General features: G+C 35.2%; 1 long non-coding RNA gene and 1 other non-coding gene across 4 annotated transcripts; one reads left to right on the top strand and one right to left on the bottom strand.

The window, feature by feature from the left end:
• The first annotated feature begins 348 nt into the window (after positions 1-348).
• LOC105486319 (uncharacterized) lies at positions 349-255,413 on the top strand. Of its 3 annotated transcripts, XR_011620559.1 has the most exons (8): positions 369-423; positions 7,412-7,457; positions 16,670-16,773; positions 135,513-135,605; positions 137,336-137,417; positions 181,588-181,656; positions 223,431-223,518; positions 255,168-255,413. It is a non-coding gene; the product is annotated as an uncharacterized lncRNA (long non-coding RNA). The 3 variants fall into 3 exon arrangements; XR_011620557.1 differs by lacking the exon at positions 181,588-181,656; XR_011620558.1 differs by lacking the exons at positions 7,412-7,457; positions 181,588-181,656 and having other exon boundaries at positions 349-423.
• Positions 255,414-405,326: 149,913 nt separating this feature from the next.
• Positions 405,327-405,433, bottom strand: LOC112427492 (U6 spliceosomal RNA). The gene has a single exon (XR_003019084.1). It is a non-coding gene; the product is annotated as a U6 spliceosomal RNA (small nuclear RNA).
• Positions 405,434-576,716: the final 171,283 nt, after the last annotated feature.

A 576,716-nucleotide genomic window follows, 5' to 3' on the forward strand; every position in this document is an offset into this window, starting at 1 on the left:
GTTTTTCTTTTTTCTTTTTCGTCTTTTTTTCTTTAGCTCTGTAAGATTTTGTTTCACATATTTTGAGGATCTGTGTCTAGTGTACATGCATTTTGACTATGAACAAAAGTTCTCTGAAAAGGAATTTAGAGAAAAGAGACTTGATTTCAGTAGACAGTTTGCAAACCAGAGAGACAAAGCTTTTGGTGGAAAACAAAAGTGTGTTCCAGTGAACAAAGGGAGAGTTTGTCTTTTATACAGAAAGCAGGAGTGTAGGTTTCCATACGCAAATAAAAGATTCAAATTTGCTTTGTTCTGATTGGTTGATAGTCGGAGCTCTGATTTGTTGATGTGTGCCGAATTCTGATTAGTCAGTGTAGGTCATAGCTTTTTGGTTGGTTCAGGTGGCATAAATAGAAACAGCTAGCTAAGAAAGTCTCAAAGGTAAGGAGGCATGTAGGTTCTTCGGGAACTCAGAGCATGTGTGTAACATCTTGTCAACAAATGGTCATTTGCCTGTCATTTGATTTCAGACCCAGTTAACCACTCAGAATACCTCTTGAGGCATTGCGGGACTGTCTCTTTCAGCGTTCACGCTACTCAAGCATTTTAAAAATTAGTTTCAACTTGCTATGTCTTTCTCCAGCCCTTTACCTTTAGTCTACCAGAGTCTGTATGTTAAAAGTGGGGTTGTGGTAAATAACATATAGTTGAGTCTTGTTTTTTAATCCACTCTGACAATCTTTGTCATTTTATTGATATTTTTAGACAATTCATATTTAAAGGGATTGTTGATACGTATGAAGCAATGCTAACAATGTTTATGTTTTCTATTCATTACTAGAGGTTTTACTTATTTATTTACTTACTTATTTTCATGCTTTCTCCAAATGTAATAAAACCTTTTATATAATCCCACTTTATGTTATCTTTTAGTTTATCAACTACACTCATTTTATAAATATTTTAATGGTTATAATATAATTTATATATTCCATATATTTTAGCTTATCTATTTTAAAATAGCACCATAAAATATTTTGTTTTACCTTCATTTATTCCATCCTGAATACTAGTCCATTCTTTAGGCATGTTTGTGGTGCATATTAATCATTTTCTTTCTTTAGAAAATATTTTAAGCTTTTCTCTGTTAACTTTAATATTTATATCATGACATTAAAATTCTTACTTTCTGTTAAAAAAATGTTTATCTTTCTGTTTTTGCAGAGCAAGCTTGCTGTTAAATTCCCTCAGTTTTTGTTTCTCTGAGAAAATTTTAATTTCTCTTTTACTTTTGAGGAACAATTTAGTCGATATGGAATTATGACTTGGTAGATTCTTCTTCCAACAATACATATTTCACTTCACTTTTAATTCTTAAGCTCACAAATATTCTTCAGAAGGTAACATATTCTGGTTTTCCCCAGATTTATTGAGGTATAAATGACAAATACAATTTTATATATTTAAGATGTACAGTGTGATGTTGTGATATATGTATATGTTGTGGAATAATTACTAAAATCAAGCTGGTTAACATATTTATCATCTCATAGAGTTTCCTTTTTTATAATTGTGAGAATACTTAAGATCTACTCTATTAGCAAATTTCAAGTATTCATTATCATTAATTATAGTTACCATACTTATACGTTAGGTCTCCAGAACTTATTTATCTTATAACTGTAAATTTGTACCATATGGCCAACATCTCACTATTCTCTTCACCCCCTTACTCCTGATAATTAATTTTCTACTCTCTCATTCTATGAGTTTGACTTTTGAATGTTTCACATATAAGTGAGATCATTCAGTATCTGTTTTTATGTGCCTGGTTTATTTCACTTAACATAATGTCCATCAGGTGTATTCATGTTGTTGCAATTATCAGGATTTTCTTCTATTTAAGGAAAAATTATATTCCATCACACACACACACACACACACACACACACACACACACACACACACAACATTTTCTTTATCCATTCATTCATTGGGACTTAGTTCGTGTCCATATGTCATATGTTGGCTATTATAAATAATGCTGCAATGAATGTGATAATGCAGATATCTCTTTGAGTTAGTAATCATATTTATTTTTTAATATATACCAGAAGTGAAATTGCTTGATCACACACTAGCTATATTTTTAATTCTTTGAGGAATCTTCATACTGTTTCTATAATGGCTATGCCAATTTACATTCCTACCAACAATGAGTAAGGGCTCCATTTTTCCACACCTTCACCAACACTTGTTATCATTTGACATTTTGAAAATAGCCATCGAAATACATGTGAGGTGATATCTTATTGTGGTTTTGATTTGTATTTACCTGATGATTATTGATGCTGAGCATTTTTTTCATATACCTTTTGGCCATCTGTATGTCTTCTTTTGAAAAAATGTCTATTCATATCCATTGCCCATTTTTTTAATTGGCTTATTTTTAATTAAGTTGTATAAATTACTTCACTTTTTTTTTTTCTCACATGTTTTCTTTGGAGAAATCTGCATAATTTTTGTCCCTTTTCCTCTATAGGTATGGTGTTATTTTTTCCTCTGGCTTCTTTTAAGATTTTCTTTTTGTCTTTGGATTCCTACAGTTTGAATTTGCTATGCCTTGGTGTGTGCATATGTTTGCATGGTTTGTTTTTTGTTTGCTGGTTGATTGGTATTTATCCAGTCTGATGATCCTTTTCTTAATTTGTGTTTTTGGTTTGTCATTTTTTGAAAAGTCCTTGGCTGTCATTGCCTTAAATGTTTCTACTTCCATCTCTCTTTTCCTTCTGGTATTCAATAATGAATACATTATATCTTTTGAAATTGTCTCACAGTTTTTAGTCTTCTGTTGTGTGTGTGTGTGCATGTGTGTGTTTTCTCTTTTCTTCTTTTTCCTCTTTACCGTTCAGTTTCAGTGTGCCTATCAATAAATCATCATATTCACTGAGTCTTTCCTTAGCTATGCCAAGTTTACTGAATAACTCATTGAAGGTGTTCTTCATTTCTTTTATAGTATTATCATTTTTTGTTTTGTTTTCTAGCATTTCCTTTTAACTATTAGACTTTTCATCTCTCTGTTTACATCATCCTTCTGGTTTTCCACGTTGTCTACCTTTCTATTACATCACTTGACATTATTTATTGTTATTTTTTATTCTGTTTCTGATAACTGTAATATCTGCACCGTATCTGAGTTTTGTTTTTGTGACTTTCTTTTTCTATTGTGACTGTTTTTGTCTTTTGGCTTACTTTGAAGTTTCTGTTATTTTATTGCAAAAGTTTATGACTCCAAGGTTTCTGTCTAGGTAGGCAAATCTCTTCTGTGGTTTAAATATAAACCTGTCTCTAAATATTTTGAGGTGGTAGTTTTTGTTTGTTTGTTTGTTTGTTTGTTTTTTAGGACTGCAACCTCAGTTCTTTGATTGATCCAACAAAAGTCATTTATTTCACGTTTCTCCAGTATTTTCTCATAATGACGGGAATGATGACTTTCAATTGTTTTATATATTATAGTTGAAACTAGAAATTCTTCATGCCTTTTTAGGCCCATAATCGTTTACTCCTATGACCTTTACTTTAACTTTTACCCCCTCATATTTGCATGTTTTGTCTTATACAGCTTTAATTCCATAGAGAGACAGCTATTATAATCACTCTTAAGCATAAACCATGAATACCTTAGACCCATTATTTTATGCTCATTTGGGCAACCTCAATTCTTCTTGAATCCAACTCTGCCTACTTGATGCAGCAATTCATGTTCAATTCATGTTGAGTCAAATACGTTCAGACATTAACATGTAATTCTGTTACCTTATCTCATTTTTAATGCATTACTAATACTTTCAAATGGTTCTAATATTACCCATTATATTTCCTCCAGTCCATTCACTCTCTGATACTCCTGAATAAAAACTTAGTGCTTTCTTTCCCTAACCTCATCCCTCAAAGCTGCCATGTCTTCTTTTTCTTTTTAGTTGCAGCAATATAAGGAGGATTTTCATGAGGTTCCCTCCACAACATGTAATCACTTACCCCCATCTGTGCCTACATACTATGCCTTCTCTCTCACTGATATGGACAAACTTTATTGCTTCTAGAAAAGGTCAAAACCTCTCTTTATGCACAGGTTACCATTCCTTCAGAACTACGTAATGACTCCAGCAATTTTATGTTTGTCCCTGCATCATCTCTTTTCCTCTTTCTACCAAACAAATTATCATTAGCATAAATTCAATCATATGTTGCTTCCTTATATTAATTTTAAAAAAACACCTTTTCTTGATTCTACTTTGTTCTCTAAGTGTCTCTCCCTGATCATTTACTTCTTGAGTTTTGTTTTACCACAAAATTCAAATATAGAATTTTATTGCTCTCTTGTCATGAAGTCTTCCCTCATAATCTACTACCACCAGATTATTGTTTCCACCATTAATCTGAAAGTGTTCTTGTCAAAGTGACCAAAGATTTTTAACTTGCAAAATTGTTAATCTTTGAATTGTTTTGATTTATCACCATTATTTGATGGAATTGATCTCTTTCTCTTCCTAGAAATACTTTCACAATCTGGCTTTCAGAATACCTCATTTTCTTGATTTTCTTTTTGCCTCATTGATCCATGCTTGTCTATTTTCTTTTCTTTTCTCTTAACATCTCTCAACCTCCTAACCCTAAAAGGTTTAGTACTTCCACATGTTTTAGTCTGTACCTAGTCTCTTGCTGTTTCCATTCATTCAATAACAATTTCCAAATTTGTATTTCCATCTCAACCTTACCTAATATATTACTTGGATATTTGATAATTACCTTAAAATTTAAATCTCCAAAATTATATATGGCCCTTCCTCTCAAAACACAGATAATCCTAAAACCTGAAGTCATGACTAACTCATTCTTTTTGCATTCTAATCTATCATAAAATCATTTTATTTCCTTAAGTATATACACAGACTCAGTGTTTTTTAATACCGCAATTGCCATCCCAGTTTCAAAACACAATTCACTTCTATTTCTCTTTCTCTAACAGCTCTTTATACTAGTTTTGTGTCTCCCTTTCCTACCCTCTCCTCTGCACAAATGCTAGTTTTCCTGTTAAATGTAAACAAGATCATGTTGCTCTTCATCTCGAAAGTTGTTCAGTGGTGTCTAATCTCATTCAGTCTAAACCCATGGTTCTTAAGATAGCTTACATGATGTCTAAGACCTCATATCCTGTTATTTTTATCCTTACTCATCATAGCCCAGCCATAGTGGCTCAGTTGACATTTTTCAAATATTCCAAACATTGTCCTCCTCAAATATTTTGAGCTTACTTCTGGTTTCCATCTGGATTTCTTCTTCCAGTAGTTGTACAAATGTCACCATCACTTTGCTTTCTCTTTGAAGATTACCCTCTTTACATTATTTAAAGTTGCCAAGGCTCCCCAGCCTCCAAAATGTTTAATTATGATGGCAATGGTTTAATTTTTCTTCATAATAACTTATCATATGAATAGCATATATTTAATTTTATTTAGTACATTTCTTAATGAAGTATGCTGTAAGCTCGCCAAGAGGAGGGAATTTTTTTAAAATGTTGTGTTTACTTCTATATTTATTTCACCAAATACAGTGCATTCATAGGCGCTCATTAAATATCTTTTTGCAATTGCAACAAAAAGAAAAATTGACCATGAGATCTAATTAAGCTAAAGAACTCTGTACAGCAAAAGATACTATCAATAGAGTAACCAGACAACTTAGAAAGTGGGAGAAAATTTTTGCAAACAGTGCATCTGAAAAAGGACTAATATCCACTCTCTATAAGGAACTTAAATAAATTTACAAGGAAAAGCAACCCACCCCATTAACAACTGGGCAAAGAACATGAACAGATACTTTTTAAAAAAGAAGGCATATATGTGGCCAACAAGCATACTCAAAAAAGCTCAGCACCACTGATCACTAGAGAAATGGATATAAACATCACAATGAGATACCATCTCACACCTGTCAGAATATTTACTATTAAAAAGGCAAAAAATAACAGATGCTGGTGAGGTTGCAGAGAAAAAGGAAAGTTTATATACTATTGGTTGGAGTGTAATTTAGATGAACCACTGTGGAAAGCAGTGTGGTGACTTCTCAAAGAGCTAAAAACAGAATTATCATTTAAACCCAGCAAATCAAAGGAATATAAGTCATTCTGTTGTGAAGACACATGAACATATATGTTCACTGAAACACCATTCACAGTAGCAAATACATGGAATCAATCTAAATGCCCATCAATCTGAATGCCAATCTAAATGTGGTATGTATGCACCATGGAATACTATGCAGTCATAAAAAGGATGATATCATGTCCTTTGCAGGAACATGGATGGAACTGGAAGCCATAATCCTTAGCAAACTAACACAGGGACAGAAAACCAAATACTGCATGTTCTCACTTATAAGTGGTAGATAAATGATAAGAACACATGGACACATAGAGGGGAAAAACAGACCCTGGGGCCTACCAGATGCTGGAGGATGGGAGGTGGGAGAGGATCAAGAATAATAATGATGATGAATACTAGGCTTAATACCTGGGTGACAAAAAATTCTGTACAACAAACCCCCATGTCACGGGTTTACCTATATAACAAACCTGTACATGTACCCCTGAACTGAAAGTAAAAGTTAAGAAAATAAAATAAATAAATAGCTTTTTGAATAAATGAACCGCAGAGAAATGAAAACAAATGCGTACAAATGCATTAGAAGTGCAAGATGAAAAATTATTTTTTTTTCAGATTTTGCACATATATATTTTCATATATGTGCAAATGAGTTATCAAAGTCAACAGTTTTGATATATTTTAGTCATAGTCTTTGTAAATTAACTTGGGTATAATAATGATAACTTACATTCTCATAGCAGTTTATGATTTTCAAAGCACTTTCCGTATAGTATTTCATAAGATCTTCACTTCCACTGATATTATTGCTATCATTCTTCTGCTCATGAGAGGGGACCAAGACCCAGTTTCATGCCAAAGATTATGTATTAAGTGAATGTCAAAGCCTGAAGAGTACTCCATGTATTATTCTATCAAGTCTATTTTCCTTCCTCAAGCATACTGCCCCTGTGAATCCTCATTATTTGTCATGATTATAATTATGCAGTAAATTTCTATCAACCACACAGAACTAGTTGAAATCTATCAGATACAGAAAGACAAAAATGGTAAAGCAAGTGCGTATGACTGATATATTTAGTAACTAAAAGTTTTTGTCAATGAAAAAGCTTGTATACTCAAAAATTCCATCAACGCCTTTAGTATGAGCTTTGCTCAGTGTCCTTAATACTAAAACTTGTATAAATGATACTGCAATAGCTCCTCCAAATAAATATTAGTTGTGGTACTATACCTCACTATGTTTGCTGTGTTTACCTTTTTAGTTGTTGGAATCACTTTCTACATAATCACCAAAATAAGAAACTTCAGGTATGTGCTTAGTTCCTACTTTTTCCAGCCTCACCACTATAACCAATTAGTGATAAAATCCAATAAATTTTAATTAGCAAATATTTCTAGACTATATGTACTTTCCAGTGCTATTCTCACTGCAGTAATTCAGGTTCTCCTTATCTTCCACTTGGCCTCTAGTGAGAACCTCTTCACTTTTCTCCTTTAAACAGTCTCAGACATGTCTCCAATATATCCTCCAAGAAATGGTACATCTGTCCCCCAACCTAATTGTATCCTCTTCAGTAAAGGAACAGATAATATGTATTTTAGGCTTTGGGCCATATGGACTCTGCCATAAGTACTAAACTCTGCCATTATAGTATAAACTATACATAGACAATATATAAAGAAATGAGTGTGGCTATGTTTCAACAACGTTATATTAGAAAAACAGGTTGTGGGTCAAATTTGGCCCATAGGCCATGGTTGCCAATGCATGTTCTTAGAGAATAGAGGCCTTGTTTTCATCTATACCATCAACATCTAGAAGCACGTAATAGGAGCTGTACAATAGAGTTTTACATAGTAGAAGCATCACAATAAAGTAAAAAGCTATTGAAAAATAAATTACTAATTCCAAAAAAGGAATAGATAGTGGATGACTAAAAGTCAAATGTCATTCTCAAGAACCTTTATGTATAAACTGAGACATTAAGTTATTCATTCACTAGGAAAGAAATTGTCCGAAAGAAAAAAAGTTATAATCTTCATATTGTATATAATAAGTTTAAATTCTCTTTAAGGTAGCTTGAGTGTTTTATAGGATCTGGGCTGGAGTTGTAAATTTTGGAGTCAGTAGCATAACAGTCACATGCATTGAGGGAGTCAGTGAGTAAAATTCAAATGCATGAGTAAAAAGTACCAGGAATGGCTGGGCATGGTGGCTCATGCCTGTAATCCCAGCACATTGTGAGGCCAAGGCAGGTGGATCACTTGAGGTCAGGAGTTTGAGACCAGCCTGGCTAACATGGTGAAAACCCATCTCTCCTAAAAATACAAAAATTAGCAGGGCTTGGTGGCAGGCACCTGTAATCCCAGCTACTCATGAAGCTGAGACAGGAGAATTGCTTGAACCTGGGAGGCGGAGGTTGCAGTGAGCGGAAATTTGCAGGGAGGAGAGATTGCGCCACTGCACTCCAGCCTGGGTAACAGAGCGAGACATGTGTGTGGAAAAAAAAACAAAACAAAACAAAACAAAACAAAAAAACAGGAGTATAAGGAGAATACCTACCTCTAAAGGGCTACAATGAAACTGAATTCTACATAGAAAGATCTGAGGGATAGCCAAAAATGAAAGAAACAATTTCGAAGAAAATAATAAGAGTCAAAGGTGAGAATATTTGAAAGATTAAAGAAGTCAGCAACAAAGGTAAATGCCACCAAAATAGTAAGTTAATCTGATGAAAGTACTCATGAACTTAGAATTAAGAAGTCATGAAACACCTTAATTTAGTACAATAAAAGGAAAAGCCAAATGGTGATAGTGAATAAGATATAAGAAAGTAAAGGTGGTAAGAGTGCAGTATTTTAAAACAAAGAAAAAGAGAACTGAGTTATTATAACTTGTAATATTGTCAAAGAATTTAATTCTTGGCTTATTAGATTCTATAAAATAGAAAAGTACTGTGCATGTGTAAATGGTTAGAATAAGTCAATACATAAGAATAAATCAAATGTTCCACAAAATTAGGGGAAATGATAAAGTTCTCAAAACAGAGAATGGGGAAAATAGCTATAACCAAGTTTTCCTAAGACAGCAGAAGAAACACATTTTTGTCTGAAACTATCAGGAGAAGGTAAAGATAGAAGTAAAGAGATGTGTTAAAAGGTTAATAAGCAGCCAAAAGAGTCAGATAATTGTCTTGACTTTTCATGTAGAAAAAGAAAATAATAAAGTCAGCTTAATAGCTGAGAAAAAGACAGAAAATAGGAATTATTTAGAGCTCAAGGAAATATAAGTTTCAAATATCTTTTGAGGGTAATGGGAAATGTTAATCATTAAATATATGTAATAAGATTGCAGAATAGTATGGAGGGCACAGTTATGAGTAAATCGTAAATCTCTGATGACACAACTCTGCAATGTTAGGAGATTTTCTTTTGCACCATTCAGCAGCAAGACATAGTTTCTGAGAAATATGTTTAAAATTACCCATGATTGGGCATTAAAGTCAAAGAGCAATGCGGTAAAGGAAGGAGGTTGTTGCCAATAAATAGTAGCCGAAATGATGCTGCATAAGTTGCCAGTGTCATAGTGATAGAATCAAAGCTGCAAGACAGCTGGTTAAAGTGGACATCAAGGACTGCAGATCACTATGAAGCTAGGGCTGTATCTCATAGAAATGAACGACAATATCAGAAGGATAAGAAATTACTTTCAGAAATGAAATACTGAAATATTTAACTCAAAAGCAGAAAACAGATAGTCAATGACAAAGACGAACTTGTAGGTATAATTATTGATGACTGATGTAGGGTGCAGGTAAAGGTAAGCAAAACTCAGGACATCAAAAAATAAAAATAAAAAGAAATGTGAGGCTAGAGTGTTATAATTGCAATCTACTGCAGCAGACCCTGCAGTGTCCTGTCCCACTTCTTTACCCTTACCAGTTACTAGCCTTTTCCTTTTAACTTTTAACTGCCATCTTTTGCACATTATTTGTTTGAGGTTTTTTTCCCAGCTTCTGGAGCCTGCTTTGGTACCTGTAAGGTAGGATGGAAGTGCTGGAAAATTAGTGCCCTTCTTCTCCCTAAAACTCTTAAACAGTGAGAGACCAGCTCCCTCACCCCTTCAGTGGGAGTAACTTATCTTGGCTTGCAAGATTTCTCCAGTAGAAATAAGTTTCACTCTTCAGTGGTAAGCTAGTTTGAAAACAAACCCATTTACAGGTTCTGTTCTCTTCCTTGACTAAGTTGTTTCTCTTCCCTCACATTCTTATCTTAAAGTTCTCTTTTAGTCAGATGGTAACTTCAATGAGGAGTGTTAAATGGTATATATTTATACATGTGGGTTGAAATCAAACAATTGGAAAAGCAAATAGATAACTATAAAAAGTGGTTGATACAATCCCTTTTCCTAGTGACATGAATACATGCCAATTCTCCACTGGAGAAGAACAAAGGAAACATGGCTCAAAGAACAAGCCCATAATCATTCAACTAACAGACATTTACTGAATATCTACTAGGTACTGGGAATAGGCTAGGTTTCAGAGACACTAAAAATAAGTAAGATAACATTCATATTCTGAATGTTTTTTGCAGGCTATTACATGAGTTAAACCTATAATCAAAAATTTCTGATGAACTATAAAAGGAATGGCTAAAACACTAATAGTGAATTAGCATAGAGGAAACATACCTTAACATCTAGGAGAGTCAGAGGAGACTTCATGAAAAGGGTATTAAACAAAACCAGGACCACACAGAAATTAAAGGAGTGCGGATAAATTTTATCATTAAAAACTATTGAAATAAGGGAAAATCTCTGGTAGAGAACTGAGCTCATTCATAAATACAGCAGGCACAAGGAGGAATTTATAGACAATGAGCAGAATGGGAGTCAGAGTATGGAAAATTACTAAGAGGAAGTATCAGGTCAGTAATTGAAGGTGATCAGATATCAAGAGATGGGGATTCTTTCTAAACCAACTTAGCAAGATTCTTGCCTAAAGTGGGCGGTGCAGGCCCAGTAGGGACAGATGCCAAGGTTGAGACCTAGACAGCTCAGAGGAGCCTGATCAAAGTTTAGTCAAGGAGAGAATGAATCTTGGCCAGGGGTGACCTCTAAATTAAGTTTCACAATAAAGTGATGTTGACCAGGTGAAGTGGTAGTGGTAAAAGCGGTGGCTATTTTAGGAAGAGAGGACAGATATTGCCAAATAGGCTAAAAATGGCAGGGTAAGTGTAGGAAGTTACAAGATGTTTAATGCTTCTGGAATTTAGAAGGAAGAAAAGATAAATACATTTTGGGGAGCAAGTAGGGTGTAAAATCATTCCTTACATGTCAGTTCATGGAGTTTGTGAATGTATTTCAGGCAATGGGGTTTCAATGTTGAAATTTGAATAAACAAAAGAATCACATCTATTAGAGCATAGAATTGTGTGTGTTTGAGTGTGTGTGTGTGTGTGTGTGTGTATTTGAGAAACAGAGAGAAGATAATAAATGTACCAATAAATTTGTAAATAAGGAAAATGGCATAGATTGGTATAGAATATATATTTGGTGAAGTGATAATATATGGGTGATTTATTTAAATGTTTTGCTTTAGTAAACTATCCTTGTAAAAGAAGAATTTCAGGAGATATTTAAATGATAAGAAGAAGCCAGTTATTTGAAGATACAGAATATGGCATTAAAAGTCAGAGAGAACAGCTAGTGCAAAGGGCCTGTGGTGGATTTATTTTGCTTTGTCTGAAGAATAGGAATAAAGACAAGGCGACTGGAAGATATTGGGTAGGAGAGGGAGTAAAGAGAAATGTAGTTGGGTAGTAGGAACATTCTAGTTCAAAAAGAGTTTTAGAAGTCAGAATAAGTAGTTTGTATCTTATTTTAACTGGGATCTATTTGAGGCAGAATAATGAGCCCCCAAAGAGGTACACACCTTAATCCCTGTAACCTGTAAATATGAAACATTACATGGCAAAGGCGAGTTAAAGTTTAACTGTTTAGTTAAAGTTTAACCTGATGATCTCAAAATAGATTACGCTGGATTATTTGTGCGGGCCCAATGTAATCACAAGCATCTTTAAAAATGAAGAAGGAAGCAAAAAGAGAGGGTCAATGGAAAATATGACTATGAAAGAAGGGCACAGAGAGGTGTAATGTTGCTGGATGTCAAGGTGGAGAAAGGGCCATGAGCCAGGATTATGGCTGATCACTAGAAGCTAGAAAAGTGAAGGAAATGAGGATGTCCCTTAGAGCCTCTGGAATAGAACAAAGCTTTGCTGGCAGCTTAACTTAGGTTCGGGAGACCTAGGTTAAACTTCTCATCTAGTACTGTAAGATAAATTTGTGTTGCTTCAATCTACTGATTTTGTGGTAATTTGTTACAGCAGTAATAAATTAATACTGTTAACAAGCAAGAGGATTGCAATATCTGCATATGGTTTTGAAACTCCTTCTTGTACTTACTATATGGGCAGTGGATTTTGGTACAAAAACAACAAGAGCAAGGAGGCCAGTTATGAGTTATCTACTGTAGTTCAAGTGTAAAATGGACAAGTCGAACAAGAATATTCAGAAAACCCATAAAGAGAAGTGGTGGGTTTGGGATATAATTTGGAATTAGAATTGAGATAACTTGTTCATTGATTGCATTTGGGGGGTGAAATAAAAATAACCATCCAGAAAAATGCATACATTTTAACATTCCACATTTTGGTAGATTTTATAGAAGTGAAGAAGAAAGTGCAAGGGCGAGTTTAGGAAGTACCTTTGAGAATCGTAAGTATGCAGATGTTTTAAAAGCCGTAGGTCTAGATTCAGACACCAAGGAAGAATATTTTTCAAGAGAAAAGGAGGAGATGCAGTTCATAGCCATGGGACACTTCAAAAATTAACAGTAAAAGGCAAGACAAGAAAGCGAAATACCTAGAAAGAGTGGTCAGGGACATAGGAAGACAATAAGAGTTACATGACACCGAGTGTTTCTAGAAGAATATGGTCTCAAATACTGCTGAGAAGTTAATAAGATGAGATAAAACCATTGCATAGAGGTCATTAGGGATCTTGACGAAAATTTCAGTGAAGTCACAGGAACAGGAACCCAACTAAAGTCAACTGAGAATAGACTGAGAGACCGCAAAGAATTGATAGTGATTTACTGGCAATCATGCCAATAAACACAGCCCTTAACTTGTTTTTCACCTCAAATACATTTATTAATTATTCAGTAATTTATTTACCCATGAATTTCCAATAAATGTTTATTGAGCACATATAGATGGTAAGGAGTTATTATCTAGAAAGAGGTCAGATATCTAAATTTACATTTAGGTGTCATAAGCGTAAAGAAGACATATAATATGTAAAATATATAGAGGATTTTACAGTTTCAGGCCTTACATTGATGTCTTTTGTCTATTTTGAGTTGATCTTTATGTATGATGTGAAAAAAGGGTCCACTTTCATTTTTATGCATGTGGATATCCAGTTTTTGCAGCACCATTTATTAAAGTGAGTGTCCTTTTCCCATTGTATTTTCTTCGTGCCTTTGTTGAAAATCAATTGACTGAAACCTTGGTTTTATTTCTAGACTGTCTATCCTGTTCCGTGGGTCTGTGTATCTTTTTTTATGCCAGTGCCATACTCTTTTCATTACAATAGCTTCATCATATATTTTGAAATCAGAGAATATGATGCCTCCAGCTTTGTTATTTTTGCTCGAGATGGCTTTGACTATTCATGTTCTTTTCTAGTTTAATAAAAAATTAGGACTGTTTTCCTATTTTGTGAAAAATGACAATGAAATTTTTAAAGGAATTGCGTTGAATATACAGATCACTTTGGCTAGTATAGACATTTTAACAATATTAATTTTTAAAATCCATAAACATGGAATATCTTTCCATTTACTTGGTCTGTATTCAGTTTCTTTCATCAATATTTCACAGTTTCCAGTGTATAAATATTTTACCTCCTTGGTAAAATTTACATTAAGTATTTAATGTTTTTTATACTCTTACAAATTAAATTTTCATATATATATGAAATATATGTGTGTATATATATGTATATATACACACACACACATACACACAAACACAGTGGAATACTCCACAGCCTTAAAAAGGAATTTCTGTTATTTGTGACAACACGGATAAAACTGGAGGATGTTATGCTAAGCGAAATAAGTTAGGCACAGAAGGATAAATATTGTAAGATCTCACTTATGTGTGGAATCTAAAAAGTCAATCTCCTACAAATAGAGAGTAGAAAAATGATTCCTGAAATTGGGGGGAATGGTTGTGGAAAGGGAAGATGTAGATAAAAGGATATAAAATCTTAGATGGGAGAAATAAGTTTTCATGATCGTTTGCACTGCATGGTGACCATGGTTAATAATAATAATATGTCATATATTGCAAAATTGCTAGAATAATAGACTATTCACAATCTACAAAAAAGTGATACATTGGTGAGATGATGGATATGTTAATAAGATTGATTGAATCTTTCTACAGTGTATGTAGAGATAAAAAATTACATTGTACCCTACAAATTTACACAATTATTATTTGTCAATTAAAACAAATACATACATTTTATAAAAAGATATATATGGCATCTTGTTTCTAAGAATTATAATTTAGCAATTTCTTTGGATTATAATGCTTCATATATTAAAAATATTAATTGCCCAAAACCATTGTTATAAACTATTAATAGCTCTGTTCAAAATTTTATAGTTTCCAGTGTATAAATATTTTACCTCCTTGGCGCTGTCTCTGCCCTTCTTGGTGGCAAGTAAAATAGAACTGGCAAAAGAAAAATCATCTGCTTTATGCATAAATTAATAGACGGTGTTAGCCAGATGTCAAAATAAAAAAAAAAACAGATTTATTTTATTTTGTAAGCACTAGAAAATCACAACCTTGAGTTTTCAGTTTCTTTACACATTTCAAACTCCTACTTATGTAGCTATTCATTATTATTTTTTGATTTATAAAATGGAAAATATTCATTTCCTTCTTAAATTTTCAAAAATTTTAAAAATAAATTCAAATGTAAATGACCAATAACTGTGTATCTTGAAATAAGTAATATAAATTGAACTTTTTTTGAAGTCCAGACTAAAAATGTTAGAATATAATTGCTGGAGATTATACAGCAGTTAGTTCCATAGAATTAGTTGTCTCATTCCCAATTCCACATGAAGAAAAACTTAAGAAGCTATGGTTTCCTTAAAAAATTGTAATAGGTGGAATGATTTTCAAGACACAGAACAAATATTATAGCCCAAAGATAAATTTTTATCCCTGATTCATACAGTGATCTACTCTTGTTTCTGGAACCTCCTGCTGGTAATTAAGTGTCATAGGAAGGTCCAACATGTATGAACCTTGAAAACATAAGGCCCATTGAAAGATGATAGTCACAAAAGAGCACATATTGCATAATTCCATTTTTATAAGCTGTCTAGAATAGGTAAATCTGTGGAGACAGAAGTTAAACTAGCAGTTGCCCGGGGTGATGGGGAATGATTGCTAATGAGCAAGAAATTTCTTTTGGGGTAGATTAAAATGCTCTAAAATTAGATATTAGGGATGGTTGCACAACTCTATGAATATACTAAAAACAAAATGACTGAAATGTACAGGAAAAAGGGTAAATTTTATGGTTGGCAAATTGTGTCTCAATACAATTTTGGAACTTTGGGTGTATGCAGGTAATTATTTAATTTGGTCTTTAATTTGCCAACTAGATTATCCAGGTTTAATACTATTATTTATTTTTTAAATAGTCTTTCATACAGTGTTTTATAGAATACATAGCTCTTTTATACACATTATCTTTCTTAAACTCACAATAGACCTATTACTGAAATCTCATTTTAGGGAAGTATCATTTTAAGGAGGAAGATTTTAAGGTTAAGAGAAATTGAATTATTTGTCCAGTGTTAACGATCTAGTGAGCTACATATTTAGTTTTCTCACGTCAAATCCCATGGTCTTTCCTGACATCACAGATGACTCCTTGAAGATTTTACTTAGACCAGTGCACAAATCAATAGGAATGAAATAGAGTCAGAATTCCAGAGAGGACTGCTTTGGTCATAACTGGTCATAACTGATTTCTAGAGAAAAAAGTGGATGGTGCAGAATGAGAAGTCAGTTGCAATTTGTTGTTTCATTCCATGTTCTCAGCACCCTTGTAGAAAGAAACTTCTGAGTATGGAGTTATGATTAGACAAGGGATGCTGTTTCATAGGAACACTGAGAACAGAATTGATCCAGTAAAATGTAAAATAGAATAGGTAAACACATGGGAAGAAATAGAGTTGAACTTTTCTAGAAAGTTTCTTATTATTAGAACTATAAAATAAACTTTAGTAATCATCAAATATCCTATGTTTCTGTATAAGAATCATTTGACTAGTTGTGGCAAAGAAAGGTGAGCAAGAGTAAAGAATATCATTTCTACACAGAGGAAGTGAAAATCTGATGTACCACCTTTATTGTTCTAGGTCTTGCTTGACTCATCTCTGCTGTGGTGACCTTGGAGCTTTCATATTCCAGATTGCACAGCCATAAGATGAAAGAAGACTTCTGACTTACATTAAACTCTGAGGTGAGAGAGTAAAAATATGTTTTTCTACCAAGCTAGTAAGATTTTAAAGTTTATTTCTTGTTGCAGAATAGCATACTCTATCCTTGCTAACTTAAAGTTAAGTGTTGCCTTACTTTTATTCTTAATACGGTGTTGGTGTAGCAGTTGGTTAAAGCACTGGAGATACCAATTAGAAGCTCAAAAATTGGTAACCCATATTACATCCAGGCCAAGCAGTAATATTGTTGCCTGATATAATGTGGGCAGCAGGCTGTTTGTGTGTTGACTACTGTTGGTCATGTTCGGCAGATTAATAATATAGAAATACAATTAGGAAACAATTAACCAAGTCATAAGCAAAAATAGAAAAACAGAATCCCTCAATTTAGAGGTTTGATCAATTGGAAAATGTTTCTAGATATGGGCTAAAACGTGTGAGCAATAAAGTCCCAATAAACTTTTTAAATGCAGAACAAGAACCCAATTAAGGGCACAGTCTTTTCTTTCAAGCCTGATAGCCTCAGTGTACCGATCATGAAAGAGGTGGAGGGTATGAGGGTAAGCACGTAAAAATAAATAATTAAATAAGAAAGATCTGAAACAGTTGTCTCAGAAAGAACTTCTTTGTAAATGGTTATTGATACATTGAACTGACTGGAAGAAAAATAGATTAGAACCTGAGATGAAGTATCAATAAAATATCTTTGAGGATTTAAGACCTAAAACAGCACCGTTGAACTTTGGATCACTCTCAAGCTGAAATTCAACTTAGAAAGCTGTGCATCCACCAAAAAGTGGATATTCACTAACTCTCACTTTTAAAATAGTGATAATAGAAAGGGAAGAAACTTTTGGGAAGAGAATCCAGGAGCTAAAGAAAAATGTGAATTTAAGAGTTCCTAGCAAAAAGCAGAATTATGAACCAATGAACACAAATTTCTCGCATTCCCTGGGTAGGGGCCTTCACAGTGTTTGCTATGTATCTCCCATTGTCATATTTCCTGGATAAGAGTTTTATTATGGTTGCAAGCTTGTGCTATCATTTTTTTTAATTTTGAATGCTTTTAGAAGAACACATAACTTGTGTTATTAATTCATAAGGCACCACATCAATAGGAAACACATTTGGACTTGATGGAAAGAACCATGTGGATAAGCTTTCCTTGATTTTTTTTCTTAGGGAAATGGAACAAAACAGACACTGGGAGGCAACTGGCAGTGTCAACCCTTTGTGTGACAACAATAAATTTGTCACAGAAAGTAATACCCAAGGAAGTTGTGCACTTTTTGCCATTTTATACTGAAATTTATTTTTAAAAAAGGGTAGCAAGAGGGTTGGATCCATAGTCTACCCTTTTAGATGGGAAATATTTATCAGTTTCTACCTCTTATATGCTGCTTTTATTTTATTTTTGAATATAGGTAGTATGTGGACATATGGGAAACTCTAAACTAGTGCATCTAGGGTTACATTTTTCTCTTTCAGCTATCTTTAGTTTATATATAATCATTATCCATCTTCTGATAAACAGACCTTTCCTCAATGGCCATATTTGTGGGCATATGGCACAAAGTCAAATGTATTACTTTAGCTTTCTTCCTCACAATGACTAGCTCAGGAACTGAGCACATGGGTCCCAATAATTGGATTTTGCATGACATTAGCCAGTGGTCATGAGGCTATAAGAAAGTAAATCCAGATCTTCAGGTGCTAATATTACCCTGCTTTGGGGATAAACTTGATTTGATATAATGATGTTAATATGTGAAGAAGAACCAGATTTTTTTAAGAGGCAGAAGGAGGAAATTCTCCATTTATTTAAGTTTCTAGGATTTACTGGGGCTAATACACACTTGCTCTTTCTAGTGATAAATTTGTGTATTAATGGAAACAATATTCCTCTTTTAATTTACCTTAGTTTGAGTTGGATTTTGCCACTGTCATTCAAAATTACTTCTAATTAATTTAGTTATAGCTATATTACTAAATGGTAAATTGTCACAACATTTTCCTGTACATTGTTCCAGAAAATTTCCATCCATATATACACTTGTCTATCTAGATATAACATGTTGTGTATTGGGTATTTTTGTGCACTTAATTTTTAATTATTATAAAATTATCTGCCTGTTACACTTCGTTTATATAACCTATAATTTATTTCATGTGGTTCCAGCCCAGTTGGGTTTACTGTAGTGGAAAAAACAAATATGAAAAAAACCCACTCGTTTCAATGAACTTCGATTATCAGACCTAGGAAAATATTATTTCAGAGTGGACCAGAATGATCCTCATCAAGGGGAAGTGCGTTTAGAATGGTCATTGCAAAGTCTCTAGGTTGAATATGCTTAGGGTACTGGAGTAAAGCTAATGCTGCTATAGAAAGTGATGAGTTGAAGTCACAAAGGTTGTGGAAGTTACTATAGGTTATGGGAATTCCTGAAGTACTTTCAGTAGAGGACCGAAAAGATATAATTTAAATGTTAAAAACAATACCTGGGCATCTGTAAAGAAAATAGATCAGAGAACCGCATACAATACAGAAACCATTTGGGAAGTAATTGCCATGGAAATGGCAAGAGAATATGGTGACAGTGTTGAAAAGAGATTTAATTCTGGACATGTTTTAAAGGAAGTTGTGAGAAGATTTGGATGGATTGACTGGAGGTTAAGATAAAAAGAGAAGATTCTGACTTCTAAGATAATATCTCAAATATTAGAAGAATGGAGCTGCCATTTATTGAATAGGAAAAGATGGGGAGAGGAGATAAATTTGTGCAAACAGTGAGTGGCAATCAAAAAGTCAATTTTTGAAATATTAATTTTGAGATGTTTAGAATATATGAGCCTGGAGTATAGGGGATTTGAACTGGAGAAATCAATTTAAGAATTGTATGATGAGATTCCCTAGGCAATAAGCAGAGATAAAAAAGGAAGTTGTCCAAAGATTGAATTCAGAGAAACATCAATATTAGAAGTTAGTTAAAAAGTAGACAAAGAAGTAGAATCCATTTAGATGGGGTAGAAACCCAGCAAAATATGGTAAGCAAGTGTTCAAAAAGATGGAAGCGATAAAAAAAAAATCAAATGCCATTGATAAGTTGAATAAAATCCAGACAGAGAATTGACCATGCATTGGTTAAAGCGAAGCCCATGGGTGATCTTGTCATGTGGAGTTTCAGTGAAAAGGTGAAGACAAGTCTGACTGGAATGAATTCAGGAAGGCAAAGGATGAAAAGAAGTGGAGGCACAAAGTATTGACAAATATTTTCGGTGTTTTACTGTAAAAAAAAAAAAAGTGAAAAAAAAAATAAAAAGGTTGCTGTAGAGCAATGAAGTGCCTGAATTTTTTACAAGAAGATTGAGTATAATAGGGCATGATGGGAATTATTTGGTTTGAATGGAAAAATTGAGATGCAGAATACAGAAAAGAGGACAATTGTCTTTTAGTGACCAAAGACAATGTAATCCATTGTGTAAACGAAGGTTTTGGCATAATAAGGGAACAAAGTCCACGGAAAAAGTAAAATAAGCACACGGACGCTTTGTAGATATTTGTGTGATAATGTTTAGAAGTCTTCTTAAAATTATTACTTTTTAAAGCAAAATAAAAAACAAGGGTATCATCTAAAAACAAAAATAAAATGAGAGAGAAAGTATTATTAGAAGTTTGGGAAGTGAGGAGAGAGTAGATATAGTTATTGGGGTCTGGGAAAAAAAAAGTATGCAGGGATTACTTGACAGCACTAACAGACCACCTGAGGTTTGTGATAAAAAATACAAACTATGGTGTAAGTTAGTATGGTTTTGAATTCTGCTTCAGTTACATTGCAGGTTGTAGATGCTGAATGAACAGATAATTGAATTTATCTAGATTTGAGGTTTTTGCAGCTATATGCACTGAAGAAAGTGCCAAGGGAATAGGGTGAAAAGCAAAGGGGCAATTCTAATGATGGATCATAAAGTCTAAGCTGGAAAATGATGGAAAGAAGCACATGAAATGGGTGAAGGGCAGGAAAATATAGCAGGTCAATTGCAGGGCAATCCCAGTGATGTGGATAAATTTTTGAAATGAGGGAATTCAGGAATTGATCTAGAAATTTGCAAATGAGAAGCCTGAAATTGTTACTACAAAGGGTTATAAGATTGTTAGAAATGTAGGCCTAAAGTTTATGAGATAAAAATAAGATAAAAAGAGGGTTACATGAAGAGACATCACTGTGGATATTGAAATTATTAAGAATTATGATAGAAGAAGTATTGGAGAGGGAAAAGGAGGGAGAAAAAGGTGAGAATAGGAAGGAAGGGAAAGGAAATAGAGTGCTCTGTCTTAAGATATTCAAGAAATATATGGGAGTCACACAAAGTATGTAACTGGCTCTTACAAACTGGGGTAATTTATGGTAATTATATAATGACAAAATTAGTCTCAAGAAGCCTCCCCTTCTTTTTCAATGGCTGCGCAGAAAACTTTGTATAAATATATAACAATCTGTGTAGCCAGTACCCGATTAAAAAGAATCATAAAAATTGCTAATTCAAAATATACTTCTTTAAATTTTGGAAATCTTTTTCCAACTGATCTCTCAAAAGTTTTTTGAATATTGCTGAGCTCACAGCATCTTTTCATAGCATCTAAATATTTTCTATAATAAATACATCTTTGCCAACCATATATATTTTTAAAAGTCTCATTTCTTTTTTTAAAAAGTAGGTTTATGGGGATATGATTAAATAACCTACAATTCACCAATTTAAAGTACACAATTCCATTTAATATATTCCCAGATTTGTTCATCCAATTGCCATAATCAGTTTCAGAACCTTTTATCATCTTAAAATAAAATCTTATTCCCACTAGCAGTTGCAACCCATTTGTTCCCCATTGCCTAAAAAATTACTAATGCACTTTCTGTCTGTATAGATATTCTTATATTGTACGTACAAATTGAATAGTACAATATGTGGCCTTTTGTGACTGGCTTATTTCAGTTCAAATGATGTTCTCAAGGTTCCTCCATGGTGTAGCAAGTGTCATTATTTGGTTTATTTTTATGGCTGAACATATTTCATTGTAAGGATATACCACATTTATTTATCCATTCATCAATTGATGGATGTTTAGATGGTTTTCACATTTGGGATGTTATGTATAATGCTGCTAAGAACATTTATGTGTAAGTTTTTTGTGTGTTGACAAAGGTTTTCATTTCTCTTTAGTATTAGGTTGGTGCAAAAGTAATTGTGGTTTTTGCCATTGAAAATGATGACAAAGAACTACAGTTACTTTTGCATCAACTTAATAGATAACTAGGAGTGGAATGACTGTGTTCTATGACAATTCTATGTTTAACATTTTGAAGAACTGCCAAACTGTTATCTAAAGCAGATGCATGAATTTACATTCCCAACAGCAATGTATGAGGTTTCCAATTTCTGCACATCATTGTGAAACATGCTATTTTCTGTTTCTGATAATAGCCATTCTAGTAACTATGAAGTACATCATTGTAGTTTTGATTTGCAGCTCCTTAATCTTGATGACTAATAGTGTTAAGCATCTTTACATGTGCTTGTTGGTCACTTGTATATTTTTGGAGAATGTCTAAAACCTTTGCCCATTTAGTATTTTTTTGTGTTATTGACTTATTGGAGTTAGTTACATATTCTAGATGCAATTTATATGATTTGCAAATATTTTCTTCTAAAGGTTGTCTTTTTTTCTTGCTGAAGTTGTATTATTTTAATACTATTAAAAATTCAATTATTTTTCTAATTTTGTCTTGAAGCTGTTAATCATTGATGTATGAAAATATAATTTATTTTATATATTGATCTTATACCCTGAAACATTGCTGTACTTGCTTATTAGTTCTAATAGGTTTTATGGTATGGATTTCTTTTGGTTTTCTATATGCAATTAGTATTACTTCTTCCTTTCTTATCTGAATAACTTTTATTTCATTTTTTCTTTTCTTTCTTTCCTTTCTCCCTTCCTTCCTCCCTCCCTCCCCTCCCCTCCTCTCCCTGCTCCCTCCCTCCCCTCCCCTCCTCGCTTCCTCCCTCCCCTCACCTCCCTTCCCTCCCTCCCTGTATTCCTTCCTTCCTTCCTTCCCTCCTTCCCTCCTTCCTTCCCTCCTTCCTTCCCTCCTTCCTTCCCTCCTTCCTTCCCTCCTTCCCTCCTTCCTTCCCTCCTTCCTTCCCTCCTTCCCTCCCTCCTTCCCTCCCTCCTTCCCTCCCTCCTTCCCTCCCTCCTTCCCTCCTTCCTTCCCTCCTTCCTTCCCTCCTTCCCTCCCTCCTTCCCTCCCTCCTTCCCTCCCTCCTTCTCTCCCTCCTTCCCTCCCTCCCTCCCTCCCTCCCTCCTTCCCTCCCTCCTTCCTTCCTTCCTTCCTTCCTTCCTTCCTTCCTTCCTTCCTTCCTTCCTTCCTTCCCTCCCTCCCTCCCTCCCTCCCTCCTTCCTTCCTTCCTTCCTTCCTTCCTTCCTTCCTTCCTTCCTTCCTTCCTTCCTTCCTTCCTTCCTTCCTTCCTTCCTTCCTTCCTTTTTCCACACTGGCTAGATTCTCCAAAGTTGAGTAGAATTGGCAAGCGTACACATCTTTGTCTTCTCCTGACCTTAGGATATAGCATTCAGTTTTTCACCACTAAGTATATTAACTCCTGGTTGTTTTGTTTTTGGTTTTTGTAGATGCCAATGTCAAATTTTGGAAATTCTCTTCTAGTCCTAGTTTGCTGAATACTTTTTTCATAACACAGTGTTGTATTTCTTAAAAAGCTTCTTATGTATCTATTGAGATACTTATGTATAATATCTTTTTTTCAATTGACACAGTGTTGCATATTAATTAATTTTTAGATGTTAGACCAACCTTGGATTCGTGGGATAAATCTCAATTGGTTATAGTATATAATCCTTTTTATATGTTTATGGATTTGATTTGCTAGTATTTTGTTGAGGTCTCATTTGCTTTTGTTCTCAATTCATATTTATAAATCAATCTTTGCTTTTTGAATTTTGTTGAATCTTCTATTTATATGCTCTGCTAATTCTGAATTATTTGACTCTTTCTTACACAATATTAAGATATATGTGTATATTACAAACTTGTTTATAATTATTATTTTGATTACTATATATAGTAATCAAATTAATTTGGCATATATAATATAGTAATTCCAAATTATATTTCATCATAAAATTGTATAGATTGTACAGGCTTTTTAATTGCAAATCATATGTACAAATATGTTCTGATTTATTAATTTTCTTCATTGGTTCTGGCTAAAAATGTGTTTCCTCCAGACACTATATTTTAACTCATCCTTTAAGCACTTTTGAGCTTTCATTTTTAAATTTAGAAATTTAATTTGTTTTAACTATTTTGCCATGAGAATAGTAGTAAGAATCCAGTTTTACGTTTTTATTCCTGACTACCACTTTTCCTAAGCTAACTTTATTTTGTTTTCCACTCTATTTAGAGAGCCTAAATCAATGCCTACTAACCCATAGGCTGTCAATAGAAAGTTGTTGAATTAAGCAGTGAAAGAAAACGGATTATCACATTATATATTACACTATTATATCCAAAATTAATACAACAAATGAACAAAACTTAGTACATTATTTGATGTTTCCTAAAAATGTCGGAATATTTCTGTGTATATTTGTGTGTCTGTGTCGAGAAAAAGAGACAGTGAGAAAGAATATCTTTGGGTTATCTTCACTGATCTTATGAATTTTATCATTAATTTATGAATCGTTTTTACTAAAAAGTCTTGCTTACACACAAATAGTGACTTTTCAGGCCTATGTTATAAAAATGATCTACGAAAAGGCTAAACAAACTACAAGGAAACATTAAATGCATATTAGTAAAATAAATATAAAATGTGGGCAGCAGCAAACATTCATAATAAAAAGACATAAGAAGTTATTCACAGAAAGATTTTACTGAAAGAATAAATATTTTGACGTAATTTGAATAGGAAATTTAAAGAGGCCTCTGACAAAGAAGTAACATGGTTTCAAACTGCAAAAATTAACATGGTTTCAACCTGCAAAAATTAAGAGGGAAGTTTGGGAATAGTAAGCAGAAGAGTGTTGAACATGATTGAGAGAGAGGGCAACAAGTTTTTATTTTTATTTTAGCTTTAGTTTTAGAGACAGGATCTCACCCTCTTGCCTAGGCTGGAGTGCAGTGGTATGAATCATGTCTTGCTAATTTTTTAATTTTTTTATAGAGACAGGGTCTTATCATGTTGCCCAGGCTGGTCTTGAAATTCTGGCATCAAGAGATCCACTTTCCTCAGCCTGCTAAAGTACTGGGATTACAGGCATGAGCCACCACACCTGGAGTTAAATTCTAAGAGGAATTGCTTATATAACTGTAGGACTGGAAAGAGGTGAAAGCATTCCTATCCTTTTTCCTCAAAGAATCTTTATCTTCACCCATCTGGGTAGTTTGAAAATTTTATAGAATGTTCTTCTTTCTCTATATTTATTTTTGGTTGAGGTAAGCTAATTCTGGGTCCAAGTTAGAAATTAACTGATCTTAAATAAATTCATCTCTCTTTTCTGAAAGTTCATCTCTTTGAGACATCAAAACATAATGAAGTAAGTAACAGAAAATGGATTCAATTCCCTCAGATTAATTTTCATAAAGGAAATGTGGGGACCCAACACCCATTTACAATGAATGTAGGAGCTCTTGTTTTAAAGAATTCAGCACTAACCTGTATCATACTTGTTTTGGAATGTTGATATAAAGTTTAGGTCATTCAAACTTGTATAATCATTATAAGGTCTAATGCTAGATTATTTGTTAGGTGCTGCTAAGTATGACAAACAAATTTGGTTGTTGTTGTTTTACTTTTTATGATAATTTTCAGTTTAGAAGAATTTGAAGTAAAATTTTAAAAGCAAATATAGATTCTCTCTTAATGGCATAGTGTAGTGGTTTAGAGCCTAGACGAGCCTACATTCGGAGCCCAGAGGTTACATTCTGGGTTTTCTCCTCAATGGGTAATTTGGCAGGTTAGCTAATCAATCTGTGTCTCGTACAATTTGCCAGAGTAATTATGACAGAGATTTTACGAGCATAAGATGACTTAAAATTTCTAAGGCACTCAAAATGATGTCTGAGACATAAGAGCAAATAATAAATAATTCATCTGTGTCTACCAGACTTTAAAAATAATGCTGTGGATTGCCTGCTAGCCATAGAAAAAGACATCTCTAGAACTAACGGAAAAAAAAATCTGGTGGCTTTTGATGTGTGTGTGGCAACCAATCACACATCACTTTTTTTAAAAAAAAATGAACTCAACTAATGAGAAAAATTTTCTCTTCTTTCTTAAACAAGAGCATTAATATAATCATATATATAAATATTAATGCTCAGAGTCATCTTCCTAACCAAGTTGATACATGTTTGCATTATATAGTTCAGAGTTTAAACAAATTATGTGTTATTTAAAAATATTTACAAATTAAAATTCCAATTTATTTTGGACTCCTAAGTGAATATCCCTTCTTTTTCTCCTCCTTCTTCTCCTTCTCAAAATAGAGTTTTTGTGATGCTTTAATGAAAGGAAACTTTAAAGATCAATTTTTTGTTATTATTATTATTACTATTATTATTATTATTATTTGAGATGGAGTCTCGCTCTGTCACCCAGGCTAGAGTGCAGTGGCACGATCTCTATTTTTATAATACTAGCTTGTTTTAGTGTTTTAAGCATTCTATATGAATCATGGTATTATCTCGCTCTCCCCTCTTTCCCACTTCTGATTTTTTTCCCCTTCTTTGGGCATTTCTTCTTGAAAAAATTTTAGCAATTCAGTATATTTTCTGAAGCCTTTCTAAATGTTGTCATTTAAACACTTCCCAGGGACAAAGGCAGAATGTTCTGTTCCAGTCCCTACCATAAAAGGAAGGATTTGTACTGTTCACTAGATTTTTCTGAAAGGAGTTTAACAATTTAAGACCAAATGACTTAGATTCCTTTTTCTGTATCCATTAAAAGCCAATATTTTATTTCCTATTCTCAATTTTCTGTACTCCTTCACAAACACTTCTGAGATTTAAATATCCTGAGTATACTGAGATCCCAGTGGATTAGAGAAAGTTTTGAGCTATAATTGGAAGACATTTCCACAACCTCATGGCAGAAACCTAGCAGAGTGAACCTAGATTTTCTCCGATGGATACTAAGGCCTCCTCATAAAGCTAGGCAGTCCTGACTGTCCCCTGGCTAGCGGGATGCTCATCAGTGCTGCGATGAAGTCAGTGTGGCACATAGGGGACTTAGATATTCCTCAATGAATCACAGCCCCAATACTTGATGCGTATATGACCTAGGCAAGCTGATCAAACCATCTGTGATTTTGTTTAGTTCTTTGTTTGCGTAATGCTGCCCCTGCAACAACTCCACATTAACTCTCTTTCCTAGGAACTTGTAAAACCATTCTTGAATTAAAAGATTAAAAAAGGGAACAAAGGAAAGGACTTGTAAAGACCTGAAAGAAATAGCAGATACAAGAAAGAAAAAGGCTTGAAAGAAGTTGTCAGAAAATCAAATTATTTTTCTCCCTAAAGTTTGCCTTTTTACAAATGTGTAATTGTCTTGATGGGCTCAGAGCATAGCGACTATTCCTGGAGAAGAGCTGTCTGTTGGAAAGGAAGTGCCTGCACAGAATAATCATTTAAAATAAAACAAGAATATTGCAGTGAAGGACCAACACAAAATGTTAGAATGAAGCTGTATATATAATTGGGCAAAAATAAATAATTTCCAACTCTTGAAATCCAAGCAGTATTTTCCAAAATAATATGGCTTGAAAATGATGGCACACCCACTTTTTTTTTGACTTGCAAAACAGCCAGTATTTGGCAACAGTAATTTCTGTAATGCTCTAACTTGGAGAAAAGAGAGCTACAAACGTTGCTCTCATCTCTAGCATTCAATAAGGCAGTTGCTAAGACTGAATAATTTGTAGTGCTTACTTTTTTCTTGAGGTTGACAATAGATTTAATAATTTTACAGATTTTACTTGTTTAAGTATTATGTAAACATACTCTGAATGTCTATGATTAATACCTTAAGTTACTACATGCCTTCACTACATTTTGCTACCTACTCATTGTGCAATGATTTTGAATGAACATGTTTTTAAATTTAAAATTATATCAAGATTATTGAATAATGAGTTTTTTGGTAACATATAGAGTAAAATCATTGCAATCAAGTAATGTACTTCATATGCAAAATTTATGTTATTTCATTATGGAGTTTTTCACCCCATGATATGGTTTGGATTTGTGTTCCTGTCCAAATCTCATGTCCAATTTTAATCCCCAGTGTTGGAGGTGGGCCTGGTTGGAGGTGATTGGATCATAAGGATGGTTTCTCATTAATGGTTTATCTTCATCCCATTAGTACTGGTTTTTTTGATGATGAGTGTGTTATCATGAGATATGGTTGTTTAAAACTGTGTAGCACCTCCCCCTTCTCTCTCTCTTCCTCCTGCTTTTGCCATGTAAGATTCCTCACTCCTCCTTTGCCTTCTGCCATGATTAAAAGCTCCTTGAGGCCTCCCCAGTAGAAGATGCTGCCACGCTTTCTGTACAGTCTGGGGAACCATCAGCTAATTAAACCTGTTTTCTTTACAAAATGCCCAGTCTTGGGTATTTCTTTACAGCTATGCAAAAATGGACTAATACACCCCATCAAATATATACATATAATTACAGTATAATTAATTAAGCTATCACTCTATGCTGTTTATAATTTTTAAATTCCTAAACATTTTATTATGAATTGTATCTCCCAAAGAATATTTTATTAGAACTAAAATAACACCATAAATTATAACTGTGAATCCTTTTTTTAAATAATTTTGGTATATTTCTCGATAACATTATTAATGTAAACTTAAAGTTACTATAAATTGAATTTCACCTACTGGAAAGATAAGACTATCATAATCTCTCTGTCTAATTCTTCACTATCTACATGGTGCATACATGATTATATTGCTAATTTGTATAATCTGTTCAATGGACCAGGTATAATATACCTTATTATTTAGTCAAAATAGCTTCTCACCACTATCTTGATCAGAAGAAGCCCTGGATACTACTGTGAAACATGCACATAAAAACACACATACACACAATATCCGGGGCTCATGCCATTCCTCATGCCCAAATCATACAGTATATCCAGTTATCTCTAGGCTATATACCCTGAAATTTCTATGGTTTTAATTATAGATTGGGAGAGGAATTCTGTACTGTTAAGATATCAGATATATCAAATTTGGTGAATCAGAAGGCCATTACACAGTTTTAAATTAACATAACATTTGACTTACTAGTCTTCTATTCAATTCCAATTCTCATGATTTTTAAAATTTTATTTAATTGTATTTGTTTTATTTTGCTTATTAGTATCTCATGATTAGGGGAAATTAATGAGGGTTATCATCTCTTCATTATTTTAAAGGTTTACTTAAAGAAGTTTTTTAAAATATTAACTAAAACCACAGTTAGTGTTTTTATTTATTTTTCTTCTCATTTTTAATAATATAGATTACAAAGCTACTGCAATTAAAATGGGATTTTTTTGAGACAGAGTTTATTTCACATGCGTATGTCAAATTTGTATGATTTAATAGACTGTATAGAGAGCTTTACAGTGAGAATATAACCTCTTATTTCCAGAAGTCGGGGGAACTATAAACTCTAAAAATCCTACCCATTGGAGAAAAAAAAAAGATTCTGTAAAAAACTTGCTTTCTAATGGATTGTGGGGGTGATAAATAAGAATAATCTCCCAAATTAATGAACAAATAAAGAAACAACTTAATAAAACAACAATATTTGAGCTGTTATCTGTGTAGAAGTCCTGCATCTTGGGCACACTTGAATGGTACCAAAGCTTATACCTGCTAATAAGCCTTGGTCCTTTTGCTCAATATGCGAACTAAAACTCCAATATTTAGGAAGAAGCTAAATATACCGCAGATTGATTGTATCTTTTGACTCTTCGAATAAACAAATCTAAATCCTTTTATTTGAAGAATGAATGTGTAATTTCACCCTCAAGATTTTTTTCAGTTATGACCAATCAAATTAAACTTCCAATCAAGGATCATAAACACATATAAAAAGAAACAAGACACTAAAATCCAAGAATTTCAGACATTGGAATTACTAGATAATACACAATAAAAACAAAAAAGTGTAAAATGGTGAAATAAATATAATGATAAAATCACAAAATCAAAAAGAAAAGTACAACTATAAAAATTATACCTAACTTTTTGAACTGGCATTCAAACGGAGGCAGTAGAGCAAATAGAAGATAAATGATATTTAGTTATAGTTGAGAATGTGCCAAAAGTTAAAGAAGCTATTAATCCATGAATAGAGGCAGCACAACATATATTAGGATATCATAAACTAATTAACTCCATGCTTATTCATATCTCAGGGAAACTTTGGAACAACAAGTACAACATGAAGATCAAAATCACATTCAAATTGAAAAATTGTATCTCTAACAAAGGAAAGGAAACTGGGCTGAGAACCTGTTACTCATAGCAATATTGGAAACCAGAGAGTATGGTCTAAAATCATTGTTCTATAGAGAGGAAATAACCGACTTAGAATTATATAACAATGATATTTCAATAAATGGGAATGAATTAAAACATTTTAAAAACGGAGAGAGTTTACCAATACAGCATTTCTACAAGAATGTATACAGAATAAATCAAGAAGGAAGGTTCCACAGGAATGTCTGATATGTAAAAAGAGAGGAATAACAAACACATATATAAATAGGATGTCAAATAAACATCTGTTTAAACGAATAAGTATAATAATGAGTGTCTTAAAAAGAGACACAATTGAGGCCGGGCGTGGTGGCTCACGCCTTTAATCCCAACACTTTGGGACGCTGAGATGGTCGGATCACCTGAGGTCGGGAATTCGAGACCAGCCTGACAAACATGGAGAAACCCCGTCTCTACTAAAAATACAAAATTAGCCAGGCGTGGTGGCGCATGCCTGTAATCCCAGCTACTCCGGAGGCTGAGATAGGAGAATCGCTTGAACCTGGGAGGCAGAGGTTTCAGTGAGCCGAGATCGCGCCATTGCACTCTAGCCTGGGCAACAAGGGCGAAACTCCATCCAAAAAAAAAAGAAACTATGGCAAGGACAGGAAATCAAACACCGCATGTTCTCACTCATAGGTGGGAATTGAACAGTGAAAACACTTGGACACAGGATAGGGAATATCACACACCCGGGTCTGTTGTGGGGTGGGGTGAGGGGGCAGGGATAGCATTAGGAGATATACCTAATGTAAATGACGAGTTAATGGGTGCAGCACACCAGCACGGCACATGTATACATATGTTACAAACCTGCACATTGTGCACATGTACCCTAGAACTTAAAGTATATGTATATATAAAAAAGAGAGACACAAAGCACTATATACTAATAACAGAGGAGTTCAAATTGTGAGGATTATTGTCAGTGGTAAGGGTCCCTGAATGGTTTAGAAAGAGAATTCAGATATAGATTAAAATAATTTTTTAAGGCTAAAAAAAATAGTTTTGCAACTAAACCCCCAAAAGTTTAAAACTATATAATAAAAATACAAATATTTCTATCTTTTCAATAGGGAAAAATAGAATAATACAAAGTATAAAACAAAACCTAAACGTCAATCAAAAACAAAACAAGAAAAAAATGCATTAAAAAAGTGGGACAAATTGACAGTTAAATACTGGAACAAGGCTAAATATAATATAAATCCAAATAATCATGAGTTTAATTGACATAGTTGTAATGTAAGTCATATTTGACTAAAACACTACTACTTCTACTTTTTATAATATTAAAATACAAAAATACTTAAAACTTCAGGGTATAGATTAATAAAAGTTAAAATCTGGAAAACTTTATATTGTACAAGTTTTAATAAAAGAAAAGGAGAGAGTCATATTAACATTAGGATAAATAGAATTAAAAGCAATGCAATTTTCATACATTGATAATAAGGCTCAAATTATTCTGAATATATATATATATATTTCTAATCTTTTGCGTACCAATAAAATTGTCTTATCATATATCAAACAAGTCTTAGTAAAACTATAAAGATAAATGCTCAAGTCTATTATGATGGGAAAATTTAATGTAACTTTTTCCATTTATGTTCAAGAAAAAATGGACGTAAAAGTTGGAACAAGAAATTTGATAAATACATTATATTAGAACTCTGAGTCCTACAATTTGAAAATATAAAGTTGATAATATGGCACATATGGACGATTTACCAATATTGGTCATATAATAGGCCAAAAGAAAGTCTCAACGAATTTCAGAGAATTGGTATCTTGGAAATTATGTTGTCTAGCACAATAAAATAAAATTAAAAGTTGACAGAAAGCTATACTAAAATTCTCTAAATTGGTAGATTTTAAAAGATTACTGTTAAGTGATTTTTGACCTAAAAAAGCACATCAAAGATTAGAAAGAATTAGAACTAAAAAAATAACAAAAATGCCACATATTCAAATTTGTGAAGCAACAAAAACGACAAATTGAAGAAAATTTAAATCTGTACATGTTCTTATAAGAAAGATTAAGCATTAATGGGCACAGCAACCATCTAAAAATGTTAGAAAAAAGAGAATAACCCAAAGAAATCAGAATGAGATAGTAAAGAGCTAAAATTATGAAAAATAATTTATTTAACTAAATTATACAAATAAAATATAAATCAAGAAAAAGAAATACAACAAAAATGAAAACTAAAATTAAAGATATAACTTGAATTTTAATAATAACAATTGTAAAAGTATAATATGGAAAATTTTGTATTAAGAATAAATGTAAAAACCTGGACAAATTAAATAAACTCCTAGTAAAATGTAACGAACATCATCTGGAGGAAAACTACAGGACCGTTTTCCAGACAGTCTTTGACCAATCCAGTTCTCTCTTTCTCACTTGTTATCTGGTCTTCTAGTCACATACAGGAATTTCAAAGAATAACTGTAAAGTGTGCTAGGAAGGCAACATCCTGAGATAAGGGGGAGTTGATTGGAATAGCCCAGACCCTGTTCTTGTCACCCTAGAAACAGGATGTCCTTAGTGATTTTTACCCTACGGCACTTCGGGTATAAAATCTAGGGTGGGTTGATTTTTGCAGTCCGTCAGCTGTGGTGTAAATTGTGTATGCATAGATATTATTCCAGCCACCTTGGGTGGTTTTCCAGACCCTTGGGAGATGGGCTTGACATGAATCTCTAGCTTCTGTTGTCCCTTGCTGCCTATCTGTAAATAACAAGTCCACTGCACGTAACTTGTTGTGTGTATAAGTGTTCTGTCTCACTGGACTCAGGCAAGAAATAAAAGTGCAGACCAAGATGCAGTGTGCTGAGATGGGGACTAGTGCATCAAGAACTTGCTTCGTAAGTTCAAGAATCTCAAAAGACGTTATATCTGAGTATATTGTCTTACCCCAAAGAAAACACTAATTCTTTGCTATTTTACAGGATAGTCTCACAAAACCAGATCATTTCACTATTACAAGAACCCTTCCAAAGTATATGAAAGAGAAATAATTCTTCATTCTTCTTATGTGTTTATTTTAACTTTGATAACAAGACAAAGACAGTACAAGAATGGAAAATCTGAGGCCTCATTAACTCATGATACTGGATACAAATATAATAAAAATATTAGCAAACAGCATCCAGTAATTTCCATAAATTGATATATCATGACCAAGATGGACCTATTCTAGAAATTTAACAGATATAACATTAGTAAATTGATAACTTTATTTTACTATGTTACAGAATGAAGAAAATATGATTATCTTATTAGATCTTATAAAAAATGCATTTTATATAATACAAAGTCCCCTAATAAAAAACTATTTAGAAAATACAAATATTGGGGAAGTTTCTCTTAGGATAAATTATATTTGGCATAAACCTACAGAAACTATTGGTGTACTGGTGAAGCATCAAAAGTATTACCTTTTATATAAAGAGCTATATGAAGGTTTCTATTATCATGTCATCACCTCTTATATACAAAATGTATAAAGTATCCTTCTGTACTCCAAAAGACTAAAACAAAGACATGAAAAATTGAATTGATTACCGTATATGCAGAAAACCAGAGTATCTACAGATAGGTTGTTAGAAAAAAATGAGTTTAGCTAAATGGTAGGAGATAGAATAAATGCAAAAAAAATGATTCAGTCTTATATTTTTATATACTGCCAACTACTAATGAGAAATAATAATAATAGAAAACATCTGTGAACATACCTAATTAAATGTTCAAAGAGAATATGGAAACTTTTATAAGACCTTCTTGAAAGAGATTTTTTTTAAAGCCTTAAATAAAAGGAGAGATATATCATGTCCATGGTGAAGAAATAATATTATCAAGATATTCTTTCTCCCTTAATTGATGCATACATTGAATGCAATTTTTTCATCCTTCCTACAGGGGTGTGTGTGTGTGTGTGTGTGTGTGTGTGTGTGTGTGTGTGTGTCTAACTTGACAAGCTAATTCTAACATTTTTATGGAAGAGTACAAGAGCAAGTGATCAATACTAAATAAAATAGTTCAAAGCAGAACTTTTTCTATGAGACATTAAATCTTGCTATACATATATAATAAATAAGGTATTATAAAATTGATTCAGAGTTAAACATATTTACAAATGCAACAGACTAGAGAGATCCAAAACCAGCCCAATTATGAATGCAGAAATTTTTCTCACTGCGCTATTTCTACCACCTAAAGTGTAATTGACATATAGTAAATGCTCATGAAATATTTCCTTAATGGATTTTGCATACTCTGCCATATGTGGCACTGCTAATAAGTGGGAGAAAGATGTAACTGTTCCATGAATTATTCTGGGATTATTGGTTTCTTCTGTGTAACAAACTCGTTATCAAATTCTATATATAAAAACAAATTCACATCGCATTGAATATTTAAAATTTTTTAAATTATAATTTTAGGTTTAAAATATGGAACATACAGATATCACATTAAAGAATGTTTAAAGTAGGCACAAAGTGTTTAAAAATTAATTGAACATATTGATATTAAGACATCCTACGCATCAATAGGCACTATATAGCAAGATAACAAACTATGCACTGCAGAAAGTATTTGAAACATATGCAACTGAGAAAAATAATTGTACAGAATGTATAAAGAAAATTTACAAGTCAATAAGAAATAGATAATCCAATATAAAAATGGCCAAATAATATAAATAGGCAATGCTTATAAAAACCAAATGGTAAACAAATATGTAAAAACAGGCTCACTCTTTTAAGTAATCAAATAATCAGTAATTAATGCTGCAATGATATACCAAGTTATTTATATTGGCCAGACTGATGAAATGTGGACTGACAATAAATAAACATAAAATTTTGGTGAGCATATGGGTTAATGAGAACCTCTGTATACTGCTATCAGGAGTGTGAATTATTACAATCCTTTTAGAAAATAGTTTGGCATTATATTTTATGCCTGAACATTCTCATTCTCTATAACACAGCAGTTCCACTTCTAAGTATATATCAGAGAATTTTTATAAATGTGTACCACAAGATCTGCACAAAAATATTCACTGTACCTTGCTCTTAAACGCAATAACTTTAAACAACTGTAACATTTATCAACAGGAGAATTGATAAAATGTAGAATAATCTTAGAATGGAATGTTAGATCACAGTGAAATTAAATTACAGCCATTTGAAACCACATGAATGCATTTAAAAATGCTGCTGAGTGATATGTCATCAAACTGTTTTTTAAAGTAAAAAAAAAAAAAGGTTAATATAAATGTCAGGGGAGTGTTACTTATGTTGGAAAGACAGAAGAGTGGGACTGAGGAGACACATACCCACTGAAGCCACACCAATGGTTATGCTCTATTTCATAAGCAGATTGGTGGGACTGTAAGTGTTTTTTCTTTCTTTATGCCTTATAACCCAGTCGTTCCCAACCTTTTTAGCACCAGGGACTGGTTTCATGGAAGACAATTTTTCCACAGATTGGTCGGGGGATGTTTTCAGCAGGAAACTGTTTCATCCTGATCATCAGGCATTAGGTTCTCATAAGGAGCATACAGCCTAGATCCCTCATACACTCAGTTCACAGTAGGGTTCACGCTCATAGAAGAATCTAATGCTGAGGCTAATCTGACAGCAGGTAGAGCTCAGGTGGTAACGTTGACTCACCCACTGCTCATCTGCTGCAGTGCGGCCCAGTTCCTAAGAGGCCATAGACCATTACCAGTCTGTGGCCTGGGGGTTGAGGAACTCTGTAATATAACCCACTTCAATCTGTATCAAACGTTACATAATTAAAGCCATTTTAGAGTACTCACTAAATCTACACATAAAGACAAACATAAAGTGATCTAATAGAGAGTAAATTATTAACTATTATACAAACAGCACACGTTACTTCTTTAATTCTAAATTTGTGATAAAAATATGAACTGCCTTTCTGTATTGTTTTGAAAAGAAAATTTAATCTGTAACAATAATACAATTTTAAATTCATATCGATATATTCCTGCCTCATATATTTCCTTCTGAGACAAATGTCCTGGTAATTAATACTTATCGAATCGATAAGAAAACAACTTGGGCAAGTGGAAGAGAGAAATCTTCGTAATACTATTAAAATGGAATATGCTTTTGCAATAGCTCCATTTCAGAAGAGCACAGTGAATGAGGGCTTTCAAAATGGAATGTTTTGGCCTCTAGTGTATTATAATTATTTTCTCTGAAAATATGTCTGAACATCACTTAATTCTAATTCAACTGTAAGAAAAAGATAAATGTAGATGTTGTTTTATTCCAAAAAAATTAAGCCAAACTTTTATAAATGGAAAACTGTGAACAATACTAAGATTTAACCGTTGTAAAAAGATTGAACAACATAGACTTCTATGTATTTTTTTCTTATTTTTCATTCATAGACTCTTATAGTTCTCTAGCATAGATTTATTTTTAGTGTCTTATTCTTGTGTTCAGTAAGTTCTCAGTTAAATCTCTGTTGATATTATGATTTCAATTATGTAACCATGCAGCTGGCAAAAGTCTTGGGCATCTTTCTCCATAATGAAACATAACTCAGATACTCTTCAGCTTCATGATGTCATCCTTGATCTCTACCCCTGACCCACAATTTAGCAATTATGCTCCATCATTTAATCAGAAGCATGGTTTATCTGTTCTCATCCATGAGCACATTTTCTAAACATAAATCCCAAGAGAAATCTGTTAATGGGTAATACAGCAGATTTTACTACTAAAAGAATTAAAGAGAGGAGGGAAGAAGAGAAGATACCAGTTTCTGATGTGGGCACTTAAGTTGTGTTACCGTTCACTGTGAAGAAAATAGATGAAACTAGATGAAAGAAAGTTTTCGCGGGGATGTCATAACTTCAGTTTGAGTATAAAATATCTCTGAAACAAACCAGAAGGTAGTATCTGGTGCTCAAACATGAGCCCCATGCTGGAGATACATTAGGAGGCACTGGTATATAGCTGAAGCATAGGTGGAGAGGAGCTTTCTCAGGGAGAGAGTTAAAACTGAAAAGAGGCCTAAAGAGAATTGTAAAGAGCACAGATAAGGATTTAATTTAAAAGGCTGGCTCCTGACTTCTGCCTCACAGAGAATTTTATTTAGTAGGTCTCGGGCGAAATCCAGAGACTTGTTTTTGTCAAGCAGATGTCCTCTGGACTACATCTTAAGGGAGGCTAAATAACAAGGGAGGACTACTCTTTTGCTGCCTGTGTATTAATTGTATGATTGCATCGTATCACATTTTATTTCTAAAGTAATTTAATACAACTTGACTACATGAATGAGGAAGTCTTGAATGAATACATGATGACACACAACAGGGTTTGTAAACATTTTAAACTATGAAAGAATGCACAGTGTGAAAGAAAACTATACCTACCTATTCAATTGAAAATTGCTAATTTAAATTCAGCATAATTATTTGTAACTACAAAAAATATTGGGAAAATATGTGTTCCCTATGTAGAAATTACCTCTATGAGCATTTAGTGTATCTCTGAATGTTGTGGTAAGAAAGATCCATCCAGTTTATGAAAACAACTTTGTGGCAAAACATGAGATCATTTGTTTAGATGAATTACAATAGGATTGCATGACTAAATGATCAGCTTATCCATTCATCTGATTTTTGTGGATCTAAGTCATTCCTGAATAATCTAGCAGAAAGAATCTCCTCTAAAAGATAATGCCAAAAATACCGTTTTTGAATAGTATACTAGTCAGCTCTGTTCCACTTGACTTGAAATTTAAGTATTTTGAATGTATCAGTTTTACCAAGACTGATGCTTCATTTGAGATAAAATCACAGTATTAGTGAGTTTAATCTTTTGATGTCATTATGAACTTGGATTTTCTTATCGGGAAAAAAAATTGTATGTTTATGTTGTCATTCTTGTGTTGTTAATAATATGAAAGAAATAGAATGCTGAAGTATAATGAGTATTGAATTCAAAACCAAGTAATAAGAAATCATAGTGAGAATAAAATACCAATAGAGAATAGATGGATTGTAGCTAGATTTTTCATTTTCCTAAGAAACAATTTCAAAATCTGGTGTATTTTAGAAAAATCCTTGACTGAAGCATTGAAAATCACAAAGGACACTTTTTTTTAACCTTGTCCCATAATAAGATGAAGACAAGGAGATACTTGATAAAAATAAGGAGCAGTAAATTCAGAACAAATTGAGGTAAATAATGCCTTATGAATGTGTATAGTCAACCTGTGAAATTCATTGACCGAAGAGGTCACTGAGTCAAATACGATGGTTGAATTTAAAAAACAGCTGGGTAATTTTAGGACCACTAATAGCTTTGGGAGCTCTTTTCAGCAAGCGGATAATGATAAGGGTAATCACATCTCTTGTTTCAGGATGTAAGTTACCAATGGGGAGTTATTCAATTCCACGCCTTGCTTTTGTCCTCTGGACACTTCTCATAAACACCCACCTTCAGGGAAGTACAATGATGGACACAAATGTTGTTATTCAGCACTTTTATGCTGACATTTATAGATGCCTGTGTGTTCTTTCACCTTCATCTGAAGTATCAGCCTCTGAAACATAGGAGCTAGGATAATTCTGGTTTGGGAAATAATGTCCTCCATAATCATAATCAAGATAATCAATCATTTATGCTTTTTAGTGAGTGCCCTAGAATATCGTTCTCAGAATTTCTGAATTCAAACCAAAATAATTTGAAAGTTAGCAATAATTACATTTTGGGGGGAAGGGGGCTTAATAGTGCCAATTTTGTATACTGTTATATAAAGTGGTATCAGTAAAGTTACTATTTTTAACACTTCATTCTAAATGCATCAACATTTTTTAAAACAACATGTCATTGAATGTTAAACTTTGTTTCACATTTTACTGTTAATTGGATTACGCTACCCCTTTTGTCCAATCAGTGTAGCAGATTCAGTCTTTATTTATTTATTTATTTATTTATTTATTTATTTATTTATTTATTATTTTTTGGTTTTCTGAAGCAGAATCTCGCCCAGTTGCTCAGGCTGGAGTGCAGTGGCATGATCTCAGCTCACTGCAACCTCCACCTCCTGCGTTTAAGTGATTCTCCCTGTCTCACGCTCCCGAGTAGCTGGGATTACAGGCATCTGACACCATGCCCAGCTAATTTTTGTATTTTTAGTAAAGACAGGGTTTCAACATATTGGACAGGCTGATCTTGAACTCCTGACCTAAGGTGATCTGCCCGCCTCAGCCTCCCAAAGTGCTGAAATTACAGGTGTACACCACCATGCCAGGCCAAGTCTTTTTATTTTTAATCAAGGTCAAAATTCAAATTTTATTGTTTGAATCATTGTTTCCAAAGTAGAAAACTTTACAAAAAACACAAAACGACTTGTGATCTTAAAATATAGAACAACTATTACTGTATGTATATATATATCTGCCCATATACAATCATTTATGTGGTTTTTGCTAGTTTGTATGTATAAAGTTTGGATTCTGCTATATGTACTATTCTATAACATCCTTTGGATAACAGTTCTTCATGAATAATTTTCTATGAAATTAAATATTTTTGAAGCCTATATACCATATTAATATACTAGAATTTATTTTGCCAAATTTGTTTTTGAGTATTTTGGTGGTCTATAGTTTTTACCAGCATAACTCTAAAGATGTATGATTATTTATTATTTGCTGGTTCAAAGTAAATGCACTTTAAGTATTTTGATTGATACTGCCAAATTATTTTCCAGAAAAAATTTCATTATTTTATACACTGATTATCAGTTTATGACAGTATAATTTACCCCAAATAAACAATGGAAAACACATATATATTTATTTAACCTTTAATATTATCACTATATAAAAAGAAGAATCTCACTAGTTATTAAATTTTTGCACTTTTGATCACTTGCAGTTTTAACACTTTTTCATAAGTTTGTTAATCATTGTATTTCTTTTTTTCGAATTGCCAGTTCATCTTATTTTGCTACTTTTAAAATCTGGATGTTTAACTTTTTCCTTCTATATAGACATCCTGTTTTTAAGAATATTAATAATTATAAGCTTATATTTCCCATTTTTGTTTATTTTGATTATATTTATGACACATTATACAAGAATTTTATATTCTTCTACAGCCGTAACTGTTAATTTGCCATTTCTGCATATGAATATATAGCTATTCTATTAATATTTATCTCTACTTTCTTCTGATGCTAGGTAAAATAGAGTAAGATGATTCTGCTTTTTGCCTTCAATACGTATTTCCAGATTAATAGAGTATCCTTTCCTTCCCTTGCTGGTTTAAATAATATTTTATTGTGTATCCTATTAACACCAATAATTAAACTGACCTCAGAAATTTCTGTTGATTCCATATTTATTCCTGCATTCATTATAAAATATTTAAATTTATGTTATATTTAAATATTTGAGAAAAATACCTTTCAATCATTATTTTTCTCAAAGTATTCAAATGAATCAATTTGTTTCTTAATGAAATTTGGTTATTTCATTTTAAGAATGAATTAAGGAACAAGTAAATTATTTTAAATTATTCTCATACCTCATCTTGTTAATTTATGACTGCACACATTAGGGTAGCTCTTTTATTTTGTATATTTTAATAAATTTTATAGGCATATCATATTATTTCTGCATATTTTTGATGTTTATTACCGGATGTCTTGTATTTCTTTATTGTCAAAATGCATGAATAAAATGCATTTCTCCTGTATTTTCTAATTGGATAGTGGTGGTATATAAATTCTTGATTTCAGTTTATTTTAAAATAACTTCTTTTCATGAGTGGTTGAAATCTAAATAATTTTAAAATGTGTTTTATGAATATTATAGGCAGGATATACTATCATCTGAATATATATAGTCATATTTATGATATATATGATGATGCTATAAGCATATGTATTTGAACATAATATATTTAGATGATAGTATGTATATACACATACATTTATGTATATTTACACACACACACGCACACACATTTTTTTAAGAACAGTTTTACCTTCACACCAAAGTTGATAGAGCAGAAACCATAGAGTTCCTCTGTACCCTCTGATCCTGCTATCAACATCCTGTACTAGAGTGGTATACATTTGTTACAATCGATGAACCTACACTGATACATCATTATCACTCAAAGTCCACAGTTTACATTAAGGGATTCACTCTTGGTGTTTTCCAGTCTATGGGTTTTGACAAATGTGTAATGACATGTTCCTCCATTATAATATTATACAGAGTAGCTTCGTTCTGCCCCCAAAATCCTCTGTGTTCTGCCTAGTCACACTTCCCTCCCCCACAAGCCCTGGCAATCACTGATATCTTTTCTGTCCTCACAGATTTGTCTTTCTCAGATGTAGTTGGAATCATATATTATTTAGCCTTTTCAATTTGACTTCTTTCACTTAGTAATGAGTGAGTTTCCTCCATGTCTTGTCATGCCTTAAAAGCTCATTTCTTTTCACCACTGATTAAAATTCCATTGTGAGGATGTTCCACAGTTTATGTGTTTATTTGCCTATTAAAGGAAATCTTGGCTGCTTTCAAGTTTTGGCAATTGCAAATAAAAGTGCTATAAGCGTGCAAGTTTTTGGGTGGACAAATGTTTTCAGCACATCTAAGTAAATACCAAGGAACACAATGGTTGAATTATTGCTAAGAGTTTATTTTTGTCAACACCTGAAAACTGTCCTCCAAAGTGGCTGTACCATTTTGGATTCTCACCAGCAATGAATGAGACTTCCTGTTGCTGTACATCCTCATTAGCATCTGGTTTTGTCAGTGTTTGAATTTTGACCACTCTAATGGTACGTAGTAGTATCTCATTGTTACTTTAATCTGCACTACCCTAATGACAGATGATGTTGAGCATCTTTTCATATGCTTATTTGCTATCTGTATGTTTTCTTTGGTAAGGTGTCTGTTTGTATTCTTTTTTCCATTTTTAAAGCAGGTTGTTTGTTTCATACTGTTGAGTTTTAAGAGTTCTTTGTATATTTTAAATAAGAATCCTTTATCAGATATAATTTCTGCAAATATTTCTTTCCAGTCTGTGGCTTGTCTTCTTTTTCTCTTAACAGTGGCTTATCAGAGTGGAAGGTTTTAATTTCAATAAAGTTCAGCTTGTCCATTCGTACTTTCATGGATTGTGACACTAGAGTTGTATCTAAAAAGTCATTACCATATTCAATGTCATCTTGATATTCTATGTTATCTTCAACAAGTTTTACAGTTCTGCATTTTACACCTATGTCTGTAATTCATTTTGAGTTAATTTTTGTGAAAGGTGTAAGGTCTCTGTCTAGATTCACTTTTTTTGCAATGAGAAGTTCCAGTTTACAATATTATTTTTTAAAAGACTCTTTTTGCCATTATATTATCATTGCTCTTTTGCCAAAAGAGCAGTTTTGGCAAAATCAGTTGACTATATCTGTGTGGGTCTATTTTGGGGCTATCTATTCTGTTCCATTAATCTATTTGTCTGTTTTTCTTTTCAGCAATATTATACTGCCTTTAATACTGTGGATATATAGTAAGTCTTGATGTTGAGTAGTGTTGATCCTTCAACTGTGCGTTTTAGCTTCATTATTGTGTTCATTATTGTGACTCTTTTGCCTCTCCCTATAAACATTGGAATCCATTTGTTGATATTCAAATAATAACTTGCTGACATTTTGATGGGGATTATGTTGAATCTATAGGCCAAGTGAAGAAGTGACATTGTGACAATATTGTGTCTTCTTGTCTGATTTCTTTCATCACAGGTTTGTAGTTTTTTTCATATAGATTCTCTTCATATTTATTTTCATTTTACCTGCAAGTATTTAATTTTGGGGGGTGTTAATATAAATTGTATTGTGTTTTAAACTTAAGATTCCAATTACTTATTGCTGGTATGTAACAAAGAGATTGAATTTTGTATATTAACCTCATATCCTGCAACCTTTATGTAATTATTTATTATTTCCAGGAGTATCTGTCAATTATTCTGAATATCCTGCATTATGTCAACTGTGAGGAAAGGCAGTTTTACTTTTCCTTTCCAATCTGTATACATTGTCTCTTCTTTTTAAAAATTTTTTTTTTTTAATTTTCATGGGTGCTAACTAGTTCTACATACATATGGCATATGTTTTGGTACAGTCATGTAATGTGAAATAAGCACATCATGAAGAATGGGGTATCCATTCCCTTAGACATTTATCCATCGAGTTGAAAACAACCCAAATACACTTCTTATTTAAAAATGGGCAGTTATTTTGAGAAGTGTTTTGTCATATCCTTTGCCCACTTTTTGATGTTTTTTTTTTTCTTGTAAATTTCTTTAAGTTCGTTGTATATTCTGGATATTAGCCCTTTGTCAGATGGATAGATTGCAAAAATTTTCTCGCATTCTGTAGGTTGCCTGTTCACTCTGATGATAGTTTATTTTGTTGTGCAGAATCTCTTTAGTTTAATTAGATCCCATTTGTCAATTTTGGTTTTTGTTGCAATTGTTTTTGGTGTTTAATTTCGAAGTATTTTCTCTTGCCTATGTCCTGAATGGTATTGCTTAGGTTTTCTTCTAGGATTTTTATGGCTTTAGGTCTTATGTTTAAGTCTTTTGTCCATCTTCAGTTAATTTGTGAATAAGGTGTAAGGAACGGTTCCAGTTTCTTTTCTGCATATGGCTAGCCAGTTTTCCCATTTATTAAATAGGGAATTTATTAAATAGGGAATTATTAAATAGGGAATCCTTTCTCAATTGCTTGTTTTTGTCAGGTTTATCAAAGATCAGATGTTCGTATATGTGTGATGTTACTTCTGAGGCCTCTGTTCTGTTCTACTGGTCTATATATCTGTTTTGGTACCGGTACCATGCTGTTTTAATTACTGTAACCTTGTAGTATAGTTTGAAATCAGGTAGTGTGATGCCTCCAGCTTTGTTCTTTTTGCATAGGATTGTCTTGCCTATACGGACTCTTTTTTGGTCCCATATGAAATTTGAAGTAATTTTTTTCTAATTCTGTGAAGAAAGTCAATGGAAGCTTGATGGGAATAGCATTGAATCTATAAATTACTTTGGAAAGTATGGCCATTTTCATGATACTGATTCTTCCTATCCATGAGCATGGAATGTTTTTCCATTGTTTATGTCCTCTCTTATTTCCTTGAGCAGTGGTTTGTAGTTCTCCTTGAAGAGGTCCTTCACATCCCCTGTAAATTGTATTCCTAGGTATTTTATTCTCTTAGCAGCAGTTGTGAATGGGAGTTCACTCATGATATGGCTCTCAGTTGGTCTATTATTTGTGTACAGGAATGCCTGTGATTTTTTCATGTTGATTTTGTATGCTGAGACTTTGCTGAAGTTGTTTATCTGCTTAAGGAGATTTTGGGCTGAGACAATGGGGTTTTCTAAATATAGAATCATGTCATCTGCACAGAGAGATAATTTAACTGCCTCTCTTCCTATTTGAATACCCATTGTTTCTTTCTCTTGCCTGATTGCCGTGGTCAGAACTTCCAATACTACGTTGAATAGGAATGATGAGAGAGGGTATTCCTTTCTTGTGTCGGTTTTCAAAGGGAATCCAGCTTTTGCCAATTCAGTATGATATTGGCTTTGGGTTTGTCATAAATAACTCTTATTATTTTGATATATATTCCATCAATACCTAGTTTATCAAGTGTTTTTAGCATTAAGGGGTGTTGAATTTTATCGAAGGACTTATCTGCATCTATTGAGATAATCATGTGGTTTTTGTTATTGGTACTGTTTATGTGATGGATTATCTTTCTTGATTGCATATGTTGAAACAGCCTTGGATCCCAGGGATGAAGCCAACTTGATTGTGGTGGATAAGCTTTTTGATGTGCTGCTGGATTTGGCTTGCCAGTATTTTATTGAGAATTTTTGTTTCCATGTTCATCAGGGATATTGGCCTGAAATTTTCTTTTTTTGTTGTGTCTCTGCCGGGTTTTGGTGTCATGATGATGCTGGCCTCATAAAATTAGTTAGGGAGAGGTTTCTCTTTTTCTATTGTTTGAAATAGTTTCACAAGTAATGATTCCAGCTCTTTGTAACTCTAGTAGAATTCGGCTGTGAATCTATCTGGTCCTGGACTGTTTTTGGTTGGTAGGATATTAATTACTGCCTGAATTTCAGAACTTATTATTCTATTCACAGATTCAACTTCTTCCTGGTTTAGTCTTAGGAGGGCGTATGTGTCCAGGAAGTTATCAATTTCTTCTAGATTTTCTGGTTTATTTGAGTAGAGGTGTTTATAGTATTCTCTGATGGTCGTTTGTATTTCTGTGGGATCAATGGTGATATCCCCTTTATCATTTTTAATTGTGTCTATTTGATTCTTCTGTCTTTTCTTATTAGTCTGATTAGTGGTCTGCCTATTTCGTTGATCTTTTCAAAAAACCAGCTCCTGGATCAATTTATTTTTTGAAGGATTTTTTGTGTCTCTATCTCCTTCAGTTCTGCTCTGATCTTAGTTATTTCTTGTCTTCTGCTAGCTTTTGAATTTGTTTGTTCTTGCTTCTCTATTTATTTTAATTGTGATGTTAGTGTGTCTATTTTAGATCTTTTCTGCTTTCTCATGTGGGTATTTAGTGCTACAGATTTCCCTCTAAATACTGCTTTAGCTGTGTCCCAGAGATTCTGGTACATTGTGTCTTTGTTCTCATTGGTTTCGAAAAATTTATTTACTTCTGCCTTAATTTGGTTATTTACCCAGTAGTCATTTGGGAGCAGCTTGTTCAGTTTCCATGTAGTTGTTTGGTTTGGAGTGAGTTCCTTAATCCTCAGTTCTAAAGTGTTTGCACTGTGGTCTGAGAGACTGTTATGATTTCAGTTCTTTGCATTTGCTGAGGATTGTTTTACTTCTAATTATCTTGTCAATATTAGAATAAGTGCTATGTGGTGCTTACTAGAATGTATAGTCTGTTGATTGCTTACTAGAATGTGTAGTCTATTGATTTGGGGTGGAGTGTTCTGTAGATGTCTGCTAGGTCCGCTTGATCCAGAGCTGAGTTCAAATCCTGAATACCCTTGTTAATGTTCTGTTTCATTGATCTAATATTGACAATGGTGTGTTAAAGTCTCCCACTACTATTGTGTGGGAGTCTAAGACTCTTTGTAGGTCTCTAAGAACTTGCTTTATGAATCTGGGTGCTTTTGTATTGGGTGAATATATATTTATGCTAGTTACTTCTTCCTGTTGCATTGATCCCTTTACCATTTCATAATGCCTTTCTTTGTCTTTTTTGATCTTTGTTGGTTTAAAGTCTGTCTTATCAGAGACTAGGATTATAACCCCTGCTTTTTTCCTTTCCATTTACTTAGTAAATATTCCTCCTTCCCTTTATTTTGAGTCTATATGTGTCTTTGCACGTGAGATGGGTCTCCTGAATACAGCACACCAATGGGTCTTTACTACATCCAATTTGCCATTCTGTGTCTTTAATTGGGGCATTTAGCACATTTACATTTAAGGTGAACATTGTTACATGTGAATTTGATCTTGTCATTATGATGCTAGCTGGTTATTTTGCACATAGTTAATGCAGTGTCAATGGTCTTTACATTTTGGTATGTTTTTGTAGTGGCTGGTACCAGTTTTTCCTTTCCATATTCAGTGCTTCCTTCAGGAGCTCTTGTAAGGCAGGCCTAGCAGTGACAAAATCTCTTGGCATTTGCTTATCCATAAAGGATTTTATTTCTCCTTCACTTATGAAACTTAGTTTGGCTGAATATGAAATTCTGGGTTGAAAATTCTTTAAGCATGTTGAATATTGGCTCCTACTCTCTTCTGCCTTGTAGGGTTTCTGCAGAGAGTTCCGCTGTTAGTCTGATGGGCTTCCCTTTGTGGGTAACCTGACCTTTCTTTCTGGCTGCCCTTAATATTTTTTCCTCATTTCAACCTTGGTTAATCTGATGATTATGTGTCTTGGGGTTGCTCTCCTTGAGAAGTATCATAGTCATTTTCTCTGTATTTCCTGAATTTGAATGTAGACCTGTCTTTCTAGGTTGAGGAAGTTCTGCTGGATAATATCCTGAAGTGTGTTTTCCAACTTATTTCCATTCTCCCCATCACGTTCAGGTACACCAAGCAAATGTAGATTTTGTCTTTTCACATAGTCCCATATTTCTTGGAGGCTTTGCTCATTCCTTTTCACTCTTTTTACTATAAACTTGTCTTCATGCTTTATTTCATTAAGTTGATCTTCAGTCTCTGATGTCATTTCTTCCACTTGATTGATTCAGCTATTGATACTTGTGTATATTTCACAAAGTTCTCATGCTGTGTTTTTTAACTCCATCAGGTCATTTATGTTCTTCTCTAAACAGGTTATTCTAGTTACCAGTTCCTGTAACCTTTCATCAAGGTTCTTAGCTTTCTTGCACTGAATTAGAACATGTTCCTTTAGCTCAGAGGAGTTTGTAATTACCCACCTTCTGAAACCTACTTCTGTCAGTTCATCAAACTCATTTTCTGTCCAGTTTTGTTCCTTGGTGGCAAGGAGTTGTGATCCTTTGGAGGAGAAGAGGCATTCTGGTTTTTGGAATTTTCAGCATTTTTGTGCCGGTTTTTCCTCATCTTCATGGATTTATCTACCTTTGGTCTTTGATGCTGATGACCTTTCCATGGGGTTTTTGTGTCAGCATCCTTTTTGTTGATGTCGATGTTATTGCTTTCCATTTGTTAGTTTTCCTTCTAACAGTTGGGGACCTCTTCTGTAGGTCTGCTGGAGTTTTCTGGCGTTCTACCCCAGATCCTGTTTGCCTGGGTATCACCAGCAGTGGCTGCAGAAGAGCAAAGATTGCTGCCTGCTCCTTCCTCTGGAAACTTCGTTCCAGAGGGCACCCCCCAGATGCCAGCTGGAGCTCTCCTCTATGAGGTGTCTGTGGACCCCTGCTGGGAGGTGTCTCCCAGTTAGGACGCGTGGGTGTCAGGGACCCACTTGAGGAGGCAGTCTGTCCCTTAGCAGAGTTGAGCACATTTTCATATGTCTTTTTGCCCCTTGTATGTCTTCTTATGAGAAATGTGTATTCAAATCTTTTGCCCATCTTTTGAATGAATTATTAGGTTTTCCTAGAGAGCTGTTTGAGCTCCTTATATATTCTGGTTATTAACCCCTTGTCAGATGGGTAGTTTGCAAATATTTTTTCCCATTTTGTGGGTTTTCTCTTTGATTTGTTGATTGTATCCTTTGCTGTGCAGAAGCTTTTTAACTTGATGTGATCCAGTTTGTTCAATTTTACTTTGGTTGCCTGTGCTTGTAGGGTATTGCTCAAAAAACTTTTGCCCAGAACAATGTCCTGGAGGATTGCCTCAATATTTTAGTAGCTTCATAGTTGGAGATCTTAGATTTAAGTCTTTAATTGATTTTTATTTGATTTTTGGTATGCTGAGAAATAGAGATCTAGTTTTATTCTTCTGCATATGGATATCCAGTGTTCCAAGTACCATTTATTGAAGAGACTGTCTTTTCCCTAGTGTATGTTCTTGGCACATTTGTTGAAAACCAGTTCACTGTAAGTGTGTGGATTTTCTTCTAGGTTCTCTATTTTGTTTCATTGGTCTATGTGTCTGTTTCTATGCAAGTACCATGCTGTTCTTGTTACTGTAACTCTGTAGTATAATTTGAAGTCTGGTAATGTTTTTGCTTCATTTTTTCTCTTTTTGTTCAGGAAAACTTTGGTTATTTTGAGTTTTTGTAGTATCATATAAATTTGAAGATGTTTTTTTCTATTTCTGTGAAGAATACCATTGATATTTTGTAAGACTGCATTGAATCTGTAGATTGCTCTGGGTAGTATGGACATTTTAACAATATTGACTCTTGCAATCTGTGAATATGAAATATTTTTCCGTTTGTTGGTGACCTCTTCAATTTCTTTCAGCAATGTTTTATAGTTTTCACTATAGAGATCTTTCACTTACTTTGTTAATTGCTGGGTATTTAACTTTATGTGTGGCTATTGTAAATGGGATTACTTCTTAATTTCTCCTTCACATTATTCACTGGTGGCATATAGAAAGGTTGCTGATTTTTGTATGTTTATTGGCATGTAATTGCTCAGAGTAGCCACTAATTATCTCTTGAATTTCTGCAGTGTCAGTTGTAATGTCTCCTTTCTTATTTCTAATTTTCTTTATTTGGATCTTCTCTATTTTTCTTAATCTGGTTAAAAGTTTGTCAGTTTTATTTAACTTCCAAAAAACACACTTTTTGTTTCATTGATGTTGGATTGTATTATTCATTTCAAATTTATTTATTTCTGCTCTGATCTTTATTATTTCTTTTCTTCTACTAATTTTGGGTCTGGTTTGCTCTTGCTATTCTTGTCCTTTAAGATGAATCATAAGATTGCTTATTTAAAGTTTTCCCTCTTTTTTTGATGTAGGCACATCTACTACTTTTGCTGTATCCCATAGGTTTTGGTATGTTGTGTTTTTATTATCATTTGATTCAAGACATTTTTCAATTTTTATCTTAATTTCTTCATTGACCCACTGGTCATTCGGGAGCATATTGTTTAATTTCCATGTAGTTTTATAGTTTCCACAATTTCTTTTTTTTTTATTGTCATTTTTTTAAAAATTTATTTATTATTATTATACTTTAAGATCAGATGGCTGTAGATGTGTGGTATTATTTCTGAGGACTCTGTTCTGTTCCATTGGTCCATATCTCTGTTTTGGTACCAGTACCATGCTGTTTTGGTTACTGTAGCCTTGTAGTATAGTTTGAAGTCAGGTAGCGTGATGCCTCCAGCTTTGTTCTTTTGACTTAGGATTGTCTTGGCAATGCGGGCTCTTTTTTGGTTCCATATGAACTTTAAAGCAGTTTTTTCCAATTCTGTGAAGAAACTCATTGGTAGCTTGATGGGGATGGCATTGAATCTATAAATTACCTTGGACAGTATGGCCTTTTCACGATATTGATTCTTCCTATCCATGAGCATAGTATGTTCTTCCATTTGTTTGTGTCCTCTTTTATTTCACTGAGCAGTGGTTTGTAGTTCTCCTTGAAGAGGTCCTTTACATCCCTTGTAAGTTGGATTCCTAGGTATTTTATTCTCTTGGAAGCAATTGTGAATGGAAGTTCATTCCTGATTTGGCTCTCTGTTTGTCTGTTACTGGTGTATAAGAATGCTTGTGATTTTTGCACATTAATTTTGTATCCTGAGACTTTGCTGAACTTGCTTATCAGCTTAAGGAGATTTTGGGCTGAGACAATGGGGTTTTCTAAATATACAATCATGTCATCTGCAAACAGGGACAATTTGACTTCTTCTTTTCCTAACTGAATACCCTTGATTTCTTTCTCTTGCCTGATTGCCCTAGCCAGAACTTCCAACACTATGTTGAATAGGAGTGGTGAGAGAGGGCATCCCTGTCTTGTGCCAGTTTTCAAAGGGAATTTTTCCAGTTTTTGCCCATTCAGTATGATATTGGCTGTGGGTTTGTCATAAATAGCTCTTATGATTTTGAGGTACGTTCCATCAATACCGAATTTATTGAGCGTTTTTAGCGTGAAGGGCTGTTGAATTTTGTCAAAAGCCTTTTCTGCATCTATTGAGATAATCATGTGGTTCTTGTCTTTGGTTCTGTTTATATACTGGATTATGTTTATTGATTTGCGAATGTTGAACCAGCCTTGCATCCCAGGGATGAAGCCCACTTGATCATGGTGGATAAGCTTTTTGATGTGTTGCTGAATCCGGTTTGCCAGTATTTTATTGAGGATTTTTGCATCGATGTTCATCAGGGATATTGGTCTAAAATTCTCTTTTTTTGTTGTGTCTCTGCCAGGCTTTGGTATCAGGATGATGTTGGCCTCATAAAATGAGTTAGGGAGGATTCCCTCTTTTTCTATTGATTGGAATACTTTCAGAAGGAATGGTACCAACTCCTCCTTGTACCTCTGGTAGAATTCAGCTGTGAATCCATCTGGTCCTGGACTTTTTTTGGTTGGTAGGCTATTGATTATTGCCTCAATTTCAGAGCCCACTATTGGTCTATTCAGGGATTCAACTTCTTCCTGGTTTAGTCTTGGAAGAGTGTAAGTGTCCAGGAAATTATCCATTTCTTCTAGATTTTCCAGTTTATTTGCGTAGAGGTGTTTATAGTATTCTCTGATGGTACTTTGTATTTCTGTGGGGTCGGTGGTGATATCCCCTTTATCATTTTTAATTGCGTCGATTTGATTCTTCTCTCTTTTCTTCTTTATTAGTCTTGCTAGCGGTCTGTCAATTTTGTTGATCTTTTCAAAAAACCAACTCCTGGATTCATTGATTTTTTGGAGAGTTTTTTGTGTCTCTATCTCCTTCAGTTCTGCTCTGATCTTAGTTATTTCTTGCCTTCTGCTAGCTTTCGAATGTGTTTGCTCTTGCTTCTCTAGTTCTTTTAAGTGCGATGTTAGAGTGTCAATTTTAGATCTTTCCTGCTTTCTCTTGTGGGCATTTAGTGCTATAAATTTTCCTCTACACACTGCTTTAAATGTGTCCCAGAGATTCTGGTATGTTGTATCTTTGTTCTCATTGGTTTCAAAGAACATCTTTATTTCTGCCTTCATTTCGTTATGTACCCAGTAGTCATTCAGGAGCAGGTTGTTCAGTTTCCATGTAGTTGAGCGGTTTTGATTGAGTTTCTTAGTCCTGAGTTCTAGTTTGATTGCACTGTGGTCTGAGAGACAGTTTGTTATAATTTCTGTTCTTGTACATTTGCTGAGGAGTGCTTTCCTTCCAATTACGTGGTCATTTTTGGAGTAAGTATGATGTGGTGCTGAGAAGAATGTATATTCTGTTGATTTGGGGTGGAGAGTTCTATAGATGTCTATTAGGTCTGCTTGCTGCAGAGATGAGTTCAATTCCTGGATATCCTTGTTAACTTTCTGTCTGGTTGATCTGTCTAATGTTGACAGTGGAGTGTTGAAGTCTCCCAGTATTATTGTATGGGAGTCTAAGTCTCTTTGTAAGTCTCTAAGGACTTGCTTTATGAATCTGGGTGCTCCTGTATTGGGTGCATATATATTTAGGATAGTTAGCTCTTCCTGTTGAATTGATCCCTTTACCATTATGTAATGGCCTTCTTTGTCTCTTTTGATCTTTGATGGTTTAAAGTCTGTTTTATCAGAGACTAGTATTGCAACCCCTGCTTTCTTTTGTTCTCCATTTGCTTGGTAAATCTTCCTCCATCCCTTTATTTTGAGCCTATGTATGTCTCTGCATGTGAGATGGGTCTCCTGAATACAGCAGACTGATGGGTCTTGACTCTTTATCCAGTTTGCCAGTCAGTCTGTGTCTTTTAATTGGAGCATTTAGTCCATTTACATTTAAGGTTAAGATTGTTATGTGTGAACTTGATCCTGCCATTATGATATTAACTGGTTATTTTGCTCGTTAGTTGATGCAGTTTCTTCCTAGCCTCGATGGTCTTTACATTTTGGCATGTTTTTGCAATGGCTGGTATCGGTTGTTCCTTTCCATGTTTAGTGCTTCCTTCAGGGTCTCTTGTAAGGCAGGCCTGGTGGTGACAAAATCTCTAAGCATTTGCTTATTTGTAAAGGATTTTATTTCTCCTTCACTTATGAAACTTAGTTTGGCTGGATATGAAATTCTGGGTTTAAAATTCTTTTCTTTAAGAGTGTTGAATATTGGCCCCCACTCTCTTCTGGCTTGGAGAGTTTCTGCCGAAAGATCTGCTGTTAGTCTGATGGGCTTCCCTTTGTGGGTAACCCGACCTTTCTCTCTGGCTGCCCTTAAGATTTTTTCCTTCATTTCAACTTTGGTGAATCTGGCAATTATGTGTCTTGGAGTTGCTCTTCTCGAGGAGTACCTTTGTGGCATTCTCTGTATTTCCTGGATTTGAATGTTGGCCTGCCCTACTAGGTTGGGGAAGTTCTCCTGGATGATATCCTGAAGAGTGTTTTCCAACTTGGTTCCATTTCCCCCTCACTTTCAGGCACCCCAATCAGACGTAGATTTGGTCTTTTTACATAATCCCATACTTCTTGCAGGCTTTGTTCATTTCTTTTTCTTCTTTTTTCTTTTGGTTTCTCTTCTCGCTTCATTTCATTCATTTGATCCTCAATCGCTGATACTCTTTCTTCCAGTTGATTGAGTCGGTTACTGAAGCTTGTGCATTTGTCACGTATTTCTCGTGTCATGGTTTTCATCTCTTTCATTTCGTTTATGACCTTCTCTGCATTAATTACTCTAGCCATCAATTCTTCCACTTTTTTTTCAAGATTTTTAGTTTCTTTGCCCTGGGTACATAATTCCTCCTTTAGCTCTGAGAAATTTGATGGACTGAAGCCTTCTTCTCTCATCTCGTCAAAGTCATTCTCTGTCCAGCTTTGATCCGTTGCTGGCGATGAGCTGCGCTCCTTTGCCGGGGGAGACGCGCTCTTATTTTTTGAATTTCCAGCTTTTCTGCCCTGCTTTTTCCCCATCTTTGTGGTTTTATCTGCCTCTGGTCTTTGATGATGGTGATGTACTGATGGGGTTTTGGTGTAGGTATCCTTCCTGTTTGATAGTTTTCCTTCTAACAGTCAGGACCCTCAGCTGTAGGTCTGTTGGAGATTGCTTGAGGTCCACTCCAGACCCTGTTTGCCTGGGTATCAGCAGCAGAGGCTGCAGAAGATAGAATATTTCTGAACAGCGAGTGTACCTGTCTGATTCTTGCTTTGGAAGCTTCCTCTCAGGGGTGTACTCCACCCTGTGAGGTGTGGGGTGTCAGACTGCCCCTAGTGGGGGATGTCTCCCAGTTAGGCTACTCAGGGGTCAGGGACCCACTTGAGCAGGCAGTCTGACCCTTCTCAGATCTCAACCTCCATGTTGGGAGATCCACTGCTCTCTTCAAAGCTGTCAGACAGAGTCGTTTGCGTCTGCAGAGGTTTCTGCTGCTTTTGTGGTTGTTTACTATGCCCTGTCCCCAGAGGTGGAGTCTACAGAGACAGGCAGGTTTCCTTGAGCTGCTATGAGCTCCACCCAGTTCGAGCTTCCCAGCAGCTTTGTTTACCTACTTAAGCCTCAGCAATGGCGGGCGCCCCTCCCCCAGCTTCGCTGCTGCCTTGCTGGTAGATCACAGACTGCTGTGCTAGCAATGAGGGAGGCTCTGTGGGCGTGGGACCCTCTCGACCAGGTGTGGGATATGATCTCCTGGTGTGCCTGTTTGCTTAAAGTGCAGTATTGGGGTGGGAGTTACCCGATTTTCCAGGTGTTGTGTGTCTCAGTTCCGCTGGCTAGGAAAAGGGATTCCCTTCCCCCTTGCGCTTCCCAGGTGAGGCGGTGCCTCACCCTGCTTCAGCTCTCGCTGGTGGGGCTGCAGCAGCTGACCAGCACCGATCGTCCGGCACTCCCCAGTGAGATGAACCCAGTACCTCAGTTGAAAATGCAGAAATCACTGGTCTTCTGTGTCACTCGCGCTGGGAGTTGGAGTCTGGAGCTGTTCCTATTCGGCCATCTTCTATTTTGACACAATTTCTCTTCTTACTAATTTTTAGTTATATTCCATTAAGGTCAAGGAAGATTCTTGATATTATCTCAACTTTTTGAATGGTTTAAGACATTTTTTGTGACTTAACATATGGTTTATTCTTGAGAATAATTCATGTGCTGAGGAAAAGAATATGTTTCTCTGCAGCTCTTAGATGAAATGTTTTGTAAATATATACTAGATCCATTTGGTCTATAGTGTAGATTAAGTGTCATGTTCCTTTGTTGATTTTCTGTCTGGTAGAGCTGGCCAATGCTGAAAGCTGTCCAGTGCTTGAAATCTGCAGATATTATTGTATTTGTGCCTGTTTCTCTCTTTAGGTCTAATAATATTTCCTTTATATATCTGGATGCTACAGTTTGGGGTGCATATATATTTAAAATTCTATTACAATTTGAATATATTAACAAAATTATATCCTCTTGTTGGGTGCGTATATATTTAAAATTATATTGTGATATTAATGCATTATATTAATAAAATTATTTCTTACTGAATCGACTCCTCTATCATTATATAGTGACTTTCTTTGTCTTTTTAGTTTTCGTCTTGAAATCTATTATGTCAGATATATGTATAGCAACTTCTGCTTTTTTCTGGTTTTCATTGGCATGGGATATCTTTTTCCATCCTTTATTTTCAGTGTATTTGTGTCTTTACAGGTGAGTTGTGTTTCTTTGGGCCACAGGTCAATGAGCCTTGCTTTTTCATCTCAGCTAATCTATATCTTTTGATTAGAGAGTTTAGTCCATTCACATGCAATATTATTGTTGACAAGTAAGGTCTTACTCCTGCCATTTTGTTATTTGTTTTCTGGTTGTTTTGTGTTATTCTCTTTCTGCTTTCTTTCTTTTATTATTGTATTCTTCCAGTGATGATAATTTTGTCTGGTGACATGACATAGCTTCTTTTAAAATATTTTTTTTTAATTTTTGTGTATGCATTGTATATTTTTTGGTTTAAGATTGCCATGAGGCTTGCAAATACTATCTTATAACCCATTATTTTAACCTAGTAACAACTGAACTCTATTTGCATAACAAACAAATAAGCAAAAAAAAAAAAAAACTAATAAAATGTCACTTCAATTTTGTCCTGCTTTTTAACATTTTGTTGTATCTATTTACATCTTGTTGTACTGACTATGTCTTGAAAAATTCTTATAGTTACTATTTTTTATTTGTTCATTATTTAGTCTTCCTACTTAGGATAACAGTAGTTTTTACAACACAGTTACAGTGTTATAATGTTCTGTATTTTTCTGTGTACTTACTATTAACAGTGAGTTTTGTACCTTCAGGTGATTGTTTATTGCTCATTAATGTCACTTTCTTGATGACTGAGTTACTACCTTTAGTATTTCTTGTAGGAGTATTCTGGTATTGATGCAGTCCCTCAGTTGTTGTTGTTTTTTTTTGTTTGTTTGTTTTTTTGTCTGGAAATGTCCTTATTTTTTCTTCATACTTGAAGGATATTTTCGTGAAATACACTTTTCTAGGGTAATATATATATTTTTTCTTCAGCACTTTATATATGTCATGACACTTTCTCCTGGCTGCCTGTAAGGTTTCCACTGAAAAATCTGCTGCCAGATGTAGTGGAGCTCCATTGTTTGTTGTTTCTTTTCTCTTGCTGTTTTTAGGATTCTTTCCTTATCCTTGGCCTTTGGTAGTTTCATTCTTAAATGTCTTGATGTAGTTTTCTTTGGGTTAACTCTGCTTGGTGTCCTATAACTCTCTTGTACTTGGAATATTGATATCTTTCTCTAGGGTTGGAAAATTCTCTGTTATTATCCTTTAGAATAAACTTTCTAATCCTTTTGTTGTTGTTTTTGTTTCTTTGAGATGGAGTCTCACTCTGTCACCCAGGCTGGAGTGCAGTGGCACAATCTCAGCTTACTGCAACCTCCACCTCCCACGTTCAAGCGATTCTCCTGCCTCAGCCTCCCAAGTAGCTGGGATTACAGGTGCCCACCACCATGCTCAGCTAATTTTTGTATTTTTAGTAGAAACAGAACTTCACCCTGTTGGTCAGGCTGGTCTCGAACTCCTGACCTTGTGATCTACCTGCCTCAGCCTCCCAAAGTGTTGGGATTACAGGCATGAGCCACCACACCCGGCCTCCTATATCTCCATTTACCTCATCTTTAAGGACAAAATCTCTTAGATTTGAACTTCTGATGCTGTTTTCTGTATGCTGTAGGCATGCTTCATTGTTTTTTATCCTTTTTTCTTTCATATCCTCTGACTATGTATTTTCAAATAGCCTGTCTTCAATCTCAACAATTCTTTCTTCTGCTTGATCTATTCTGCTATAAAGGACTCTGATACATTCTTTGGTGTTCGAATTGCATTTTTCAGCTCCAGAATTTCAGCTTTATTCTTTTGAATTATATTAATGTCTTTTTTAGATTTATCTGATAGAATTATGAATACCTTCTCTGTGTTATTTTGAATCTTCTTTCGTTTCCTCAACCCAGCTATTTTGAATTATCTGTCTGAAAGCTTACTTATCTGTCTCTCAGGATTGGTCCCTGGTAACTGGTTGAGTTCATTTGGCAAGTTCATGTTTTCCTGGATGGTGCTGATGCTAATAGATGTACTTAGGTGTGTGGGAATTTAAGAGTCAGGTATTTTGTGATCTTTATCTGTGATCTATTTGCGCTTATTTATAGCCATTTTTCTTTAGAAGTTTTTCCAAATATTTGAAAGGACTTGGATATTTTTAATCCAGGCTGTATGTGCTTAATGGTATACCCCAAGTCCAATAAGGAGTGGTTCTTGCTGACTCACAGAGTTATCATCTTGTTGGTCTTGTACAAAATCCAAAAGAATTCTTTGGATCACCAGGCAGAGACTCTTGTTCTCTTCCCTTATTTTCTCCCAAACATACGGAGTCCTTGTTCTAATCTTAGTAGGAAATCTTCTAGTTTCTTATCATTACATATTGCTAGCTATAGGTTTTTTGTAGATATTCTTTATCAAGTTGAGATGTTCTCCTCTATCCTTAGTTTGCTGAGAGTTTGTATCATGGGTAAATGTTAGATTGTTTCAAATGCCTTTTGTGCATCTACTGATACGATTATGTTTTTTTCTTCAGCCTTTTGTGTGATGAATTGTATTAGTTACTTTTTAAATGTTGACCCAACCTTGAATATCTGGATAAATTCCAAGTGGCCTTGGTGCATTTTTTTTATAGACAGTTACATTTGGTTTGCTTTGTATGAGAATTTTTGCACCTATGCTTATGATGGAGATTGGTTTGCAGTTTTTTTAAGTATCTTGTTTGCTTTTGTTATTAAAGTATTACTGAACTCATAGAATTAGAAATCATTACTTTTGCTTTTGTCTTCAAGAACTAGCATAATTTATTTCTCAAATGCTTGGTAGAATTCACCAGTAAACTCATCTGAGTCTATTTGTTTCTCTTTTTGGAAGTTCTAAAATTATTATTTCCATTTATTTAAGCCATAATTCAGTTCAGATTGTTTATTTCTTCTTGTGTGAGTTTTGGTGGATTGTATCTTTCAAGGAATTGGTCCATTTCATCTAAGTTATCAAATTTGTGTGCATATAGTGCTCATAGTATTGCTTCATTATTCTTTCCATGCCCATGAGATTCATAATAATGTCCTCTCTTGCATTTCTGGTTTTGTAATTTGTTTTTATTTGTATTGTTTATTTTCTCCTTTAGTTTGAATTTCATTGAGTCTTGCTTTTCTATTTCTTAAGGTAGAAGCTTAAATTTTTTATTCTGGATCTTCCTTCTTTTCCTATATAAATTCAATACTATAAATTTCTCAGTAAGCACTGATTTTGCTGTATTACAGATTTGGACAGGGTATATTCTTATTTTTATTTAGTTCAAAATTTCTTAAAATTTTTTTGTGCAATTTCTTCTTTGATCCACATGTTATTTAGAAATGCACTGTTTAACCTCTAAGTTTTGGACTTTTTCTACCTATCTTCATGTTATTGATTTCCAATTTAATTCCATTGTGGTCTGAGAGCAGACATATAATTTCTATTTTTAAAAAAATTTGTGCAAGATGGCTGACTAGACACAACTAGGAAGAACAGCTTCTACGGATCAAGATCAAACCAGGCCATTGGGAAGACTGGCACACCCCAAGCAGATCTTTGGAGAGAAGACATTTAGAATGGATGGAAAGAGGACACAGATCCTAAGCTGAATAGAGGAAGCTGGGAACACTTCACAGAGCTGCCAAGCAGTAGGCTTTGCTCCTGGTCCCCAGCAGCTCCTGCAGAAGAGGTGACTTGAACAGGGAAGGAGTGGCCCACTCTCACCACAGCCTCCCAGAATCCTAGCTACAGGAGACCCTGTGGTCCCCAGGAGCACCTGAGCTGACAAGGAGAGCTGTTTAGATATGTAACAGGAGCAGGACTACAGCTTCTGCAGACCCCAGAGGGTTTGGCATGGGAATTGCTTCAGTGGAACATGGTCAGGGGAACATGGTCAGGGACACCCACCCATCACAAAGGCTCACCATGCTCCTCTAAGTGGCATTGGCATTTGGTGACTGCTGGACCTGGACAGAACAGAGTAGCCTTACCTTTTGGGTGGGATCTGTCTGATCTTGGTGCCTCTCTGTCCACCAGCATCTCCTGGGGCCTCAGCCTTCTGTTACTGGTTGCAGAGAAGCCTTGGATGCGGGGGTCATCGTCATAACTCCTGTCCCCAACCAATGTGCAGCCACCAAGCTGCAGTATCCTCCCACTGCAGCCTCTTCTCATAACTTTGCAGCATGCACTCCACATGGGAGCCACTCTTACCCATTGTGTGCTGACACATGTATGCAGGTGCACCTTGCCTCTCCTCCCCCAGCAGTTTACCCATACACAAACAACATTGCTCCCCCCCTACCAGCAACCTGCCCTTGCCAGTGCCCCACCCCCACTGCTACACAGGAATTGTGTTATACAGCTGCCAGCACAAGAACATGCATGGACAATAGCACTCTACCTCCCTTGGTGTCCCACCCCTGTCAACTCACATGAACCCTGCTGCAGAGCTATTCCTGCTGATGCATGAGAACAGGCATGGACCCCACTGCCACAGCCCCAGTGTAGCATTGTGGCTGGCACTCTCCATCAGAGTTGTTGCCAAAGACCTGGGAACATCTCAGCCCTCCCAGTGTGGCAGGTTTCTTACATTGAGAAGCCAGAGAACAAAGCTAGGGACCCAGGACCAGCCTCCTGGTGCTAGAGCACACAGCCCAGGAGGGATAAGCTAATAAGCCTTGACCCCCAGAAGTCTTCCAGAAACAAAGCCAGTCAACTGAACCCATTTTATACCCCAATGAAACCATAAAAGGCATCAAAGAATATGAAGGCAAAACAAAACCATCCAAAGACAAGTTCAAAGACTTAAGAAACATCAGCCCACACAGATGAGAACCAATGTAAGAACTCTGACAAGCAAAAAGCCAGAGTGCCTTCTTACCTCAAAAGGCTCATACTAGTTCCCCAACAATGGTTCTTAACTAGAATAAAACAGCTTCAGTGACACAAATACAATTTAGAATATGGCTAGAGACAAAGATCATTGATATTCAGGAGAAACTTGAAAGTCAATTCAGGGAACCTAAGTAATAAAATAAAATGATACAAGAGATGAAAGACAGAAATAGACATTTTAAGAAAGAACCAAATTGAACTGAAAAACTCACTACAAGAATTTTATAATACACTTGCAAGAACTTACAGTAGACCAAGCTGAAGAAAGAATCTCAGAGCTTGAAGACCGTTTCTTCGAATCAACTCAGTCAGACAAAAAGAAAGAAAAAAGAATGAACAAAACCTCTGAGAAATGTGGACCATGTAACGAAACCAAAAGTATGACTTATTGGCATCCCTCAGAGAAACCTAGAGGAAACAAGCAACCTGGAAAACATTTGTGTAGATATTTTCCACAACAATTTCCCCAACTCTGCCAACATTCAAATTCAGGAACTGCAGAGAACTCCTGTGAGATACTACACAAGATGACCATCCCCAAGATACACAGTCATCAGATTATTGAAGATAAACATGTCAACAAAAATATTAAAGGCACCTAGAGAGAAGGGGCAGGTCACCTACAAAGGGAACCCCATAAGGCTAACAGCAGACCTTTCAGCAGAAATCCCACAAGCCAGAAGAGATTGGGACCCTATAAACAGTATCCTTAAAGGAAAAAAATTCCAACCAAGAATTTTATATACAGCCAATCTAAGTTTCATCAGCAAAAGAGAAATAAGATCCTTTTCAGAAAAGCAAATGCTAAGTGAATTTATTATTATCAGACTTGCCTTACAAGAGGTCTTTAAGGGAGTGCTAAATATGGAAACAAAATCCCATTACAGGCCACCAAGAAAACACACTTAAACACATACCAATCACACTATAAAGCAACTATACAATCAAATTTGCATAATAACCAGCTAACATCATAATGACAAAATCAAATGTGCAGGTATCAATATTAACCTTGAACGTAAATGGGCTAAATGCCCCCACTTAAAAGGCACAAAAGTTGGATAATAAAAAAAGAACCAAAAATATGCTGTCTTCAAGAGACCCATCTCACAGCCTGTGACACCCATAGGCTTGAAGTAAAGAGATGGAGAAGAATCTACCAAGCAAATGAAAAACAGCAAAAAATGCAGAGGTTGCTTTCAGACAATTTTCAGACAAAACAAACTTTATAGCAACAATCATCAAAAACAAAAAACAAAAAAACCAAAAAACAAAAAACAAAGGCATTACATAATGATAAAACTTTAATTTCAACAGGAAGACTTAACTATCCCAAATATATATGTATCCAACACAGGAGCACCAGATTCATAAAAGAAGTTCTTGGGATCTATAAAGAGTCTTAGATAAACTGACAGTAATAATGGGAGATCTCAACACCCCCACAGACAGTATAAGACAGAAAGCCAAGGCTGAAAACTAATAAGTATATTTAGGACTTGAACTCAACATTTGACCAAATGTACCTAACAGACATCTATAGAACTCTGTATTCAAAAACAACAGAATATACATTCTTCCTACTTGCACATGGCACTTACTCTAAAATTGACTACACAGTTGGTCATAAGACAATCCTTAGCAAATTAAAAAAAAATACCAAGCACACTTTCAGAGCACGGTGAAATAAAAGTGGAAATTAATACTAAGATCACTCAATACTATACAATTACACGGAAATTAAGCAACATGCTCCTGAAAGACATTTGAGTAAATAATAAAATGAAGGCAGAAATCAAGACAGTCTTTCAAACTAATAAGATCAAAGATACTACATACTAGAATCTCTAGAACACACCTAAAACAGTAGTAAGAAGAAAGTTTATGGCCCTAAATGCCTACATCAAAAGTTAGATCTCAAATTAGTAGTCTAACTTCAAACCCAAAGAAACTGGAAATTCAAGAGGAAACCAACCCCAAAGGAAGGAGAAGATAAGAAATAAGCAAAATCAGCATGGAACTGAAGGAAATAGAAACATAAAAAAATACAAAAAATCAATGAAACTAGAATTAGTTACTTGAAAGGATAAGTAAGATTCATAGATTGCCACCTAGACTAGTAAAGAAAAAAGGAGAAAGGATCCAAATAAACATAATCAGAAATGGCAAAGAGTACATTACAACCAACCACACAGAAATGCAGAAATTCTTAGATTATTATGAACACATCTATGCAGACAAACTAGAAAAGCTAAGAAGAAAGTGATAAATTCTCGGAAACATACAAACTCTGATGATTGAACCAGGAAGTAATTGAAACCCTGAACAGACCAATAACAAGTTCTGAAATTGAATCAGTAATAAAAAGCCTACCAGCCAGAAAAACCTGTAGACCAGATAGTTTCACAGCCAGTTTATACCACACGTATAAAGAAGAGCTGGTAGCAATCCTGCTGAAATTATTCCAAATAACTGAGGAGAAGTGACTCTCTCTATATCTTTCTGTAAGGTAAGCATCATTCTGATACTAAATCTTGCCAGACATACAATGGAAAAAAGAAAACACTGACCAATATCTTTGATGAACAGAGATGCAAAAATCCTCAACAAAATACTGGCAAACCAACTTCAGCAGCACATCAAAAAGCTAATCCACCACGATCAAGTAGGATTTATCCTGGGATGCAAGGTTGGTTCAACATGCAAAAATAAATAATTGTGATTCATCACATGAATAGAACTAAAAACAAAAGCCGAATGAGTACCTCAATAGAGCAGAAAAGGCTTTCCATAAAATTTAATATCCCTTTATGTTAAAAACCCTCAGCAAACTGGATATTGAAAGAACATACTTTAAAATAATAAGAGCCATCTATGACAAACCCACAGCCAATATCTTACTAAGTGGGCAAAAGCTAGAAGCATTCACCCGGAGAACTGGAACAAGTAAAGGATGTCCACTCTCAGCACTCCTATTCAATGTAATACTGGAAGTCTCGGCCAGAGAAATCAGGCAAGAAAAGGAAATAAAGGGCATCCAAATAGGAAGAGAGGAAATAAAGCTATCTTTCTTTGCAGAGAATACGATTTTATTCTGAGAAAACACCAGAGTTTCTTCCCCAAAGCTCCTAGATCTGCAAAGACTCTTAGCAATGTTTCAGGACATAAAATTTATGTACAAAAATCAGTAGCATTTTTATGCACCAACAACATCCAAGCTTACAACTAACTCAAGAATCCCATCCCACTCATAATAATCATAAAGAAAAAAAAAACACACCTAGGAATATAGCTAACCAGGGATGTGACACATCTCTACAATGAGAATTACAAAACACTGCTGAAAGAAATCAGGGATGACATAAACAAACGGAAAATCATTCCATGCTCATGGATAGGAAGAATCAATACTGTTAAAATGGCCATACTGCTGAAAGTAATTTACAGATTTAATGCTCTTTCTATAAAAGTATCAATGTCATTTTTTGCAGAATTAGAAAAACCTATTTTAAATTTCATACAGAGAAAAATAAAACCTAATAACCAAAGCAAAGCAATTCTAAGCAAAAAGAAAAAGAGAACAAACATGGAGGTTTCATGTTACCTGACTTCAAACTATACCGTAAGTCTACAGTAGCCAAAATAGCATAATACTGGTACAAAAATAGACATATAGACCAATGAAATGGAGTAGAGAGTCCAGAAATGAAGTCCCACACCTAGAACCACCTAATGTTCTACAAAGTTGGCAAAAGCAATAGAAAAAGGATTCCCTTTTCAAAGATGGTGCTGGGATAACTGGCTAACCATATGCAAAAGATTGAAACTAGAACCTTTCTTTACACTATATAAAAAATGATCTCAAGATGGATTAAATACTTAATTGTAAAACCTAAACTGTAAGAACACTGAAGAAAACTGAAGAAATACCATTTTGAATGGGCAAAGATTTCATGACAAAGACACCAAAAGAAAGTGTAAGAAAAACAAAAATTGACGAATGAGACCTAATAAACTAAGAGCTTCTGCAAAATGGAAGCAACTATCAACAGAGTAAACAGAAAACCTACAGAATGGAAAAAAAAATTGTAATGTATGCATCAAACAAAGATCTAATACCAGAATTTATAAGCAACTTAAATTAACAAAAAACAATCCCATTAAAATTGGGCCAAGAACATCCACAGACGCTTTTCAGAGGAATATATACTGAAGCCAACAAGAATATGAAAAAATTATCGACATCACTAATCATCAGAGAAAAATGCAAATCAAACCTGCAACGAGATACCATGTTATACCAGTCAGAATGACTATTACTAAAAAGTTAAAAAGTAACAGTTGTTGGTGAGGTTGCAGAGAAAACGGAATGCATATACACTGTTGATAGGAATGTAAATTAGTTCAATCACTGTGGAAAGCAGTTTGGTAATTTCTCAAAGAACATAAAACAGAACTAGCATTCAATCCAGCAATTCCATTACCAGGTATTTACCCAAAGAAATATAAATCATTCTACCATAAAGACACATGCATGCCTATGTTCATTGCTCTTTCATTCACAGCAGCAAAGATATGGAAGCAAATTAAATGGTCATCAACAGTAGACTGTATGAAGAAAATACAGTACATCTTCATTATGGAATACTATGAAGCCATAAAAATAGAATGAGTTCTCGTGTCCTTTGTAGTAACATGAATAGAGCTGAAGGCCTTTATCCTAAGCAAATTAATGCAGGAATAGAAAACCAAATAGTGCATGCTCTTGGTTACAAGTAGGAGCCAAACATTGAGTACACATGGACATAAAGAAAGGAACAATAGACACTCAGGCCTACCTGAGGATGGAGGGTAGGAGCAGTCTTGAGGATCAAAAAGATGGCCTATTAGGTACTACACTTATTACCCGGATTACAAAATAATGTGTACAACAAACCCCTGTGAAACACAATTTACCTACATAACAAACCTGCATATGTACCCTTGAACCTGAAAGTCTAAAAAAAAATAAATTTGTTATCTTGTGCTTTATGTCCCAGTGAAACACACATTTTAAAACTCTCCTTTTAATGCTAATAACTTTGTTTTTTTCTTTTCCAGTTTTCCTTTCTTTTGTTTTATAATTCTTTCTCTATTTTATTCTTTGGTCTGTTCTTAGTGTTCTTTGTATTTATTTACTTATTTAGCAAATCTAACAATTATTCAAATCAGTCTCCAACTGTGAATTCTGTTTCCAAATATTTAAACATTTCAGTTATTTAAGTATGTGAGGCTAACTGATGAATGTGATAACAAATACTTTCATCAGCTAAAGATATTTGCTTTATTAGTTCAGTTGTTTGTTAATTTATTGGAGGTGCTTGAGCAAGATTGTAATTCCATTTCATTGTACTCTGAATTTTTTCCTCAAAATATTGATAATTTTCTTCAAGAAATGGGTGAGCAAACATTTATACTAATGAAAGTGAATTCTACTATTTTGTGTTATAGTTTATGGCACTTTATGAATTTCATACTAATTTCCTAGATTCAAAAGGAGTAAAATCATAAATCACATACTTTGCTGTTCCCAAGCATTCAGCTACATTTGTGCAGACATTTCCCCCATGTAATTATTGAGAGATTCAGCTTTCATCATGTCCATCAGCTTGTGGTTTTAGGAAATTTCAGCATATGTTGGTATGGCTATGATTGCATTTCTACACTGTTCTTTGGGGGAATCTCTTACCTTTGAGAATCATTCATTTGGGAACTTTTAGCTGGGTTTAGCATCAGAATGTGTAAGGCAAATTTTTATGCCTAGATACAGTTTCTCCAGCAGAAATTGAATTATCTGGCTTGGTAAGATAATAGGACAGCATAGTTGGCCTCTTTCCTGTCCCTCTACAATATCTGCAAACATAAATCTCAATATGAGAGTGACTGTTGTTGTTTGGTACATTGTTAATCACTCCATAGACTGCGTACATCAGGATAAAAGTTAATTTCGGTATTACCGATTTTAGAGTTGATGGGTCTAAGGCAAAACTAAAATGAGTTTTGTATTGTGCACCTTTACCCAATATAATTTTAAATATACATTATTATTTTTATATGTCTCTCATTAAATGAGGTTGGATTATTCATAATGAAAGTCACTTCATCAGTTCCACCTGAAATTCTCTTACTTTTCTAGAAAAATAATAATTTAACTTTTGTTTGTTTTTGAGAGAAATTCTAGATGGGTAACATGAGGCACTATGGTGGAGATATGAATTAGTCTGGTTGAACTTTTATCTAGTATATGTCTACTACAAAAATCCGATTTCTAATTTCCTGGCAATCTAGGAGGAAAATGAGTTATTTGAAAGTGTGTACTATATATTTTATCAAATGATATTATTTTCTATAATGCAAAAGTCAATTTTCGTTCGGTCTACTCAGTGTCAAGTGTAGATTTTGAGGAAAGGAATATTCCCTCTTAATACTATCAGAAATGATTTTATCAATGAACAAAATCTTCAAGAAGTACAGCTAGTGAATGAGGTGAAATGTAACACTAAGAAATGAATAAGCAGGATCTGCTGATCTAGGAACACAATGAAAAGGAAATAAAAATACAATTCAATTAGGATATGGTGGTTTATACTCAAATCTTGCTTGTACTTTTTCAACTTCAATATTCTTTAGATCACTTCTGGTTTCCACAGTGAAACCATGGTTGGTAAGCGACACTAAAGGAATACTATTGAAGTCATGTCTATTCCATAAACATTTAAAATTTTCCATAAGCCCCAAAAATCTAGAGGTTAGTATGGAAATAACTCTTGGGAAAATATGTTTACTAATTAGTATGTAAATATCAACTAATTGTGGCTTTCATTTTCTTTTTTATGTCACCATGCATCTGGATTGAATGAGTTGCTGTAAGCGGAGCTATGTATACTTTTCTAATGAATCTCTAGTCAAAAAATGTTTCCTTGATTTTCTTTTTTTAATACCAACAAAACCATCACCACTACCACCACTATAAGCACCACCACCACCACCAAATCCACTGCTCCCTACTACTGGTAATAACAATGCAGTCTACATGATTTCTGTCTTTCAGGTTCTGTAATAATTACCATTTATGTGTTAACTTAATCATCATAGAAACCCTATAATGTAGGTCTTCAAATATTTTGGAATAATTGAGAGGACAGGTAGATTGCAGCTATATGGACTATGCCTATTTAACAAACAAAATATATAATAGAAAATTTTAAAATGAAAATACCTCTCTGGTGTCTCAAACAGTAACAGGGATGATGCGAGAAACAAGTTCTTTGACTTCACCTCATAGTTACGTTGAGATGCTTTCAGAGCAGAAATTATATATATGCACATTCCAAAGAGTAATTACGTTTCTTCCAGTACATCAGAACTGTGGGATTTTATGTAAGAAATAATTAGTTCTTCCCACATTTCAGAGAGAGAGAGAGAGAGAGAGAGAGAGAGAGAGAAACATTTAAGGGTGGGAAATTTAGGTGTAAGAGCCCAGAAGAGACAAGATAGCAGCTTCTGGGGGATGGGCTGCTGAAGGGCCATAGGTGACTGTGGAGCACACAGCCTTGGTTGAGAAATGGCAGTGAAGGAGCGAGGAACAATGAGCACAGTGAACCTATACATGACATTGTAATGGATAAACCAAATGAAATGGGAGAAGTTTGGAAGACAGTTGGTGTGAAGAAAAGCAGCAGCAGTGCCCGGACAGAGTAAAATTGGAGTTGGAATAACCAGACAGATAAATTGTAGGAGAATTTAAATATATATATATGTGTGTGTGTGTGTGTGTGTGTGTGTGTGTGTGTGTGTGTGTGTAAAATAATGTGACGAAAAGAGAGATTAATTGTATGAGTACTTGGTGATAGGGACAAAAATCCAGAATTCATAGCATGTGCACTGATCATTGCTAATCCTTAGGATTTAATATATGCAAGACACTGTGTTAAGGACTCCAAATAGATTATTCAATTCTATAAGTAGATACTAACAGTGATCAAATACGGAAAACAAAATGCGTAGTGGCAATCTTCCCACTGCCAACCAGCTTGTAAAAAAGGTAGACCTAGAATCAAACCATGGCACTCAGACTCCAGAACAAGTGTTCATACTACTACACATGAACTGCATCACACACACACACACACACACAGAGAGAGAGAGAGAGAGAGAGAGAGAGAGAGAGAGAGAGAGAGAGAGAGAGAAAGCAAGATCAGGGGAGAAAAATATAAAACTAATCCAGACAGGAAGACTTACCCAGAGCCCTGTCTGTCTCTAACTAAAGAATGTTTGTCAACTCCAACTTGCCATTATTCACCAATAACCATCCTCTTCCAAAAAGAGTGGAAGTGGCTCTCTAAGGAGGTGCCAGGAAGGATGACAGTAAAGCCATATAGAATTTAGTTTCAGATAATGCTCTCTATTCAGTAAATTTAATGATTTAGTCATTGGATGTGTCCTGAGCAAATACTTGTTATTGACTACACTAAAAATGTTTACTTCAAAAAGTCCAGGTAGAAAATTTTATCATGTGGCCATTGAAATAATTCCTATATAGAGATGCACATCCCCACTGGTTATCTGGTACCAAACTCCCAAGCCTCCCTAAAATGGGAGAAATAACAGTAGTTAGATTCAGACAACTGAAGCACATAGCAAAGTTGTTTTACATGGGTATTTGACGCTCATACGTCAGATCAGAATGTTTCTGGTAACTGGAAGTGATCAAAGTTCTGTATAGATGATGAAATTTACAACTGCTAAACCAATGGCTCAAACTGGTTGAATCTGAGTTTAGATAACCCTTACATCATTTTCCTGGGAAGATCAAGCTATTAAACACTTACCAGCCAGAAAGACCTTGGCAGACACAAATGTCTCTTATAAATAAGAAAAATTATCTGTTTTCACCGTGTTGCCTGGCTCAAAATTATATTACCTACAAAATGTTTAGGACCACTTATGTAATGACTCATTTATTCATTTTAAATCTGTATAAGCAAACTATTTTAAAAAATTAAAGGAAGATATTTTTCCTTTATATTAGATTTATCTGTTTTATTTTAGCATAGTAAATATAAATCACAATAAGATTATGAGGTTGTCTTTTCCAAAAGAAGAGGCTTTTTGGGTAGTTTTTAAGCAGATGATGATGGAGAAATGGATATCCCATTACCTGATTTTTCAATGGAAAATGGCTGGTTTAGTAACATACTTTCTCCATTCAATTCAAGAGATTTTTCTTGAGGACCTTTTGAATTATAGGCTTGGGAGACACAGAGATGAATACAGTCAACATATTTCTTTCATTTATTGAGCTTACATTCTAAGCAGCAAAAATATTTTAAGCAAATGTGTATACAAATTTACCATCTTTATTACATTATTGTACATAGTATAAAGGAGAAGTACAAGATGTTTTTGATGTCAGTAGAGACTTATCTAGACTGATCAGTGGGATGGGGTGTAATATAAGGCTTTTCTAAGGAAGGAATATTCAGTGCAAACTACGAAGTATCTAAGTGCCAAAAATGGGAGGAGCAGAGTCTGAGAAAATAGTACATGCAATGGTGAAGAAGTCTAGCAGGGATCGAAAGAGGTCAGCGATGCTGGAGCACACAAAGCAAGGGAGAAAGTGACAAGGGAAGAAACTGGTGGGCAGGTAGCACTATGCAATAATCAGATAGAGTTATTAGTAATCCAAAAGTAGAAAAAAGTTAATCTTTGAGTTAAAGACCCCCTGATTATCTTAGAAGCAAAAGTACTCTATTATTCTTCCATTGACTGTAAGGAAAAATTATTGTCCTTTTAGATTCCATTTCTATTTTACTGTTGATCATACTAGGATTGAATTTGGAACCGAAGAAGAAAATTTAGATGCTAACTTTATTATGTTTTTGAAGGGGTCAATTTATATAAAGTACTTGAAGGGACCTAGAAAATGATACACTTTTCAACTGGTAAAGTTGTAGACATATTTCTTATAACAAAAGGGGTTAAAATTAGAGGGATAAAACCTTCTGAAATGAGTACAAGTTTGCCAGCATACCAGTTGCTAAGGTTTATAAATAGTATTAAGTGAAGAGCAGCTTAAAGAAATATAGTTATTTAAATTAGGATGCACCAGTAGGCTTTAAGATTTTAGTGGATTTTTTTTTCATTAAAGAATATTTAAGTGTTGAAGGTAAAAACAAATCTTACCACAAAAACTAGCTTTAACTTTACTTTTGTCCTGAGAGTATATAACAACTGGTTCAAATTGCATTAATCTGTCCTGCCAACGAAAATGTGCTAGAAGTTTTATTCCATCATGGTTTATTTTAAGTAAATCCAAAACCCTTTTAGGCTTGGCACTGGGCAAAAGATACATATTAAAACACTGATTTGTTGAAAATGTGCTGAGTACCTTCTATGTGTTGATTATTTCTAGTTGGCTATATATATATATATATATATATATATATATATATATATATATATATGACAGTTTCCACCCCTAAGACATTTTGGGAAGACTTACGTTTCCTATATGCAAAATATAAAAGATGGCAGGATATAGCAGATGCAATATAAAAATGTTTTACTAGATCACAAGAAGGAAAGCTCAATAGAAATGAAAAATGAAATAGAGAAGTCTCACTGAGTGAGTGGCATCAGAATCACTATTAAAGAATGCACTGAAAAATTAATAATAATGTCCAAACCATATAAGAGGAGCTGACTTTGTTGACTATCATGCCCCTGCCTCTATGCTAAGAGTTTTGTATGCATTTCACCGTTCATGCTTCATGAGAATTCTTTGAAATGGGATTGTTATCCCCATTTTACTGTTGAAAAAATTGAGGGCCAGAGAGGTAAAGCAACTTGTCTGAGGTCACAGGAAGTACATTTGAATTCAGGTATGTCTTAGAATAAAGCTTGCCCATTATTTGTTTTGCATCTCAGGTGGAGGGTCCACCAAAGCACAAAGATACAAAAAGTTCAAGTCATATTCTGAAAGACCAGTATTCTTATTTGGCAATGTAGAGTACAGATAAAAAGGCAGTGTTCTTTACAGCTGGAAAAATAAACTAAAGCCAAATTTTTGAGGGCTTTGAATGCAAAGCTATGGAATTGAACTGTATTTGATAGCTCATGGGATGAATTACAAAATCTCTAATTAGAAGAGTGATATAATAAATGTAGCATGTACTAGGATTAGCCTAGCCAGTTATGAAAAGAGAATTAGAGCACAAAGAGAACACAGAAAGTAGAGAGATCCAGATGACTTTAATTGTCCAGGAGAATGATACTCAAAGGGTAAGTTTAGGGTACTGGAAATGGGAATAGGAAGAGAAAAATAGACATGAGAGACAGGGAAAAAATAAAAGAGAAATGGAAGTGAGAAGCTTTGAAAGGTTTTTAATTCAGAAACTCATTATTTTTTAATGTTTTGGGGGACATAAAAAGCCTCTAAGCACACACACAAAAAAAAGAGAGAGAGAGAGAGAGAGAGAGAGAGAGAAAAAAGAAAAAAAAATCATCTTCGAGAGTTTCCCTATCTAAAGATTTTCAATTTACAGGGTAGTCCACTTTTATTTGGGGGGAAATGCCGAGTGCTGTGCATGCCGGGTTTGTGCTGGGCTACCTCATTATTGCTTCAGTCTTTGTGCCTTGGATTTTCAGATAGATGGCTTTTTCCATCATATATCATCACCATGACAGCACAAGGATGATCTACTACTGCAAGTGCTGTAACCCTGATGATGTGGACGGTAGTAATAACACAGCCTCCTCAGGGGAAAAAAACGGCAGTGTGTTTTTTTTCTTAAAGGTAAACTGGAAAGGTAGAAAGGGGAAAAGTAAACTAAAAAATTAAACACTGACTTTTCAAAGATTCAAAAATAACTACTGTAGTGTTAGCAAAGGCCAGTATGATAAGGCAGAGAGCATGGTAAAATAGAAAGCTTTGGATAATGCTGAAATTCAGTCTGAGCATCACAGACATAGAAATCAATTTTAAGATTAAAAAATTGAATTGGTAATTTTGACCCACACTGTGATTGAATTATGTGGATCTTGGATGTTAATTAGAGTCGCATGCCCATCAAGTAAAACCCTCGGGAACATCTGAAGTAAAAATATCATTTAAACACATTTTTAAATGAAAGGGAAGACCCTGAATCTGACATGGGAAAATTATCTTTCTAAAATTATCTTCATCTTAGTTTTTATTTTTCAGACCTTGAGAACATTCTCTCCTGATTTTTTTGTTAATAAATTAAATATTTTTGTAGCATTTGAGATGAACACTAATAAGGAAAATTAATAATTGTATGGGTCTTAATTTTTTATTTGAAATATTGACAAAAGTCAGATTAATATTTTAGAAAAAGGCTGAGCTCTCTAATTCAGTATCCCTACATATCTCCTAAGCAGATTCAGCCTCTCCTTTAGCTAAACATCCTGAATTACTTAATTTTCAGATTTACAGCTGTAGCTTGTAAAGAGTTTCTCTTCCCTCCCTTATACACAGATCAATTCCCCCTGGGTACTGGTATCTTAATCATATAATCATTGGGGTTGGAAGGACCTATGCTGGGGCACTAATCTATCCCTGTGAATCACAGCAGGATTGATTTTATTATTACTAAGTAAGTCATTCCTGATCGATGGGTATGAGGATTCAGCCTTGAATCTCTCCAATGATGACAATTCCACAGTCTCCCCTGGCAGCTGGTGCCATTCCCAACTATTCATATTGTTATAAAGTTAGTCCTTATATTTAACTTGAATTTTCCCTTCTGGAATTGAAGCCTATTACTTCTTGTTCTGTCCTCATTGACTAATGAGAATTGGTCCCTCTGCTCTTTATAACATCCCTTAACGAATTTGCAGACAGTTATGTCTCTCCCCAGTCTTGTTTTCTCCAGACAGAACATGCCCACTTGCCTTAACCTTTCCACATAGGTCTTATTTCCTAAGCCCTTTATCATCTTTGTGGCTCTCCTCTGAACTCTCTCTATTATGTCTATGTCTTTTTTGAAATGTGATGCTACAGGCTAAATGCAGGATTTCACTGGAGGCCAAAACCACAGAGGGGAGAGCAGAAAAATAGCTTTTTGCTGCTCTGCATGAAACTTACATTAACTACTTTACTGCCATTTAGTAGAACTAGCAGAAATTCAATGTATGTAAGTAGAATCTCACCAAGGTCCTGCTAAATGCATAAGCTCAGGTAATAGCAAATCTGTTAGCACTTGCTTCCATGGTTTCTTGAAGAGGTCATTAATGACAAACTCCAGCTTCTCTAAACTTGGATTCTTTTATTTTTATTTTATTTTACTTTATTATGCTTTAAGTTCTAGGGTACATGTGCACAACGTGCAGGTTTGTTACATATGTATACATGTGCCATTTTGGTGTGCTGCACCCATTAACTTTAGGTATATCTCCTAATGCTATCCATGCCTCCTCCCCTCCACACTCTCCCCACCCTGCTATCCCTCCCCTCTCCCCCTTCCCCCCACCCCATGGCTGGCCATATGTAGAAAGCTGAAACTGAATTCTTTTAAATAACCAACTGCCCTTCCACTACCAATATCAGCAATAAACAGTAACAAAATAAAATGTTCAATAGATTGAAGGTCGTAATTATCACTCACTTTTAACATACTTTTTAGTTCTGCCTTTATCTACACAGGATCAAAGAACCTTAAAAATAAACCACAGGAGGAAATCGGTAAAACAAAACAAAACAAAACACTATATTATTTTTTAAAAGGCAAAAATGTTTAAGTTTATACTTTTCAGCTGGCTATATATATCACTTAGAGGTAGACTTTTAAAAACTCACAATTTGATACAATGACAATTTTCCCCAAGTGTCAGTGTATGAAACAATAGCATAATTCACAGAATTCTGAAAGAAGTCTTAAAATTACCTTCTTAGTAAACATTTAATAAGACTTTAAACCCAGAGAGGTAAAGTGAGTTGATTAAGATTGACTTTTAAGATTGATTTATTATTTAATTGATTTAACAAAAATGTAATCATATGCCACCTAAGTTTCAGTGGAGGATCTTAGCATAAGAAATACAAAATCAAATATAAGGTATGTCTTACCCTTCAACAGCTAATTAGTTGAAGTTCCAGAACCAGAATCCGAATCCTTGTCACCTGACTCTCACAATTTATTTTTCTGTTATAAAAACTTGTTTCTCATCATTACCATGACATTACATTCCTGTCAGAGTATTAGAGGATTAGATTGCCAATGCTAAAATTCCAAATAAACATTTTCTCAGTTGTATCTGAAGAGAATCAGTTGAAAAAGGTAGTAGAACTTTGGAAGCTATTAGTAATTATGTACTTCCACTACAATTAAAAGACTAAATCTCATTTGGGGGCACATAGTTCAGTCTTTCTATAGATTTAGGGCCGTGCGTTTAGAGTCACATGATTTAGCATGCCTTTATAGTCTAGTGTGTGCTCTGTAATTTATGCCTGGTAGTTATATCTGTCAAAAGAAAACTGGTTTTTGAGGGAGTATGGGATAAGAAGGGAAATCCATACTATAAAATTAATGTGCATACATAAAACCCAGGGATTTTGCCAAAATACAGGTTATAATCAAGCAGGTCTGGGAAGGGCCTGAAATTCTGCGTTTCTAAGAGGTTTGTAGGTGATAACAATGCGCTGATCTTCAAGTCCCATTTAAAATATCAATGTTTTAGAGAGAATTACTTTAAGATCCATTTTACTGGGCTGGATTCCAACCAGTGAAAGTATCAATGCCCTGAGACAAAGTAACTAGAATGATACAATGCCTTCAGAGGTCTTTCAAAGATATTCACATGGTGTCTTTTTTAGCTTAATATATGGCTTCAAAATTGTGGCTAAATAGGGAGTATGAATAAAATGTGGCTGTTATTACATTTGTCTTAAGAGAAAACTAAAATAGTACATATCTTTTTCTTATCCAAGTACAATAAACCAGGCATAACAGAACTTGATTCAATGATTGGCTCATTCAGGATTTAATAAGGATAATGTTTATATATCCCATATTGAGGCTAGATATTGATATATATTTAAGTGTGTTGCTAAGCCTTATAATTCTTGTCCTTATTACTTTTAATTTCATTGGTTTTGTCCTGTGAAAGTTACTTTATGATTTTATGTAATTTGTTACCTTTGTTTTTAAGATGAAAATCAAAACAGTCAATTTGGTCAATTCAGTCAACAAACCAGCTGGGTAAAAAAATGGATCAATATAATGTCCCATTTTCTCAATTTCCAAGACATTTTCCTAAATTTATAAGCTGATTTAGTTAGATTATTATCTATTCGTGTACTCTGATACAACAGAATATGCTGTTCCCTGGAGCAAGATATTCATGTAAAGATTGGATTGCATTCTCCTAAAATATTTTCCCAAAATGCCTGATTTCTTCTAATTTATCTACTTATTTGTCAAATGTAAAGGTAAGAGTACAAGATTTATTTTAGTTTTAGTAAAAAACAAATGGCCATTTAAAAATTGTTCTGTAGAGAGTTGAACTTACCGGGAAAATATATATTTATTATGAGAGAATCATTTTAATTTTAATGAGACAGTTTTTGGCTTCACAAAAGCTAAAGGCTTCAATTTTGAGAGTACATAGAATTCTGGCAATTTTCTCACATACCCAACCATTGGGATACAGAAACATCTGCAAAATAACGAATGAGTTAAATGATAGGAAGTAAATTCTAATGCCTATTGCTCATTTCGTGAATTCTGTTAGATAATTTTTTAGATTATTAATTAAATGAACAATTTTCAAACTATAATCAAATGCTATGAAGTAAGCATATACTTTAGTAATGTTACACTATCTTAGGATAGTTTCATTTTTAAGTCTGGATTAAATTCCACATTTGAGAACTAAAATCCAAAAGATCATACATTCTTAAGGAGTAGACATCATTGTGTTCTTTGCCTAATATGTCTAAGTTCTAGCACATACAGACGTGCAAGAAAAATGGTTGTTGAATGCATTAATAATTTTCTGTGTCAATTTATTGCCAATTGAAAGTTTCAGGTTTGCCATAGAAAATATTTATGGTTCTGTTTTAATATAGTACTTTCAAAATATTTAGGAGTAAAAGGCTGAAGTAAAATAGATCTAGGATGTCTAAGACATCCAAAAGTTGGAAAAATAAATGGAATTGGCAGGATGGGAAAATGGATGTCTTTTTTGTTTCTTTTTCTTGAGTACTAGGTACTATAAGAAACATTGATTCATATTATTGGATTCATCACTGATATAAAGAAGATGTTTTAATCAGGAAAACATACATTTAAGAATGAATATTAACATATATGTATATGTATATATATAAACATATGCACAGGAAACATACATAATATGCATATATACATTATATATACATATATATAATAGGTATATATACACACAAGATATGTTTGTGTATGTGTGTATATATATATTTGCATTTTATTCATACCAGATTGTTATAAGAATTAGTGATAAAAAAGAAAGTTTCAGTTATGATATCTAGTTATTTTCCAGTTTCCACAGAATACTCCCCCTTTACCCCAACTCTGGAAAAACTTGATATCTCTATGTACCATCCTGATTTGTCACAATTTGTCATAGTTCTTAAATTTTGTAGAAATATTTTAATAGCCTAAATCAGCACTACTGTGAGCATTAAGGCATTCTTGCTTGTTGTTCCCTACAGCTGTGAAGATTAGTGCCAATCATTGGACTTTTGCCTTGCTTTGAGACATAACTAAATATTTATATTCCATGACATTTGTTTAAAATGTTCTTAAATGTATGTTTTCCTGATTTTATCATAATGCATGTTAATCATAAAAAATCATAAAATATATGCAAATGTATAAATAGAAAATTAAAATCACCTGTTATTCTGGAAATTATGCCCACACTTGTTTCTTGTGCTTTGATATATCTTGATAACTAGACTAATGCTTTAGTAATGCTAATAATGGAATATTGCCTTTTCTTAGCGCCTGAGAATGACTCTGTATTTAATATCTAATCTTTGATTCCTAATTACCATTAAAATAATTCTCTAAATTTGCTTACCTATATCCCTGAGTATAAACTGATTTTAGATTCTCCATCTTCAGATTAAGTTTGTGATAGCTCTCTTAATTTTTACAGCTCTTCAATATTGCCATTCTAGATTTCCACAGCATTCTACTAATGTTGTTTATTAACTTATTATTCTTTCTTCTGGGTTGTATAAACCAGAATAAACAACAAATAGAGCCTGTCCTATTTCTTTGGTAGTGCTTCCATCTATTAGGTTCCTAGCAAGGGAGAGGAATTATCCATTGATTTGAACAGCAAATTGGAGTAGTTAAAGTATACACTAAGCATATTCTAAAGAATACAGCAATAGAAGGTATACGGAGTAACCGCTACCCCTAGGGCTGCTGCAGAGCACCCAAGTAAGAACATGTCTGGAAGAGGCATGACATCCAGGGCTGAGGTCTAGACCTCTTTATAGAGGGTCTTCTTGATGGTGGAGAAGTTACTGAAGTGCTACATCTTTAGATTCACTGGAAAGCTACCCATCGGGAAGTGTCACAGTTCAGGACTCATTGCGAACTCATCCCGTGAGATGCTGGGGGAAGCCATCCACGGGAAGGTACCACTGGGAGTGGAACTCACTGGGAAACTACTCTGTGGAATGGCAGAGAAGCTGTCCACAGGAATGTTTGGAAATTTGCTAAGAAAAATCATACAATAGAGTACCTACTCATGATGAAGTTTCCATCATGCCAGCTGGTGAGAGGTAAATGTTCTAATATCACAAGTAGACAATGAAGAGTGAATTTAGAGTAGAAAGAAAAAAGATTAATAAATGAGACACCATTCAAATGCTCGACTCTCAATCTGTTGGCTATTTCTTAAGATATGGAAAAGAAAACAGAATAATGAAAAGTACAAAGCTTAGAAAACATTAAACTATATTAGTTATTACTATATATCTAAAATTTATCAAATATTAATATTATTTATCAAATTTTAGCATGTACTGCATTATATTTGCTGTATTTCTACCTTTAGTTTATATATTTTCTTTTGTTTCCTTTCTTCTTTGCATGTTTTGATTTTCTATAAGTTTTTTAGTGTTTTTAAAATATAAAAGGAACAAATAAGTACATATTATTTACGTCCTTATGGGAATACAATAAGTACATATAGTAAATTATTTCAAATAAAATCTCAATATGTAATTTTCAAATTAATCTTTAATAGAAACTTCCTAAAATCTCAAAATAATGTAAAAATTAATTTGCCACATTTAATGTTGAAATATAGCTGTTATTCATGTTTTCAATTGAGACTTTTTATGCTTGTCTAAAAATTTATAATAAATATGAACAAATAAAAAGTTAATTTTTTTGTATATAAAAATCCCAACAATCCCACTACTGAGCATATGCCCAAAAGAATATAAATTTTTCTAACCCAAAGACATATGTTCATTGCAGCATTATTCACAATAGCAAAAACATGGACTCAACCTGAATGCCTATCACCAGTAGACTTGATAAAGAAAATGTGGCACATATACACCATGGAATACTACGCAGCCATAAAAAAGAATGAGATTGTGTCCTTTGTAGGAACATTAATGAAACTGAAGGCTATTATCCTTAGCAAACTAACACAGGAACAGAAAACAAAATACTGCATATTCTTACTTATAAGTGAGAGCTAAATAATGAGGACACATGGACAGAAAGAAAAGAAAACAGACACTGGGGACTACTTGAGGGTAGAGATGGGGTAGGAGGGAGAGGTTCAGGAAAAAAAAAAAAAACTGTCAAGTACTATGCTTAATACCTGAGTAATGAAATAATTCATAGACCAAACCCCTGAGTCACAAGTTTACCTATATCCCAAACCTATACATGTACCCCTGAACCTAAAATAAAAGTTAAAATATTAAAAAAGAAAAAATAAATTGGTTCATCAAAATACCACAAATCACCGTGAAAGAACTTACTCATGTAACTAAATACCACCTATTCCCCAAAGCCTATGGAAATAATTTTTAATGTAAAATTTAAAAAAAAAATTTAAAGAATAGAAAATTAGTAGAAATGTTGGGAATATTGTGAAATATTAAATTTTAATTTCTTTATATATTTTCATAAAAAACAAAACAACTATTTAGGAAAACTGAATACCTGTAAACCCAATTCTGCTTCCAGTTAGTGTGTAAAAATAATAATAATAACAACAACATACTACTGTTGTTTCTATCCTAAGAATGATAGCAAGATACAGAAGATAAAATTATTTGGCTTTTTATCTTTCTGTTTGATTTTTGTTTCGCTTTAGCATAACTGAGCACAATAAGCAAAGACATTAAAAAAGCTACATCCTAGAAGATGCAGAAAGTTCTGAATCTTTCCTATAAGAGGAGAAGCCCATGACTGCTTTCAGGCAGGAAGAAAAGGAATTCTCTACAGATGGGTGAAGAAAAAACTAGCCACACTTTTAGCAATGCACGAAGCCTAGCATGAAGGATTAGCATTTGGAAGATCCTGGTAATATAAGTCTGCATTCACCCACCAACAATTTCCCACAGATGTTTATTGGATGAACAAAGGATAGTGCATTTAAGCCAGGGCGGGGAGGAAGGAGAGTCTAAATAAAGCCCTTTGTCCTGGTGTTTTTCAAGTACATGCATGGGACAGGTCAAGAGATAAGGAAAATCTCTCTGGGGTACATGGCACTGAATAAAATGTAACATACCTTTACAGGCTGGGGACTCATCAGGAGCGCTGAGAAAAATTCCTCTGAAGCCACTGAGCCTTCACCGAGAACACAGAAATGGTTCTCCAAAGCCTAGGGGAAGGGTGACAGAGTGAAGAGGGTCCTTCCATGACAATAAATAAATAAAGCCCAGGAGAGGTCACGGGAGCAAAGATAATTCCCCAGTAGAACAAATAAACAAACAAACAAACAAAAACACAAAAACTGATGGGTATCCTGCAGAGAAATGTGTCCTACCAGTATGAAAGTTGGTAGCTGATCTGTAAGTACAAAGAGATATGCAAAGTCGTACAAGTGCTGAGAATCAAAGCTCTACTGAAAATAACATTCTCATTGTGCCCTCAAAGTATTTGAAGCATGTGGTGAATTGGTTCTAACTAAATCTCTGTCAAAGCTCAGACCCAGCTCAAAAGCAGCTTATATTGACTCAGCCCCCTGGTACTAGCAATGTGTCAGGATAAGGGCCATGTCCTTTTCTGCCATATCCTTTTCTGGGATAGCCGATATTTTCTTCACTCTTGTTTTCTACACATTGTCTAGCATAATATCAAATTATGGTGCATGCAAAGAGGCAAGAATATATGGCCTCAATTTAAGATAAAAGAAACAGTTAATAGAAAGACAACCAGAGAGCCCTAGATATTGGAATAAATAGACAAAGACTTTAATATAACTAAGACATATATGTTAAAGGAACTAGTAAAACATTGAATGAAATGTTTAAATAGATTAGAAATTCCAGCAGAGATACTTTAGAAGTGATGAAAGAGGGATGGAGTTTTGTTTCTTTTGTAGGGCAATTATTTCCTGAAAACCTGACCTTTCTTTAACTTCTGGCAAAACACAAATCCATTACTGGAGGGCTCTGGAAAAGTTATCGAAGGCTGTAGACTTTGAAAAAAAAATTAGAAGACAGATTAGATGAAATGAATAATAGAGAGTGAGTTATTTATTTCTGTGGGTTTCCCATGCAGTAGTTATAATTGTGGTGATGGTAGAGTCAAGCTAAACTCCAATAGAATACGTATTTCTGGGTGGAAGATCTAGTGAAATTATCATATGATGAAGATAATACTGGAAAGGCAAAGCCATAAAGAGGGATACCACATTCTGTGTATGAAGATTGCTTATGTCTCTCACTGACTCCTGGGCCTTGCATGGGTAGAGCAGACTGAAAGCATTCTTAAATGAAATATGTGCAACCACCAAAGCAAGCATGAAATTATCAGCACTCACTGGAAGAATAGTACAAAAATCCAGAGTCTGTGAAACATAACATTCACATTATCAATTCAAAATTATCCAACATGAAAAAAGGAAGACGTAAACCATTCTTCACTGAAAAAATAACAGGTGACAATCCCAAGGTAATCTAAATATTAGAATGATAATGAAATGATTTTAAAACAGTTAATATATCTGTGCTCAGTAAAGTTAAAGAACATATGTGTAATAAACCAAAAGATAAGCCATACCAGTAATGAAGTGGAATATTTTAAAATGTAAATTTTAAAAAAACATAATATCTGAAATAAAAAATCCACTAGATAAAACTAATAGAATGATGCAGATTATGCAATAGTCAGGGAAATCTATGATAGATTCAAATACATTATTTAACATAAAAAGAGGGAAGAAACATCTTAAAATATGAATAGAACCTCAGGGATTGAGAAATAATTTTATCAAAAGGTACTTAAGTGGAACCACAGAACAAGAAGAAACGATATAAAAACTCAGAATTAATATTTGAAGAATTAATTACAAAACCAGAAATCTTCCCAAATGTGATGACAGACTGAAATGAACACGTTCAAGAAACTTAGTGAATCCAAGACAGCATAAACTCAAATATCACTTTAGCTCATCATATCAAACTATTGAAAGCCAAAAATAAAGAATGAATTTGATAGTACCCAGACAAAAAATGACCCATTACATACAAGGAAGCAGTGATTAAACTGAATGAAAACTTCTTATTAGATATGTCAAGGCCAAAAATTAATAGAGCGTATAAGGTGCCAAAGAAGTATAAAACTTATCACCTGCACAAGAATGCAAATAATCCACTATGATTTTCTGAGGTGTTTGGACTGGCATCTTGTCTACCTTACATAAAAAGCTTCTGAATATAGTACATGTTATGAAGATAAACCTGCACATTAATTGGAGTCAGCTTTCCAACTTGTAATCTCTTATGTCCATATTCCTCACTTCTGGTTCCATGAGACTTACTACCTACTATTCATTCCTTTGTCATTTTAAATTAGCTGTTTATATGGATTTCTCATAAAAGAGTGACTTGTGTCAACGTACAGTTCTTCCTTCCTCAGACTTTTTTCTCCTTAATTCTTGGTTTCCTTAGTAGCTCTCTGATGTCTTCAATTATCAGTGAAACCAATTTTTAAAAAAGTGTTTTAATTTTCGTATAAGGAGTAAGGAAAGGATCCAGTTTCAGCTTTCTACTTATGGCTAGCCAATTTTCCCAGCACCATTTATTAAATAGGGAATCCTTTCCCCATTTCTTGTTTCTCTCAGGGTTGTCAAAGATCAGATGGCTGTAGATGTGTGGTATTATTTCTGAGGACTCTGTTCTGTTCCATTGGTCTATATCTCTGTTTTGGTACCAGTACCATGCTGTTTTGGTTACTGTAGCCTTGTAGTATAGTTTGAAGTCAGGTAGCATGATGCCTCCAGCTTTGTCCTTTTGACTTAGGATTGTCTTGGAGATGCGGGCTCTTTTTTGGTTCCATATGAACTTTAAAGCAGTTTTTTCCAATTCTGTGAAGAAACTCATTGGTAGCTTGATAGGGATGGCATTGAATCTATAAATAACCTTGGGCAGTATGGCCATTTTCACGATATTGATTCTTCCTATCCATGAGCATGGTATGTTCTTCCATTTGTTTGTGTCCTCTTTTATTTCACTGAGCGGTGGTTTGTAGTTCTCCTTGAAGAGGTCCTTTACATCCCTTGTAAGTTGGATTCCTAGGTATTTTATTCTCTTTGAAGCAATTGTGAATGGAAGTTCATTCATGATTTGGCTCTCTGTTTGTCTGTTACTGGTGTATAAGAATGCTTGTGATTTTTGCACATTAATTTTGTATCCTGAGACTTTGCTGAACTTGCTTATCAGCTTAAGGAGATTTTGGGCTGAGACAATGGGGTTTTCTAAATATACAATCATGTCATCTGCAAACAGGGACAATTTGACTTCTTCTTTTCCTAACCGAATACCCTTGATTTCTTTCTCTTGCCTAATTGCCCTAGCCAGAACTTCCAACACTATGTTGAATAGGAGTGGTGAGAGAGGGCATCCCTGTCTTGTGCCAGTTTTCAAAGGGAATTTTTCCAGTTTTTGCCCATTCAGTATGATATTGGCTGTGGGTTTGACATAAATAGCTCTTATTATTTTGAGGTACGTTCCATCAATACCGAATTTATTGAGCGTTTTTAGCATGAAGGACTGTTGAATTTTGTCAAAAGCCTTTTCTGCATCTATTGAGATAATCATGTGGTTCTTGTCTTTGGTTCTGTTTATATGCTGGATTATGTTTATTGATTTGCGAATGTTGAACCAGCCTTGCATCCCAGGGATGAAGCCCACTTGATCATGGTAGATAAGCTTTTTGATGTGTTGCTGAATCCGGTTTGCCAGTATTTTATTGAGGATTTTTGCATCGATGTTCATCAGGGATATTGGTCTAAAATTCTCTTTTTTTGTTGTGTCTCTGCCAGGCTTTGGTATCAGGATGATGTTGGCCTCATAAAATGAGTTAGGGAGGATTCCCTCTTTTTCTATTGATTGGAATAGTTTCAGAAGGAATGGTACCAACTCCTCCTTGTACCTCTGGTAGAATTCAGCTGTGAATCCATCTGGTCCTGGACTTTTTTTGGTTGGTAGGCTATTGATTATTGCCTCAATTTCAGAGCCCGCTATTGGTCTATTCAGGGATTCAACTTCTTCCTGGTTTAGTCTTGGAAGAGTGTAAGTGTCCACGAAATTATCCATTTCTTCTAGATTTTCAGTTTATTTGCATAGAGGTGTTTATAGATTTCTCTGATGGTACTTTGTATTTCTGTGGGGTCGGTGGTGATATCCCCTTTATCATTTTTAATTGCGTCGATTTGATTCTTCTCTCTTTTCTTCTTTATTAGTCTTGCTAGTGGTCTGTCAATTTTGTTGATCTTTTCAAAAAACCAACTCCTGGATTCATTGATTTTTTGGAGAGTTTTTTTGTGTCTCTATCTCCTTCAGTTCTGCTCTGATCTTAGTTATTTCTTGCCTTCTGCTAGCTTTCGAATGTGTTTGCTCTTGCTTCTCTAGTTCTTTTAATTGCGATGTTAGAGTGTCAATTTTAGATCTTTCCTGCTTTCTCTTGTGGGCATTTAGTGCTATAAATTTCCCTCTACACACTGCTTTAAATGTGTCCCAGAGATTCTGGTATGTTGTATCTTTGTTCTCATTGGTTTCAAAGAACATCTTTATTTCTGCCTTCATTTCGTTATGTACCCAGTAGTCATTCAGGAGCAGGTTGTTCAGTTTCCATGTAGTTGAGCAGTTAATTCAAGATGGATTAGAGACTTAAATGTTAGACCTAATACCATAAAAATCCTAGAGGAAAACCTAGGTAGTACCATTCAGGACATAGGCATGGGCAAAGACTTCATGTCTAAAACACCAAAAGCAACGGCAGCAAAAGCCAAAATTGACAAATGGGATCTCATTAAACTAAAGAGCTTCTGCACAGCAAAAGAAACTACCATCAGAGTGAACAGGCAACCTACAGAATGGGAGAAAATTTTTGCAATCTACTCATCTGACAAAGGGCTAATATCCAGAACCTACAAAGAACTCAAACAAATTTACAAGAAAAAAACAAACAACCCCATCAAAAAGTGGGCAAAGGATATGAACAGACATTTCTCAAAAGAAGACATTCATACAGCCAACAGACACATGAAAAAATGCTCATCATCACTGGCCATCAGAGAAATGCAAATCAAAACCACAATGAGATACCATCTCACACCAGTTAGAATGGCCATCATTAAAAAGTCAGGAAACAACAGGTGCTAGAGAGGATGTGGAGAAATAGGAACATTTTTACACTATTGGTGGGATTGTAAACTAGTTCAACCATTATGGAAAACAGTATGGCGATTCCTCAAGGATCTAGAACTAGATGTACCATATGACCCAGCCATCCCATTACTGGGTATATACCCAAAGGATTATAAATTATGCTGCTACAAAGACACATGCACACGTATGTTTATTGCAGCACTATTCACAATAGCAAAGACTTGGAATCAACCCAAATGTCCATCAGTGACAGATTGGATTAAGAAAATGTGGCACATATACACCATGGAATACTATGCAGCCATCAAAAAGGATGAGTTTGTGTCCTTTGTAGGAACATGGATGCAGCTGGAAACCATCATTCTTAGCAAACTATCGCAAGAACAGAAAACCAAACACCGCATGTTCTCACTCATAGGTGGGAACTGAACAATGAGATCACTTGGACTGAGGAAGGGGAACATCACACACTGGGGCCTATCATGGGGAGGGGGGAGGGGGGAGGGATTGCATTGGGAGTTATACCTGATGTAAATGACGAGTTGATGGGTGCAGCACACCAACATGGCACAAGTATACATATGTAACAAACCTGCACGTTATGCACATGTACCCTACAACTTAAAGTATAATAATAATAAATAAATAAAAAAAAAGTGTTTTAACCATTCTTCTTGTTCTCAATGGCAGTATTTGAATGTTCAAAGTATTCCATTCTTCACAAAATTATTGTTATAAAATCATAAAGTTTTATTGAGTAAAATTTAAGAAGAACTAAATAAATGGAGATATACACCATAATCATAAATTGAAGAATTCAATATTACAAAGATTTCAGCTCTTCCTAAATTCATATTTAGATTTCTAAAATATGTGCAGAGGTCAAATAAGGTCAAAGGCCAAAACACTATTAAAGAAATAGGACAAGATGAAATATATCAACATATGACATAATATAAGCTATAGTTACTAAGGTAGTGTTATATTTGGAAGTAGATTGATGAAATGAAATATTAACTATAAACATCCTCTCACACAGTTATGGAAAACCCATATACAACAGAAGGCTTATTGCAAGATCAGTGAGAAAGAGTAGGCTGTTCAGTAAATACTATTGACAAAATTGAAAACTGATATGCAAATTATTGGTATTGAAATTAGACCATTAATTTGGTATTATGCAATTTGGTACTGCATTAGACCATACCTTAAAGGCAAGTCAAGGTAAATTAGTCTTAATATGAAAGTCAAAATTACTCACCTTTCAGAAGATGACATGGGATAATATATTAATAACCTCTGCCTAGGTATGTTTTCTTAAAAATAAGCACAAAAAGTTCCAGATGAAGATTTTTTTAAATAAATACGTACTGTACAGAGTGATGAAAGACAAGCTAAATGTAGAAGAAGATATTTAAGACACGTATAATTGACACAGGACTAGTATCCACAATTCTAGGAAGAAAGACAATAGTGGAAAATTGGGCCAAATATATTAGTAAATATTTACAGAAAATGTTTGAATACTTAGTGAATATAGAAAAAGGTGATCATTCAATCTCATTAGGAATTCAGAAAATGCTAGTTAAGACTACATGTAGAATTTATTTTAGAATTATAAAAATTACATACAAACAGTGTCTAACATTACCAAGTATTAAGGAGCATAGAGTAATAGGAATATTTCAAAATTGATTCCAATTCCAGAAGAATTGCTTATTATTGTATAAAAATATGAAAATCTGCATTCTCTATGTCTAGGCAATTTTCTCATAGATATGACTCAGAAAAATATTTGCCCCTGTTCACCTGGATACATACACAATATTATTCAATTTAACATATTTTATAATAGAAGAAAAGAAAGTGCAAAATCAGTCACAGTATGGAGAATGCTATGCAACAAAAATGGCTAAGTTGTGATTAAATACCATGACATGGAGGAATCTTACCAACCAATCTGAGTGAAAACAGAAGGTTACAAAAGAAAACAAATGAATGATTATATTTATATTAAGATAAAATATAAATACAATTATAAGTATAAAATAATTATTACAAATACCAAGATGGCAGTTACCTTTAGGGGCATGGGAGGAAGGCAAAGGGATACTAGCTATTTTATTTCTTGATATAGGTGTTTATCAAATGAGTTTACCTTTAAATAAGCCAAAATACATCAAGTTTTCAACATGTTCCTTCTATGAAAGTATTCCAAGAACTAGGAAAGGATTAAAGCTAAGGAGAACTTGATTGGTGATAGGTTCCTGAAATAGGGTTCTGTGGCTGCAACGTTTTCTATCTGATGAAATTTCTAGGCATGTTTTGCAAATCTTAGGATGGAAATGATCTATTAGCCATTTCCAGGCAGGATCCCAAAAAAGCAAAATCTCTATCAGCTTCTCATGTATAACATGGTAGAAAAACAAATAAACTATTGAGTAAAAATAGGCCTAGGATAGTCTTGAAGCATTTCTTCTGACCTTAACATGAGATAGGATCAGTAGTAAGTTTCTCATTACTCATTCATTTATTCACTCACTCATTAATTCATTCAAAGTATATTTCTTGAAGGCCTACTACCTATATTCTAGATGTATTACAGGAACTTGAGAAAATAGTAATGAATAAAATTACCTTCATGGAACTTAAATTGCAGTCTTTGAAATGGACAGCAAAAACAATAAGAATAAAATACACATGATATTAGTGAAAATTTCTAAGGAATATATAAAATATTGGGAGAAGAAGAACAGAAGCTTCAGATAGACCAACTATGGAAAGCCTTATTGAGAAAATGACTTTTAAATAAACACCTGAAAGACATTTGTGTGAAGATCATGGTAGGCAGAAGGAACAAAAGGACAGTAGAATGGCTGCCCTTATGGTGGAAGCATGAACTGGCAGGAGACTAGTGGGGTAAAGCAGAGTAAGAAGCAGAAAGTGGCAGTAGATTAGTCATATAGGTAAAGAGACCAGATTACAGGGCCTTGCAGGTCATTAAAAGCACTTGGGCTGTACTTAGGTGAGACAGGAATCTACTAGAGGGCTTTAAGGGGAAGATTGACATAATTTGGCTCATGTTTTAGATCACTGTGACTGACATGTGAAACAGACTGTATGAGAAATAGAAGTAACGGGAGAATGGCTAAGAGATTATCGCAATTATTTACGTGAGATGCTTCCTCCAAAAGAGCAGGGATATGACATAGAGAACAAGTGGAAATAAAGAGATCTTGGAATTGAAAATGAGGAAAGACATGGTAATAACCTCAATGAAATGAAGGTCAAAGACTGGATGGAAATCTGGGTCCACTTCTGGGTTAGCTTAGATGACAGCACTCAGGTCCCACTCCTGATACATTGACAAGTTTCCTAGACCTAAAACATGACCCTAGAGAAAGGGGTATGAAACCCACAACAAATGGAGATTAGGTTTCTAATTGGGACATTATGTAAGTTTGACATTTGTGATAGAAAAATTAAAGTTAATTTTCTTATAGACCTGAATTTGCAAATGGAGATTTATATGTAATATATGTATATTTTTGTGGTATGTGCCTAAACACTCTAAAAAAGGTCAGAAGAATACCAACCAGGCTGGGCACAGTGGCTCATGCCTGTAATCCCAGCACTTTGGGAGGCCGAGGCAGACAGATCACCAGAGGTCGGGAGTTTGAGACCAGTCTGTCCAACATGGTGAAACCCTGTCTCTACTAAAGATACAAAATTAGCTGAGCTTGGTGGTGTGCACCTACAATCCCAGCTACTCGGGAGGCTGAGGCAGGAGAATCACTTGAACCCAGGAGGTGGAGGCTGCAATGAGCCAAGATTGCACCACTGTACTCCAGTCTGGGGAACAAGAGAAAAACTTCGTCCAAAAAAAAGATGAAGAAGTATACCCACCAAACTGTCAATAACGGCTACCTGAGGAGTAGACAGTGATAAAAGAGAGTTTTTATTTTTTACTATATTCTTATAAGGCTTATGTAAGAGTTTTCTGATTTAAAAACTATTCACAATAGCAAAGACTTGGAATCAACCCAAATGTCCATCAGTGACAGATTGGATTAAGAAAATGTGGCACATATACACCATGGAATACTATGCAGCCATCAAAAAGGATGAGTTTGTGTCCTTTGTAGGGACATGGATGCAGCTGGAAACCATCATTCTTAGCAAACTATCACAAGAACAGAAAACCAAACACCGCATGTTCTCACTCATAGGTGGGAACTGAACAATGAGATCACTCGGACTCAGGAAGGGGAACATCACACACCGGGGCCTATCATGGGGAGGGGGGAGGGGGGAGGGGGGAGGGGGGAGGGATTGCATTGGGAGTTATACCTGATGTAAATGACGAGTTGATGGGTGCAGCACACCAACAAGGCACAAGTATACATATGTAACAAACCTGCACGTTATGCACATGTACCCTACAACTTAAAGTATAATAATAATAATTAAAAAAAAAAATAATAATAATAATAATAATAAAAGAATCTTTAATATTAAAAAAAAAAGAACAGTTTAAAAATTAACTGTAGTTTTCCAGGATGTGTTGTAATGATTCTATTGCTAGATTTGCCTTTCTAAAAATTAATATTCTACAACGAATATTATATACTCTGCTGATTTGAATACATTCCAAGTTACTGAGATATTTTTTCAACTAAATATGGTTCAAATTCTGCCCAGTTACATGTTTTTCTCATTAACTCTTATTGCCCTGATCATTCTTTTTCTATTATAATTGTCGATGACTGAAGTAAAGTAGCTATTAGGAGTTTCAACCCTCACCTTGTCAAATATTACTTTTTCTCCTGTCCCTGAAAAGTAGTGAGCCCACCTTGCCACTGAGTGCTTCGATTTCCTAATCGCTTGTAATCTGTGACATGCTTCCTTTTATATCATTTGCTGATGGTAACCCATTATAGCTTGGCTGTTTTATATGTCCCCTGAATGTCTTTACTAAATTTTTTTTTTCTCTGAGAATCATTTTTCTTAAAAAATCTCATTTGTCCTTTTAGACAATTGTCTTTTTTTCTATTGCCTTTTCAAATTCACTCCTTAAGTAGAGAGAAAATTTTTAAATAATAAAGATCAGATATTTTCCAAGAATAATTGTTTTTCTGCTTTGTTTCCTCAAGTATAAAATGTAGATATATGGTTTTCTTGAAGGGAGGGTTACTTTTATTTTGCATTGTCTTTCAAGTCACTATGATATGATTATCTCCTTTTGAATCCCTCACGTTCTTGAGACTTAAAAATGAAGAGGAAATGCTCATAGGATGCTCAAAGGAACCATAGTTTTGTTGTAAATGAAAACAAAGATAAAACTATGAAAAATTCAAATTTTTGAGTTGCCTGTTAATCTGGTGTAAAATGTGTATTCCCATTCAAAATGTCCTCCCGGATTCTATCCTATTCTTTTGGAAGAAGATAAAGAAGGGAAAAGAAAAGTGATACTGGGAGAAGCTGGTAGATAAAGGGAATTCTATCATATAGCCACAATGAACAAAACTGAGTAGTGTCTGAGGAATTGGAAGAATTCAAACAATTTAAATAGATTAAAATATTAAGGGGATTGAAAACCTTCCTATGTAACTGGCAAATATACACTCTTATCCAGATAACATTTTCCGATTTTCTGTGTGTGTGTGTGTGTGTGTGTGTTTAATCTCTCTGCAGTTACTTTTTTTTATTTGGAGGCTTCTGAAAAAGCTGTGCTTTAACTTTAATGAATAATAATATTCAATAGTGAAAATACAAATATCATAGGGGGTCAAGTAAGGAGACGTTTTGTAGAATGAATATTTTTATTAGAGCTTCTAAAACTTCATTTTATTTATTTAGTTTTCTCAGTGTTTAGAGTGTGACCTTCTAGTAAATAGACACATCTTTGTCAGTGTGGATGAAAAGGGAGAACAAGTGGTATGCTAGTCATGGCTCTTCAGATAAACAGAACCAATAGGGTGTGTGTGTGTGTGTGTGTGTGTATGTGTAATGATATTTATTATAAGAATTGGTTCATACAATTATGGAGGCTGAAAAGTCCCACGATTTGCCATCTACAGACTGGAGAACCAGGAAAGTCAGTGGTCTATTTCAGTCTGAGTCTTAAGACCTGAAACTCAGAAGAACTAATGGTGTAACTCTTGTGGTTCAAAGCTCTAAGAACCAAGATGTCCAGGGCAAAAGAAGGTGGTTGTCCCAGTTCAAGGAGACAGATAGATATATATAGAGAGACTTCTTCATTCCTCTGCCTGTTTGTCTGATCTGGCCCCGCAACGGCTTGGTTGATGCCCATCCACATTGGTGAGGGGGACTCTTGACTCAATCTACTGGTACAAATGCTAAGCTCTTCACGAAGTACCCTCACAGACATACTCTGAAATAATGTTTTGCCAGCACTCTGGGCATCCCTTACCAAATACAGTTAAATATCACAAGTGACACAGTTACACATGTGAGAACAGCAACAGCGTCCATGCTGGTGAAGAAGCTGTTGGCATAGGTTAGTAACATTGAATAGAAAACATGAACACCTACATGTGACCAAATGAAAACACTCATCCATGCTGACTTGTCTCGTATTAAATTCATCACCACAAACTTCAGGTGGGTCCATGATGCTCCTGGACCATTCCATTACAATTCTCTAAAAAAAAAAAAAAAGGGAAAGTCTCTGTCACTCTCCTAGGTGAATATTATTTACATCTTCTCCTCTCTCCTCAAACTCCCAGCAAAATTTCCTGTTCCTCATTCTCAGCTAAGGACTTCTTAGTTCCCTGACTGCTTAGAAACAACCAAGAAAGAAATTTCACATGCTCCCATTACCAAATATAACACCAACCTTCATCTGAATGCATATGATCTAAATTTCTGTCAGTTTCCCTGGTGATTTGTCTATGCTTGCATATAAGGCCACATTCTCCTTTGGGCACTAGAGCTTCTTTCCAATATTTAAGGACTTTACTTCTATATGTGTCCTCTCTCTCTTCTGAATCATCAGATATTCCCATTCTGATGAATCTTTCCAATTAGCACACATACACATATTATTTCCCATATTAAAATAACAAAAGAAAACAAAGCTCCTTAACCATATATTCTGTTTCAGCTACTGCTCCACTCTACAGAAAATTCTTAAGAGAATTGTTAACAGTAATGGTCAGTCCCCAATTTCTCTTCTTTCATTCTCTTTTGAACTTACTCCAAATCTGAGCTTTTAGCCCTGCAATTTCACTAAAAATATTCTTGTCAGGGTCAATGACTTCTACAATGGCAAACCTAATGGTCAAAACTCAGTCCTTTTATTGCATAAACTGTACTAATTTGACACAGCTACTTAATACTTTCTGGACTTGGCTTCCAGATTACAACTTTCTCTTGGGTTTCCTCTTACCTTATGTTACTCTTCAGTCTCTTTTTGCTGGTTCTCTTATACCTATCAAACCTTTAAACATTTTAGTTCCTTGCATCAAGAATCTATTCCTTTTAATAAATACTTACTTTTTTGGCAGTCTTGTGCATCCCCATGATGTGAAATATAATTATATTTTGAGAACTCCTGAATTTATATTTTAGCTAGGGTCTGTGATCAAAATTCTAGACTTTTATATTCAACTCCTTGTTGACATCGCCACATGGATATCTAATAGTCATTCTCAACTTAATTGTCTATTGATTAGTGTTTATTCTCTCCTCACTTATTTCAAACTGTTTCTCCACTAGTTTCTAGCACCTCATTAAATAGTAACTCCATTTCCCAGATGATTAAGACAAAATTCTTGGAGTTGTCTTTGCACCCTCCCTTTTCCTTAATTCTTTATCCAATCTGCTAGGCAATCTTGTCAACTACTTTAAAAATATAGTCTCAATATTACAATTTCTCACCATCTACTCTTACTAGTCTAGTAATAATAGTATTTATTAGGCACTTGTAGGTACTTGTCTCACTGTTTTATTACTTGAGTTGTACTTAATTCTCATAACAAACCTATGAAGTATTTGCCCTTATTTTCATCACCATTTTATGGATGAGAAAATGGAGCCACAAAAAATTAAAGTATTTTACCAAAGTCACACAGATTGAGTGTGGAAGAGGCTTTATTTAAACCTTGAAAATTATGCCTCATAGATCTTGCTCATATATCTCCATTTGGGAAGGCATATCAAACTGGAAGTGTTCAAAACTGAACTCTTTATTCCTACCCCAAAACAAAGTAGCTTCTTCTACAGTAACTAGATTACTACAAGTAGCTCTACGGCAGCTTAGGCTAATGAATTTATCATTGACTTTTAATTTTTCTATTTATAATCACATAGCATTTTCTATATTGGGATAGCTTTTTAATAATAACAATGTGTTGAGAAGAAAATTGTATTAGTAGTTTTACCTCTATTCTTGAAAGCAAAAACCTTTTGATTGCTACATGGGGAAAATATTGGTTTCTGGAGACCTTTTAGATGTGTAAATCCGTGGTGCAAAGTCATATATCTATAGATCATTTTCTTTATTAAATTTCCATAAAATCAGCTTTCCAATTATTGTCAGGCTAAAATAAAGCTTTGTCTCACCACTAACTCATGTCTGTGTTGTGTAATTCAGGTTTATATTTTTTCATTAATGTATATTTTTTCTTACAAAATATAAGTGACTTAGGGAATATAGCTACATCTCTATCTATCTATCTATGTATCTATCTATCTATGGATCTCCAAAATTTAAATAATGTTATCCAGTCTGCATTATCACTTTGCTATTGGCTCTTTTCTCAAGTAGCACCTGTCACTTTCATGATCACAAAATTATTACAATCATCTCCAGCCTAATGTACTATTTTTCAGGATGAGGAAAAAGAAAAAATAAAATAAAAAGAAATATTACTTACTGTTTCTCCAAGGAAAGTCTAGAAATTAAGTCTCAGACTCTGATTGCTCTGTCTTGAATTTTGTGCCCATCTCTGAAACACTCACTGTGTCAAAGATATGCAACACTGCCTTCAATTGCTTGGATATATATACACTTAAAGTAAACTACATTGAAATTCATGGACTAAGAATGCATGGCTGTGGTCCCAAGGGAAACCATGTGTTTTTACCCGAAAGTAATGTAAGTAACAGACGCTCATACACTTACCTTTAGTACACTGCATATTGAACATTTATTTCTCAACTTGTAAGGAGCTCGCTAGAATTCTCATTCTACCCACATGCCTTAACTATCTCTTCATTTATTTATGGGAGTGACACATCTGATAATAGGTCAAAGATATGTAATATAAAGTTGAGGATGGAGAAGTGAGAGAATTAGCGACATGAGTTCCTCAATATCACAGCCCTTGGTTAGTAAGGGAACTATGGCCATCATTTTTGCTAGTTACAGTTCTGTGTGAATTAAGAACATATAGTGAGGAACTAAATGTTTTTATAATGACATTTATACCACAAATTTAAGTAATGCAAGTTTAATCCTGAACCATATCCACCAATTGATTTTAATCATTGCTGGGTACGCTTAGCAGACAAACTGATGGTAAAAGCCTTACAAAGGTATGTTTTCTCTCTCCCTTTGGTTTTTTCTTTTTCTATTTCCTAAACTTTCTTTCTTTGCATTTCTTTAAATTATACTTTTAAATTATGGGGTACATGTTCAAAATGTGCAGGTTTGTTACATAGGTATACATGTGCCGGGGTGGTTTGCTGCACTCGTCAACCCGTCACCTACATTAGGTATTTCTCCTAATGCTATCCCTCCCTTAGCCTCCCACCCCCTGACAGGCCCTAGTGTGTGATGTTACCCTCTCTGTGTCCATGTGTTCTCATTGATCAACTCCCATTCTCACTCATAGAACATGTGGTGTTTGGTTTTCTGTTCTTGTGTTAGTTTGCTGAGAATGATGGTTTCCAGTGTCATCCATGTCCCTGCAAAGGACATGAACTCATCCTTGGCTGCATAGTATTCCATGGTGCATATGTGCCACATTTTCTTTATCCATTCTATCATCGATGGACATTTGGGTTGGTTCCAAGTGTTTACTGTTGTGAACGGTGCCGCAATAAACATACGTGTGCATGTGTCTTTATAGTAGAATGATTTATAATCCTTTGGGTATATACCCAGTAATAGGATCGCTGGGTCAAATGGTATTTCTAGTTTCCTAGTTCTAGATCCTTGAGGAATCGCCACACTGTCTTCCACAACAGTTAGACTAATTTCGCTGTTAATGGGAGTATAAATTAGTATTTCCTTCACTTTCTAAACAATTCAGGTCTAAAGCCATTAAGTGAGCAAGTGGGTGGTGGGGGCTGAAGGGGGCAGACACAATAGCCTAAAGAAGAGTATCAAACCCCAAATTGTATGAGGAGGGTATCCACACAGGGAAGGAGGCAGTGGCTAACATGAGAGATTGATTACATGCTGGAGAACTGACCAAGTAAATAACTAGAAATGGAATAAATTCTCTCAGTATCAAAAAAATGTGAACAAATATCTAAAGGGAGAAAATCAAAATGAAGCTTTTGCTAGTATATAGGAAATGAAAATATGATGGTATTAGTTCCCATGGTGTCTATGGATGGGTAGATAGGAGCTAGATGAACATATAGATAGAAAGATAAAAATAAAAGATGTAAATGTGTGTGTGTGTATACACACTCACACTTATTTCCCAACTTCTGTCTACGGAGAGATATGCTTAGGGGCATATATACTGCCTAGATGCTGGCTTCAACATATCATTTCTCTTTCTCTTTAAAAGGAATCAAGAACACTTAGACATAGCTGATTTCAGTGCTTGAACAGATAAGTAGAAAATAAATATAGAATATTTTGTTGTGACAAAGTGAGAGAAATTTTCTAATTTGGAAGAATTTGTTTTTATTATGTAGTAGAATGTTTTTATAAAACATAAGTGGTTAAGAAATTTTGGGACACAGGGCATCAAGTCAACAACTTATTCTCAAATAGTTTGTGCTGGGTGGTTCCTTGCATTGTGTTTAAAATTTGTGTTTGTATCTTTGTAAAGTCAGTAATTATTTTTAAAGTATTGAAAATAAAGAAATGTAGTTTTATGGGAGCTAAAAAGAATATTAAAAATAATCGAAGCTTTTTCCACTCTTGGGAATAACTGAGACACTGGTAGCATAATCAAACAGAACGATTCTAGCAAATTTCCCTTAGTCATGAAAGGATTTTTTCCTAAGAGAAGAAAGAGCAGGGGAGAACTGGAGGAGGTATCCAAAGAGTAGAATGATGCCTGTTACTTGAATCAATTCCCCTAGCCTCTTGGTTCAATTGTCTTAAAACCTAAGAAAGTAAGGACTGCAACGAAACAATTTAAAAAGTGGTTTCTATGAAACTGACAAAACTGTTGATGCCACTAGCTCTACTTATTTTATTCCTTTACTAGAACTCAGCTAAAATATGGGAGTCACACTTGATTCTCCTCTCTTTAGCCATATATTCAGCCACCATGTCCTGTTGAATATTCCTATTTTCAAAAAGTCTTTCAATTTTTTTTCTATCCCTACTTTTTTTTCCTCACTCGTGAAAAGCTTCAGTCATCTCTCACCTGAATCATCTTCTCCTTCTTCTTCTTTTTCCTCCCCCTCTTCTTCCTCCTGCTCTTCTTTTTCTTCTGCTTCTGCTTCTATTTTTGCCATAGCTGCTGACCTATGCTTTCTCTGTTCAATCTTGACCCCCCTGTCAAATTATTCTGCACACTATATCCAAAAAGTTCTCTCAAACATCCTATCACTTCAACCTCTCAGTGGCATTCAACCTCCTTGGAATGAAGATGTAAATATTTACCATGATTTATAATACCATTTATAATCTGGAGCTTATTTACCTTTTATATTCATCAGTCTCCAGTTACACTGGACCTCATTTGGTTACTAGAATTCAGAAAAACTGTTCTCTGGTGTCAGGGCCTTTATAGACTGTTCCATATGTTAAAAGTAAGACTGTCCTAGAGGTTTTTCTATGACTCTGTATTCTGTTGACCTCTGTTTAAATGCCATTCTTTTCTCCAATTCCTCAGCTTAGATTATTTGCCCTGCCATAAAATTCTCTAATTTCTTTATTTCTCTCCTAAAATATGTAAGTTCTGTGGAGGCATGAATTAGGACTAAGATGTTTACTTATATATTGTTTTATTATTTACTTTATGGGTTTAATTAAAATTAGTGGAATACATTTTAAAATTAATAAACTCAAGAGGCAAACATAGTAATCATTTTTCTTTGCTATGGACTACCACACAGCTTCAACACAATAAGGGTCATTTATCCTGCATCATTGATGCTAAGTAGCAACATCCTCTGCTGCAATTCTAAGAAGCTGTGGCAACTGGATGCTGAAGCACAAGAAAGAGTTAGTATTTGGTGGGGACATTAATTCATGGTGAACCAGCAATCCCAACTGCAGAGCCAGGTGAAGTAACTGTGGAAGTCACAGGAAGTAGGAGTAGTATCTGGCACAAACCACCACATTCAATATGATTGGTGGTCATGCCAAGGTATGTGAGCTTAATCCTGAACAGATATCTGAGTCCTCAGTTCATAACTTGGAACCACTTTGAAAAGATTGGAACAACGCAGTATGTAGACACAAGAACCAACACTGTTTGAATTATTACTCATAATATGACTTCGTGTGAAAGCAGGAAAAAAATTATTTTAGTATTATCTTTGTAAATGGGAGAGCTAATTTATATCAGCCTATTTACCTTACAGTTACTAAAAAGGAACTTTCTCCCAGATTCTGACAATGTGTTGACAGTCATTTATAGATCCTAGTTTGCTGGGTTATAAGTTATTTTCAACTTTGTTTAAATATCATTGCCATTTTAGGTGAAAGTTGGAGAAATTGAATTTGACATGACTAAAGGATTTTTATTTTTATTCAGTAGACAAGCAGTACAGGCTCAACGTAGAAATTTATAGAATGAACAAAATGAAAAGGAGATGAGAATAATCTCTAATGCAATCATCAATGACTGCCATTCTCAATATTTTATTACACCTCTTTTTCCACATATTTGCAGTAGAGACTTGGAGCATATGTTTGTAAAAGTTATATATTGCAAAAGATTGTTATCCAAAATATACAAAGTACTCTGAAAACTCAACAATATGAAAACAACCTGATTTTAACAGGGTGAAGGGTTGGAATAAAAGCTTCAACAAACAAAGATTTACAGATGTCAAACAACCATATGAAAAGATGCTCGGTATCACATATCATTAAAGAATTGCAAACTGAAACAATAAGATGCCACAACACACCTGTTAAAATGATCAAAATCCAAAGCACTAATAACACCATGTGCTAGTGAGGATAAGGAGCAACAGAAATAATCATTTATTGCTGGTAGTAATACAGAAAGGCACAGCCATTTTAGAGAATGGTTTAGCAGTTTCCTAACAAAACTAAACATATTCTTACCATATAATCCGCCAATTATATTATTTGCTATTCAAATGAATTGAAAACGTATGCTCACACAAAAGCCTGCATACAGATGCTTATAGCAGCCTCATTTGTAATTGTCAAAATTGGAGTAACCAAGATATTTGTCAGTAAGTAGATGTAGAAGTGAACTGTGGTACATCCATGACATAAAATGTTATTCAGTGATAAAAAGAAATGTACTATCCTTTTTACAATAGCAAAGACATGGCATCAACTTAAATGCCCATCAATGATAGATCAGCTAAAGAAAATGTGACACATATACATCATGGAATACTATGCAGCCATAAAAAAGAATGAGATCATGTCCTTTGCAGGATGCCATTATCCTTAACAGGCTAATTCAGGAACAGAGAAACAAATACTACATGTTCTCACTTATGAGTGGAAGCTAAATGATGACAACACTGGGCACATGCAGGGGAACAACACACACTGGGGCCTATCAGAGGGTGGAGGGTGGAAGGAAGGAAAAGATCAGGAAAAATAACTAATTGGTACTAGGCTTAATACCTGGGTGATGAAACAATTTGTACAAAAACCCCCTATGACACAAGTTTTCCTATGTAACAAATCTGCACTTGTACTTCCAAACTTAAAATAAAAGCTTTTAAAAAAAAATAAAGACAGAAATTGAAATCAGAAAAAAAATGTGGTGTCAAGCCATGAAAATACATGCAGGAGCCTTTAATGTTTATGACTATGTTAAAAGAGCCAGTCTCCAAAGGTTACATAGTGTATGATTCCATCTATATAATTTCTGGAAAGGCAAAACTATTGAGACAGTTATTTCCCACAAACATGTAGTTATTACATGTAAATTAAAAAATGTATTCCCAAATAAGATCAGCTGTTTCCAGAGGTTGAGGGGGAGAAGGATAAATAAGTAGACTTCAGATAATTTTTAGGGTAGTGAAACTATTATTTATGAGTGGTAGGTACATGCCATTATACAATTGTGCAAACCCATATAATGTACAACACCAAGAGTGGCCCCTAATACAGTATATGGTATGAACTTAGAGTGATGGTGATATGTTAATAAAAGTTTATCAGTTGTAACAAATGTACCCCTGTGATACAGGATGTTGATAGTGAGGGAGGCTGTGGGTATATAGTGGGGAGTTGTATATTGAAAATCTCCATATTTTCATTCAATTTTGCTCTGAATATAGAACTGCCCTAAAATAATAATAATAATAAAGAATTGAAGTTCTGATAAAGGCTACAGCATGGATAAGCCTTGAAAACCTTACACTAATTGAAAAAAAAGATGACTATTATATAATTCCACTTAAATACAATATCTAAATAGGAAAATTGATAGGGATAGAGAGTAGATTAGAGGTTACCAGAGATTGAGGGGAGGTGTGAAAGAGAAGTTACTGATTAATGAATACAGATTTTCTGTCTGGAGTGGAAAAAACGAAATAGTGGTGATGATTACACAACACTGTGAATGTAATCAATGCCATTAAATGGTTTGGCCTTTCACATGCAACATAAAATTATTCAGTAAGACAATGCCATAAGGAAAGGTAACGCTTGCCTTAGAGGATTTTGAATTATCTTTCTCATGTGTACTCATGTGTATAACATTTTAAGTGAACAGTTTGACAAATGTTGACAAACATATATCTGCTCTCCATCTCTCCGATCAAAATATGTATTTATGTTAAATATTTATATTAAAAAATCCTTTTTGCAACTTTCCAGTCAATATTTTTCCTCTACCAGAAGCAACCATGATTGTTTTTATCAACAATACTGTAAATTCATTTTAACATTATTCATTAGCATACCAGCTACAAGCTTTGTGGGTTTATTGATTAGAATTCTCCTGTATGGATTTGAAGTTACACTTATAGGCCATAAAAGCAAGATCAAGTCAGGAATTAAAAAATAATAAGGTGGCCAGGCACGGTGGCTCACGCTTGTAATCTCAGCACTTTCAGAGGCCCAGGCGGGTGGATCACCTACGGTCAGGAATTTGAGACCAGCCTGGCCAACATGGCGAAACCCCATTATCTACTAAAAATACAAAAATTAGCTGGGTGTGGTGGTGTGTGTCTGTAATCCCAGCTACTCGGGAGACTGAGGCAGTAGAATCGTTTGAACTTGGGAGGCAGAGGTTGCAGTGAGCCCAGACCGTACCACTGCACTCCAGCCTGGGAGAAAAAGTGAGACTCCATCTCAAAATAATAATAATAATAATAATAATAATAATAATAATAATAATGTGTAAAAGAAGCACAAGAATTTTCTACCTACCTCTTGATAGTTCAGAGGCAATATGGGCTTGGGTGGTTGCACATTAAAATAAACTTGGTGTAAGAGTGAGGTCAAGGAGAAAAAAAGCACTGAAATTAGCTCTCCTAATTTACTATGATATATGACTATGTGTCATATATAAGACCCAGAGACGGCTCAGAGTCTGGTATGCTTGTCAAATGTGCAGTAATGGAATGAAGTGTACCTGTATAAAAGGGACTACTGAAGGGACTACAAAAGTCAAGGGAAAAAATGGGAGCCAAGGGAAACAAGCCTTTTGATCAGAAGGAGATCTACAGGGCTACCTGGTGTCAACATGATGCTAAGGAGAGCCGGAGAAAGCATGATTGAAGCCAAGGAAAATCAGCACACAAAGTATACAGTTATAAGCTTCAATAACAAATGGCAATAGAGCAGCCTGTCTCTCCAGTGAGGAGGGTCCATTGCCTCCTGCCGACATATACCTAAAGAAAAGCATGCTGACTTTGGGAAAGAGACGCTTCTGCACTGTGCCACAAACTCACATAAGGGTTTCTCTCATTTCAGTCAGCACGGTATCTTTTAGGGTAAGAAGTAACAAAGACATAAATCTGAGACATTATTTGAAGGATTGTTTAAATCAGCAGCTTCAGTTTAGATATTTAGTTTAATTATCTCCCTTGCTAAACAGTAATCTGGGGGGAGAATTGGAATGAAAAACAGATTAGTTATTGACAACAAAAAAAATAATTATATTTTCTGTAAATGTCTAAGTAGCTATACACATTAAATTTATGGTCTGCTGCCATTTCATGTAAAGACCAGGTTGAATACAGATTATGAACTGTATCTTAAAAATTAGAACCATATCTGGCAAAAGTGACATCATCAAACTATTTAAATTATTTTTGTGCTCTTTTCTAGACTAGTGTTTGTAGTAGAATTTATGTGCATTCATACCGTTCTTAGGCTTATATCCTGATTACTTTCACTTAACATTATGCAATGAAAATTTTACACATTTAAAAATTCTCTAAAATGTTTTTAATATCTGTACAAAATTCAAATGGATTTACTGAAACGTGTTTACATACTCTCCTGTATTTGCATACGAAATCTAGTTTTGCAATTAATAGAAATAATATAAATGTATAAGCTGTTTGGACTATATCTCTAAATACTAATTCAGTATGTTTTTCCTAAGATTGAAATTTGTGAGTCAAAATAGATGAAGATTTTAAAAGTTAGCATATACTGCCAAATTGCTTTCCAAAAGCTCTGTGAAAATTTGCACAGCTACTAGGAGGGAAGAAGGTGCCAATCATAAAGAGTACACTTGCCAGGATTATATAATATCATTATGAATCTTTGATAATTTGATAGGTCAAACATTGTATAATCTTTAATCAGAATTTTTTATTATTTTATTATCTTTGAGTGGTATGATAGATGGCTACTGGAAGGAATTCGTAAAGACATAGTCTCTGCACCTGGGAAACATAAGGTGGTTATTTAAAACCGGGTTACAGGTTCTGGATTTTTATTTAGTATTGTTCTGGGGCTCTTTTTCCTTAGAAGAACATATTGCAGTCAAATTTTGTAAAATATACTACTTTTTTCTTCCCAAGTCTAACATTCATTGCTCCAAATTCTGTCTTTAAGTAATATATTTTATAAATGGGGCTTACTTTATTTGAATTATATATATTTTTGAAATAGTTTAAATATTACTATTCCTTAATCCAGAAAATCATTTTTGTTTGTTTGTTTGTTTTTAAATATCATATGTGTGTCAGGCACTATGGTATGTGTGAAATATCAGACATGGTCTCTGTTTTTAAGAAATTCAGAATGTTGAGTGTAGGAGGAAACAGGAGACCTATGAAGGAGTCATCTATAATATAATTCTATTAATATTCATTAGAAGTAAAGAGAGAGAGTTCTATATAAGAATTTATAATGGAACGCTGTACTTTGAACTTCAATCGGGCAATTTAGTACTATATCCCTAGTACTTAGGAAATTTCCTGGTACACAGACAGCACCACACAGGACGTAATGCCTGATTACATAGCATTTGCCGACAGTAGGGACAAACATTAAGCATTTACTAGCATTTTCAAAAATGAAAGTTTTGTATATTGTTGATATATACATAAATAATATTAATTCTCATAGGTAGCCACAATGTTCATTATTAGTATGCAGGCAAACTAATAGTGTTTGCTATCACATCCATCAGGTGATCTCCTCCCAAGTGACCATTGAGAAAACCTAAACACAATTTTTAAGGCACAACTTTATCAACTTTTAGAGCTATTTACATAGAGAGAGAGATTTAAAGATTCTTAAACTACAAAAATAACATCTTTATTTACAAATACTGCTTTTTCCACTTATATTTTATGAAACAAGCTTATTTACCCATTCACAATTATCTCCAATATTAGTATCTTTTAAAAAATCTCTGTGGTAGTATGTGTTATGGTCCTATAACCAAATGCTTAATACTCGGTAACTTACAAAGAACAGAAATTTATCTTCTCACAGTTCTTGAGGCTGAGAGTCTGAGATCATGGCACTGCCAATTTTGGTGTCCAGTTAAGGCACCATCTCTACTTCCAAGATGGCACCTTGAGCACTGCATCCTACAATGGATAGGAACACTGTGCCCTCACATAATAGAAGACAGAGGGGCAAAAGAGAATGAACTCCCTTGGTCAAGCTCTTTTACGGTAGCATTAAGGCATTCATCCATTCATGCAGATGAAGCCCTTATAACCTAAACACATCCCCAAAACTTCCACATCCCAAACTGTTGCTTTTAGGATTAAGTTTTAATAAGAGTTTTTGGAAGGGACAAAAATATTCAAACTATAGCCATCATCAAAGTTATGTTTGGCATCTAATCTAATAGATTATTCAGAACACTTTGCTTTTGCTTCTAATTTGCTTGGACAATCTTTGAATTTGCCTGAATTTTTGTTGCTAAAAACTTTATCATAGGCCACAGGCAACCATTCTCATTGCTTTATGGAAGTTTGCTTTCTAATTTTCCTATAGATATATACTTATGATTTCCTCAACCATATAACTTATTGCATCATTTATTTCATGGTTTTACAAAAAGGTATCCAAATCTTGCAATTTTACATCATATCTTAAGATAAAAGGAAAAACAACTAAATTTATATTAAATTTCATTGCTTCCTATTTGTCATGTATTCCATAGGGTATGGAGGCAGGAGAAGGTGGTTCTATAAACATCCGACACTCTTATTGATTGTTCAACTTTTCAACTAAGTTGTCTTCAGTAAATAAGACTTTATTTTCAAAATAAAGTAAATAAGAACATGCCCTGTAATACCAAAGACTTTGTAAGGATTTTAGTATCACATGATTTCCCCGTTTATAACATAATAATTTGGGAAAAATTGTGCCTTACATTAGGATGTAAAATATTGTTCTGGTTAGGGAGATAAAATCAAAATTGGCCTTAAAGTATAGAGTAAGCGGGATTTTTTCAGATAGGTCATGGGCTGTTCAGGAACAGAGGTTTGTACATTTGTGTTCTGTTAAAGTACTAGAACTAGTCAAACATGGGGAGAAGGCATGGGACTTAGGGTTACTTGGTGCTATATAAAACTTACAGTGTTGCTAGGGACAATGCAAAGGGTATTGAAGTTTGTAATTGTCAACTAACTTTTCTCAAAAAAAAAAAACTTACATATGAACAATGAAAATTATGGACAAAATCTTGTTACAAACTCTAGACTGTGAGCTCTCTAAGAGATACTTAACTGCACCAAACCAATCTGGTTTAACTTTTATGTAACAAAATTGTAAGTTGATTTTCAGTTGCCATGAACCCCCAGGATGAAGGTTACATAACCTCATAAGCACTCCCAGATGAATCAAGTGTGCAACCACAGGTGGAACCTAAATCCTTAGGCCGAGAAGCTGGGACTAAATTAAAAACTGAACACCAAATGGCAGAATCCAGCTGGCATCATCCCATGAAGGATCCAGGCAGATCATGTCTCCTGGCAACCCTTCATGACAAGATCCAATCAGATCATGCCTCATCATCCTCTGTGTATAAAACCTGCCTTAGACTCCAGGTCTGAAAGACAGATTTGAGTGTTTTCTCCTATCTCTTTGCCAGTTGATCTGAAATAAAGCTATTTGTTTTCTCAAAAGCCAATGCCATTGTATTGGCTTCTATACACATTGGGCAACAAGCCCATTTATTGCTTGGTAACAGAAGGAACCCCACTTATGTATCACTGTTGAAGTGACAAATTAACTAGATGCTATAGTGTTCTCTTTTTTGTTTCTTTGTCTGTTTCTCTGACAAAGTTCTAAATGTTACAGATACATATTTCCCCCAAACTTTAAACCTCATACCCTCACACCAATGGAGAGTGAATGTGCCTGCCCAATATCTTCTTCTATATTTTAAAGCCCTTAAGCCCATAACCTATGTGCTCAATCAAGGATGTTAATTGCATGAAAATGGGAAAATATCATTTTCCTGAGCCAACATCCCATTAGATCTTAGTGAGCATGAATGGAAAGGGTGGAAAATGACATAAAAATGTAGATTAGATTTGTCTGGAAAGGTAATGAACTTCTAAGTGAGCATAAGATAAATTCTGATTTCTAATAAAAATGTAAACAAGCCAGGTTTCAGTTATCATTACCAAAATTTTGCATAGCTCTAATCTTTACTCATTTCATGCTGCAACCAGTCTATTCTGACAGATCTTGGTATCTACTTATTTAAAAAATAAATCTCCCTAAACTTTATATATTCTGTCAAAGGAAATTTAGAAAAGAGTAGCTTCATCATATCTTAATTACATCTAATTTAGGTTTGTATTATCAGCACCTGAATCCACAAAATATACATGTTTGTTGAATATACAAAATGAGTAGTTCTGCATATGATTTTACTATGTATAGAGCTATTCGAATCACAGTAAAAATAATTTTTAATTTTTTAAACACTTAAGGACACTAATATGAATAAAAGAATTCAAAATTTAGATAAATGTTGGTAAGCAATAAAATTATTCTTTCAAATAAAGTTTAGTAGACCTTTATAAATTAATATCATTAAAGAATACATGAAAACATACTGCAACATATACTCATGAAAAGAATACTTTAGTGGAGCTGCAGTTAACAACTTGTATTAGTCAAGCAATACTTAAAAATGAATACCATGAAGTACTCGTGCAACCTTATAACTTGGACAATCTTACAGAGTTTATTGCTTATGAAAATTAAAATTAACTTTCTCCCAAAAAACTTCGAGGTTAAGATCAAGATATATTTTATAATACATGATGTAGTAAGTAGGATAATTTTCCCTCAAGGTTTTGCTGGTTCTTGAAGGGAAGTGGGAGATTCTCCCACCAAGAATCATAGTAAGATTCCTCGGAACCTAAAGCTCCATTCATTGCCTGGTCATCCTGTATTCATCAGCACCTGTGATTGAGCCTCATAATCACAGAAAGCTAAGATTCCTGCTGTATAATAATTGCAGAGAAGAGTGTGTCTGGACTGTGGAGATTCACTGGCGCCTCTCTTGTTGCTTTTGTGCCCAGCAATTAACACAGGAAGGACAATTATAGAAATCATGGCTGGATAAGGGCATGGCAAGCACGCAGGCTCAGACCTTCAGGGATGAAGATATAGTTTACCACACTATAAGCAACCTAGCCTAGTTGAAGGGCTGGCTAAGTGGGAAATCTGATTGTATGGTAGAGGGAGTTCGGTAATAAGTGTCAATTATGGCCTCAGAACCAGTTACCATAATAAGACTATACCTTTACTGACTAATCTTCCTGTCATATGTCTTTTTTTTTTCTTTTTATAGAGATTTGGACCAGTCATAATCTTGAAGTGTCAGCAACAAAATAGGTTTAATGCACAACATGAATAGATCTCAACAATGCAAGGAATTGACTATCACAAATACCTGTTCTTATACATATATAAAAAGAAACAAATGACATTCTTCATGAAGCTTACATTTTAATAGAGAAAACCATGCTTATTATTATTACTATTCTTTTTTATTGTGCTTTACATTCTGGGATACATGTGCAGAACGTGCAGGTTTGTTACATAGGTATACATGTGCCATGGTGGTTTGCTGCACCCATCAACCAGTCATCAACATTAGGTATTTCTCCTAATGCTACCACTCCCCTTCCCCCCATCCCCTGGCAGGCCCCAGTGTGCGATGTTCCACTGCCTGTGCCCATATATTCTCATTGTTCAACTCCCACTTATAAGTGAGAACATGCGGTGTTTTGTTTTCTGTTCCTGTGTTAGTTTTATGAGAATGATGGTTTCCAGTGTCATCCATGTCCCTGCAAAGGACGTGAACTCATTCTTTCTTATAGCTGGATAGTATTCCATGATGTATATATGACACATTTTTTTATCTAGTCTAACATTGATGGGCATTTGGGTTGGTTCCAAGTCTTTGCTATTGTGAATAGTGCCACAATAAACATATGTGTGCATATGTCTTTATAGTAGAATGATTTATAATCCTTTGAATATATACCCAGTAATGGGATTGCTGGGTCAAATGGTATTTCTACTTCTAGATTCTTGAGGAATTACCACACTGTCTTCCACAATGGTTGAATTAATTTACACTCCCACCAACAGTGTAAAGGTGTTCCTATTTCTCCACATCCTCCCCAACATCTGTTGTTTCCTGACTTTTTAATGATCGCCATTCTAACCGGCATGAGATGGTATCTCATTGTGGCTTTGATTTGCATTTCTCTAATGACCAGTGATGATGAGCTTTTTTTCATATGTTTGTTGGCCACATAGATGTCTTCTTTTTAAAAGTGTCTGTTCATATACTTCACTCACTTTTTGATGGAGATGTTTATTTCTTTCTTGTAAATTTGTTTAAGTTTCTTGAAGATTCTGGATATTTGCCCTTTGTCAGATGGATAGACTGCAAAAATTTTCTTGCATTCTGTAGGTTGCCTGTTTACTCTGATGCTAGTTTCTTTTGCTGTGCAGAAGCTCTTTAGTTTAATTAGATCCCATTTGCCAATTTTGGCTTTGGTTGCCATTGCTTTTGGTGTTTTAGTCATGAAGTCTTTGCTTATACCTATGTCCTGAAAGGTATTGCCGGGTTTTCTTCTAGGATTTTTATGGTTTTCATTTAAGCCTTTAATTCATCTTGAGTTAATTTTGGTATAAGGTATAAAGAAGAGATCCAGTTTCAACTGTCTGCATATTGCTAGCCAGTTTTCCCAACACCATTTATTAAATAGGGAATCCATTCCCCATTACTTGTTTTTGTCAGTTTTGTCAAAGATCAGATGGTTTTCTATATGTGTTATTATTTCTGAGGCGTCCGTTCTGTTCCATTGGTCTATATATTGGTTTGGTGGCAGTACCGTGCTCTTTTGGTTACTGTAGCCTTATAGTATAGTTCAAAGTCAGGTAACATGATTCCTCCAGCTTTGTTCTTTTTGCTTAGGATTGTCTTGGCTATGCGGACTCTTTTTGGCTTCCATATGAAATTTAAACTAGTTTTTCCAATTCTGTGAAGAAGGTCAGTGGTAGCCTGGAGAGAATAGCATTGAACCTATAAATTACTTTGGGCGTATGACCATTTTAAGATATTGATTCTTCCTACCTATTAGCATGGATTTTTTTTTTTCATTTTTTTGTGTTCTCTCTTGTTTTCTTGAGCAGTGCTTTGTAGTTCTCCTTGAAGAGGTCCTTCACATCCCTTGTAAGTTGGATTCCTAGGTATTTTATTCTCCTTGTAGCAATTGTGAATGAGAGTTCACTCATGATTTGGCTTTCTGTTTGTCTGTTATTGCTGTATAGGAATGCTCATATTTTTGCACATTGATTTTGTATCCTGAGACTTTGCTGAAGTTGCTTATCAGCTTAAGGAGATATTGGGCTGAGACTATGGGATTTTCTAAATATACAATCATGTCATCTGCAAAGAGGGACAATTTGACTTCCTCTCTTCCTATTTGAATACACTTTATTGCTTTCTCTTGCCCGATTGTCCGGATCAGAACTTCCAATATTATGTTGAATAGGAGTGGTGAGAGAGGGCATCCTTGTCTTGTGTCAGTTTTCAAAGGGAATGCTTCCAGTTTTTACCCATTCAGTAATATATTGGCTGTGGGTTTGTCATAAATAGCTCCTATTATTTGAGATACGTTCCATCAATACCTAGTTTATTGAGAGTTTTTAGCATGAAGGGCTGTTGAATAACAAAATCCTCCAAGATAAAGGAGCATGTTCTAATGCAATGCAAGGAAGGTAAGAACCTTGAAAAAAGGTTAGATGAAATGCTAACTAGAATAATCAGTTTAGAGAAGAATATAAATGACCTGATGGAGCTGAAATACACAGCATAAGAACTTCACGAAGCATACACAAGTATCAATAGCTGAATCAATCAAGTGGAAGAAAGGATATAAGAGACTGAATATCAACCAATGTTATAAGGCAAGAAGACAAGATTAGAGAAAGAAGAAAGAAAAGAAATGAACAAAGCCTCGAAGAATTATGAGACTATGTGAAAAGATTAAATCAGCTGGGTATGGTGGCTCATGCCTGTAATCCCAGCCCTTTGGGAGGCTGAGGCGGGTGGATCACGAGGTCAGGAGTTGGAGACCAGCCTGGCCAATATGGTGAAACTCCATTTCTACTAAAAAAAAAGAAATACAAAAATTAGCCGGGCTTGGTGGAGCATGCCTGTAGTCCCAGCTACTCAGGAGGCTGAGTCAGAAGACTCACTTGAACCTGGGAGGCAGAAGTTGCAATGAGCCGAGATTGTGCCACTGTACTCTAGCCTGGGTGACAGAGAGAGATGTCAAAAAAATAAAAATAAAATAAAATAAAAAATGAATTAAAAATGCTACATTTGATTGTTGTACTTGAAAGTGAGGGGAAGAAAGGAAACAAGTTGAAAAACACTCTTCAGGATATTATGCAGGAGAAATTCCCCAACCTAGCAAGGCATGCTAGCATTCAAATTCAGGAAATACAAAGAACACCACGAAGATACTCCTCGAGAGGAACAACCCCAAGAAACATAATCATCAGATTCACCAAGGTTAAAATGAAGGAAAAGATGTTAAGGCAGCCAGAGAGAAAGATCAGGTTACACACAGACTACCAGCAGATCTCTTGAGAGAATCCTTACAAGTCAGAAGAGAGTAGGGGCCAATATTCGACATTCTTAAAGAAAAGAATTTTCAACCCAGAATTTCATATCCAGCCAAACTAAGCTTCATAAGCAAAGGAGAAATATGATTCATTACAGACAAACAAATGCTGAGAGATTTTGTCACCACCAGGTCTGCCTTACAAGAGCTCCTTAAGGAAGCACGAAATATGTAAAGGAACAAGCGGTACCAGCCGCTGTAAAAACATAGCATAGTGCAAAGATTATTGACACTATGAAGAAACTGTATCAACTAACAGGCAAAATAACCGGGTAGCATCATAGTGGCAGGAACAAATTCACACGTAATAATATTAACCTTAAATGTAAACAGGCTAACTGCACCAATTAAAAGACACGATGGGCACATTGCATAAAGAGTCAAGAACCATCAGTGTACTGTGTTCAGGAGACCCATCTCACGTGCAAAGACACACATAGGCTCAAAATAAAGGGATGGAGGAAGATTTACCAAGCAAATGGAAAATGAAAAAAAAGCAGGGGTTGCAATCCTAGTCTCTGATAAAATAGACTTTAAACCAACAAAGATCAAAAGACACAGAGAAGGGCATTACATAATGATAAGTGGACCAATGCAACAAGAAGAGCTTACTATCCTAAATGTATATGCACCCAATACAAGAGCACCCAGATTCATAAAGCAAGTTCTTAGAGACCTACAAAGACACTTAGACTCCCACACAATAATAGTGGGAGACTTTAACACTGAACTGTCAATATTAGAAAGATCAATGAGAGAGAAAATAAACAAGGATATTCAGGACTTGAATTCAGCTCTGAACCAATAGGACTTAATAGACATCTACAGTACTCTCCACCCCAAATCAACAGAATATGTATTCTTCTCAGCACCACATTGCACTTATTCTAAAATTGACCACAAAATTGAAAGTAAAACACTCCTCGGCAAATGCAAAAGAACGGAAATCATAACAAACAGTCTCTCAGACCACAGGGCAATCAAATTGGAACTCAGGATAAAGAAACTCACTCAAAACTGCACAACTACACGGAAACTGAACAACCTGCTCCTGAATGACTACTGGGTAAATAACGAAATTAAGTCAGAAATAAAGATGTTCTTTGAAATCAATAAGAACAAAGAGACAATGTACCAGAATCTCTGGGACACATTTAAAACAGTGTGTAGAGGGAAATTGATAGCACTAAATGCCCACAAGAGAAAGTAGGAAAGATCTAAAATCGACACCCTAACATCACAATTAAAAGAATTAGAGAAGCAAGAGAAACACATTCAAAAGATAACAGAAGACAAGAAATAACTAAGATCAGAGTAGAACTAAAGGAGACAGGGATACTAAAAACCCTTCAAAAAAATCAATAAATCCAGGAGTTGGATTTTTTGAAAAGATCAACAAAATAGATAGATCACTAGCCAGAATAATATAGAAGAAAAGAGAGAAGAATCAAATAAACACAATAAAAATGATAAAGGGGATATCACCAATGATCCCACAGAAATACAAATTACCATGAGAGAATACTGTAAACACCTCTACCCAAATAAATTAGAAAATCTAGAAGAAATGGATAAGTTCCTGGACACATACACCCTCCCAAGACTAAACCAAGAAGTTGAATCCCTGAATAGATCAATAACAAGTTATGAAATTGAGGCAGTAATTAGTAGCCTACCAACCAAAAAAAGTCCAGGGCCAGACGAATTCACAGCTGAATTCCACCAGGACAAAGAGGAACTGGTACCATTCCTTCTGAAACTATTCCAATCAATAGAAAAGAGAGAATCCTCCCTAACTCATTTTACACAGCTAGCATCATCCTGATACCAAAACCTGGCAGAGACACAACAAAAAAACGAAAATTTCAGGCCAGTATCCCTGATGAACATCAATGCAAAAATCCTCAATGAAATACTGGCAAACCAAATCTGTAGCACAGCAAAAAGCTTATCCACCAGGATCAAGTTGGCTTCATCCCTGGGATGCAAGGCTGGTTCAACATATGCAAATCAATAAATGTAATACATCACATAAAGAGAACCAATGACAAAAACCACACGATTATATCAATAGATGCAGAAAGCCATGCTTATTATTTGCTCTTTGTATTTCTCTGCTAAAATATATGCTGTATGGAAGAGAATTTTTTCTGCTTTTTTCCCTCATATTAGATCTAAATATGGCACATGGTTGTCACTTAATATATTTTGAATAAATAAATATTGACACATTTCTACTTATAACTTTCCCGTAGCTTTATATTATTTAAAAATAAAATCCACTAACTCCTACCTACAGTGCAGGAAGCGTTAAACAATCTAACATCTGCTTTGTTTTTGAAAATAATTTCTCTATCTCACTGATTGTTGTTGTTCAGCCATATTATCCTTTAAAAATTTTAAGTACATCACACTTGTTGCAAACTGAAAAACCTTATGCTGAAATTTAATATTATGTGTGAAGATATGTCATATTCCCTATAAATGCTAATTCACAATAATGGAATAATTACAAAATACTGCTTTTGAAAGGTAATGTTGAGATTAACAGTGTGAAACACCTACAAGAGGAAATGTCTTATCGACAGTAATGTGGTTTTCCAAAATGGCGAATAAGTGTTAGTGATATTAAGAAATCTATGTTTCCCTTGATTTATAAGTCACTGCCATTCCTATAAAATTAAATAACTGTCAAATCCATGCCAAAGATACATTTAGTTTATATGTAAAATGGCGTTAGGTTCTTGGTTAAGACAGACTTCTAGGCTCAGATACATATGAACAGGAATTTTTCTTTTTATTTATTTATTTATTTATTTATTTATTTTTTATTATACTTTAAGTTCTAGGGTACATGTGCATAACGTGCAGGTTTGTTACATATGTATACTTGTGCCATGTTGCTGTGCTGCACCCATCAACTCCTCAGCACCCAACTACTCATCATTTACATCAGGTATAACTCCCAATGCAATCCCTCCCCCCTCCCCCTTCCCCATAATAGGCCCCAGTGTGTGATGTCCCCCTTCCTGAGTCCAAGTGATCTCATTGTTCAGTTCCCACCTATGAGTGAGAACATGCGGTGTTTGGTTTTCTGTTCTTGTGATAGTTTGCTAAGAATGATGGTTTCCAGCTGCATCCATGTCCCTACAAAGGACACAAACTCATCCTTTGTGATGGCTGCATAGTATTCCATGGTGTATATGTGCCACATTTTCTTAATCCAGTCTGTCACTGATGGACATTTGGGTTGATTCCAAGTCTTTGCTATTGTGAATAGTGCCACAAGGAACATACATGTGCATGTGTCTTTATAGCAGCATGATTTATAATCCTTTGGGTATATCCCCAGTAATGGGATGGCTGGGTCATATGGTACATCTAGTTCTAGATCCTTGAGGAATCGCCATAGTGTTTTCCATAATGGTTGAACTAGTTTACAATCCCACCAACAGTGTAAAAGTGTTCCTATTTCTCCACATCCTCTCTAGCACCTGTTGTTTCCTGACTTTTTAATGATGGCCATTCTAACTGGTGTGAGATGGTATCTCATTGTGGTTTTGATTTGCATTTCTCTGATGGCCAGTGATGATGAGCATTTTTTCATGTGTCTGTTGGCTGTATGAATGTCTTCTTTTGAGAAATGTCTGTTCATATCCTTTGCCCACTTTTTGATGGGGTTGTTTGTTTTTTTCTTGTAAATTTGTTTGAGTTCTTTGTAGGTTCTGGATGTTAGCCCTTTGTCAGATGAGTAGATTGCAAAAACTTTCTCCTATTCTGTAGGTTGCCTGTTCACTCTGATGGTAGTTTCTTTTGCTGTGCAGAAGCTTTTTAGTTTAATGAGATCCCATTTGTCAATTTTGGCTTTTGCTGCCGTTGCTTTTGGTGTTTTAGACATGAAGTCTTTGCCCATGCCTATGTCCTGAATGGTACTACCTAGGTTTTCCTCTAGGGTTTTTATGGTATTAGGTCTAACATTTAAGTCTCTAATCCATCTTGAATTAATTTTCGTATAAGGAGTAAGGAAAGGATCCAGTTTCAGCTTTCTACTTATGGCTAGCCAATTTTCCCAGCACCGTTTATTCAATAGGGAATCCTTTCTCCATTTCTTGTTTCTCTCAGGTTTGTCAAAGATCAGATGGCTGTAGATGTGTGGTATTATTTCTGAGGACTCTGTTCTGTTCCATTGGTCTATATCTCTGTTTTAGTACCAGTACCATGCTGTTTTGGTTACTGTAGCCTTGTAGTATAGTTTGAAGTCAGGTAGTGTGATGCCTCCAGCTTTGTTCATTTGACTTAGGATTGTCTTGGAGATGCGGGCTCTTTTTTGGTTCCATATGAACTTTAAAGCAGTTCTTTCCAATTCTGTGAAGAAACTCATTGGTAGCTTGATGGGGATGGCATTGAATCTATAAATAACCTTGGGCAGTATGGCCATTTTCACGATATTGATTCTTCCTATCCATGAGCATAGTATGTTCTTCCATTTGTTTGTGTCCTCTTTGATTTCACTGAGCAGTGGTTTGTAGTTCTCCTTGAAGAGGTCCTTTACATCCCTTGTAAGTTGGATTCCTAGGTATTTTATTCTCTTTGAAGCAATTGTGAATGGAAGTTCATTCCTGATTTGGCTCTCTGTTTGTCTGTTACTGGTGTATAAGAATGCTTGTGATTTTTGCACATTAATTTTGTATCCTGAGACTTTGCTGAAGTTGTTTATCAGCTTAAGGAGATTTTGGGCTGAGACGATGGGGTTTTCTAAATACACAACCATGTCATCTGCAAAGAGGGACAATTTGACTTCTTCTTTTCCTAACTGAATACCCTTGATTTCTTTCTCTTGCCTGATTGCCCTAGCCAGAACTTCCAACACTATGTTGAATAGGAGTGGTGAGAGAGGGCATCCCTGTCTTGTGCCAGTTTTCAAAGGGAATTTTTCCAGTTTTTGCCCATTCAGTATGATATTGGCTTTGGGTTTGTCATAAATAGCTCTTATTATTTTGAGATACGTTCCATCAATACCGAATTTATTGGGCGTTTTTAGCATGAAGGGCTGTTGAATTTTGTCAAAAGCCTTTTCTGCATCTATTGAGATAATCATGGGGTTCTTGTCTTTGGTTCTCTTTATATGCTGGATGATGTTTGTTGATTTGCGAATGTTGAACCAGCCTTGCATCCCAGGGATGAAGCCCACTTGATCATGGTGGATAAGCTTTTTGATGTGCTGCTGAATCCGGTTTGCCAGTATTTTATTGAGGATTTTTGCATCGATGTTCATCAGGGATATTGATCTAAAATTCTCTTTTTTTGTTGTGACTCTGCCAGGTTTTGCTATCAGGATGATGTTGGCCTCATAAAATGAGTTAGGGAGGAATCCCTCTTTTTCTATTGATTGGAATAGTTTCAGAAGGAATGGTACCAGCTCCTCCTTGTACCTCTGGTAGAATTCAGCTGTGAATCCATCTGGTCCTGGACTTTTTTTGGTTGGTAGCCTATTAATTATTGCCTCAATTTCAGAGCCTGCTATTGGTCTATTCAGGGATTCAACTTCTTCCTGGTTTAGTCTTGGAAGAGTGTAAGTGTCCAGGAAATTATCCATTTCTTCTAGATTTTCCAGTTTATTTGCGTAGAGGTGTTTATAGTATTCTCTGATGGTAGTTTGTATTTCTGTGGGGTCAGTGGTGATATCCCCTTTATCATTGTTTATTGCATCTATTTGATTCTTCTCTCTTTTCTTCTTTATTAGTCTTGCTAGTGGTCTGTCAATTTTGTTGATCTTTTCAAAAAACCAACTCCTGGATTCATTGATTTTTTGGAGGGTTTTTTGTGTCTCTATCTCCTTCAGTTCTGCTCTGATCTTAGTTATTTCTTGCCTTCTGCTAGCTTTCGAATGTGTTAGCTCTTGCTTCGCTAGTTCTTTTAATTGTGATGTTAGAGTGTCAATTTTAGATCTTTCCTGCTTTCTCTTGTGGGCATTTAGTGCTATAAATTTCCCTCTACACACTGCTTTAAATGTGTCCCAGAGATTCTGGTATGTAGTATCTTTGTTCTCATTGGTTTCAAAGAACATCTTTATTTCTGCCTTCATTTCGTTATGTACCCAGTAGTCATTCAGGAGCAGGTTGTTCAGTTTCCATGTAGTTGAGCAGTTTTGATTGAGTTTCTTAATCCTGAGTTCTAGTTTAATTGCACTGTGGTCTGAGAGACAGTTTGTTATATTTTCTGTTCTTGTACATTTGCTGAGGAGTGCTTTACTGCCAATTATGTGGTCAATTTTGGAATAAGTGCGATGTGGTGCTGAGAAGAATGTATATTCTGTTGATTTGGGGTGGAGAGTTCTATAGATGTCTATTAGGTCTGCTTGCTGCAGAGATGAGTTCAATTCCTGGATATCCTTGTTAATTTTCTGTCTCATTGATCTGTCTAATGTTGACAGTGGAGTGTTGAAGTCTCCCATTATTATTGTATGGGAGTCTAAGTCTCTTTGTAAGTCTCTAAGGACTTGCTTTATGAATCTGGGTGCTCCCGTATTGGGTGCATATATATTTAGGATAGTTAGCTCTTCCTGTTGAATTGATCCCTTTACCATTATGTAATGGCCTTCTTTGTCTCTTTTGATCTTTGATGGTTTAAAGTCTATTTTATCAGAGACTAATATTGCAACCCCTGCTTTCTTTTGTTCTCCATTTGCTTGGTAAATCTTCCTCCATCCCTTTATTTTGAGCCTATGTATGTCTCTGCATGTGAGATGGGTCTCCTGAATACAGCAGACCGATGGATCTTGACTCTTTATCCAGTTTGCCAGTCTATGTCTTTTAATTGGACCATTTAGTCCATTTACATTTAAGGTTAAGATTGTTATGTGCGAACTTGATCCTGCCATTATGATATTAACTGGTTATTTTGCTCGTTAGTTGATGCAGTTTCTTCCTATCCTCGATGGTCTTTACATTTTGGCATGTTTTTGCAATGGCTGGTACCGGTTGTTCCTTTCCAGGTTTAGTGCTTCCTTCAGGGTCTCTTGTAAGGCAGGCCTAGTGGTTGACAAAATCTCTAAGCATTTGCTTATCTGTAAAGGATTTTATTTCTCCTTCACTTATGAAACTTAGTTTGGCTGGATATGAAATTCTGGGTTTAAAATTCTTTTCTTTAAGAATGTTGAATATTGGCCCCCACTCTCTTCTGGCTTGTAGAGTTTCTGCCGAGAGATCTGCTGTTAGTCTCATGGGCTTCCCTTTGTGGGTAACCCGACCTTTCTCTCTGGCTGCCCTTAAGATTTTTTCCTTCATTTCAACTTTGGTGAATCTGGCAATTATGTGTCTTGGAGTTGCTCTTCTCGAGGAGTATCTTTGTGGCGTTCTCTGTATTTCCTGGATTTGGATGTTGGCCTGCCCTACTAGGTTGGGGAAGTTCTCCTGGATGATATCCTGAAGAGTGTTTTCCAACTTGGTTCCATTTTCCCCCTCACTTTCAGGCACCCCAATCAGACGTAGATTTGGTCTTTTTACATAATCCCATACTTCTTGCAGGCTTTGAACAGGAATTTTTCTACAGATATGCCCTATGGAGCATTTTAAAGTCATAAGGAATGTAACATTTCTTCATTGGGCAGGCTGCTCATACGTTGCAAAGTGACCCTAATGCCAGGGCCCTCTCCATTCAATCAAATAGTGCTATTCTCCAATAATGGTGATGAACATAGATGCAAAAATCCTCAACAAAATTGTAACTAACTGAATCCAACAGCATATCAAAAAGATAATCCACCTTGATCAAGTGGGTTTCATACCAGGGTCAGGGAGGGTTTAACATATGTAAGGCAATAAATGTGATATACCACATAAACAGAATTAAAAATAAAACTCACATAATCATCTCAATAGATGCAGAAAAAGCATTCGATAAAATCCAATATCAGCTTTAGGATTAAAACCCTCAGCAAAATCATCATACAAAGGAAATACCTTAGGTAATAAAAGCCATCTATGACAAACCCACAGCCATTATACTGAATGGGGGAAAGTTGAAAGCATTCCCCCTGAGATCTGAGACAAGACAAGGATGCCCACTTTCATCACTTCTATTCAAGATGGTACTGGAAGTCCTAGCCCAGGCAATCAGACAAGAGAAAGAAATAAAGGGCATCCAAATTGGTAAAGAGGAAGTCAAACTGTTGTTGTTTGCTGATGACAAGATTGTATACCTAGAAAACCCTAAAGACTCATCCCCAAAGCCCCCAGAACTGGTAAATTTATTCAGCAAAGTTTCAGGATACAAAATTCATGTGCACAAATCAGTAGCACTGCTATACACCACCAGTGGCAAAGCTGAGAATCAAGTCAAGAATTCAACCCCTTTCACAATAGCTGCAAAAAATAAAACAAAATACTTAGGAATATACTGAACCAAGGAGTGGAAAGACCTCTACAAGGAAAACTACAAAACACTGCTGAAAGAAGTCATAGATAACACAAACATATGTAAGCACATCCTATGCTTTTGGATGGGCAGAATCAATACTGTGAAAATGACTGTACTGCCGAAAGCAATCTACAAATTCAATGCAATTCCTATCAAAATACCACCATCATTCTTCACAGAACTGAAGAAAAAGCAATTCTAAAAATCATATGGAACCAAAAAAGAGCCCGCATAGCCAAAGCAAGCCTAAGCAAAAAGAAAAAATCTGGAGGCATTACATTACCTGAATTCAAACTATGCTATAAGGCCATAGTCACCAAAACAGAATGGCACTGATATAAAAATAGTCACATACACCAATGGAACAGAATAGGGAACCCATAAAGAAACCCAAATACTTACAGTCAACTGATCTTCAACAAAGCAAACACATGAAGTGGGGAAAGGACACCCTGTTCAACAGATGGTGCTGAGTTAATTGGCAAGCCACATGTAGAAGAATAAAACCAGATCCACGTCTCTCACCTTATACAAAAATCAATTCAAGTTGGAGCAAACACTTAAGTCTAAGATCTGAAACCACAAAAATTCTAGAGGATAACATCAGAAAACCTCTTCATGACCAAGAACCCAAAAACACATGCAACAAAAACAAAGTTAAATAGATGGGACTTAATCAAACTAAAAGGCTTTTGCACAGCAAAAGAAATAATCAGCAGAGTTAACAGACAACCCACAGAGTGGGAGAAAAAACAATCTATACATCTGACAAAAGACTAATATCCAGAATCGACAGGGAACTCAGACAAATCAACAACAAAAACAAACAATCACATCAAAAAGTGCATTAAGGACACGAATAGACAATTCTCAAAAGACGATATATAGATGGCCAATGAACATATGAAAAAATGCTCAATATCACTAATGGTCAGGGAAATGCAAACCAAGAACACAATGCAATACCACCTTATTCCTGCAAGAGTGGCCACAACAAAAAAATCAAAATATAATAGATGTTGGAGAGGATATTGTGAAAAGGGAACACTTTTACACTGTTGGTAGAAATGTAAACTAGTAAACCACTATGGAAAACTGTGTGGAAATTCCTTAAAGAACTAAAAATAGATCTACTGTTCAATCCAGTGATTCCACTCCTGGGCATCTACCCAGAGGGAAAGAAGTCATTATACAAAAAAAAGATACTTGCACATACATGTTTATAGCAGCTCAATTTGCAATTACAAAAATATGGAACCAGCCCAAATACCCATCAATTGAATGGATTAAGAAAATGTGGTACATAAATACCATGGAATGCTACTCAGTCACAAAAAGGAATGCAATAATGGCATTTGCAGCAACCTGGATAGAATTGGAGACCATTATTTTAAGTGAAGTAACTCAGGAATGGAAAACCAACCATCGCATGTTCTCACTCACATGTGGGAGCTAAGCTATGAAGATGCAAAGTATAAGAATGATATAATGGATTTTGGGGACTCGGGAAAAGGGTCAGAGGGTGGTGAGGGATAAAAGACTGCACACTGGGTACAGTGTACACTGCTCAGGGGATGGGTGCAACAAAATCTCAGAAATAACTGTTAAAGAAGTTGTTCATGTAATTAAACATCACCTGTTCCCTCAAACTTATTGAAATAAAAAAGTATATATATGAGAAAAGAAGGGAAAGTAAATATACGAAATAATAAAAATCTTATAATATGGCACATAAGTTTCTTATAGATTTTATTTATTGATCATAGTTTATCTAAAAATCCCAATGAACAAATAGAATGAGACAAACTAACTTAAAATATTATACTAGCTGTTGATAAAAGCAAACCAGTAACTTATATGACTTCAAATATATAAAATAATAATGCACTGTGTAAATAAAGGATTGGGGAGATATGGTTTAACAATAGTCCATGAGCTGGAAAAATATGGATTCTAAATACCTGATTAATATAAAACAAGTAGGTTACATGACTAATTTAAAAATCCCTAGTGTTAATAGCTTTCTTGAAAGAAATAGAGAGACTTTTTAAAAAAAATTTAACCATATCTAGAGATCAAGTCTGAGTTTTATGTGCCATATTTTAACAAAAACATGAACAAAACAGAAATCAATAACAGATGTGTAACCGAAATGATGAAGAATTTGAGAAGCTATTTATTCACACATTCAAACAACAAATGTGTATTTGTTCTTAACAGTGTGTCAGGGAATGCTCCAGGCAAAATATTTATAAAAATAAAACAAATGAAGTCTAACTAAAATTTTAAAGGAGGATAGAGACACAAAATAAAGAAGACGCCAAGCATAAAGTGAGGTAATAATGAGTCCATATGCGGCTGAAAGAAGAGCAAGGTGATGGAGTGTTCATTAAATATAGCAGTCAGTTCAGTATGACTGTTTCTCTGTTCAGTATGAGGTTCGCTGTGGGTTTGTTGTATGCAGTATTTATTGTTTTGAGGTATATTCCTTCTATGCCTAGTTTTTTGAGGATTTTTATCATGAAGCAATGCTAAATTTTGTCCAATACTTTTTCATCATCTACTGAAATGATCATGTGATTTTTTTCTTTATTCTATTAATGTGCTGTATCACATTTATTGCTTTGCATATGTTGAACCGTCCTTGCATCCCTACTATAAAATCCACTTGATCATGGTGCATTATCTTTTTGATGTGTGTTGGATTCTGTTAAGTAGTATTTTGTTGATGATTTTGATGTCTATTTTCATCAAGGATATTGGTCTCTAGTTTTCTTTGTATCATACTTGTCTGGTTTTGGTATCAGTGTGATACTGGCTTCATAGGATGATGAGGCAAAAATCCCTCCTTAATTGTTTGAAACAGTTTCAGGAGGATTAATATTAGTTCTTTTTTGTATGGCTGGTAGATGTTGGCTGTGAATCTGTCTGGTCCTGGGCTTTGCTGTGTTGGGATTTATTTTATTTTATTTTATTTTATTTTATTTTATTTTATTTTATTTTATTTTATTTTATTTTACTTTGAGACAGAGTCATGCTCTGTCACCCAGGCTGGAGTGCAGTGGTGCAATCTCGGCTCACTGCAATTTCTGCTTCCCGGGTTCTAGCGATTCTCCTGCCTCAGTCTCCTGAGTAGCTGGGATTACAGGGGCCCACCACCACGCCTGGCTAATTTTGTTTGTATTTTAGTAGATACAGGGTTTCACCATGTTAGTCAGGCTGGTCTCCATCTCCTGACCTCGCGATCCACCCGCCTTGGCCTCCCAAAGTGCTGGGATTACAGGCATGAGCCACCACACCTGCCCGGGATTTTTTTTTTTTTTTTTAATTACTAATACAATCTCACTGCTTGCTATTGGTCTCTTCAGGCTTTATATTTCTTTCTGGTTCAGTCTTGGAAGGTTGAATGTTGCCAGGAATTTATTCATTTTCTCTAGGTCTTGTAGTTTTTCATCATATATTTGTTCAGGATAGTCTCTGATGATCTTTTGTATTTCTATGGGGTCAGTTGTAATGTCTCCTTTTTCATTTCTGATTTTGTTTATTTGGGTCTTCTCTCTTCTTGGTTAGTTTTTTTCTGATCTTTGTCATTTCCTGTTTTCTGTAATTTTGGGTTTAGTTTGCTCTTGCTTTTTCTAGTTCCTAGAGGTACACCATTTGGTTGTTAAATTGTAACCTTTCTACTTTTTTGATGTAGACATTTAGTGCTGTAAACTTCCCAGTTAGCAATACTTTTGCTGTTTTCCACAGGCTTTGGTATGTTGTATTTCAGTTTTCATTTATTTTAATTATTTTACATTTCCATCTTAATTTCATCACTGACCCACTGATCATTCAGGAGCATGTTTAAAGATTCCCAATTTCACCAATCCTGATCATAGTACTGGAAATCCTAGCCAGAGCAATCAGGAAAGAGCAAAAGAGAAAAGACATCCATATTGACAAATAAGTTCAGATGTGTTGTAGTTGTGCAGTCTTATTTCTGAATTCTCTATTCTGTTCCATTGGTCTATGTGTCTGTTTGTGACATGGATGGAGCTGTAAGCCATTATCCTCAGCAAACTAAGGCAGGAAACAGAAAACCAAACACTGCATGTTCTCACTTATAATGGGAGCTGAATAATGAGAACACGTGGGCACAGGGAGGGGAACAATACACATTGGGGCCTGTCAAGAGGTGGGGTTGGAAGATGGAGAGCGTTAGGAAAAATAGCTAATGCATGCTGGGCTTAATACCTAGGTGACGGATTGATAGGTGCAGCAAACCACCATGGCACATATTTACCTAGGTAATAAACCTGTACATCCTGCACATGCATTCCAGAACTTAAAATAAAAATTAAAATAAAAAAGAAAAAGAAAAACAAAGTAAAATAAGTAAAGTTACCTCTGTTTGTTAATAATGTGGTCTTATATTTAGAAAAAAACCTAAAGATTCCACCATAAAACTCTTAGATTTGATACATGAATTTAGCAAAGTTGCAGGATAAAAAAATGAATGAATAAAAATTATTATCATTTATCATTTCTATATACCAATATTGATCTAGGTGAGAATGAAATCAAGAAGTCAGTCTTATTTATAATAAATCCAAAAAATTAAATATCTAGGAATACATTTAACTAAGGAGGTGGAAGATCTCTTCATGGAAAACTATCAAACACTGATGAAAAAAATTGTAGATGACACAAACAAATGGAAAAAAAAAAACAGGCTCACACATTGAAAAACATTAATATTATTAAAATGACCACACTGCCAAAAGCAATCTATAGATTTAATACAATCCCTATCGAAATATCAGTGTTGTTTTTAACAGAATTAGAGAAAATCATCCAAAAATTTATATGGAACCAAACAAGGGCCTGAATAGCCAAAGCAATCCTAAGCAAAAAGAACTAAACTTGAGCCATTACATTACTTGACTTCAGATTATAATTCACAGGCTCATAATAATAAAAACAGAATGACACTGGTATAAAAATAGACACCAAGATCAGTGGAACAGAATAGAGAACCTAGAAATAAAGTCAAATATTTACAGACAACTGATTTTTGGCAAAGCTGACAAGAACATACATTGGGGGAAGGACACCCATTTCAACAAATGCTTCTGGGATAATTGGATTGCCACATGCAGAGAAATGAAACCAGACCCTTAGCTGTCACCATATACAAAAAAAAAAAAAAAAAATCAACTCAAGGTGGATTAAAGACTTAAACATGATACCCAAACCTATAAAAATACTAGAAGAAAACCTAGGAAAAACTCTATTGAACATTCATCTTGGAAAATAATTTATGGCTAAGACCTCAAAATCACAGACAACAAAACAAAAATAGATAAAAATGACTTAAATAAACTAAAATGTTTCTGCACAGCTAAATAAATAATCAGGAGTGTAAACAGACAACTCGCAAAATGGGAGAAAATATTTTCAAACTCTTCATTCAACGAGGAACTAATATCCAGAACATACAGGGAACTCTAACTACTTAACAGGAAAAAATATAATAATATCATTAAAAATTGAGCAAAAACATGAATAGACATGAATAGACATTTTTTTCTAAAGAAAACACACAAATTGCCAAAAGGCATATGAAAAAATTTTCAACATCATTAATAATCAGAGAAGTGCAAATTAAAACAATATGAGATATAACCTTATCTCAGTCAGAATAGTGATTATTAAAAAGATATTTTAAAAATAACAGATGTCAGAATACAGAGAAAGGGGAACACTTATAAACTGCTGGGAGGAACGTAAATTAGTACAACCTCTTTGGAAAATAGTGTTTAGTTCTCAAGGAGCTAAAAATAGATCTATCATTCCATCCAGCAGTCCCTCTACTAGATATCTGCCCAAATGAAAGGAAATCAATATATCAAAAAGATACCTGCACTCAAATGTATATTGCAGCACTATTAACAATAGCAGAGATATGGAATCAATTTAAGTGTCCATCAACAGATGTTGATGTGTGTGCACACACACACACACACATGCAATAGAATACTACCCAGTTATAAAAATAGTAAAATCATGGTTTTTTTTTTTATTTTTTGGGGGGGTTTTTGTGGGTTTCTTGCAGCAACATGAATGGGACTGGAGGAAATTAAGTGAAACAAGCTAGACGTGGAAAGACAAATATTGCATGTTCTCACCATAAATAGGTGTTACAAAAGGTGTACACATGGATGTAGAGACTGTCTTTATCAGACAATGGAGACGCAGAAGGGTGAGGGGGTTGGAGGATGAGAAATTACTTAATGGATGCTATGCACATTATACAAGTGATGGATATCCTTGAAAGTCCTGACTTGACCATTACACATGTAACAAAATTGCACTTGTACCCCATAAATTTATGTACAATAAATAAATAAATATAGTAGGCAGGTAGTGCCTCTGGTGATGTGATAATTGAATATAACTCTACAGAAAGAGATTGCACAGCATATACAGATGTTTGTGGAAAGACAGTTTCGAGCAGAGAAAACTACAAATGGAAAGTCCCTGAAGTAGAAGTGTTCTTAGAATGCTCTAAAAATAGAAAGGAAGCTTATTTGGCTACAACTGACTGAGCAAGGGAAGAAAAAATGGCTGAAGTAATCTACCATTTAGGCAGGGTACAGATCTTACAGCCCATTCAGACTAGGCAAAGAACTTTAGATTTTATTTTAAATATCAGTAAAGGCTATTAGATGGCTGTATATATGTGTGTGCATATTTTACTGTATTATATCACAATGATCTTGCACTTAGCTGTCACAGAAATCTGACGACCTGGACGTATAAAAGTAGGGGTGTGACTTTCTTATGCAGACTTACACTGTTGAAGACTGATGTAGCAATTTGAATTTTCTTTTTTTAAAAAATTTATTTATTTATTATTATTATTATACTTTAAGTTCTAGGGTACATGTGCATAATGTGCAGGTTTGTTACATATGTATACTTGTGCCATGTTGGTGTGCTGCACCCATCAACTCCTCAGCACCCATCAACTCGTCATTTACATCAGGTATAACTCCCAATGCAATCCCTCCCTCCTCTCCCCTCCCCATGATAGGCCCCGATGTGTGATGTTCCCCTTCCCGAGTCCAAGTGAGCTCATTGTTCAGTTCCCACCTATGAGTGAGAACATGCGGTGTTTGGTTTTCTGTTCTTGCGATAGTTTGCTAAGAATGATGGTTTCCAGCTGCATCCATGTCCCTACAAAGGACACAAACTCATCCGTTTTGATGGCTGCATAGTATTCCATGGTGTATATGTGCCACATTTTCTTAATCCAGTCTGTCACTGATGGACATTTGGGTTGATTCCAAGTCTTTGCTATTGTGAATAGTGCCGCAATAAACATACGTGTGCATGTATCTTTATAGCAGCATGATTTATAATCCTTTGGGTAAATACCCAGTAATGGGATGGCTGGGTCATATGGTACATCTAGTTCTAGATCCTTGAGGAATCGCCATAGTGTTTTCCATAATGGTTGAACTAGTTTACAATCCCACCAACAGTGTAAAAGTGTTCCTACTTCTCCACATCCTCTCTAGCACCTGTTGTTTCCTGACTTTTTAATGATTGCCATTCTAACTGGTGTGAGATGGTATCTCATTGTGGTTTTGATTTGCATTTCTCTGATGGCCAGTGATGATGAGCATTTTTTCATGTGTCTGTTGGCTGTATGAATGTCTTCTTTTGAGAAATGTCTGTTCATATCCTTTGCCCACTTTTTGATGGAGTTGTTTGTTTTTTTCTTGTAAATTTGTTTGAGTTCTTTGTAGGTTCTGGATATTAGCCCTTTGTCAGATGAGTAGATTGCAAAAATTTTCTCCCATTCTGTAGGTTGCCTGTTCACTCTGATGGTAGTTTCTTTTGCTGTGCAGAAGCTCTTTAGTTTAATTAGATCCCATTTGTCAATTTTGGCTTTTGCTACCGTTGCTTTTGGTGTTTTAGACCTGAAGTCTTTGCCCATGCCTAGGTTTTCCTCTAGGGTTTTTATAGTATTAGTTCTAACATTTAAGTCTCTAATCCATCTTGAATTAATTTTCGTTTAAGGAGTAAGGAAAGAATCGAGTTTCAGCTTTCTACTTATGGCTAGCCAATTTCCCAGCACCATTTATTAAATAGGGAATCCTTTCTCCATTTCTTGTTTCTCTCAGGTTTGTCAAAGATTAGATGGCTGTAGATGTGTGGTATTATTTCTGAGGACTCTGTTCTTTTCCATTGGTCTATATCTCTGTTTTGGTACCAGTACCATGCTGTTTTGGTTACTGTAGCCTTGTAGTATAGTTTGAAGTCAGGTAGCGTGATGCCTCCAGCTTTGTTCTTTTGACTTAGGATTGTCTTGGAGATGCGGGCTCTTTTTTGGTTCCATATGAACTTTAAAGCAGTTCTTTCCAATTCTGTGAAGAAACTCATTGGTAGCTTGATGGGGATGGCATTGAATCTATAAATAACCTTGGGGAGTATGGCCATTTTCACGATATTGATTCTTCCTATCCATGAGCATGGTATGTTCTTCCATTTGTTTGTGTCCTCTTTGATTTCACTGAGCAGTGGTTTGTAGTTCTCCTTGAAGAGGTCCTTTACATCCCTTGTAAGTTGGATTCCTAGGTATTTTATTCTCTTTGAAGCAATTGTGAATGGAAGTTCATTCCTGATTTGGCTCTCTGTTTGTCTGTTACTGGTGTATAAGAATGCTTGTGATTTTTGCACATTAATTTTGTATCCTGAGACTTTGCTGAAGTTGTTTATCAGCTTAAGGAGATTTTGGGCTGAGACGATGGGGTTTTCTAAATACACAATCATGTCATCTGCAAAGAGGGACAATTTGACTTCTTCTTTTCCTAACTGAATACCCTTGATTTCTTTCTCTTGCCTGATTGCCCTAGCCAGAACTTCCAACACTATGTTGAATAGGAGTGGTGAGAGAGGGCATCCCTGTCTTGTGCCAGTTTTCAAAGGGAATGCTTCCAGTTTTTGCCCATTCAGTATGATATTGGCTGTGGGTTTGTCATAAATAGCTCTTATTATTTTGAGATACGTTCCATCAATACCGAATTTCTTTCTTTCTTTCCTTCCTTCCTTCCTTCCTTCCTTCCTTCCTTCCTTCCTTCCTTCCTTCCTTCCTTCCTTCCTTCCTTCTTTCTTTCTTTCTTTCTTTCTTTCTTTCTTTCTTTCTTTCTTTCTTTCTTTCTTTCAGACAGAGTCTCCCTCAATCACCCAGGCTGGAGTGCAGTGGTGTGATCTAAGCTCACTTTGCAAGCTCCGCCTCCTGGGTTCACGCCATTCTCCTGCCTCACCCTCCCGAGTAGCTGGGACTATAGTCACCCGCCAGTAGGCCTGGCTAATTTTTTGTGTGTTTTTGGTAGAGACGGGGTTTCACCGTATTAGCTAGGATGGTCTCCGTCTCCTGACCTCATAATCTGCCCGCCTCAGCCTCCCAAAGTGCTGGGATTACAGGCCTGAGTCACTGCGCCTGGCCAGCAATTTGAATTTAACATGTGTCTCCAGTTTCTTCTATCTTTCCACTCTGCCATCATTAATGTGTAGCTTTTGTCCTCGTGTTTGCCTCCTGTTACGAAGTGCGTGATTATGTATATCTAAAGTTCATATGTTCAAATCCTAACTCCCAATGTGATGGTATTATAAGGCAGGACACTTTGGAGTCGATTACATCATAAGGGTGGAGAACTTATGAATGGGATTACTGACCCTACAAAAGAGACTAGAGAGCCTTGTCCCTTCTGCCATGTGAGGATACTAAAAGAGAGTGGCTAAGACCCAGGAAGCGTGCCCTCATTGTACACTGAATCTGCAAATTCCTTGGTCTTGACCTTCTCAACCTCCAGAACTCTGAGAAATAAATGTTTAAGCCACCCAATTTGTGGTAGTTTGTTACAACAGCCCAAACAGATGAAGATAACTCCTCATGGTCACAAAATAGCTACTCCTTTTTCAACTTTACATTTCTTTTCAAGGCAGGAAAAATAAAGATACGAAAGGGTAAAGAAAAAATAAACCAAAGAATGATGTGTGAAAAGGGTATTATCTTTTACAACAATTTTCTGTTACCCTACATGACAACTTCCTCTCACATTTTATTGATTTGAACTGGATCACATGGCTCCCTGTGGCTGCAGCTGAAGTTGTAGAGATGATAATTGTATCTGGATACATTTTCATACTAAATAAGAGTAATATTCTTTTGGTAATAAAGAAGGAGACAATGTATATTTCGTAAACTATGCATAGTATCTAACAAGTCTGCTATAGGAGATTACAGGAGACTATTGCAAGAGTCCAGTCAAGAATTAATGGTGGCTAGGACAAAGGTGGTAGTGAGGAAGTAAGGAGTGATTGGAACAGGGCTAGATTTTTGGGCAGCTGCAGTGGCTTAAGCCTTTAATGCTAGCACTTTGGGAGGCTGAGGTGGACTGACTGCCTGAGTTCAGGAGTTCCAGACCAGCCTGGGCAACGTGGTGAAACCCCGTCTCTATTAAAAATACAAAAAATTAGCCAGGCATGATGGTGTGTGCCTGTAATCCCAGCTACTTGGGAGGCTGAGGCACCAGAATCACCTGAACCTGGGAGGCGGAGGTTGCAGTGAGCTGAGATCTCACCACTGCACTCCAGCCTGGGCAGCAGAGCGAGACTCTTTCTCAAAAAAAATAAAATAATAATAATAATAAAGGTTAGTCGCGGTGACTCATGCCTGTAATCCCAGCAGTTTGGTAGGCCAAGGCAGGCGGATCACCTGAGGTCAGGAGTTCAAGACCAGCCTGGCCAACATAGTGAAAACCCATCTCTCCTAAAAATACAGAAATTAGCCAGGTGTGGTGGCAGGTGCCTATAATCCCAGCTACTCTGGAGGCTGAGGCAGGAGAATCATCTGAACCTGGGAGGCAGAGGTTGCAGTGAGCCGAGACAGCACCATTGCACTCCAGCCTGGGTGACAAGAGCGAGACTTCATCTCATAAAAATAAAAATAGAGATAGATTTTCAAGGAAGAAACTACAGAGCCCATTGATGAGTGTGCTTGGTGGGAAATAATAAATTAGCAAAAATGCATTAAAAGAATTTGGCAATTTAAGCCTTATAAATAGTTAATTGTTGTGACATATAATTTACTTAAATGTATAACCCTAGAGAAGTACGTTTTGGAAGTAAAGAGAAAAAAAAGGATTTCCATTTGGGATATGTTATCCTGACATTCTATTAGCTATTTAAGTAGAGAATCAGAATTTAAGAGTTGCTGGGACTAGTTGTATTAATTTTGGGACAAATATCCATTAACAGAATTTATAAAGCAATAAGATATGAAAAAAAAATATCACCAGAGGTGTGAGAATAATTTGAAAAAATTGGTCCAAGGAGTGTGACATCAGGCACATGTCTATAAGAAGAGATTGAAAAGAGGAGGACTTTGCAAAAGAGACTGAGAAAGAGTAGCTGGTCAAATAGAAAGAAAACCAACAATGTGTGATACACCATACAAAACAAAATGATAATCTAAGAAAGAGTAATTACTTTAGTCAAATGCTATTGATAGGTTAAGTAAAAGAAAAACTAAACATTGGCCACTGGTTTTCACAAAATCAGGGTCATTGGTGACCCCCAAAATATGATACAGACACAAACAATAACTATATTAATGAGTGAATTATCTAATAAAATATTCTAAACCGCTTTCTGTGTGGTTCTAGAGGAAATAACCAAGGAATAAAAAATATATAGCTCAATTGTAATTAGATATTTTTACAAATAAAAATAGAAGATCTGGCTTGTAAGGAGGTGACTTTCTCATAATTATGAGTATAGCAAATTTCATAAAGTTCATTACAGGGACAAAGAGGGGAGGGGTTCCTTAGAGAGTCAGATTAGAAGACACAAGTTATACTCTGAGATTTTATGATTAATTTGTGCCAATGCCTCATGTTTCTGCCATGTCTCTTTCAAAAAAAAATAATTACTCTCCCTCTGTCACTCTACTTTAGATAGAGAATATCTTTTATCATTTGCAATCAAATCATAATGTATACTTTAGTCCAAATTAAAAAAGAAATATGTTAACAAAAAAACAGCTCAAATATACACACACAGAAAAAAAAAGTCACCAAAGTGTTACAGATATAAAAACTTAAAATGGTCATGGGGAATTTTTACCAGTTTCAAGTGCAAAAATAATTTACTAAAAATGCAGAAGCCTTTATTTATTTCAAAAGAAGTGATGAGATTGAGGTAGAGGAAGAGAGAAAGAAAGCAAAACGGGATCGGCTGAATGCTGTTTTTAGCCTTGACAATTTATCGGCAGGGTATGGGTCAGAATTTCATCTATTTAAACTGCATGGTAAGTCACTCTGGGGAAGATCTGTGATGCATAACACGTTGTAAATCCTCCACCTGCTGTCTAGAAAAATATAACCTAATAAAAACTGCTTGATACATAATTTGGCACCCCATTGCTTAATTTCAGATAAAGGATAAATGGATAGGAGCAGATTACTATTATTTAACATTTATTAAGCACCCACAGTGTACCTGGTGTTCTATAAAACACGGATGAATCCACCACTTCCTACTTTCAAACTTTGATTTCAAGCATAATCATGTATACACAGAGATTTCTAAAAATATCACCTCATGCTCCATACTTAAGTTTCTCTCTTTCATATACCTATGTATATATACACACCATACATTTTTATGTATTGATATATACATACATATGTATATATGTATATTCAGAGATACATTTAAGAATATTACCTCCTGATGTATGCTTCAGCCCGTCTCTAATACACACCCACAACACACACACACACACACACACACACACACACACACACACACACACATATATTTTTGCCTTTATATAGAAAACGCAAAAATAAATGGTAGAAAGTATAGGTAATTTGAACTGAGAAAGCCAATAGCATAAAGTAGCTGTAGTTGGGAGATATGAGAGGAAGGAGTACAGAAAATCTGCTTCTCTGTAAACAACTCTAATCAAATTAATATAAATTAATTCCCCACGCTTCCATGGGACTCTGTGTGTATGTGTATGCATATATAATATTTCATTTTGTGTTAGAAAAAAGTAGTGCAATGTAGAAGAACAAACGGAATTTAAAATGACAAGATTAAGGGGTGATAATTTATTCAAGAGTTTAGGTAACATATATGAGAGAAAGTGATTGGAGTGATAAAAATTGGAAGGAAAAGGGATTAAAATGATTTAAAAGGCACAGCAAAACGGTGTAACATAAGTGAAATCTCTCCTCTGCTGTCATATTTCTGCTGTGAGAATTCTGTTCCTATTACTAATATTTCCTTTGTTTCTTCATCATCATCATTATTGCCATTACAATAAGTGATGTTATAGCTGCAGACCTATGTGGTGTGTCGTTGGTCATGACACACTGTCAAAAAGCATGCATGTGAACACACAAACACACACCAAAGCATGTGCACATTATCATTTAGATTTTCAGCACTTTAGTTTATTTGTCTTGAAGGAGTTTTGTTTCACATTAATTCCAACAGTGACAGTTCAATATTTGCTGAACACCTACATTGTACCACATGTTGATGAGGCTCTTAAGATGTGAAGAAGAATATTTAAGAAAGGATACAAAGACCCCACCCAGTAGCAACTTATAGTCTAAAAGAGGACACAGAAATATTGACAGAAGATCTGAGAAGTACCATGATAAAAGTATGCATAAAGTGTTTGGGGCGACAAAAGTGAACACTTGATTCTACCCAGGGTTTGGGGGAAAGATTCTCCTCTGATTATATAAATCAAATCTATCCTCATTGAGCAGTGAAGGAGCAAGAAATGAAGCTCTCTTAGATAATATTCGTGTACAGACTATTTGGCAACTGATCATAGACTATTTTGTGGATGTTACTTGTATTAGTATCTTGCATGGTTTGCTGGTTTGGACTGTTTTTATGCTGTGGTTCCTGACTCTGTAACAAGCTCCTTGTGCCTTGCATACACCCATTTGTCTAATGACAATTTCAGTTGTAAAATAGAAAGACATTGATATAAATCCTGTGTCTTCATTCACCCCATTCCCAACTAGGCACTTCCTTGTCGGAGATTCTAAAGTACTTTATAATACCCCTAAGAAGAACTTGTCATTTTTATTTTTAAATTCAGGTTTATGTATCTGACACACCCAGACTAAGCTCCTTGAGGCAATGGACTGGGTTTTATGCTAGGCACCTAGGTAGGACTGCAGATTTAGAAATTCAGTATACAGGATGCCCAGCTAAATTTGAAGTTAAATAATACTAATTTTTAATATATATAGATCTAAAACATTACATGGATATACTTATATATTACACTAATATTGAAACCAATACTTATATTTTTCTAGTCATACTAAACATATTTATTGCTTACTAAAATTCAAATTTCACTGTATTTAATTTGGCAACCCTATGTAGGAATAACTGCAAAAGTATCATTGTGGTATATGAAAATATTTTTCTCCCTTTTTGTGATTTGTTCAGGCTGCTCATCATGTCTCCCTGAATTGGAGCATGAGGCAGATCATGACACTATGGTCACTCCGCTATCGAAAGGGGTTTTGGAATGACAGCTGTGCAAATTCCACTGGAGAAGACCATTGGGAAGCTTGGGGTTATATCCACAGTAGGCCACAGGGATGCTGCACTGACCGTGTGCTTCCTATAGTACTGTGGGCTCAGTGTGACCATTGGCTCAGAACCATGAGGGCAGCTCTAAAAGATCATGAGGAGGCAGAGGACTGGGGATAGTCTTCAGCTTTGGAGAGAGCAACAGAGACTTTTCAGACTAAAGAAACCCTTTGATAACCATCTTCTTTTTTGGGGGAGAGGTTTTTATAGTTCAGTTTTACTATTTAGAAATCACCTCAAGTTCTACTCTAATGTGATGTTAAATTTGATAATTTAAAAAGGAATGTGATACAGTGAACAACAAATACAGTACTGGAGTCAAACAGAAATGGGTGTGAGCTCCAGCGCTGCTCAGATTAACTGTTATAGCAGTCTCAAGAGGACATAAGGTAGCTTTAGGTTGACCCCATAGATAACAGCATTCACCATTCTCTCATTCTTTAATATTATCTAGAGAATTATATACTCTGTGGTTGCAAGCCCCATCTTCCAACTAGCTTGACACTTACAATACAGAATTCTGGAGCCACCACTGATGTTATGAGTTCCTGAGCACAGTCATCCTCTTTGAAGCTTCCACATTTGTACATTGAATACATTATCACATATAGTGTGGAACTATTGTATAGCTTCAAGGTAATAGATGTGATGCACCTGCCACATACCAGGAACTTAACAAGTGTTAATTCTTATTATCATGTTTGTTTCCTATATAGCATCTTTTTTTGTTGTTTCTTCTCCATTTATGTGAGTTTCTTTTTTCTATATGTTCCTCCACCATTGCAGCCCAGTGTGTCACAATGATTTTCTTTTCAAGCGTTCAGTTTATATCATCTTCCAAAAGCCCAGTATATACCTCCCCTTGTGTGAGCAGAAGCTCTTTCAATTTCAGAAAGAATGAAGAGATTAGTGCTAGGCATCTAATTGCATGGATTCAGAGAGCAATAGAAAGTGAATGCTTTCTGATAAGATAACCTTAACTGGCTACATATACACACACACATAAAAAATGCTGCCAATACATGACATCACAGTATTATTTTTGCATCTTTTAAGTGGGAATTCACATTATATAGTGTTATGAATATGCGTTTAGTATGTAACTGGTATTCATTTTCTCGTGTAAGACAAGGTGTCAATATCAGAGATAAAAATGAGACAATTCTACAAAGTAGAAAAAAATCTACCACTTAATAAATGCTAGTGTAATAATCATCTCGATGGATGAGGCGCTGATAGGTTTCTCATCATATTTCATGAATCAGTATGTTGCTCCAGCTGTGCAGCTCTTTCTGAACTCAGCAGGCATTTTATAAGCATCTGTTTTTTTTAAGACATGGAAACCCTGGGGTTAAACACCATTTGACTTGTGAGTGGGCTTCACAGAGTGAATAGCCTTACATTTTAGTTTCAGGACAACCATTCCAGTGTGGATTATGGGAAAAGATGCCTAAACTTTTTATGAGAAAATTTCCATTCTCATTAAATCATAGAGAAATGAATATTGTTTGCCATATGAGTGATAATTTTGATGTGCTGTATACATGCAAATTTCTTAGATGATTAAATATAAGGGATTTCAACATTCTCTTCATCTCTTAAATTTCAGCCGTCAAGAGGAATTTAAAGTCATGTGGTTAACGACTTATTTTCACTGTTTTTGAAGGGGTCACATTTGTGGGCTTCTTTTAGTTCCTCTTGATACATTTATTGACTTCCACATCATTAATTAGAAAGCAACATTTGAATGCAACAGATGAATATTTATCACGATTTATTTAATTAATATTACCAAACAGAAAACACATCTTATGAAACTTTCAAAAAGTGAAGATTTCTCCATCTTGGAAAATGATCTTGTGTTGTAGATTACTTATGTTATTTAATGAGTTTAAATGAGTACTTTGCAATTTGTTTGATGTATTATAAGTCAATTATAATATGTCAAGTTTATAATTGATATAATTATAATTTATTATGTTTATATAAGTCAATATAACTGATGCATATACATATATGTGTATATGTATATATGTAGATATATATTTATATATTAATATGTCTAGACATCAATTTTTATATTACATATACATCTATTTTTCTTCTAGGAGAAGTTCACATAACTAGAATAAGTTAGGAAGAAAACCTTTCTTCTGGAAAGAAAATTTCCTAGAAGAAGAATAGATGATGAGAAGGTTGAGGTAAATATAAATATATATGTATATGTATACATACACATGCACACACACAAGTTCACACTTATTTCTTCTGTGAAATAGAACAATTCTGCATTTCATTTTTCTCATCTATAAATTTAGTGTTATAGTAGCATATATCATATTAAATAAATATTAAGTAAAAATTAAATTGTTTAAAACCTGTAAAGAATATAGAATAGTGCTTGGCACATATTAAAACAACACGATTTTAGCTATTTTTTCCATCTAGTAAAGTTTACTTGGTTCATGCCATCCAGGTAAAATGCATCTTTTCCTTTAACATGACCCTGATGATCCCAGCTTCCCTGGAGCTCCCTCAGCAATTCCTGCTAGTCACATGGCACATTTAATAATTCTCTATATTGTAGTAATTTGTGTACAAGTTCTGTCCTATCTCTCTTGATCTCTATGATAGTAGATCTATGTATTAATAATTTCAGCAGTCTTGAACAGTACTGCTGAGCAAAATACCTTGCACACTTACATATGCTGAGTAAATAAACAAAATTCAAAGTAAGGTGTATATGCCAGAAATTCACTCTTAAAACCTTTAATCCGATAAAAGTTACCATATGTTGAAAACAAATTTATGTTAATTTGGCTATGTTAGATCTTACAGAGAAATTTAAGTAAAGCTTAATTATGTTTTATATAGAGATATATATATATTCTGTAAATATATGTGACTTATACATATATTTATAAATATATATAATTTATAAATGATACCTAAGATATGAGGAGTATTAAGTTCAGTCCAGAGCAGGATGTTAAGATTTAAGAGCACTGTTAGTGGGTGTGGCAACAGAAGCAGAAACCGAAGCCCAGGCTTAATCCTTCCCAAAACTGAGTCCAAGAAGGATTAAATTTCATTAGATTCAAGGTTTTGGCAGAATCCCCTCTTTGGCTTTAATTAGTTTATTTCTATATTTGCCTGTTATAGGCATGACTTGAATTAATCAAAATTAATTACATCAAAGGAAATAAGCTGTCTATATTACCTTATCTACACAATTATTTTGATACAGTAAATAATCTTTTGGAAAGTACAAGAGTTTTAAAGTATGTATTGTTGCACCTTCCTTATGTTTGATAAAAATAAATTCTATAAATGCATATTAAAAGATCATTTTATTTGGAAAAAACATTTAATATTGCACTTTTCTAAGCCATAATACTCAAAAGAAGAAAATAAAAGACACTAGAACTTTCTGCTTCAACTTGTACTTTTATGTCACAGAAATGGCTTCTTTCCTTAAACCTCACTAACCAACCTGTGCCAAATTCCAACTTTTCTTCTACAGCTTCCTCACCTCTCTCAGCCTTCATGAAATTGAAGAAAATTAGGGTCTTTCTCTAGAGTAGGCTTTGGTTTAAGGGAATGTTGTTGCTGCTTTGATCATCTATCCACATCAGTAAAACTTTCTCCCTAGCAGCTGTTAGACTGTTTTGTTTTCTTGTCATTTTTGTGTTCACCGAAGTAGCATTTTTAATTTCCTTCAAGAACTTTTCCTTTGCATTTACAACTTGGCCAATGTTTGGCGCAGGAGGCTTATCTTTTGGCGTATCTTGATTTTTTACATGCCTTCCTCACTAAGCTTAATCATTTCTAGCTTTTTATTTAGAGTCAGGCTACTCTTTCTTTCATTAAACACTTAGATGCCGTTGTGGGGTTATTATATTGCTCACATTTCAATAATGCTCTGTTTTAGGGAATAGGGAGGCCTAAGGAGCAGGAGAGAAATGGAGTCAGCTTGCGGGTAGAGCAGACAAAACACAGACAACATTTATCAAGTAAGTTTACCGTCTCATATGGTCATCGTTCATGGTGTCCCAAGACAGTTCCAATAGTAATATCAAAGATGACTGATCATAGACCACCATAACTTAAATAATAGTAATAATAATAATAAAGTTTGAAATACTGTGAGAATTGCCAAAATGTGACACAGAGACACAAAGTGAGCACAAGCTGTTGGAAAAATCTTGCTGATAGTGTTGCTGATGAAAGGTCACCACAAACCTACAATTTGAAAAAAAAACCCACAGTATCTGCAAAACACAATAAAGAAAAGCATAATAAAATGAAATATGCCTGTATCTGTCTTTCTATACTTGGCTTGTTTTACTTAATATGATGTCACCTGGGTTCATTGATGTTGTTGCAAATGACTGAATTTCCTTCATTTCTAAGGCTGCATTTTATTTCATTGTGTTTATATGCTACATTTTATTTATTCCTCTATTTGTTTGTGGATACTTAGGTTAATTCCACATCTTGGCTATTGTGAATAATGCTGCAATGAACATGGGAGTACAGACATCTTTTTGACATACTGATTTCAATTCTTTTGGATGTATACCCAGAAGTTGAATTGCTGGATCATATGGTGATTCTATTTTCAGTTTTTTGAGGAACGTCCATATTGTTTTCTATAATGGTTGTACTAATTTACACTCTGGTGAACAGTGTGCAAAGGTTCCCTCTTCTCCACACCCCCACCAACATTTGTTATCTTTTGGCTCTTTTATATTGGCCATTCTCACAAGTGTGAGGTGATCTCATTGTGGTTTTGATTTGCATTTTTCTGATGATTACTGATGTTGAGCATTTTTTCATATACCTATTGGCTAGTTATACGTCCTCTTTTGAGAAATGTCTATTTGGATTCCTTGTCTATTTTTTAATTGGATGATTTGTTGTCTTGCTATTGAGTCGTTAAAGTTTCTAATATATTATGGATATTACCCTTCGTCAACTGTATGATTTGCAAATATTTTCTTGTATTCTGAAAGTTGCCTTTTGTTTTGTTAAGTGTTTCTTTTGTTGTGCAGAAGAATTTTTAGGATAATGTAATTCCACTTGCCTATTTTTCTATTGTGCTTCAGGGCCATGTTAAAAATTATTGTCTAGATCAATGTCATGGACCCCTTCTCCTGTTTTCTTCTAGTGGTTTTATAGTTTCAGGTTCTACTTACATTCAAATCTGTAATCCGTTTTGATAGAATTTTTATATATTGTGAGGGATAAGGGTCTAATTTCATTCTTCTGCATGTGAATATCCATTTGTTTTAGCATCATTTATTGAAGATACTGTCCTTGTCCCATGTGTGCTCTTGGCACCTTTGTTGAAAATCAATTGCCCATAAATGTGCAGTTTTATTTCTGGGCTTTCAATTCTGCTTTGTTTCTCAATGTACCTGTTTTTATTCCAGTACCAATATTTCACTATGCTGTTTTATTAAAGCTTTCAGTATATTTTGAAGCCAGATAGCATAATTCCTATAGTATTGTTCTTTTTTCTCAAGGTTACCTTGGCTATTAGGGACTTTTGTGGTTCTATATGAATTGTAGAAGTCTTTATTTCTGTAAAATATGTACTGGAATTTTGATAGGGAATGCATTGAACCTATAGATTGCTTTGGGTAGTATGTGCATTTAACAATATTAATTCCTCCAGTCAATAAACATAGGGTATTTTTTCTATTTATTTGTGTTTGCTTCAATTTATTTTATCAATATTTTATCATTTTCCATGTACAGATGTTTCACCTCTTTGGCTGAGTTTATTTCTAAATATATTCTTTTTGATACTATTGTAAATAGCATTGTTTACTTGATTTGTTTTTCAGATAGTTTATTGTTAGTATATAGAAAAAAAATCTGACTTTCGTATGTTAGTTTTTTTCTCCTGAAACACTACAGAATTTGAGTGTTAGTTCTAACAGATTTTTGGTGGAGTATTTTGGGATTTCTCTATACAAGATTATGTCTTCTGCAAATAATGACAGTTTAACTTCTTGCTTTCCAATTTGAATGCCTTTTACTTTTTTTTCTCTTGACCTATTACTGGCTAGGACTTCCACTACTATGTTGAATAAAAGTGGTGAGAGTGGGTGATATGGCTTGTCTGTGTCTCCACCCAAATCTCATCTTGAATTGTAGTCCCATAATCCCCATCTGTCATGGGAGATACCTGGTGGGAAGTAATTGAATCATGGGGGCAGGTTTTCCTGTACTGTTCTCAAGATAGTGAATAAGTCTCATGAGATCTGCTGGTTTTATAAAGGGCACGTCCCCTGAGCACACTCTCTTGCCTGCCGCTATGTAACATGCCTTTCTTCCTCCTTCACCTTCAGTCACGATTGTGAGGCCTCCACAGCCATGTGGAACTGTGAGTCAATTAAACTTCTTTTTCTTTATAAATTACCCAGCCTTGGGTATTTCTTCACAGCAGGATGAAAATGGACTAATACAGTGGACATTATTATCTTTTTAATCTTATAGAAAAAGCTTTCAACTTTTCACCATTATGATGTTAGCCCTGGAACTGTCACACATAACCTTTATTGTGTTGAGGTGCACTCCTTATATAGCTAGTTTGTTTAGAGTTTCTGTCATGAAAGGTTTTTGAAATTTGTAAAATATGTGTCTGCGACTATTGAGATGATCATATGGCTTTAGTCCTTCATTCTGTTATTGTGATGTATCACATTTATTGATTCGTATATGTTGAATTATTCTTGCATCCCTAGGTTAAGTCCCACTTGACCATGGTGAATGATCTTTCTAATGGGCTATTAAATTTAGTTTGCTAGTATTTTGCCAAGAATTTTTGCATCTACATTCAATAGGAGTATTGGCCTATAATTTTCTTTTTTTGTAGTGTCTTCCTTAGACTTTGGTATCAGGGTATGCGAGGGTCGTAAAATGAGTTGAATATACTCTCTCTTCTTCATTTTTTGGAAGAGTTTAAGAAAGATTTGTATTATTTCTTCTTTAAATGTTTGATAGAATTCAGCAGTGAGGTCATTAGATCCTGGACTTTTCCTTGATGGGAGACTTATTACTGATTAAATCTCGTTACATATTACTGTCTGTTTAGATTTTCTATTAATGATTTAGTCTTGGTAGGTTAATGTGTCTAGAACATAATAAATTTCTTCAGACCTACTAATTTGTTGATATATAATTAATTGCTCATGGTTGTCTCATGAATTTGGTATTTCTGTGGCATTTGTTGTAATGTCTCATCTTTCAATTCTTATTTTCTTTGAGTTTTTCTCTTTTTTCTTAATTCCTAGCTTAAGATTTATCAATTATATCTTTTTTAAAAAACTACCTCTTAGCTCTATTAATCTTTCTATTGTTTTACTGTCTCCATTTCATCTATTTCTATTCTGATTATTATTGTTTCCTTCTTTCTACTCACTCATACTTGGGCTTAGTTTGCTTTTCTTTCTAGTCCTTTAAAGTATACTGTTAAGTTGTTTATGTAACATTTTTCTTCTTTTTTGTTGTTGATATTTTTTGTATTTTTTTATATTTTAAGAAAAAATATTTCAACATTTCTTCCAATATTTTTAGTTATCTTTAATGAGAAAGTTGGTTTAAACTATATAGCTGGCCATTAATGAAATCAAAATTAAATGATTAATTTGTACTTTTACAACATCTTATAAAATTTGAGTAACAAGTGTCATGTTTATCTTTTTTTTTTTTTGGAACACAAAATTTGTTGTCAGAAGAGCAATGTAAGTTTTTCAAATTACATTCACTCAATTAAATTCAAGCCTTGATTTGGGCAATCATTACTGCTTCTGTTGGACAGCATGTGCTTTTTTCTGGCATCTATTACACTATTCTCTTTTATAATTTGTTATTGAAGTGTAATATGTGAAAAGACAACACACACACGTACAAACATTAATAAAGCTTGATGGATTTTTACAAACTTAACAGATGAAGTCAGTCACCAGCATCCAGATCAATAAACCAACCATTACTAGAATCCTAGAACAACCTCCACAGTCCCTTCCTGCCACCATTCCATGCCAAGTGTCAGCACTGGCCTGATTGAAATATAATACGTTAGTTTTTTCAATCTTTGTAGTTTAAGCAAATTTAGAATATCACCTCATTTTTTGTAAGTTTCTTTTCATTAATATTTAATTTTTGAGATTTTCTATGCTTGTGTGTAGTGATAAATTATTTGTATGTCTACATTATTTTCCATTCTGTGAATCTGCCACAACGTCTTTATCCATTTTACTGTTGATAAAAATTTGAATAATTTGTAGTTTTTGCCTACATGTTTATTATTGTGTTTTGATTAACATATGTGCCCGTTTCTGTTAGCAACAGACTTAAGAGTGGGATTTCTCATTCAAAGTATGCATATATTCATCTTGAGTAAGTACTGTTTTGTAACATGGTCATACATATTTACCTATTTGCATGCAGTACATGAGAGCCTAATTGCTCCATATTTTCACACACACTGGTATTTTTAAAAATTATTTCATGCCATACTAGTGATTTTAATTGGAATTCCCCTGATAAGGTTGAGAATTTTTCATGTATTTGAAGATGAATTGAATACCCTCTTCTATAAAGTATATTGTTGAGAATTTTGCCCATTTCTTACTATATGTCCACCTTTGAGTAGCTTATAGGATTTTTTTTTCCATACTGTGGATATAAGACCTTTTTCAGATATATGTACAATGAGTACCTTTTCCAAAATTGTGAGTTGTCTTTTTACTTTTTAATCATGTCTTTTGGTGAACAGAAGTTTTAAAGTTTTATTATAGTTCAATATGTTTTTTCTTTTAAATTTACAATCTTTTTCCTTCTTTAAGAATTTATTCCTACTCCAAGATCATGACTATTTGTATTAAAAAACTTTATTGTTATGTTCATATTCATATTTGCAATTTATAATGATTTATTTTTGTGATATGTGACATAAGGGTGAAGATTTTTTTTTCAAATAAAAAAAGCTTCAATTATTAAGATCAGAAATTTTCCACTGTGATGCAGTGGTAGCTTTTTCATGTATGAGGTAACTCTGTATATTTGGATTTTCCTTTGAATTCAGAGAATTCTGTCCATTGATTAGTGTTTGTATCCTTAATTACTGTATCTTTATACCAAGTCTTTTTAAATGTGATATTGTAGATTCTCCAAATTTTTCTTCAAGATTGCTGTGGCTGTTCTTGGGTCTTTAAGTTTTCCAAAACCTTTTTGTAAATAATGTACTACTTCCACAGAAAAAATAAAACTGCTACGATTTTTGTTAGAAATATGTTGAATCTAAAGATTAATTTGGAAAGGTCTGAAATTTTTCATATAGAAAACTTTCTAATCCACAAACATGCTGTATCTCTCAATTTAAGTCTTTATATTTTCTCCAGAAATTTTGTATTCTCTCATATGAAGTTCTGCATGCTTTTGTTAATTTTTTTCCAAAGTATTAGCACCATTTAATTTTATTGAAATAGTATCATATTTTAATTGTTTTGTGTTTATTGCTAGCATATGGAAATACTTTTTGGATATTTAATTTTACCTAGCAATTTTGCTAAAGTTGCTTCTTTATTTTAGTAGGTGGTAGATTATCTTTGACTTTTGTACATAATTATGTTACCTATGTATGAATACTTGAATAATTACGGATGTGTTTGTTTTGGCATCTCTCATGCTGCATTTCAGCTGGGGAACCTGTGTTCTACCTGTTTCTCATCTTCTCAGGACCAGAGTGCTATCTGGTGTGTTCTCATAAAAATGGCAGAGGCATAATAGATAATATTGCCGAATAAAATACAGATAGATAAATCATTTTGAAATATTTAGATATTTGACACACTGAATCTATAGCTGACAGGTTTTCACTTTCTCCTTCTGACATAACTACTCTCACTATCATTATGCCGGTTTTGTCCACTGGGAAAGCTGTTTACCACCTTTTTAACAAGCTCTAAAACCATGTTTTCCAATTATTCGCAAATATTTTGTTGAATTTCAGATAAACAATGAATAAATTAGCATAAGTATGTCCTATGCATAGTATTAGTATGCCTCCGTGCATTTTTTTTTTTTTTTTTTTTTTTTTTGAGACGGAGTCTCGCTCTGTCGCCCAGGCTGGAGTGCAGTGGCGCGATCTCCACTCACTGCAAGCTCCGCCTCCCAGGTTCACGCCATTCTCCTGCCTCAGCCGCCAGTGTAGCTGGGACTACAGACGCCCACCACCACGCCTGGCTAATTTTTGTATTTTTAGTAGAGACGGGGTTTCACCGTGTTAGCCAGGATGGTCTCGATCTCCTGATCTCGTGATCCGCGCGTCTCGGCCTCCCAAAGTGCTGGGATTACAGGCGTGAGCCACGCCTCCGTGCATTTTTAAAATTAAATATTACAACCCTAATACAGCAAGGAAAAAATGTGCAAGATTTGTTAAGACACACTTTCCTTCATTTCTATTGACCAAGAGTCACATGGCTGAACTTATAGGTAGGAGCAGGGAAATCTATTTTACCACTTTAATTGAGAAATTAAAGTCACATGGTTAAGGACCTTTGTTCACAGAGGAGTAAAGGCTTTGGGCCAATAATATACTCATCTACATAGCCTATTAGGTAAAAATGTTATTTAATGACAGCTATATAAATATTTTAAAATGTGTAATTAATTGAAAAATAAAATAAAAATTTAAAAAACATAATTGAATGTTTATTGTGTTCCAGATTCATTTATATACACTCTTTACTTAATCTTTCCAACAGCCCCTTAAGGTAGAAACTAATTTTAGGTGAACATTACAGGGGCTGTTGAAGGTTATGTTAGTCCAGTTTCATACTACTATAAAGAACTGCCCAAGATTGGGTAATTTTTAAAGGAAAGAGGTTTAACTGACCCACAGTTCGCCATGACTGGGGAGGACTCAGGAAACTTATAATCATGGTAGAAGGTGAAAAAGAAGCCAGGCACCTTCTTCACAAGGTTGAAAGAGAATTGCCAGGTGAAAGGGGGAAGAGCCCCTTATAAAACCATCAGAAAAATGCTCATCATCACTGGCCATCGGAGAAATGCAAATCAAAACCACAATGAGATACCATCTCACACCAGTTAGAAGGGCGATCATTAAAAAGTCAGGAAACAACAGGTGCTAGAGAGGATGTGGAGAAATAGGAACACTTTTACACTGTTGGTGGGATTGTAAACTAGTTCAACCATTATGGAAAACAGTATGACGATTCCTCAAGGATCTAGAACTAGATGTACCATATGACCCAGCCATCCCATTACTGGGTGTATACCCAAAGGATTATAAATCATGCTGCTATAAAGACACATGCACACGTATGTTTATTGAGGCACTATTCACAATAGCAAAGACTTGGAATCAACCCAAATGTCCATTAGTGACAGACTGGATTAAGAAAATGTGGCACATATACACCATGGAATACTATGCAGCCATAAAAAGGGATGAGTTTGTGTCCTTTGTAGGGACATGGATGCAGCTGGAAACCATCATTCTTAGCAAACTATCACAAGAACAGAAAACCAAACACCGCATGTTCTCACTCATAGGTGGGAACTGAACAATGAGATCACTTGGACTCGGGAAGGGGAACATCACACACCGGGGCCTATTATGGGGAGGGGGGAGGGGGGAGGGATTGCATTGGGAGTTATACCTGATGTAAATGATGAGTTGATGGGTGCTGAGGAGTTGATGGGTGCAGCACACCAACATGGCACAAGTATACATATGTAACAAACCTGCACGTTATGCACATGTACCCTAGAACTTAAAGTATAATAATAAAGAAAAAAAAAAGAGCTCATTATCAGGAGAACAGCATGGGGGAGGCTGTCCCCATGATTCAATTGCCTCCACCTGGTCTCTCCCTTGACACATGGTGATTATGGCGATTGCAGTTCAAGATGAGATGTGGTTGGGTACACAAAGCCTAACTATATCAAAGGTATAGTGACTTGATCAAGATTAAATAACTTTTTATAGGGAGAAGTGATCCTTTCCACTATCTGAATTCAGAGTCTAAGCTTTTTAACTCTTAAGGGTCTACCTTGAAATTGAATAAAAATATGTAGAGTTCATTTGGAAAAGAAAAAAGCTCTTGAACAAAGTATTGAAGAATGATAGGAAAACATGATTTTAGAGCTTGTGAAAGAGGTGGAGAATAGCTTTTCCAGTGGACAAAACAGGTATAATGATAGTGAGAGCAGTTATTTCAAAAGGAGAAAGTGAAAAACTGTCACCTATAGATGTAGTTTGTTAAGGATCTAAATATTTCAAAATGATTTATTTATCTATTTATTTAATTTGCAGAAGGATCACTCTTTTTTGTCCTATGTAGCAAACCTTACTCTTGAGAACTTGTGAACTATGACTTCACCCACAAAGCCATATCTTTCAAGATTAATTTCCAGATTAACCAAACATATGCTACCTACCTATGTGATCACTATTTTCAAAATAGGTAGGCTTTCCTTTTAGATCTTATGAGCCCTATTTCTTTGTAAGTTTATTGTTAAAAAGTGTTGACACCTACACACTCTAATAATTGAGTCACGTTTTTTTCCTTTCTGGCCTACATAAGCAATAAAATAAATAACTGTTTCACAGTTATCTATGTGTGTCACATGTCTAATACATATCCCTCTATATTAATATTTGGCCTGCTAAAATAAATGATAATTTACAGAGAAGATATATGAGGGGGGGAAATGGTTTCATGATAAGTGACTTCAATGGATATGAATGTTGAAACTATGCTTGACTGTTCAAGTATTTGAAAACATGCAAGATCATTAAAGTCATAGGATCTAAAATTGATTAAGCAATAAGAAGCTTTGCCATTATTAATATTTCAAAACTCACAAATGGATAAAAATTCTTTAATCACTGGGTCAAAATGAGTATATTCTTCATCTTAAAAATGTGTTTATAAATGATTCTGTGACCAGATAATATATTCTTTGGACTCTATAAATGTCCTGAGGGAGCAGTAGATTATTGTTGTGTATAATAAGTATGAAGAAAGTTTAATTCTGGGAATAATCAAGATCTGATTTATTAAGACAGGACAGATACAGGGTATCTACATTTTCAACAAAAATTATGTCCATTTAGTCTCTAATATCATTGTCCTAGGAGTAAGCTGTGCACTGTTAGAAAAATGAGAATGTCAAAATATCTTGTTAGACAATAATATTGATGACAAAATAATAATGACAGGAAAGTCTATCATGTATTAAACTTTGATAAGCCAGACATTGTTAAATGTTTAATATACTACATTTTGTTAATTTTCAAATGGTCATATTTGTGTATTTTAATACCTGCTAAAATATTCTTCTTAAAACAGACGACATCTTGCAATCATTATATGCAAGACAAGAATTATTATCCATTTTACATCGCCTGAACTTGTGCAAATTTTGTCGTTGCTGCTTAATATTTTTCTCATTTAAATCCATTGGTACTATGCAAGTTAATCTTAACTGGTGTTTAAAGTGAATTCAAAATGTTGCATTGTGTTGAGTTACTGAAAGGAATTCCATATGTAAAATGACAGAAACAAAACAATGCGTGCAGTTAAACCTGGAACCTAAATTTGATAATGAATGCAAAATTCATCAGAGATATTATCATAATTCCATATTTTCTTGAAAAGCTACAACAAGTCCCCTCAGAATCAAAGAGAAGATATCCATGATTGCAATATTCTATTTCATATATTGTTTCTGTGCTATGTGAGAAAGGTTTACCTATCATGAAAAAAGCCCTATAACTAAAGTCAGGAATACTACTAGTTATCTTAAAATATCAGAAAGAAACTTGGAAGAAACCAGGGACAGATATGATTGAATTTTCCACAGAGAAAGAGCATATTAAGACATTGGACATCTTTTAGCTCTTTGAGGAATTGCTACATTCCTCTCCACAATGGCTGAACTAATTTATACTCCCACCAACAGTGCATAACTGTTCCCTTTTCTCCACAACCTCACCAGCATGTGTTATTTTTTGACTTTTTAATAATAGCCATTTTAACTGATGTGAGGTGGCATCCTATTGTGGTTTTGATTTGCATTTCTCTAATAATCAGTGATATTGAGCTTTTTCCATATGGTGTTTGGCCACATGTATGTCTTCTTTTGAGAAACACCTGTTCATTTCCTTTGCCCACTTTTGAATGGGGTTGTTTTTCTCTTGTAAATTTGTTTAAGTTCTTTACAGAAGCTGGATATTAGACCTTTGTCAGCTGCATAGTTTGCAAACATTTTATCCCATTGTGTAGGTTGTTTTATACTCTGTTGGTAGTTTATTTTGCTGTGCAGAAGCTCTTAAGTTAAATTAGATCCCAATTGTCAATTTTTGCTTTTGTTGTAATTGCTTTTGGTGTCTTTGTCATGAAATATTTGCCCATTCCTATGTCCAGGATGGTATTGCCTAGGTTGTCTTTGCGGGTTTTATAGTCTGGGGTTTTACTAAGTCTTTGATATGTCTTGAGTTGATGTTTGTGTATGGTGTAAGAAAGGGATCCAGCTTCAGTCTTCTGCATATGGCTAGCCTGTTATCCTAGCACCATTTATTGAATAAGGACTCTTTTCTCCATTATTTGTTTTTGTCAGCTTTGTCATAGTTGTGAAGCCTTGTGTCTGGGCTCTCTATTCTGTTCTGTTGGTCTATGTGCCTGTTTTATTACCAGTACTATGCTGTCTTGGTTACCGTAGCCTTGTAGTATAGTTTGAAGTTGGGTACTGTGGTGCCTCCAACTTCAGTTTCTTTCTTTCTTTCTCTTTCTTTCTTTCCTTCTTTCTTTCCTTCTTTCTTTCTTTCTTTCTTTCTTTCTTTCTTTCTTTCTTTCTTTCTTTCTTTCTTTCTTTCTTTCTTTCTTTCTTTCTTTCCTTTCTTTCTTTCTTTCATTCATCTTTCTATCTTTCTTTCTTTTCTTTCTTTCTTTTCTTTTCTTTCTTTTTTTTTTTGTTTTTTTTTTTTTGTGGTTAAGATTGCCTTGGCTATTCAGGTTCTTGATTGGTTTCATATGAACTTAAAAAGTTTTTTTCTAGTTCTGTGAAGAATGTTGTTGGTAGTTTGCCATTCAACTGAGCAATCCCATTACTGGGTATACACACAGAGGAATATAAATAATCCTACCCTAGTGAAACATATATGCAAATGTTCATTGCAGCACTGTTCACAGTAGCAAAGACATGTAATCAACCTAAAGCCCATAAAGGACAGATTGGACAAAGAAAATGTGATACAGGTACAGCACGGAATACTACGCAGCCATAAAAAAGAGCAAGATAATGTCTCTTTTGGAAACATGTATGGAGCTGGAGGCTCTTATCCTTAGCAAACTAATGCAGGAATAGAAAACCAAATACCACATGTTCTTCCTTATAATTGGGAGCTAAATGATAAGAACTAATAAACACAAAGAAGAAAACAACAGACATTGAGGTCTCCTTGAGTAGGGAAAGTGGAAAGAGGGAGAGAAACAGGAAAGATAACTGTTGGGTACTGGGCTTAATACCTGGGTGAGGAAATAATATGTACAACAAACCCTTGTGACACATGTTTACCTATGTAACAAACCCTCACATATACCCACAAACCTAAAATAAAAGTTTAAAAAAGATATTGAGCATCAGTGTGTCAGAAACTTTATTGACTTTAAACATAAGTTGCTGCATTTCCGGCATTGAGATTTAAATGAGAAAACAAAGTAAAAGTTTGTGTTTAGATAAATAGGAAATTACTAGAATCAACACTTACAGAATGAGTGTTAACAATGTGGGAGAAAATCCCAGAGATAATAGAAGAGCACTCTCTAAGAAGTGCTACCACACATGCTTTTGACAGCAGAGAATAATATTACAATTCAAGAGAAAAAGAGAAACAATATCGACAGTGACAATTTTAGTTTAAAAGCAACTTTAAAAAGTAAGGCTCTGAATATGATAAGTTTTGGTAACACAGACACCAACATGTTTTTTATATTTTCATTTAAATAGTGAAATAAGTGAAATTTTTTCACATATGTTAAAAATAAATACTCTAAGTAAAAGAAAATTTGTTTATTTTTGTTTAGTCATACAAAAAATACAAGTGACTATTAGAATAATGTATTAGATTTGATGAAATATGGTAAGTTATTTAAATTATATCTCAAAATTCTAGTTACACATGTTATTAGTCTCAGTTTGCACATGAAGAAAAATGGATTCTTAGAGAAGCTAGGTACCATATAAAAGTCACACAACTCATTCTGTGCCAGAGAGTATCCATAAGAATTGTTTTGTTGAAATGCTGGCTGTCTTTCACAATGTGACGAACTTTATGCACGTCTCAGAGACTCAATTTCTTCAAGTTTAAAATGAGAAATTTGAACTAACAATACTATAAAGGTCTTTATACTGCTGACAACAGTGATTCTGAGGGAAACGAACTATTGTGCAGTGTTCACTGCAACATTTAGAAATATTGGCTAAGTAATACTTTTATTGGTCCAGAATGTCCAACTCTCTCACAAATTCTGTTGCATATATTAGGATGTTCTATTTATTTTATACCACATAAAGTGATAATGAGCCCTCTACATTGTAGTCTATAGTAGAAAACAGAGTTTATTTTTTGTCCTAAAATCAACATTTTGTTCTAAACTCTAAAGATTTAGGGAACAAGTTTTCTTTCCTGTATCTATACTTTTAATTAATTTTCAACTTATAGAAACTATCAATTTTTATTTTTGACCTTTAAGAATATTTTTAAATATTTTTCTTACAAAAAGGCAAATAGTATCTCTAACTCCTTAATTGACTTTTTTCTAGAACATACATAACCTTATTTTATTGCCTATAGCTACAATAAACAAAAATAAGATTTTTCAGTGTGGTGAATATTGCTTGCTTCAGCAAAATTGGTCCTTTTCTCTAAATAGACCTGACACTTGCAGATCCAATGTGCTTCTGCCATATTTTGACCAGTCAGATAATCTCCTAATATACTCCTGTGATTTATCTCTGTCAGCATCAAATGACACTGAGAACTGAGAATTTAAAGGTCATTCAACCCATTTCACTGCTTTTCCATCTGAAGTAGAGTTAAACATTTTAGAAGTGTTGTTTTTCTTAGAGTTCTTCTAAAATGGTCTCATCTAAGAAATGTACCATCTGAGATGGTAAACGAAACTAGAGAAACTAAATAATTCAATCAAGCTGTTCTATAGGAGGGTATAAGAACTGTGTCTCTGGAACCTTAAATCAGTATGCCATGCTGGTTATTCTGAGTCTGTTCAACCCATTTGTCTAAGTATACCTGTTAAGTTGTTTTCCTTACCTGCAATGAAAACATTCTCTCAATATCTTTAAAACTCAGTTATATTGTTTTCCGTTTTTAATCAGACTATTTTAGCAGCCTAACTCAAGAGACTGTCTTGAAGAAGCTGAAAGAATATTCTCTGGAGTCAGAAATATATTGAAGCAAGTCTTGGCTGTGTTCGTTGCTAGCATAATGTTATGGGCCTTCTCTAGTCTCTTCTTTTTAAAATTTACATAATGAAGAAACGATATTACAAAATTGTTGAAAAAATTTCTATGAGCTGTGTGAGTCTATATACTTTAAGCCTGGGTCATTGTGAGTCTTTAATAAATGTTCACAATTTTATTATGATGGAGAAAATAGGATAAAGTAGACCAAAATGTGAACAGTAAATATGACAAGGTGAAAAGTTATGAATACTTATTCTTTTTATGTAGCTTTCCCAAATATCATGTCAAATTATTATAATGGTGAATAATGAATAAATAAATGTGATTAAGATGTAGCAAGAATAAGGAGAACACAAATAATTTTTTCCACTTTGAGTTTCCTGTGGTGATGGAGAGGCCTGAGAAACTAGAGGGATTTTTTTCCTGTTATTCATCCCCCAAAGTTTCAGCTTCTAGACAAATTAACATAAGGAAATTAAAACAACACAATAAAGCTACAATGAGATGCAACTTCACAACTATTCAAATGGCTAAAATTTTAACAAGACTTATCATACAATGTGTTGGTGAGGATATGGAGCCCCTAAAATTTTTTACATTCAGGTAGGAATGTAAAATGGTACCACCAATTTGGAAAAAGATGTGTTAGTGTCTTGGTCAGTTTGAGCTGCTATAACAAAGTACCATAGACTAGGGGGCTTATTAAAAAACAAAAATTTATTTTTCACAGATCTAGAGGCCAAAAGTCCAAGGTCAGGGTCTAGCGTGGTTGGGTCCATGTGAGGGCCCTCTTATTGGTAGCAGACAGTCACTTTCCCATTATATCCTCACATAGTGGAAGGAGAGAGCTCTAGACTCCTTATTGCTTGTAGGGACACTAATCCCATTCATGAAGGCTCTACTGTAATTACCTCCCAAAGGTGTCACCTCCAAATCCATTGGAGATTCAAGCTTCAACATATGGACTTTGGGAGTGAACAAACTTTCACTCTATAATATGTTTTGGTGTTTTTTCAAAAACATGGAAGATATACCTATTCTACTTCTAAGTAGTTATTCAAGAAAAAGAAAAACAGATGTCCGTATAAAGACTTGTACACAAATGTTCACAGCAGACTTACTTTTGATTAACTAAAATTAGATACAACCCTGATATCCATCAACAGGTGAACAGATAACTAAATCAAGGCATACCTAGACCAAGGAATACTACACAGGAGTAAAAAGAAATGGACTATTGGTACTCACAGCAACATGAGTAAATTTTTCAAATAATTATTCTGGGTGAAAGAAGAATGACTTCTCCCTCTCCAAAAATAAACAGATATTGAATGATTCCATTTAGTATGAAATCTAGAAAATGTATGCAAAAATATAAAGACATAAGCAGACCAGTTGTCTGGGGGATGGAGGAGAGGTTATGAAGTGGGGTCATGGGACAAATTTGGGGAATCACGGACACAGTCGTTCAGACTATACACTTTAAATATTGTGTGTAAGTTATACCTTAATAATGTTGCTTTTTGTTTTTTGAGACACAATCTCGCTCCGTCTCCCAGACTGGAGTGAAATGGGGTGATCTTAGCTTACTGCAACCTCCACCTCCCGGGTCCAAATAATTCCCCTACCTCAGGCTCCGGAGTAGTTGTGATTGCAGGCACTTGCCACCACGCCCAGCTAACTTTTGTATTTTTGGGAGAGACGGGGTGTCACCATGTTGGCCAGGCTGGTCACAAACTCCGGCCTTCAGGTGCCCCTCCCACCTTGGCCTCCCAATGTTCTGGGATTTACAGACACAAGCCGCCATGCCTGGACTGTTTTCTTTTAAAGCATTGTATTACATAGAAATTAGTCTTCCCTTTCAAATAAGTGTCTTAGTGTCTTAGTGACAAAAATTAAAGCATAAAAGCATAAAAGCATGGTTAAAAAATGTTTATAGGATTATCTCACATTTATTCTGTTCTATTCTAGAACTTAAATGTATTGTTTGTATTAATATTTTATTACCTTTATAGTATCTAAAAGGGTCATATTTCCTTTTTTCATTTTTGTATAATAAGATACTGACTCAGCAAATCAATGAAACTGTTGCAGTTACACGATCCTAAGGGTTCTTACTCCAGTTGTTAGTAGTGAATTATTTCCAATTTGGCAACTTGTAGACTCAAACCTATTTGGAGAGAATGCAACTAATCTACAGATTTCCCAGTAGCAAGAACCATTTCATGAGAGAAAAAAAAAATACCTGAAGTTAACTAAGGAAAGAAAAATCCTACCACAAAGAGGCCCCAAGAAATACAAAAGAGATATGGGCTTTATTTCCACTTAGCTAGAATGCAGGTTGTAAAAAATGCAAATGGTGTGTTCCTAGTGATTTAGCCTCTTGTCTTCCCCATTTTTCTACACAGAGAAGGTTAGAATCGGTTATAGCAGTTTTCAACAATAGCCTATACTCATGAATTTCTCTTAAAAGCCTACTCAGATAAGCTTAAGTGACTAAATATCAGGGCGTGGTGGCTCACACCTATAATTCCCGCACTTTAAGAAGCCAAGGTGAGAGGATCACTTGAGGCTAGGAGTTTGAGACCAGCCTGAGTGACAGAGAGAGACCCTGTCTTTAAAACAAACAAACAAACAAACCTGAATAACAAACATCCTCCTTTATGAAGATTAAGAAACTGGCACAAATTGAGGTGCATTCAAAATTTCTGTACAATAAAAATCCATAAGAAAGAACAGTTTTGTCACGTAAAATTTCATCCTACATAACTAAATTGCTATGAATCAAATTTTCATCCTACAGAGAAAATACTCAGCTTCCCATCTTTCTTCATAAAAACTGTCAAGTGTCAGACAGAGAATTAGTATGTGAGAAATATTTTATACAGGGCAGGTGTTCTGTGACTGACAAGAATCCTGCTAAAACCCGGACTGAAGAAATTAAAGCCTACTGTTTGTTGTCATTTAAATTTGAACGATGCTGGGAATCTCTCTACCCTCAAAATATCTCTGCATTGGCCTGTCAAAATGCCTATAATTTCACCATTAGAAATTGACTCCTTTCACCTAGCTGAGGCCATGAGTGAGCTGAGGCACAGGAAATAGAAAATACACGAATGCTTGATTAGACCTGGGAATCTCTGATGTGGCTGAATACTAGGCAAAGGGAAATATTACTGCCCATTGTGAAAACTTGCAGCTCTCAAAATTATTTAGTTAGCCCATTTAAGATAAAGTATTTATCTGATATCAACTAGATGAAAGAGAACATCCATTATTATGGCATTATTATATTATCAAAGGTGCACAAGTAATACAAGTTTAATTATGTAGTATTATCCCTATTTTATTACAGTGTACAAAGAGATTCTTTAGAACACAGAAATTAGTGATAAGTTTTTAAATAGCATTTGTAACAACTAAGGTGATTAAAAATGAAGGAGTTGAGTAAGTTAGTGAGAATGTTTGTGTGAGAAAAGTGAGTATAATTTCAGTATCTATACAATATTTAGGTATATTCTGAAGAGACTGTCATTATTAAATTATAGCTTATGCCCACGGAAGGTAAGGTTTTAATTATTCGTAACTTAAGGCTTTTGAGTCACATAACAACAGTAAACATATGTGGCAATTAGTAAACAACCAAAAGCCAATGTTTCAGTCTCCAGAGCTCTGACTCTCAGAAATGAGGCAGAAGGAACTAGGAATACAAAGAAACCCTCCCAAGAAAGCATTTTTTAACAGCCTAGCCCAAATCTCAGGTCTGTGTACTCTGCCTTCCCTTGCCTTATTATAAGCCATCCTTCTGCCATGTAATTCCAGTCAAATTCCATATAGGGGCATGTGCTGAATGATTGTTGCTTTCCTGCCTGTGGTCTCCTGACATTTGCAGTTTCTGGGCATTCTCATTTGCCTGTTGCTGATGCTCATTCACACTGATGTGGCAGTAACATTCAGGTCGGTGACAAGATGCCCACAATATAAAATGCCCATCTCATCACATTCTATGCATTTTGTTATTGAGTAGGGGGAGGGAGTGTCTAATCTGTAATGGAACCATTCTATCTTATATTCTTTGGACATACATTACATTTGTGAAATGTCATCTGCTTAGAAAAATGTAAGTCTTCCCTCTTCTTTCTCTACATCCTTTAGAAGCTGTTGCCTTCAAGCTACTTTTCATTCAGAGTTCATGTCTGCTAAAATTGGAATAAACTCAAATAGCTTTAAAAAGAGAGGGAGAGACACTCATCAGAATGCATTTTTTCAACCCTCCTGGTTTTTCTCTCCTTCCGTTCAGAGAGGGTGGCCTCTTCAAATGCGCACTTTGCTTTTGACAGCTCTGCAGTGATTGGGTGCAGCAGGAAATAGAGCCTGACACATAAAATCCACTGATTCAACTATGCAATATTTATTTCATAGCCAACATAAATAAAAATAAAATATTTCCTTGAACATTCTTGCTCACACACTGCCTGGCTTCATTGCCAGCAACTTTTCAGATTCTTCTATTAGAAAACTTTCATTTGCTTTCTATTGTACTATACATCATATTGTCTGATCTGACCCTGATTGGACTATCCTTTGTTGAATAATAAAACATAGGTATTGCTTGGAAATGTATTTTGAATATTATTGTAGATAAAGCAAAAATGGAAGGGAGTACAGCTTGATGAGGATACTTAGATTCTATAAGTAAAGCTTTTCCAGTGAAAAAACCTTTTTCTTGCCCTAATTACAAATTATTTGGACCTTGCTTTGGCCACATTAGCAGTAAGAAGCTATTACTGTTCACCTATTTGGGCTTTTAAGTTATTGGGTTAACCATGACCTTAATGAATCCAAATCCCAATTATTAGAATGACCCCAAAGTAATTCAGAAAACGGTAAAGAAGTCAGAAATTATCATTTGTAGTAGATTTTATAGCCTCGACTGAGTCAAGCAAGAGTAAACTTAAGTATTAAGATGAAACCTAATTGAGATACACAGAGAAAGAACATTGTGAAATCTCTGTTGGACAGAAAAGCATTTGTTAGTATGGTCAAAGTTTTCCTAAGTGGCAGGAAATCACGGGTCATAAAAAAAACAAGCCTGTATTGCAAGAAAAGACCACAGAGGAGAGTTGGAACAGGAAGTAGCAAAAGATGTGATGGAACCATCTCCAGTGACCTTAATTACATATCTTTCATAATTTCAGCAATGCTGATGATATTTGTTTCCTGCTGGTGGTTTTGATTTTTGATTTTTGTTTCTTTTATTTTGTTTTTTAGATCTAGACAAAAACAATTTTCTTTCTTGTAATGAGAGCCTAGTCAATGTATTCATTGAAAGAAGGCAATAAAATTGCTCCCGAGGGAAGAACCCAGGACTGTTTCTGAAATGTGAAGACATTTATTGGGATGCCCAATGCAAGCATTTCCAATGGAGTTTTATGGGTAGAAAAACTTTAAGCTCTGAATTTTGAACTCTTTTCAATTTACTCACTTAATGTGGGTTTGAGTTATACAACAGCAGCTTTCCAATTATTTTGCTATAATACCCTTTCTAAAATTAAATTAAATCTGGCCTAAAGCTGCCTCCATACATAACAATCTGCAACCTAATTTAGTATGTAAACAAACTGCAATCTTATTTAAGGGTATACTCTTGCTACAAACAACAAAGTGTCAGCTAATCATGGCAGCTGTGTTTCAGTCAATCATAGGCTGCCAATTGATCAAACTATGTCCAAATAAGGCAAATGCCTGGCTGTAACCAATCAGTCTGCTTCTCTTTTCATTCCTTTTCCTCTCTATAAATACTGCCTGCTCATGTTGCTGGGTAGAACTCTCTGAACCTCTCCTGGTTCTGAGTGTTGCCCAATTCATGAATAGTTTGTTGTTCAAATAAACTGTATTAAATTTAATTCATCTAAAGTTTGTCTTTCAACAACTTAAAATGGCTTTTAAGAGATACATTAACCCTACATAATTTTAAGGTAACACTGAAAAGTTTGTCATAAATTTAATTTTTTGAATGACATAATTTTTATGTATTATAAAAATTGTTATTTTAAACTCACAGTTATGCTACTTTTTAAATGTATACCACTAAAGACCATAGCATTCAATTTATATATCAGTCCATTAAAATTAAATCATAGTAAAATATTATATTATAGTCAGACACTATATGTTTTATATTTGTGTATTTCTATTCCACTTTTCCCACATAGTTTATCCTAATTAATGTAATGTGCTTGAAAGATTTATTCACCACAGATCACATTTCTCTGAAGTTTGTATATGCATATGTTTGTTTTTAATTCTCTGAGTCCTGGAAATTTAAATTAAAATGATGATGGTTATTTTGGTAAGCAATTGATCAAAAATATATTACCAATTTTGATAATTATTTAAAAAATTGGAATACCTAACAATCTGATAGGTTGAACATTTAAAATTATTTTTTATATGTATAGATATTTATTGCTAAAATGAAGCAGTGTTCACCATGAGTTCTATATTTAGTTTGTTTTAATGTATGCTAAATTTAAGGTTTTTTTCTTATAAGATATACATGGGAATGAAAGAGGTTAGCTTTTTGCTAACACATTATTTTTAATTTAATTTAGTTGCATAGCTGAAATCATACAGTGGTTTATCAACAAAAACTATTTATATTAACCTGAATGCTCCTTTGGGTCTACTGAAAGCAAAGAATTAAAGGAATCTAAACAGTAAGAGGATGTGTTAGTCACTAGGGTCATTTACTAGCTCAGTTTCTGAAGAGTGTATTTTAAATGCTTTTGAGAAGTTCATCAATGATTATTGATGCTTGTTATTTTTTTTAAGTAGAGATATATTATTTAATCTGGTATAATCAGAAAAGTGTGGGAAAATTTAAATGTTATGAACTCCACTATACCTTTGTCAATACAGTTTTTAAACAAACTAAATTTATATTATGCCATGTTTCACATATATTTATATTAACACCATGAACTACCTATTTAACTCAAAGTATAGAATACAAATTGATTAGAAAGGCCAACTTTTACTATACATGCAATTAACTGAATGAGATTTACGTTCCATTAGAAAAAGCCTAATTTTATTCTCCAATTAAATGACTATTTTAATATGCATTTCTATGACTACCAACTATGTTCTGAATTAAAATATATGATAGAGAGACAGACAGACAGATAGATAGATAGATAGATAGATAGATAGATAGATAGATAGACAGATAGAGGCACAAACTCTTTCCATGAGTTTGTTGCCTAATTAAACAGATTGCAGCCTCATTTGGTTTCTTAGTGATGGTCTCTGTTCTCATGGGACTCTTTCTAGGGTGATGCATTCTTTGTTTGAGATGGAAAAAGTAGAACAGGTGAGGTCATTAAATAGTAATTACATACTTTTTTCATTACCCTCTTCTATAATCTATTTGGATTAAGAATATCCTAACAGTCCATATACCCAATTTCTAATGTCACATTCTGCTGTTAACAAGTATATATACAAAATAGGAAAGATTTAAAGGTTTGTCACATATAAATGATGTATAGATTAAAAGAGCTACAGTGACACCAATTTTTATATTTTTTTATTTGTGTGTTTTGTTACTTCAAAAGATTTATGCCATTTTATTATGGAAATTCATATATATATACACTTTAAATTCTAGGGTACATGTGCACAACATGCAAGGTTGTTACATATGCATACATGCATACATGTGCCATGTTTATGTGCCGCATCCATTAACTCGTCATTTACATTAGGTATATCTCCTAATGCTATCCCTTCCCCCCCCCCACCCCATGACAGGCACTGGTGTGGGATGTTCCCCTTTCTGTGTCCGGTGTTCTTGTTGTTCAATTTCCACCAATGAGTGAGAACACGCAGTGTTTGTTTTTTTGTCCTTGCGATAGTTTGCTGAGAATGATGGTTTCCAGCTTCATCCATGTCCCTACAAAGGACAAGAACTCATCCATTTTATGGCTGCATAGTATTCCATGGGTATATGTGTCACATTTTCTTAATCCAGTCTGTCATTGATGGACATTTGGGTTGGTTCCAAGTCTTTGCTATTGTGAATAGTGCCGCAATATATATATGTGTGCATGTGTCTTTATAGCAGCATGATTTATAATCCTTTGGGTATATATCCAGTAATGGGATGGCTGGGTCAAATGGTACTTCTAGTTATAGATCCTTGAGGAATCACCACACTGTCTTCCACACTGATTGATGGGTTTACAGTCCCACCAACAGTGTAAAAGTGTTCCTATTTCTCCACATCCTCTCCAGCACCTGTTATTTCCTGACTTTTTAATGATCACCATTCTAACTGGAGTGAGGTAGTATCTCATTGTGGTTTTGATTTGCACTTCTCTGATGGCCAGTGATGATGACTATTTTTTCATGTGTCTGTTGGCTGCATAAATGTCTTCTTTTGAGAAGCTGTTATGGAAATTCTTAAACAAAAGTGGAGAGAATTGTGTAATGAACCCCACAGATACATTTCCAGCTTCAATGATTAACAACACATAGTCTATCTTGTTTAATTAATATCCTGTCCATTTCCCCAGCTCTGGTTTACTTTTAAGCAAATCCAAGATTTCATATATTTCAAGTACATTATTTATGTATCTTTTTATAAATAACATCAACTTTTAAAAAATGAAAATGAACAATTATTTCTTAGTGTTATTATTTAGCCAGTATTCACTTTTTCTTGATTGTTAATTAAAAACATGTATTTTTTTTAATTCTTTTTTTTAAATTTATTTATTATTATTATACTTTAAGTTCTAGGGTACATGTGCATAACGTGCAGGTTTGTTACATATGTATACTTGTGCCATGTTGGTGTGCTGCACCCATCAACTCGTCAGCACCCATCAACTCGTCATTTACATCAGGTATAACTCCCAATGCAATCCCTCCCCCCTCCCCCCTCCCCATGATAGGCCCCGGTGTGTGATGTTCCCCTTCCCGAGTCCAAGTGATCTCATTGTTCAGTTCCCACCTATGAGTGAGAACATGCGGTGTTTGGTTTTCTGTTCTTGCGATAGTTTGCTAAGAATGATGGTTTCCAGCTGCATCCATGTCCCTACAAAGGACACAAACTCATCCTTTGTGATGGCTGCATAGTATTCCATGGTGTATATGTGCCACATTTTCTTAATCCAATCTGTCACTGATGGACATTTGAGTTGATTCCAAGTCTTTGCTATTGTGAATAGTGCTGCAATAAACATACGTGTGCATGTGTCTTTATAGCAGCATAATTTATAATCCTTTGGGTATACACCCAGTAATGGGATGGCTGGGTCATATGGTACATCTTGTTCTAGATCCTTGAGGAATCGCCATACTGTTTTCCATAATGGTTGGACTAGTTTACAATCCCACCAACAGTGTAAAAGTGTTCCTATTTCTCCACATCCTCCCCAGCACCTGTTGTTTCCTGACTTTTTAATGATTGCCATTCTAATTGGTGTGAGATGGTATCTCATTGTGGTTTTGATTTGCATTTCTCTGATGGCCAGTGATGATGAGCATTTTTTCATGTGTCTGTTGGCTGTATGAATGTCTTCTTTTGAGAAATGTCTGTTCATATCCTTTGCCCACTTTTTGATGGGGTTGTTTGTTTTTTTCTTGTAAATTTGTTTGAGTTCTTTGTAGGTTCTGGATATTAGCCCTTTGTCAGATGAGTAGATTGCAAAAACTTTCTCCCATTCTGTAGGTTGCCTGTTCACTCTGATGGTAGTTTCTTTTGCTGTGCAGAAGCTCTTTAGTTTAATTAGATCCCATTTGTCAATTTTGGCTTTTGCTGCCGTTGCTTTTGGTGTTTTAGACATGAAGTCTTTGCCCATGCCTATGTCCTGAATGGTACTACCTAGGTTTTCCTCTAGGATTTTTATGGTATTAGGTCTAACATTTAGGTCTCTAATGCATCTTGAATTAATTTTCGTATAAGGAGTAAGGAAAGGATCCAGTTTCAGCTTTCTACTTATGGCTAGCCAATTTTCCCAGCACCATTTATTAAATAGGGAATCCTTTCCCCATTTCTTGTTTCTCTCAGGTTTGTCAAAGATCAGATGGCTGTAGATGTGTGGTATTATTTCTGAGGACTCTGTTCTGTTCCATTGGTCTATATCTCTGTTTTGGTACCAGTACCATGCTGTTTTGGTTACTGTAGCCTTGTAGTATAGTTTGAAGTCAGGTAGCATGATGCCTCCAGCTTTGTTCTTTTGACTTAGGATTGTCTTGGAGATACGGGCTCTTTTTTGGTTCCATATGAACTTTAAAGCAGTTTTTTCCAATTCTGTGAAGAAAGTCATTGGTAGCTTGATGGGGATGGCATTGAATCTATAAATTACCTTGGGCAGTATGGCCATTTTCACGATATTGATTCTTCCTATCCATGAGCATGGTATGTTCTTCCATTTGTTTGTGTCCTCCTTTATTTCACTGAGCAGTGGTTTGTAGTTCTCCTTGAAAAGGTCCTTCACATCCCTTGTAAGTTGGATTCCTAGGTATTTTATTCTCTTTGAAGCAATTGTGAATGGAAGTTCATTCCTGATTTGGCTCTCTGTTTGTCTGTTACTGGTGTATAAGAATGCTTGTGATTTTTGCACATTAATTTTGTATCCTGAGACTTTGCTGAAGTTGCTTATCAGCTTAAGGAGATTTTGGGCTGAGACAATGGGGTTTTCTAAATATACAATCATGTCATCTGCAAAGAGGGACAATTTGACTTCTTCTTTTCCTAACTGATCGCAATTAAAAGAACTAGAGAAGCAAGAGCAAACACATTCGAAAGCTAGCAGAAGGCAAGAAATAACTAAGATCAGAGCAGAACTGAAGGAGATAGAGACACAAAAAACTCTCCAAAAAATCAATGAATCCAGGAGTTGGTTTTTTGAAAAGATCAACAAAATTTACAGACCACTAGCAAGACTAATAAAGAAGAAAAGAGAGAAGAATCAAATCGATGCAATTAAAAATGATAAAGGGGATATCACCACCGACCCCACAGAAATACAAACTACCATCAGAGAATACTATAAACACCTCTACGCAAATAAACTGGAAAATCTAGAAGAAATTGATAATTTCCTGGACACTTACACTCTTCCAAGACTAAACCAGGAAGAAGTTGAATCCCTGAATAGACCAATAGCAGGCTCTGAAATTGAGGCAATAATTAATAGCCTACCAACCAAAAAAAGTCCAGGACCAGATGGATTCACAGCTGAATTCTACCAGAGGTACAAGGAGGAGTTGGTACCATTCCTTCTGAAACTATTCCAATCAATAGAAAAAGAGGGAATCCTCCCTAACTCATTTTATGAGGCTAACATCATCCTGATACCAAAGCCTGGCAGAGACACAACAAAAAAAGAGAATTTTAGACCAATATCCCTGATGAACATCGATGCAAAAATCCTCAATAAAATACTGGCAAACCGGATTCAGCAACACATCAAAAAGCTTATCCACCATGATCAAGTGGGCTTCATCCCTGGGATGCAAGGCTGGTTCAACATTCGCAAATCAATAAACATAATCCAGCATATAAACAGAACCAAAGACAAGAACCCCATGATTATCTCAATAGATGCAGAAAAGGCTTTTGACAAAATTCAACAGCCCTTCATGCTAAAAACGCTCAATAAATTCGGTATTGATGGAACGTACCTCAAAATAATAAGAGCTATTTATGACAAACCCACAGCCAATATCATACTGAATGGGCAAAAACTGGAAAAATTCCCTTTGAAAACTGGCACAAGACAGGGATGCCCTCTCTCACCACTCCTATTCAACATAGTGTTGGAAGTTCTGGCTAGGGCAATTAGGCAAGAGAAAGAAATCAAGGGTATTCTTCATCCTTATATTACCATTAAGTTGCCTTTCAGGTGTAATCCAACACAAATTTACATCTGATACATGCAAGAATACTAGCATATTCTGTTTCTGGTGTTGATGTTAATATTGAGGTTTAAGATATTGGATAAGTTGATCCTAGTATTTCAATAGCCGTGTCCTAATTTCTTATAGATTAATCTTACAGATTACCATATTAACAGATTAGAATGCAATGGAGGATGCTTATCTATATTATTGAGATATATCTATTATTATTTAGGGGAAGTCAGGGAGACAGTAAAATAATAAAGGAATGAGAAAATTTTCTGAAGAAATGTCTGCAGTTATTCTCAGGCATTTTTGTCTGTTTTATCAATGGTGACTTACACATGCATTTGAGACAGAAAATTTTAAAAGCGAAAGCTAAGTTTCCCCAGGATTGATACCCTGATGGAGCTTACCAGCTGCCTTAGATGCAATCCTTCAGCAACTATGCTCTTTAAATTAGTGAGCTTCTTTTATTATTTTATTTTGAATTTTTTTTTCTTTTTCTTTTTTTTTTTTCACTTCTTTATCCTCCTTCAAGTTATCCTACCATTCCAGTAAAGGAAACAATGACATACACTCCTTTTCTTTTTTGGCAGAGTAACATCTGAAAACCGAAGTTTTTTCTTTATTTGTTTTGTTTTTTGGTGTTGTTTTGTTTTGCTTTTGAGACAAAGCCTCACTCTGTTGCCCAGGCTGGAGTGCAGTGGCATGGTCTCTGCTCACTGCAACCTCCACCTCTCAGGTTCAAGCGATTCTCCTGCCTCAGCCTCTCGAGTAGCTGGGATTACAGGGGCCTGCAACCACACCTGGCTAATTTTTTGTATTTTTAGTAGAGACGGGGTTTCTCCATGTTGTCCAGCCTGGTCTCAAACTCCTGACCTTATGATCCACCCACCACGGCCTCCCAAAGTGCTGGGATTAGAGGTATGAGCCACCGTGCCTGGCCTGAAAACAGAAGTTTTTGTAAGATATTCCTAACAGCACTGGCCATCCTCCCTCATGAACATTCTATCCCCTCCTTAACAAGAGTGTGGGGTTTTTTTTGTTTTTTTGTTTTGTTTTGTTTTTTTTATTGTCCTGTTTCCTACTTGTTTTCAGATAATAATGTAAATATAAGCATATATTCATTACAGAAAATTTAGAAGTTATAAGAGAGGAGAGAATTAAAAGCTATTCATTATTCTCCATCTAGAAATAACGAGTCTTAACACATATTTACATTTTCTGTACATATTTAGATATGCATAGATATTTAGAAATTTGAGATTATAATATACATATTACTTATAATATCTGTTTCTGCTTGCAATAGATTGTAAATATTTATTATAATATAACAGAATAAATTAAAGAAACAATTTAATTGATCCCATATTGCTGAACATTTGCAATATAAAGTGACTTAAAAGGCAACTATGACTGGATTTCCCATGCAGAGAAGATGGTGTAGGCCTCTTTCCCCCTGCTCTTCCCCAAACACAGTAACATATTCTGAAAATAATCCAAGAGCTAACCAAAGGAGAACTCTAATCAATAGTAAGAAGAAGGTGAGCTGGTTTGAAACCTCAAAGCTAAAACAACACAAACAGCACAGCAGCTGTGTGTTTATCTCACTACCAAGACATTGAAAGTTAAACTGACCCTGGAACCAGATCCTAAAAATGTAGGTCAGTTCCTATATGCTAAATCTAAATAAGGTGGTTTGCCTTCTAAAAGAAAATTTGAAACAGGAATCAGAGGACCTAACATAACTGAAAAAATATCCAGGATACAATAAAACATCACTATTGTACCAAAATCCAGAAAGTCATAACTTGAATAAGAAAAAACAATCCATTGATGTTGATACTTAGATGATTCAAATGTTGTAATTAACTGTTGGGATTTTAAAGCCATAGTCATAAAAATGCTTCAGAAATCAGCTACAAATTTTCTTGTAATAGATGAAGCACTAGAAAATTATGCAAAAGATTAGAAGTTGTAAAGTAGAACCAATGGAAATAATAAAACTGAGATTATACAGTGAGATCCATTTAAAAACTCACCAGATGGGTTCAATAGTAGTGTGGTGATGACAGGGAGTACAATAAAGAAAATTGAGAATATATTTATATATTTAATAAAATAAAAAAAACAGAAAGAAAATTATCTTTAAAAATTAGCACAACTAAGGGACCTGTTGGGTACTAACAAAGACAATATTTGTATTTTCTGAGTTACAGAAAAAAGAAAATAACAGGATTCCAAGATATTCACATACAAATCCAATAAACTGAGAATTTCAAATACAATAAACCCCCAAGACTATATGCCAATACACATCATAATTAAACTTCTAAAAGTAAAACGAAGCATCTTAAAAGCAGAAAGTGATCGGAAACCAGTACCTATATAGGGATGACACTTTGAATGACAATGGTTTTCTTGACTGAAAAAATGGACACCAAAACAGACACCAAAGTCAATTTTATTCTGTGACATAAAATAAACCTCAACAAATTTGAAATAATTGAAACCATACAGAGTGGGTTCTCTGACTGTAATAAAATTAAACTAGAAATCTATAAGAGACAACAGGATAATATTGAAACATGTAAAAATCAGATAACACACTTCTATATACCTACGGATCCAAGAGAAAAACTTGAAGATAATAAAAACATAAATAGAATTGAACTAAATTGATAATACAACATATTTAAATATGTGAGATGAAGTCAAAGTAGTGTTTAAATGGAAATACATGACACTAAATGCTTTTATGGGAAAATATGAGAGATATCAAACTAATAATCTCAATTTCTATCTCATGCAACAAAAATAATGAGAGTAAAATAAAGCTAGAGTAAGAAGAAGAAAAGAGATATTGAAAACAAGTGCAATGCCGGGCGCGGTGGCTCAAGCCTGTAATCCCAGCACTTTGGGAGGCCGAGACGGGCGGATCACGAGGTCAGGAGATCGAGACCATCCTGGCTAACACGGTGAAACCCCGTCTCTACTAAAAAATACAAAAAACTAGCCGGACGAGGTGGCGGGCGCCTGTAGTCCCAGCTACTCGGGAGGCTGAGGCAGGAAAATGGCGGGAACCCGGGAGGCGGAGCTTGCAGTGAGCTGAGATCCGGCCACCGCACTCCAGCCTGGGCGACAGAGCGAGACTCCGTCTCAAGAAAAAAAAAAAAAAAAAAAAAAAAAAAAAAGAAAACAAGTGCAATAATCAATAAAAATGAAAACAGAAAACATTAGACAAAAGTCAGTGATACAAAAAGTTTGTTCTCTGAAAAAATAAAATAAAATTGATAAAACACTACCAAGACACAAATTGAAAAAAGAGAGAAGACACAAATCACCAATGGAAGGAATGTAACAGAAGATTTCACTGAAGACTGCAGCCACTAAAAAAATAATAAGGGAATATTATGAACAGCTTTATACTAAGAACTTTGACAACTTAACTAACTTAAGCATTTCCCCAAAAAATACAAACAGCCAAAGCTTAACCAAGATGGAATTGATAATCAAATAGAACTATAATTATAGAGAAATTGACTCATTATTAAACACCTCTGAAAGATAAATTTCCAGGCCCAAATAATTTCATTAGAAAATTCTACCAAACATTTAAAGATTAACATCAATTTTATATAATTTCTTTCATAATAAAAGGGAATATGTTCCGATTCAATTTATGAGCCTGTTATCACTCTGATATCAAAATCTAACAAAGAGAGTACAGTAAGAAGATAACTACTGAACATTATATCTCATGAACTTAGATGCAAATTTCTCAACATATTTGCAAACTGAATCCAACATTATGTAAAGCGAATTATGTTCTATAACCTAGTGGAATTTTCACTAGTTATGAAATATATTAAAATAAATCTGCCAAAATCCAGAACACTGACAACCCTAAATGTTGGGTAGAATATGAATATGAAACAGCAGGATCTCTCATACATTACTGATGGAATGCAAAATGGTACACCCACATTGAATCAGCTTGTTAGTGTTTTTACAAAACTAAACATAACTTACTATGTGATCCAGTAATTGTAAACCTTGGTATTTACCCAAATGAGTTCAAAATTGATGTCCACACACAAAATCAGGCACATGTATATTTATGGCAGCTTAATGCCTAATTGCCAAAATTTGCAAATAACCAAGATGTCTTTCAGTAGTTGAATAAACTGTTGTAATCTAGACAATGGAATAGTATTGAGTGATAAAAAGAAACGAGGTAGTAAGCCATGAAAAGACAAGGAGGAACCTTAAAGCCATATTACTAAGTGAGTGAAGCCAATCTGAAAAGGCTATATACTGGATCATTCCCAGTATATGACATTCTGGGAAAGGCAAAACTATAAAAACAGGAAATAGATAAGTGATTACCAAGGATTAGGGAGGAGTTAGAGTAAATTCTAATGTAAACCATGGACTTTGGGTGATAGTGATATATCAATGTAGAATTATCAGTTACAACAAATGTATCACTCTGGTGGGGATTGTTAATAATGAGGAGGCTATGCATTCAGGGCTGGAGGTGGGGCAGGTACCTGGGAAATCTCTGTACTCTCTGCTCAATTTTGCTGTGAACATAAACTTCTCCAAAAAATAAAACCTTTTCTTTGGAATTACTATGTTTAAATGGACTATTCAGGCTCTTTTTTCATTCCATATGAATTTTAGGATATTTTTCTAATTCTATGAAAAATGTCATTGATAATTTGATAGAAATTGCATTAAATCTGTATATTGCTTTGGGCAGTACGGTCATTTTAATGATATTGATTCTTCCAACCCAAGAGCATGAGATTTTATTTCCATTTGTTTGTGTCATCTATGATTTCTTTCATCCGTGTTTTGTAGTTTTCCTTGAAGATATCTTTCATCTGTTTGATTAAATGTACTCTTAAGTATTTTATTGTTTTGTGGCTACTGTAAATGGGATTGAGTCCTTGATTTGATTCTCAGCTTGAACATTATTGGTTTATAGAAATGCTACTAAATTTTGTACATTGATTTTGTATCCTGAAACTTTACTGAAGTTATTTATCAGGTCTAGGAGTCTTTGAAGTAAGAGTCTTTGGAGTAGTCTTTAAGGTTTTCTAGATATAAGATCATGTCATCTATGAACAGAGAAAAATTGACTTCCTCTTTTCCAATTTAGTCACTTTTTATTTCTTTATTTTGCCTGATTACTCTGGCTAGGACTTCTGATCCTATGTTGAATAGGAGTGGTGACAGTGGGTCAAAGCAATACTGAGCAAAAATAACAAAGCTGGAGGTATCACATTTCCTGACTTGAAATTATGCCACAAGGCTATAGTAACCAAAAATTGCATAGTGCTGGTGCAAAAATAGACACATAGGTAAATAAAACATAATGAATAATGCAAAATTAAAGTTATATACCTACAAACAACTGATCACTGACAAAGTTGACAAAAGTATGCAGTTGGGAAAGGACCCCCTATTCAATAAATGGTGCTGGGAAAATTGGATAGTCAAATACATAAGAATGAAACTGTGCCCCTATCCCTCACCATATACAAAAATTATCTCAAGGTGGATTAAAGACTTAAATGTAAGAACTCAAACTATTAAAATCCCAGAAGGAAATCTAGGGAAAAATCTTCTGTATATTGGCTTAGGCAAAGAAATTATGACTAAGACCTTAAAAGCAAATACAACAAAAACAAAAATAGACACATGGGACTTAACTAAATTAAAGAGTATCTGCACAGCAAAAGAAACAATAAACAGAGCAAACAGACAACCTACAGAACGTGAGAAAACATTTGCAAACCCTGCATCTGACAGATGACTAATCTTCAGAACCTATAAGTAACTTAACACAAGAAAAAAAAAAGATAATTCCATTAAAACATAGGGAAAGGACATGAACAGATATTTCCCAAAAGAAGACGTACAAGCAGCCAATAAACATTAAAAAAAGTTCAGTTATCACTAATCACAAGAGAAATGCAAATTAAAACCACAAGGAAATACCATCTCACACTAGTTAGAATAGCTATTACTAAAAGCAAAAAACAACAGATGTTGACAAGGATGCAGATAAAAGAGAATGCTTATATATTATTGGTGGAGATGCAAATTAGTACAACCTCTATGGAAAACAGTATGGAGATTTCTTAAAGGACTAAAAAGAGAACTGCCATTAAACCCAAGAATCCCACTACTGGGTATGTACCCAGAGGAAAATATAGAATTACAGCAAAAATACCTGTGCAGTAGTATGCTTATTACTCACTATTTAGAATAACAAAGTCATGGAATCAACTGAAGTATCCATTAAAGGATGACTGAATAAAGAAAATGTGGTATATATACCATGGAATACTATGCAGCCATAAAAAAAGTGTCTTTTGCAGAAACATGAATGGAGCTGGACTCCATATCATAAGTAAAATAACTTAGAAACAGAAAGTCCCAAACCCCATATTCTCACTTACAAGTAGGAGTTAAGCAATGGGTACACATGGACATACAGAAGAAAATAATAGACACTGGGGACTTCAAAAGGGAGGTGAGGGTTGAAAAGTTACCTATTCTATACAATGTTCACTATCCCAGTGATAAGCACATTTGAAACTCAAACCTCACTATTATATGATAAAATCATCTAACAGAACTGCATGTGTACCTTTGGAATCTACAAAAGTTTAATAGTTTAATAAAAATTACTAAAAATCAAGTTATTATATTACCATATTAATAAACTGAAAAAAAAAATTGTATGGTTATAATGATTACTGCAAAAAAAGTGTTTAAAAATTCCAAAATATATTTATGATAAAAATGATCAAAAAGTTAAAAGTGAGGGGAATCTACACAACTTGATTCATTTAATGTTCTCTCAGCTAACATCTTATTTAATAGCAAAAGATTGAATGTGTTTCCCTAAGATTTGGAATAGGATAAATCTGTTCACCCACCAGTTTTATTCAACATAGTAGTTCTAGCTAGTAAAATAAAGCAGTAAAAAATATAAAATAATACAGACTAAAAGTAGGAAAAAATAGTCAATATTTGCAGATGACATGATTGTCTACACAGTAAATCCCAAGAAACCTTTTGGGATTTAAGAAAAAAAAAACCCACCAAGAATGGAAGAGTTAAGTTCATCAAGGTCAAATGATAGAAGATCAACAGGTAAAAAATAATCTAATATCTAGCTACTAAAAAGGAACATATGCAAACCAAAATTAAAAACATAATTCCATTTATTATTGCTCCAAAAAATGAAATATTTATGTGTACACTTAACAAATCATATATAGGAATTATATGCTCAAAATCAGAAAATGCTAATGACAGAATTTTTAAAACTAAATAGAGATAGTGTGTTTATATTGAAAAGATTGAATGTAATAAAGATGTCAATTATCCTAAATTTATCTAATTCCTTTAAGGCAATTTTATCTAAATCACAGTACAGTTACTTTGTAGACTAGCTTATTCTGCACTGCAAAGGCACAGGCTCTAGAATAGCTAAAACCAATCAAAAATTATAACTACAGTAATTTTTCAAGACATAGTAAAATATGATATAAATTAGAAACAGACCAGGCATGATGGCTCACACCTATAATCTTAACACTTTGAGAGGTGGAGGCAGGCAGATCACTTGAGGTCAGGAGCTCAAGACCAGCCTGGCCAACATGGTGAAACCCCAATTCTGATAAAAAAAAAAAATAGCTGGGCATGGTGGCACGTGCCTATAGTCCTAGCTACTCAGGAGATTGAGGCAGGAGAATCACTTGAACCCAGGAGGTGGAGGTTGCAGTGAGGTGAGATCCTGCCACTACATTCTAGCCTGGGTGACAGAGCAAAAGAAAAAAGAAGGAGAAGGAGAAGGAGAAGGAAGGAAGGAAGGAAAAAATAAAAAAAGAAAAGAAAAGAAAAAGTGTAAATAGAAACAACAAACAATTGAAAAGCATGGGGATGAAGCTACAGTGTAGTTTTTATTCGTTATTTTTGTTTGTTGATTAGTTTGTTTTATATGCAAACCGTGTTAAGTTGTTATCAGGTTAAAATAGTGGGTTATAAGATGTTATTTACAAGCCTCATGATAACCTCAAACCCAAAAACATATAATGGATACACAAAAAAACAAAAAGGAAGATACTAAAGCATATCACCAGAGAAAATCACCCTCTCTAAAAGGAAGGCAGGAAGGAAAGAAGGAAGGAAGAGAGGACCACAAAACAAACAGAAAACAAATAACAAAATACCTTACTTAATAAGTAAGGTAGTAAGTCCTTACTTATTAATAATAACATGGAATGTAAATAGACTAAACTCTCCAATCAACAAACAGTTGCTTAATGGATAAATAAACACTGAATCATCTGTTGCCTGTAAGAAACACACTTCACCTGTAAAGACAATTGACTGAAAATAAAGGATGGAAAAAGATACCCCATGCCAATGGAAACCAAAAAAGAGCAGGAGTTACTATATTTATATCAGACAAAATATATTTCAAGACAAGAACTATAAGAAGAGACAAAGAAGGTCAATACATAATAATAAGAGGGTCAATTCAGCAAGAGAATATAATAATTTAAAAAATATATGCACCCAACATTGGAGCACTCAGATAAAAAGGCAAATATTATTAGAGCTAGAGAGAGAAATAGATTCAAATACTATAACAGGTGAAGATTTCAACACCCTGCTTTCAGCAATGAACAGATCTTCCAGGCAGAAAATCAACAAAGAAACTTTGAACTTTATCTACACTATAGACCAAATGGAGCTAATAGATACTTACAGAACATGTTGTCCAATGGCTGCAGAATACATTTTCTTTATCTCAGCATATGGATCACTCCCAAAGATAGACCATATGCTATGTCACAAAACAAGTCTCAAAACATTCAAAAAATTGAAATAATATAAAGCATCTTCTCTCACCACAATGGAATAAAGTTATAAATCAATAACAAGAGTAATTTTGGAAACTATGCAAATACATGGAAATTGAACAATAGGTTTCTGAGTGACCAGTGGGTTCATAGAGAAATTAAGAAGGAAATTGAAACAAACGATAATGGAAACACAACATACCTAAACCTATGGATACAGCAAAGGCAGTACTAAGTACTAAGAGGGAAGTTTATAGCTATAAGTACCTACATCAATAAAGAAGAAAAAACTTCCAGTAAGCAACCTAATGATGCATCTTAAAGAACTTGAAAAAGAGCCCAGGGTGGCGGCTCACACCTGTAATTCCAGCACTTTGGGAGGCTGAAGTGAGCGGATCACTTGAGGCCAAGAGTTCAAGACCAACCTGGGCAACATGGTGAAACCCTATCTCTACTAAAAATACAGAAATTAGCCAGGTGTGGTGGCATGAGCCTGTAATCCCAACTACTCAGGAAGCTGAGGCATGAGAATTGCTTGAACCCGGGAGGCAGAGGTTGCAGTAAGCCAAGATCATGCAGCTGCACTCCAGCCTGGGTGACAGAGTGAGACCCTGTCTCAAAAACAACAAAACAACAACAGCAACCACAACAAAGCCCTTGAAAAGGAAGAGCAAGCCAAACCCAAAATTAGATCATGGGAGAAATAAATGAAATTAAAATTAAGCAAACAATAGAGAAGATCAATGAAACAAAAAGTTGGTTTTATGAAAAATTAAACGAAATTGACAAACCTTTAGCCAGACTAAGAAAAAAAAAGAGAAAATTCAAATAAATCACAGATGAAAAAGGAGACATTACAAGTGATACCACAGAAATTCAAAGATTATTAGTGGCTACTACACAAAACTATATGCCAATAAATTCGAAAATCTAGAAGAAATGGACAAATTTCTAGACAAATACAACCTACCAAAATTGAACCATGAAGAAATCTAAAACCTGAATAGACCAATAGCAAGTAATGAGATCAAAGCCACAATAAAAAGTCTCCCCAGTAAAGAAAAGCCTAGGAGCTGAAGAATTCACTGGCATAATTCACTGATGAATTATGTCAGACATTTAAACAAGAACTAACTCCATTCTTACTTAAATGAATCCACAAAATAGAGGAGGACGCAATTCTTCCAAACTCATTATATGACACCTGTATTACCCTGATGCCAAAACCAGAGAGAGACACAACAAAGGAAAGAAAATGATAGGCCAACATCTCTGATTAATATTGCTGCAAAAATTCTCAACAAAATGCTAGCAAATTGAATTCAACAATACATTTAAAAGATAATTCATTGTGACCAAGTGGGACTTATTCCTGGGATTCAAGGATGATCCATCATATACAAATCAATAAATGTGAGGCATCATATCAACAGAATGAAGGACAAAAGCCATATGACCATTTCAATTGATGATGGAAAAACATGTAATAATATTTAACATTCTTTCATGATAAAATCCTCAAAAAACTGGGTATTGAAGCAATATACTTCAACATAATAAAAGCCATATATGACAGACCCACAATTTGTATTATACTGAGTGGGTAAAGGCTGAAAGTCTTTCCTCTAAGATCTGGAACATGACAAGGATGCCCATTTTCACCACTGTTATTCAACATAATGCTGAAAGTCCTAGCTAGAGCAAACAGACAAGAGAAAAAAACAAAGGACATCCAAATTGGAAAGGAAGAAATTGAAGTATCCTTGTTTGCAGACAATATATTCTTATATTCTGAAAAACCCAAAGACTCCACTAAAATTAGAACTGATAAACAAATTCAGCAAAGTTGCAAGATACAAAGTCAACATACAAAAATAAGTAGCATTTCTATATGCCAACAGTGAAAGATCTGAAAAAAAATCAAAAAGTAATCCCATTTACAATAGCCACACATAAAACTAAATACCAAGGAATTAACTGAACTAAAGAAGAAAAATCTTTTAAAGAGAACTGTAAAACACTGATGAAAGAAACTGAAGACGAATAATTTGAAAGGAGCTCATTCCCGTGGGATTTTTAACAAAGATTTTAGAGAAGAACATAGTTTGACCTAAAACTTGAAATTTGAATAGGGATTCAATAGTTGATAGAAGTGATGTGAATAAAAGAAAACTTTCCAAGACAAGACAGGGCTATCTCAGTGAAAGATATTCTTTTTTTTTTTTTTTTAATACTTTAAATTCTAGGGTACATGTGCATAACGTGCAGGTTTGTTATATATGTATACTTGTGCCATGTTGGTGTGCTGCACCCATCAACTCGTCAGCACCCATCAACTCGTCATTTACATCAGGTATAACTCCCAATGCAATCCCTCCCCCCTCCCCTTCCCCATCATAGGCTGCGGTGTGTGATGTTCCCCTTCCAGAGTCCAAGTGATCTCATTGTTCAGTTCCCACCTATGAGTGAGAACATGTGGTGTTTGGTTTTCTGTTCTTGTGATAGTTTGCTAAGAATGATGGTTTCCAGCTGCATCCATGTCCCTACAAAGGACACAAACTCATCCTTTTTGATGGCTGCATAGTATTCCATGGTGTATATGTGCCACATTTTCTTAATCCAGTCTGTCACTGATGAACATTTGGGTTGATTCCAAGTCTTTGCTATTGTGAATAGTGCCACAATAAACATACGTGTGCATGTGTCTTTATAGCAGCATGATTTATAATCCTTTGGGTAAATACCCAGTAATGGGATGACTGGGTCATATGGTACATCTAGTTCTAGATCCTTGAGGAATCGCCATACTGTTTTCCATAATGGTTGAACTAGTTTACAATCCCACCAACAGTGTAAAAGTGTTCCTATTTCTCCACATCCTCTCCAGCACCTGTTGTTTCCTGACTTTTTAAGGATCGCCATTCTAACTGGTGTGAGATGGTATCTCATTGTGGTTTTGATTTGCATTTCTCTGATGGCCAGTGATGATGAGCATTTTTTCATGTGTCTGTTGGCTGTATGAATGTCTTCTTTTGAGAAATGTCTGTTCATATCCTTTGCCCACTTTTTGATAAGGTTGTTTGTTTTATTCTTGTAAATTTGTTTGAGTTCTTTGTAGGTTCTGGATATTAGCCCTTTGTCAGATGAGTAGATTGCAAAAATTTTCTCCCATTCTGTAGGTTGCCTGTTCACTCTGATGGTAGTTTCTTTTGCTGTGCAGAAGCTCTTTAGTTTAATTAGATCCAATTGTCAATTTTGGCTTTTGCTGCTGTTGCTTTTGGTGTTTCTTAAGGGGAAAATAGGTAATGTGGTGAATGGAGTTTAATGACTGTGAATGATGGAGGGTAAATTGAAGCTGAAATGTGAGATTGAGAAGACATAGTTATGGGTTTTTTAAATGTAGGATTTTCTTAGTTGTCAGAAATGTATGCCAATTGTTCACAAACATTTTCAGTCTCATTCCATGTTACAGGATTGACTTGGGTAAGTAGCTGCTAAAGCAGAGACTTTATTTTTTTTGACCAGTTTGCATCTAAGTGAGGCCATATGACTGGTTCTTTTTTTTTTTTTTTTTTTTTTGAGATGGAGTCTCGCTCTGTCGCCCAGGCTGGAGTGCAGTGGCGCGATCTCGGCTCACTGCAAGCTCCGCCTCCCGGTTCACGCCATTCTCCTGCCTCAGCCTCCCGAGTAGCTGGGACTACAGGCGCCCACAACCGCGCCCGGCTAATTTTTTGTATTTTTAGTAGAGACGGGGTTTCACCGTGGTCTCGATCTCCTGACCTTGTGATCCGCCCGCCTCGGCCTCCCAAAGTGCTGGGATTACAGGCGTGAGCCACCGCGCCCGGCCTATGACTGGTTCTTAACAATGGAATTTTAAGGGTGATGTGTGTCACTTCCAGTCTAGCATGGTCACCAAAATAAAAGCTTTCTTTACCATCTTTTTCCCAGTTCTTGGCCAAAGAGAAAAGGATTCTGAAGTCCTAGCAGAAGATACTGCCAAAAGATGGAAGCCTGTGTTCTTGGTTACCCTACCTAGTAATAAAAGCAATTTCAACTTTATTCTGATAGTCTACTGAATGCCTGACAGGAAACAAACTCAAACAGTATTGCAGAAGAAGGCTGGCTCTGATGTCAGGGTCAGACTGTTGAGACAATTAGCTAAAAGTAGGGAAACTACTAAGGAAGGTATTAAACTAATTCTAACAGAGCTGGGAAGTGTAAAATTAAGGAAGTGGCATAAGAAAGGAGAGAATCAGCGAATAGGTGCAAACACAATTATTAGAGGTAGAACTGATAGGACTGGTTGGACTTGGGGGATGAGTGAGAATGAAGAGTGTAAAAGAAACACCGGAGACGTCTTGTCTCTGTGACCAGCACATAAAAGTCATAGGCTAGAATATTTTGGCTTAACTTACGATATTGGCTGATTATAAGTGCTGCCAAAAGACTCACTGCCTCTTGAGTAGCCTCAAGAGACTGAGTTCTTCACTACTCAAATGTCTACAAGGATGGCAAATGACCATTTGCTAAAGATGTTATAAAGGGCTTTTTCCGTGAGGAACAGATTCTTGTAAAAATCTAACTTCTTAAGTTTCCGACAATTTAAAGTTTTATAATTTAGCAATTATACTGGGTAGTATTTATATTTCAATAATTTATATGAAAAAATTAAGGTAAATTTCAAATAACAGAAATGTATAGACAATAAATCATTTGATGTCATGTTCATGACTGCCCACTGTAAACAAACAGATCCTCCCTTACGCCAAATGATTCTAGTGACTCATGAGCATGGCAGAGTTCTGTTGTCTGTAGGCTTGAGGTATTATCATTATCCTTTAGTTTTAGTTCATGAGTATTCAGGAATTACATTCACATTTTGACTAACATTTAGCACTATCTACATCATCTAATTAATAAAACGTTCTTATAATGATGAACAATTATAAATTTTAGACGTGGCACACACAGTCTGTTGTTTTTTTCCTAAAGTAATTACCAAAATATGTTTTGTGATTTCCATTCAGTGTACAGATTATATTTTACAATATAACTTTCAATGTTCCAAATTTTACTGTTTCTCTTTACAACCTCTTCCTCATTCTTCACAGAGTCTTTTATTTCTCTACCTGTGAAATTTCATCTACTGCAGAATAGTATTGTTTCCACATTATATAGTGTCAGGAACTACATAGATCTATACATTATTGCTTCTGTGAGTGCATATTTTGTGTCCACTGCTGATTTGCATGGAGTCTGCTGTCACTTTGTTCTTCCTGTATAGATTTTTGTTTGTTTGTTTGTTTGTTTTTTTCATTCTTGACAGCTGCTTTAATAGCACTTTGCCATTGGATTGGCCGTGATGAGGGAAAGATGCTACATGTTCAGATTCTGATGACACAGCAAATTGCAAATTGCCCATTGGCAAAATGAAGTCTATTGCTGGCAAATAGTCTCTGGAATTTTGTAATAGGCAATCTGGGCATTACTGTATTCCAGCACAGCAGATGCTGTTGTGTGTAACAGTTCCATTTTCTAGTAGTCAGAATGGTAATCAGCCACAGCAAGGTATTCATGACTGCCCACTGTAAACAAACACATCTTTCCCTTACTCTAAGTGACTCTGGTAATTCATGAGCATAGCAGAGTTATGTTGGTTATAGGCTTGAGGTATTGCCATTACCTTTATAAATTCCACATTTATATTTCTCTGAAGTTTCATTAGTTGGTGATATGGAGTTTCTCTAGTGTTGGCGATACAAGATAAATCACTTCTTAGCCAATAAAAGCATTGGTTTTAATGAAATAACATATTTTAAATTATATAATTTTCCTATGAAAGTTTAGTATAACCACAGTTTGCTTCAAAGGTTAGAAATCTTTTACAGCAATCAAGATACTATGTGAGAAAACTGTTCTTATGCCCTTATGTAAGAACTTTAAAGCTTGATAGAAATAAACTTAGATGCTTTAATTCAAAATGGATAAATATTATATATTTCTTTTTTTAATTATACTTTAACTTCTAGGGTACATGTGCACAATGTGCAGGTTTGTTACATATGTATACATGTGCCATGTTGGTGTGCTGAACCCCTTAACTCGTCATTTGCAAGCTATCCTAAATATATATGCACCCAATACAGGAGCACCCAGATACATAAAGCAAGTCCTTAGAGACCTACAAAGAGACTTAGACTTCCACACAATAATAATGGGAGACTTTAACACCCCACTGTCAACATTAAACAGATCAACGAGACAGAAAGTTAACAAGGATATCCAAGAATTGAACTCAGCTCTGCACCAAGCAGACCTAATAGACATCTACAGAACTCTCCACCCCAAATCAACAGAATATACATTCTTCTCTGCACCACATCACACTTATTCCAAAATTGACCACATAGTTGGAAGTAAACCACGCCTCAGCAAATGTAAAAGAATAGAACTTATAACAAACTGTCTCTCAGACCACAGTGCAATCAAACTACAACTCAGGATTAAGAAACTCACTCAATCCTTTGGGTATATACCCAGTAATGGGATTACTGGGTCATATGGTACTTCTAGTTCTAGATCCTTGAGGAATCGCCATACTGTTTTCCATAAGGGTAGGCCCCGGTGTATGATGTTCCCCTTCCCGAGTCCAAGTGATCTCATTGTTCAGTTCCCACCTGTGAGTGAGAACATGCGGTGTTTGGTTTTCTGTTCTTGCAATAGTTTGCTGAGAATGATGGTTTCCAGCTGCATCCATGTCCCTACAAAGGACACAAACTAATCCTTTTTTATGGCTGCGTAGTATTCCATGGTGTATATGTGCCACATTTTCTTAATACAGTCTGTCACTGATGAACATTTGGGTTGGTTCCAAGTCTTTGCTATCATGGGGAGGGGGGAGGGGGAAGGGATTGCATTAGGAGTTATACCTGATGTAAATGACGAGTTGATGGGTGCTGACGAGTTGATGGGTGCAGCACGCCAACATGGCACAAGTATACATATGTAACAAACCTGCACGTTACGCACATGTACCCTAGAACTTAAAGTATAATAATAATAATAATAATAATAAAAAGCAACTCACTCAAAACCACTCAACTATATGGAAACTGAACAAACTGCTCCTGAATGACTACTGGGTACATAACAAAATGAAGGCAGAAATAAAGATGTTCTTTGAAACCAATGAGAACAAAGACACCACATACAAGAATCTCTGGGAAACATTTAAAGCAATGTGTAGAAGGAAACTTATAGCACTAAATGCCTATAAGGGAAAGCAGGAAAAATCTAAAATTGACACCCTAACATCACAATTAAAAGAACTAGAAAAGCAAGAGCAAACACGTTCAAAAGCTAGCAGAAGGCAAGAAATAACCAAGATCAGAGCAGAACTGATGGAGATAGGGACACAAAAAAACCCTTCAAAAAATCAATGAATTCAAGAGCTGGTTTTTGAAAAGATCAACAAAATTGATAGACCTCCAGCAAGACTAATAAAGAAGAAAAGAGAAGAACCAAATCGACGCAATAAAATGTGATAAAGGGTATATCACCACTGATCCCACAGAAATACAAACTACCATCAGACAATACTATAAACACCTCTATGCAAATAAACTAGAAAATCTAGAAGAAATGAATAAATTCCTGAACACATACACACTCCAAAGACTAGACCAGGAAGAAGTTGAATCCCTGAATAGACCAATAACAGGCTCTGAAATTGAGGCAATTATTAATAGCCTACCAACCAAAAAAAGTCCAGGACCAGATGGATTCACAGCCAAATTCTACTAGAGGTTCAAAGAGGAGTTTGTACCATTCCTTCTGAAGCTATTCCAATCAATAGAAAAAGAGAGAATCCTCCCTAACTCGTTTTATGAGGCCAACATCATCCTGATACCAAAGGCTGGCAGAGACACAACAACAAAAAAAGATAATTTTAGACCAATATCCCTGATGAACGTCGATGCTCAATAAAATACTGGCAAACCAAATCCAGCAGCACATTACAAAGCTTAACCATCATGATCAAGTTGGCTTCATCCCTGGGATGCAAGACTGGTTCAACAATACACAAATCAATAAACGTAATCCAGCATATAAACAGAACCAAAGACAAAAAACAAATGATTATTTCAATAGATGCAGAAAAGGCCATTGACAAAATTCAGTAGCCCTTCATGCTAAAAACTCTCAATAAATTCAGTATTGATTGGACGTATCTCAAAATAATAAGAGCTATTTATGACAAATCCACAGCCAATATCATACTGAATGGGCAAAAACTGGAAGCATTGCATGGCAAGGACTTCGTGTCTAAAACACCAAAAGCAACGGCAACAAAAGCCAAAATTGACAAATAGGATCTAATTAAAATAAAGACCTTCTGCACAGCAAGAGAAACTACCATCAGAGTGAACCGGCAACCTACAGAATGGGAGAAAATTTTTGCAATCTACTCATCTGACAAAGGGCTAATATCCAGAACCTACAAAGAACTCAAACAAATTTACAAGAAAAAAACAAACAACCTTATCAAAACGTGGGCAAAGGATATGAACAGACATTTCTCAAAAGAAGACATTCATACAGCCAACAGACACACGAAAAAATGCTCATCATCACTGGCCATCAGAGAAATGCAAATCAAAACCACAATGAGATACCATCTCACACCAGTTAGAATGGCAATCATTAAAAAGTCAGGAAACAACAGGTGCTAGAGGGGATGTGGAGGAATAGGAACACTTTTACACCATTGGTGGGATTGTAAACTAGTTCAACCATTGTGGAAAACAGTATGCCAATTCTTCAAGGATCTAGAACTAGAAATACCATATGACCCAGCCATCCCATTACTGGGTATATACCCAAAGGATTATAAATCATGCTGCTATAAAGACACATGCACACATATGTTTATTGTGGCACTATTCACAATAGCAAAGACTTGGAACCAACCCAAATGTCCATCAGTGACAGACTGTATTAAGAAAATGTGGCACATATACACCATGGAATACTACGCAGCCATAAAACAGATGAGTTTGTGTCCTTTGTAGGGACATGGATGCAGCTGGAAACCATCATTCTCAGCAAACTATCGCCAAGAACAGAAAACCAAACACCGCATGTTCTCACTCATAGGTGGGAACTGAACAATGAGATCACTTGGACTCAGGAAGGGGAACATCACACACTGGGGCCTATTATGGGGAGGGGTGAGGAGGAAGGGATGGCACTGGGAGTTATACCTGATGTAAATGATGAGTTGATGGGTGCTGACGAGTTGATGGGTGCAGCACACCAACATGGCACAAGTATACATATGTAACAAACCTGCACATTATGCACATGTACCCTAGAACTTAAAGTATAATAAAAAAAGAAAAAAAAAAGAATTCTGAATTTATGCCTTTCTGTTTCTTAACTTCACAATTTTAAATACTCCATAATTTTAAATACAGTTTAATTTCACAACTAAATACACACACTATACGTTCTAGTTTATTGCTCTGGAATCCAAGACAGATTTCTATTATAAGCACCCTCAATTTTTCTCAGCTGGAATTTGGGATGCTGTAATCTGAAGAAACATGATTATGACTTCATTTAACAGCTAATTTCTTAAATATTTTAGCACATTTAGAAATATTTTCTTTGTTTCCAGAGGTCTGTTTCTTTAAAGGCAGAAGAGTGAGTGTGGTAAACACATTGTACTTCCAAATTTTGAATGCCAAAGCAATAACTAGTTTGTATGTTTTTAAGCAGACTAAAAACTCATTCTGCTGCCTTGTTGCTGTTCATTTTCATTTTGTTTTTATTTTTTCTAAAGCAGTTAACCAGCTGCACCCTCACTGAGCCTAGAAGATACAGTCTCATATATGAAAACACTTGTAACATGGTAAGAATATTCTAGTTTTAGGAATAGTAGTTTTAATTGGGTTCAAAATACCTATAATTGTATAAATGTAAATAAATATTTCCTACTGTTTTAATAAATTATTATTAATCTAATTTATTTAATTTCTATCTTTGGATTCTCATTTCACCAAAGCAGGAAATTTCTGTTACTCAAATATAATAAAACTAAAAACAATATAAAATTATAAATAAAAATAGGTATGACTAAAATCAATTTACTAATTAAATTTTCTATCTTATACTCTACCATAAAGCTAAATTGTACAATCTTCCATTATCTCTAAGTTTTCTGAAATCCTCAGTTCTCCCATAACTCACCATTATCCTGTAACTATGCACACTGTCAACAAACATCAGGGACCATCTCTTTTTCCTCTCACATTCTTCTTTCCTGATCTTTTAGCGTTCAGCCCTGCATGCTTCCAAGATACCTAGAGAGTTAACTGAAATCCTTTTTATCTAATATGGATTCAGCAACAAAGATTGACTTGGTAATTCTCAATTATCACTGACCTAATATATCAACTTAATTGAGCCATTTAGTCACTAAATTCACTACCCCAAACAAAACAAAAAATCAAGTCAGTAAACAAAATAATTATAGTAAGATAAAATAAATTGATAAATAAAAACTTTAAAAGTACAAAGAAGGCAAACTCATTGTCCTGATTATCTTTGTAATTTTGGACTAAGGGCTATACATTTTGCTAAAGAGAAATGCAGCACTTTCTTCTGGACTTATTCCCTTTACTTGGATTCATATAATAATTTTCCAACTTGATTCTAATGATTCTATTTATCCCTTTTAACGCATTTCTTCTCAATTAAATACTTATTTCTTTCCAACCAATTTATGGGTAAGCACCCCAAAATACACATGTACAATTTGGCTAGCACTGGAAACAAAAACAGCAAAAGAGATTGCCTTTGCAAATTTAATTTTGAATTTTAATTGATATTTACACCATTGTGGCCAAAATTTGGATTGCTGAAATAGTTGGCATTTTGAGTGTTGGGAATTCTAAAAAGAAAGTAAATTACACTATATATCCGTTAGACTGGAAGTGACACACATCACCATTTAAATTCCATTGTTTTATACCTTAAAACAGAATAAAGAGTTTTGAATTGTAGTTCAGTATAAACCTAAAAAAAAATAGTTTTCAAAATTCTTTTAAATTAGTCACTTATGGTAGAGAAACATCATCCATGCTGTTTGTATATATTGACAGCATGGCATTCTAATTTGCATCCTACAAAGACTACTCATTAATGCCAGGAAATTAACCTGCCCCTTAAATTTTAAGCTATGTTTTGTTAATGAAAAAATTATGTTGATTTTGTGAATCTCATGCTTTCAGAAAGTACTGTTGTTATTCTTGTCTGTATTAATTTCAAAGAAGACTTAAGCAGCGAATAAACTTGTAATTGTGATTCAACTCAACTATGTATTTAAAATCTTTTTCTTTCACTTAGTAATGGAATATTGTTAAACGTCAGTGTTTATTATGGCATGGATGACAGCAGTCTTTGTAGCATGTGTCTTTATAGCAGCATGATTTATAATCCTTTGGATATATACCCAATAATGAGATGGCTGGGTCAAATGGTATTTGTAGTTCTAGATCCCTGAGGAATCGCCACACTGTTTTCCACAATGATCGAAGTAGTTTAAAGTCCCACCAACAGTGTAAAATTGTTCCTATTTCTCCACATCCTCTCCAGCACCTGTTGTTTCCTAACTTTTTAATGATCGCCATTCTAACTGGTGTGAGATGGTATCTCATTGTGGTTTTGATTTGCATTTCTCTGATGGCCAGTGATGATGAGCATTTTTTCATGTGTCTGTTGGCTGTATGAATGTCTTCTTTTGAGAAATGTCTGTTCATATCCTTTGCCCACTTTTTGATAAGGTTGTTTGTTTTATTCTTGTAAATTTGTTTGAGTTCTTTGTAGGTTCTGGATATTAGCCCTTTGTCAGATGAGTAGATTGCAAAAATTTTCTCCCATTCTGTAGGTTACCTGCCCACTCTGATGGTAGTTTCTTTTGCTGTGCAGAAGCTCTTCAGTTTAATTAGATCCCATTTGTTTATTTTGGCTTTTGTTGCCGTTGCTTTTGGTGTTTGAGTCATGAAGTTCTTGCCCATGACTATGTCCTGAATGGTATTGCCTAGGTTTTCTTCTAGGGTTTTTATGATATTAGGTCTAACATTTAAGTCTCTAATCTATCTTGAATTAATTTTCGTATAAGGAGTAAGGAAAGGATCCAGTTTCAGCTTTCTACTTATGGCTGGCCAGTTTTCCCAGCACCATTTATTCAATAGGGAATCCTTTCCCCATTTCTTGTTTTTCTCAGGTTTGTCAAAGATCGGATGGCTGTAGATGTGTAGTATTATTTCTGAGGACTCTGTTCTGTTCCATTGTTCTATATCTCTGTTTTGGTACCAGTACCATGCTGTTTTGGTTACTGTAGCCTTGTAGTATAGTTTGAAGTCAGGTAGCATGATCCCTCCAGCTTTGTTCTTTTGACTTAGGACTGTCTTGGCAATGCGGGCTCTTTTTTGGTTCTATATGAACTTTAAAACAGTTTTTTCCAATTCTGTGAAGAAAGTCATTGGTAGCTTGATGGGGATGGCATTGAATCTATAAATTACCTTGGGCAGTATGGCCATTTTCACGATATTTATTCTTCCTTTCCATTGGCATGGAATGTTCTTCCATTTGTTTGTGTCCTCTTTTATTTCACTGAGCAGTGGTTTGTAGTTCTCCTTGAAGAGGTCCTTTACATCCCTTGTAAGTTAGATTCCTAGGTATTTTATTCTCTTTGAAGCAGTTGTGAATGGAAGTTCATTCATGATTTGGCTCTCTGTCTGTCAGTGGTATATAAGAATGCTTGTGATTTTTGCTGGTTAATTTTGTATCCTGAGACTTTGCTGAAGTTGCTTATCAGCTTACGGAGATTTGGGGCTGAGATGATGGGGTTTTCTAAATATACAACCATGTCATCTGCAAACAGAGACAATTTGACTTCTTCTTTTCCTAACTGAATACCCTTGATTTCTTTCTCTTGCCTGATTGCCCTAGCCAGAACTTCCAACACTATGTTGAATAGGAGTGGTGAGAGAGGGCATCCCTGTCTTGTGCCAGTTTTCAAAGGGAATGCTTCCAGTTTTTGCCCATTCAATTATTTCTACAACATCTTACCTGTGTAACTTTGAATGAATAAATTATACTTTTAAACCACAGATTTCTGAGTGTTGAAATATTAATAGCTATAAAACTTACTTTTAGAGTTATTGAGTAAATTAAATCATATAATATATATAAAACACCTATTATAGTACTGTTGTATAAATATATTTAAAAGCCACAACCTATTATTATTGTTTCTAAAATGAATTAATTATTTGCCTAGATTCAAGTAAAATGTACAGCTATATTATATGGCTTTCTATGTTCAGTTTCCAGGTACATAGAGATCTTTTTCATATTTTGCTTATACAACTGATTTTATACTAAATTCAATCCTTAGCATTTCAATCTTATAATTGCCAAACAATGACAACTCTTTCATTTTCCTAAAATCATTATTAGCATTGAATTTGTTATCTGATAGATTAACCATTCCTATGTAACAAGCACATTTTCTAGACCTTAATTGTTAGAAACATTCCACAGAGTTTAATGAAAGAAACTCTGTGACTTATTACAAATGGTGCTCTCTTTAGATTGACATAACTCTTAATCTCTAAACTTGTCATAACATCAGATAATTGCGCTACCATCTGGTATTTCTATACCTTTAACACAAGTGTAAATAAATGGATATTTTGCCTTTCAAATTGCTGAAAACACCCTTTGTGTTCCACTAGCCATCTAATCCTGTGAAAACAGAAATGAAGTTACTTCCACATGATTTGTTCTCTGTGAACCTTTATTGGTTCTAGTGTCAACCCTTCCATTTTCCTATCTACATTTTAGGTTTATTTGTTTTACAAATGTTAATTGATAACTGCTGTATTTTATGTATTTTACTATGTCATGAGAAAAAAATGTTCAAACAAGGAAAACACAGCTTCTTTTCTAGAGTTATGAGTCTGGTTGGTATGACTGACAAGAAGACAATTATAATGTAATAAGTCCAATTGCAGACAAAATTTCATGATGTATGTAACCCAGACTGTTTGTGTGTGAGGGGACAATGACTTAACGAATATGTCATAGAAAAAGTAAAAGTAAATATTCAAGCAAAGTTGTGAAGGATAACTTCACTGGGGAGGAAGAGAGTTTAGTAGAAATAAAGTAACATTTGAAAAAACACAAGCAAAGGAAATATGAACTATAACCAGAATGAGAATGTTTGGTATAGTTGGAGTGAAGAGAGTATACAGGTAGGGAAAATAAGAGGCTGAAATGACAAACTGAGTCACAACATGAAGCACTGTGCAAACCCTTGTAGTTTTTCCATCTACAGCTGTCATAATCAACCTTCCTTGCCCCACAAGTTTAGAACATTATTGGCACATTTGCACATCACAAGCATACTTACAAATTCATTTTTTATTAATTATTAACTTTTGTCACAGTCACAAGTTATTGAATTGGAATATAACCAATTAATTTGTTGCTTCATTTGATACTATCATCTATCCCTCTCTGTCTGTCTGTCTACCTACCTACTTATCACGAGTTGAATTGTTTCTCCAAAATTCCTATGTTGAAGTCCTCATCTCCAGTACCTTAAAATGTGACTGTATTTGAAGATGGATCCTCAGATTGGTTGTTAAGTTAAAATGAGGTCTTGAGGGTGGATCCTAATCCAATTCATTGGTGTTCTTACAAGAAAAGGAAGCTAGAACACACAAAGAGACATCAAGGATGTGTGTGCACAGAAGAAAGACCCTATGAGGACAAAGTGAGAAGGCGACCATCTGCACACCAAGAAGAGAGGCCTCAGAAGAAGCCAAACCTACTTTATCTTGGAATTCTAGTTTCCAGTACTATGAGAAAATAAAATTCTGATGCTTAAAATTCTGATAACCTTGTGTATGGTATTTTGTTATGGCAATCCTAGAAAACTAATTCAGTGTGTGTGTGTGTGTGTGTGTGTGTGTGTGTGTGTGTGTGTGTGTGTGTGTGTTTATATGTTTATATGTATATTTAACATGTGTTTAATTCCCTGCACTCTTCTGTTGACCAAGGATATAAAGAAGAGAGACATTACTTTTATGTTCTAGGAATTTAAGGTTCAAGGTAGAGATAAACTAACAATAGAAATATTACAAAATGAGTATGTACAATAATACAGATATACATATGGTATGAGGCAATTGGTAGAAAATTATCTCAACACAATGTGGGGGTTTTTAGAGGTGGTGGTGCTTCAGCAAAATCTTTATTCAGCAAAAGAAAATATTGATCTAGCAGAAAAAGTGGAGTTTGCAAGATGTAAAGGCTAGTTCTTGGTAGAAATATGGCCTTAGTTTTCCAGCTTGTCAAAGAGGTGTGAAGGAGCATGGGTGATTTCATGCCTTGCAATGGCACAGTGCTGCTGTCCCAGGCGTATATGTGCATGGAGTGGCAGGCAGGAACCTCTTCAGTGATCTTGAAGTGAACTTTTATTATCTCCTATTCAGCTCTTTTCTTCTATGACGACACTTTTTTTTTCCATCATTTTCATATACAGATTGTTGTCCTTTTTGAAAGGAAGCAAGTTGGAAATTAATTAATCTTGCCCAACTCTGTTATCAGTTTGCTTTCTCTGACATTTCCCCTACTTAATGATTCTTGTATTTCTTCATCCACTTTTTAATTTGAAAAGCATATTCTAAAATACAGCAATGCTTTTTCAGCCTTTGGCCTTTTCCCAGACTCTCAGTTTATGCTGAGGTTTTTCCCTTCATTTTTAACCTATTTTAGTCTGGTGAAAGTTAATGATTAATTCCTCCCCCAGCTGTTACAGGCTCTCAGTACACACAGGAGCACAGAAACACTCACTAACCTTTAGTCATAACACTGTGGGATATTTACGCCCTTTCTTCCCATCCTCCACAGTTATTTGCCTTTTGGATCAGTTGTCTTAAGTTAGATTTTAGCTTTTCCCCCTTGGGCTAGTCATTCTTTACTATATGTTAAAATCATCAGCAAAGTATTATTAACAATGCAGATTCTCCCAAAATGTCCTAATTGAAACTGAAGGAGTATTACCCAAAGGGAGAATTCTTCCCTCATTTTTATGTCTGTAGGGTGTTCATTTAATACTTCTTAGTAGCAGATATACTTAAGCCCTTTAATGTCAACACTGTGGTACAATGTTGTTTTTCCCTGTGTTCTTGAATACATGGCTCATGAACACAAAGCAGTAGGACTCGGTTTGTAGACTGACCTGAAGACGCATGAAGAGTATTTCATAGAAAACTTTTGGATTCCTTCCAATTGTAAACCATGCATGGAATCTTATCAATATCACAAACACTAAATTCTTGCTTACACACTCTTTTTACTAGAATCCATGCTTTGTAACTGGGACAATTTTGATGGCAATCATTAAAACATCAAATCAATTTCCTATGTTAAGCTTAGGTTTAAATCTTTTGAAAGCATTATATAAGCTCTTATAGTATTCATCATTCTCCCTAGATACAGAACTAATAGGAGCTATAGAGACAGATGATAAAGATATTTATTATAAGGAATAGGTTCACGTAATTGTGGAGATTAGCAAGTCCAAGATCCACACAGTCAATGTCTCAGTTCTAGCTGCAAAACTAGTAGCTTCCGTAGAACCAGGAAGAGCCAGTGCTGCAGTTTGAAGGCTGTCAGGCAGGAGAATTCTCTTACTTGGAGAATGGTCAGCTTTTTGCTCTATTTAGGCTTTCAAGTGATTGGACGGGGCCTACACACATTATGGGCAATCTTCTTTACTCAATCTATAACTTTAAATGTTAATCTCATCAAAAACGCCCTCCCAGAAATACCCAGACTACTTTGAGGAACTATCTCGGACCCTGTGGCCTAGTCAAGTGGACTCATAAAATTAACTGTCCCAGGTTCCATGGGTCTAGTCTCAAACTCATGGAAACTTAATCTGGGAATAATAGCTGTATGTGCTATGATGTGTGATCTCATTAATTGTTTTTTTGTAAATAGATAATTTAGGGAATTCCTTCCTCTATTTTTTTTTCATATATTAAATTTATTTCGTCAATACTATTAATTAAATTCTGCAACTTTTCTCTATTTAACTTCCAAAACAAACAAACAATTGAACAAAAATGTATAATATTTTAAATGTCAGTATATGGATGATATGGTTTTAGGCCCCTGGTTGTGTTTCATTGATCATATTTTACATTCTTGTGCCATAACATTGACATCTTAATTGCTTTCACCTTATAATTCTTGATATCTAGAGTAAGCCTTCTCACATCTCTATTTTTTCTTATGAATTTTTAGCTACTCATAACTTTTTGATATTCCATATAGATCTTAAAATCAGCATGCCAAGTCTTAAGGACAAAAAGTTTATTTGGATTTTTATTACAATTCATTGAATCAATATATCAGTCTGGGAATAATTGCGTATCTTACGGCATCAAATCTTATCCATGACCAAACTCAATCCCCCCATTTACATAGGTCTTATTTAATTCGTTTTAATAGTTTAAAATATTTTCTACATGAAGATCTTCACATATTTTGCCAGATTTATTCCTAGGCATTTCTTTGTTTTAATTAAAAATAACTTAGAGCATATTTTATAATTTTTGAAGAACACATAAAAACACAATTTATGTTCACACATTCATCTTATATCCAGCAAACACACAACACCCTTTAAGATTCTAATAATTACTCAGTTTCTTCTTTGGGGTTTTCTATATTAGAGAACATATCAACTGTGACAAAGATTTTCTCTTCCTAGTAATAAATTGCATGCAGTCTGAAAAACACTGCCTTTCCCTAGAGTCTAGTCACTTACATTTATTATTATAACTGGCGTAAATGACTGTTTTTGTCCTTGTCTTCTAGAAACTTCAAATTTTTTTACATCTCTGATAGTATTGCAGTATTTGGTTATTTTAGCACCTCTTTGGATTGACTACATGGTTCACAAGGTCTTGCATTTAGATTATCATCTTGAAGGACGAAGTCTTTGTCTCCCATTTTTAGTTGATCCTATTTTCTTCAACTGACTTCTCAGTACCATTTGCATTTTACAAAATTCTTTAGTGTCTCAATTTCTGTTTGCAGAAATTCTTCCCAGTTCTGTTCTATTAACTAGATAACTTGAAACAATTAATTACTCCTTGTCCTCTCCTCCAACCTGCCACCTTTCTATTCTGAGTCTCTCTCATCTCTGAAATTTGAGTGGGACACAACAACCCTTGCCTCAAATGTACAATATAAAAGTTTAATATGGACAAGAAATTAGCTTACATCCTGGCCATGTTCTCTTGCCCTTTAGATGTGTGGCTCTTTATGGGTTTCTGAGCCCCACACATTAGAGCAGAATCTTTGGGAGGAGATCAGGTTGCCTCCAGCTTCTCTCTCTAAAATCTTGACCTCTTACAAGGAAGAGAAAAAATTGTGTGAATTTATTTTCCCAAGGGCTCAGAGTGGTTTACTGAGTTTGGCTTTATGTTCGTTGACCTAGTCTCTACCCAAGAAAGTCAGATTCTAACAAGGTATGTCTGTTTAAAATACTCTACCAATGATCATAATGCAATAGAACAGTCATTAGTGTTTTAATAGAGTCTGTGATTCTGCCCTATAGTTTCATTGAGAGCAGGGAAGCACTTCTTCCATTTTAAAGGGAATCCTTAGGTATCTTTTCTATGCTCCATGTTCCTGTATCCCTGGAGACATGAATGTCTACAGTACAGTTTTATTTTACCAGACCACCCCTAAAAACTGCAGTTTTTCTCAATCACTGTGGTTTAATTGATAGATGGGTCACATGTATTCTATAATAGTCATTTTATATGTACCAGGAGCAAATTGATGAGACTGGCTTATCCCAATTTCCTAGGATTTTGAGTTGGTAAAGACTTCAACTTACATATTGGAATCATACTCAACTCTATTCCCACTCTTCAAAAAAATTTGTTTGAGACCACTCTTCAAATTTTACCCAAAATTTCCATTCTTATTTCTGCTCTACTTTGCTGTTCTGTCTTGATTCCTAAGAACAAATAATGTTAGCTTGCTCTATTATTTCTTCAAGTTACATTTACTAACAAAAACAGTTTGATAAACTATTCAGTTTCCTTCAGCAGGCTATTTCTTTTTCTTAATTTTTTATTATGTATTAAACTTCTTGTTGGTACACATTAGGTGTATATATTAATGGAGTACATGAGATGTTTTCTTACAGGCATGTAATGTAAAATAAGAACATCATGAAAAATGAGGTATCCATCCCCTCAAGCATTTATCCTTTGAGTTACAAACAATCCAATTACATTCTTTAAGTTCCTTTAAAATGTAAAATTAAGTGATTTTGACTACAGTCATCCTGTTGTGCTATCAAATAGTAGGCCTTATTCATTTTTTCTACTTTCTTCACTCATTAACCGTCCACAACTCCCCCACAACCCCCACTCTTATCAGCCCCTGGTAACCATCCTTCTATTCTCCATGTCCGAGTTCAATTGTTTTGATTTTTAGATCCCACGAATAAGTGAGAACATGCGATATTTGTCTTTCTGTTCCTGGCTTATTTCACCTAACGTGATGATCTCCAGTTCCATCTATGCTGTTGCAAATGACTGGATCTCATTCTTTTTATGGCTGAATAGTACTCCATTGTGTATATGTATCACATTGTTTTTATTCATTCATCTGTGGATGGACACTTAGGTTGCTTCCAAATCTTAACTATTGTAAACAGTGCTGCAACAAATATAGGCATGCAAATATCTCTGTATACTGATTTCCTTTCTTTTGAGTATATGTCCAGCAGTGGGATATTTGGATCATATTATAGCTCATGTTTTAGTTTTTTGAGAAACTCGAAGCCGTTCTCCATAGTGGTTGTACTAATTTACATTCCCACAGTGTACAAGGGTTTCCTTTTCTCCACATCCTCATCACCATTTGTTATTTCCCAGCAGGGCATTTTCTTTTCAGATAAATTTCACTATAGAGACCATGACTAATAACTTGTAGTCCAGTGTAACTTTATCAAGAATGTCTTTCTATACTCTTCTTTGAAAAAAACATTGCAAATCCTGAAATACTTCTATCTTCTCAAATATAAAAAAATTTATTTATTCTTCCCAACTTACCTTCACTATTTATCAATTCAAAAGCTAGATATACACATTGAATCACTTGTGGCTTTTGAAATTGTATGTTGAGTAGGAGTGGTGAGGGAAAGCATCCTTGTCTTGTGCCAATTTTCAAGGAGAATGTTTCCAGCTTTTCCCATTCAGTATGATGTTGGCTGTGGGTTTGTCAAATATGGCTCTTATTATTTTGAGGTATGTTCCTTTAATATACAGTTTATTGAGAGTTTTTAAGGTGAAGGAATGTTGAATTTTGTCAAAAGCCTTTTCTGCCTCTATTGAGATAATCAAGTTGTTTTTGTCTTTGATTCTCTTCATGTGATGAATCACATTTATTGATTTGTGTATGTTGAACCAACCTTGCATCCTGGGCATGAAGCCTGCTTGATCTCGGTGGATAGGATTTTTGATGTGGTGCTGGATTTCATTTTCCAATATTTCCAGTATTCATTGAGGATTTTTGCATGCATTTTAATCAAGAATATCAGCCTGAAGTTTTCTTGTTTGTTGTGTCTCGCTCAGGTTTTGAAATTAGGATGATGCTAGCCTCATAGAATGAGTTAGGGAGGAGTCCCTCCTTTTTGATTTTTTGGAATAGTTTCATTAGGAATGGCATCAGCTCTTCTTTGTACAGCTGGTAGAATTCAGCTGTGAATCCATCTGGTCCTGGGCTTTTTTTGGTTGGTAGGTTATTTATTACTGCCTCAATTTCAGAACTCATTATTGGTCTGTTCAGGGATTCAACTTTTTCCTGGTTCAGTCTTGGGAGGGTTTATGTGTCCAGAAATGTATCAGTTTCTTCTAGATTTTCTAGTTCATGTGCATAAAAATATTTATATTATTCTCTGATGGTTGTTTGCATTTCTGTGGCATCAGTGGTAAAATCCCCCTTCTCATTTCTGATTGTGTTTATTTAAATATTCCCTCTTTTCTTTATTAGTCTGGCTAGTGGTCTAATCTATTTTATAATTTTTTACAAAAAAAAATCTGAATTTATTGAACTTTCAAGTGATTTTTCGTGTCTCTACCTCATCCATTTTAGCTCTGATTTTGATTATTTCTTGTCTTCTTCTAGTTTTCGGTTTTGTTTGCTCTCGGTTCTCTAGTTCTTTTAGCTATAATGCTAGGTTATTAGCTTGAGATCTTTATAACTGTGGGCATTTAGAGCTATAATCTCCCTCATAGAATGGCCTTTGCTGTGTCCAAGAGATTCTGGTATGTTGTATCTAGTTCTTATTAGTTTCAAAGAACTTCTTGATTTCTGCCTTAATTTCATTATTTACCCAAAAGCCATTCGGGGGCAGGTTATTCGATTTCCATGTAATCATATGGTTTTAAGTGAATTTCTTAGTCTTGAGTTCTAATTTGATTGTGCCGTGGTCTGAGAGACTGTTTATTATGATTCAGTTCTTTTGCATTTGTGGAGGAGTGTTTTTCACTGATCATTAGAGAAATGCAAATCAAAACCACAATGAGATACTGCCTTACACAAATCAGAATGGCTATTATTAACAAGTCAAGAAATAACAGATGCTGGTGAGATTGTGGAGAAAAAGGAATGCTTATACACTCTTGATGGGAGTGCAAATTAGTTCAACCATTGTGGAAGACAGTGTGGCAATTCCTCAAAGACCTAAAGACAGAAATACCTTTTGACCCAGCAATCCCATTACTATGTATATACCCAAAGGAATGTAAATCATTCTGTTATAAAGAAACATGAATGCATATGTTCATTGCAGCACTATTCGCAATAGCAAAGCCATAGAATCAACCTAAATGCCTATCAATGACAGACTGATTAAAGACAAATGTGGTACATATATACCATAGGATAGCATGCAATCATAAAAAAAAAGAGATCATGTCCTTTGCAAGGAATGGATGGACACACATTGCCTATATAACAAACCTGCACATGTACCCCTGAACTTAAAATAAAAGCTAAAAAAAGAAAATACATATAACTCCTAATACTCATATAATTTCTAAGCCTCTTTCTTTTTTTCTGAGATCTTATTTTCCCATAAAATTTCATGGGCATCTTCCTAGTAAAATTCATAAATCTCTTCCTCTTGTTTCTGGCACTGCCCCCACTGAGTACATTTCTACTGTATTAGAGGCCCCCCAAAAATAAGGCAAAAGCTATCGACTATTCCAAACGTGTATCTCTTACTGTCATTTCTCTTCCATAACAGAATCCAGCCCTGGATTCACTCATAATTTCCAGTGTTGTCACTTTTCGCTTTTATTTTGGTTTTATTTGATGGATTATAATTGTACATATTTATAGAATACAGTGTGATGTTTTGATCCATGTATACATTGTATTTTGATCAAATTTGTTACTTGTAAATAACAAATCTATCACCTCAAACATTTGTCATTTCTTTGTTTTGAGAACATGCAAAATCCTCTCTTCTAGCTGTTTTGTAACATAAAGTACATTGTTGCTAACTATAGTCACCATACTGTGCTGTAGAACACTAGGACTTGTTCCTTCAATCTAACTGCAACTTTATACTCATTGACTAACATCTTATCATCCTCCACACCCCCTATTCTCCTCAGCCTCTGGTAACCACTATTCTACTCTTTATTTCTATTAGATCAACTTTTCTAGATTTCACATATGAGTGAGATCATGCAGTATTTTTTCTTTTGTACTTGGCTTATTTCATTTAACATAATGTCCTCTAGGTCCCTCCAAGGGGTCACTAATGACAGAATTTCATTTATTTTTATGATTAAATAGTATTCTATTCTATGTGTATGTGTGTATATATATAACATTTTAACTTTATTCATCTATTGATGGACACTTAGGTTGATTTCATGTTTTGCCTGTTGTGAATAGTGCTGCAATGAACATAGTATGCACATATCTGTTCAACATATTGATTTCATTTTCTTTGGGTATATTCTCAGTAGTGGAATTGTCAATCAAATGATAATTCTATTTTTATATGAGCTCCTCTTTCTCCACAACCTCACCAGCATTTATTATATTTTTGTCTTTTTGATAGTATCCATTCTATGAGGGATGAGGTGGTATTTCGTTGTTTTTAATTTGTGTTCCCTGATGATTAGTGATATTGAGCATTTTCTCATATGCTTCTTAGCCATTTGTCTTTCTCTGATAAGGGTCTATTCAAATCCTTTGCTCATTTTTAAATTGGCTTATTTGGTTTGTTGTTTTGAATTGAGTTCCTTACATATTCTTGGGATTAATTCCTTGTCAGATGCAAAGTTTGTGAATTTTGTCTCCCAAACTGTAGGTTGTTCCTTTACTCTGTTGATTGTTGTCTTTTCTGGGCAGAAGTTTTAGTTTTATGTAATCCCATTTATCTATTTTGCTTTTGTTACTTGTGCTTTTGAGGACTTATCCAAAAAATACTTGCCCACTTAGTAATGATTGCCAAATCTACAAGGCAGATATTATGCTATGCTTTTCTAAGGTACAAAATAACATCTATTGTATAACAATAACAAAGTAACACAAACAAAAACAAACAAACAAAAATCCTTGCCTGGATCAATGTCATAAAATATTTCACCTAGTTCTAGTAATTTCTAGTAATTTCATAGTTTCAGGTCTTATATTTAAGTCTTTCATCCATTTTGAGTTGATTTTTGTAACTGGTGAGAGATAGGGGTCTTGTTTCATGTTTCTGCATATGGATATCTCGTTTTTCCAGAAAGTTTTATTGATGAGACAGTCCTTTCTTCAATGTGCATTCTTGGCACCTTTAACGAAAATCAGTTGGGCGTGAATGCATTAAATTATACCTAGGTTCTCTGTTCTTTTCCATTGGTCTACATATCTGTTTTTATGCCAGAACCATGCTGTTTTGGTTATTATTGCTTTCTAAAGTCAGGCATTGTAATGCCTCCAGTTTTGGTTTTTGCTCTGTTTTCTTTTTTATATTTTGTTCATGATTGTTTTGGTACTTCAAGTATTTTGTGGTTCCGTACAAATTTCAGGACTGACTTTTTTTCATTTCTGTGAAGAATTTCATTGGTGATTTTATAGGGATTTCATTGAACGTATAGATCGCTTTGGGTTGTATGGACATTTTAACAATATTAATTCTTCCATTCCATGAACATGAGATATGTTTTCATTTATTGTTGTCCATAATTTCTTTCATCAATGTTTTACAGTTTTCATTATAGAAATATTTGACCTCCTTGGTTAAATTTACTTCTAGTTTTTTTTTTTTTTTTCTTGGTAGCTATTGTAAATGGGCTTGCCTTCTTTTTTTTAAAAAAAATATTTTGCTGTTGGCATAAAGAAATGCTACCTATTATTGTATGTTTATTTTGTAATTCTGCAACTTGACTGAATTTGTTCATTAGTTCCAACAGTACAGTGTATAGAGTTTTCTGTATCAAAATGATGTAAAGTCATGACATCTACAAACAGGGACAATTTGACTTTCTTCTTTTCAATTTGCATATACTTTATTTCTTTGTCTTGCTTAAATACTTAGGCTAGGACTTCCAGAACTACGTTGAGTGAAAGTGGTAGAAAGGGAGCATCTTTGTCTCATTCCAGATCTTAAAGAAAAAATATTTCAACTGTTCCCTGTTCCGTATGATTTTAACTGTATTATATGGCCTTTATTGCATTGAGATATGTTTCTTCTATACCTTGTTTACAGTTTTTGTCATGAAGGGATGTTAAATTTTATTAAATATTTTACTATATCTATTGTGACTGAGTTATACCTTTTTTGATACTTTATGAGGGAATACTAGTAAATTTACAATATTACACACATCTGAATTTCTGGATGGATCACCCAGTCTCATTTGCTGAAGCTTTGAATGGTCTTAGGATCTGTTTCTGAGTGGTTTCTAAAATTTTTTTCCTATTATGAGGAGATGTTTTCAGTGCCATCATAGACAACCCAGAGCAATTTACACTGTCATGTTTCTTGCTCTATCAATCAATTATTTGGGAGTCAGGCTGGGAATGATTCCTGGCTGATGTGGGGGGGATCGATTTAATTCAAGCTGCATCTGGGTATTGTTCCAGAGTTTAGATAATCCTGAACAAAACCTTAAAGTAGGATTCAAAATTAACTGGGTCTCTGTTCCTAGAGATCTATTAGAGTACTTTAAGGCTCTACTTAGTATTTTGTGACTGTCCTCCAGTTTTTACTAATTTTGTCTGAATTTCACCTCCTAAGTTCTGCTGGATTCCATTGAGTTTGTTCATTTGACATATACAATTTCACTAACTTAAATATGTTGTCACTCATTAAACTGCACTAAACTACATGTTTCTCAAGCACTTTCCTTGACTCCATAAAGCACTCACACATATAGCTTCAACTAATAGGCTTACTGAAATTCTGAGCAAATAAATATTTGCCACAGTACTACAAACCAGTTAAAATCAGAGACAACCCTAATATAAGAAAGAAAAAAAAAATTCTAGACCTTTTTCACAGTTTGCACGTCAGTCTTTTACTATGTTGGCCAGTCCTCCTAGTCCATTGACTTGTATAGAACATTTTGATTTTCCTATCACATACTTCATTTTGTGCCTTGTCTTTCCAAATCCATGTAGTGGAGTTGGCTCCACTATATATGGGCCACCTATTTTCACTGGAAATAAAATTAAATAAAAAGAAGAAAGCATTATGAGAATTTTCACTGATCTAAATTGGGCCACCTATTTCCATTGGAAATAAAATAAAAAGAAGAAAGCATTATGAGAATATTCAGTAATCTAAATTATGATATTCCTTTTAGAAAGTGCATATAATTGCAGACAGTTTGGTGTTTTTTTTTTTAATAATCACCTTCATTTGGCCTCCTGATAATTTTCCATAATGTAGCATTATGTTTACATATAGAACTGAAAGCTAGTTTGCCTGCTTGTCTTCCACCTTCATTGGCTACTCTCTTCTTTCTGTCTTTCCTTCTTTTTTTAATTAGGTGAAGGGTTTCTTCTGTCTCCTTTTTTTCTACTCTCGTTACTTACTTCATCCTTTTTCACCATGTCTCACTTTATGACTTTATTCTTCTATCTTCACTTCTTCTTCTTTCTCTCTTCTTTCCCACGTATCCCCTCTCTGCCTTATTCATTAAGTTTACAAAAAGAGAAAAAAAAATACTTCTGGTAAATTATTTACTATTATATTTTTGGAGACAAAATATTCATCACCTAAATACAAAAGCCAACATTTCCATTAGTAATCACACAAATATATACAATTATCTCCATGTGTCCTATGGGTTATAAATCAGATTGGTTCTTCCTTTGGATGTAATTGGACTATAAAATATTCCAGCAAATGAGTTGGAGGTAGGGATGGGAATAGCTTTTTCCCACCCTTGTGAATCGCATAAGGACTTCCATTCCTTGAGTGATCTGCTAGGTCAGAACCCCTCATCAAATTTGTCAATGTGGGTAGGTCTTTACTACCTTTATCAGCTTAAATCTCAGCCTTCTCATCACCATTTAACATTTCTCTGGCATGATTTAAATGAATTTTGATGATATTCCAATATCATAGAGCATATTCTGCCAGTCTAAAACATGTTCAGTAGCTACAATCACAAAACATCTAACTTTATCCAATTTCTCTTCTTGGATGCTTTTCTCCCCCTCATCCCACATGCCAAACTAAGCCATTTTTCTTGCACAGTGGCACAAACAGGCCCCAGAGTATCCAACATAAAAATGTTGAGATGGATTTAAGGCCTCATATCATCCAAGCTAAAAATTTGGGGATTGATTTAGTGATTTTAACGTTGTTTCTATTATTCTTGTGACTGCATCCTCAAATATTCAAGGTGATATTTCACTAGAAATCATATGTTAGCTGTGACAGAAAATATTTAAAAATATTAATGCTCATGTATAATAACTATTTTCCAATCACCCAATCTTACAGAGGAAGAAATCTAATGAAGAGGCTACAGAGTTTTACCCCGAAACATACTCCTAGAGAATACCCAAACTGGTCGTAGGAATGTTTCTAGGCTCTGTTAGTCACCGTTAGTATACAGTTTGGAGTAGTGCAAATGTTGTTGTAAGTATTTGGGGGTATGAATATGGACCATGCATTAGATAATATTAGATAATTCCTATAGATTACTTACCAGATCAGAAGCAGCATCTCTTTATAAATGCATGTTATTGATACTCTAAAAGCTCTTTGATTGCTATACAGTATATGTTGTTATTGTCCATTTTACAGGCTTATTAGATACACAATATTGTGGGAGTACCCTAATAAGAGGTTGAACCGTATGAAATCCCTTAACTATTTCTGATCTAAAAGTTATAATCAATATTGTATAACCTAATATTTTGATGAAGTAGTAAATGGTGTTTGGGATAAAAATAATGTGAAAATTTGTAGTAGTCTATTTCCTAATTATTAAAGCGGAGATTGGATGGGAGTGGATAAAGGCCAATATGAATTTGACCAATTGGTATAGGAAAAATAATCCAAAGTGAAAAAATTTCTTTATAAATTTTTCGAAAGAGAATTGCAACTGAGGAGAATAGGCATAAGGAATTGAAACATGACCATACTAAGTACCTGACAAAGCTTCTTTAATAGCTTCAGGTTAATTCATTTTATCCTCAGTGCACTGGCTTATTCATTCACTTCTTCTTATATCTCTAGTTTGACTGACTCCCAATTCCTGTTGATGTAGCATGTGGGAACTGGCTCCATAATCTTTAGTTTCCCGGACTATAAAATATCTAATAAACTTAGCAACCAGCAGCCAAGTATATGCACTGCAGCCAGCTGGTAAAGTCTTGCTGTGTATTAAAGTGAAATTCCACTTTCATTTTTAAATGAAGCTTTGGAATTCTTTCTTTTATATGTAATGTCACTTAGAGTTTTGGAGTCATTAATCTAAAACTTCTCATCTTAACCAAAGCTTTTCTGTCTGCTGCTACAAACAGAGAACACAAGTCAACTACAGGCAACCATTAATGTTACTATTTAAAAAACATAATTTTCCATGAGATTATGAGATATGACAGTTTTAAGCTTACAAATTTTTGTGGAATTACCTCTAACATGTAGGAAATAGGTATCATACAGAAGTGAAGGGACCAAATGCAGAGACTGAGATCAAATCTGTCCCAATATCTCCAATGCTATCTTTTTTTGTTATGGATGTACAAATGTTCAAAGTTAATTTTTATTGATGTGTAGTTTACATCACTGTTTATTAACTCATTTTGACCAATTGGAATCCTGATTCCAAAATTTTTTAAAGATGGTTTTAATTCATGTGGCACTTGGATAGGAGTCTAAATAGTAATAAAAATAATTTGTTCTAGAGCTATCATAATCTGAATTAACAAATTGAGACACAACAAGGAGACATTTAAAAAGCTGTGACCGTGTGAATTAAATACAGGATCATGAGAATCTGCCTACCCTTTGGGAGAGAGGAAACCAAGAATAGATTCATGGACAAGAAAGGTGTCCAACTTCTTTCAATTTTTGAAAATAATTATGTGATAAGAGACTTTTTTAAAGTTGTAGAATTAGTTTGTACAGTCAAGTTTGGAATGTATGTTCCCTAATTTCCAGTTGAGTTTTCTTCCACTATACAATAGAGAGGTAAAATGATCAAGACAAAATTATTATGAAGACCAGTGTGATGGTTAATATTGAGTGTTGATATGGCTTAGTTCTGTATTCCCACCCAAATCCCACCCTGAATTGTAATAATCTCACATGTCAAGAGTGGGGCCAGGTGAAGACAATTGAACCATAGGGGTGTTTTTTTCCATACTGTTCTCATGACAGTGAATAAGTCTCACGAGATCTGATGGTTTTATAAATGGGAGTTCTTCTGTACAAGCTCTCTTGCTTGCCATCATGTATGATGTGCCTTTGATTTTTCTTTGCCTTCCACCATGATTGTGAGGCCTCCCCAGCCCTGTGGAAATATGAGTCCATTAAACCTCTTTCCTTTATAAATTACCCAGTCTTGGGTCTGTCTTTATTAGCAGCTTGAGAATGGTCTAATACAGTGAATTGGTACCAGATAGTAAGGCATTGCTGTAAAGATACCCAAAAATGTGGAAGTGACTTTGGAACTCAGTAGCAGGCAGAGGCTGGAATAGTTTGGAGGGCTCAGAAGAAGATAGGAAAATGTGGGAAAGTTTGGAACTTCCTAGAGACTTGTTGAATTGTTTTGACCAAAATACTGATAGTAATACGGACAATAAGGTGCAGGCTGAGGTGATCTCAGATGGAGATGAGGAACTTGTTAGGAACTGGAGTAAAGGTCAATCTTGCTGTAAAAAGAGACTGGCAGCATTTTGCCCCTGACCTAGATATCTGTGGAACTTTGAATCTAAGAGAGATATTTTAGGGTATCTGCTGGAAGAAATCTCTAAGCAATAAAGTATTCAAAGGGAAGAAGACCATAAAAGTTCAGAAAATTTGCAGAGCTTGATGATGCAATAGAAAAGAAAAACTCATTTTCTTAGGAGAAATTCAAGCATGCTGCAGAAATTTGCATAAGTAACAACAAGTGGAATGTTAATCACGAAGACAATGGGGAAAATGTCTCCAGGGCAAGTTAGAGCAGCTGCCCTTCTCATAACCAGGTCCCAAGGCCTAGGAGGAAAAAAATGGTTTTCCCTGGGCCAAGCTCAGGCTGACCCTGCTCAGTGCAGCCTCTGGACTTTGTACCCTGTGTCCCAGCTGCTCCAGTCACGGCTTAAAGGTGCCAAGGTTCAGCTCAGACTGTGGCCTCAGAGAGAGCAAGTCCCAAGTCTTGGTAGCTTCATATGGTGTTGACCCTGTGGTTGTAGAGAAGTCAAGAATTGAGGTTTAGGAACCTCCGCCTAGGTTTCAGAGGAGGTATGAAAACATCTGGACACAAAGCAAAAGTTTGCTGCAGGGCAAAGCCCTCGTGGATAACCTCTGCTAGGGCAGTGGGGAAGGGAAATGTGGGGTGTGACCCCCCACACAGAGTCCCCAGTGCGGCACTGCCTAGTGGAGGTGTGAGAAGAGGGCCACCATCCTCCAGACCCCAGAATGGTAGATCAACTGACAGCTTGCACCATGTGCCAGGAAAAGCTGTAGACACTCAATGTCAGCCCATGAAAACAGGTTGGAGACAGGATATACCGTGCAAAGTCACAGGAGTAAAGCTGCCCAAGACCATAGGAACCCACCTCTTGCACCATCGCGACTGGGATGTGAGGCATGGAGTCAAAGGAGATCGTTTTGGAGCTTTAAGATGTGCCTGCCCCACTGAATTTTGGACATGCGTGGGACCTGTAGCCCCTTCATTTTTGGCCAATTTCTCCCATTTGGAATGGGTGTATTTACCCAATGCCTGTACCCCCATTGTATCTAGGAAATAACTAACTTGCTTTTGATTTTACAGATTCGTAGGTGGAATGGACTTGCCTTGTCTCAGATGAGACTTTGGACTTGGACTTTTGGATTAATGATGGAATGAATTAAGACTTTGGGAGACTGTTGGAAGGGCATGATTGTGTTTTGAAATATGAGGATATGAGATTTGGGAGTGGCCCGGGGTGAAATTATATTATTTGGCTCTATGTCCCTACCTAAATCTCACCTTAAATTGTAAAAATCCCCATGTGTCCAGGGCGAGGCCAGGTGGAGCTAATTGAATCATGGGGGCATTTTCTCCCATACTGCTATCATGATAGTGAATAACTCTCACAAGATATGATGGTTTTATAAGCGGGAGTTCCCCTGCACAAGCTCTCTTGCCTGCTGCCATGTAAAATGTGCCTTTGCTTCTTATTTGCCTTCTGCCATGATTGTGAGGCCTCCCAACCATATGGAACTGTGAGTTCATTAAACGTCTCTTCCTTATAAATTACCCAGTCTCAAGTCTGTCTTTATTAGCAACATGAGAATGAACTAATATATGTGTCAATTTGATTGGATCGAATGATGCAAATTATTGTTTCTGGGTGTGTGTCTGTGAGGGTGTTGCCAAAGGAGATTAACATTTGAGTCAGTGGACTGGAAGAGGCAGACCCACCTTCAATCTGGGTGGACACCATCTAATCAGCTGCCAGTAAGGTTAGAATAAAGCAGGGAGAAGAAGGTAGAAAGAGCAGACTTGCTGAGTCTTCAGGCCTTCATCTTTTTTTTCATGCTGGATGTTTCCTGCTCTAAAACATCAGATTTTTGGACTCTTGGACATACACCCCAGTGCCTTTCCACGGGCCCTCGGGCCTTCAGCCACAGACGCTGCACCGTTGGCTTTCTTACTTTTGAGGTTTTGGGATTCAGACTGGCTTCCTTGCTCCTCAGCTTGCAGATGGTCTATTGTGGGACTTCACCTTATGATCATGTGAATCAATCAATACTCCTTAATAAACTCCCCTTCACATATACATCTATGTTATTAGTTCTGTCCCTCTAAAGAATTCTGAGTAATACAGCTGGAGAAAACTGATTTTTGAAAACAGCATATTATAACATTTCCTGGGCATCCTAATATCCTCATTGAAGGTGCCCAAGAGGGCAGCTGCAGAAATTTCAGCTAGTGTGTGTAAATGATAAGTGCAATGCCTATGATAGACTTGTGGTCTATAGAAATGAGGCAATATGCTTTCTGTAGTATGCTTGATGGTTTGAACAGAGAAAATAGCAAAGAATAATCATTAACTGCAGCTACAAGGATACACCAACACATTCTTGCTCATCGATATGAATAAAAAATTTGACATGATTTTTTTAAGGAGATAAATGTTTAAAATGTCTATGTTTTTGTCATGACTATGAAAATTGGCTTAATAAGCAAAGTTTTCCTCACCCATCACAGGCATAATTCTTTCTTGGTAAGATGACTGCCTAAAATTGCTTTACCTTAAAATAAAGAAATAAAAATCCAGTTCATTGAAGAGATAAGAACAATGTTTACATTTAATTTAGAAAGAAATAAACTGATGGCAAGCAATAATAAAGGTAGGCAACTTTCAAGACAGAAGAAAGTCATGTGGATGAAGTGAAATTTAAGATTATTTTTAAAAAGGAAGAAGAGATCGTCCTGAAAGTTAGAAAATTGGACATATATACTATGTGGAAGTGGCACTGAGAAACTTGTTGAGCTGAAGCTATCCACATTAAGGCTTCTAAAGTTTTTTTAAAAGATAGACCGAAAAAATTGGGGAAATTATTATTTTAAAGTAAATTATTATGTGTGGGCACATGGTACTACAGGGATTTGAAATGTGACAGAGGGCTTGGATCTGAGGACTATTCAAAAGAGATTTAAGAATTTTTTTTAAGTCCATTGAGTGTATGATCTGGTAGGAATGAAACCCTGCAGGGAGCAATGGCTCCTGGATTACAACCAATCCGCCCCTGCTAGGAGTACAAGGCACCTGTAATCCCAGCACTTTGGGAGACTGCAGAGGGTGGATCACTTGAGCCCAGCAGTTCAAGATCAACCTGGACAACACAGGAAAACCCCGTCTCCACACACACACACACAAATATATATATATATATATATGAAAAATTAGCCATGCATGGTGGCATGCGCCTGAAGTTCCAGCAACTCAGGAGGCTGAAGCAGGAGGATCATCTGAGCTCAGGAAGTCGAGGCTGCAGTGAGCCAGCCTGGGCAATGAAAATGAGACCCTGTTTCAAGAAAAAAAAACAAAAACAACAAAAACAAAAAACAAAAAAACCTGTTTTAGGTTGACCAGAACCCTAAAGACCTTCCATACTACAGTGAACGGAAGGTGTCTGGTAGATTCACTAAATACACATCAAACCAGCTGCCATGTGTATTTTCTCCAAAGGATATAAGTATTTGGGACTGATTCTTTTCAAAGAAGCAAATTCGTGGATTTTCCTAATTTACATTTTAAAATATGCAGTGAACTTGATAGAATAAAAATGGTAAAGTTGGTTTCTAGGAAATTCGATTTTTTTCTACATATGCTAACTTTGTCTTGCTTGTTTTTCTGACCTATCTTTACAAAAAGAAAACTTTATAATAAAAGAATATTTAAAAATAAATTTTTGCTGTTTTATTATTAGATGTTTCTCAATAAGAACTTTTTCTCCTTCAATCCTAAAGCATCTTGGCAAGAGTTTTTGCAGTTCAAAGTTACTTTAAATAAATGGAATTAGGTGAGGGGAAACTTGCACTATTTGTATATTATAAATAGCAGCCCTTTCTCCAATTATTTCTATATCTTTCTTTTACATCTTATAAAGTAGATCACACAGGTCCTAAAGAATACAGGAGCATTAGGCACCCAGACTCTTGATGCCAGTCCATAGTCTTTAAAATACACACCCAAAGATATGGTAATTTCCTAACACACAAAAATATTACATGGATATCCATATACCAGTTGAATCCTCACATCCCCATCCCTAACTTCACCCCTGTCATGATGGAATTTGCATTTATTTTTTTCTGCTAGCATTTCTCAAGAAATGGATCAAGGCAATTGCCCAATCTATATAGTTCTGGAATCTCATGATTTGAGATTACTCCGCATTTTCCCCTGACTGCTATAATTCTATAATATGACCAAAATGTTTGTGGAAATTATTACTCTCATGTATTAGGTATAGAGAAAGCAAAGCTTGTTGACCACTAAGGAAAGGATGGAACCCATAATATTTGCTTCAAGGAATGGGAGGTACTGGTGACATTAACATAGGATGTTATAGAATCTATTTAGGTGGATTCAGCCCTTCGAATTTCTGTACTTGTGAAATTTTTTTCTAGTTTTCAGGGTTATTCTGAATTTTGTAGCTATCATAACTTGGAGCACTTTTCAGCAGAGACCTTGAAATCATAAACCAGATATCGTTTTGCAATTATCTCAGATTTTTTTCCATCTCTTACCGTAGCTGTGCACCACAATTGTTGGTTTGCTTTTTTCACTTTTTTGTCAATACAGTGACAGAATTGCTGTGCAATTTTGTAGGGCTTTATGATTCTAGCTACACATTTTGGAAAAGAAGACTCTTCACTATGGGTGGTAGCATTTCTAGCTATTTTATTTATGTTTAGCTTCCATTTTATTTTATTTTTGCCATTCTTGAGAGAAAAGCATCCTTTTTAGCAGGCTTCATTGTCAGGGAGTTTAGAAAGTATTTTCACGGTTGTTAGAATGAGTATTTTCAGGGTAATTTTCATTATGTAGCATTTGGATAAGTTTTACATTCAAAGCAATCCGTAAATTAGAAATTAACTCATTGATATGCCCACCCAGTGTCCCACAAGTAAGTGAAGTCTTGCTGTCTAAATATCATAATCCAAAATTTACCTGTAAGTGATTAAAACACAAAGCTTGTGTTTGATATTTTTAACATATATGGGAATAATAGATTATAAAAGAGCTCTGATAGCTAAAATTGTTCATACTTTTGGACCTGCATTACCCAAAGTATGTACCACTAAACACTTACCAGTGTGTGGAATAAACCTCAAAGTTCTCCAGATCTCTAGAGTGGGACACAATGCTGCCAGTATCTTTGCTATACCACAGCAAGCGTGACCTTTACTCTAGTTCCCAGTAAGGTCCTCATCTCCATCTGAGACCACCTCAGCATGGACTTTTCTGTCCATATCAGTATGTGCATTTTGATCACAACCATTCCACAATTCTCTAGGAAGTTCCAAACTTTCCCTTATCCTCTTGTCTTCTTCTGATACCTTCAAACTTCCAACCTCTACTCATTACCCAGTTCCAAAGTCACTTTTACGTTTTCAGGTATCTTTCATAGCAATGCCCCACTTCTCTAGTACCAATTTTCTGTATTATTCTGTTCTCACACTGCTATAAAGAACTACTCGAGACTGGGTTATTTATGAAGAAAGGAGATTTAATTGATTCATAGTTCCACAGGCATACAGGAAGCATAGCTAGGAGGCCTCAGGAAACTCACAATTATGGCAGAAGGTGAAGGACAAGCAAGGACATATTCATGTGGCCAGGCAGGAGAGAGAGCAAAGGAGAAAGTGCCTCATACTTTTAAACAACCAGATCCTTTGAGAACTCACTCAGTATCATGAGAACAGAGAGGGGGATATCCGTCCATATTATCCAGTTACTTTCCACCAGGTCCTTCCCCCAACACTGGGAATAACAATTTGACATGACATTTGGGTGAGGACACATTGCCAAACCACATCTGGTAGTACGGTCATTTTGATAATATTAAATCTTTCAAACCATGAGCATGAGATGTATTTCCAATTGTTTAAGTCATCTGTGTTTTCTTTAAGTAGGGTCTTATAGTTCTTTTTGTAGAGAACTTAATCACCTCCTTCATTAAGAATATTTGTAGGTATTTTAGTGGTTTGCAGCTATTGTAAAAGAGATTGAGTTCTTGATTTGATTCTCATCTTGGTTATTGTTGGTGTATATTCTGCTACTGATTTGGTACGTTGATTTTGTAACCTGAAAACATTATTGAATTAATTTATCAAATCTGGGAGTCTTTTGGAAGGAGTATTTAGGTTCTCTAGGTATATAATCATATAATTGGCAAAGAGATAGTTTGACTTCCTCTTTTTTTGGATGCTGTTCATTTTTTTCTCTTGCCTGATCACTCTTACTAGCACCTTCAGTATTTTGTTGAATAGAAGTGGCGAAAATGGGTATCTTTGTGTTGTTCCAGTTCTTAGGGGGAATGATTTCAATTTTTCCCCATTTAATATTATTCTGGCCATTGGTTTGGCAAAATGGCTTTTATTATTTTGAGGTACATTTTTTCTCTGCCTATTTTATTGAGGGTTTTTATCATGAAGAGTTGTTGGATTTTATCAAATGTTTTTTTCTGTGTTTATTTAGGCAATCATGGTTTTTGTTTTTGAGTCTGTTTATGTGGTGAACCACATTTGTTGACTTGCATATATTAAACCATTCTTCCATCCCTGGGATAAAACCCATTTGATCGTGGTGATTTTTTTTTTTTTTTTTTTTTTTTTTTTTTTTTTTTTTAATGTGCTGTTGGTTTCAGTTTGATAGCATTTTTGTTGTTGTTGAGGATTTTTCCATATATGTTCATCAGGGACATTGGCTTGTAGCTTTCTTTTTTTGTTATGTTCTTTCCAGGCTTTGGTATTAGAGTGATACTGGCTTCATAAAATGAGTTTGGGAGGATTCCCTCTTTCCCGGTCTTTTAAAATAGTTTTAATAGGATTGATACCAATTCTTTGTGTGGTGGAATCTGGCTTTGATTTCATCTGGGCCTAGGCTTTTTTTTTGTTGTTGGCAATTTTTAAAGTACTGGTTCAATGTCTCTCTTGTAATTGATCTGTTCAGAGTTTCTATTTCTTCCTAATCTAGATAGGAGGGTTGTATGTTTCAAGGAATTTATGCATTTCCCCTAGATTTTCTAGTTTGTGTGCATAGAAGTATTCATAGTAGCCTTGAATGATCTTTTATATATCTGTGGTGTTGGTTGTAATGTTTCCATTTTCATGTCTAATTGAGCTTATTCAAATATCTCTTCTTTTCTTTGTCAGTCTTGCTATTGGTCTATTTCTTATTCATTTTCAAAAAATCAACTCTTTGTTTTATTGATCTTTTGTATTTTTTGTTTCAATTTCATTTAGTTTTGCTCTGATCTTTGATATTTCTTTTCTTCTGCTAGCTTTGGGTTTGATTTTTTCTTGTTTCTTTAGTTCCTTGATTTGTGATGTTAAGTTTTCAATTTGTGATCTTTCAGACTTTTGGATGAAGGCATTTAACGCTGCAAATTTTCCTCTTATAACTGCTTTAGCTGTATCCCACAGGTTTGAATAATTTGTGTCAGCATTATTATTAACTATGAAGAACTTTAATTTCCATCTTGATTTCATGTACTCAAAAATAATTCAGGAGCAGATTATTTAATTTCCATGTATTTATATAGTTTGGGGCCTTTCTTTTGGAGTTGATTTCTGGTTTTATTCCACTGTGGTCTGAAGAGATATTTGGGAAAAATTATATAATATTTTTTATCTGGAACTATGCCACTTGGTATTGAATAACAATTTTAAATCTCCTGGACTAGTGGGAGTGCAAAGATATTTTGTTGTATTTTGAAAAGTAACTTTAAGCTTTCCTCACTCTTTACTATGGAAAAGGAATAATTAAAACTCACTACTCCTGGATTTTCAGGCTTTCTTAACTTGCTCTGGAAAGCAAATCTAAATTATTGTTATGATGATATTAGTAAAATCTAAGAGATATATGTATTTACATAATTACTTCAGGCTTTTGCATGTAATTTTAATAATTGCTGAAGTACAGCAATAATTTTTACATGTCAAAGTGGTTAACTAGCATTAGCACTCAACACTAATTCTTATTCTACAATGCCCCTGCTATCATGAGTTCTTAATTTTTATTGATCATTTGTAGGTATATCCTTTAATATTTTATTAAAAAAACACAAGGACTATATATTCTGTGCTTTGCCATATTTTCCAATACCTTTCTGTAAGTTACATATAGTTATTAATGACAATTTGGCTAGGTTTAGAATTTTGTCTTCACAGTCCTTCCTTAATCCTATTTAAAAATAATTCTATATAAAATCAATTTTTATGTGTAAAGTCTGACAGAAGCCTTTTGCGTTTTGTAGATTTGTAAGTAAATTGTCTCATTTTAGATACTTGAGTATTTTTCTTTTTTTTAATCTATTAAATTGAAAAAGTTAGAACTAGAATTGTGTGTAATTTTGTGTTTTTAATGTTTTTCAGTAATTAATACACTTTAAAATTGATATTCAGATAATATTTCAGATTTTTTAGTAAAATAGCTTATATTTAATTTTTTATAATTTATAGTTTAATTATCCATTCTGTGTATTTATGTTTATGGCACCCCTGTAATATGCATTTTTATTTTTACATGCTAAGACCACTTCTCTTTTTTTCTCAGAACTTAGCTTTAATGTCATTTCTAAAAGAGGCCTTTTCTGTTTATCCTAGTAAAAAAAAATAAGTAAACAAATGTCCCTCTTCTATTTTTTATATTTAAATTATAATTATTCCTAATCAAATATGTTATTTATGTTAAAATATAGTAATTGTATCATGTTTAAATCAATTATTATACATAGTTTTCAATTATAAATAGCTAACAAAAAATTTTATTTTTCCTAAAATATCTGTGCATTTCATTAAGACATTCAAAAATCAAGAGGATATACATCAAATTATTTATAATGAATATCTTCTTCTTGTGGTGAGAGTGTCAGTAGGCCATTCTTAATATCTTGATGTATTAATTTGGCAAAATGAATAAACCTCAAAAATGCTATTTTCAAATACTGATTATGAAATCTTTTTGATAAATAATAAATACCATTATATTGAAATGGCTAGTTTCATCTTTCTTAATTTAAAATATATAATTCATATTAAGTGTTACCATTTTTAGGTGGCTATAACTCTGTGCTGAAAGAGCAGGGAGAGAAAACTGCCCAGGGTCAGAGCAAAGAGGCTGCAATGTATATAAGATATAATACTCCTAGGGCAGTGGCCAGGACCTCAGGAATAAGCAGTGAGTGTCAGTGTATGCCACCTCCCTGAAGGCAGAAGAGACTGTTTAGCTCAGCAATGATAAGTCTAGCATGGATAACAAACCACTCATTTCCAGGACAGCATCCATACAGTAGGAAACCACAGGGAGAGTCTGCATTGGAAACAACACATTTGCATTATAATTTACAGACACAATTAATATACCTAATATAAAAGAAAATCTAGCTAAAAGAGTTGTGTACATATGTACAAATAAGTAATTTAAAAAATGGCAGTCAACACATGTAAAATTGCTTAACCACACCAAAAACTAAAGAAATCTAATCAAAAACATTGAGACATCAATGTGAACTGATTTTTGAAGAATATATATTTTGATAAGGATATACATATGTCATGTTTTAAAATATAAATGAGCCCACATAAAGAGATTTGGAGAATATTTACAAATCAGTTGGGTGATTATCTTGAGACAGGACACAGTAAGGGGGAGATACAAGATAATGCCTCTGATAAGTATATATTTCTCCAGTGTTTTTCTTTCCTTTAAATTTTATTTTAGATTCAGGGTACACATGCAAGTTTGTTACATGGGTAAACTCGTGTCATGGGGGTTTGTTGCATAAATTATTTCATCACCTATGTATTCAACCCAGTACTCAATAGTTATCATTTCTACTTCTCTCCTCCCTCCCATTCTCCCCCTTCAGGTAGACTCCACTGTCTGTCATTTTCTTCTTTGTATTCATAAGTTCTTACTATTTAGCTCCCACTTATAAATGAGAACATGTGATATTTGGTTTTCTGTTCTTGCATTAGTTTGCTAAGGATAAGGGTCTCCAGCTCCATCCATGTTCCTGCAAAAGACATGATCTCATTCTTTTTTACCTAGTATTGTATGTTATAGTATATAGTATATAGCATATTATATATACTATGGCTACATAGTAGTCTATGGTACATATATACTACATTTTCTTTATGCAGTCTGGCATTTCTGGGCATTTAGGGTTGATTCCATGTTTTTGCTATTGTAAACAGTGCTGCAATGAACACTCATGTGCATGTGTCTTTATTGTTGAATAATTTATATTCTTTTGGGTATATACCCAGCAATGGGACTGCTGGGTCAAGTGGGAGTTCTGCTTTTAGCTCTTTAAGAATTGCTGTATTAATCTGTTCTCCTGCTGCGGGTAAAGATATAATTGAGACTGGGTAAATTATAAGGAAATAGCTGTAATTGACTCACAGTTCCACACAATTGAGAATGCCTCACAATCATAGCAGAATGGGGATGCAGAGCAAAGTTATGTTTCACATGGTGGCAGGCAAGAGACAGCATGTGCAGGGAAAATACCCTGTACAAAACCAGATCTCATTGGACTTATTCACTATCATGAGAACAGCACAGGAAAGACTCATCCCCATGATTCAATTAGCTCCCACCAGGTCCCTTCCAAGAGAGGTGAGAATTATGGGAGCTACAACCTGAGATGTATGTGGGGTCACAGCTAAACCATGTTATTCTACCTCTGGCTCCTCCCAAATATCATGTCCTCACATTTCAAAACCAACCATGCCTTCCCAACAGTCCCCCAAAGCCTTTTTTTTTTTTTTTTTGAGACAGTTTTACTCTGTTGCTGAGGCTGGAGTGCAGTGGCATGATCTAAGTTCACTGCAATCTTCACCTCCCAACTTCAAGTAATTCTCGGGCCTCAGCCTTTAAAATAGCTGAGATTGCAGGCATGCACCAACACACTAGGCTAGTTTTTGTATTATTAGTAGAAATGGGGTTTTGCATGTTGGCCTGACTGGTCTTGAACTCCTGACCTCAAGTGATCTGTCCACTTCAGCCTCCCAAAGTGCTTGGATTACAGGCATGAGCCACCACACCCAGCCAGTCCCCCAAAAACTTAACTCATTTCAGGATTAACTCAAAAGTTCATAGTCCAAACTCTCATCTGAGGCAAGGCAAGTTCTTTTCACCTATGAGTCTGTAAAAATCAAAAGCAAAAGATACAGTGGGTAAATAGGCATTGGGTAAATACACCCATTCCAAATGGAAGAAATTGGCCAAAATGAAGGGGCTACAGACCCCAAGCGAGTCCAAAATCCAGCAGGGCACTCAAACCTTAAAGCTCCAAAATGATCTCCTTTGACTCTATGTCTCACATCCATGTGATACTAATGTAATATGTGGGTTCCCATCATCTTGGGCATCCCTGGCCCTGTGGATTTGCAGGATACAGCATCCCTCTGGGCTGCTTTCATGGGCTTGTGTTAAGTGCCTGCAGCTTTTCCAGGTGAACAGTGCAAGCTGTCGGTGGATCTACCATTCTGGGATCTGGAGGATGGTGGCCCTCTTTTCACATCTCCACTAGGCAGCACCCCAGTGTGGACTCTGTGTGGGGGCTCACACTTCACATTTCCCTTCTTCACTACCCTAGCTGAGGTTCTCCATGACAGCTCATCCCTGCAGCAAACTTTTGGATGGATATCCAGGCATTTCCATACATCCTCTGAAATCTAAGCAGAAGTTCCCAAACCTTAATTCTTGACTTCTGTGCAACCACAGGCTCCACACCACATAAGGGAAGCAGGGCATCAAGTTCCTAGGCTGCATGCAGCAGGGGGTCCCTTGGCTTAGCTCAGGAAACCATTTTTTCCTCCTAAGCCTGCAGGCCTATGATGGGAGGGGCTACCACAAAGATCTCTGACATGCCCTGGAGACATTTTCTCCATTGTCTTGGAGATTAACATTTGGCTCCTTGTTACTTATGCAAATTTCTGCAGCAGGCTTGAATTTCATCTCAGAAAATGAGTTTTTCTTTTCTATCTCATTATGAGACTGCATATTGTCATAACCTTTATGTTCCTCTTTCCTTTGAAACGTAAGTTCAAATTCCAAACCATGTCTTTGTGAGTACATAAAACTGACTGCTTTTAATGGTATGTAAGTCGCCTCTTGAATGCTTTGCTGCTTAGAAATTTCTTATGCCAGATGCCCTAAATCATCTCTCTCAAGTTCAAAGTTCCCCAAATCTCTAGGATGGGCAAGATACCACCATTCTCTTTGTTAAAAAAAAATAGCAAGAGTCACCTTATTTCCACTTCCCAACATGTTCCTCATCTCCACCTTAACCTGGACTTTATTGTCCATATCACTATTAGCATTTTGGTCAAAGTCATTCATTCTCGAGTCTCTAGGAAGTTCCAAACTTTCCCACATATTTCTACTTCTACCGAGCCCTCCAAACTGTTCCAATCTCTGGCTGTTACCCGGTTCCAAAGTCACTTCCACATTGTATCTTTACAGCAGCACCCCACTCTATCAGTACCAATTTACTGTATTAATCTGTTCTCAGGAGGCTAATAAAGACATACCTGAGACTGTGTAATTTATTAAGAAAAGGGGTTTACTTAGTTGACAGTTCCACATGGCTGAGGAGGCCTCAAAATCATGGCAGAAAACTAGTAAGAGAGCAAAGTCACATCTTACATGACAGTGGGCAAGAGAGAGCATGTGCAGGGATACTCCCATTTATACAACCATCAAATCTTGTGAGACTTATTCACTGTAACAAGAATAACATGGGAAAGACCTGCCCCCATGATTCAATTACCTTCCACTGGATCCCTCCAAAAACACATGGGGATTATAGGAGCTATAATTCAAGATTTAGGTATGGACCCAGCCAACTATATCAATCGCCATACTGTTTTCCACAATGGCTGAACTAATTTGCACTCACATCAACAGAGTATAAGTGTTCCCTTTTTTCTTCAACCTTACCAGCATTTTTTAGTTTATACTTTTTAATATAGCCATTCTGACTGGTGTGAGGTGGCATCTCAGTGTGGTTTTGATTTGCATTTTTCTAATGATTAGTGATGTTGAGCTTTTTTTCATGTGGTTGTTGGCTGCATGTATGTCTCCTTTTGAAATGTGTCTGTTCATATTCTTTGCCCACCTTTTAATGAGGCTGTTTTTCTCTTGTAAATTTGTTTAAGTTCTTCATAGATGCTGAATATTAGACCTTTGTCAAATGTATAGTTTGCAAAAATTTTCTCCTATTTTGTAGGTTGACTGTTTATTGGTAGTTTCTTCTGCTGTGCAGAAACTCTTAAATTTAATTAGATTCCACCTATCAATGTTTGCTTTTGCTGCCATTGCTTTTGGCGTCTTTATCATAAAGTCTTTGCCTGTTGCTATGTCAAGGACTGTGTTGCCTAGGTTGTCTTCGGGAGTGTTTACAGTTTTGGATTTTACACTTAACTCTTTAATCTATCTTGAGTTGATTTTTGTGTATGGCCTAAGAATGGAGTCCAGCTTAAATCCTCTGCACATGGCTAACCCATTATCCCTAAACCATTTACTGGATAGAAAGTCCTTTCCCCATTGCTTTTGTCAACTTTCTTGAAAATCAGATGGTTGTACATGTGTGGCCTTATTTTGTGGATTTCTATTCTATACTGTTGGTCTATGTGCCTGTTTTTGTACCATACCATGTTGTTTTGGTTACTGTAGCCTTGTAGTATAGTTTGAAGTTGAGTAATATAATGCTCCTAGCTTTGTTCTTCTTGTTTAGGATTGCCTTGGTTATTTGGGTCTTTTTGTTTCGTATTAATTTTAAAATACACTTTCCAGTTCTGTGAACAATGTGATTGGTAGTTTGATAATAATGGCATTGAATCTGTTAACTGCTTTGGACAGTATAGCCGTTTTATTGATATTGACTTTTCCTATCCATGAGCATGAGATGTTTTTCCATTTGTTTGTATCTTCTCTGATTTATTTGAGCAGTGTTTTGTTATTCTCATTGTAGAGCTCTTTCTAGGTATTTCTAGGTATTTTATCCTTTTGTGGCAATTTTGAATAGGATTACCTTTCTGACTTGGCTCTTTGTTTTGCTCTTTTTGGCATATAGGAATGGTAGTAATTTTTGTACATTAATTTTGTATCCTGCAGATTTGCTGAAGCTGTTTATCAGCTGAAGTAGCTTTTGGGTGGAGACTATGGGTTTTTCTAGGTATAGAATCATGTCATCTGCAAACAGAAATAATTTGACTTTCTCTCTTCCTATCTGGACGCCCTTTCTTTCTCTTGCCTAATTGCACTGGCTAGGATTTCCAATACTATGTTGAATACAAGTGGTGAGAGTGGGCAGTCTTATCTTCTGCCAGTTTTCAAGGGGAAGGCTTCCAGCTCTTGCCTATTCAGTATAATATTGGCTGTTAGTTTGTTGTAGATGGCTGTTATTATCCTGAGGTATGTTCCTTCAACTTACTTTATTGAGAATTTTTAAACACGAGACAATATTGAATTTCATCAAAAGCCTTTTCTGCATCTATTGAGATAATCATGTATTTTTGTCTTTAGTTCTGTTTGTGTAATAAAGCATATTTACTTATTTGCATACGTTGAAGCAACTTTGCATCCCAGGATGAAGCCTACTTGATCATGGTGGATTCGCTTTTTGATGTCATGCTGAATTTGGTTTGCAAGCATTTTGCTGAGAATTTTTGCTTCAATTTTTATCAAAGTTGTTGACTTGAAGTTTTCTTTATTTGATGTGTCTCTGCCAGGTTTTTGGTATCAAGATGATGCTGGCCTCAGAGAATGAGATGGGGAGGCATCCCTTCTCCTCTACTTTTTGGAATAGTTGCAGTAGGAATGCTACCCACTCTTCTTTGTATATCTGGTAGAATTTGGCTGTGAATCCATCAGGTCCCAGGCACTTTTCGGTTGGTAGATTATTTATTACTGATTCAATTTTGAAGCTTGTTATTAGTCTGTACAGGAAATAAATTTCTTCCTGGCTCAGTCTTGGGAGGATGTATACATACAGGAATTTATCCATCTCTTCTAGGCCTTCTAGTTTGTGTGGTTAGAGATGCTTATAGTAGTTTCTGATGGTTGTTTTTATTTCTGTGTGGTAAGTAGGAAAAATTCCTTTGTCAATTCTCATTGTGTTTTTTGGATCTTCTTTCTTTTCTACTTTATTAGTCTAACTAGTGGCCTAATTTATTAATTTTTTCAAAAAACAAGTTCCTGGAGTCTTTGATCTTTTGAATGATTTTCATGTCTTGATCTCCTTCAGGTCAGCTCTGATTTTTGTTATTTCTTGTCTTCTGCCAGCTTTGGGGTTGATTTGTTCCTGATTATTTAATTCTTTCATATGTGAATTTTGAATGTTAATTTGAGATTTTCTAACATTTTGATGTGGGCATTTAGTGCTATAAATTTTCCTCTTCATGCTGCCTTAGATGTGTACCAGAGATTCCAGTATGTTGTATCATTGTTCTCATTATTTTCAAAGAAGTTCTTGAATTCTGCCTTAATTTTATTATTTACCCAAAAGTCATTCGGGAGCATATTGTTTAATTTCCATGTAATTGTATGGTTTTCAGTAGTTTTCAAAGTCTTGGCTTCCATTTTTATTGTGCTGTAGTCCAAGAGTGTGTTTGGTATGATTTTGGTTCTTACACATTTGTTGAGGATTGTGGTTATGTGGTCAATTTTAGAGTACATACCATGTGACAATGAAAAGAGTGTATATTCTGTTGTTTTTGGATGGAGAGTTCTGTAAAGTTTAATCAGATTCATTTGGTTCAATGTTGAGTTTAGGTCCTGAAAACTCTGTTAATTTTCTACCTCAATGATTGTCTAATAGTGTCAATAGAGTGTTGACATCTCCCACTATTATTGTGTGAGAGTTGATGTCTCTTCGCAAGTCTCTAAGAACTTGCTTTATGAATGTGGATGCTCCTGTGTTGGTTGCATATATATTTAGGATAGTTAGATCTTCTTGTTGAATTGAACCATTAGACTAGAATATAATGCCCTTCTTTGTCTTTTTTTATTTGGTTTGAAATCTCTTTTGTCTGAAGTTAGGATTACAACCCCTGCTTTTTCCTGTTTTCCATTTGCTTGCTAGATTTTCCACCATCTCTTTATTTTCAGCCTATGAGTGTCATTACATGTGAGATGGGTCTCTTGAAGACATCATATCATTGGGTCTTGCTTTTTTATCCAGCTTGCCACTATGTGCCTTTTAAGTGGGACATTTAGCCTTTTACATTCAAAGTTACTATTGATGTATAGATTTGATACTGTCATTATGCTGTTAGCTGGTTATTATGTTGACTTTGTGTGATTGCTTTCCAGTGACACTGTTCTGTATGTTTGATTGTGTTTCTCTATTAGCTGGTAGCAGTCTTTCCTTTCTACATTTAGTTCTCCTTTCAAGATCTTTTGTAAGGATGATCTGAAGGTAATGCATTTCCTCAACATTTGCTTATCTGAAAAGGATCTTATTTCTATTTCACTTAGTAAGGTTAGTTTGGCTGGATATGAAATTCTTGGTCGGAAATTATTTTCTTTAAGAATGTTGAATATAAGCTCCCAATCTCTTCTGGCTTGTAGTGTTTCAGCTGAGAAATTCACTGTTAGCCTGAGAGGGTTCTCATGTAGGTAATTTTTCCTTTCTCTCTAGCTGCCTTTAATACTTTTTGTTTTATTTTGCCCTTAGAAAGTCTGACAATTATGTGTCTTGGGGATGATCCTCTTGTATAGAATCTTGCCGGAGTTTTCTGTATTTCCTTAATTTGACTGTTGGCCACTCTAGCAAAGTTGGAAAGTTTTCATAGATAACATCCTGAAATAAGTTGTTTGCTTTCTCCCTCTGCCTTTTAGGAATCCCAGTGATTTATAAATTTGTCCTCTTTACATAATCCCATCCTCAGAGGTTTTGTTCATTACCATTCCTTTTTATTGTATTTTTTGTCTGACTGTCTTATTTCAGCAGCCAGTGTTCAAGTTCTCAGATCCTTTCCTAAGCTTGTTTTTTTCTGCTGTTAATACTTGTGATTGCATTGTGAAATTCTTATATTGTGTTATTCAGCTTTGTCAGACACTTTAGGTTCTTTTTTATATGAGCTATTTCATCCTTCAGCTCTTGTACAGATTTATTGGATCCTTATTTTCCTTGGGTTGGGTTTTGCCATCTCCTGAATCTTGGCGGTCTTTGTTCCTGAATTCTAAATTCTATTCCTGTCATTCTAGACAGTTCAACCTGGTTAAGAACACTTGTTGGAGAACTGGTACAGTCATTTGGAGGACATACAACACTCTGGCCGTTTGAGTTACTGGAGTTCTTTTGTCGGTTCTTTCTCATCTCTATGTGAAGGTGTTCCTTTTACTTCAGTGTAGATTGAGTACAGTCAATAGACTTCTTTTATGAATGTTTTCACTGTGCTGGGGCTTTCTGCAGGGTCTTTATTTGCAGCTGCCTTGTCTCTGGTTTTAGAGGGGGATATGTTAGTGAGGTATTTTTGGTGTTGAAGCTTTGGGGTTTGATATACAAGGTGACACTTAGGCTTATTGGTCAGTTGGTAGACTGGTCAGTTGCTTTTGGCTCGACAACTCTGGCAAGGGGTGGCTGGATGCCCAGGCCCGGAGGACCTGCCCAGTGAGTAGATATCAGAACAGACACCCATGTAACAGACTGGTTACTTTTTTGTAGGGCTGGTGTGCTGGGGTCCCGCTCCAGTTTCTAGTCACCTTTGATTTTCCAGTACCTGGAGGTATCATCAGTGAATGCTGCAAAACAGCAAAGATGACCACCTGCCCATCTCTCTGGGAGCTTTATCTCAGAGAGGTGCGGGCCTCTTACTAGCATAAACACACCTGTAGGAGGTGGTTTGAGACCCCGGTTGTGAGGTCCTGCCCAGTGAGTGGGTATGGGATTGGGATCCACTTATAAAAGCAGCATGGCCACATTTGGGTAGAGCAGCTATGCTGTGCTGGGGGATCCCCTCTGCCTCCAGTCAGCTTCAACTCCAAAACCTAAAAGCTGGAGCTGTAAAGTTGCCCAAATGGTAAAGATAAGATGGCTGTTCAGCCCTCCCCCAAAGAAGCCACCTACCCCTTCATCTCAGGGAGGTGAAATAGCACTACTGTGGGTCGCTGACTGGAATTCCAAGCCAGTGGGCCTTATCCTGCAAGGTGCCATGGAAGTGGGGCCTGCAGGGTATCACTTCTCAGTCCCCTGGATTTAGCCCCTTTCCTAAAGGTATGTACAGGGATCTAACCTACCACTTTGCCAGAGTTACAATTACTTTGGCCACAAAGCCCAGCTACTTTAAGGCTCCTGGGACTCCACAAGTGCCTGAGTGGCTGCTCTGTGGAGATAATACTTAAGTTCTGTCTGTTAGACTGAAGGCCCTGGTGGAGTGGGTTCACAAAGAGATTGTCTGACCTAAGAATTGCAAAGATCTATGAGAGAAGTGTGAGTTCCCAGGTTTGCACATTCACTTATCACTTCCCTGGGTGGGGGAGGTTCCCCTGGCTCCATGTCATGCCCGGGTGGGCTGTTGTCCTGTCTTGCTTTTCTTCATTTTTCATAGGTTAAGTTGTTTACTTGATTAGTCCCAAGGCAAGTACCTGGATGTTTCAGTTGAAGGTGCTGTATTTACTCTCCCCTTTTGTTCCTCTCTATAAGAGCCAGGCACACTAGCTGTTTCTAGCTGGCTGTCTTGGCCACCCCCAAAAAATTCTCAATAGATATAATGCACATAAACAAAACCTCATTGGTGCACTAAAATCTTTTTAATATCATTTTTATTTTGGAATAAGTTTAATTTCTAAAAAGTTATAAAGATTGTATATAATCCCTGTATATTCTTTGCTCAGTTTCCTTTGTTGTCAATATATTACATTATCATGGGACATTTGAAAAAAACTAAGAAACCAACATTGATAAGTTACTGCTATCTAAACTCCAGACTTTATTTGGGTTTTAACATTTTTCTCATTAATGTCATTTTTCTGCTTCACAATCCAGTCCAAGGTGCCAAATTGCACTTAGTTTGCATGTTTCCCCAGGGTTGTCTAGTCTATATTTTCTCAATCTTTCCCTGTTTATCAAGACCATGATAGATTGAGAAATGTTGATTAGGCATTTGTTAGAATACCTGATTTGGGTTTGTCTTATTTTTTATGATTAAATTAAGCTATATGTTTGCAGAAAGAAGACCACAGAGGTAATGTGTAATTTTAATCACATTATAGCAAAGATACATACTGTAAGCTTGACTTATCACTATTGTGGTCAAGGTAGTATTTGCCCGGATTATCCACTATAAATTTATTATTATTCCTCCCCTTCCATATTCTAGTATTTTGAAGCAAGTCACTAAAACTAGCTCATACTCAAGGGGCAGGAGAAAGAATTGCGTATTAACTATTTCTGATATTTCTGATGATGGAGTAAGGCTCTATTATTAAAAAGGTCCCATTCTTGATTTAATGCTCTACTGTTGCTATCTTAAAATTTTTAAATAATTTTATCCTGGAACTTGTTTTGCAAGTGAACTGTAATAGGACAGTAGGTCTTGCATGTGACATTTAATCAGATGGCAGGGCAGGTGCTGAGCAATTACCCTGATTGTTCATCATGCAAGTGCATGCTTAGTGCAGTTGGGTAATGATAAGACCCTAAGGATGCCACATCAAGACCTGGGCCCAGACTGCTGTTAGCAATGATGGCAGTAGCAGCAGAAGCAGCAGCTGTAGCCATCACACAAAAATGAAGAGGCATTGCACAGGGAAGTGCTGAAACCTAGTGTGATTTTCCCATCTTTCCTTAAGCCCTGTCTTTGCAGCTTCTGCACAAATATCAACGCTACAGTCTCATCAAAAGCACAGCAACTGCCAATGCTCAGGCAGTAAACGTTCAACAAACTATTACAAAATAAAAGCTTAATATGGATATTGCAAAAGCATATGTTAAAGAGTTAAAGAATTTTTAAAAGCATTTACAGTCTCGGTTTGAAAACTGTGCAACACTGCAAAGCAATATTGAAAGGCTTCAAAATAAAAGTTAAATTTAAAGATCTTTATATAAGATGAAAAAGAGTACTATCATCATATGAAACTTCAAATGAACTAATTATTTATGAGGAAAATAATTTCAAAATTAATTTTTTCAATTAAAGATACAGCAATAGGATAAATACCAAGGCATTTTGAATTATATATAAATCACAAAGCCACTTTTGATGTCCTGTACAGCATCCAATGGTTATAAGAAATGTCAGAGGAAATATTAAAAGGCCATTATATAAACTGAATTCGGAATTACCTGAAACTAATTTTCAGAAAGAGTTAAATCTTTTTAGAAAAATGATTCTGTGAGAATCATCAGCTCAAGAGGTACTAACATTTATATTTTGAAATAATATCAGATATTATCCTATTGTTTTAATAAAGAATGCAAACACTCTTAACAGCTACAGTAACAGTGACAACAGCAGAATTCTTTTTCAAAATTAAAAATTATCAAAAATTATTTGTGATTTGCATTTACCAAGAGCTTATAATGGCATTTCCAATTATATTGATTAAAAATAGAACTGCTTGGCCAGGCTCAGGGGCTCACGCCTGTATCTCAGCACTTTGGGAGGCTGAGACAGGAGAATTGTTTGAGCTCAGCAGTTCCATACCAGCCTAGGCAACACAGCAAAACCCTGTCTCTACAAAAAAAAATACAAAAATTAGTGGCCATGGTGGCATGCACCTGTAGTCCCAGCTACTTGGGAGCCTGAGTTGGGAGGATCATTTGAGCCCAGGGTGTTGAGGTTGCAGTGAGCCTGGATCACGCCACTGCACTCCAGTCTGGGCAGCAGAGCGATATTCTTTCACAAAAAATAAAAATAAAAAATAAAGTTGCTCAAAGTATAAATGTGTATGACCTAATAAATACATTTTCAGATAAGCGAACCAGAAAACTCTTACAATTACTGAAGTTATCATGTTAATAAAGTATTTTATTTACTGTACTACATAAAATTCTGACACAAAAATAACATTTCTCACAATATATGATTTTATTCTGTTGCTCATGTGTTGCTATTGCTCTTATTACATAAGTAATAGAATATCTCTAAAGGAAAAGGCTTATGTTTTAGTACTTTTTCCCCCTGATTTTTGAACTGGGCCCTGTATAATATGTAGCCAGCCCTAGTTACATAAGTGATACACACACATGCACACACACACGTGCATACACATGTATATACACACATACATGCACACTTATATGTTGCAACAATATTCCACAATATTTATAGTATAAATACGTTTTCTCCTAACTGAAGTCACTCTGCTACTGGTTATGATAGCTATTCACAATCATTTTCTAGAGTTGGCAAAATACAATTTTTTTAGCCTCAGAAATGGATGGTTTAATTTTTCTCTCTGGTGTGAAAGTCAATTGTATATTTACATCAGTCAAGTCAGCACTACCTGTGACAACTCCAATCCAGTGTGTGTTGCCTAACTGTATCACCTAATTCTCACAATATCCATACAAAGTGGATTACGTTAGTCTCATTCTTATAGGTGAAGAAACTTGTACCCCAGATCAGCAAGTGATGTGCCCAGGTTCACAATAGTGATAAATCTTGTGATTTGAATTTATTATATGGATTAGTACAGCTATGCCATTCCCATGATACCTTGAAGTCTCTTATAGTGTCTTTAACATTTAAACTGCTTCTTGCACTGGAAGAAATTTCAGCTCTTACAGTAAAGTTGACCCAGTATGAACATTTTGACAATATGGATTCCTGCACCTCTCCTTATTATAAATGTTATCCATTTCTTCTAAATTAAAATCAGAGAAAAGGAGACTTGAAATAAGGTGATGTTATTTTCCCCATCACTTGCTTCCTATAACCCTGAAAACAGATATTCAGAGAAACTGCATAACCTGCCTTTGCTTTCCTGCTTGCAGCTTAAAATTTCGAAGTGATGACTTTTCCCAGGGTGCAGTACTTACTCGTTGTCTATTTTTCTTAGGCTGAGTGATTGTATTAGACTAGCAACAAAGAAAATAGTTTACACAATGTTCTCTAAGTCAACATCATCAAGGTCAAGTAATTCTACCTTTTCTTTCAGACTGGAGGATGGTTAAAAACATATTCAAATGGAGGTTGGAATCCTAAAGAAAAATCTATCTCACTATATATTATGCTTCAAGTAGTTGGTAAGTTTAGCTTCTAGAGATCCTGACATCACTATACAGCACTAGTCTCCATGTATGTTTTGCTACAGAAACAGTTGGTGGTGTTGGGGAGTGGGGAGACGTAACAGGGAATCCATCTTAACAAAACGATCAATAAAGATATTTGTTTCAGGTCAATAAATATGAAACTCTAAAACATTAGGGATTTTTAAGATATCCAAACTTTTGTAATAACATCGCAACTATAAGAAGATGAATTTGTACAAAAAATTCATAAAAAATCTAAATTTAGATATGTAAAATGAAAATTTCTGCAGCATATTTGATCAGAAAAATAGTTTTTCTAATTGCATGCCTTTTTTCTTTCTTTAATAAGGATTTTCTTTAGCATTGGAGACAATGTATTCTGATTTAAAAATACTGAACCTAGAGGACATTTGCTAAGTGAAATAAGCCAGACATAGAAAAATAAATACTGTATAATCTCACTTATATGTGGAATCTAAAGAAGTAAAACTCAAAGAAACAGAGAGTGGTTGCCAGGGGCTGGGGGTGGCAGGGAATGGCGCAATCTTGGTTAGAAGGTACAAATTTTCAGTTACAAGGTAAATAAGATCTGGAGATCTACTGTACAGTATGGTGACTTAAGTTAATAATTATGCATTGTATACTTGAAATTTTGTGAGCAGTATGTCTGAAATGTTCTCACCACACATACACAAATGCTAACCATCAGGCAATGGATATGTTAATTAACTTGATTGTAGTAATAATTTCACAATGGATAAGATATCAAAACATTATTCTATACATCTTGAATGTATGCAACTTTTATTTATCAATTACAACTTAGTAAAACTGAGGGGAAACATATGTAGTTGAAAGACAATAACTACATAAATATATATATATATATATTTCTAGGAGTTTTTTTCTTTCAAATCAGTCTATTTCTTACAAAAATCTTATATTTAAATTTATTTTTATGTATGAATCTGTTGTTTTTAAAAGTTTTTGACTAGTTCTTTATATTCTATAATGAGCAATTCAAAACATTGCAGTCTTTGAGCATCTAAACCTATTTTTGCTAAAAACCTAAATTAAAAAAAAACTCAAGATATATTGCATATTTTTACCCACATCCTGAGCAGACCTGAAACTGTTGAGCAGCAAGTAAAAAGCTGAATAGTTTTCTCTTTTCCTTACTGTTGGAACTCTGCCTGAGAGAGAACAAATTACTCTCAGAAAGAAGAAAAGAAGAAAACTAATTTATTGAGCACTTACTGAATACCAGACACTGCTGTAGTAAATGTGTGTGTGTGTAAAAACCCAAGTCACTTTGTGAAATTGGCAGTATTATTATTATTTTACAAATACGGGAATCAATGAAACCAAAGAGCTTGAATTACTGTACAATGAAGTTCAGTTAGTAAAAAAGTTGTAAAACTAAAAAACAGGCTCAGGTCTTCCTGAATCCACATGGAACACTTAAAACAAACTGACAGAATCAAAAAACAATTTAATAAAATACTCGTGAAGTTACAACCAAAGAAACACGTCTTATAATTCTTTTTGGGTTGTGCTCATAATATATGTAGAACTTGAAATAATTTTTTTAACCTTGAATTAAATCTATAAAAAGTAGGTCTTGCCTCATTTTCTTTCAAGTAATTACAGCAAAGAAAAAATAAAATAAATAAAATAAGGTAAGAATAAAAGAAAGAAATAAAGAAAAATCATTAAAAAGTTTTCCAAGAAGATGGTTTTACCCATGGCCATATGACAATATATAAGAGAAAAAGAAAGGTGTGATATCAAGAATTGTTTTGTAATACACAAACTCTTCTCAAGCTTTTCTCTTTTATATAAGGTAGAAGATATACATGCTTAATTAACATATATAGGAATTAAATTAGATATTAACGCAACTGCTGAGTAAGAATGTGCAAGTTGGGTATTGTATGTCTATGAGATATCTTCATTATTTTGATTTATCTTTAATTTTCTTAATCTAAAGATGGATGGTTTGTATATTTATTAGGACAAATTTTCTGCAGTTGAAAAAAAGTGTCTTGTTTTAAATTGAATAGATGTATACCTCACTACTATAACAAAAAATTAATAAAATAACTTGTTAGTCAAAAAATTGATATGTGAATAATAAATAGACTTATATTTTTAAACAAGAAAGTGCTTTTTTATATTAGTATATGGTTTAATATAAAGGTATTTTTAAAAGAAGAACAAAAACAAACTTTCATAGATTTTCAAGTAATGATTAACTTAGTTTGCTCTACCAGAATGGTAGTGTTATGTTCCAGGTTATCTTATGACACAAATTACTTTTACCATTGATTATTACATTCATAATTATATTATTATCATTGATAATTTCCAGAGTCAATATTACCTGAAAATAATTAAATTTCACTTTTCAATGAACCACAAATTATATCACAACAATTATGTGATTACTTTTTATGGAATTTTTGGACATTCAAAAGTTAACTATGGTTAAAATTTACTGGTATCATTATTTGTTACTTTTTTTTTTTCTTTTTTCTTTTTTTTTTTTTTTTTTGAGACTGAGTCTCGCTTTCTCACCCAGGGTGGAGTGCAGTAGTGTAATCCTGGCTTACTGCAAACTCTGCCTCCTGGGTTCATGCCATTTTCCTGTCTCAGCCTCCCGAGTAGCTGGAACTATAGGCACCTGCCACCATGCCTGGCTAATTTTGTGTGTGTGTGTGTGCATTTTTTAGTAGAGATGGGGTTTCACCGTGTTAGCCAGGATGGTCTCAATCTCCTGACCTCGTGATCTGCCCTCCTCAGCCTCCCAAAGTGCTGGGATTACAGTTTGTTACATATTATAAAGATAGTAGTGAATAGTGTGGCAGGAATCTGTTTTGGCAACAAAATTTTTATGTTACTGGAGGTAACTAACTACTGTTTGTCTTCAAGTCAATGGGAAAATCAACTTGATTATATCATTACTAAAACTCAATTTAAGGCACTATACACTGTTGTTTTAGAAAGTCTTTATAACATGAATTACTATGTTTTATTGTAGAAGAAAGAGATTTTATTCTAGAGTACAAAGCAATGTATGTTTGCAAATATTCACTTTTAAATTTATTCACTCAGTACTAATTCTTACAATATTTTAAGAAAAACCTGTTTTGTAAAAGAAGTTAAAACCTAAAATTCAAGCTATCAAACTTTTGAGGAGATTAAGAAATCCTTTGAAGAAAAGTAAACAAAATTGGTTATTAAACATACACTATTATCACCAAAGATGGCAAAGAGATGGCAAGTTACATTTGAAAAGATGCTCAACATCATCCGTCATTAGGGAAATGCAAGTTTTTAAAAAAGATAAGATACCACTGCACATATTTAAAATGAATAAATTCCAACCACTGTAAACTCCAGACGCTAGTGAGATGTGGAGCTAAAGTAACGCTCACCTGTTGCTGTTAGGAATTCATAATGGTACAGCCACTTTGAAAGACAGCCTGGAAGCGGCTTCTTCTTCTTCTTCTTCTTCTTCTCCTTCTCCTTCTCCTTCTCCTTCTCCTTCTCCTTCTCCTTCTCCTTCTCCTTCTCCTTCTCCTTCTCCTTCTCCTTCTCCTTCTCCTTCTCCTTCTCCTTCTTCTTCTTCTTCTTCTTCTTCTTCTTCTTCTTCTTCTTCTTCTTCTTCTTCCTTCTTCTTCTTCCTTCTTCTTCTTTCTTCTTCTTCTTCTTCTTCTTCTTCTTCTTCTTCTTCTTCTTCTTCTTCTTCTTCTTCTTTTCTTCTTTCTTCTTCTTCTTCTTCTTTCTTCTTTCTTCTTCTTCTTTCTTCTTCTTTCTTCTTCTTCTTCTTTCTTCTTCTTCTTTCTTCTTTCTTCTTTCTTCTTCTTTCTTCTTCTTCTTTCTTCTTTCTTCTTTCTTCTTCTTCTTCTTCTTCTTCTTCTTCTTCTTCTTCTTCTTCTTCTTCTTCTTCTTCTTCTTCTTCTTGTTCCTTCTTCTTTCTTCTTCTTTCTTCTTCTTTCTTCTTCTTCCTCCTCCTCCTCCTCCTCCTCCTCCTCCTCCTCCTCCTCCTCCTCCTCCTCCTCCTCCTCCTTCTTCTTCTTCTTCTTCTTCTTCTTCTTCTTCTTCTTCTTCTTCTTCTTCTTCTTCTTCTTCTTTCTTCTTCTTCTTCTTCTTCTTCTTCTTCTTCTTCTTCTTCTTCTTCTTCTTCTTCTTCTTCTTCTTCTTCTTCTTGTTCTTTCTTCTTCTTTCTTCTTCTTTCTTCTTCTTTCTTGTTCTTTCTTCTTCTTCCTCCTCCTCCTCCTCCTCCTCCTCCTCCTTCTCCTCCTCCTCCTTCTTCTTCTTCTTCTTCTTCTTCTTCTTCTTCTTCTTCTTCTTCTTCTTCTTCTTCTTCTTCTTCTTCTTCCTCCCTCTTCTCCTTCTCCCTCTTCTCCTTCTCCCTCTTCTTCTCCCTCTTCTTCTCCCTCTTCTTCTCCCTCTCCTTCTCCCTCTCCTTCTCCCTCTCCTTCTCCCTCTTCTTCTCCCTCTCCCTCTCCCTCTCCCTCTCCCTCTCCCAGTTCTAGGGTACATGTGCACAACGTGCAGGTTTGTTACATAGGTATACATGTGCCATGTTGGTTTGCTGCACCCATCAACTCGTCATTTACATTAGGTATTTCTCCTAACGCTGTCCCTCCCCCAGTCCCCCACTCTGCAACAGGCCCTGGTGTGTGATAGTCCCCTCCCTATGTCCATGTGTTCTCATTGTTCAACTCCTACTTATGAGTGAGAACATGCGGTGTTTAGTTTTCTGTCCTTGTGGTATTTTGTTGAGAATGATGGTTTCCAGCTTCATCCATGTCCCTGCAAAGGAAATGAACTCATCCTTTTTTATGGCTGCATAGTATTCCATGGCATATCTGTGTCACATTTTCTTTATTCCGTCTATTATTGATGGACATTTGGGTTGGTTCCAAGACTTTGCTATTGTGAATAGTGCTGGAATAAACATAAGTGTGCATGTGTCTTGATAGCAGCGTGATTTATAATCCTTTGGGTATATACCCAGTAATGGGATTGCTGGGTCAAATGGTATTTCTCATTCTAGATCCATGAGGAATCACCACACTGTCTTCCACAATGGTTGAACTAATTTACACTCCCACCAACAGTGTAAAAGTCCTCGTATTTCTCCACATCCTCTCCAGCATCTGTTGTTTCCTGACTTTTTAATGATTGCCATTCTAACTGGCATGAGATGTTATCTCATTGTGGCTTTGATTTGCATTTTTCTGATGACCAGTGATGATGAACATTTTTTCATATATCTGTTGGCTGCACTTCTTCTTTTGAGAAGTGTCTGTTCATATACTTTGCCCAATTTTTGATGGGGTTGTTTGTTTTTTTCTTGTAAATTTGTTTAAGTTCTTTTTAGATTCTGGATAGTAGCCCTTTCTCATATATGTAAATTGCAAAAATTTTCTCCCATTCTGGAGGTTGCCTGTTCACTCTGATGATAGTTTCTTTTGCTGTGCAGAAGCTCTTTAGTTTAATTAGATCCCATTTGTCTATTTTGGCTTTTGTTTTTTGTGTTTTAGTCATAAAGTCTTTGCCCATGACTACGTCCTCAATGGTATTGCCTAGGTTTTCTTCTACAGTTTTTATCATTTTAGGTTTTACATTTAAGTCTTTAATCCATCTTGAGCCAATTTTTGTGTAAGATGTAAGGAAGTGATTGGTTTCAGCTTTCTACATATGGCTAGCCAGTTTTCCCAGGACCATGTATGAAATAGGGAATCCTTTCCCCATTTCTTGCCTTTGTCAGATTTGTCAAAGATCAGATGGTTGTAGGTGTGTGGTGGTGTTTCTGAGGCCTCTGTTTTGTTCCATTGGTCTAGATCTCTGTTTTGGCATCAGTACCATGCTGTTTTGGTTACTGTAGCCTTGTAATATAGTTTGAAGCCAGGTAGCATGATGCCTCCATCTTTGTTCTTACAAAGCAAACACAGTCTTATCATAAGATCCAGCGATCACACTCCTTGGTATTTATCTGAATGAATTGAGAATGTCTGCCACCATCCCCCAAATCTGCACACAACTGTTTAGAGTTGCTTTATTCATAATTGCCAACACTTGAAAACAATCAAGATGTTCTTCAATAGGTAGGCATATGGATAAACAAACTGTGGTACATCAAAACAATAAAATATTGTTACAAATAAAAGGATGGGAGGAAACTTAAATGCATATTGCAAAGTGAAAGAAGCCAGTCTGAAAGGGGTACATACTATATAATTCCAAGGACACAACATTATGAAAAAAAATTATGAAGATAATGAAAATATCACTGGTTGCCAGCGGTTCAAGGGGAGGGGAAAGGGGTGAATTTTGAGGACATATGAGATTTTTAGTGCAATTAAATTATTCTATATGATACTGTAATGGTGGATACATGGCATTATGTACTGATCAAAACTCAAAAGAATTGGCCAGGCATGGTGTGACTCATGCCTCTAATCCCAGCACTTTGGGAGGCTGAGGTGGGCTAATCACTTGAGGTCAGGAGTTCGAGGTAAGCCTGGCCAACTTGGAGCAGCCCCATCTCTACTAAAAATACAAAAGAAATTAGCTAGGCGTGGTGGTGGGCCCCTGTAATCCCAACTACTCAAGAGGGTGAGGCAGGAGAATCGCTTGAACTTGGGAGGAGGAGTTTGCAATGAGCCGAGATCTCGCCGTTGCACTCTAGCCTGGAAGACAAGAGCAAAACTCCATCTCAAGAAGAAAAAATAAAAATAAAATAAAATTTTAAAAAAAATTAAAAAATAAAAAATTAAAAACCTCACAGAATTATATGACACAGAGAGAACATTAAGGCAAACTAGGGGCATACGTTAATAACAGCGTATCAATATTGGCTGGTCACTCATAACAAATGTACCCCAATAATGCAAGATGTTAATATTAAAGGAAACTGTATAGAATGAGCAGAGGGTCATATGGAAACTCTCTGTACTTTCTGCTCCATTTTCTTACAAACCTAAAAATGAAGTATTATTGAAAAGTTTAAAAACTTTTAAATACACATTATTAGTGCCAATTTTTTTTTTCAGTTTCTTGATGTTGATATCAATTATTTATTGTGGAAAACAAGATTTAAGAAGACTTGTATCAACTGCAAATCTCATAGATCATCTATAATCACAAATTAATTTTATATTTCCATATTTTATATTACCAATTTAAAACAAAGGTTAAGAGTACAGAAAGAAAATAATAAATTTCTAGTGTTCTATTAACATAATTTGAAGAATTACTTTACATTATTACAATTACTTAAAAATTAACAAGCAAAATCGATCAACAAAAATGTTATTAATTGGAAAATCACATATGAAAACCTAAAATTTTAAGTTGTTTATTAAAATTATGCAAGGTTTGCTGTATAGATTACAATAAATGTGCAACAACAATTTTGCCAATATATTGCTATGTAGCTTTGTTACTCTCACTATTTCTATAACTGAAAACTTAAAGAACTCATCAATGGAAAATATACCCTATCAAACTTAAACTTTTTGTAAATCCTTTTAAATCTAGTCACCCAACATATAGCAATAAGAGTATGTATACACCTAAGAACATAAATTAATTAATATGTTCAACTATATCAAAACAATGTTTGTATTCAAAATATGGAAGGCATCTACAAAATATTGACCCTCTCCTTAGATGTGTATTATCCAAACTGTTATTAACCAGCAACTGAATCCTAGAGACCTTAAGGTTTCAAATATTGTAATTAAAATATCAAATTATTTCGCCTGTATATTTTATATAAAATAATTTTATATTTGTCATAGTTTTATTTTTAAAATATAAAAGGTATCAGATAAATATCTTACATGAGAATTACATTTTTGTATTTCTAACAAAAATGCCACAGCCTTAATTTTCAATATTTTATTATTAACAAGATTATAAATTACTATAATTATCAAGAAAGTAAATTGGAAAATCCTTTTGTAAATATTGGAGATGAAGAAAATTATTTAAAAAAATAAGAGAAGCAAATACAAAGATAGGTGACTATTGCAGTACTAGACAGAGAAAATACATATTAAACTATGCATCGTTTCATGTGACCATCGTGCAGAGTTTTATTTAACTGACTTTTAGAAAACGTGTACGGAAGTAAAATTTACATTACATTAAATTCACACATTTTAAGTGTTCAATTATTTTAGTTAATATCAGCACAATCTAAACTTAGAATATTTGTTACACACCCAAAATTTTCTCTTGTGTCCATTCCCGATTAAACTAACTCTTATTTTTTATCGATACATAATAGTTATACATATTTGGGAGTCACATGTCTTATTTTGACACATGCATACAAGGTGTAATGATCCAGGACAATTGAGACATACATCAAGCCAAATATTTACCCCTTCTTTAGGTTGGGAACATTTCAATTCATTTTCTTCAGCTGTTTTGAACTATACATAAATTATTGCAAACTATAGTTACCCTACTATACTATTGAACACTCAATCTTATTTCTTCTAATTATATTTTGTAACTACTAACCAACCTTTCTTTTTTTCGAGACGGAGCCTCACTTTGTCGGCCTGGCTGGAGTGCAGTGGCACGATCTCGGTTCACTGCAAGCTCCGCATCCCTGGTTCACGCCATTCTCTTGCCTCAGCCTCCAAGTAGCTGGGACTACAGGTGCACACCACCACACCTGGCTAATTTTTTGTATTTTTAGTAGAGACGGAGTTTCACCATGTTAGGCAGGATGGTCTCGATCTCCTGGCCTCGTGATCCGCCCGCCTCGGCCCCAACCTTTCTTTATGTCTTTCACTCTTCCTGCTTTTCCAAGCCTTTGATAACTATCAGGCAACTCTATCTCCATAAGATCAACTTTCTTAGCTTCCACATATGAATGAGAATATGTGATATTTGTCTTTCTGTGCCTGGTTTATTTCACTTAATGACCTCCAGTTCCATCTATCTTGCCACAAATTACAGCACTTTATTCTTTTTTTATATCTGAATAATATTCCATTGTATAAATATACCACATTTTCTTTATCCATTCATCTGTTGATGGACATAGGTTTATTCTATATCCTGGCTACTGTTAATAGTGCTGCAATAAATATGGGAGGGCAGATATATTTTTGTTATACTGATTTTCTTTCTTTTGTATATATACCCAGCAGTAGGATTGCTGGATTATGTGGTGGATCTATCCTCTCAAGCAAGTAGCCATGATTTACTTTCTGCTTCTATGAATTTGCCTTTTCTGGACTTTTCATATGTATAAATCGTATCCTGTGTGGTTTTTTGTTTTTGGTTCCTCTCTTTTTTATTGATACATAATAGTTGTACATATTTATGGCATACATATAATATTTTGATACATGCATACATGGGTAATGACCTAACCAGGACAACAGGGATTCCCATCACCTCAAACGTGTATCATTTCTTTGTCTTGGGAATATTTCAAAATTTTCTCTTTTTGAAATATTACCCTACTGTGCTATCAAACATTAGAACTTATTCTTTCCATCTAATCATATTTTTGTATACATTAACCAACCTCTCTTCAGCCCTTATTTTTTCCTATTAGTCCCAAGGTTTAGTAGCCACCATTCTATTCTCTACCTCAATGAGATCAACATTTTTAGCTCCCACATATAAGTTAGAACATGTGATATTTGTCTTTTCATGTCTAACTTATTTCACTTAAAATAATGTCTTCCAGGCTCATCCATCTCTTTCACTTATAATGCTTTTTAGGTTTCATATTTGTAGTAACGTGTTAGTATTTTGTGTCTTTTCATGGCTGAATAATATTTAATTGTAAGGATGTTTCATATTTTGTCTACCCATTTGCCAGGTGATGGACATCAAGATTATTTGAAGTTTTGTGTTATTTGAATAATGTTGCTGTGAACATTTGTGTGCATGTATTTGCGAGCACACATATTCTTATTCCTAAAATAATCATCATTTCAAGGGTTCCTAGAATTGTTGCATCATATGATAAGTAGATGTGTAACTTTTTAAGAAACTGGCAAAAATTTTCCAGAGAAAGTGTATCATTTCAGAATCTCAAAAGCAATGCAGGAGGGTTCCAGTTTCTCCACATTCTCATAAACACTAGGCATTGTCTTTTTTTTTTTTTTTTTTTTTTAGTAATAGCTATTCTTGTGAGTGGAAAGTAATATCCTATTGTGATTAGAATTTCAATTTCCCTAATAACTAATAGGTTGAATATCTTTTCCCATGCTTATTAGTCATTTGTATATATTTGGGGAAGTACCATTTAATTGGTCATTTTATTCTGTTTATTGTTACGTTGTAAGTTATTAATATATTCTGGATATAAGCCCTTTACTAGATATACAGTCTGAAAAATTTCCTTCCAGTCTATGGCTTATCTTTTTATTTCCTTAATAATATTTTTTAAGTTCAAAAGTATTAAATTTTAATCAAATCCAATATATCAGGTTTCCTTTTAATTTATTTTTATGAACCATGCTTTTGGTCTTGTATCTTAAAACACTTTGCTCAATTCAAGGTCAATAAAGGTTTTCCTGTATGTTTTCTGCTAGAAGTTATATATTTGTAAGCCTTACATTTAGTTCTTTGACTCATTTTGAGTTAATTTTGCTGTATGGTGTGTTGTAATAAATGAACTAAGTTCATTTGTTTTCTTTGCATTTAATAACCAGTAGGGAGTACTGCTTTCTCAGGGATGTCTTCCCTCAACTTCCCACCAGGAAGATAGTCCTTTTGAGCTCCATCACTATGGTCTGAACCTTTCCTTGTCACTGAACTGCTCACATGTTGTATTTCACTCTATCTAAATGAATGAAATCAGGGGGAGATGAGACATGTTTGCAAATAATATCATTCTTAATAGAAGTATTTAGTCTAGTTCATTCTATAGCCCTTCAGCACTCAGTCAGGTTCTGGTACAGAGAGAGGGCAGAATATGTGTTTCATAAATGAAGTAATCAACTTATACAAAATTAGCATTAAAAGAGATCTTTGAGAGAAGGTAGAAACGTAGAGTGGTTTACTGGAGTGGGACAGACTGGGTTCAAATCCTCCTGGTTTCTTCATGTTGTAGCTGTATAAACTTGGACATGTAACTTACTTGTCAAAGCCTTAGTTTGTTCCAATGTAAAATGAGGTTAAGCTTTCCTCTCCAGATTATTTTTGTTGTGATGAGAAAATATGTGAAAGTGCTCAGCACATATTAAACACTCAAAGTGTAGATATTTAAAATCTTGAAGTCCTCTCTGTTCTTATACAGATGAGGGAACAGATGCCAAGAGAGGGAACCAATTCACCCAGTGAATTATTGTACAGAGGCTAAGGGTCAAGAGAACAGTGTTCAAGCCCTAGGTCTGCCACTTAGCTGTGTGGCTTTGGACAAGTTACTTAGCTTGATTGTGCCTCAGTTTCCTCATTTGTAAAGGAGAATAATAATAGCATGGAATTCATGGGATTATTGCTTAAGAAAAAAATGCATTAATATTTTTGAAACATTTAGAATGGTAAACACTAAATAAGGATTTGCTCAATAATTTAATAAAATTATACATAGTGACAAAAATTAGCCAGATGTTTCAGCACCATTTTTTGCATGCACTGTACTTTTCAATAAGTTGTCTTAGCACCTTTGTCAAAAATTAATTGACAATCAATAGGATTCACTTATGGAATCTCAATTCTATTCTATTGACTCATGTACTTATCTTTGCACTAATACCACAATGATTATTGTGGCCATATAGTACATTTTGAAATTGAATAGTGGTAAGTCCTCCAAATGTGTCTTTCTTTTTCAAAATTGTTTTGACTATATTAGCTTTTTTATATTGTCATGTGTACATTTTAGGATCAGGTACTAATTTTACAAAGTGCCTGTAGAGCTTTTGATAGAAATTACAAGGTATCTATAGATTAATTTTGTGGGAATTGACCTCTTGGCAATATTGACTATTTTAATACATGAACACATGCTCTCTCTCCATTTAATTAAAACTTCTTTGATTTCCCAAACAATATTTGTAGCTGTCAGTGCACAAGTGTTTAACTACTTTGTTAAATTTATTTCTGTGTTATTTTTATATTTATTTTTAAATATAATTGTTTAATTTCTTTTTTCTTTTTTTTTTTTTTTAATTTATTTATTATTATTATACTTTAAGTTGTAGGGTACATGTGCATAACGTGCAGGTTTGTTACATATGTATACTTGTGCCTTGTTGGTGTGCTGCACCCATCAACTTGTCATTTACATCAGGTATAACTCCCAATGCAATCCCTACCCCCTCCCCCCTACCCCCTCCCCCTCCCCCCTCCCCCTCCCCATGATAGGCCCCGGTGTGTGATGTTCCCCTTCCTGAGTCCGAGTGATCTCATTGTTCAGTTCCCACCTATGAGTGAGAACATGCGGTGTTTGGTTTTCTGTTCTTGTGATAGTTTGCTAAGAATGATGGTTTCCAGCTGCATCCATGTCCCTACAAAGGACACAAACTCATCCTTTTTGATGGCTGCATAGTATTCCATGGTGTATATGTGCCACATTTTCTTAATCCAATCTGTCACTGATGGACATTTGGGTTGATTCCAAGTCTTTGCTATTGTGAATAGTGCCGCAATAAACATATGTGTGCATGTGTCTTTATAGCAGCATAATTTATAATCCTTTGGGTATATACCCAGTAATGGGATGGCTGGGTCATATGGTACATCTAGTTCTAGATCCTTGAGGAATCGCCATACTGTTTTCCATAATGGTTGAACTAGTTTACAATCCCACCAACAGTGTAAAAGTGTTCCTATTTCTCCACATCCTCTCCAGCACCTGTTGTTTCCTGACTTTTTATTGATCGCCATTCTAACTGGTGTGAGATGGTATCTCATTGTGGTTTTGATTTGCATTTCTCTGACGGGCAGTGATGATGAGCATTTTTTCATGTGTCTGTTGGCTGTCTGAATGTCTTCTTTTGAGAAATGTCTGTTCATATCCTTTGCCCACTTTTTGATGGGGTTGTTTGTTTTTTTCTTGTAAATTTGTTGGAGTTCTTTGTAGGTTCTCGATATTAGCCCTTTGTCAGATGAGTAGATTGCAAAAATTTTCTCCCATTCTGTAGGTTGCCTGTTCACTCTGATGGTAGTTTCTTTTGCTGTGCAGAAGCTCTTTAGTTTAATGAGATCCCATTTGTCAATTTTGGCTTTTGCTGCCGTTGCTTTTGGTGTTTTAGACATGAAGTCTTTGCCCATGCCTATGTCCTGAATGGTACTACCTAGGTTTTCCTCTAGGATTTTTATGGTATTAGGTCTAACATTTAAGTCTCTAATCCATCTTGAATTAATTTTCGTATAAGGAGTAAGGAAAGGATCCAGTTTCAGCTTTCTACTTACGGCTAGCCAATTTTCCCAGCACCATTTATTAAATAGGGAATCCTTTCCCCATTTCTTGTTTTTGTCAGGTTTGTCAAAGATCAGATGGCTGTAGATGTGTGGTATTATTTCTGAGGACTCTGTTCTGTTCCATTGGTCTATATCTCTGTTTTGGTACCAGTACCATGCTGTTTTGGTTACTGTAGCTTTGTAGTATAGTTTGAAGTCAGGTAGCGTGATGCCTCCAGCTTTGTTCTTTTGACTTAGGATTGTCTTGGAGATGCGGGCTCTTTTTTGGTTCCATATGAACTTTAAAGCAGTTTTTTCCAATTCTGTGAAGAAACTCATTGGTAGCTTGATGGGGATGGCATTGAATCTATAAATAACCTTGGGCAGTATGGCCATTTTCACGATATTGATTCTTCCTATCCATGAGCATGGTATGTTCTTCCATTTGTTTGTGTCCTCTTTTATTTCACTGAGCAGTGGTTTGTAGTTCTCCTTGAAGAGGTCCTTTACATCCCTTGTAAGTTGGATTCCTAGGTATTTTATTCTCTTTGAAGCAATTGTGAATGGAAGTTCATTCCTGATTTGGCTCTCTGTTTGTCTGTTACTGGTGTATACGAATGCTTGTGATTTTTGCACATTAATTTTGTATCCTGAGACTTTGCTGAAATTGCTTATCAGCTTAAGGAGATTTTGGGCTGAGACAATGGGGTTTTCTAAATATACAATCATGTCATCCGCAAACAGGGACAATTTGACTTCTTCTTTTCCTAACTGAATACCCTTGATTTCTTTCTCTTGCCTAATTGCCCTAGCCAGAACTTCCAACACTATGTTGAATAGGAGTGGTGAGAGAGGGCATCCCTGTCTTGTGCCAGTTTTCAAAGGGAATTTTTCCAGTTTTTGCCCATTCAGTATGATATTGGCTGTGGGTTTGTCATAGATAGCTCTTATTATTTTGAGGTACGTTCCATCAATACCGAATTTATTGAGCGTTTTTAGCATGAAGGGCTGTTGAATTTTGTCAAAAGCCTTTTCTGCATCTATTGAGATAATCATGTGGGTCTTGTCTTTGGTTCTGTTTATATGCTGGATTATGTTTATTGATTTGCGAATGTTGAACCAGCCTTGCATCCCAGGGATGAAGCCCACTTGATCATGGTGGATAAGCTTTTTGATGTGTTGCTGAACCCGGTTTGCCAGTATTTTATTGAGGATTTTTGCATCGATGTTCATCAGGGATATTGGTCTAAAATTCTCTTTTTTTGTTGTGTCTCTGCCAGGCTTTGGTATCAGAATGATGTTGGCCTCATAAAATGAGTTAGGGAGGATTCCCTCTTTTTCTATTGATTGGAATAGTTTCAGAAGGAATGGTACCAACTCCTCCTTGTACCTCTGGTAGAATTCAGCTGTGAATCCATCTGGTCCTGGACTTTTTTTGGTTGGTAGGCTATTAATTATTGCCTCAATTTCAGAGCCTACTATTGGTCTATTCAGGGATTCAACTTCTTCCTGGTTTAGTCTTGGAAGAGTGTAAGTGTCCAGGAAATTATCCATTTCGTCTAGATTTTCCAGTTTGTTTGCGTAGAGATGTTTATAGTATTCTCTGATGGTAGTTTGTATTTCTGTGGGGTCGGTGGTGATATCCCCTTTATCATTTTTAATTGCGTCGATTTGATTCTTCTCTCTTTTCTTCTTTATTAGTCTGGCTAGTGGTCTGTCAATTTTGTTGATCTTTTCAAAAAACCAACTCCTAGATTCATTGATTTTTTGGAGAGTTTTTTGTGTCTCTATCTCCTTCAGTTCTGCTCTGATCTTAGTTATTTCTTGCCTTCTGCTAGCTTTCGAATGTGTTTGCTCTTGCTTCTCTAACTCTTTTAATTGTGATGTTAGAGTGTCAATTTTAGATCTTTCCTGCTTTCTCTTGTGGGCATTTAGTGCTATAAATTTCCCTCTACACACTGCTTTAAATGTGTCCCAGAGATTCTGGTATGTTGTATCTTTGTTCTCATTGGTTTCAAAGAACATCTTTATTTCTGCCTTCATTTCGTTATGTACCCAGTAGTCATTCAGGAGCAGGTTGTTCAGTTTCCATGTAGTTGAGCGGTTTTGATTGAGTTTCTTAGTCCTGAGTTCTAGTTTGATTGCACTGTGGTCTGAGAGACAGTTTGTTATAATTTCTGTTCTTGTGCATTTGCTGAGGAGTGCTTTACTTCCAATTACGTGGTCAATTTTGGAGTAAGTACGATGTGGTGCTGAGAAGAATGTATATTCTGTTGATTTGGGGTGGAGAGTTCTGTAGATGTCTATTAGGTCTGCTTGCTGCAGAGATGAGTTCAATTCCTGGATATCCTTGTTAACTTTCTGTCTCGTTGATCTGTCTAATATTGACAGTGGAGTGTTGAAGTCTCCCATTATTATTGTATGGGAGTCTAAGTCTCTTTGTAAGTCTCTAAGGACTTGCTTTATGAATCTGGGTGCTCCTGTATTGGGTGCATATATATTTAGGATAGTTAGCTCTTCCTGTTGAATTGATCCCTTTACCATTATGTAATGGCCTTCTTTGTCTCTTTTGATCTTTGATGGTTTAAAGTCTGTTTTATCAGAGACTAGTATTGCAACCCCCGCTTTTTTTTGTTCTCCATTTGCTTGGTAAATCTTCCTCCATCCCTTTATTTTGAGCCTATGTATGTCTCTGCGTGTGAGATGGGTCTCCTGAATACAGCAGACTGATGGGTCTTGACTCTTTATCCAGTTTGCCAGTCTGTGTCTTTTAATTGGAGCATTTAGTCCATTTACATTTAAGGTTAAGATTGTTATGTGTGAACTTGATCCTGCCATTATGATATTAACTGGTTATTTTGCTCATTAGTTGATGCAGTTTCTTCCTAGCCTCGATGGTCTTTACATTTTGGCATGTTTTTGCAATGGCTGGTACCGGTTGTTCCTTTCCATGTTTAGTGCTTCCTTCAGGATCTCTTGTAAGGCAGGCCTAGTGGTGACAAAATCTCTAAGCATTTGCTTATCTGTAAAGGATTTTATTTCTCCTTCATTTATGAAACTTAGTTTGGCTGGATATGAAATTCTGGGTTTAAAATTCTTTTCTTTAAGAATGTTGAATATTGGCCCCCACTCTCTTCTGGCTTGTAGAGTTTCTGCCGAGAGATCTGCTGTTAGTCTGATGGGCTTCCCTTTGTGGGTAACCCGACCTTTCTCTCTGGCTGCCCTTAAGATTTTTTCCTTCATTTCAACTTTGGTGAATCTGGCAATTATGTGTCTTGGAGTTGCTCTTCTCGAGGAGTATCTTTGTGGCGTTCTCTGTATTTCCTGGATTTGAATGTTGGCCTGCCCTACTAGGTTGGGGAAGTTCTCCTGGATGATATCCTGAAGAGTGTTTTCCAACTTGGTTCCATTTTCCCCCTCACTTTCAGGCACCCCAATCAGACGAAGATTTGGTCTTTTTACATAATCCCATACTTCTTGCAGGCTTTGTTCATTTCTTTTTCTTCTTTTTTCTTTTGGTTTCTCTTCTCGCTTCATTTCATTCATTTGATCCTCAATCGCTGATACTCTTTCTTCCAGTTGATCGAGTCGGTTACTGAAGCTTGTGCATTTGTCACGTATTTCTCGTGTCATGGTTTTCATCTCTTTCATTTCGTTTAGGACCTTCTCTGCATTAATTACTCTAGCCATCAATTCTTCCACTTTTTTTTCAAGATTTTTAGTTTCTTTGCGCTGGGTACGTAATTCCTCCTTTAGCTCTGAGAAATTTGATGGACTGAAGCCTTCTTCTCTCATCTCGTCAAAGTCATTCTCCGTCCAGCTTTGATCCGTTGCTGGCGATGAGCTGCGCTCCTTTGCCGGGGGAGATGCGCTCTTATTTTTTGAATTTCCAGCTTTTCTGCCCTGCTTTTTCCCCATCTTTGTGGTTTTATCTGCCTCTGGTCTTTGATGATGGTGATGTACTGATGGGGTTTTGGTGTAGGTGTCCTTCCTGTTTGATAGTTTTCCTTCTAACAGTCAGGACCCTCAGCTGTAGGTCTGTTGGAGATTGCTTGAGGTCCACTCCAGACCCTGTTTGCCTGGGTATCAGCAGCAGAGGCTGCAGAAGATAGAATATTTCTGAACAGCGAGTATACCTGTCTGATTCTTGCTTTGGAAGCTTCCTCTCAGGGGTGTACTCCACCCTGTGAGGTGTGGGGTATCAGACTGCCCCTAGTGGGGGATGTCTCCCAGTTAGGCTGCTCAGGGGTCAGGGACCCACTTGAGCAGGGAGTCTGTCCCTTCTCAGATCTCAACCTCCGTGTTGGGAGATCCACTGCTCTCTTCAAAGCTGTCAGACAGAGTAGTTTGCGTCTGCAGAGTTTTCTGCTGCTTTTGTTGTTGTATAGTTGTGCCCTGTCCCCAGAGGTGGAGTCTACAGAGACAGGCAGGTTTCCTTGAGCTGCTGTGAGCTCCACCCAGTTCGAGCTTCCCAGCGGCTATGTTTACCTACTTAAGCCTCGGCAATGGCGGGCGCCCCTCCCCCAGCCTCGCTGCTGCCTTGCCGGTAGATCACAGTCTGCTGTGCTAGCAATGAGGGAGGCTCCGTGGGTGTGGGACCCTCCCGGCCAGGCGTGGGATATGATCTCCTTGTGTGCCTGTTTGCTTAAAGCGCAGTATTGGGGTGGGAGTTACCCGATTTTCCAGGTGTTGTGTGTCTCAGTTCCCCTGGCTAGGAAAAGGGATTCCCTTCCCCCTTGCGCTTCCCAGGTGAGGCAATGCCTCGCCCTGCTTCAGCTCTGGCTGGTCGGGCTGCAGCAGCTGACCAGCACCGATCGTCCGGCACTCCCCAGTGAGATGAACCCAGTACCTCAGTTGAAAATGCAGAAATCACCGGTCTTCTGTGTCGCTCGCGCTGGGAGTTGGAGACTGGAGCTGTTCCTATTCGGCCATCTTGCTCCGCCCCCCTCTTTTTTCTTTTTTAATTTTTTTATTTCAATAGGTTTTTGGGGAACAGGTAGTGTGTGGTTACATAAATAAGCTCTTTAGTGGTGATTTTGGTCTACCCATCACCCAAGCAGTGTACATGGTACTCAATGTGTAGTCTTTTATCCTTTGCCACATGCCCCCACCCTTTCTCCCAAGTCCCCAACGTCTAATGTATCATTCTTACACCTTTGTGTCCTCAAAACTTAGCTCCCACATGTAAGTGAGAACATACGATGTTTGGTTTTTCATCCCTGAGTTACTTCACTTAGAATAATAGTCTCTAATTCAATCAAGGTTGGTGCGAATGCCATTATTTTGTTCCTTTTAATGGCTGAGTAATATTTAACAGTGTGTATATGTGTATATATCTATATACTTATATATCTAATGTCTGAGTAGTATTCAATGGTGTGTATATGTATGTGTATATATATACTTATATATCTAAATGTGATTTATGTATATATATTTACATATCTAAATATATGTATTATGTATATATTTACATATCTACATGTGATTATGTGATTATATATATTTATACATAAATTCCATTTATGTATATATGTGATTTGTGTGTGTGTGTGTATATATATATATATATATTACATTTCCTTATCCACTCGTTGATTGATTGGCATTTGGACCGGTTCCATATTTTTCCTTTGCAAATTGTGCTGCTAGACATATGTGTGTGCAAGTATCTTTTTCAAATAATGACTTCTTTTCCTCTGGGTAGATACCTAGTAGTGGGATTGCGGATCAAGTGGTAGATCTACTTTTAGTTCTTTAAGGAATCTCCCCGCTGTTTTCCATAGTGATTGTACTTGTTTACATTCCTACCAGCAGTGTGAAAGTGTTCCCTTTTCACCACATCCACACAAACCATCTATTCTTTTTTGATTTTTTGGTTATGGGTATTTTTGCAGGAACAAGGCAATATGCATTGTGGTTTTGATTTGCATTTCTCTGATCATTAGTGATGTTGAGCATTTTTTCATATGTTTGTTGGTCATTTGTATATTCTCTTTTAAGATTTGTCTATTCATGTCTTTTGCCCACTTTTTGATGGGATTTATTTGTCTTACTGATTTGAGTTATTTGTAGATTCTGTATATTAATCCTTTGTTGGATGTATAGATTGTGAAGATTTTCTCCCACTATGTGGGTTGTCTGTTAACTCTGATGATTATTTCTAGAAAAAAACAATTCTAAAATTAATATGGAACCAAAAAAAGAGCCCACATAGCCAAGGCAAGACTAAGCAAAAAGAACACATCTGGAGGCATCACATTACCTGACTTCAAACTGTACTATAAGACCATGGTCACCAAAACAACCTGGTACTGGCATAAAAATAGGCACATAGACCAATGAAACAGAATAAAGAACCCAGAAATACAGCCAACTACTTACAGCCATCTGATATTTGACAAAGCAAACAAAAACATAAAGTTGGGAAAGGATGCCCTATCAACAAATGGTGCTGGGATAATTGGCTAGCCACATGTCAGAGAATGAAACTGGATCCTCATCTCTCACCTTATACAAAAATCAACTCAAGATGAATCAAAGACTTAAATCTAAGACCTGAAACCATGAAGGCTCTAGAAGATAACATCGGAAAAACCCTTTTAGGCATTGGCTTAGGCAAAGACTTCATGACCAAGAACCCAAAAGCAAATGCAACAAAAACAAAGATGAATAGATGGGACTGAATTAAACTAAAAAGCTTCTGCACAGCAAAAGAAACCATAATTTTCAGGTTGTTCATTGCTAGTTTTCTTATTTTCTCACGTTCTTTCTAAAGGTATCTTGTGCTGTAATTTTTTCTATTATTTTCTTGTTTGTTGCTCTAAACTTTATTACTTTTTATTCAATTATTCAGCTTTAGGTTTTTTTTTCTAATTTTTAAAGGTACAGGATTAGGTATAGTTTTGGTGTTTTGTGGTATAGGCATTTAAATACATGCATTTTCTTCTAAAACTACTTAAGTTGCATCTCATAATTTGCATAGGTTTTACTTCTGTTTTTATTTCTTTCAAATGCGTTCTATTTTCCCTTGAGGTTTCTTCTGTTACTTAAGGGTTATTTAGACCTGCATTGTTTAAGTTCCAGGTATTTGAGGATGGGAATTTTCCAGATTTATTTCTGTTTTTGATTTCTAATTTAATTCTGCTGCAGTCAGAGAACAAAGTTTATATGATTTCAATATTTTTTACTTTGATAAATAATGTTTCATGGCCTTTTGTAAGCTGCCATGTATTCTTTCCTTGAGAATGCTTACGTGCATTTGAAAACATGTGTTTTCTGCAGTCTTAGATTGGGAATGTTCTGTATATGTCAAGTGTGATATACCCTGCTACTTTTCTGTCTATTGATCTATCAGTTATTGAGAATGAAGTACTACATTACCAAATTATTATTGTTTTCTTGTTTATTTCTTTCGTCAATTCTGTAAGGTTTTATGTCATGCATTTTTGGACTCTGTTAGGTATATACACATTTACAATTGTTACACCATTCTGGTTTCCTAACCCTTTTATTATTATGAAGTATACCTGTTTATCTTAGAAAAATGTATTGTTCCAATATATATTTTGCCAGATATTAATATAAGCACTCCAGTTTCATTATGGTTTTTGTTTCTATGATATATATATACATATCTAATATATGTTTTGCCTGATATTAATATAAGCACTCTAGTTTCAATGTTATAATAATACACACACACATATAGACCATACAAACATTTTGTTTATATGGTGTGTATATATATATGGTATAGATATTATTATACAATAATATATATGCTATATATAGTGGGTTTTATGCTTACTATTCTAAATGTTATTCATATGTATAGAGTAATCACAAAACACACATTTGTTCAATAATTCAATAAAATTATATACATATTTAGAAAACATATAGTTGAAATTTTACTTTTATATACAGTCTATAATCTCTGGTTTTAGGCTATTTATATTTAATTTAATGCTTATGTAATTATATTTTTATTTAACATTTTATTATTTGTTTTCTGTATATATCCTGTCTTTTGTTCCTCTGTTTCTCTCACACTAGTTTCTTTAGTGCTAAATAAATACCTTTGTGTATCATTTTAATTCTTCCTTTGATTTTTTTCATATATATATATATATTTTCTTAGTAGTTGCTCTGGGGATTACAATACACATTCTAATTTATACATTCTACTTCAGATTAATACTAGCATAATTCTAGTAAATTATACACAATTTGCCACAGTGTGGATCCATCCCCTTATTCGCACCATTATTGTCAAGTATTAGATCTATATATGTTGTAAACAAAATACAGAGCTATTAGTATTGCTTTATATAATATGATGTTCTTTTAAAATTAAGAAAACACTGATAAACATGTATTTATAAGATATTTTATATTAGTTAACAGTTACCATTAACAGTCTCTATTTCGTCCTGTGGATTCTACTTACCCTTAGGTGTCATTTCTTTTCAGCCTGAAGAACTTCCTTCAGAATTTACTGTAAAGCGGCATGTTAGCAACAAATTCCGTTTTTACTTTACTGGAATATCTTTATGCTGCCACATCTGAAAGAATAATGCTGCTAGATATAGAATTCTTAATTAACAGTTTGTATTTGGTTTATATTTTGTTTCCTGTTTTAGCACTTTTAATATTCCATTCCACTGCCTTCTAAACTCTATTGGATAAGTCATTTTTGTCTTGTTGCTTTCAATACTTCCTCTTTGTATTTGGCCTTTAACAGATAGATCATAATGTGCCTAAGTATGCCTATTTTAATATTTGTCCTATTTATATTTGTTTATTAATATTTTCCATCATGTTTGAGAAGTCTTGGCTGTACTTTTTTCACTGATTCTTTTTTCTGTCATCTGGAATACACTGTTGAGTAGCTACACTGCCATTTTAACTTCAGTGGTTATACTATTCAATTCCAGAATTGTTATTTGATCATTTTTTGTAACTCCTATATTATATTGATAATTTTATTTGTTGATTCTTTGTCATCATACTTTCCTTTCATTTTTAACCTGATTCCCATATTTCTTTTAACATATTTTAAAAAGCACACTTGAGTCTTTTTTTCTGCTAAATCCAAAGTTGGTGGATACCTAAGGACATTTTCTATCTATTGACTGTGTTTTTTTCTGGCAATGTATTAAAACTTCCAGTCTCTTTTTATCTTTCAGACATTTTATTGAAAAACTGGACATTTTTGATAATATTTGGTATCAACTCTTTATCTTGATATTTTGATCCTGATGATGCTTGTCAGGTGTTTGTTTCTTTCTTTATTCTTGGTTTTGTAAGTTGCCTGGATATAACTTGTGACATCAGTCTCCACTGTGGCTCATGACCAGTCATGTCTGTGCTCAGATTGTTAAAATTCTTTATTTTTTTATTTATTTATTTTTAGCTTGGTTTCCTAGGAAATACTTCTGCATCTGCGTAACTTAGTGTCCATCCAGTGATTACACACGGGTTGTGCTCAAAACTTTAAGCCAGTCAGATTTCTGTCTTCTGCAGAAAAGTTGTGTGTGTGTGTGTGTGTGTGTGCGCGCGCCCGCGTGTACTGGGGGAGAAGGAAAACACATTTAACGCATTCAATGTTCAGGTCCTTTCCAAGATGCACCAAATTAACTTTCCTATGCTCTCTTTTAAGTTTCCTATGAATATACATGTAGTCAGGGTCAACCAGGAATGTTTGAATATCTTTGGCCTTCGTTAGTGTCTCTTGGATGCAAGCATAACCTCAGCCAGAAATGTTTGTCCTAATCACATCCACTACCTAAGGCTCATAGAGCCAAGCAGCCAGGTCTAACCTGTTTGCCTGACTTCAGGAAGCCATTTCCACCAGTAATACTGATGGGTGTGGATATTACCCAACACTCCACATACAAAGGTTACTGATTCTCCATCTTTTGAGTTCTGACATTAGTATCACACTGACCTGGGGAAGAATAGGAGCAGCCCCAGCCAGAATGATGAAGACTCACGCTGCTTTTTTCTGAAGTTCAGGATTTTTTCAGGTGTAAAGACTTTTCCAGTTTTTCTATGCCTTGCTTAAATTGCAGAGCAATGCAGTGGTATTTTCAGTCAGTTTTTCTTCAGTGTATAATTGCTTTTTAGGGAGAGTATTTGTCAGTCTCCCCAGTCATAGCAAGAGGTCTTATGTGACTTTAAACATGTATATATGTTCCAACAAAATGGACAAAAGCAACAAATAATCTAAATATCTCTTCATGGAGGAAATTTGTAGCTGTGAAGAAATGTGGAATTATTTTTATAGAGTAGTACATATTTTTTTGTTCCAACATGTCCAATGCAGAGATGTACTTTAAGTTTTAGATGTCCACCTCATAAAATTAATGTGCATGTAAACTTTGCTGAAAATGTATGACATAATGGAAAGCAACATCTTGTTGTATAAAAGGAATATCATGGAAGAGACAGAAAACTTGAGAGTAAAACCTAAAGGTTAAAGGATTGAATCCAGATAACTTACGTGCAAAAAAATATTGAAGATTGCAAGTACTCATAAAAATCGAAATTTATTCGTTAGAACACAAGGGTATTATAAAGATCAGTAAGAGATTATAGGAAATGGGAACTAAAGGGCAAAGAAAGATGAAATGTGGAAATTATACTCAATATGCCACTAGTAATGATGTGTATATATGTTTTGAAAACCAATGACAGAATCTTTCCAAGAAAAAAAAATATTGTTTATTGTATTTCTTGGAAGTTACCTGACATAAATTTACTGTTTGACTTTTTTAGTTTCTCAAGGGAAATACATGTTGATATGCATAAAAATTTAGAATTGTTTAATAAAATATTTGAGATCTTCTGTAGAGGTTTTGGAAATGATACATTCCGAAGTGAAGAGAACGTTCTTGTTTAGTTATACTTGAATTTGCATGTAGAAAAATCTAAAAATATGACTTTGGAGGATTTTCTTTACCATTATGATTCTGTAATATAATGCATAGAGGTAATTAGAAAACTTAAGTGTTATATTACCTTTCACACCAAATATGACAGACATTTGTATAGAATATTTGATATTATTTGAATCATGCTAACTATCCACTGAAGAGTGTGAGGGTGATAGTTTGACAGGCTTACAAAAGATTATTGAGAGATCTAAGAAAAAAAAACATACACAATTGCTTAGAGCTATAATTACATCAGGACTGATTTCTACATAATATCCACTAAATAATATTTTCTACTATAGTATAGATATTACATAAATATATTTAAAACTCTAAATTAACTAAACAAATATCAGAGGGATGAAAAGTGGTTTTTCCTAAACTATATATGTAGTCATTAGTACTCTTATTATCTCCTGTAAATGGCCGCAGGCGATTATAAAATTCTCTCTATCCAGTCTGAACTAAAAGACTATTCACTGGATATGGAATTCCCAAAGAACTGCTAAGTGATAATGGAGCCCAATTTACATCACGGAAGCTCCAAACCTTTCTTGGCTTAAATGCAGTGAAATACATTCATTTCATACTACACAAGCTAGCCGCTAATGGCCTCATCCAGCACTTTGGACAGTTGTTCATGTAAGCACTTTTGCTTGAAAGTGAGGAGGCTGCACAGTGCAATAGCAGCTGCCTAATGCTCAGTTGTCCTTCTGCTGTGCTGAGATATTCACTTATCATTAGATGAACTCCCCACTCCGCGACTTCTGGGCAAAGAAAAGCACTCCCTTTTTTGATCTCAGAGAATCAGAAACATCAACAAGATATTTCAGAGCAAGGTGAGTTGGAGGAAAAAGCATTAGGAAATGGGCCATGAGAACACATTTTCCAGCTGTTTCTTAGGTATTTGTTACTCTCAATGCCTATGGGAATATATGACTATATCCTATTATAATGAAAATGAAGAAATAAATGAAGAGGTGCCAAAGAGAGGCAAACAAAGGAAAAATATATTTTCATAATAATGGATATTCACTTTCTTATCTGCTATTTCCGATATCAGTAAACTGTATGAGTAGTTTATACTTGAAATGTCTTATATCAACATGAGAGAGAGGACAAGACTGCAAATGACATTGAAGGAGATTACCTAGAAGGAAGAGTTTATGACCCACTGGTATATATTTTTAAAAATTTGAAAGTTTTTTTTTTTTTTTTACTTTTATCTTATTCTTCGCATTTATTTTATTTTTAAACAAAATGCATATACTGACTTAACGTAAGTAATTGTGCCTGCATATAAGTTTTAAATAAGTAAATACGCATATGTTAAGGATAAAGACTGAATTAGATATTTAGTTCTTACAGCATGAATACCTATGTTCTAATAGCAGTACTTTCTTTAATTATTCAGGAATCTTGGCCCTGTTATTAAATTTGTTGTGCCTCAAATACTTTATTTCCAAAGAAAGAGCAATACATATTTTCTTTGCCTGCTTTCTTATGTTGTTATTGTTGTTATAAGAGAATAATAATATAGATCATTGAAAGGGTTTTATCTGAGAAAGAAATAAAGGGTATTCAAATAGGAACAATAGGAAGAGAGGAAGTCAAATTGTCTCTGTTTGCAGATGACATGGTTGTATATTTAGAAAATCCCATCGTCCCAGCCCAAAAACTCCTTAAGCTGATAAAAAAACTTCAGCAAAATCTCAGGATACAAAATCAATGTGCAAAAATCACACGCATTCCTATACACCAATAATAGAGAGCCAAATCATGAGTGAATCCCTATTCACAATTGCTATAAAGAGAATAAAATACCTAGGAATCCAACTTACAAGGGATGTGAAGGACCTCTTCAAGGAGAACTACAAACCACTGCTCAAGGAAATAAGAGAGGACACAAACAAATGGTAAAACATTACATGCTCATGAATAGGAAGAATCAATATTGTGAAAATGCCCGTACTGCCAAAAGATAGATTCACTGCTATTCCCATCAAGCTATGATTGACTTTTTCACAGAATTAGAAAAAAACTACTTTAAATTTCATATGGAACCAAAAAAGAGCCTATATAGCAAAGACAATCCTAAGCAAAAAGGACAAAGCTGGAGGCATCATGCTACCTGACTTCAAACTATGCTACAAGGCTACAGTAACCAAAACAGTATGGTACTGGGCACAAAACAGAGGCCTCAGAAATAGCACCACACATCTACAACCATCTGATCTTTGATAAACCTGACAAAAACAAGAAATGGGGAAAGGATTCCCTATTTAATAAATGCTTTTGGGAAAACTTGCTAGCCATATGCAGAAAACGGAAACTGGGCCCCTTCCTGACACCTTATACAAAAATCTCAGGATAGATTAAAGACTTAAATGTAAGACCTGAAACCATAAAAATCCTAGAAGAAACCCTAGATAATACCATTCAGGACATAGGCATGGGCAAATACTTCATGACTAAAACACCAAAAGTGATGGCAACAAAAGTCAAAATAGACAAATGGGATCTAATTAAACTAAAGAGCTTCTGCACAGCAAAAGAAACTAGCACCAGAGTGAACAGGCAACCTACAGAATGGGAGAAAATTTTTGCAATCTGTATTTGACAAAGGGCTAATATGGAGAATCAATAAGGAACTTAAACAACTTTACAAGAAAAAAACAAAGAACCCCATCAAAAAGTGGGCAAAGGATATGAACAGACAATTCTCAAAAGAAGATATTTATGTGGCCAACAAACATATCAAGAAAAGCTCATCACAGTAGTCATTAGCAAAATGCAAATCAAAACCACAATGAGATACCATCTCATGCCAGTTAGAATGGTGATCATTAAAAAGTTAGGAAACAAAAGATGCTGGATAGGATGTGGAGAGACAGGAATGCTTTTACACTGTTGGTAGGAGTGTAAATTAGTTCAACCACTGTTGAAGACAGTGTGGTGATTCCTCAAGGATCTAGAACTAGAATATTATTTGACCGAGCAGTCCCATTACTTTGTATGCCCAAAGGTTTATAAATCATTCTACTATAAAGACATACGCACGCATATGTTTATTGCGACACTATTCACAATAGCAAAGACTTGGAACCAACCCCAATGCCCATCAATGATAGACTGCATAAAGAATATGTGGCACATATACACCATGGAATACTATGCAGCCATAAAAGGATGAGTTCATGTGCTTTACAGGGACATAGATTACACTGGAAACCATCATTCTCAGCAAACTAACACAGGAACAGAAAACCAGACACTGCATGTTCTCACTTATAAGTGGGAGTTGAACAAAGAGAACCTATGGGCACAGGGAGGGGAATATCACACATTGGGGCCTTTCAGGGGGTGGGGCACAAGGGAAGGGATAGCATTAGGAGAAATACCTAACATAGATGACGGGTTGATGGGTGCAGCAAACCACCATGGCACATGTATACTTGTGTAACAAACCTGCACATTCTGTACATGTATCCCAGACATTAAAGTATAATAAAAAAAAAGAAGTTATAAGAAATATAAAATAAATATACATTAATTTTAAATGGATTTTCTTCTCATAAAATGTTGTATTAAGCTTGTGTGAGTTAATAATTAATTCATTTTATTTCTTTAAAAAGAAATTATAAGTCCTCGAATAAACTATAAAAGAAGTAACATTAGCTGAGGAATACTAACATGATTTCAGATGAAGAACACCCTGAGTCAAAGTAAGACAAATGGGAGATTTACTCTAACTTATAAGAGAATATTAATTCTCATGATTACCAGACAGAAAACTCTAATCCCCAAATTAAGCTCAAAGAAGGTAGACTGAAAAATATCTAATAACTAAAAGAAGTATTTGTTTCAGAGACATGGCCTACTCAGTTGGTTTTTGATAAAGTAGACAGAATGTTCTGCTAATCCGGATAAGGTAGATCAGGGTTAGATTAGAACATTGTGGCTCTTAGCAGAGTAGTGAGTAGAAGCCAGGTTTAAGCACAGATGTTTCAATGGGACATTGACTGTATAAGAATATAAACTTATTAGAAATCTTATAAGTAGGAACAATCTACTTCTTCTATAGATTTTCTCTTGTGTTTTGTTTTAATATTAGTTAATTATAAGTTTGTCATTGATAAAATGATAAACATCTTTATCTCCTTGGAAATTAATTTTGACTGTATAAAGCCTAAACAGTAATTTTTGGACTGTAAATAGTTGTTTGATTCTGAATCACTAGGTTGGGGTTGTTTCTCAGTAAATAAGAGGGTATAGTTACATAGAAGAAATATGTCCTAGCATTTGATAGCATTGTAGAGCAACTACTGTTAATTATTATGCATTGTATATTTCAAAATAATTATCAGAGAGACTTTGGAATGTTCCTAGCACAAATAAATGATAAATGTTTCAGGTGATATATATCTGAATTTCCCTGATTTAATCATTACACATTGTATGAGTATATCAAAATATCACATATGCCCTATAAGTATGTATAACTATTATTTATCAATAAAATAAACATTTGGATAGAAAAAATGTAGCAGCCCTCTCCTTTTTGATTTTGAAAATAATTTTTAAAGTATGAACAAAAAAGTTATTAACATGATCAATGGCATTTAGATCATTGAAGTTTTTTTTAATTTTTATTTATTTATTTATTATTATTATTATACTTTAAGTTCTAGGGTACATGTGCATAACGTGCAGGTTTGTTACATATGTATACTTGTGCCATGTTGGTGTGCTGCACCCATCAACTCGTCAGCACCCATCAACTCGTCATTTACATCAGTTCCTCACACATGTCTTGTTCCTTTTGTATACTCCTATCCTTCTTGTCTTAAATATAGTTGATAGAAAAACTTATGAAGTTTATATTTAAGACAAGAAGGATAGGAGTATACAAAAGGAACAAGACATGTGTGAGGAACTTGTTTTGTAAAACAAATCTGGCATCTATTTGAGATTTTCTTCTTTTTGTATACTTTGCAATAGTTTATACAGCATTAGTATTGTTCAGTGTTTGAGCATTTTTTAATTATAAACTGACAAATTATAGTTGTATATATATGGGGTACGTGGTGATGTTATGATATATGTATACAGTGTGGAAGGAATAAATCAAGCCAATTAACATATTCATCATTTCAAATAGTTGTCATTTTTGTGGTGAGAAAATTTTAAACTTATCTTTTAGCCATTTGAAGTATACTATACATTGTTACTAACTGTGATCACCAAGCTGTGGAATAGATGTCAAAAAACTTATCCCTCCTAACTGAAACTTTATACCAACATCTTGCCATTTCCCCACCTCCTAGCCTCTGGTAACCATCAGTCTACTCTCTGCTTCTGACTTCGATAGTTTTAGATTCCACTTAATCATATGGTATTTGTTCTTCTGTTCCTGGATTATTTCACTTAGCATGATGAAATTTTCAAAGAACTAGTACTCAAAAACCTGTCTGGTTTTACAAGTACATTTGATGAGATGTAATTCTTTTCTCTATTATTATTATTGAACATATAGTTGGTTATAATAATTCCCCAATATTTGTTCCTTAAATTGGTTTCAAATTCTTAGTATTATAAAAATAATGAAGTTAATATAATTGGTTACAAATAAATTATAAATTGAAAAACCATAAATTTATAAAATAAATTAGAATAATGCAGTTATTGAAAGAAAACCTTAGAGATGCCATGTCTGCTTAATATTTGTATACTTTCAATCTGTGTACACTTTTGTGGCAGAGATTGCTAATTGCCTTACCAATATTCATTACCCGTTTCTTCTATTAAAAAATAGGCATTATAATTGAATGTATGGCAACAAATCATGAAATTTCCAGTCACTATTCTTGCCAGGTAGGGTCACATGACCAATTCTGGCCAATGGTATATGAGAAAAGCTGAAGTGTGCAACCTCCGAATCTTGCCCTCAAAAGGAGCATACAAAGTATTTTCTTCTTGTTTTACCCTTCCCACAGGCTGTAAGGTAGATACTAACTAATTTCAAGCAAGCTGATGAAGTAAGAGCCTAGAGATGGCAGAACAAAAGGAATGAAAGTGTTTTGTGTCCCTGACCCCTCTAGGGCAACTTACCAACCCTAAACCACCTGCCAGAAGAGTTTCATCACAAAGAAATTAATGTTAATCTTGTTTCAGTCAATACACTTTAGGATACCTTGCTACTGTGGCTTACACTACATCCTAATGTAACTTTTGATGAAGATACTCTGGAAAAGATAAGAACTCCTTAATTTTAATACTGTGAAGAATGTGATTTCTCATAAAGTTTTTAGGATGTTTGAGCATGGTCATTCTTGTGTTTTTTCCTCAGTAGCCTAGTAAGCGTCAGTAGCATTTTAGAATCAGATTTGTCAACAGTTTGTTTCAGGCTAAAGCTCTGGTAATTGAGATATGTGCTAAATATAATTATTACTTTGTAAAATAGAAGTGATATGACAAAAATAATTTTTATGCTTGTCCAAAAATGTTTGCCACTCATTAATGATATCAGACAGTACTGACTAAAATTTTGTTAATTTGAAGAAACTTTCAGGCATTTCTTCACCCCATCCTCTCTTATATCCCTCTCAACAGCTTGCTGAGAATTTGTACCATGTATTTGTACATTTACAAAGTAAGAACTTTTGACAGCACAGGAGTTGCAGACAATGAAGGGTGTATTCTAAAGGCCTTTTCAGGATGCATAAGTTTCTTAATGGAAGAGCACGTTTTATTCACTGTCATTATACATCAGATGTAGAAGCATAGTTGGTATGAAATAGTGTAATGTGATTTATTACTATAAAATAAATTATAGCATAAATACAAGGGGTATTGTTAAAGTATTTAGATATAAAACTAGTTATTTTGCTTCTGTTTTGGCTTTCTGATTTCTTATAATGGTGCAGTCTACAATTCCTTTCACTATTCTCTTTCCCTTTTAGTGCATTATTCCAGCAAACTTTTAAGTTATCTATTGCTAAATGAGAAATATTTAGTAGCATGTGAGACAGTCACTGTTCTTTTTGTGACAACTAACCTTCAGGTAAAAAGTCTCCTTTTCCAGGTTTTTGTTTATTTCCATTGTAACTTGCCTTTGAAGCGCTTCACTTGCTTAGCAATGTTAGTTCTTTTTGAGAAATAAAACAAACAAAAAATATCTAGCAAAAGAGTCTACTTCTTTGGTTTGTGTTTTAAATAACTAAGCATTTGGTTGGCCTTTTAAAAACACTATGTTTCTTAATAATAAAATTCTTCTAAGATTCCCATTTACTTTCCTTTTAGATTTTCCACTGGTACATGTGATGCTGCATAATACAAGAATTGGAGGCAGGATTTCTGATGGGTTAGATTGGATTGAAGCATGACAGGAACAGGGGTTGTCTCTCAGAACACTTCTGACAGGCTGCAGGCTCTGAGGCCAATACTGGGAGCGTATCAGGAGGGGTCTGCCCCCTGGTGGATTCCAGCAGAGAATTTCTGATTATGTCTATTATTTCCAAAATAGATCTCTTCCACTCCCTGATGTTAGTCAAATTTGAATTCTTGTGTGTTTCTGAGGCTGATAATATTAATTTTAATCTATAATACTGATTCTGGTCCAGACAACTAAGAATTAATTTGGAAGTCCCCACCCAAAGAGGACACAGGATTTGGCTGGAAAAAAATGTTTCCTTCCCTCAGGCAGAAGAAAACACAGGAAAACAAATATGATCTGGCCAAAGCTATCCCTGCCTAGACATAGGTGTGTCTGAGCCAAGCAAGCATGTGGTCTCATAAAAGGTTTCCGAATGGAAGTGCTGTGAATCGCATCATACATAAGCGAGTCAGCTAATTCCCCACGGCTCAAGACATCCTCTCATTGATTTATGATTCTGCAGCATAGCCCACTAAATTGCTGAGGATGTGCAGTGAACTCGGAGAGCTTAAAGAAATCTGCCTCATGGACAAACCTTATTTTTTTTATATAAAAATGTTTTCCATGCTCAAGATTCTACCTTTTTTTCCTGCCTGATTTTAAAATATGTACCTGAGTTTCAAGTACAGTTTGAATCATTCATTATGCACTTTTCTTTTTATAAACATCAATATTTAAAGAAACTACTGATCTTCAGGATGATTTCTTTGGAAAGAGTTATTTTTCCAATCCATCCCCTTACCCTTCCTCTTTGACATTTTCTTTTCCATACTTCCCCCAACATTTCTCCTTTCTAACTTCAATTTCTTTTTCTCTTTAGCGATCTAGCCTAATTGCCCTCTGGTTTTGTAATAAAACAACTTCTTCTTGCCTGGAATGGTTTTCCTAATGCCTATAAATGTAAATAGCTTTTAGTGCCAGTATACTAAGACTGTGACTGAATGTTATATAGCATATAATTCTCATACCTCATACCTGCTTCCCAAATCTGTAGGAAATATGCTATTTCCCTATTTGAAACAGTTCTACTAAATCAGTTTTTCAATTATGATATGTTTGTATACATTCAAGGCCTAGGAAACCTTACATTTAACTTAAGGAAATAGAATGAACCATTAAAGCCATAGCAAAATTTACTAGTTTAATGATGGCGTTTCAAAAATTCGGTAATATGAAATGAAAACATGGACTGAAGAAAGAAAGTTTGATGATGAAAAATCAATGGATTTCCTATTCCCTAAATAGGCACAAGTTAATATTTTAGCTTTATAGAATTATTCACATTTTTGCAGCTTTCTTCTGTCTCAGCTATTAATTAGTAGGAATAAAAATCACATCTACTTTTTTTACTCTTTTATATGCTATATTTTATTAGTTTGAATGACTATTAACTAGGTAATGAAAATGCAAATTTCATCCTATATAGCATCTTTCAGCCCAGAATCTAAAAGTCCTGGCTGCTTTCTTTTTTCTTCCTCACTTAGCTTTGTGCCTTGAATGGCATCTATGTGGATTTGAAAGCATTATTTTTGCCTTTACAAAACCCTGGAATCGTCCCTTGCAATCACAGGATGCATGCACTCTCTAAATAAGTCCCTGTTTTCTAAAGGAGATATTGCTTCAGGCTGTAGGATCTTCACATTGAACAGTGCACAAAGAGAAATGGACCCTATGTCTAGGCCATTCTATTCAATCATTCATTTTCAAGAAGGACAGACAAGTCAGGCAAGGGAAGAATGAACACATAAGCAAGCAGAGTACACTTGCTTCAGTTTCTATTTAGGAGAGTACACACAGGATTACTTTCATAACACACATCTTTGTCTGGGGCATAGCATTTGAAAACATTGATAACAAAAGAATAAAGCTTTTATTGTAAGCTTTTATTTTGTCAACATACCACAGTTAACCTGGCCTTCAGAAATATAAACATATATAATCCGACAGGAAAATTTTTTTAACATTTGATATCATTTGTGTGAACAAGACTTGTTTGTCCAATTTCAAGTATAATATATACACTAAAGCAAGACACCAAAACTTTTCATATTATGTAAAAGAAGCATTGTTATAAAATAGTAGCCTAAACCAGGTGCAGTGGCATGGTGATGTAGTCTAAGTTAAACTGGAGGCAGACATGGGAACATCACTTGAACCTAGGAGTTTGAGGCCAGCTGGGCAACAAAGCAAAAGCTCATCTCTAGAAAATGAAATGAAAACAAAACAAAATTCCAAAGACTTCAGAAATTCTATTAATAGGGCAGAATACAAAAAAATCAATGATGGAGGAAGATTGTATAAAGTCCAATAGTGTTTATTTTAATCACTCAAATATTGATATCTATCAAAACTCTCCTATTAACACAATAAAGATTAAATATATAAAGTAAATTCAAATATATTTTATAAGTATCTATCAATTATATATTAATAACTCTATATCTTATAACTCAACTAGTTCTGCTCTTTAATAGCTGTATATTTTAGAAATCAATTAATTCTGTATCTGATGAGTGGGATGAAAACTTCCCCCAAGTAAAATAAAATGTTATTCCCACATTTCATTATTTGGGCTATCAAGTTGGTACCTCTGTGTGTTTACACGATTTACATGTGACATGCTCTCAGAAATTATTATCATGTGGTTGAACAAGATGGAGTTCTCATTCAATATGACATCACTCAATTAAAAAGTAAAACAAAATCCAGTCCAGAATGTTAGTTATAATTCAAATAATTGTTCCCATTAGAATGTTTATAGATTATATCAGATAGAGAGGTAGGCAGTTTCACCTAGATGAATCTAACTTTATTATAAAAATTACTATAAAAAATATAGTACACATTTTGGGTTGGGGGAGGGGCAGACAGACAAGAAACACTAAAATACACAAAGGTAACTTTCTTCAAAGTGAGGTCAGATACATTCACTATACATAATCAAATGTTGAAATGATATTTAAAAATAATAAGCTAATATATTAAAAATATAATTCAATTTTTTAAAAAGATTTATGTGTCATTCTTTAGGACTGTGTCTGTGAAGTTCATTCTTCAACCATGTTAAGAATATCCTCACCAAATTTCTGTGATGGCACTCAACAAGTATTGTATTCACAAGTTGGTCTCTAGTACATATCAAAGAGATACTTAAATTCATTTTAGCACATTAACAACAGGAAGATGATGATATGGAGTATCATTAAATAGCCATTAGCATAATACTAGATGCCCTGCCCATTATGAATGGTGTTTGCACTACAAAGAAGAGGGAGAAGATGAGGATGGCACAGTAATCAGACCAATCTGTGCTCTGATAGGGAAGGGAAGAAAAAGGTAGAAAAAGAAAGAAGGGTTCCTCCTTGGAGGGCGAGTTCTAGAGCAGAATGGGATTCCCAATGTCCTAGAAGTCTCACTGTTCACCATCAATACCAGCAAGGTAAGTCTCATTATTCACCAGCAATAATAGCAAGGTAGCCCTTTGCTTCATTCTCCGCTTCCTGAGAGAAGAGATCGTGAAAGTCTGTCTTCCTAACTAGTTCCACTATTAGTCACACTAATTGCATAACATCACATTTATCATGTGGGTTTGTCTTAAACATGTTTAAATTTTAGGACTTCACTACCCACTTAACTCTTCTACATTCCATTCTAAATAGATGTGGAAAAGAATGTTTTAATATTAAAATACCTAGGTTGACATTTATTTCAGATCATGATCTAATGAAAGGAAATAAATTTACCTGTCTGAAACAGCCAAAACCCATGCAAAATATATAATTCATAGTTTTCAATGCATTGGACATCAGAAAATGAAAGATGGTGATTCCTGAGGTATTAGAAACAAATGATCTGAGACATACAAGTGTGTCAGCTTAATGTCTTAGAGAGTTTCCAGACCATGGCACAAGGGGGAGGAATTGAGGTGAAGTCCAGAGCACACCTTGAGTTGAGGAGACAGACTTAAGATTTCAAAAGAACAAAGTGCTTAGAGTTTGTAGGATGCAATACTGGAAAGCAAACAAACAAACAAACAAAATAAAAACAAAAACAAAAACAAAAAACTGCAAACAGAAAGAAATCCAGAGATCTGTAGAGGGGCCCATTGACTAGTCAGCAGTATACTGATCAGCACATACATTTAAGGACACTACCTCAGTTTAGGGAAAGAACCACCAGAGATTATCAGATGTAACAGTGCCCAACTCACACACAGAGAGGGGAATAGTGCCTGCTGCCATTGGTCTGATTGGAAAATTTTAAAATAGATGAGGCAAGATACAGAGGATCTTGTCTCAGAAGTGGAGAATAGAACCAGTCTGAGCTCTGCTCCACTCTCATCTACCAAAGCAAAAAACCAAGACTCAAAAAATGATTGCATTGTTTCTAAGTAATATGAATGCATTCTAGAACAAAGGTCAAGAATATTTATAAAAATAAAACTTATCCAGTATCTTACAAGAAAAATCGACAATGTCTGCTGTTCAATCAAGGATTATTGTGCATACAAAGAAAAAGGAATATAAGAGCCGTGATAAGAAGAAAAATCAATCAATTGAAACTGTCCTAGAACTAACACAGATATGAAAAGTATCACACAAAGACATAAAAACTTATTATAACTCTATCCCATATGTTCAAAAATTGAAGTAGAGACATTGACATTGAAGATATAACAAAAAAAAAACAAATAGAAATTTAAGAGCTGTCTACAATGTCTGGAATGAGAAATACACTTGATGTGATGCCAGATTTTGAAGACTTAAATTAGATTTTCTGCTCTAATATTCATAAGCTATAACAACTTTTTTAAACCTTAGTTTGCTTCTCTGTAAAAGAGGACTAATAAGTCATAGTTAAATATATTGCTGCAAAGATTAAAATGATATGATGATAGAATTAGATGTTGAGGTATACCATTTGGCATGGTTTCTGGCACACTGTATGAATACAATAATTTTGAATGTATTATGTTGCTCCTCTTCTCAGATTCATTTCTGGTTTCCTAATACTTGAGAAATAAAATCCAAACTCTCCATTTTGACATTCAAGATCTATACAATCTGGCTTCAGTCTTTTGTCCAGGCTGTTTTCTATGTTAATGTAGCTAAATTCTAGTCAAACTAAAATTTACAATTCTTTTTATATATCTATTAAAATTCTCTGCCTCTGTCTCACTGTCTGTTATGTGCTGACTTGTGGTCCACTCACTCTTATGTTGACATGCTAACCCCTTGTATCCCACAATGCGAACATACTTGGAGACAAATATAATTAAGTTAAAACAAGGCCATGTGAGTTTGCTCTAATCCAAGATGATTGCTGTTCCTATTAGAAGAGTAAAAATGTGGACACAGGCATATACGAAGAGAAGACAATGTGAAGACAATCTTTTACAAACCAAAGAGAGGCCTGGAATAGATCTGTACCTCATGGCCTTCAGAAGGAACCAATCCAGCCAACACCTTGATATCAAAATTCTAACCCCCAGAACTGTGAGAAAGTAACTTCTATTGGATAAGCCACTCAATCTGTAGAGTTTTGTTATGGCAGTGCCAGCAATATAACACTGCCTATTCACCCCTTGCCTTTTATATGCATGCCATTATGCATATATCCAAACTATGAACTTCCATTCAAAATTTCAATAGTTTGTCAATTTCTTCATCAGGGTGGATAACTCCTTTCACCAAAATGTAATCTGTTTATCTTCAGGAATCTTACTGCAGAATAATCTACATTCTTATGGCACTTAACATCTATAAATGTAAATTATTATTTCTTAGTTAGATGCCCTATTGTTCTTATTGAACCAATGTATTTTAGGGAGTGGAATCTATTTCTAATTTATTTTTTATAGTCTACACAGAATATGGCTGTTCTACACACATGATAATGTCTCCATTAAGATATTCTTTATGAGTTTAAGCATAAGTCATATGTCAACAGACAACTCATATAGGCGTATCTGTGTGAGTATATGTTTGTATAATTTTTAATTGTGTCTCCTTTACTGTGGAGTTCATAGTAAACTCTGAACAAAAGGGACTTTATCAGTCTGATGAAAGTGTTGGTTCAGCTTTTTAAAAAGTCCATACTCTTCTTAGGCCATAATGGGTTATTTTCCTATATGTATTATAGACAGTAATATATTTTTGAATAACTTTGAAAAGAAAACTAATTAGCAATTTTGTATTTTGGTCCTAATTGCACTGCTATTATCAAGACTAACAACTTTAGGAATATCTTCTTCTAGTCAGCGACCCTGCCATCCTGCTGAGGGGGAGCATTCTTATGCCTTCCCTGATATACAATTTGTGAGATGATACTTCATCTCCTCTCAAAAACTCTACATTTTGTTCCACCTCCTGAAACACTGCCACCACCCTCATATCATATTTATCCATTGTTATGCCTTGTCTTTTACTTTTTTTGTTTTAACTCTAGACAGGACTTACTTGTATTTCTTCTCTCAGGGGTCAACAGAGAAAGGTAACCGTAGCAATCATTAATTACTTTACATAATCAAAATCTGAGTGAACAGGAAGAAAGAGATTCAAGATTCACCTTGAAATACCTGCTCAATGAAAACTTTCCCTACCTTGAAACACGTAGAATTCTTGTCTTCATGTTTTCACTCTATTCTGCTATGGGGGGCTAAAATATAACACATGTAACTCTTTATAACAGGATAACAGGTAATTTTTCACATGTTTCACCTCCCCATATTAACTCAAAGCCCAATAGTAGCAGGAAAAATGTCTCATTAATTTTTTCTATGCATGATTCCAGTATATAGAACATTAGTTAACACACAGTAGGCTCTTTTCACATAGGAGTGCACTGGCACTCCCAGGTTAAATTCATAGGTTAAAAGATTCCAACAGATGACAGGAAGTTATGCTATCTACTGTTTATTTTCCTCGCCTCCTCTTTTTCTTCCTCATTCTCTTATTTCTCCTTCTTCTCCTCCTGGTTTGTTTGTATTATTGTCATTGTTATTCATTTATTTATTTTGGTCATCTATTTCAAGAAAAGTTTATCTGGTGGTGATAGCAGCAGCAGTAGTTTCTTCTTTTCCTTCACCTTCCCCTCCTCCATCTTCTTCTTCACCATATTATTATTATTACAACTAGATTTTGTTGTTACTGTTATTGTCTCATTGCTGTTGTTATTACTATTCTCTGTCAGAAAATCCAAATGCAAGTTTACATCGAAATTTTTCAAATATAAGTAACACCAGTGTCTTCAGTACAGTATATTAGAAAGTAAAAGATTTATATCTATGAAACCCATGATCCCTTTCAACAAATCAAAATAATGCTCACCAGAGTTCCCTGCCCTTTAACCAAGATTACTTGGCCTCCAGGCAAAAGTCATTTCCTTGTGGTTCATCCAAACCTCAGCTATCTTCGAAGGTGGTTTCTCACTTTCTAATTTACAGATTGTGATTTTATTGACATTTAGGAGGGTTGCAATGGGCAGGAAAAAAAGTCCCTAAGGGGTTTACAATTTTAGCATTAACCTCCTTTGTATAATTACATACTTCCCATTGCAGAATATTTTATGATTATTTGAAAAATGTAAATTAGTATCTTTTCCATAAGAAAGCCACTGTGATCAGGATTCTGGAAAGAAATATGTTGTCATCACTGGGAGCTACTGGCCACAGGACTTAGGGAGCTTGCACTTAAAGTCAGGCTGATCTGAAGAATTGGATGATGTCTCTGAGACTAGAGGTGATACATTATCATGGTCAGGGAGAGAAGCATTCCAAACAGAGGAAATAGTTCAAAGTTGTAAGCACAACTGGGTAAGTTCCACAGTGTAGATGTTCAGTAAAAGTTCTAAACAAAAAGATACAGGTGGACAATCATAGAGCAGACTTGAATTGGAGAACCAACAAGTCCAAAACATGGGATAATTCTGGTTATCAGTTACTGTATAATAATAGGAGAGGGGCTTAAGTCCAGTGACTGGTGACTATGACATATGTTCAACAGTAAAATATTACTGTTGATGACAAAGTGGCTACTGTCACAATGTTTCCTTAATTTCCCTTCACTTCTCTTATTTAATTCACCACTGCTCAAAATGAAAATCTGATGTATAAGTTTACCTTAGGATAATAAGGAAGTAAGGATGTAAGCTGCTAGACTAAAATGAATGTATGGTAGCCAGGAGAAAAATCATGATTCGACTCAGGTTTACCAGTTCCCTTTTGATAGTGGCTGTTGGTGCTTTGCCTGGATTCCCTTTATGAAGCCAACGCACCTATCACCTATTGGTTATGAGTATCAGTTGTAAATAGGTACAATTACACCCCTCTGTGGAAAATTGCCCTTGGCTTACAGAAGTTATCTCACCAGAAGATGCATGAGAATTTAAACACTCTCTGGAGAAGGTGAAATCTAGCAATCACTGACTGATTCAGGATAAGATATCCCAGCCCCCAAGCCTCTCACTTCAAGCCAGGTCAACTCTGTGGTGCCATTCACACTCCAGAGCTCTTCATGGGATCACACTTCTCTAGATTCAGTGAAACCATATTTTTGCTTAGCTCCTTGGCCTGCCTCATCTCACTTCGATTTACTTCCTTAAAGGTTTTCACTGAGAGCACTCCAGGAGTGCTTGTACAAAATTACGTATCTCAGGCTCTACCTCTCAGGCAGCACCTCTCAGGCAGCTGACCTAAGGCCCTTCTCTACAGATGTTTATTTACCAAATTTAAAAATATAGGTATGCATTGGTGTCTGAACTAAGCAAGGGATGAAATGAGTCATTATTCTACCAGTTCTTGCCATGTGACCTCTCTGAGCCTCAGTTTCCTTATTACTAACATGAGAATAATAAGGTTTTGGGGAGGATTGTTAATTATTTTCATGCTAACGATAATATCCTGAATTTGTGTATTAAAACTACATTCATATATTTTATTCATTCATTTACAACTCTTTACAAAGTTCTTTCTATTTGTTAGGCATTGTCCTAGATTCTGGAGTATAGAGGATAAACAAACAAAAATAACTATTCTGATGAAATATTAACTGTGGATAGTACTCAAATGAGAAAAACATACAGTAATTTAGATAAATACTTTGGAAAAAGTAATGTAGAAAATGGGTGTAGTAATGGGTTTTCAGTTCTCACGACAACCGTGTACATTTTTTGCATGAGAAAACTAAGGGTTAGAGAGACTTGCTAAGTTATTCAATATCACACAATGAGTAATAAAATGGAACACAAATCCATACTTACTTAACTTAATGGTTAAGCTATATTACCTCACAGAATATGATAAATAAAATCTATAGTGATAATAATATTGGATAATTGAACAGCCAACCATTTTTCCTATTGACTCCTCAGGTCATCTGATGTTAGAAAACATATCCAGTATATTTTTAGAATTTCTTATTCTTCATTGCATCAAAAATCTTGGCTATTATGTTAACCTGAAAGCTGCCCACAAGAGAAAGTAGAAGAGACATTAAGATCTAAGAATTAATGTGTATAACTTCTGAGATTAAATGGGATCAAAAGGATTCAAGAAAGAGAAATGAAGGAAAGAAAATATGACCAACATTCATAGGAGGAATAACAATATTGCTGGTTAAGATATTTGAACAGTCATTACAGGTTTGTTTCATTGAGAAAATGGTTAAAAGGAATTGAATCTGACAAAGTATGAAAGGCAGCACTCTAGATGGAACACCTGTCTGTACCACAGGAGGTGGAATTGGAGGAAGGAAGGCACAATTACATCATCAGGCTGCTTATCTCTTCATAAACTTTAAGCTCAACTAATTCAAATGGAGCATATACTTCATCTATAGGTGAGCTGAGTTATGTAACACCAGCTATAAAATGATAAGTATAGAGAACACTATGTTACTTTCTTTGAGAGCTTAGAAAATTTTGGTATATACAAGTAGTACTTATACTCAAGTTTTGACATGAATGGAAGCCTGGTATACCCACTATCTGTCAGCCCCTACCTTTTTTTTTTTTTTTTTTTTTTTTGTATCTCTCTTACACACACACACATAAATTTAAAATAAAAATTTAAGACAAAAAAAAAACTAAGACAAAAAATTTGAGGTTTTGGAAAATCAAAACCTCAAGAAGATAAAGTGACTGACTTATGTTTTAGTTTTTAGCTGGTAGAGTTAGTGTTTGAAGTCTGATTTCTATTAGAAAAAAAACAAAACTTTTTACCCTGTGTTACTTGCTTTTTACTAACAAAATTTTATTTTTAAAAGATTATATATGACAAGCCTTTAGCATAGTATCGGGCATAAACTATGTATAAAATAAGTGGGCATTTTCCCTTTAATTTCTAAATCAGATATAAAAATATGAATGAAACTGAACTTTCTATCTTGAGGTCAGAGAAATAAAAAGACCTATGGACAGAATACTCAGTGCTGGAAGGTTGCCCAGGGAGGTTTAGGGCCAAGGGCCAAATCTGGTGTATGTGCTACTCATGTCCTATACCAACTATGCAAATTCTCCCATAGATAAATCCAGCAGTGCTGCTTCCTCAAGAGTAACAATTCACCATTGTTATATGACAATATTATTGTGTTCTCGGATAAATCAAACAAAACAAAAACACACATTAGGGTAAAACATTTATGCACATTTTATTATTTCAAGACTTCTTTGAGAGTTCAATATATATTAGGAATCTCCAAAGGTAGGAAAGGAAAAAAGCAGGTATTACCCCAAATATTTTGAACAAGAAATATATCTCCCATAGAGCATGTTGTGGGATAAGAGTTCTAAATAATAGATTTGGGGAAAATTTAGTATACTAATTTTTTTGCTTCAGGTTGACACAGAGCGGTCACTTCCCTTTCAAGAAACAACTTAATACCACATATTTAAAGATTGGGCAGGATTTTGCGAACAATCACAATGCTGGACCACTTGCCTGTATGCAAGTAGGTTGAAGACCCATAATCTGATGATTTTTGATTAAGGCAGAAAACTTGGCCAAAGGGGTTCAAAGTTAGAGCAAAATCATAACAAGATTGGCTGGATAATTCAGCATCTATCTGCTGACATAAGCACCCTTAAATTACATTTCTCCCTTCTCATAACCTGGGGTCAAGGCTGGTCCCCGGGTCTTTATTAAGCTCCCTGTAGGTATGGATTAGGTCAGTCCAGCTGCCAGAGACAGAGGTATACAGAGGCTGAAGTGGGCAAGGCTATTAGACTTCCAAATCATAATAAGGAACCATTAATCCACCCTTTTATATGTGGGAAGATTGACGACAAAATACATTGAACAAAGTTGGTAGAAAGAGGGTAGTGATCAATTAGAGTAGCATTTTCTTGATTGTCAGGGTTACATTGTGTTACTTACTCATTTTCCTAGAAGTATTATAATCATATACTACCAGATCTATTTTAAAAATCTCTGGAAACCAGTCTCAAAGAAGGACCAGCAATTAGCAGAAATTGAAATGTGGATCGGCATTACAAATAAATGGAACAAGATACAGGGGAAGTTTTGTACTGGGAAAAACACAGAGTTTCTAATCAAAACTCAAGTGCTGGAATGATCACTAAGTGTGGGACTTTGGACATATTTTCCCCTTTGTGCACTAAGAGAATTGAACTAAATAATATAAAAGGGTCATTTTATCTTTACTTTTAAACATTCTACATTATTTGATTTGCGGTACAGGTGCAAAAAAGGTCTTTCTGCAAGAAAAGAAAGAAACTTCTTATAGGTTGCCTAATTAGACAGCCATTCTTAGATTGCACATTGTATCCTCAGTATTCTCTGCTCAAATGCCAATATTCTCAGGAGAATAATACACTTCTCAATTAATCAGGGGTTACATATTAATATCGAACCAAAAGTTTGTCTCTCAGATCATGTTGCAGTTGCAGAAATTGTCCAGAGAACACTATTGCATGGAAGAGCATGGGAAAGGTTGAGAGGAAGAGGTAATTTTCAAGGAAGACTAGGCTGGATAAGGCACCACAAGGAGACCTGGTAATTAGCTGGCTATCTTAGGAGACCAAGTGTCTGGAGGGCAAAGATGTAGGGATGATAGTACAACTATATAAAATTCAGAGTATCAATTTTCATTTATCATATTATTGAATTAAGGACCATGGTTATTCAGAAAAAAAAATTATTTCATGAGCTGAGAAGTCTCTAGTTTAATTATACAGCTATTTTAAATATCTGGTAAAATATTGTGGAAAAACTCAGATAATTTGGTAATGTTACTATTTTATTCTAGACCTTACTAAACTCCATATTTCTATCCCTTAGCAAAAATAGTTTTAGAGCAAAACGAATATCTCTTTTACTAAAAAGACCCTGATAATATTGGTTGAAAGATTTTTAGAGTAAATGTTTAAAGTACACACAAGGCAAAATATGAAATATTGTATTCTGGAAAGAATATAGGATTTAGATTTCACCAAACAATCTAGATTTAGATTTTGCCAAATCCACCAGAATTGAATACTGACTCTTATATTTTATAACTGTGTAGTATTGACAAAGCGCTTTACCTGTCAAAGCCTCCGAATGTTGTAGGACTGAATGGCTTAATACATTGTGTCTGTCTGTAGCTGCTCAATAAATCCGAGTTACTTAGATTGTAGTTAAAACTGCCATTTATTGTCTAATTCAGTAATATATTTTCCTTCCTGTATTATGGAACATTTTGTTTTTTTAACATAGGAATAATTTTCCATTTAAAAAGATTAAGGAAAAGCCATAGGATGAGGAAACTAAAAATAACAGAGAGGTGATATACAGCCATTATATAGTTGGATGCCAAATTCTGATGTAACGTGCCTCTATCCTCCCCTCTGGGGTACCCTGTAGTTAGAGGATTATGCCATGAGCCAGTTTGTCTGCTGATAAAATATTTTCTCATCTGAGCAAATTTGCCACCATAATGAATAATTATCCTCTTCCATTGAAAAGATTTTTACATCTACACAATTGAAAAGAAGTTAGAAAATAATCCTCATTTTCTATCACACTAATCAACGTTTTCTGTCACCAGGAAATTCGGCTTAAGTATCTAAGGAATATCTCTTTCTGAGATAAATAGTAATATCCCAAATAAGTAACAAATAATATCATAGATTTAAAAAATAAAGAAGGAAGAACTATATTTGCTGAGGCGTATTCTATTCAAAAATATTCTAATATCTTTACCTGAGATCATTTCATCACATTTTGTATCACATTTCCTTACTTTAATGGAAAAATATTTTCATCATAAACTCCCATTGCTAATAAAGAAATCAGATTTCAACTTTAAAAAAAAACACAAATATATGTTACTTGACAGTTGAATTCAATGACTTCCCTGGATTGCTCGAATAGGTAGATTTAAAAGGAAGAAAATGGGACCCAGAAATCATAAACAAATACTTGTTTTCATAGAGTTCTTTAACAGAAAGTTTTTAAAAAGTGCCTAAGAAATGAATGAGTTACTGTTTCAAGTAAGCAATAATTCATAAACAACATTTATGTAAGATAATAATTATCTTACATAATTGTGGGTTAATGGAGGTAGATACCACATTTTATCAAATAAGAGTAGGATGGGAAATTCTATATGGAGAATCTGAAAAGACATTAAAGTTATTATGCATTGCTGTGTAAAAAATTACCTGAAAACAAGCAGCTACAAATTCTGTGAGTCAAGAATCCAGGTGTGGCTTAGATGAGTGTTTTCTTCTTAGAGTCTCTTACGAGGCTTTGATCATGGTGTTACCTGTGACTGCAGTCATCTTAATTCTCAACTGGAGGGGAATCCACTTTGAAGTTCACTCAAGTGGCTGTTCGCAGGTCTCAGGTACTCACTAGCTGATGGCTGGGGATTTCAGCTCTTTGCATTGAGGCCTTCTTCATAGGGCTACTCGCCTCATGGTAGTTGGCTTCCCCCACAGAGTGAATTTGGAGAGAAAAAAACCAACACAGAAGCAGAATCTATTGCAGGACATGGTCATTGAATTGACATCCCATCACCTCTGCTGTGTTCAATTCACTAGAAGTCAGTCACCAAATCCTGCCACCTCAAGGCAAATGATTACACAAAGGCGTGAATCAAAGGAAGCAGGATACTGGGAGCCATCTTTGAGTGTGCCCAGTTAGACACTAAGTGCTAACATGTATGTTTCCCTTTCCCCTTAAACATCTGAAAGCAGCTAATTTTCTTCTCCAGTGTTTGGGCATAATGAGTGGGTAAAAACCACCGGGTTCCGAGGGTAGAAGATAGGTAACTCTCACATTGTGGCTGGATTTCAAACCTCAGAGCATACTGAATAGGCATATCCATGTCATCTCAGAATGCATTAATTTCTTAATATATGGTAGCAATATGAATGTGTTTATCTCATTTTTCCAGGTATTTATGAGACTTTGTGTTTTCTATTCCTTGCCCTCCTTGTTTTCCCTCCATCATAGCTTAATCTTGATTCTTTGCTCTTTGAACTTCATTAGAGGTCATTTAACATAAATCATTACTACCTTGGTAAATTAAGCAGATGGAAAGCCTTACAAAACATCTTCTTGTTTTCTGGTAGATATGATATTTAATAAAGGAATTAGGGGGAAGATTCATTTTTTGGCTGATTTTTTTTTCAACCTAGCTAAATATAGCCATCACAATTTTTTTTTTTGTTTTTTAATCTGAGGTGACTAAAATATTCTACAGATTGAATTTTTCTACCCACAATCTAGGTACACATACTGTAGAAATACATTTAGCCACAGTAGAAATTATTGTTATTAAAAGACTAAAATACATGTCATAATTTAGTCCACAGAAAAAGTAAAAACGAAATGAAATCCTAAAATATACATTTAGTATTTTATTCAGGAGGTTTGGCTGTTCCTATGAACTAATTGTAGGTTAATACTAGGGCCAGATTCTTGTCTTTTCTGCTGCTTTAAAATCCAAATCCTAGTGACTACAGAGTATAAAATTACAAATATAAGCTTTTAAAGGTTAGAATAAGGTTGAAGATGAAAAGTCTATATTAAGCTGTGTAGTTAAATACAATTATATTACAGAACTCAGTCTGCTTCTTATATCTCATTTGACAATTAAAGTTTATAATTATGCTGAGGAAAATAGAAATTTAAAATGTAGAATTTTAATAGTATATTTTATTTTTTAATTCTTCTCATTTTTACTCCAAAACCTAAAGTTCTACTTTGCTGCTACAGTTTCTTGTTTTCATGACCTTCATTAAACTCTGAAATTCTCACCCCTACTTGTGAAAATGTAATGATAAACCGGTAGCAAATTTGAGTGGAATCCAGTTTAAAATCCCTTGCCTCACTCAGCTGCTTCTTAGATACCTGAAATGTGCTGCTTAATTTAGAAAGAAAAATTGCAGTGAGGCTGCAATCCTGCATTTCAGAGAAAAAGGAGCGTGAGATGATTTGTAGGTGATTGAAAGGTGATGTTTACACTTAGGATTTATTGAGCTTACCAATTTTAACCTTGAAGCTTAACTATCTTTGAATTTAAGAAGAATTAGCCTCAACTCATATTCTGGATATTTTTCTACTTTAGTGGTGAATCTTGGCTGTGAATGAGAAAAATGCAGACCACATGTTCAGTCCTAAAAGAGGGAAAAGCAAAACAGTCTGTGAAAGAAATGTATGGAGGGTATAGGTTTAGCATTATTCTAAACCAACGGCAAGGAGCTAATTTTTTAAATTTAACCTTTGGACTGTATTTACATGCAGAAAGAAATAAGAGGCTCTAAAGATTTTATTGCATTTGCCACTTTCAAGCAGAAAAATAAAATGACAAATTGCTACATGAGAAAACATATTTTTAAAATTCTCATTGTAAAATATTTTAAATAAATATGGTAAAATTGAATGCAACATATTTATGCATATATGCTTATTACTTGTTTGTGTAAGTGTACATAAAGTTTGAAATAAAGTGTAAAACTCATTATTTTACTAAAATGTAGAATAATGGATTTGTTTTCCAGGTTAACATGCTTTGTTTTCTAAACATGAACTTTATGATTCTTTATAAAAAGGAACAGTCTGGGAAAATTGGGTCTTTTCCAATGGGCTACTATTAAGAGATCTTAGGTGCGGTAGCTCACATCTGTAATCCCAGCACTTCGGGAGGCCGAGGTGAGTGGATCACCTGAGGTGGAGACTAGCCTGACCAACATGGAGAAACCCTGTCTCTACTAAAAATACAAAATTAGCCAGGTGTGGTGGCACATGCCTGTAATCCCGGCTACTGTGGAGGCTGAGGCAGGAGAATCACCTGAACCCAGGAGGCGGAGGTTGTAGTGAGCCAAGATCATGCCATTGGACTCCAGCCTGGGCAACAAGAGTGAAACTGCCTCTCAAGAAAAAAAAGAGAGAGAGAGAGATTTTATTGAAGGCTTTCTATATCTAAGACTAGAATTAACTAGTATAGTATCCCTATCAGCCTTTCAATAAATATTGGTTAAATGACTGAATGAAACAAGGAAAACAACAAGAAAGGAAGGGAGAGAGAGAGTCAGGAAGGGAAGGAGGGCAGCAAGAAGGAAGAGAGGAAAGAAAGGAAGGAAAGAAGGAATGGCGGATGAAATGACATGACATAAATGACACATGAATGCACTGGATATCACATCTTGAAAAGCTTTCTTCACTTGACTTCTAAAAACTACTCTTTTCTTTTCCCTCTTACTTCATGGTTGTGCCTTTTTAGTTTATGTGATAGTTTCTCTCTCTCTCTCTCTCTCTCTCTCTCTCTCTCTCTTTCTCTCTCTCTCTCTCTCTCTCTCTCTCTCTCTCTCTCTCTTTCTCTCTCTCTCTCCAATTTCTAAATATTGGAATGCATTAGGGCTTAGTCTTCAGATACTGCTTCTTCTCTATAGTCAGTTCCCAAGTAATCTCTCCAAATTCTATAACTTTACTACCAATAATCCTACTCACCCATCCAATATGTCTCTAAATGAAGTGCTCCCCTAAACTCTGCATTTGTATACTTAACTTTCCTTTATCTTCTACCAATGGTATTGCCATTAATCTAATTTTTTAAACTAAATCTTAAAAACTTTTCATTTATTTTCTTCTATCACAACACTCATCAAATCCTTTAACATGCCCTGTTGGTTTTTCATCCAGGAGACCCCAAGTGGTATCGCTTTTTACCTTGCCCATTGCTGTTATGGTAACTTGTCCAATTACCCTCTTCTGTCGTTTAGATTACTGCCATGGACCCGTGACAATATCCCTGCTTCTGCTTTTGACCCCTGTTTTGGTCAGGCTCCAACTAGACCAACAGAAATCACTCTAGAGAATTCCTCACTCATAAACTGGAAGTTTAAAGACAGGAAACAACCAGAGCCCAGAACTATACTTGATGCTGATGTCCAGTGAAAGCAGAGCCACAGTTTAAGTCTCTCAGGCTCAGAATCAATGAAAAGACAGAAATAAATAAGATAAAACATGGCCTGGCTTCTCTCTTCCATCCACCTGTCAGTTTTATGCCACTATTTCACGCAGCTATTTCATAAGAGAGGCTGGGAAATGCAGTACTAAAGGTTCATCTTCCTCTAATGATAGACAATAGAACTTGGGAAAGGAGAGAAATGTACATGAGAGCAATAGGGTCAAGGCCAATGAGCTCCACTCCCTTACTCTATTCCTGCCATAGCTTATTGTCCCCAAAGACAAAACAGTAGGTATTGTGAAATATGCTACACACCATGCCAAGCACCTAGTTTCAACTTTCCAGTGGCTTTACAGCATACTCTAAATACAACACAAAGTCCTTACCATGAACTATAATCTTTGTGTGATCTAGCCACTGCCTACTATAATGTTTTCTTTTATTTTCCTTATTTAATTACACCACATTGTCTTTCTTGCTTTCTTTGAACATACCTAGTAAAGCTTCTTTCCCAAGAGATTTTTCATCTGTCTAGTAAACCATCTCTCCTGTTGTTTATATGGCATTTAATATCAACACAGAGAATTTCCCCCAGAGCATTTCCCTAATTACAAACCTAGGAGATTAATCTATCTCCCTTTACCCTGCTTTATTTTTCTGTTTAGCACCATCACTCTCTTATATTACATGGCATTAATATTTGTTGATTGTTTTCCTCCTCTTTGGAAGATAAGCTTTCACTTGTTTACTTAAACATCTTTGGTACTTAGAACAGGACCCAACAAATAGAAAATCAGTAGATACTTTTTCAATAAAATAAAAATAATAAATTTATCTTATTATCCTTATCTGTTCATGAAGTGTAATTGCCATAGGTTTCTAAATCGATTATTTCAGAAGTTTCTTTTAAAGTAAAATTTTTGGAACACAACACATTTTCTCAAAGAGCTATATTGCTGGTAAGGCAGTGGATAGCTTTTCAAGCTATTTTACTCAGAGTGTGGGCAATGTCATCAATTCAAATCAAATAAATAAAGGACCAAACAATTATATACTTGATATTTAAGTAATATACATTTTTTGAATACTGATAATTATGAAAGATATATTTAATTTAAAAAGGCTAAGATAAATTCTCATCAAACATAAGATTTTGAAGTTAGAAGCCATCTTATATGTCACCTAGTCAAAACTCTAAACCAAATTAGAAATTTCCTTTCAAAACAGCCCTGTCGAAAGGTCATCCCTTCTATGTGTGAACATTTCCAGTGGCCAAAAACTGACTGCATTGTAAAGCACGATCCTTGATATATAAATTTGAGCTAGTTCTGCAATTTATATAGTTCTATTCCAGTATGTCCCGTCATCTAATATCTACTAGTGTTTACCATTTTGCCTTCTGAATTTATGCTGGGTGAATATAGCCCCGTTTTACTGACAGCTCATCAATTATGTTGAGAAAGCCAGTATGTCCTTCCTAAAATTCCCTCTTTCTATGACAAATGTACTTATCCTTTCAATCTATTCTATACAGCTTGATTTCTGGACCTCTTGCCAGGTCAATCAGTCAATCACCCTCCTCTGTATACACTCCTCCTTAACACTGTCCATTGCTGGATTTCTTACCAGTTAGCTATTGGGATGAATAAACCACTTCAACACTGAGTGACTTAAAAGAACAACCAGTTTTTAGCACTCAGAAGTCTATGTATCAGGTGGCTCTTTTGAGTTCTGTTGAGTTTATTCTTATATCTACGGCCAGCAATGCATCAGGTAGGCAGCTCTGGTAATGTTGGTTGGACTCTTTAATACTTTTGAATGTCCACATCTATGTGAGGGACACTTTAAATGTTGAAAAAGGTTAAGTACTGTCAACAATATATATGCTATACTTATTGCAGGAGTACAGGATTTTAAAAAAGAAATTGGTGACTCACGCATACATATTCATATTAAAATGAGGAAGAAATACTCATAGGAACTAAGGCATAGCCAATGTGTATAATTTGACACTTCCATATTTTCTTTATTCTCAGCCAGCTCCTTAGTAGGTCATGGTTTCTTGCCTAGGAGGATGACACAAATCTTCATTTTTGAAAGGTCTGGTCTTTTTTTTTTTTTTTTTTTTTGAGACGGAGTCTCGCTCTGTGGCCCAGGCTGGCGTGCAGTGGCCGGATCTCAGCTCACTGCAAGCTCCGCCTCCCGGGTTTACGCCATTCTCCTGCCTCAGCCTCCCGAGTAGCTGGGACTACAGGCGCCCGCCACCTCGCCCGGCTAGTGGTTGTTGTTGTTTTTTTTTTTTTTTTTTTTTTTTTTTTGTATTTTTTAAGTAAAGACGGGGTTTCACCATGTTAGCCAGTATGGTCTCGATCTGCTGACCTCGTGATCCGCCCGTCTCGGCCTCCCAAAGTGCTGGGATTACAGGCTTGAGCCACCGCGCCCGGCCGAAAGGTCTGGTCTTTAGCAGTCCTGCTTTAATTGAGTTGTATGTATCCATTCGCTGTATAGAGAACATGAGAACATCCAGGGTATCTACTTCATTCCAGGCATATGTCTCCTTATTCTATAGTAGCAACTTAATTTCTCCTTAAGAGTCAGGGTCAATTTTCCAAGAGAGTACAGTAACCCTCTTCGCCAGTGGATTTACTGTCATGAGAATCTTAAAGTGGCCAAATGGCAATCTCAACTTCAATTTAATGAAACAATTATCATGCTCCCTGGTGGAAGTAGTCATCCCTTGGGAGGGAACTAAGACTCATCAAGCAGCAGATCCCAAAGACATGAGGACAGAAAGTGCAAGTTTCAATGATATTCATTTACTAGGGATGAGAGTGAGTGAATAGCCCTCAACTTTAGCCCCTTTTTCCTGAGTTATGAGTATTTGCTATTGGAGAAACAAAGCCAAATATAGTTAACTGATTTACAACATGTACTGCATCCTAGGGAACATTGTTCCAGCCCCACCAGGTGATGCAGGCAGCTGGCCCAATAATTCAGTCTTCTAAAGGCCTTTTCGCTGTTGTGTCATGCTGTCTCTATAGGGTGATGCAGAGCATGAGAAATCAATAAATTCCATAAGTATAAACCCATTTCCAGATACATCAACTATATCTGGAAGTCATATCTCAACATGCCCCAGATACTTGGACTATAGAAATTTCACTGTAGCAGCAGACCACAATTTCTGTGTCATTCATCTCCTTCCCTATGGCACACATATATATTATTAATGTGTCTAGAAAAGATGCTCTTTCCTTCTCATCATGTCCAATGGAAGTATATCTTAATTGAATGGTTTAATGATGTTCTGAAAGAAAGAGGCCATCAAAGTATGTATGGGACAAGTCTGCTGGGGAACCTAAGATGATAGGAAAGCTGGTTGAACCCCTCAAACTCACTTTTTCCAGCATAGAAACCATGAGTTGGAAAAATTTTCCACAAGCTTGTTGCATGAAATTGTGGATGTGAAGCCAGATTCTCCTAACTTCTCCGTGGAGTTTTTTTTTTTTTTTCTTTTACTTCTCTGTGGCCCTGGCCCCATTCTCATATTTGAGTTATAGGTTGTTTCTAGTAAAATCTCAGTGCTATATATTTGTTTTGGTTTTCTGTGGGGTGTAGAGATGACAGCTTGCTTGGACACCCTCATTTTAGAGCCGAAAGTAGCTGCAAAAAAATAATTCTTCCTAAAAATTACAAGGAAAACTTTGGATTAGAAAATAATCATTTGTAGACCCCAATGAAATGATTGTTTTTAAAATGTCTGAAGTTAAAAATCATTAGGGTGAAATACTGATGAGGGCATTTACAATGGAAGATTAAAACAATTTCTAAGTTTGATGTATATGTCTTATAAATTCAGGTAGTAGGAAATACTCATAACCACCTTTAGAACATATTCATCCCCCAAATTTATCTTAAATATAATAAAGTCTCTGGATATCACTCTCTACCAGTTTAAAGAAACTATGGGCTAAAATTAGAAGTCAGATAAATATAAAATGAAGAATATTATAGGGAACAAAAACAGATCAGTGCAGAAAATCAAAGTAGGAGGATTCTATGAAATAAAAAATCTTAAAAAACACAACAGAAAAAGTGTGGTAATCTTATTATAGGAGAGTAAGTTGGGTATACCTGATAAATGATTTCATCCAGGGGTTATATGAATGAGTTATTTGTATAATTCAGTTAGTGGCATATTTTTATATCAAGTAGATTAACTGACTAAACATGACTGCAGATTATTTTTGTAAATTAAATTACAGTAGCTAATGTTGACTTATTTTATGCATGAAACCTTATGAGTATTTCTGATTGATTTTAAAACATCAGTTACTCCTAAAATTTTAGTTTCAGATTTATCTGCCCCATTATGTCTCCATCCTGGTACTTTCATAGAAATATAAATTACTTTTAAACAATGCTTATGTACAGCAAGTGCTGATATTAAAAGAATAATAATTTATATTTGTTAAATCAAACACTCCCTGTCAGTTAATATAAATAAGTATTATACTCCTGACTTGTGAGTTTATATAGAAGACAGGCTCTAAAGCAAGGCCCAATTGAAAATGTTTAAGTTCTTTTTATCCTCAATGGAAATATACTGATGTTCACACTTCAAAAGTAAAAAAGTTCAATGGAGAGAATTTTATATTGCTATATACTGAATAAAAGACCAAAAAAAAAAAAATTCTGACGGCATCTCTAAAATGACTTGAGATTTCCTTGAAATTTTATTTGACTCAGATGATAGGAAAATGTTTAGTTACTTCTATGTGATATGTACACATGCATTCACTTCATTTCTATCAGTAATCCTTTAAAAGCCCTTAGTTATTTCTGTTGATAAGCATTCATTATAAGAAATAGCTGCTTTTAGATACCCATTCCAAGGCAAGACAATACACTAGTCATGACAGAAATACTGGACTTTTGTGGCCTAAAATAAATATTGTGCTCTAAATTTAGAAAATAAGGAGATGAAACTAAAATACATATTACACATTGTTTTTATCTTTATGTATTTACCTATGAATGAAAATGTTCCTGGTAAAATATTTGTCAAATAACTGTTATCAGGGTAGAGGATTTTTACTTATGTATTTGTTTAATTGTCTGCCTAAAGGTAATGCAAAATGGAAGAAATGTGGGTGGATGAATATAAAAAGGGAAGAGATGGCTTTTCCAAATTTGCGCTAATTTTTAAGTAACAGCTCACTATTTTTTTTAAAGCAATCAAAGAAGGAGAAAACGAAATTACTTATTCTTAATGGAAAAAATAAAAGCACTGTAAATTATGGAAGGGAAAATTGGAAAGTGGAGTCAATTTTGCTGAAAAATCATTTTCCTAGTCTAAACATGAGAAAAATCAATTCAGAGCTCATACATGCCAACCTCCTGTATTCAAGTGAACTTTGAACATGTAAGATTTGGGGAACAATTAGTGCATGACTCATCATCATTGCTGAGGGGCACCAGGGCAAAATATTAACTTCACACCTTCAGGTAACTGACTGCATCAGGAGGCACAACAGCAACCCTCAGATCCTCTGCACTGGGAGAACCAATGCAAAGCTTATCTGAATACTGTTTGCTGTTGCTTAGAACCTTGTGATTTGCATCTTAGAATGTGTTTTTTACCACAGGCACTGCCTCATGATCACAGAGGTTACACAAGGAAAATGACTTTTGACATGCTAAAGGGTTGGCACCCAACTACAGAGTGCAGGAAAACAAGACATTAAAATCCTGTTATTTTCCTTAACAAGTCTTTATTTTGAGGCTCCAGGAAACAATTTATGGTTTTTCTGGGAAATAAATATTTCTGTGTTCTCTTTCAAAAGAGACTTAAGACACACTCAACAAATATTTATGAAATTAATATTTATAATAGATGATTAGTTGGGATAGTGTTTATTATCCTGATTTTTTACAAAGGAGCAATTTCAGACTTAGAGAAGTTATGGACTTAACCAGAATCAAACAGCTGGCCTGATCTTAGTTGCAGCTCTCAAGACAAAACAGTTTATAATCTAGAACAAGCAGGTGGGAATAGTGAGACAAAATGACTACCTGCCTACTAACAGACTTTTGTCTTCCCCACTTTTATTTTGTTTTCACCATTTATCAAGCGCTGACTTGAAGAGAATATAATAAGAAAACAAGAACAAATTAATAACTGATAGTATTGTTTATTATGTACCAAGCACTATGCTAACCACTTTGCATGTCTCATTTCACCTAACACTTCCAGCAACTGCACGGGAGATGATGCTATTATTATCACTATTTTAGAAATAAGAAAAGTAAGTTCAAACTTCAAAACTTCTGTGGTGAAATAAGGACAGTGATGACTCAGTAAACAAGGAAATTCACAAAGCCCAGTCTCTTAATGGGAAGAAATTATAAATACCTTAACCAAATTATTTTGTTTATATTTTCCATATATAACCATATTATTTTGTTTATATTTTCCATATATATATATATAGCTGTTACTATAGTAAACAGCTGTTACTTTTGTAAAAATGTTTAATCCTAAAATTACTATTTCAATAAATACAAAAACGCAAGTTTTAGGTAATACGAAAGCACTGTGTTAAACATTACTGTCAACATCATTTCTTTCTTAGGGATATGTAAATACTGGTACAACTTATAATCTATGAATTTTGTATTAGACAAAATTTGATACTTGTAATCTACTAAACTGTTAGTACTTTAACATCAGCACGGAAGAAAATGAATCCAGAAGAAAAAAAAATAGACTATTATCTGTTATTCTATTTTTTATTATCTCTAAGTGTAATTGGGAGGTTGGCCAAGTTGAATTTTATAAGTCTATAAATTCTAATATTTGAATCCACAAAAAATGCTGGTCTATAAATAAAGAATTTGGTGAGAGACAGAAAAATGAGCATTTGGTTGACAAAGGTAATCACATGACTGTTTCCTCCAACAAGAGAATGTGAAACACTATGAATGCATGGAGTAAGTACAGTGTAAGCTCAATGTGCTGGAATTGCATGGTCAATACACATGGTTTGACTAACCGAATATGAAATCCTGAAGAGTTCACAGAGACACACCATTCTGCTCCAATATTCTTACTCTGTAACTTGTAAATACTTATATTTTACTTGTAAAACATTATTGAATGTATGTGTTTATGGTGTCTAATGCTCCTATCAAACTATAAATGTATCTGGAAGCAGAACATTTTTGTCTTCATATTTTTAAGCCCTAGAATAATGCTGAACATACAATAATGATTTAGTAAATATTTGTGTAATTAAACAAAATGCTACTTTTTTCTTGTTTATCTGGTTACAGCACACCCTTCAGAGATTTAGATTTGCCAGTAGTAAACCAGAGCACAATCTCGAAAGTCTCACATATTGAGCAGCATTGCAGAGGGGTTAAAAGTACAAGCTTCAGAGTCAGACATTTTAGGTTGATCCCTAATTAGCTGGAGAGAACTTGGGCAATGATGCCCTTTCTAAACCTCAATTTAATCTCTATAAAATAGAGATAATGATATCCATCGCCTAAGAATTTTCAAAGTTTCAATTAACTAGCACATATAAAACATTTAGCACAGCCAGCGTGAGACTCCGTCTCAAAAAAAAAACAAAAAAAAAACAAAAAAAAACATTTAGCACAGTGTCTAATATGTTGTATGCATTTTATAAACCCTGCCTATTAGTGTTAATATTATTGTTATTATCATTAGTCAGGGACCTAACAGAAAACGAATTCAAATCAGGTGATTCAAATTAAGAGACATTTACAAAGGGCAATTTACAGAGGTTTTGGCAGAATTCAGGAAGTCAACAGGAGCTACTGTAGCAAGCAGAGATCAGCAAGCATAGAGAAACGCTTCTTCTAGTTTTGAATGGGAAAGAGGAGAAAATGGTGTTCCTGAAACCCAGTAAGGGCTGCAACCTGGGAGAGGGGCTGGCTGGCAAGACCTGCAGTCGTGAAAGAATGCAGATACTGCCAGAAGCGAGTCTCCAAAGTCAACAACAACAACAAAAGTGGATAAGAAATCTCCAAATCTCTTTCTCTTCCCACCTTCCAATCTCTTGCTAGTGATCCCCATTAGCTGAAGTCAACTGGTGATATGATTCAAAGAGTCAGCATGGCAGGAAAAAAGATTTATTTGAAAGAACGAGATTGCCAAGTGAGTACACTCTCCACCACACCCATGTTAGAATATAATAAAAAATTTCTTAATTTGCAAAACATTTCCCCCTAAAGGCACCAGCTCCCATGTAAATTTGCATGGTTTCTATGCGAATATATTTTAACACGTCTCATTACTACAAAACGAGACATTTGATTTAATCTGAAATACTTGAATATATTATGAGGATGCATTTTGAACATAAAAATGGGAACTAGGCCGGGCGCGGTGACTCATGCCTGTAATCCCAGCACTTTGGGAGGCCAAGGCGGGCGGATCACGAGGTTAGGAGATTTAGACCATCCTGGCTAACACGGTGAAACCCCGTCTCTACTAAAAATACAAAAAATTAGCCGGGCGAGGTGGCGGGCGCCTGTAGTCCCAGCTACTGGGAGGCTGAGGCAGGAGAATGGCGTAAACCCGGGAGGCGGAGCTTGCAGTGAGTGGAGATTGCGCCACTGCACTCCAGCCTGGGCGACGGAGCGAGACTCCGTCTCAAAAACAAAAACAACAAAAAAAAGGAAATAAAGCCATTGACAACTAGCTTCCAATATAGCCTCCCTTATGATCTAACAGCAAAGATGTTGATGATCTTCTAAAGAAAAATGAAATGAAAAAAATCCATTGGAGGCTGTCTCGAGTAAAGTGCTTAGTTTATGCTCAGAAATCATGTAATACCTCAAACCACAGTAGAGCAACCCATGCGGAGCTGATCATGAAAGGTATTTAAGATACTTTGACTTTAGTTAATACCAGATATAAGAGAAATGTTGTTTAGAACAGGATTTAAGGAAGCTTGAAGATAATTTCTTCATCTGTTTCTCTGTAGTTCTCTGAGTTGTTTCTCTCTCTCTCTGTCTCTGTCTCTCTCTGTCTCTCTTTTTCTCTTTCCCCCACCTCCCTCCTATAACTAGAGTTCTTAGAATATTATCTCTAATATAGGGGATAATCCCTGATTTTGGAAAAAGTATTTAAAAATTATTACCTATACAAATTTATGAGAAAAATCAGGTTTACTGGTACCCAAGAATACAATAGTTTTGAGCTGCAAAAACTATAAAAAGCCTTCTTGTAAATTCTTCAAATCAATTATCCGACTTCCTCTAGAAATTGATCTTTTTTTCAAAGAGAAATGAACTATCAAGCAAACTGACAAACCAGTGAATGGATATGGAAAAAATACACAAAGATCTTGACCACATTTCCGCTGGCATCTTCATACTATGAAACCATCAGAGGTTCTGCCCACAGCAACACAGCCTCAGAAAAGCATGATTGGCAGTTTTAGCTGGTGCAAAGCTGTCATTGGAAATCAGGCAAACTAATTTCCTTCAGCATCTGAGACTGGGCACATACCTAGATATCTCATTAGGATGTTAAATTCTAGGGGCTCTCAAGAAAAGGGAAACATCTAATTAGAATATATAAATATCTTTATGTTAAAATTATTAATCACATATGTCCTCAAAACTCTAGATCATAGTGGATTTTGCCTAAAAGAGGGGAATAGAACAAAGTTGCCCAATTTTTTTCTGCTTATTTATTATTCCTGCCTCAACAATGTATTTATTCCAACAGTTGTCAATCTGAACTCCTTCTAGGTCACGATATATTTCCCGTTTGGAATTCCATTAGTGTTTACAAAAGAGACAATCCAAAATCATTGACAATATTCTATGAGACAAAGAATTTCCTGATTAGTTATCTGAGCACACCCATGTCACTTTTTACAGGTAAATCAGCATTTAATTATATACAATTTTCTGTCATTCGTGATTTTCCAACATACATTATTTCTCATTTTCACTTATGAAGAGCAAGGCGTAAAATAATGTCAGTCTTTTAGGGAGTTAAGAATTCATTGCAATGTTAATAGTTAAGTAATTGGCCTAGTAATCTCTTCTTTCTATAGCTCTGTATATCAGATAATGCTTCAGATAGTGGTCAACCAAGATTATGTCCAAACATGGAAATAATTGATTGATTTGTGAGCCACTATTCTGGGATTCTGAGTAATACTCTATGTGTAATACATCCATATGCAGTAGAAGTAACTCCTGATTAATATTTTTTACAATAAGAGATTTTTTATTGAATGTTTTAAGTCTACATTAATATAAAACTTAAATTCTTTTTGTGTTATTTTATGGAACAGAAGAGGAAGAACTCTTGAAACTCCATCTATTTAAATCAACACTCTCAGTAACTCACATTAGTATGGAATGAATAATCTCAATCTTTTTCAAGTGACAACCATACTCCATTCTCTATAATATTTATCTTCTACAAACCCCAAATATAAACCTATGAGTAACAAAGGAAACTAAAATCTATTGCATGCATATCTACTATTGAGCCAGTTCTGGTGTATGTGCTTTTACCTGGCTTACTAAATTGACTTAGGCCCTACAGCTACATTGAAAGATGTGTGAGAGTCGATTTTTCACTGCTCTGTGAAGTCTCTTTAATAAATAAGAAAACAATAAAACAAATAAAAATGTTATTTAAAGTTTCCCAATAAACTGTCCATGTAAACTACAGTTGATGGACACAAGTTTCATTTTAGCAGATGTCTCTTGGGCTTGTAGACTGCCATGCTCATTGAAGTCATTTCAAACAGACGCATAAATGTCTACATAGCCCCACCCAATGCGTATTATGAACGTGTTTTTAACCTGTTGATTGGTTTTCTACAAAATGTGCCATTCTGTCTTTTGTCATACAGCTAAAAAAACTGTTTGTAACTCTCCGATGACAATAACGTTAAGCAAAATTCAGAGAGCCAGAGAATAAGTGTGTACATATGTGCAAACACACACATGCATACACACAGAATGTGAATGGCAAGTCCACGAATTGTTACTGAATGCATAATTAGTACAATGCTGCTACACTACCATTCCCTTCATCTGTTCTGCTTGTATTTACCTGATTTTTTAAATCTGCATAAATTTAAAGAGTACAAGGGCAGTTTGTTACATGGATATATTGCCTAGTGGTGATGTCTGTGCTTTTTTTGTGTAACCATCACCCAAAAAATGTACCCATAAGGTAATTTCTCATCGCTCACCCCCTCCCACACGCCCATCTCCCTGAATCTCCAGTATCTGTTATTTCACACTCTATATGTCCATGTGTATACATTATTTAGCTATTTTTATTGAAAGTTTTCTCAGGTGAGAAATTAACTTGATAAAACCTCAACCTGGAAATAGTATTGATATTTAATTTTATGTGTGTTACTATGGTCGCGAAAGTGTTCATATGTTTTCTAGATATTTAGTAGTGTTTCTTAGAACTCTAATAAAATATTGTTGGAACTTGATCATTGAAAAGAAGATATACTTAGTAATTTGTGGGGTGTCAGAAGGCCAAGGTTGGTTGTTGTGATAGCTGCTTTTGGAAAATGACAACAATAAGTAAGTAGTAACTCCTTTCCTGAGCTTATTAGTCTTCATTTGGAAGTCTTTTGAATTCAAGCATCTCTTTCTGACTGCCCTCCTGCTTACTACTACCGAAACCACGCAGGAGTCTTTCCTTTAATTAATTAGGGTATAATTAAACAGCAGGTACCCAAGCAGAAGCTGGAGAGTTGGTTCCATCTGTTCTCCAGGGTCTCACAATGGCAACAAGAGAGTTCCCTCACATATTTTACCTTAAGCAGTTTTTGTAGTTTAATTTCAAGCTATCTCTTTTATAAATTGCTCTTATGATTTCACTTGATAATTTAACACTTCCAAATTGCAGCCCCTCCAGCATTTACCCTGAAAACATACAAAAAAGAATTATGAAGGGAAGAGAGAGCATTCCATAAAATTCAGATCAGCAAACTCAATTAAAACAATATATCATGCACGTATTATGTGAAGCAGTGGGCAGACTCCATTCCATGAAAGCAATCAATTTTATTTTAAAGATAGAGAAATGTAAAGACATGGAGAAGACTGACAATATTCCAGAATGTAAAAGATGGGACAGAATTTATGGGAGCCCTACATTAGATCTGATTTCTAGTCTGGAGGAGTCCCTGAACATTCAAAATCAAGAATGTAATTTTTGCTAAAAGAATATTTTTGAAAACACTGAATAAAACTGGCAATATTATGTACTCAAATACTAGAGCACTTATATCACTTGCTACTCCATATTTTAACTTTTATGAATCATTCTTGTTTCTTCTGTAAAATTTTTAAGTTTATTGAGAAGATAACTGTTAGATTCATTTCTTCATCCCCACAAGAGATACTGGAGTGTTTAATCACTCTTTGATGAATGGCAATCATTCAACCAGGTATTCTTTTTTTGCCCACTATATAAATAAACCCCACCTTCTCATTGATGGCAGCATGCTCAAATCTAGAGAAGGCTAAGGCTTTGAAAGATTTTCAGGATGACAGTTTGATGCTCTTTCAAATTAAACTTGATCTATTCAAGTTATGTTTTCAGGATGCTTAGCACTTAAACACAAAGACTGGTTTTAACGAATATCACACAGTGTGGGATATTCATGGTGATGACAAAAATAAAGGAAATTCACAGATTAGATTGTGATATATACTTATTTTGTCCAGATATTAGGAAAACAAGTAAACTTATTTGCCGACAACAATAAGTCGAAACACTACCCACTTTAATTTTCACTTTGTCATAAGAAGGTTAAGAACCAACATACATATTCACCATACTATCCGTTGATTGATTCAATGAATATACATTCACTTTATATGGTGAGTAAACACTAATCCCTACATACATAGTTAAAAGACTGTTAATCAAATTATAACAAAATATTTTAGGAACAAGTATATTGCATAAAAAGGTAAAGAGTACTACAAGAACATACAGTAGAGGCATTTCACCAGTTCAAGGAGACAGGAAATGATCCTTTTGTTGAGATGACAGCAGTGAGTTGAACTTGATTAGGTGGAAAAAAAAAAATGAGTTTCTGACTGCAGGAAACAGGATGTGTGAAAGCTGTTTCTAAGTGCTGGTAGAACTATTGCAGTAGTCCAAATAAGGGATGATGGCTAGATGGTGGTTGTAGGATGGAGTAAAAGGAACAGATTTCAGAGATATAGGTAACTATTTTCACAGGACATTGTGATGTTTTGTACACTACTATGGGTTTTAATATATACACAAACCATGACTTGTGAAGGGCAAATGAAGTTTAGTATAATTAAGATTTTAGATAGCACACATAAAAGAATATATCCTGTCACATATAGTTTACTTGTCAGTAAAAGTCAACGCTATAGATTTAATGCAAAGGAAAAGCTAGAAATCTCTAGGTTGCCAGCAGGTGAACATGATAAGCTTTGTGACAATTGAAGAGATGCCAAAGATGTTATTGAAGTCAAGAGATAATATGTGTGTGTGAGCAGTAATAATATAACAATCTATTTAAATGGATATATTCAATATGAAAGATCTTAACACAAACCTTATAGCAATGACATGCTTATATACCTAAATTTGCAAATAAAATATCATTTGTCTGATTTGATGTGAATTGTTTGTCCAATGTAATGTAAATAATGTAAATGATCAACTTTGATATATCATGATTGTCAGTTCAAAGACTAACAACTACAGGATGTGACATTGTATGTTGAGGATAGACACAGGTCATTAGAGATGATTACCACTACTCATTTGAGATATGAACAGAATAGCAAAATTAATCAGGAAGCTTAAAATTAATATAATACAAAATTCAGACTAAAATATTATTTGAATTATTTTAAACATATCTTACCCATTACATAGGATAAAATGACATTCTAACTTATTCTGAAGTCAACCATTCTATAGATGCGGAAAATAAGTAACAAAGGATACAATAAATCATATACACACATATATAGTACAATGGTATTATAATATCCATATAGTACTGAATAATGCAGATATAATACTAAAATTTTGCAGAAAAATAAGACTTCATATATTATCTATATATCTATTTACCCGTTATTCAAGAGTATCTACACAGAATAGCAGAATTATGGAAATTCACCTGCTAAACTGCATTTGAATGTATTTTGGAAAAAAGCTATATTAAAAAACAAATACCTTGAGAAACTCATCAGTTACTACATGGTATGTAATTTAAATACATTAGAGGATATTGACAGTTTTAATACCAATCATCTCTATCCCTATTTCTGCATTTCAGAGGCCAACACTTTCAGTTCTTTTAGTTTTTCACTCTAGTATGTCTGTCCCTTTTTAGAACAGCACATTTGTAGTGTTATTTATTGATTTACCATAATAATATCAGTTGGCTTCCTGTTTAGAGAAGAATTTAATTTGTTTACATTGAGCCTCCCCTCACTTTCCCTCTATACTGTTGCCCAACAATGTTTAATAAACTCAATATCCAGATTTTATATTGTTATGACTATGTAAATGTTGTTCACCATTAAATCAAGTAGTATTTTATGTTATTTTCATTTGAGAACATTTTTTTTTTCCCAGGGAGCTACTAAATGCTTATGTTTCATCCACTTATTCATATATTTGCTTCCTACTCCAGCAGACTTTTCAAATACCTGTTGAACACACTTCATATTTTCAAATGCCTTGACTGTTTTGTCAGTTCTACAGGCTTTGTCATCTGGTCTGTCAGAAACAATGTCCCTATACATGGCAGTATTTTAATGAGAACATTATTATTTTGCATAGATCAGTTTTATTTGCCCCACTAAACATCTTTTTTTCTGCAACCTTTTTTATTCCTGTTTCAATCTAGATTATCTGCTGCCTCAAAGCCATCAACCTGGTGTTTCTTGTCACCACTTTCGTAGCTTAGGTATCTATTTCCTGGGTTCCTAAGTTTTAGTGTGTTCTTGTATCACAGGTGAGTATGTTTTAACACCTTTATATATTTTTTTAATTTCTTTGACCAAACTCACAAATGATAAAGAGTTTGGGTGTAGAATTCTAGATTTTAAAATATTTTGACTGCCAAATATGTAGGCATTGCTCTAATATTTTCTAGCAAAGTTAAGAATTTTTTTTTTCTTTTAGATACTTAAACTTTTCTCTCACACAAGTCTTTTATTTGGAGGTCCTTTATTTTATCTCTGATGTTCACAAAATTCACAGTAATATAATTTAACATTGGTGATATATCTTTTATAATTTGGGACACTATCTGAAGTTTCATGGTTTTAGTTCTGGAAATGATGTTGTGTTATTTCTTTGAGAATTTTCTATCTTTCAGATCTTAGAAAATATGTGATACTTCCTACCCTGGATTGTCATTTTAATTTCCTGTATATTTTGGATTTTTTTCTACTCTTATTTTGTTCTATTTTACTTTCAGAGTTTGTTCCATTAAATCTTGGAACTTTTCTACTGATTTGTTTTTAATTTGAGATATCATCTTTTTAATTTCTAAAACATATATTCTAAGTTAGATCTACCTCAGCGTCCTGGATTTTTATTTGATAAACCTAGAAACCTCAATAATAAGTACATTTTTTATCTTATTCCTACACACACATCACATATACACAAGGACACATATAACTATACTAAAAAAAAAAAAAACTTTCATAAAACAACATCTGGCTGGGCGCAGTGGCTCACACCTGTAATTCAAGCACTTTGGGAGGCTGAGGTGGGCAGATCATGAGGTCAAGAGATGGAGTTCATCCTGGCCAACAAGGTGAAACCCCATCTCTACTAAAAATACAAAACTTAGCTAGGTATGGTGGCACGTTCCTGTAGTCCCAGCTACTTGGGAGGCTGAGACAGAAGAATCACTTGAACCTGGGAGGCAAAGGTTTCAGTGAGACGAGATCACACCACACCACTGTACTCCAGCCTGGCAACAGAGTGAGAGTCTCTCAAAAAAAAAAAAAAAATTCTAACCTTACACTTACCATGCATTTTGATATTTTATAACCTTTTTATTTTTCTTTCTAATTTAAGTTATTTCTTTCTTTATTATTGATTTGACCACATGTTGGCGTTTGTGGAGGGAGCAGGAAATGCCCTGCTATAACATGATAAAGCTGTGAGCAGGTCTTTTCATTAAAGCAATTTTTAATATCAGTATTCATAGGCCTTTCTTTCAGGCTGGTCAGTTACTGCAGAGAATTCTTCATAATCTTCACTGGCAAATACACATTTGTATGTCTCAGTTTTTCTATTGCTGGGTAGTGGCAGAAGGCATCTTGATTCAGTGTAGTATATTTCATATAAGTCCTTCATTTCAGTCTTTTAACTTATTACTAACTCTCTGCAGATTTGATAACTCCAAAGCTAGAACCTTTTAAGTTCAGTTTCTCCAGAGATAAACCTGGAGTTGGGGGTCATTTCCTATTGTGCAAAGTGAGGGACATTTATTCATTCTGCACTTAGATTGTGTCAGTCAAGCTTGAATAAGTTTTGCTGTGGTGAAAAAGAACCCAAAATCTTCAACTTTCAGAAAAAATAATAATTTCTTAATCATACCATATGCCTATTACATATTGAGTTTCATTTCTCTTCATCTCATTCAAGGACTCATGAAGATGGAACATCAATCATCTTAAATTTGGCTAGGAACCATTCTGTAGAGAAGGGAGGTCTCTGGAGGGCCTCACATTGGCTGGTGTTTCCTCTAACTTGAAGTGACCTAAGTAAGTTACTTCATCCCACATCTAATTAGCCAGGATGAATCTTCTGGTCCCACCCACCCACAGGAGATTTCAGGAAGTACAAGCCTACCTGTGCCCAGATAAAAAAGAGAGGGAACTATTTGACCAAACCATATGGTTTGTTTGTTTGTTTGTTTGTTTGTTTGTTTGTTTTGAGATGGAGTCTCACTCTGTCACCCAGGCTGGAGTGCAGTGGTACGATCTCAGCTCACTGCAACTTCCACCTCCCTGGTTCAAGCGATTCTCCTGCCTCAGCCTCCTGAGTAGCTGGCATTACAAATTACAGGCACGTGTCACCACGTCTGGCTAATTTTTGTATTTTTAGTTGAGACGGGGTTTCATCATGTTGGTCAGGCTGACCTCGAACTCCTGACCTCGTGATCCTCCCGCCTCGGCCTCCCAAAGTGCTGGGATTACAGGCGTGAGCCGCCGCGCCCGGCAAACCATAATGTTAACTACATAAACCTTTAATTATATCCTCATCCCTTCCACTTGAGTTCCTTAAGCCTTAGACTACCCATGGATCTGTGAAGCAGATTGGACACTTCTTGTTGATAAGCTTCCATGTAAGCACAAATACTCTAACTTCTGCCTCTTGGATGGGTCTGTATCACTGCTTTCCTCTCTTCCAACCTACTGTTTCACTTGTGCCAGTGTTTGTCATAGTAGCCTGGCACAATTTGATTGTCTTGTTGTCGTTTTAGTAATGTTTTAGAAGAAAATAGATATGTCTTTGCTATGCAACTGCCATGTTTACATAGATTTTTGACACACCTATGTTTGCAGGCGAATCTTGACATATCACTAAAAAGAAAGTAGAAGTAGTTGCCGATGTCCTTCTTTTAAGAAACATCAGATTCATCTTGATCTTTTCTCATTTTACCTTTACCTAAATCCAGATGAATTATTTCACTTCTGTCTTAGCCTTGTCTCTTTCTCTCTCCATTTGCCCTAGTGAAGGTACTATTTCTTTGAAGCTGTATTATTCTAAGAGTTTCCTTCCAGATTCTTCTAACTATACTTTCTCTCATGTATTATAATCTACCAAAATGTTATGGCCTCCATTGCTTAAAATTCCTTACTGGCTCTCTGTGGCTTAAGTCTAGATTTCTAAAGATGATACTAATGACTCAATTTGATTTGGCCCTAGTCTGATTCATTAATCAATTATAGCTTTCTCTAATTCCCTAACTCACCTCCTTGTTACTTGTCAACCTTTCTCTCTGCTTGGTATTTCTTCAACCCTAATTTCATTTTCTTAAAGGCATGCCCATATTTGAGACTTAACACATGTGCTAACCTAACCCCCACATGGAAGTAGTTTTCCCATTTCAACATTCTAACAACAAAAATACCAATATCATTTAGAGATATTTGCAGTGAAAATCTTATTTCATGTGTTATTTCACATGCAATAGCGGGCAAGGATTATGTTATCATTGCATGTCTCAAAATGCCTAGAAAAACACCTTTAAGAAAGATGACCTTTATTTAATTCATTTACATTTTTATTCAACTTACTGACTCACAGAGATGTTCCCATGAATATCTGCAGGTCCCCCAAATTCTCAACATTAAATCAATTAATTCAATCTTTTGGTAATATTCTCTTCTGTTGTAACCTGTAACAGATTTGGTAGTTGCTCCATGTAATTGGATGTGCCAAAATGTTCAGTTGTTCTGATTCTCCATGGACAACCTAGACAGATGGTCAACTGGCAGGCACCCAGAAGTGCTGGTTCTATTTATTAAGTACTATCCAAACAACTAAATCTTACAGATGCTGACAAAACTATTAGATTTTTATTATGCTGATTTGCTGATTGTTACAATTATATGAAAGTAACTATTTCTTAAGGACATGTTTTTGGATCAATGACAAAATTTTAGAACTTGAATGTTAAGAATAGAGTTGCTATCATTTCTTTTTAAACTGCATTTCCTAGTTTTGATTCATAAATTTTACACTGAAATTTTGAGTTAAGTACTTCACTAAGTGGGAGGGGTGCACCATATCTTGACCTATATCAGCTTAGTCATGATTTGAAAAGTACTGAAGTCAAACCTGCAATAAAGGACAATTATATCATACTAAAGTTAAAGTAAGTCAGCCGGTTGGCAAATAAGGATCCAACTACCAGAGGCAGGTAATACAAAAATCCAAAATAAATTGTATTCTCAGAGGTGACAGAGCACTGATTCTCCAGCATGCTTGGAGGAGGCTCTGAGGTTATATCAACCCAGATAGAATTTCATGTTTTGCTGCATGAAATTTCCATGATGGAAATGGAAGATGGGAGAGAAGAGAGGGGAAAAAGAATAAAAGCAAACAAAAAACTAAATGGCTTCAATTTCCAGATATAAAGAATAGAAATAAGTGAAACTCCATTAACTTTGGATATGTGTCTCAATTTGGATTTTATTTTCACTGTAGTGAGCATGTTCACAGGTGCATAGAGAAAGAAAAAATTGAAGCCAATAATCTGATTCAAACAGACTAAAATGACCATTTATTTCTAAAGTGCAAAGTGTTTGAGATCAAAGACATTTACTAAAATACCTAGATTCTGAAATGTGGCTAGTCTGATAATACCACTTCAATTTATCATGTAAAAACAATAATGCTAGTGTTTCTGGGTCTCTATTTAGAAAGAATTATAATAAAAGCTATACTGTATAGAGAGTTAAAATATTTTTATATTTTGACATAGGCCTTCTGTTCACTTGTCTTGTGAAGATAGGCCCTTCTTTGTATCATTCGATCTGAAAGTTTCTTTAAACTACACTTTGAATGAGACTGCCTATTTCTTTAGTTCAGCAACTAAGCAGTAAGTCCACAAATTTATAATTCATAGAAAAATATATTTGTACATAAGTCTGCTGTAGGAGTTTACAGTTCAATTATCTACTCTATTATTTTCAAGTTCATTTAAGAAACACTTAAAATAATTCAATTATTTTCCAATGGCAATTGTGTGTGTGTTTTAATATATTAAAATTTAACAAAGAAAGAATAATATAAGAAATCACATTCTTCAATGCCTATACTATTTTTTAAGAAATAATATAGAATAGTGGGAGAAACAATATCAAAAAGAAAAAAAGAAGCATACCACAATTTCTAATAGCAAATTAAAAACCACAGGATGAAAAACTCATGGCTCTTATTCCTAGAAGTTATAAACTAGTGTTACTACAGCATTAAACAGAATTTTAAAGGAGGTACTAGACGATTAGTAACTTGCAATACTTAATATCCAGAACTTGAAAACAAATTCACTTTACACTTTTTCACCATTGGCTATATTCCTGGAGTTAGAAAAATATATATTATTTTCTTGTTTGCATTATTCTCTCTGGGTCAACACTTAATAAGTAGTAAAATAATTCACCATTCTCACGGTGGGACTTCATCTAGTAAATACTTTTGAGCTCTCCACATGCATTTCAGGTACAAATTTTTTTATCAAACCTTATCTGTTCCCATACTTCTATATTCCTTACATCATAATATACTCACATACTTAATTTTTTAAGGTAATGTGGCACTGTTTGTGTTTTATGTCACTTCAAATGCTTCAGAGAATCACGTCAAAAACACCTAGATAGAGAAAAATTTCCAACATGAAAGAGTTTTCAGTAATATTTAGGAAGGACAGTGGAAAGGTAAAAAGTCACCAGACCTTCACAATCTAGCACTATCAGGTGAAACCTTTTCTTGTGTGGCTGAAACTGCTCAATTAAAGCAGAGTATAACTATTTTGGTTTACCGTGGCCTGTCATATCAATAGAGTTGCATATGCAACAGTCAAATCAACCATCTAGTGGCCTGTATTGATCATCAAGACAGCTGAGGTAAACGGTTCTGCTGTGCCATAGGGGTCTGTTTGCTTGGCCATATATAGTCTCAGCAAGATATGCAGCGGAATATTAATTATGAAGACAAGCAAGAAACGAGAGAATGTGTGCTGAAAACCCCCACAGAAAGCAGCAATCTCATTTCCCACAGAGTTCCACAGCATACGCAGACGTTCTCTGCTCAATGAGCACAGGCAGAGTTGTTGTCCTGCTGCTTTATGTTAATTAGAGAATAAATAAGTGGCCAACTGTAGTCTGTGGGCATATGTTGGTCAACTGTCTCTGTCTAATTAGGTTGTAAGCCCTCTGGGCAGGGACCTCATTTAAATCTATGTTCTGGAAAGCACTTAGTGCCTTTGTTGGGGCCTAGCGAATGTGAAAGACTAGGGCAAATGGCCGAGGTTTAATAAGGAAGAAAAAACTTTCAAGAATTTGTGTCGGCGTGTATGTGTATGTGTGTATGTGTGTTTGGTATCTTGAGAAATGCTAACTAAATATTTTGGGCAAAGAATGTAATATCACTTTTGATAGACTAACACCCCATATGTTGCTTTTTGTAGCATAATACATATATGTAATTAACATGAAATTTATATGTAATTTAATGAAACAAATTCTGTATAAATTTATGTGTATATCTTCTAAATTATACAGAGTATTTGCAGACATAATAAGCATAAACATCAAATGAATATATACTAGTTTAATTTGACTGTCTGAGCACTTACACCATGTATTGCATAGTTTGCATGTGTGTGTGAATGTGTTGTGGGAAGAAATGAAAACCAACGAAATGAGAAAAGGAAAGGCTATTTATTCTTTCCTTGCTATAGCAAGGGAGTCTGCCACTGTCACTCTCATTTTGGCAGGCACTCAAAGGCAGACAGAGGAGTGGGAAAGCTTTATAGTGGAAAAGAAAAAAGTCTTTGGGTATATCCTGATTGTAGGCTGTTGATCTTGGGAAACTGTAGGCAGGATAACTAGAACCAGGGAATCCTATGTGATTGGTTAGGAGTACATATTTGGCTTTCTCTGACTGGCCCCAAGTTCAAGTTGGGGACAAAAATAAGGGAAGCTGTCAGTTATTAATCAAGCCTTGGACATTTTGAGCTGACTGTTACAGAAGTTATTGTTTAGCTTTTTGAATTGTCACCAGAGAGATTCCTGCAAGTCTGACCTAGAACAGGTTGGTTTCCTGGTTTGTTTATTGTGAATGAAAGGTTAGTTTCCTAGGCAGTTTGTTGCAGGTTGTTGGTCTCAGTTTCATTTTTATTTTTTTAGAGAGGGGGGTCTTGCTATGTTGCCCAAGCCTGACTCAAACTCCGAGGCTCACTTAATCCTCCTGTCACAGCCTCCAGAATAGCTGGGACAGCAGGTGTCCACCTCCAGAGTAGCTGGGACAGCTGTACTCACGGTGCCCAGCTACTCAAACTTCCACTTTTATATATGATTTGGCCTTTGTCTGTTTATATATTCAGTTTCTCAGTGTGTTGTATATATGATTGGGTGTGTGCATGTGTGTTTTGTGTTTATTTTTGCAATAATGTAAGAGTGCTTTTAGTTGCACACATATTTAAGTATTCTGGTATCTATTAACCATTTCTATTTAGTGGGTATTCTTTATTTTGTTTGTGTGCATGTATGTGAGCTTGTGTCTATGTATGGGTATGGTTCCTGGCTTTCTCTTCTTGTCACTCCCTGTATCCTCTGATGCCTGGCACTCCATGTCTGTTGCTCTTAATTTCAGAATAGTGAGGTGAAGTTCCAGAAGCAAAAGGCAACAAAATAGAAATTAAGATATACACATTTATATATGTGTGTTTATAAATTTTTGTGTTTAAAGAATACTTCTTTTCTGTGAAGTTAGTCATTCATTTTTTTGGATCCCTATAACATTAAATTACATATTGTTTTTCATTTACATGTGTGTATGTGTACATACATGTATCTGTGATATATCTTTTTCCTCAAGAGGCTTCAAGATTCCCAAGGGCAAAAACCAAACCTTATTGTACTTTATGCTTTTTTGTGTTTCCCCCTAATGCTAGCCAAAGTAGTTTTCAACAAATACCTGATAGTGGATTCAAACTATGTCTATTTATGGTGTATTTAAAAATCCCTACATTAAGAAAATTTCAAATTACTTAAACACTAAAATTGCTTTATTCCTTAATTAATTATCAAAGATGAATGTATATATCATTGACAAGGGATAAGACAGTGGCTGTGGCCACAAGCATCTAACAGTATTTCTCATATTCATTTATCATAGAATGTAGATGATTAATGCCATGAAGTACCCTAAAAAACATATTGTCTAAAATAGTTAACTTTTATATCCTCTTCCTAGATTGAAAAGAAACTGTTGACATTTTAGAATATAATAAAATATTATATTCTAATATTTTAAGACAGAATTTGTTTTTTATTCCATGGATCTCTGATGCCACTCAATGGATGTCCTCTAAAGATGAAAAGCAGACATTTGTGAATATGGAAGAGCGATGACAAAAATGTCTTATGGTTTGCCTGTTGTCCTCTTTTATATTTACAGAGAATGAAGTCAAGATTTTAAAATTATTAGGCCAGCTTATTCATTTAGGGAATATATTCTTTGAATTAGTTACCCTCACATATTCAATTAGCCTGAGAATGTATGCTTTCACTGCATGTTCTTTCTGCTGTCCAAAAGCTTTTTGTTATTCCAATATTTTCTCTGCCTCTTCTTCCCTCCTTTTCACAGAATTACTGGCTCTCAACCTAATGATTTAACTCGTCAGAAATAATTGTAGAAAAACAGATCAAATCCCCCTTAAATAATTCTCAGAAACAGCCGGGTGTGGTGGCTCATGCCTGTAATCCCAGCACTTTGGGAGGCTGAGGCAGGCGGATCACCCAAGGTCAGGAGTTTGAGACCAGCCTGGCCAACATGGTGAAACCCTGTCTCTACTAAAAAATACAAAAAAATTAGCCAGGCGTGGTGGTGGGCGCCTGTAATACCAGCTACTCGGGAGGCTGAGGCAGAAGAATCGCTTGAACCTTGGAGGCGGAGGTTGCAGTGAGCTGAGATCACACTGCTACACTCTAACCTGGGCGACAGAGCAAGACTCTGTCTTAAATAAATAAATAAAATAAAAATGATCCTCATAAACTTTGAAGTAAATCAAGTCTTCAATTATGAAAAATAAACTAGCCTTATTTCTGAATTCCCACCTTTGCCTCATTCTCATTCTGCTCCTCCATTCTTTACCTTGCATTCTCTGTACTATTCTTCTTAATACTGAACTTTATTACACAACGTTTTTATTTACTGTTTAAGCAGACTCCCTGTTTTTGTGACTTTCTGAATACAGTAGTCACCTTCCACTACTGAAGGTCAGTATTGCCCTTGTTGAACTGCTGTCAGGTATTCGAGAAGAGTCTTTGTCCATGTCCTGATTAACTGGAGTAGAGATATCCGAGGTCTACTGGGATTTGTGAACTCAACCTTCTCTGGTAACCCTAACACTGATTCTTCTTCCCATATACAGAGAGTTGTATATCCTCACTTTATCATAGATTTTGTCTTTCAGGTTTTTTTTCTAATTAGGATATCTCTGTTACCAATTTCTATTTTAACATCTTTGGGGGTAAAACACTTATTTAGTGAAAGTGCCTTTTTCTCTCAGCAAAAAATATCAAGAATCTGTCTAGGGCTTAGTACTGAATGTCGCCTAACTGTTCTTTCCCATGGTGCCTATTTCATAAAGGTTTTTTATTTTTTTAAGAAAATCTTTGCTCACACCACCTTTTCATGTATATAATTCCCCTTCACCCATGATTTCTCTAAAAAACAAGTCATTCCCCCAAAATTGTGTAAAATCCAGTTTAAAACCGATAACATCCATGAATCCATCTAAATGACATTATTCTTGACTTCTTTTTCTCCTTTAACACTCCCTATCTATCCATCTCTATCAATCATTGTTTGAAAATTCATATTGTTGCTCCCCAATTAAATGAAAGTTTTTAGATACTGCTAATTAAAATGACTTATTATGACTTTAATCGAGATGTAACTATATACCAAGCACTTAGTCAAGCGGTTGATATTTACTATCTCATTTACTTTTTATGACATCCATTTGTAGCAAGCATTAGGCCCATTTTAAACGCAGAAAATTGGACATTAGAGAAAGTTTCTTGACAAAGTCACCTAGCTGGTAAACAATAGAGCCAGGATGTATTCCTTTTTTCCCTTTCTTGCTTACCATTTTGTGACATAATACATATTTAATTACATATGTTGTTATTTGCCACTAAAAGGTAAATTTTTAAGGGCAGAGATTTTAATCTGTTTTTGTTCATCGTTTTGTCTCAAATAATGCTTACCTCTAATAATATATCTGTCCCTGAGTCAACCAACCAATCAATAAGAAAAGGGTACAACATGAAATTTACAATCAAAATATCCTTTTATATAAAAAAAGAAATGATTCAAATCATGATTTTATCATTACTTAGCAGAGTTCAAATTCCAGGTGTTGCTTACCGCATGCTTTTTTGAATTATTTTAAAAACCAGAATTAGATAAAATAATGATACATTGTGAAGAATCTAAATCAATTTCTTTGTTGATAGTAAGGAATGTAGCATAAATATGTTAATTCTCCAAAATATAAGCAAAATCTTGAAAGCAACGATTATCTTTACATTAAGAATATAAAAGTGTTAACATTTTTCTGTTTACCGATACTAATATCCAAAGCCTCTTGGGCACATTTGAGAAACTTCCTAAAATCATTTTAAAAATAAATAAGCTTGTGCAGACATCTTTTATTTTTTACACACTGAAAGTATTGGATAAGGGAGATAGAACTCTGAAGTTGAGTCATAAGTTTCATGTCATTCTTAAAAATCAACTTTACAACACCAAACATCCTTCCAGAACCTTCTGAGATTGTCTCCCATCCCCTGCTTATTTTTTTATTTCCTTTTATTTGTAGTTGACAGGTAATAATTGTACATATTTAAGGGGTATGGAGTGACATTTCCGTCCATGTATACAAAGTGTATTGATCAAATCAGGGTAATTAGCATATCTACCACCATGAATGTTTATCATTTCTTTGTGTTGTAAAGATTCAAAATCCTTCCTTCTAGCTTTTTGAAAGTCCACACTAAATTAGTGTGAACCATATCCATCCTACAGTGCTGCAGAACAATAGAACTTACTCCGTCCATCTAACTCTAACTTTGTATTGGCTAACCAACCCCTCTTTCCCACCCTGCGCAGCCTCAAATAACCACAACTTTCTCTATTTCTATGAGCTCATTTTTTTTTTTTTTAGCCTCCACATATGAGTGAGAACATGTGGTATTTATCTTTCTATGCTGGGCATATTTCATTTTTAAATGTCCTCCAGGCTCATCCATGTTGTTGTGAATGACAGTATGGCTTTCCTTTTTATTGCTACATAGTATTCCATTGTGTATATATACTACATTTTTATTATTGATATATCCACTGATGGATATTTAGTTGATGCCATATTTAGGCTATGGTGAATTTTCTAGGATTTTGAACTCTATTGAAAGATCTAGGTTTTTAAATTTATGTTTAAACATTATTATTTTTAACTATAAATATATATATATTTATGTCAGTAAATCAGTTGTGGTATGTATTTAGTGAGGATATGCTCTTTTCCTGTGGGTTTTATTTTTAAAATGTGGATTAAAAATGACACAATCATAAATATTAAATACCACATTCATGTTTAACAAAAAATAATTTTCCAATGATTTGCTTAGCAAAAAACAAAACAATATTGTAAACTGTCAAAGAAGAAAGCAAATCACAGTTCCACTGGGAAACAAAAGTGTCTTTCTTCTCTAAATACTGAAGCAATATCTGTACAATATCAAATGTATTTAAAAGGCTAATCAGACTGATGCCATGATGGGCACAGAACAGCCTACTTTTCTTCCTTCAAAATCCTGGTTAAGACACAAATGAAAGGAAATGGAGTTTCAGGGATAAAAATGGTTAAAATGCCTTTTTATAGCCTTTCTATTTTCTTTTAAAAAAACATTTTAGGATGTAATATTTAGTATTTCTAAAAGGACTTAATATACATATTAATTACAATAAATAAACCAAGCACCATGAACCCAGTTCCTAATTTTCAAAGTGCACCAGCATAGCATTCTCGATGCTATTTCTGGAATTTCTTTCTATTTTCATTTCATTTTTTTATGATGACATCTTAGGATGGGGGACAGATAATTGATTTCCCTCAAGAAGAATCTTTATTTCCTAGGTAACTTTTGCAACAAGTAATACATCAAAAAGAGGGAGCTATATGTTTCAAGATACAAGTAGGTATGATGGAGCAAGTTTTCGAGAAATAACTTGCTAGATTATTTTAATTTCTGAACGGCCCAAGATTAAGATACCCAATCATTATGCCAAACTTTATTTTTCTTTCTTAATAGTTTACCTTAGAAAAGGTGCTCAAAATAAAACTGATGCGGTCCATAAATATTAAATGAATTATTTCCATATGCCAGGCACTGTTGCAGGTGGTCAGCATGTAAACAGTAATAAATGAGACAGATGGAGCCCCATTCTTATACTGCTGACATTTAAAAAGGGCACAACAATTGAATATTTAATGCCCCTAAAGAGGTAGACAAGATGCAAAAGAAAGTAAATAATAGAATGATATATTTTTATATTAGTAGAGTTAATAAAGTAGGATATCAAAGAGTATACTTAAATTAATTAATAATTCCTCCCTCCACCTCTTGCTCTTTCTCCTATTTTTTACATATTATCTCTTTCATATTCACTCATAAATAAGGAATTTGCTATGTTTAACAGATGATAAAACACTTTTCCCTTACAATTAAGTTATAAATCTGTAAATAACCTCAGAAACATGAGCAAATTTGTTACAGGTAAAATGAGTCTGGACATCACAGTTCTTTTCACTGAATTTCAGAAAAATTTATAAAGTTATCTATATGTGAACAATACTTTAAATGACTTGTAAGGACTGTCTAGAGGAAAATAAAGAGTCTCATTTACTCATAGATGCTGATTAATCAATTTATCTCTGAGGCAATGATATTAGTATGTCACCTCTATAGATTGTCCTACATGATTTGGCATATATTTAAAAAAAAAAAAAAAACTGTACTCTTTCCTTATTGATTACAATAGGCTATGTTAAAATTAGCATATCTAATCAATTATTTAATCCAATGAAAAATAATGTGAAATATACTGAAATGTTGTCTCTGCTAAAAAGAAAAAAAAAATCAAGAGGAAAGTTATTTCTCATCAATTGCTTTTCTTTATAAAGAATAGGTCCAATGCTTAGTGAATGATGGAATAATTAGGCCATCTGCTGGCAAGTGGCAAACAGGCAACCTTTACATATCCAAACTCAACTAAAGCCACCTCAATGGTACTTAAGGGACTCAGGGAGTTGATTAGAAAAGGGAAGCATTATTTTCCCTTGTCCACATTAATTGGTAATCTTTCACATTTAATATTTTCAATCGCAGTAATTTAACTTCATAACTTTAAACACGTTTAATAGTGGTAAGGGGCTACAACAGTAGGTAGCTATAACTCTATTGCATGCATCATTTATTTATTCACCAATATTGATTGATGGTCTGCTATGTCTAAAGCAAGGTTGTAAACATTAGGGACACGACACCTTTCTTACTCTTACAGAACTAATATTTTAGATAGTCAGGTGTTTAACATGCTAAATCTTATTTTTTTAAGAGTGGAGTAAACTGAGCTAAAAAGTTTCATATGTTATAGTAGATTCTACTTTTTTTCGATTTGGTTTCTAGAGAGAAAAACAATAATTCTTGAATCTCTATTATGGAAAATACTAGCTCATTGTTTTGTCAGCCGATGTCCTCCAAATTGAATAAATAGTGCTAAAATGTACTTCTGAGGATTCTTGGCCCATAAGGGCCAATATTTGACTGGCTCTAATTCCAGTGATCTTCTCAAATTGTAGTATTCCATGGAAATGATAAATCTCCGTTACCAGGGTTTTTTTTTTTGTTTTTTTTTTGTTTTTTTTGTTTTGAGTAGGCTTTCCTTGAAGCAGTAATGAATGACTCTTCCTTCAATATGAAGGACAGAACAAACATTCCAGCCTTGAAGATGTTTGCCTTAGTCATCCTAAATATAATTCATTGATGTTGCTGCTGAAGCTTCTGCTAATACTACTGAACCTGTTCTCCAGGAAAATTGAGGACTTCAATTTTCCAAGAACTTCAATTTGGCACCATTCCCAGGATTTTACTTGCATATACACACACACACATACAACCATCCTTGCAGGTTCATTTCTAGTTCACAGGACTCTGCAAAAGAAACAGATTATCTAATTAATATCCAAATTGCCTAATTAATACCCAAATCACCCAGTTAATATCAATTCTGAAACAGTTTTATTTCTTTGCTGTCAACATTTTTCTTCATGTAATTCTTTACTGTCTACTCTCTATTCCCATTCTTCTCTATAGATTTCATTCACAACTTATGTTTCAACCATATAGGTTAATAAATCTCTTTTATTCATTCGTCTAAATGGCACTAAACTTACTTCAAATCTTTATTGTTTGATTGCAATGGGCTTCTGAAGCCACCACAACATGCACACCAAGAGGAGAGAAAGAAGGGAGATAGGATCCCCCAGGAGAATTTGTCTCTCAGGTTACATTTACATATTTAAAGGAGAAATATTTTCTAAGAGTTGCCACCTTCAAATATGTCCTGGACCATGTCTGAAATAAAGAAATTAAACCTATGAAATTTTTCTTTTTGGTGAGTGAGATTCTGAGGCAGAAGAGATAACAATCACCGAGTATCTTCCTAAAACAGAAATGCAGGGCTTTCAATATCCTTACATTGCCTATAAGGATGCAGACAACCGTCCTTGCAGTCTACATGCAGCCCGCCTGTTCTCCTAGCTTGTCCAAGGCATAGGAATAAGGAAAGAAGGACTTCACAGAAAACATACACCTTGGAGTCAAAAAGAGTCTTAAAACACCACACACACACACACACACACACACACGCGCACACACACACACACACCTTATTCCAAAGCAAGAACATCTTGCCCAGTGATTAAGGCAGTGGTGGGTGCTGGACATTGGAGGAGGAATTGCCTCATGGGAGGGGCAGAACTGCACTTCAACACAACTAGGGCTGCATCTCAAGATGGTGGTGCTAAGATCTCTCCAGAGTAGTGCAGCGTAGCACACTAGGGCATGCGTGAGGATGGTGCTGCTCTGCGTTGATAATTGAAAAGTGCCTATGGTTAAGATGTGACTTTTATGGGCCTTGAAGATAAAGATTATTTTTTTTCCTTTTTTCTTTTCTTCTTTTTTTTAATATAAAAAAATTAAAAAAAGATTATTTTAACTATGGGGACAGTGGGCAGGTTGGCTGAGAGCAATGGGCTATGTCTCTTGGATTTCTCAATGCTCTGTGTTGTTGACACACATGCATTCTGCTATTAAAACATTGTATGATTTTGGGTAAGGCAATTCACTTCTCTGAGTCTCACTTTTTCTGTTAGATGAAGACGACTGTAATACCTATTTCTTGGAGTGGTTATGAGAAATAAGTGAAGTAATGCACGAGGATCCTCATTGTATTTCAAAGCACTATACAAAGGTAAAATATAGCACTGGAAAGCTGTTTGGTACTGCTAAGTCACAAATGTCCTCACATATTAATCTTTTAGTGACTAAAATCGAACTCTAATTATCTTACTGGTATTCTTTTATCCAGTAAAATAAATAACATAGCTTGCAAGGATACACACACACACACACACACATGCACACACACATAGTACGTGTAGTCACTCTCCTATAGGACTCAAAGCTTTGTTCTATTTGAATCTTAAAAATGTGACTCATAGATATTTTGCTGTTTTCTGACTTTGCCCACTTGAACAAAAGTTGCCTAACATTAAATCCTAAAAATGATTCATCAAAAATAATTAAAAATCAATCTACTTTCCCGGTTTCATCTTGCCAAATTACCTTCCTGATTTCTTACTATATGCCCATGTATTGCAGACTCCTAATATTTAACCAATCTATGTTCTGTTATTCTTCTGTGCCTTTGATCATGTGAATCCTTAATTTAATTATTTTATCCTCATTATTTTATCTATTTGATAAAAAAATTCTTGTTTTTTAAGGCTCTATTTATACTACTTCCTTAGTGAAGCTATCTCGAAATTCCTTGTCAGTATTGGGACATCCTCTTTATGTAGCTCTTCCTACTTCTGCTAAACATGAGCCATTATTTTATAAATATTATTAATATGGATGTTCCTATTTAAACTCTTAAAAGTAGTAATATTGTGATGTATATTCTCATATTTCTATGCCTAGCCTAGTGTCTAGCACATAGCAGATCCTATAGTAATTGAAAATTTCTTTTAAATATGTACTTAAATGTAAGTTAAATTTTCTAGCCGTTCATCAGTTTGAATGAGACTCAAGTTTACATTTTCTCTTCTTTTTGTACAGTTGTGGGAAAGCAGAGATTAAAAAAGACTATGGGGAAAAATGTTTTTGGCTGCCAAGTACATAGTCTCCCCTTCAAAACTCTTTTGATAAAAGAATAAGTAGTGCTTCCTGTTATGCATAGAGGGATTATTTAAGCCTAAGGGACAAGGGAGATGGATGATTTGTCATGGTTAGGGTGGTTAACATTGGCCTTGGGCTATTGGTTAATCTAAAAGAAATGGTCAACAAGACTAGAAAGGATCAGTGAAGCTACCGATATGGTAATTGTGTTTCTAAGGTAGAGTCCATTAAGAAACTTGGATGCCACAGTCAGGTGGTCTGCTAGGGTACGGTTTTGAGAAGCAAACACTGGGGCACAGCTTAATAAGGGAGTACAAAAGACTAAGCCACCATTTATTTCTGCAAACAGAATCAGATAAGTATTTTCAGTGCAGTAAGAGCAGAATGCACAGAAATACCAGGTTGTGCAAAGAGGGAAAGAGATGCAACAAAGCAATGTCTGAAATTTACTAAAGTAAACAGACTTCTTAGAATAACAATAACAAAAATTAGAATTTTAGAATATTTAGCACATTTGAATCTGAATCTGAAACTGAAAAATTACTTTTGTATTTAGATTTATTCTAAGGATCATCAGGGGAAAATGATGACTACTTAGGATAAGACTAAGCTTCTAAATATCCACAGTTAAAATATTTCATCAGATCTGGATGACAGGATATTTGTAGTCAAACAGTGCTCATCTTGGTATGCATGTAGCAATTTTGGATAGATAGTGCTAGTTAAGAGTTTGGCAAAATCATGTGTCATTTACTCATAACGTATATAGGTTCTTTTAAAAAAAATAATGGCCATTCAGATTGAAGGGCGAAATTTTCGTTTTATTAGCAAAGAAATACTTGATATAGGAGAGCGTGATGTGATTTTACAGTTAGATGTGATTTTGATGACTATGCATAAACTACCCTAGATTTTTTTTCTTACATTCTTTCTTAGATGGTACCATTACACAGCAGTCAGTATATACCTGATACCAAGTCTGATGAAATTTTCCTGCTTTCAGTCCACCTGGACTGCAAAAATATGGTGACTGAAGCACTGGCTTTGGAGCTTTTGGATTTCAGCGAAATTCTCAACATAAAAACACATAATAGTAGCGTATTATCCAAAAGAGTCCTCAAACAGGTTCTTTAGAGGCAGAGCCTAAGACAGAGACTCAGGTGCATTATAGCTTATAGAAGGACTCTGGAGGAAAAACCTATGAAGAATTACAGAGGATAGGGAAAGGGCTGAGCAATGATGTAGTCCCACATAAAGTTTAGACTTGTCCTGATCCATTTCAGGGATAGAGAGCCCTGAACACATTGTGATTTGCCCAGCAATGATACCCTGCTTTGAGAGAAAGGAGTGGGACTTTTCTGCTACCTGTGGCCCATGTGTCACTCTTTGTTGTTATGGGTGGAGAGATGTAATCTCCCAAGCATATTCAGCCCAATGTCATTTCTCTGGAGACATAATCCCTTTGAAGCATATTCAACGTACCTGTGGGATGAAGGCAGTGGCCCAGTGAAAAGAATCTGGCTCGAGCTCTCTAAATCACCTACTAGCACAAACGAATGTATGCACACATACTTTATAGAATTATATATTTTGAATATATTAACATTAAACTCTATGTAGTTAACCTTATAATTTTATTTTAATTTATTCACAATATATACACAGCAAATGCCTGATGTGTATATAAGCGGTCTAGCGGGAAATTCCACTGTTTAAATTATGTTGTAACATTAGATTGGTGCAAATGTAATTGCGGTTTTTGTCTTTAAAATTAATTTTGTCACCTGGCTCTCACTTTAACAAAATTATTAATCCTTATTAAATTAGGATTGTTGTATTTGTTGGCTAGATTTATACATTTCTTTTCATTCTGTTCTGTGGGGATACTTGTGAGAAAGAGAAAACAAGACAAGATAAAAACCTTAGAACATGATTCAATTTTGCTACTATTCTGTTTATTTATTTTTATTTCAATAAGTGTTGGAGGAATAGGTGGTGTCTAGTTACATGAATAAGTCCCTTTAGTGGTGATTTCTGAGATTGTGGTGCACCCATCACCCAAGAAGTGTACACCACCCAATATACAGTCTTTTATCTCTCATACCTCTTCCACCCCCAAAGTCTATTGTATCATTTTCCTGCCTTTGCATCCTCATAGCTTAGCTCCCACTTACAAGTGAGAACATATGATGTTTGGTTTTCCATTCCAGAGTTATTTCACTTAGAATGATGGTCTCCAATTCTATCCAGGTTGCTAACAATGCCATGATTTTGTTCCTTTTTGTGGCTGAGTAATATTCCCTGGTATGTATATGTGTGTATTGCCTGGTGTGTGTGTGTGTGTGTGTGTGTGTGTATACACTCATACAAAACACATTTTCTTTATCCACTAGTTGATTTATGGGCATTTGGACTGGTTCCATGTTTTTGCAATTGTTAATTGTGCTGCTATAAACATGCGTTTATAAACAAGTTTCTTTTTTGTATAATGGCTTCTTTTCCATATAATGACTTCTTTTCCTCTGGGTAGATACCCAGTAGTGGGATTGCTGGATCAAAAGTGTATCTACTTTTACTTATTTAAGAAATCTTCACACTGTTTTCCACAGTGGTTGTACTAGTTTACATTCCCAAAAGCGGTGTAAAATGTGTTCCCTTTTCACCACATCCATGCCAACATCTATTATTGTTTTATTTTTTACTTATGGCAATTCTTTTAGGAGTAAGGTGGTACCACATCGTGGTTTTGATTTGTATTCTCCTGATCATTAGTGATGTTGAGCATTTTTTCATTTGGTTTTTGATCATTTGTATATCTTCTTTTGAGAATTTTCTATTCATGCTATTAGTCCACTTTTTGGTGGGACTGTTGGCCTTTTCTTATTGATTTGTTTGAGTTCCTTGTAGATTATGGATATTAATCCTTTATTATATAGAGAGATTGTGAAGATTTTCTCCCATTATGTGGGTGATCTGTTTACCCTGCTGATTGTTTCTTTTGCTGTGCAGAAGCTTTTAAGTTTAATTAATTCCTATTTATCTTTGCTTTTGTTGCATTTGCTTTTGGGTTCTTGGTTTGTCATGGAGTCTTTGCCTAAGCCAATGTCTAGAAGAGTTTTCTGATGTTATCTTCTAGAATTTTTATGGTTTCAGGTCTTAGATTTAAGACTTTGATCCATCTTGAGTTGATTTTTGTATAAGGTAAGAGATGAAGATCTGGTTTCATTCTTCTACATGTGGCTTGCCAGTTACCCCAGCAGCATTTGTTGAATACAGTGTCCTTTCCCCACTTTATGTTTTTGTCTGGTTTGTTGAAGAGCGGTTGACTGAAATTATTTGGCTTTATTTCTGAGTTCTCTATTCTGTTCCATTGGTCAATGTGCCTATTTTCATATCAGTACCATGCTGTTTTGGTGACTATGGTCTTATAGTATAATTTGGAATTTTGTAGTGTAATACCTCCAGATTTGTTCTTTTTGATTAGTCTTTCTTTGGTTACTTGGGCTCTTTCTGGGTAGCATATGAATTTTAGGACTCTTTTTTGTTATGTGAAGAATGATGGTGGTATTTTGATGGGAATTGCATTGAAATTGTAGATTGCTTTTGGCTGTATGGTCATTTTCACAATATTGATTCTACCCATCCATCAGCATGGGATATGTTTCCATTTGTATGTGTTGTCTATGATTTATTTCAGCAATTTTTTGTAGTTTTCCTTGTAGTGGTCATTTACCTCCTTCGTTAGGCACATTCCTAAATATTTTATTTATTTACTTATTTATTTATTTTTACAGCTATTGTAAAAGGGGTTGAGTTCTTGATTTGATTCTCAACTTGGTTGCTGTTGGTATATACCACTGCTACTGATTTGTGTACATTAATTTTGTATTCTGAAACTTTGCTGAATTCGTTTATCAGTTCCAGGAGCTTTTTTGTATGAGTCTTTATGGTTTTCTAGGTATGTGATCATATCATCAGCAAACAGCAAGAGTTTGTCTTCCTCTTTACCAATCTGGATGCCCTTTGTTTCTTTCTCTTGCCTGATTGCTCTGACTAGGACTCCCAGTACTATGTTGAATAGAAGTGGTGAAAGTGGGAATCCTTGCCTTGTTCTAGTTCTCATGGGGAATGCTTTCATCATTTCCCTGTTCAGTATAATGTTGGCGGCAGGTTTGTCATAAATGGCTTTTGACATTTATGTTGAAAAGCCATTTTTCCCTCCTCCCTCCCCCCTCCCGCCTTCCCCCTCCCCATGATAGGCCCTGGTGTGTGATGTTCCCCTTCCCGAGTCCAAGTGATCTCATCGTTCAGTTCCCACCTATGAGTGAGAACATGCGGTGTTTGGTTTTCTGTTCTAGTGATAGTTTGCTAAGAATGATAGTTTCCAGCTGCATCCATGTCCCTACAAGGGACACAAACTCATCCTTTTTTATGGCTGCATAGTATTCAATGGTGTATATGTGCGACATTTTCTTAATGTAAATGACGAGTTGATGGGTGCTGACGAGTTGATGGGTGCAGCACAGCAACATGGCACAAGTATACATATGTAACAAACCTGCACGTTATGCACATGTACCCTAGAACTTAAAGTATAATAATAATAATAATTTAAAAAAAAAAGAAAAACCATTTTTCAACTTCTATGTTGTTCCTTCTATGCCAATTGTGCGAGGATTTTAATCATAAGGAGATGTTCAATTTTGTTAAATGCTTTTTCTGCTTCTATTGAGATGATCATGTGTTTTTTTGTTTTTAATTCTGTCTATATGGTGTATCACGTGTATTGACTTGTTTGTGTTAAACCAACCCTGCATCCCTGGTATGAAACCCACTTGATCACGGTGGATTATTTTTTTGATATGCTATTGGATTCAGTTAGCTAGCAGTTTGTGAGAATTTTTTCATCTACGTTCATCAGGGATATTGGTCCATAGTTATTTGTTGTTGTTGTTGTTGTTGTTGTTATGCCCTTTTCAGGTTTTGGTATTAGGGTGATAGTGGCTTCATAGAATGATTTAGGGAGAGGTCCATCTTCCTCTGTCCTTTGGGATTCAATGAATAGGATTGGGACCAATTCTTGAATGTCTGATAGAATTCATCTGTGAATCCATCTGGTCCTGGACTTTTTTGGTTGGCAATATTTTTATTATCATTTCAATCTCATTGTTTTTTATTGGTCTGTTCAGAGTCTCTATTTCCTTCTGGTTTAATCTAAATTTAATCTAAATTTCCAAGAACTTATCCATCTCCTCCAGGTTTTCTAGATGATGTCTGTAAAGGTGATTATAGTAGCCTTGAATGATCTTTTGTATTCTTGTGGTATCAGTTGTAATATTACCTGTTTCATTTCTAATTGAGCTTATTTGAATTGTCCCTCTTCTTTTCTTGGTAAATCTCACTCATGATCTATCAATTGTATTTATCTTTAAAAAAAAAAAAAAACAGCTTCTAGTTGTATTTATTTTTGTATTTTTTTTACTTGTGTATGTTAAACCATCCCTTTATTCCTGGTGTGAAACCCACTTGATCATGGTGGATTATTTTTTGATACACTGTTTGATTCAGTTGGCTAGTGTTTTGTTCATCTATGTTCATTTAGTTCTGCTGTGATCTTTGTTATTTCTTTTACTCTGCTGGGTTTGGGTTTGGTTTACTATACTTGTAACTAAATTTTAAATTGCATAATTAGAAGCCACAAATATATCTTTTGTTTCACTCCAGACCTCATTATTAAAAGATACTTTGGCAATGATCTCTGAAGAATTGAGGCCCTTTTATGGTTTGTATGTGGTTTTCCCTGCCAAACCTCTCGTGGAAATTTGATTCCCAATGTGGTAGCTTTGAAAGCTAGCACCTTCTAGGAGGTGTTTGAGTTATAGTGTTTGGATTATTTATGAATAGATTAATGCCCTCCCATCAGGTGAGTGAGTTCTGCATGGATTATGTTCCAGGAAAGCGCATTGTAGAAAACAGTCACACCCTCAGTTTTTCTCCCTTGCATCCTCTCTCACTATGTGATGTGTTTAAATATGCTCACACTCTTCCTTCTTTCTGTCATGAGTTGAAGCACCATGAGAGCCTCACCAGATAAAGCTGCCCAAACTTCAACTTTCCAGTCACCAGAATTGTAAGCCAAATAAACCTCCTTTCTTTATAAATTACCTAGCCTCAGGTGTTCTGTTAAGGCAACATTAAATGGACTACAGCAGGGCCAAACATTCATAAGTTAATTCAAAGCTATATACTTTTTTGATTAAATTAAATTTTATAAATCATCATATTTTCATTTTTTGTTCTGTAAGAAGTTTGAAGTTAAATTATTAGAAAAACTATTTCCCCATTTCTAGCAGTTTGTGATTTTACTTTCAGGTTTAATTCAGTTCTCTTGGATGTGCTTTTATTTTAAGGGAACCTCAACATTCATTTTCTGGAAGTAGACAGAGTATATGTTATAAAGAAGTTATCACAAGATGGAATGAGGCCAACTGAAGTCTCATACCTTTGACTCTTTGGCATCTGTAGAACTCGGAAAAATAGTAGCCACCCACATGGGAAGCTAAATAATTTAAGCATCTTCCACTCTTTCCTGAGCCAGTGCTTATTTATTTTTCAGATGTTATGATTCAGATAATACATGCAACTTTGTGAAAGCCAAATGAAATGTTGTCTATAACGGTGATAAAACTATGATATGTTTACTTCAGATTAATTTCTGATTTCAGTTGAAGGAATAGTCTGAGAAAATAGCCACCTGGCACTGAAGATACACTATTCACATATTCATTCCACACAAAAAATACAGAATCCTTGTGTGTTTTCCTATATACACAGCTCAACGACATTTAGGGAAGATACAAAAATTAAAAGAATCCACTAACTACCCTAAAAGAAACTCGTCATCCAGCAAGAGTCATATGCTCAATTAGCCACAATTAAATACCATGGGAACTACAAAGGAAATATATTTTTAAATGACACAAGGGCAGAGATTTAGGAAGTAATATATTCTTCTGGATAAAACCAGATTTGAGAAGTTTTCTTACAATTCATCTTTTGCACTAAGCTTTAAAGTATGAGATAAAGAAGAAAAGGAATAATAAGTAGAATGGGTGAAAAATTTACAGTGATTGGAAAATATTTCTCGATAATTTTATTTATGACTGATATGGGGGAGGCATAGAAGTTGAGACATCAAGTTTCTGAAAGGACATGGGCCAGAGCATTTCCTAACACATAAATACAAGGAAATTATAAATAGGCTATTTTCTCATTAAAATAAATTACCTTTGGTTATTTTCAAACCTTGAATCACTTTCAGAAATTGCACATTGTTAGACTAGTTTGGGTCGGGTGCCCACTCTTTCCTCAGGGGGAAAAAAAAAGTTCTTGGTTGAATGTCTCATTAAGATTACATCCAACAGAGAATGGAACGATCTCCACAGAAAAGTAGGCACGTTATATTTAGAAGAGGTAACCGCCGGGCGTGGTGGTTCACGCCTATAATCCCAGCACTGTGTGAGCAGAGGCTAGTGGATCACTTGAGGCCAGGAGTTCGAGACCAGTTTGGCCAACATGATGAAACCCCATCTCTACTAAAAATACGAAAATTAGCTAGGCATGGTGGCCCACACATGTGGGTCCCAGCTACATGGGAGGCTGAGACACGAGAATTGCTTGAATGCTATAGGCAGAGGTTGCAGTGAGCCAAGATCATGCCACTGCACTCCAGCCTGGGTGACAGAGCGAGACTGTCTCAAAAAAATATATATATATATATATTTTTTTAAAAAAAAACATATATCTCTTATAGATATATAGCTTATATATATGTTATATATATGAAGAGGTAATCAATATTTTGATAAAAACAAGTATTGTTTCTCTGCAAGGAAAAGCCAAGTTAGTACAACTATTACCTTGTCCTATATCTTAGGAATGTTGAAGAATGCTGAGATAGGAAAGGTAAATATTTCCTCTTCATTTTCGATAATTTCCCCACCCTGAGACATATGGATAGAAAGTATATGCCTTCTAGAATAAGAGAGATTCAGGAAATAGTAAGAGCTATAGAAATGTTAAGGGTTCCTCGATCATAGAAATTGTGTAGAAATATTGGGAAGAGAACCTCTTCTCACTAAAAGTACAAGCAGTATGATGACATAAATCTGGAGCTTCTGGGAGTTGCCACTTAGAGCCTTGGAATGTTTACCAACAGTAAAAAGCAGAGCTGGGAGAGAGATCAAGAACAGTTACCACTTGCATCATTTGAGCTTCTGGTTTCAGTCATTCTTGTCCCTGCCATATAAATAATCTAATTATATTCTCCTTTGCTTTAGCTATTTTGAGTTGGGTATCTACCACTTGTGGCCAAAGGATTCCTGACAAAGACCAACCTCTTAAGGTTGTTTAAGGGGTAGAATGGGCTAGAGAGGAAGAAATATGAAAAGTGCAGTGGCTCACACCTATAATCCCATTATTTTGAAAAGCCTAGGTGAGATAATAGCTTGAGCCCAGGAGTTCGAGAAAAGCCTCAGCAACATAGACAGACCACACCTCTACAGAAAAAAAATTAAAAATAAGCCAGGTATGCTGGTGTTTAACTGTGGTCTCAGCTACTTGGGAGGCTGAGATGAGAGGATCACCTGAGCCCTCAAGGTTGAGGCTACAGTGAGCCATGATTGTGCCACTGAACTCCAGCCTGGGCAACAGAGTAAGACCCCATCTCAAAAAGCAAAAGAAAAAAATATATATATAGGCAGAGAGAGAGAAAGAGAAATGAAGCTACTCACATTATTTTCAACCCCTAAACAACACAAAATTTGAATTCTAGAAACCATATATTGGCCAAAACAAGGTAAAATATTTTATCTGTTGGTTCAGAGTGCTACCTAGGTAGCAGCATTCAATCATTACAGGCACAAAATACTTGATACAAGGTGATTGAGTAACGATAGCTTCAGCTAAAATCTAGATATCTGGATACTACTTCTAATGCTACCACTGCCATTTAGGTTACTATGGGCCAACCTCTTGAATTTGCACTACTTGACATTTCAAATCTGTAATAACTAAAATGAAAGGCACAGTATTGCTGAGAAGTCATGCCTTCTGTCTGTTCTTAAACGATTCTTTGATGGATGTCCATTTTCAGAAAATGTTTCTTCTTTCATATGGTTGTAAAATTCATGTGAGTAAAATTCATGCAAGGCTTAAAAAGACAATTTGTAAAATAGAGATATATAGTGATGATTAAATTATCTTTGTGTGATTACTAAGAAAAATGAGTCTTGTTATAAATTTTAATTAAGCCCTGGCCTGCTGTGAAATCAGATGCAAGCTTCCTATAGCAGTTATTTACTAATCCATGTATACTAAAATTAACTGAATTACTTCATACTTTATTACTTTTAAAATATGGCTTTCTTTCCATCTATATTTCAGAATTTGTATAGAACATTTTAAAGACTTTCATATCATGAATAAACATTTAAACAAAGCCTTGTTTTTAATGTGTGTTGTACATTTATATTGAATGTAATAAAATTTCTTGCAATTTTGAACAGAAATAATATTTGTCAAAATATCTGTTCAAAGTTGCAAGAATTTTTATTATATTCAATATAAATGTTTTGAATCCTTGTCTTACAACAATCTATTTTGACAATTATTTATTGAATGCCTACTATATGCCATCATTGTAAACACAGGTGCTGGAAGTACAGGAATGGACCAGTCGACCAGGGCCTCTGTCCTCTTGAAGAGGAGGCACAATAAATAAGCAAAATAGAAATACACCAGATAAATTTTAGTGCTGTGAGAAAACTAAAACAGGGTGCTTTGATTTTGAAAAATCACATGAAGATGCCTTTCTGAGGAGGTTACATTTGATCTGAGACCTTAGTCTATGGTTCACTGTGCTATGGGCTGAATTGTAATACCCAAAATTTGTATGTTGAAGTCACAATCTCCACTACCTCAGAATATGTCTGTATTTAGAGATAGGGTTTTTAAACAGGTAGTTAAATGAGGTCATCAGGGTTCACCCTAAATTCAGTATAACTGGTTTCCGTATGGGAAGTGGAGATTAAGACACAGACAGGCACAGAGAAAAGACTATGACAGAAGGAAGACAGCCATCTACCAGCCAAAGAAAGAGAGCCATGCTGACACTTTGACCTTAGTCTTCTACCCTCCAGAATTAGAACACTAATTTCTGTTGTTTAAGCCACAAGTCCATAATATTTTATTATGGAAACCCTAGTAAACTAATGCATGCTACTAGGAAGGCATCAAATATCCTGGCAGTTGGAACATCTGCCATTATAAGCCATGTTCCTAAATATCTCCCTAAATAAAATTTTCAGTTATAAACACATACACTGAGAATAGAGATACATAGTGATTCACAAACATTCATTAGATCCAATAACCTCAAGCTCTAAATCTTGTATTTGAGCTTGTAGTAACTGCTTCACTAAAAAAAGAACATAAAGACAATATTTTAATCTTAGCTTTCTCATTTTACAAGTAAAGAACTACAGACTTCTGTTAATGAAATGATAGATTGTCCCAGAATCACCTAAGAGGCCAAATGTAATGCAGAGACTAGATATTAAAATTTGAACCTGCAAATACATGCTTGGTCCACTTATCATACCATGCCAATATAGATTTTTGAGCTTTGTCTTGTTCAGAGACAAAATAATAAACTTTCCTTATGAAAAGTATATTACTGGAGTACATAAGCATTTACAAGGAGAAGCAAAGGTGTTTTTAACTTCTGTGCTATAATATAACCTTGGCAAAAACCCTGACACTATCCCAGCTTCTTCCCACTCCCCACTTCATAGTTTTAGGTAGTTACTTACACTTGTTAGCATAATTAGCTTCTCTTATTCATGCTACCTTCTCACCCTGCTGCTATTGAGTTATTTTCAGGACTTCATTGATTTCTTCTTCTCCAGTCACTTCTACCTCCAATTCATTCTTTTTAGTTTTACAAGAAACAAATTGACCATGCTACTTTCCATCTTAACAACTTTAATGGTTCCCATTTTAATAGAATGAAATTCAGGATCCTTTTTCTGACATGTAACAAGTTCCATGATTCTGTCCTCTGCCACTGTCTGAATCTTACCTTGCACTGTTCTCATACTAGCAATCTTCTCATCAACAATATGAAACTGTTAACACTTTCCTAACTGTGTTGTCCTATGTGTGTATGTGTGTGTAATCTCAGAAGTAAGCAGAGTAGAATAAATAGTATTTGAAGAACTAATGGCTGAGAATTTTCCAAATATTTAAAAAAATCAAACTAGACATCTAGTTAATCAGACATCAACTAGACGTATGTTAAACCCAAACAAACCCAGGTGAAGACAAATGATAGTTAAATTACTACAATCAAAGCAAGAGGAAACAATATTAAAAGAATATGAAGAAAAATGGCACACATATATGAGGGAACAATAATAAAAATAACCACTAACTTTTCATCAGAGAAAATTCAAGTGAGATAAAAATTAAAAGGCATCTATAAACTGTTGAAAGAAAAAAGTCGTTAAAAATTATATATTCAGTGAAATATTTACAAAGGAATACAAAATATGTACATTCTCAAATAAACAAAGCTAAAAGAATATAAGCCAGAAGATTTGCACTCTAGGAAATGTTAAAGGATGTTCTTCATGCTGGAGAAAGAAATGACCCCATATTAAAAAAACAAAACAAGTAAATAAAATTACCAAAGATAGAACACTAAAAATGAAAATCTATACATAAATATATACAATTTTTCTCTATTTTTAAATTTATAAATATACAATTGGCTGTTTAAAGCAAATATAATAACAACATAACACCCTTCTTCAAAGTACACAAGAAAGAAGAAACTTGGGAAAAAAAAGAAAACGAAAAATAGAACAAAATCATGAAATAATAGGTATCAAATCATTCATATCAAATTTGAATGAACTTATTTTTCCAAATTGAATACAGAGATTATCCCGCTTCATAAAAAAGCAAATCACAACTGTATGTTATACATGAGACTTATATTTATTTATGAAAGTAAAAGTATGGAAAAAATATGTAATGCAAACACTCATCTCAAGAAAACTGAAATAGCTGTATTAGTTTCAGATGAACTATATACTATCGGACAAAGAGACTCATAATCTTACAGACATGAGAAACATTTCATAATTATGAAAGATCATTTGAGCAAGAAGACATAACCCTTCAAAATGTGTATACACGTTTTACATTGCCAGTAACTAGTTACATTATAATACTAACACCACTTACAATCTTGAGAAAAACTTAAAATATTTGGAGATACTTTATCACAATATGTGCGAAGTTCTAGTAGAAAAGTACAGATATTTTCAAGGGAAATTAAAGATATTCTAAGTTATCCATAAACTATGTTTAATGATTAGAAGACACAATATTGTAAAGCTGTCCATTTTCCAAAAACTTATCTATATATAAAAAGAAATCCCAGTCAAAACTCCAACAGGCTTTTGTGTAGAAAGTGATGAGTTGATTCTAAAATGTATATGGAAATGCTTAGAATACCTATACAGATCCTGAAAAACAACATGAAAGAGAATGTACACTGCCTGATTTCTAGACTCACTATAAATTTTCAGTCATCATGACATTGTGCAACTGGCTAAAGAAGATATTTAGATGAATACAAATAACAGAATAGAGTGAAAAGAAATTGATCTTCACTTATATGGTCAACAGAATTTCAGCAATGGTTCTTAGGCAATAAAATGGAGAAAAAAAAAAGTCTTTTCACCAAGCGAAGCCAGAAAACCAGGATAACAATGTGAAAAAAATATTCCCCAAAATCCATAAACAAGCTGTGTGGTACATACAGCCATACCATTGACTATTATTTAGTATTAAAAAGGAACAAACTATTGCTACATGCAACAAAATAGATGAATAACAACTATATTAAAGAAAGAAATTGTTTATAAGGAAATTTTTTAAAAACTTAATTATATTAAGACAGAAAATAAAACAGTTATTGCAGAAGCTGAGCATAGGGGAAGGTATTATCAGTAAAAAAAAAAATTATGAAATTCTTTGAGGTTGCTGAAATCTTGCTTGCAGTAATTGTTAAATAACCATATTCTTTATAAAAATGATATTACATACTAAAAAATTTAATTTTACCTTGTACAAGTGGTACCTTAATATATTTGAAAAAAAGTTTAATTTTGGAAAACTTTAATACATGGCAGAAACACATATTGTTTATTGTGTTTGCCATATTGCCAACTAGACAGTGTGATTCATTGGACTGAGTCTGGGGAAGTTACCATTACCTGGTCTTTCAGATAACCAGAATTTCCAACATATACAAGCAATCCTTTTTCTGGTTAATTATTTTTGAAGTGATTTTTCTCACTCTTCCTACAGTTGCTGAATTCCAAATATTAATCAAATTGCTATAGTTTTTATTTGATTTATTCATTGAGGCAGACATGGTCACTTATTTCTGTTGTCTTAACAATTAAACCATATTGACTCTTCAATGACCCACTTGATTTTTGAAGATTGGCTGTCATTCCAGTTGGAGAGGAAGTAGGTACCACAAAAGTAAATTGATTTAAAGGTATACACATCTGACATCAGTGTTGTTCAGCAGAAATACCATGGTTTATTTATTGTTAACCAAAATATGTTAACTAGTTCATAGATATAAAAAGAAAGTCATAGGGAATGAATCCTGTATCTTCTTCAAGAGAAGAAGAAAACAGAAAAGAACTGCCCATAAAGTATTCACTTGTATTTAATATGGATAATCATCAAATAATATTAAACAATGATAATTTTTGATATTTGCAAAATGATAAACAGTGTTGGGTGACAGTTCGAGAAGACATGAATTTAAATAATAGCCTGTCACTGCCATCCTCACCACCCTTATATGCAACCATGCTTCTCTATTAATTAGACTTTGCTTATCTATTATGAAACTGGTTACGAGAAGTCTGTAGAGGAGGGATACTACATTAGAAATCACATATATGTATCTTAGTTTGATAGGGATATTTGAAAAGGAAAAAAATAACTGCATCAACAAAAATAAAAGTAATATCAAACACTATGAACAGAACATCTGGATGTCTATTGATAAAATGGTAGAACGAGACAATGAGAGATGCAACTATAATTTACCCAATGTTGGGCATTAAATGATAAAACTGTAAAAATTTAAAATGTCATTTCATGAGGAAAATTTAATGGATTTATATGCAAAGGGGTAATCTATTTCAACTATGCTACAAATTAGAAAAGACATTCTCTGAGAAAATAGGTTTTGAAATTCCTGCCATTTTCAGAGTTCATAGTGTGTATCACCAGGCCAGAAGGTTTGCCATCACTGCCAACATCACCATCCGTATAAGACAATGGATGTCATATGTCATGTATACTTGGATAGACAGATATAAAATATGGTAAAGCTGTTTATAAAATAAAATCAGTGCTTAAAGAGTTAGGTCCCTAAAGCTAGAGTAGACAAACATACATATATTTGAATGGGCCAAGAATGAAATAAAACATACCAAGAGGGATATAGAATGGAAATCAGTGACCACATCAATAACTATATATCTCCAGTGAAACCTACCAACACTTCATTAGCAAGCAGGGACTGGAAGCTGATATTATAAATAAATGCCAACAATGATAATGGGTTTGAGATTTTACTCTACTTGCAAGTTATGTAGAGTAAACTATGTGGCATTTTCATTATAAAATCTAAGCAGGTCATTTTTTTTTTTTAACACAATACCATATAATTAATTATAGTTCAAATGTTTTACATTACGTTTCCAGAAATTATTCATCTTATAACTGAAAATGTGTACCCAGTGACCACCGTATCTCCATTTCTCCTACCCACCTCCTATCCTCTGGAAACAACGTTTCTACTTCCATTTCTGTGAATTAATTATTACATTTTATTTCATTTTACTTTTAAGGTCTGGGATACATGTGCTGAACGCACAGCTTTGTTACACAGGTATACAAGTGCCATAGTGGTTTTCTGCATCTTTCAACTCGTCGTCTAGGTTTTAAGATCTGCGTTCATTAGATATTTGTCCTCATGCTCTCCCTCTCCTTTACCCCCAACCCCCAACAGGCCCTGGTGTGTGTTGTTCCCCTCCCTGTGTTCATGTGTTCTTATAATTCAACTCCCACTTAGAAGTGAGAACATGTCGTGTTTGGTTTTCTGTTCCTGTGTTAGTTTGCTGAGCATGATGGCTTCCAGCTTCATCCATGTCCCTGCAAAGGATATGATCTCATTCTTTTTTATGGTTACATAGTATTCCATAGTGTATATTTACCACATTTTCTTTATCCAGTCTATCAATGTTGGACATTTGGGTTAGTTCTATATCTTTTCTATTGTAACTACTGCTGCAATAAACATACATGTGCGTGTATGTTTATAGTAGAATAATTCATATTCCTTTGGGTATATACCCAGTAATGAGATTGCTGGGTCAAATGATATTTCTGGTTCTAGATCCTGGTATTTCTCAGGCCTCTGTTCTGTTCCATTGGTCTATATATCTGTTTTGGTACCAGTACCATGCTATTTTGGTTACTGTAGCCTTATAGTATAGTTTGAAGCCAGATAGTGTAATGCCTCCAGCTTTGCTGTTTTTGCTTACGATTGTCATGGCTATATAGGCTCCTTTTTGGTTCCATATGAACTTTAAAGTAGTTTTTTCCAATTATGTGAAGAATGTCAGTGGTGATTTGATGGGAATAGGATTGAATCTATCAATTACTTTGGGCGGTATGGTCATTTTCACGATATTGATTCTTCCTATCCATGAGCATGGACTGCTTTCCATTTGTTTGTGTCCTCTGGTTTCCTTGAGCAGGGGTTTGTAGTTCTCCTTGAAGAGGTCCTTCATGTCTCTTGTAAGTTGTATTCCTAGGTATTTTTCAGCTCCATTTCAGCTTCGGGTCATTTATATTCCTCTCTAAACTGATTATTCTAGTTATCAGTTCATGTAACATTTTATTAAGGTTCTTAGCTTCTTTGCCTTGGGTTAGAACATGATCCTTTAGCTCAGAGGAGTTTGTTATTACCCACTTTCTGAAGCCTACTTCTGTCAATTCGTCAATCTCAATCTCTGTCCAATTTTGCACTCTTGCTGGAGACGTGTTCATTTGGAGGACAAGAGTCATTCTGACTTTTGGAATTTCCTGTGCAAAAAAGGTCATTTTCAAGATACTAGTTTTGTCATCTTCCTAATGTACTTCTAGAAAAAGTTTTTGTGACAAGAGAATGTGAAATATTTATTGAGATTTTATTTTATATTTTCCTGAAATTTCTGACTACTCTGAGAATAGCTGAAGAAGTAGTTTGCCTTTACAATGAATGCTCTACAAGAACAGATTAAGGATAAAGAGCCAATATCATTGCAGATATCCATGTAGATTGGCTTCAGAATTAAGCATGGTAAATGAGATTACAATAATATGGACATCCAAGTAAAGTGCAATAAAAAGTTAAGCCAACTGTCTTAAAGTCTTTAGGAGTGAGAATAGAGGTGCTAAAAGTAAATGAATGTTTTCTATGAATCATTCAGATTCATTAATTTAATAAACATTAACTTGTGATAGACACAGTGAAGTTGCTCGATACAGAATTAAATGAGTTAGCTCTTATTGCTCTTATTCTCTTTTTTTTTTTTTTTTTTTTTTTTTGATATAAGAGCCTCGCTCAGTCTGTCACCCAGGCTGGAGTGCGGTGGCACCATCTGGGATCACTTCAAGCCCCACCTCCCGCGTTCACACCATTCTCCTGCCTCAGCCTCCCGAGTAGCAGGGACTACAGACGCCCTGCTAATTTTTGTATTTTTAGTAGAGATGGGGTTTCACCATGGTAGCCAGGATGGTGTCTATCTCCTGACCTCGTGATCCACCCACCTCAGCCTCCCAAAGTGCTGGGATTACAGGCGTGAGACACCACACCCAGCCAAGTTAGCTCCTATTTTTCATGAGTTAAACATTTTTCAGGAAGACAGACAATATACCAATAAATAAATAAACAACAACTTGACAAGTGTCAATTCATAAAAATTACAGAAAACAATAGGATATCAGGTAACTAGGTGGCTTTTTAAAATTATAGCAATCATAGATGGTTAGGCTTCAAATATGATAGAAATTCACCTATGAGAGGATCTGGGAAAGAGCTTTCTGGTCAAAGCAACAGCAGTCTGAAGGTCTTGACATGGAATAACCTTAGAGTATTCAAAAAACAGCAAGAAGGTTGGAGAGCCATAGAAGAGAAGAAAGGTGGAAAATAATGTTGAGCACTTGGGGGTGGGTTTATGTATGGTTTTTGTAGGCTATAGTAAGAGTCCCAGTTTGATAAACATTATTTTATTCCTATCTGTCCAGAAAACCTTTCTATTCTCTTCTAGTATCAGAATGCTTCTTCCCTATGAAGCTGACTTCTCTCCCCAGGTTAAAAACAATATGCACCTGACTCAGACCTGTACAAGCCTTGTCTTATTCCCTAGCCATAGCCATTAGTGGAGGATGGATATGTTTTCTAAACCAAGTTAATCTCAGGCATTTTTAAGATTTATATTAAAGAGTTATTATGGGAAAAATACTTCCTTTATTCTACATGAAGAACAAAACCATTAGAGACATTTAAATTTGATAATATTCAAGACTTAGGGTCCAACCACATTGTATATCAGAGAGCCACAGACAGTTACATATATGAATACATTCCATGTTTTGATTAACTTGCTTGATTTAAGTTTGTCAACTTGCAACTGAAAATGTCTTGGATAATATCCCTATGAATACTTATCCAGCACAAGGATCTTATTTACTCTTACCTTGATATTTAGGTAGAGTTATCTGGGAACTCCTGAGAAATTTTCCATTTGCCACAGTTGTTAACTTAGCGAAATTCAATTTTAACATTGGATTGAGAGCAGCTTCTAATGCTCTGAGATTTAGTTGATGATTTTATGGGCTCCGTAGCATGCAGAGAAGATGCCACCTATTAAATATAATGCACATCCATGTGAAATAAAGGCCAAAGTTGGTCTAGGCTTTTGAAATTACAGTTCTTGAGTGACACATGTTTTTCAATTCACTTCCATAGGACTCAGTATAAATCCACTGCAAGCATGGCTACATTAAAGCATATTCTGGTGCATCTGCTTCACATTTTACCCTCTGTTGAAATGTTAATCCATTGATCTTGTGTCATTAAACTCTTCAGGTAAATTGTATACCAAAATCCTTATTGTCTTTTCTTACCACATGTCCTTAAACATAATTATTTCATTCAATATTGTCATAAATGCTAGTGACTTAAATTACCACATTACTTTGTCCATTGTCTTTAAAGTTTTTATTCTGAGTTCAGTCTTCTCTGCTAATGCATGAGCCAAGATATCCAGTAACTAATTCAACTTCTTTACCTAGATGCTTTACATTTAGCTCAACACTGAACATATACCACATCACAGTTTGTTCCATGTCATGATCTCCTTCACTCCACAATGTCTCATAGATTTTATATTTTTCAATAACTTTACTGTTTCAATCTTTGCAACCACTAATCAAGCCCAATCACAGATACTTACCTGGATTTCTGCAATAACCCCAACTGCCCTCCATGAAATTACTTTGTCCCTTTACAATTACCATGCTATAATCCAAAAATAATAATTTAAATTTCAGTGAAATTATTGCAATCCCATGATTAAAATCCCTTGGTAGATTCTCATCAGTCTTTACATAAATATAGAACTCCTACGCATGCTTTATGAGGACCTGCATAATCTATCACCTGCCCTCCAGCCATCCACATCTCACACTACTCTTGCCTCCCGTTAGCTCTCTGGCATGATTTCTTTCCATGATAATAATCCAAAAACTTGCTTCACATTTGCTGCTGCAAATTATGACATCTAGTTGCTGTCATTTCTTCTTCTTCTCTGCTTCCAAAATTCATGCCCTTTCCTTTCCACTTCAAGGATTCATACCTAGAACCAGGTAAACATTTTGTCTTTGTATTTTTCTGAGACATATATGTGAAAGAGTGTGTTTTATAGGTAGAGAGGGGCAGAATTGGAATTGAGGTTTTATAGATTTTTCTTGATAGATACATTAAAATTCTTTAAGTAACAGGAGGGTGCCCATAATTATACTTGCTTATAATATTTATTCAGGATGAGTAAGATAAAGTACATTGTACAATCTCAAAAATAAGTTTTTATAAGAAAGGGGTACAAATCCTGACAATAATGGATATAAACCACTAAGTCTGTCCTGGGATAGATTTTTATTATAGTGTTTTTAAAATTTTTAGGACCTGAGCTTATAAATCTTTTTAGTAATCTTTCTGACTCCTTCAAGCCATGGGCTAAGATTCAACTAAAATTTCTTCTAATGCTGGAGGTATTTTTAGTGGAAGCTATGATATAATTGAATGCAAGGAGAAGTTGTCTTTCAGGCTTACTAAATTATAATAAGAAGCCTCTTGCTACTGCTATTTTAAAAAGTTATTTTCCTGGAGTAACCTAGGAGGGAAAATGTCAGAATTTTATTATAGACAAGGAAAGGGATTATCATACCCACCTTTCTCCATTCCATAAGGAGTGGTCTCTACATTTTTTTTGGACAGCTCACTTTTACAATAGCTACTAGTTCAATTCTTACTAGTATTCTTTCCACACAGTTTTGAATTTGAATTGTGTGGAAAAAAGACTAGTAAGTACATTAAATTCCATAGTCATCAGACTAGAAATATTCTCAACAGAATATCTAGTCCCTGCATCCATCTGTGGAGAAAATCTCAGATAATGCTGAAATGCACAATAAAATTCCAGACTACTAAAATTGCCATAGTAATAATGGCCTAAATCAACTTTTTAGTTTCACTTAATTTCTTAATAGATTGGTTCATAATTAATTTCATTCTTTTTGCAGTGGAGAATATATTCATCTCATTGATAATGTTTTATATAATACTGTCCATATATACTTGGCCTTGAACTAACCAATTTTGAAAATAGAAAATATTCTCATTTCCCTGCTTTCCCTCTCCGTGTGTGTGTGTGTGTGTGTGTGTGTGTGTGTGTGTGTACAACTTTTCTTTGTTTAAAGTCAATGGATACCTACAATTTGCTAGCTAATTTAGAAAAACAAAAACAATGTGTGTATAAAATTTAATAGCAAAAAAAAGAATTCAGAAATGCTTATGGAATGTATATAAGAATGGAAGAAAAGGAGAAAGAAGATAAAAGCAAAAAAAAAGGATGATGGGGAAGGGATGGGGGATAAAGAAGGAAGGAAGGGAGGAGGAAAGGAAGAAGAAAAGAGAGAAAGAAATATATTTTCAATTTATATATATATATATATATATATATATATATATATATATATGATTTCTGTAGTAGACCCATGATGCCTAATAGTAGAAATTATTTAACATAACACATATGAATAAATTTTATATTTAGGTAGGCCAGTTCTATTTTATTTACCAATAAAGAAAGAGAAAAATGATAAAATAAGAGAAACAAATCAGTCCTATTAGTGAGAAAATGAAGCTGAAATTTTCTGCACTATTTCTATGAACCATTAAACATCTTTTAAAATGTCTCTGATTGCAGGTTTAATAAAAACTTGTCTTCAGAAACTGCTGATTTTAAAATAATTTCTTACTATTGAGAATATAGCACTGCAAAGACAATACTTATTTGGATAAATTTTTATAGAATGCTGAGATTTTTTTTTAAGACCCTTCTTAGTGGCTAGCAGGGAGGAAAAATGGTAACCACTGATTTTCTCCAAACATCCATGTATCATTCCCCAACCTGGACCTAGAAATAGTTTTTATAGCTTGAAAAAAATGTCAGAAACATCTTCTGTTGAATTTAAACGCTGTCTTCATGGTCATGTGAAAGAGGATTAGGAGAGCTGTGGGAACAAGCAGGTCTGGAATGTGCTTCAAAAGCTGCAACTGTAAAAGATGAGTCATGGCTGTGGGGCCAGTCAAGCTGAGACAAGAGGAGTGTTGTGCAGGCAGCGCTCAGCCTTGAAGGATTTACACAATAAAAAATAAATAAAATAAGTCTGTTGCTATGAAATGCAGGCTATTGAAGGCTTAAATTTTAAAATGCTTTAATGTCTTTGTGTCTGCTTTGTTAGAAAGAAACAGAAAAATCTGTATTTCTAAATAATTTGGGTTATTGCCAATGGGGAAAGGAAACGTAGTGATTATTTTAATGGCAAATAAATTCATCGAGTTTTTTCTAAGCAGCAAGACCTCAATTATCAGTAGCAGCAAATGAAACAGCAGAAATGCCTGATAAAAGTCAGGGTAGAACACCCTTTATCTATTTTTTATTCAAACTAAATGGGACAGTTAGTGTTGTCCCTTGAGCAGGATCTTTGTAGTAAATTGGCTACACATTCCCCCAACACATTCTGGGATGCCTTTCAGGACAAGTAGACAAAGGAATTAGTATCTGCCCCTTTAACAGGGGTTGCCTCTCCATCCCTCTCCTCCAACTCCCTGGCTATCCCCCCGTCAAATGTTTTATGGGGATTAGATGAGGAAATGGGACTAATGGATTTTCATCTGAGACTTATGATCTTCTGGTGCCATCTATTGCTGCTTTTATTTCTAACTTCCACGGCCAAGTTTTCATTAAAGGTTCAGCAATCAGGACTATTTTTTAAGTCTTAAATGATTGATTAAAATAAACACAGAGCCAATTAAATTCTCATCTCATATGAAGTGACTTTTAGCAATATTTTTCTGCTAAATAAAATGAAGGAAAATGCACACATATGATCTAAGTTTGTACTGGAACTAAGGCTAAGTCATTCCGGTTCTCTTTTGGTTTGTTTTGTTTTCTTTAAAACTCTCCTTTTAAGTCTGAGTTATCAACATAATTATCTCAATTGTTTAATCTGAGTGACTCCATCAATATTTAATGGTCTCATCAACATTAGATCTGCCCAAGCATCTAAGAATATTGGTGGGGAAAAATGTAGAAGTTGTAATTTCTTATTTTTCAGTAAAAATGTAATTTTATCTCATAGTATCTAAACTTCTATTCCAAATTATTCTCTCTCCCTTCTTGTCTGCAAAAAAGTTTGTTAGTACTAATATTTCATTTATATGAGCAAAGGGAAAAGTGGAAATGAATAACTATCTGATATATTTGATTGCTATAGGTAACAATTCTGCTGGGCAAGAAATCCCACCCCACCTTAATCTGACAATATTTTCTATTCTGAATTATAAAGGTAATTTTATTTACATAGACAAAGGTAACACTGATTAAATAATCTAAATTCTAACTTCTAACAACAGGTCATGGAAATTCTGGCTTATTCTGTCAGTTAAACATTAAAACAAAGTGTGCCTCCCATGTTAAATGCATGTGTTAAAAAGATATTTTGCTAAAGTCATTCTTGACTCCCACTTGGCAATGTTTTGACAGGATATTCTCATCACGTCAAAACTGGCTGTGATTGGCCATGCACAGTGGTCCACACCTGTAATCCAAGCACTTCGGGAGGCCGAGGTGGGTGGATCACGAGGTCAGGAAATCGAGACCATCCTGACTAACAGAGTGAAACCCCGTCTCTACTAAAAATACAAAAAAAATTAGCCTGGCATGGCGGCGGACTCCTGTAGTCCCAGCTACTCAGGAGGCTGAAGCAGGAGAATGGCATGAACCACGGAGGCGGAGCTTGCAGTGAGTGGGGTTCGCGCCACTGCCCTCCAGCCTGGGCGACAATCAACAAAGCAAGACACCGTCTCAAAAAAAAGAAAAAGAAAAAGAAAAAAAACTGGCTGTGATTCATGACTGTTGATCGATTGCAAAAAAATAATGGTTATTCTAAAAATGATGAGAGAAATGAAAGACCTCCTTATTTTCTTATGAATTATTATCTCACAGGCTATTTTTTTGTTTGTTTGCTTTTTGCTTGTGTGTGTGTAAGTGCCACACTGAGGGGAGTACACTGAGGAATAGAAACTATGGTCTTACAGGGCAAAATAAATGAACAAATCATTAGTCAAAAATAATTATTTTTTCAAGCACCTGATAGGTGTGTGTGTAATGTGGGGAAAAGTCATATTGTAAGTATCTTCCCAATTATATCATACAAATAATTAAAACCGCCTTAAGTTGTTAAGTTTTGCAATCTTATCTCCTTCGTCATCCTTCCTTTTTTCTTTCACAATAATTAGAAAATATTACATTCTTGCTCAGAATATGATACTTGAAATATATTTTCCTATTTTAAGGCATAAAAACATTAAAGAGACAACTTTTCACACTGTGGCTTAGAGAAAGATTATCAAGACTAAGAACAAGATGTGAAAATTGCTTAGAAGTAACGACTATCTGCCATGTTCTGGTGGCAAAGGATAAAGCAGCAAAATGGACATAATTTTATTAAATATTTCTGACTGCAAAGGAAAATTTGTTAGTAAATAACAGGTAAATCAATCCGTTGGAGATAGAATTATTATCAGTTTTATTACAGAACCAGAAGAGGGCACTCATCTCCCGCAAAAGATAGCAAACTTTAACTAGACCAAGCAATTGGATATTTCTTCAAATAAATAAAAACAAAGGATTATAGTGTATCATTCATTATAGAGCCTTCTAGCATACTTCATGATAAATGTATAATTGTTGATGTTTTATAATATCAAATAAATACTGAAAATATATACTACTTTTGTATTATTTCAGTGGTAGCTCAAGACATTAAGTTGCTTTATTTTTTAAAATATTACCATCCTTTTCCATGGTTTCATATTGAAATAAGGATTTGAGAATGATGTAATTTACCTGAATTTATTTGTTTTTCTTATCTGATTAAGAACAAAAGAAAAGCTATGACTAGGTTCCAAAACTAACTAACTACCACAGTAAACAGTTGCCCAAAGAAAGTGTTTAGGATATTTTCCAGGGAATTCTCTGTCTCTGTGTCTCTCTCTTGAGATTAATAGAGATACAGATACAAATTATACAAACAGGTATATGAATATATAAATATGTCCGTATAAATACACATATATATACACATATGTGATCTGAGCATTAAGTTAATTATCATCTAAAGTTATCCAAAACCTTGAAAAATGAAAGAAAAGTTGTATATTCTTCAGCTGTTTGGTATAGGAATCCATGAATAAAATTAAGTCAACTTTGGTGATAGTGGTTTTATCTTTTCCTGTTGTCTTGTTATCTAATACAAGGGTGGTGTTGAATTGCCTCTGTTTCCCTTTCTTTCATAATCATATCATGTATTTTGAAGCTCTTATGTTTGGTGCATTAATATTTAATATTATTTTGTCTTCCATTTAAATTGCTTTTTTAATTCTTGTGAAACTTTCTTCATATCCAGAAAATTTTCTGTCTGAATTCTGGGTTCTAAGATTAACTACTACAATACACAGTTTGACTGAAGAAAGTCTTTAGGACATTCTCTAAGGAATTCTCTCTCCCTGCCTCTCTCTTGATAGTGGTTAGATACAGATATAGACAGATACAGAAGATATATAGATATATGCATACATAAATCAAGACCCATATACAAATGCATATATCTATATATGTGTCTTGATATTTTACCCAGTCTGTTAATCTCTGACTTTTATGTTGAATATTTAGTAAATTATATGGTTATATGCTAAGCAAAGCATTTTGCTATTTGTTTTCTATTTGTCTTGTCTGTTTTCTTTTTTTATCTCTTTGACCTTATGTTGGATTAATTAAATAAAAGATTTCTCTGGTATTTTAATTATCCATTTAAATATATATATATATACACTTTAGTGTACATTTTTCTGGTTGTTCTAAGGATTACAATATGCATCCTTAACATATCACAGTATAATAAGAATTAATACACCACATTGACAAAAATATCATAATTCTGCAACAAACAGTATAAGACACTTCTATCATTTGCACTGTTATTTTTGCATAATTTATAATTATATAAGACCTAAGTCCCCTATAAATCAATAACAGGAGGAACTTTGGAATCTATACACACACATAGAAATTAAAGAACATGCTCCTGAATAACAAGTGCATCAATAAATTAAGAAGAAAATTGAAAAATTTATTGAAACAAACAAAAAAGTAAAACAATATTCCAAATCCTATGAAAGACAGCAAAAGCAATATTAAGAGGAAAGTTTATAGAAATAGGTGACTACATCAAAAAAGTCAAAAAACCTAAAATGAACAACCTAATGATACATCCTAAAGAACTAGAAAAGCAAGAGCAAACCCCAAAGTTTGTAAAAGAAAAGAAGTAATAAAAAATCAGAGCATTAATAAATAAAATTGAAACGGAAAAACAGTACAAAAGATCAACAAAATGAAAAGTTGTTTTTTTAAAAGATTAACAAAATCAACAAGCCTCTAGCCAGACTAAGAGGAAAACAGAGAAGACCCAAATAAATGAACTCAGAGATGTAAAAAGAGAAATTACAACTGATACCACAGAAATTCAAAAGATCATTAGAGACTCCCATGAGCAACTGTCTGCCAATAAATTGGAAATCCTAGAAGAAATGAACAAATTCCTAGACACATACAACCTATCAAGTTTGAATGATAAAGAAATCCAGTATCTGAGCAGGCCAATAACAAGTAATTAAATTGAATTCATAATAAAATGTCTCCTGGCAAAGAAAAGCCCAGGATCCACTGGCTTCACTGCTAAATTTTACCAAACATTTAAAGAACTACTATCAGTCCTACCCAAACTATTCCAAAACTTTAGAGGAGGGAATACTTCCAAACTCATTCAGTGAGGCCAGAGGCCAGTATTACCTTGCTAGCAAAACCACATGAACACTTAAAAAAATAAAAAAGGAAACTACAGACCAATATCCCTGATGAATATTGATGCAAAAATCCTCAACAAAATACCAGCAAACTAAATTCAACAACACATTAAGTAGATCATTCATCATGACCAAGAAGGACTTATCTCAGGAATGCAAGGATGGTTCAACCAATGCAAATCAATCAGTGTGATAAGTAATTTCAATGAAATGATGAACAAAAACTACCTGATCATTTCAATCGATGGCAAAAAAGTGTGTGACAAAATTCAACATCTCTTTATGATAAAAATTCTCAAAAAACTGGGACTGGGTATAGAATGAATATACCTTAACACAATAAAAGCCACATATAACTGACCCACAGCTACTATACTGAATGGAGAAAAACTGAAAGCCTTTCATCTGAGATCTGGAAAAACGGAAGAGTGCTCACGTTCACCTCTGTTTTCAACATAGAATTGGAAGTCCTGGCCAGAGCAATCAAAAAAGAGGAAAAAAAATGGCATTCAAATTAGAAAGGTATAAGTCAAATCATTTTTGTCTGAAAATGATATGATCTTACATTTGGAAACACCAAATATAACTCCACCAAAAATCTATTAGAACTGATAAACAAATTCAGTAAAGTTGCAGAATACAAAATATACATATAAAACTCAGTAGAATTTCTATATACCAATAGCAAACTATCTGAAAAAGTTATAAGAAAACAATCCCATCTACAATACCTACAAATGAAATAAAATACCTAGGAATAAATTTAACCAAAAGAGTGAAAGATCTCTAAAATGAAAACTATAAAACATTGTTGTAATAAATTGAAGAGAACACAAAGTTGAAAGATATTCCATGTTACTTTACTGAAAGAATCAATGTTATTAAATATCCATACTACCCAAAGCAATTGACAGATTCAATGTAATCCCTCCCTATCAAAATGCTAACAACATTCTTCAGGGATATAGAAAAAATAATTCACAAATTTGTATGGAATTACAAAAGATCCAGAATAGCCAAAGCCATCCTGGGCAAAAACCAAAATTGGAGGAATCACATTACCTAACTTCATATTACACTACAGAGTTATTGTAACCAAAACAGCATGATACTGGCATAAAAGCAGACAATAAATGAGTGGAACAGAAAAGAGAGCCAAGAAACAAATCCACACACCTACAGTGAACTCATTTTTGACAAATTTTCCAGCAATATGCACTGGGGATAAGACAGTCTCTTCAATAAATGGTGCTGGGAAAATTGGATATCCATATGCAAAAGAATAAAACTAGACCCCAGTCTCACTCCATCTAAAAAATAAAATCAAAATGGGTTAAGGACTTAAATATAATACCTAAACCATGAAACTGCAAAAAAAAATTTTTTTTAAATAAAAAAAAAAAAACTAGAAAACCTCTCTGGGACATTGGACCTAGCAAAGATTTCTTGAGCAAAACTCAAAAGCACAGACAACTAAAGCAAAAATGGACAAACGGGATTAAAAAGCTTCTGCCGAGCAAAGGAAACCATCAATAAAGTGACAAGACAATCCATGGAACAGAAAAAAAATATTTTCTAACTACCCATCTGACAAGATGTTAATAACCAGAATACATAAAGATCTCAAAAAACTCAACAGGAAAATTTCTAATAATCCAATTTAAAAATGGGCAAAAATCAGAATAGACATTTATTATAAGAAGACATACAAATGGCAAGCAGGCATACTCCTCAACATCACTGATTATCAGAGAAATGCAAACCCAAAGTGCAATGAGGTATCATCTCACCCCACTTAAAATAGCTTTTGTCCAAAGACAAGCAATAACAAATGCCAATGAAGATGCAGAGAAAAGGGATCTCTTGTACACTGTTGGTGGGAACATAGATGAGGACAACCACTATGGAGAACATTATGAATTTTCTTTAAAAAAACTAAAAATAGAGCTAAAATATGATCCAGCAATCCCACTGCTAGGTATGTGCTACCAAAAAAAGAAAAATCAGTAAATCAAATAGATATCTGCACTTCCATGTTTATTGCACTACTACTCACAATAGCCAGGATTTGGAAGCAACCTATGTGTCCATTCTCAGAAGAATGGATAAAAGCATTTGGTACATATACGAACCAGAGTACTATTCATGCATAAAAAAGAATGAGATTCTGTCATTTTTAACAACATGGATGAAACTGGGGGATATAATACTGTGTGAAAAAAGCCAGGCAGACAAAGACAAACTTTGCATCTTCTCCCTCATTTGTGAGAGTTAAAAATTAAAACAATTGAACTCATGGAGATAGAGAGTAGACTGACGGTTACTAGGAACTTGGAAGAGTAGTGAGGGAAGTGGGAATGGTTACTGAGTACAAAAATATAATTAGGTAGAATGAATAAAGTCTAGCATTTGATAGCACAACAGGGTGATTCCCGTCACCAATAATTTATTTTACATTTTTAAATAACTAAAAAAGTATAGTTAAAATGTTTGTAACATAAAGAAAAGATAAATGCTTGAGGAAATGAATACCTCATTTACCATGATGTGATTACTATACATTGTATGACTATATTAAAACATCTCATGTACCCCATAAAGTTATACACACACTATATATCCATAAAGATTAAAAATAAAGACATAAGCACACAATGTATTCCATATTATCATAAAGAAATTAAGGAGAAAATATAATCTCTTATGTTTACTAAGACATTTAATATTTTTTATCCTATTTTTCTTGCACATCAGTATTCCATATGATAATGTTGCTCTTTAGCTTGATGAATGCCCTTATTCATTTCTTGGAGTTCATCTCTGCTGCCAAAAAAATCTTCAACTTTTATTTTTGAGCACTTTATAGTTTCTTGATTTTTGAAAGATAATTTCATTAACTACAAAATTGAGATCTATAGTTTTTCTAAATAGTGGTAAGAACACTTAACATAATATCTCCATTATTAACAAAATCTTAGGTGTACAATATAGTATTGTTATCTATAAGCATTATGTTATACATTAGATCTCTAGAACTTACCCATTTTGTGTAACTAAAATTTTATATTCATTAAATAGCAACTCTTATTTTCTCCACCCTCTAGGCCCTGACAACCACTACAAACCAATTTTCATGGGGTTAACAAGTTACGGATGTAAATATAATTATAATTAAGCATTAACCAGACTGTACTTTAATGCTCTTTGTTCTAGGCACGTGACACTAGATATTGACCATTTATATCTCCATTTTTCCTATAGATAGGATTTCTGACCTTAGAATCATACGACTTTTTTTAAGATAGGATGTCTGACTGTAGAATCATAAGGCTTTTATTTAAAAATTGCTTAAGACGTTTTTCAGATCCCCAGTTCCAGCAAAACAGCTGACATAAAACAGTTTGAAGACTTCTACAGAGGAAGAAAATAAGTATGAGAATAAAGTTTATTGAGCTCTTTGTTCCAAGACTTCGCTCTGCACTCTTGTGCCAATGAACAACCTCCACACTTTGGTCCACTCCAAAGCTCTTAACTATCCTTATCCCAAACTCTTCAGGAAGACGGATTTGAGGTTTCCTCCGATTTTCTTATTTTGGTTGTAATTAAATCTCTTTCTTTGCTGCAATCCAGTGTCTTGGAGTATCAACTTGAGGTGCACATTGGGCAATGGACCTATTAGAGTAGAAACTATTTTCCTTATCCATTAATTCATCCATTGACAATTAGGGTGTTTCCATATCTTTGATACTGTGAATATGCTGCAACAAGTGTAAAAGTGCAAATTTTTTTGAAATATTGATTTCAAATTTTTTGATAAATACCCAGAAATGAGATTTCTAGATTGTATTGTATAGTTTTACTTGTAACTTTTTATTGAATTTCCATATTGCATTTACCATTCACAAAAACAGTGTACAAGGGTTTCAGTTTTTCCAAATTCTCACCAACACTTATCTTTTTGTTTTTAATAGTCATCCTAACAGATGGGAGGTGACATCTAATTATGGCTTTAGTTTTGATTTTCATTTCCCTGATGCTTAGTGTTGTTGAATATATTTTCATACACATCTTGGCCATGTGTTGGGTTTTTTTTGGAAAAATGTCTGTTCCAATTCTTTGCCCATTTTTAATCAGTTATTTGTCTTGTTTTGTTTTTGCCATTGAGTTATAGGAATTTCTTACATGCTTTCAAACTGGGTAGTAATGGATATAAACTGGAGAATTTTACTAGGAAGAAGCCTACATTGATGTTAACAGCACATTAAAGGAAATTCTGTTGAAGTCACAGAAGAAAACAGGGTGATGTAGAGAAAGTCTTATTCGTTTCAGAGTACACCAAAGTAGTCATAACAGAATATAGATAGAAATTTGGATAGAAAAGGCCATTCTGATGAGGTCTCAGGTGGAAATCAGGACGTTATCATACAATGGACGAAATGGCATCCTTATTATAAAATAGCAAAGAACTTGGCTGAATTTCATTCATGTCCTAGTGTTTTGTAGAAGCTAGAAATTGTGAGTGATAAAATTGGATACATGGTTGAGGAATTGTCTAAGCAAATAGATATACTCCTATTGGTCATTCAAGATAAACAGCCCTGAGTAGTAAGAAGAAGCTTTCTAGGTAAATGGTTTATCATATTCTTGGTTCTCTCACAGAAGGAAAGATTTTAGCAGAAAAAAAAATAGGCTTTTATGCAAACATTGAGAAGAACCTGGCAAAAGAAATGTCTTACCTTCATGGGATCCCATATACCATTAAAGGTAAACAGTCCTGAGTAGTAAGAAGAAGTTTCCTTCTTCTTCTACTGAATGGTGCATTATATTGGGTGTTCTCCCAATGAATGGAAGATTTTCATTTAAAATGGAATTTGCAGGCAGACATTTCAGAAGAACAAGTTTATTACCCCCATAGAGTCCTATAACCCTATAGTCCTATAAGGTTCACAGCCTTGAGGAGTACGAAGAAGATTCCCAGACAATCAATACATCATATTCTGTGTTCCTTCACAGAATCAAAGATTTACTTCACTGAAGGTGAGGCTCTGTTCCTCTTAACTGCTTATAGTAAAATGCAAGAGAGAAACGAATTAAAGATGAAATCGTTTATCAGAAGAGAAGCAGAACTTAAAAACTGAGAAAAATGCTCAACCTCTACCTGCTGGAAAAAAATAAGAAAGCCTGTTTGGGAGACAATAGGGGTGAGGCCAAGTGACATTACGATAATCAATTTAGTATGGATTGACCATCTCAATGGAAGCCAGGTGTTATTCTTCCAGATATGGGAAGATTTGTCCGCATCTAAATAGAAACAAGGATCTAATGTTCAAGACAATGGAAGAATGACACAAAAACATTTTGGAGATCATCAGGACTGTCCCTCCTATCAGAGCCCCAGAATGCTACAGCCTACAAGGTAGATGATTTCAAAAGAGACACTGCTGCCCAGAACTGCCTGGCATTATAGGATCCATATCCTGCACTCTGGCACCATTCTGCTTGGCTGCCCCAAGTGCAGTTCTGGCAGGACTTCATGTGGCGTGCACTGCATTCAGCAAAACTGTGGGAACATGGCTGCCTCCACTACATTTCAAAGGATGCACTGGGGAGCTGTGGGGCCCAGACTGGGAATCACCACAAGGGAAGTGCCACCACAAAAATCTCCACTAACGCAATGCCCAACAGGGCCATAGGGACAGGGGTGACTCTGAAAACTCAGACCAGAAGAGCCACCAGCATGTGACTCCATGAAAACTGTGGCATAAGCTGCACCCAGCAAAGCCATTGGGGTTGGGCTTCCCAAAGACAGGTGCCAGGCAACACTTCACAGGTGGGACCATTGCCTCACTGGGTCCTGAAGGAAGGACCTTTGTCCCAGTGGGCATGGAAGATAGGGCATCAAGTCCAAGCAGATTATTCTCAAACCTTATGGGTTTGTACTTGCTCAGGATCTCTTACTGCTTTCTTCTTTCCTACTTCTTTTTGGAATAGGAATATCCATTCTATGCTTGTCCCTTCATTGTATTTTAGAAGCACAGAATATGTTTGATGTAACAGGTTCACATCTGGAGAGTCATTTGCCTTGGATTGAATTATACATTGAAACTCATCCATGGTATATGATATGATATATGATATCTAAAGGAGATATTGGATTTAGGTTTTAAAATTGAGGCTGGAATCTGTTAAGACTTTTGAAGTTCTCTCTCTCTCTATTTTTTTTTTTTTTTTTTTTTTTACTGTGATGGTGAATTTGATGGAACAATCTCATGGGTCTTGCAGTGTCAAGATTAAATATTAATTCTGAGAGAGTTGGTGAGTGTTTTTCTGGATTATATTAGGACTTGAATCAGTGGACTAAAGGAAGTAGATTGCCTTCTCTAATGAGGAAAGGCATCATCCAATTTGCTGAGGGTCTGAAAAGTACAAAAGGCATAGGAAGGGGGAATTTACCCCCTTTTTTCTCTGTTTTACTGCTTAAGCCTAGACATCTCATCTCATATTCTTTCCTCATGCTGGGATTTCTACCATTGGCTTCCCTTGTTCTCAGGCCTTCTGAACCAGACTGAATTACACCATCTTTCTTGGGTCTCCAGTTCACAGATAGTAGATCATGGAACATAACTTAGAACACAAACAATGACTTATGACATCGTTATTAAACTGAAGAACCAAAATCTTGCCAAAGCATTAGAGACAGATGGTTATCCCCTACTCTTGTTTTCCATGAGGAGGAAATTTCCTTAAAAACTCTTCTTGACTTACCCGCTCACTTTCAAATTCTTTCAAGGGAGATCAATAACTTCTCAAGATGGTATAATTTTGAAAAAGAATTGGAATCTTTCTTGAAAGATAGATAAAGGCAGATAAATTAACCATTCTTGCCAGGGTCCTCACTGAAGACAGCACACACTTTTGTTCTGCTTCTCCTTCTCTTTGCCTTAAATTTTACAAGACATCATCCCATGGGATACCAATGACAGTGACCAACTAGATAAATATGTGTATTTCAAGGAGGCAATAATAGGAGTCAAATCATCATCCGTCTGTGAAATAATGTTCTTCAACATCAGCTACATCACTTATTCCCAATTGGTTTTAAACTTGGAAAGGGAAGTGGGAGATTCTTCAAACCCCACCATTAAACAATAAGCTTTAAACTAGTAAGGGGCAGAGATATGATTTAAACAACAACCTGAATAATTCTACATGCTTATTTCAAAGAAAAGAATTTTTTTAAAAAGAATTCAGGACAAATATCTTAATGTCTCTCTCAAACTTACTGTAAGGTCATCCTATATGTTAGAATTGTGGGTCATTACTATAGCATCCCTTTCAAACTCAGTTCCACCTCTGGGTATCCAGCCTTCCTTGCCATCATCTCAATCTCCTTGATAGAGTAAGCTCTATGAAACTAGGCAAATCATTTAATCTATCTGCCCTCAGTTTATCACCTGTGAAATGAGAGAGAAAGAAAGACAGAAACTATGAAAACTGTGGATATGGCTTGAAGTGGCACTTGTAGGAGACTCGACTGAAATAATGAGAAACCAACTAACTTTCTGTAGAGTTACAACTGCCAAAGAAACTATTGTGCCCATCTAAAACAGTTTTTGGCTTCTCGGGATTTTAAAATACTCATGAATTCCCAAATTTTATGGAAAAGAAGCAGGCTAGTAAATTGCCTACATCAGTTGCTTAGGGGGCAGATAATTTACAATTTTGATAATGAAGCTCTGGGTCAAGAGGAGCCACATCACCTCTGAGGTAGAGATTATTTAAAATCACCCACAGATTTCAGAATTTCATTTCAAATGTAACTTTCAGGTATCTATTATTTGAGGACGAAATGAGTATATTTCAGTGTAGAACAGAAGAAATAAATATTTGCTGACCAGATGGGCTGAGTGTGATAATCATTGGTTCCGACAAAACAAATATTGTCTGTTGCCCACACACAATAAAATGATTGTACTTTCTGCCCACTAGCAGTTGATTGGCATTCTAAGTCTAACTCTCATCTCTGAGTTGAGAGTGAAAGGTATGCTGGCACTTCTGGGTCAGAATATTCAATTATCAATTTGAGACCTTCATGAACTATTGCATTTCTTCTGACATAGTTATCAATTACATTTTAATTGATAGCAGCTCTATAGCCCACACTATGACTACACTGCCTGACTTAAAATGCACATATTGAGGAGAAACAGGTCATTTATATGTTAAGTGAGTCACGCTTTAGGGTTATTAGCAAAATGTTATGTGGTCAATTCAGACTTACACAATGTCTTTGCTGTCTAACCTCACTAAGATCTATCCTCAACATAGATTCTACATCTCAAAGATTTATTAAAGTCTGAAAAATTATTTCCAAAGTTCAAAGAAACTAAAGTGTCCTAATCAAAAGCTGTCTAAATCTACATTTTTCTAACCATGTTCAGCAAAATATTAGTCTTAGGATACATTTATAGACATTTCTCTTTAAAAATGTTTGACGTTTCAACAAAATTGATAAATCCCATATGTTCTAGACCTTTCTTAGTGATCAACAATACCAAGAACCCATAGGAGAACCTGTACTCAAAAAGCTGTTTTAACGTCATTTAAGAAAACGTTATCTGAGTTATTTGAGTACTGATGAAGAAATTAATCCTTACATAATAAAACAGCACCACATTTCAATAATTTGAGAAAGTTAAAAGCTCAACACATTGTTAGCTCCATTGTATTTAAATGGACAAACACTGATATCTTTGAAAACTATATGATATCAGTTGTCATTTTCAAATAGCCTTCTAAGGTTTACTAACTTTTATCTACAGAGTGCCCTCCTCTCCCTTGCTACCTATCATTATGTCTTCCCTCACCTATGAGTGTCAAGGGAACTCTCTTTCCTTGCCAATACCAAAGCAGCTCTCAAAGAGAATCTTCACTTCTGTATTTGTAAAAAGAAAATCTAAAAGGTTTAAGCATTAAATAATTGAGTGTGAGACACACCAAGTTTTTGTTTATTGACCAGTTCCCTCCTGAAAATTTTAGTATACAGTAGTCTTATTTAAAATTCTGGATCTGTGTTCTGATATTCCACAATAACACTGAACCCTCCTTTGATCAACATTTGGGATAACTTTATGTAGTCTGACAAACACCTAACACAAAAATACTGCTGTTCTGAAAGAGTGTTAGAGTACATCTGTTACCTACTGACCAACCTGACTTGCACAGGCGACCTAGGATTGACAAAGATTATACAAAAAAAAAAAAAACAGTTTATTTTTATATTCGAAATCAGGCCTTCACACTCTCCTCTGATTTTCCATGCCTAGGTCTCTGATTTTACAGAGACCTCATAATCTAGTCAAAGATATGTCTTCATTTGGTAGGAAAGGGCAGATAATGTAGGCAATAGCTAGAAAGTCTAGGCAAGGGAAGCATTTTCAGCAGATAAAAAGAAGAGAAAGAAGGAAGAGGAGAAGAAAAAAGGAATAGAGAGGATAAAGCGGACAATGAATAATCATGGAGAAAAAAGCAATTCATTTATTTTACCTACTTCTCATCATCCATGTATCTCCCACCCTTACAGAGATCTAAACATAAAGATTCTGAGTTACAATAATCTTGACCTCTAATGCACCAATGCTCACAATCCAATTCAGTGAAAATTTGCAGCACACATATTCCATGGTAGGTATGGTGCTAAGTCCTGGGGATTTAACAAAAGCTCTTTAATTGTCCATAAAGTAAAGGCACATAGACAAACTTTAACTGACTTTCCCCAAACCTTATATCTACGGTGTAAGTAAAAGTCTCATTAACTGGAACATATTGGATCCCTCTGATTGATTCTTTCTTTTGTGTTCCAGCAGACCTCTAGATCTCCCTCAAATGTTTTTGGGAAATTTAGTGAACTCCATGTGATTTCACCATCACTCATCTCATGTACTTCCCGATGTCATAAATGAGAATGTGAATTCTTTGCTTAGGTTTTGCTTTCTGATGTTCCCCAAAGCTTCAGGTGTGTGAGTTACCAAATGACCAACTGAAATGGCATTCATCAGTTTACAGAAATCAGGAGAATTATCTCTTCTTTCCTTTGTAACACACCATCACCTACACTCTGAAGCAAAAACTCATCACTCAAAGTCTGGGCTATGTTCCTGACCCTCTTCCCCATCCATCTCCAATCATGTAAACTACCATCACTCTTTTCTCTGCAAAGTGTAGTGCTAATAATTACAATTGAATTGGGGATAAATGCCATGGTCACACAGGTTTGTTTTTGGTTTTGGTTTTCATTTTTTATGAATTCCAGTTACTAAATGCAGGTTTCTCCTAAGCAAATTCTAATCTTATGATGAATTACCTCATGCAAATAAATGACTAATAATTTGGATTTCACCACCCTCATCAGATACTATAATGTGAAACTTTGTGCAATCTTATATAGAATGACTACCAAAAAACAAACACACAAACAAATGAAATAGTAAGACACAGGGCTCAGAATTATTCTTATTCTGCCTGGAGATCAAGAGATACATGTATACCTGAAGATTCAAATATATCAGTCTTTATTATTTGCTACCTTAGGCTCCATGTCATTGGAAAGGCGGAAAGGTCAAGAGATGAGAGGAAATTCTGGGTTAGCTTGCAAGTACCACCATCATGTTTTCAAGTGACCATAGTGGGGAAGGTGTACCATAGATAAAGGGGATTTGGGGAGAACACCAATGCATCTAACAATATGAGTTATAGACATCTTTTAGCACAATTGATATAGATTTGATCCATCTGCTTTAGTGACAAATAATATTTCATTATGTGAACTAACTAAAATGATCATTCCTAATGATGAGCATTTCAATTGTTTCTATATTTTGTCATTATAAAAATAAATATAATCAACAACAATAAATATTTTTAAATGTTTGACCATTTTTCTCCATGTAAATTATCAGAGACAGGACAGCTATGACAGAAAGATTATGTATAATTACATTCAGATACATAATGCTAACTCACTTTGCCTATATTTTCATTTATGTTTCAATGCAATGAACTTACAGTGATAGGGCTAATTATCCTTGTCAAGATGCTAATAGTGTTTTACATGATGATTAATAACTATACTTTTGGGGACTATAGTATTATTAAGACTAAAATTATAAAAATTGTTGAAAATGTTAATCAACTGACCTTTTTTTTGTAAGCTTACTAACAAAACTGTAAAACTATTTTTTGAGAAAATTATTGAGAACCTAGATTTAAAAAAATAATATTTCTACTATAAACTAGACTTTTAATTTGATAAAATGTAATAAACTTGGGATTTGCCCTTTTCTATTTGAAGATAGTTTATTTTCATTTTTCTCTTTGACTTACTGTGTTATTAGCCCCATTATCGTGGCCTTTGTGGCTTTGCTGCTCAGTAGAGTAGTATAAAATACTGACGTGGTTGTTATTAACTACATATGCCCTTATGGATATGTAAACAAACAAAATACAAATTATGTGAATTTCGATATGTATTTTAACCCAGTTAAAATTATGTTGTTCCACTGGGGCCAAAGCCCATGAAGCTAGTGCCTTGGGCAGTTCCAAAGGGGCTAGAAAATGGCATAGATTCCTCCACAAGAATTTGAACTTCTTATAGCTGGGCCTGTGCCATTAGTTTTCCCTCTGGCAGAGTACGATGTCAGCTGAAGAAAGCTTCAGGATTGAGTTAGGAAGTCAGACAACTTCCATGCCCAGGAGAGTTATCAGTTAATGTTATTCAGTATGACATATGCTGTGTATTTTAGGCATTCAAGAAATGCATCTATCTTATAATTATACATTTTATGAGGTATATAGGATAATTATTTTCATCTTCACTTTATCATGTTTTTGGTAGCAGTCTCATACATTTCTGACTTATCATTTTCAGTCTCGTGTGTCAGATTCTCTAATTCTGCACTCACCAGCCTGTCTCATAAATGTTACTGCCTACAAAAAAATCAGTCAGCGAACATATATTGGTCCTAGGGTGATAAAAATATACATAATACATAACCCCATGGAATAAGAAATAAACTCTGGTGAGGGAGGTATGTAATTGAGCAGCATGATAGAAGTATGTCTAAGGTGTTTTTATAAGCTGTGGTACATAGTCTTTGGATAGTGGAAACATGAGGACATACTTTTTATGAGAGATATTGTCTAAGCCAATTCTTTAAGGTTGGATAGAATTTGTCAGTCAGGGTGTGAAATGTTTTTAAAACAGAACAAACAGCAGATACGAAGACATGAAAATGTGAAGCAGTAAGGTATAAGAGAAGGCCAAGCATTTGCATAACCAGTGTAAAGCATAAGGCAGAGAAAGACTTAAAATGCAGCTGGTATTTTTGGTGATTCTAGACCTTTGAAGGGTGTTGTGTAACACATAAAATTTCTAAGCTGTGACTACTATTGTTATTTTCCTTTTAAACAGATCATGTGGTCAAAAGTTATTATGAACAATAGATTAGAGCAGAAAATCTTTTTTTTTTTTTTTTTTTTTTTTTTTTTTTTTTTTTTTTTTTTGAGACGGAGTCTCGCTGTGTCTCCCAGGCTGGAGTGCAGTGGCCGGATCTCAGCTCACTGCAAGCTCCGCCTCCCGGGTTCACGCCATTCTCCCGCCTCAGCCTCCCAAGTAGCGGAGACTACAGGCGCCCGCCACCACGCCCGGCTAGTTTTCTGTATTTTTAGTAGAGACGGGGTTTCACCATGTTAGCCAGGATAGTCTCGATCTCCTGACCTCGTGATCCACCCGCCTCGGCCTCCCAAAGTGCTGGGATTACAGGCTTGAGCCACCGCGCCCGGCCGAGCAGAAAATCTTAATGAGGATAAACTACTGTAATCAGATAATTATTAAAGTTAAACCTAGCTATTTTAAGAATCTGAACAAGGGTATTAACATAGTCAGACATGAGAGGGTAGATTTGAGAAATGTTTGGAAGGTGAAATCAAAAGGACTAAGTTAAATGATTGTATGTGGAAGTAATAGAAAAAAAGGTATAATGAGAGAGATATAAAAAAAATTGAAAATACAACTCAGAATTTCTATGGTCCCCCTGCTTCTGGAATAATGTGTAAAACATGCCAATTTCTTAAAATTTTTTGTCCACAGTGTATTCACCTCAAATACTAGCCAGAATGTTAACCTGCAAATTGAACATTGAAATATGTTGTGGGTAGTTCTATCTTAAAATGTCCATATGCCCTTCAAATGCCCTTTTCTCTCCTTCTCCCTACTAGTTAGTGTCCCATCATCTTCCCAGTCTACAAGTTAAACTGAAAAGAATGAGAGAGTAAAAATAATCAAGAAGCCAGGGCTTGAACTGAACACCAAGATCTATAGGTGCTACTACTTAAATATGTCTAGACTTTACTCTCATATTGACTTCCACTATTAGTGCCCTGTTCAAATTACTTGACTTATTATAATGGTATCCTAATTTGTCTTCTTGCCTACATTTCATCCCTTCTATTAAATCTTGCAAATTGTGGCGGGAATAGTTTTTCTAAAATGTAGCTATGATTTCGTGTTTGTGGTAAAACCCTTGAATCTCCTAACATTTACATAACTAAAACATTGTGTTCACATCCCAACATCTAATGGATATCATCTAAACTCTTTAAAATAAGTATATGAGATTCTTGGTAATCTGGTACCCACACGTATCTCAGATCTTACACTCTTTCTCCAAATTTGGCAAATCAATAAAAGTAATCCAAAGTACGTTTGGGTCTCTCATCTTTCATGCCACAATGGAGCTCCATAGACATGGAAATGTTGTGCTCGTTTTGTCATGAAAGTCCTCCCCAACATCTCCATCCTTTTAGTCCCTGATAAGTGTTCGATGTTTTCTTTACACTTTAGATGAAGCATTCTTTTGCTGTGACATTCTTTCATATTCTCTCGCCCTTCAAGCAACATTAAGCACATTCTACCTTGTGCGGTGTTGTATCCTTCAGATCCCTCTATTACAGCACTCACCAAAAAGAATTGCAAGTGTATTTATACATACATCTCTAGGAGGCAGAGAACATCCTACAGTGAGAACTATGTCTTCACCTGTGTAATAACATCACCTAAAAGAGGGCTTATCTCATAGGTAGGATTTAAAAGCTGTTAGTTTAATGAATGACTATACAACTAACAAACAATTCATCTTGGTATAATTTACAAAGTGGCCATGAATATAGTCGTCTACATTGTGTTGGTGTGTAACAACTGTCATGTTGAAAAATAACCCATCACTTTTTTTCTGGATGATCATTTTAAGTCTCTCTGACACACTACTTGTATTTCTAGGGATCTGAGATCTGAGACTTTATAAACCAATTAAGTCTCTATAGAGATTGTAATGATCTATGATCCCATCAAGTAAATACATAAAAATTTTGTGTGTGTGAGTGTACATGTTCAAACCTGACCTTTGAACATTTTTTACTAAAATAGGATCACAATTTGTTTGAACTAATCCATAAAATCCAGATAGTTTGAGCACTATAATCATTGGCAAGGGGACTATTTATGCAAATCTAGTCTCAGAAAAAGCTGTATCAATTTCTTAGCTCTCTAAGATTTATGTAAAAGTGAATCATGGGCTATATATAAAAGTATGCACCCACAGACACATATATTAATGCACACCTGTTTAGAAAAGTAACGTAGTTTTAGTGTATTTCAGTAAAACACATTCAGAGAAGAAATACCGCTTCCTCAGGAGATATTCAATAATTACATTTCTCTGAGTAAAAAGGACAATATTTTTGGTGAGTATTAAGAATATGAAGTTAATTTTCCAACCTGTATTTACTCTATAGTAATACATTTTGCATATTTTTCAAACATATTTTTTAGTGTTTACATGTTTTCTTATTCTTAAACTCTGGAATTAAAACAACTGTCACTTTTCAACAAATGCCTCTTATTCACCCTTATTCTATATTTTATGCCCTAAGATGGTAAATAAAAATTGTGATAAGCTCTTTGAATACTGAGCTGTAAATCTAACATCTGAAATTAATCAATGTAACTTTCATGACTAGAGCATATATAGCCATAAAATCTATATTAACTGTCCACTTAGAAATGTGATTGTTGATAGTTTGGGCTATGTAGATTTCTGATTTGAACTAACGTTTTTGATACATAATGGTACCTTTGTTACCATAGAGGGTTTTGTCTATGAGTTGTCCATGTTTTTGGTGTTTTGAACAAAAAACTGGCAAAATGCATAAACAAAGCATTAAAGAATGAAGCAAGGAAAGCACAGATGTATTGAAACAAAAGTGCACTCCACAGAGTGGAAGCAGGCTTGAGCAAATGGCTCAAGAGCCCTGGTTACAGAATTTTCTGGGGTTTAAATACCTAGAGGTTTCCCATTGGTTATGTGGTTTACACCATATATAAATGAGGTAGTAGATTGAAACCAGTCTGATTGGCTGTGAGAGGCAACAAATCAGAGGCTGAACTGAAATTACTAAGTTACACATGAAGACTTGGCCTGTCACCAGTCTGATTGGTTGTGGGAGGGGGCCAATTAGAGGTACTTTCATTTTTTATCTGCAATGCAGAAATGGGGGTTCAGCGGGGTTAGTTGCAAAGGGAGCAACTTGTGTTCTTTTGTTACTTGGGCATGGAAAATTGGGGTTTTATTTTTATTTAGTTCTAGGAAGTCAGTATGAATTGGCCTTAGGTTCCCTGCCTCCACACCCCATTCTTCTGCCTCATTTCCCCCTGAGAGATGTGATTCCCATAAATCTTTATGGGAGGCAGAGGGACCAAAAGTCTTTCTTCTGTAACTACTTTATGCTGACTTGGTGCATAGTCCATACCTATTGAGGATCACAGAACCCTTGCCCTGCTCTGTCTAGTGGAAACAGGGTAGTTTCTTGATGGCTGGGAGTGGTGTCTTCACCTGGAACTGGCTAGAAACCTTATTGCATGATTATCTGAAATTTGATTGTCTCTAGGTGAAAGGAAATGAATTTGGTTAAAAGAGTTAACAAACATGGTCCAAAACCAAGGCAAATGTAATAATTAATGATGGGCTGGCCAACAGAAGGAGCCATGAACCCCAAGTTAGCAGTTTTGACCATGAACCCCATGACTTGGACAGCTGTTGTCATATCTTAGAGACCCAATCAGCTAGTTTTTGGGTGGCATCTCTTGCTCATCCTGATTGGTTGACACAAAAACAGCACTATTCCTCTAGAAAAAGACATAAACCAACTTTTTGAGCAGTTAGGAGATCCAGTCCTCTTCCATTTATTAACGTGACTGCTGCCAATGAGTCTATCTGATTTTTTTAAGTAACAATAGTTTGGGCAATGCCATCGTAACTTTCCATAAAAATCCTTGGACATGCACTGTTAATAGGATAGGGAAGGTGCAAGCCCACTAACTCCTATTCCTACACCTGCTGTTATTCCTAACCCTACCAAAAGTGGTATGAGTTGGACAGCTCATTTGTGTCTGGTGGTTGAAGTTAAAGGTATAATGAGAGACTGGTTATTGGCAGCTGTATTGATTTCGGGGGATAAATAAACAAGTGTACAGGTTCCAGTCCAATTGGCTGTAAAACTATGTAGGAACTAGTTCCACACAGGAAAAAGGCTACTTACTTTTCAAGCCAAAAATATTTCTCTATGGTGAGCATATGGGTTAGAATGTTGTTTGCACTTTTCCAAGTGGTTAAGGTCCCCACTGAGGTGGTGTATTAGTCCATTTTCATGCTGTTGATGAAGACACACCAGAGACTGGGAAGAAAAAGAGATTTAATTGGACTTAAAGTTCCACATGTTCCACATGGTTGGGGAGGCCTCAGAATCATGGCAGGAAGTGAAAAGGCACTTCTTACATAGCAGAGACAAAAGAAAATGAGTAAGATGCAAAAGTGAAAACCCCTGATAAAACCATCTGATCTTGTGAGACTTATACCACGAGAAGAGTATGGGGGATATCACCTCCATGATTCAAATTATCTCCCGCCAGGTCGCTCCCACAATACATGGGAATTATGGGAATACAATTCAAGACGGAATTTGGATGGGGATACTGAGCCAAATCGTATCATTCCACCCTTCCACCCCTAGCCCCTGCAAATCTCATGTCCTCATATTTCAAAACAAATCATGCTTTCCCAACAATCCCCCAAAGTCTTAATTCATTTCAGCATTAACCCAGAAGTCCACAGTCAAAAGTATCATCTGAGACAAGGCAGGTCCCTTCCACCTATAAGCCTGTAAGATCAAAACCAAGCTAGTTATTTCCTAGATACAGTGGAGGTTCAGGTATTGGGTAATACAGCTTTTACAAATGGGAGAAATTGGCCAAAACAAAGGGGTTACAGGGCCCATGCAAGTCCGAAATGCAGCAGGGCAGTCAAATTTTAAAACTCCAAAATGATCTTCTTTGACTCTGTGTCTCACATCCACGTCACACTGATGCAAATGGTAGGTTTCCATGGTCTTGGGTGGTTCCACTCCTGTGGTTTTGCAGGGTATAACCCCCCCGCCACCCACCCCCCGGCTGCTTTCACAGGCTGACATAGAGTGTCTTCAGCTTTTCCAGATGCACAGTGCAAGCTGTTGGTGCATCTGTCATTCTGGGGTCTGGAGCACAGTGGACCTCTTCTCACACCTACACTAGGTGATGCCCCAGTAGGGACTCTGTGTGGAGGTTCTGACCCCACGTTTCCCTTCTGCACTGCTCTAGCAGAGGTTATCCATGAGAGCCTCGTCCCTGCAGCAAACTTTTGCCTGGGCATCCAGGTGTTTCCACGCATCTTCTAATAATCTAGGTAGAGGTTCCCAAACCTCAATTCTTGACTTCTGTGCACCTGCGGCTCAACATCAAGTGGAAGCTGCCAAGGTTTGGGGCTTGCACTGTCTGAAACCATAGGCCAAGCTGTATCTTGGCCCCTTTTAGCAATGGCTGGAGCAGCTGGGACACTGGGCACCAAGTTCCTAGGCTGCACATAGCATGGGGACTCTGGGCCTGGCCCAGGAAACCACTTTTTCCTCCTAGACTTCTGGGTCTATGATGAGAGGGCCTGCCTGGAAGAACTATGACATGCCATGGAGACATTTTCTCCATTGTCTTGGGGATTAACATTCAGCTCCTTGTTACTATGCAAATATCTGCAGCCAACCTGAATTTCTTCTAAAAAAAAAATGAGATTTTCTTTTCTACTGCACCATCAGGCTGCAAATTTTCTGAACTTTTATGTTCTGTTTCCCTTTTAATATTGAATGCTTTTAACAGCATTCAAGTCACTTCTTGAACATTTTGCTGCTTAAAAATTTCTTCACCAGTTACCCTAATTCATCTCTCTCAAGTTCAAAGTTCCACAAATCTCTAGGGTAGGGGCAAAATCCTGCCAGTCTCTTTGCTAAAACATAGCAAGAGTCACCTTTGCTGCAGTTCCCAACAAGTTCCTCATCTCCATCTGAAATGACCTCAGCCTGGACCTTATTATTCATATCACTATCAGCATTTTTGTCAAAGCCATTCAACAAATCTCTAAGAGGTTCCAAACTTTCCCACATTTTCCTGTCCTCTTCTGAGCCCTCCAAACTGTTTCAACCTCTGCCTGTTACCCAGTTCCAAAGTTGCTTCCACGTTTTTGGTTATCTTTTCAGTAACACCCCATTCTACTGGTACCGATTTACTGCATTAGTCTATTTTCATGCTGCTGATAAAGACATACCTGAGACTGGGAAGAAAAAGAGGTGTAATGGACTTATAGTTCCATATGGTTGGGGTGGCCTTAGAATCATGGCAGGAGATGAAAGGAACTTCTTACATGGCAGAGGCAAGGGAAAATGAGAAGGTACAATAGTGGAAACCCCTGATAAACCCATCAAATCTCATGAAATTATTCACTACCATGATAACAGTATGGGGATAACTGACCCCATGATTCAAATTATCTTCCACTGGGTCCCTCCCACAATATGTGGGAATTATGGAAGTACAATTCAAGATGGGATTTGGGTGTGGACACAGAGCCAAACCATATCAGGTGGCCAAAAATGTGAACACAGCTAGTGGGCCTACCTTGACAGTACTTAGACTATGTATCCTTCAAAGTGCCCTTATCTACAGATGGCTTCCATGAAAAATGTATAGGTTTTCTTTGGGTAACTGCATAGCTTACATCTCTAAGGTGTAGATACGTTGATGACTTTTCAAGGTTCCCAAGACATAAACAGAATTTTGGCTTCTCTTAATACAATGTAGCACCTGGAATTTTAGCTCTGTGTATGTTGATATTGGGCCCAAAATGAGTTTCTTTGTGGATGCAACCCCAGAAAGGTTGCTCTGGTAGGACTGGAGAAGGTTTACTGCTCATCCTGTCATTGTAGGTCATTTTTTTCAAGGGACCAAAATCAGATTTGGATTGGGATGGCAATGTATTTGGATGATGATGGAGATAAACAAAGCCAATAGTCCTTTGCCAGAGCTGAGCTGGTGGTATTTAACAATCTTTGCATTAAATTTAAAGTTCTTAATAAATATTCAGAAACCATTAATTGCCTGAGGGGTAAAGTGAAAGTCTGTTGTAAAATTAACCTGATTCCCACTATGCATGGTCCCAGTATACACAGGCTGTGGGTGATCTTATGGAACGAAAAATTTGCTTATTTGTTATTTTGTTCTATAGAATGGGAACTTCAGGGCGTGGATACTTAGGCTGTCAGGAATGCTTGTTACAAAAATGAAGTAAAACATTTCGCTTAATTATTATGAAGGAAGTGATTCCATCTGTTTGGAAAAAGGCAATTAAATTGTAAAAATAAAAAATGACTGCTATTATCTAGCTTACACTAACTATGTAACAAAGACCCCAAGGAAAGTCGGCAGGCATTTATCATTTGGCTCTCTTTTGAACAGGTACTTCAGGTCAGGTTCACAGGTGTGGTGGCTGATGGGAGCTTCAGGTCCCAGGTCCAGGGCTTCAGGTATCACAGGCTTGACCCTGGAAAGATGTACCCAACTATCTAATCCTAGTACTTTGACTGCAGAAGGCATGGCCAGTACCATTGAATATGGTTCCTTCCATTTGGATTGTAATTGCTGAGCAGGTAATCCCTCCTTCCATGTGCCTTTCCCTTAGCCTGATTTTAGGTTGCGAGTTAGTTATTGGTTTGTGGAGGCTTTGCATTCCAAACTTTTGTATAGCCTGCTGAAATTGTCCCAGGTCAACTAGGTGTTTTGCTAAACTGGCAGTTTCTGGATCAGGAATTAGATCATTAGCTAAAAATGTCCTTTCATATAACATTTTGTATGGGCTCATATTAATTTTTGCTCTAGGGAAATTACAGATCCTTAAGAGGACTATGGGCAGTAAGCTAAGCCAAGTTTCTGATGTTTCCTGACGTAGCTCAACCAATGCCTTTTTTATAGTTTGATTAGCACTTTCTACTTTCCCAGAGGATTGAGATCTTCATACTGAGTGTAAATAGTATTTGATTCCAAAAGCCTTAGCAACCCCTTGAATTATTTGGGAGACAAAAATTTGGTCATTATCAGTTTGGATGCTTTGGGGTAAACCAAACCAAGGGATTCTTTCCTTTAAAAGAACCTGTATAACTTCATTAGCCTTCTCTGTTCTGGTAGGGTAAAGTTCAACCCAGCCAGTAAAGGAGTCAATTGATACTAGTAAAAACTTGTATCCTTTACAAGCTGGCATATGGGTGAAGTCTAATTGCCGGTCTTCCCCTTTAACTTTAGCCAATATGTTCACACACAAAATCCCTTTTACAATTATTTTTTCATAAACCTTCCACAATGTGTCCAAACTCAGATTTTTCCTATCTCACTTCAACCCTTTAACTCTCTAAACTTAGGACTTTTGAAAACTGAGATATTAGACACCATAATTTAAAGTTAGTTATTTCTTTGTTAACCATTTTTTTATTAGCCAGCGATCATCACACGCTTATCCAAACAACAGCCTCAAAGTTAAATACATAAGCATTTTTGCCAATAACTCAGAAGATTCAGCTAACAACCTTAAATTAGTGTCATTTGTCAAAGAAGACACACGAACCAAGACCATTTTGTTTTGGCTGGGTTAATAGCTTTAGAACCTGCTATGCCAAACACTGACACCCAAAACATCCAGTAAAGACAAATATAAAACCCAGACAAAATTGTATGCTGACAATTAAAAGACATTTCTATTTTTATTTCACCAATAATTTTAAAGTCAGCTTGTTTAATAAAGATTTACTTAAGTCACATTACCTTGAAAATTGCTGGGACGTATTTACTTAATTTATGAGTGCTCCTTTATTTATAAATCAATTTGGTAGACACAGCATATGACGTAATAAATGTACATACACATAAACACACCTAGAAATGTATACACACGCAAATAACAATTCAATAGCTTTTACCTTGGAACTCTAGCCATGAGATAGCAATACAAGCTCACTGGTTTTACGTGGTGATGTTGTGTTTGCCCCAGTAGGTAATCCAATGAAAGTTGTGAACCAAAATTTTAGGTAAAGCAGTTTCCATGGCAGTTTGATTTTTAAATTCTGAAGAACACTGGGGCCATACAGCACCAAAAGAGAGCATCATATCTTAACCAGCTTAGAACAGAAGCACAAAATCCTGGATACATGCAACTCCCTTCCACTTTCCCATTCAGTAGCAAACTTCAGATTCCAAACAATAGTGAGGCCAAACAGTATTGCAAAAGAATATCAAGCATTTCCTCCTTTGAATATCAGGGTCAAATTGGATTATCAGGGTCAAATTGATTTTAATGGTTGAGGATGCAGCCAAGTGGGAAGTCAGATGGAATAGATGGTGTGTTTCCCATAATTATCTGAAAGACAGAAAAGTCCAGAGCTTAGTACTGGACCTCAGAATCTCTGCCTACTACATCCTATTCGGAGAGGTTAAGGTCTGGAGTTGGATCCCCTAAAGGATCCCCCTTTAGGGTCCAATCTTAGAGTATAGGATGCCTCTGACCTTAGGTGGGCACTGGTGCCACTTTGTATGCTCTTCCTCCAGAGGCAGTGGCCTACTATGAGCTTTCCTTTTGTTCCTGGGTGTGTAATCCCCAACTTTCAGCATACCACCAATTTAGATGGGCCATATCTTCCTGTATTCCTCATAGGACTAAGGGGATTCCCAAACATTGCAGTGTTAACAGTACCAAGGTTGGTGGGGTGTTCTAAGGAAGGGTTTGGGGTAAATTGAAGACTGTGGTTGGGAATTTCTGTGGGGTTTGAGGTAAGCAAATGGATGTGTAAGCAATGCCCATCAAGCTGTGGAGTCCCCTTACTGGAGGTCCAAGATATAGAAGTATTCTAAAGTTTACAGGTTCCAAAGGTCCTCAGCCAGTCAAATAGATTGATTAGGAGAAGGGAGGTCAAAACGCCTAAAGGACATTATATTTTGCCCTTACAGGTTAACTCTATAGGAAAATTTTGCAAATCACCTGAAACATGTGTGAGTTTGCCCTGGATGACCTGCCGCTACCAATTTCATTACATATAGAGATCAGGGACTAAAACCAGAAAATACAAAAGAGAGTCCTTCCCCTTATGGGCAGGACAGCCATCCCCATTCACTCCTTGGTCTTCAGGTAACACCAGGGAGTGGCCCACAACAGTCATCCTCAATTACCAGGACTCAAGTCTCTCACCCAAACCAGGCAGTGGTGGTCAGATGCTAACCCATGGAAAACTTTCAGTTTCACCCGAGAGTGGCCTCTGCCAAATACCTGCAGCTGCCTCCATGCTTAGGTGCTGTCTGCCAAGGATCCCGAGTCGGAAAGGGAAAAAGAGAGAGAGAGAGAGAGAGACAGAGAGAGAGAGAACAGGGTTCCTCTCTATAGAGCAAAGAAGAAAAGGAAAAAAAAAAAAAAACAGAGAGAAAAAAAATAATCCCAAACTTGGGGCTTACCTCCTGGCTGGCTCACCAAAATATGTTACTGGTGCATAGTCTTGACTACAAGTTGTCCAGGTTCTTGGCATTTTACACAAAGACACAAAGATTTGGCAAAATGCACAAACAAAGCAATGAACAAATGAAGCAAGTAAAGCACAGATGTACTGAAATGACAGTGCACTTCACAGAATGGAAGTGGGCTTGAGCAAGCGGCTCAAGAGCACTGGTTACAGAATTTTTTAAGCTTTAAATACCCTCTAGTGGTTTCCTATTGGTTACTTGGTTTACACCCTATGTAAATGAAGTAGTGGCCCACAACAAGTCTGATTGTCTCCCACAACCCAATCAGAAGTTGAATTGAAGTTACAAAGTTACACATGAAGACTTGGCCTGCCATCAGTCCTGGTTGCAGGAGGGGACCATTCAAAGGTACTTTCATTTTTCATCTACAACACAGAAAATGGGGAGGGGGCAGTTGCAAAGGGAGCAACCTCTGTTCTTTTGCTACTTGGGCATGGAAATTTGGGGTTTTCCTTTTGATTTAGCTCTAGAAAGTCAGTGTGAATTGGCCTTAGGTTCCCTGCCTTTAGACCCTATTCTCCTGCCTCGCTTTGTCTTGTATTTTATCTGTCTCTGTCACAACAAGTAAACTGATCAATATTAACAAGTTGGCTGTATAAGTTAGGATATAATTCACCTTACTTTGTTTCTGTAATACTATACCAAGTTATTTTCCCCCCTGTAGTCATCATAGCAAGTTCATTTCTTTCCTCCTGGAACTTGTAAACAGGCTTTTGCAATATTTATTATTCATTTACTTCCTATTAGCATTTGCTATTTGTCTTTTTAAAAAAAAAATCTTCACTCAATTCTTATGCATCCACATTTGGTGTGCAACTCTAGAACTTAGAATATATTGTTTAGAAAAGTTAAAACTATAGTTTACTGAAAGATATGTGTTTCACACAGAGCAATAGCAAACAATCCAATCTAAAAGTTTACATAAATGTAAATAACTTCAAAACTAACTATATATACACACACACACATATATGTATATATTTGTACATGTGTATATATGTGTGTGTGTGTGTGTGTGTGTGAATCTGAAGCTGAAGTCACTGACTTGGATAACTTTATCCTGCATCCAATATTTTGCACAGGACATTCATTCTTAAGGCAGAAAAGGTAAATTTGACACGTAAATGACTTGGTCAAAGTGGGAGTATACTGGAACAGACAAATTTCTTGCTAATGAGGATTTCATTTTTAGTGACATTTTTCATTTTTCATTTTAATTTAAGATTTTAATTTAATTAGATTTTCATTTAACTGAGATTTCATTTTTCATTTTAATGACAATTTCATTTTTAGATTATGTTATATAAGAAACACATTTGAGAGAACATAAAAATATAAATTTTTAAGTCACATGAATATAATTTTTCAACAAGAAGTCAGAGAGACTAGGCATTCTATTATGAAGTGAAGAGATGCCCATAACAAACTAACAAACTCCAACATACTTTTTCTGATATAGTACATAAAGAGTATAAAATATCAAATTACCTTTTTGGGGGTGTGTTACTTTAGACTGAGATTTCAAAGTCTAGTATAAAAGGTATCCTGGATAGTTAAACCTGTTGAATGTCAACTCCTACTGTTACTTAGAAGGCTACCACTTAGGATAGTCTCATACCACAAAAAAAAATCCTGTGCAGAGAATAAATAAATGTGTACTAAAATAAAAATGAAGCCTTTCCTGCAACATATGTACAAAAACACTTCTCAGTTACTAACAAAAAACATCTTAACTATAGAATGAAGGGCTTCAGAGCTAGAGAGCTGTAAGAACATACCGTCTTGCCTAGATGGACTGACGAATATATGGGATGAAACCAACTGTTCTCTGGGCACCCTGGGAGATGTCCTACTCAGAATGGGACAACTTGGCACTTTTAAATACTGCCCAAGGACTTAATCAAATCTTGGATCTTGAAGTTAGAGTCTGTCCTTATATTTTAAAAATCTTCACACAATGAAAAAGCCACACTGGCCTGGTGCAGTGGCTCACGCCTGTAATCCCAGTAGTTTGGGAGACTGAGGGAGGTGGATCACCAGAGGTTAGGAGTTTGAGACCAGCCTAGCCAACATGACAAAATCCTGTCTCTAATAAAAATAATAATAAAAAAATAGCTGGGCATGGTGGTGGGCACCTGTAGTCCCAGCTACTTGGGAGGCTAAGGAAGGAGAATCACTTGAACCCAAGAGGTGGAGGTTGCAGTGAGCCCAGCTCGCACCATTGCACTCCAGCCTGGGTGACAGAGTGAGACTCTGTCTCAGAAATAAAAGGAAGGAAGGAAGGAAGGAAGAGAGAGAGGGAGAGAGGAAGGAAGGAAGGGAGGAAGGGAGGAAGGGAAAGGAAGGAAGCAAGGAAGGAAGGGAGAAAAAGCCACACTGATTATTTTCGTAATCCTAATATTTTCTGTCTACTTCTCTTATCAATTTTCTTTCATATTTTCTATTTACAGTAATAAAAAATCTCAGAACAACACTCATTATTTTTTCTCTTTTCTCTGGAATCTCTGCACTATTCTTAGTCGGTAACCAAATAGTTTATCTATGTTCCACAACTCCATTCCCAGTATCACCTCCACCTTTTTTATTTTCAGTTTTTGAGGTTTATTATCACCTTTTCTGACACATAATTTTTGAAAGGTTTTTCATTTCTCTATGAAATTCAACCAGAAATTCTAGAATATTTCAAAAATAATAAATTTACATTATAGATAGTAATTAAACTATAGTAACCACAGATTTTCTTAATTGTGATCCATATAAAGAGACAACTGAATTAAAACCATTATTTACATGTAAATACAGTTGTACATAACAAAAATATAATTGGAATTCAGATGCAAGAGTGTAAAGTTTCCAATGTTGTATATATTTACAAATTAAGGTTTTTGGTTTCTAGTTCAGCATTTAAAGAGCTTGGAAGTCACCATTCTTTCTTAACAACAAGTAAAAACAAAACAAAAAGTAAAAAGCTGAAAAAACTAAAAAATCAACAGCTCTTCTTAGATCTGGCAGAGAAGTGAGGTCACAGGACAAAATATTACTTCCCAAATGTGAAAGACAGACATGTAAATACTTTTGATAAGTTAAGAGGATTCCAATTTACCAAAGCAGAAACCATAGAGTGTGGCTCCATGCAGGAGCCAGTCCCAAGGTAGAAAAACGTAACTGGTAATTGATGAATTTTTACTGTCGATAATTCTGATAGTCAAAAACTATACAGAAACCCAGTCATATGGGGCCCTCACACTTGGTGAGTTTTACCTCTAGGAGCTCTACCAGGTCCTCACAAGGAATATCAAAGAAAAATCCTCTCATGCCTTCAGCACCAAAAAAAAAAAAAGAGGGGGGGGGGATATTTTGGAATATGTCAGAACATTCTGTTCTACTTAACAAGGTCTACTCTCAGTAGAAACTGTTTTACCAGAGCCCAAAGTGTTGAGGTTTTGTCAGAGACTAACTTGCCTGGGGAAAGGAAAATACCCAAACTCTAGCCCCTTTTGACCATTGGATCCCACCTTATCTTTGACTTTCTGAAATTTGAATATAATATGCCTAGATTCAGAGTTGTGTGTGTGTGTGTGTGTGTGTGTGCATATGCGTATGTGTGATTTATACTGCTTGTTTTTCTCTCAACTTCCTGGATATGTGGATTGGTGTCTGAAATTAATTTGGAGAAAATCCTCACTCATTATTGCTTCAGATATTTCTACTTCACACCTAATGGCCAGGAGTGGAATGAGAGTTGAGATCAAGAAACACGGGTAAAGTTCACAACCTAGAGGTACATGCTTACCAAAAGACCGAGGCCAAATAATGCAACTACATAATGATTCCGCTCCCCTACACCTGGCCTTCAAATCACTAAAGGCCTATTTACCAGAGTTCCTTTTACCCAGTATATCATGTCTATCTTGCAATACAAAATTATAAAGCATAACAAAAGAAAAAAAATGAGTTTGAAGAGGCTGAACAAGTGTTAGAGTCAGTTAAAAGTGACAGGAATGTTGGAATTATCAGATCAGAAAATAAAAATAACTACTATTAATATGTTAATGGTATTAATAGGAAAATTAGAACACATGTAAAAACGATGAACAATGTAAGCAGAGAGATAAAAATTCTAAGAAACAATTACAAACAGATACTAGAGATCAAAAACACTGTAACAGAAATAAAGAATATGTTTGATCTGCTCATTGAGTAGACTGGATGCAGCTGAAGAAAGAGTCTCAAAGCTTGACAATATGATAGTAGAAACTTCCAAATATGAAAAAAAAAAAAAAAAAAAGAGAGAGAGAGAGAGAGGGAGAGAAAGAAGACTTAAAATAAAAAAAAGGTAACAGAGTGGTCAAGAACTGTAGGACAACCACAAAAGATATAACATGTTTAGTGAAAATAACAGGAGAAGACAGAAAGAAATGCTACAAAATTTTTTAAGCAAAAGAGACGGCCAGGCATGGAGCCTCGTGCCTGTAAATCTAGCACTTTGGGAGGTCAATGTGAGAGGTGACAACATGCTAGCAGCCCTTGCTCACTCTCAGCACCTCCTTGGCCTCAGCGTCTGCTCTGACCGTGCTTGAGGAGCACTTCAGCCCGTGCTGCACTGTGGGAGCCCCTCTCTGGGCTGGCAGAGGCTGGAGCCTGCTCCCTCTCCTTGCAGGCAGGTGTGGACGGAGAGGCAGGGGTGGGAACTGGGGCTGTGTGTGGTGCTCACGGGCCAGCGCAAGTTCCAGGTGGGCATGGGCTCCACGGCCCTGCACTTGGAGTGGCTGGCCGGCACCACCCACCCCAGGCAGTGAGGGGCTTAGCACCCAGGCCAGCAGCTGCAGAGTGGGTGCTGGGTCCCCAGCACTGCAGGCCCACCTGCCGCACCTGAATTCTCACTGGGCCTCAGCCACCTCCCTGCAAGACAGGGCTCAGCCTCCACAATGGGCACTGCCCCCTGCTCCACAGTGCCAGGTCCCATCGAACACCCAAGGGCTGAGGAGTGTGGGCGTATGGCACAGGACTGGTGGGCAACTCTGCCCCTGACCCAGCACGGGATCCACTAGGCGAAGCCAGCTGGGCTCCTGAGTCAGGTGGGAACTTGGAGAACTTTTATGTCCAGCCAGAGGATTGTATATGCACTAGTCAGCACTCTAGCTCAAGGTTTGTAAACACATCAATCAGCACTCTGTGTCTAGCTCAAGGTTTGTAAATGCAACAATCAGTGCTCTGTGTCTAGTTAATCTAGTGGGAACTTGGAGAACCTTTATGTCTAGCTAAAGGATTGTAAATACACCAATCAGCACTCTGTGTCTAGCTCAGGGATTGTAAATGTACCAATCAGCACCCTGTCAAAATGGACCAATCAGCTCTCTGTAAAACCGACCAATCAGTTCTCTGTAAAATGTATGCATCAGCAGGATGTGGGTGGGGTTAGATAAGGGAATAAAAGCAGGTTGCCTGAGCCAGCAGTGACAAAGCACTGGGGTCCCCTTCCAGGCTGTGGAAGCTTTGTTCTTTTGCTGTTGGCAATAAATCTTGCTGCTGCTCACTCTTTGGGTCCACCGTTGCCTTTATGAGCTGTAACACTCACTGTGAAGGTCTGCAACTTCACTCCTGAAGCCAGCGAGAAGACAAACCCACCAGGAGGGATGAACGAACTCCAGACACACCATCTTTAAGAACTGTAACACCCACTGCAAGGGTCCATGGTTTCATTCTTGAAGTCAGCGAGACCAGGAACCCACTAATTCCAGACACAAAGGCAGGTAGATTGCTTGAACCTAGGAAGTCGAGACTAGCCTGGGCAACATGGTGAAACCCCATCTCTACAAAAAATCACCCAGGCTTGGTGGTGTGCACATGTAGTCCTAGCTACTCAGGAGGCTGAGGTAAGAGAATCACTTTAGCCTGGGTGGTTGAGGCTGCATTGAGCCATTATGATGCCACTGCACTCCAGCCTGGGTGACAGAGTGAGACCTTGTCCCAAAAAAAAAAAAAAAAAAAAAAAAAAAGAAGAGAAGGAGGAGGAGAAGAAGAAGGAGAAGAAGAAGAGGAAGTAGTGAAGGCAAAACAAAGACATTCTTAAACAGGAATTGCTGAAATTTGTTGCCAGAAGACCTGCCTTGCAGGAAGTATTTTAAAAAAAGTTCCTCAGAGAGAAGGAAAATGATACAGCTCAGAAATTCAGATGTAAATAAGCCAACAGCTTAGAGAAGTAGATGAAGATAAAACAAAAACTTCTATTTCTTATTCTTAATTGATCTAACAGATAACAGTTTGTTCAAAATAGTAATAGCAGTAATGTATTTGATTATAGATATATTATATATACATACATATGCTTATGAATGCTTACGTGTAGTGAATGACAGCAACAATAGAAGAAATAGGAGGAATTAGGAATATTTTATTTTTACAATGTACTTGTGCTACCCCTTAAGCAGCATAGTGTTAGGTGAAAGTGCACTTGGATTTGTTGTAAATGTGTATTGCACACTCTGGGACAACCACTAGCAAAATTAAAAAGAGAAGAAAAACTAATAAGCTTGAAAATGAGCAAAAATTGAATATATAAAATGCTTAATTAGACCACAATAAGCAGAAAACATAGAGACAAAAATAGAAACAAAGAACAAGAGCAACAAATAGAAAACAGGAACAAATATACTGGATATTTATCTAACTATGTTAATACATCACTTTAAACATTAATTGTCAAAATGAGCTAATTAAAGGAAAGTGCCAGAGTTTATTTTAAAAAAAGACAAAACCATATGTTGTTACAACAAACCCATTTTAAGTATAAAAACACATATATTAAAAGTAAAGCTATAGAAAAAAGATATATGATACTAACAATCAAAAGACAGCAAGAGTATGTATACTAATTTCAGGCAGAGAAGACTTCAGAGTGAGGAAAGTTTTGAGGAATAGGTGAAAACATTAAGTATTGATAAATAATGTATGTACCTAACAATAGAGCATCAAAATACATGAGGCAAAACCTGATAGTATTGCAAGGCCAAATAGATGAACCCCTTATTATAGTTGGAGACTTTAACACACCTGTATTAAAATGGACTAATCTAGTTGACAGAAAATCAGTAAGGACATCATTGAATTTAGCATCACCATCGATCAATTGTATATAATTGGCATCTATGAACTACCTCATCAAAAAACAGCAGACTGTACTTTCATCTCAAGCTCACATAGAACATTCACCAAGATAAACAAAAATGTGGGTCATAAAACATGTCATAATACATTTAAAAGAATAATAATTAAACAGTGTATGCTTTCAAAATAATAGAATCAAACTAGAAATCAATTACAGGAAGATAACTGGAAAATCCCAAAATATTTGATATTAAGCAATATTATTCTAAAAAACACAGAGATCAAGAGGAAATCTCAATAAACTGTTAAAAATATTTTAAATTAAATTAATATAAAAATACAACTTATCAAAACCTGTGGGATGCATTAAAAGAAGTACTTAGAAGGAAATCATAGCATTGAATGCATATATTAGGATAGAAGAAAGCTCTAAAATCAATAGTCTAAGCTTTCACCTTAAGAAACTAGAAAATAAAGAACAAATTAAATACAAAGCAGAAAAAAAAGAAATAACAAAAACAAATAGAGCAGAAATCAGTGAAACTGAAAGCAAGAAATTAGTTGAGGAAAATCAAAACCAACGCTCATTCTTCAAAACAATCAATAGAATTGATAAGCCTCTAACTAGTCTAGCCAAGAAAAAACAAAAAGACACAAATTACTGATATCAAAAAGAAAAGAAGGGATATTCCTAAAGATCCCACTGGCATTTAAAATATTATAAAGGATTATAATGAACAACTATTTGCTCATAAATTTGATAACATATAAAATGGACCAATTCCTTGAAAGCCAGTGTGCCAAGTTTCACACAAAAGGAAATAAACAATATGAATTAACCTATATCAATTAAATGAATTGAAACAATAATTATATATCTAAAATAAAAGAAATAATTCTTCTGAAAAGATACTTGCACTTGTATGATAATCACAGCATTATTCACAGTAGCAAAGACATGGAATTAACCTAGGTGCCCATCAATACTGAACTGCATGAAGAAAACTTGATACATATGCACAATGGAATACTACACAGCCAAAAGAATGAAATTATGTCGTTTGCAGCAAAATGGATGTAGCTGCAGGCCATTAACCTAAGTGAATAAACACAGCAGCAGAAAACCAAATACCACATGTTCTCATTTGTAAGTAAAAACTAAACATTGGGTATTCATTGGCATAAAAATGGCAATAATCAATGCTAGTGACTACTAGAGGAAAAGGGAATGCAAGAGTTTAGAAAGTAACTATTGGGTACTATGCTCACTACCTTGGTGATGGGATTTATTGTACCCCAAACCTCTCATCATGCAATATACTCATGTGACAAACTTGCATATGTACTATCTAAATCTAAAATAAAAGTTGAAATTATTTCAAAAAGTAATCTTTCAAAGCAGAAAGCACAGAATATATGTATATATGCCTACCAGTTGTCTTTCACAAAATAGAAGCAGAGGAAATACTTCCTAATTCATACTATGAGGCCAGCGTCACCCTATACCAAAGTCAAAGACATTACAAGAAAACTACAGACCAATATATTGTATAATCATAGGTGCAGAAATCTTCACAAAATATATCATATACAATCTAATAATGTGTAAAATTCTATACACCTTGGCTAAGTGGAATTTATCTCATGTATGCAAGGTTGGTCCAGCATTTGAAATTCAATCAGTGTAATTTATCACACCTACAAACCTAATGAAAATATCACACGATTGTGTAAATAAATGCAGAAAAAGTATTTGACCAAAATCCAACACCTACTCATGTTAAAAACTCTTTAAAAACTAGAAATAAAGGGGAATTCCCTCTACTTGATAAAAAATATCTACAAAAACAAACAAAAACCTACAGCTAACATTATACTTAAATAGTGAGAAACTCAAAGCTTTCCTGCTAAGATCAGAAACAAGGCAAGAATGTTCTCTTGCCACTGCTTTTCAATATTGTACTAGATGGCCTAGGTAATGCAATAAGACAAGAAAAGTGATACAGATTGGGAAGGAAGAAATAAAACTGTCTTGTTTGTAGATACTATGATAATCTATATAGAAAATCTGAAAGAACTGACCAAACAAAAACAAAAACTCCTGGAACTAATAAGCAATAGTAGCAATGGTACAGCATACAATGTCAACATGCAAAAGTCAATCTTTTATGTATATAACAACAATTAACAAGTGGAATGTAAAACTAAAAACACATTGCCATTTATATTTGCACCCCAAAAATGAAATATATAGGTATAAATCTAACAAAATATCTGCAAGATATATGTTAGGAAAACTACAACATTTGATTGAAAGATAGCAAAGAAAAAATAAATAAGTTGAGTCATAGTTCATGTTCACGAGTAGGTAGATGCAGTATTGCTAAAATGTTAGTTATTTCCAAATTGATCTGTAGATTCAGTACAATTCCAGTACAGTCTCAGAAAGTTTTCTTGTGTGTATTAGCAAACTGATTCTAAAGTTTATATGAAAAGGCAAAAGACCCAGAATATATAATAAATACTGGAGAAGAAAAGACAAAGGACTGACACTATCCAACTTCATGACTTATTATAAAGCTGCATTAATCAAGACAGTGTGGTTCTGGTGAAAAAATATATATAGACAAATTGATCGATGGAATAGAATACAGAACTCAGAAATTGACCCACATAAATATAGTAAACTGATCTTTGACAAAAGAGCAAAGGTAATACAATGAAGAGAAGATAGCCTTCAATAAAGAGTGCAGGGAAAACTGGAAAATCGCCTTCAAAAAAATAGACATGACACAGACATGACACCACTCACAAAAAAATCTCAAAATGAATTCTAGACCTAAATGTGGTATACAAAATTATAAAATTCCTAGAAGGTAATAGGACAAGATGACCTCAGATATGGCAATGACTTCTTAGATAAAATGTCAAAGGTACAAATCATGAAAGAAACAATTAATAAGCTTGGTTTTGTTAAAATTAAAACCTTTTACTCTGGGAATGACACTGTCAAGAGAATGAGAAAACAAGTCATAGATTGGAACAAAATATTTCCAAAACATACAACTGATAAAGAACTGTTATCTACACAAAGAACTCAAAACTCTACAATAGGAAAATAAACCATCTGATTAAAAATAAGCAAAAGTCCTGAGCACACATGTCACTAAAGAAGAAATATAGGTGGCAAATAAGCATATGAAAAGATGGTCATCAACGTACATCATTAGGAAGTTTCAAATTAAAACAATAATGAGAGAGCATTTAGACAATAGTAAGAGACATCTATTACTACTACCACAATCTAGAACACTGCCAACACAACATGCTGGTGAGGATGCAGAGCACAGGAACTCTCATTCATTGCTGGTAGAAATGCAAAATGGTACAGTTATCTTTTAAGACAGTTTGACAGTTTCTTACAAAACTAAACATGCTCTTACCATATGATCCAGGAATTATGCTCCTTAAGATTTACCCAAATGAGTTTAAAACTTATATCCACATAAAAAGAAACCCTGCACACAATATTTAAAGCGAGTTTTACATAACTGACCAAACCTGGAAGCAACTAGAATGTCCTTCAGTAGGTACATGGATAAATAAACTGTGGTACATTCAGACAATGGAAAATTACCATTAAAAAAAAAAAAGTGCTATCAAGCCATAAAAGAAGGCATGGAGGAAACTTAAATATATATTACTAAGTGAAAGAAGCAAAGTCAAGAAAGCTACATATTGCATGATTTCAACTAGGTAACATTCTGAAAAAGTCAAAACTGGGAAAAAAGAGAAAGGAAGAATGGTTACAAGAAGTTAGATGGGAGAAAGTGATGAATAAGCGGGATCCAGGGACTTTTTAAGGCAGTGAATCTATTCTGTATAATACTACAATGGTGAATACCTGTCATTATACATTTGTACAATCCATAGAATATACAACCTCAAGAGTCTTCCTTAATGTAAACTATGGACTTGGGAAGATTATGATGTGTCAGTGTAGGTTCATAGATTGTAACAAATCTACCAGTGTGGTGAGGTGTCATAGTGAGAGAGGTTGTGGGTGGGTAGGGACAGTATATATGGCAATTCTCTGTACTTTCCACTCAATTTTGCTATAAACCTAAAACTGCCCCCTCAAAATAAAGCTTATTATTTAAAACAATCAACTGCATACATAATCCTTTTAATTTGAAAAGATTAAAACATTGACTCTAAAAGGTCTGCAAATAAAGTATTTTCTGAGAGTGCTACATCACATTTTTATCATCTTTATATACAACATGCTGAATTTTATAAAACAAGTGATACATTAGGCTCAATCCAATATGGTAAACTAAGAGACTCATTATTGAAATATCTGGTGTTTTCTTCATGTTTATGAATATCAATGTCTCAAATTGAAGACTTCAATTGTGTCACATTATGAGAGTTTTAGGAATTCAGATTTCCCTTGTTCACACAATTGATACATCTATAGACTGAATGACTTATAAGACAATATTTTACCAAGTTTTAGAAAGTATTTTGAAGCATTAAAATCCATATTGAAAAAATTTTACTGACTCTGTTTATCATTTGCTGATAGTACCTTGCCTCTATGAGTAACTTTCTCTTAAAGATTATATGCAACTATATGCAACAAAATTGTCCTTATTTTGTATAGCACATTTCCCAGTTAATTCCACAAAAAAGGAGGGACATGAAGAAAACTGTATTTCTTATAAGTTAAATGATAAATTCTTTGGGGACATATTTTATTTAGTTTTCAGATTCATCATCTAGTTCCATACAAATATTTAAACCTCTGAGTAGAATGTCCTTTAATTATAAATGAATGCACTAAGCTAATTTTGTTCTAAGTTGTACAGAATGGAAATAAAACATAAAATGTAGATCAAGAATCCGGGGGGCGGAGCAAGATGGCCGAATAGGAACAGCTCCAGTCTCCAACTCCCAGCGCTAGTGACACAGAACACCGGTGATTTCTGCATTTTCAACTGAGGCAAACAGGGTCTGGAGTGGACCTCAAGCAATCTCCAACAGACCTACAGCTGAGGGTCCTGACTGTTAGAAGGAAAACTATCAAACAGGAAGGACACCTACACCAAAACCCCATCAGTACATCACCATCATCAAAGACCAGAGGCAGATAAAACCACAAAGATGGGGAAAAAGCAGGGCAGAAAAGCTGGAAATTGCAAAAATAAGAGCACATCTCCCCCGGCAAAGGAGCGCAGCTCGTCGCCAGCAACGGATCAAAGCTGGACGGAGAATGACTTTGACGAGATGAGAGAAGAAGGCTTCAGTCCATCAAACTTCTCAGAGCTAAAGGAGGAATTATGTACCCAGCGCAAAGAAACTAAAAATCTTGAAAAAAAAGTGGAAGAATTGATGGCTAGAGTAATTAATGCAGAGAAGGTCATAAACAAAATGAAAGAGATGAAAACCATGACACGAGAAATACGTGACAAATGCACAAGCTTCAGTAACCGACTCAATCAACTGGAAGAAAGAGTATCAGCGATTGAGGATCAAATGAATGAAATGAAGGGAGAAGAGAAACCAAAAGAAAAAAGAAGAAAAAGAAATGAACAAAGCCTGCAAGAAGTATGGGATTATGTAAAAAGACCAAATCTACGTCTGATTGGGGTGCCTGAAAGTGAGGGGGAAGATGGAACCAAGTTGGAAAACACTCTTCAGGATATCATCCAGGAGAACTTCCCCAACCTAGTAGGGCAGGCCAACATTCAAATCCAGGAAATACAGAGAACGCCACAAAGATACTCCTCGAGAAGAGCAACTCCAAGACACATAATTGCCAGATTCACCAAAGTTGAAATGAAGGAAAAAATCTTAAGGGCAGCCAGAGAGAAAGGTCGGGTTACCCACAAAGGGAAGCCCATCAGACTAACAGCAGATCTCTCGGGAGAAACTCTCCAAGCCAGAAGAGAGTGGGGGCCAATATTCAACATTCTTAAAGAAAAGAATTTTAAACCCAGAATTTCATATCCAGCCAAACTAAGTTTCATAAGTGAAGGAGAAATAAAATCCTTTACAGATAAGCAAATGCTTAGAGATTTTGTCACCACTAGACCTGCCTTACAAGAGACCCTGAAGGAAGCACTAAACATGGAAAGGAACAACCGGTACCAGCCATTGCAAAAACATGCCAAAATGTAAAGACCATCGAGGCTAGGAAGAAACTGCATCAACTAACAAGCAAAATAACCAGTTAATATCATAATGGCAGGATCAAGTTCACACATAACAATCTTAACCTTAAATGTAAATGGACTAAATGCTCAAATCAAAAGACATAGACTGGCAAACTGGATAAAGAGTCAAGAACCATCAGTCTGCTGTATTCAGGAGACCCATCTCACACACAGAGACATACATAGGCTCAAAATAAAGGGATGGAGGAAGATTTAACAAGCAAATGGAGAACAAATAAAAGCAGGGGTTGCAATACTAGTCTCTGATAAAACAGACTTTAAACCCTCAAAGATCAAAAGAGACAAAGAAGGCCATTACATAATGGTAAAGGGATCAATTCAACAGGAAGAGCTAACTATCCTAAATATATATGCACCCAATACAGGAGCACCCAGATTCATAAAGCAAGTCCTTAGAGACTTACAAAGAGACTTAGACTCCCATACAATAATAATGGGAGATTTCAACACTCCACTGTCAACATTAGACAGATCAACGAGACAGAAAGTTAACAAGGATATCCAGGAGTTGAACTCATCTCTGCAGCAAGCAGACCTAATAGACATCTATAGAACTCTCCACCCCAAATCAACAGAATATACATTCTTCTCAGCACCACATCGTACTTACTCCAAAATTGACCACGTAATTGGAAGTAAAGCACTCCTCAACAAATGTACAAGAACAGAAATTATAACAAACTGTCTCTCAGACCACAGTGCAATCAAACTAGAACTCAGGACTAAGAAACTCAATCAAAACCGCTCAACTACATGGAAACTGAACAACCTGCTCCTGAATGACTACTGGGTACATAACGAAATGAAGGCAGAAATAAAGATGTTCTTTGAAACCAATGAGAACAAAGATACAACATACCAGAATCTCTGGGACACATTTAAAGCAGTGTGTAGAGGGAAATTTATAGCACTAAATGCCCACAAGAGAAAGCAGGAAAGATCTAAAATTGACACTCTAACATCGCAATTAAAAGAACTAGAGAAGCAAGAGCAAACACATTCGAAAGCTAGCAGAAGGCAAGAAATAACTAAGATCAGAGCAGAACTGAAGGAGATAGAGACACAAAAAGCCCTCCAAAAAATCAATGAATCCAGGAGTTGGTTTTTTGAAAAGATCAACAAAATTGACAGACCACTAGCAAGACTAATAAAGAAGAAAAGAGAGAAGAATCAAATCGATGCAATTAAAAATGATAAAGGGGATATCACCACCGACCCCACAGAAATACAAACTACCATCAGAGAATACTATAAACACCTCTACGCAAATAAACTGGAAAATCTAGAAGAAATGGATAATTTCCTGGACACTTACACTCTTCCAAGACTAAACCAGGAAGAAGTTGAATCCCTGAATAGACCAATAGCAGGCTCTGAAATTGAGGCAATAATTAATAGCCTACCAACCAAAAAAAGTCCAGGACCAGATGGATTCACAGCTGAATTCTACCAGAGGTACAAGGAGGAGTTTGTACCATTCCTTCTGAAACTATTCCAATCAATAGAAAAAGAGGGAATCCTCCCTAACTCATTTTATGAGGCCAACATCATCCTGATACCAAAGCCTGGCAGAGACACACAAAAAAAAGAGAATTTTAGACCAATATCCCTGATGAACATCGATGCAAAAATCCTCAATAAAATACTGGCAAACCGGATTCAGCAACACATCAAAAAGCTTATCCACCATGATCAAGTGGGCTTCATCCCTGGGATGCAAGGCTGGTTCAACATTCGCAAATCAATAAACATAATCCAGCATATAAACAGAACCAAAGACAAGAACCACATGATTATCTCAATAGATGCAGAAAAGGCTTTTGACAAAATTCAACAGCCCTTCATGCTAAAAACGCTCAATAAATTCGGTATTGATGGAATGTACCTCAAAATAATAAGAGCTATTTATGACAAACCCACAGCCAATATCATACTGAATGGGCAAAAACTGGAAAAATTCCCTTTGAAAACTGGCACAAGAGAGGGATGCCCTCTCTCACCACTCCTATTCAACATAGTGTTGGAAGTTCTGGCTAGGGCAATTAGGCAAGAGAAAGAAATCAAGGGTATTCAGTTAGGAAAAGAAGAAGTCAAATTGTCCCTGTTTGCAGATGACATGATTGTATATTTAGAAAACCCCATCATCTCAGCCCAAAATCTCCTTAAGCTGATAAGCAACTTCAGCAAAGTCTCAGGATACAAAATTAATGTGCAAAAATCACAAGCATTCATATACACCAGTAACAGACAAACAGAGAGCCAAATCAGGAATGAACTTCCACTCACAATTGCTTCAAAGAGAATAAAATACCTAGGAATCCAACTTACAAGGGATGAAAAGGACCTCTTCAAGGAGAACTACAAACCACTGCTCAGTGAAATAAAAGAAGACACAAACAAATGGAAGAACATTCCATGCTCATGGATAGGAAGAATCAATATCGTGAAAATGGCCATACTGCCCAAGGTAATTTATAGATTCAATGCCATTCCCATCAAGCTACCAATGAGTTTCTTCACAGAATTGGAAAAAACTGCTTTAAAGTTCATATGGAACCAAAAAAGAGCCCGCATTGCCAAGGCAATCCTAAGTCAAAAGAACAAAGCTGGAGGCATCACGCTACCTGACTTCAAACTATACTACAAGGCTACAGTAACCAAAACAGCATGGTACTCGTACCAAAACAGAGATATAGACCAATGGAACAGAACAGAGTCCTCAGAAATAATACCACACATCTACAGCCATCTGATCTTTGACAAACCTGAGAGAAACAAGAAATGGGGAAAGGATTCCCTATTTAATAAACGGTGCTGGGAAAATTGGCTAGCCATAAGTAGAAAGCTAAAACTGGATCCTTTCCTTACTGTTTATACGAAAATTAATTCAGGATGGATTAGAGACTTAAATGTTAGACCTAATACCATAAAAATCCTAGAGGAAAACCTAGGTAGTACCATTCAGGACATAGGCATGGGCAAAGACTTCATGTCTAAAACACCAAAAGCAACGGCAGCAAAAGCCAAAATTGACAAATGGGATATCATTAAACTAAAGAGCTTCTGCACAGCAAAAGAAACTACCATCAGAGTGAACAGGCAACCTACAGAATGGGAGAAAATTTTTGCAATCTACTCATCTGACAAAAGGCTAATATCCAGAACCTACAAAGAACTCAAACAAATTTACAAGAAAAAAACAAACAACCCCATCAAAAAGTGGGCAAAGGATATGAACAGACATTTCTCAAAAGAAGACATTCATACAGCCAACAGACACATGAAAAAATGCTCATCATCACTGGCCATCAGAGAAATGCAAATCAAAACCACAATGAGATACCATCTCACACCAGTTAGAATGGCGATCATTAAAAAGTCAGGAAACAACAGGTGCTGGAGAGGATGTGGAGAAATAGGAACACTTTTACACTGTTGGTGGGATTGTAAACTAGTTCAACCATTATGGAAAACAGTATGGCGATTCCTCAAGGATCTAGAACTAGATGTACCATATGACCCAGCCATCCCATTACTGGGTATATACCCAAAGGATTATAAATTATGCTGCTATAAAGACACATGCACACGTATGTTTATTGGGGCACTATTCACAATAGCAAAGACTTGGAATCAACCCAAATGTCCATCAGTGACAGATTGGATTAAGAAAATGTGGCACATATACACCATGGAATACTATGCAGCCATCAAAAAGGATGAGTTTGTGTCCTTTGTAGGGACATGGATGCTGCTGGAAACCATCATTCTTAGCAAACTATCACAAGAACAGAAAACCAAACACCGCATGTTCTCACTCATAGGTGGGAACTGAACAATGAGATCACTTGGACTCGGGAAGGGGAACATCACACACCGGGGCCTATCATGGGGAGGAGGGAGGGGGGAGGGATTGCATTGGGAGTTATACCTTATGTAAATGACGAGTTGATGGGTGCTGACGAGTTGATGGGTGCAGCACACCAACATGGCACAAGTATACATATGTAACAAACCTGCACGTTATGCACATGTACCCTAGAACTTAAAGTATAATAATAATAAATAAATTAAAAAAATAATAATAAAATAAAATGTAGACATTAAGATTTTAATTATTATAACATTTTTTGCAAGGGAGGGCAGGTGATAATGGTGCCCCATGAATACTGCCATCAGCATGAAAGAGGTTGCTAACTGCCAATCAACGAATTTCATAGGGTGACTTTAGGTAACTAACATTTACTCGCTCTATCTTTGTGCTCTTAATTTTGGAGGACAGATATTTTGGCTTGATCAGCCTCAGGAATGCTGAATGAGTGTAGTTAGACCTAACACATATTGATATATTAATCAGAATCTTAATTTGTTAATTTTTAAAGAAATGTAATCATCAGATGTGTTATTTTAATAATAGCTAATACATTTTAAGTTTTTAAATTTCTTACTTAGGAGAAACCACGAAAACCAAATTATTAGATCATTTGATAAGCCAGAAACTAGCCAAAGACAAGTAAATAATGTGACGTTAGTGTTTGATGATTTTAGGGTCCAATTGACTGAATCTGTCACATCCATTGGAGACTATATTATAAAAATATGATAAGACTAAATCTTTTCACAAGCATTTCAGCGTATTTATTCTTACTTTTGGAAAATATTAGGAAAGAATTTGAGAACATATCACCTCCACCAACTCCCCACCTACCTCACCCTGATTACTTTTTTTTTCAGTTTTTATTTTAGATATTACATGAGTGTATTGCACATAGATAGTGAACATAGTGCCCAACAGGTAGTTTTTCAACCTACATCCCCATCCTTTCTCACCTCTAGTAGTCTGTAGTGTCTATTGTTCCCATGTTTATGCCCATGTGTGTGCAATGAATAGTTCCCACTTATAAGTAAGAACATGCAGTATTTGGTTTTCTCTCCCTGCATTAATTTACTTAGGATTATTGCCTCTAATTCCATTTGGGTTGCTGCAAAGAGCTTGATTTCATTCATTTTCATGGCTATGTAGTATTCCATAGTGTATATGTACCACATTTTTAAAATCCAATCCACCATTGATGGGCATCTATGTTGATTCCATGTTTTTGCTATTGTGAACAGTGTGGCAATGAACATACATGTGCATTTGTCTTTTTGGCATAATGATCTAGTTTCCTTTATGTACATACCCAGTAACGGGATTACTGGCTCAAATAGAAGCTCTGTTTTAAGTTATTTGAGAAATCTCCAAACTGCTTTCTATAGTGGCTGAACTAATTTACATTCCCACTGACTGTGTGTAAGCATTCCCTTTTCTCCGTAGCCTCACCAGCATCTGTTGTTTTGATTTTTTAATTTTTTTCTTTCCAAAAATATGCTTTACTTTTAGAGCAGTTTTAGGTTCACAGCAAAATTAAGAGGAAGGTAGAGAGATTTCCCATATACCCTTCCCACGCACACACATAGCCTCCTCCATTATCAACATCCCCCACCACAGTGGTACATTTGTTACAATCAATGAACCTATATTGACATATCATAATCACCCAAAGCCCATGCTTTACGTAGGGTTCACACTTGTTGTATTTTCTATGGGTTTTGAAAGATATATAATGACATGTCTCCAACACCCAACACTACAATATTGTACAGAATAGTTTCAGTGCCCTAAAAACCCTCCGTGCTTGCGTATTCACCATTCTCTCTGATGTAACTATTGACAACCACTGATCTTTTTAATGTGAAATAAGTACATGATAAAGAATGGGGTAGCCATCCTGTCAAGCATTTATCATTTGAGTTACAAACTATTCAATTACATTATTTAATTGATTTTAAAATATACCATTAAGTTATTATTGACTATAGTCGCCCTATTGTGCTATCAAATAGTAGGTCTTATTTATTCTATTTTTAATACACATTAACCATCCCACAACCCCAACACCTCACTACTCTTCCCAGCCTCTGGTAACCATCCTTCTACTCTCTACACCCATGAGTTCAATTGTTTTGATTGTTAGATCCCACAGGTAAGTGAGAACATGCGATGTTTGTCTTTCTGTGCCTGGCTTATTTCACTTAACATAATGACCTCCATTTCCAGCCATGTTGTTGCAAATGACTGGATCTAATTTCTTTTCATAGCTGAATAGTACTTCATTGTGTATATTTACCACGTTTTCTTTATTCATTTGTCTGCTGATGGGCACTTGGGTTGCTTCCAAAACATAGCTAGTGTAAGCAGTGCTGCGACAAACATAGGAATGCAGATATCTCTTTAATATACTGATTTCCTTTCTTATAGGTATACACCCAGCAGTGAGATTGCTGAATGATATGGTAGCTCAATTTTCAGTTTTTTGAAGAACCTCCAAACTCTTCCCCATAGTAGCTGTACTAGTTTACATTCCCAGCAACAGTGTACAAGGGTTCCCTTTTTCTCCACATTCTCACCATCATTCATTATTTCTTGTCTTTTGAATAAAAGCCATTTTAACTGGGGTGAGATGGTATCTCATTGTAGTTTTGATTTGCATTTCTCTAATGATAATAATATTGAGCACATTTTCATATGCCTGTTTACCATTTATATGACTTCTTTTGAGAAATATCTATTCAAATCTTTTGACTGTCTTTTGATTGGATTATTAGACTTTTTTTCTTATAGAGTAGTTTGTGCTACTTATATAATCTGTTTATTAATCCCTTCTTAAAGGGTGATATGATTTGACTGTGTCTCCACCCAAATCTCATCTTGAATTGTAGCTCCCATAATCACAACATGTCGTGTGACAGATCTAGTGGGAGGTAATTAAATTATGGGGGTGAGTTCTTGCAATAGTAAATAAGTCTCACAAGATTTGATGGTTTTACAGGGACAGTTCCCTTGCACATGCTGTCTTGCCTACCACCATGTAACACATGCCTTTGCTCCTCCTTCAGTTTCTGCTAGGATTGTGAGGCCTCTCCATCCATGTGGAATTGTGAGTCCATTAAACCTCTTTAACTTTGTAAATTACCTAGTCTCAGGTATTTTTTCCTAGCAGTGTGAAAATGGACTAACACAGAGGGCTAGTTTGCAAATATTGTCTCTCTTTCTGTGGGTTCCGTCTTCACTTTGTTGATTACATCCTTTGCTGTGCATAAGCTTTTTAACTTGATGTAATCCCCTTTGTCCATGTTTGCTTTGATTGCCTGTGTTTGTGGGCTATGGCTCAAGAAATTTTTGCTCAGACCAATGTCCTGGAGATTTTCCCCCAGTATTTTCTTGTAGAGAGTTTTATGGTTTGAGGTCATAGATTTAAGTTTTCAATCCTTTATTTAATTTTTATACATAGTGAGACATAGCAGTCTAGATTCATTCTTTTTAATATGGATATCCAGTTTTCTCAGCACCAGTTAATGAAGAGACTGTCTTTTTTCCAGTCTTGGCAACTTTCTCAAAAAATGAGTACAGTGTAGTTGTGTAGATTTGTTTCTGGGTTCTATATCCTGTTCTATTGGTCTATGTGTCTGTTTTTATGACAATAGTATGGTTTTTTTTTTTTTACTATAACTCTGTAGTATAATTTGAAGTGAGGTAATGTAATTCCTCCAGTTTTGTTCTTTCTGCTTAGGATAGCTTTGGCTGTTCTGGGTCTTTTGTTGTTCTACATACATTTTATGATTTTTTTTTTTTTTTTTTTTTTTTTGCTATTTGTTTGAAGAATGTCATTGGTACTTTGATAGGGATTGCCTTTAATCTGTAGACTTCATGAGTAGTATTGACATTTTAACAATATCGATTATCCCAATCCATGAACACAAAACTTTTTTTCCATTTCTTGGTGTCCTCTTCAATTTCTTTCATCAATGTTTTATGCTTTTCATTATAGAGTTTTTTTCACTTATTTGGTTAATTCTATGTATTCAGTTGTATGTGTTGCTATTGTAAAATAGATTACTTTTTTTTTTGTTTTTTGCATTATTCACTGTTGGCATGTAGAAATGTTACTGATTTTTGTATGTTCCTTCTATACCCAGTTTTGAGGGTTTATCATGAAGGGATATCAAATTTTATCAATGCTTTTTCAGTATCAATTTAAATGATTATATGGTTTTATTCCTCATTCTATTGATATGATGTATCACACTGATTGATTTGCATATGTTGAATCATTCTTGCATCCCAGAGATAAATCCCACTTGATCATGATGAATGATCTTTTAATATATTGTTGAATTCAGTTTGCTAATATTTGGTTAAGGGTTTTTGCATCAATTCATCAGAGACATTGGCCTGTAGTGTGTGTGTGTGTGTGTGTGTGTGTGTGTGTGTGTGTGTGTGTGTGTGTATCTTTTTCTGGTTTTGGTGTCAGGGTAATACTGGCCTCATAGAATGAGTTTGGAAGTATTCCCTACTACTACATATTTTGGAATACTTTGAATAGGATTAGTATTAGTTCTTTAAAAGTTTCATAGAATTCATCAGTAAAGCTAAAGAAAAGTCCTGGGCTTTTCTTTACTGGGAGACTTCAATCTCATTACTCGTTGGTCTGTTTAAGTTTTAGATTCCTTCTTGATTCAATCTTGGTAGTTTGTATGTATGTAATAATTTGTCCATTTCTTCCAGCTTTTCTAGTTTATTGGCATATATGCTCATAGTTGCCACTGGTGATCCTTCAAATTTCTGCAATATTAGTTGTAATGTCTTCTTTTCCATTTCTGATTTTATTTATTTGGTTTCTATCTCTTTTTTTCTTAGTCTGGCTAAAGTTTTGTCAATTTTGTTTAACTTTTTAAAAAACCAACTTTTTGTTTCATTGATCTTCCGTATTGTTTATTTTCATTTCAATTTCATTTATTTCTTCTCTGATTTTTATTATTTCTTTTTTTCTACTAATTTGGGGTTTGTTTGCTCTTACTTTTCTAATTATTTAAGATTCATCATTGGATTATTTATTTGAAGTTTTTTTCTCTTTTTTGATATTTTACAGCTATAAACTTCTCTATGAGTATTGCTTTTGCTGTGTTCTACAGGTTTTGGTATAGTGTGTTTCCATTATTATTTGTTTCAAGAAATTTTTCAATTTCCTTCTCAATTCTTAATTGACCCATTAGTCATTCAGGAGCATATTGTTTGTTTAATTTCCTTGTATTTGTATAGTTTCCAAAATTCCTCTTCTTAGTAATTTCTACTTTGATTCCATTGTGGTCAGAAAAGATGCTGATATTATTTCAATTTTTTTGAATGAAGACTTGTTTTATGACATAACATATGGTCTATCCTTGAGAATAATCTGTACGCTGAGGAAAACAATATGTATTCTGTAACTCTTTAATGAAATTTTCTGTGATATATATACTAGATCCATTTGGTCTATAGTGCAGATTAAGTCTGATGTCACTTTTTTGACTTTCTATCTGGAAGTTCTATACACTGCTGAAGGTGGGTGTTGAAGCCTCCAGCTATTATTGTATTGGGACCTATCTCTCTCTTTAGCTCAAATAATATTTGCTTTAAATACCTGGGTGCTCCAGTATTGGGTGCATATACATTTAAAATTGTTTTATCCTCTTGCTGAATTGACCCCTTTACCATTATATGATGACCATCTTTGACCCTTCTTATACTTTTTGTTTTGAAATCTACTTTGTCTAAGCATAGCTACTCCTGTTTTTTTATGGTCTCCATTGACATGACATGTTTTTTCCATCCCATTACTTTCAGTCTCTGTGTGTATTTGTAGGTGAAGTGTGTTTCTTGTAGACAGGAGAACATTGGGTCATGACTTCTTTTTCTTTTCTTTTTCTTTTTTTTATTTTTTAAGAGAGACAGTGTTTCACCGTATTTGCCAGGCTGGTCTCAAACTCCTGGCCTCAGGTGATCCATCTGTCTTGCCAGTGCCTGGCCTAATTTTTTAAAATCTATTTAGCAACTCTGTGTCTTTTGATTGGAGAGTTTACTCCATTTGCATTCAATGTTATTATTAATACATAAGAACTTACTCCTGTCATTTTGTTATTTGTTTTCTGGTTGCTTTGTGGTTTTCTTTTCCTTCTTTCCTTCAGTCCTGTCTTCCTGTAATCTTCATGATTATATTTTCAAGTGATATGATTAATTTCTTTCTTCTTATTGTTGTGTATCCATTTTATTTTATTTTATTATTATTATTTTTTTTTGGCTTGGAGTTACCATAAAGCTTGCAAATACTGTCAAATAACCTATTATTTTAACCTGATAACAACTTAACACTATTTGCATAAACAAATAATCCAAAAGAAAACTAATAAAAATTCTATACCCTACCTCCATCCCCATGCTTTTTATCTTTTTTTTTTTAATTATCTTATTATATTGACTATGTCTTTAAAATTTCTTGTAGTTATTATTTTTATTAGTTCATTGTTTAGTCTTTCTACTCAGGATAAGGGTAATTTACACACTTCAGTTACAGTTGTGAATGGAGAAAATCTGAGACAGGTTTCAGTTAATTTAGAAAGTTTATTTTACCAAGGTTGAGGACACACCCATGATACAGCCTCAGGAAATCCCGACAACATGTGCCCAAGGTGGCCAAGGCATAGCTTGGTTTTAAACATTTTAGGGAGTCATGAGGCATCAATCAATATATGTAAGAAGTACATTGGTTCAGTCTGGAAAGGCAGGACAACTTGAAGCATAAGCAGGAAGACTGAAGGCAGGGAGGGAGCTTTCAAGTCACAGATAGGTAATACACAAAGGGTTACATTCTTTTGAGTTCCTGATGAGCATTTCCAAAGGAGGCAATCATATATGCATCTATCTCAGTGAGCAGAGGGGTGACTTTGATTAGAATAAGAGGCAGGTTTTCCCTAAGCAGTTTCTAGCTTGAGTTTTCCTTAGTGATTTTGGGGGCCCAAGATGTTTTTCTTTCACATTTCTCCTCCTTTCTTTTAAAAAATCTTTTGGAGAAACATTTTATAGGAAAATGAGTCTCTGGTCTCAGGTTTCATCTGATTTCTCAGGACTAGGATGTCTTATTTCTATATAAGTAGGTCCCAAAAGCTCATTTTTACCAGGTTGTGAGTCTCATGTCCTATGAAGATAAAATGGGGGCAGGGAGAGGGAGAAAGAAAAAACATCAACAAACAAAAGAACAATCCTGGAAAAATCAATATAGACCATGTCATGCACTTCCATGTGAAGAGACCACCAAACAGGCTTTTTGTGAGCAACAAAGCTTTTTAATCACCTGGGTGCAGGTGACCTGAGTCTGAAAAGAGAGTCAGTGAAGGGAGATAAGGGTGGGGCTGTTTTATAGGATTTGGGTAGGTAAAGGAAAATTACAGTCAAAGTGTGGTTGTTCTCTGGTGGGCAGGAGTGGGCGTTGCATGGTGCTCAGTGGGGGAGCTTTTTGAGCCAGAATGAGCCAGGAAAAGGACTTTCACGAGGTAATGTCATCACTTAAGGCAAGGACCAGCCATTTTCACTTCTTTTGTGGTGGAATGTCATCAATTAAGGCAGGGCAGGGCATTTTCACTTCTTTTGTGATTCTTCAGTTACTTCAGGCTATCTGGACATATACATGCAAGTCACAGGGGATGTGATGGCTTGGCTTGGGCTCAGAGGCCTGACAGACCACATTACTCTGAAGTCCATACAGTAGTCTGCAGGTATGAAAGTGGCTTATGTATGTACGTAGGTTGCTGTTATTTTCTTCTGAAGTTTAAGTTGTCTGGCTTCAGCTTTCAGGACTTTAAGAAGCACAGCTTAGTTTTCGGTGACTACAAATTAGAAAAACTCGGAAAAAAAGAAGGAAAGGTAATTGAAAACATGATTTGGAAGACTTGTAGGCAAGAAAACCTAGAATTTTGTTCCAAACTGTAGAAAATAATAAAAATTGAAAAAAAAGTTAGGCAATACTATACTCTAACAACAGGTTTACAGTAGTTTTCATTCATAATTTTTTTCTCTCTCTATTTTCCCATTTTCACTAAATTCAAATCATGCTAGGGCTAGGACTAGTTTGCTTTAATATACCTGGCCTAATTATTTGTATACAGTTAAGCAAGAGTTATTATTTTTCATAGACTTTAAATTGACTTTAATGTAACTTTGCTCCATAGGAGGAATCTCAGATAAAACTTTTTTAAAGCCGAACACAGCCATGGATTTGTGCCATCAAATACCTATGAGTTGGGTGAATTTCCTCTCCTCTTGAGTTTCTAAGATAAACCTGGGGCTTCTGTGTCTGTCAGAAAGCGACATTCTGTACTTACCACAGGTCAGATAACCTTGTGTTATGCCCAGACCGTTTGTTCCCCAAAGAAGACCACCAGAGTCCAGAGTCAAAGCCAAGCGGCAAGGATCTTTACTACAAGTTCGAACTTGGTCCCTCCATTCCACAACATACAAGAGGGCCCCGAACAATGCGAGTGCTTGCTTTTTATAGCCCGATGTAAACAGGATATGTAAAGTTACAGGGGAACAAGGTAATTCTCTCGGTTACAGCATTACAATTGGTTAATATTATACATTTAGCATTTTTTATTGGTTCCTGCTGCATCCTTACTGGAGATTTCCCAGGTGGTGTTTTTCTGAAGTTTGAAAGAAATATGGAGGAATGTGTTTGTGCTGGGCTCAGGAAGTTGGGAGATATATGGGGGATGTGTCTCATTCCTTTCACTTGTAACCTTGTAAATGTTGTAACTGAGTAAGTTAGAGAGAAATGCCACACTTTGAAATGAATTCAGGAGTCCTTTATTAGCCGGTGACTGAGAGATGGCTAACACTTGGAATTCTCTCAACCCCAAAGAAGGGGCTGTATTTTCTTTTATACTTTGGTTTTGAGAGCAGAGGAGGACCCTAGCTGTGGCAATCTTACAGAAGTAAAACAGGCCAAAAAAGTTAAAAGACAAATGGTTACAGGAAAACAAACAGTTCCAGGTGCAGGGGCATTAAATTCATCACAAGGTGATAGGTGTGGAGACTCTGGGTGTTATCTGTCAGACACAATTGCGGGGACTTTAGGGTACTATGTCCCAAGTGAATTCCTGGGAACTATGGACATAGCTTGCCACAGTACCTTATCAGTTAATTGCATGATTTGATATGCTGAGAGTCAGCTTGCACAAGTTAAGTCTTTGAGGAAAGGGGTGGGTAAGGAGCCCTTGATGTCTTGCAAATGAAGAAGCCAAATGGAGTCTGTCCGGCTTTCCCAGCTAAGGGGAGTCTATTCATATTAAAACAAGGTAAAGTATCTAAATGAGAGTCTATTCATGTTAAACAAGGTTAGGTATCACATTTACAAGGACTGTGTATACAAAATATGAGGCCAGTTTTTCCAAGGGTTTCTTTGGCTCTGTAAGTCAAGTATGATCACTTAAAAGTCAAGTTTGATTCCTTAAAGGAAAGCACAACATTCCAATCAAAGCCTTGGTCAAATAAACAGTTGCCAGTTGTGTCTTATTGCAAAATAAAATAGATTCTTATTGCACTTATGCAAATAACTGTATTGCTATAAATTAAGAATACTCAGAAATAGTTTCAAAATTCTGGAGAAATCAGGCAGAGATTTTTGTTCAAAATTTTCCTCCAAATTTTGTTCAAAGGAGTATAGTTTACTCAATTGTTAAGAGCTGTAAGTAACTTAACAGAAAAGTTTTCTTAACTCTGAAAAACAAAACAAAATATCAGCAACATTTTAAGCAAAAGATCAGAAAGATTACTTCGGTTTTCTATTTGTTCAATTAATTCAGTTAACTCCTGTTCTGTTTGATAGTCATGAACATTTCAGCTCTCCATTAGAGTTCTGAAATTTTTCCCTTTATTTCAATGTTACAATTTCCAATGTTATCAGAAAACCTGCATTAGCACTTGGTAGAGTTTTATGTCTGATTATAAACCCACCTTTTAAAGAGGGTTAAAAACAAGACAAAATAAGACAATTGTCTGTTGATTTTTAAAAAAATGTTTTAAGGAAGCAATAGTTAAAAGACACAACTGAAAAGAAAATTTGTTACCTCTATGGCACACGATAATTTTAACATGAAAATTACTATTGTTACTGATAATGTACACTAAGTTATATCAAAATTACAGGAGTTTCCCATAATTTTGGAACACATACCAATAACATATTTATACAAATACAGTGCAATGGAAAACAAACATCATTTCATAATTGATAATGTATCATGTGTAATTTTTATACCAAATAAGCCAAGCTTTGTCATTTTGGGCTTAAAGGATTATTTAGGTTAGAAACAGACACAATTTATAATTTGATTTTAGAAAGTTTCTCAAATATAAAAACACTTGATATTACAAAATAGGATTACAGGTTATTTCAAAGTCATTTATTTAACCAAAATGATAACTCAAGGATTTCAAAAAGTGAAAACCTCTATTCTTTGAGAGAGGAGACTTAATTTTCTAAATGAGTAGCCCTAATAAAAACAGCATGAAGCCAATTACATTTTTTTTTCAAAATTTTGTACACAATCTATAAAATTTAATCTTGATTATAAAATATAATTTCCATAAGACTTTTAAAACCTTTATAACTTCTATTAAGGGGTTGGCTAATGCCTCAACAAAATCTTGTTAATCTGACACAGGGGTCCATATGCTGGTTTTGGATTAGTGTGCCTTTGACATTAATAATTAATTTACAGAAAAACTGAACTTACTTTATCCTTCAAATTTGGTCCTTAAAATCTAAAATGCCCACCTCTTCCATGATAGTGTCTGGACTTTGAGGAACCGAATAGCTTTAATTTCTTCCCTTGTGTCTCAGGAATGCAGTTTATTTTGATTGGCATCTTCTACAGGACCTGAAGATGAGGCTTTAATTGCTATCAGCGTTTAAGATTTAGCAGAATTTGGTGTCCTTTTTAGACCTAGGAGTTAAAAGCCCTGTAACTCAATGTAACAAGGATTTTAAAAGTATATACAGGAAGATACATGGATGTAATAACCTTAATTTAAAAAAAAAAATCTCAGTTTATTTTTCCTAAGCAAACTTAAAATAATAACATGACAACTTGATTATATAAAAGTTTTTGGAATTTTTAAATACGTGAATCCTCTTACTTTGACTTACATTAACTGTTTATGTCAGGGTCAGACTTTCTGATTTGTTCTGAATATCCCTCCATTTTAAACAACCAGCTATTTTATTTTAGAACTAAACTTACCACACAAGATTCTTTCTCATATGATGTTATTTCTCTTTAAAGTTTTTTACCTCAAAAAGTAAACCTCTTTATTTTTGTAACTTTCTTTGCATCTTTTTAAAATTTCCTGGTCCCTTTTACCTTGTTTTATAAATAACCTTTAAATAAACTTTGAATTAGACAAAATTTCTTCACCTTCTTTTTTAAAAGAGACACGTATTTGGCTGGGCACCCTGGCTCATGCCTGTAATCCCACCACTTTGGGAGGTGAAGGCGGGTGGATCACAAGGTCAGGAGATCAAGACCATCCTGGCTAATATGATTAAACCCCATCTCTACTAAAAAATACAAGAAATTAGCCAGGCGTGGTGGCAGATGCCTGTAGTCCCAGCTACTCAGGCTGAGGGAGGAGAATGCGTGAACCTGGGAGGCGGAGCTTGCAGTGAGCCAAGCTTGCACCACTGCACTCCAGCCAGGGTGACAGAGCGAGACTCCATCTCAAAAAACAAACAAACAAAAAAACACTTATTTGTAGCAAGAATGTTTTTCTAAAATAGACATTTATTAGAAAATACCTAAATAATGAAATATCTATTATTTCATTTAATATAACTTTATATTCTTAATTATGACCAGTTTATATACAAGTACTTATCCCATTACATTTACTTAATTATTTTATTTTGTTTACCTAGAGTATTTATTAAACCTGTGGTGGTCATGATTTAAAGTTATGAAACCACCATTGCAAAATTAAAACTAAGACAGTGAAAAATCGATTTGACCTAACTGATACCATCTTCCTTATAACCTTTAAGCTCTCCTTGTTCATTCCTGGGTATAGGCTGAACTAACTTTGGAAGGGAATTCAGTTCATGGTTTGACTCTGAAACAAAATTGAATATCACTCTTTTCTGAAAAGACCCCCTTCTTGCCTGGGTACCAGTCTGCCTTTGCAGGATTAACAAATTAGCTACAAAATTAGAAATTACAGTTTAGGGGTCATGCAGACTTTGGCAACAAAAGTCCAAATATCCCCAAATTTCTCCTGGTGGTAACATCACTTCTGTAAAACCTAAAATCAGTGCTTGAGATATGTTGCATACCCTGTACTTGATGGACCAGCTGACACTGCCCAGGCCAGTAATCTGGCCCAACCAGTTCTGCCATTGCACCCAGGAAAAGAAGACAGCAAGAAGATCTCACTTTGCCCCGCTATGATTGCATTTCCAACCTAACCAATCAGCACTCCCCACTTCCCAAGCCCCTACACACCAAATTATCTTTAAAAACTCTGAATTTTGAATGCTAGGAGAGACCTATTTGAGTAAAAATAAATCTCCAGTCTCCTGTATCACCTGCTCTTCATGAGTTACATTGTCTCCATTGCATTTCCTCTGTCTTGATAAATCCATCTGTCTAGGTAGCGGGCAAAGTGAACCCACTGAGCAATCACAGTACATTTCATAGATTTCTAAAGTCCCTCCCCCTCCTTTTTTTTCCACTTTGACTTTCAGATGCTTGATAACCTGTTTCACAACCCTAAACAATTGTCAGCTAAATAGCCTTAAATTTGCACATTAAAGGAAACAACTCAGATGGAAATCAAATAACAAAATTTACATCATAAAATACAGCGAGAAAAGGTCTGGTGGTGCTGGGGACCCAAGGTATTTTTCTTTCACACAGTGTTATATTATTCTGTTTTTCTGTGTACTTACTATTACCAGAGAGTTTTGTACCTTAAGTCGATTATTCATTGATTATTAACGTCATTTTCTTTCTAATTGAGGTACCCTTTTAGTATTTCTTGCAGGACAGGTCTGGTATTGATGAAATCCCTTAGCTTTTGTTTGCCTCAGAAAGTCTTTACTTATTCTTCATGTCTGAAGCACATTTTCACTGGATATAGTATTCTAGGGTAAAAGTTTTTATGCTTCAGCACTTTAAGTATGTCACGCCACTCTCTCCTTACATGTAAGATTTCCACTGGTAAGTCTACTGTCAAACTATTATTACACCTCAATTTTGTTAGTTGTTTCTTTTCTCTTGCTGTTTTTATAATCATTTCTTTATTCTTAACGTTTGGGAATTTGATTATTAAATGCCTTGAGGTAGTCTTATTTGAGTTAAATCTGCTTGGTGTTCTATAACCTTCTTGTGTTGGCATATTCATACCTTTCTCTAGGTTTGGGAAGTTCTCTGTTATTATCCCTTTGAATGAACTTTCTACCCCTATCTCTTTCTCTACCTCCTCTTTAAGACCAATAACTCTTAAATTTGCCATCTTGGGGCTATTTTTGAAATACTTTAGGAAAGTTTTTTTCCTTTTCTTTTTTCTTTATCTTCTCTGACTGTATTTTCAAATAGCTTGTCTTCAAGCCCACTCATTCTTTCTTCTGCTTGGTCTATTCTACCATTAAAGGACTCATTATTCAGTATGCCAATTGCATTTTTCAGCTACAGAATTTCTGCTTGATTCTTTTTAATTATTTCAATCTCTTTGTTAAATGTATCTGATAGAATTGTAAATTCACTTTCTGTGTTATCTTGAATTTCTTTGAGTTTCCTAAACACAGCTGTCATGCGCGTCCCTGTGAAGAGACTACTAAACAGGCTTTGTGTGAGCAATAAAGCTTTTTAATCACCTGGGGGCAGGTGGGCTGAGTCTGAAAAGAGAATCAGTGAAAGGAGAAAAGGGTGGGGCCATTTTATAGGATTTGGGTAGGTAAAGGAAAATTACAGTCAAAGGAGGGTTGTTCTCTGGTGGGCAGGAGTGGGGGTCGCAAGGTGCTCAGTGGGGGAGCTTTTTGAGCCAGGATGAGCCAGGAAAAGGACTTTCACAAGGTAATGTCATCACTTAAGGCAAGGACCAGCCATTTTCACTTCTTTTGTGGTGGAATGTCATCAATTAAGGCAGGGCAGGGCATTTTCACTTATTTTGTGATGCTTCAGTTACTTCAGGCCATCTGGGCGTATAGGTGCAAGTCACAGGGGATGCAATGGCTTGGCTTGGGCTCAGAGGCCTGACATTCCTGCCTTCTTATATTAATAAGAAAAATAAAATAAGATAGTATTGAAGTGGTGGGGCTGTGAAAATGTTTGGGGGGTGGTATGGAGAGATAATGGGTGATGTTTCTCAGGGCTGCTTCAAGCAGGACTAGGGGTGGCGTGGGAACCTAGAGTGGGAGAGATTGAGCTGAAGGAAGATTTTGTGGTAAGAGGTGATATTGTGGGGTTGTTAGAAGGAGCATTTGTCATATAGAATGATTGATGATGGCCTGGATGCGGTTTTGTATGAATTGAAAAACTAAACGGAAGGCACAAGGTTTGTATAAGAGAAGGAGAAAAAACAGGTATTAAAGGACTAAGAATTGGGAGGACCTAGGACATCTAATTAGAGAGCCTAAGGGGGTTCAGTGTCATTACTTGCTTGGTTGGTGAGTTTTTAGGTTTATCTAAGATTTTGGGATGCAGTTCAAGTTGTTCTGGTGTCTGGAATGATACTGGGACATAATAAAAAGGAGTGTCTACACAGGAGCTCAAATGGGCTGTACCCTCTAGCATTCTGAGGACAGGCCTGAATTCTGAGAAGGAAAAGTGGTAAAAGTATTGTTTAGTCCTTTTTAAGTTGGTGAATGAGCTTGGTGAGGTGTGTTTTTAAAAGACCATTAATCCGTTCTACCTTTCCTGAAGATTGAGGATGGTAAAGGATATAAAGGTTTCACTGAATACCAAGAGTCTGAAAAACTGCTTGGGTGATTTGACTAATAAAGGCTTGTCCGTTATTGAACTGTACAGAGGTGGGAAGGCCAAACCGAGGAATTATGTCTGACAGAAGGGAAGAAATGACTGCAGTGGCCTTCTCAGACCCTGTGGGAAAGGCCTCTACCCATCCAGTGAAAGTGCCTACCTAGACCAAGAGGTATTTTAGTTTTCTGACTGGAGGCATGTGAGTAAAGTCAATTTGCCAGTCCTAGGCAGGGGCTAATCCCTGAGCTTGATGTGTAGGGAGGGAAAGGAGGGGGCCTGAGAAACTCCTAAGGAGTAGTAGAATAGCAGACAGAACACTGAGAAGTGACTTTCTTGAGGACAGATTTCTAGGATGGAAAGGAAATGAGAGGTTCTAAGAGACAGGCTAGGCTTGTAACCTAGATGGAAGAGGTTATGAAATGACAACAGAATAGAATGGGCCTGTGAGGCTGGAAGGAGATATTTTCCTTGGTCTAAGAACCATTTACCTTGTGTAGGAAGAGATTGATAGGTGGAAGTTTCAGCGGGGGAGTAGGTAGGAGTGGTCGATGTGAAGGAGGAAAACTACATGTGGGACAGAAATTGGAATACTAGCTGCTTTTTTAGGTAACTTATCAGCATAAGCATTGTCCTGAGTGATGGGATCTGATGTCTTTTGATGACTGCTTGCAGTGAATGACTCCAGCTTCCTTTGGAAGTAAAGTGGCTTTGAGAAGTGTTTTTATTAAAGAGGCATTAATGATGGAGGACTTTTGCATAGTGTGGAAATCTCTTTCAGCCTATATAACAGCATGGTGGTGCAGAATATGGAAGGCATATTTAGAGTCAGTATAAATATTAATGTGTAGTCATTTTGAAAGAGTGAGGGTCTGAGTTAAGGCAACTAGTTTAGCTTGCTGAGAGATAGTGGAGGGTGACAGAGCAGTAGCCTCAATGATAGATGTGGAAGATACTATTGCATAGCCTGCCTTTGCTGGTGGGTGGTGATTAGGCCTGGTGGAACTGCCATCAATAAACTAAATGTGATCAGGGTGAGGAACAGGGAAGAAGGAAATATGGGGAAATGGAGTGAATGTCAGGTGGATCAGAGAAACACAGTCATGAGGGTGTGGTGTGGTATCAGGAATAATGTGGTATCAGGAACAATGGTAATTGTGGGAGACTCAACAAAGAGTGAGTATAGCTGAAGGAGCAGGGGAGCAGAAAGTGTATGCATCAGGTGAGAGGAAGAAAACAGATGTTGGAAGTTATGAGAACTGTAGAGAGTGAGTTGAGCATACTTTGTGATTTTTAGGGCCTCTGAAAGTATTAAAGCAGCAGCAACTGCTGCACGCAGACACGAGGGGTAGGCTAAAACAGTAAGGTCAAGCTGTTTGGACAGAAAGGCTACAGGACGCAGTCCCGGCTCTTGTGTAAGAATTCTGACCCCACTAACCTTGCCTAGGAAGGAAAGAAGTTGTTGTTTTGTAGAAGGGGTTGGGGTTTGAGAGATCAGTCGGACATGATCGGCAGGGAGAGCAAATGTGTTTTTATGAAGAATTATGCCAAGGTAGGTAATGAATGGAGAAGAAATTTGAGCTTTGGAGGGAGATACCCGATATCCTTTGGAGAGTAAATGCTGAAGGAGCAGAAGTGTGTCTTCTTGAGAAGATTCAAAGGAGGGGCTACAAAGAAGAAGGTCATCAATATACTGAACAAGGTGAGAAGCAGAGGGGTGGAAAGAAAGTCAATCATGAGAAAGAGCTTGGCTGAAGTAATGAGGGCTGTCCCTGAAACCTTGCAGCAGCACAGCCCAGGTAAGCTGCTGGGACTGATGGGTGTCAGGGTCAGTCCAGGTGAAAACAAAGAGAGGCTGGGATGAAGCATGTAAAGGAATAGTATAGAAATTATGCTTGCGATCCAGAACAGAATAATGGGTTGTGGAGGGAGGCACTGAGGATAGGAGAGTATATGGCTTTGGCACTACAGGGTGGAGAGGCAAAACAATTTGGTTGATAAGGTGCAGATCTTGAACTTGTAAGCCTTGTCTGGTTTTAGGACAAGTAAAATGAGGGAATCGAAAGGAGAGTTTACAGGCTTTAAAAGACCATGCTGTAGCAGGTGAGTGATAACAGGCTTTAATCCTTTCAAAGTGTTCTGTGGGATGGGATATTGTCATTGAGTGGGGTAAGGGTGATTAGGTTTTAATGGGATGGTAGGGGGTGCATGATCAGTCACCAAGGAGGGAGTAGAGGTATCCTATACTTGTGGGTTAATGTGGGGGGATATGAGAGGAGTGTTGGAGTCCGCATGTTTCCTAAACAAAGGAATGAACACACAAGACAACACAGGATGAGACAAACATGGCGGCCGCCCCAAATGGCACGCTCTGCTTTGTTTTATACAATCGGTTACGGAATGTTGCCAAGTCACAAGTCACGTGTTGTTTTTCTGACCTTTTCCTGACTTTCTGGTTTCTCAAGATGTTTACACATTAGCCAGTCGCCAGGGCCTGCTGTTTGCAGCTGGCTCCTTTGTCCTCCCTGTTTGCAGGGAAGGAACACCCTGCTTCGTTTGCAAGAGCAGGACTTATCAGGAACGTCTAGTTTGCGAGCATGTAGTCCTCTACAGAGGAGGATGCAAAGGAGGCTTTGAACTGGGGAAAAGGGTGACAAAGATGTGTGGCTGTAGCCCAGGAATAGTCAGGGAAGCAGATAATTTAGTTAAAATGTCACAACCTAATAAGGGAGCTGGGCAGGTGGGGATAACTAAAAAGGAGTTCATAAAAGAATGTTATCTCAGTTGGCACCAGAGTTGGGGAGTTTTAAGAGGTTCAGCAGCCTGGCCATCAATACCCACAACGGTTATGGAGACAAGGGAAACAGGCCCTTGAAAAGAAGGTAATGTGGGGTTGGTAGCCTCCGTATTGATTAAGAAGGGGACAGACTTACCCCCCACTGTAAGAGTTACCCAAAGCATCTGTGATGGTCCAGGAGGCTTCCAAGGCAATGGGGCAGTGTCAGTCTTCAACCTCTAAGCCAAGAAGTTCTGAGAAGGAGTCAGTCAGAGAGCCTTGGGCCAGAGTTCCAGGGGCTCTGGGAGTGGGCAAGTTGGACAGTCCGATTTCCAGTGGGGTCCCACACAGATGGGACGTGGCTTAGGAGGAATCCTGGGCTGTAGGCATTCCTTGGCCCAATGCCCAGATTTCCAGCACTTGTAACAAGCTCCTGGGGGAGGAGGTTCTGGAGGAACCCCTGACAGCTGTGGTTCAGGCATTTGGAAGATCTTGTGTGCTGGAGATGTGGCTGGAGTTTGTCTCACAGTGGAGGCAAGGAATTGCAACTCAGAAATAAGTTGCTGCTTGGCTGCCTCTATTTTATTATTGTACACCCTGAAGGTGAGGTTAATTAAGTCCTGTTGTGGGGTTTGAGGGCCGGAATTTAATTTTGGGGGTTTTATTTAATGTCGGGAGCGGATTGAGTAATAAACTGTATATTGAGAATAAGACGGCCTTTTGACCTTTAAGGGTCCAGGGCTGTAAAGCCTCTCAGGGTTGCTGCCAAATGGGCCATGAACTGGGCTGGATTTTTCATATTTGATGAAAAAGAGCCTAAACGCTAACTGATTTGGGAGAGGTTGGATAAAGAAAAAGGAGCATTAACCTTGACTATGCCTTTAGCTCCAGCCACCTTTTTAAGAGGAAATTGCTGGGCAGGTGGGAGAGGGCTAGTTGCGGAACGAAACTGTAAGCCAGACTGGGTGTGAGGAGGGGAGGTGATAAAAGGATTATAGGGTAGGTGAGCGGAGACTGAGGAAAAACTGGGACCTAGCTTGGCCTGGTGAGGAGGGGAGAGGTCAGATGGGTCTGTAGAAAGGAAGATTAGAAAGACTCAGCGACGCTTGGGGTTGGGACTGAGGAGATAGGCAGGAGGGAAAGAAGGAAGATTTGGGAGGAGTTGCATTGGGAACAGAGACTAGGGAGGGACCAATGTGTAAAAGAATGCCTGGATGTCAGGCACCTCAGACCATTTGCCTATTTTACGACAAGAATTATTTAGATCTTATAGGATGGAAAAATCAAAAGTGCCATTTTCTGGCTATTTGGAACTACTATCGAGTTTGCATTGGGGTCAAGAGGCATTGTAGAAGAAAATAAGGTATTTAGGTTTTAGGCCAGGTGTGAGTAGAAGACGTTTTAAGTTCTTGAGAACACAGGCTAAGGCAGAAGAAGGAGGAATGGAGGGTGGAAGGATGCCCATAGTGAAGGAGGCAAGCCCAGAGGAAAGAGAGAGTAGCGACATGGAGAGAAGGGGTCTGAGGGTTCTTACCCTCCAGAAAAGTGGGAAAGGGGTCGGGGCATGGGAAATAATGGGTTGGGGCACAGAGATAAGAGGTCAGGGCACAGAAATAAGGGGTTGGGGTACAGAGATAAGAGGTCGGGGCATGGAAATAAGGGGTTAGGAGGTTCTTGCCCCCCAGTAAAGCAGAGAAGGGTTAGAGACAGGGAGAGAAGGGATTGGGCTTCTTGCCCCTCTCCCAGAAAAGCGGGACTTGCCACTAAGGGTGAAGGACCAAGGCAGGCATCCCTGCGTGGTCAGACACCTCTGAAACATGGGTCCCCACAATGATTAAACACCAGGGAAGGCTGCCTTCCCGAGTCCATGACCGGCGCCAGAGTTTAGGGTCCACAGATAAAAACGTGTCTCCTTTGTCTCTACCAGAAAATGAAAGGAATTGAAATTAAGAGAAGGGAGAGATTAAAGGGTGGCACCAAGATTTAAAGGAGAAAGAGGTTAAGGAATAGTGAGAGAGGTTGGAGAAGAGAGTAAAAACATGCCGCTTACCTGATTTAAAATTGGTGAGATGTTCATTGGGCTGGTAGCTCTGAGGACCCGAGGTCATAGGTGGATCTTTCTCATGGAGCAAAGAGCAGGAGGACAGGGGATTGATCTCCCAAGGGAGGTCTCCCGATCCGAGTCATGGCACCAAATTTTCATGCGCGTCCATGTGAAGAGACCACCAAACAGGCTTTCTGTGAGCCATAAAGCTTTTTAATCACCTGGGTGCAGGCGGGCTGAGTCCGAAAAGAGAGTCAGTGAAGGGAGATAAGGGTGGGGCTGTTTTATAGGATTTGGGTAGGTAAAGGAAAATTACAGTCAAAGTGTGATTGTTCTCTGGCGGGCAGGAGTAGGGGTCGCAAGGTGCTCAGTGGGGGAGTTTTTTGAGCCAGGATGAACCAGGAAAAGGACTTTCACAAGGTAATGTCATCACTGAAGGCTAGGACCAGCCATTTTCACTTCTTTTGTGGTGGAATGTCATCAATTAAGGCAGGGCAGGGCATTTTCACTTCTTTTGTGATTCTTCAGTTACTTCAGGCAATCTGGGTATATAGGTGCAAGTTACAGGGCATGCAATGGCTTGGCTTGGGCTCAGAGGCCCAAGGCTCTCTGACTGATTCCTTCCCAGACTTTCTCATCTTAGCAGCTGAAGACTAACACTGCCCGATCACCTCGGAAGCCTCCTGGACCATCACAGACACTTTGGGTAACTCTTACAGTGGAGGGTAAGTCCATCCCCTTCTTAATCAATACGGAGGCTATCCACTCCACATTACCTTTTTTTCAAAGGCCCGTTTCCCTTGCCTCCATAACTGTTTTGGGTATTGACGGCCAGGCTGCTAAACCTCTTAAAACTCCCCAACTCTGGTGCCAACTTGGACAACATTCTTTTATGCACTTCTTTTTAATTATCCTCACCTACTTAGCTCCCTTATTAGGTCAACACATTTTAACTAAATTATCTGCTTCCCTGACTATTCCCGGGCTACAGCCACACATCTTTGTCACCCTTTTCCCCAGTTCAAAGCCTCCTTTGCATCCTCCTCTCATATCCCCCGACCTTAACCCACAAGTATAGGATACCTCTACTCCCTCCTTGGTGACTGATCATGCACCCCTTAGCATCCCATTAAAACCTAATCACCCTTACCCCACTCAATGCCAATATCCCATCCCACAGCACACTTTAAAAGGATTAAAGCCTGTTATCACTCTCCTGCTACAGCATGGCCTTGTAAAACCTATAAACTCTCCTTACAATTCCCTCATTTTACCTGTCCAAAAACCGGACAAGTCTTACAGATTAGTTCAGGATCTGTACCTTATCAGCCAAGTAACCCCAACCCCTTCTACAAAAGAACAACTCCTTTCTTTCCTGGGAATGATTGGATAGTTTCGCCTTTGGATACCTGGTTTTGCCATCCTAAGAAAACCATTATATAAACTCACAAAAGGAAACCTAGCTGACTCTGTTTTTGGACTCAGCCCACCTACACCCAGGTGACTAAAAAGCTTTATTGCTCGCACAAAGCCTGTTTGGTGGTCTCTTCACACGGACGCGCATGACAACAGCTATTTTGAATTCTTCCTCTTTCTGAAAGGTCACACAACTTTGTTTCTCCAGAATGTGTTCTCCATGTCTTAGTTCATTTGATGAGGGCATGTTTACCTGGATGATGTTGATGCTAGCAGATATTCTTCAGTGTCCGAACACTGAAAGGTTAGATATTTATTATAGCATTCGCTGTCTGGGCTTATTTGTAGCCATCCTTTTGGGGGAGGCTTTTTAGATATTTGAAAGGATTTGGGTGTTGTGTTGTAGGCTGCATCTGTTTTTGGGGGGCACCCCAAATCCAGTAACACTATGGTCTTGCAGTCTCATAGAGGTACCATGTTGATGGTCTTGGATAAGATCATGGAGAATTCTCCAGATTACCAGGCAGAGACTCTTGTTCCCTTCTCTTGCTTTCTCACAAACACAGGCTCTATCTCTCTCCTCTCTCCATTCTGAGCCACTTCTAAAGCCGGGGGTGGAATGACACAAGCATCCCTGTGGCCACCACCACTATGACTGCATTGAATCAGACCTGAAGCCAGCCCCGCACTGGGTCTCACCCAAAACCTGCTGTAACAACACCTTGGCTACTCTTTATGTTTGCTCAAGGCCCCGGGGCTCTACAATCAGAAAGTGGCAAAGCCAGTCAAGACTGTTTCTTTCCCTTTAGGTTGGCAAGGTCTTTCAAGCCCTGGGTGGGTACAGAAGTGCCATCTGGAAGTGAGGGTCTAGAGTCAAAAGCCTTAGATGTCTACCTGGTATTCAATTGTATTACAGTTGAGCTGGCACTCAAACCACATGATGCAGTTCTTTCCACTCTTCCTTCCTCTTTCCAAAGGCAGAGAAGCCTCTCCCCATAGCCACTGCCATGCCACACCATGAGTAGTGCTGCCAGACAACCACTTGTGTTCCCTTAAGCTTTAAGGGCTCTTAACTTGGCTTGTGGTGAATGCTGCCTGGCCTGGGACTCCTCTTTCAAGGGAGTGGGCTCCCCTCTATCCAAGGGCACTGACAGAAATGCCACCCAAGAGTCAAATCCTAAAACTGGGAACCCCAAGTCCCCACTTGGTGTTCTATCTCTCTGTAGATGTGCTCCTATCTAAGCTGCAAGACAAAGTCCCCTTTACTTTTCCCTCTCCTTTTCTCAAGTAGAAAGAGTTTTGCTCTGTATTTACCATACCTGGTAATATGCTGAGTCTCACCTGAAGCCACCAATTCTCAGAGTCTCACCCAAGGCCCTCGATATAGTACCTGGGTATCGCTGCTTGTTATTCAGTTAGCAGATGATGAATGTTGGCAGGATGGGGTCCTTTCCTTCAAGGCAATTAGTTCTCTTCTGGCCCAGGATGTGTCTAGAAATGTCATATGGGAGCTAGGACCTGGAATGGTGACCTCATGTCTCTGAAAGATGCCCTATTTTGCTGTGGCTGGGATGGTATCCATGATGTATGACACAGTCCTCCCCACTCTTCCCTCTCCTCTCCTCTCCTCCCTTCTCTCTTCTCCTCTCCTCCCTTCTCTCTTCTCCTCTCCTCCCTTCTCTCTTCTCCTCTCCTCCCTTCTCTCTTCTCCTCTCCTCCCTTCTCTCTTCTCCTCTCCTCCCTTCTCTCTTCTCTTCTCTTCTCCTCTCCTCCCCTCTCCTCCCTTCTCTCTTCTCCTCTCCTCTCCTCTCCTCTCCTCTCCTCTCCTCTCCTCTCCTCTTCTATCCTCTCCTTAAGCAAAAGGAAGGGATCTCTTTAGGAGAGCAGTCTGGGCTTCAGAGAGGGGTGATGCCAGCACTCCCTTGGCTGTCCAGCTGGTGTCTCATTATATCACCTGCTCCCCACCCCTCACAGAGATAACTGTCTCTGGGCCTAACTCAGCACTAGGACACATGTAAGATTTGCAGTCCTTCCAGCCTATACTGCCTTTCAAGTTTACTTGGAGACACACAGTGCTGTAGCCCTTAGTGACAGATTTGCAGGTGTTCAAGTTAGGACTGCTGGAATTGGTGATTTGCCTCTGGCTAGGGTCGGCTTAAATGTTCCCTTCATGAGTAGCATTAGCCGAGTGTGGTCCAGTTTTTCTTTCTGATATTATAGGGCAGCACTGAGGTCATTGCCTCACAACTGCTGTCTTCTCATTCCCCCAGCACCCAGAGATGCTCTCTGCACCATGCTGCTGTTGCTGGGGTTGAGGGAGGGGTGGTGGCAGAGATTCAGGACCTTTGAAGAAAATATCTTCAGTACCTTTTTCAACAGTATAAAGATAAAACCAGGTACTATGGGTGCTCACCTGACTTTTGGTTCTTATAAAGGTGTTTTGCTGTGTAGATAGCTGTTAACTTGGTGTCTTTGTGTGGGGGTTGATTGGTGGAGCTTCTTATTCGCCATCTTGCTCCACCATCTCCTGACTTTTTAGTAGGAGCCATTCTGAGTGGTGTGTGATGACATCTCATTGTGGTTCTGATTTGTATTTCTCTGATGATTATTGATGACGAACATTTTTCATGTGTTTGCTGTTTTTGTTGTTTCATATGTATGTCTTCTTTCGAGATGTGTTGTCCATGTCCTTTGCCCATTTTTTTACTGAGATTATTTGGTTTTTGTTTGTTGCATTGTTTAAGTTGAAGTAATACCAAGCACACTCTCAGACCACCATGCAACAAAAATAGAAATAAGTATCAAGAAAATCTCTCAAAACTACACAAATACATAGAAATTAAACAACTTGCTCCAGAGTCACTTCTGGATAAACATCAAAATTAAGGCAGAAATCAAAAAGTTATCAAAACTAATGAAAATAAGGACAAAACTTACTGAAATCTCTTGTTTGCAGCTAAAATAGTATTAAGAAGAAAGTTTGTATCTCTAAATGTCTTCATCAGAAAGTTAGAAGGATCTCAAATTATTAATTTAACTTTACACCTAAAGTTACCAGAAAAAAAGAACAAACCAACCCCAGTGTTTTTGCTTTTTAAGTGTATTTCAGTTTAATTGATCTCTTTACTCATTAGCATAAAATTTTTAAATACAATAATACCAAATTTATTTGAGGTTTTGGAAGAGTTGTTTTTCTGTAACGTATTATGTCTTTGTTAGTGTGTACACACTTTCTCTCTCTTTCTCTTGCTTTCACTATTTCTCTTGCTCTTTCTTCTCATTCTCTCTTTAGAACTTTCTTAAAACTTGATATATTGTGTGTTATAATATAACTGTATTTGGGGTAACATATATTTCAAGCCTCTAATAGTAAAAATAAATTAATATTGAGTAAGACTGGATCATCATACTGTTTATGCGCGGAGGTTGTTTAATGCCTGGAGGTTGTTTAATGGTAGAACTATAAAAATACTCCTGCTTAAGGCTACCTGCTAGTGGGGGTCTCCATTACAGGTGGAGCAAGCTCTATGTTTTCTTAAGAGCTGGTTCCACCACCAGGAAACCTAGACTCTCAAATCAGCTCAAGCTCACTTTTGAAACACACAAAGATCTCACATCTTGGCAAAGGGAAAAGGAACATGTTCTTTTTTTTTTCCTTACTCTGGCTAAAGTCGCAGAAAAATTAGGACTCATTTTTCTTCCCTGGATGTCAAATGGTGAGATTTCTTTGTTTAGTTTCAAAATTTATAATTGACACAGAATTGTGTATATTTATGGAGTACATTGTGACCTTTCAATGCATGTATAAATAGTGCAATAATCAAACTGGGGTAATTATCATACCCATTACTTTAAAGATTTACCAGTGCTTTGTGGTGGCAATATTCAAAATCTCTTCTAGCTGTCTTAAAATATACACTACATTGTTATTTGCTATAGCCACCCTGTTGTGTTATAAAACACCAAAACTTATTATTTCTGTTTAACTGCAACTTGTACCCAATGACCAACCTCTCCTGGTACTCCCTCCCTACCTCCACTAACCTCCTTAGCCTCTGGCTGGTGAATAAGAGAGAAAATAAGTATATTTATTTCTGTCTTTACATTTATATTGGAAAATAGAATACTTAAATTATATAAATCTGCTTAATAAGGCAAATTAAATCTTTTAAAATAAAAAATATATTTGGTATTGAAATAATTGATAGTTGAAATTCTTAATTATGGTTTCTGCTACGTGTCATTCTTCATTTTCAATATTTTCTCCAGATATCACAGAAGTAAAATGAAATATCTTATGAAGAATGGTTAGACATACATGCATAGACATAAGGAAATACATACATACTATGTCTACATAGAGCTTCTACCTAAGAAAAAATTAAAACAAATTGTGGTGTGAGAAGTGAGATCTAGTGGATCAAATGTTCACTATTTGCAATGCTAAAGTGAAGGTCTGCCACTAGAGGGCAGGGTTTGACTAGTGATTAAAAGTTATAATTCCTTATAGACAAAACAGATATTTGACCAACAGTTCCCTTACAGTTATCCTATCAGTAAATAACAAGTTCACCTCTGATCTTACTTAATTCTACATTTGCCTTTGTGGTTTTGTGTGATGCCTGTAACTTTTAGTGATCCAAAGATCTGCTTCCCATGAAATCCCTATGAGATCATTATTTTGTTTAGGCAGCCTTAAAATCCTCCTCTTCTCGAAATTGGCTGCATTCTCTGACTTTGTACTCCTTGACCTGACATTCATTTATGTTTAATCAAGAAATAACGCTTCAAGTCATCACTATTATCTCTATACTTAGAGGTTCTCAGATAGATCAATAGAGAGATGATAGAGATAGATATAGAGATGATAGAGATAGAGATGATAGAAATATAAATGTGATATAGCCTCCTTCTTAAGAGCTTAAATGACAGTGTGCCTGTTACTGACCACTAACCACTTAGGACCTCCTGTGTTGTTCTACAAATCCTGCCCCAGTCCTACTATATTGTCTATTTCTCCCACTTTAAACCTATTATTTACTAAGTTTATACTTTGTTTATTGCTGGGAAGTTGGTGTGCTTATATATGATTTTAATAATACAAGCTGAACTGAAAATAGTGTAACAGCTGATATTTTTTAAAATGCACTTTTAAATTAGAATTTATTCCTGGAGACAGTTAATGATAATATCTGTTTAATATTTGCTTTTCGATTTTATTTGTCCATTTCTCATTAGCTAATATTTATGAATCTTTCCCATATGACTAGCACTGTAAGTGTAGGTTAATACTAATTTTAATCCTATGACATAGATGCTGCAATTATTTCCAATTTAGAGCTGAAATTGAGGCTGAGGATATTCTTAATCATTTACCCTTATGAAACATGAAGATCTAGGCTGTGATATATTGGAGACCAACATACAAGTGGCATATGGTGTAAGTGGCAGAATTTGTTTTCTTGATGCTAGAGTTGGTAATACCTCCTCTCAGGTTTTCTATAGGCAGCAATTTTTAAGTAATCTAATTAGGCGCACAGTTTTAAATAATCTAATTTAAAGCCCTTAGTGACTCTTGAACTATTGGGTAGATGTTATTAAGTTTATTATTAAAGTCCTATCTTTATATTTTTATGCTCACAAGATCAATTAATTAATCTGTTATATTTATGAATTATATAATAAACATGCTGCTAGGACCTGAGCATACAAAAATTGACAATACTTGACTCCTCAAAGAGTTTTAATGATACATGGAAACAGTATATAGAGTTTTTAAAAATAATCTTAACTAGAGATAAAATGGAATAAGTTACACATATCAAATATTTTATGTACACAATGTTTTTATTCCAAAAGAAGAAGTTGTGCTAAGCAGACATGTTGCTCTCCACCTAGAAGTCAAAAAGTCACGTGAAATAGTCCTCTGTTTCTGATGACAGAAAGAGAGTAAAAGCTCTGTAAGTATATCCAGCCATGGATATGAGCAGCGGCCATATGGTGATGAATCCAATCGTCTGGGGTGCATTTGAAACCAAACTGAGCTCTCTAGGCTTTCTTATGACAAACATCAGATTGAGGACATGGCTCAGTCCAGCCATACTTACTGGTTTACAGAAGGAACAGCAAGATTATATAAGAGCAAGTCAAGTACATTGGGCCACATTCCTACAATTCAGAGAGTTTGGAATATATGAAACTCACACTGCTTGGAATCTAGACTAACCTATGAGCCACACAGAAAGACCTGGTAGTTTCAGGTTCCCTTAGTAGGTGATCACAGAAGATTTTTGGGTTTCCAGACTGGAATGAGCTTCCAGACAGGCAGAGGGGCCCCATTCTAGACTGCTGGAGGCTGAAGTACTCTTTACTCATATGTTCCTGGAGGTCTCTTTCTGCATTTTTTCACAGACAAAAGGCTTATTTTAATGTCCCCTTAATGAAGCCAAATCTGAGGATATTATTAAGCTTTTTATAGATGAGTATAATAGTCAACTTTGAATACATTTTAAGTTATTTTAAAAATAATTGGTTTTCTGTTTGTTTGAGACATAATTCTCATAAAAATGAAAATAAATAAGCAGATTTCAATGAATGGCTGACAAAGTGAAAAGCAACACTTTGTTTTAAATGTTGGTACTTGGGAGTTGAAATTAGGGAAAACAGTGGTTCAGTTTTAATGTAAATAACAATCCGTTTAGCCCAAGCAAAGAAGAAAGAAGCAGACTGTGTGCAATAACTTTCTGGGCATTTAATTTAAGATGGATATATGTACTTCTTGGCATCTGATGAAAATTGCATGTCTACCTAATTCAAAGTTATTTCACTTTTCTTAGTAGAAAATTTAGGACTCAGATTCAAATATATTGTCCTAATGTTTAGACAGTGTTTGGTTTGTCTTTCTGAAAGCATGCATATTCTTTTTGCTCCCTGAAAATTGCCTCAATGCATCACAGAACAGAAATAGAAAGGATCTCTATTTGGTGTCTCAAGGGTTTCCTTTGTAGTAAAGCACTGTCAAAAGACCACAAGTGAGAGCCTGGATCCCATACTAGTTAGAATTCATTCAGTAGGGATGCAGCAAAAAGAAGTCTGCAGTGGCTATATAGACATCAGGCAAAGTAAATTTTAGGAAAAAAAAATTTTTGAGAGAAAATGGATCATTTTACAAGGATAAAGGCATCAATTCATCAAGAAAACATAACATTATACTTTGATGTACTAGTAACAGGGATTCAAAGTACATCAAGCAAAGACTGATATGAAGCAATAACAGGATAAATCAATTAACGCAAAATACAGTATTCGGAGTTTTCAACATCTCTTTCTCAATAATGGATATAATAATTAGATAAAAATTAGTAAAATATAAAAATACTGGAACAAAGCTATTAACTAAACTAAGCTCAAAGTTCAATTAGGACTTACAACAACACAGTGGGGAAGAAAATGAGAGAGAGAATAGCTGCACAGAAAGGATCACTAGGGAGGTTGGCTTATCAGGGAGATCTGGAGATGGCTGGGAGCAAAGAAGGACAAAGCCTATCTGTATTAGTCATGTAGTGAGTGCCATCGCAGGCCTCAGTGACCTGCTATGTAAAGAACTCCAGTAGCATTTTGTACATTAGACAACAGTGCCACCACCACAATGAGGATGCCCACGAGCCAGACCTGGTGCCACATTTTCTTCTGTGAGGGGAAAAAAAAGACATCAGGATGTCCATAGCAGCCCTGACCATTAAAAATCCCAAAAACCTTCATCACTGCTATGGACAATCATGGCCATGGCCCTTGAGGACCCGTGGAATCTTTATTGATGCTGACCTCTGCTAATGGAGCTGCATGGAGACTACACTGCTGGGGCCTCCCCCAGAATAAGAGCCACCACGTCCCACCCAATACTGGAAAGTGATCAATGGGTCTTAAGTAGATATCAAAGGAGCAATTGAAATATATCTTGAGATAAATGAAAATGAAAACATCATACCTAAACTTATGGGATACTGCTTATGGGAAGCATTTCCAAGAGGGAAGTTAATGGTATAAATGCCTACAAGAAGGAAAAAATACATATCTCAAACATCTAACTTTATACCTCAAGGGACTAGTTAAAGAAGAATAAAGTAAGTCCAAGGTTAGCAGGAGAAAAATAACAGAGATATGAGCAGAAATAAATAAAGACAGAATAATGATGGAAAAGATCAACCAAACTAAAAGTGGTTTCTTAAAAAGATAAACAAAAATTACTCAAATAAATAAGAAGTGATAAAATTGACATTATGATACTGCAAAATACAAAGCGTTACAAGAGATTACTATGAGCAATTATACACTAAGAAATTGGATAACCTAGAAAAAATGGATAAATTCCTAGAAACATACAAAACTGAAAAGACTGAATCACAATGAAATAGAAAATCTAATGGCTGGGCGCGGTGGCTCATGCCTGTAATCCTAGCACTTTGGGAGGCTGAGGCGGGCGGATTGCCTGAGGTCAGGAGTTCGAGACCAGTCTGGCCAACATGGTGAAACCCCATCTCTACTAAAAATCCAAAAAAATATTAGCCGGGTATGGTGGTATGCACCTGTAATCCCAGCCACTCGGGAGGCTGAGGCAGGGGAATTGCTTGAACCAGGGACGAGGAGGTTGCAGTGAGCCAAGATCATGCCACTGTGCTCCAGCCTGGGTGACAGAGCAAGACTCCAACAACAAATAAATAAATAAATAAATAAATAAATAAATAAATAAATAAATAGAAAAAGAAATAGAAAATCTAGATAGACCAATAACTAGTAAGATTATATCAGTTAAAACAATTCTGTCAATGAAAAGCTCAGATCCAGATGACTTTATAGGTGTATTCTATCAAACATTTTTTATAATAGTATTAGTACCAATTATTCTCAAACTCTTTTGAAAAGTTGAAGGAGAGAGCCCTTCCAAATTTATTCTATTGTCCAGTATGATGTCGGCTGTGAGTTCTTCATATATGGCTCTTACTATTTTGAGGTATATTTCTTTAATACCTAGATTGTTGAGGGTTTTTAACATGAAGGGATGTTGAGTTTTGTTGAAAGCCTTTTCTGAATCTATTGAAATCATCTTGCGCTTTTGTTTTTAGTTCTGTCTATGTGGTAAATAACATTTACTGATTTGCATGTGTGCTGAACCAACCTTGCATCCAAGGGATGAAACATACTTGGTTGTAGTGGATTAGCTTTTTGATGTGCTGCTGGATTTAATTTGCTGGTATTTTGTTGAGAATTTTTACATCTATGTTAATCAAGGATATTGTCCTGAAGTTTTTGTTTTTTGTTGTGTCTCTGCCAGGTTTTGGATTCTGGATGATCCTGGACTCATAAAATGAATTAGGAACGAATCCTTCCTCCTCAATTTTTTGGAATAGTTTCAGTAGGAATGATACCAGATCTTCCTTATACATCTGGTAGAATTTGTGAATCCATCTGGTCCTGGGCTATTTCTGGTTGGTAGGCTTTTCATTATTGATTCAATTTTGGAACTCTTTATTGGTCTGTGCTGGGATTCAACCTCGTAGGTATATCATCCCACAACCTTCTGGTGTTCATTGCTTTTGATGAGATATGAGCTGTGAATTTTATCCAGGATTACTTATCCTTGGAGAGTTGCTTCTTAATTCTTCCTGGATTCTATCTTTGTTTTTGACTTTCAGCAGTTTGACTATAATGTGTCTTGGTGTAGATCGTTTTGTGTTTATTCTATTAAAGATGCATTTAGCTTTTCAGATTCATGTCTTCACAAGGAAAGTTTTCAGGCATTATTTCTTCAAATATTCTTTCTGCTTTATTTGTTCTCTGTCTCTCCTCCTGTGCTACTTCAATTATGTGCATGTTGGTACACATAATGGGGTGTCCCACAGATCTCTTAGTCTCTGTTTATTTTTCTATTTTTGTTTGTTTCTATTCCGCAGGCAGATGGTCACAATTAACTTATTTCCACGCTCACTGATTCATACTTTCACTTCCTCAAATATGTTGTTGAATCCCTTGATTAAATTCTTCATTTTAGTTATTTTACTTTTAATTACAATTTCCATTTGGTTCTACATTTATTAGGTTTCTTTCTATAATTTCTACTTACAAAATCTTTATTAAAATTCTCTAAGTATTAGTCCATTCTCACACTGCTACAGAGAACTGCCTGAGATTGGGTAATTTATAAAGGAAAGAGGTTTACTTGACCCAGTACTGCATGTCTGGAGGGTCCTCACGAAACTTACAGTCATGGCAGAAGAAGCAAACACATCCTTCTTCACATGGTGGCAGAAGAGAAGAGTACCTGCAGGGAAAATGCCAAACAAAAAACCATCAGATCTTGTAAGAACTCACTATCACAAGAACAGTAGGGGGAAACCACCCCCATGATCCAATTCCCTCCTACTGCGTCCCTCCAAAACACATGAGGATTATGGGGAGTATAATTCAAAATGAGATTTGGCTGGGGACAGAGACAAACTGGCATTCTACTTGGTTAAACATCATTCTTATGGTTTTATTTAGTTCTTTGTACATGCTCCTTGAGCTTATTAAGCAGATTTAATGTAGTTCATTTAAACTCTTTTTATCCTATGTGTAGACAATACATTTTTGTTTATTTCTATACCTCATATTTTGTCTTAATAACTGGACCTTTTAAATATTATAATTTGGCAGCTTTGGAAATCAGATTCTTCTTCCTCTTCAGGGTTTGTGGTTGCTGCTGCTTGTGTTCTTGTTCATTGGTGACTTTTTTTTTTTTTTTGAGATGGAATCTTGCTCTATTCCCCAGGCTGAATGGTTGGAGGGCAGTGGCACAATCTCAGCTCACTGCAACCTCAGCCTCCCAGGTCAAGCAATTCTTTTGCCTAAGCCTCCTGAGTCAGGCACATGTTACCACACCTGGCTAATTTATGTATTTTCAGTAGAGCCGGAGTCTCACTATGTTGGCTAGGTTGGTCTAGAACTCCTGACCTCAAGTGATCTGCCTGCCTCGGCCTCCCAAAATACTGGGATTACAGGTGTGAGCCACCATGCCTGGCCATTGGTGACTTTTTTGAACTTAGTTTCTATAGTTTGTATTATTTGTTGTATGCAGCCACTAAAATCTATGTTCCATTAGCTTAGTGATCAACAAGTGATTCAACAGAGGTTTTCTAAAATACTCAAAACCACACAAAATCTTCCAGTCATTGTATATGGGTTCTGTGGGTGAGTTGAGGTATGCTTTCAACTCTCAGACAAGCAGTCTATAATTTTGTGTTAGCCTTCTCTTCTTGCTTGTGCAGAATCTGAAGGTTTAACAGAGGAGAGATATTTTTAAGTTTTTTTAAGGCTTTTTAAGTTTTTTTGAGCATGCACCCAGCCCTTGGCATGTCATGGCCTTTTAGATTCTTGGGATATATGGAAGATCATTTATATATATGTATGCATATATATAAATATATGTATATATGTATATAAATAATACGTGTGTGTGTATATACACACATATATTATATATATAAATATATATAGAGAAAAATACATATATATTTTACCTCAAATCATTCATTCTCAAGTCTTTCATTCCAGGCTTTTGGTTTGTCTATTTTTTCTTCAACTTTTATTCCTTTCCACAGGCAGCAGTAGCTGATACCTTTTCTTTTACATATATTTGACAAATACTGTCTCACTAGCTGCTTCATCACTAGTAGAGTTCCAAGTGGGATAAATACAGGTCCTTTGAAGAGTTCCCAGACAGATCAAAAGAAACAATTACAATTCTTTAAGAATATAGTCTGTTTTGCTTTATTTGGCGTTAGAAAAGTATAGTAGAAGTGGGTTGTTGTCTGCAAAACTACTTCTGAACTCAAGAGTAGTTTTGGATCAGAGTAAGATAATATATTATAAAACTCTCTTATTCAGATTATTTTCTCCACCTTGATTAAGCATTCACCTCGTTGTTGGAAACTTCTATGAATCTGAAGAGTTCTGGTACAGTCAATTCTGAAAGTTTTTCCCAGTTTCTTTACTCATTTTGTGGAGTAACAAGATTTTGGAGTTTCCTACTCTATCACTTTTACTGATGTCGCTTACAGAAGTTTTCATTGCTTTTATTTTTAGTTGATTTTGGTTATCAATGATTTGTTAGAACATTAACTTTTCAATAGCTTAGAATGCAATTGTTATAAGGAAGATTAGATCAGGGGATAGCTGTCATTCAGGTGCTTTCAAGTACCAGGTGATTTGTTAATGTGTGAGGCAGGATGAAAGGAAGGAGAAAATAGGAAGTGAGAAGATCATTGATGAGCTTCAGAATACTATCATTGTAAAGAATTTCAAATCCAGTTAAAAATACTACATCCAGTGTAAATCATAAATAAATACATAAATTAATAAATATGTAAACTGAATTTTGTCTGTGAATCACCATTTTTGGCATAGATCATGGTTAATGTGTGATAAAATTTTTTGATGATTTTTTGTAGTTTAGATATCATTTGTAACATTTTAATATTCCTCACTTATAATGACTTTCTCATTTTAGGTGCAGAGGTTGTGGTATCCTAAAACTTTAGCATAGTTTATTTGTGACAGCTAAAAAAATCTTCCATGTCATGCACAGGTTGATTTGAAATTGCACATTTGTTCAGTCCACGTTGTCTGTCTGGTTATAATTAATACACAAATTATTCCTTTAAGAAACATAGTTTGCACACCAACATGGCACATGTATACATATGTAACAAACCTGCATGTTGTGCGCAAGTACCTTAAAACTTAAAGTATAATAAAAAAATAGTTCAACTACTTTAATCATAGATTTAAGTTAGAAGGAGAGAGGATTCTTTTAAACAAAGCAATGATTTAAAGTCCTGTCATCAAATTGTGTCTGGTTCAAAATGTCAATAGAGAAAAGTACCTTCTCTGTCTTTTCTTCTAAAAAATAGATTTTTTAAAGTTTTATCTTCACAGCAAAACTGAATGGAAAGTACAGAGAGTTCTCCTATATCTCTCCCTGACACATACAGCTTCCTCTGCCATCAATACCTCACACCAGGGTAATATATTAGTTACAAGCATTGAACCAATACTGACACGGCATTATCACTCAAACTCCATAGTTTACATTAGGATGCACTCTTGTTGTGTATTTCATGGGTTTTGAGAAATATATAATGACAGGTATCCACCATTATAGTATCATACAGAAGAGTTTCACTACCTTTAAAGTCCACTGGGCTCCACCTATTCATTCCTCCCTGCTCCCTCCCCAGGCAACCACTGATCCTTTTAGTCTCTATACTTTTGTCTTGTTTAGAATGTCATATTGATGTAATTATGCAGTATGTAGCTTTTCCAGATTGGCTTCTTTCACATAGTAATATGCATTTAAGTTTTGTTTATATCTTTTTATGGCTTGGTTGCTCATTTCTTTTTAGTATTGAATATATTCCATTATAGAATATACCAGAGTTTATGTATCCATTCACCTATTAAAGAGCATCTTGCTTGCATCCAAATGTTGACAATTATGAATAAAACTTCCATAAACATATGTGTGCAGATTTTTTTGTGGATGTAATTTTCAATCCAGTTGGGCAAATATCAAAGCGTACCATTGCTGAATCGCGTGGTAAGAGTATGTTTAGTGTTATAAGAAATTGTCAAAGTGTCTTCCAAAGGTGCTGTACCATTTAGATTCCCACCAGCAACTAAAGAGAGCGTCTATTGTTCCACAAGTTTGCCAATATTTAGTGCTGTTAGTGTTTTGGTTGTTAGTTATTCTAATGAGTGTGCAGTGATATCTCATTGCTTTAATGTGCAATTCTTTAATGATGTGTGGTGTTTAACATCTCCTTATATGATTATTTGAAAAATAGAAAATGTTTTACAAATTTGTCATTCTTGCACAGGGGATAGATATTCTAATCTTCACTGTATCGCTTCAGTTTTAGTCTATGTGATTCCAAAGTGAACACTGTTATGTTTTTTGGATTCCCAAGTTAAAGGATGGGTTAAAACAAACAAGTAATAGGTAATGATTATATGACCTGGAGTTTGCCATTGATGGAAGAACCACTTCTATTTCTGTGAAATAGAAATGAGATCAGAAACTTGTGAATGGAGCAAACAGATTAAGAGACACGTGGGAATACAGAAGAGACAGAGAGAAAAAAAAAAAAAAAAAAAAAAAAAACACTGTAGGAAGGAGAAGGTGTGTCAGCCAGAACCAAAAAGGCACCCTAGCTTCAATGTTGGCAGGTATAAAATAGGATAGATTTTGAGATGGAAGTAAAAAAATATGAGGGGATAGAGGAAGCTATTGGAACTTGGTTTAAGAAACACTAAGCAGGTTGTCTCCCAATACGTAACTCTTTCATCTTTTCCTCAAGTCAAGTTTATACAGAATTTAGAAAAATCAGTTTTAAAGTGCTGGACATTTTCGTTTTTCTCAAGCCAAGTTTATACAGAATTTAGAAATATCAGTTTTAAAATGCTGGACAAAAGTGTGAATCCACATTTATGGGAAATGATTTAATTGTTTGGGGAGGAAATATTATTTTAAACTCACAACTTGACACCTAGTATTTCAGATATGTGAGATTTTAAAAATCATATTCTAGGCACTGTTTTGTCACTTGGAATAAAAAAGGGAACACAGCAAATACCCAGTCTCCAGGGAAGTTATATTTTAGTGGCAAACAATTAAAATATGTATAAAATGTATAGCACGTAGGGAAATAAAGTAAGGTAAGCAGAAAAGGAAAAAAGTTATTTCTTGGTTCTCATTTTTGGCTATCACTCATTATGATTTTTGTCTTTAATGCATGTGCTATACACAAATGTTCCAAAATTATCTCTTTGCTATCAATTGAGAATGATTCATTGTCACAAGGAATTTCAACAGGCTAACTTTTAGCTTCAGAGTGGATTTAGAAACAAAACCATATAAGCAATGCAGAGAATGAAGACAAAATTACTGTTCTAAATAATTTGGGAATTATTATTTTCAGTTTTCATTTTGCACTACATTATTTAGAGTTCCAATTTATAGGCAAGTTGAGAAGTAAAATTACATGATTGCATAATCAAGACTGGTTTTGCCTGCTAGATATTCAATTAATCACAGTTTTAGTTTAAAAGTTATATTCCTCCATCTTTTCTATATGCTATTTCCTAACAGCTAGTTATAAGTATATCCTACCTGCATTTTATAAACTCATATTTATAAAAAATTTTTATGTACTCTTGACAAAAAAATAAAAATCTATCCACATTTTGCAGAAATTTGTGTTTACATATATAACTAAAATATTGATTAAAACTGCTGAGTAGAGATGTTAAAATGGTTAAACCAAATACACTACGACTAAAAGAAGCTACCATAGCAACTTAGTTAAGAATTTAAAAGATTTTCATTTTAGTAACACCTCCAGGGCCTTATAATCAAGTTTCTTATTAGTTATAGGTATTATTCTTATTCAATGTTCTCATGTATCCATTTATCAGTTTTAAACCATAAAGTCATGTAGTAGTTTGCCAATAACTGTCTTCTGGCATAATTTTCCATTTTGTTGTTGTTGTTGCAACAGAGACATCTGAGACTTACACATTTAAAAACAACCAATGATCAAGGGGCTCTAAATTTCATCAGAGTGGTCCAAAGAAAGGATACTAAAACAAAGGTGGAGACATTTAAATGACTTTCCTAAGCTAAAATAAACTTAAAAAATCTTTAAAACTAAATTAGTACATTCAAGCATAGTTTTAAAATTACAGAACAAAAATACTATTTATTGTTATAAAAACTTTAAGAATATTTTAATGTCATGAAGATCAGACACTAAATAATCTATATTTTAACAGACCATTAAGTAAAGATAATCAATCTCGAAATCTTTTGGCTCAGAAAAGATGGATTTTCAAAATAACATATTGTCTACTTGCAATAAATGTGATATGCAATGAGAAGAAAAAGTATTTTTAAGCAATGGTTGCAAAAGACTTTGATTCAATCTAGATTAGACACTTGGTAAACATCTTCAAGCTTCATCTTTTACTGGTTAGATTTCTTGCCTTTTTGTACTTGTCTCAGGAATTTAGTTCTGATATCTTGGGGAGAAGAAGGATCATTTTTCAGCCTGCAACAGTATGTGAATTATATCTCAACAGAGAGATTTTTTAAAATAGGCAGAGTATAATTTTAAGTAATATACATTTTAAAAGTTATATTTATGTTACACCTTCAAGAAGACTTTAAAGACATACCAATCAATTGAAAACTTTGTTTTGATCTTGATTCAAATGGACCAAAAGTAAAAAGACATTTTCGAGGCAAATGAAGAAAACTGAACATGAACTGAATGCTAGATAGTACTGAGAAATTATTTTAAACATACTGAAAGTGATAACAGTATTATGGTTATTCCTTTTAAGTCATATCTCTCAGAGGTGTTTGTTTGTTTGTGTGTTTGTTTGTTTGTTTTGAGATGAAGTCTCGCTTTTTTGCCCAAGCTAGAGTGCAGTGGCATGGTCTCGGCTCACCACAACCTCCACCTCCCAGGTTCAAGAGATTCTCCTGCCTCAGCCTCCTGAGTAACTGGGATTACAGGCGCCCACCACCATGCCCAGCTAATTTTTTGTAGAGACGGGGCTTCAACACATTGGTCAGGCTGGTCTTGAACTCCTGACCTCAAGTGATCCACCACATTGATATCCCAAAGTTGTGGCGTGAGCCATGGCGGCTGGCCTAGAGTTTTATACTGAAGTGTTTTCAGATGAGATAAAGTGATACCTGGGATGTGGTTTTAAATATTCCAACAACAACAAAAAGAGAGGATAGGGGAGATGAAATCTGAAAGGCAAATGTGGATAGCTGTTTAATCTAGATCATTGGTACCTGGGAGAGGTGAGCTGGTGATTATACCATTCTCTTCATTTGTATCTGTTTGAAATTTTTTCATAATAAAAGTTACATTAGTTGAAACAATTTTCTCTTTTTATTTAAGAAGCTGCTCAACATTATTGATCATTAGAGAAATGCAAATCGAATCTACAATGAGATATCATCTCACTCCAGTCAAAATGGCTTTTATCCAAATGTCAGGCAGTAACAAATGCTGGTGAGGATGTAGAGAAAAGAGAACCCTTGTGTACTGTTCTTGGGAATGCAAATTAGTACAACCACTACGGAAAACAGTTAGGACATTCCTCAAAAACCTAAAAATAGAGCTACCATACAATTCAGCAATCTCACTACTAGGTATATACCCAAAAGAAAGGAAACCAGTATATCGAAGAGAGATCTGTACTCCCATGTTTACTGCAGCACTATTCACAATAGGCAAGATTTGTAAGCAACTTAAGTGTTCATCAATGGATGAGTGAATAAAGAAAATGTGGTACATATACACAATGGAGTACTTGTTCAGCCACAAGAAAGAATGGGATCCTGTCATTTGCAACAAGAGATGGGTGATACTTGAGGCAATCATATTAAGTGAAATAAGCCAGGTACAAAAAGACAAACATAACATGTTTTCAATTATTTGTGGGAGCTAAAATTAAAATAATAGAAGTAATGGATATAGAGAGTAGAAGTATGATTACCAATGGCTGGAAAGTGTAGTGGTTGGGTGTGGAGGAAAGTGGGTATGGATAATGAGTACAAAAAATAGTTAGAAAGAATGAATAATACTCAGTATTTCCTAGCACAATAGGGTGATTATGGTCAAAAAATAATTTAATTTTACATTTAAAAATAACTAAAAGAGTATAACAAGATTGTTTATAACACAAAGGTTAAATATTTGAGGGGAATAGATATCCCATTTACCCTAATGTGATTATGATGCATTGCATGCCTGTATCAAAATATCTCATGTAACCCATAAATATATATACCTACTATATACACACATTAATAAAATATTCCTTGGATAAAGTAATAAATATAGTAAACTTGGAAAATATCTAAAGAAAATCAAATAATAGACAGAAGAGTATATATTTCATTTACAAGAACATACATATCAATTACAAAACTCAATTACACTCATTAAATATTAAAAGGCAAACACATAACAAGTTTTCATGTTATACTGAGAAAAAAATAGCAAAAACTAAATGATAATCTGTCCAAACAAATGGAAATTTTAAAATAATATTAATGTATCAGGAATTTAATTGAAAATATATTAATTTATTTAAGCAATATGAACTGACTCCAATAATATGCTCTAACCTTTATACATTAATAGAAGATAGAGATAGATATTATTGATAAGGAAATCACACAAAAATAATATAAGGCAGTGAGTAAACACATAAAGTGGGACTGGGAAAATGTGAATTACAAAGTACAAATGGGACTCTTGAGCACCTAGCTTCAAGAATGGAGCAATGGTCTTCTGGTGCATCTATTTAAATTGCTATATCAATACATGCTAAATTATATAAGAATCTAATCCTGCAATGTGGAAGAGGTCTGATTATGGTACTTGTAAGTCACAAATATATGACAACACCAGAAAGTAAGATATTTATATGTTCCTCATATGTTTCCTCATCTTGAAATCTACTCCACCTTCAACATCAACTCCGATGTCAACTCTGAATCCTCTATTTCTTTCACACCGTGTCTTAGTCTATCTGGGCTGCTATAACAAACTCCATAGGCTGAATAGCTTATAAATAACAGAAATTTATTTTTCACACTTCTGTGGTTGGGGAAGTCCAAGATCAAAGTACCAGCAGATTTAACATCTGGTGAGAGCCTGCTTCCTGGTTCATAGATGGTCATGTTTTTATTCTGTCTTCACGAGGCAGAGAGGAAAGGATCTCTTTGGGGCCTCTTTCATAAGAGAACTATTTCATTCATGAATGGATGGCCCACATGACCTAATGACCTTCAAAATGACCTGCCTCCAAATACCCTCACACAGGGGATTAGATTTCAGCATAAGAATTTGGAATGGGCACATTTAGTCTATAAAACACTGCATACTAAATTTAAAAATTATTTTCAAGATAAATACTAAAAACAAGCAACTTGCACTATTCCACTTCTACCCTGACAGTTCAAGCCACCTTTTCTCATCTGGACTTCTGCAAGAATCTCTTGACAGGTCTCTCAACCTTGCTACTTCTACTTTTGCCTTCTATAGTCTACTGTCCCTCAGTATGTAAAGCATGATGGCTTTATAATATATTTCAGACTATATTGCTTACTTTTGCACTGGTCCACTTTCTCACTTAGAGTAAAACCTACATGATTTATCTTGCCCCATGAGGTTCAATAATATACACGTGGCTCATTTTCTCACTAAGCGTCTGCTCGCTTGTTACTTTGAGAGGCATCCACCTGATTCTGATTTATTTTCTTCCTAGCACTCAGTATGATGTCAATTTTCAAAATTATGTTGTCTTTGTTTTTCTCTAGAAAACAAACTTCGCTAGACCAAGGAGCTTAGTTGTTCACAGTGGGACTCTGCAGGCCTAAAATACTAGTAATTGAGGTTTTAAAAGTAACGGCAAAAACCTCAATTATTTTGCACCAACCTATAGTACTTGGTTCTTAGTAAATATTTAAATATTTACCTCTGATTGCTGGAATTGTGAGTGAACTTTTAGGCATAAATATTTAAAATATTTTAAAAGATAGCAAATTAACAAACCAAAGTAAATCATGAAAAGAGAATCAAATGAAGATAAAAATATGTTTTATTAAAAATTTATTTAACAATATTACATATCTCTTTTGCAAAACTAATGCATATACATGGTAAAAATAATCTAAACTGCAAACACAGTACAAAAGATAACAGTGGCAGCCAGGTTACATGAAAGACTAAATGGCAGGCATCAAATTAAATATTAATATATATTGAAAGTGACTGAAATGTTCTCCAACTCATAGATATTATATTTTTTTCTATTTACAGGGCAGAACATTGTGACCCTATAGCTTTCAAATTTTCATATTACTGTAAGTGAACAGTAAACACTGACTATCATCCTTGTACCATGAATCTGAACACTTGCCAAAGATAGTTACAAAATGGCTTAATGTGATTGTCTGGTCCTTCTCCAATCAAATATGTCTCAAAGGAGAATTATTTAGTGAAAACACAGCTCTTGAATCTTTCAAGCTGAATGCGTGGAAGACGTAAAAGAAGAATGGGCTGGTCAAATGCCAGCAGAAAATTGTTTGTTTCTAATATCCAGTCACAATTGATAGTTCTATTGAATAAATTTACTTTTGAATCAAATTTCAGCTTTTTGTTTGTTTTTAAACTGTAGGTGTACATATTTAAGTTTTAAACAAATGGTATTTCAATAGCTTACTAAAGTCCCTATAGTAATATTAACCTTACTTATATCTATACTCAGACAGTATTAAAAAAAATACATTGTGGCTAGATCAAAAGAGAGCTCCAGTGAACATTATCTCCAGCTAAGAAAATGCATAAATATTCTACCATTGTCCAATACTATAGATTTTTTTAAAAATCATACATTATGATTATTTTCTTTAGACATCTTTTCTCTAAAATCTAATAATTATAGTATTTAATTAAGAAAATAAAATGAGTAGTGTCTGTTTGGGATGAGCAAAATAATTAATATTTAGTCATCTGAAGCTGAAATTATGACCAGATGCTTTGCTTTCTTTATTGAGAGAATAAATAAAGAAACACTTTGCCTGCGGATCATTAGAGTGAGACCACAAACCCTCAACTATTCGCTTTTGTATTTGCTATCACAAACAAGCAAAACTTGCGAAGCTTTTCTGGGTTAAACAGCTAATACTGTTTATATTGAAGCTTTTGAAGATATATCTTACTGCTTAAAAGATTATGGTACTTTGTATTTATTGAATTTCTTTTGTTTATTGTGAACATAGTGCATATTTGTTTTACAAAGTGGAGACAGCACTATATAGAAACTGGAGAAGAAATCACTCACAATTCCAGCAACCAGAGGTAAATACATTTAACATTTTAGCATATGATGACAATTGCTAGCGGAAAGGATAGGCAGGGAGGAGAGAGATAGAGAGAAATGAACAGATATTAGATAGGTAGATGATGATATGATAGATGATTGAGAGAGAGAGAGAGAGAGAGAGAGAGAGAGAATGAATGGGATAGTGAGTTGAATCATGGCCTCCAAAAAGATATGTTTATGTCCAAGACCTAATGACCAGAACCTGTGAATGTAGCTTTATTTGAAAAAAAGGTCTTTGCAGACATAATTAAGTTAAGGGTCTCAAGATGAGATCATCATGAAATATTGAGATGAGCCCTAAATACAATGACAAATGTCTTTATAGGAGACATACAGAGGTGATTCACACGAGGAAAAGAGAAGGTCATGGGAAGATCAAGTTAGACTGGAGTTAAGCAGCCACAAATCAAGCAAAGCCTGGAACCACCAGAAGCTGGAAGAGGGTTTTCCTCTAGAGCCTTCTTAGGGAGTGCTGACACCTTGATTTTGAACTTCTGGCCTTAGAACTGTGAGAAAATAAATTTCTGCTATTTTCAGCCACCATGTTTGTAATCATTTGCCAACAGCAGTCCTAAAAAATTAATACAGATGCAATTAGCATTATTTTTTTCAAACATTGTGGTAGATACTTTACATAGATGGTATTGTAGGAATCCTTCTCTTTGCCCAGACCAACTTAAATATACCTGGTAAGATCATAAGTTATTTCAAAGAGAGGTATATTTCATGTATACTTTTGCTTTGAGATAAAGAGAAAGTTTAGTACCTAGATGATTGGTTTGGGGGAGAAGACAAAGATTACAAGCCATAGAAACAAGAAGCTGGTCTCTGGCTGAGCCTACTGATGGATCCCAGTAGAGAGAGACTGTAATCAGAAGCATAAGTGTTATGTTAGGTACAGGTTCAATTACCGTTTATTTAGAGACAATATATGGCATGTAATATGGAGATATGCATTATTTTCACTTATTGAAGTTCTGATGTCACTGTGAAGTCTGATAAAATCTGATAAATCAGTTATGGTGTCTGGTTATTGGCAAAAGTCATGAATCTTGGTGAGAAATGGTGGACAGTTACTCTAGAAATGGCATGGTGACACTCATAGCAGGATCAGACTTGTTTGTGAATGCACAGGAAGAGCCTCTGGGGTTTCATAAAAAACTTTCAAACAAGTTAATTATAGAGGAGAATAGGGAAAAGGAAATAAGAAAAGTAAAATGTGAGTGACTGTTAATGTGACAGTATCAAAAACCTAAAAGGCCTAGAGAATTTGGGTTTATAATTATCCTATTTAATTACTATAACATCTCTTCTGGGAGACATACACATATGACAAACCAGTCTCTGAATGCAAATTGCAATTTGGTGAGAAAATAATTAGGTGTGGGCTTAATTACTATTCACATAACCTTTTATTTAAATATAGTAATCCTTTTCCCTTGGTATCCATGAGTGGGACTGGTTCCAAAACCCCCTGCATGTTCAATTCCCTTATATAAAATGGTGTAATATTTGCACATAATCTATGCACATCCTCACATATAGTTTAAATCATCTCTAGATTACTTATAATTAATACAGGCCGGGTGCAGTGGCTTATGCCTATAATCCCAGCACTTTGTGAGGCTGAAGGCAGGAGGATCGTTTGAGCCCAGGAGTTCAAGAACGGTCTAAGCAACATAGCAAGATCTCATCTCTACAAAAATTAAAAAACAAAAATAGCCAGGCACAGTGTTTTCTGTCTGTAATCTCAGCTACTCAGTAGGCTAAGGTGGGAGGATCGCTTGAGCCTGGGAGATGGAGGATACAGTGAGCCGTGACTGCAACACTGCACTCCAACTTAGGCTGCAGAGTGAGAACCTGTCTTCAAAGCAAAAACCGAAGACAACGTAAATACTATGTAAATAGTTGTTATTCTGTATTTTTTTATTTGCATTATTTTTATTATTGCATTTTTTTATTTTTTACTTTTAAAAATATTTTTGATTCACAGTTAGTTGAATCCCCAGATGAGGAACTCACAGTTATGGAGGGCAAACTGTAGTTTTGGTTTGGTTTGGTTTGGTTTGGTTTGGTTTGGTTTGGTTTGGTTTGGTTTGGTTTGGATTTGGTTTGGTTTGGGTTTTACCGTCTTCTGTCCACTAGAGGGCACATGTCACTTGTGTTCACTTCTGACTTCCAGTTCTGTTGCAGAAACGCCCATGTCATCTATCCATAATGAGAGTAAAACCCAAAAACCATGCAAAAATAGCCAAAAGCAAGCTAATGTACTTTTCTAACATTAACATTAGAAAAAGTAGATATCTAGGCAATATACTTTATTAAAGGTAAAAGGTATATTTCATAAAGTTTAAGGGGATTTCCATCAGGAAGATACTACAATTATATATCTTAAATGTACACCTAATAGCATAGGTTAATGAGAATTTAAAAACTGAAGGAATAAAGATGAAATAGAAAATTGACAATCATGGTGACATACTTTAACATACCTCTTTTCAATAGCAAATAGAAAAATCAACAAAAATTAGTAGGATATGGCAAAGCTAAAAATGTTTAATAAACTTGAACCAACCAATATTTAAATATCAATTTACCCAGTTGTGACAGAATGCACAACTTTCAAGTGCAGTTGAAGCATTTACCCAAACATAATATGGTGGCGTAGACACAGCTTCAAAAGAATTAGATCCCTGCATGCAATTATTCACTGCAATGGTTGAAATAAGCTATAAATGAAAATAACAAAAGATAATAAGAGACGAAGAATCAAACCTTTGACCAAGACAGAGTAACAGAGACCAGATTTAATACTGTACCTGTAACAACCCAAAAAAAACTAGACAATATTTACAAAATAACAATTTTCAAGAATGAACATCAGCACATGAATGACAGGGTCGCTGAAGAAAAGGAAAAAGAAATGAAGTGAGCCCTAAGATTAACAGGCTTACTGCATGAAGAGGAATTCCAATCTGTATTGTATAAAGAGGATTTCAGGTGGGGCATACGGGGTTCTCTGAGTTTAGGATGGAGCTAAGAGTCCTGGGAAACTAAGGAGATGCAGTATCAGGGAGGAGAGAGATCCATACAGAGGGAACTCCAAAGACATTCCAAAGATTCCCCAGGAGTATTCCTCAGGGTACCACTCACTATGTGTGTGAGGAAACTAACCTAAGCTGGGGCAGAAACTATACAAAATACTTAGAGGAAACTGTGCCCAGCACTCAGCTAGAGCTGGGAAATAGTGCCTGTTCCCATCAGCCAGAGTGAAAATCTCATAATTCAAGAGGGACTCTGTAAAGTGCTAAGAAGATCTTGCCTAAATTGCGGAGAATGAAAGTATTCCTGGATTGAACACACTGAACACTGTGATTGTCTTATCTAACAAATCTCAAAAGCAAGTCTTGAAGGAATAAAGTGTTTCCAAATAACTGGATCTCAGAACAAGGCTGAAAAATACACACATACACACACACACACGCACACACACACACACACGCATACACTTTCCATTAAATAAGGTAAAATTAACAATGTCTGACATCCAGTAAAAAATTACAAGGTAGGCCAGGCACAGTGGCTCACGCTTGTAATCCCAGCACTTTGGGAGGCTGAGGCGGGCGGATCACCTGAGGTCAGGAGTTTGAGACCAGCCTGACCAATATGGTGAAACCTGTCTCTACTAAAAATACAAAATAAGCCGGGTGTAGTGGCTCATGCCTGTAATCCCAGCTACTCAGGAGGCTGAGGCAGGAGAATCGCTTGAACCCAGGAGGCGGAGGTTACGGTGAGCCAAGATCTCCCATTGCACTCCAGCCTGGGCAAGAAGAGCAAAACTCTGTCTCAAAAAAAAAAGAAAAAAAGAAAAATAATTACAAGGTTTATGAAGATTCGGAGACACAACCCAAAATGAGATGAAAAATCAACAGTTTTGAACTAACTAGGCTTACATGGATTCATAATTAACAGGCAATATTAAATAACTGTATTCTATATGTTCAAAACCTTCAATGTCTAAGATAAGAAAATATCCTGACTAGTATTAAGAAGATAAGACATTTCAAATAACTATAACATTCTGAACATTCTGAATAACTATAACATTCTGATACATGATTTCTCATGTGAAAAAAGTATTTGCTGTGTCTTTAATGAACATCATCATTAATGATGAAGTATTGAAATGTGTCCTCCAGAGATAAGAAATAGGAAGATGATGCCTGAAATCATTTCTATTCAGCACTTTAGTAGAGGTTTTAGTGCAAAAAGCCAAAATAAAGAATTGAATGAATGAATGAGGAGACAGATATAGATAGATAATGAACAGAATGGTATTTGAAAAAGAGAATAGTATAGATATAAGTATAGATGATATAGATATAGATGATACAGATTAAATGATCCAACTGAATGCAAAACTAAATTATGGTTCTATATAGAAGCAACAAATGGAAAACTCTAAACAGAGAAAAAAGGTAGTATTTATCTCACACATAAAAAATGTTGGGCCAGGCATGGTGGTGGCTCACACCTCTAATACAAGCACTTTCGGAGGCCAAGGTGGGTGGATCACTTGAGGTCAGGAGTTCGAGACCAGCCTGGCCAACATGCTGAAACCCTGTCTCTACTGAAAATACAAAAACTAGCCAGGTGTGGTGTTGGGCGCCTGCAATCCCAGCTACTCGGGAGGCTGAGGCAGGAGACTCACTTGAGCCTGGGAGGTGGAGGTTGCAGTGAGCTGCAAGAGAACCACTGCACTCCCACTTGGGCAACAGAGTTAAACTCTGTCTTAAAAAAATAAATAAATAAATAAAATAAAATAAAAAAGTTAATTATAAATCTAACAAAACATCTTCAAAACATTTACACTAAAACCTATAAAATAATATTTAGTACAATTAGATACTTAAATAAATTTAAAGTGATAAAGTGATGCCTTTTCATGGATAGTCTCAATATCATAAAAAATGTTTATTTTCTCAAATTGAGTGATGTCATAGTCCATTTGTACTGCTATAACAAAATACTGGAAACTGAGTAACTTATAAACAACAGAAATTTATGTTCTCACTGTTCTGCAGGGTAGAAAATCCAAGATCAAAGCGTCAGCAGGTTGGTTGTCTGGAGAGGGCTATTAATTGCTTCCAAGATGACACCTTATTGCTGTATCCTCTGAAAGGAAAGAATGCTGTGTCCTCACATGGTAGAGGAGACAGAAGGGGTTCAAAAGGACCAAACTTTCTCCATCAAGCCCTTTTATCATGGCATTAATCCACCCATGGGGGTTGGGACCTTACGATCTAAATAATTTTCAAAGGCCCTGACTTCCAAGACTGTTGCATTGGGAATGGAGTTTCCATCACATGAATTTTGGCAGACATACTTAGACCATAGCCGTTGATAAATTCAGTACACTCTCACTAAAGTTTCTGGGAAACATGAGTGTTTAGATTGTAAAAAATATCAATATAAAACTTATCAAGAGAAAACAAGGCACAAGGCATATCGATGGAACATAATAGAAAGCAAAGAAAGAAACACACACACATATACCTGCATCTGATTTAGGACTGTAGAAACCTAGCATCTATTCGATAAATGGTGCCAGGTAAATTGGTTATTTATATGGAAAATAATAAACTTCTAATGGATTATACATATGTGACAGGTAAATTAATTAATGCTTCTAGAAGAAACAAGAGGGTAATAATTATCTTGAGGTAGGTAAAACATTCTTAAACATTACACCAAAATCTCTTTTAGTAAAAGTAAAATGAAAATTAGATATAGTAATAAATTTTATTTTTAGAAGTGACAGTATAAATGGCGTGAAAAATTTCCAAAGAGTAAGATATATACATCTGACTTTTTTCCCAAAATGCATAAAAGTTGGTAAAGAAAAGATGTAACCTCCTTACCCCAATTGATAAAAATCTTTACCAGACATTTCACACAAAATGATACTCAAATGGTAAGTAGGCATGTGAAAAGGTGCTCAACATTATTAGTCAACATAGAAATACAAATGAAAATACAAACAACTACACACCCACCAGAACAGCTACAATAGAAAAGGCAGACAATACCAGTGTCAGTGAAATGTGACACAATTGAAACTTAAAATATACTGATGTGGTGTACATTTATTTAACCTCTTTGGAAAACAGTTTGGTAGTATCTGCTAAAGTTTTGTATGTAACAAGTAATTCAGCAAGTCCATGTCTATTTATACATGTGAAAAATTTATATTCATAAATACATTTCCCCAAAGACATGAACGAAATTGCTGATAGCATTTATTACTTTTAATAACCTTAAAGTGATGGAACAACAACCGTGTAAAAACTAAAATAAAGCTAGATAATGCTGATATATTTATATATGGAACACTCGATATTGCAAAGATAGTATGTCTCTCTAAATCTAAAAGTCCTAATTTAAATTCAACTCTATATTTAGGAAACTCTAAAACTTACTTCTAAAATTTATTAAGAAGAATTAAAGCCAAGTAAAGTTTAACAGATAAAAATTAGGAGAGGATCTTGACTAAATACATATTAAAATACTATAAAGTGGTAGTAATTTAAAGATAACAGTCCTGATATAGAAATCTAAAATATAGCAATTTAACAGAGTAGAAGTTCAGAAAAATACTTTTGTATACATAGGCATATGTTGTGTAAAAAAAAAAAAGGAAAAACAAAAAAGAATAATATTGAGATAACTGGCTATTCATTTTAGAAAAAGTATCATAAACAGACATCATAAAATAGAAAGAATAAATCCCAGAAAGGTTAAAAATCTAAGTTTAAAGCTACATAGGCTTCTTATGTCTGCTAATGGGTGTCACAATTATTAGAACAATTTTAGTAATGAAAAAAATTAAACATGCTGGATAAACTATTAAAATATCTTAGCACCAAAAGACTAAAATAAATACTGAGATCAAACTATACTAAAGTCAACTAAAAAGGAAATGGAACCCAACTGAACACTGAAACTCTTCTCCTTTTCGTTTTTTTTCTAAGAGGCATTTGTAAATCTCAGCAAGTTGGAACTCTGGTTCTGATGAGCGCCTAAGATGAACGGGATGTAAATCAAATTCCAGAGTCCATGCTGAGGATTCAACTCATCATACGACGAGGGAGAAATCCAAAATTATACACCTCAATGGAAGCAAGAACCAGAATTAAAACAGTTATCATACAGATTTACAGCCTGTGTTTGTATGTTCTCAAAAACTCAAGGAAGCTCAAGCCATCACATTGTTTTAAATCAGTTCTAGACTGCAAACACCTTTGCAAGTACAGCAGAGGTGGTTTGGCAAACTCTCTACAAATAGATTTTGAAATGACTAACACAGGCTCAATGATATATGGTACACTAGAAAACAAGGAATAATGCCTGTGTAGAAACTGAAATGCCAGTCAGGAGAAATATATATGTGAACACTTCAAATACTGAAATGAATGAATGTATATTATTAAAAAAAATAAAACTATAGTAACTGCATGTAAAATAAAGGAAAATTTTGAACATTTCTGAAAGAAATTACAGAAAGTGTCATTGAAGATTTTAGAAAGTACCAGTTAGTGTTTCTGAAAATAAAAACTCAATAACAGAAACTTAAAGTCATATCAATTTAAAGCTTAGTAGATAGGAGGGGTTCAGGTTTCACTACAGCAGTGTAAGCCCTTGGAGCACATCTCTTCCACTGATCACAACTAAAATTTGGCTAAATGAATGTTTATTAAAAGCTATCTGAAAAATCTGAAAATTAAAGAAGGTGAATTGTGGAAGAGAGTGAAACTTTGAGAAGCAACTCTCACCAGGTTGCCTTTTCTGTTTTCTGGTTTGGATTTTGTTCTTTCCTAGCTGTGGCTGGACTTCAGTCTTGGGCTCTAATCACAGTGATGTCAGTTGGTAGAACATGGTAGACTCACTGCCCTGTTCATGGCCAGAAAAACAAACAAATAAAAACGTTGAAAGAAGCCCAGGCAGACTGGAGTGTGAGCAGGAAATCCAGAAGTAGAGAAAGTCAGAGAAGGGGATCCTTTGTTTTGCAAATGTACCCATGTGTCACAGCCTAATTCCCAAACCATACATATGTGGGACCAAAATCAAACCTACGAAAGCCTCTGAGAACTAAACTTTGATTTGAACAACCCACACAAGCTTCAACCAGAGGCCAGGAGTATGACTGTCTGTCTACTGTATATAAATGGGGAAAATTCATTGTTCTCCGTCCCTCACATATGACGTGTCAGCTGCTCAAGAGGTAGGAGATTTTTCTATCTGGCTTTTATTGTGTTGACCCACAGATAGGTGTGGCGTAAGGGAAGCCGATATGCTCATAATTTACTATCAAGCAAGTAAGAAAAAGCCCGTCTTTGATTGACAGCACCTGTCTATACATTTGGGACAAAATAATACAATTTAAAAGATAAATATTAAATAACCAGCAAAGGAATTGTCAGTTTTGATCACGTAGTCTTCGTTCCATGAATCAACTTTTGTTTTGGTTACTTGTTTTTTTTATTATTAATATCATTTTATTTGCTTTATCATTAATTCCAGCTTTAATTCTTATTTTTAAGAAATTTAAATAATTGTTTTTGATTTTTGCACTGTCTGTTGCTGCTTCTCAATATCCACATTAAATCTTCAAATTTTCTTTTTGAATAATACAAATTTAAACATGAACAATCATATAAGAAAGAACAGGGTGTTTTTTCTTCCTCATCTCCTATGATAATAATATCTTGTTAGGTATGAGATACTTCAATCACAGATCTTCTATTTTGAAGCCCTTGTAAAACTGTTTTTATTTTCTATCTCCCTAATTTCCAGATGGAAGGTTCAATACTAGTCTTTTTTTTTTTATTATTATAACAAGTAATCCACTAATTCTGCATCATTGGGATTCAAAAATTTCTTTAGGAACTTTCCTGCAACTGATACCTTTCAATTACACTGTTCTGGGTGAAAAGGTGTTAATCTTTCTCTCTTTCTCTCATATTATTGTTCATATTTTGTGTGAATTTTTTTTTTAATATTTGTTGATACATTTTCCCAAATGAATGTGTTATTGGTTATTGGCAATGATATATCTTCAAAAAATGTCAGTTGTGGCCGGCGCGGTGGCTCACGCCTATAATCCCACCATTTTGGGAGGCCGAGGCGGGTGGATCACGAAGTCAGGAGATGGAGACCATCCTGGCTAACACAGTGAAACCCCGTCTCTACTAAAAAATGCAAAAACAAAAAAAACTAGCCTGACGTGGTGGCGGGCGTCTGTAGTACCAGCTACTCGGGAGGCTGACGCAGGAGAATGGCGTGAAGCCGGGAGGCGGAGCTTGCAGCGGGTCCGCATCTCGCCTCGGCGCTCCAGCCTAGGCAACAGAGCGAGACTCTGTCTCAAAAAGTAAAAAATAAAAAGAGTTGTATGTTTTAATTTGCAAATCATGTTTTTGAATTCTATAAATAACTTTTGTTGTTTTTCTTCTTAAAATTTTTCATTACTTGTATAATTATTTTTTTTTCTTTTTTTTTTTTTTTTTTTTTGAGATGGAGTCTCGCTGTGTCACCCAGGCTGGAGTGGAGTGGCGCGATCTCGGCTCACTGCAAGCTCCGCCTCCTGGGTTCACGCCATTCTCCTGCCTTGGCCTCCCAAGTAGCTGGTACTACAGACGCCTGCCACATGCCTGGCTTTTTTTTTTTTTTTTTTTTTGGTATTTTTAGTAGAGACGGGGTTTCACCGTGTTAGCCAGGATGGTCTCGATCTCCTGACCTCGTGATCCACCGGCCTCGGCCTCCCAAAGTGGTGGGATTACAGGTGTGAGCCACCGCACCCAGCCTATATTTTCTTTATTTTCCATTGACCTACCTCAATAGGATTATCTATTCCTATTTTTCAATTGTGTAGATCTATCAAATTGTTGAGTTCTCTAAAATGAAGGTTTTTTTCTTTAACTTTTTATGTAAGTGGATGTTATTCTTCAGAAATCTTCAGGAAGATGAAATCACTTGGATAGATTAAGCTTGTAGGTGGTAGAATACAAGGTAGAAGGGTCTGTTCCTGTTCCTCAATGGCAAAAGATGAAAATTGACTTTCTGCTATGGGGTAGTCAAAGAAACATCTTTGTTCCTGGTCCTCTGTAGATGCAAAAGGTATCTATTAATAATAGATATCTAGTAAAATAGCAGTACTATTAATAGTAGATATCTACTGAAGGATAAACTTTCACTGCTTTTTATCATATTTATATAGAACATGTTGTTATATAATCACTCTGCTTATTTTGCTCCTCCATGCTATTTTCATTATTTCATTAAAAAAAGAGAGAGATTGGGTTTTGAATGGCATTATTTCAGTCCACCACTTTAGTCTGTTCTTCAGAGATGTGTACCACCATTTGGCACCACACAGGAAAAGGTACCTTAAGCGGACCATTCTTCTTGTGCCAAAGTCCATTTGAGTGGCACTTACAGGACAAGCAAGAGAAGACTAGTCATTGTTATAGAAATAGATAGCCAATATGCAGTTCTCTGACACTGACTCTTTTATTCTCTGTCTCTCCCCAGCTCCTGAATGCCTCACAACTACTCTGTTTTCTCTTTTGCCTACATATCCTGGCTTGAGATTCCCTGAAATTCTCTCCAGCCTGCTAGGTAGTTAAGTCTTCCTAAGCAGTTATGGTAAGGAAGGTAGAGTCTTACCTCAGCCTTTGGATTTTCAGCTGTGAAATATTTTATTTCTAAAATTTTTATTTTTTAAACTCAGAAGTACAATATTGTGTTATACTTTTTCGTTAATTCATAACAATTATCCTGACATGTTGTGAACAGTGCAATTAGTTTTGTTGTATTATTGTTTCCCCTTCATTCTTCATTTAAGCATCCATTCCTTCTTCTATATAAACACTACTGTATGGATTTAATAAGAGTCCTAAGGTAAATGTTTATCTTCAGAAAAATATATAAGGTAATTTTGGGCCAATTATAAGTATATGCTGTACTAATTATTTAAGTTTTATATGTATATTTGTAGTAATCTGTTTTAGCTTTTACTCAATATTCCTTTTTTTAATTATACTTTAAGTTCTAGGGTACATGTGCACAACGTGCAGGTTTGTAACATATGTATATATGTGCCATGTTGGTGTGCTGCACCCATTAACTTGTCATTTACATTAGGTATATCTCCTAATGCTATCCCTCTCCCCTCCCCCCACCATACGACAGGCCCCAGGGTGTGATGTTCCCCATCCTGTGTCCAAGTGATCTCATTGTTCAATTCCCACCTATGAGTGAGAACATGTGGTGTTTGGTTTTCTGTTCTTGCGATAGTTTGCTCAGAATGATGGTTTCCAGCTTCATCCATGTCCCTACAAAAGACATGAACTCATCCTTTTTATGGCTGCATAGTATTCCGTGGTGTATATGTGCCACATTTTCTTAGTCCAGTCTGTTAGTGATGGACATTTAGGTTGGTTTCAAGACTTTGCTATTGTGAATAATGCCACAATAAACATATGTGTGCATGTGTCTTTATAGCAGAATGATTTATAATCCTTTGGGTATATAAGATCTATTATTTATACTGTGTGTATGTCTGGTTTGTCACTACTCTTCATTTAGTAATTATTTATCCATAACCTGGATGATGGATATAGAATTTCCACCTAGATGCCTGCTACTAGAAAAAACACACGGTGAATATAAATCTCCAACAAGTTTATTTACATCAACTGATTATTATGCTGGCATGATTTTTGCATTATCATTGTGTTATTTTCATTAATTATAAAGAGCAATGTTGGGGTTGGGTGGGAAAGAAAATAACTGGAAAAAAATTACTTTTTTATCTGGTTAAAATAACAATTAAAGTATGATTCATATGGATGTTTCAATCCACTGCATGATACCAATATATCATCAAGAATGCACCATGATGTCAGGCTCACTGATTCATGTACCAACTTAAAATGTACTGATTCACAGGGAAAGAATGTATAACCATCTGTTCTTTTTCTATAAGATCATCATGAACTTCTGCCTTGAAAAAAAAAAAAGAAAAAAATAAGTGTTTACTTGAAAAATGAAGACTAAAGCAAAATCAGTATTTGTTATTGAGAGAGTCAATTCTTATAACTGGCTAATAATGCTAGATTTTCCTATACAAATGTCTTGATTTTATGTTAGTTTCTAAATATCAGGCATGTTCTGTCAGAAGGAATTACAACTGATTAATATTTCATCATTGCCAAAGCATACCTTCCCAACTATCTTTGATTTATTTTTGAGTCTTGAAATATGTTTGCATATCCCTAGACTGAGTTTTAGATACCTAACTTTTTCAAAAACTCTGTATCAAATGAAAGTATAAAATAAATTAAAGTCAACTTAAAGTTCATTATAGTTTCTTGAAACTATATATATAGAGAGAGATGGAGTCTCGCTCTGTCATCAAGCTGGAGTGCACAGGTCACTGCAACCTCTGCCTCCTGGGTTCAAGCACTTCTCCTGCCTCAGCCTCCCAAGTAGCTGGGACTACAGGTGCATGCCACCACGTCCAGCAAATTTTTGTATTTTTAGTAGAGACAGGGTTTCACCATGTTGACCTTGATGATCTGGATCTCTTGACATCATGATCTGCCTGCATCGTTCTCTCATAGTGCTGGGATTGCAGGTGTGAGCCACCACGCCCGGTCTTGAAACTACTTTTTAAAAGACATGGAGGATGTATATTCGTGAACAATTATTTTACAGTTATTTTAATGCCAATAGCTGTAACTGATCTCTTTTGCTTATGGAATAAATACAGTATGGAAGAACAAAATAATCAGAGTTATTTTTATAACAACATGTCCTATATAAATATGATAAAAAGCAGTGAAAGTTTATTGCTTATACAGATTAAATTAATGAAAAATTATTTAATTAGCTGTTACTACCACATGAGAAATATAATGAAAAGACACCCAAACAATGTTAACAGAATAATCAACACCATCTGAGTTAAAATTCATTATATGCTAACATTTTCCTGTATCTTCAGCACAGTACCAATGTCAAATATATATTTTTGTATTTGTTACAACACTTATATTTCTCTAAAGACATAAGAATGTGTTCCCCAGATGTAACCATTTCTATAAGAGACAAGAATGCATTTAGAAGCAGCAATAATTTCTTTTTCTTTTTGTTTATTTTTAATTTCAATAGTTTTTAAGGTAAAAGTGGTTTTTGATTACATGGATGAATTGTATAGTGGTGAAGTCTGAGATTTTAGTGCACCTGTCACTCTAGTAGTATACATTGTTCCCAATATGTAGTTTCTTAATCTCTCATCACCTCCCACTCTTCTCACTTCTCAGTCTCTACTGTTCATTATATTACATTGTGTGCTTTTGTGTACCCATAGCTTAGCTCCCACTTATAAGTGAGAACATACGTATTCGGTTTCACATTCCTCTATTACTTCACTTGGAATAATGGCCTCCAGCTCCATCCAAGTTGCTGCAAAAAACATTATTTTATTTCCTTTCATGGCTGAGTAGTATTCAATGATTATACATACTACATTTTCTTTATCCACTCATCAGTTGATGGACGTTTAGGTTGGTTCCATATGTTTGCAACTGTAGATTGTGCTGCAATAAACAGGCATGTGCAAGTACAATTTTTTAATATATATACAATGACTTCTTTTCCTTTGGGTAGACAGGTCTACTTTTAGCTGTTTAAGAAATCTCTATACTGTTTTCTGGAGAGGTTGTGCTAATTTACATCCCCATCAGCAGTGTATAAGTGTTTCCTTTTCACCACAACTGATATGGTCTGACTCTGTGTCCCCACCCAAATCTCATTTTGTAACTCCCATAATCCCACACGTTGTGGCAGGGACCCAGTGAGAGATGATTGAATCATGGGGGTGTGTCTTTCCTGTGCTGTTCTCGTGAACTGAATGGGCCTCATAAGATCTGATGATTTTAAAAATGGGGGTTTCCCTGCACAAGCTCTCTCTTTGCCTACTGCCATCCACGTAAGATGTGACTTGCTCCTTCATGCCTTCCGCCGTGATTGTGAGGCCTCCCCAGCCATGTGGAATTGTAAGTGCAACAAACCTCTTTCTTTTGTAAATTGCCCAGTCTCAGGTATGTCTTTATCAGAAGCATGAAAATGGACTAATACAACATCCATGACAACATGTATTGTTTTTGACTTTTTAATTATGGCCATTCTGGCTGGGATAAGGTTATATATCATGGTGGTTTTAATTTGCATTTTCCTGATGATTAGTGATGTTGAACATTTTTTTGTGTTTTCCATTTGTATATCTGCTTTTGAAAAATGTCTGATCATATTGTTTGACTATTTTTTGATGGAATTACTATTATTAGTTTTTCTTACTGATCTGCTTGAGTTGTAGATTCAGGACACGGGTTCTTTATTATATGCATAGTTTGCAAATATTTTCTCTCATTCTTTGGGTTATCTGTTTAGTCCGCTGATTATTTATTTTGCTATGAAGATGTTTTTAGTTTAATTAGGTCCTATAGATTTATTCTGTTGTTGTTGTTGAATTTGCTTTTGGGGTCTTTGTCATAAATTACTTGCCTAGGCCAATGTCCAGAAGAGTTTCTTGTCTAGAATTTTAATGGTTTCAGGTCTTAGATTTAAGTTTTTGATCCTTCTTGAGTTGATTTTTATGTATGGTGAGAAAGAGAGATCCAGTTTTATGCTTCTACATGTGGCTATCCAGTTTTCCTAGCACCATATATTGAATTGGGTGTCCTTTCCCCAGTTTATGTTTTTGAATGCTATGCCAAAGATCAGTTGGTTGCCACTATTTGGCTTTATTTCTGGGTTTTCTATTTTGTTCCATTGGTCTATGTATCTGCTTTTATAATAGTACCATGCTGTTTTGGTATATTTTGGCTTATAATATAATTTGAAGACAGGTAATGTGATGCTTCCAGATTTGTACTTTTTGCTTAGGAATGCTTTGACTATTTGTGCCCTTTTTTGGTTCCATAAAAATTTTAGGATTTTTTTTTCTAATTCTGTGAAAAATGATGTTGGTATTTTGACAGGAATTGCATTGAATCTGTAGATAGTTTTGGGTACTATGGTTATTTTCATGATACTGATTCTTGCAATCCACAAGCATGGGATGTATTTCCATTTATTTTGTTATCTATTATTTATTTCAGCAGTGCTTTCTATTAATAGTTTTCATTGTAGAGACCTTCACCTCCTTGGTTAAATTTCCTAGGTGTTTTTTTCTAGCTATTGTAAAAGGGTTTGGGCTCTTGATTTGATTCCCATTGTGGCCTTTGTTGATGTATAGCAGTGTCAGAGATTTGTGAACATTGAATTTTTAATCTGATATTCACTGAATTCATTTATCAAATCCAGGAGTCTTTTTGAAGGAATTGAAGGAATCTTTAGGGTTTTCTGGATATATAATTATATCATTGGCAAACAGACATAGTTTGACTTCCTCCTTTCCAATGCCCTTAAATTTCGGATGCCCTTAATTTATTTCTCTTACCTGATTGCTATGGCTAGGACTTCCAATATTATGTTGAATAGAAGGGGTGAAAGTGAGCATCCTTGTATTGTTCCATTTCTTAGGGGAAATGCTTTCAACTTTTCCCCATATGGTATGATGTTGGCTATGGATTTGTTTATATGGCTTTTACTATTTTGAGGGATGTTCTTTTTATGCCTAGTTTTTTTTTTTTAGGGTTTTTATAATAAACTGCAGATGCTGGATTATATTGAATGCCTTTTCTGCATCTGTTGAGATGATTATATGATTTTTGTTTTTAATTCTGTTTATGTAATGTGTCATATTTATTGATTTACATATATTAAACCATCCCTGCATTCCTGGGATGAAACTCACTTGATCATAATGTACTATCTTTCTGATTTGCTGTTGGATTCAGCTTACTAGTATTTTGTTGAGAATTTTTGCATCCATGTTCATCAGGGATAGTGTTCTATAGTTTTCTTTGTTATATCCTTTCCTGATTTTGATATAAGGCTGATACTGGCCTCATAGAATGAGTTAAGGAGAATTCCCTCTTTCTCCATGTGTTGGAATACCTTCACTGGGATTAGTACCAATTATTTGAATGTCAGATAGAATTTGGCTGTGAATCCATCTGTCCCTGGGCCTTTTGTGTTGGCAATATTTTTATTATTGATTCCGGTCCACTGCTTATTATTGGACTGCTCAGGATTTTTATGTATTAATGATTTAATCTAGGAGAGAGGTATATTTCCAGGAATTTATTCATTTTCTCTAGATTTTCTAGTTTGCGTGCATAGAATTGTTAATTAGTCTTGAATAATCTTTCATATTTATATGATGTCAGTTGTAAGGTATTCATTTTCATTTCTAATTGAAATTATTTGAGTCTTCTCTCATCTTTGTTAATCTAGCTAATGATCTATTAATTTTGTTTATCTTTTCAAGGAACAATTTTTTTGTTTCATTTATCATCAATTTTTTTGTTTCAATTACATTTCTCTTTTCTGCACTGCTTTTGCTGTATCCCAGAGGTTTTGACTACTTGCCACTATTACACTTCATTTCACATAATTTTTAAATTTCCATCTTGATTTCACTGTTAACCCAAAACCCATTCAGGGGAAGATTGATTAATTTCCACGTATTTCTATAGTTTTGAGGGTTCCCTATGGAGTTGATTTCTAGTTTTGCTACACTGTGGTCTGAGAAAATACTTGATATGATTTTGATTTTTAAAAATTTATTTAGACTTGTTTTGTGGTCTATTATATGGTCTATGTTAGAAAACATTCCATATGCTGAAAACAAGGATATACATTCTGCAGCTCTTGGGTAGACTTTTCTGTAAATATCTCTTAGGTCCATTTGTTCAAGAGTGCAGTTTACGTTCGATATTTCTTTGTTAACTTTCTGCCTCAACGATTTGTCTAGTGCTGTTAGTGGCGTGTTGATTTCCCCCACTATTATTGTGTTGCAGTTTACCTCTTTTCTATAGGTATAATAGTACTTGTTTTTGAATCTGGGAGTTCCAAAGTTAGGAACATATATATGTAGAATTTTAATATCCTTTGTCAGATTGATTCTTTTATCATTATATAATGACCTTCTTTGTCTTTTTATTTGTTATTATTATAATTATTATTTTAATTTTTTTTCTGTCGCCCAGGCTGGAATGCAGTGGCATGATCTCGGCTCACTGCAGGCTCCACCTCCCAGGTTCAGGCCATTCTCCTGCCTCACCCTCCCTAGTAGCTGGGACTACAGGCGTCCGCCACCACGCCGGCTGTTTTTTTGTTTTGTTTTTAGTAGAGATGGGTTTTCACCATGTTAACCAGGATGGTCTCGATCTCCTGACCTCGTGATCCACCCTTCTTGGCCTCCCAAATTGCTGGGATTACAGGCATGAGCCACTGCGCCTGACCAACCTTCTTTGTCTATTTTACTGCTGTTGCTTTAAAGCCTGCTTTATAGATACTCCTGCTAACTTTTAGTTTCCATTTGCATGGAATATCTTTTTCCACTCGTTTACCTTGATTATTTAAGAATTCTATGTGTAACTTGAGTGTGAAAGACAACAGATACTTGTTTTGTGATTTTTTTTCTCAATTATGACAATCTCTGTCTTTTAAATGGGGCATTTAGACCATTTACATTCAATGTTAATATTAAGATGTGAGGTACTATTCCATTCATCATGTTGATTATAATCTGGCTGCTTTATTTTCTTCATTGTGTTATTGCTGTATAGGCTCTGTGAGTTTTATGCTTTCAAGATATTCTGTTCTGGTGCATATCAAGCTTTTGTTTCAAGGTTTATAACTCATTTTAGCATTTCTTGTACGGCTAGTCTGGTAGTAACAAATTCCCTCAGCATTTACTTGTGTAAAAAAGGCATTATTTCTCCTTCATTTATAAAACTTAGTTTCGCTGGATACAAAATTCTTGGCTGACTGCTATTTTGTTTAAGGAGGCTAAAGTTAGGACCCTGATCCATTCTGGCTTGTAAAGTTTCTGCTGAGAAATCTCCTGTTCATCTGAGCGTTTTTTCTTTACAGGTTACCTGATGATTTTGTCTCACTGCTTTTAGAATTCTCTCCTTCATGTTGACTTTAGATAGCCTGATAACTATATACCTTGGTGCTGTCCTTTCTACAGTGAACTCCTAGGTATTCTTTCAGCTTCTTGCATTTGGATATTTAAGGCCAGGCAACTTTTCTTCAATTATTCCCTCAAATAATTTCAAAGCTTTTTGCTTTCTCTTCTCCCTCAGAAACACCAATGATTCTTAGGTTTGTCAGTTTCACATAATTCCATATTTCTTGGAAATCTTATTCATTTCTTTTAATTCTTTTTTTAAAATTTTGTTTGATTGTGTTAATGCAAAAGCCTCATCTTCAAGCTCTGCAATTCTTTCTTTTACTTGATCTTGTCTATTGTTAAAACATTGTGCTGCATTTTTGTAATTCCCTAAGTGTGTCTTTCATTTCCAGAAGTTCTGATTAATTTTTCTTTAAAATATCTATGTTTTGGAAAATTTCTGATTTGTATTCTGATTTACAAATTTTTTGTTTTTTTACGTTGGTATTCACCTTTCTCTATTATCTCCTTGGGTAGCTTAATAATCACCCTTTTGAATTTTTTGTGTGGTAATTCCAAGATTTCATCTTGGTTTGGATCCATTGCTAGTGTCCTTTTTGGGCTAGTGTGATATTTTGGGGGTGTGATAAAATGCTGTTTTGTCATATTGACAGAATTGTTTTCTGGTTTCTTTTCATAGATTATTTCTTCTAATTATTTTTGAATTTTTTTTGATTTGACTATATTCTTCTTTATTTTCTTTTTTCCCCCTTGAGGATGTGATTTTTAATGTTGATAGTTTATCATAGCCTAATTTGATACTTGATGCTGTCAGGGATGAAAACTCTGGATGAGTTACTTGGTTATAGTGGGTCTTTGTATGGTGGCTTTCTCAGATGCTGGATGTTTTAATAATAGGAATGTGTTTGGTGTGTGAGCAGGTTTACCGTGTCCTATGGGGTTGGAATGCCAGCGGTCTCTTGAAGCTTATCTCATTCTCCCAATGGTGTGTACTTTTTATTTATTTATATTTTCCACAGTATTTTATTTACTGGGTTGAATGGTTCAGGCTTCAGGCCAGTAGGGGAGGTGTCTATCAGCAAATACTGGTTGTAGCTAAAGCAGGTGGGTTAATGTAATACCCAATGTTGGGCAGAGCTCCCAGCCTTAACAGCAGCAGCTGGGGACTGCCAGTGAAACATACTGAGGTCTTTTTGGGCAGAAGAGAGAGAGAGCCATATTAGCTCCTTTGCTAGTCCAGCAGGAAAGTGATCCACCTCCCAGTCACACTCCTGACCCAGTGTTCTGGCTATTCAGATCAAACAGGTACTGCTTTTCATCTTCAGGGATGTTAATGTTTCATATAGAGATGGATTGTGACTCTACCCCTTGTGCAAGCCTGATCCTGAAAGGCATACCTTCTGCAGGGATACAGTCACCCTGAAGTGTTCCAGAATGGCCAGCTGCAGGTATACCCACACCAAGCTCCCATGAGAGAAGCCCCAGCTATGTCTGCAGTGGTGGACAAGGGGGAAAAGAAGTCCCCTCCCCTTCTCCAGGACTCCTTATGAGCACCAGGGTTGACTGATTGTTTGGGTAGAATTTAAGACTTTCCCTGCTGATCCCAGCACTACACTGGTGCCTCTGCTGAAAGAAACTTCCCACGAGTGGAAAGTTCTGGGACTCAAGGCCTACCATCTGGATTCTCTTGTCCCACATGCTGCTCCCTTGATGTGGTATACTCCTCCCTCCCCTAGGAGTAGGAGTCCCTGAGACCCAGACTACTGTGAATGCGATGCTCCTCTGAGTCTATCCACCCAGCCAGACTGCAACACAACAGGCTAGTATTGGGGAATGTCTGCAAGGGATCAGTGATGTGACCTGTCCTCAAGTCTCCCAGCAGAGGGTACCAGAACCAGCTCTGATAGGAGTGTCAGGGGAGGGAAGCAGGCTCTATGAGATTCCTTAGTTACGAATAGCCTTAGTGTGTTGGCTTTCTCAAATTCTGGTTATAGTAGTAATGAACTGGTCACATGGGCAGGTTCAGGACCTCCTGGTTGGCCAGGATAATGTGAGCAGTGGTGACAGCAGAGGTCAGGCACAGATTTTCTCTTTACTGTGCACTGTGTTATTCTATCTGCAGATGGTATTATGAACTGTGTTCCTGCAGATGCTGTAATGGACTGTGTTGGCTGCCCTCCAGCCAGGACGTGGTACTTGCAAAAGAGTGGCAGCTGCAGGGTACCAATGGGATTTATGTCTGCCTTATGTTACCCTGAAGAGGTGCTCTGGTGTCTCAGGCAATGTGCAGAGCCATAGAGCTCCCGAAAGTTTCCATCCTTTGTGTTAAGCTACCAGGGTGAGTGAAGGAGTAATGCCAGGTGTGGGCCGGGTCAGGCAAGTCTGCACTTTGAATCTCCACGTGCAGGACAAGTAGCAGTCCCAGTGGGGAATCTGAGGGCTGTTCTCTGGCCACTAGAGAAATGTTCCAGGGAGGAGCACAGCTGCCTTTGCTGTACAGAAGAGTCCACACTCATCTGGGAGTGGAAAGAAGCAGGTGGCCATAAGTCCAATCCAGCCCCCATGCAGTTGGAAAGTCAAGTCTCACACAGTGTTCCACTAGCAACAGGTAACTAGGTTCCAGGCAGTCTGCACTCAAAACTGAAAACTGCTTTAGGCCATAAGCCTTCCCCAAGGAAACAGAAACCAGGCTTTCAAGCCATGCCCCTCTCGGTCTAACCATGAAGCAGTGGCACCCAGCTCCTGTGCTCTTGGCTACAGCACACTTCCCACTTGCCCCTCAGTTCTGGCCAAGAGAGATCATTCCCATTCGAGATTATACTGTGAATCTCAGTTTAGAGCTTCTCTCAACCTGTGACCACTGCCTCAGTAGGCTGGCAGACTTCTGGGAGGTCCCCTATGAGCTAGGATCGGAATGATTTCCCTTTATAATAGAATGATTTATATTCCTTTGGGTATATACTTAGTAATGGGATTGCTGGATCAAATGGTTTTTCTGTCTTTAAGGAATTGCCACACTTGCCTTCCAGCACTCTTCACAATAGCAAAGACATGGAATCAACCTCAATGCTCATTAATGATAGACCAGATAAAGAAAATGTGGTGCATATACACCATGGAATACTATGCAGCCATAAAAAAGAATGCGACCATGTCCTTTGCAGGTACATAGATAGAGCTGGAGTCCATTATCTATGGTGAACTAACACAGGAACAGAGAAACCAAATACTGCATGTTTTCACTTATAAGTGGGAGCTAAAGGATGAGAACACATGGACACATACAGAGGAACAACATGCACTGGGGTCTATCAGAAGGTGGAGAGTGGGAGGAGAGAGAGGATCAGGAAAAATTACTAATAGGTATTAGTCTTAATACCTGGGTGATGAGACAGTCTGTACAATAAACCCCCATAACACAAGTTTACCTATGTAACAAACCTGCACTTCTACTCTTGAACTTAAAAGTTAAAAAAAAAAAAAAAAAAAAGGAATGGATTCCCTTGACCCCACTGGAGACTGGGAACACTCACAAAGGGCCTCTCAATGCTGTTCTTATATATTCCCCGCCACTGACTAAATCAGCTTCAGCACTAGCTAGGGTTAAGGGCTTCCCTAATGGCCTGGATTGCTAGGTTCCCCAATGGGAGTGTACATCCCAGAGGCAGTTTACCCTCCTCACACTCTGGGGACTTACAATTTTCCACCTGGCTCATAGTGTAGGCTGCAGCCTGCCACCTCTTTCAAAATGTCTGTGGTTTCTTTCAGGATATCTGCTAAGCTCCTGCATTGCTTCTTGGTAAAAAGTATACATCATGAATCTCTACACACCATTTTATCTTTCCAAGTGGAAGAGGCATGCTAAAAATGCCTCCAATTTGCCACCTTGGAAAAACAAACAAAATAAAACAAAACAAAAAAACAACAATCGTTTCTGTACGGCAATGTTCAAATTAAATTATTTCCCTTTAATATGTCCAGGGTATTCTAGGCTTTTGAATGGCTTCAAGCTAGTTCCCAGCTTTATCTATTCCACACTCTGATTATGTTTGAAAGAAAATAAGCAAATTAAGACTTCTGTGGAAAGGTGCTATTAGTCCTGGGTCACTGGGCAACATTTGCACATAATGCAGTCAGATCAGGATGCAGGGTTGCAGTTCTGTGAATCCAGGCACAGAGCCCACAGTATGAAGAGTACTCAGTGTGATTTCACACAATCAAAGTCTTTGAGTGTATTACTACTGCCATTATGAATAGAAAGCATAAAATACAACGTGCATATGAAAATAACTTGAAATTTTGCAAAATATTCTCAAATGCAAGATGTACCACAGTGAACCATGCTATAAAGTATTATTATATATGTATTAATATAGAAATTAAGCCAGGTGCAGTGGTGCTTGCGTTTAGTCCCAGGTACTCAGGAAGTTAAGGTGGGAGGAATCCCTTGAGCTCAGGAGTTGCAGACCAGCCTAAGCACTATAGTGAGACCTTGTCTATAAAACACAAATGACTAATAAGAAAATATTTATATCAATTAAATTTCTGTGGAAAAATCTGGATCTGAAATTAGAAATTAAATAATTTTCTGTAATCAGTGAAATTTATTGAATTTGACTTCATTAAAATTTATATTCTGTTCTAGTAAAATAGAGACATGTTAACATTGTTCAGCTTTATTATCTTATAAATGAGAAGAAAATATTTTTTTTTTCTTTTGGAATAATCTTAATTATTTACTTATTTTTAACTTTTATTTTAGGTTCAGGGATACACAGGAAGGTTTGTTATATAAGTAAATTTGTGTGACAAGAGATTGTTGTACAGATTATTTTATCACCCAGGTACTAATCCTAGTACCCCATAGTTATTTTTTCTACACCTCTTCATCCACCCTCCACCCTCAAATAGACACCCCACTATCTGTTATTCTTTTCTTTATGGTCATGAATTCTCTTCATTTAGTTTCCATTTATAAGTGAGAACATGAGATATTTGGTTTTCTGTTCATGTGTCATTTGGCTAAGGATGAGAACCTCCAGCTCCATCCATGTTCCCTCAAAAGATATAATCTCATTTTTTATGGTTTTATAGTATTCCATGATGTATATGTATCACATTTCCTTTATCCAATTTGTCACTGACGGACATTTAGGTTGATTCCATGTCTTTGCTACTGTGAATAGTGCTGCAACGAACATTTGTATGTATGAATCTTCATGGTGAAATAATTTATATTCCTCTTGATATACCCAGTAATGGGATTGCTGGTTCAAATGGTAGTTCTACTTTCAGCTGTTTGAGGAATCATCACACTGCTTTCCACCATGGTTGGACTAATTTACACTCCCACCAATAGTGTGTGTTTCCATTTCTCTGCAACTTTGCCAGTATCTGTTATTTTTTGACCTTTTAATAATGGCCATTCTGACTGACGTGAGATGGTATCTTATTGTGCTTTTGATTTGCATTTCTCTAATGAGCAATGATGTTGAGCTTTTTTTCTATATGCATTTTGGCCGCATATATGTCTTCTTTTAAGAAGTGTATGTTCATGTCCTTTGTCCACTTTTTTACGGGGTTATCTTACTCTTGTAAATTTAAGTTCCTTAAGGATGCTGGATATTAGACCTTTTTCAGATGCATAGTTGTCAAATATTTTCTCTAATTCTGTCGACTGTCTGTTTACTCCATTACTAGTATTTTTTTTTTTTGCTATGCAGAAGCTCTTTAGTTTAAATAGATCCAATTTGTCCATTTTTGCTTTCGTTTCAATTGCTTTTGGCATCTTTGTCATAAAATATTTGCGTGTTCCTATATCCAAGATGGTATTGCCTAGGTTATCTTCCAGGGTTTTTATAGTTTTGGGTTTTACATTAAATCTGTAATCCATCTTGAGTTGACTTTTGTAGATGGTGTAAGAAAGAGGTCCAGTTTCAATCATCTTTATATGGCTAACCAGTTATCCCAGCACCATCTATTGAATAGGGAGTCTTTTCCTCATTGCTTGTTTTTGTCAGATTTGTCAAAGATCAGATGGCTGATGCTCAGGGATAGGAAGAATCAATATCATTAAAATGGCCATATTGCCCAAAGCAATTTACAGATTCAATGTTATTCTTATTAAACTACCAATGACATTCTTCATGTAACTAGAAAAAAACTATTTTGAAATTGATATGGAACCAAAAGTGAGCCTGAATATCCAAGGCAATCCTGAACAAAAGAACAAATCTGGAGGCATCACATTACCAGACTTCAAACTATACTAAAGGGCTACAGTAATCAAAACAGCATGACACTGATACAAAAACAGGTTTCTAGACCAGTGATCTAATAGAGAATCCAGAAATAAAACTGCACACTTATAATTATCTCTTCCACACCTATGCACACCTACAAAAATGAATATTTTCAAGGAAAATCTATATCACTATACTGTTAAATTTGTTTTCTATCAATGATAAAAAATTTCCTGGTCGAACATCTAAAATAAGGGCTAGAGTTTATGCCAAAATCTAGGATAGAAATTCAATTGATTTTTTTCTAAGATATGTTGCTCTAAATCTCAACTATTTTTGGAAAACATTTAAAATTTTTAAATTAATTTTTTAAAAATAAAGAGCAGGTTTCAGAATTGTCAAATGAAAAATATAGTTGCTAGCTGAATGGGACAGAAGTCTAAAAATGGAAACAATGAAACCTAAGCAGAAACTCTACAGCAAAACTAAAATAAAAAATCTAGTATAGAAAAGGTTAGTTAGAAAAGACTCAGAAACTGTAAAGTCATTATATTAAAGTATAATACAGACTAAAGCTTATCAAGGACTAGAACAGTTACATCTACTACTGAAGATGTAAGTACTGAAGATGTAACATCTTCGTAAGATGGGTTTTCAATCAAAATCATGAAGAATGAATAGGATTTTCTCTTTGGACTTGGCTTTCAGACTGTGATAAAACCTGAATAATTCATTTAAGCATCACTCCTTATTGTTACTGGTATTGAAATGCTTCTGTGCCATTTACAAGATCACACTTTCTATGATAAAGTATGGCCATTTCTTCACTATTCAGTCATTTCTTTCAAAAAGGCCACATTTATTATCAATGGCTTCTGTCAATACATTAATATGTTGACTGTAACATAAGTATTCAAAAATTGGCATACATAAACCTATACTATTTATACTTTTCTGATAATATTTTAAAAAGTATTTGAGCAAATATGGAATAAAGAGAAATGCCTTGTCCTATCTAGCATTACAATTCATTTTAAAAATCACACAATCGTATCGTTTTATGTTTGCTTGTTTTGATATATTTCAACATTAAAAGTGCATTTGACATGTTATTCCCACATTCCAGAGATGCACGCAATCTTGGGCCTGTGGTCCTCATTTTTCAGTCTATGTATTACCAACATTCTTTTAAAATCACTTAATTGTAATGTGCTAGTGACTCTGCACACTGTTTTTTCTCTAAGATAATATTGTTTGACCAGTTTAACAACAGAATGTTGGAAATAAAATAACAATGAGTAATTACACCTGTTTTCATTAGTTTTAGGCCAGTGTCACAGAGTTTATCTGTACACCATGGCTACTGTGATATCTATGTATCTATTTTTTTCTTTTTTAAATCATCAGCTACTTGAGAATGGGAACTATGTCTTTAGTATTGCTCATAGTCAATAATGTTAGCATATTTCATTAAGCATTATTAACTTGTATTTTTTAGGGCTTTATTCAGGTACAGCTCTGTTGACATATTATACATATGCACATATATATACACACCAGAAATCTGGTATAAGAGAACCCTGAGGAAAGGTAAAACTTGGGAGACAAGATTGGAGTTTCTTAGTCCAATTATCCATCTAGTCATTTGAAGTTGAGTTTTAAGTTTCAGTTTTCTAAATTTAAGGAACTGGTGTATAGATAGAACTAATATCAGTACTTTAATTTTCATGATTACTTTAATTAAACATTTATTAAAAATAATAAAATAGTTGTGCAGTACATGTATGATTGTGTGTGTGTGTGTGTGTGTGTATCTCCACCCACTTACCTCCACCTAAACTGATAACTGATGCACGGCAGATAGTCCAACAGGAGTTTTTTGTTTTTTTTTTCCAGAAGAAGCATCGCATTATTAGAGAAAAAAGTTAGCAGTGATTTTCACCAGGGAAGAGCTAGTACTCAAGATAATATTTCTTCTCAAGTGTATAATGCACTATAAAAAATATTTATGTCCTTTTTAAGACCAAAAAAAAGTAACATATACACACAGAGGGATCTATAATTTTTATTTGCATAAAATAAAACCCAAAAAACATCAAGGGAAAGAATATGCAAATATTTGGCATAATCAAAATAATATGACTTTCAGGAACTAGGAATAACATACATTTTAAAACCTTCAAATACATCTATCACCAAAATTGTATGTCTCCAAAATGTTGCATGCTACCCGAGCGATCATATTGTGGAAGTCAGCTGCTGATGAATGAGCATGAGATGCAAAAAGAAAGGCCGTGACTCACTAGATTGTTATTAATTAGTTTGATTTGGTTAAACGCTGTCACCATCAACTAAACTAATGGCAATAATAAATTGAGAGGAAGAGATGAGCAGATGGGAAGTCACCATATGCTCATGCCATGCTCTTAATTGGTAATAATTAAATAATTATGTATTGGAGAAAATGTTAATTCAAATGTCTATGGCATTTGAAATGACTGCTTCTAAACTTACATCATTTATAATAGATGCTGTTCCACGTGGCCCCTGAATTAGCTGAAAATAACTGGGGGCAAAGGAAAAAAAACACTGTAATGTTCTCTAATCCATCCTCATGCACTCACCACATTCATCAAACATTTTTTTTTATATTTTTAAAAATTTATTTTATATTTCTTTTTTTGAGACATGGTCTCATTCTGTCATCTGTGCTGGAGGGCAGTGGCATGATGATGGCTCACTGCAGCCTTGACCTGCTGAGCTTAAGCGATCTTCCCACCTCAGCCACCAGAGTAGCTGGGACTACAGATACATGCCATCATGGTTGGCTAATTTTTTAAATTTTTTATAGAGATGAGGTCTCATTATGTTGCCCAGGCTGTTCTCAAACTCCAGTGTTCAAGCAACCTTCTCTCCTTGGCCTTTCAAGGTGCTAGGATTATAGCTGTGAGCCACCACATCCCTGGCCCATCAGACATTTTTAATGTGCATGCTCAATGGGCAAATTTAACTTATCGCTGTTTTTTTGTGTGTTTGTTTGTTTGTTTGTTTGTTTTTCAGACAGTGTCTCTCTCTGTTGCTCAGGCTGGAGTGCAATGGCACCGTCTTGACTCACTGCAACCTCCACCTCCTGCATTCAAGTGATTCTCCTGACTCAGCCTCCCAAATAGCTGGGATTACAGTGAGTGCTACCACACCTGGATAATTTTTGTACTTTTAGTAGAGACAGGGTTTTGCCATGTTGTCCAGTCTGGTCTCCAACTCCTGACCTCAAATGATCCACCTGCCTCAGCCTCCAAAGTGCTGGGATTACAGACTTGAGCCACCGTGCCTGGCCTACTTATCACTTTTTTCTTTTTCTCAGTTCCAAGGAAACAGAATATTCTCATTGTCATGGCACATTACATGTAGAGATGGCTGTGTATAGTGCAGGGTGTGTATTAATAGCACCTCTTGGAACAAGGCTTGACTACTTTTGGTTCTGTCTTTAGTTGTTTCTTCAAACATAAAAGCCAACAGAATAGGTCTGGTTTCAAAACATTCACACACAACAGGAACAGGGTTCTGACCTCAGAGTTTTGACATTTTATATTTCTTTCTTTTCCATCCTGCTCATTCTATCTTGCCATCAAAAGATGCCTTTCGTTTACTTGTCCAATTCTCCCAAGATTCTACCTCACATTAGAGAACTGTTTTAATTTATTCCAAAAGTAAATTATTAGAAATAAGAGGCTACTGCTTGCTGTTTTAACTAGTTCCTTCTTTCAGTAAAAAGAAGTCAGCTAGCAACACTAAGACTTGCATTGATCTTTAAAATGTTATTTTCACTGTTATTTCTTATCATAGCATCTGTTTTTGATAAATAAAAATTATTTTATTGATTTTCCTTAGCCATTTTTATAGTGAGATACTGAATTGGACTAAAATTAAAGAAATCCTTATTCAGATTTGATATTAATTCCTCAGACTACATGAAGCAAATGACTTTCTAGTTTTGGATAAAATTCTGTTAAACACCTAATATTAAAGAATACCAGTGTTTATTCTCATTGAGTTTATAAAGCAGGTAAACAAACTGTATTTCTAATGCCACAAGATGTATCACTGAGGCATAAAAATGGTCAGACTTTCACTTTAATAATATCAAGAAATTTGAAATGTTCTGATAGGTAATGTAGTTATTCAATAAACAAGTTCAAGAAAATGTTTCTTAAAATAATGAAACTTTCAGGTAAACTACTTTTACTGTAAAATATTCTTATTTACAATTATGTTTAGGCACAAGCAAAAAATAGTGATTTCATTCATTTGGACTGTGACTTGGATAGACAACATATGGGAGGTTACTTATGGATGACAATTCATTATACAGAATGTATGCACATCTGACTAAATGAGCTTTTCCAAATCAGAATATTCATGCTATGTGTTATATCACTACTGACAACACTTAGTTTCCCATACAGTTTTCTGAATTATAACTTGCAACCTATGTGGGCTTATGAGCGGTAGTAAATAGCTTGCTTGCCAAGACACATCTCATTCACTGGCATGGAGGCTGCCTGCTATATGTAGAAATTCTAAATGGGGTTTTGCAGTTAAGCAATATGATTGCAAATGTACTATTAATAATTTAACTCTTTGATAAACAAACCAAAAATAATTGTAAAACCTCCTCGATACTTGCTTGGTTCTTACACATTGATTTCTTTGACTCCCTTTTCCTTTTTTCCCCAAATCTACATAATACTCTGTAAAAATCCCCCCCCCCTTTTTTTTACATAACATGTCAAACACTAATGACATACCAGGGACTTGACTAGTGTATAATATATTTTATTTTATTTTAAAAACACAAATAAATGAAGTATTTATGTTTTAAGCACAAAGACTCTGAAACTTAGACTCAATGATTTGTCAAAGAATAACAAAAAGTAAAATGCAGTAGAACCTGACTTCATACCCTGGTAAATCTGATTCCACAGCCCATTTCTAAAGCTCAACACTCTCACTACATCCAGTGAGAATTAAAGCTTCATCAAAAATTGGAAGAGAGGAAAGCATTCAGCATTTTATTATGTATTTCATTAGACACACTTTATCAGATTGAGCAAGATCTATTTTATTCTTATTTCTCTGAGAGATTTTTAAAATAAAGCTACACTGCATTTTGTCAAATGCCTTTTCTCTATCTATTGAAAATATGTGTGTGTATATATTTTATATATTTTTTTCATTTTTGGCTGTTAATCTGTAAATTCTGTTAATTAGTTTTCAAATGAAGAACCCACTTTGCATTCCTGGCATAAATGCCACTTATTCAAAATGCATTATTGATTCTATATACCATTGAATTCAACTTACTTTCATTTTGTTATGGATTTTTATGTCTATATCCATGAGAAATAATGTCTATATCACTCCCATTTTTTTTCTTTTCATGTAATATATTTGTCTGATTTTAGTATCTGAGTAATGCTTTATATACTCGCTTTTCTCAGTAATAGATTTTAAACCTAGCCAATTCAGGACCTTAGAAGCAATACCTAATTCACCCCAATTTTAGTTTCTTGCTTTAAAAGTGCAATGAATTCATATCTAGTCAAAATATCATTAGCTAATATTTGGTAGAATTACTATGTGTTGCTCTCACTATGTTTCACATGAATTATTACCTTTAATTTTTACATTTACCAAGTTGAAAACTTGAGCAAGACTGTCAAATCCTAAGAAACAGCCTGTGTTAGTCCAAAGAATGGATGCCCAGTGAAGGGGGAAGCCCCTTATAAAACCATCAGATCTTGTGAGAACAAATTCACTATCACAACAACAGGATTGAGGATTATGGGAACTACAGTTCAAGATGAGATTTGGGTGGGAACACAGCCAAACCATATCATAGCCTTACTTTTATAAAATGGCTTTGTTCACAACCACTATGCGATACATACTGTGAAAGATCATTTTAGAGAATTTTAACACCATCAGAGTATAATATTGGCTGGAAGAGAAAACTTCCTCCAGCAATGCATATACTATATAAACTAAAAAGTGTCATTTTAAACATCTTTTCTTTTGATAAAAAAGGTTTTTCCTCAACTTAAGTATTCTTAGACCAGTTACCTATGACATAATGTTTTGAATTCAAATCTATCACTTGTTAGAAATAGCACTCCCACCCCCGGTAGTGAAAGATGGGATCTCATGATTTCATAAAATTTTGAGCTAAAAGAGACACATAAGTAACACCCAGTTTTTCATTTTATTTTAAATTTTGAAAACTTGAGCCCTGGGATCAACATATTAACTATATTCAAAACTGCAGCTTCCTGAATCTAACAGTAAACAACAACAACAACAACAAAAACCTTAAAAATGAATTACATACTAATTTAAGATTAAATTTTCTACTACAGCATTTCAGGTTGTCCATACCAATTTACCTTTCTTTTGTGTCATAAACTGATAGTCCTTTGTGTCACCATGGGATACTATGTATATGCATGGGATATATAACAGCTGGAAGCTGTTATCCTGAGTGAAATTTCTCAGATGCAGAAAATCAAATACCACATGTTGTCACTTTTAAATGGGAGCTAAACAGTGGGTATACATGGATGTGCAGAGGGGAATAGTTGTCGCTTGGAATAATAGAGGCAGCATATCCACATGGGAGAAACAAATATTGTTAGATACATACAGTAAATTCTAGTACTTGATAAAAGAGTTGTGAAATTATAGTTAACCATAATTTATTGTATATTTTAAAATAACTAGAAGAACGTATTGCTTTAGAAACAAAGAAAAGTTTAATGTTTGAGATCATGGCTATCCTAATTACCCTGATTTGATCATTGCACATGGTACACATGTCTTAAAATATTGCATGTATTGGAGACTTCCTCAAAAGGGGTCGGGGAAGGGAGTCAGGGCTGAAAAATTACTTGTTAGGTACAATATTCACTTTTCAGGTGATGGGGACACACTGGAAGCCTAGACCTCACCACTGTGAAATACATCCATGAAACAAACTGGAACATGCACCCCATTAAGTCTATAAAACAAACAAAACAAAATTCTTACCCTTGCACTTTTGCCCAATCCCTACCATCCAACGCTCAGCAATTTCTGGTCATGGCTGAATAATTCCATTTTTTCTTTAGGTAAAAATCTCCACCTGCCTTATACATCTTTTTTTTTTTTCCTTTTTGCATTTCACCTTGAGATTTGAGTGGGAACACAGTCAAAGCATATCATAGTCTTACTTTTATAAGATGGCTTTGTTCATGACCACTGTGTGATACATACTGTGAAAAACATATGTGTGTGTGTGTGTGTGTGTGTGTGTGTGTGTGTGTGTAAAGATACAGGCATGCAAAAATGGATGGTACTGAACACAAATACAAAGCTAGACTGCTGTCCAAAATCTAAGATTTCAAAGGAAGAGGTATAATAGAATACCTGAGGTACAATAAAAGTTTGAAGAAGGAGAGCTTTGAATTCAGATTTTTGGGGTCCACTTAGCTAGGGAAGGAAGAATGCAAAGTAGTAAACATTGTATTGAAGACCCAAGGTCATGAAAGCAACATCTCCACATAGAAAGATATAAGAAGCAAAGTGGGTTTGGATGCCTACTTGGGCTGAACACAAAATTCCTCAGCAACTTTATGATGGAAGGATTTGATTGGAGTGTCTATCAATGATGGACACTAAGCAACTAGGTCTCAGTAGCCTAGTAAGTGGTCTCTCATAGCCATGGCATGGGGACAATGGACATATAAGCTGAGACATGTACCTACAAATGAACAATACCAACTGAGAAATTGCACAATATAAACCATAATAAATCATAATAAACAAATATTATGAATGTCTTTTTTTTTCAGTAAATGTGTAAGTCCTGGAATTCTTCCATGAGAAAAGGGAGAGGGACAGGTCAGAAAGTTAAATTATGTTGCATTTCTATATTAATATGATAATTGGGAGCGTAAGTATATATAATCTATTATGGTAAAGATGTTTCTGTAATGTGATCTGGCTAACAGGCAGTTGAGGGAAACAGTATCAACGGAATATGGAAGTGACATCAATATTCTCCATGTTAGGTTTTATGTCACATGCTGACTATAGCTGAATACGAAGTTCTGTCATTCACAGAGCTAAATAAAGACCTGGGAGATTACAATACTCTACAATCTTTCTTTGGTTCTGCTTGGCCACTGTATTGGAAGTGTTCATTGCCTGGTTCTCTGCATTTATTTGCACATTTCCCTTTATGTCTATGTTGGGCAGCCTTAACTCCTTTTTCACACAATCTTCCATTGCCTTCTTTAAAGAGAAAATAAATAATTGTTAGTGTTTACTTATTGGTGATTTAAAATGTCTTTTAAACCAAGCTAACATTTAAAAAATAGATTTTTTAAGGCAGTTTTAGGTTCACAGAAAAATTGAGAAGAGACTACAAATATTTCACATATATCCCTTGCCCTCACATATGCATGGGTTCCCCTTTAGTAAACATCCACCACCAGGGTGGTTCATTTTTTACAATTGATAAACCTGCATTGACACATCATAATCACCTAAAGTCCTTTGTTTATATTAGAGTTCATTTTATTATTTTTATTAGTAGTATTATTAACATTATTTTTAGTGCTCTGGTTATATAGAATTGTTTAGGTTTGAAGTAGTCTGTACCTAACCCTATTTTGACCAAAAAATTTACTGGCTTTCTTTGTAATTTTGCTGAAAATAGTAGTTCTAAGAAATGAAAATATGTCATTGTAGCAGAAATTGGAATTTACATTATGACTTGGATAAGAAATGCAATGCTTTACGTGATAAATATTGTGGATAAAATATGTTGAAAAACAGATAACTAGTTCATGAAGATAAGACTTGTCTGAAAAGAAAAAACTTGAATGTTTGCTTCTAGTTTTGTTGTTCTTAAAAGTTGTAGACTTCACCAAGTAGTCTTTCAAAATATTACCAGAAAGCTTAGCACCACTTTTCTAAGGGAGCTAGAGTTTACTAATAGAAATTTGGGTTAAAACCTGATTCTAGAAGAAATTTTCATATGAATTCCACAATAAATAAATAGGGAATCAAAGTCAAGATACACTCATTTTAAAAACAGATTTTTTAAGAAACAAATATTGTTAGATAGAAATAATACATTCTAGAATTTAAAAATACAGTAGTAAAATTATAGTTAACAATAATTTATTTGATATTTCAAAATAGCTAGAAGAAATATTATGTTTCCAATACAGAGAAAAGATAGATGTTTGAGGTTATGGATATTCCAAATACCCTACTTTGATTATTATACATCGTATACAAATATCAAAATATCACATGTACTCTAAAAATATGTACAACTATGATATATCAACAGGTACCAAAAGAAAAGAGACAGGCCAATTAATTAGCTCATCAAATCTCTATACCATATAGTACAAATACAAGAATTCTTACAATAGCAAATTAATATTTCCTATCAGGTCAAATGCCTATTTCAAACCTCTCTGATTTCTTATTAAAATAATGTTTGCAAGAAAAAACAAAACAATTATTATATATGAAAGGTGTTGAATCAATTATTGGAAAAAGACCTAAAAATTTGAATTCAGCTTTCCAAAAAGTTCCAGTATATTGTTTCCTCCAAATTATCTTACTCTCGTCATATTTATTAAGCCTCTTTAATTTATGCAGATTATGTTTAGAACATCCTACTGCTTTCTCCTAGATGCTCATTGGACTATTCTTAGCTTACTTTGGAATTTATTAAATTCCTTTAATAAATCAGTTGCTTTCATTTTGTTTTATTTTTAATGCACGCATTTCTCTTATTAAATAATTGCATTCATTTCTCAATCCTGTTTTAATTCTTCATTATATAAAATAAAATGCATCCTGAAATACGGTAAATTTTATAGTGAGAGATTTTTGTAAGATTTGGTTCTAGGCGGTTAGCTTTCTCCACAGAACTATGTAAGGACTCATTTTTCTTGCCTTTCTGGTTTTGGCCCATGCTTGGCTACAACAGCACAGGATAAAACCCTTTCATAATTTGAAAGTCACAGGTAAATAAAGGCACAAAAAATAAATTTATTAAAGAGCTCATATTATTTCTTAGGATAGACAAGAACACCCTGACGCTAGACTCCCCAGGATCAAAGCTATTCAAAAAAGTGACGATAGTTGTTGTTACAAAGTAAGTGTTATATTCATGGCAATGAAACAACCCTTGGCAACCCTAGGACTTAATTGAATCAATGAAGAAGAGAATCTTCTCTTATATCAACATATCAAAGTTCCCAAAACACATATACACACACACATAAACACATACACCAAGGCATACATACTTCTCCCATTAGGAAGCAAAACACAGTAAATGCTAGTCTATAGAGAAGGTAAAAATACCATATTGAAAAATGCAAACTATGAGAGTATAACATTATTATATTTTATTTTGATCCACAAAACCAAACAAAATATCTAGTAAACTTCTCACAGATTTCAAGAACAGAAATATCAGCCATGTGAACTCACTTTTGATTTTTTAATGAATTTCTTTGATAACTTTATAGTGATTTTTGTTCGTATTCCTTCCTTTTTGTTTCAAACACTGATTTTTCTAAGTGACCTCTTACTCTAGCAATCCTTAAAAACAAAACAATTGAAACAATGTGTCCTAAAATTCATACTTAGAAGCTATTGGAGATGTTGAGATATAGGCAAATACAGGTCATTCGATAGGCAGGATCATCACAGTATTTGATTGAGATGGAGCTCCAGTAACTTAGCAAGTCTTAATGAGCATGGTAATAAATGGTCCAGAAATAAAAGCATTGTCATACATTTTTTTATAAATATAAATGTGCCATTAAAAATTATCGTTTGTCTTTCTGTGCCTGACTTATTTCACTTAACATAATGATCTCCAGTTCCATATATGTTACTGCAAATGACCAAATCTGATTCTATTTTATGGCTGAAAATTGTGTGTAAGTACCACATTTTCTTTATGCATTCATCCGTTCATGGACACTTAGGTTACTTCCAAATTTTGGCTATTGTGAACAGAGTTGCAACAAATATGAGAGTACAGATATTACTCTGATATACTGATTTCTTTTCTTTTGGGTATATACCCAGCAGTGGAATTGCTGGATTGTATGGTAGCTCTATTTTCAGTTTTTTGAGAAACTTCCAAACTGTTCTCCATAGTGGTGGTTCTAATTTACATTCCCATCAAGAGTTGACAAGGATTCCCTTTTCTCCACATCCTTGCCAACATCTGCTGTTACCTGTCTTTTGGATAAAAGCCATTTTACCTGGAATAAGATGATATCTCATGGTAGCTTTGATTTGCATTTATCTTTTCATATTTATTTGTAGGATCTAAAAATCAAAACAATCGAGTCCCTGGAGATAGAGAGTGGAAGGATGATTACCAGAGGCTGGGAAGGTTAATGGGGGAGAGGGAGGTAGGGATGGTACAAAAAGTAGTTAGAATTAGTGAATAAGGCATGGTATTTTACAGCACAGCATGATGCCTACAATCAATAATAATTTAATTGTACATTTAAAATAACTTTTTTAAAGAGTATAACTGGATTGTTTATAACACAAAGGATAAATGATTGAGGGAATGGATACCCTATTTTCCATGATGTAATTACTAATATTAAATATTGTACATCTGTCAAAACATTTTGTGTACCCCATATATTATACATCTGCTATGTACCCACAAAATTTAAAAAATCAAACTGTAGAAATATAGTTTGGTCTGATTTTATATGAAAAAAATATAATATCAATTAATATAAAAATTTTTATTCCTGAGTACTGAATCTCATTTTCATAGTTTGAACAAAAGTAGAGATTTTGAATGTTAATATTTACAGTAATAAGTATAAGCCTTGAGAGAATTCTTAAAGTAAATGAGTTTTAAAGTATGTTGTGTTTCTAATATATTCAAAGGTTCAGAACAATGTATTTTATTTTTGGAAAATATTGATTATAAATAAGATCACATGACAATCACATTTTTTAGAACTTGGTAATGATAATCATAATTCCATTTATTAATAACAATTTTAATGTTATATAGAATGATAAAATATACAAGTCTAATTAGAAGAAAATAAGCTTAAAATACATAGTTATTTTTACTTCTTGTATCTAGTTTATGATGTTAACTCTAATAAACTTCTTAAATTTCTAGCTCTAGTATCAAACTTAATATATTTTATTAAGACATAATACAAGACACTATTATATTTTTGATTGATTATTTCTAATAGCCAATCAATAATTTATTTATAGAGAGGAGAGGTTAGACCTTTGAATTAAAAGTTTAGAGATTTGCATACAAAATCTCACTAATGTAGTCTGGATGACTTATCAGAGCAAATTGGAAAAACAAGAAAAGACAATCCTTTAATTCTACTTCATGAATCAACCAAATTTAGCATTGAAAACCAATGAATTTAAAAAATGAAAGAAATCTAGTATATTAGTAAGGGTCCTCCAGAGAAATAGAACCAACAAGATGTGTGTATGTGTGTGTGCACGTGTGTAAATTTAGGAATCGAACAGGTTTCACTGGAAGCTCTCAGGATACTTTCACCCACAAAATTAAAATATTACTGTCAAAATATTAAGAAGTGGATTTTAGCCTTCTAAACAACAAATGTGCACTATCTTGCACAATCTTGAATGACAGAGAGCCCTGAAAAATGCCTCCTGACCCCCACATGACTCAGGGAAGTATACCTAAAGAGAATAATAAGAACAATCATTGTAATAAATAGCTAAATATAGGCTTCTGTGATTCATATCCTGCTTACCAGGATGCTATTTTGAAATTAGATGCTTTAGCTACTTCCCTGGAATAAAGAAGTAAAGCCTAGGGCTCAATAGCAGCCAAGCTACAAGCCAAACATGTTATGACCAATATAATTGTTTTCAGTCACATCCACCTTGAGGAAGGGCACCCACACAGTGAAAGTATTCTGCCTGAGGGACAATGATGTCTGCATCATGAAAAGGGCATTTAGCATCATCTCTTCCATCATTGTCTCCTGTGCCCTATTAATTTTTTTCAAACTGTTTTTAGGAAGACAGCTAGCTATTGGTACTTAACTTTATTACTGAATATTGGAAATGCCAGGATATTTTAAGGTAAGATGTTTACACACACACACACATATACATACATGCACACACACACACATATACACACACACATATACATGCAAACACCTTTTTTCAGTTTATCTAAAACCTGAGATCATCTGAAGTAAGTACATTTCAGGATATTCACTTTAGTAGGGAATAGGCATGAACATTTACACCAGGGATATACCAAAAATATGACACTGCTTCCTCCCTCAAGCAACTCTCATTCTAACAATGAAGATAAGACCATTGGTAGTCACTGAATGCTTGTTCCTAACTTGCCCTGCAATAATTAATTTGTTTTTCTATACCAAGTATGTGTTCTAAGTATTACTCTCACTCCCATTTTAAGGAATGGGGAAGCAAAAAACATAAAGAGATTAAGCTAATAAGTGTCACATATAGATTCAGGGGACTCTGATTTTGGAAAAGATTACTTAAATATTCTGTGATACTCTCTGTGATCTACTAGGAGAAAAACAGAAATAGAACATTACTTTAGGGAGAAGAAAGACTTGTAAACATGTTTGTTTCCATAGAAATATTAACTGTTGTCCTCGCGCGGTGACTCACTCCTGTAATCCCAGCACTTTGAGAGGCCAAGGCAGGCGGCTCACTTGAGGCCAGGAGTTTGAGACCAGCCTGCCCAACATGGCAAAACACTGTCTTTACTAAAAATACAAAAAATAGCCGGGTGTGGTGGCACATGCCTGTAGTCCCAGGTGCTTGGGAGACTGAGGCACCAGAATCTCTTGAACCCAGGAGGCGGAGGTTGCAGTGAGCTAAGAGTGTGCCACTGAACTACCGACTGGGCAACAGAGCAAGACTCCATCTCAAACAAGAAAAAACAAAGAAATATTTAGTGTCAAAACATACACATGAGTAGGGTAGGGAAAATTCAGTTAATGAGCCCAAATAAGATTGGAAATTGAAGGCATCATTTTCTTTTCTTGGTGATACCATAATGATTTGTTCATCTTGTTAGTTTTTATGTCCTCTGCTGCACTTTCAACATGCCTGTACTATCACACACTGTATACATCATAATTGATTTGTTTACAAGTTTTATTTTCTCCATGAGACAATAATTTCTCCCAGAGCAGAAACTGAGTTTCTTTCATGATTGAATACTTAGCACTCAGCTTTATAAGTACAAAATAAATGTTTATGTATAAGAGAATTCACATTAAAAATACTTGTTTCCATTAGATGTAAAAATTTTAACCCTCAAGAAAGACATTTGTAAACCAACATGTATTTTGCTACCTTAATTCCAAATAGAGTCATTTAACATAGGAACAAAAAGCAATTTATAAAACTTTTACTAAATTTAAATATCTAAATTTTATATACCTTCAAATATGAGTTGGAGGCACTAAAATCAACAATTTCAATGTTTTCATTACAACATTCCTTCTGTAATATATGTATCACACTCTTCAAAATCCTACCAGAAATCACTGAAAATGCATAAAGCATCCATCTCCCCTTTATGCTTGATAAACCTATTTACTTTCTTCTCTCTATTATATCTGCTCAACTTTACGTCTATTTGTTATTTATTATGTTAATTATTATGGAACACTATCTATTATTTGTTAATTATTATGGAACACCTGCTATTATTTAGCTTCACATTTCTTTCTTTCTTTTTTTTTTAATTGTACTTTAAGTTCTGGGATACATGTGCAGGACGTGCAGGTTTGTTACATAGGTAAACACGTACCATGGTGGATTGTTGCACCCATCCAACCATCATCTACATTAGGTATTTCTTCTAATGCTATTCCTCCCCTAGCCCCTGTCCCCCGACAGGCCCCGGTGTGTGATGTTCCCTTCCCTGTATCCATGTGTTCTCATTGTTCAACTCCTACTTACGAGTGAGAACATGCGGTGTTTGGTTTTCTGTTCTTGTGTTAGTTTACTGAGAATGATGGTTTCCAGCATCATCTATGTCCCTGCAAAGGACATGAACTCATCCTTTTTGTGGCTGCATAGTATTCCATGGTATATATGTGCCACATTTTCTTTATCCAGTGTATCACTGATGGGTTTCTGGGTTGGTTCCAAGTCATTGCTATTGTGAATAGTGCCACAATAAACATATGTGTACAGGTGTCTTTATAGTAGAATGATTTATAATCCTTTGGGTTTATACTGGGTATATACCCAGTAATGGGATTGCTGGGTCAAATGGTATGTCTAGTTCTAGATCCTTGAGAAATCACCACACTGTCTCCCACAATGGTTAAACTAATTTACAATCCCACCAACAGTGTAAAAGCGTTCCTATTTTTCCACTTCCTCCCCAGCTCTGTTGTTTCCTGACTTTTTAATGATTGTCATTCTAACTGGTGTGAGATGATATCTCACTGTGGTTTTGATTTGCATTTCTCTGATAACCAGTGATGATGAGCTTTTTTTCGTATGTTTGTTGACTGCATAAATGTCTTCTTTTGAGAAGTGCCTGTTCATATCCTTCACCCACTTTTTGATGTATTTTTTTTCTTGTAAATTTGATGGAGTTCTTTGTAGATTCTGGATATTAGCCCTTCGTCAGATGGATGGATTGCAAAGATTTTCTCCCATTCTGTAGGTTGCCTGTTCACTCTGATGATAATTTCTTTTGCTGTGCAGAACTCTTTAGTTTAATTAGACCCATTTTTCTATTTTGGTTTTTGTTGTCATTGCTTTTGGTGTTTTAGACATGAAGTCTTTTCCCATGCCTATGCCCTAAATAGTATTACCTGGGTTTTCTTCTAGGGTTTTTATGGTTTTAGGTCTTACATTTAAGTCTTTAATCCATGTTGAGTTAATTTTAGTATAAGGCGTAAGGAAGGGATCCAGTTTCAGCTTTCTGCATCTGGCCATCCAGTTTTCCCAACACTATTAAATAGGGAAACTTTTCCCCATTGCGTTTTTTTGGTCAGGTTTGTCAAAGATCTGATGGTTGTAGATGTGTGGTGTTATTTCTGAGGCCTCTGTTCTTTTCCACTGGTGACATTTCTAGAAGACATAAATAAAACAAATTACAACTTAATATTACAGATACCATAATGGAAATAAACAAAAGGTGCTATTGAAATATTGTCTGATCCCCAAGAGTAGGAGAAAAAGCAGCCCGGTTTAGTTGTAGTAAATTGATGGTAAAATGGGTTGAGAAAAATGTCAGAAAGGTAGAAAGACAGGCAGGCTAGGAACTTTCCCACTGTGGCAAGAAGTTTGTATTTTAGTCTACATACAAAGGAAAGACTTTGGACATCTCTGGCAGTTGTTGATGCAATCTTATTGCATTTTTATGATCTCTTTGCTATGGAGAGTAGAACTGTAATAGGAAGCATGAATTTAGCATGGATTTTCACAAGATAAATAATCAACTATATTTCTTTATCTCCATGGAAATTACCCAGATTTGCACCCAGAAACACATTGTAAATAATATTGTTCATCACAAAATATAAGATCTGTATAAAAGTTGTAAAAAACCTACTTTGAGTGAGTTAACCTTAATAGTATGTAGAATTTCAAACAAGAAACACAATTTCTAACAATAGAAAAGCATCTGCCTATAGGGTAATGGATATTTTTGTGAAAAGTAAGTTTATTTCAAGGAGAATGGCATGGAGGCTACTGGAACCATTCAGACAGGTGTGACAATGAAGGATATTTAGAAAATTTAAACATAGGAATTTTTATTGATTTAATGTGAAGCCCAAGGGACCCCACATTACATCCAGTGAACTAGGTAAATATGGGCACACCATTCATGGAGATGGAAAATTCAAGATGAAGTTTCTTTAGAAACATGGGTTCATTTTCATACTCATTATGTAAATAACTGAAGAAATTTGTCTGGGAGTTAGCAATAAGTTTGGAACCAGGATTTTAGGTTGCTAAGTCATAAAATAGCAAGAAGATGAAAAGAAATACACTTAAATAACAGAAGTTATTGGGAATGTCAAAATGTAAGGGCTCAAAGATAGGACAAAGGGACACCAATATTTTGTGAAAGGGAAAAAAAAAAAAAAAGAAGAGCCCACAAAGAACACCAAACATGGCTAAAGAAGAAGCCACAGTAGGAGGATATGCCAAATGCCCGACTAAGATAAAATCAGATAGTGACCTGAATTTGACAAGAAGAAGGTCAATGAAAGTATTGATAATTATAGAAGTCAAATTTCATTAATTTGTATAACGAATAGTAGACAAATAAGACAGTGAATACCCTCCTAGAAATTTGGCAATAAAGGCAAAAGGGAAATGTAGCTCCATGATTAGCAAGTAATAAAGTAGCAGAAAGAGTTTAGCTTCACCAAAACACACTTAATCCCTCTATATTTAATTCTTTCTCTTTCAGTGCAGGCATGATTATCTCCTCATCACTGAGTCATCAATATAATAACTACTTTCTTAGAAAACATTACTCTTTCACTGCAGTACATTATTGAAGCCAGGCACAGAAAGACAAACATCACATGTTCTCATTCATTTGTGGGGGCTCAAAATTGTAACAGTTGAACTCACGGAGATAGAGAGTAGAATGATGGTTACCAGTGGCTGAGATGGGTAGTCGGGGAGTGGGGGAAGTTGCAGTGGTTAATGGGTACAAAAATGTAGTTAGATCGGATGAATAACGCGTTCCATTTGATAGCCCAACAGGGTGATTAAAGTCAATGATAACTTACAGTACTATTTAAAATAACTAAAGGAGTATAATTGGAATGTTGTAACACAAAGAAATGATAAATGTTTGAACTTACCGATACCCCGTTTACCCTGATGTGATTATTATACCTTGTATGCCTTTGTCAAAATATCTACATACTCCATATATATATATATATATAATGTAAATATATATACCCACTCTCTACTCATGCAAATTAAAAATAAATTTTTAAAAATCATGAATTAACTAAACACTCCAATCAAAATTCACAGATTCAAGAATGGTTTAAAAAAACAATAACTGTCTATAAGCTATCTACAATAACTACATTTTAATATAAATACACAGTAAAAAGGAAATGGAGAAATAAAGGTATACCAGAGGCTGGTTAATGGGGATAAAAATACAGTTAGACAGAAGGAATAAGATTTAGTTTGTGGTAGTACAGTGGGGTGACTTTAGTTAACAATAATGTATTGTATATTTCAAATAGCTAGAAGATACAAATTGGAATGTTCCCAACATAAAGAAAAGATAAATGTTCAAGGTGATGGTTATCCCAATTACCTTTGATCATTAAAGATTGTATGCATGTGTCAAAATATCACACGTACCACCAAAGTATAAACAACTATGATGTATCAATAAAGAAAAAAACTTGAAAAAAATTTAAAAATGTGAGAGTTGTGCAGATTATGATATTATGTAATGTGGACTAAAAAGGGTAACAGTAGATTCAAAAAGTGTTTCATAATGATGAAAACAAGTCAAAATATCAGGAAAACAGTAATCATAAATATTTATGCACCTCATAGAGTTTTCAAATGCTAGAACAATATTTCTGGAATTTAAAGTTGAAATAGAAAATTTCTTACTAATACTAGGAGATTTTATCGCCATTTCTCAACAATTGATAGAACGATTAAACAAATCTTCAGTAAAAACACAGAAGATATACACAACAGAGTCAACCTTCTTACCTATTTTCATAAAATATTATACCTAATAAGTTCAGATTACACATTATTTTAAGTACACTTGATATAATCACCAAGATAAACCATATGCTGAGTGATAAAACAAGTTTTAGTAATTTAGAGGTTTCAGTTTATAAGATTATATTTATTAAAATTGAATTAGAAGAACTGGAAGTATGAGAAGCTATGTTCTAGAACAATGCTAACCAAATTTTCTGTGATGGTGGAAATGTCCTATATCTGCAATGTCCAACATAAAAAGCATAAGTATGTTTGGTTATTGAGCACTTGAAATCTGACTAGAGTAATGGAGGAACTAAGTTTTTAAAATTTTGCTCAATGTTAGTTTTTTATATTTTAATGCTACAAGACCAACTACATTACCCCAAAATTCATATGTTGAAGCCCTAACCCCCAATGTGACTTTATTTGGAGATAGGGACTTTAGGAGATAATTAGGCTTACATGAAGTAATAAGGGTGAAACCCTAATCCAATAGGATTAGTAGCCTTCTAAGAAGAGGAAGAGAGAGATTTCCCCTGTGTGCATCAGGGAAAGGCCATGGGAGAACACAGCAAGAGGGTGGCCATCTGCAAGCCAGGAGAGGAGCCTCACCAGAACCAAATCAGCCAAAACTTTGATCTTGGACTTTTAGTCTCCAGAACTATAAGAAAATAAATTTCTACTGTTTAAGACACCCAGTATATAATATATGATGGCAGCCCAAGCAGATGGGTACACTTAATTTTGAAAGCTGCATATGGCTATTGCCCACCATACTGCATAGAGCACTTCATGTGAATGCTATCATTCCAATATATATATGATCTGCTCTTCCATATATATAGATATTGAGTTGCCTTTACTATAAATATAACTATATATGTCAATATAGTCACTTTTGCTATTATTCCTTCAACTCCTTATGTGATTGATCTCCTGATTTGACAGTTCAGGGTAAATATACACTGTTATTCAATTGGAAAATATCAGCCAATACATTTGCATCAACATTTCAAGTGAAAGCCTTATTTGTACATCAATCAATTTTATGAATTTCTCTAAATTCAAAGAACAAGCACCAAGTACCTATCATAGTTTGGCATACATTTTTCAGGTTTGCAGTTATATTAAGAAAGTGAATTAAATGATAAATGGAAAAGTAATGTGAGAGTTTACCATTCAACATATTTACTTTCTCTTTTGGAGTAGACTTGAGGTCCCATTCACTGTTCGGAATACAAAATACTCTTTGTCCTCAAAAGAAGATGCATTATATTTATTAGACCATGCTCACCACCTTGGTGATGGGATCATTTGTACGCCAAACCTCAGCAATACACGATTCACCCGTGTAACAAACCTACACGTGTACCCCTTGAACCTAAACTAAAAGCAGGAAAAATATCATAAGCATAAAAATATATATTTACAACAGAAAATCTCTATACTTGCAGGAAGGTGTTTAAGCTGTTATGGTTATTGGCCTAACCAAGGTCCGTTTTCTGTCACTATTGCCTGATGATATATGTGACTATCCCCTGGATTTGTTTACTTATTTGTTGTTCAGCCATATGAGGGATTAGTTCTTCAATTAGTTGATTTTCAAGCTTTTTACTAATCTGTCTTAGTTTGTTGTTGTTGTTGTTTGAGACAGAGTCTCGCTCTGTCACCAGGCTGGAGTGCAGTGGTGTGATCTCTGCTTACTGCAACCTCTGCCTACCAGGTTCAAGCAATTCTCCTGTCCCAGCCTCCCTAGTAGCTGGTACTACAGGTGGGTGACACCACACCCGGCTAATTTTTGTATATTTAGTAGAGACGGGGTTTCACCATGTTGGCCAAGATGGTCTTGATCTCTTGACCTCGTGATCCACCCAACTCGGTCTCCCAAAGTGCTTTGATTACAGGTGTAAGCCACTGTGCCTGGCCAATCTGTCTTGGTTTTATTGTCCCTACTTACACAGGGGTCACTACTAAACTACATCCATTGTGATCAAATTACATTGATGTTTCAACATATCTTTGGATGGATTTCCAAAAGCATAAAATCACAGACACTGACACAAATTCTGAAATAGTGTTTGGTGCCTGGACTGACATTGACATCAGAAATATAACAATCACTTTAAAGAGTTAAACACAGCCACAAATCATGTCTAAATTTTATCAAAATTGGAAACAGAAACAACTAGTGAATTAGAGGAATTCTAGAAGATAAATACATTATGTTTGTCTGAACCTAGAAATTCATTTTGGTGAAGCGGTCATTAGCTTGTTGTTTTACTATGTACAGAATGCCTACTGTTCTAGAAAATATGTCTTTATTTGACAAGGCTTAAAAGATTGAAACTTTAATCTTGATTAACAGTGAAGGCTTCTTTCTCTCTCCTTGTAGGGTTGGCAAAAGCTAGAAACTTGCAGTTAAAGAGGAAAATTCTGGTTGACTTCTGCACTTTACAACTTGCTATTCTACTCTTCCTCTCTCATCTTGCCACCTGCTGTTTTTGACTGCAGAGTTGAAGCACTGAGGAATTAAAGAAAGAAGTTCAGATGTGTACTATCTCTTGTCCAATGACAAGTTCTCTGGCCTTGAAGATTTATAATGTTGACTTTTCTCCTATGGGTTCTTTTTTTATCAAGGATCTCTCACCTGCAAGAGTCAACCTCAGTCTGTCCAAGGTTTTCATTCACTTCATCCTCACTCTCGAGCTACCTAGCAACAGTACCTACAGCCTCCTTTTGCTGAGGTTCAGTAATCCCAAGAGCCGTCCTCTTAAACAGATATTGCAGACCATCTGCTAACACTATTACTCTCTTAGGTCATGTCTGATGCATGTAACACATGCATATCCCTTGTTCAACCAACTCTGGAATCACACCTAAAACATTATTTGCAGCTTACCTTTCCTTTGCTGGGCTCTAAGAGCAGCTAAATTTGGTAGTTCATTGTGTCCCCCAAATGCATGTGGTGTATACCAAAGATTCTCTTTCAAATCTTTTCCCTAGGTTCGTGAATGATGGAAATTTCATTACATAAATAGTTCTTTTTAAATACTCTTTGGTGGTGAGGGGCTGAAAGTTGAATAATCTTTATTTTTCTACCTTATTAAATTTTAGTCTCACTTCTCATTTTCAAATGTATTAATAATAGTTAGATATTTACATTTTAGCATCAATTTAACATAAATGTTTTAAAATGTTGCAGTGTCCCCATGGCTTAGTCATCAGACTTCTTTGACTCTACGCTACGCTCACTCTTTTTTTTTTTTTTTTTTTTTTTGAGACAGAGTCTTGCTCTGTCGCCCAGGCTGGGGTGCAGTGGCCGGATCTCAGCTCACTGCAAGCTCCACCTCCCGGGTTTACGCCATTCTCCTGCCTCAGCCTCCTGAGTAGCTGGGACTACAGGCACCCGCCACCTCGCCCGGCTAGTTTTTTGTATTTTTTAGTAGAGATGGGGTTTCACCGTGTTAGCCAGGATGGTCTCGATCACCTGACCTCGTGATCCACCCGTCTCGGCCTCCCAAAGTGCTGGGATTACAGGCTTGAGCCACCGCGCCCGGCCAACGCTCACTCTTTAAATAATCTTATCTAGTCTCATTCATCTGGTCCATCCACATCTTCACCCTGAGCCCTCTTTTGTGTTCCATTCTTTTTTTTTTTTTTTGCTTCCTTTCTTTCTTTTTTTTTTCTTTGAGGCAGAGACTCTCTCTCCAACTCTCCAACTGCTTTTCAACTTCTCCACCTGGAGATCTAATAGGAGTTTTAAAATAAGCAGGAGCTAAACAATGGGTACACATGTATAAGAAGATAAAAATAATAGACACTGGGGACTCCAAAAATGGAAAGGGAAGGAGAGAGGAAGGAAGGGAGGGGAGTGACGGTTGAAAATTACCTATTGAGTACAGTGTTCACTATCGAAGTGATGGGTACATTCGAAGCCAAGTCCCACCATTACAAAATATATCCATGCCACAAATCTGCACATGTAATCCCTGAATCTATAATTAAAAAAAAAAACTCTGAGAAATTTTATGAATAAATAGAATAACACAGCTACTGACACAGATATAATTTAATTACCCCCAAACCTGTTTGCCTCATGTTTGTCATGCACTCTATTTTTTAATCCAAAAGCCTAGGGGCTATATTTAATATAGAAATGGATTATATGAAGCTCATGCTTCGAATGGATTCTCCTCTCTCTGAGAATAAAATCCAAACTTCTTACAGTATAATCAAAGACAGTACATACTCTGGAATATTTTTCTATTCACCCTGGGATTTCTTCATCTTCTGTCAGCCATTTCTGTCACATTACCATTTCGTGTGCTATTTTCTCTACCTGACACTCTCTTCTCTAGATATCTTCATGGTTTCCTTCTTTCTTTATTTCAAGATCCTGATTAACTTTTCTCTTCTGAGGGCCTGTCTGGAGCAAGTTATTTAAAGTAATATACACCTCATACTGTAGGTCATTTGCTGAATTTTTAATACAATTTTCTGTGTATTATGTTTATTTTTTATCAACTAGAATTTAAAATCTCTGCATGTAGGCACTTTATTGTTTACTATTTGCATCATATGAAACATTTCTATTTCTGATTCATAAGCAATAAATTAACAAACATTTTTTAAGGAATTGATTTTATAAAAGAAAATTTCTAGCATAATTTAAGTGAAATCATTTCGATAATACATATATTAATTACATTTTTACATATGATTTAAGGATTATATCCTATTAAGAAACTATTTGCAGTAGCCATTATAAATTTAAAATATTTTAAAAATACATCATGCAATATTACCTTATCACAATGGTAAATTTGTCTACCTTTTTCTAATTGATTACATTTGCTATTTAAAACATTTATTTTTAATATTTGCCTACTGGGTCAAAATAAAACAAACAAGAACAGATATTTGAAAGTAGAGTTGCCAAAAAGTACATCTGTTTTGGGGTGGGGGGGCACAGATAATTCACTTGTATTTTGATTAGCAAAACCTTTCAAAACTTAATTTTCTTCAAATAATAGAACATATACTTTCAGAGCAAATGTCTCTGATGAAGTAATGAACATGGTATTTCCCAGATGAGTTTCAACAAAACACAATACACTTTTTTTTCAGTCAGTAGATGAAAACACAGTAAAATAAAACTTAAGGGTTCATTTACTGAATTAAAATTAAGATAATCTGCAACCATGACAGCAGCAGTGACTTTTGCTATCCTAAAATTACAAAGTTGGGAAGTTGTAGAGCTCTTTTGAGTAATGAGCCAAAGATTTGTCTATTCAATAAAAGTCACCATATGAACTCAAAACACATAGTTTTCAAAATAGAGGGAAATACATATTTTTAAATATATCAAAATTTATTAATTTGGTAACAGTCTATATTAAATACTAGTTAAAGTTCATTATTTTGAATAATACATATTTCTAGAGCTCTCTCACTCTCTTTCTCTCTCTTCTGTCTGTCTCTCTTTATATCTATACCTATGTATGTGTCCATATATATTTTTATATAAAGAGATAAATAGATATACACATTCACATATAATACTTCCTTCTTGAAGCAGATACATTTATTACATTATTTATATTTACACATGTTGAATGCAAGTTGAAAATAATTGTCACCTTCAGAAGAGATAATTTTAAAAGATACACACAGATTAATGCTAAACTGAAATAAAACATAAATGATTATCCTCACTTATATTATTCTCAATCTTTTATTCTAAGCTTTACAAGAACTTTTAAAAATCACCTGAAAAAAAGAGCTCCTTTGGCTTTTTGTAGTTAATTACTCCTGCTTCCTTAATTTCCATTATAGATTTAAGTAAAATATGAATTGACCTGAAAGTAGGGAACTGAAATTTAAAAAGAGAAAAAGAAAACTGAAAAATTGAATTTTAAATAATCAATATATACTTGATATTATTTATTATCTAGAGGGAAATGATTTAATTTCTCTTTTTCCATCCCTACTTCCCAGGGAAACTTAGGTAATTAGTAAATTACCTAGAAATTTTTCCAAACTTCCTGATTTAACTCTTTTGATTATAATTATATTCACAAATACTACTTTTGGAAACAATAACTATCAAAGCATAAAGCCAGGAGTTGTTACAGAAAAGACTGACATACACTGTTTTTATTTTTTATATTGACCAAATATGTCAGTCGAATGACATATTTTAAAAACATGCACTTCAATAATAGTTCGATTGTCACAATATTTTATTCAGCAGTTACACCCTATCTCCCTTAAATAAACAAAATTTTAAAGCAAAAATGTGATCTAGAAGGTAGATAAGTCAATTAATTATACAGCAGAAAAGACAGGCACTTAAAGACATAGCTAAATGTCTTTTTGGTTGTCACTTAATTCAAATTATCTCTACCTGTACCCCCAAATATCCCCAATTATGCAATGTAAAGCAATTGTGAAATATGATGCACACAAAAATGCATTGAATTGAAGTTAATCACTACTGTCTCATTTTCCTTTTAAAAAATTGAGGTGACTTCCATTTGCAGTTCTGACAGAATAGCTTGTAGCATACCAAAACTCCTTCACGAACTCGAAAGCAAGATATTTTTTAAAAAGATTTAAACAGTTCAAGAATTTCTGAAGTAGCCAGAACTTGAGTATATAGAGAATGTTTAGTAAGATAAAAGTAACAGTCAGAAAATTGCCCAAGTCAGGCAGAGATGAAGGCTGCAAGCTGATAAAGGCCAGACACCTAGCAGAGATTTTGTCAAATTCATGGGCCTGAAAAACATAAATTAAAAATCAGAGTTCCTAAGGGTAGCAAAACTGGTAGAGATACAATCTCCAAGAAAGGAGAGATTAAGGGAAGAAACTCAGAGAATTTTTCTCTCCAAGTATGTGCCAAATTCTTAAACTGCTCATAGTAAGAAACTAAGAAGGTACACAGAAAGAATCTTTTAAAAATGGCATTTAAAATCACTTCCTGGTATTGAGGAAACAAAAATTGAGGTTCAAGATCTTGCAAATATTAGGGACCTTAGAAAGTACCTGATCATTTACACTGGAAGTCCTGGAGGGTCACAGGAGTGAGGGAAAACACAGGAAGGCCATCCCTGTTGAAAACTTCCAACTAGCCTTTTGTCTGATAACTTTCTGACTCCATATACTTAATCAAGCCTCCTGTCCATCAGAAGATAAGGTGAGTAAACACTGGGTGAAGCCAACACCATCTGGAGCCTCTAAAATTATTCATATGTGTTATCTGGCATTCTTAAAAAGTGGGGAATGGCCAAGATGGCTGACTAGGAGCAGCTTAGGTGCATGGTTCTCATGGAGAGGAAGCAAAAGGGTGAGTAACTACAGCACCTTCAAAAGAAACGTCCAAGTACTCACATTGGTACTAATCAAGGAAACAACTCCACCCATGGAGAACTGAGGAAAGCAAGGCAGGACGATGGCTCACATGGAGCCAGGGAACCTCTCCCACCCGGGGAAGTGGTGAGTGAATGCATGACCCCAGGAAACCATGCTTCTCCCATGTATCTTTGCAAACCTCGGATCAGGAGATCCCCCTCATGAAGGCACTCCACTGGGGCCTTCAGTTTGACACACAAAGCTATGTGGAGTCTCCACTAAGCAGCTGCTTAGATGCTCACAGAGACCCAGGAACTTCAGATACTCTGGATTTCTGGGCATCCCCGCAAAAGTAACTGCAACTTAAACAAAGCAAGAAGTCAGACCCCTGTGTGTACCCCTAGGAAAGTTGCTAAATTCAGAGAGCTGAGCAGTGACAGTCTGTGGGTTCTACTTCCATGGCACCTCACAGGGTAAGATACCCTGGCTTGGAGTTCCAGCCAGCCATCAGTAGCAGTAGCAGTGTTGCACCTTCCTGGGATGGAGCTCCTTGTGGGAGGGGCAAGCTATCATCTTTGCTGTTTGGGCAATTTAGCCATTCCACCCTGCGGACTTTGAAAAGCCCAAGTCAACGGAGCAGAAGCAGTACCCCAGCACAGCACAGCTGCTCTACGAAAGTGTGGCCCGGCTGCTTCTTTAAGTAGGTCCCCAATACCATTCTGCCCTGGGCAAGACCTCCCAAGGGGGGCCTCCAGCCACCACCACCAGTGTTCTCTGGCCTACAGAGGTTGGAGAAGTCCCATGCACAGAGCTCCCAGAGCGACAGGCAGGCCTCCATCTTTGCTGTTTGGATGACTTAGCAGTTCCAACCTTAGGCTCAAAATAAAGGGATGGAGGAAAAATCTACCAAGCAAATGGAAAACAGAAAACAAAAACAAAAACAAAAACAAAAACAGTGGTTGCAATCCTAGTTTCTGACAAAACAGATTTTAAACCAACAAAAGTTATAAAAGACAAAGAAGGTCATTACATAACGCTAAAGGGTTCAATTCAAGAAGAAGAGCTAACTATCCTAAATATATATAAACCCAACACAGGAGTACCCAAATTCATAAGGCAAATTCCTAGAGACCTTCAAACAGACTTAGATTCCCACACAATAATAGTGGGAGACTTTAACACCCCACTGAAAATATTAGATGAATTGAGACAGAAAATTAACAAAGATATTCAGGTCCTGAACTCAGCACTGGATCAAATGAACCTGATAGGTATCTACAGAACTCTCCACCAAAAAAAAAAAAAAAAAAAAAAAAACACACACACAATAGAATATACATTCTTCACATTGGCACATGGCACTTACTTTAAAATTGATCACATAATTGGAAGTAAAACACTCCTCAGCAAATGCAAAATAACTGAAATCATAACAGTCTCTCAGAACACAGTGTAATTCAATTAGAAATTAAGACTTAGAAATTCACTTAAAACCATACAATTACATGGAAATTGAATGACTCCTGAATGACTTTTGGGTCAATAATGAAATTAAGGCAGAAATCAAGTAGTTCTTTGAAACTAATGAGGATGAAGATACAATATACCAAATCTCTGGGACACAGCTAAGGTAGTGTTAAGAGGGAATTATAGCACTAAAAGCCCATACCAAAAAGTTAGAAAGATTTCAAGTTAACAACCTAACATCACAAGTAAAAGAACTAGAGAACTGAGAGCAAATAAATGCAAAAGCTAGCAGAAGGCAATAAATGACCAAAATCAGAGCTGAACTGAAGGAGATTGAGACACAAAAATCCATTCAAAAGATCAACTAATCTAGAAGATAGAAAAAAAAAAAAAGCTAGGTAGACTACTTGTTTGAATAATAAAGAGGAAAAGAGAGAATATTAAAATAAATACAATTAGAAATAACAAGAGGGATATTACCACTGACCCCATAGAAACACAAACAACCATCAGAGAATAGTATGAATACTTCTATGCACACAAACTAGAAAATCTAGGAGAAATGGATGAATTCCTAGACACATCCACCCTTCCAAGACTGAGCCAGAAAGAAACTGAATCACTGAACACAACAATAATGTGTTCTGGAATTGAGTCAGTAACAAATAGCCCATCAATCTAAAAAACCCAGGACCAGATGAATTCATAACTGAATTCTACCAGATGTACAAAGAAGAGCTGGTAGCATTCCTACTGAAACTATTCCAAAAAATTGAGGAGAAGAGGCTCCTTCATAACTCATTCTATGAGGCCAGCATCATCTTGATACCAAAACCTGGCAGAAGTACAACTAAAAAAGAAAGTTTCAGGCCAATCTCCTTGATGAACATTGATGCAAAAATCCTCAACAAAATTCTGGCAAACCAAATCCAGCTGCACTTTAAAAAGCTTATCTACCATGATCAAGGAGGCTTCATTCCCAGATGCAAGATTGGCTCAACATATGCAAATCAATAAATGTGATGCATCACGTAAATAGAAATAAAGACAGAAACACCTAATAGCTCAATAGATGCAGAAGGGGCTTTTGATAAAATTCAACATCAATTTATGTTAAAGACTCTAAATAAACTAGGTATTGAACTAGGTACCTCAAAATAAGAGTCACATATGACAAATTCACAGCCAGCATCATACTAAATGGGCAAAAGCTGGAAGCATTCCCCTTCAAAACCAGCACAAGAAAAGGAGGCTCTCCCTCACCACTCCTATTAAACATAATATTGTAAGTTCTGGCCAGGGCAATCTGGCAAGAGAGAGAAATAAAGCGCATCCAAAAAGAAAGAGAGTAAGTCAAACTATCCCATTTTACAGATGACATGATCCTATATCTAGAAAACCCTATCGTCTCAGCCCAAAAACTTCTTCAGCTGATAAACAGCTTCAACAAAATCAAGGATGCAAAATTAATGTGCAAAAATCACTAGCATTCCTATATACCAGTAACAGTCAAGCTGAGCCAAATCAGGACGAACTCCTATTGACAATTGCCACATAAAAGATAAAAATACCTAGGAGTACACTAGCTAGGCAGGTGACAGGTCTCTACAGGGAGAACTATAAACCTCTGCTCAAGAAAATTAGAGAAGACACCAACAAATGGCAAAGTATTCCATGCTCATGGATAGGAAGAATCAATATTGTGAAAATGGCCATACTGCCCAAAGGAATTTATAGATTCAATGCTATGCCTATTAAACTACCATTGGCATTCTTCACAAAACTAGAGAAAACTATTTTAAAATGTATATGAAACCAAAAGAGAGCCTGAATAGCCGAGGCAATCCTAAGCAAAAAGAACTGGGGATGTCATGCTACCTGCCTTCAAACTACACTACAGGGCTACAGTAACCAAAACAGCATGGTTCTGGAACAAGAACAGACATAGACCAATGGAACAGAATAGAGAAACCAGAAATAAGGCCACACACTTACGACTATCTGATCTTTGACAAAAATGACAAGAAACAAGCAATGGGGAATGGATTCTCTATTCAATAAATGGTACTGGGATAACTGGCTAGCCATATGCAGAAGATGGAAACTGAACCCCTTCCTTACACCATAAAAAATTAATTCAGGATGGATTAAATACTTAAATGTAAACCCCAAAACTATCAAAACCCCAGAGGACAACCTAGGCAATATCATTCAGAACATAGGCATGGGCAAAGATTTCATAACAAAGATGCCAAAAGCGATTGCAGCAAAAGTAAAAATGGACAAATGGGATCTAATTAAAGATATTTCACACAGCAAAAGAAACTATCAACAGAGTAAACAGACAACCTACAGAATGGGAGAAAATTTTGCAAATTATGCATCTGACAGAAGTCTAATATCTAGCATCGATAAGAAATTTAAACAAATTTACAAGAAGAAAACCCAAACAACCCCATAAAAAAGTGGGCAAAGGACATGAGCAGAAACTTTCAAAAGAAGACATACATGCAGCCAACAATCATATGAAAAAAAGCTCAACATCCCTCATTCTTAGAGAAATGCAAATTAAAACCACAATGAGATACCATCTCATAGCAGTTAGAATGTCTATTATTAAAAAGTCAAAAATATGGATGCTGGCATGGTTTTGGAGAAAAAGAAATGTTTATACACTGTTAGTGGAAGTGTAAATTAGTTCAACCGTTGTGGAAGACTGTGTGTCAATTCCTTAAAGACCTACAGACAGAAATACCATTTGACCCAGCAACCCCATTACTGGGCATATATCCAAAGAATATAAATTATTCTGCCGAAAAGACACATGCATGCAAATGTTCATTGCAGTACTATTCACAATAGCAAAGACATGGAGTCAACCTAAATGCCCATCAACGATAGACTGGATAAAGAAAATGTGGTACATATACACCATGGAATACTAGGAAGCCATAAACAAATGAGATTATGTCCTTTGCAGGAACATGGATGGAGCTGAGTCTATTATCCATAGCAAATTAACACAGGAACAGAAAACCAAATACTGCATGTTCTCTCTTGTAAGTGAGACCTAAAGGATGAGAACACATGGACACATAGAGGGGAACAACACACACCGGGACCTTTTGGAGGGTGGAAGATAGGAGGAGGGAGAGGATCAGCAAAAATAATTAATGAGTACTAGGCTTAATACCTAGGTGATGATATAATCTGTACAACAAACCCCCATGACACAAGTTTACCTATGTAACAAACCTGAGCTTGTACCCTTGAACTTAAAAGTTAAAAGAAAAAAATACTTTTAAAAAAGAAATATATACAAATTGGGAAAGAATAAATAAGACTGTCTGTATTTACAAGTGACACAGTTGTTTCTATAGGAAATCCTAAATAATTACCAATCAAAACACAAAAACTCCTAGGACTAATTAATAAGTGATTATAGCATAGATGCAGGATACAAGATTGATATTCAAAAATGAATAGCTTTCCTGTACACCAATAATGAACAAGTCAAGTTTGAAATTAAAAAATAATCATGATACCATTGATATTAGCACCCCCCAAAATCAAATACTTAAGTATTAGTTTACCAAAATATATTAATACAAGATCTATATAAAGAAAACAATAAACTCAGATGACAAATTTCAAATATCTAAACAAATTGAGAACCCCACCATGTATATAGATATGAAGATTCAATATTGTCAATATGTTAATTCTTTCCACCTTGACCTACAGAATCAAAACAAACTCAATCAAAATTTCAGCAAATTGCTTTGGAAATATTAACAAACTGACTCTAAACTATATATGGATAGACAAAAGACCCAGAGTAGTGAGCACGATATTGATAGATAAAAACAAAGTCAGAGGATACCTATTAGAATGGCAATTATCAAAAGAACAAGAGATAGCTGGTATAGTTTTGATCTGTATCCCACCCAAATCTCATGTCAAATAGCAATCCCCTAGTGGAGGTGACTGGATCGTGAGGGCAGGTTTTCTGCTTGGTATTGTGTCACAACAGTGAGTGAATTCTCACAAAATCTGGTTGTTTAAAAGTGTGTAGCACATCCCTCCTCTTCTTGATCCCGCCCTCCCTTTGTAAGACACCTGCTTGCAAGTTTGCCTTCTGCGATGAGTAAAACTTCCTGAGGCCTTCCCAGAAGCAGAAGCTGCTATGCTTCCTGTAAAGCCTGCAGAACTGTGAGTCAATTAAACCTCTTTTCTTTATAAATCACTCAGTCTCAGGTATTTCTTTATAGCAATGTGGGAATGGACTAATACAATAGTGGAGAAAGGGAACTTTTGGACATGTTAGAGGGAATGTATATTAGTATAGCCATTAGAGAAAGCTGCTTGGAGGTTCCTCAAAAAAATTAAATATAGAACTACCATATGAACCAACAAACCCAGTTCTTGGTATGTATCCAAAGGAAATGAAATCAGTATCTTAAAGAGATGTCTGCATGCCCATGTTCATTGCAGCACTATTCACAATAGCTGAGGTGAGGAACTTCTTGGGTACAAATATGTTCTTTAAAAAAAATATGGGTGCTAAATTTTTAAAAATTTACAAATCTGTATACTTACAATATGTGTGCTTTCTATATTTTTTATATCTCAATAAACTGTCAAAAAACAAATTGAATCACGCCACTTAATTACCTTCTATTAAATTTTCCCATAAATTTATAAAGCATGAAAATAAGACTAAAATAAAATAATATTTAAAATAAGCCACAGATTCTAAAGACAGAATCTAAGGCAGAAAACTGAGTGGAGTAAAAATAATCCTCGAACATTTCCTTGAATCATTTTTGTAATCACTAATATTATACTTCAACCCTTAGAGTTGAAAATCCAAGAAATACAAATAATAACTTCTATTTTCATGGCTGTCACTTACGTTTATCTTCGTTTAGTTTTATTGTGTGTGTATAAGAGGGTGATTAAATGAACTTTGATGCAATTCCACTCTATTTATTCTAGATTATTGTTTATGTTAAGAAACTTAACTGCAGAGTAAAATACTTTATATAAGTAATTGTAATTCTGGATTTAAGGACCACTTATTCCTATTGCTGTTTAGTGTTCCATTGTGTAAATATATTATAATTTATTTATCCACTTTAATTTGAAGGGCCTTGGCACTCATTTGCTTTGAACTTTATGGTACCTTTTTTTTTGGAAACCTATACATATATATTCTATTAGGTATACATATATCAAATTTTGTAATTAAGTATTTAATGAGTCGTCAATCTCAATGAGTCTAGGAAAGTTTTTCCAAACAGTGAATACAAGTTTTGCTTAAGAATGAACTTCACATGCAAAAATCTTATTAAACTTTTACGTATCTAGTGAAGTTGTGCAAAAACCCCACAAACTCAACATATGCACAAGTTAACTCATGGTTTTTCCAACTCTTCTTTTAAAACTCAGTTCTTTTCCACATTCCATTGACTTAGCAGTAGCAGCATTCATATTATTATGAACATCAGAAACCTATGCACGGCCATTGTTATCTCCCTTTTCATTCTCCTCATATCCAGTCCAAAACCCATTCCTATTGTACACGGTATTAGCCTGTTCTCACATTGCTATCAAGAAATACCTGAGACTGGGTAATTTATAAAGAAAAGAGGTTCAGTTGGCTCATGATTCTGTACAGGAAGTGTGATGTACGAGAAGCATGATTCTGGCATCTGCTCAGCTTCTGGGGAGGCCTCAGGAAACCTGCAATCATGGCAGAAAGTGAAGGGAGAGCAGACATATCACAAGGTGAAAGTAGAAGCAATAAAGGAGGGGAGGTGCTGCACACTTTTTAAACAACCAGATCTCATAATAACATGCTCACTATCATGAGAACAGCACAAAGGGGATGGTGCTAAACACTAATGCAAAACCACCCCTATGATCCCATCACCTCCCCTAGGCCCTACTTCCAATATTGGGGATTACTACTAAACAGATCTGTGGGGTCACAGATCCAAATCATATCATTAACCAAAAGTATCTGAGATGAGTCCCAATCAATTCAGAAAGTGTATTAGGCCAAGGTTGGGGTCACACCCATGACAAAGCCTCAGGAGGTCCTGACTGCGTGTGCTTGAGGTGGTGAGGGTACAGCTTCGTCTTAGAGATTTATTTTTTTGAAACAGGGTCTTGTTCTGTCACCCAGGTTAGAGTGCAATGGCGTGATCTTGGCTCACTGCAGCCTCAACCTCCCAGGCTCAAGTGATCCTGCTACCTCAGCCTCCTGAGTAACTGGGGCTACAGGACCACACCACCATGCCTGGCTAATTTTTGTATTTTTAGTAGATATGGGGTCTTGTAATGTTGTCTAAGCTGATCTTTAACTCCTGGGCTCAAGCAATCCTCCTGCCTCGGCCTTTCAAATCACTGGGATTACAGGCGTGAGTCACTGCACCTGACCAGTTTTATACATTTTATGGAGACAATGAGACATCAACGAATATGTGTAAGATGTACATTCGTTCAGTCTGGAAAGGCAGGACAACTCAAAGCAGGGAGTTAGGGGGGTGGTTCTGTGTCATAGATAGATTTAGGTATTTTCTGATTTGCAGTTGCCTCTAAGAGTTATTATCAGTAAAAGGGAATATCTGGGTTATAATTATGGGTTGTGCAGACCAAGGTTTTATCATGCAGATGAAACCTCTAGGTAGCAGGCTTCAGAGAGAATAGATTGTAAATGTTTCTTATCAGAGTTAAAGAGTCTCTTCTATCAATGATTTAGTGATTCCAAAATTAAGAAGTGTGTAATGAGGCATGTCTGCTTTCCACTTCCCATGGCCTGAACTAGTTTTTCAGGTTAACTTTGGAATGCCCTTGGCCAAGAGGAGGGGTTGATTTAGATGCCTCGGAGGTCTTAGAAATTTGTTTTTGGTTTACACTATTAATTTTATACCATAAATATCTCTCAAATCTATTCATTCCTCTTAATCATTTCTGACACCTCTTCGCTACAAAGCACCTTACTTACTGCCAAGTGTTCTAACTAATCTATTCATCTGTTTCCTTGCCTAGCTCCAGTCTATTTACCCCAAAGAAGTTAATGAAGGGAGGAAAATCTTTTGAAATAGAAACATGATTATGTTATAAGCACACATACACGTACACATACATTTAAATGCCTTCTTTTTATTAACATAAAACCTCCCTAACAGAGTCAATGAAACCCTACATAATTTGGGCATTTTTCTCCATCATCTTCCTATAAGCTTCCTTCCTACTCCTTTCATTCTGCCCAAAATATTTCAACATTATTTCATTCAGTTGTAAGTACCCTACTCCCTTTGGTAAAAGGAAGTACTTCCTCTTTCTTATCCCTGGAACATGCTTTTTCACTTCACCACCAGTGGTTTTTTTACCCCTAGTTTCAGCTTAAGAGTATCTTTCTCCGGGATATCTTTCCTGACAATTCTTAATATGTGCTAAGTAAGGGTCATCCAATAACTGTTCAGAATATATTTTAACTTAACATTTGTTTCAGTGAATATTTAATACATAAAAGGCCTTTCCACTAAATGGTAAAGATAATAGGAGTTTTAAAAATTGTATACCAATTGTCTGGCATATGTATTATTTGTAGAATTTATTAAAAAATGAATGAATGACTGGATTAATAATTAACAGTAATACCTGTATTTTGTTTCTGAATTTGACACTCGATTGCTTTTAGAACTTCACAGTGCTGTTATGAGCAAGTTTTTACAAACATATCTTTTAGAATATTAAAATCATTACAAAATTTTAAATTGATATTAAAAAAGAACATTATATATACATACATACACACCACACACACATATATATAGAGAGAGAGAGGGGAGAAAGAAAGAGAGAGAGATCTGGAAACTATTAATGTTTTAGGTATAAATAGAAAGATGGTGAATATCTTTTTTATGAACTTGGAATTCGACCTACTCCTAAAATTCAATTATTTTAATTCAATTTTCTAATAAAAGGAAATCTTAAAGAGATGATTTTTCACTCTTTGTGAAAAATTTTATTACTTCCAATCATAGACCTTAATGAATTGCCATTTTGAAAATGAAGAATATTAATTTATATTCAATCTGAAATAATTAAATACTTATAGAATACCTGAATTCTGCCAATTACTTTTATCCAGATGGTTTTGAGACATATTATGGAATTTTATAATTTGTAAGATTTGTGGAAAAGATTGAGGCATCATTGTGTGGTAGAGATTAATATTCAATTACCTTTTTTTATCATATGAGCTCCTAGGAAAGGATGAACATAAACATAAACAGAAAATATAAGATTCACTGTGCCTTCAAGAAGTTTATAATGATTTAGTAATTCAAAAATTACACATGAAAACATTAGAAAACAATAAATAGATCACATAATTTTGTTAATTTATATGAGACTAACACTGTAAATAAAACTTTTGAAAAAATTGAATGGATTGATTTTATTGGAGAATTTCCTACTATGGAAAGAAAGCTTGGGCTAGACCTGGGGAAAGTAACATTTGAATAATGAGAGGAGAGATGGGAGAATGAAGTCAGCTCTCTCCAAGAGGGCTTACTGCTTTTCTACTGGTTTACAATGGGATTATAGGAAAAGGAAGTGGAGAAATTTCCAAGCAGGCCAGAATTGGTGATTGTCACATGTGAAGAATGAAATAAAAAAAAACTGAGTCTTAAAAAAAATTCAGATCATTGGGACCTATAAAAATGGAAATAATTTATTCTTAAAATGACACTTATTCAGAGTAGGTAGACAACAGAAATGTTTTGTAGAAAGAGAAAGATAAAATAGATGTCCTTGAAAACCCTTTAAAAAAAAAAGTCTTTATACTACAAGAACTGTTGAGTGTATCTGTTTCCGATTTAAAATGCCCTAAATCAGAATTTGCTTCTATCAAATAATAGTTTGAATCATACTGATATAGCTCCTCACAAAAGGAGAAGGGATCATGTCTTTGGCCTCCAGCTGTAGTGGATATACTGTATTTTTAGTACAAGAGGGAAAGGAAGTCTGGGCATTTAATGTGGCGTGGATGGAATATTTAATGATATATACTATTTATTTTTATTTTTTTAGAAACCTGCCCAAAGCTATACTTCCTGATTATGTGTATTTTTCTCTTAAAATAATACAAAACTCTTCTTGACACTGCATTGTTTAACGTAATTCAGCCCATTCTCTGGCTCAGCAAAGCATAGAAGAACATCCTTTCATTACCATGCCCGGGAGACAATTTATCTGCCATTCTCATAAAAGACCTTTCCACTAGATAGTAAAGATAATAGGGGAAGTTTTAAAAACTGTTATTTTCCTGCTTATGAGAGGAAGATATGGTAGAATACTTGATAAAATTTTCTCAAAGTATTTTCCCTTCCAAATGACTTATGTTTGTTTAGTTATTTATAAAATATTTTATGGATATTTAAAAAGATTAATTTTAATATCAGAAAGATATGAGTTAAATTAATAAAAATTATGGAGCAAAACTGAACAACAGAATGAAAAATTAACGTCCAAGGTGTTCCACGTTGCTCAGCACCATCAGTTATTTTGTGAAAAATAGCACTAATTTTAGCTCTTGTGATTGGAAACTTCAGTGCCATGTATTCCCGGATTAAGAAGATAATAAAAATGTCTATCGCTGCAGAAATTTTAAGCCACTATGATTTCATTCTGAATTTTTATTACTATCATTATACTCTATTAGAACAACCTACACAAAAGTACTATCAAGGCAGATGATTTGTGTTTTTTGGTTCATTTGTGTTATTACTAAAGTAAGTAGAATGATCATGAATTGGCATTATACAGCTTCTGACAGAAATTGCCTTTTGATTCGTGGCCCCTTTTAAATTAAAAGTGTGATGAAATTTGAATATTAAGAAATAATTTAATGTTCTGCGGTCAATGTCCCTGTATTGCATATATGCCAATTTTTCTCTTACTTTCTTAAAATGGCTAAAAACCTCCAAAATTCTGATTCTCCAAACCAGCTTGGATTTTGTTTCATTTTTTTCTCAATATTTACAATATTATTAGTATTTATTTAATGGATGATCTTTCTTTGTTGTGTGTGTGTGCACGCACGTGTGTGTGTGTGTGCGCACGCTCTTAATAAGTTATTTGAAAGGAGGGATCACATTATCTATTTTTCTTCCTGTTTGAAAAATTCCTCCCCATTATACTTCTTCTGCTTCTCTCTTTCTCTCTCTCTCTCTCACACACACACTCATGCACACATACACACACATGCACACATACACAAACACATACTCACACACACACACACACACACGCCCAGAAGAGCTCATCTGATAAGAAAATGTTAATATTGTAGTGAATACAGATGAAAAAGTAAATAGTGATAAAAGTACCAACCAAAAAGAATTAATATACTTTGAGTAGTTCAATTTGTGAAGGTTTTCCAGTGTTTGAATAAAACATGATGATATAGAAAGAACACAAGAGACAGGGAAAGGAAATTAAATTATTTTTGCCCCCAAATGAGGACAACTTTTGACTATCCATTAAAAAGCAACAAAATGCTGCCAGGCAGTTAACTGCTTTGCTCAAGGAAATTATTTGTGGACTAAGGTTGAGCTATTGCCACTGGAATACTGTGCACTCAACAGTGGAGATGGTAACAGAAAACCTTCTGACAGGAAGGGGACACAATGTTGAGCATATGTTTAGCCTCAAAGTCTAAAAATGTGGCTACTTTCTTCAGAATAATAAGATTGGCCAAGTCCTGAAATGGTGGGGAAAAAAAGTGCATGTGTCAAAAATCAATACAGGAGAAAGAAACAACACTACATATATGAAGGAGAAAGATATTTAAAACAAGAAAATTGATTCTTATAAAATTATTCAAAGAAAAGGAGAAATGATGTTTGAAGTGATGCATATCGTAATTATCCTAATTTGATCAAAACACATTATATGATGTATCAAAATGTCACATGTACCCAGTATATATATACAACTACTATGTATCAATTTGTTGAAAAAAGAAATGGATGAATGGAAGTCAGGGACATTAATTTGACTGTTGGATTCAGGGCTAGAGTGCTGCACCTGCAATTTGGAAGTGCTGTTACTTCTACTCTGCTGCCTCCAATTCAACTTCCACACATTCATGAGGCTTTTGACTAGGCATTGGAACATGGCGACTTACAACCACAAGCTTGCCTATTTGTGAAAAGTTGTTTTCAACACCATAGCCATTGGTTGATGTCTTCTGCCTAATGTTGTCTTTCAAATGTCAAAAACGTGCATCTCACTGTCAGAACCAAACTTTTACTCATAGCCCAAAATTGAGTGACTATGAAAAATGTAAATTTCCATTTTCTAACTCTTGTGATAAGAAAAAACATGGAAGGTTATGAAAAAGAGATTTCATGTAACAATAGGTGATAGCCAGTACAGGAGCCTGGCTTTTATTTAACGGGAGAGTTATCCTTTCCATTCTTCTGTGTAGTCCTGTTGATAGGCATGAACACAATTTTTTCATGCTCTTGGCTTGTTGCAACAAGTTCCTCTGTATATCTATTTATCAGACTTTATCACAAACATCCCCATCTTGTAACTTTGCAGGTTTCGACAGCGAGGCCTGAACTCATATCGGGGAGGTTTTTACCTTTTCTTTCTATTCAATGAAAACTGGAAACAAAATGGTCTATGTTTTGGAAGAATTTATTTATACCTTTTATTAGTATTAGCATCATGTCAGGCAGAGCCATCTAAAACTTAGGCTGTAATTGTTTTTACACTCTGTTATTTTAAGGATTATCCCATAGGTCATCATTTTGAAAGAGAGATGACAATTAGTAGGACTAGGCTTTCTAGGATTGTGAACAATTATCACAGGCAATTTACATGTGACCTCAGGGTCTATTCAGGCTTGCACTGAATGTAACACTATTATTTGGTGCTGTCAGGTTTGCCTAACTTTCTACCTAGCAGGAAAAAATCGTATCAAGTTAATATTGGGTGGTTTTGAGTTGCATTGTTACTCTCTGGTGTTTCAAGATCGGGTTCAGTCTCATCAAATGTTATTTAGCCAGGAGCAATTTCTCCAAGGAAAACTACTATAGTTAAAACGTGCACAGGATTTTTGTTCCAGAAATCTACAGATGTGCCTAAGATGTACACAAGGACTTGCCAGAGGGTCTTTGCAATATCATTGTCTAGCATAGATACTTTGAACAACATTTGATCTGCTGTTATATAAGGACAGAAGGCTTAAATTACAGCATATATTAAATAATAAGCACAACTCATAGCTGACAGTTCCAAGTTACCTGGTAAATACTCTGGAACAAAAATCCCAAATGTCTGCAAAAATTTTAAAAAGCAAGTTCTTTTCCTTGTGACAAATAACACATGTTGCAGCAATTCGCTCATTATTTTGGTGGACACCAGGAGAGACTCTGAGCACGAACTGATGATGGCATTCTGTACACAGAGAGTAGCAAGCAATTCATTGTTGATAGAGCATAGCTAATAAGACTGAGAGTAATGGTGCTGATGAGTAAACAGCAATCACAGTGGATCTTGATAACATATTAAGAAATTTAAGCTTTGTCTGATAAAAGATGGGGCCATGTGCTGTGAGGGTTAATTCTAGGAATCCCGGGTTGTTTAGCTGAAATACAAATTGATTTTCTATGGCTTAGTGGCCATATGTCTTGGAAGTGTCAGCTTCTAAATATCTGATAACAGTGAAATTTGTGATTTGCTTCTTGTCTTGTTAAGATCCATGGATTATGTATCAGGAATATGGTTACATGAGCAACAAGTTATAAAACCTCTGATTGAGATTGAAGTTTGAACCCTCTTATTCTAAAATGTTTCATTTACACTTGATGGTTACTGGCTCAATAAACAAAGTGTGTTACGAGATGACCCTTACAGAGGGGGGACAAATGTAGTTCACTCCTGGCCTTTCCAGATACCGTGCTGTGAAGCTGTCTCTGGCTGTGACTCACACCTTTACTTTAATGTTGTGGCTATGTTCTGCCTTTTCCTACTATAAACTGGGTATTTGTCAGCATTTCATTTTGGATTCTATGAGTCTTCTTTAGCAATCAGAATCTGTGTAACTGTTACATGAGGGCAAGTCACATTAAAAGTACTAATTAATGAATGGTATGTTGCTAGATGTAAGTGCTAGGGAGACCACTCACACATTTCTGGTTTGGATGACCTTAGATAGAAGTGCCTACAGCACGGAAGACACAGATTTACTTTGGAATATAGTATGCATAGTTTTGAATAAGGTTGGGTTTGGGTGTGTGCAGGACATCTGATTGAAAATATTTTAACAGTTGGATATACAAACCTTAAGCTGAAAAATGATTTGTCTTGCAGCTATACATTTCTGAATCATCAGTATGTTAAATATCATGAGGTTTTGCAGAGCAGGTAGAGTAATGAGAGAAAGACTAACGACATTTAAACAGATGGTGGAAGCAAAGGAGCCCACATTTCCCCCCTTGAATAACAGTCTCTTAGATTCAGACTTCTCTGATTCTGAAGATGCTTACATTTCTTATGAATATTTTCTGGTTGTCCTAGGTCTAGCTCAGCTCCTCTTTCTGCCCATTAACATAAATCTTGGTGCATGAGAATGATAATGTATGAATAACTTTACGCTTATTGTAATTTCTACAAAAATTAGATCTTTTATAAAAACTCATAGTTTAACTATTGTGCATTCTCTGACAATCTCTCTTCCTCTAGGAATACACTGGGCAACTTCAGCTTAGGGATTCTACCTATTTAATCTTTAGATCCCCAAAATTTTGCATATTGCTCACATTCCTATGTTTGTTTGGTGTGTTTATTATATGTCAAGTTAAAATTTTATTTTTGTGATCTTTATATTGTTATAAAAATTACCAAGGATTGATCATTTTTAGATTTATAAATAACATTATCACAAAGACATTAATCAATCATTTTGAGATGTGACCTTTAAAATTAACTGTGTCTAAATAAATTTGGTTCCATGATAATAATTAAACAATTAAAAATAATGAAATGATAATTTACATATATTTAAATAAAAAACAGTACAAATAGATAACTCCTAACTCCTATCTGCTAACAACAGTAGGAATTATTTGAATTTCTGCCTTGGAAGATAGAAATACCCGTAATAAACAAGAGATAGAAGGTAAATTTTTTAGTAAAAATTAAACAAAAAGATTTGGAACTAGTTTTTAGGACCTCTGGAGTATGGGGTTAAACCAACAGGATTTCTCTCTACCCCTCTCTTTTTCTCTCTTTTGTGTACTGATTCCATTTACCATTGCAGAAATTACGCTGACTAGTAACTCCCAGCTCACCTTGTCAACCTCATCAGGATTCAATAGGGGCCTCCTTAGTTCTATTTTTTTTAATGCTCAAGGAAGGACTCAGGATTGTTTCACCGGCACATTCTTTCCAACAATCATTTTGACCAGAGGTGGAGGTAATGTTAAAAAAAAAAAAAAAAAAAAAAAAAAGGAAACTAATACTGAATCATAGATGGGGATGGGGTACAGAGCTGGAGAAGGATAGCCTTGAAAAGAGGATGATACTATTCAGAGGGCAAGAAAGAAGTATTGGGGAGAGAGAGTAATTTATGTCTGTAGAAGGGATTACAGTAATCACTTGTTATCTGTGGTTTTAACATTATTGTTTTAGATTAATTGCAACAAAAATAATAGTATGGTTTCCTTATGTGTTGATATTTGCAATTTATAACTTTATAAAATAATTTTATAATTAAATTATATAAAATTTATAATGTTATTGAGAAAAAATTGAATCACAAATACTCAAGGCTGATGATCAATACTAAAACAGAACAAAACAAAGCAAAGCAAAACTTAATTCAACACTCACCACATACAATACAAGAAATAAGTCAGGGATGGAATTATTTTATTTTATTTTACTTTAAGTTCTGAGACACATGTGCTGAACGTGCAGGTTCATTACATAGCTATACATTTGCCATGGTTGTTTGCTGTACCTATCAACCCGTCATCTAGGTTTTAAGCCCTTCATGCATTAGGTATTTGTCCTAATGCTCTACCTCCCCTTGTCCCCCACCCACCAACAGGCCCTGGTGTATGATTTTCCCCTCCCTGTGTCCATGTGTTTGCTTTGTTCAACTCCGACTTATCAGTAAGAACTTGTGGTGTTTGGTTTTCCATTCCTGTGTTAGTTTGCTGAGGATTATGATTTCCAGCTTCATCCATGTCCCTGCATAAGGCATGAACTCATTCTTTTGTATGGATGTATAGTATTCAGTTGTGTACATGTGCCACATTTTCTTTATCCAGTCTATCAGTGATGGACATTTGGGTTAGTTCCAAGTCTCTGCTATTGTAAATAGTGCTGCAATAAACAGACGTGTGCATGTGTCTTTATAGTAGAATGATTTATAATCCTTTGGGTCTATACCCAGTAATGGGATTGCTGGGTCAAATGGTATTTTTGGTTTTCTGTCTTCTAGAATGGTTGAACTAATTTACACTCCAACCAACTGTAAAAATATTCCTATTTTTCCGCATCCTCATCAGCATCTGTTGTTTCCAGACACTTTATGATCACCATTCTAACTGGCATGAGATGACATCTCACTGTGGTTTTGATTTGCATTTCTCTACTGACCAGGGATAATGAGCTTTTTTTCATGTTTGTTGGCTGCATAAATGTCTTCTTTTGAGAGGTGTCTGTTCATATCTTTTGCTCACTTTTTGATGGGATTGTTGTTTTATTCTTGTAAATTTGTATAAGTTCCTTGTAGGTTCTGGATATTAGCCCTTTGTCAGATTGATAGATTGCAAAACTTTTCTGACATTTTGTAGGTTACCTGTTCACTCTGATAATAGTTTCTTTTGCTGGGCAGAAACTCTTTAGTTTAATTAGATTCCATTTGTCAAGTTTGGCTTTTGTTGCAATTGATTTTGGTGTTTTAGTCATGAAGTCTTTGCCCATGCCTATGTCCTGAATGGTATTGCCTAGGTTTTCTTCTAGGGTTTTTATGGTTTTAGGTTTCACTTTTATGTCTTTAACGCTTCTTTACTTAATTTTTGTATAACGTTTAAGGAAGTGGTCCAGTTTCAGTTTTCTATATATGACTAGCCAGTTCTCCCAGTTCCATTTATTAAATAGGGAATCTTTTCCCCATTGCTTGTTTTTGTCAGATTTATCAAAGATCAAATGGTTGTAGATATGTGGTGTTATTTCTGAGACTTCTGTTATGTTCCATTTATTTATTTATTTATTTTTTATTTAAAATTATTATTATACTTTAAGTTCTAGGGTACATGTGCATAACGTGCAGGTTTGTTACATATGTATACTTGTGCCATGTTGCTGTGCTGCACCCATCAACTCGTCAGCACCCATCAACTCGTCATTTACATCAGGTATAACTCCCAATGCCATCCCTCCCCCTTCCCCCCTCCCCATGATAGGCCCTGGTGTGTGATGTTCCCCTTCCCGAGTCCAAGTGATCTCATTGTTCAGTTCCCACCTATGAGTGAGAACATGCGGTGTTTGGTTTTCTGTGATAGTTTGCTAAGAATGATGGTTTCCAGCTGCATCCATGTCCCTACAAAGGACACAAACTCATCCTTTTTGATGGCTGCATAGTATTCCATGGTGTATATGTGCCACATTTTCTTAATCCAGTCTGTCACTGATGGACATTTGGGTTGATTCCAAGTCTTTGCTATTGTGAATAGTGCCGCAATAAACATACGTGTGCATGTGTCTTTATAGCAGCATGATTTATAATCCTTTGGGTATATACCCAGTAATGGGATGGCTGGGTCATATGGTACATCTAGTTCTACATCTTTGAGGAATCGCCATACTGTTTTCCATAATGGTTGAACTAGTTTACAATCCCACCAACAGTGTAAAAGTGTTCCTATGTCTCTACATCCTCTCCAGCACCTGTTGTTTCCTGACTTTTTAATGATCGCCATTCTAACTGGTGTGAGATGGTATCTCATTGTGGTTTTGACTTGCATTTCTCTGATGGCCAGTGATGATGAGCATTTTTTCATGTGTCTGTTGGCTGTATGAATGTCTTCTTTTGAGAAATGTCTGTTCATATCCTTTGCCCACTTTTTGATGGGGTTGTTTGTTTTTTTCTTGTAAATTTGTTTGATTTCTTTGTAGGTTCTGGAGATTAGCCCTTTGTCAGATGAGTAGATTGCAAAAATTTTCTCCCATTCTGTAGGTTGCCTGTTCACTCTGATGGTAGTTTCTTTTGCTGTGCAGAAGCTCTTTTGTTTAATTAGATCCCATTTGTCAATTTTGGCTTTTGCTGCCGTTGCTTTTGGTGTTTTAGACATGAAGTCTTTGCCCATGCCTATGTCCTGAATGGTACTACCTAGGTTTTCTTCTAGGGTTTTTATGGTATTAGGTCTAATATTTAAGTCTCTAATCCATCTTGAATTATTTTGGTATAAGGAGTAAGGAAAGGATCCAGTTTCAGCTTTCTACTTATGGCTAGCCAGTTTTCCCAGCACCGTTTATTAAATAGGGAATCCTTTCCCCATTTCTTGTTTCTCTCAGGTTTGTCAAAGATCAGATGGCTGTAGATGTGTGGTATTATTTCTGAGGACTCTGTTCTGTTCCATTGGTCTATATCTCTGTTTTGGTACCAGTACCATGCTGTTTTGGTGACTGTAGCCTTGTAGTATAGTTTGAAGTCAGGTAGCGTGATGCCTCCAGCTTTGTTCTTTTGACTTAGGATTGTCTTGGCAATGCGGGCTCTTTTTTGGTTCCATATGAACTTTAAAGCAGTTTTTTCCAATTCTGTGAAGAAACTCATTGGTAGCTTGATGGGGATGGCATTGAATCTATAAATTACCTTGGGCAGTATGGCCATTTTCACGATATTGATTCTTCCTATCCATGAGCATGGAATGTTCTTCCATTTGTTTGTGTCTTCTTTTATTTCACTGAGCAGTGGTTTGTAGTTCTCCTTGAAGAGGTCCTTTTCATCCCTTGTAAGTTGGATTCCTAGGTATTTTATTCTCTTTGAAGCAATTGTGAATGGAAGTTCATTCCTGATTTGGCTCTCTGTTTGTCTGTTACTGGTGTATAAGAATGCTTGTGATTTTTGCACATTAATTTTGTATCCTGAGACTTTGCTGAAGTTGCTTATCAGCTTAAGGAGATTTTGGGCTGAGACAATGGGGTTTTCCAAATATACAATCATGTCATCTGCAAACAGGGACAATTTGACTTCTTCAAATTGAAGGGCTGTTGAATTTTGTCAAAAGCCTTTTCTGCATCTATTGAGATAATCATGTGGTTCTTGTCTTTGGTTCTGTTTATATGCTGGATTACGCTTGATTATATATGTATCATAAAACAGTATTCTCTTTTAAGTGTGGGGGGTTGTTTCCAGGACCCCCTGTGGATACCAAAATCTGTTTATGCTCATGTTCTTCATATAAAATGGCATCATATTTGCATATAGCCCATGCATATTCTGTGTACTTTAAATCCTCTCTAGATTATTTATAGTACCTAATACAATGCCTTAATAACACTTCTTTCTCATGAGTTCAATGTAGTACTTGATGCAAGGCAAATTCAAATTTTGCTTCTAAAACATTTCTGGATTTATTTTTTCAAATTTTTTGATCAGCAGTTGATTGAATCCACAAATGTGGAACCCATGGATATGGAGGGATGACTGTAATTTTATTTGAGTTTCTCTTTCTTGGAATTCTTAGAGAAATATGACTCTAGATGTCTATTTCCCTCATAAGATTTGGAAATTTTTCAGCCATTGTGTTTTTTAAAGAAGCCATCTGTATTAGTCCATTCTCATGCTGCTATAAAGAACTGCCTGAGTGTGGGTAATTTATAAAGAAAGCGATTTAATTGACTCACAGTTCCACATAGCTGGGAGGCCTCAGGAAACTTACAATCATGGTGGAAGGGAAAGCAAATATGTCCTTCACATGACAGCAGGAAGGAGAACTGCGGAGCGAGGGAGGGAAAGCTTCTCATAAAACCATCAGATCTCATGAGAACTCACCTACTATCATGAGAACAACAGCATGGGGGAAACCACCCCCATTGTTCAATTACTTCCCACCAGGTTCTTCTCACAACATATGGGGATTATGGGAACTACAATTCAAGATGAGATTTGAGTGGTGACATGGCCAAACCATATGACCTTCTCCTCCTTTATCTTTGTCTTCTACTTCTGGAACTCCCATAATTAGAGTACTAATATGCTTGATATTGTCCTGTAGGTCCCTCGTGCTTTCTTCACTCTTTTTTATTCTATTGTGGATTTGTTTCCCTAATTGGCTAATTTCAAATTACCTGTCTTTGAGATAGCTAATCCTTTCTTCTGCATCAAGTCTGCTATTGAAGCTCATTATTAAAATTTTCAGTTCTGCTATTGTATTCTTCACCTACAGAATTTCAATTTGGTTCTTTTTTATGGTTTCTATGTTTTATTAAACTTCTAATTTTGTTTATTCATTGTCTTTTTAAATTTCATATAATTGTGTTTCTTTAATCTCATTGAGCTTCTTTAAGATGATTATTCTGAATTTTGTTTCAGACAATATATAGATCTCCATTCCTTTGGGACCAGTTGCTGGATCTTTATTAGTTTCATTTGATGGTTTCATGTGTGCCTATTTCTTTATTATCTGTTTAGCCTTGCAATGGTGTCTGTGGTTTTGAAGGAAAAAACACCTTTTACAGTATATATAGACCATTTTCTGCAGATTAAGGCCTTTTTCTGTTAGGTTCTTAGGCTGATGAGATTGTCTTCAGGATTGTGGTTGAAACCAGGTCACATGTCTGCCACTAGGTCAGGAGCAGGGTTCACAGTTGGCAGTACTAGCAGGGGAACTCTAGTTGATAGGGATCCTATCCGTCCTTGGGTGCATTGGATTGTCACCAAGACACACAAAGGGAAGCCTATCAGACCAACAGCAGATCTTTTGGCAGAAACTCTCCAAGCCAGAAGAGAGTGGGGGCCAATATTCAACATTCTTAAAGAAAAGAATTTACAACCCAGAATTTCATATCCTGCCAAACCAAGTTTCATACGTGAAGGAGAAATAAAATCCTTTACAGACAAGCAAATGCTTAGAGATGTTGTCACCACCAGGCCTGCCCTACAAGAGATCCTGAAGGAAGCACTAAACATGGAAAGGAACAACAAGTACCAGCCATTGCAAAAACATGTCAAAATGTAAACTCCATTGATGCTAGGAAGAAACTGCATCAACTAGCAAGCAAAATAACCAGCTAATATCATGACAGGATCAAGTTCACACTTAACAATATTAACCTTAAATGTAAATGGACTAAATGATCCAATTAAAAGACATAGACTGGCAAATTGGATAAAGAGTCAAGACCCATCAGTTTGCTGTATTCAGGAGACCCATCTCACATGCAGAGACACACATAGGCTCAAAATAAAGGGATGGAGGAAGATCTACCAAGTAAATGGAAAACAAAAAAAAAGCAGGGGTTGCAATCCTAGTCTCTGATAAAACAGACTTTAAACCATCAAAGATCAAAAGAGACAAAGAAGGCCATTACATAATGGTAAACGGATCAATTCATCAGGAAGAGCTAACTATCCTAAATATATATGCACCCAAAACAGGAGCACCCAGATTCATAAAGCAAGTCCTTAGAGACCTACAAAGAGACTTAGACTCCCATACAATAATAATGGGAGACTTCAACACCCCACTCTCAACATTAGACAGATCAATGAGACAGAAAGTTAACAAGGATATCCAGGAATTGAACTCAACTCTGCACCAAGTGGACCTAATAGACATCTACAGAACTCTTCACCGCAAATCAACAGAATATACATTCTTCTCAGCACCACATCGCACTTATTCCAAAACTGAAAACATAGTTGGAAGTAAAGCACTCCTCAGCAAATGTAAAAGAACAGAAATTATAACAAACTGTCTCTCAGACCACAGTGCAATCAAACTAGAACTCAGGACTAAGAAACTCAATCAAAACTGCTCAACTACATGGAAACTGAACAACCTGCTCCTGAATGACTACTGGGTACATAACGAAATGAAGGCAGAAATAAAGATGTTCTTTGAAATCAACGAGAACAAAGATACAACATACCAGAATCTCTGGGACACATTTAAAGCAGTGTGTAGAGGGAAATTTATAGCACTAAATGCCCACAAGAGAAAGCAGGAAAGATCTAAAATTGACACCCTAACATCACAATTAAAAGAACTAGAGAAGCAAGAGCAAACACATTCAAAAGCTAGCAGAAGGCAAGAAATAACTAAGATCAGAGCAGAACTGAAGGAGATAGAGACACAAAAAACCCTCTAAAAAATCAATGAATCCAGGAGCTGGTTTTTTGAAAAGATGAACAAAATTGATAGGCCACTAGAAAGACTAATAAAGAAGAAAAGAGAGAAGAATCAAATAGATGCAATAAAAAATGATAAAGGAGATATCACCACTGACCCCACAGAAATACAAACTACCATCAGAAAATACTATAACCTCTACACAAATAAACTAGAAAACCCAGAAGAAATGGATAATTTCCTGGATACTTACACTCTCCCAAGACTAAACCAGGAAGAAGTTGAATTCCTGAATAGACCAATAGCAGGCTCTGAAGTTGAGGCAATAATTAATAGCCTACCAACCAAAAAAAGTCCAGGACTAGATGGATTCACAGCCAAATTCTACCAGAGGTACAAGAAGGAGTTGGTATCATTCCTTCTGAAACTATTCCAATCAATTGAAAAAGAGGGAATCCTCCCTAACTTATTTTATGAGGCCAACATCATCCTGATACCAAAGCCTGAGAGAGATACAACAAAAAAAGAGAATTTTAGACCAATATCCCTGATGAACATCGATGCAAAAATCCTCAATAAAATACTGGCAAACTGAATCCAGCAGCACATCAAAAAGCTTATCCACCATGACCAAGGGGCATCATCCCTGGGATGCAAGGTTGGTTCAACATACACAAATCAATAAACATAATCCAGCATATAAATGGAACCAAAGACAAAAACCACATGATTATCTCGATAGAGGCAGAAAAGCCCTTTGACAAAATTCAACAGCCTTTCATGGTAAAAGCTCTCAATAAATTTGGTATTGATGGAATGTATCTCAAAATAATAAGAGCTATTTATGACAAACCCACAGCCAATATCATTCTGAATGGGCAAAAACTGGAAAAATTCCCTTTGAAAACTGGCACAAGACAGGGAGGCCCTCTCACACCACTCCTATTCAACATAGTGTTGGAAGTTCTGGCTAGGGCAAACAGGCAAGAGAAAGAAATCAAGGGTATTCAGTTAGGAAAAGAAGAAGTCAAATTGTCCCTCTTTGCAGATGACATGATTGTATATTTAGAAAACCCCACTGTCTCAGCCCAAAATCTCAAGCTGATAAGCAACTTCAGCAAAGTCTCAGGATACAAAATTAATGTGCAAAAATCACAAGCATTCTTATACACCAGTAACAGACAAACAGAGAGCCAAATCATGAATGAATTTCCATTCACAATTGCTTCAAAGAGAATAAAATACCTAGGAATCCAACTTACAAGGGATGAAAAGGACCTCTTCAAGGAGAACTACAAACCACTGCTCAGTGAAATAAAAGAAGACACAAACAAATGGAAGAACATTCCATGCTCATGGATAGGAAGAATCAATATTGTGAAAATGGACATACTGTCCAAGGCAATTTATAGATTCAATGCCATCCCCGTTAGGTTACCAATGACTTTCTTCACAGAATTGGGAAAAACTGCTTTAAAGTTCATATGGAATCAAAAAAGACCCTGCATTGCCAAGACACTCCTAGCCAAAAGCACAAAGCTGGAGGCATCATGCTACCTGACTTCAAACTATACTACAAGGCTACAGTAGCCAAAACAGCATGGTACTGGTACCAAAACAGAGATATAGACCAACGAAACAGAACAGAGCCCTCAGAAATAATACCACACATCTACAGCCATCTGATCTTTGACAAACCTGACAAAAACAAGAAATGGGGAAAAGATTCCCTATTTAATAAATAGTGCTGGGAAAACTGGCTAGCCATAAGTAGAAAGCTGAAACTGGATCCTTTCCTTACTCCTTATACGAAAATTAATTCAAGATGGATTAGAGACTTAAATGTTAGACCTAAAACCATAAAAACCCTAGAAGAAAACCTAGGCAATACCATTCAGGACATAGGCATGGGCAAGGACTTCATGTCTAAAACACCAAAAGCAATGGAAACAAAAGCCAAAATTGATAAATGGGATCTAATTAAACAAAAGAGCTTCTGCACAGCAAAAGAAACTACCATCAGAGTGAATAGGCAACCTACAGAATGGGAGAATGTTTTTGCAATCTATTCATCTGACAAAGGGCTAATATCCAGAACCTATAAAGAACTCAATCAAATTTACAAGAAAAAAACAATCTCATCAAAAAGTGGGCAAAGGATATGAACAGACACTTCTCAAAAGAAGACATTCATACAGCCAAAAGACACATGAAAAAATGCTGATCATCACTCGCCATCAGAGAAATGCAAATCAAAACCACAATGAGATACCATCTCACACCAGTTAGAATGGCAATCATCAAAAATCAGGAAACAACAGGTGCTAGAGAAGATATGGAGAAACAGGAACACTTTTACACTGTTGGTGGGACTGTAAACTAGTTCAACCATTATGGAAAACAGTATGGCGATTCCACAAGGATCTAGAACTAGAAATACCATTTGACCCAGCCATTCCATTACTGGGTATATACCCAAAGGATTATAAGTCATGCTGCTATAAAGACACATGCACAAGTATGTCTATTGTGGCACTATTCACAATAGCAAAGACTAGGAATCAACTCAAATGTCCATTGGTGACAGACTGGATTAAGAAAATGTGGCACATACATACCATGGAATAGTATGCAGCCATAATAAAGGATGAGTTCGTGTCCTTTGTAGGGACATGGATGCAGCTGGAGACCATCATTCTCACCAAACTATCACAAGAACAGAAAACCAAATACCACATGTTCTCACTCATAGGTGGGAATTGAACAATGAGATCATTTGGACACAGGAAGGGGATCATCACACACCAGGTCCTATTGTTGGGGGGGGATAGCATTAGGAGATATACATAATGTAAATGACGAGTTAATGGGTGCAGCACACCAACATGGCACATGTATACATATGTAACAAACCTGCACGTTGTGCACATGTACCCTAGAACTTTAAGTATTTAAAAAAAAAAAAAAAGCAGTCACTTGTGTTATACATTAACCAGTCATCACATAGGGCTATTTGCATTGAAACATCACATTGTGCTCTGTAAATATGTACAATTATTAATGTCAATTATGAATAAAAGTAATCAAAATGAAATAAAATTAAAAATCTAGTCATAGTAGCCACACTTCATGTTAAACAGCTTCATGTGGCTAATGGCTATTGCTCTATATCATAGACATAGAACATTCTCATCATCAGAAAAAGTCCTATTAGACATTGCTGAACTCTAGCCAGTCTCAAACTCAGACATGTATTTGTGTTCTTCTCATGTGAATATGAAACTTTTTACATGTATTTGTGTCCTTCTCATGTGAATGTATATTGCAAACAGAAGACATTGCTTGACACATAATTATGGAAACCACTCTTAGACATTAGGCATTCTTTCTTTTCTTCCCTTCTTTTCCCTTCAGCCTTGCAGAATAGTCTTCTGTTCCATGTTCTGCTTCTCATAGTCTACCATTTCCTCAACATCACTACAGAGGAGGGTGTTTCAGGGCAGGTGTATTAGTCAGTTTTCACACTGCTGATAAAGGCATACCCGAGACCAGACAATTTACAAAAGAAAGAGGATTAATTGAACTCACAGTTCCACATGGCTGGAGAGGCCTCAAAATCATGGCAGAAGGCAAAGAGGAGCAAATCACAACTTACGTGGATGTCAGCAGGCAAAACGAGAGGTTGTGCAGAGAAACTCCCATTTTAAAAACCAACAGATCTCATGAGACCCATTCACTATCACGAGAACAGCACGAGAAGGACCTGCCCCTGTGATTCAATCATCTCCCACAGGGTCCCTCTCACAACATGTGGGAATTATGGGAAGTACAAGATGAGATTTTGGTGCGGGCACAGAGCCAAACCGTATCAGGGAAGCCGTCTCGAAGGAGGAGAGAGACCTCTCATTGTTGTTCCTTTGAATTCTTCTACCCAACCTTCTTAGTACCAAGGCTGACAGACAAAAAAAAAAAAAAAAAGTTTTCTTTCTTTTTTCTTCCAAATTAGTGATCATGCTTTACCATAGGATAAAATATCTGTAATGATATTGAGAATATTAAAATTGGCAGATAACGAAATAATGCCTACTGCCTCTGACCAATGTAAGTGCTGTTACAACAAAATACCATAAACTGGACAGCTTACAAACAACAGAAATGCATTTCTCACAGTTGTGGAGACTGGAAAGTCTTGATCTTGGGATCAAAGTGCCAGCAAATTAGGTGGCTGCCATGGGGTCACTCTGGTTCATAGATAATACCTTCTTGCTATGTTTGCATATGGTAGAAGGGAAAATCTCTGAGCTCTTCAACCCCTTACCAGGGTGCTAAACCCATTAACGAAGGCTCCACATATATGAACTAATCACCTCCTAAAGACCCCACCTTGTAATACCCTTATTGGGAATTAGGCTTCAACATATTAACTTTGGGGGGACACAAAAATTCAAACCATAGCACCATTCAAACTATTATGTTGACCTGAATATGACTACACTAACCACTAGAATTTTAAGTGCATTCTAGTAAGGGAGGCCAAGGCAGGCAGATTACCTGGGGTCAGAAGTTCGAGACAAGCCTGGCCAACATAGTGAAACCCTGTCTCTACTAAAAATACAAAAACTAGCCAGGCATGGTGGCAGACACCTGTAATCTCAGCTACTCGGGAGGCTGAAGCAGGAGAATTGCTTGAACCCGGGAGGCGGAGATTGCAGTGAGCCAAGATCATGCCACTGCACTCCAGCCTGGGTGAGAGAGCAAGTCTCCATCTCAAAGAAAAAAAAAAAATAGTTTCCAAGAAAGCTCAAAATACCAGATTTTGAGGAATAAATTGGGGAAAGTAGCAACTAAATGTTTTTAAAACAACTTTCTTATTTTGTCTTCAGCAGGGATATTGGTGAAAGTGACTACAAATACATGTTAACTTCCTGATTTCAGTGGGAATGCATCAAGTACAAGTATGTATGTAGCCTCCAGGCACACAGTGGGATGGGTATCATAATAACCAACTGGATTCATTTGCAGTTAGCATTCTAATAAGCATATGACCTAAATATAAATCTTCATCTATAGTTGAAAAATTATAAGGTTGATAGAAATAAAGCCCATTAAATTTGTACTTAAATTATAAAATAAAAACAAAAAAAAATATGGACCTCTACTTATGATTAACAATTCATAAATCCCTAAAATTAAATAGAATGCTAGGCAAAGTAAACTTTGAAATGATATCTTGTAGTGTTTATCATCTTGCTGAGTCTACTGTAAGTAATACCACAGTTGAAAGTAAAGTAAAATGAAATTAAAACCAAAAAAACAAAAACCAAAAAACAGTACTATTGAGAGAAGACAGACTTAGCCATAAAACTACTCTGCATTCATTTCTCAGACCTGATTTATTTTTACTAGCATATATTTAAGGGATACAAGTGCAGTTTTGTATACAAGGATATATTGAGTAGAGGTGAAGTCTGTGTGTATATATATGGTGTGTGTGTATACATATGCACTATATATACGCTATACATATATGTGTGCATATATATTTGGTTTGTATACATATTGTGGTGGTGGTATGTGCACATATATATGGTGATGTGTGTACATATATGTGTTTGGGTTTGTGTATGTATATACAAAGAAATAAATAATCTCTCTACAGTAAACACATACACACACGATGGAATACTCTTTAGCCAGGCCGGGCATGGTGGCTCATGCCTGTAATCCCAGCACTTTGGGAGGCCGAGGTGGGTGGATCACCTGAGGTCAGAAGTTCGAAACCAGCCTGGCCAACATGGTGAAACCCCGTCTGTACTAAAAATACAAAAAATTAGCCGGGTGTGGTGGTGGGTGCCTATAATCCCAGCTACTCAGGAGGCTGAGGCAGGAGAATTGCTTGATTCTGGGAGGCAGAGGTTGCACTCCAGCCTGGGCAACAAGAGCGAAACTCCATCTCAAAACAAACAAACAAAAAGAATGAAATAATGTCTTTCAGTAACATGGATGGAACTGGAGGCTAAATCTTTAGTGAACAACTCAGAAACAGAAAGTCTCATGACCTCTCATTGCAGTTTTAATTTGCATTTCTCTGATGATTGCTGATGTTGAGCAGTTTTTCATGTTTATTGGGCGCTTCTATGTCTTCTTTTGAAAACTGTCTGTTCATATCATTTTCCCACTTTTTAATGGGGTTGTTTTTTGAGTTTTTTGAGTTTCTTACAGATTGTAAATATTAACCCTTTGTAAGATGCGGTTTGCAAATACATTTTCCATTCTTTATGTTGCCTGTTTACTGTTTCTTTCACTGCACAGAAGATTTGTAGTTTAATTAAGTCTCATTTGCCTACTTTTGTTTTTATTGTGTTTATTTTTGAGGACTTGGTCATAAATTCTTTTCCTAGGCCAATATTCAGAAGAGTTTTGCCTCAGTTTTCTTCTAGGACTTTCACAGTTCCAGGTCTTACACTTAAGTCTTTATTCCATCTTGAGTTGATTTTTGTGAAAGGAAAAGGATAGGGAGTCCAGAAAAAGGGTGTCTTTTTCCCAGTGCTTTTTAAAAGTTTGTTTTGTTTTGTTTTCTGAGACAGAGTCTCACTCTGTCACCCAGGCTGGAGTATAGTGGCTCAGTCTCAGCTCACTGAAACTTCTGCCGCCCAGATTCAAGTGATTCTCCTGCCTCAGCCTCCTGAGTAGCTGGCATTACAGGCACCTGCCACTGCACCCGGCTAATTTTTGTATTTTTAGTAGAGATGGGGTTTCACCATATTGGTCAGGCTGGTCTTAAACTCTTGACTTCATGATCCACCTGCCTTAGCCTCCTAAAGTGCTGGGATTACAGGCATGAGCCACTGCACCCGGCCTTCTCAGTGTTTATTATTATTATTTTTTTTAACAGAGTCTCACTCTGTCACCCAGGCTGGAGTGCAGTGGTGCAGTCTCAGCTCACTGTAACCTCCGCTGCCCAGGTTCAAGTGATTCTCCTGCCTCAGCCTCCTGAGTAGCTGGGATTACAGGCACCTGCCACTGGGCCTGGCTAATTTTTGTATTTTTAGTAGAGATGGGGTTTCGCCATATTGCTCAGGCTGGTCTTGAACTCCTGACCTCATAATCCACCCATCTCGGCCTCCCACAATGCTGGGATTACAGGCATACACCACCATGCGCAGCTTTCCCAGTGTATTTTTTTCTACTTTGCCAAATATCATTTGGCTGTAGATATGTGACTTTATTTTGGGGGTATTCTCTTCTGTTTCATTTATCTATGTGTCTATTTTAATACCAGTACCATGCTGTTTTACTATAGATTTGTAGTATAATTTGAGGTCAGGTAATGTAATGCAGCCCATCAATTGAAAAACTGTTGTATTATTGTGTGACAGTTTGACCGATACCCTTGAAGAAGAATCTTTCTATAGTACATACGTGTAAATTGATCTTACCCTCTAATCTTCTTAAATTTATCCATGTCATTTATTCAGATAACCAGATAAGAGGAAAGAGAACTACATAAATATTTTACAGCTTATTTGATAATGACTCTAGTTTCTTGAATCCACAATGCAACTCCAGTCCAACAGTCACAATACATGGTAATAAGTGTCAGATGATAAAAAACGATTAGACCATGATATGTCTGATTGTGAAATTTTGAATCCTACAAGGTGTCACTTCAAGTTATAGAGGCTATACTTAAATAATTACCTCTTACAATTACAGCAACTTTTTGCTGACTTCTTCACTTATGGAAAAGAAAATATAGTGGTAAAGAGGTTCAGCTGTAAATCGTATAATCTCCCATTCCCAACCAAAATTATGACAGTAATTATAAAACCCCACCTTAACTATGGGATTTCAGAAAGATTGGTGACCCCACCTAAGAACAGATAGACACAAGGTTTTAAAATTATATTTATCTTTCACTGGGCAGCTTGGACTATGCAGAATGTCAACGAAATACAGAAATTAAAATTAGTTTCACTTTCCTGTACTACCTGATCCATTTTAATCAATCAGTGTCTGCAATTGCAGCTGCTGCTCTACATGTGGTTTTTCTTCTGAAACAAATCAAGCATCTCACGGCAAAGAATATATAGCCATTAAAGTGATGACGATCTGTCTTCATTTGACAAAATATATAGACATGGACTATTTTCAGCTGGCAAAGACAACAGTATGCAACAGTACCTTCACTATCGTACATTAGCAGTATCTTAACTCTTTTATTTTGTCATGAGTATTCAACCAAACCTTGCACTAACATATTATCCTGATAAAACATTGAGAAAAGGAAAAAATCGTTTCATACAACACATGAAATTCATAAGAATATTAGTATATAAATCCACACAAAATATAAACATAGCTTGACACTTCATATACAATTTCTGGGTTGTAATTGACCAGTTTATGTTAACCAAGCCTCCCAAACAGGATTGAATTTATGGAGAAACATGAATTTATGGACAATAAAATACGATTGCAAAACATTTGCTTAAAGTATTAATTAGAAGATGAAGAGAGACGAAAGATTAGAAAAATGAAGAGAGATGAAAATTGAATTAGTGCCTTGAAAGATCAAAAAAGGATCTCTGGAGAATACAGTGCAAAAAACTAAAATTGTAGAAGTTAAAATACATAGACATGATTCAAAGTATTAAGACACACCCTGGTCAAATCGGTCAACTTAAAACAAAAATAATTAAAGCTTATAATTCCATACAGATTTTTTAAATGGCTCACTGCAGTGAATAAAGCCAACACTGACATAATTCTTTTTTAAAATATATATCACCTTATTTGTTATTTTGAAAAAATAATATATACATGATTAAGTTAATATGATGTCAACTAGAACAGTATTTAAAAAAAAAAAAAAAAAAAAGGCTTCCCTTCCATTGAGGACCTCTAGTGTTCCAGTTTCCCACTTCAGGGACAGCCACCATTACTGAGTTTTATTTTTCACCTATCCTTCCAGAAGATAAACCACACATTTGCATATCCTGCACTGTTTTATATCTCCCACTGTATTAGGGTTCTCCAGAGGGACAGAACTAATAAGATATATGCATACGTGAAAGAGAGTTTATTAGAAAGAATTTGCTCACATGATCACAAGGTGAAGTCCCACGATAGGCCATCTGCAAGCTGGGGAAAAAAGAATCCAGTAGTGGCTCAGTCTAAGTCCAAAAGCCTCAAAAGCAAGGAATCTGAAAATGCAGACTTCAGTCTGTGGCCAAAGGCCCAAGAGTCCCGGGAGAACTACTGGTGTAAGTCAAAGAGTTCAAAGGCTGGAAAACCTGGAGTCTGACGTGCTGGCTGCTTTGCTCTAGCTTGGCTGGCAGCCAATTGGATGGTGCCCACCCACACTGAGGGCGGGTCTTCCTCTCCCAGTCCACCAACTCAAATGTCCATCTCCTCTTGCAACACCCTCACAGACACACCCCAAAACAATACTTTACCAACTATCTAGGCATCCTTCAATCCAATCAGACTGACAACTAATATTAACCATCACACCCACCGTCCCACTGATTGCTTAAAAATATGTTGGAGATTGTCCTGTATTAGCACATATAGAGATGCCTCATTCTTGTGAAAGTTGCCGTAGTATTCCTGAATGTGCTGTAATATACTGAACCTGTCATCTACTGATAGGTATTTAGGTTGCTTTGAGTCTTTTGCTTTCACCAAAAATGCTTGAACCTGATTTTTAACATACTGATACATTATATCTAAAGAATAAAATTCCCAGAAGTAAAATTTCTTTCAAAGATAAATTTATTTTAAGGAGATTATGAAATTTGAACTTTTTATGGGAAGTAAACACACTTAAGGGGGGCAAAAATATATGTGCAGGTTCAGTGAATCATTGCAAAGCAGACACCTGCGTAACCAGTGCTTAGGTTAAGACGGAGATTTTTGTCTGCACAGAAGGCCTTTTCCTGTGTCCTGTTTCCCTTCACTACTTCCTTTAACACTACAGTATAGTTTTTCTTGCTTTTGAACTTTACACAATTGATTTACACAGTGTATAATTTTGTATCTGGCTTCTTTTGCTGTTCTTTGTATTTGTGAAGATTATCCATGTTATTTCATCTAATTGTTTATAGGTCATTTTATTGGTGTATATTATTTCATTCAATGCATATAGCACAACTCATTTATCCAATATTCTGTGGGTGGACATTTGTTTTCTAATTTGGCTATTTTGAACCATTCTCCTATAAATACAACACCACTGGCATATGCCTTTATAAGTGGATTGTCAAGTCATAGATTCTGTGTATGTTTAACTTTAATATATAACACCAAACTGTTTTCCAAACTTCTCTCTGTCTAGATGATGGGGTCATTAATAACGCAAACCTCAGCATCACACGATACACCCATGTAACAAACCTGCACATGTATCGCCTAAATAAAGTTGAAATTATTTAAAAAGTAAATAAAATAGTGATATTACCATTTGCATGAATGTAGAATAATGGAAATTCTTATAAATGCTGGCATGAACATGAATTTGAGAATCGTTATTTGCAACATGAGATGACACAATCCAACATATCCACTCTCACTCTTATTATTGCCTTCCTACATCCCACTCCTATGTCCACCCTCTCCCAAACTCTGGGATAATTCCTTATACTTTTGTACTCAGATAGTCCTCATTCAGGAAGAATTTCCTGACATCCATGATTGTGCATAGTAAGTACATAGTAACCTGTGAAATCACTGTCCTTGTAAGTTGATCATCCTCTCTCTCCCATAAAATTTCAGTTTACTTGAGAGTAAAAAAATGTGGTGAGTTCATCTATAAATTCCAGAGCCTACCTCAGTACTTAGCAGATGGCAATTTTTCAATGAGTACGTCTCTATTAATAAAAGAGCAGAATGAATTATTAGTTTAACTTGATGTCAAAATAACCAATTTTCTGATAAGAGACCACATCAAATTTAGCGCTGAAATTAGGAAATGCTGTCATTATGAAACATTCATTGGCAATGATGCCTCTGCAGCAGGAACTCCACAAAGGCGAGGGTCCTAAAATTTAGTATCATGAGATCAACTTTACTAATTAGAATTATTGTGAATTACATAGGCATTATTTGAAAACTTTTAGATAACCAGTTTTCTCACATCTGCTTATTTCAGGGCAGATATCATGTAATCACCAGTATTACTAATATGTATCACTATATAGAAGAAGAATTTACTTATTCTATTGCTACTGAATTCAAAACGTTATCATAGCCAAGTAATAGGGCATTTTCTTAAGTACCACATAAAATGTTCTATTTTATTGTTGTGTTCGTTCTTACTTTTCTATATGTTAACTAAAGTTTTATATCAGCATTCCTTTACCTAGTATTTTAATTCAATATTAGAAAATGTGTTGGTAATGATAACAAAATACCAGATAAAGGTTGACTGCTATCAATTTTCTTTGTGCAACTTTTTTTAGGAAATTAAATGTATTACATCAGAAATTCATGCTTATGCTAAGTCTCTGAAATAACTAAGTCTGGAGAGAAAGAAATAAAAATTGTTTCCCTAGAATGGAGAGACCCTAAATCCATTTTAAAATATTATTTGAAAATATATTAGCATGTGTTTCAGGTTTTTTAAATAATGAAATTATGTCCATCCTTAATTGTGCTTCTATAAAATAAAATATGTTCACTCACAGTCATGAATTACAATATATTCTCCACTATATTATCTGCATGCTCATTAAGACAAACAATTGCTTTGCTCCATGAATTTCTCACTCGGTAAGACAGATGAAACCAGCGAGGAAGGACTTTAAGAATATAAAACTGTACACTACATCCTGAGATAATATTTCAGCTCATCAACTCTAGCTTTTTCCTCGTGCTGCTGGTATTGGTTCAACCACATTCAATTACTTCCTTCTATTCTAACTTGTGGTACCAGGCATGGTGCTGGCACATGTGTGGTTTTCAACTCTTTCCTTCTTGGACAATACAAAAGATATCACAACCCTCTCCCATGCCTTTAATGATTTGTCCTCCTCCTCTAACCAATAATTCACTTCAACTTGAAATTCAACTTGTTTATAGATTCTTTTTTTCCCCACTTGTCTTAGATATAGCCTACATTAATGCATCAGATAAATATTTTTTCTGATAGCCTGTGCTTTGTGGTTTTTAAATGAGCTCAAGTTATAATAATCATATATAATTCAAGTGCCAATTGAATAACTTTTCAGAAAAAGATGAATACTTCTTCAGGAAAAATAATAATGGAACACACTTTGAAAATGGCCAGGCTCTTAAAAAACCAGTATCAAAAAATGATCTGTTTTCAGTTCCAGAGATTAAATGGCTTTGAAACAGCAATTTATCTGATTCTCTGCAGGTATAACGAGGTTTGCTGGGTAAACTGAGATTTGAATCACCACCTTTTCTCGATCATTTCTTAGTCTTTGTTTCCTTTCCGGTAAGGAAAACTTTCCTGATAAGGGAAAACTTCTAGTAAAGGAAAACTACCAATCTGCCAGTAAGACATTTCTTCATTATTAAAACTAGCAAATGGAGATGAGATGGATTTACAAAAAAACCTCCTGTGCCTTTCCTGGGTCAGAAGGAAAAACGATTTCCTGAGTAGAGGCTATAAACATAAAATGAAAAATGTTAACAGGTCCCAGCACACTCCTGGTTTAACAACGTGCTTTTTAGTACAAAAGAATTTATTAAAATGAGTATTCTCAGGTAATGTTGGTCAGGATATGTGCTAACATCAACTATATATTTGCTTGAATATAGAAATACACTGAGTAAACCACAAGTCTCAACATTTTAGGAGTTTCTTCCTAGGTGTATTTGCAATTCAAATTACTCCGAGTAGAAGAAAATGTCATCAAGTACTAGGTAAATGTAATCGGTTACTAGTTTAGTACAACTAGAGTAAAGTTGGAAAGCTTTTTGTAATGATAGATTTTGAAATTTTACTAGAAGACTCCAAAGAAGTTAAATTCCAAATTGTTAATAAAGAAAAATGTGTTTATTTTTGCCACACTATTCAATCTTGGTCTTTACAGTGAGTGTAGGTGCAAAGTTGTCCCTTGGTAATAGCTAATTAGATACCGGTGGCCTTGGATGTTTAGTTGAATCTCATTTCTACTGCGTATAAGTCATTTGTATTTGAAATAAACAAAAAAAAAATTGGGGGGGATGTAAAAGACACCCCAAAGAATTGTCTTGAAGAAAGAAGAAAACATTATTAATCAAAGGAAGCAATTGAATACTTAGAATAAAATACACTTGACCAGATAGTTTGGGACATTTTACTTTATAATTACTACTTTAATGTGTGTTGAAATATAATTTGATAAGTTTAGGTAGTTGGAATAAATAGTCAAAGTCCTCATCTTCAGTCTTGCATATGACTTCTCCGCCAGTTAAATTATGGATTATAAAAATAGCAAGCAACCTTATCTGTGGGTGTTGTTTGACCAGCCACATTGCTAGACACTGGGGTCATAGCAGAAATCTAAACAGTTATTATCTTCGCTCCTAACAAACTTATAAATCTAATGGGGTAAACACATTTGGTAGTATGACATTTTTCCCTCAGAAATTTAATATTTGGTCTGCTTTGATTTGATTAAAATATATTGTAAGCAAATACTGAGCATTCATTATGTGCCCTATTCTATCATAGGCAAAAGAAAATAATTGATATCTTTAAAATTTTATCAATTTGTAATTTCTCACTTCCTAAAATGGTGTAAGGCAGCAAGATTTTTTATTTAATTCATCATTAGTTATTTTAATAATAAGGATATTGATTATTGAGTTTTCCCCACAAATATAAAAGTAATAAGCAAATTACACTGTTAAAACTGGTAGCTTTAAAGGTAAAAATGTTTCTGTATAACCTATTTTAATAAGTAGTTTTTCATATCATTCATACTTTTTAAAAAGCTACATAATTAATAGATATATATGTGGGCACATTTTCACTGAAACATTATCAATATATTAGACCTGATTGTTGAAAACAGCTATAATAATTGTATTCTTTTATCTTACAGATATTTGTATACATCTGCTACACACATTTTTAAATGAAACATCAAAGAAACTTCCAGTAAAGAAGTTAGTAATCAAAGCAATACAGAAAACAAATCTTCATAAGCACTGAGAAATCAAAAAAATTCCAAAGAAGCATAGTGCCTATAAAGTTCTTCAAACATAGACTATTTTACTATTGAAATTTCTGTACAGAACACTGTTCTGAAGATTAATCGTTTATTGTTTTCAATTACTTCCTTGCCTTTGTCCTACATTCTAGTGTTTGATAGCATTACTGTATGATGACTACAATTAATGAGAATGTATTGCATATTTCAAAATAGCTAGAAGAGAAGATTTGAAGTATTACCAAAATAAAGAAATAATAGAGGTGATGGATATCACTATTACTCTGATTTGATCATTCCATATTGTATGCATGTATAAATATCACAAATACTCCATATGTACAACAATTATGTATCAATAAAAACATTTCTTCACATTAACTCAAAAAGTTCTTCAAGCTTCCCTTCTGCTTTTATTTTTAACATTTAGACTGGAGCACTAAAACTACTTCATAGCAATAGTGCTTAAATTACTGTTCATCAGAACCCCCTGGAATTTTTAAAATACAAATAAGACTCAGGAACCCAAAGACATCCTGAGAGATTTTAAATAAACCAGTCTTCAGGTTATCGTAGGAAGATGTATCAGAAGCTCCTCAAATGATTCTGTCAGCCATAGAACTAAAGGGCCACACACCCTGCTGCCTTGTTATTTTCATATTAAGCATAATGCATTGATATTTGTTATTTGTAAATTGACATAATTTGACATGGTTTAAAATTGAAACATTTTCACTATTAATGACCTTAACTTCATGTTAGTGTCATTAGTAATAATTTATATCATTCTACATTAAATAAATATAACTAGGAAAAATGTAACATCTATCTTGGATATCATCAGCATGTTAACTGTATTACTCTGTTCTCAGGTTGCTATAAGAAATACCAAGACTGGGTAATTTATAAAGGAAAGAGGTTTAATTGACTCACAGTTCAGCATGGATGGGGAGGATTCAGGAAACTTACAATCATGGCAGAAGGCAAAGGAGAAGCAAGACAACTTCTTCACAAGGCAGCAGGAAGGAGAATGAGAGTAGGAGGAACTACCAAACACTTATAAAACCATCAGATCTCACGAGAACTCACTATAATGAGAAAAGCATGGGGGAAATGTCCCCCACGATTCAGTTACCTCCACCTGGTCTCTCACTTGAAACGTGGGGATTATGGGGATTACAATTCAAGATGAGAGTTTGGGTGGGGACACAGCCAAACCATATCATTAATATATTTTCACTTACACTTAAAATACAGTTATCTACAAGAATATATTCTAATTTTTGTTTTTATTTCTTTTTGCAATTAAAGTGCTTTCATATATATATATATGTGAAAACACCTGTTCATTTATTCTCAAGTTTCTGCATTAGGATGCTGATGTATGTGTTTATCTAAAGTTATCACTACTCTAAAACAATATACATCAACTATGTAAATTTAAAAGTTAGTTTATAAACAACTAATTTTATTTCAGATGGGGGCTAGGTTACTATAACTGAAAATCACAACAAAAAATCAAAGTAAGAGATAATTTTAATTTCACTTAACAGTTTGGTCATAAGAAGTCCAGGTTGGTTCGCTGACTCCCTGAGATTAAAAACCCAGGCTCTTTTTCCCTTGTTCCCATTTGAACCGTCCCCTAGGTATCGCCCCCATGTGCACATTCCAAGAAAGCTCATCCTCACATCTACATTCCAGCCAGCGGAAAAGAAGCCGAGGGAAGGGAGGTGCATGTGTTCTCTTGAAGGGCATGACCCGGAAGTTATACATATCACTTTTGTTTCCATCTCATTGGCCCAAACACTATTACGCTGACACACCTGGCAGCAAGGGAAATGGAAAAGTCTAGCCTTTATTTGCATAGTCATGTAACTCAGCTAGAAACTTCATTAAGAAAAAAGACCAGAATGAACATCAGTGGGCAGGCAGTAGTCTTTATTCTGCCATCCATCAAGAACAAAATATGTTAACCGTGCAGGAGGAAAATTAACCCTTTTCTTCATAGGATTATATTAAAATAGAGAATAACATCAGTATGATGTTACTATGGTAATGGAATGTATTTTCCTGTATTCAATTTTAAAAGTACTGCTCTATTACTATGTACAAGCATGTTGCTAGGTGCTAAAATGCTCCCAAATATTTATGTTATAGTTATGACACTCAAGGAGTTTATAATAATGGCTAAGTTGTGTTGGGAGGCAGAAAATAAACACAAATGTTTACATAAGCAAGTCAGAAGGCTGAATAAGTGCTGTTAAAAAATGTGCACTGAGGCTAAGGGGGTTCAGAGAAAAAAGTTCAAATTTAGTTAAAGGATTCAGTAAAGGGTAAAACAGCACTTGAAGAATGAGCTGTAGAAATTAAGGCAGTGATGACAGAACAAGCATAACACGTGTACCTACACATAAGGATGAGAGAATTAAGATCATTTGGTGAATAAGAAGTCCATGTGCCTCATGAAAGTAGTGGTAAGAAATGAAGTCAATTTGCTGGTATTAAGCATATTGTGGCAACCTTAAATACAAGAGCTTTATAATCAATTCTTAAGTCAATTAGGGGTTAGTGAAAAGTTCATAAAATGAAAGGTAGGTTGTAAACTGAAGGAAATAATGTATACGGTAGTCCATTTCCAAGAAAAAGTGCCTTGAATCGGCTTAGGTCAGCAAACCACATAAGAAACAGGACGTACTAGGCCCCTGCTTGGATAGCCAAGGCCTGTTTGTCAGTCTCTCTCTCCCCACTCCCTGCTCCTTAGTTGCCCTCACCTGAACCAAAACCTTTAGTCTAAGATAAACATTAACTAGCCTGCAAAATAGCTCGTTTTATCTGTTCTTATCAGCCTGCCTGGCTACTTAGGTCATAAGTCAAATACTTGAAAAGCCCCTAAACTAACCAGAATTGCAATGCATTGTGGGTGGAAACAAAATGCAGCAAGACAACCCTAAAATGACGACATAAATCCCCTACCTAACAATCAAGAGGTGGTGCCCAGGAAGATTGTGACCCCATAGTACTCAGCCTATGAGGGACTGGTGGAGGGACCTGCACACTAGGGGTTAAATTGCTTGTTAAACTGTGCTGGGCGTATTTGCCTATCAAACACCTAATCTCACAGGACCGTCATTAAAAGTCTCACTTTCGCTATTCTCCAAGTCTCTGAATCCATTCTTTGTGTTTGGATGCATAAGTTTGTTTCTCACATAAACCACTCAATAAAAGAAACATATCTTATTCATCTCTGTGTTTCCAGCTCTTAAAGCAAAACCTCATGTAAAGTACCTGTGAGATAAAACATTTGTGAAGGAACGAATTGGTGATAAGACATGTACCTCCGGGAAATTAATTTACAAGTGGTGTGTTGGATGAACTGAAAAATAGATGATCACACTACTTACAAAATTGTGATTATTATCATCATAGCATCATACCGTTAACGTTTAGTGAGACTTTTTCCCAGAAGGGGTCAGGCACCTTGCAAACATATTTCAGCTAATATTCACATTAACCTTATGACATGAAATACAATTTTAAACCCACTTCATAGAAAAGGAAATAAATCCGTGTTAGTAATATATCTAAAGTCACATAGCTTGCAAGTGGTATAGCTTTCCTCCAAGCCCAGATCATTGACCTACATTTCCCAGGCACTTAATCACTCATACTGTGCTCCGTACCTCTCTGAAATTTATCTGTCTTCTCACATACAAAGAGTTCAAGTAAAGAAAAGTCAGTCTTCCACTAAAGCAAGAGACTAAGTTACAGACCAGGAGTGGGGGATATGAATGAAGACTTAAATCTGTGGAGAGAGAAGTTTTTTTAAAAAAATCTTGATCTGATTCTATGAGAATTTTATAAGAACAAATTAAAATCCTATTGTACATACGGCCTAAATGACATAAAACAGTATAGAATCATTTAAAATCCAACACCAATATTTTCTAAAGCAGAAACTGAATTGCCCTTTGAACACCAGAGCAACTGATGTCAGTAAAGAGTATAAACATATTGTAAACATAATAGTATTTCAAATAAACTCATTCTGTGTAGGCAGAAATCAAAGCACTATTAATTTCCACATTTGTCTTTTCAAACAATATGCACTTCCATACATTATTTATGTGCAAACAAAACTTCTATGTATCCACAAGAGAATGTGACCCTTTTGAGCTATAACACAGTGGAGCTTATTTCTCTGTAAGCAGGTCTTATGCAATTAATTGAAGATATTACAGCATTATTTCTTTCTTACTTTACATGAGGATTTTGAGACATATGATAATAAATGTGATTCTCACTGCAGGAATGCAATCAGTAAAAATGAGAATGTGAAAAGCTACAGTATAAGTAATGCAGTTATTTCAACAAATTAATTGCAGGGGAAAGTTAATCACAGAAGGAAGAATCTATAGATTAAAAATGACATAGGAAACCTGTCATCCAAATGCAGTGGATAGACTTGGTTTCCAAATTTATGACAAAAACCTCAGCATCACAGACCATCCCCTGCCACATACTGTACATGTGGGAAAAATTAATGTATGATTGTATATATATGATATTTAAAAATACATAATGTTTTAGATATAATATAGTATTTGGTTTTACTTATTAAAAATCCCTTATCTTTTAAAGATATATTGAATATATTTAATGATGAAATAATATGATGTATTGGATTTGATTCAAAAATTATAGAAGCAGTGAAGTGGGGATATAATTTAAACAAGATTGGCCATGTGTGAATGATTTATGTAGCTAGGTAATGGTACATGAAAATTCATTGCAATATTTTCTCTACTTTTTGATTAGTCAAAATTTTCCAGAATAAAACATTTAAGTAGACACACACACACACACACACACACACACACACACACACACATACACACACAATATTTTAAGCTTTGTGGAAACTGAAACTCCCTTACAAAATTCAAGTTTATTGTTAGAGTTTCTAGAGAGAGATAGAATATCTCTATAAATATATACTTTTACATGTCAGTATAGACATTACTTTTGGGAAAAGGGATGCGATCATGATGGTGACGGGCATAAGAGTTCTTCTAGGAAATATAGATATTTGTGATAATTCACTGAAGTAAAAATCATACATACTTTAGGAACTTTTCTGAATGTGTTTTACTTCAAGTGGAAAATGATTTTAAAAGCACAGAGTTCATAAATTTAACTCAGTTTCTAAAATAATGCATATTAGGTATCCTGAAAGCAATGAATCTGTAAAAATATATGTGGTACTTCTTACATTATTCTTCTAATACTTTATGGATAGTAAAGTTTACGATTTTATGAGAAGTTATTATTATTTCATCCATTTCATAGTGGGAAACTGAGGCATATCAAGATGTACTAACATTCCTGAGGCCACAAAGCAACTGATGTAGAGAGAATAAACACCTCGGGCATACTAAATTTTGTAAATTCATTTCTTAAAAATCATCTGAAATGGCATATTTAATATTAGAAATTAGAAGCTAAACTATTATATAAATCACTTTTCCACAAGCTCAAATGATATACTGAACCATAAAATCTTCTCTACAAATGAATTGTGCAATAGTTGTATGCAACTCTGCTGTATTCTAAAATGTGTAAATTGCTATTAATAACTTTTTTCCAAAAATGTTTCTTCTTTCTGAAAATTTTTAAATCATCTTTCTTTGCTTTCAGCAAGATTAAATTTAAGTCTCTCCATCAACTATGTGACAAACTGGAACCAACTGGTAAAAATACATGGGATAATTAAACAGTCCTTTTTCTGAAGGCAGAGGATACATTTTATGGATATAGAAACATACTGGGAACTAAAATGAACACATAACAGGTTAAATTAAAATTCTTCGTACACTTCTGCAAAGAAAATCTGTATATATTTCAAATATATGTGAAATAAACAGAAATTATGAGCAAAATAAGACAATATATCTTATAAGGTAACTATGAGAATTAAATTGAGTGATCCATTCAAGGTATTTGACACAGTGTTCAACACAAAAAACTGGTAAAAGTTAGTTATATAAAGAATTTGTTTTAGGACATGGTTCTTGTATTTTGGAGAAAGACAAAAAGAAGAAAATAATTTGATAATAAAGAGGTGCCATTTTTCTAGGATTTCATGGGTCCTCCAGTTTCAGATTTCAAACAGTTTCTGTAGTCCAAGCCATGGCTGAGTTTACCCCTAAATGAGTACATTTACACATGGGTGATCAATAAGCCTGAAATCATTAAGTAGAAAGGAGGCCAAGATAGCTACAGAAGATTGATTGTGAAAAGGCTGGGTGTAGACTGACAGGAATAGATAATCAACATTTGGGTTCATTTATTTAATTCTGTCATTCATTCAGGTACAAATTTTCATCTTTCTAGAAATACCTCTCTAGACATTATGTTCATCTCTTAAAAAAAAAAAAAAAAATCATGCCAGAAGGTAAGGAGCATAGTAGGTGGAAGAAAACAAAGATGTCAGGGAGATACATGAATTTGTCATTGGATCAGTTTCAGTTTTGTTACTGTAATACAGAAATGATACTCAACCACACATTTCCTTCAAGATGTGAAAGGTTCAGGCAGACTTTTTTTTTTTTTTTTTTTTTTTTTTTTTTGAAACAGAGTGTCACGCTGTTGCCCAGGCTGGAGTTCAGTGGCAGAATCTCGGCTCACTGCAGCCTCCGCCTCCCGGGTTCAAGCAATTCTCCTGCCTCAGCCTCCTGAGTAGCTGGGATTACAGGCACATGCCACCCCACCTGGATAATTTTTGTATTTTTAGTAGAGAGAGTTTCACCATGTTGGCCAGGCTGGTTTTGAACTCCTGGCCTCAAGTGATCCACCCGCCTCAGCCTCCCAAAGTGCTGGGATTACAGACATGAGCCATCGCGCCCAGCCCAGTCCAACTTTTTAAATTTAAATAGAAACTTCTACTTTAGCACAATAATGTAGTTTGTGAGATAGCTAACTAGTTAAGATAGGTCTTCAAATTTTATCGTATTTCTGTTATAGTTAGTAGGGAAGCAGGGAGTGAAAGGTTTCCTATCTATAGCAGCCAGTAGTCATCATTCCAGGGAGATGGTGAGGTGCCAAAAGAGGGCTTTTAAGTAGGAACCTGCTGATGGTGTAGAATTTCCAGTTGATGTCTACTGAAACAAAGTCATTTACTGTGGGGTAAACTATTTCTTGGAATTACCAATAACAGTTTAAAATACTAGAATTAGTCATAGAAAATCTGTACAGATCCAAAAACAAAATATGAGTAGATTTCCAAACTAAATAGAAATGGAATATTATATATCCACTCTAAAAAGCCAATGCTGTAAGGCATAAGCAGGTTTTTTAGCCAAGCATTTGGCCACAATGATCCTAAAATCATAACTTTTTGAACAAAACTGGAGGCATCATGCTACCCAACTTCAAACTATACTACAAGGCTACAGTAACCAAAATAGCATGGTACTGGTACAAAAACACCCACATAGACCAATGGGACAGAATAGAGAACTCAAGGATGAGACTGCATACCTACAACCAACTGATCTTTGACAAAACTGACAAAAACAAGCAATAGGAAAAGAATTCCCTATTTAATAAATGGTGCTGGGAGAACTGGCTAGCCATATGCAGATAATTGAAACTGAATCCTTCCTTATACCCTATACAAAAATTAACTCAAAATGAATAAAAGACTTAAATGTAAACCCAAAACTATAAAAACCCTAGAAGAAAATCTAGGCAATACAATTCAGGACATAAGCACAGGCAAAGATTTCATGACTAAAATGCCAAAAGAAATTGCAATAAAAGCAAAAATTGACAAATGGGATCTAATTAAACTAAAGAACTTCTTCACAGAAAGAGAAACTATCATCAGAGTGAACAGATAACCTACAGAATGAGATAAAAAAATTGCAATCTGTCCATTTGACAAAGGTCTAACGTCCAGAGTCTACAAGGAACTTAAACAAATTTACAAGAAAAAAACAACCACATTAAACAGGGGGCAAAGAACACAAACAGACATTTCTCAAAAGAAGAAATTCATGTGGACAATAGACACATATTTTTTTTAAAAAAGGTCAACATCAGTGATCGTTAGAGAAATGCAAATCAAAACCACAGTGAGATACCATCTTATGCCAGTCAGAATGGCAATTATTAAAAAGTCACAAAACAACAAATGCTGGAGAAGTTTCACAGAAAAAGGAATGCTTTTACACTGTTGGTGGCAATGTACATTAGTTCAACCATTGTGTAAGGCAATGTGGTGATTCCTCAAACATCTAGAGGCAGAAATACTATTTAACCCAGCAATCCCATTACTTGGTATATACCCAAAGGAATATAAATCATTCTATTGTAAAGATACATGCATGTGTATGTTCACTGTAGCACTATTCACAATAGCAAAGACATGGAATCAACCCAAATTCCCGTCAGTAATAGACTGGATAAAGAAAATGTGATACACATATACACCATGGAATACTATGGAGCCATAAAAGGGAATAAGATCATGTCCTTTCCAGGTACATGGATGGAGCTGGAAGCTGTTATCCTCAGCAAACTAATGCAGAAAGAGAAAACCAAACACTTCATGTTCTCACTTGTAAGTGGCAGCCAAACGATGAGAACACATGGATACATGGAGGGGTGGACAACACACACTGGGGCCTGTTAGGGGTAAGGATGGGGGAGGGAGAGTATCAGGAAGAATAACTAATGAATGCTGCACTTAATACCAAGGTGATGGTTTGATCTGTGCAGCAAACCACCAGGGCACACATTTACCTATGTAACAAATCAGTACATCCTGCACAGGTACCCTGGAACATAAAATAAACAAAATAAAATACATAAAAATCATAAAAATTGTAATTTGTGGTTGGGCAAAGTGGCTCACGCCTGTAATCTCGGCACTTTGGGAGGCTGAGGCGGGCAGATCACGAGGTCAAGAGATTGAGACTATCCTGGCAAACGTGGTGAAACCCCATCTCTACAAAAAATACAAAAATTAACTAGGCATGTTAGTGCGCAGCTGTAGTCCCAGCTACATGGGAGGCTGAGGCAGGAGAATTGCTTGAACCCAGGAGGCAGAGGTTTCAGTGAGCCGAGATCACGGCACTGCACTCCAGCCTGGTGACAGAGCAAGACACCATCTCAAAAAAACAAAACAAAATGAAACAACATAATTTGTTTATAGATTCAAGGTGGTACCTATGAGCAGGGCAATTTTATAAAAATAATATGATTAATACTATTCATAATTATCTTTAACTTATTTGGTGCCAGATATTTTTGTGAGTTCTTTATACATATTTACTCATTTAAAGTTCACAATTATCCTATATTGGTAACTAATATTATCATATTCATTTTTCAGATGGGGAGACAGGTTCAGATAAGTTCAATGACATGTTCAAGGTCACACATCTGATAAGTGGCAGGGATATGGTTTTAATATAGCCAGTCAGAGTTGAAATTTGTGTAGTTAGTAAATATTTTATCTTATACACTGTTTTCAGAGTTGACAAGATCTTTCAGTTTTTACAAGCTTTCTAAAGGTCTAAACAGTATATTTGAGACCTGAGTGAGGGAAGAAATTAATTTTAAAATTTAAAAAAAAATCTAGAAAAGAGTGATAATAAATAAATGTTTTTCAGTCTACAAAATGTAACGGTGACTAGAGCTTACAAAGGGTCTAAAAATGTTTTCCTTTTCATGTAGTTGCATGTGAATTTGGGAAGGTACAATTTACTTATTCTCTCTAGCATCATTGAAATGAAGCCTCTTTGAGCATCACACTGTTTGCAAAATTAAGTTATTCCTTGTTAGCATCTCAGTTCCATGCTACCTAATCCTTTCAGAGTGACTTCCTGATCTTGGCTCCTATGCATAATTCTGATTTTGCTACTAGGTTCAGCTCCACTTCTCTAAGCTCTTGTAAGTTTCCATTTTTGTATTTAATAATTAACTTGGCATTGCCTTCTCCACCCTACTCTTAGCTTCTGGGTTTGTACTGAGGTTTAGTCATGGAAAGTTGGCAATTAAATCTTTCCATCATTTCTCAAGAATGCCCTTTTCTTCCAGGAAAAAAATAAATAAATGTTATTCACCTGTCAAAAAAGCTTGTTGGGCTATGTTAATTCAAAACCAACAGTTAAACAATCTTAAGTATATTTTGTCAGCCCCTTATATTCCATAATAAACATCATGCTTTTCAAGTTTTAATTAAATTTCATGATTTCCTACTCCCCACAGTATCTTTAGTATGCAATGATTGAAAGAAATTTGGGGGGAAGTGCCTGGGTGTGTAAACTGCAGTGAGTGTGTGTGTATATATATATATATAATGTAAATTATTAGTTTTCTATTGCTGCATTGTAAATTACTCCAGAATTTAGTAGCATAAAACAGCAATGTTATCATCTTACAGTTTCTGTTGTGGTTTAGGTGGCTCCTCCAGGCCTGAGATTTTCACAATGCTGCCCTCATCTCAGAACTTTACCCGAAGGATCCACTTCCTAACTCACTAATATAGTGGTTGGTAAGATTCTGTTCCAGTTGACTTGTAACTAAGGTTTCAATTCTTCACACGCTGTTGGTCAGAGGCTTCCCTTGTTTCCTTGCCATGTGGTCTTTTCCCAGAACATCTCACAATATGTTAACTGGCTTCATCGGAACCAGGGCAAGGGTGTCAGTAAGAGAAAAGGTGATGGAAGTCAAAGTCTTCTGTAGAAAAGAATCACGAAAGTGACATCCCATCACTTTAGCCATGTTCTATTTCTTAAAAGCAAGCTATTAGGTTCTTCCCACATGCAAGGCAAGGGAATTATGCAGGAGCATGGATATGATGAAGTGGAGATTATTGGGAGTTTCTTCAGAGCTGCCTGCCAAACTTATTTTGTATATAACTGAATTGATGATTTTTAACCCCCTGCTACTTACTGGGAAAATTCTTTTAATGATCAATTCAATTTAAATATTTATTTTCTCATCATTTTGTCAGCGTGGTTAGGTAGTGCTCAGGCTGATACCAAAATGTTTAGATCCTCCTGTGGCCTGCCCATTCCCTTGCTCCTTTTTCTCTGACATTTTTCAAGTGGGAGGACTGGGGTGTGGTTTAGTTGAGAAGTGCACATGACCTGAGTAAACTCAGGGCAGTTAAAAAATGTCTAAGTTATCAGGTGTAAATGCTTTTACCTCCCTTTGAAGTGATGTCTCTTGTCCATTAGGGTGTTGCTGCCCTTTCAGCTGAATATTGTAGCTGATGTGACTGATAACCTTGTCTCTTTTGACTTAGACAAGAACTAGTAGTGCTGGGCATGGTGGCTAACCCCTGTAATCCCAGCACTTTAGGTGGTCAAGATGGGTGCATCACCTGAGGTCAGGAGTTCAAGACCAGCTTGGTCAACGTGGTGAAACCCCATCTCTACTAAAAATACAAAATTACCCGGGCATGGTGGTGAATGCCTGTAATCCCAGCTACTCGGGAGCCTGAGGCAGGAGAATTGCTTGAACCTGGGAGGCAGAGGTTGTGGGGAGCCAAGATCGCGCCATTGCACTCCAGCCTGGGCAATAAACGAGACACCATCTCATTAAAAAAAGAAAAAGGAAAAAGAAAAAGAACTAGTAGCATCTCTTTGCTTAATCTGTCTGAGGTCAGTTGGACAGAGACCAATCAAATATGGTTATGTCTCCTATTAAATGCTGACTTAGCCAGGTTATTCTGCGGGGCTCTTATACGACCGCCTTACCCTGTGTATGAAGAATGCTGCTAAAACAATCACCAGTGGTGCTGTGTCTATGTTTTGTGGAACTCACATGGCTCAAGAAGACTCAATCTAGCCATCTCTTTCAAGCTGCCCAACTCATACTGTCCTGCCAAATTTACTCTGATGTAGCTGCATGCCAGTTGGTACAGAGCAGCCAATGAGGAGTCTGCATGTACCCTCCCAACAGTGATTATGAGTAACATGTGTCTGCTCCTAGCTTCAATTATGATCATTAATATAATATACTCCTTGGTAAGACAAGGCCCATAGAAAAGAGAATCAGAGTATAATTCAGAAATTTTTGTCTCTTCTATTTTTGTTTCCACACTTCCCTTAGGGACTAAAGAATAAATTAATAGTTTCTTCATTCATTTTTCTAGACAGATATCCCTGCAATATTATTTACGAACACTACTAAGCCTGACTTTTGATATATTAAAGGACAAAAGAAGAAAATTAAATTTCTTCTTAAATAATTTCAATTCTTCATAATTAAAAAATGAATGTGACCCATACCTCAGAGTGCACTCAAAATCGACCTTATAAATTAGTACCTAACTAGACTTAATATATGACCTAATATAAAATTAGACCTAATATAAGAAGGAAAAATAAAACTTAAAAAATAAAACAGGAGTAAATTCTCATGATCTTGGTTTAGGCAAAGTTTGCCATCAAAATTTAAAACTTTTGTGTTTCAGAATATACCCTTAGGAAAGTATAAATACAAGCTACAGGCTAGAAGAAAATATTTGCGAGCAATATATCTGATAAGAGACTTTAGCTAGAATACGTAACTCATTCAATTTAATAAGATGTTGATAAATAACCCAATTAAAAACTAAGCAAAAATCTTGGATAGATATTTTACCAAAGGGGACATACAAATGGCAAATGAGCACATGAAAAGTTGCTAACAAAATTAGACATCAAGGGAATATGAAGTAAAATCACAGTAAGACCATGTTTTACACACACAAGAATAGCTGAGATCAAAAGTCAGACATGAACACGTGTTAATGAAGGTGTAGAGAAGATGAAATCCTCATTGATGAGGGAATGTAAAATGGTGCACCTATTTTGGAAAAGATTTTAACAATTTCTTAAAACTTTAACATTTGTTAAAGTTTGTAAGACTGATAAATTCTACTCCTAGGTCTCTACCCAAAATAAATGAAAATATTTGGCTACACAAAATGTTTGCACAAAAGCTCATAGCGGCATTACTCAAAAGTATATCCATATAATGGAATACTCTTCAGTAATAAAGAGGAACAAATTACTGCTGCATGCTGCAAAATGAACGAACAGACAAAATGTTATGCTAAATGAAAACAGACACAAAAGTCCACATATCATATGGTTTCATTTATATGAAGTATTAAAAAAAAAAAAACCCAAAAAACAAAAAACAAATCTACAGAAACAAAAGCCAGAGCAGTAGTTCCCTAAGGTTGGAGGTAAGGATGGGAAATGACTGCTATGGGCAGGAATTTTCTTTGCAGGTGAGAGAAATGTTCTAGACCAGCAGAGAAAATTATATAAAGCAGAATCGTCATTCTTGGGTCTTGTGATCCCATTACAAATGTAGGCAAAAACCTGCAGTAGGTATTACCAGTGTCTGTGACATTGTCACCAATAAAAACTATGCAAATTTTCATATTACACATATATTTTCATATAATGATAATGTGGTATCATTATAGATACCACAAAATCTTGTTTACTCTCATCACCATTTCAAAATCATAATTCTTAGACATGCTGAAATATATTAATAATTTTAAAGAGGCACGCAAATTACTATATAATAAAGTTATTCTTTATTATTTAAACAATTGGATCTCAATATAATTAGTTTCTCTTGTAATCCAAAGTAAACATTATTCTTGGGAAAATGACTCAGGCTTCCTAGCCTGCAAAAGTTGTCCATAGCACAAGAAAAGGTTAAAAATCTCTGATACAGAGATGTATATGTCACCAAAAGAGGACTTTCTTGATAAGAAATAAAGAAAAAAAATTCTTTTATGAGCACTAATGTGAAAAGTAATGAGAATATAAAGATTAGCCAGGAGATACACTGGAGACACAAACCTAAAGAGATAAAACAAATTTGATTTGCAGTACTCCAAGGAGCCAGCATAGAACTTTATGTAAGACAATAACACAGGTAAGAGATCATTTGAATATGTGGCATATTAGATAGAGCTGGAAAAGAAAGTGATCTAAGAAAGGTTAATGATGAACAGGATTGGACATTCCACATAGCAAGAAAGAGTATATATGTGTATAAATGTGTGCATGTGTATATATGTGTATATAAGTATATACATATATATGTATTGACATCAACTCATTTTCTTCACCAAGTTTGATTTCTGTAATAGTGTTATTTATTTTTGAAGAAGAGTCACCACAAAAATTTTAGACTTCCATTGAAGAAAATTAAAATTAAAAGGTTATACTGCTCAGAAAAGTCAGTGACTTGTTCAAAAAGTACTAAGCTAAAGAAAAACGTTACTAATCACATACTCTAGGCATTTAGTGTTTGGGCCTCTCTAATTCTTGCTTTTATCAGTCTAAATTCTTGCCATGGAAATCACTGTGTATTAACTAATCTAATTACTGATAGAACACATGGAAGCAACAGGATAATTTTAATAAAAATGTTTGAATACTACCCAAGTATTGGTGAGCACTAAAAGAAATCTCCGATGATACCACTATTTTATATTTTGTTAATTATGTTAGAATTTGCTATATTTTTAAGGTAAAATAATCTCAAAGGTAATTATTATTTCAGAAACGTAAGCTTAATGATGACTATTTAATAAGCAACACATTAAGGAATGGGGATGCAGTTCACTTTTTAAACTATGATATCTTTGGGTACAGAATATGAATGAATCAATCAGCTTCTATGGGCAAATGTCCTTCCAAAGTAATTGAGTCCTAAATGCCAAACCAAAATAGTCTGCCATAGATTCAATGAAAATGTTCTGTTCTAAAGAATGTTCTGACTGATAGTAAATTTAATAACATTTTAAAATGTCAAGTTGAATTTTAATTCCAAGTCTGTATCTTCTAGAATGTAATGTGTTACAAATTCAATATCATAAGACCATCCTTCCTCAGCTTTTTTGATCTTAGCAATAATAAATTCAGAGAGCAAACAATATCAAGACTCTATTTTGCTTATTTGTTTCAGAAATTCAAACAATTTATCTGAATTACAAACCCATAGGAAGCTATTTTAAAATAAAAGTAATAAGAACATTTAGATTCATAAAGTCTAAATCAGGCAGATTCTTATGATATCTGATAATTCCACTTAATTTTTAACTTCCAAGCTAGACCAACCATAGGGCAAAAATAAAATTTAATAAATGGTAAAAGAGCAATATATTGGTAAAAGTTTCACCTGTTCTATAAAATATATAATTTTCAGTAAATGTTTATCTTGCTTGATGATAAAAAAGTAGTTTAGTTAATATAAATGAATTCATAAATAGGTATTTAAATACCTTAGCTATGTAAAACAACAATTCACAAATACAAGGGGCTGTAGTTTTATATTAACAAAACAATTGAGCTTGTTAATGATTTTAAAAATTTAAACAATTGTTTTTATATCTATGTAAATATAAGTTAGCATTACTAAACATAAGTTACATTTGGGTTTGTATATTTATAACCTATAAAAGATGAAGCTAAAATATGAAATTATGTTTTAGAAATGTTTTCTATTAGATGTAAAATGTAATGTACTACTTGATATATCAAAAAATACCATTATTTGCCAATGCCCCTGTTATATATTTTGTGATCCCAGAGTCATTAGCAGCATAACAAAATATCCTGACATTCCCTGCCCCCTCCCTGCCATTCCCAAGGAAAACAGGAAATTTTTCCCTAGTATTTAGCCATTTCTCTTGAATAAATGCCCCTTGACTTTTTGCAGACCTTCTCAATTATTCCAGAATTCTGAAAAAGTTGATTTTGATAAGTTTTGCCCTATTATCATTGCTTTTATTGAGGAACCCACTTTTAGAAGTCCTTACTCAAATGCTCTAGAGGTGCTTTTTATACTTGATGATATTTTAACGTTATTTTTATCTCAGTTTCTGATTTTTCATTATTTGCATAAAAAGTGTAATTGAGTTTTATATATTGATCTTGTATATTATTTCCTGGCAAAACTTGCTGATTAATTCTAGCAGAAACCTTTTATTTCTTTTTCTTGCCTTAGTGAACAGGCCAGGTCTCTAGTAAAATGTTGAATAGAAATGGTGAGAATATACATACTTACCTTGATTCTAACATCAAGAGAAGAGCACTGAGGCTTGAAGCAATAAGTACTGGATATTGTAGATATCCTTTATCAAGTTGAGGAAGTGGGTGAATTTATTATTTTTTATAAAATGAATGCAGGATGTTGCCAAGTGTCTTTTATGTATTAAGTAGATCATGTTAATATTGTTTCTCTAGCTATTTTAGCATAGTGTATCTTTCTCTATCATTTTACTTTTAATTTGTATCTTTTAATTGAAAACAAGATTTGTAGATGGCATATAGTGGGGTCTTGTTTTTTTTTTTTTGTCCCATCTGACAGTTTGTATCTTAGTCTATATTTAACATAATTATTGAAATTGTCTACTTTAAGTTTGTTATGTCACCATTTTATTTTTAACTAATCTTTATACTATTTAACTTGTATTCTTACCCCCTTTTAAAACTGAGTGGGCAGTGTAATTATTTATTTTTAACTTTCATGTTGGTTGATATAGGGATTATATATACATGTTTAAATAAGAACACATCACTTTATTCATATAAGAACCTTAAAATACTATATTTACATGTGTCTTTCTCAGTCTTTATGCTATTATTAAAATTCATTTTGCTTCTTCATATGTTTCTTGGTGGACAATAATAGACAGTTGTGAAAATATTTTACTTTCAAGAAGAATACTGGAAAAAGTGACATAACCTCCACAACATAATTACATTTAACTTTAAAAGAAGTTAACAAAATTGGTAAATATAGTTTGAGCTTGGCCAATCTTTAATACCCTTTCTATCTAATTACTTATTTTTGTGATGAAAAGACAAGTATCTGTATTTCTTATAATATTGAAAACTGCTTCTTTGACTTTGCTGGCCCTCTTTCCAGAAGAGTTTTGTCTCTCTGCAGGAGTCCCCCCAATTAAATATCAGTTTCTGCAGCATCTCCTTTTCCTTGGTGCATGGGAAGAGCAGCTCTCAAACTCTATACCATGTATTGTTTGTAATTATTCTGATGAAAGTTTCCTTCTCCAAGTGATGAAATGCTATCTCTGAATTGTAGAAAGAATAACACATACAAATACTTCTTTCAGTGCAGAAAAAAAAAGTCAGTGTCATGCACTAGATACACATTTCATTTTTTTTAGTGTTATTTACAATATAAGAAGATTCACAAAACATACATGTCTGCCTCTTCAAGGAACATTTTAGATCATTTTGGCATTGGTACTTTCCTTAAATTCTCCTGCACAATATTTAATATTATTACAAACTTGAATTCTAAGATATCCGGAAAAGTATAATTTCCTGTGAAATTATTGATTCATTTGACAGAAATTCTGAAGTCTGATATAACCTTATTAAATTAAATTTAGCCAATGAGAAAAAAATTGCCTTCTCTCTCCAACTTTTATTGTTAATATATACTTATTCACTTTGTAATAGGTATTCATTAAATTTCTATTTTCTCCAGGAAGGAAAAAATGTTTATTGAATTTCTCATAGACACCAGACCAAAGGTTGTCTCATTTAAGGCTAGTTTTCTTTCAAAGTCGTATTTTTATTCCTAAGATTTAGAGAACATAAACATATTCTCCAAGGTCACAAAGGCAACTGACAAAATTTAAATTCAAATCAAGATCAAATTCTAAGCTTCATGTACTTTCCATTAGCACATGATACTATATTTTAAAGGATGCAATTTTTTTACTACTAAAATAATAAAAACAATATGTTTATCGTAATGTATATTGCCTCATTTAAAGTCACTCATATCCCATGTAACAGGAATCATCATTCTTTTTTCTTATGAACATGTTGGGTAGAATCCAGACCTCACTATGCCTGCTGTTGAGCAATAGCACATGGCTAAGAGACAATACAATCATGCTGACTGGTTTAATTTTAAATTATTGTTCTTAATTCTCAAGAGGGCCTTCAATATTTCTTGATCATGAGAATATATTTTTCAAGTTCACTTACTCTCCTACTGTTCTGAAGTATTTCATTCTCTCAGAGAGAAGAGTAAAACAACTACTTCAGTCCTCTCTGATCCAATGGTTGGTTTGTTATTTTCATGAGAAAATTAAAGCAATCAGAAGAGAACCTTCACCATACCCACCCGCCAAGATATACTTTGGCTTCCCTTCTGTTATTATAGATCTATGAAAGCCCAACCACTTATTTGTGAACTAAATCTTATCCCTGCCTCCCAATTCAAAGGGATTTCCCCAGTTTACCCAGCATTTCTAGCCTCTGTCTTTGCCCTCTTTATTGGATAATATAATTGACATATAAATGTGCTCCTATTTCACCCATAGTTTTAAAACATGTTTTGTTTTGCTTTGTATTTTCCTGCATCACTTTCCCTTCAGCCATTGCACCACTTCTCTGATCCTTTTAGCAGAGTAAACTACAGGAAATCAAAAATTTTAAAGTAGGCAATTTCAGAGAATTGCCTATATTCCATCACCAATCTCATCAATCTCACTTTTCACCACATAAATGTAAGTGGTTTTTTTTTAGTCATTCGTTCACACCATTCCATTGATTTTTTGAGAAGTATGACATATTTATACTGTGTCAAATTACTTAAGCTAAAAATACTTACCTGCATGGTTGTGAGTTATTCATTGCAATAAACATTTTAGGCAATATCTGGAAAGCAGAAAAGAAATAGTGGCTATATTTATTTTGCATAGTAGAAAGGTAGAAAGGTCAGAGCAAGGCATGAGGTATCCTTGGAACCTGTACACATTGTCAATCACTAGTTGTTCACCTTCTTAGCGTTCCTGCAACAACTCCAGTTCTCTCTGAATGCTCCTTCATTTTCTCTGACTCCTTGGCCAGGTACTTGTTTAGTTTTGTGAAGTGCCAGCTTTTCTTGAAGAATATCCATAGCATTGAAGTTAGAGGCTAGAAGCATCAAAGGCATTGTGGGTTTTATTTGATCCAAGTGAGTTCAACTGATCTTTGCAAGATGTTGGTCTGAACTATCTTCCTCCACTTCATATTCGTCTTCTTCCAACTGTCTACCCTACCCCCATATCTACTACAGTGGCATAAGAATAGATTCTTATAACAACTGTATTTTTACATGTAATATATTTATATATCAAAGGTATACCTGTCTATATTTATACTGATATATTAATATATGGTATATTTATACATATATCTATATTTATGTAAGTTTAAAGGGATTGCTTTTGAAATGCTTGATAGAAATATAAATGTAGATCTCAAGTAAGCATTTCAATATAAGAGTCAAAGTAAAGCTGTATATATATTTATACATCTATCAATATTTATACGATTTATATATACATCTGCTTATCTCTGAATACATAATTATACAGCAAGATCACCTCACTTCACATTGCTAAATCTAATGGTCAATATTCAATTTTTCCTTGTGTTTTTCTGTTTATTGTATGTCTTGTTCATGACCTGTCAACAGAATATGACCTGGATGATTTTTCCCCTTCGTTATACACATCACATGGCTTCCAGAAAATTGTATGTGCCTTTTTACTGCTTCCCCTCAGTTCTGCTTGATAATTTCTCTTTCCTTTTTGACTTACTAATGGTAGAGTGTTTCAGAGGGTAGTCCTTAAATAGCTTATTTATAATTACTTTCTTGCGTATAATCAGCCCCAAAGTCTTAAACGCTGTCTATATATGCTGAAGACCCTCAAATGGATAGCTCCAACCTCGAAGTCTCTCCTTTAATTTGACTCTTCAATTCAAACACTTAGTTGAGATCTACATGTGTATGTTTATGACCATCCAGTCTGCTTGGGACTCAGAGAGAACAAAAACAAAGAAGCAAATATGCCAATTCATCTACTGGAGCTGGGATTCACTTTTCCTATTCTATCCGTGGACAATAATTCCAGGCTCCTCAGTCTTTGGACTTCAAGACTTAAACCAGCAGCATCCCAAGTTCTCAGGCCTTTGGCTTTAGACTAACAGTTATATTATTAGCTTCTCTGGTTCTGAGACCTTCAGGCTTGGACTGAGCCTTGCTACTAACACCCTGGTGTCTCCAGCTAGCAGATAGCTTGTCGTGGGACTTCACAGTGTCCATAATCACATGAGCAAATCCCACTGATAAGCATGCTGTCACATATCTATATCTATCTGTCTGTCTATCTATCATTTTGGTTCTGTCTGGAAACCTTGACTAATACCCAAACTTAATCGAGATGTCAAAACAATGAGTATAAACTCCAGATAGGAAAAATAGAAAGAGATCATTCTCCACAATATGCCATATATAAATGTTGAAAGTCAAAATTAAAAGGAAAATCTTAAATCTTTAAATCAAAAGAAAATAATGTGTTATGTTCAAAATCGCCACAACAAGATTAACAGGTGACTTCTCAAAGATGACAAGACAAAGGGAAACGTATTCAGAATGCTGAAAGAAACAACCAAGAATTTGGTATCAAACAAAACTAACTTCCAAAATGAAGGCAAAATGAAGCTATCTTGAGGTAAACCAAAACTGAGATTACTTGTTACAAGATAATCTGCTTTACAAGAAATATTAAAGAATGTTCTTCAGGCTCAGGGCAAGTATTTGAATCCACATGAAAACAAAAACTGGTAAAGATAATTATGTAGGTAATTATAAACATAATATAATTGTATGTTTGTTTTTCTTCTTTTAATTGACTCAAAAGCACCTCTATATACACATACAGGAAAGAGAAAGAATGCTCTGTTCTATTATATATACTCATGTGATATAATATATTTGGCAATAAAAGCACAATGGAGGCAGGTGCAAACAAAGCTATATTAAGTTATACTGGGCAAGAAATGGCAACTTGAATCTCCAGCACCATGTGAAAAGTAACAGAAATAGTAAACAAGAATGGAAATATAGTAAACACTATAAATACATTCTTTTCTTTGCTACACTTCTTTAAAAGGCTTTTTTACTTTTGATAAATTTATTACTATATTTGAAAATTTATGTAAGTACATTCTGTGAGCATGTAAGATATAGATATAATATGTATAGCAATAATAGCACAAAATGAAAAATAGGAATAGAGCTATGTAAGAGTAATATTTCTATATTTCAGTGGAATTTAGTATAAATCTAAACTAGATTCTGATAAGTTAAAATGCACATTTTAAGCACTCTAAAAAGCACTATGACAACGACTCCAAAAGTCATTAAAGTAAATTAAATTAAATTACATTAAAGTAATTAAAATCTTATACTAGAAAATATCCAAGTAATGCATAAGAAAGTAGTAAAGGAGGATAAAAAGAATAAAAGATGAAGGCATATGGAAAACAAAACTAAAATGGAAGATGTAAATTCAACTATATTAATAACATTAAATACGAATGGATGGAGAAATCCATTTAAATATCAGAGACTGTTAAAAAGAAAATCTTAATTCTTTAAATCAAAAGAAAATAATGTATTATGTACAAAGTAGCCACAACAAGATTAACAGGTGACTACTGCTAATCTTGACTACATTTATTAAAAATTCAAGATTCAACTATATGCTGCAATGTCTCTGCAGAACACATCTTTATTTTTATGTGTCTTAATAAAACTCTACATCACTGAAGTTTTAATTTCACATAAATTTTATCAGTTCTTCTTTTATTTTTTTCTTCAATAATTAAAAAATATATAATCAAGCAGTGGGTCAGATTCGGCTTGTGGGCCACAGTTTGCCAACCCCTCATTTTTGATGCCAGAAATTTTATTTATTTATTTCCAGTTGACAAATAACAATGTGTGTATTTATGGCTCACAATGTAATGTTCTGATTTATGTGCACATTCTAGAAAAACTAAGTCATGCTAACAACATATCTATTGCCTCAACTTATTTTTTGTGTATGTGGTGAGAACATTAAACATCAATTTCTTTAGCAATTTTGAAATATAAATAAAGGACATTACTATTTACTGTGACCAGTGTGAGGTGCAATAGATCACTGAAATCTATTCCTGTAGTCTAACTGAGACTTTGTACCCTTTGATCAATATCTTACCTTTTTCTTACCTCTCCTCCTCTCCCCCAGCCCCTGGTAAATAATTTTCTACTCTCTATTTCTATGATGTTAACATTTTTAGATTCTACATATAATTGAAGTCTTACATTGTTCATCTTTCTGTGCCTCACAGATATATGAAAAAATGCTCAACATCTTTAATCATCAGGGAAATACACATAAAAACACAATGAAATATCATCTCACACCTGTTAGAATTGTTATTAACTACAAGACAAGTGATAGCAAGTGTTGGCGAGGGTGTAGAGAAAAATAAATCCTGTTATATTGTTGGTGAGAACATAAATTAGTACAGTCATTTTGAAAAATAGTATAGAGGTTCCTCAAAAAATAAAAATGGAATTACCATATGATCCAACAATCCCACTTATGGGTATAGCCAAAGGAATTGAAATTGTTCTTTCAAAAATATATCAGCATTCCCATGTTCATTTCAGTATTATTCACAATAGACAACCCACAGAAGCATACTAAGTGTCCATCACTGAATGAATGGATAAGGAAAAGGTGGTAAATATACACAATTGAATACTACACAGTCTTTAAAAGAAAGAAATTCTGTCATTGTTGACAATATGAATAAAATCAGAGATACACTTTAGATTTAAAGAAACAAACAGTTTGAACATTAAAGTATGGTAAAATATATTTTATATAAGCAACAACAAGAACACTGGAGTGGGTATACTATTATCAAACAAAACATGCTTTAAAGCAAAATATGTAAAGATGGCCAAATAGAGACAGCTCTGGTCTGCAGCTCCCAGCATGATCAACGCAGAAGACAGGTGATTTCTGCATTTCCAACTGAGGTCTTAGCAACCAGCAGACAAGGTGATTCTCTCCTGTGCCTGGCTCAGTGGCTCCCACGCCCATGGAGCCTTGCTCACTGCTAGTGCAGCAGTCTGAAATCGATCTGCAAGAGGACAGCCTGGCTCAGGGAGGGGCATCCGCCATTACTGAGGCTTCAGTAGGAAAACAAAGTCACTGGGAAGCTCGAACCGGGCAGAGCTCACCACAGCTCAACAAGGCCTATGGACTCTAGACTCCACTTCTGTGGGCAGGGCATAGCTTAACAACAGGCAACAGACAACTTCTGCAGACTTAAACGTCCCTGTCTGACAGCTCTGAAGAAAGCAGTTGTTCTCCCAACAGGGCATTTGAGCTCTGAGAACAGACAGACTGCCTCCTCAAGTGGGTCCCTGACTCCGAGTAGCCTAACTGGGAGACACCTCCCAGTAGGAGCTAACAGACACCTCATATAGGCAGCTGCCTCTCTGGGACGAAGCTTCCAGAGGAAGGATCAGGCAGCAATATTTGCTGTTCTGCACCCTCTGCTGGTGATACTGAGGAAAACGGTCTGGAGTGGAACTCCAGCAAACTCCAAGAGACCTGCAGCTGAGGGACCTGACTGTTAGAAGGAAAACTAACAAACAGAAAGGAATAGCATCAACATCAACAAAAACCTCATCTACGCCAAAACCCCATCTGTAGGGCAACAACATCAAAAACCAAAGGTAGATAAAACCACAAAGATAGGGAGAAACCAGAGCAGAAAAGCTGAAAATTCTAAAAACTGGAGCGCCTCTGCTCCTCCAAAGGATTGCAGCTCCTCACCAGCAACAGAACAAAACTGGAAGAGTGACTTTGAGGAGTTGACAGAAGTAGGCTTCAGAAGGTCGATAATAACAAACTTCTCTGAGCTAAAGGAGGATGTTCAAACCCATCACAAGCAAGCTAAAAACCTTGAAAAAAGATAAGACGAATGGCTGACTAGAATAAACAGTGTAGAGAAGACCTTAAATGACCTGATGGAACTGAAAAACCATGGCACGAGAACTTTGTGACCCATACACAAGCTTCAATAGCTGATTCTATCAAGTGGAAGAAAGGGTATCAGTGATTGAAGATCAAATTAATGAAATAAAACAAGAAAACAGTGTTAGAGAAAAAAGAGTAAAAAGAAATGAATAAAGTCTCCGAGAAATATGGGACTATGTGAAATGATCAAATCTACATTTGATTGGTGTACCTGAAAGTGATAGGGAGACTGGAATCACGTTGGAAAACACTCTTCAGGATATTATCCAGGAGAACTTCCCCAACATAGCAAGGCAGGCCAACATTCAAATTCAGTAAATACAGAGAACACCACAAAGATACTCCTCGCAAAGAGCAATCCCAAGACATGAAATTTTCAGATTTACAGAGGTTAAAATGAAGGAAAAAGTGTTAAGGGCAGCCAGAGAGAAGGGTCAAGTTACCCACAAAGGGAAGCCCATCAGACTAACAGCAGATCTCTCAGCAGAAACCTTACAAGCCAGAAGAGAGTGGGAGTCAATATTCAACATTCTTAAAGAAAAGAATTTTCAACCCAGAATTTCATATCCAGCCAAACTAAGCTTCATAAGTGAAGGAGAAATAAAATCCTTTACAGACAAGTAAATGCTGAGAGATTTTGTCACAACCAGGACTGGCTTACAAGAGCTCCTGAAGGAAGCACTAAACATGGAAACAACCAGTACCAGCCACCGCAAAAACATGCCAAATTGTAAAGATCATTGATGCTACGAAGAAACTGCATCAATTAACGGACAAAATAACCAGAGAACATCATAACTACAGGATCAAATTCACACATAACAATATTAACCTTAAATGTAAATGGGCTAATTGCCCCCATTAAATGACACAGACTGTCAAATTGGATAGAGAGTCAAGACCCATCAGTGTGCTGTATTCAGGAGACCCATCTCACATGCAAAGACATACATAGGCTCAAAATAAAGGGATGGAGGAAGATCTCCTAAGCAAATGGAAAGCAAAAAAAATGCAGGGGTTACAATCCTAGTCTCTGATAAAACAGACTTTAAACCAACAAAGATCAAAAGAGACAAAGAAGTCCATTACATAATGGTAAAGGGAATAATTCAATAAGAAGAGCTAACCTTAAAATATATGCACCCAATAGAGGAGCACCCAGATTCATAAAGCAAGTCCTTAGAGACCTACAAAGAGACTTAGACTCCCACACAATAATAATGGGAGACTTTAACACCACACTGTCAATATTAGACAGATAAACGAGACAGAAAGTTAACAAGGATATCCAAGGATTGAACTCAGCTCTGCACCAAGCAGACCTAATAGACATCTACAGAACTCTCCACCCCAAATCAACAGAATATACATTCTTCTCAGTACCACATCACACTTATTCTAACATTGACCACATAATTGGAAGTAAAGCACTCCTCAGCAAATGTGAAAGAACAGAAATCACAATACACTGTCTCTCAGACCACAGTGCAATCAAATTAGAATTCAGGATTAAGAAACTCACTCAAAACCACACAAGTACATGGAACTGAACAACTTGTTCCTGAATGACTACTGGATAAATAACAAAATGAAGGCAGAAATAAAGATGTTCTTTGAAACCAATGAGAACAAAGACATAACATATCATGTATGAGACACGTTTAAAGCAGTGTGTAGAGGGAAATTTATAGCACTAAATGCCCACAAGAGAAAGTAGAAAAGATCTAAAATTGACACCCTAACATCACATTTAAAAGAACTAGAGAAGCAAGAGCAAACAAATTCAAAAGCTAGCAGAAGACAAGAAATAACAAAGATCACAGCAGAACTGAAAGAGATAGAGACACAAAAAACCCTTCAAAAAATCAATGAATCTAAGAGCTAGTTTTTTGAAAAGATCAACAAAATTGATAGACCGCCAGCAAGACTAATACAGAAGAAAAGAAAGAAGAATCAAATAGATGCAATAAAAAATGATAAAGGGGATATCACCACCGACCCCACAGAAATACAAACTACCATCAGAGAATACTATAAACACCTCTATGCAAATAAGCTAGGAAATCTAGAAGAAACTGATAAATTCCTGGACACATACACCCTACCAAGACTAAACCAGGAAGAAGTTGAATCTATGAATAGACCAATAATAGACTCTGAAGTTGAGGCAATAATTAATAGCCTACCAACTAAAAAAAGTCCAGGACTAGATGGATTCACAGCCAAATTTTACCACAGGTACAAAGAGAAGCTGGTACCATTCCTTCTGAAATTATTCCAATCAATTGAAAAAGAGGGAATCCTCCCTAACTCATTTTACGAGGCCAACATCATCCTGATACCAAAGCCCGGCAGAGGCACAACAAAAAAAGAGAATTTTATACCAATATCCCTGATGAACATCGATGCAAAAATCCTCAATAAAATACTGGCAAACTGAATCCAGCAGCACATCAAAAACCTTATCTACCACGGTCAATTCGGCTTCATCCCTGGGATGCAAGGCTGGTTCAACATATTTAAATCAATACATGTAATTCATCACATAAACAGAACCAACGATGGAAACCACATGATTATCTCAATAGATGCAGAAAAGGCCTTTGACAAAATTCAACAACCTTCATGCTAAAAACTCTCAATAACCTAGGTATTGATGGAACGTATCTCAAAATAATAAGAGCTATTTATGACAAACCCACAGCCAATATCATATTGAATGGGCATTCCCTTCCCTTTGAAAACTGGTACAAGACAGGGATGCCCTCTCTCACCATGCCTATTCAATATAGTGTTGGAAGTCCTGGCCAGAGAAATCAGGGAAGAGAAACAAATAAAGGGTATTCGATTAGGAAATGGGGAAGTCAGATTGTTGCTGTTTGTAAATGACATGATTGTATATTTAGAAAACCCCATCATCTCAGCCCAAAATCTCCTTAAGCTGATAAGCAACTTCAGCCAAGTCTCAGGATACAAAATCAATGTGCAAAAATCACAAGCATTCCTATACATCGTTAACAGACAAACAGAGAGCCAAATCATGAGTAACTCCCATTCACAACTGCTACAAAGAGAATAAAATACCTAGGAATCCAAAGTACAAGGGATGTGAAGGACCTCTTCAAGGAGAACTACAAACCACTGCTCAATGAAATAAAAGAGGACACAAACAAATGGAAGAATATTCCATGCTCATGGATAGGAAGAATCAATATCATGAAAATGGCCACACTGCCCAAAGTAATTTATAGATTCAATGCCATCCCCATCAAGCTACCAATAACTTTCTTCACAGAATTGGAAAAAAGTACTTTAAAGTTCATATGGAACCAAAAACAAGTCTGCATTGCTAAGACATTCCTAAGCAAAAAGAACAAAGCTGGAGGCATCATGCTACCTGACTTCAAACGATACTACAAGGCTACAGTAACCAAAACAGCATGGTACTGGTACCAAAACAGAGATATAGACCAATGGAACAGGACAGAGTCCTCAGAAATAACACCACACATCTAGAACCATCTGATCTTTGGCAAACTTGACAAAAACAAGAAAGGGGGAAAGGATTCCCTATTTAATAAGCAGTACTGGGGAAATTGGCTAGCCATATGTAGAAAGCTGAAACTGGATCCCTTCCGTACACCTTATACAAAAATTAATTCAAGATGGATTAAAGACTTAAATGTTAGACCTACAACCATAAAAGCCCGAGAAGAAAACCTAGGCAATGGAATGGGCAAGGACTTCATGACCAAAACACCAAAAGCAATGGCAACAAAAGCCAAAATAGACAAATGGGATCTAATTAAACAAAAAAGCTTCTGCACAGCCAAAGAAACTACCATCAGAGTGAACAGACAACTTAAAGTGTGGGAGAAAATTTTTGCAATCTATCCATCTGACAAAGGGCTAATATCCAGAATCTACAAAGAACTCAAACAAATTTACCAAAAAAAAAATCAAAAAGTGGGCAAAATATACGAATAGACACTTCTCAAAAGAAGACGTCTATGCATCCAACAGACACATGAAAAAATGCTCATCATCACTGGTCATTAGAGAAATGCAAATCAAAACCACAATGAGATACCATCTCAAGCCAGTCAGAATGGCAATCATTAAAAAGTCAGGGAACAACAGATGCTGGAGAGGATGTAGAGAAATAGGAATGCTTTTACACTGTTTGTGGGAGTGTAAATTAGTTCAACCATTGTGGAAGACAGTATGGCGATTCCTCAAGGATCTAGAACTAGAAATACCATTTGACTCAGCAATCTCATTACTGGGTATATACCCAAAGGATTATAAATCATTCTACTATAAAGACACATGCACACATTTATTGCAGCACTATTTACAATAGCAAAGACTTGGAACCAACTGAAATGTCCATCAATGATAGACCGGATTAAGAATATGTGGCACATACATACCATGGAATACTATGCAGCCATAAAAAAGGATGAGTTCATGTCCTTTGCAGGGACATGAATGAAGCTGGAAACCATCATTCTTAGCAAACTATTGCAAGGACAGAAAAGCAAATACCGCACGTTCTCATTCATAGGTGGGAACTGAAAAATGAGATCACTTGGAGACAGGGCGTGGAACATCACACACTGGGACATGTCAGGAGGTGGGGGGCTGAGGGAGGAATAGCATTAGTAGAAATACCTAATGTAAATAATGAGTTGATGGGTGCAGCAAACCAACACGGCGCATGTATACCTATGTATCAAACCAGCAAGTTGTGCACATGCACCCTAGAACTTAAAGTATAATAAAGAAATAATAATAAATAAAGCAAAAAATGTTACTACAGTTAAAGGGGACATTTTATATTTATAAAATAGTTAACCCATATGAAATATTTCAAAATCATGAGTCTACATGCACCTAACAAGAAAATCCCTAAGTTCATGAAACAAAAACTGGCAACTGAAGTTAGAAATACACAATTAAAATCATTAGTAGGAGATACTAACACTTCACTTTTAATAATGGATAGAAAAAGTTGCAAGTAGGCAACTAATCAACAGGAGAAGTAAAGACCAAGAAGACACTGTAAACCAAATAGCCATGAGAGATATGTATAAAACAATCTACTACACAGCAACAGTATATACGTTCTTTCCCAGTGTATACTGAACATTTTCTAGAATAAACCATATCTAGGATAGACCGTAAGACAAGCCTGAATAAATTTAAGAGGATTGGGATGAAGCATGTTTGTCAATCACAGTGGTATGAACTTAGAAATCAATAACAAAGAAATTTAGAAGTTCATACATATGTAAAAATTAAACAATATACTCTTAATGAACAGTTCAAATAATAAATCAAATGGAAAATTGCTAGAGAAACAATATTATGATGAATTAAAATGAAAATTGTGACAAACTAAAATTTATTTGTGTGGCTTAATCAGTGCATAAAGAAAAATTTGTAGCTGTAAATATCTAAACTAATGGAAAAAAATCTCAAATCAATAACTTAATCTTGCACCTTAAAACATTGGACAAAAAGAGCAAACAAAACATAAAACATTCAAATGAAAGAAATACTAAGTTAAGTATTTAATTAAAGTTAAGAAAATAATAAAACAGAATAGAAAATCAATAAAGAAAACCAATGAAACTCAAAGTTAGTTATTTAAAAAGGTCAATAGAATTGATTATCTATTAGCTACATTTACTAAGAAGAAAGAGAAGTCTTAACTTTCTAAAACCAAAAATGAAAGATGGGGCATCACTACCACCTTAAGGAACACAAAGGATTACTAGGGAAAACTATGAACAAGTATGTAGTGATAAAATTAGGTAACCTAGATTAAATAAGCCATGTTCTTAAAAGAAATGAACTTCTGAAATTTTCTCAAGGAGAATTTAAAATCTGAACAGACCTGTAAAAATAGAGAGATTGAATTTAAAAGCCATACCATAAAGTAGTGTCCAAGCCCAAATGGCTTCACTAGAAAATTCTACCTAACATTTAATTAAGAATTAACGTCAATTATTGATAAACTCTTTCAAAAATAGAAGAGAACACACAACCAGCTCATTCTATGAAGCAAGTAATACCTTGATGTGGAAACTGGACAAAAATATAACAGGAAACTATAGAACACATCTCCTATGAATATACATACAAAAATCCTCAAGAAAACATAAGCAAATCAATTCCAACAAACATAAAAGAAGATTATAAACTATGACTACTGAGATTCATCCCAGAAACGTAGGATTGGTTCAACATGTAAAAATATATTAATATAACACATTATATCAATAGAATAAAGGTTAGAAACCGCAGTCATTTTATTAAATGCAGAAAAATAATTTGAAAAAGAATCCGGCTTGGCATGCTGGCTTATACATGTAATCCAAGTGCTTTGGAGGCCAAAGTGGGAGGATTGCTTGAGTCCAGGAATTTGAGACCAGCTTGGCAACATGGTGAGACCTCTTCTCTGCAAAAAAATGTTAAAAACTAACTAAGTATGGTGGCATGCTCTTCTAGTCCTAGCTATCTGGGAGGCTGAGGCAGTAGGATAACTTCAGCACACAGGAATTTGAGGTTACAGTGAACTATGATTGTGCCACTACATTCCAGCCTGGGTGACAGTGTGAGACATTGTGTAAAAAAAAAAAAAGAAATCCAAAACACTAAGTGAACTTGGAATATAAAGAGATTTTTCTCAACTTTATAAAAGACATATATGAAAACTCTACAGGTAACATTCTACCTAACCATGAAATGCAAAATACTTTCTCATTAGGATCAGGAAAAATATATAGATCTATATTCTTCACAGTTCTGTTTAATATTGTCCTGAGAAGCTCTAGGCAGATCAATTAGGGCAGAAAAATAAATTAAAAGCACCCAGATTGGAAAGAAAGAAATAAAGCTGTCAACATTCCAAATGACATAATCTTAGGCATAAAAAAGAGAGTCTACTTTAAAAACCATACAATTAATAAATGAGTTCAGCAAGACTGCAGGATACAAAATCAGTATCTAAAAATCAATTATATCCCACACAATAGCAATGAATAATCTAAAAGTGATATTTTCAAAAATAATCTCATTAGCAAAACAATGAAAAAGGATAAAACTTGGAATAAAAATAAATTTAGAAATTAACAAAAGAAGTACAAGGCACTGAAAACAAATACACATACACACACATGCACACTTGGGTGTGAAATAATTGAAATAAAGAAGACCTAAGTAAATGAAAAGCCATCTTATGTTAATCACATTAATGGACTGCAAGATATTATTATTAAAATGGCAAAAATCCTGAAATTGATGTAATGTCAATGCATTTTCCATCAAAATCCCAAATACTTTCCTTGCAGAATTTATCAAGCTGATCCTATAACTTATATGGAAATTCAGGGGACCCAGAATAGCCAAGCCAACCTGTAAAAGAAAAAAATTGAAGAAGCCACAATTGCCAATTTCAAAATTCACCACAAAGTTACAGTAATTAAGACAGAATGTTATTGGCACAAGGATAGTTATAAAGATCAATGGAAAAGAACTGGGAGTTCAGAAACAATGCTTAACATTTGTAGCCCATTACTTCTCGATTAGGTGCCAGGAAAATTCGATAGGATCAAATACTATTCTTTTCAACTAACCATTCTGAGGCAATCAGATAGTCTCATGCAAAAGAATGAAGATGGGAGTCATCCCACACACCAAATTAAATAAAAATAGATCATAGAACTAACTATAAGAACTAAAACTCTATAAAACTCTTAGAAGAAAATATGAGAATAAATCTTCATGACCTTAGCTTGAGTAAAGGCTAAGACACTAAAAGTACAACCAACTAACAAATAATAGATTAATTAGACTTCACTAAAATTAACAACTTTTTGCCTCAGAAGTTTTTACCATTAGAAACAAAACATATATCATAAAGAAAGCTAAAAGACAATCTCAGGAAAGGAGAAATATTTTCAAATAACATATTTGATGAGAGAATTATATCTAGAATATGCAAATAACTCTTATAATTCAATCACACAAATACAAACAATTTAGAATGTAGGCAGAGGATCTGTAAACATTTATCTATGAAGTATATTACTACAAAAGTCCATTAAAAACAGGAAAAGATACCCAATGTCAGCAACTGTAAAATGCAAACGAAAACCACATGAGATACTATCTCACTTTTATTATGATGACTAAAATAAAAAAGACAGTATTAGTATTAGCAAGAATGAGGAGAAATTGCAATCCTCAGACACTGGTGGTGGGAATGTAAAATGGTGAGGCTGCTTTGGAAAACATTCTGGATGTTCCTCAAATGGTTAAATATAGACTTAGCATATGATACATCAATTTCACTCTGCGGTGCATACCCCAAAGAAATAAAAACATATGTCCACACACAAAACTTGTACACATAATTTCATAACAGCACTATGTATAATAGCAAATCATGGAAACACCTCAAATGTCAAAAGAGAACTGATATATCCATTGATGGACTATCATCCAAGCTATAAAATGGAGTAAAGCATTGATACATACTATGATATAGGTGGATCTGGAAAACATTATGCGAGAAGCATTCAAAGAAGCAGTCACAGAAAATGACATACTGTGATTCCATCTTTAACGTATGTCTGGAATAGGTAAATCTACAAAACAGAAAATAAATTTATAGCTGTCTAGGGCTGAGGGGTTTGGATGGGGAATGGAGAATAACTGTTAAGGGGTACAGGTTTTCTTTTGAGAATGATGAAAATATTTTAAAATTGATTTCGCTAACAGTTGTATAAATTTATAAAGAAAATAAAAATGACCAAATTGTGTGATACATAAATTTTAATTTGACAATGCTGTAAAATATTTGATAATCTTGTCAATAAGTTCATTCCAATAAATTTTAAGACAAATAAAATAGACAAATTCCTTAAAAGACACAAATATCACTCAGTAAGAAACAGGCATAGCCCTATATCAATAAAATAAAATGGAATACAATGTTTGAAAGCTTCCAAGTAAGAAAACCACATGCCCAGTTTGCTTCACTGTTGAATTATACCAAAAATATATGGAAGAATTGGCATCAAATCTATTCAAAATCTTTCAAAAAACAGAAGAGAAGTGAACACTGCCACAATCTTCTCCTGTGAGGCCAAAAATTATTCTTCTATAAAAAACACTTCCTGGGACCCATCAGTTACTCATTTACATTATTTCACTAAGAAGTTTTTTTTAGTATCAACTATACTCCAGGCACTATAGAACATGCTAGATGTACAAGAGGTAATACACTGTAAATTATATGGTTTGATTGAGAATCACATACTATAAAGAGCCAAGTAAATAGGTAAATATAACACTGTTATAAATTCTTGGAAATTTACTGTCCACAGCACTCTGGGAGAAAATAACTAAATAAAAATGTCCAGATTATGTATGGCAGAGTGCAGGGAAGACTTTCCAGATGATATGATACCTAACTGTAATTGTTGTATCTCACTTCAGCAGTTTGTTGTATAAGCAATGTTACTATAATGGTTTACTCAACACATATTAACAACTGTAAATGCCAATATTGGCAGAAAGTACCATTTCTTCCTTCTGGAAGTTATCTACTTATAGCAATTCAAAACTCTGAAAAAGCACATATAGAAAGGAAGAATTCCTGAAGAGAGAAAGGGTAGAGATGAGAACTCACACTCTTAAAAACACATAGATTTAAACAATTGTAATAGAGTATCACACAAGTTATTCAAACTTACTGTTTCTAACTATTCTGCCTCCAATGGTTCTTGAAAACTTAAACAATTTTGTTTATTTAAAGTATTTGGAATACTACCAGGAACGTTGCAAATGTTCTGGAATAATCTATTATTTGTATTACATCATCAGCAAAGGAAACTAAAGGATTGTAAGGGTCTTATTTTCTAAAATTTTTGCTACTCTGGCTATTATGTTTTGGAAAACTAGAGGTTCAACAGTGTAATACAGAGACGTCACTTTATTCCAGTACTTTTAAGTATGGGTTGGCCTCTCAAACCTCAGAGTCCAGCCATCTAGTGGCAGACACTATATACCTCCAGCAACAAGCACTGCAATAAACATGGTACACCAATGTCATTGATACCAAGCAGTTTGGCCCTTCTGTACCAAGTTCTGTCTTACGATACAAGCCTCACAATGTTATGCCTCACCATCCTTAGCCTCTAGCCATCACTCTTATGACCTCCATGAGTTTTATTTAGCTCCACATGTAATCACGCTAAAGTCATCTAGGGGTCTGTGTTATGCAAAATAATGACCTCCACAAAGCTGATTATGTTATTATCCACAGAAACTGCAAACATGTTAACTTGCATGGCAAAGGAGAATTAGGGTTGCACATATAATTAAAATGTAATTCAGATGACCTTAAAGTGAAGAGATTGTCTTGGATTATCTGGATGGGCCCAACATAAGTTCAAGGGTCATTAATAGTGAAAGAGGGAGGCAAAATTATTCAACCTGATGTTACTAGATTTTAAGATGAAAGAATAGAGCCATGAACCAAGGAGTAGGGGTAGTCTGTAGAAACTGGAAAAGGGAAGGCAATAGATTCTCTCTTAGAATTTCCAGAAGAAATTCAGTCCTTGTTGACACTGTGATTTAAGACTCGTTTTGGACTTTTGACCTCCAGAACTACAACACAAATAAATTTGTATTGTTTTAAGCCACTCTGTTTATGGGAGTTTGTAATGGCAGCAATAAGAAACTAATACAGGTTCTCAACATTACAGATTTTTGTTGATAAAGTTCTTGACTTTCACAAATACAGCCATGATTTCCATAGTGGCTGTGTAGCTGAATACATGTGCTCTTTTTCACTTATTTGAAAAATGTTCTTGTAATTATTTATTGAGATAATTTCTCTTCATAGCTGTATAGTAGTATTTTGTATGGAATAATCATCACTATTTACTGATTGTATTTTCTATCAGTAAAGCTGAGAGTCAAATCAAGAAGGCAATCTATTTACAATAAAAAATCACTGCTTAATAGTATAGTTCGGAGTATTTAGGCAGCTCCCAATACATCAGTATTTATATATTATTATAAAGAACATTCTTACATGTAAACTATGATATGGAAGTTCCGATAATTTCCTTAGAGCAAATGCCTAAAAGTGTTAGTGGTTGGGTTCAAAAAAGAAATACGCCTTTTAAAGTTTTTCATATCATGCTCATATTAACAATACCATGATCAGAGTAAGAGTGCCAACATTTATATATTCTTTATAAAAATAGCTGTTTTTCTTTTTTTCCTTTTTGGCCAATTGTATAATCAGTAAACAATTGGTAATCACTGCTTTATTCTATATGTATTGGATTATTAATAATAGAATCTTAATATAAAATGAAAACTGTGATTTGTTTATATTCATGTAAATGTTTGTTTACTTTTCTTAAACAGAAAATGGCCAGTCTCATTTGTGTAGAGTCCTTGTTGCATTCATGACTCTATGTTCATGTTAAAGAAAACTAACAACAAGCCTCTGCCTTCATAAAGTTTATAATCTCAATGTTAATCACAAACTAGCTATAATTAATGAACTTCCAGAGGAAATTCAGCCCTACCGACACCTTGATTTGAGATTCATTTTGGACTTTTGACATCCAGGACTACAACACAAATGCATTTCTGCTAGGGGATATAATAAAGTTCATTATATGTATTTTCTTATCAAGACCTTCTAGTAATTTCACAAGAAAGTCATGATTGCCTATTTTATAAATGACAAAATCAAGATTCAGGGATGTTAATAAATAAGTTTTAGACCATTTGGCTGATATGTGCAGTACTATGCTAGGGGCTGAAAACCTCTTAATGGGGTAAAATTTATGTAACTACGCTTTACTATAAGTTTAATGCTGGCTGGTGATATAGAACAATGTAGTAGATGGTTGTTGAGGCATATTTAACTCATATTTGATTGTTTTCAAACTCTGTGCCATTTTCTAAGTCACTTTTTCTCCTAAGTCTCATTTTTTTCTTTAAAAAAAATGAAACACATAATGCCTACATTACAATTTTTTTGTATAACTTTCTAAAATGGTGCTATTGCTCTAATCGTTCCACTGAACAAGAAGCTAAGAAACAGCAGAAGTCATAGCTATACTATTAAAAATTGTATCCACTGTACCTAAGATACTACCTCTCAAACAGTAAACACCCTGAATATTTGTTCTAATTTCTGTGGGCTTTGATTATCACTCTGTATTAGAATATTCTCCTAATTATCCATTGAAATTATTTATATATGTGCTTTTATTTTATCCCTCATATAATTCAGTTTACTTTTAATAGGTATAAATATTTTCCAGCCTCAATTATGAATCATAATCTAGAGAAGAACAAATTGTGGAAATTGTGTACTAATAGTTATTCATCATGGCCCATGTTACTTCCACTTTTTTAAAAAGGGTTATTTATTTATCTATGATTCCTCAAAAAATGTCATAAAACTCTCTCTGTGTGGTCATTTGACCTACTAAAAATATGGGTACAGTTAAACTAATGAAAACAAATGTCATTTGTGATCATGAATCACAAGTCAATGAACATCTTCTTTTTTTTATTTTCTCTCAGATTTATTTGGCTGCAAATATATACCAGTTGACCCAGCAATTATTATAAAACCCCTTTATTCTTGACCTGTCTCTATCCTAATGCTAAAAAAGCTAAAACTGATGTTTTAGCATTTTCAAATGTAAGGTTGTCTGTGTGACATAGTTTTGCACAAGGAGGAATTTCAGTGGGAAGGCTATTACTTCCCTGACAAAGTACACAGGTACTGCTGGAGGTGTCCTTGATTTTTTGGCACTTTTTTTTTTTTTTTTTTTGCCAAGTCATATGTTCACAGATTCTGGAGATTAAAATATGAATTCCTTTGGTGGGTCATTATTTAGCCCATTACGCCTACTATCATGGTTATTTTTTCTGACTACCCTTCGTAATTTCTAAGCCAAAAAAAATGCAGATTGAGAAAAACAATATATACAATTTTTAATATGTGCTGGATTTAAAATTTATCTTCATTTGTATGAGAAAATATAAAAAAACTATATATAATCTAATTTTACCAACTTTGATATAAAAAAACACTTAAGACAAATTTTGCCAGAGAGAAAGTTGTCTTTATGGATCCACTAATACTTTGCTTATATAGATTCTGTGCTATTTACAATCTTACTTTGAGAAAAGGAAAACATATTTACATAGACAGCTTTGTTTGGTTGATAAATAAGCTTCATGCAATTTCTCAACAAATATGAAAATGTCTTCCTTAAAACTCTAAAGGGCAAACTTGCATTTATGATACTTTTTGTCAATTCAGTGTAAAGATATTAAAAACTCTCGTTTAACAAGCTTTACTTTTGTATTTCTAAAATAAAAAGTGTTAAGTTGCTGCAATATAACATTTGCATTCTCCACATGAGAGAATTGCTTAGACTTACGAATTCTCCTTTGTTTTCCCATTAAATATAGTATTTTAATGGAAATAGTACCAGTTTATGAAATTTGTGTTATTCTTCACTATTGTAGATTTAATTGTGTTCCTTACAGCTTGTATTTTGATGTTCTAGCCTTCAGTAACTCAAAATACGATGTTATTTGGGGATAAAGCTGCTGCACAGGTAATAGTTAAAATTCAATCATATTGGAGCAGGGTGAATCTTTAGTACAGTATAACTGGTGCTCCTATAAAAAAGGCACCATGCGACATGACAAACACATGAACACGGAGAATACCATATGAAGATTGGAGTTATGCTACCCTAAGGCAAGAAACAATCAGAAGCTAGGAGAAAGACCTTAAACAGATCTTTTTCTATTACTTTCACAGTAGCTATGTCCCTGCCAACACCTTAACAACCTTAGACTTCAAGTCTTCAGACCTGTGAGATAATAAATGTCTATTGTTTAAACCACTCAGTATCCTTTGTTATGGGGGCCCTAGCAAACTATAACATTTAAATAGAATCAAAATAAATATGTATTATTTTTAAGTTACATTGTTTTTCTAAACAATACATCTCCACCTTTGTCTATAGCTACATTGTACATATCTACAACCTCCCTATCATTTCTGAATAAGAAAAGGAAGAAAATTTTATCTGCTTTCTCCCCAATAGTCAAAGATCCTTAGAATGAGGTAGTTCTAGCTTATTTCTGATTCAAACATAATTCAAAACTTGTTCCTTCCATCAGGCAGGGGATAAAGTCTATATTAAAACTTTTAGACATGAGGACTTTCATCAACACCAAACCTGTCATATAAGAAATGCTAAACAGAGTACTTCAGTCTGAAAGAATGGATGACAATGTAAAACAAGAAATCATTTGGTGGCATATAACTCATGTAAAAGTAAGTAAATCAACAAGTACACACACTCGAATACTCTAATCACCATATGTACACCATTCATATCTTTAGTATGAATACTAAATGACAAACCTATCAAAAATAATAACTATAACAATTTGTTAAGAGAGATATAACATAAATAATATAGAGACAACAAAAATTCCAAAACTGATGGGGATGGAGTTCAAACAGGGAGATTTTTAGTTTTCTCTTTGCTTGTTTCTTTTTTTCTTTCTTTGTGATCAGAGTTGTTATCATCTTAACAAATGATTGATTATAAGATGCTTTTTGCAAGCCACAGGGTAATTTAAACATTCTATCAAAGAAGATAACTTATACACAAATGAAGAAAAAAATAAAATAAAGGAAGAGAGAACTAACAAAACAACCAGAAAACAATTTTTAATGGCAATAGTAAGTTCTGACCAATCAACAATAACATTAAATATAAATAAACTAAATTCTCCAAACAAAAGACATAGAGTGCTAGAATAAATAAAAACAAGATGCAACTATATGCTACCTAAAAAACTGGAACTCACTTTACCTATAAAGATATACATAGACTAAAAATGACAGGAATGGAAAAAATATATTCTATTCTAATGAAAACCAAAGGAGCAAGAGTAGCTATACTTATAGCAGGTAAAATAGAATTTAAGATTAAAAACTGAAAAAAGATACAAAGAAAGTCATATTATAATGATAAAGGGAACTATTCAGTAAGAGAAAAATAAGAAATATAAATATATATGCACCCTTCTCAAACTTTTCCAAAAAAGTAAGGAGAGGAAATTTCAAATTAATTCTACAAGGCCAGCATTACCCTGATACCAATACGAGACAGACACACACATGACACACACACACACACATACACATGGAAAGTCACAGGCCAATATCTCAGATGAACAAAAATGCAAATATCCTTAACAAAATACTAGCAAACTGAATTCAACAAAATGTTAACAAGACCATTCATCATGATCAAGTAGTATTCATCCCAGGGACACAGGATGATTCAACATATGCAAATCAATACACATAATACACCACATCAACAGAATAAAGGACAAAAACCATAGGACCAGTTCAATAAACACCAAAAAATCACTTGATAAAATTCAACATATTTTCATAATAAACTCTCAATAAACTGGAAATAGAAGGAAGATACCTCAATACAATAAAGGCTATATATGACTAATTCATAGCTAGTGTAAGACTGAATGAAAGAAGACTGTAAGCCTTTCCTCTAAGCTATGGAACAAAACGAAGATGCTCACTTTTCACCGCTCTAATTCAACATAGTACTGGAAGTCCTACTCAGAACAATTAGATGAAAAGAAGAAATAAGGGCATTTAAATGGGAAAGAAAAAAGTTAAATTATTCTTATTTGCAGACAATATAATCTTACATCTAGAAAATCCTTTAAAAGTCCATCAAAAACCTGTTAGAACTGACAAATGAATTCAGTAATGTTGCAGGATATAAAATCAACTTACAAAAATCAGTAGCATTTATATATGCTGACAGTAAACAATCTAAAAAGAACCCAAGAAAATAATCCCATTTATCATAGCTATGACAAAAAATAAAATACCTAAAAATAAGTTTAACCAAAGAAATGAAAGATCTCTACAATTAAAACTATAAAATATTAATGAAAAACATTGAGGAGGACACAAAAATGGAAAGATATCGCATGCTCATGAATTGTAAGACTCACTATCATTAAAACGTCCATACTATCCAAAGAAATCTACATATCCAAAGTAATCTCTATCAAAATATCAATGATATTCTTCACATAAGTAGAAAAAATAATCCTAAAATCTATGTGAAACAACAAAGACTCTAATAGTCAAAGTAATTCTGAGCAAAAAGAACAAAGCTAGAGTCATTACATTACTTGATTTCAAATTATACTACAAAGCTACAGTGATCAAAACAGCATGGTGCTAGCATAAGCACAGGTGGATAGAACAATGGAACAGAATAGAAAACCCAAAAATAAATTTATTCATTTACAGTCAACTCATGTTTGACAAAAATGCCAATAGCATACATCAGGAAAAGGATAGTCTTTTCAACAAATAATGCTGAAAAAAACTGGATATCCATATGCAGAAGAATAAAACCAGACTTCTCTTATATACAAAAATAAAATCAAAATGGATTAACTCCTACATGCAACACTTGAAAGTATGAAATTATTAGAAGGAAGCATTTAGTGAATGCTTCAGGACATTGGTCTGGACAAAGATTTCTCAATAACACAGGCAACCAAAACAAAAATTGACAAATGGGATCATCAATCTAAATACCTACAGAACAGCACAAGAAACAATCAAAAAATAAATATACAACCTACAGAATGGGAGAACTTATGTAAACTATTCAACTGACATGTAATTAATAACCAAGAGACATAGGAAATGCCAATGATGCAATAGCAAACAACAACAACAAAAACCTATAACACAATTATAAAATGGTTAAACTATCCGAATAGACATTTTTCAGCAAAAGGCATACAAATGGCTAACGAGTATATAAAACAATGCTCAGCATCACTAATCACAAGAGAAATGCAAATAAAAACCACAATGAGATATCACCTCACTCCAGTTAAAATTAATTTTGTCAAAAAGACAAATAATAATGGATGCTGATGAGGATATGGAGAAAGGAGAAAGAACCCTTGTACGCTGTTGGCGGGAATGAAAATTAGTACGGATGGCCAGGTGCGGTGGCTCACGCCTGTAATCTCAGCACTTTGGGAGGCCGAGGCGGGTGGATCATGAGGTCAGGAGTTCAAGACCAGCTTTACCAACATGGTGAAACCCCATCTCTATTAAAAATACAAAAATTAGCTGGTATGGTTGCACGTGCCTGTAATCCCAGCTACTCATGAGGCTGAGGTAGGAGAATCGCTTGAACTCAGGAGGCGGAGGTTGTGGTGAGCTGAGATGGCAACCACTGAACTCCAGCCTAGGCAACAGAGCAAGACTCTGTCTCAAAAAAAAAAAAAAAAAAAAAATGAAAAGAAAAGAAAATTAGTACAGATGCTATGGAGAACAGTATGGAGGTTCCTCAAAAACCTGTAAATAAAACAACCGTATGATCCAGCAACCCCACTGCTAAGTATGTATCCAAAAAAAATTAGTAAATTAAAGAAATATCTGCATTCCCATGTTTGTTGTAGCACTCTTCACAATAGCCAAGCTATGGAATCAACATAAGTATCTATCAACAGATTCATGGATTAAGTATATGTGGCACATATACACAATAGAATATTATACAACCATGTCACTTTCAACAACAAAGATGGAACTGGAGGACATTATCTTGAGTGAAATAAGCCAGACACAGAAAGAAGTATATCGCATTTGCTCACTCATATGTGGGAACTATAAAAAAAAAAAAATTATCTCATGGAGGTAGTAGAATGATGGTTACGAGAGGCTGGGAAGGGTACTAGGAAGGAAGGGATAAAGAAGGGTTGTTTCATGAGTAACAAAATATAGTTAAATTGTTAGATAGTACAAATAAGTTTGAGTGTTTAGCAGCACAATATGGTGACTGTAGTGAACAATTTATATTATTTTTCAAAATCTAGAGGACTGAATTTGGAATGTTCCCAATATGAAGAAACAATAAATATTTGAAATGATGGCTATCCCAACTACCCTGATTTTATTATAACGTATTGTATTCTTGTATCAAAACATCACATGTACTCCATAAATATGTATAACTATTATATGTCCATAAAAATGGTAAATAATTTTAATGAAAGGTAAATCTAAGCAAAAATAAATAACAGGTAAATCTAATAATGTCTCTTAAAAAAGTTTTGGGGAAGTTGGAACTAAGAGAAAGTTTATTAAGAACCCTACATACAAAGAAATAAAAAATAAATAGATTTCCTAATAATCAGCAGTGACCAACTTGAAAATATTGTGAAATTATATTCATTTTTATAAAAAGAAAGTCACGAAAGCACTTAAACATAATAAGCTTACTAAAAATGTTAAGGTCAAACAACTATCCAAAAAATAAAATTAACAAAACTCTTTCTTTTACTTAAATAAAACAAGTCACATATAAATGTAAATTATTTTTACGTTTCTTTATGGATTATCTATCTGTCTCTGTTTCTCTGTGTGTGTGTGTGTGTGTGTGTGTGTGCGCGTGTGTGTGTTCGTGTGTGAGACAGAGTCTTATTCTGTTGCCTGGGCTAAGTGCAGTGGTGTGATCATAGCTCACTATAGCCTTGAACACCTGGGCACATACGATCCCCCCACCTAGGCCACCCAAAGTGTTAGGATTACAGGTGTGAGCCACCACACTCAGTCATCAAATTTGATGTTGTAAATATTTTATGTCTCACAAAAACAGTCTATGCATTCAAGATAATTCCAAATCAAATCTCAAAGAATTCCTATGGGGACTTAAAAAATAATTCTACTGTTAGTTTAAAAAAAAATGCTCAAGAATAGTGTATTTAGAAAGTGAACAGTAATAAGGCAGAGGATAAATTTAATACAAAATAAAAGTGTATTTAAAATAAGTGGTATTTATTTTTATAATGTGGGTAAAAACAGACTTTTTACAAATGGTTATGGAACAAAGGACTCTCATTTTGGTGAACAAATTTTATCTCTATCTGAAAGCATTTATTGCATTCCAAAATGACTACAACCACCACTCCCCCACATACACACACATATATATAGACACAACTGTAACAATACTCAAGCAAATAGCTTAAGGCAGAACATTCCTTCCTAAAATAAAATTCAAATTAATCAAAAGATAGTAAAGTTTAAATTTTTTGAGCATTAAATTTTTTCGTAACAAAGTACAAAGTTAATATGCAAATAAACACATGGAAAAATATGTGTGATATATATTTTTACAATCTATGAAAAACTCCTACAAATATACATTACAAGACAACTGCCTAACTGCATAAAGATCAGTAGATAAATGCATAAAGGTTGTAAAGCAGGTAATTTACTGTAAAAAGAAATACAAATGGGTCCCAAAAATAAGAAGTTCAGCTTTACATTTACAAATAGTAATGATACAAATATTAAAAAGCAAGGTGATAGTACTATTCACTTATCAAATTGGTGAAAAAATTTAAAGTTCAATAATATCCAACATTTAATTGTAAAAAATGGGTACCCCAATGCACTATTGTTGAGAGTATAAAATAGCAGCCTTTCTAGATGGAAGTTTCACTGAAAATATTCCTACAAATTATGCATTATATCTGACCCATCAAATCAATGTAGTATATATAATATGTACATATATTAGATATACATACACATATACATATATACATATAATAGACACATATATTAGATATACATATAATAGACACATATTATATATACATATAATAGACACATATTATATATACATATAACAGACACATATATTATATATACATATATACAATCTACCATACAATTCTGTATACAAGAGTACTTAGCATTACTTGTAATCATGAAAAAGTACAAATTATGTAAATATCAAGCAACGAATGTGGTTAGAGTGAATCTTCATTTTTTATTAAGTCTGACTGCATAGCATACTTATCTATAAGAATTATATGATCACGATGTTTTAAAACTGACATAAATTTCAGAAATCTTATAGAGAGAAGAAATTGAGACCTGACAATACTTTCATTTTTGCCTGAAATCGCAGAGCAAGTTTATGACTGAACTGAGAACTGGAAACTGCTCAGCCCAGGGAGCTACTTACTTTCTACTACAAAACTCTAAAGACCATTTAAACAAAAGCTACAGGAAAGGCTTCTACTATCACCCTCAGTTTATTGATATGCTTATCTATCATTAAATATTTTCCACTTTCTGCTTATTCTGCTTCCAGTTTATTGGAAATCACTGCCAGGATTTGTACCCAGTAGCAGCAGAAGAAACAATAAACTAATGGTTATGTTGCCTAAATATTAATTTTTAAATTAGTCATTCTGAACACCAAACAGCAGCTTAATTCATGATATATCAGAAGTGCTAGAAGTTTGGTTAACCCAATCACATTTATCTTGACCCCAAATTTATCGGCTATGGGGAGAGTAAGAATGTCAATATGTAACTTACATTTCTACTGTTTCCTACCATGTTCCTGACTTGTTTGCATGAGAGTTCATAAAAATATTCCATACTTCATGTAACAGTCTCATGAGGTCTTAAAGAATGAATAATAAGTTACATTTCATGAAATATATGGCTGAGAATAAAGTGAAACAGGCATTATAACACATGGCTGTTAGGCACACAAATCGTTAAGGTTTCTGGAAAGCAATTTAAAAATTCTTGCCAAGATTCTCAGAAGTCCTCAGAACTCTGACTCAGAATTCTGTGTATAATAGTTCAATCTAAGGAAAGAACAAGAAAAAAGACAAGGGTTTATATATAAATATATTCATCTCAAAATAATTTACAATAGAAGAAATAAGCATTCAGTAGCTGCAAAATAAGTATTCAATTTTGACTAAGTTGATAATGAAAAGAATAAAACAAGGGAATGAGATAAACCAGATAGGATTACACAAAAAACATATGTGTATGTGTGGAAACATGTAAGAAAACATTATTATGATTTGTAATGTTAACAAATTTTTGAATGGGACCAACCAAACTAAATCTTCAGTGTAGAAATATTTCAGAACAAAGATTCCGGGAACTTCTTTGTAACAAAACTTGAATTTTTGTTCTCAATACTTTTGGGGATACATGTGGTTTTTGGTTACATGGATAAGTTCTTTAGTGGTGATTTCTGGGATTTTGGTGCAACTGTTACTCAACAAATGTACACTTTATCCGATATATAGTATTTTATCCTTCACCCACCTCTTAAACTTCCCCCAGGAGTCCTCTAAGTCCACTATATCATTCCTGTCCCTTTACACCCTCATAGCTTAGCTCCCAGTTATAAGTGAGAACCTATGATATTTAGTTTTCCATTCCTGAGTTGCTTCACTTACAATAATGGCCTCCAGCTTTATCCAAGTTGCTACAAGAGACAGTTTTTAGTTCCTTTTATGGCTGAATAGTATTTCATGGTGTATATATACCACATTTTCTTTATCCACTCATTGATTGATGGATACTTAAATTGTATCTATATCTTCTCAAGTGCAAATTCTGCTGCTCTAAACATGTATGTGCATGTGTATTTTTCATATTATGACTTATTTTTCTTTGTGTAGATACCTAATAGTGGAATCGCTGGGTCAAATTGTAGTTCTACTTTTAGTTCTTTAATGGATCTCCAGACACATTTCTATAGTGGTTGTACTAGTTTACATTCCCACCAGCAGTATAAAAGTGTTCTCTTTTCACCAAATCCAAGCCAACTTCTTTTTTTTTTTTTTTAATTTATTATGGCCATTCTTGCAGGATTAAGGTGGTATCTCATTGTGGTTTTAATTTGCATTTCCCTGATGTTTAGTGATATTGAACATTTTTTCATGTTTGTTGGCTGTATGTATACATCTACTTTTGAAAAATGTTTATTCATGCCATTTGCACAGTTTTCTCAAATTATACTTTAAGTTCTGGGATACACGTGCAGAACACGCAGGTTAGTTACATAATTATACACGTGCCATGGTGGTTTGCTGCACCCATCAATTCATCATCTACATTAGGTATTTCTCCTAATGCTATCCCTCCTCTGGTCCCCCAAACCTGACAGGCCCTAGTGTGTGATATTCCCCTCCTATGTCCATGTGTTCTCACTGTTCAACTCCCACTTATGAGTGAGAACATGTGGTGTTTGGTTTTCTGTTCCTGTGTTAGTTTGCTGAGAATGATGGTCTCCACCTTCATCCATATCCCTGCAAAGGACACAAACTCATCCTTTTTTATGGCTGCATAGTATTCTATGGTGTATATGTGCCACATTTGCTTTATCCAGTCCATCATTGATGGGGATTTGAATTGGTTCCAAGTCTTTGCTATTACGAACAGTCCTGCAATAAACATACATGTGAATGTGTCTTTATAGTAGAATTATTTATAATCTTTTGGGTATATACCCAGTAATGGGATGGCTGCATCAAATGGTATTTCTGGTTCTAGACCCTTGAGGAATTGCCACAGTCTTCCACAATGGTTGAACTAATTTATACTCCCACCAATAGTATAAAAACATTTCTATTTCTCCACATCCTCTCCAGCATCTGTTGTTTCCTGACTTTTTCATGATCGCCATTCTATCTAGCATGAAATGGTATCTCACTGTGGTTTTGATTTGCATTTCTCTAATGACCAGTAATGATGAGCTTTTTTTCATATGTTTGTTGACCACATAAATGTCTTCTTTTGAGAAGTGTCTGTTTCTATCCTTTGCCCACTTTTCGAATAGGGTTGTTTTTATCTTGAAAAATCTGTTGAAGTTCATTGTAGATTGTGGATATTAGCCCTTTGTCAGATGGATAGATTGCAAAAAAATTCTCCCATTCTGTAGGTTTTCTGTTCACTCTGATGATAGTTTATTTTGCTGTGCAGCAAGAATAATTATTTCCACATAGGTCTTTTGGATTGTCTTTGATGGAATTCTGTTCCTCAAGGAATCTCAGACAAAAACCTTTTAAAGACAAGCCCAGCCGTGGATTTATATCCTCAAATACATGTGAGTTGGGTGATCCTTTTCTCTTAACGTCCCAAGATGAATTTGGAGCTCCTGGACCTGTTAGAAAGTGACATTCTTTATTGACCACAGGTTAGAAACCCTGTGCAGGGACTGTGTAGACAAGGTATGAGGTCAGTTATCCTGATAGGTTTTTCTTGGCTCTTCAAGTCAAGATTGATTCCTTAGAAGGAAGTATATACCCTTCGGGTCAAAGCCTTGATAAAATAACAGTTTTTCCAATTGTATCCTGTTGAAAAAGTGAAATGGATTCTTATTGCACTGATGCAAACAACTGTATTGCCATAAGTTAAGAATACTCTCAGATAGTTTCCAAATTCTAGAGGATCCAGGCAGAGAGAAATAAACATGCTCCAAATTTTGTTCACAGGAATATACCTTAATCAACTATTAAAGGCTGTAAAAAGTTCAAAATAGGTTTCCTTGACCCTGAAAAACAAAACAAGGATCAGAAATATTCCAAGCAAAAGTCAAAAAGTTTGCTTTAACTTTCTGAGTGCTGTCCATTTAGTTAAATCTTGTTTTGCTTGACATTTATGAACATTTCAGTTCTTCATGAGTCCTGTGTGTTTTTTCTCTATTCCAATTTACAATCTTGGAAGCTATTGGAAACCTGCATTTGAGAACACGTATTAAAGTCTTCTAGCTTGATTATAAACCATCTGCTGAGAAGGAACAAAGGAAGACAACAATTATCTAGTGACAAAATTTCCACAACTGACAAAGTTTAGTTATCTCTGTGGTTTACAGTAACTTTACCCTTGATTATGATTGATAGCATATATTCAGACATTAACATTTTAGAAATCTCATACGGTTTTGGAACATAAATTAGTATTATCCACCAAAATGTAATTTAAAGAAGATTAGACATCATTTTGGCAATCTTATGCGACCAAAAATGTCAGATAATCTGGTTCACCTCTTTTCTGAATGTTTCAGGGGTCCTGTGAAGCATCCAGAAAACCAGGCATTAGGAAAGACAATTTTGAAACTTGACGCTTGAATTTGGGACACCTGTTAAATATTAGAGGTTTAAAATACTTGATGTTATGAAATAGAATTTCAAATTGCCATAAATTATTTATTTTGCCAAAAATGACTCAAAAGGCAAAAACCTTTTATTAGCCTTTACTATTACATGAAAATCCTGTTCAAAGTCAAATTTACCTTTGCATCGGTTTATTAATATTAACCCCAATTTGTTTAAATGAAACCTTATAGAAGATTCCATCTAATCTTAACCAATTTCACCATGAGGTAAAATCTTTGCAAACCTTTTATAACTCTTTTGCTAAAGGGCAGATTAGCATCTTAAGACAACCTTGCTGTGCTTTTATTTCAATGCTCAGTTTATGAAAAGACCATACAATACTCTTTTGAATTTAATGTTACATATTTTTGCAAGATTAATTTTTACAGTCTTTCCACAACTAAGTGTTTAGCTTTATCTTATTAAATTTAAGATAATTCCTTATCCTTGTGAAAAATTTACATTTCCATGCTTTCTTATAATCTTTTACTAAAAAACACATCTTACTGTTTTTATAAGCCTTGCATGTAAAACAGTTTAGTGATCTCAAATACATGTTGCACCGTTAACTCAGCAACTTTTACTTTTGGTGAAAAACCTGATTAGTAAGCAATTTTAATTATGTACCAGATGTAGCGCCTAGGAACCAGACAGAAGTGCAGATAAAGTCTGACTTTTCCCAGCTTCTAACTCCACGTGTCCCAGGTCATACCTATCTGTAAAGCAGGCAATATACAACCTTGGAACATTTAGCAAACTAGTATCTAAGTTGCATGATTTAGACCATCTGTTTGCATTTTGATGACACTTTACTTTTATTGCATTTTACCAATAATCCTTAAGGCTATTTTTATTCCTTAAAGATTAAAATCACATGTACTAAAATACATTTTATTTAAGTGCTTATTTTTCTTTAAGCCAGTCAATTAGAGATCTTTTTGCAGACATTACACAAAACACATATATAGCAACACAGACAGAGGGTTCATCACTCATAAGATTTTTTATTTGCCAGTTTCTTGATTGGATTATTGGCTTCAGGGTGGAGCCTCTGGAGGAGCAGCGCCAGTAGAATGCATTTTTAGGGCCTGATAAGCGGGCACAGCTGAAGGCAAAGACAGATCCCTAAAATTAAGGGTGCCATTTTATACTGAATTTTGGATCCTCAAAGGGAGGGAAATACTATGGAAGAAGACAGCATGGTGCTTCTATCACACATTTCATTGCAAGGAAACCAAAATCACCTTATTTTGTAATCAGTCCATCTGCCGTGGGAGTCTTATCTCTCAGTGGGGCGTGGGGAATGTTTTCATGTCTTTCAGGTGACTAAGAGCGTACATCTCTGATTTATAATTACTATTAGCCATCCCTTAAAGTGTATTTTCTACCTAGTTATTACATACCACGCTCTCTCCTGATGTGAATTTGATACCCGCACAACTCAAAACTGTCAGATAACACAATGTGAAATAGAACAGAGCCTTTGATTTTAAGAGGAAATTATCTTGCTTTTAATTCTTGGGGTTTCATGAGGGAAACGGAGGGGTTTTTTTCCCCAAAACAATGTCTATGGTGCCTCCTCTGTTCTTCCTCAAGGAGTCCCATGCTACCAGAAGTTATCTTAGATCTTAGGGCCTCTCATGTGTGCATTAAGAGTGGCAAGACAATAATTCAGTTGACTGAGAAGGAAAAAAATGTTTTTTCGGAAAAACAAGATCCAAAAAGAGAAAAACATAAAGGCTTTTTAAATATACCTATAATTTGAATATCCACTTCGAATTAAGCTGAGCACTCTTTAAGAAAATCCTTTTACATCCCTTGTTACTTGATGTTAGCCATGCCAAGCAGTTAAGATTCTCAGCTTTTGAATTCTACAAAAAGTAACCTCACAGGTGAAACCACCAAGCCTTAGTTAGGTTATGACTTAACTGCGAATGTATGAGGTATTTTCAAAGGGATGATAAGCAGCTTTTGAAACTGTCATTGGAAAATTGTGACTGAGAAAGTGAAAGGGATCTAACCCAAACAACTCCACTTTGTTTCCAGCCCCAAAGCTGTCCTTGCTTATCCATGGGTGTAGGCCGAACCAACTTTGGGAGGAGCGTGGTTTACAGTTAATAGTCTAAAATAAAGATAGTAACAGCCCCTTCTTAATATATGCTTCCCTCTTGCCTGGGCACCAGACCAAGAAATTAGCCACAAGATTAGAAGCCATGGCCTAGGAGTCACACAGCTGGAAGCTACAAGATTTTGACCCTACCTAAACTGCTCTCAAGATCAGTGCTTAAGATATTTTGTAAACCCTGCCCTTGATGGATCAGCTGGCACCACCCAGATTGATAAACCGGCTCATCTGATTTTGTGGTCCCCACCCAGGAACTGACTTAGCACAAGGAAACAGCCACCATTGTAAAAGGGCAGAGACTGAAACAAAATATTGTCGGGGGTTACAGGTCATGTTGGCAAGGACCTGAAACAAGATAGAGTCCTGTAGCCATGTTGGTACTGAACATTTTGTTGCACTAGCTTGAACAGCAGGCTTATGGGGTCCTGAACCTGCATTCCAAACTAAGTTACCCTTTCTTTTGACAAAATCATACAGAAAGACACGCAAAGCATGCCATATTGGCTACAGCTTAAGACCAACCTCACCAATCTTTTTCATTAATTAAAACTTTACGGGGAATATAAACAATGATCCTTATCCTTTTTGCCAGTTTGCATAGAGAGAGAGAAGCCAAAACTTGACTGGTAAAAAATAAAATAAAATCTTTCACTCTTTTGATGGCATGTCAGGCTTCTAGGTTCGAGAGAGAGAAGTCAAAAGCTTGACTGGTTAAAAAAAATTTAGTCTTTTGCTCTCATGTCAGGATTCTAAGTTCCCTTACCCCTAACTCAACTGTAAGCCAAGCATTTTATTTTTTATTTTTATTTTTTGAGGCAGAGTTTCGCTCTTGTTGCCCAGGCTGGAGTGCAGTGGCATGGTCTCAGCTCATTACAACCTTTGCCTCCCGAGTTCAAGGGATTCTCCTGCCTCAGTCTCCGAGTAGCTGGGATTACAGGCACCTGCCACCATGCCCAGCTAATTTTTTTGTATTTTTAGTAAAGACAGGGTTTCACCATGTTGGCCAGGCTAATTTTGAACTTCTGGCTTTGAGCAATCCACCAGTATCGGCCTCCCAAAATACTAGGATTATAGGCATGAGCCACCATGTCCCACCAAAGCCAAGCATTTTAAGGTTCAGGGAAATGAACTTTTCCCAGGTCGGAAGAAGATTATAAAAGTGCCATTTTAAACTGTGAAAAAAAGGAAAAACACCATAGAACATACTGGGTGTTCCAGTTAAGGTTGTCAAGAGGTACTGCCTCTTTTCCTATCGAAAATGGTGTTTCTCATATTTCTTTGCCTTCCCTATTTTCTCTCTCAGCTTTTGGCCTGCAATAGGAGACACAGTGCTCATCTCTGAAATTCTCTGCTGCCTGCAGAGTTCCTGTTTTTCTGTGGCAGTTAGGGTCTGGCTTAGGAGCAGCATAACAGCCCTCCATGAGAGGTCAAATACCTGAGTTAAATTTCGGAAAGCTTTTGTACACCTATCAGGGACATTAGAAAATTGGCCGAAGTCTCCCTTTATTTGCCTAAGGTCCTGCAATGAGAAGGAAACTCGAACCCTAGTGGCATCAACTTCATTGGGCATTTCCTGTAGGGGTAAGAGCAAAGGTGGGGGAGTGGGATATTTTGGAGATAGTGGGGGTGGAATAGCTGGAGGCGTGGTTGGAGGTGGCCCCAGATAAGAAGGACTGGAAGGGCTGGGACACTCAAAAGCTGCCTCAGATGGTTCCCCTGGAAGTTGCTTTTCTAGTCTTAGGGAATCATTCCCTTTGTGCCTGCCGATATGATTGCTAAAAGGACTGGGTTGATTGTGCAATGCTTGGAAAGGTCTGGGTTGCCTTGCAGAGCAACAGAAGCCTGTACATAAGGTACCTCAGAACATTTACCCACCCGTCTGCAGAAAAGATCTAATTGTTGGATAATATTAAAATTATAGGTCCCTTCCACAGGCCTGGATGGTTCAAGACGGTGAGAAGCCCATGCCCTTTAGCAGAAGAAAATGAGCCGCTTTTAAAATTGAAGTTTCAGGGTCAAAGGAATCTTTGTGCTTCAGAACGCACTCCAGAGGAATACAGGCCAAAGATGATAAAGAGAAGTGAGAAAACCAAGTCCCTTTAGTCTCCTTCCTTTTGGTGTGACCCACAATGGAAAGGAAGACAGTGGGGGCGTACCCCCTACTGTTTTCCCTCTGTGGTTCCTGGGTCCCAGCACCTTGTTGAACGTGCTGCTCATGGTAGCAGGTGTGATCCCAGCCATGGAACCAGAGAAACTATGTGATCGGGATTAGTCACACTCACCCAAGTGGCTCTATCACCTCTGCCTGTGATTTCCCATTGATTTTCTAGATTTGTGTGACCTGCCTGGCTCCCCTAAGAATGGATCTTGGGAGACACCATGTGACAGTTACATTAGGGCAAATGTTGCACGTCCCTCCTAAATGGAGGGAGTGTGCTGGTTTGAGCTCTATATCTGTTATTATAGCCCATGCTAAAGCATTTATCCTTAGAGAATGGTTCTGGTTAACTTCTGAACCTAAAATTCCCCTACTAATTAAGTACCATTCTAACTGAAGGCATAATAGGTGCCTTAAAAGAACATAGGGACCCAATGGCCATTTTCCTGCTCATGGGACAGTATCAAGACTAAAATTTGGCTTTGGAGGACATTTTACCCCTAATTGTTGAAGTCAAAATTTTCTCATTTATACAAGCAGCATGAAGCCTGGTTTCTAACAGAGAGGTGCAAAAAGAGGCGAGAATTGGGAAACTATGGTGTTTCAGTGAAGGACCTACAATGTGCCTCACGGAGAGGATTCCTATTCCACTAGGTGGCACTGTTGACCTTGAAATGCCATATGCTCACTATACCAAGGTAAGAGTGACCTTGATATGCCATGTGCTCTCCAGGCCAAGGGCAGAGAGAGACCTGGAAATGCCATGTGCTCTCCAGACCAAGGGCAGAGAGTGACCTAGAAGTCCCATGTGATCTCCACACCAAGGGCAGAGATTGACCTGAAAGTGCCATGTGATCTCCAGGGCAGAGAGAGACAATCACTGTTGGGTGGGGAGGTCTCTGTTCCTAGAAAATCATAGCCACCTTCCCTTGAGCTATATCCCCAGTTACTACCATATTACCTGATCTTGCCAAACAAGATTATTTTCCTGTAAAACTTCCCACACATTGCGTAAACAGAGAGTTTAAAAGATATGGATGGTCACAGACAGGAAAGGAGGAAATTACAATAGGAAAGTTGGAGATCATGTGGCCAACATTCCATCAGGGCAGTCAGAGGCTAGGGTCAGTCCAGAAGCTCTTGGATAACAGTGGGAGGTAGCCCCAGCCAGAAATTCTCAGTTGTCCCAGGACTTCTTCCAGCCCCACATGACAGCTAAGTCCCTTGTGTAAGGAAGTTCATTTAAACATGGCCAATATGCCCAGCCACCCATGGGTGCTGGGGGATTCTCCATGTTCTCCCCAGCAAGTCTATCCCCCAAGTCTTGTAAGGCTGGCAGCCATGCTAATCGTTTTTAAATGGCTAAAGGGAACCCAGTATTTGGTTTGATTTGGTTCTAAAATGGAGGCCAAGAGCCTCAGAATGAAAGGACAGTTTGAGTTTGCTCCTTTATTCACTGTTTTGATGAATGTTGTACCTTGGTATCCCGAACGAGGTCCCCATTATGAAACAGCTATGTTGTCTGGGGTATATACCTGGGGTTCATTGTCATGCACCAGGAAAATTTAAGACACAGACACACAAGAGGAGTTTAGGAGCGGAGGTTTAATAGGCAGAAGAGAAGAGAAAGAGAAACAGCTCGCCCAAGGACCAGCTGGTGGCAAATGCCTCGGATTTTATAGTCCAGTTTGAGGAGGTGGTGTCTGATTTACCCTATGTATGTGTATGCTCACAGTTGATTGGATCAGGTATGATGTTTACATTGTGCACAGGGAAGGCTGGTTGCCCCACCCTAATATTATGCAAATGGACTTTCCAGTTGATTGGCACCATCTTGTCTGCTCCTTACAGTACATGTGGCTGACAAAGAGAAGGGAAGGTGGAGCCACCTTCTTGAACATGTCTAATCCCTAGTTCCTGCCAGCATTCACACGTGCAAGTTTGTTTGTATATGTCTGAAGATTGACTTTACAGGCTGCTCTTTATTAGAAAATGATTTGGGGCTGCTTTTTATGAAAAAGAAAAGCCTTACCAAGGGTTCCTATACCCTTACTTACTGTCTGTCCAAGTGATTTCTTCTTAACTCCTGTATCATTGGGATGGTTAATGGCTACAAAAAAATCATTAGAAAGAATAAATAAAACCTAGTATTTGATAGCACAACAGATGTCTACAGTCAATAATAATTTAATTGTACATTTTAAAATCACTAAAAGTGATTGTTGCAAAGAATAAATGCTTGAAAGGATGGCTATTCCATTTCCCATGATGTGATTATTATACATTACATCCCTAAATCAAAATATTTCACCTACCTCATAAATATATAAACCTACTATGTACCTTAAAAAAATAAAACTAAAGACACTGAATCCAGAAATTTTTACTTGCTTTGTGAAGTGGAGAAGCCTGTCTCAGAACCCAGAGCTATGTCACTCATTGGCACAATGGTGATATACTCAGTCCTTTTGGGATGTATGAATTGTCTATAAGTCTTTATAAAAATATATAAACCTGAACTTTAACTGTGAAAATGTTGATTTATTAAGTCTTGGTTGAAGCTCCACAGGAGAATCTAACATTCTAACAAGGTTGTGTTTATACTAGAATAATAGAAATTATGGTATAGAAAGATCATGTTAAGTAAGCTTTTTTCCAGAAATAGAATTACTGTAACATATCTAATTTATTGAGATAATTGGTGCATATATCAAAGCCAGTGATTGCAGGATATGTATGTGTACACACACAGAGAGAGATTATGTAATCGTGTAACATTATATAAGTATTAAATATACTGAATAAGGTAGTAGATGATACGTAAATTGATGACTGAAACATTGTGATGTAAAGATAATTATTTCCATTTCACAAATAAACAAGGTGATGTTTAAAATGGCAAGCATTCACTCAAAGTTATGTACCAGTAAAGATTAAATCCTGAGTGCAATTCCTTGCTTTCTGATTGTTAGTATGGATTAGTGAACTGCGGAAAGAGTAGGGACTTGATTGACCAGGAACTTTGATGTAATCAGGCTCAGTGTGAAGTTTTGCCTTGGCATTTCACTAGGTGTATATGATTTGGATGGTAGATAAGCTTTTGTTTTCTGTTCTGTACAAGTTTACAGTGATGAGAAGGCTTCTTATCTCCAGAATAACCCTGTACACTTCTACTTTCCTGAAGCAGCCAGCCAATATACCTAAGGCTAGAGCAGTCTTCTATCATCAAAGTCTGGCCTTATAAATGAATTGCAGCAAGTTCTAACTTTGGGAAATCAGCAGCCTGTTGGAGTAGAAAAAATATAAAACATGTGGGAAACTCAGACTCTCAGCACTCAAAAGGTTCAAATTAAAAAACCTATTGGAATCCCATCTATATCAATCTGCTATGCAATTCTACCTTCTAAGCTTATGTTTTAGCAGTGAGAATAACATCATATTTTCCCCTTCTATTTTTTATCAGGTGAGTGAATGTTTGTGGAGGCAGAATCACAAAGTAAGAGAAATTTACTTTTAGATAAGCTCTGGTGTTTCCATCAGATCTTGTTGGTCTGGTGAAAATAAAAAATTCAATCTCATGGGATTCTTGTGAGGTTCAAATTAGCTAAGATATGTGCATGTAAAAGCAGAATATAAACCACAGAATATTACATAAAGATTCTCCCCTTTGAGGCTATGAAATTTTTATTTAGATATTTATTTTTCTGAGATTTATAGTATTATCAATGTCAAATGAATTAAGAGAAATATCACATAACAAAATGGCTAAAAAGTAGGCTTTGGAGTTGGACTGCCTGGGTTCACATCTAAGGCAAATAATTTATTTACTCACATCTTCAGTTTATTAATTTTTCAATGATATAATTATAGTACTTAATTAATGGAGGTGTAGATTAAATAAGGTACCATGTGTAAAAATTTAGTACATGGTAAAAATTTAGTAATTTTTACCATGTATAAAAATTTAGGCCGGGCACAGTGGCTCATGCTTGTAATCCTAGCACTTTGGGAGGCCAAGGTGGGAGGATCAGGAGGTCAGGAGATCAAGACCATCCAGGCTAATACGATGAAACCCAGTCTCCATAAAAATACAAAAATTTAGCCAGGTGTGGTGATACATGCCTATAGCCTCAGCTACTCAGGAGGCTGAGGAAGGAGAATCACTTGAAACCGAGAGGCGGAGGTTGCAGTGAGCTGAGATTGTGCCACTGCACTCCTGCCTGAGCGACAGAGCAAGACTTTGTCTCAAAAAAATAAAAATAAAGTAAAATAAAAAATTAGTACATATAATTAGCACTAAACACACCCTAACTCTTATTTTCCAGTTCATCACACTAATGTACTTGTATTCAAAATCAACAATAACAGGATATCTCAAACTGCTTTGTTGGAGCTCTAAGTTTGCTCAAATTACTTTAGAACCAAGAAAAATATAAGGGTAGGCTCAAGACAGCCACACATATACCTTTCAACTGTTCCATTCTGCCTTTATCTGCTTTAATGATTTGAAAAACATTTCTAGAGTAATATTTTCTTTCACTTTACATTTTCAGGTAAGATTGAAAAATTTTCCAACAGCATTTTCAAATGTCTTCATTTTTTATCAGTAAAATCTAACTATTTACAGGAATACCCCCATTTTATTGTGCTTTGCTTTAATGTGTTTCACAGATAATTTTTTTTCTTTCTTTCTTTCTTTTTTTTTAACAAATTGAAGCTTTGTGGTAACCTTGCACTGCTCTTCTGTTGGTATCATTTTTTCCAATATGTGCTCAATTTGTATCCCTGTGTCACATTTGAGTAATTCTTGCAATATTTCAAACTTTTTTATTATTATTCTATGTTATGGTCATCAGTGATTTTGAATGTCACTGTTGTAATTGTTTAGAGGCACCATGGGTCATGCCCATGTGAGACAGTAAACGTATTCTGTTCATGTGAATGTCCCGACTACTCCAGTGACAGGTAATTTCCCCATCTATCTTTCTCTCATTAGGCCTCCATGTTCCCTGAGGCACAACAATGTTGAAATTAGGACAATTAATAACCCTACAGTGGCCTCTACATGTTCAAGTGAAAGTAAGTGTTGCAGGTCTCTCACTTTAAATCAAAAGCTAGAAAAGATTAAGTCTAATGAGAACATGTTGAAAGCTGAGATAGGCCAAAAGCTAGGCCTCTTGCACCAAACACTTACCCAAGTAGTGAAGCAAAGGAAGTTTTTGGAGAAAATTCCAGATGCTACTTCAGTTAACACACTAATGATAAGAATGTGAACAGCCCTTTTGCAGATACGGAGAAAGAAAGTTTGAATACACTAGATAAAAGATCAAATCAGCTATGACATTCTCTTAAGCCAAAATCTAATTTAGAGCATGAACCTAACTCCCATCAAGTTTGAAGCTAAGAGAGGTTACTTTATGAGATTTAAGAATAAAAAAAGCTATCTCTATTAACATAAAAGTGCAAGATGAAGCAACAAGGGCTGATATGAAACTTCAGCAACTTGCTTAGCAAATATACCTCAGATAATTGATGAAATTAGCTAAATTAACAACAGATTTTTGACGTAGACAAAACAACCTTACATTGTAAGATGATACCATCTAAGACTTTCATAGCTAGACAGGAAAAATTAATGCCTGACTTCAAGACAGAGGAACTCTCTTGTTAGGGGCTAATGCAGCTTATGACTTTTACTTGAAGCCAATGCTCATTTACCATTCCAAAAATCCCAGGCCTTCAGAATTTTCCTAAATCTACTCTGCCTATGCTGTATAATGGGAACAACAAAGCCTGGATGATAGCACATCTGTTTACACCATGATTTAATGAATATATTAAGGCCACTGTTGAGAACTACTGATTAGAGAGAAGATAGCTTTCAAAATATTACTGCTCACTGACAATGCACCAAAATGACGCAAGAGCTCTGATGGAGATATACAAAAAGCTTCACAGTGTTTTTGTGCCCTTTAACACATCCATTCTGCAGTCCATGGATCAAGGAGTAAATTTTGACTTTCAAGTCTTATTATTTAAAAAATATATTTCATAAGCCTATAGCTGCCACAACTACTGATTCTTCTGATAGATCTGGGCAAAGTAAATTGGAAACTTTCTAGAAAGAATTCACCATTCTTAATGCTATTAACATTCATAGTGCATGGGAGAAAGTCAAAATATCAACATTAACAAGAATTTGAAAGAAGTTGATTCCACCTCTCAAGGATAATTACAAGGGGTTCAAGACTGCTGTGGGGAAATTAACTGTAGATGTGGTGGAAATAGAGAACAAAAATGAGAAATAGAGTCTGACAATGTGACCCAAGTGCCACAACTCATGATAAAACTTTAATGATAAGGAGTTGCTTCTTAAGGATGAACAAAGAAAGTTATTTCTTAAGATGGGATCTACTCCTGGTGAAAATGCTGTGAACATTGTTGAAATGACAATAAAGGACTCAGCACATTACATAAACTTAGTTTTAAAGCAGTGGCAAGATTTGAGAGGATTGACTCCAATTTGGAAAATTCTACTGTGGGTAAAATGCTATCACACAACCTCACATGCTCCAGAAAACCTTTCATGAAAGGAAGAGTCAATAAATGTGGCAAATTTCATTACTGTATTATTTTAAGAAATTGCTACAGCCACCTCAACTGTCAACAACCACAACCCTGATTGGTCAGCAACCATCAGCCCTGAGACAAGACTCCCCACCAGCAAAAAGATTGCAACTCACTGAAAGCTCAGATGATTAGAATTTTTTTAGCAATAGAATAATTTTAAATGTATTTTGTATAGACATTACAAACAATATTATAAGAATGACATGAAATGTATTGTGTATATTATTCATACATTTATTATAGAGTAAATACAAACAATACTGTATTTATACTATAGCATAAACATAACTTTTATATGTACTAGGAAACCAAACGTTTGTGTGAATTACTTTATCACAATATTTACTTTATTGTGGTGGTCTGGAACTGAACCTACAATGTTTCTGAGGTATGCCTCTATATATTTTTTGTACTGAAATTGAAGTCTCTGATATATTTAATCTACACAATAAACATAGAGAACAGATGACTCAGATACCTTTGAGATGTTTTTATATATTGATGATTTCTACACTCTTAACATTCATGTAGCAAAATTTATCAGACAGAATTGTCTTATAAATTGGAAGATACGTATTCTCCAGCTCTGAAGCAGTTCTGTGCTCAATATTTGTTAAAACACCTAAGAGATCTAAATGAAATACTAAAAATAAGACTAATCCTGTTTCTGTTTTGTCTGAGACTTCAAGGTGATAATGGATATCAGATATCAAAGCAAGTAGCTAGACTAAAAAGCATATTTTCAAAGGATGTATCCAAAAACCAACATCAGAGGAGATATTTACTCTTTTAAGAACTTCTGTTGAAAAAGTATAAGGAGATATAAAGAGTGAAGGTGTTTCTGTGGCAGAAGCAATGCTGTGTATTCACTGCATAATGCCGTTCCCCAGGAATATGAGTAAGGTATAACCTCCCAAATTAGGTTAGGGGGCATAAGACTGAGTATTGGCTAACAAAATTAATTTAATGGAGGTGGAGGGTATTTAAGCTACTTGTAGACACTGGCTTTACAAACAAACAGTGTGAGCCTGTCCTCTACCATAATTTTGAAGACTACAGGATTCTGGTATCATGGAAAAGGCCTGGATTCGAGGTCATCATAGTAGAGCCAAAAAGAACTATCTGTTTTGCATCAGATGTGGTAGAAAAAATTACATACATTGTATTAAGCCACAGAGAATATGACACTGAACCTATCACTGTCTGAATGACAAAATTCCTTTGGAGAGCTGCTGCCATATATGAATGCCAACCAAGCCTTTTGCCAAGGGGCCTGGGTGGATGATGTTACTTGATCTACTTCAAGTTAGATGAGGAAGCCTCAAAAGAACCAAGCAGCATTTGATTTGAGGAGATGATTAGTCTAGTATACTAAATCATCTAAACATGCAAGACCGTGGCTGAGATGGCAAGGGAGAGTTTGCCTCTGACTGGTATTGACCTGCACTCACAACATTTCTTGGGTCAATGAATGAGGGTGTCATGTCTGTGGCAGCTGGGTGTAGGCAACACCCAAAAAGTAACTGCACTCCAATCTGATGACAAAGGCTGAGTAACTTGTTTCCCATAGACCCATTGTGAAGCACTTGGTCAAGAAGTAGCTAAAAGCTACTTTAATTTTTGCCTAAGGAGAGTGTTTATGGGGCTGAGATATTCCATTAGAGTATGCTACAAAGCAGACAATGGGAAAATCAGGGAAAGTTGCTGATAGAAGATATGCATTTTCCATATCACCAGGAATCACAATGGAAGAGCTCCACCTAAGAGAGCCTCCACAGAGCCAACAGGAGTCCCCTAAAGTGAAGGGGCCAGTAATTGTCCCTCTTCACCCAGAAGGCCCTAAACACCTAGTGTAACTGCCTCTATTATGCAAATTTTGTCTCTTTTCATGACTCTATCTCCTTGGGCCCTATTAGCAAGCTAATAAGGGAAGCTGAATGGAATGAGGTGGAAGGATGGCAGGCCTCTTTTCTGCTGCAAATAACCAACATCTTTGAGCTTTTGGCTGGGTGAATGAAAACACTGTAGATAAATCTATTGGCATTTCTTATCTGGGCCTGGCCTTTTTCTTTTTCAATTTATTAAAGTGTAATACCTAGACAGAATATACAGTAAAACTGTATATGACAGGCCGGGTACGATGGCTCATGCCTGTAATCCCAGCACTTTGGGAGGCTGAGGCGGGTGGATCACGAGGTCAGGAGTTCAAGACCGGCCTGGCCAGGATGGTGAAACCCCATCTCTACTAAAAATATAAAAATTAGCCAGGTATGGCAGTGTGTGCCTGTAATCCCAGCTACACAGGAGGCTGTGGCAAGGAATTACTTGAACGCAAGAGGCGGAAGTTGCAGTGAGCCGAGATCATGCCACTGCACTCCAGCCTGGGCGACAGAGCAAGACTTCGTCTCCAAAAACAAAACAAAACAAAAACAAAACTGTATATGACTTTCTGGAAAAGGCAAAACCATTGCTATAATTAAAAATTAATGATTTCCAGGCATCAGAGGGGATAGATAGATAAGTATTTGGAACACAGAAGATTTTAAGGCATTGAACATACTCTATATGATATCATAATTGTGGATACATGCCATTATACATTTGTTCAAACCCATAGAATGCACATACCCAGAATGACCCTTAATGTAAACTATGGACTTTAGGTGATGATAATGCTTCAGTGTAGGTTTAATCAAATTATAACAAATGTACCACTCTCGTAAGGATGTTGATAATGATGGAGTCTATGCATGTATGAGGGCAGAGGATATATGAAAAATTTCTCTGCCTCCTTCTCAATTTCCTGGTGAAACTAAAATTGTCCTAAAGAAATAAACACTTTTTAAAAAATACTATAAATCAAAGTAATTCCCTACAGTAAAAACTGAGATATGCTGAGACACGTTGGTGTCTACGACTCACATGACAGACTCTAAGCGTAGCCTCCTATGCCTTGTAATTTTCTGTGCCTAGAATTTGATGACATTTTATATCCCTTGATCCAGGAGTAGGCACCCATTTATGTGAAACTTTAAGTGACTGCCAGAATGCCAAAGGCCCAACTTTAAGTATATTAAATAAATGTAAACCCAACTTAGAATATGTTAAGAATAGAAAATGATTGACCCTAAAATACTTACGATTTTGATAGTTATTTGCAGGCAAACTATACATTGCAAACAAATTGTACTTATTTTTTAAAGTTAGAAATACCAAATAGCACTTGTTATTTTGTTTTTCCTGTTTAATTTACATTGGTATATAGTACAGCAATAATGCTGAAGTTATGAAGATTTGGATAGGCGTTCCATTGCATTGATTTTGACAAGTTGATATCCTCTCAGCAATCCAATAAAATAAAAATAATAAGCACTGTCAAAATTACAAAAAATTAGTCATGGCGTAGGCTGAAAATCCATTTCCTGTTACACACTATCTCATCATCCAATGGAACTGTGGCAAATTCATCATTTAAATCCAATTAATTAGCAGATTTTAGAAGCCACTGTATTTTAAAGTATCTTAATATTGTAGATTATTTACACACATATACTTTATCATGTAATCTACCAGAAGAAAAGTAAAAATTGCCTCAAGTAGTTTGAAATTTCTAACCTTAGCATTAGTCTTCTGTGGAAATTTATCCATGGATAGAAATGATATGTCCTGTTATTTAAGAATATTCTCTTAATCATGTGTTGTAGCAGAAATTCAAAAAAATAGATAGCTTTTTAAAATGTCAATTTCTAGTTTCAAAATAACCACAAGCACAGTTGAATACACATGATGCTTTCAGTAAATTATCACATACTATTTGCAAAGTATTTAACTACCTGGTTTGCTTTCAAGTAGTTTTGATGTACATTTTATATACTTTTTAAACAAATACGCTTACTTTGTTCTGGTAACTATTCTTAATGATTGACATGTATTAACTCTTAACACTCACAACAAACTATGTGATAGGTACTATAATTATCCCCATTTTACAGATGAGGAAAGTGAAGCCCAGATTTAAGTAGCTTGACCAAAGTCATTCAATGAATAAGTGGCTCAGCCAGGACTTGAACAGCGGCATTCATACTACAGGTCACTTGCCGTGACAAAATGTGTTGTTTGTATACATGTTCAGTGTATAAACTTCCAAAAATAGTACATACACTTAATATGTATGTATACATATTCAGAACTTCTATCTATATAGTTTTCTTTCACTAATATTAAAGTGCTTTGCCATATTCTGCTTCTTTTCAAAACAAAATCTATTTGAGGATTGTTGCATATTTGGATCTAAATCTTTTTAATGGCTGTAAAAAATTTTACTATGTAGAGCCCTTACTTAATATATAACCAATTTTATTTAGATATTTTGGAGGTTCCCAATACTTTGCTGTTAGAAACCGTGCTGCCTAAGTTTATTCCATGTAAATGAAAGTGTATCTGTAGGATTCAAAGCTAAAAGTAGAATCACTGCATTGAGAGCTATGTCCATTTGTCCATTTTAAACTTTGAAAGTTTTTCTAAAAATATTGCCAAATTTTCCTCTATTGAAATTGTACCAGTTTTTATACCTGCCTGTATGATGATGATATCTGTTGTTCCAGATTCTCACCAACTCAGTAAATTATTAACTCTATAAATGTTACAATATGATTTATGATTAAATGTTTTTGGAAGATGGAATTAAAACCCTTACATGATGTTATTCTGATAGAAGCAAACACCAGAGGAAGAACTAGATTTAGTTCATCATCAATCAGTTGATACTTTGAATCAGTCACTAAATTTCATAAAATTTAAAATTTGGTGTTACAAAGAAGTCAAGAAGATGTCAAACTTGTGCACGATTATAAATAAGGTTTTGTCAGGGTATGTGGTAAACTAAAATGTTTATTTAAAGCAACACCTAGATGTTATTAGATGATAAAAATAACTAATGAATTGGTATTTCTTCTTTTGCACTTTTTGTATTAGAAATGTTTTGAAAGGAGTATAAAATATAATGATAATCAGTGACTTGAAATTAAAAAGACTTGATCAAGAGGCAGGAGGATGGACTATGTAAGGATAGAGTGAACTTGCATTTAGACTGGGGTAGCTTGTCTCCAGGAATAACTGGAAATCTGGAACTGACCCTTAGCCAAGATAAAGATATTATGTGCTGCTTAGTGATTCATACTGTGGTGCTTAAAATTCAGAACCCTCTGAGAGCTACCTTGTACTAGCTTATTGATGTTATTTGGAAATGTATAACTAGATTATTTTTACTTAGTGTGAACAGTTACAAACCCCGGATTTAGTGACATTGCCAACAATATATGAAAAACCCCACGATAAACATTTATGTGGATCTCAGAAACAAATACACCTCAAACATACGTTGGTGGAATATAATCTAAAGATGAAGTACAGTCTTTGCTGTAAAGAAAGGACTCTAGGGACTGTACCTGGAAGTTTTTGGTACTCTTTGTGACATGAACTATAACAAGTGGAGGTATAAACAGACTGTAGACAACACTTGAGTCAATCACGGAGTTTTGGCCAATCAAATGTTCGAACTGTGTTCAAATAAGGCAAACGCCAAGCTGTGACCAATCCAGTTGTTTCTGTATCTCACTTCTGTTTTCTGTACCTGTTTCCTTTTTCTGTCCATGAATGTTCTTCCATGACATAGCTGCACTGGAGTCTCTGAGCCTACCCTGCCTCAGAAGACTGTCCAATTCGTGAATCATTCATTGCTCAATTAATCTGTTTTAAATTTAATTTGGCTGAAGTTTTCCTTTTATCACCATCAGAGGGCTGAGAATGTAAAGAAATCTAAATTTATTGGACTCCATAAAAGTATAAGCCCTTCCCATGAAAACACATGACTATTTTCATTCATTGGACTTTCAGTTACTGAGTGAGTTTATAAACGCCCACTAATTGTTTAGCATAGAGCCTTCACTGATTACAAGGTGGAAGCACACTGAAGTCTGTAGACGTAGAAGGAAGAACAAGAGAGCTTCTCTTTGGAAGCATTGGGAGAGGAAGCAAAGGGCCAGGAAGAAACTTGCCAAACTCTATGGAGAAGGCATTAGTGTGGAGAAAAATCTCCTGAGATGTGGAAGTCTGGATGCAAACCTGGAGAACAAAGGGTGACCCAAAATGTCAGCAGCTGGTATGTAAGCAGAGGGAAATCTCCTTTCATCTGTGAATCTAGAAACTGGAAGTTAAAGCCTTAAGAGATCTCCAAAGACTGCCTGTGATCACGATCCAAACCCTGTTAAAGGAAAGTCCCAATCCTACCTTCTAACCCTGAAAAGCCAGTCATGAACTGTTTATAATTAAACTGCAACAAAACTCACTCATTTCAACTATGGATTAAATTGACTCAGCCCACTGTGCTATCATCAGATAGATGAAGGAGTAGGAGGGGTGCCCTTTTCTAAGAGTAATATTACCTACTTCACTTTCTACTATTCTTTAAAATAAAATGTTTAGCATAAAATCAATAATTATGACACACATGAAGAAATAGAAAAATGTAATTCATAGTTTAGGAAAAAGAAATAGAAGCCAACCTATAACTAACCCATATAATGAAATTAACAGATAAAGGCCTTAACATGCCAGTAAAGGAATGGGAGAGAAGAAATAATAAAGAAGTAGTCAATTAGAATTTTCCAAAATTGATGAGTCACTGCAACCCACAGATTCAAGATCAGCAAACCCAAACCAGGAAATACACATTCACATCATGATTGCAGTACTAAAAGTCAAACATAAAGAGAATATCTCAAAATGGTCAGAAAAAATAAGATGGATATCATTTTATGAAACAACAGTAGCAGTAAACATGATGGCTGTCTTCTCAGAAACAATGAAGGTTAAATAAGGGAAAAATCCTCTTTAAAGAAAAAATATCTGTCAATCTAGAAATTTAATACCAGTTAAAATACATTTGGAACCATATTTTAAGTCTCATTACCAAGTATTTGGTGAGGATGTGGAGTAAATAAAAAAAAAGTGCTCATTTTGTGAGAATGAGCACACTAAATTACCCAGTCTTAGGTAGTCATTAGAGCAATGTGAACTCTCATTGCTATAATAAACTCTTATTGCTATAATGACATATCTAAGACTGGGTAATTTATAAAGAAAATAAGTTTAATTGACTCACAGTTCCACAGTCTGTACAGGAAAAATGGCTTGGAGGACTCAGGACACTTACAATCAGGGCAAAGGGGTAGCAGGCATGTGTTACATGTCCAGAGAAGGAGGAAAAGAGAGAAAAGAGAGAAGGGGGAGATGCCACACACTTAAACAACTGGTTCTCATGGGAACTCACTATCATGAGAACAGCAAAGGGATAATCTGTCCCTATGATCCAATCATCTCCCACCAGGCCCCTCCTCCAACACCGGGGATTACAATTCAACATGAGATTTGGGCAGGGACACAAATTCTAATATAGAAGGTCCATAAAACGGGGTTCAATATATTGGCAATATTTCAGTTCAAGAATCTCATGGTGTATATATTGAGTCATAATATGTTTATATCTATGTTGAATTTCCATTCAAGTTTGTTTTTAACTGGGAAAATAAGTAGGGGGATCTAAGAATTCAACCAATTAAGAAAGTAGTTTCCAACTCAGAAGAAAAATAAGTTCACATTTTTGGATCATCAAAGATAACCTCATTTTGAAAGTATTTTTAAAAGAAAATAACTGCATATTAGTATAAAATGAACATACTGTTTCAAAAGGATTTCCAGAAATAGTTGCATTCACTGAGAAAAAAAGTAATACTAGCAATAGTTTAATATAAGACCAAGTGAGTATCTTCCCAGAAGTAAACATGAATCTGCTACTACAAGGAAGCCAAATGTATAGTTGAAGAGACCACGCAGAATCCTGGCTTCCAACTTGCTCCTTATCTGATCTTGGGCAAATTACTGCACTCCTCTGTATCTAAATTTTACCTAACTCAAGATTGTTGTGAATATTAACTGAGTTAATATTGGTAAAGCATTTGAGGTGTTTGACACATAGTAAGCACTATAGAAATGCTTGCTGTTTTGATTATTGCAAGCTGCATTGCTAGGGAAGTTATATCCCCAAAATAAATAAAATAAATGAATCAATATTCTACATCAGAGAATATTAATTCCTCTATGTTTAATTTTCTTTATAAATCAATAATGTTCAATGCTGTTAAAAATATGGGACATGTTGAAAATTTAAATGATTATTAAAATTAAGAAATAATGGTGGCAAGCATGAATATCTTTGCCTTTTCTGACATTAATATGATGTATATTTTTCAGATTAAGCATAATTTGGGAATTTAAATTTAAATATATACCTTTTATATATTAAAGCAAGTATTTTAATAAGAAGGTTTATTTTAAAATGGATATCCAATCAAATGAATTTTTGGCATATGTGAACATGATTGTATAATTTTTCTCTTTAGATATATTTTATTATGACTTATGAAATCACCATTTCTAGAATAAATCTCTTGTTCAAGTTATATTACATTGAATTATGTTGCTAAGACATCATTAGGATTTTTGTATTAGTGTTCATATTGAGACTAATCTGTAGTCACTTTTTAACCTTGTCAGTCTTCTGTATTGATAAAATGCTTCCTATTGAAAATAATGCGAAAGTTTTCTTTTTCTTTTGCTATGCTTTATAGGGATTTTATTTACATTTTACTTATGAGTTTTTAATAGTTTTATAAAACTTCCCTGTGAAGCTTTCTGGGCATTCTTATTTTAAGAGAAGTAGGGAAGAGTGGATATATATTCAATATTTTTTTTTACATTTTAAAATATTTGAAGTAATTGGTAATTGATATGTTTATTCTTTCATTTTCTGGGTTAAGGTAGGTCATTTTAAATCCTGTGACATTTTCTCTGTTAAATTCAATCCTTAAGTTTATTTCAGTAGGAGGAATTTTATTCTCTACATAGTCCTTTTTGTCATGCCATTTTCATACTTCTTAGCACCCATAAGCTTTCTACACACTGCATTATACACATACCTCACTAGCCTGCAATCTGCAAAGACATGCATGTGTTTTCATTACTGGCATTTTATCTTTTCTCGTAAGAGTAACCTCTGAAATCTGGGGAATATTATTTTTCATCTTATTACAAATATATGCTGATATACAGTGCCAGAGTACACATCATTTATTAGATTCTTAAAGGACATGATGGCCCAAGAATATTAAGCACTAAGGACTTGGGACCAGTTCTTTAAAGCTTCTCACATGAGTCACTGCACTAGCCTACTAAGCAGGAACTTCCTTCAAGCTCATTCTTTTCTAGTTATCCTCCATTCAGTCACTAAACATTTATCTTGATACTCTTTTTCTTAAGTCTTCAGTGATTTGTATTGCTCTGAACTCCTTAGTTCAGCACACAAGACATACGATGATCTGATTCTTTCCTACATTTTCTGGCTTTTACCTTTCACATTCAGCCTTCTAAGAAGTTCATAACTTCATATGTAGTGTTTTCTTTCCCTGGAATACCTTTTCCACTCACTCATCTCTTAATTAATACTATTCATCCTTCCAATATCACATTCTTTAGGAAGAATTTCCCCTTTCAAGTCTAATTTAAATTATCTTATTTAATGTTTCTCTATATATATCCCTAATATAAGTACCTACCACACCCAGGAACCACAGATTTTATGTTTTTGTCCATCAGCACATGAAACATTGATGTGTTAGATAGACCATATGTAAGGTCACGAAACAAGTCTCAGCAAATTTTAAAAAAGATGTGAAGGACCTCTTCAAGGAGAACTACAAACCACTGCTCAATGAAATAAAAGAGGACAGAAACAAATGGAAGAACATTCCATGCTTCATAGGAAGAATCAATATCGTGAAAATGGCCATACTGCCCAAGGTAATTTGTAGATTCAACGCCATCCCCATTAAGCTACCAATGACTTTCTTCACAGAATTGGAAAAAACGACTTTAAAGCTCATATGGAACCAAAAAAGACCCCGCATTGCCAAGACCATCCAAAGCCAAAAGAACAAAGCTGGAGGCATCACACTACCTGACTTCAAGCTATAGTAAAAGGCTACAGTAACCAAAACAGCATGGTACTGGTACCAAAACAGAGATATAGACCAAGGGAACAGAACAGAGGCCTCAGAAATAATACTACACATCTACAACCATCTGATTTTTTACAAACCTGGCAAAAACAAGAAATGGGGAAAGGATTCCCTATTTAATAAACGGTGCTGGGAAAACTGGCTAGCCATAAGTAGAAAGCTGAAACTGGATCCCTTCCTTACACCTTATACAAAAATTAATTCAAGATGGATTTAAGACTTAAATGTTAGACCTAAAACCATAAAAACCCTAGAAGAAAACCTAGGCAATACCATTCAGGACACAGGCATGGGCAAAGATGTCATGTCTAAAACACCAAAAGCAATGGCAACAAAAGCCAAAATTGACCAATGGGATCTAATTAAACTAAAGAGCTTCTGCACAGCAAAAGAAACCACCCTCAGAGTGAACAGGAAACCTACAGAATGGGAGAATGTTTTTGCAATCTACTTATCTGACAAAGGGCTAATAGCCAGAACCTACAAAGAACTCAAACAAATTTACAAGAAAAAAAAAAAACAAACAACCCCATCAAAAAGTGGGCAAAAGATATGAACAGACACTTCTCAAAAGAAGACATTTATGCAGACAACAGACACATGAAAAAATGCTCATCATCACTGGCCATCAGAGAAACGCAAAACAAAACCACAATGAGATACCATCTCACCCCAGTTAGAATGGCAATCATTAAAAAATCAGGAAACAACAGGTGCTGGAGAGGATGTGGAGAAATAGGAACACTTTTACACTGTTGGTGGGACTGTAAACTAGTTCAACCATTGTGGAAAACAGTGTGGCGATTCCACAAGGATCTAGAACTAGAAATACCATTTGACCCAGCCATTCCATTACTGGGTATATACCCAAAGGATTATAAATCATGCTGCTATAAAGACACATGTACATGTATGTTTATTGCGGCACTATTCACAATTGCAAAGACTTGGAACCAACCCAAATGTCTATCAATGACAGACTGGATTAAGAAAATGTGGCACATATACACCATGGAATACTATACAGCCATAAAAAAGGATGAGTTTATGTCCTTTGTAGGGACATGGGTGCAGCTGGAAGCCATCATTCTCAGCAAACTATCACAAGAACAGAAAACCAAACACTGCATGTTCTCACTCATAGGTGGGAATTGAACAATGAGAACACTTGGACACAGGAAGGGGAACATCACACACTGGGGCCTGTTGTGGGGTTGGGGGAGGGAGGAGGGATAGCATTAGGAGATACACCTAATGTAAATGATGACTTAATGGGTGCAGCACACCAACATGGCACATGTATGCATATGTAACAAACCTGCATGTTGTGCACATGTACCCCAGAACATAAAGTATAAAAAAATAATAATAATAAATCAAATTCAGTAGAATAAAACTAGAAATCAATTCCAAGGGGACTTCAGAAACTATACAAATACATGGAAATTAACAACATGCTCCTGAGTGATCATAGAATGATCAATTAAGAAATTAAGATAGAAATTAAAACATTTTTTGAAATGAATGAGAATGGAAACACAACATACCCAAATCACTGGGTATGTTGACACAGTGATTTGTATACTGTGTATACAAATGGGTACAGCAAAAGCAGTGCTAAGAAGGAAGTTTATAATGTTAAATGCCTACATCAAAATAATAGAAAGATCACAGATTAGCAACCTAATGTGACACTCCAACTAGAAAAAAAAAGACCAAACTCAAATCTGTGAAAAAATAATAACAATGATCAGAGCAGAACTAAATGAAATTGAGAACAAAAGAATAATACAAAGTATCAATGAAATAAAAAGTTGGTTCTTTAAAAATAAAAGCAAAATTGATGAACTGCTAACTAGACTAACCAAGAAAAAAGGGAAGACACAAAAAAACAATTAGAAATGACAAAAGAGACATTACAGATGATACCACAAAAATACAAAAACATCAAAGACTACTAAAACAACTATACACTCACAAACCAGAAAACCTAGAGGATATGGATAAATTCATGGAAACATATAACTTCCCAAGATTGAACTAGGAAGAAATAGAAATTCTGAACAGACCAGTATTGAGTAGCGTGATTGACTCAATAATTTTAAAAAACCTCCCAACAACAACAACAATGACGAAACAGGGTTAGATGGAGTCACAGTTAAATTCTACCAATGTACAAGAAAGAATTGATACCAATCATTCCAAAAAACTGAGGAGGAAAGAACCCTCTCTAACTTAATCTACAAAGCCCGTATCACCCTGAGACTAAAGCTAGACAAGGACAAAACAAATTTATAAACTATAGACCAGCATTCCCCATTAACACAGATGCAAAAATCCTCAAAGAAATACTAGCAAACCAAACCCAACAGTACATCAAAAAGATAATACACCACAAACCAGTGGGTTTTATTCCAGGCATGCAAAGATAGCTTAACACATGGAAATTAATAAATGTGATTCATAACATAATTAAAAACAAAAACCATATTGATCATATTGATATGGAAAAAGTCAATGATAACATTTGGCATCTTCTCATGATAAAAGCCCTCAACAAACTAGGCACTGAAGGAAAACACCTCAAAATAACAAAAGTCATATACAACAAACTCACAGCCAGTAGGGAATAAGGAATAATTGAAGAAATTGCCGCTAAAAATTGGAATAAGACAAGAATGCTCAGCTTCACCATTCCTATTCAACATAGTACTGAAAGCCCCAGCCAGAGCAATCAGGCAGGTTAAACAAATAAAAGATATTCATATTGGAAAAGAAAGAGTAAAATTATCTGTGTTCAAGGATGATATGATCTTATACCTAGAAAACCATAACAAATCCTCCAAAAAACTCCTATATTTCATAAATGAATTCAGTAAACTTTCAAGTTTACTTGATTTACAACATTTAACATTTCTATACACCAATAACAATCAAACTGAGAACCAAATCAAGAATTCAATTCCATTTAAAATAGTTACAAAAAATAAAATACTAGGAATATATAGTATCAAGGAGGTGAAAGATCTCTACAAGGAAAACTACAAAACACAGAAGAAATTGCAGTTGACACAAGCCAATGGGAAAATATCCCATGCTCATAGATTGGAAGAATCAATATTGTTAAAGTGACCAAACTGATCATCATATCTACAGATTTAATGCAATTCATAAAAAATACAAAGAATTTTTCAAAGACTAGAAAAAAAAACCCTAAAATTCATATGGAACCAAAAAAGGCCACACATAAACAAATCAATCTCAAGCAAAAATAACAAAACTGGAAGCATAACATTACCTGAATCCAAACTATACTACAATGGTATAGTAACCAAAACAGCATAATATTGGTATTAAAGTAGACATAGAGATTAATGGAACAGAATAGAGAACCCAGAAATCAAGCAACATATCTACAGCCAAATGATCTTTGACAAAGTCGACAAAAATATAAACTGGAGTAAAGACCTACTATTCAATAAATGATGCTGGGAGAATTGAACTGCCATGTGAAGAATGAAACTGATCCTCTATCTCTTACCATATGGAAAATCAACTTAAAGCAAACCAAACCACTTATAAGGAGTTAACTCCCCAAATATATAAGGAACACCTATAACATAACAGAAAAAAAACATTAAACAATGGATGAAGAACTTGAGCAGAATTTCCTTCAAAGAAGACGTACAAATAGCCAACAGATACATATATATATATATATATATATAGAGAGAGAGAGAGAGAGAGAGATCTATATATAGATATATATTATATAAGATATTTCATATCTATATATATGAAAATATGCCCAACATCATTAATTATCAAGGAAATGCAAATCAAAACTACAATGAGGTATCACCTCACACCTGTCAAGATAACTACTAACAAACCAAAAAAATCAGTGTCAGTGAGGATGTGGAGAAATTGGAACTCTTGAACCCTGTTGATGGGAATAAAATCTCTTCCAGTAGCTTTAGAAAAGAGTATGGAGGCTCGTCATAAAATTAAAAATAGAACTACCATAATATCCAGCAGTCCTACTTCTTGGTATATATCCAAAATAATTGAAATAAAAATCTCCAAGAGAGTTCACACTACCTTGTTCATTGCAACATTATTCACAATGGTCAAGACATAAACACAATCCAGTGTCTATCAACAGGTGAATGGATAAAGATAATGAGGTATACACACACAATGAAATAATATTCAGCTTCAAAAACATGACAACATGAATAGACCTGAGGAACATTATAATAAGTGAAATAAACCAGTCACAAAAGGACAGATACTGCATGATTCCACTTATATGTGATATCTATAGTAGCCAAACTTACAGAAGCAAAAAATATAACAGTGGTCAACAATAGTTAAGAGTGGAGGAAGTAGTGGGGTGTTCAATAGGCATAAAGTTCAGTTGTGCTAGATGAGTAATTTCTGAAGACCTGTATAACATTCTGCCTATAGTTAACAATATGATATCGGCCACTTCAAAATTTAAGAGGGTAGATCTTAGGTATTCTTACTATACACATACACCCACACATACACACCCAAAACAAACTAACTAAATAAATAAATGGACACAAGGAAACTTTGAGAGATGTTGCACATGTCTATTACCTTGGTTGTGGTGATGGTGTCACAGATATGTCCAAAGTCATCAAACTGTACACATTAAATATGTGCAATTTTTAAAATATGAATTATTATTTAACAAAGCCTTTGAAAAAGGAAGAACATAAGCATTGAAATCAAACAAAATCATGATAATGTCATACGTTTTTAGAAATTGGTTTTACTGTCATCTATTAATATGTTAATCATTATTCTTAAAAAAAAAAGATTATTTGGCCAAAAGTCTCTTTGAGAACCACTAAAGGTTAACATATTTTAGGTTATTACAGTAACAAAACTCTTCATTTGGTCATTGCTTGAGTTCCGCTGTATTCAACAGATACCCAAATACAGTGGCTTAATAAATATTGTTTGGAAACAAAAGGTCCCATCTATAGCGACTTGCATAGGTTCACAAATTATCAATTTCCTAGATTCATTCTAAATTCTGCTCCACTGCTCTTATGATCATCTTTACTTATAATGAGTACAATGTACATTATTTACATGATGGTTACATTAAAAGCCCAGACTTCGCCACTACACTCCATGTAACAAAAAGTGCATTTGTACTTTTTAAATTCATACAAATAATTTTAAAAACTGGCTAGTCAGCCCCTCCTATCTGAATTCCAAGCAAAAAGAATAAGGAAATGCCTTTTTCTGAAGTCGTAAGACTTCCCCTAAGGTTTTATTGACCAGATCAGAACTGACAACTTATTCTAGGTTATGTGAGGCCAGAAAATGAGTTTTGGCTAATCATATTATTGCTGCAATAAAATATGTTCTTCTGTTACTAAAAAAGGTTGGTTTATTTGACGGTGGGTGGGCAGCTATTAGTGACTTCCTTTATCGAAAAAGCATTTTCTAACAAATGTCAAGGATATTAATACATCGTGCATCATAATTTGAACAGTACTAATCTATTAGACTTTTCAACTCCTAGGATAATGGTACTTTTAAAAACAATTTAGTGACTAACTCTGTGTACTACCATCTGCTACATAAACTCTCTCTCAAATTATCAAATGTGAAATATTATAAGGCATAATTTATAAACTCCATTGCATAGAAGCAAAGTAAAACCCTTGGAATAAAATACAAATGGAAACTTTTCTAGCATCCAAGAGCCTCTTTAGGATGAACAGAATGATTTTGAAATCAACTGAAAATTGCTAATACATTTTATGAAGTATCTTTTAGAAATAATTTTTGCCGGTATGTATTAACAAGTTTATGATCATGTCAATTCATGTTTTATGTATATTTCTGACACTCCTTGTAACACTTTAATAGCATAAAATTTAAAATATTCTGTACTTTTCTTTAAAAAGCTTTAGAATAATTCCCTAGAATCTTTGCCAAGAGTTGCGATACTATGTAACTTCTTTTTAAAGTGCTATGGATGTCAGACTACCCTCTCATTCAATTTTGCATGCATAATTGTGACAATCCTAAAGTTGTGATAACCTGCTTGGTGCTGGTCTTCATTATTTCAGAAGTGTAGACATTGCTATGTTTTGTCCATCATTGTATCTTCACTATATGACACAGGAGATATTTAATGAATATCAGCTGAATGAATGCAATTCTTCAATGAATGAATGCATGTGAGACTCAAATTGGACCAATCCAATTGCACAAAGCTAACTTCTCCATTATTGTCATATGGAATTTTGACTCTTCTGAAAAAAATAAAATCTTGCTATTTGTTTCGACAATCACAAAATCTATAATTTGAAGAACTTCCACTGTCAGAGCATTGTAGTTATTTAAATTGTTTTCACTACCTGTAAAAGGGGAGTAATTTTGCCAGTAACTTCCTATTAGTTGGAAATAATGATAAAGTTTCTAATTTAGCCATTTATAATGAAGAATTAACCAGACCATCATTAAAACTTTAAGTTCTTTAACTTATGATTCATTATAACAACAGTATATTATTTTTCTTACTCACTATAGAGCAATATTTTTATACCAGAGGGCCAGAAACACATTACCCAGTCTACAATTCAGAATCCTTTCACTGCCCTGAAATCTTTTTTTCCCCACCAGTTATCTATAATGATTGAAAGTTATTTTTTGCGTTCAGTCTATTGGTCCACATTCAATACTAAAAATAATTATTCTCTCCCCTTTTTATAGTAACATATATAAAAAGTACTTGAAATACGTTATTACAATGCGCTACTTTCAAAAGTCAGTAAAGTTATGCATTATGAAGACAAGTGGGGTGAGAGAAGAAAGGCATGAAATAATGCAAGTGGATAAAAAAAGATAGGTCAGAGAACATTTTTTAAATAGTTGCATTGGAGTCAGAAGAAAATGGAAAAGACTGATGGAAGACATTTGTCTGTTTTAATTTTCCAAATAGAAGTCAAATAAAACTTTCCATTTAAAAACTAAGACAAATTTTACATATATGCCAAAGAATGCAATCATTTCTGTCTCTTTCTCCCAGCTTGAACTCAACATCATATACTAGCCTTATTATCAGTTCAAGAGAAGATGGGAACAGAGGAGCCTAGTTAAAATTAGTTATTTAATCAAATGTTTTTGCTGAAACTTCACAATTATTAACATTCAATATCTCCATTTATTGCATCTCTGGTAGTATTTAAATTAGTAATATCATTCTATTTATGAATCCTAACTTTTTACATTGTTGTAGCCTTCAAAATGAAGATAATACAAGCCAATTCCTCACTATCTAAGAGACATATAATTGTGCAATCTTTCTTTCTGTTATGAGAATAGATATCAATATTATTTTGAAACTTTGTACTTGAACATTTTTACATAATTTTAAAATTTTGTTTCTTGAAGTGTCTACAAAGCCCTTAAATTTATATGATTTGTAATGAAAACATTCCACTAACAGTTGCT

This window comes from Macaca nemestrina, chromosome 3 (assembly GCF_043159975.1).
Source record: "Macaca nemestrina isolate mMacNem1 chromosome 3, mMacNem.hap1, whole genome shotgun sequence".
NCBI classification, from domain to species: Eukaryota; Metazoa; Chordata; class Mammalia; order Primates; family Cercopithecidae; genus Macaca; species Macaca nemestrina.